The sequence below is a fragment of the Acipenser ruthenus genome, chromosome 3, assembly GCF_902713425.1.
Source record: "Acipenser ruthenus chromosome 3, fAciRut3.2 maternal haplotype, whole genome shotgun sequence".
NCBI lineage: Eukaryota > Metazoa > Chordata > Actinopteri > Acipenseriformes > Acipenseridae > Acipenser > Acipenser ruthenus.
In genome coordinates, this window is record NC_081191.1 from 95,462,736 (window position 1) to 96,039,451 (window position 576,716).

The following is a 576,716-nucleotide window of genomic DNA, read 5'->3' on the forward strand; positions in this document are numbered from 1 at the left end:
TTTGCTGATTTTTGGAAATGTACTGATTAGTCAAGCAAACCACTAAGACATGTGATCCTAATAGAGGGTGAGTGCATATACAATGCAGCTCAGCTCACAAAGGATGGAATACACCGCACTGTTTTAGGTCTTGTTTGCCAAGTCTCATTAGTGTGGGTTTGAAGTGACAGAAACCCCTTTCAAGGCTAAAAAATAACATGGGGGTTTAGTTTTTCCATAAAATGTACACTTAACTTAAAGAGTGTTATATACACAAGCAGAATTACATACATGCATAAACATGTGAAACATAGTCAAACATGTTTTGAGACTGTTCCTCCTGAAACAATGTAATGTGTGCAGTCTGGGACACAGAGACCCCTGTCAGGGCAGTTCTCTTGCCCACAGCAACAAAGAGCTATAACTTTATTATATTACAGACTACATCGCAGGGGGTTCATTTACATTACAACAGTCTCAAAACAGCATGCATACAGTACATATATATAAACATTCTAAAAACCGGGAATTAAAAAGGTTGAAGCAGAATTGAAACAACATTGAAACAACATTAGTTTAGAGATGTACAATGAAATCCAGCATTGTTGCCGAAATCTCTATATTAGCATTACACATTGTTAATGGTTAATTCATTGTGTCATGCTGTACTGTGTGTATCACATGCTTTATTTTTTATAAGTGCTGATAATATGATCTCTTCTGTCTATATCTACAATGACTCTATGTCTGTGCTGTTACGGTTTATAATGTCATCAAGACCCCTACATTGATTTGGATAGAGATGGCTGTACAGTACAGTATTCTTTGCATTATCCCTCACTTGATAGCTGTAGTGCTTGTGCTACAGAGGTTATATTAAAGCAAAGCAGTGGATCTGGCAGGGAATCAAATCACATAAACATCAAGCATATTTTAGGAGCTTCCAATACCACATCAAATTGTCAATCGAATAGCTAGTATCTTATTTGTCCATCGATAAACAACACATCCAATGATCGACAAGGAAAGGATATACATCTTACCTCAATTCATTACATACCTGCTATGCGCCAGAGCTCACCTCCTCCTCTCCAGCCTCCACCTGCTTTTTGGCTTCGTCTAACGGGGAGGGCAGCTATCCTGCCCCCCTGCCCATGGCGTCCCTACTCTCTCTCCACTTACCTGCGAGCTTATTTATGGGCAGGGGTACCTCGAAAAGCGAGGCCAAAGGCCAAAGAATGTAGTGTGAAAGCATGCACAATGCAGTCGTGTTGTCTAGTCTAAGCTTTACTAAATAATCTATCGCATGAGTTTCCTGACTGAAATGAAGTTCTTCTCACCCCTTAATAAATGCTGTTCCAGGGGCTACAGTGCCTCAGCACTGGCCCATGTTCTCGTCCAAGCTGCTTCGTTGCATTTTCCTCCTTCCATGGATCACCCTTCTTACCTTCTGTTTTGTGTCATTTTACAGCCCAAAATAAAGACATTCTTTATGAATGTAATTGTTCACAGGTTTGTGCATGACCCATTTCAGTATCCACTAAGTAACACCTGGACTAATAACACTCTGCCCTGTCATAATTAGCACTACTGTACATTGTGCTACACCAAGTTTGTGAAGTCAGATACGACAAGGACAATATAGAACAGTATACAGACAGCTCATACGTCATGTATTGTACTTGACAAGTCCTGTGTGTCAGATTTTTAATAGAGGTTAGCCGCTGTGTACAAGTATTTCACATGTCCTGCTGTCAGTGATTCCAAAGCTTCTCAATGTAGACTTGACTGATTGAAAAAAAAAGTTCAGTAGCACTTTACATGGTGTCTCTAATTACAGTGTATTAGTAGTTACTTAGCAAATACATGTGTGCTTACAAATCATTGCAATGTTATTATGCATAGTTACAATGTACTTAAGGTGTAAATCGTTTTGTACGCTATATGTAAGTACACAATTGTATCAGAATCGGGTTAGGTTTAGGGTTAGGGTAAGGATTAGGGATAGGGGTAGGGTTATATTGTGCTAAATAGATTACACATTAAGTACATTGTAACTATGCATAATAACATTGTCATTATGTGTAAGTACACATGTACTGGAACTACTATGTCAATACACAGTAATTACTGGACTGTGTTGTTTTCACCTGTGTTCATCACACACCTGTTTCTACTGCCTTCGATTAAGGATTGCTATGGATTCATCTTCCCTGCCGGTGTGAGCGGCAGTATGTGCAGCAATCGTGTAAGAACAACTAGAAAGGACACTGGCTGTTCTGGGGTGTGTCTGTGTTGTTATGTGTTGTGTTATTTTATCAGTTAGTTAGTTGTGTATTTTAAATATTTATAAATCTTCATTTGCTTTTATATGTCTGCTGTGTCTTTTCATCTGCCATTTCTCTCGCTCCGGATCCTTATTTCTATTTTATTTTTCCTTCTTATACAATTATCTGATGCTCGATCATATTCCCTTTTGCATATGTTACTTTATTTGTATTATTTTCTCTTTGTGTGTTTGTCCAGGGACTGCCAATGAAAATTAGCTCATAGCTAAATTTGGGTGCAATGCATCTTATGCCTGGTGTGAACCTAGTTAAGAGTAATGTGTGGTGTGTCACGGGGACTGTTCCTTTGATTAAAGAGTAAACAGATTGGAGTTACATTGTCTTGTTTTTCTGTTCACTTATTTTTATAATGTTGGGGACGACAATACAGTGACATTTGAAACTACTGACTCTTTTGTTTCATTAACGAATTTGCACATTTCAGCTCCCAAATAATTCCATTTCAATTTCATTTTTCAATTTATTTGATTTATATAGCGCCTTTCATACCACAGTATCTCAAAGCGCTTTACATGTCAGTTAAAAGAGAAAGAAGTATAATAATAATAATAATAATAATAGTAATAATAATAATAATAATAATAATAATAAACAATTGAAGAAAACAGGAAATAAATAAGAATGATAAAATACAAAAATAAACAAATAAAATAGATAAAAACAATGATGTTTCTAAGTCAGGTTAAAAAGGCTAAACAATAAAAGTAAGTCTTTAATCTTGACTTTAAAAAAGATTTCTGAACACTTATTTGTAAAGTTTTGTAAAGTAGAATACATTAAATATGAAGACAAGAAACAGTAACCCGGCTCCAGTGCAGTTTTCTCCACAGACTCAAGAGGGTTTAAATTGCACTCAGAAGGACTGTATGGGAGGGTTGTCAGACACTTCAGGAAACATTACTTTCCTTTCTTCTTGCTTCTGCATATTTATTAATATTTGCATGCTTAACAGATGCATTGTTCTTGAGACAGCGCGTTAGAATTGCACAGCTTGGAACAAAATGAGAACTTGCAGTGTTGAACATGTGCCTCTGATCGTTGTTTAACTTGATAAACAAGCTGATTGTATTTTTGTTAGAGTGAAATGTCTTTCTTAATGCTTATATCAGAGAGGCACGAATACTGTCATGCTGTTTTTTTCTAAATAAAGCTGTGATTAAAAGCCCCTTGAGTGTCATTAATTGGGATCCATTTGGGCTGTCCTGAGTTCAATTTCAAACTCTCACAAACCAGCTCAGCAATGGCTTTAATTGCATTATCCACAAGGACATTTTTCTAAAATACTTTTTGCAGTGTTTCAGTGTAATCTCTGTCCAGCGCTTATTGCACAGCCCTGTGACCAGCTTATTAAGTTGAGAAATTTCCACCAGTTCTGCTAAAAGTTACACTGTGAAAACATACAGTACTATTATACAAATATGTACTGTTGAAGCTAGCATTAGCTCATATCGTAAATGCTACATGCAGGACAGAGAGTAGTCTGTCTTGTTTTGAATGTTAACCTTTAGGTGTAATTCGGTGGACGCTGTAGAGGGTCGCTCCCTCGCTGAGCTTCCAATTTGTATGTTGTGGCAGCTCTCAATGGGGTCAGGAATTAGCCATGCAAATTACTTCCGGGTGGGGGGAGTTCAGTTTCAATCAAGTTCCAGTCTCTCTGCCAATAGCTTGCGCTGCTCTGTTTGGTCAGGTAAAAAGGGCGTGTCCAGAGCGATATGGGCAATCCCGTTAGGTAGCTTGCATGTCAATCTCTCCTTTCCTATTTATACACCCAGCACTGCTTCCGCCCTTCGTCTGTGTTTGTTTTTGTCCTCCTCCTCCACTTCCTCTTATTTCTAATACAGCTCTGTCCACACAGGGATCTCTCTGGGGTGGAAGTGATTTTCACTCCCGACCGACCGGCGCTTCCTCGCCGACTAGAGGGGACCCCCGGCCACAACTATCCTGTTGCAGCTCATGCGCTAGCCTCACCAAGGCCACAACCATGCTATCCCATCTTACGATTGTAAGTCGCCCTGGATAAGGGCGTCTGCTAAGAAATAAATAATAATAATAATAGTTTCTTTTCAGGTCCGAGCACCTGTCTGCCCCTTCTGGCTGGCCGAGTCCCCACCTGCCGAGCCGGGCCCCGCCACGGAGGGGGGGGGGGGGGGGGGGGGTTGTCTATTTTCATCTCTCCAACATGGACCCGAGACTCTTTATCCTAACTCTCCATGCCACGCTGCCTGGGGATGCTGAACTGAGTAGTGACGGATCTATCCCTTTGTCTTTTATGTCTCTCATTGAGAGTGTCTAATGTTTGTCTTCTCATTCTCCTTGTTCGTCCAGCAGCTAGGAGACGCTGCCTGGTTCCGACCTGGACTGAGAGCTTTGTCCTTATTTGTTCTGTCTCTCATTCTCAATAGCCGGCCAGCAGCCAGAGGATGCTGCCTGACCTGGTGAGACGTGAGAGTTCAGAGTGTTATATGTTGTTGTCTTGTCCAGCTCTTCTCACCTCAAGCTATCCAGCTTTATGTCTCTAATTCTGTGTTACACAAGCACCCCCGTTCCTCAAAATAAATCCCCCTTATTCTGCACTAATCAAGCCCTTGTAAGCGACCAGTGAAATTAGAGTTGAAAAGTGAAATGAAACTGGGTGATGCATGCTATACAGAACATAAACACAATGTTAATATTTTGTTTTTTAAAAGCTTGAATTTTGTCCATATTCATATAACTGGCATAGCAACTAACACATTGCTACTTAAATATATAGGAGTAATAGTAAGGTGTTAAAATCAACTTGAGTGTTCACTTTTTAATTTTAAAAAAATCATTGTTGATTGTCCTTTAACTGCATCATTCACCCATCCAGCATTTCTTTCAGTATCAAAACCACTGTTCAACATTTGCTCCCAAGTGCCTCCTCCGACCATTTTTCAGTGCTTTGAAATGGATGGCCCCTAGCTAAATTCAACAGCACATCTTTACTTACAAGTCAGATTGTGTTTTTAAATCTTGCTGCTGGTAGTTTTCCTTGGAACAATAAAACTCTATAATGAAATACAGTTCTTGAAACCTGGTTCCAGGAGACTGAAGACCTAGTTTGAGGCAACTCTGCTGTATCTTAAGGAGCTTCCTGTCACTTGCTCCTCACCTAACATAATAGTATTTCCTGGTAGATTTAGTAGACACACATTATTAACACTATAACTTAACATGCACTATAAAAGTAACCTGGTGTTGACAGGAAATCACAATTACTGGCTTTGTTGTATAGTTTTTATTACCATAAACTGTGATGTGTTCTACCATAGAGCCACCAGATGGCAATGTAGTCTGTAAAAGAGAAACAGCACTTTCTAGACTTTTTAATTCGAATACACTGGATACACACAAGATGTGTGTTGTCTTTCTTCAATAAGTAACAGTATGGGAGAGTCAGTCTCTGCCTGTGATAGACCCAGGAGATGGAATGGCAGGGTGTGTTGAGAGCAGGACTGACGTTCACTCACACAGCTGTCAGTCTCTGCCTGTGATAGACCCAGGAGATTGAATGGCAGGGTGTGTTGAGAGCAGGACTGACGTTCACTCACACAGCTGTCAGTCTCTGCCTGTGATAGACCCAGGAGATGGAATGGCAGGGTGTGTTGAGAGCAGGACTGACGTTCACTCACACAGCTGTCAGTCTCTGCCTGTGATAGACCCAGAAGACGGAATGGCAGGGTGTGTTGAGAGCAGGACTGACGTTCACTCACACAGCTGTCAGTCTCTGCCTGTGATAGACCCAGGAGATGGAATGGCAGGGTGTGTTGAGAGCAGGACTGACATTCACTCACACAGCTGTCAGTCTCTGCCTGTGATAGACCCAGGAGATGAAATGGCAGGGTGTGTTGAGAGCAGGACTGACGTTCACTCACACAGCTGTCAGTCTCTGCCTGTGATAGACCCAGAAGACGGAATGGCAGGGTGTGTTGAGAGCAGGACTGACGTTCACTCACACAGCTGTCAGTCTCTGCCTGTGATAGACCCAGAAGATGGAATGGCAGGGTGTGTTGAGAGCAGGACTGACGTTCACTCACACAGCTGTCAGTCTCTGCCTGTGATAGACCTAGGAGATGGAATGGTAGGGTGTGTTGAGAGCATGACTGACGTTCACTCACACAGCTGTCAGTCTCTGCCTGTGATAGACCCAGGATATGGAATGGCAGGGTGTGTTGAGAGCAGGACTGACGTTCACTCACACAGCTGTCAGTCTCTGCCTGTGATAGACCCAGAAGACGGAATGGCAGGGTGTGTTGAGAGCAGGACTGACGTTCACTCACACAGCTGTCAGTCTCTGCCTGTGATAGACCCAGGAGATGGAATGGCAGGGTGTGTTGAGAGCAGGACTGACGTTCACTCACACAGCTGTCAGTCTCTGCCTGTGATAGACCCAGGAGATGGAATGGCAGGGTGTGTTGAGAGCAGGACTGACGTTCACTCACACAGCTGTCAGTCTCTGCCTGTGATAGACCCAGAAGACGGAATGGCAGGGTGTGTTGAGAGCAGGACTGACGTTCACTCACACAGCTGTCAGTCTCTGCCTGTGATAGACCTAGGAGATGGAATGGTAGGGTGTGTTGAGAGCATGACTGACGTTCACTCACACAGCTGTCAGTCTCTGCCTGTGATAGACCCAGGAGATGGAATGGCAGGGTGTGTTGAGAGCAGGACTGACGTTCACTCACACAGCTGTCAGTCTCTGCCTGTGATAGACCCAGGAGATGGAATGGTAGGATGTGTTGAGAGCAGGACTGACGTTCACTCACACAGCTGTCAGTCTCTGCCTGTGATAGACCCAGGAGATGAAATGGCAGGGTGTGTTGAGAGCAGGACTGACGTTCATTCACACAGCTGTCAGTCTCTGCCTGTGATAGACCCAGGAGATGGAATGGCAGGGTGTGTTGAGAGCAGGACTGACGTTCACTCGCACAGCTGTCAGTCCTACTGTTCCATTTAGACAGCAGAGTTGGAGGTTAGTGGACTGAGAAGATTGACAATTTAAAATGAAATGGGGCAAAAGCTTTTTCCATTGAATATCTTAGTTGCTCAATTGCAGAACTGGACAAGGAGTTGTTTTATTCACTGGAGGCATGAATATGAATCAGGCTTAGTGGTCTTGACTTACAACATAGGCACACTCAGAAAGACAGGGACGAGCTAGCATGGAGACCGGCCTGCTTACAACAGGCAGGTAGTCTTCCTGGGGTGTGAAATAGAAAGGACTTCAGCTGCCAATGATGTCATACCAGCATATTTTATGAAACACACACACACAAAAATAACTAAACAAATGTATTGGAATAGCACATTTTTTCTCAATATTTGAATGCAAGACCATGAAGCTTGCCATGTTCCTGGCAATTAGGTTATTCCTTTAGAAATGCTGCAGTATTACTAGTAAATGCACTTTTTTTCTTCTTTTAATAAATGAATTTCCCAAACAAGGATATTGCTGTGTTTGTTTCACTCAGTTTACTGTTCAGTATCCTTATCAAGCTGACATTAAGATATTTATGTTTGAGATTTGTATTGGATTTGATGATTGATGTATGTTGCTAAGCTAAACGCCCTCTGAGGGGCTCTCCACAGGAAACACCCAGCACTTCATTATTGCAGAGCTCTGATTGGATGACAGCTCGATGAGGAAAGGGACTGCATGTGGAGACAGCCCCAGCCAGTGAAGGAGATTTACGGCTGTGTTTTCAGACTGTAAGCAGACCACAGATCAATCCTGAATCCACAAGGTACACTATCCGGGCAGCCTTCAAGCATTCACAATGAGTCTGAAAGCTCTAATACATTTATATAGGGACATGTCACATTGCACCAGTATGTTTAGTTCAGTAATGTATTTTATAAAGCTTTAGCAATCATCTTTATAACTAATATGGTTATGCTATTGCAGTAAGAACTTTTATAGTCAAATACTCCTCAGCAATTGAATGGTCATATCTTAATGGCATGCAAATTTCTGTGCCACAAATCCTGACCTGATACCCTTTGGAGGGTAATGTATGCTGTACATGCAGTGACTACAATGTAAGTTAATGGACTTATTACATTTGGAAATGTTTATTGGGTCCTCTATAGAATTAGCTTGGTCTTGGAGCGCTCCTGATGTGATGAATAAAGGAATACATTTCAGTTATTCATTGAATGTACACACTAGATAATACCCTGTCTTTATTACACCTCTGCACCTCACTGCACCAGCTGGGACGGTGTGCTCTATGGAGTTTTACATCAGATGAAAAATACAGACAGGAAACACATTCATATTTCTCAGCCCTGGGTTTTAAAAGCAGGCTGTGGACATTACAATGCAGTGATGGCCAGCAGTGGCAGAACCCTACAATCAGCCCACAATCCTTCAATTTTATTCAGACCTGACTGTCTTGATTGTCTTAGGGGTCATTGTCTTGACTAATTGGGGGCTATTCCAGGGAATCCTATACCTAATACCTAAGAAAAACAGCATTTTTAGAAATTACTTTCATTACTCGAATTTATTAACCTGTTGTTGTTAGCAATTATATTATATGATACAAATTGATTAAAATTACTATAATTGCTTTAATTTACAATGAACTTGTCCACTCTTCAAGTACAACAAAAAGAGCTTTCATTAAAGAAAATAATTGGTGAAAGAAAAAACAACTGTTACATCTTAGAAAGATAGTCAAGTTAGGTACAGTATAGGCTTTAAATGAACGACCTGGTTGGCGTGTTTGTAGGTTGAAGTTTTATTTTCCTTCCATAGCAATTACATACAGTGCCTTGCGAAAGTATTCGGCCCCCTTGAACTTTGCGACCTTTTGCCACATTTCAGGCTTCAAACATAAAGATATGAAACTGTAATTTTTTGTGAAGAATCAACAACAAGTGGGACACAATCATGAAGTGGAATGAAATTTATTGGATATTTCAAACTTTTTTAACAAATAAAAAACTGAAAAATTGGGCGTGCAAAATTATTCAGCCCCCTTAAGTTAATACTTTGTAGCACCACCTTTTGCTGCGATTACAGCTGTAAGTCACTTGGGGTATGTCTCTATCAGTTTTGCACATCGAGAGACTGAAATTTTTGCCCATTCCTCCTTGCAAAACAGCTCGAGCTCAGTGAGGTTGGATGGAGAGCATTTGTGAACAGCAGTTTTCAGTTCTTTCCACAGATTCTCGATTGGATTCAGGTCTGGACTTTGACTTGGCCATTCTAACACCTGGATATGTTTATTTGTGAACCATTCCATTGTAGATTTTGCTTTATGTTTTGGATCATTGTCTTGTTGGAAGACAAATCTCCGTCCCAGTCTCAGGTCTTTTGCAGACTCCATCAGGTTTTCTTCCAGAATGGTCCTGTATTTGGCTCCATCCATCTTCCCATCAATTTTAACCATCTTCCCTGTCCCTGCTGAAGAAAAGCAGGCCCAAACCATGATGCTGCCACCACCATGTTTGACAGTGGGGATGGTGTGTTCAGGGTGATGAGCTGTGTTGCTTTTACGCCAAATATAACGTTTTGCATTGTTGCCAAAAAGTTCGATTTTGGTTTCATCTGACCAGAGCACCTTCTTCCACATGTTTGGTGTGTCTCCCAGGTGGCTTGTGGCAAACTGTAAACGACACTTTTTATGGATATCTTTAAGAAATGGCTTTCTTCTTGCCACTCTTCCATAAAGGCCAGATTTGTGCAGTATACGACTGATTGTTGTCCTATGGACAGAATCTCCCACCTCAGCTGTAGATCTCTGCAGTTCATCCAGAGTGATCATGGGCCTCTTGGCTGCATCTCTGATCAGTCTTATCCTTGTATGAGCTGAAAGTTTAGAGGGACGGCCAGGTCTTGGTAGATTTGCAGTGGTCTGATACTCCTTCCATTTCAATATTATCACTTGCACAGTGCTCCTTGGGATGTTTAAAGCTTGGGAAATCTTTTTGTATCCAAATCCGGCTTTAAACTTCTCCACAACAGTATCTCGGACCTGCCTGGTGTGTTCCTTGTTCTTCATGATGCTCTCTGCGCTTTAAACGGACCTCTGAGACTATCACAGTGCAGGTGCATTTATACGGAGACTTGATTACACACAGGTGGATTCTATTTATCATCATTAGTCATTTAGGTCAACATTGGATCATTCAGAGATCCTCACTGAACTTCTGGAGAGAGTTTGCTGCACTGAAAGTAAAGGGGCTGAATAATTTTGCACGCCCAATTTTTCAGTTTTTTATTTGTTAAAAAAGTTTGAAATATCCAATAAATTTCGTTCCACTTCATGATTGTGTCCCACTTGTTGTTGATTCTTCACAAAAAATTACAGTTTCATATCTTTATGTTTGAAGCCTGAAATGTGGCAAAAGGTCGCAAAGTTCAAGGGGGCCGAATACTTTCGCAAGGCACTGTAATTTCCATCATATGTGGTAATTCATAAGCTAAAGGGATGCAATTGCTGTATGTGTGTACAGTATTTTGTCTAATTTTGCATTTCCATGTTGCTTTCTGAATTACCTCTAGCAATTTGTAAAAAGGACTTGTAACAATGTAAATAACTGTTGGCGTTATGTAATAGATCATTCACTAGTTAATACAACATGGTTCAGTGATTATTACAATATGTGATATAGGGTTATAGGACATCTGACATTAGGGTCTGAGTTTAATCAGCCAAGAAATAATCTGTAACAGACACAAAGATACAATGTCGTCAACATATGGAGGCCAGTGCTGCTTGCTTCTGGGTTTTTTCCTACTTGGTGAATGAGCAAAGCAGTGTTTGAGTATATATTACCAAGACCATTTTAAAAATGGATGGACTGATCAATGGCGTTGTTCCAGGCACCAAAGGCACAATCAATGCAATTTTACATTTCCACATATATTCTGTGTGCATGCAATACTCAATGTGGTCTTGCAATTCCTTGGCACTTCCCCACAAGAGTGAAATTGTACCAGTCATTTAAATGTCTTATTTCCTGTCACTAAACAACTAGCTGCTTCCCTAAATGACTTACAAGCCTTACAGTCAGTGACATGCTTCCACCCCAAATGCACTGCTGAAACAACCTGGGAAATGCAGGAGTAACACACCACTTGAATGCATGCAGCTTGAAATGCAGGAGTAACACACCACCTGAATGCATGCAGCTTGAAATGCAGGAGTAACACACCACCTGAATGCATGCAGCTTGAAATGCAGGAGTAACACACCACCTGAATGCATGCAGCTTGAAATGCAGGAGTAACACACCACCTGAATGCATGCAGCTTGAAATGCAGGAGTAACACACCACCTGAATGCATGCAGCTTGAAATGCAGGAGTAACACACCACCTGAATGCATGCAGCTTGAAATGCAGGAGTAACACACCACTTGAATGCATGCAGCTTGAAATGCAGGAGTAACACACCACCTGAATGCATGCAGCTTGAAATGCAGGAGTAACACACCACCTGAATGCATGCAGCTTGAAATGCAGGAGTAACACACCACCTGAATGCATGCAGCTTGAAATGCAGGAGTAACACACCACTTGAATGCATGCAGCTTGAAATGCAGGAGTAACACACCACCTGAATGCATGCAGCTTGAAATGCAGGAGTAACACACCACCTGAATGCATGCAGCTTGAAATGCAGGAGTAACACACCACCTGAATGCATGCAGCTTGAGAGCGCTCCTGAACCTACAGCACTAGGTTCATGTTTGTGACTGTATAAGACGTGCTTCTTTCAAAATTGCATTACATATATTCTACACTACAGTTTGGATTTTGGCCTCACCTTTCAAGGTACCTCTGCCCATTAATGAGCTCACAGATAAGTGAGAGGCTGACCGTAGGGAAGCCATGGGCAAGGGGGTAGGATAGCTGCCCTCCCCTGTTAGACGATGTCAAAAAGCAGGTGGAGGCTGGGGAGGAGGAGGCGAACTCTGGCACACAGCAGGGACCTAATGGATTGAGGTAAGATATAAATCCTTTCCTTGACGATCACTGGACGTATTGTTTATCGAAGGACAAATTAGATACTAGGTATTCGACTGACGATTTGTTCTAGTAGTGGAACGGCTAAATATGCTTGTTGTTTATGTGATTTGATCTAAGGTTAAAGTGAGTTCCCTGTCTGAACCTCCGCTTTGCTTAATGAATGGTTACCTATAGCGGTGTCCACCAAAAAGTGTAGATATGATACCAGTTTCTATCACTTTAAGTTTATTAGTAAAACTAACATATTTACACACCAGGGTTAAGCTTATTTCAGGGCATCATAATTCATATATTCTGTTTTGGTTAATTTATGTGTTCAAAAGCCTTTGGTGTGCATGTTGTGAACCCCTGCATACTGTAAAAAAAAACCTGTAAATCAAAACACAAACATATAATAAAACTAGAAAAAAACAATTCTATAAAATAATCTGCCTCCGCAAGATAATAGCCACACGATCCAATCCTGCTGCAGCCTCATATGGCAGAGATGATTCATTGTGCTTGTTTATTTAAATACAGCCGGAATGATTCATTTGTCTCTTATTTAAAAATCCATTCAAAGATCACATGGACAGCCCTCTTGTGTTTCAGCCTGAATCAAATTACCCAGGTGCCACCGGGGCACATGGCAGAGGAGGCAGCACAGTGATAATAGTGTTGCTGCCCACTCACAAGCTCACTGAGATACTGCATTTACATCATATGCACCATGAATCATAACAGGTTTTCATGCAACACTTGAGACTCCAATGCTTAGGTTTCTTAAGCAGTAAATTAAGCAAAGCGGTGGTTCTGGCAGGGAAGTCACTTTTAAACAGACAGAGCAATAAAAAAAAAACCAGAAACTTTACATGTATGTTATAACACATATGGCTACTTTCACTTTTAACCTTAGATCAAATCAAACATCAAGCACATTTTAGGTGTTTCCAAAACTCAGAACAAATCGTGCAGTCGAATAGCTAGTATCTTATCCATCATTCAGTAAATGACATGTCCCATGATTGGAAAGGAAGGGATTTGACCTCTGTCCATTACATCCTGTGCGCCAGAGTTCACCTCCACCTCTCCAGCTGCTATCCTGCTCCCCTGCCCATGGCTTCCTTACAGTCAGCCTCTCCACTTATCTGCTAGCTAATTTATGGGCAGAGGTACCTTGGAAGGAGAGGCCAAAGGCCAAAGAATGTATAATGTAGTTGTGTTGTCTAGTCTAAGCTTTAATAAATAATCTTTCACAGGAGTTTCCTGACTGAACCAAGGTAATGAACTGGGTAATGAATCTGTTCTCCATCTCACACTTCTATTTTACTTTGCACTCTGAGTGCAGCTTGTCAGTAGAGGGAACACATTCGTAATGTAAAATGTGTTTTCATATGGCTGGACTGAGAAGACTGCAATCAGCCCATCTGAATTGCTGATGATGACCAGCTAGCAGGCGTACCTACCAGCCCATAACAACGGCATACCAATCCTTCATAACCTTCCACTGTAATGGGCTGATGTGGTCTTTTTAAGAATTGCCAAATGCTAACTTTTCAGATGTGGATTCCGAAGGAGCCCGTAAATGTTTTTTAAAGATAAAGAAAGGGGTAAAACTTTACATTAAGTGTCTCTGATTACTGTGTTATTACATAGTAGTTAATTAGTAAATACATGTGTACTTACTTACAATGCTATTATGCATAGTTACAATGTACTTAATGTGTAAATCTTTATAACCCTAACCCCTTTGTAATACAACTGTGTACATATATCGTGCAAAAATATTTACACATTAAGTACATTGTAACTATGCATAATTACATTGTAATTATGTTTAAGTACACATGCTAAGTAACTACCATGTAAATACACAGTCATTAGAGACGCTTCATGTAAAGTGTTACCAAGAAAGGAAACACACAAAGGTTAGTTGTTTTCATTTCCTAAACAGGTTTATCTTTGTGTAAAGCTTTAACACTTTTCATTTGTACATTCGTATTATCTTATTTATTGTCCAACTGTCTCTTAGCAGAACTCATATTTTACATCCTGATTATTATTTTATGTTTTTTTTTGTTTTTGTTTTGTTTTTTTATAAATTTAGTCGTTGACAATTATTTCTTTATTATTTTCTCCCAATTTGGAATGGCCAATTATTTTATTAAGCTCAGCTCACCGCTACCACCCCTGCGCTGACTTGGGAGGGCAAAGACCAACACACACTGTCCTCCGAAGCGTGTGCCGTCAGCCGACCGCTTTTTTTCACACTGCGGACTCACCATGCAGCCACCCAAGAGCTACAGCATCGGAGGACAACGCAGCTCTCGGGCAGCTTACAGGCAAGCCCGCAGGCGCCCAGCCAGACTACAGGGGTCGCTGGTGCGCGGTGAGCCGAGGACACCCTGGCCGACCTAACCCTCCCTCCCCCCGGGCTGCGCTCAGCCAATTGAGCGCCGCCCCCTGGGAGTTCCCGTCCTCGGTCGGCAAAGGAATAGCCTGGACTCGAACTCGCGACGTCCAGACTATAGGACACATCCTGCACTCTACGCAAGTGCTTTTACTGGATGCGCCACTTGGGAGCCCCATTTTATGTTTTTAACAATTATAATATCCAATCTGAAGTTATATCAAATGAAACACAGTGATATTATTCTATGTTAATTAAAAATACAAATAACCCCCTTAGTAACCCTAAATGTATTGATATCATATTGATACATCTATTTATCCGTTAGGTGTGGCGTTCGTAATAATGAGAAGCCACTTCATTGCTCTGTCTGTTCGCTTCTGTGACCCAGGAATCTGTAACAACAATTTATTACAATGTTGGACAAAAAAGAAAAATAAATCTCAAACTTGTGGTGAGGAAAACAAATATATGATCTCTGCACAACCCAGGGGTGACATAGCAACTGCTGTATGCTTGTATCTCTACCTACTTGTATAGAACTATACAGCCACCTATTAGCCGTTTCTCTTTTCCCCTCTTGTTTGCTTGTAAACCCCTGTCCTCTATTGCACCCGGAGCCCCATTCCCAGTCCTATTACACAGTGCTTCTTGACTGCTCTGCTTTCTATCATCATGCTGGTGTGCAGATGCTTTACCTTCTGCTGCTCTTTCCACAATGAAACCACATAATCATCACAGTATAGCTGGAGATGTCTGGGTGCTGTAGTGCGGCTGGCTAGTGCAGCACAGTGTTGTCATACAAGCACGTCCTTGAGAGCAACACTCCAAGGCATCAAACAAACAAACAGTTTAATTTAGTTCTGTACAGCATACACCAGGCAAAAGCAAACACTGCGTTACCAGGACTACAGCACACATCTTATTGAGAAGAATGACATAGTGTCAATACAAAGGTATGTAACACTTATGATAACACTGTAAATTACTTTATAATGCATCTTTTCAGTCTTATGTAGGATGAACAATAAAACAATCCAACAGAAACTTTAAATGTATCTTATAACACATACGGCTAGCACAATTATACTGACAGGGAAAAATAATGGCAATTACAATTCTAAAACAAATTAATAAAAAAAACAACCTGATGCTGTTTTCTGAAAAACAGACAAGCTAAGGGTGATTTCTAGTAAAGAGCTTTAAGAATGTAGCCCATAGCTCTCTCAGCATCAGCATCAGCATCAGCATTGCTAACTTCTTCGATAAGCAAATACAGCTCATTATCAACACACAAATCTAGTCTTGTGTATTTACATGCTTGATACAGATCTTGTTTCTAAGCCAGGGTCATAATGCACTGGCTGAAGTCTTAAGAGATGGAATTTCTTTCAAATCTACATTATTGCAGCTTCCTCAGTGATGAGTTTGGAAACAGATTAGCACACACCAAAGCACAAGTCTGTCTAGTCAGTGATGAGGATAGCAACGTTTCATTTCTTAGCTCGAGCTTCCCACTTGGCTAAATGAGATCAGAGAGCCCAGCCCCTGATTCTGGGGGATGGGAGGAGGGCGGTTGATGCTGTTGCTAGGATTCTGTTGCTAGGGTTACTGCTTTCTTCCCGCTCCGCGGCAGGAAACATGTCATGAATTATGGATGGTTAATTTTCTCAGAGCAGGCTGATCTGTAATGCAGATGAGCTCAATGTCACCCGCTTCTTCTGGGTTCATTAAAAAATCCACAGTTTGAAATCAGAAGCTGGCATTTGTGCAGTCCTAGTAGCCATGCCGGTGACTCCTGAATACTGATGTCAATTCTTATGCAAAGAGAGGGCCAGGGGTCACTGTCTGTTATTTGTTCGGGAAAAGCTTGCCGGATTTGCGTTGAACTCCCTGACCCTTTGGGGGTATTTTTTAGATGCGGAACACAGCAGGAGAAACATTTATTTTAGAAATATTAGCGACACAACATTTTAGATGAGTTTGGAAGAAGTCGCCCACAGGCATGCTTGTCAGAATTAAGCCTGCGGACCCTTACACCTGAATGGGTCAGACTTAGGACTTTTGTAGCCTGACATTGTCTGGGGCTGCAAAGTGCTGTTTGGAAACAAATGATCAGCCTCAAATGAATTACTGAGGAAAGTGTTCACAAAAGGGTTAACAAATCCTGTTTCCACTTGTGAGGACTGTGAGGCCCCACACCTAATATAGCTGATTCTGGCCCGACGGATCGAGGTGTAGTTGGGGTTCACAATGCTGCCAGATGGATATAGAAATGTAAGTGAATGTAAGTCCAGCAATATATTGATAAAAGTAAACGAAAAAACGTTTCAGTTGTAAGGATGCTGTGACTTAGCTATATTTTATGTAATCTTGTGTTTAAAATGCAAATCCCATGAGCATTCATAACACTACCTTTACAATAAAAAAAAAAAACCTAACTAAATAACAATCTAATTTAGCCACTTTCCAGTCTCTGCATCTTAAAAAATACTTTATTTTCTGTCACGATTGCTTTCTAAATAGCTACACAATTGCAGTTGTTAAAAGAAATTGCCAGTCCAGAGAACATTACCTGGCAGGGTTTTATTATTATTAACAGTTTCGTTTTTATACCGGTACAGCAATTTTAGAGAAATGATTTGGGCGCCATTGTAATAATATCACCCATACATATTACATGCTAAACAAAGCAGCAAGCTCCACACAGCACTGCTCAGGCAAGAGCAATCCTTGCGTCACTGATTTTCCTGAAGGTAACAGTTACAACAGTATTCAAGTCATTGATGCTGTAACAAAAAAGACTGAACACTTTCTGGTGCTAGAAAATACAGCCTTGTGTTGCTGAGCCTCCTATTGTCGTTTTGAATGAAAGAATAGAATCTAGCTGTATATCATTATACTCAGTGCAATCTGAGATGGGCAGCAGGTTGTGTCAATGTATGCAATATAATAAAAAGAAGGGGTGAGGACAGGGAAATGATATTTCACAGACCCATGCTGATATACTGTACCACAAATACCACGTTTGCTCTAAGAGTAATACCACATAGTGCAAACGTGGTCATTATTACATCCACTAGGGGCAGAAGGTTACAAGGGGCAGGTTTATGAGGTTACCTGATGAGTTTAGACATGATTCCAAGAGCTCTATTGAGACCATAGAGCTGCTTTAAACTAAGAGCTCTATTGAGACCATAGAGCTGCTTTAAACTAAGAGCTCTATTGAGACCATAGAGCTGCTTTAAACTAAGAGCTCTATTGAGACCATAGAGCTGCTTTAAACCAAGAGATCTATTGAGACCATAGAGCTGCTTTAAAATGTCCAAAGGATGACTGAAACAGCAAACGAATCTAAAGAAGGAGAAGGATTCTCCAGTTAGATAATTAGATAAATCTGATATTTCACAAGGGAGGCACGGTGGTGTGGTGGTTAGCGCTGCTGCCTCACAGCTCCAGGGTCCTGGGTTCAATTCCGGCCACAAGGGTCTGTCAGTGTGGAGTTTGCATGTTCTCCCCGTGTTCACGTGGGTTTCCTCCCACAGTCCAAAGACATGCTGGCTAGGTGGATTGGCCTCTCTTAGTTGCCCTGCGATGGACTGGTGTCCCATCCATGGTGTAGTCCCGCCTTGTGCCCTTGAGTCTGTTGGATTAGGCTCCGGCCCACCGTGACCCTCTATAGGATTAAGCGGTTTCAGATAATGGATGATATTTCACATCAGAGAAAATGTTTCAACAATATGTTTTTGAATAAGGAAGTTTTGTTTGCCTTCCCCTAGTACTAAGGTATATACAGCAAGAAGGCTATGGATTGGAGCACAGATTTCTCCCCTGTGATGTCTGTATGATACCGGTAGTTAAACCTTGTTCATTAAATGGTAAGAATATATGCTTAAAGGAAAACAATCTTTCAAGCTAAATTGTAGTAAATGAGCTAAGAAAGCTGTGATTGACCCTTTCTAGGTAAGTTGGCTGTATTTTCTATTTATGTGAACTCTAAAGGTAGTGTGAATGAGGATTTGCACAAGCTATATCTGAGTTCAAATTTCTACTCACATTTGAATTGAATTAGTTCACCCAATAAAGCAATTCGTCCAAGTCTCCAAACCACTAAGACCTGAATTAGATACATACTGTGTGCCCTGACAGACATGTCATGTGATTAAAAAAATTATTTTATTTTTAAAAGACAACCCAGAAAATGTAATCTAAGGTCATTGTTGAGTTACTTCCATTTCCCTTGGTGTACAGTACTGTGCAAATGTATGACAACGCCTCTAGATTTATCATTTCTATCCCTGCTTACATGAAAACCTCAGGGTGTGATATAGAACAACCGGCACTCATGGGTGAAAATGTTAGACACTGTGTGCTTTAATTAAGCTTCATTAACAGCTTCTAAAAAGTCGCCTGCATTGTATCATGTGTGGCCTTGTGTTCCTCCTCTCTTTCTATTTGAAATTAGTTGCATGTGTGGCCTGTTAAAGTCGTTACTCACTAATTTTTCTATTTTGACAATCTTCCAAAATTTTAAGTTCCAGGGCTTTGGCTTCATACCAAAACAGCAGAAGCAATGGGGTGTTCCAATAACTTTGCACACTGCTGTGTGTATGCTTGTTGTGTTGAACTTTTCCCTGCAGTTACAACACTACAGAGCAGCAGTCCTTAGTGCTTCTCTGTGCTCGTCGGGTGCTGTCCTCATACTGTCAGTGCAAACCCACATGAAGGCTACTCTAGTGATTGTTTACAGAATGTTTCCAGCACAGACAACGGATTAGAAATGTATTGCTGAAATAAACAACTAAATAAAATGCCCTCAAATCCAATCAATGGTTTATTTATGCTGGTGTTCAAGGGCATTTTAGGCTGCAAAAAATGTTCAGGCTGCAAAGATTGCCCAAGGCAATCACCATACATTATATATATATATATATATATATATATATATATATATATATATATATATATATATAATCAACTGAAACCTCCATAAGAGAGATTCGACAGCACATTGTAATGTACAATCATTGGATGTATATTTACAAGATTACAAATATGGCAAAAGATACAAAATAATATCTAAAGGAAATACCAATAATATCTTTACACATGACATGTATAAAAACTGTGGTAGAAAAAATACAATCACAAAAATGTTGAGTCATTTTTTGTGTTTTTCTTTTTTTTTAAATTTTCAGTATAGTGGAGTTAAATAAAATAATACTGAATTTGCCAGATTTATTGAAAATCTTTTTTTTTTTTTAGCTAGGAAAACCCAATCCAATATTCACGTTCCTCAGAAATGATAAAATATAGCATATTTAATTTCCTTTGAAGAAACATATACACTATATAAATATATTTTATTGACTGAAAAAAATACCTTAGTTATTAAATAATAGTAAATGGAAAGACAGATAAATATGCTAAGTTAAATAACAAAATATTAACATGTTGTTCTAAATAAACATATTAAAGTAAATTATCTTGTAATTTTTTATTAGAGAAAATATATTTTAAGACACAAATGCAATTCCAGTTAATTTTAAAGCCACAGCTGTATTTCACTCCACATAAAATGTACCTGGTGTATTAACACCAGAAATATGCTGCTGTCGCCAAGAAGAGACCGGGGTTTTATTGAGTAATGAGTCTAAAATAGCAAACCAATAAAACTATCCGGATATCTCATGAGAATCAAGCAACTGGAAAACCTCACAACACAAATGTAAGCTTTACATGCACAATACAATAAACTAATTAAAGTTAATATGCAGAGCGTAATATATTTGAGTTCCTTAATTATATTGTATTATTAAAATGGAATACAATTAGAATTCCACTCAGTTGTTTTATTTTTTACTCTTCGTTTTTAGGCTGATTTGAAACCTGACACTTCCTTTGTCTTCCGACAGCTTTTATAAAACATCCATACTGCAGCCTCCTCCACAGCTGTCTGCTGCTGATTCATCAGCTGCTTATACTTCAAATATAATACAGCCCCCACACATTCATTCATGTGTATTTTTGGGGAGTCACTTGTTGAAACATGTGAAAAGCAAACAAATGTTTCACCCAAAAAAGGGGCCATATTTGTTAATGATTATTAAAGTGTCAGGTGTTCCTAGAGTAACGACAATATAGTATTTGATTACTTAGAAAATAATAATTTTAACTATGATTGTAACCATGGTTTTAAGATCCCCTTTCACATTTGGGTTATTACATTTATTTTATACTGCATGTATTTTTTAAATTCGAGCGACTGTTGTCAGCAGTGAGTTCTGTCAAGTGCTGCGTTTCTATTAGGTACACATTCGAGTCTCATCTGTATTTTCTTTCTCTTAAGGACTGCAGCCTGTCTCTGGAATAATGGTAAATATTGCCGCCTTCTACATGTTGTCAATAAAGTTTCTTAAACTTAAACTGTGTTGTATTTCAGCAAATACAACACAGTTGTAATATGAAACTTTCCATTCTATGAATGTGCAAGCTGTTCGTCATACACATGATTGTAGATTAAGAGTGCTGTTAAAACTGTCAGTATTTATTTGTAAATCTGTGTAAATGCACTAATGAATCAGTCCACTTGTTTGTGAATCAGGGGAAACTTAGCCTAAGAGCCACCTTACATCCTGTCAAAATGTGCCTTAATGTTGCAGGTGATGGACACAAAGGACATGAGGGATCCTCTCCTACCCAGAGGTTTAGGTTCTGTGGTGATGGGAGAACATCATATGTTGACCTGATGAGGAAACTGATCCTGCTCTGTTCCATTGACCATAGGTCTTGCCAGACAATCTTGCATTGTTCCACACTTTCCCATCTCATCCATTCTCCCTGCTTGGCCTGGGAAATGGCCTTTATGCACCTCATCCTCTCCTCCTGCTTTTGTACCTCGTTGACTACCAGCTTCCTCCGTTGAGCTGGGGCTGCCTTGTGCCATGTAGGAGGAGCTGAACTGAGACCAAGACCCCCTCTTCCATGCTGACCTTGCCCCATGATATCACCAATTCGAAGGGCAGCCTTTGCATCTTCCACAGCTTTCTTTGCCACGCACTTTCTTCCAGTTTTCCACACAGGTGCTGCCTCCCTTACGCATTTGTCATGTGACTCTACTAATGTCATTTCCAGTCTGACCTTGGCGCACTTAAACTCCTTGGTTAGAGCAGAGACTGGTAGCTGCAGTATTCCTTTACCATAAAGTCCCACTCTACTGAGGCAGCGTGGAACTCCCAACCATTTCCTGATGTATGAACTGATTAAAGCTTCCAGCTTCTCTACTGTTGTCAAAGAAACCTCGTACACAGTCAGTGGCCACAGCAGCCTCGGCAGTAGACCAAACTGAAAGCACCAAAGTTTTAGTTTGCCTGGTAAAGCGCTGCTGTCTATGCTCTTCAACCCTTCCACTGCTTGTTGTCTAACTTCTCCCACACAAACTGTGTCCTTTAGATCCCTGTTGTACCATCTCTCAAGACTTTTCACTGGCTTCTCAGACACTGTTGGTATTGCCTCATCGTTAATGTAGAACATTTTATCTACTACTTTACCTTTAATTATAGAGATGCTCCTTGATTTAGTGGGCTTGAATTGCATTTGTGCCCATTCAATGTTATTGGTTCATTTGCCCAATAACCGATTAGTGCAGGCTGCTGTTGTAGTCATGGTTGTCATGTCATCCATGTATGCTCGAATTGGTCGTAGTCGCATTCCAGAAGCCAAGTGCTCTCCTCCCACTACCCATTTTGATGCCCTAATGATTACTTCCATTGCCATGGTAAAAGCCAGTGGAGAAATGGTGCATCTCTAACTAAGTGTTCAATCTCCTGCTGCCATCTAGACTTTCCAGGAATAGTTTGTACTTTTTACTTCCTTTTTTCAACTCCAAACCTCTCACTTCCATCACAAGCTCTTGGCCATTTAACTCCAGGCTTGTGCCCGTTGAGGTTCTTTTCTCTCTTATGCTGGTTTGTCTGACCGGGTTCACAAGGATCATTAGGTTCATCACTAACTGTATCCATGCAAGTCCTCTTCATGTCTATGACAGGGGTGCTGATATCCTGCGAACTGTGGTTTACATCCTGTCGCTGGATTTCATTCAATTGACTTGACTGACTTCGTAAGAAGTACTGATCAATGCGAGGCCCTTGTCCCTTCTCCCTCAAGCATTTCATTCTCCCTTGATGAATTTTCAAACCCCTGACCGTTGACAATTTGCTCCAGCCGCAGACACAAACCTGGAGTTCCATGTCTTTGCTAACTGCAGATCTTGAACTAGTCTTTTGTGAAGTACTCTCCATACTCATATCCGTTTCCGTTCCTAAGTCATTAACAATGTTGTCCAACGTTGAGTCATCTTCCGCCCCCACTCTAACTTAGCCCCGATTGATCACCGGAGAAAGAGTTGGATGAACATTTGAAGTCGACATAAATATATTCAATTTATTGAGCTAGCAGTGCCGGAGTTTGCAGTGGAATATCCCAGACATAACCGGATGAAGAGTGCACATATTGGTGGAGGAACTGATGTTTCAGTGGAATACCTAAATAGTTAATGACTCTAGTTCTTTACAAAGACATTTCCTTCGTACCCTGAAGTGGAGAAGAAACAAAAAATTAATGTTTTGTTTTAAGTGGAATTAATTCATGCTTTGAGTTAATGAACACCATAGTAATTGTTTGTATGTGATTTATACAAATTGATGTGGGTTTTACAAGGCAATTGTCATTCTGCGTTAGAAGCTAGAATCCAAATTTAGCTGTCTTTTTAATGGATCATTCTCGATAGGTTGTCTGGATGCAAAGAGCATCTTTATCTCGCAAGAGTGAGAATTGCCTTCTGAACCAAAATTATACCTATGAGACTAATTTAACAATGCTTTGATTATCAAATATTAACGAAAGTAAATATTTGTGTTACTAACGATACCCCTGTTAAGACTAACCTTCATCTTAAATAGCTGTCAGGAATGCAGTTGTAACCTTAATGGAATCTCCCATAGATTGCGTTGGATCGCTGATCAACCAGCGAGAGTGGGGTGTCGTTGTTTAAACTTTCTTTTCTGTACTGTTTAGTTTAGTTAATTCATCCTTTCTGTATTATTTTAGTTTAGTTGTTACACCTTTCATTTTTCCTTTATTTAGTTTTATTTCTAATAAAACTGTTCCTTTGTATTCACTAGATATGATGTCTAGTCTGATTATTTTGATAAGGTTGGGTTCCACATGACTTGAATTCAAAACAAGGTATCTTATTATTACAATTTAAACTAGTCCAAATACAAATACACCTTGCACACTACAATATGAAACATGAGCTCAAATGGCAGTCTATTGATAGATGCACACACGCATGGCATATCTATGGACTGTTTATTAACATGTACAACTAAACTTCAGCAAATGGTTCATTGCATATTAATTAAATAATTATTTATGACACTCTAAGTTACCGAACATACACATGTGTTACAGAAGGTGTATGCTGCATGTGCATGATGTAACATTTAATATGATATTCATATCTGTATTAAAGACATTCCAGCCCATGTGATAAGGTATGTTCTTTGCCAGTTAAATAAGTCCTCTAGAAGTACATGGTAAGTTACTGCACAGTTACTGCTTCTGGCCATTGACTAAAAGAATTAGGCAGTCTATCTATCTGGATTTATTACATGTAGCTTATCATTAACATGCCATATTGAATCAGATCCTATTGATCTTTGTAGTTAAATATTCTAACTACCATAATAATGATTGAGATTAAACTTGACATCATACTTAATCTTTGTTCTAAGGCAGTTTCTTCTGCAGATCCAAGTGTGTAATTAGAAAGCAGCATGAAAAATTATAAATTACTTCATTACTGAGTCTTTGAAGATGCATTGCAAGACAACCATGTTCAATGTGACACTAGCATGATATAATCCCTTGGTATCGGTTCACTACAAGTCCTTATATAATTTAGCTTTACTTTTACAGTGCAGTTAGCTTACCTCTTACATGCCCCAAAAGTAGATTTGTGAAACCTGCATGTCTCTACGGTATGTGTGACATAATACAGGTCTGTAACTCAGGGGCCAAAACAGAAATGTATTGCTGGCTGAGTATTTCCATAAATATTGTGTTAGTTATACTAATAACTTTCTGAAATACTTATGGCGGGTCGTGGTGGTGGTGGGCTGCCGGTTGTGTATTCGCTTGATTTTAATCTAAGACCTCCATTTGTCCCAGTCTGAATGTGTTGTGTATTCGCTTGATTTTTAATCCAAGACCTCTATCTGTCCCAGTTTGAATGTGTTATGTATTCACTTGATTTTAAACCAAGACCTCTATCTGTCCCAGTTTGAATGTGTTGTGTATTCACTTGATTTTAATCCAAGACCTCTATCTGTCCCAGTTTGAATGTGTTGTGTATTCACTTGATTTTAAACCAAGACCTCTATCTGTCCCAGTATAATCGGATTCAGCTCAGAGGTGTTTAAATCGACTCTGAGAATGGCCCATTGTCAATTGAAATCCTGGCTCTCTTGGATTGCTTTGGGTTTACACAGCATGTAAATGTTCTAACTCAATCAGGGTCACATTTTAGAGCTAGTTATTACTACTGGTCAACCGGCTTTCAATCTGCAAGTCCTTGATTTGGCTGTCGGACCATACAGTTAAACTGCATTTAATGAGGCTATTTTATCCACACATCTTTTTGATGATCACCCTTTTACATTGGAGGATATGGTCAAGTCTTACAATACAAGTCTGCTAAATATCCTTGATTGTTTAGCCCCAGAGAAGACATGCCTAGTTTCATACTCTCGTTGTTCACCTTGGTATAATGATCAGCTACGCTCTATGAAAGCATAAGTTTGAACGCAGGTGGAGGGACACTGGCCTAAATGTTCATTTTCAGGCTTGGAGGCAACATCAGTTCTCCTGTAGGGATGAGATTAACAGCCTGTTATTAAGATGTGGTAATCCTAGGCATCTTTTTCTGGTTCTATAGAATTAGTGTAATAAATTCTTAGAATTTTAGACATCAACTTTTATCTCTCACTATAAGTATTGTTTTTATCAACTGTTATATCTGAGTTTACAGGGACCCCTTTGACTGGCGCTTTATCTGCTTTGATACTCTTGGATCTTAGTGCTGCATTTGATACTATGATCATGCCATTCGTCTTAGTGCTGCATTTGATACTATGATCATGCCATTCGTCTTAGTGCTGCATTTGATACTATGATCATGCCATTCTTCTTAGTCGTTTGGAGACCTGTGTGGGGATTACAGGCACTGCTCTTTCCTGGTTCAGATCTTACCTGTCTGACAGCAAGCAATCTGTTTCAGTGGGTGGTTATTCTATATGCTGCCACTCGGCCAGGTAATCCGTCGTCACGGTGTGAGTTTCCACTCATATGCGGACGATACTCAATACTTTATTTACAGACTAAACCTGACACGAAAGTGGTTGTTTCTGTACTTTCACACTGCTTGGCTGAAATTAAATTATGGATACAACAGAACTTTTTGCAGTTTAATTGTGAAAAGACAGAAGTAATACTGCTTGGCGCTCCACATCAATTGCACAAACTCGATAGCTTTAACATGGTTATTGATGGGATTGAAATCAGGTCTAGCTCTGAAATTAGGAATCATATTGTCATTTTTGACCCGAGTTTAACCTTTGAGCCTCACATGCAGAATGTCACCAACGTCTCATTTGTTCGTCTCCATGACATTGCTTGACTATGACCTATTCTCTCTCTACCTGATGTGGAGAAGCTAGTACATGCCTTTGTCTCTTCTTGATTACTGCAATGCCTTGCTTGCGGGTGCATCACAAAATGCTCTCAGTAGGCTACAGTATGTACAAAATTCTGCAGCTAGAGTTTTAACAAGAACTAAAACCTGTGAACATATAACACCTGTTCTGGCATTATTATTATTGCACTGGCATGTTAGGAGGAGGGTTGATTTTAAAATCTTGTTGTTGACCCATAAAGCCTTGAATGGTCTAGCTCCAAGTTACATTTCCGATCTTGTAATGAGCTATATTCTGTGTGTAACCTGCGCTCTGAAGCCTCTGGACTGTTAAGTCCCTATAACCAGGCTCCGCTCTGTGGGTGAGCAGGCATTTTGCAGTTACGCACCTAGGCTCTGGAATGCTCTTCCCCTAGAAATTAAGGACTCAGGAAGTGTTGCTATTTTTAAACCAAGACTGAAAACATACTTTTTTAAACTGGAATTTGTGTCTACTTAAATTGTAACTTTATTTAAGTTGTTACTTTTGATACTGAGATGTAAGGATTTTGCCTTGGACTTGGGCAATTGCTAACCCTCCAAAAACTTTGCACTTCCTTTACAAGGTGCAAACCATTGTAGAAGTGAGTAATTAAGAGCTGTATAAAACCTCACACCTTCAGAGACCTGTCACTGGCCTCAGAATGGCTGCTGTGGTCCACTTCCTGATGCAGCGACGCTTGGCTTTTGGTGAGGACAGGCAGGAAAACCTTCAGAGGAGAAGGGCAAGACGGAGAAGACCCTGCATATTCAAACCTAGGGTCACTTTGTTTGGGATGCCGGAGGATGCAGTGGTAAGGCGTTATCATCTCACTCTGCAGGTCATCCTAGACCTAATAGCTGAATTTCACCTTTTCATCACCTGGTTGACTGTCCTCCTGGTAACACCGACAGCATTGACTTTCTCCACTATAGGTAGCATAATTGATGTTGGCTGAGGCTTTTCAAATGAACTCAATTTCATTCTGAGTGACCTCAGCCGTAAGGACTCTCAGCTCCTCCTAAAAAAACTTTCCTTTTCTTTTCTGTGCACCAAGAGGACTTTGCTACCCTGCCTCTGACATATTTTTTTGTTTGGTTTGATTTTCATGCTTCACAAATCTTATACAGCGGCTACTGCTCTCTGTACTCTTATCTCATCTCTGGGCTGTAAGTGCGGCCACTAAATACCCCGATGCACAGGCGGCACTCATTGTGACCATCATTATCATGATTGCAGCTCATTATTTGTGCATGTTGAGTAATTTGCATTGCTCTTAAGCTTACATCGGCCACTAGGCAATTTGGATTTTGCAGCTGCAATTGTTTACACTACACCTATCCTTACATCAGCTCCTATGTGTACAGTGAAATACAAGATAAGATCATTCAAGGTTTGTTAGTAGTTACAGTTTCCTTATAAAATTAGACTAACATTCAAATAAGAGTTGTCATTTGTTTAATGATATTTTAGTTCAACACAAAAGACATTGATAAAGACTTTTTTAAAGCAACTTTTCTTGAGTGTTGTCACAAAGACGGCCGGAGTGGGTGGCGTCAGACCAGATGCAGGAAATAAACAGACAGAGAAGTGTGGTTTGGTGAAGCTGAGCGAATGCTTTCGCTCAGCATTTAATAAACAGCACAGAAAATAAAAGGTTTGAAACAACAAAACACAGGACACGGCGCTTGAGGCCAAAATAAACAGACAAACAAAACAGACTACACAGACAAACAAACACGGTGAGCAGATTTCACTACTATTCACTTTTACGATACACAATTACCTCCGTCTTCAATCCTGTTCTCCACTCACCGAACACCCAACCCCGAGTGAAGGAAATGTGCGTCTATATATACTATTGTGCTGGGATTCAATTACTAATTAATTATTCACTTGAATCCCAGCACGTGAATTAATTCTGTGCAGCCCCGTGCTCACATATTACATTTAACCAGCACGTGAAGTGATTTGTGCCCTCCTCGTGCCTAAATATAAATCTACATTTTTAAATCACACGTGAAACACAGACCCGTTTATATCCCGTGTACCAATGACTATACACCAACATTAACACACGCACCATACAACACATAACACACAAATGCACACAGGAGCGGGGCGCATTGCCACAAGTGTTTATAAAGTACATTTTGATGTGAGCTGGTGATATTTATTTGCTGTTATATACAATTAAAATATCCTGGTAGAACTAAATATTATATTGAAACAAGTATTTAAAATGTAAAGTACACAGGCAATAACATAATAAATATCATGTTTGTGTAATTATTAAGATCATTATTCTAAATGCTCAATGCTTATACTAAATGCCAGTATTTTATAATCAGCATTGTGAGTGAGGTATCACAAATAAAAATTACTATTATAAATCTTATACTCACAGACATTGTTAAACACCCATGGTCAGTATTTTTAAGATGGTCTGTCCTCCAATTTGACCTTTACATTTTAAAATTTTCAAAATATGAAAATATATTTGTATTATTATTATTTCATCCCATTTTCGATGACATAATTGTCCGCAAGCCCATTATCATTAGTAATTATTCAAAGCAGGACTCTTTTTTTTCACGGTGAAGAAAGCAATTTTAGTATGTAAATGGTTAAAATCCTCTGGTGGATTGCGATTAGATACGTGTTGATAAACTCACTCATGATGAGTGACAGTGCGCAATATTGGGGTCATGCCGGTCACTCAGCGGATGACACTGATGAAAATTATCAGCTAAATGCCAGAAGTGTCCCAGATGCATGCTGGGATGAAACAGTGTAAAATGTCAGTGTCTCGCCGCTTCCTATTAATACCTCAATAGGACTGTGTATAATGAGCAGAGATTTTCATAGTGATTGAAGTGCTGGCTTGTTTTTATCTTCCAGATGTTTGCTGCTCAGAAATTCATCTCTCTCTTTTACTGCTAAATGCAAGCTGATCTTTTTTATAAACTTTTAACTACTACTTACAGCTGTATACCAGCCTCTGTCACCTTAACAAAAGGCCCATTATTGACATATACAGAATTAGCGATGGGTAAGCAGTAACGCATGGAGCTATGGCCTATTCATTTGCGCTGATCTACGGTTGCAACATGCTTGCTTTCGCTTTTTCTCACTGCTGTGCTGCAAGTAGCTGGCATGTCGAGCCACTGATCTGTCATATTCCAGGCACAATGACATGGCAGTGTGGAAACTGAAAAGCCAGCAGCAAGATGCTGTTATTCCTAAGACCTGTGTAGACCCTTTAACTGTGACCACCATATTCCATTTTGTTTCTAATTGACTATGTGGGGATCAAGTGCTTTTCATTCTGCCATTATACCCCATGGGGTGATATGTTATTTTCTCTTCTTTAACATCCTCTCGAATTCAGATGGTGGTCGGTCACCAATTTGGGGTACAGTATTGTGCACATTTTTAGGTGAACTCTCAACCGCATTCCAGTGTCATTTTCATGGAGGATTCAGTTATAGAGAAACAAGCTGCTCTTAGTTATAGTAACATGCACCAAGATTAAAAATAAGTGCATAGTTAACTATGGGAACAGCATGCAGATATGATAATTACAGTCTACATGAGAATGAGAGTTAGCCTCACTTATATTTGGTATATATTCCTGTAGGTAATTTCAGGTTTTTCTTTGCTCATGCCCTGGTGCAGTGCATAGCAAATGCAGAAAGAACATATCAAGAAACCTCTCTTTAAACACAGATAAGACTTATTTTGATGACATACAGTATTTAGGAAATACCACTGAGATTCTAAAATACTGTACCAGTAAAATACCAGTGTGTTACCCTAAAAAAACATTTTATGTTGCTTTTTTATTTCAGTACAGATGAAACAATTTCAATTGTCCAATACAGTAAGTAGTGTAATGGTACCATATATAAATCTTGCTACCTATATGTTTTTTTTTTAAATGCTGGTGTGTTACGATCACAAGATAAATGCCGGTGTCTCAGGAGCTCTACTTAACGCATTCTTTATTTTCTTTGTTTTCCATAGCCTTGCTGAACAAAGGGAACCCAAGGGATCTTTTAGGGTTCAAATACAGGCATTCAACCCAGTCTTAGCAATATCAAATATTCAAATCTAAGTCTCCTAACTGTATTTTTATCTAAAATTGAAGGCTAAAGTTTAATGATTTAAACAGAGGCAGTGTAATACAGTATTTTCGATTTGACACAGTTCAGGTCTTTCAAAACAGGGCCTATTAATCCACCAGCCCTGTCTCTCTTTATATGCAATGCACAGAGATAGGTGGTACAGCAGAATCACATTCCTACTACAGGGTAACCTAGCTTCTCCATGGTCTTTGCAGGAGCAAAGCAGCATCGAATAAACCAGCGTGTTACTCCTAAATGTACCTGACATATCTAATAGCAAACTGGTGGGCAGGATTCAGTCTGGCATGACAGACCCTGTTAATATTTGGAACATGTCCAACTCCCAACCAACAGGACTCCACAATCATGCCCAGATGGGCCACCACTTTGAAAGCGAGTCCTTTCATAGAGTGGGTGCCAAACATCTGGTCAATGCGAACCAGCACAGGATTCTTTTAGACTCCATCCATAATGAGTAGTAATACAAAAAGTAGTAATGCTAAAAGAAGAAACCAAATAGTTAAACAAACAAACCAAAATGAATCGGCACCCAAGCAAAGGCTTTCTCGGTGCAGCGCCAGGGAGCACAACCTGCTGCTCCCAGTCCTTTCCTCTCCTGAAGCTGTCACTCAGCTCCTCTTTTATATTATTATTATTTATTTCTTAGCAGACGCCCTTATCCAGGGCGACTTACAATTGTTACAAGATATCACATGATTTCTACATACAGTTATACAGTTGGGTTTTTACTGGAGCAATCTAGGTAAAGCAGCAGTGTCCCCCCACCTGGCATTGAACCCACGACCCTCTGGTCAAGAGTCCAGAGCCCTAACCACTACTCCACACTGCTGAGCATCTGGTCAGGTGTAATTTATCTCCAAGGAGTCAATTAGCACCTGGCCATATTCCACACGTTTCCCCAACCCTGTCACATTAAAGAAAATAAAAATATTTCTAATTCTTATATTAGTTTAAAGAAACGCAATTAAACTCCATGATTATATAACTTCTCAAAGGTAAAATGATACGGTAAATATTGTAAGTGTCCATTATACTACTTACAATTTCATCGTACATTTGTAAGGGTAAAGGGTTTATATGGGCAACAAAACAAAAAAAAAAACCCTAATGCAATGAAACGATGAAAGGGTTAATGCTGTGAGAAGTTTGAGCCGCTCTTCTAAACAGTTCTGCTTACAGGTGATCTATCCTGGGATCATCATAATGCGCACTGTCATCCTTCAGCTGATTATCCTTCACACCCACACCCACAAAAAAGAAAAGTGGCCCCAATCAGCAATCAAGAGTGTCCTTTATATAGAAACGTTTGGCTTTGGTGGACCATGAAAGCGTAATAACATCTCAGCAAAGTGTAATCATGAGAGTTCAGTACAATCACTCACTGAGATTCTAGCCCTCACAGTCTAATGGCAATCTCAAGTGTGTTCCAAGCAAATCCTGTGCAAATCATTTAACACAAAAAGTGATCGCATCAAAACTGGATAAGATGGAAGACAACCACAAACCTCTTTCATTTTTTTCATAATTAAACAAAGACTCCAAAGCATAGATCTTTTTTTCCCCCTTTATCTGGCGTTTACTGTAGATAAATTATCTGAGATACTCTGAGTGTACTATAGAAAGCATTCATTTCAACCCTTTGGGCATGTCCTGACTAGTATAGAAAATACGTATCTTACTTAAAGCAGCTTTAAAACACTGAATTAGTAATGAAAGTCACTATCGCCACAACCAGTCTTGACAGACACCTTTGCAAAATAGTGGGTAGCATTCCACTTGGAATGAATCACCTAAATATAGATCAATTCTTGCAGTCATACTTAATATTATATTTATTTAATTGTATGCAGCTGCAGAGAGAATTAATTAAAAAACAAATCCTTGAGGTGTGAATAAAATAGTGCATCCTGTATTTCAGGATTATTGCTGCTTGTCCAGTGGTTAAGATCTGGTAAGGTACACATTTGTTTCCTTTTCCCACCTGTGTAGTGTTTACAGTGGTTATCTCGCCCTGTCGATCCCCACGTCTGTGTTGGGAACACTGGTCCATGCTAAAATACTTCAATATTCAGTAGAAAAAGGGGTTTGATTGAGTAAAAAAAAAGGTATAAAATATCCCAGTTCAAGTCATTATGCTTTTATTAATCCATCCTAATTGGTGTTTGAGGGCAATGTATAGTGTTCTCATATGAGGTAGAACTAAATACATCCCCTTCAGTCACTGCATGTATAATTGTACATATTAATGCATATATGTTTTTTCAGGGCAACTCCTCGAACTCCATAGAGTTCACACAAACTGTTTTAAATATCTAAAAATTAAAATAAAAAAGGATTACAATAAAAAAAAAGGTGACTGAAGGGTATATATAAAAACAAACAAATATAAATGATGAGGTTGGCACAGGTACCCAAAAACCCGGGTTTTAAATTACCTGATGCTACTTTTTATTATCTGGGTTTTGATTTATTAATTTGAGAATTTAAAGATGATGTAGAAAATATGATAATATATTTGTAAGCGTGGGTCTGGCCAGTGTAATAAAGACAACGTTAAAACAAACTTTTGCATTAAGCCTTTTCTTAACTGAGAGGATATCAATGTTTTACAGAAATCAATAACACAGAGAGCGGCAAGTACACCTTAATAATAATAACTGCGGCGACTATTCTCAGGAACTAAACAAAACAACATAACAGATCTAAACTCTGAAATCAGATCTAAAATAACAAATTATTTTCATGCGATTGGAGAAGTTTCAAAAGAAAACCGTGATGAACAAAATTCAGAAATGTCGACGTCTTTACAAGAAATGAGCAATGAAGGTATTATTATTATTATTATTATTATTATTATTATTATTATTATTATTATTAATAATGAGTTTCAGGAGGGCGCTGGTGAGCTGCGTCTATCCTTCCCCAATATCTAATCTCCCTGTCAATCACTCCCCCTCTTCTATATAAGTCTCCCATTTCGGCTTACGCCCTCTCTAGCGAATGTTTGTTTTCATACAAGTCGGTAGGCTACCAGTCTATTCTTAGCCTGTGCATCTACTTTAAAAAAAAAAAAAAAAAAATTCCTCAACCCAGCTACGGTAAGAGATCTGCTCTATCTAATCCATCGCCAAGCTGCCGCTTCTTCAAAGACTGGTCAACCATTAAGTTACTTAAATCATTGTTCAATCTCGGAATATCCATACCAGCACGATCCGACAGGAAATCAATCTTTCTCCTCCTGTGCAAGTTCCAGTCAGCTAAACTGGTCTTTCCTACCCTGGCAGCGTCAAGAGCCCGCCCCAGCTCTTCCAAGGCACAGCCCCGCTCAGCTGCGCAGTCCATGGCATCCGCAGCCACTCTAGCCACCACAGCTGCGCCAGCTCTCCAGCTCCCTGCCCAGTGCTTTCAATCTCAGTGCCAGGCTCCAGTTACTTTCTCTGTTCAGTCCAGCCCCACTCTCTCTCTCTCTCTCCTAACCTTTTCATGGATCAGCCTGCAGTCAAGCCTGCAGCAGCAGATGGACACCAGCCTGCAGCAGCAGATAAATATGCAGCCAGCCTATCCATGCTCCACAGAGATATTTTCTCAGACATCAAAGGCCTTCTGCAGCCTCTCACAGAGTCCGTTTCATCTCTCTCCTCCCGTCTTCAATCCATCGAGGCACAGCTCGGACATGGACCCACGCCAACCCCTCCTGCCTCCGCCTCCGCCTCCACCTCAGCCTCAGCCCCCACCTCAGGACCGGTTCTCCCAGCTACCGATTCTGAGGCCCCACGGTACAATTTGGCCACAGCTGCCTCTGCTTCCTCATCTTTCCAGCCCTCTTCTTCCTTCAGACGCCACTCCATCTCCTCTTATCTCCGCCGCCTAATTATCCAGGGTAAGGACATCAACCTTGTGTCCATCCTCATTGCAGCCTCCGAGTACCTCGACTATCGGGTAGTGGATTGTGGCGACCTCTCCGTCACCCTTAAGTCCTGCGATCCACAGCTTCTGAAAAGTCTCACCCTTAGAGAGTTTGTCATCACCTTCTCAGCATACTGGGACGTCCTCTGCACAGCCTACCCTCACAGGCGCCAGGAGCAGGATCAGGTGCCAAGAGCTGTCAGTCAGGTACAGGGGTACCATATTCTACGATTACCATAAAGCTTTCTCTGCCAAAGCAACCACAATCCTGGAAGCCGACAACGTCATCATCAACTGGGCCACTCTGGATATGGATTTATTCAATCGGATTTTCAGCGGGCTGCGAGTCCACGCCTGCGGGATCTGTGCTTCGACAGCACACTCTTCATCTCTGTGCCCCAGAGCAGCTTCCTACAGCTCTCACACTCCGCTGCTTCCTTCTTCTCCACCCTCCAACCGTCGTGTCTCTTTCATCAGTCCTATCCATGGCTCAGCACCCCCATCTGCATCTCACTCCCAGGATAAATACGGCCGCTCTATTAAATTCTCAGGTGCCAGGCATATCTGCAATAATTTCAATACTGCTACCTGCCTGTTCAAAGGCTCCCGCTATCTCCACATATGCAGCTTTTGCGCCGACACCCACTCCCAGTCCATCTGTCCCGTGTCCCGCAAATGACTAGCCGCCCTCCTTTTAGTTTCCACACCCATAAACATCATCGTCTTAGCCGAAGCTCTCAAACCCCACCAAGACCAACAGTTCATCAAATACCTAACTGATGGGCTCAAATACGGATTCTCGACCAGGGTTTCTTGGTGGGGCCATTTCCAGCCCCTCCCTTTCCTCAATATCTAATTACCCCAATAGGAGTCACTACCCGCACCATCTCCGGGAAAAAAACAGCTAATTATAGATCTGTCCGTCCCGAGAGGCTGTTCAATCAGCATCATTAATGCACTAATCCCGTATGACAAGTTCTCACTTCATTATATCACTCTTTCAGATGCCATTAAATCCAGCAAGCAGGCAGGTCAAGAAGCGTGGCTAGCTAAAGTGGATATTTCAGACGTGTTCAAGGTGATGCCCATCCACCCCTCTTTCCATCACTTATTTGGTGTCTACTGGAACGGAGGATTCTATTTCGTCACCCAGCTCACCTTCGGTTGCCGCAGCAGTCCGAAGATCTTCAATACCCTATCTGAAGCACTATGTTGGATTCTGCTAAACTCCTATCACGTTCCTTTTCTCCCTCACCTTCTCGATGACTTCCTTTTCATCAGCCCTCCTTCGCATCCCCCCGCCCAAGCCATAAACACACTCTGCTCACTCTTCTCTTTGGTCGGCATCCCACACTCTGCTGAAAAAACCATCAGCCCTGCTACGTCTCTAGAGTTTCTGGGAATCACGCTAGACACCATCAAGTTTGAAGCATGCCTCCTACCTTCAAAACTGGATTGCATCCGCACCCTTATCAACGCTTTCAGTCGCCATGGTCCATCTCAAAGCAGAACCTGCTTTCTCTGCTAGGCCACTTCAATTATGCCCTCCGCATTATCCCTCAAGGCAGAACCTTCATAACTCGGCTCCTCAGGCTATCCACTTCTGTAAAAAACGTCAACTCTCATATCTTCATTCCTTCAGACGCCAGAAAGGATATAAAAATGTGGTCCACTTTGCTCCAAAATATTGGAACGGCCTCTCTTTATTCTACCAGGATTTCATCGCAGCCCCAGACCTCTCACTCTTTACAGACACCTGCTACCTCAGATTCTGGGGCATCGTTGAAAAGCAATGGTTCAACAGTGAATAGCCCCCGCAAATCCAGAACCTGCCCCCCCAATGGAAGTCCAGAGCTCTACCCAATCGTCGCAGCCTCTCACCTCTGGGGCAAAATCTCCTGTATTCAACACTTCTACCAGATCATGTCTATTCCAGCTCCTACCCTCCTCTCAATCCCAGCCATCCAATCTACTCTGCGTGGGATCAAGAGAAGTCTCCCTCCTTCCTTCCCAACCAGACTGCCCATCACCTCGGCTAATCTCATTAAACTAATCTCCATCCTCTGCCACAGCTGTTTCAATCCTGTCGATGATCTTGTTTTGGTGTCTATGTGTCTGACCGCCTTCTTCGGCTTCCTGAGATGTAATCGTGCCATCCCTTCCCAGCTTCCCAGCCTCTGGCATCCGATCCAGTGACCTCTTCATCATTAAGTACCAACATTTCCTCCTTCTTCTCTGATCCTCAAAAACCAACCAGCTTTCATCCGGACACTGTATCCAGCTCTCAAAGATCAACTCCCTTCTCTGCCCTTATTCATCTCTGCAGAAGCTCCTATCAACCAGGAAACCTTCACCCTTTGAACCCCTCTTCTCCGATCTATCCAGAAACATTATCACTAGGCATTGGTTCGCCTCACACCTCTCCTCCCTCACCACCAAGGCAGGTCTGCCCTCCCAGTTCTACACACCCCATTCCCTTAGAATCGGAGCAGCGACGTCCGCAGCAAGAGCTGGACTCAGCCAACACGCCATCAAAGTCCTCGGTTGCTGGGCATCATCAGCAGTTGACCTCTACATCAGAAACTCCCCAGCAGACATTGTAACTACCCACCAGTCCCTAGCTAGCTTGCCCCAGAGTGGGGGTGCCATCTCTGCCCAGTCCACCAGAGATTTCCTCCTAAAAGGGTTTTTTTTTCCTCTCCACAGTGCAGACGGCTTTCCTTTAGGTCGTCAATACTAACCTCTCTCTTTGTCCTGTTTGTTTTTCCCCACTTACGTCTATGTTGTGCAGTGGCTGCAGTCTTTTCTATTCTATCTTCACAGGTGTGGTTCTGCGGGGAGCCGGGGGTCCATCCTTTGGGGGGTTAGTGAGGCTCACTTTCCCCGGCCTCCCTGGGCTACGCCCTTCAAGCTGGAGGTTCTGCGCCGGGTCAGATGGGACCCCCAGCCACACTCTATCCTGTCACAGCTTGTGTGCTCATTCCCTATTCTAATTTCTAGAGACTAACTCTCCTTCTCAGCTGTTGACACAAAGTCTGTCTCGCAGTCCTTCGATCTCTTTCTAATCTCTCTACTTCTTCTAGCTCCAGGACTCCTGTAAGCTCCGTTCCACGATCCAGAGTCCCTCTAACTCCGTTCCCGAGCCACTAAGTAAGTGTCTCTCCACAGAGTGGGGGATTCTATCTATGTGTTTTCAGGTCTTGGGTCGCCGGACCAGCATTCAGCAATAAGGTTCTCCATCACCGAGAGCAAGACTCCTGTTTTATCCCTTTAACTCCCTTCAAGACCTCTAATAAATAATTGCATTTGATTGTTACATCAGATGCAAACATTCATGTTATGGATTTTTGTTTGTCTTTTTTTATTTTATTTTACAATCACAGTACTGGATTGACAGAAGTTACACTTGAATCTGTATTGTTAATGAGTTAACTCCCTACCTTTAAAGTGTCCAGTACCCAGACCTGTCAACTCTCCCGTATTCACTGGGAGTCTCCCGTATTTTAGACTCTTCTCCTGGGACAGATTTTCTCCTGTATTTTGCTCAAAACTGTACTGTTAAACCCCCTTATGTCAGCAAACCTTTAATGTCTGTAAAGTCATGGCCGGTGTGTGGTTACTGCAAGAACCGCTAGAAAGGAGTTGTCCGGCACAGGAGGGTTGTTATACTCAGTGCTGTAGTCCTGAGTCTGAAGATACCGGAATGCCACTGAAATACTGCTTTTCTCCAGTAACACATATAATAGGTAATGTAATATAATAGAAGTGTCTTTCTCATCCATCTTTTCAGAATGCTTTACTGTGCGTGTCGGTCTGTGCATCAGTGGCAGAATGATGATGTCTGAGCTGCCTATCGCCTCCCCTATATAGTGTTCTGGCTCAACTACACCTCTGGTTATACTGGAAGCCCTTTACCTTCACTTTAGAGATCTTTTGTGTATGGTTGGGTCAACTAAGTGAACTAAGGCACAGAGAAAGTATCTTTAGATATGTTTAACCAATTAATTTAAGACCTCCTCCGAGTGGGATACTCACCCTCCTGAGTGGCACATTAACAGAACACTCTGCTAAAATCTGCAATATGAAACCTGTCACTCAAAACTGCCATTTTTAAATTCGGATTTGTAAAGCGACAAAGATGCTGGCAGTATTTATAAGGAAAGAGAAAATAAAATGCAGGTCCCATCCAAGCAAATTCTGCTTTTTTTTGTTCCCTATTTAAAAAAAAAAAAAAAGCATCCTTATGTAGAGTAGAAATGCCATATGAAAGAAAAAGTATTGGTAATGTTTTTAAACCAGTTTGCTCCAGATGACTTTGGCATAAGTAGAGTTGCTAAGATAGCGTGGGTTTAAAATGATGGGCGAGATAAAGCATGTGCAGAAATGTATGGGGAAGGAAATGTGGTAAACAATTAAACACAGTAACCTTCTAAAATTAGTTAGTGGATCGTTGCACTTGAATGGAGTAAAAGCTGAAAAATGAATTTCTATTATAATTAGCAAGACAACAAAAACAAACTGTAGTCATGTATGTGCTGAGCCTACACAGACAGAGAAGCTTTTAATACCTCCAGGATCATCGTGGCCCATCGATGAATCAGTCTGAAGCTGTCTCTCCAGGGGCTCAGGTAATATGGTCAACTGCTGTCTTTGTTAATACTAGTGGCAGATATTGTATCTAAACAATAACCTTCAATGTGGAATGTAATGTGGGCATTTGGAACTAATAAATGGTAAGCATTGTTAAATTTGTAACATGACCTGGTCTGATCCTTATAGCGTAACAAAGCAGTTAAGTCCATGTTTACCTTCATTCATAAACCTTACACTTAAGCAAGAGATTAAATAACTGGTGTACACTGACATGTACTGGTAATCTCTCATGTGTGTATATATATATATATATATATATATATATATATATATTGGACATGCTGGTCAGAATTATTATTGCTTTAATTGTTTTTTCAAGGAACATATCCGTTAAAGTAGAACAGTACAAGGGGTATTCTGAACAATCGGTGTGGTCAGAGCTCAATATTTGAAATACATAATACTTTTCATCTGATGATAAACAGGAAATCAGCACTTTGTGATAAAAAAAAAAAACTTTATAAAAGATATAAGACTAAAAGTAGTGGTATTGTTTCAATAAATCAATGAGGCAGAGTACATTACCAGCATGAAAAAGGGAGATGAAATAAACACTTTTGAAAGAATAAATCTGAGTTATAATTGTAACTGAATATGTTAATGCTTGAAGCACACACCCAATGGAAGCTTGTAAAGGATATGGCAGGGGTGTCAATGCTGTCTTATGCAATGTTCCGCTTTCAGGATTAGCAGTACTCTCAAACCTGTGTGTGACATCACCACTTTCTCTCACGATTGATCCATTTTTGCTCCTGTAGTTTGTCTTACACTATGGTTTAATTTGTCCCTTTCTGCACTTTTAATTGATTTTTCTCCCTGTGAATGCAATGATTTTTTACAATTGAATTTTAGGGGTCATTTATGAAATTGTTTAGCTATGAAGTCTTACCATCCTGAATCTGCAAATAATATTATTTTTATCCATTTTATCCAGTCAATGAATGTGATAGGGATAGAGGCTGGCTCATACACTGTACATACATCACTACTTCTTCAAGGTTAAATGAATACTGTAGTTTACTTACGTACTGTTGCAGATCAAGTCCATCCAACAATGCTGTACTTGAATCCAATATGTGTGGTCCAGTGGTTAAAGAAAAGGGCTTGTAACCAGAAGGTTCCAGGTTCAAATCCCAGCTCACTCTCTGTGTGACCCTGAGCCAACCATCTCCTTATGCTCCATCTTTTGGGTGAGATGTTGTTGTAAGTGACGCTGATGCATAGTTCACACACCCTAGTCTCAGTAAGTCACCTTGGACAAAGGCATTTGCTAAATAAACAAATAATAATACTGCTGTTTTTCTGAGGTGGTAGGAGATGTTAGTGGCACATGCTTGTGCTTTTTTTAATTCATCAAGTGGGTTTAACTGCATTTCCGTGACGGTGGCAGTACCATGCTGACAAACCCTTTTCATTTGCATACAATTTAACAATATGATTCCCAAAACAATATGACACTAGTAAATGATTTGAAAACATGCTCTGAGCTGCCAGTGAGCTGACACAGATGATGGTACACAGGTGTTTTTTTGGGGTTTTTTTTGCTTTATTTCAACACTGATAGGTAGCTTTTTTAAAATCTATATTTTACCTATATAGCTGTATGTCTTCTCAGGCAGACAACCAATCAGCCAATATGTGTTATGCACAGAAACAATAGTTGTAGTTATTATTTTATATATATATATATATATATATATATATATATATATATATATATATATATATATATATATATATATATATATGGTTAAACATGATATACATACGTACTGATGCTTTATGGTGCTTTAGTAAAATCCTTGCAAGCACATTTGGCAACATAAAACATTATAATAAATAATATAATGCATGTAACCCCAAGTTAGGGTAGCTGCTCTGGTGATATTTCACAGTCCCAAATTCACTGCATCTTGGAAGGATTCGAAAACAATTGCCACCCTTTCATATTTATTCTTCTCAGCTCTGTTGCTGTTTTACTGTATGTATTTGTAACATACATTTGTCTAGTTTTAACAGTGACTTATGTTTTCAATAATGGAACACTCCTCGATTCAGATAGCAATATAGCACCAGCACCATATTTATCCTGATGTTGGCTTTATGAATCAGCCAACACAACTGTCACTGTACATGACCAGGATGATCTGGAAACACTGCCTGTTTTTTTTATGCAGAACCACACAATATTGATTACGGCTTACTACTATACATTCATATTACAGTATGCATAACTCATTGGTCAGGGAAACCTGAAGAGGGGCCTGGAACTGGGTCTCCTATGCCCACTCCTTTGAGCAGTGTATTCATTCAGCCTCTGCTGATAATACATAACCAGTGGGAGGGTCAGACACTAATGCAAAATGATAATGTCATTGCTGTAGACATGCAGACATTATTCACTATTCTCAATGCAGAAAAAAGCCCACTGCAGACTTTAAAAAGACTGCTGTTAGTACAGCAAGTACATAAAAAACATTGTAAGGGACCTTCACGCTGCACCATCCGAGCAAGATGTACTGCGCCTGTATGTGGTAATGGACCTTCAGTTACACAGTTGACAAGGCAATGGCACTTTACTACATCATTTCAGTTCATTATCACCAGTAATGGAGTCCGAAAGGTTCAGGTAATGTTGAGCAATGACGTCCTGGCAGCGGACTAAAGAATGAACGCACCAAAGAGAAAGCAACACATAGAAGAGTCCACTTCTTTGCATTATTCACAGCACAAACCAGGACACTTTATTCACAAGGGATTCTTTTTTTTTTTTTTTACATAGGTAGAACAAAATACTTTGTATAATTTGAATCGATATGTACAGATACATAAGCTGACATTAAACATAATAATAATTTAAAAAAATAGCACAAGGGCAGCAGGCCAGTATAATGGTTTGAAAGGGAAATAAAACAAGCACGTGAAAATATCTCAGTCATCTTTCTTCTCGGCAAGAGAAGATCATGCTGGTTTAACAGTAAGCTTTATCAGACAATGTCTTTTTTTATACTCATTTTTAATTCAAGAGGCAGCACAATGGCAAAGGATGTGCTTAGTGATCCAATTCTATAAGGAAGCCACCCTGTAGAGGCAATGCTCAAGCAACGGCTGGACCTCCAAGGTCTTCACTGAAACTCAGGGGGAAAAATAATGCAAAGAATGTTCAGCATATAGAACTCAGGAAAAAAAGAATACAAAGAATCTTCTGCATATAGAACTCAGGGAAAAAGAATACAAATCATTTTCTGATTTTCTGTATATAGAACTCAGGGGAAAAAGAATACAAAGAATCTTCTGCATATAAAACTCAGGGGAAAAATAATACAAAGAATCTTCTGCATATAGAATTCGGGGGGGGGGGGGATGCAAAGACTCTTCTGCATATAGAGGATGATTGTTTAAAAGATTATTTTAAGATTGACTGAGGGCATTGTTTTAGCTTTAGAATTGTATAAAATGACAAACAATTACCTAAACTCAATTTGTGTGTGTGTGTGTGTGTTTTATTTTGTTTTTAATTTGCCCATCCTGTACGTTAGTTATTATATATGATGGTTAACCAAGCAATATGAAATTCTAAATAGATTTTGACACTATCGTATGCTTTGATATCTATTGTGTTGAAAAAGATCAAACCATTCTTAGTATGGTATTAAATTTTTTTTTTTTTTTTTTTAAAAACACTTTTATTTTTTAGGGCGAAACCTAACCTCAACAAGTAGTTGCCAGCTGGAATAAAATGTTTTGGTAACAGTCAGACACCGGTTTAAATGTCAAATCATAAAATGTACATTTAAACAAAGAAAAGCCTCAAATCATGATTTGTCTGCACTGAAATGATCCTATCCCCTTTCTGGACACACTCAGGGATGGGTTTCTGTAAATGTTAGGTGAATGCCTCACTACCGTGGGTGGAGGACTAGTCTACAGTTCTTTTAGATAAAAGATTTTTACTCAGTCTATGATCTCAGCAGAAATGAGTCTGGTCATCGTAGTTCATTCCCTGACAGACTGTAGCCTGCATCAAAAACCCAAACTGGAGTCAAAGCAAGTGACACAGGCAGCCAATACTACAGAGGCCTGTGATCTACAGTACAGTGGCCCTGTGCAACAACAGAGAAAGAGCCTCAGTATTCACTGTGATAGCTCTTTCACTTAATTCAATGCACACTGCGCCTTTTTTGTGATTCAATAAAACAATGATCTTTTATTAGTGTGTTCACATAGAGGTTAGGCTTGTTTTAACAACCTAATCACTGGCCTTGCTAAAACTACAGTGACAAAGAAAAGTTACCCGGATCATAACGAATCGCCAACTGGTTACTGTGACAATGGGTTACTTTTACAGTGACCCCAAAAGGCTTTGTCAACGACATAAAAGAATGACAGCACACATACATAACGATGCAGGAGACTGCAGCTTCAATAGCCTTATTAAAATAGAGAGTTACATAATGGAACCAAATTATAATACTTAAAGAACATTTCACAAATTAAAACACAACACCCAGCCAGCTTATAAATCAAAAGCAGGGCACCATGAGCAGTCTTGTGCAGCTCTGAGAACCAAACCGTGACATGGTGAAGCTACATGATCAGTTTTACATTACTAGACTATATACAGACAAAGACTATTCTTTAATTGCTATTAACACCACTTTCTTCAACTGTAGTTAATAATAAATGTATTAAAACCAAACACCTTGGATTTCTACCAATATTTTTTCTGATATCGATTATAATTTAAATAGGTCAGAATAATGAAGCTTTCAAATGTGGATCAGATCAAGCTTTCATGATGAATTTATTATTATTATTATTATTATTATTATTATTATTATTATTATTATTATTATTATTATTGGGTTTTTAATCACTGCAATGGCAGAATGTTTACGTATGTTATATTAAAAGGCATTAAAAGATGCCTATGTGTTTTACATCCTCACCATATTGAAATGCCCTGGCCAGAATATAATGGAATTCAATGGGGCCAAGCTCTTGGAAATATAACTAAAATGCCCTATTCATTTATTGAACTGATCCACAGCAGGCAGACGTATCTAAACCAATTTTAGATCGGTCAATATATTATTAAAAAAACAAAACAACCATCTGTTGAACCTTTTTTTTTTTAACAGATTACAATAAAAAGATACACAGTTAAGAGATCAGGTCCCGGTTTTTCGTACAACATTGACTGACAGGATACAGAACCTAAAGAAAAATCCTCTGGGAGCCTAAGTGGCTCTGAACTGTCACTGTGGAAGAGCTTTGAGTATCGCGTTCACCTCCTCCGCAACGGCTGTCAATGCAAACTCAAACTGCTCCTGTGGAGGGAGAGAGAGGGCGACATTTCAGCACTGAATCATCTTGTTAGGATGAGCTTTTTAAATTATTATTATTATTATTATTATTATTAATAATTATATAACAAACAAAAGTGGTGAAGTGGGGTCAGATTGATCTTGTGCAAGAAAGGATGGATGTTCTGTGTCTGAAAGCATACTGCTGACACAAAGAGAAACTAAGCTAGCAAAAACATGGGTTAGCTTCACACACACACACACCATTAGGCAAGATATAGAAGACAGGCATTTGACAATGATCTTTCCACGACTAGCTAGACAGTTAGGTGTTGAGGTTAGATGTTTGGCAGCTATCTGCCTCTATGCCATACAATATCACAACATAAAAATACTGTTAGAACACATTCAGACTCTGGGCTCTAAGCCAGCTTGCTGAGCCTAATCACCTAGAATTGTCCTATAAAATAACACTTGTTATATTCTAGTAATGGTTCAGGCTGTACAACAGGTCCTGTGTACCTGTAACATCAACCTACATGCTGACAAGTCAAAAGCTGCTTCGTGTTTTATCAGTGCAGTAGTTGGAGATGAAGAAGGTACCAGGGCTCTGTTTTTAGTTTTTCCTCAAATGTATTATGGATTTATGGCGCCTAACTTCAAAGCAGGTGTTTACTATAACAAAACGTATTGGCCAGCTGTGAGTTTGAGGACTTTAGTTTAGTGCAGTTCAGTGTACACAGTAAAAAGAATGACTTACTGTTCCATAGTGAGGAGACGGCAGAAGTTTAAATAACAGTGGATAATAGTTTTATTAAATAGTGCCAGTAGGTGGTGCCAAAACACACAGGCAAGGGAGAAAAGAGGCAACTTCAGTATGTGACTGATTCAGGGTATAAACCTTCTGGAATTAAATTAAGCATTGCTCTACAATTGTAATCTTGCAAACAAAGGACGATATTACCACAAAGGTACCATCAAATTACCACTTTTTTATACCGTGGCATTATGTTGATGCGTTTTTAGTAGAATTACTTTTTAAATGAATAATCAGTTTGTTAACCTCTGTCGATATTTTATTTTTAAAGTATTACAAATTCCAATTCACACAGAAGCTAAACAATACTGTATTCCCTCACACACTGTTAGCTAATCATGGAATCTACATGTTAGAGGTCTCTATTCATGTAAAATAGTCAGGCTCGGCAATGCATTCAAAGCAACAAGCAAACAACAAAGGAGACATCTAAATGTCTTTAACTTCTTTAACTGCCTTGTTATACTGCCTGGCTTGTAAAATAAAAAAAGGTTAATGCCCCTCCCCAAGGAAACTGGGTCAGACAAAGAACATTTAATTAAAGGAGGACTTTATAAAACCTGTATGTAAATTCTGGAACACTGGCACACTTTACTCCAGAAACGGAATGGCATTTACAGAGTAACAGTGTCTAATTTTGCCAGAAGACTTGCTGTAATTGACATTTCCAACCTGACTTTTAATCTGCAGTCTTAAATGACTCTGAAAGCCTGTTATTCCTCATTTGTATTCAGCAGTGAGAGCGCATGGTTTGTTTAAACCCATCAAAACTAATTCTCTGGAGAGAGAGTGAGAGAGCGTCCTGCTGGCATGTAATCAGATATTTTAAATTTGCCACGTGTCTGGATGAATGAATTAGGTACTTACCATTTTTATTTTGTTTTTTAAATGGCCAGGAATTCAAGATGAGTCCAGAATTTGGTGAACGGTTTCACAGACCAAAGGAATAAGCACTGTTCTACCTGTGTGCTCCCACCCCCCTCCCCCCAAACCTACATTATTCAAACACACATTAATACATTCACACGTCAGGGAATAAAACAAGTTCTGTGTGCAAGCAACACCAAACCTACTGACGCTACAGGAGACCATTCTGCGTGTTCTTGGCTCTAAATGCACGACCTTGCAAGTGAGCAGCAGTCCTTCTGATTACTGTTTCCATGGCTGTATTGACTCCTGATTTGAGATTAAACATGGAATCTTATTCTATTTCATTATGCTGTACTGGAGTGTGTTATTGCAGAGCCAGGTATTAAAACATGTAAAAGGATTGCTTTAAAAATCCTTCTCCATTCTCAGTGCCTCTCAAACTGTGCCTTGCAGGGCATACATGCGATTCTGCAGGGCTCTTGAGGTAAACAGGAATGGCAATCCATTAACATATTCCTTCAGGCACATTCATGTGCCAGAGACACTATGTTATTATTATTATTTATTTCTTAGCAGACGTTGTTAGGAAAACTTACAACATGTGACGGGAAAACTGTTGTTATTTAGATAGTAAAGTTTTTGTTGTTTGGCTTTTATTTGAATTTTATGAAACAATGCATATAGGCGTTTATTACCAGCTATGATTTTAATAGTTTACAGCATAATTGTTGATTAAAAAAAAGTATCATTAAAACTCATTAATTTATGGCATATGTGTTAAGGAGATTAGGAGGGGATGTTTTATATTTAAGGCAGGTGCTTTAAACAGACTTTTCTTGGTCAGTCATGCACAGAAATGGAAACCCTCAATGACCTCCCCCCTCCACACCCCCGTCTCACACAACAATGCATTCGAATCCCGGCAGGTTTAATGACACTACCTTTGTTTGGACCATGCCTGGTCTTTGGTCCCTCAAGTGCTCCAGTGTAGCAGCAATATCAATCTCTTTAGCACCTGCAACAAAACCACAAATTAGACTGAGTGTAAAGCACCAGATAATCCTGCCTGCACCTGTCAATCTCCTGCTCTCGAGCTCCCCTTGGGCCAGCGCTGCGACTGGACATGAATACATTCAGACTGACCATTGGAAATTAATACATTCAGACTGACCATTGGAAATGAATACATTCTGACTTCAGACTGGCCATTGGAAATGAATACATTCAGACTGGGCATTGGAAATGAATACATTCAGACTGACCATTGGAAATGATTACATGCATCCCTCCACAGACTGGGCACTCAGCTACAAATAGCATTGGTAAAAAAAAAAATATATATATATATATATATATATATATATATATATATATATAACGAACCACCTTTTCTAACAATCCAAGCACAAGAACATTTTATTTCAATGGAAATTAGCCCTATTAGAACGATCACTTTTACAAAATCTACCCGGATAAAACAATCTCAGCAATGAATGACACTGAACGTTCCCCAGTGTGAATGTGTTATTCTCTCAGTGAAAACAAAGACCTTGGTAGGCTAATTCGAAGATAAGGTTGATTCATAGATAACCTATTGAATCTTGTGTGACGTATGCAACCATTGCCATCTTCACACAAACTGCAACCATGGCAACAGGAGTGAGGAGGTAAAAAGATTGAAATAGCGGGCATTGAGAAAAGCACAAAAAATATGAAGAAATCTACGCTGGATATGTTTTTCAAGAGAAAGGGCACGTAATTACTGTATTCAGCATGTGAGTGTACTTTTTTCATTTCTTTACTGTTTTCTTTTAAATATACAGTTTAAATGTGGATCAATGTGAAGTTGTCTTGAAAGAACTGCTGTATACTTTGTAAAGATGTTCAATTAAATTTTTGTGTTTCTTCATTAGTCTGATACAGCAAATTGCCAAACCCTATTATAGTGAACAACCTGATATAATAAACATTTCTCCAGGTCCTGGCAGGGGGGGGGGGGTCGTTATAATGAAGTTAGACTCTGTGTGTGTATACAGGTAGTGGACAAAAAAATGGAAACACCTGGGTAAATGAGGGACACCAAGTAAATTGAAAGCAAGGGCTTCCACACAGGTGTGGCTCATGCGTTAATTAAGCAAATAACATCCCAGCATGCTTAGGGTCATGTATAAAAATGCAGGCCTGATTGCCTATAATTATGGCTAGCATGGCTGCAAGAGGAGACCTCAGTGACTTTGAAAGAGGAGTGATTGTTGGGGCGCGTTTGGCAGGAGCTTATATATATATATATTATATATGAATCTGAAGCTGGCACTCCAGCTCACACACCTCACATGTGTTTAGATGGCACGGTTCCCAGCCACGAAGGCAGCATGCTTAGCACCATGGAGTGAAAAGCTGGCACAAGCCCACGCTCTCTACTTAATGAATACTGGTATACCCGTGAAGAAGCCATGCTATCCAGGTCTTGCGCAAATGAGGACTCGACTACATAATCTTCCTGCTACGGATGCTGGGCTATGGGCCAAGTGCATTATGGGGCGCATGCTTTTTTTTCTTCTTTTTTTCTGTCTGTGTGTGTTTTTAAAAAGAGTAAGCTTTACAGGAAATAAAAAAACAACAAAACAAAAAAACACTCCGAACATTTTAAACATATAGTGAATTATTATAGACTTTTGTTTTATAAAGAGATAGTTTAGTTATAAAATTATGAAAACATTCATAGTCAGGCATGTTTTAAATTTTTTAAAACATCTCTTTTTCTATTTTTTCTTTTAACACGCAATCGTTTGAGCCTTAAATTTACATACATTATTTTGCTGTTCTTGAGGCATTTCTATTCAGTTTCACGCGCTTTAATTCTAGTTTGTATAACATTAACAACCATGCTTTTGTCGACGTTTTAATAAACTAGACATTGGAGGACAGAATAATGACTAATTTATTTGAGATTCGTTAAAAGAAAAATCTCTTTTCTTCAAGCAAGTACAAGGGAAAGCTCAAGTCCTTAAAGGCCTATTGAAAAAAAAAAAAACAAGCAGAAGGCTGGTAATGCAGCTGGGCCCGGTCTCAAAGTGCACTTACACTTTCATGTTAAGAAGTGTTGGACTCTAAAGTTAGGAGGAACACTCTACAAAAAGCCTTTGGGAAAGAAAAATGGCATTCTTGAGTAATGTACAATTCATTCTTCAAGAAAAGGAAAAAAGGGAGAAAGATTGTGTGTCCAGGCTGCAGGCCTTTGATCATGTTGATGAGCGCTGCGGCTTCAACCTGGGCCTCAAGCTTCTCAGGCCAGACAAAGAGGGGCTAGGCCTAACAGGCTAGGCCGAAATTCCTGTCAGAACAAAACCTTTGGCTGCCTCACAGTTTGACAGCCTGGGAAAAGCCCCTCACAGCAGGGTTAAGATGCCCGCTTTGCCCTTTGATCTTTCATGAAGGCGAGAGCCAAATCGCCGGTCAGGAGATTTTAAATTGTGCACACTATAGGCTGAAGAGGACCAGGTCACGAACAAACAAACGGGTGACCTATCAAAAGGGGGGGGGGGCTCTCATTGTTTCTTGGGCTAGTTTCACATGACTTGTTCTGTATTATGCAACACTAAGCCCATAGCTGGAATTGAATTTGACATCGCATCATACAATAGAGTCAATAAATTACATTCTATGTGTCTTTATGTGATGAAGTCAAACCTTGCTGGTAAACTTTTCCTTATTTATTTGTTCTGCTTAGAGATACATGTTTTGTACTTAAAACACTGTATTTAAAATAGTTTTCAATTATTTGTATATTTTAATAAAGGGATAAAAATGGTCTACTCTTCTGAATTGCATGGCTCATTCTTGAGAAATGGGTTCTGATAATGGAGATATGTCTCTGTACTGCATCTATCTGAACAGCAAATATTACAGCTGCTGAAAATGCTGATGTGCTCACTCCACAAAGCACTGGTTCTTATACAAGCTAAAATACACAACATGTGGACAATTTTATTTTGCAATTGTATTGTTGACATGGGTGGACATTTTTATAGGTTAAATTAGGCAGCTCTTGAAACTTTAGTTTTAAATTAAAACTAAACTTACATACATTAAAAACAGTAATACTATTGGAATTAAAGTCATCCTTACAAATCTGCCATTTCAGTTCAGTGTGTAGGAGTTGTTTAACTAACAATTCTTTCATTCTATGAGTTCTGAACAGTCCATTTGTTAAAGAACTAATTAGCTCTACATTTTTTTTAATGGCATACACATCATTTGAACAATCAACTAAAGGCTACATCACTCCCTAATTTATTGCAAGGCCGTCTAGTGAATGTCGAGGCTTCTGTGTTTCCTTAGCAACAGCACCACACAAGCATTAAGAGAAAGAAAAGCCTGTCGCCTCCCACCTTTAGCCATCTTATTGAGAACCATGTCAATCAGAATGTATGTCCCACTTCTTCCTGCGCCATCACTGCAAATAATGACAAGAAAGCACCATTAGCACTGCCAAAAAAGACACAAGCCTTTATTTTGAACAGTTTTGTTTAGCAACTAGTGTGTGTGTGTTTCTTCTTTAATCACAACAGACTGCTCGTTTTGAATTTAAATATTTGTGATTGTTGTCATGCGGTTTCTTGAGCATATACAATAGGCTTATTTGCTTCGGGTTCACTGGTGGAAGGTGTTGAGATGCGATCAGAACATGTGTTCTGTTTCAATGGCTTCAGAAGCTCCAGAATCAGACACAGTCAAGGATCTCATTTACACTGAATCCCATGTGGTAAATACCATGAACATCCATAATAATAAGTGAACAACATCTCAATTAATAAGATTTTAGTTATTAACTGCAATTTAAACATTTCTTTCCAATGGCATTTATAATTCAACTAAAGTATGCATTCCAAAAAGGCTATATATATATTATATATATATGTGAACTTGATGAAGACACGGTAGTGTCAAAATAAACAGCAGGAGTTAAATAATTAATCCTTTTGAAACAAGATGACAAGAGTGCGACCATGAATGTCTCTACGAAACTCTTCAGGTAAGCCATTTATACTGAAAGTTTGGCTGAAAGAATTTTGAACTTTTGCATTGCCGTAGAGACTCTACTTTCATTACATGTAATTACCTTATACCGGTCAGCACCATGTCAATATCAAGCATTGTAGTGCACAAATGACCTGTCTTGTTATATATATATATATATATATATATATATATATATATATTTTTTTTTTATATATATATTTTTCCTTTTTCTTTTTCCTTTCTTTTTTACCACAATACACTAGTATCCTTTAAAAATAAAACAGAATGCTTCAATAAAAAGAAATAAAATGATGTAAAATAAACTAGATTTATTTCCAGTTTTGCCAATTCATTGTTGTCATGATGTGTTAAATGCAAGTTAAGTGTATGTTTGTATTTAAATGCTGCAGAAAAAGAATGGAATCCACATCATATTTTAATAATAATATAAGTGTGTTGGTATTGGAGCAGAAAAATACAGCATTATGCAAACTGCCCAGGACATGTTGAGATTGCAGTTGTATGCATAGCAAAGGGCAGCTTGGATAATCTATTAACACAATTACCCCTCCACTCTCCATCTTTACTAGTTCAAAGATTCTGTTTTAACAACTGAAAGGCTTTTAAAGGTAGGAATTATAAATGCTGTGCACTTGAGAATACATTTTGAATGTCGCTGTGCCTAAAGGAATCAGTTCATTCGCAAAGTGAAGACATCTATGAAGTTGACAGCTGCTGCAGTTAAAACAGCAAGTCACTGTCTTTATTTCCCAGACAGATGCCTCAGTGCATTTCCCAATTTTCTCTGAGCCCTCAGTTCTAACTATTTGCCAATCACAGCCAGTCAACAGGAAATAGTTTGCTTTCAAAAATACCGAACAGATTATCATTCATTAGCAGCAAAAGCAGTTCCTGCAAAGCCTCACAATCTGCTTTATCGTGTTTGAACAGCTACCAGGAGACAGAGGTGATGCTGTTGTGTGTCAGAGTACGGACAGGGGAGGATAATTGCAGCTATACGGAATTCTCTGCTAATTTATCTTTTACACATATTTCTGTGTACTACAAAGTCGTGGTGCTATCTTTCAAACCCCATTCTGGACAATTCTCATTAAAAGGCTGATCAATGATAAAGGGATGGACATCAAATCACTTGGGTCAATATCGAGGGAACATCTGACATCCTATTAAGATGTATGTCTTGGAGTGCTTACAATACAACCTTCAAATTCTATAGCTTTGCTTTGTTGAAAGCCATCTGTTGTAGAGCATTACAATTTCAACTGGTCTCTCTCTCTCTCTCTCTCTCTCTCTCTCTCTCTCTCTCTCTCTCTCTCTCTCTCTCTCTCTCTCTCTCTCTCTCTCTCTCTCTCTCTCTCTCTCTCTCTCTCTCTCTCTCTCTCTCTCTCTCTCTCTCTCTCTCTCTCTCTCTCTCTCTCTCTCTCTCTCTCTCTCTCTCTTAGCCTCTACACTCCAACAAGTACTAGAACATCCAAAGTCCCACTACTGGCCTCTGCAAAAATGCAACCCACATTTGAATCCAGTATAGTAACAAAATGTGGTTGCTTCATTCTAGCATGGCCACCCTAAAATGAAATGGCAACTTATAAAGCCATGTTGGGCCTATAAACACCAGTATAATCACTGACTTGAAATAGCATGCTTATAATAGTTTGTGGAGTGAACCACTTGTACTGCAATAAGAATACAAAAAAAAAGCAAATATCAATTGGCTGTACGTGAAGGTAACAAAGAAAACTAAAATATTGTTTATGTGTTCTATGAATGACCAATCCATTCAATTGAAATCTACTTGCTACGAGTACAATTCGTCCTCAGTGTAGTTTAACACAGGGTTACTTGCCTGCAGTGGACAATTATTGGACAGGAGCGTCCCCGGTAGCACTTGTTTACTTTCCTGCAACAAAACAAAAGAAACATCATAAACATTAAAATGTGCCTGAGGAAATGTTCTAAGAATTGAAAAAGCACTGGTCTCGTTTAGCAGTCAACAGCTGTTTTATACACAATGCTAGCCCACAGTCAGACAAGCAAGACAGTCAGTTATATATACTTCTCAAAAAAGGATATCACAGCTCTTTACACACTTTAAATTATATTTCAGAAATATTACAATGCTGGTACTAGGCAGGCAGCTTATATACAAACATGAATTCTTTTGTTTGCTAGCATGCTGCAGCAGTGCACTGTGATCTCCTGTGTGTCCTCTGCATGGCTGTACACACTGCAGTTTTCATCATTAACACTTCTCATAATGTGATATACTTTGTTAAGGTCTATGGGATTGAAATGTGTGGTTAACTGGATGTTAAGAGACTGCTTGTGAAATAATAATAATACAAAATAAAACATAAATGAAGAACATTTGTTCTTTTACCAAGGAAAAGTTAGAAGCAATTTTGTTTTTTTGTTTTTTTTCAAATTATTTTTTTTTTTTTTACTGGTAACCTACTGTATATTTGTCAGTCTACAGCATTTCCTAAAACAATATTTTTCTGTAGTTAATTTTACAGACTTTCTTAACTGTATATATATATATATATATATATATATATATATATATATATATATATATATATATATATATATATATATATGAATAAAATTGTAAAATTGTACAAATGATATATCCTATAATCCTACAGACATAGGCACTAACCCGGACACTTACTAATAAAGTAATCAATTAACAATGTTTCCAGAAAGCATATGAGAAGCATTAATTAAGAAGGGGAGCAATTAGTAATACAAACCAGCCCTTTAATTAATTGTAAACAAAAAAAGGGAACCTGTCATGCAAACCATTAGCAAGCAAAGGTCAAAGTTCATTAGAGGCTGTGAAATGGGGGCTTCCCACATTGTCCCTGCTGCAGATTCACAGTTTCCAATGATCACTTTTGTGACTATGCAACTGGGCTCATATTACTAGCTGCAACATCACAAAAATGACACTGGCAACCGCTAATTAGCTGGCAAAAAAAATAAAAAGGTGTGTTCATTGGAATGTGAGTAGTAGGGTTAGTAAATACTGCGGCACACAGCAAGAAAAGGAAAGTGTGGGTTATATTATAAAAAACCCTGACATATAGTGCTATTTATCTTTATCGAGGAAGTAGTGGCATTCAAGCATTACAAGTCCACACATGTTGCTACAACTGTTTAAATAACGTACCTGTCATTTTTCTTTTCATTGTTAACACCCTGACAACTTTTTACACTAAAAATAAAAAGCTCTTTTCAAAAAGCACTAATAGTGTTAGAATTATTGCCCGGAACTGAAAAGTCACAGCACTTGTTCTATTTATCTATCTATCTATCTATCTATCTATCTATCTATCTATCTCTCTCTCTCTCTCTCTCTCTCTCTCTCTCTCTCTCTCTCTCTCTCTCTCTCTCTATATATATATATATATATATGTATTTTTTTTTAAATTGCTCTTTCTGCTGTGATTTTAGAGGACAGACCCCAAACCCTAGTGCACTAGAGCGGCCATTTTGGAAAAAGAGCTTTGAAACAGACTTTACAGTTCTAAGTGTAAAAAAGTTGTCAGGATGTTAACAATTACAATGAAAAATTTCAGGTATATTATTTAAACAGTTGTAGCAACACATGGGGACGCATTAATGCTATATTTTTCTGAACCCCACTACTTACTCTTTAAGCTTTGTGATCTTTCTTAAAAGTGTACAGTTTGCTCCCTATAGGCTTAAGAAAATGTTTAATTAGACTGACAAGCTAGTCCAAAGCCAAAATATTGAACCGTCTCTCTTCTCTAGCTGGGCATTATACACAATTATATTCCCTTTATACACAATTATATTCCCTTTATACACAATTATATTCCCATTCCATAACATTTATTTTGCTATGTTGCTGCACACGTTTCTGACACAGAATGTAAGAGTCATCGATGTCAGCTTATAACATGACGTAGCAACAGGACATGTACTGTCCAAAAAATATATACTGGACAATATCTATAGATTTCACGACGAATGATCAACAGTCATATTTATATATTGCATTTGCCACACTTCTTAAGACTGAAGCAGAAGTGACTGAAAATAAGAGGCTTAGCAGCGTGCAAAGTCCTTCCCCATGTAACCCTCTGCCATTACGTTAATTATAATGACAGTGGTCTTTTAGCACTAGAGGGGTTAACCTGCCGAAGCCACACTGATCTACCCAATGCAAGGGCCTGATATGTACAATGTACTGCTGTACACCTACAGGAGGTTGTGTTATTTTAATACAACTGGAGCTCACATACTTTTTTGCTTTCCGAATTGTTGCACACTAAGAAAGAGCAGATGCTAAGTTGCTGTATTTTCCATGACAGAGGATTTAGATAGGGATTGATTATTTTGAATTGGAAAGAATCAACATTGACATTAAAAACCCAGACACAGTAAACCAGAGACAGCAGGTTTGCTTATTTAAAACAGTTTTGTTGTAAACCCCAATTGTTCACCATGTACTATAATTTCAATTTGTTTAAAAAAAGAAACTAAAACAAAAGAAAAGAAGAACCGTATCAAAGCATGCACAGAAATGGAATTAGACAGTTATTTCAAGCCAGGTTTTGACAGGCCCATGCCAGACGCAGTGCTGTTTTGACAGGCCTGTGCCAGGCATGGTGCTGGTTTTGACAGGCCCGTGCCAGGCATGGTGCTGGTTTTCACAGGCCCGTGCCAGGCGCAGTGCTGGTTTTGACAGGCCCGTGCCAGGCATGGTGCTGGTTTTGACAGGCCCATGCCAGACGCAGTGCTGGTTTTGACAGGCCCGTGCCAGGCATGGTCAGGTTTTGACAGGCCCGTGCCAGGCATGGTGCTGGTTTTGACAGGCCCGTGCCAGACACGGTGCTGGTTTTGACAGGCCCGTGCCAGGCACAGTGCTAGTTTTGACAGGCCCGTGCCAGACGCAGTGCTGGTTTTGACAGGCCCATGCCAGACGCAGTGCTGGTTTTGACAGGCCCGTGCCAGGCGCAGTGCTGGTTTTGACAGGCCCGTGCCAGGCGCAGTGCTGGTTTTGACAGGCCCATGCCAGATGCAGTGCTGGTTTTCACAGGCCCGTGCCAGGCATGGTGCTGGTTTTGACAGGGCCGTGCCAGACGCAGTGCTGGTTTTGACAGGCCCGTGCCAGGCGCAGTGCTGGTTTGACAGGCCCGTGCCAGGCATGGTGCTGGTTTTGACAGGCCTGTGCCAGGTGCAGTGCTGGTTTTGACAGGCCTATGCCAGGCGCAGTGCTGGTTTGACAGGCCCGTGCCAGGCATGGTGCTGGTTTTGACAGGCCCATACCAGGCGCATGCTGGTTTTGACAGACCCGTGCCAGGCACGGTGCTGGTTTTGACAGACCCGTGCCAGGCAGGCCAGGGTGTGTACCTGCGGAAGTCCAGGAGGGACCTGGTGGACTCGGGGACGCTCTGGTTCATCCAGCTGAGGAAGTGGAACTGCGTCACCGTGCGCGTCTCGTTCGTTTGCAGGTTCTTCAGATAGAAGCTTCGCACCAGGAAATCCTCACACCAGATGTGCTCAGATACAAGATTTACCTTCACGGAAGAAGAACGGGCATAAAAAACAAAAAGCTGAATTAGTTTATTTCATTCAAATAAATAATTTAAATGAACTCATGTGAGCTTTTATTTAAAGGCCCAGTTCAGTTAACATTTTTGTACTTGCAATATAAACTTCTTTAGCTGGGAAAAAAAAGACAGCAGGTCTAGTACCCTATAAAGCATGAGCAAGGGACACAAGAGAAGGACATAAAATAAACATTATAACTCTTCACTGCTCTTGCCACCATCTACAGATATGGCCACAGGTTTTGCATCACCTAAAAATTTAGGATTGAAAAAAATACATATATATATATATATATATATATATATATATATATATATGTATGTGAACATAATTCTGATATTTTATTTAACATCATGTAATGAACGGAACTACGAAATTATATCTGAAAAGTCTACCGGAAGCCACAATAGTAGTACAGGATTTCATGTTAGACTTTGTAATGTCACATTTTTAAATTTTTGTCAGTTTTTCATTAAGTATATGGAAAACTACAAAGCGGTATGTAATTCAATATGTTAATGTAACATTATTCAGCAGGTTTCATTTGACTTTATGAAGCACAATGAGTTCATTATATAGGGCGATGCAAAACTTTTGGCCACAGCTGTGCATTTCACAATGATTTTGTCCAAATTGAATCTTGTGCAGCTGCGGACTCATCTCCATGCAGGAATTCTTAAGTATTCTCGTTAGTCTTGTTTTCCCTAAATGAGTAATTCACATTAACCAGCTTGTTTACTTACATTTAAAATTAAATTAAAATGACAAATAAGGCCCATTCTTCCAACACAACGTGAAAGCTTATTAAGTACCTCGTAAATATTGTAGAGGTTTGAACCCTCATCTGGCCAGTAGTGGTAGCACTGTTTGACTCCGTTTTCAGTCAGCGGTGTCAGCATGACAATAACGACACAGCCGTTCTCCCAGACCATCTGCAGACAAAGAGAGAGGCCACGGTCACACTGTGACTGCCTAATTAATGTGTGACAGGTATAAATACTGCACTCAGACACACAATTCAAATCCAGTCCAGTCGTAGGAAATTGAGTCACTCCCATTATATGGGTTTTATTATGCAGCTGTGTAAAAATCTTGACAGAAACAAGACAGGAAATGTGATTTGTAAGAAATATTGTCTAAGGAACGCACACATTAAATTATCAACATTATCCTGTCCCCTGAGCAAAAGCCATGTCATCTTTTTTTTTTTTTTTTTGGCTTTGTGAATTGCAAATCCATGTTCTAGAATAAAATGAATGCCATTGAAAACCAAGGATTTACAATTAGACAGCAAAGACAAAGGGATTTGGAGAACTTAAATGCATTTTCATTCTGTATCCTTTAATGACTATTTGAAATGGCAGGCCTACAGTTTGTGTGCGTGGCAATGTTCCAGGCCTGGCAAACCCTTATTAAATGCAGTCTTTTATACAGTGTGCTCTTCCGGTCATCCCTCCCGAGATGTACACAAGTGAGCTTTCAGGGTTTCACAGGGTGTCTTTCCACTCATAGTAACTGATACACTCGCCTGGGTACCAGCTTCACTTCCACACAGCACCGCATGTTTTATTTCTCTTTCTTTTGGTATTTTTAGTTCAGGGTTTCCCGGCTGTCATCATTTTTTATCCACCCCCGCCCCCCCCCCCCCCCCAATGCATTTAAACCAGCTTCCCTAAATTGGTTCTTTTCATCATATTGCAATTTAATGTGCCTTTGGAAGGTATAGAAGCCCACTGAAGCCATTATGAAAATGAGGAAAAACGCCGATTTTATGAGAGCAATAAAATACAATGATCTTGACTATAAACTAATCATCTAGCTCTCTGTTGCGACCCAAGGGTAACATTACACAGCCCACTCATTTAGGGGGATCTTGTCCCCAGTAAGCACAATGAAAGCAGTGCATTAGACTGTGGTGTAGCCTAGGAGAAATGCAAAAGAATATAACAATGTTTTTAAACGTTACGTTATGTATTTAACATCTCCAATCAGGAACGCAATTAACAAACAAAAGGAAACAAAATAAAGGATTTAGTTTAATGCATTAGACTTTCGTATAACCCTAATGTTGTGATGTTAATATGCACCAAACATCTGGTATAGTATTCGTAACATACCACATCACTCTCCCACATGGTATCAATTCAAATTAACACAATGAGAGCAATACAGTTTATTGTGTTATGTTGTTGTGCTTATGAGTACTAGAGTTCTAGACCAGGCTTTCTATACCAGCCTAATAAAACCCCATGTGGATTGTAGGCAGTAAGACAACTATTCTTTATCTGAATGTTGAATGTTGCTGTTCTGATGACCCTGAAGCATCTGTGTTATATGATCATTAGCAATGTACTGTATATGTATTTGCTAATAAATGCAATTTAAAACCATGTCATCATTTGACTGTATGGTAAAAATGCAGAAAGAAGCACAGCTCCTACATATAAACTTCCTTATGATTCTATTCACTTTATACGTAGCCTTCAAATGCCTTGCATGTATTGTTATCATACTTTATTTTCCAATACAATTATCCTAATTGTTGTGGCATACTTAACAGATCCTATGGATTAAATCCAAGTGATCAATCTACAATATCCATTTAAGGTTAAAGCTTTTGCAAATAGCCCTTAACCAAACAAGGAAATGTCAAGTACACTCTATATACCAAAATTGAACAGCAGTATGCAAACCAGAAAACAAAACGACAGCGGCCACATCATGCAACAAAATAATTAAAAATTCTTATTTTAATGAAAATTATTTTAAATATTGGATTAGAAGGTTTTACAGATCATCTTATGTTATTATGTCTTTGTATCTTCTGTCTGGCAACAGATTGATGGCATCTGACAGGAATGTATATTTTCTCTTGTGAACAAAGCCATCACAAATGATGTGCTTTCTTCTTCTTTATACAAGCGTCAAGCAGAAAGTGCTAAAAGGCATAAATGTTTCAGCTCCAATCCTCAAAATAATCTGACAATGTTGCAATTCAGCATGGCACACCCTTTTTCCTAGCTATAGTTATTATGTAAAGATAAAGATACAAATGTATTTAGTATATTTCTTGCTATTTCTTGCAGTGTGGAGTAGTGGTTAGGGCTCTGGACTCTTGACCGGAGGGTCGTGGGTTCAATCCCGGGTGGGGGACACTGCTGCTGTACCCTTGAGCAAGGTACTTTACTTAGATTGCTCCAGTAAAAACCCAACTGTATAAATGGGTAATTGTATGTAAAAATAATGTGATATATTGTAACAATTGTAAGTCGCCCTGGATAAGGGCGTCTTCTAAGAAATAAATAATGAGAGAGAGAGAGAGAGAGAGAGAGAGAGATCGAGATCTTAAGGCTGTCAGCGATCACTTTTCTAGAGCAATTGACTATGTGTTGGGTTCTACAGAAACAGAAATGCCTTTGCTACTGAGGTACCCAAATCAGAGGCAGAGAATGGTGTTTGATCAGATAGGTTTTCTATCAGCAATGGTGGCGTCTACCCTCTAGTGTCCTGCAAGGCTAGATTGCTGGAGGAGGACTTGAAAGTACGGTCACACTTGGGGGGGAGCACCAACAAAACTGAAAATTAAATAAAATCACTAGCATGCTTTTTAATTTGTTCTCAGTTTGACATCAATAAATATAAATCCTAAACACGATTTACATACAGTAGTGTGCAAATCTATTAGAATGAAAAGTGTCATTCATATCCTTTATATACATACTTGCATGAAAACTGAGATTTTAAATTTTCGGGGAGTAATCATTGATATAGAAACAATAGGCACTCGTGTAAAAATGTTAGAGCACTTTGTGCTTTCATTACACCTTGTAAACAACTTCTAAAAACGTGTCCCCTCTTACTATTTTAAATTAATTAAAGTCATCAATTAAATCAGACAATCTCTAATTGCCTATTTTCCAGGATTTTCAGTTCTAGTGGTCTGATTTCATATGCACAGCAAACCAAAACAACAGAACCAATGAGGTGTTCTAATACATTTGCACACTACTGTAATAATAATAATAATAATAATAATAATAATAATAATAATAATAATATTAATAATATAAAGCTGTACTGTATTTTCCTTACCTGCCAGAAATCTGCAACAGTAGAAGGCAGTGGGCCTTGAGTAGCAATGTATGCAGGGCTTTTGGGATCATGGTCCATCTGGACAGAGAAACATGAAGAAAGATGTGTAAGCAGATCTCTATCACTATGATTGATTATCCAAGGCCTAAATGTACAGCTGGGAAAGTAGTTTACAGCACTTTAAGGCATTTCAAATTTCTGATAAACAAGACCTTTTCACAGATGCAGTCATAATGGGTCTTAGCCTTCAAGCGGGGCTGCATGGTTAACAGTTGTACCAGCATTTCTGAATGTCTAAATGTCTGAACTTTCAGATCAGTGCAGGGATGGGTTAGCATGTAAACTGCATGGCTACATGTGGAATCTGGAGCAAAAACATTTTGAGGACCATACATGTGCACAACAAGCATTCTGAAGTACCGGCATTGCTTGTATTTTCAAACATTACACAAAATATATTTTCCGCACAGTGGTCCAATAGCAACATCCATCTCTCTTAGAACTCAGCAAGGAAAAATTCATAATTTGTATTTTTGTATTAATATTTGTTTCTTACTTGGTCATTTTGTACTGTATAGAGAACCCCTGAAATGCAATTAACTTTCCATCAAAACAGCATCAGCTGTTAAGAAACCTAGTTTAACCTTCTCTCTTAAACTAAACGAATCCTGTAAAATATATTCAGTTTCACTTCTGAATGCCCTTTACCACAGATGTATTCAAATATCCTGCATATTTATAATCAAGCCAATTATTTTATTTTTTGAAGCTTAATGTCATTAAGAGTACTTTGCCACTAGAAAAATATGAATTCACCCCCCAGCTCCTTTCATATCCTCACTAAAATGATTTGATAAATGGAATAAAGTAACTCTGCAATAATCAGATCATGTCTTTGTGTCCCCCCAGATATAATGAGCAGCATCATTAAATCAGTTATTTAGCATTGCTTTTGAACCGTTATTTATCAGTGACTGAATGGAATGTACTTAATCAGCCAATGATCAATCTTACATTTCTGAGCAACCATGGTTGTCAAGTGAACAGAATGTACTGAGCAATTTGCTTAAAAAAAAAAAAAAAAGTGAGCCATCAATCAATTACATGAATGCTAATTATATATATATATATATATATATATATATATATATATATATATATATATCAATAATAATAAGTATGGAATGGGAGAATAGGAAGCTTATATACATCATTGGTAGAATGTTATTATTGTAACATGTTCCAGTGCTACGGCCATGCTATTATTCTGTAAGGAATACTGGGACTCATATGTTGGTTCATTCTTGATCGAGGCAAGCCATGCTTTTAGTGCTTATTATCATAGATTTGTTATATCGGTGGCATGTTACATTTGATCAAATGCAAGCACGCTGCGTGCGGTTGGTTGAGAGAAGTCTGAAATGTAGTTAACAAGTTGTCTGATTACCAAATGACTTGCTATTTAAAAACCGAAATGTATAGGCGATAGTTCCCCTGTACCATGGAGGGCCGGCTTTAGCCAGTAAGTAAGCCATTGCCTGCTGTCAGTTATAATGTGCCACTGTGGAAAACAAGAAAGAGTGCCATGAACGTGTCATGATTATATAAAAACCGAACGGCATCCATCCATAACGCTGCATTCTAAACGTACACTATTGCATGTTAAACATCATTAAACACTGGCTAGACCAACTGAGCTCTGAGCAATTAGAGGAAAGATGAGGTAAATCCAAATCTCACACACATGAAATTGTCTTCAATACTTTTTCCTTTTACAATACAGCTTGAAGTAATAATAATAATAATAATAATAATAATAATAATAATAATAATAATAATAATAATAATAATAATGTTTAAATTAGCTTACATACTGTAGAAGATTAGTCTTTGAATTACAATTGAATTACTTAAAGCAAAAATGTGGAGCAACAAGTGGTCACAATTTCAATTAAATGATATGCTGGTATCTGCAGGTAAAAAGTGAGACATTATCGAATGAGTTGTACTTTAAATCGCTCCCTTATGTAACAAATCTTGATACAGGGAGCTAGGTTTCCTCTTGTGCCCTTGATTAGGTCTAAATTATACAGAGGTACATGGAGCGGTCTGCCTACTCAATACGTTACTTGCAATATAAAACAACAAGAAAACTTTTCCATCAAAGATAATTTAATGCGTATGAGATTTGGATTTATCTGGTCTTTCCTATAATTGCGCAGAGCTACATTGCTCTAGCCAATAATCATGTGCAATAGCATCCATTTAGAATGCAGCAGTTTGGCCATCGTACAGTTTCAATGCAATCCGTGACACGTTTGTGCCCTCAGTACTGATTATTATGTTTACCACATTCGCAAGAAGCAGCTTTGCTGAAAACGTGCAATGGCTTACTTATTGGCTGAAGCCTGTTGTCCACAATATATGTGAACTACTCCCTATACATTTTACAAAATAAAAAGCCATTTTCAAACCAAGCAAGTTGTTATCCCAGTGCTGCATGTCAGACATTCACGTGCTGCATTACTTTATTTTCTGATAGCGCACTGCAGTTTGAAATGCAACAGTCCTTCTTTGCAGATGTGTTGCTCGTCATACAGCATTTCACGAGTCCTCATTCTGTACAGACTATTATGTTTTTGACTGAAGATTTTTTTTGGAATACAGTTTGAACATATAATAGATATTGTAGTTAATAATATCTGAAAGAGGCTTTCAACACATGAGGTCGACCAATGCAGATTTACGTAGTGTATATTTCAGTAGACATTAGTTATACATACATTGATGTCCTTAAATACCTTCCTCTAGACAGTGATCAGCAGGTAGCCCATTGCACCTTCCTCTTTCTGTACTGAGGTTTGGATGGACCGTACTGCATGGATAAGGGGTGGCCCATTCATCAGCCCTGCTCTGCCCTTCCCTGCTATTCCACTCGTTGAATTCTCAGCTTCTAACTTTGGACCATGACTAAATCCTTTTTGACACATCTGCGTCCAATGTCTTTAAGCGAACGGTTATGTTAATGGAATTCCTCAATCTGTACATTCAATAATCAGCAAGCTGAGATATTAATGCAGTTGATGGGTTTTTCTGTCCGCCTCCCTGCAAGGGGGGAAAACAGAATCCCCATTTACTACCAGGACCCCTAATTCCACAGAAAAGATGACATTATTTACTTGTGGATGATTTCCCTGGAATTTAATGAGGAGTAAGTACAAACGTGACAGATGTAATTATCCCAATTCTGTTCCGCACAGCCAGGGTCTCCTTGTGCTGTAATTACCAGCCTTTCATCCAGCTGCTGCTAGCAGAGTTATTATCGCATTGTTTCCTTGTGCTTTTACTTTGGAAAGAAGACGTTGACTTTACCATTCCTTCTGTTGGTTACAATTATAACCTTCTTTTTATCTAACATTCTAATTGTAGTTTAGGGGGTTTTTGGAACTCTCAAAACCCAAATCCCTGTGTTAGATGTTGAGAATTGTGCTTTGGAGGTAACTGAAATGCTTTTACGTACCTTACAATGTGCATTTCTGGTTAATTACTGGAACCAAAAAACAATATTGAATGGTAAGAAAATACCAGAAAGCCCTTGCTAAAACATGTGTATACCATTTAAATCAATTACATGCTAGTTGCCATGTATTTAATTTGATTTTAAATTGGAGTATTGCATTTTATATAAATCTACAATGTAACACTATAGGGGAATGAACTATACAGAACCTTTCCTTTTTGTTTCGTTACAGGTCTACAGTAGACAGGCATGGCGGACAGAAACACATCATTAAGGTTACTAGACATCTCAGGAAAACTTGGATTGTCCCAGTTTGCAGCCTTAATTTCTTGTTCCGATCAGAAACAGTGAAATTGTTAAATCGTGCCGGTTTTGCACATTTTTTTTTTTTTTTTTTTAGATGCACACACAGTTAAGAACAATATGCCATGACTATTACATTCCTTAGGGGAGAGAATATTTCCATACCCATGCAAGATTTCATTATTGGTTGGCTGTGATACATAAGATATGTTGTATATTTCTATAAAAAAAAACACCAGGCTTGAAATATCACTGCAATAAAAGAAAAAGAAAACTGACAAATACCAAGGTATACTCAAGATCAGCCGTAATTATATTCTTAACAATTGTCTGCCTTCATGATATTTCAAAATACTGTAGGTACTACAATAGACACAATGGACGGAAACTAAATATAATACAATAACCATAGCATGGAGGACAACATGTTTTAATACAGTCTTACCTTGGTAGAGGCAAACAGACATTTAAAAAGATTACAAACACACACTTTACTGTGCCTGTCCTATTGCTAGCGTATAATTTTGTTGACTCAATCTCCTTTGAAGACAATGTAATGTTAGAAATACAAACCAAGGCAATTCAGTACGCAGACAGACAGATACTCACAATTGGACTTGCATTGATGTAATCTGAATTGCCACGGTTATTTTCAACCTTCAAGGTTATTCTAGAGTGATCATCTGTAAGATAAATGCATAATTTACCACCTCATCTTTCTTAATAAAAAATAAGAGAAAAGAAATACATTCTGAACTTTTCTCCCATTTCTGTCTTTCTCCCCATCTCAAATCAGGCTGTAAGATGATATATATATATAGAACACATTTACTAACCCTTCCACTAAACTGCATTTACACCTTATTGATTGTAAAAGCCTGGCTTTCTGTCATAAATAATAATGGCAATCTGAGTGTTCAAATTCAGATTTGCCTCTACACTTATAATAGCTGGTAACAGCTAACCCTAACACTGCAATAGTTAATTATGCAAAGTCATGCACTGCAACATGAATTGATGTTCATCATTTTTTTTTTGTAATTGAAAAACAACGGTTTGTACTTAATTACATTCACTGCACTGGCATTGGTGGTAAAGTGTAGCCATAGAAGGCATGAGAGGCTTCAGCCGGCTCTGCATTATGAGCTGTTTGAAGTAGTGAACTGCCGTGCACTTACAGACAGGCACTTTGTCAGTGCGGTTCTTCTTAGCATTCTCGGCCCTTTGTGCGACTGTGGCGGCGTTCGGCTCTGCTTGATAAGCACACAGCGCCTCCCACTCCTTCTCCAGGCGATTCTTGTTCTTCAAGTGGTCCTCCATGTAAGACTAAGAAAAAGTAGAAATTCAGATGTAAATTCCATTCAAGTAACTAGAGATGTTTATAATTACAAAAAAAACCCAAAAAACATCAATGGAACAAACTCAGAAAATGGAACCATGAGCAACCATTGAGCATCCCATTTATACAACCAATATAATTCACTGAAAAGAAAGTACACCAGACAAACCGAGCAAGATTATTCCATTAAGGACGTGGACATTGAGGTTAGCTGACCAGTCCCCGTTTGTTTCTTTTCAGTGGATGAAAGGCATTTATGGAATCGGACTGTGACCTTAAGAACCCGATTATTCAAGCAAACCTCACCAGAAATACCAAAGAATACCAGAAAGTACTTAAAAGGAACAGGAATAGGGATTCTACAGGCACAGCTAATTCCGGGGGGATTCTGATACGGAACTATTAAAATGTTATACTGGAGCAACTCAAAACCACTAGGAATGATTCTGAACATTGTATTAAAGGTCATAGAAAGGTTACAAGAAGACATTTAACAGATGTTTCCAGCTGCCCAGCTTTTCCCTCTAGTATTTTATTTTTAAATATTTTGTTTAGAAAATCTTAGAAAAACATTATTATTATTTATTTCTTAGCAGACACCCTTATCCAGGGCAACTTACAATTGTTACAAGATATTACATTATTTTATTTTTACATACAATTACCCATTTATACAGTTGGATTTTTACTGGAGCAATCTAGGTAAAGTACCTTGCTCAAGGGTACAGCAGCAGTGTCCCCAACCGGGGATTGAACCCACAACCCTCCAGTCAAGAGTCCAGAGCCCTAACCACTACTCCACACTGCTGCCCTAAACATTATGGTATGTATGCGCGATTGAGTACTCAGACCATAGCAACTCCCTTTTAACACCAAGGCTCAATAAACTATTTCACCGAGATTAGGTCCCTTGAATCGAGATTACAATGTCACTATTCTATTTTTTTTGAGAATTGGCTGGATTTGGCTGGTGTAATAATTATGCTCACATCTCCAAAGATTAGTTCAGCTCCTTGAAAGGCAGGGCCTGCTGCTACATGCTTTTCTTTAAGCCCCACTTTGATTGGACCAGATAAGCAGCACTTCATAATCACACTGTAATACCACAACAACATGGATTCAGTGTGACAACCTTTAATCCTTAAGGGTGCATGGTCTACATTGGCATTTATTAAATTATGAACTAGCTATGAATGACTATGAAATTAGCATGGCGTTTTGGAAGTTGCTATCTGTGAACCATCATGCAATGTAACATCTATCTAATGCTGGCTTTGTATTGGCCTGCCACTGTTCCCTTCTTTGTTAATACAGCAGTAATGGAGATTTGCAGTGTGTAAAAGGATTATTTCAATCCAATCAAGAGGTGCTGCGATCAGTGAGTGTCAGGCTAACACTCACTAATCCCCTTTCGAACAGTTTACAGCTGCCAAAGGTGCTCATAAAATCAAAATGGAATACAGCACTACAAGATGAAATGAAGTCACCGGCTGAGGTAATGTTTGAAAATAACCGGCTGCCGTAATATTGTATTGCGGTGGAGGAAAGGAGACCAGTGTGTGCTTTTTTTTATTGCTGTTTCAAATCTATTTAAAATACTACTGGCTGTACAAAGTGGGAGAAAGAAGCACAAAAGAGGCAATGAGAGATCAACTAAAAAAAGGGAGAAGTTTTTCTGCAACGTTAAGTGGAATAAAGCAATTAAATAAAATTGCACATGAAAAAACACTATATATATATATATATATATATATATATATATATATATATATATATATATATATATATATATATATATATATATTCGTCCCCATCGTCGCTATTGAGCATGTACGTACTGCAGCAAATGCAGTACTTACATTTAACTATATTTGGAGTTGCACAAAGCATGCATATTTGTTCTATCAACACTTACTTGGTGTTGAGAAGCTTTTGCTTTTGCTCAGTGCTATTAATTCAGTTTCAGTGTATTTGTATGTGATAGCAGCATATGTTTTTGTAACAGTCACAATTGCCACAGGCAGTACTATACATGCCAGCACATACTCTTGCTCTTTACCTCTTTATGTGAGCTTCACAGTAGCTTTCCTGGTCTCAGATTGTTTTAATAGACATCATTTTCCTTTTTTATTTTACATAAAACAGCAATTTTAGGGCAGCAGTGTGGAGTAGTGGTTAGGGCTCTGGACTCTTGACCGGAGGGTCGTGGGTTCAATCCCCGGTGGAGGACACTGCTGCTGTACCCTTGAGCAAGGTACTTTACCTAGATTGTTCCAGTAAAAACCCAACTGTATAAATGGGTAATTGTATGTAAAAATAATGTGATATCTTGTAACAATTGTAAGTCGCCCTGGATAAGGGCGTCTGCTAAGAAATAAATAATAATAATAATAATAATAATAATAATAATAATAATAATAATAATTTTAGGAATTATCTTTGTCAAATTGCCTAATTAACAAAAGACAAAATAATATAGCTAACACAATTTCTATAACTAGTGTTCGGGTTAAGTTGAATTTGCCCAGTACATTATGGATATAACTATGGATGAACAGAGATTAGTTCTGATAAACAAATAAATAATAGGATGCGTGCAGCTGTTAGGGTGGCATCTGTTTAAATGAACAGCTCTGAGTTTTACCCCAGCCAGATAACTAGATATACTCGGCTTACTTGAGGGAATAATGGCATGCTGCCTTGATCTTTGGGTGAAATCCACCCATTCTATTCACATAGCAACACAGAGATCAATGCAATCAAGCTGAAATAAAAGTGGGCTTACTTCAAAACAGAGGATGATGCTCTGCTGTGGAGCAGGTTTACAACTTCAGTTTCATTCAATCAAACTCTAAAGGTCACGCAGGTTTATAACTTCAGCTGCATTGAGCAGAACTCTAAAGGTCACTGCTGTCTTAGCTGTCCATAAGCACTTCTGAAGCATTGCATCTACCTGAAATATGCATTAGTATTTAACACACATATTACATTCAGCACTCCCTCCCACAGTGCAAGGACATAGATCCGGTCTCATTGCTGTGACTACTGGGATATGAGCATCAGAGAGAGAACAGGACCGTTTCAGTTTTGATGTTTTTAGTTGTTAAAAAAACCCTGCTAGTTTCACAGACTAAAAATAGGTATTTCAAGATATTTCACAATTAAACGTTTATTAAAGCAGAAAAAAAAATAGTCACATTCAAATCTGATTATTTTCTCTTTCATAAATATTCAAGTGCTTAGCTGAAAAACAGTAAATGCTAAATTGTAGAATATTTAATTTTTTATGTCCACCTTTTAAAGACATTGTATTTTTATAGGTGTAAACCTGTTTACACCTGTTTACACACTAGTTTCTTTCGAAATGTTTATTTTATTATAGTTTTTCATTTTTTGAAGTAGTTCTTTATATGTGGTAAGTTAGAAAATAAACCCTTTTATGTTTAAGTGTTCGTTTAAATACGGCGTTTCAGCTGCGCAGATGTTTGATATGATGTGTTTGAATAAAACTTTTGAGCTGTATCAGATAGTTTGTCTTTCATTTTAATATTGATGCTGTTTAAAATGTACCATGATAATGACTGCTGTCTGCGGTTGTAGGTATGAGTATAACCGCAGCGGTTCTAGTGTTAAAGTAGTCCATAAATGTACATTTTGTGTGTGTGTGTGTGTGTGTGTGTGTTGGGGTGTGTGTGTATGTTTTTATACAGCCTTTCTGATGGAGATTACATGAGTAAGTCAGAAGAATGGAATCTTGACTGCTGAAATCTTGCGAGCCACAAGCATGATTCCTGCTCTGGTTTACATGGGTTTTTACAGCTATTTTTATTGCGTCCACATAGTTTTAACCAGCATTTTTTTTTTTCAATATAATAAAATAAACTATTCTTAAATATTTATTTAAGATTGTATTAGTAATATTTACCATTACCCTCATCAGTTTTGTCCTGAAGTTGTTATTTTTGTTCTGAATTTCTGGCTTGAATGTTTTTCTGTTTTATTTGTGTAAATAAACATGTAAGTAAAACTAAATGTAAATAGAGAGAAGTTGAAATGTGATTATTGTTATTTTTTTATTATATTATTCTGAACAGAAATATAAATTATGCCAGGTTAGGATTTTTTTCTGCAAATCAGATATTGGTAACTGTGTAACAATATTTTCAAGTTGCATCTGCTGAACTGCAATGTTCAAACAGCCTTAAACAAAAAGAAGCTCAAGCTGAAAACACAGCTTGGAAACTTAAACGTAACATACTGTTAACACACCGTTAACATACCGTTAACATACCGTTAACACACCGTTAACACACTGTTAAAACATCATTAACATACCGTTAATACACCATTAACATACCATTAACACACCGTTAGCATAACGTTAACACACCATTAACATACTGTTAACACACCGTTAACACACAGTTAACATACAGTTACGACACCATTAACGCACCTTTAACATACCCTTAACACACCGTTAACATACCCTTAACACACCATTAACACACTAATATCAGACTATAATGTCAACACAACATTATGTTTAAAACGGTTCATAATATTAAATTGTCTTTTTCAAGGAATACAGTATTAATAACGTTGTCGACTTTATGCTGCTCCGCTACATCGCGTGGCATTACTGACAAATTGGTCATTAATTACCAAGAATGGACCGATTAACACTTATTTACTTGCCTATACCGCCTATAAAAAAATAAAAATCACCCTGAAAAAAAAAAACAATAAGGAGAATCTCCCTCACAATATCCCACAGCGGCTCCACATTCATTCTCTCCGACATTTTTCTAAGTTTTTTTTCAGTCCTTTGGTACAGTTGCTTGCAACAAAGTTGCCTGAAACTTGTAGGTTGAACGTCTCTTTCTACAAAAAAGTATCCCTTTCTAAATATTCTTCAGCAGAAATCTTTGATGCCGAAATTTAATGCCGCTGGTTTTTCGTGTTCAATCATTTACTGGAAGCAAACTAAACCGGCTGCCAGGTTCCTTAATAAAATGCAGTGCAACAGCTAAGTGTGCCCATAAGGCAAATGTTTGATGAATTTATTTTTAAGTCATAAAAAATGTATATTTGCACTATTCTTTTAGAAATGGGAATTATTGTGAGGAACTACATATTTCATGGCAATGGATATATTTCAAGGAAATCGTGAAATCAGTGATAGCCGTGAAAAAATACAGCCTTATTTATGAGTAGTTTGGTTCAATAATGAAGTCTCTAAATTCTTCCTATCAACCTAATGTTTAAACGTAAAGCAGTATATTGTAGGCAAAGATGAGATACAATAGATAAGGAACACTGCTGCCAGGTTTCCAATAGGCATGCATTCGTTCTACAGTTTATTTATTTATTGCTGGAAGAAACAATTGAAGCCAACAGTGCAAATACTTGGCAGGTCCCTCTTTTATAAAACTGATGTTTTGTGACTGTTTGATTGTAATAGGAGCTACTAAGCCCTTTCTTGGACAAGGTAATGTAGACACTGCTTGGAGGGGGTGATACATTTGTCACATAAAACTTCATTTGGATGCCTGCCACTTACATAGATATACTGGCACATGTACTTCCACTGATGGCTTTGATTAAGATCTAACAAGCGCACGATCTGCACACACCTGGCTTCAGTATCACCTGGAGAAGGGACCCAGAAGTCTAGTCTGTGTTTCTGGAAATTGCTGTGAGCTTTCTCTGTCAACTCATACCAACTGCTCATATACACATCACACAATTACAGTGTGTGACAAACTCCCATTCAAACACAGAAATATCAAGACTGTACTTCTCCTGTGAGAAGATTGCAACAATCAATAGCAGCAAACCTCCAGGACTGTTGGAATAGCTGAACAAGCTCTGCTCTATAAGAACTTTCTATTACAACGGACAACACAACAAAACAATGGCCATGCATCATGATGAGTTCCATGCTATTGGGTGTCCCTTCACTGGAATTCATAAGGCTTTGCAGTCACATGGGAGAGAGAAGGGGTGTTTACCAGAACCATGTGCCCGGTAGAGATGTTCATGTTGGACTGCACCGGCTCCTCAGACCAGGAGGAGGTGCTGCTGCGTGCCGTGGGGCTCGGTATCGGCCCATCACTGAACTGGGACGAGGCGCTGTTGATGCGGGAGGTGTGGTGGGGCTCCGGGCGCTCTGCCGTCTTCACTGCCATACGCTGCCGGCACAGCTCCTGAAACAAGATAGTAAGGGAGTGGCAATGGGTAAGAGGAGCTTTGAATTCATTACACTTCACAGGGAATAACGCCTGGCCGTTATTTAGTGGGGCAGAGATGCTTTGCATAGACAAGCACCGCACACTATATACTGATCTTGCACATGAAAAGCATTTATTGTACTTAATGATTTGTCAGCAGGTAATTGTTTCCTAGAGCATTCTATATATTTACAGGTGACCTATATATTGATAAACAGCTTGCTATTTTTAGAATTGGCAACAATGTTTCACATTTTTTAAGATAGTTGCATAACAAATCTCTTTGCAACTGCTTGCCTTGCTGACATCAAGTGTTGGGTGTCACAGAGCTTCTTCAGAGTTATGCTTTACAAAACCTATTAATGGCCTTCAGCAGACTGTCCAATGAACCTGCATGTCCTGTAGTAGAACTGTACTAACAGTCACTAAGCAGCCAGCTGTTTTTCCATTGAAAACACCTGTCATCAGTCTTCAATAGCCACAAATGTTTACATCATTTAGTGGCTGTGTATTTTATTCATTCGTTTGTGATTTGTTTGATTTGTGTTGTCTACCATACTAACACAGAACAAAATTAACCTAGAACAGAAAGCTTCTTGCTCCACTTGAATAAGTTTACCATACACCTCAGCTCTTGTGTGTGTGTGTGATTAGGGATTCCCCTTCAGTAACTCTACTGAACACATGGGGAGGAGGGAAGACTGAACCAACTGAAGCTGAGACGGTATCAATCGGCTTACTAGTTTTGATATATATAGTTTCATACTGTACAGAGTCTCCCGTAAGTCAGACCCCAGGCATAACTTGATATTGGTTGTCTAGCTACTTCTTTGCGGTGTGAAATGTCTTTAAGCAAAGAGGAACTAATTCAGATCATTTTGATGTGTGGCGCAAATAGTCAACCGGATTTAACAAAGAACATCCAAATCGGCATTATATATGATATTGGCTATGATGCCTAACTTATGGGACACCTTGTAGATTGTGGATAGCATAATATAAACTAATATAAACATCCAGAAACATACAGCATACACAGTGTGGAGAAAACAACCCTAGCCTGCAAACTTAACGTATATACATAGAGAGAGAGAGAGAGAGAGAGAGAGAGCACAGTCTGCCCATCGAGAAGGGCCGACACAGGCAGACATGGCTGCCCAAAGAGGACAGGCTGTGTGATCACTGTCAGCTCAATCAGGTCGAGACAGAGATACACTTTTTACTGCAGTGCACAAAATATAAGAATATAAGGGAAGCATTCTTCCCAAAAAAACAAAATCTCTGCATAGACTTCTCAGACTTGCCAGACCCAGAAAAACTCCCCATCCTCCTCGGTGAGCACACAAGCTGTATAGAAGTGGCAGCCCAGTACACAAGCGCCTGCCACAGCCTGAGGGACAGGGAGTGACACTGAGGCTCCTCACACAGGGAGGAAAAGAAAAATAAATAAATAAATAAATGTTATAGAATACATATATAAATGTATATCATTATTCTCATTATTATTGTTGTTGTGATGTGTTTGAAGTACTGTGTTGTTTTTGTTTTATTTAGATATGTTTTAAATGTTCATTGTAAAGATGGAATTTACCCATCATTGCTTTGGCAATACTTGTAAAAAATCAGTCATGCCAATAAAGCAATTGAAATTGAAAATTGAAATTGGAGAGAGAGAGAGAGAGAGAGAGAGAGAGAGAGAGAGAGAGACTAAGTAATAAACTCATTGTAATATTCATTTCATACTATACAGTCTATAGACCAGTGATGTCCTAACACACCATCACAGCCCCATTACAACAGCGGTGTGGTTCACACACGGGGCTGGGACACAGGGCCACTGTCACAAAACCTAAAGGACTGTTTAATGGGCTACACATAAACCATTAATCTGGCTTCATCTGTGGAGTATGTTTAGATCTGTAACTTCAAAGTGTGCAAGTCCTGTCATTTTATCCAAGGACCAGTTTCACATTATTTAATACATATATTCATGGCTATTTTGAAACATAAAAACAAGGGGAACATTGAAAACCTAACTTAGTGCAAGATTTATCTTTATTTTTGGCTGTATTGATCTCCCCCACACACAATACACATTTAATCAGTCATTTGGAGGCCTGTCATAATATGCTTGGTTTATTGATCAACCTTTTTAACTTTTTAGGTAGCATTGTAGGCCATATGAGTTTCAATGCATTTCTATATTAATGGCAACGGTAATACAGCCTTGGTTCATTTACTACAGTACATCAGAAACACAGTTACTGTATGGCTTGACCATATGCAATATGCATTGTTAAGACTGTTCCTATATGTATGTATAATGTGTAATTAAGATCATCAATAGATTTGCTTCACATGGCATGAAAGGTGATGCTTTGAGACCTGAAGAAGTTACAACATACAATATATTACTACCACACATGCTGGATTCCGTTTCTCAGTGAAAAAAAGGCTAGGACAGTATTCTGAATCCAGGCTGATTGGCTTCAGGTTCAGAAGAAGAAAAGGCTTTACAGGGAATCAGTGTCCTGGCTGCCTTAACTAAGTGATGATAACCAAGGCTTTCTGAACTGTCCTTGGCATTAAAAGCTCCCTGGTACCTCATCACTTCCTGTGCTATTGGTCACATGGCAGCTGTAGCTAGCTCATTGGAGGACAGCACTGCAAGCACCAGTTTTAACTCACTTAGGTTAATGTATTTATAAAATCTGCTATGAAGCTATGAATGAAAGACCTTTAGCACAATGAGAGGACTGGTGACAATGGACTTTAAATTCCAAAATAGGTTTCCAGGCAAAATATTTGAACCTTTTTAGTGCCTTTACCTGTCTCTCCTGCGGTAATGTGTTAGTGACATGTCATTCACTGTTTGAAAATAGCGATCTTATCCAGTCTGTTCATAGTCAGATCAAGGCTTTGCGTTGCACCTCAATTTTCAATAAAAATGCCAAGACATAAAAAAAAATCCTTCTAAATACTAATTGGAATTGCATGCACGTACCCACTTTTATCTCACACACAGCGATACAAATTTGACTAGCCAATGATTTCACAAACAAAGACACTTCATAACAGAAGTGTGGGGCTGCCGTTTGGAGCTCTGGGTGCAATAATCCTTTACTTTAAAAAAAAAATGCTCATTGTCTTACAGATATGACAAGCCCCCATAGTACATGTTTGTATATACTGTATGCATGATTCGATCAGGTATGACAAGCCCCATTGTACGTGTTTATATATACTGTATGCATGATTCGATCAACCTCTATTCCAACAGGAAGACATTTCATTTTACAGTACCAGGCAATGGATTGCATCCCCTAGTTATTTTTAAGGGTAAGACAAGGATAGGTGGTTGATGCAATCCTGAGTGATTCCACAGTGTGATAAAATATTCTATAAAATTTAACTGGCTTATCCCAGCAGGGTACAGGCTGATCAAATCAAGCCAAAGCCTTCAAGATCAACCATGAAGTAAAAGAACGTGGCACTGCTATTCTGAGATTGGTACTTTAAACGCAGCAGCAAAACCGATAAAGGTTTCTCTCAAATAAACTAATAATAATAATGCACAAACATTTTTTAAATGAGAAAAGCTACTTTATTTATGAAACTGATTCCGTTTCTTGTACAATGCACTGTGTTCCCCCTGTCTGGCAACACATAATGTACTGCATATGAAAAATTCTGGCTTGGGAGGCTACATTAAAAACTGATAATATAGAGGGTTGGCTAAGCGTTGCAGTTAATTTTTAGCAAACTTAACAGAAGCAACGACACCTTAAATCAAATAAATACATCCTAGGCTGTTCAAATAGGAAAAAATACATAAACACCATAACACAGAGAAAACAAAAAAAAAGGTAAATGTACAGTATACTGTATGTTTACGCTTATATCATACATTCAGTAAGAAAATGTATACTGTACAAACATCCATATAACCATGCCAACATATGTGGATGTGATAAAAGCTTAAAACTGTATAGGCTGTTTTTCTTTCACATTTGTACCAAAAGTAAATTAAGTAAATGTGACCTGACCAAAAAAAAAAAAAAAACAGCATGGCACCAATATGCACAGTGAAGTTGAGTGAAGTTCACGCAGGTTATAATAAGTTACAGCGTGCTATGACTCATAAACACATCACCCTAAACTAGTGAAGCATCTCTAAATAGCAGCGAGCGCGGGCACACACTCCACCATTCCATTAATAATGGCTTGCTAATGGGGATGATGACAGGGAGGATGTGGTCGGGGCGGCTCTGTTTACCAAGTGTCTTAGAGGCCTTTCTCTGAGGAATATGGCACAGAGACAACATGCTCAGTCTGGTGAAATAAATAAACCCACAATTAGCTGCAGTTCTGTAAAGAGGGTACATACTAGGCTCGCTCGAGAGTGTTTCAGGGATTAGTCTCAGGCACGTGCAAGTTCATTGTTTTTAAATTAGCCTGTTCCAAAATGTTTCTCACGCCACATTACTGATTATTATACAATGGCAAGAAAAAATCCTGAGCTCTGATTGGTCAGCCTTGCACTAGACCCGCGATGTTATCTGAGCAAAACATCACAGATCTAGTAACGGCAACCTCCTCACTGAAAACCTTGACAGACATATCAATCCGCCACAACTGTCAATCACACAGAATAAATTACACAATTCCTGAAGACAACTGTGGAAACCTCGTTTGGCAAAGAGCCTTCAAACACAGAGCAGCCAGGAGACCAGACAGCACCCTCAACCTCTCAACATACAAAAAAAAGACACCTGGAGATCGACTCTAAGGGACTAGACAAGATTTAGACTCTGACAGAAATTAAGCATCCACGAAATGACAAACCAACTGAGCAGTCAAAGTTTTTTTATGACTGGGTGAATGAGAGTAACACAAATATATACTTGAAAACTGTCACGATAGAACACCTTACAGTTTTAAAACAACTGTAAGCCTGCTAGAAATAGCTCCGGAGAGCCGCATGGCACAAGCAGTTACGTGGGGCTCAGAGCGGGCTTAAACAGACACTTAAATGAACCGCCCCTGAGCCGTAACATTAATAAATGGTCAAATGCAGAGTTCAACTCTACCAACAATGTGTTCACGGCATACATAAAAAAAACAAAAAAACTTGAGAACTCGTATTGTTATTAACTCACTTTAAACAGAAATAACACTTTAGTATATCTATTAGAACGTCATAGTTAATACTTTACTACAGTTGTAAATGGAAAACAGGCATTATTTTATGAGGTCGGAATGTTATTTCCACATTTGTCTAATTAAAATCACTTTTAAACATGAAATGAGTCTTATTTGCTATTTTTTACAGTGTGAGCCATTGTATAATAGGAATAATACACTGCAGGTTGTGGGTTGTGCTGGGATGACATCACTTCTAGGGTGCTGGACGCAACCACCCGAGGCTTGATGTCATCCCAGCACAATACACAACACATGCTCTGTCGTGCTTTATTCCAATATCAAATAGATAGCTGGGTTAAAATTGAATTAATACAGACTACAGTAGATAATTACTGTGATGTGAAATTTTTTATATATTTTTTTCTGGTGTGACAGATGCAAACTGGTAAGGAAAACATTACTGTAATAATTTGTAAACTTATGTTTTTGGTTTTTTTTTACATAATTAACATTGTGGTAAATACAAGCCGATCAATTTTCAAAAGTAACTACATATCTGGTCATGTCTTTATCTTTTTCACAAAAATAACAAGACATCCCCGACCCTGCAGGTTTTTAATGTCCTGTAGTCATAATAGTAAATTCAAGTCACTGTACTATATCTATTTACAACTTAGGCCATAATTAAATAAGAATATTTTAACTAAGATAATAAATACAACTTCTAATGCATTTAATAATAATAATAATAATAATAATAATAATAATAATAATAATAATAATAATAATAATCATGAAGTGGCATTCTATTATAAGTTCTAAGAGTACAGTTAACATTTACTTGTTTGTTTACACTTTTCCTTATGAATGCCTTATATGAATGAGAACCGTGGGTATCAGCAGTGAATAAAACATGTGTCTATCCTGGTTAAGACTAACATATATAGATTTAATGTAAGATCTTCAGAAGCGTGCAACATACCCTTTACTGAGTGTACAGTAAGGGCTGCTTCCTTATTAAACACATCGGAGCTCATTATAAAATCAATATCCACTTATCCATGGTTCCCCCAGGAGTAATGGCAGAAAGGTCAGTCAGTGAAACTTAAACAAAGTCACAGTTTTAATTATGGATTCTATTAATAAGAATTGTCACCAGTCCTGTTAATTATCATAGCGAGCAACTGAATTTTAAATGGATGTAGTTTATACCTTTTACAAAAACTGTTAAATATACTTTATTAATTTACTCTTTAATTCATAACGCTTTCATAGAAAGATAACTGTTAACAAAATGAACCACGCATAATACATTACACGAATGAGAACTGGCTAAAATGGAATATATTTAAATACATATTTAAGTAATGTATATTTGTATTATTGCTATTGTTGCATATAGCTGATCTTTATGTATTTTAAAATGCATGTGTATTTAGGTTCGACTAATGTTTACACAGGCCTAAGTTATACCAGCCAAGAGGGGTCATTTTATTGGGATGGTTTTGTGTTTTAATTGCAATAAAAAGAAAGAGAAATGGCAAAAAGAGTCTATTTTAGTATGCCTTTCATAAAATACTCCAGGTAGCAATCTACAGTAAATATTCCAGTTTACTCTAAATACATGTATAATCAAAGTGAAGATGATTCTAAAACTGTTTTAAAAAAAACAGAAAACTAGAAAACTCCCTTGTTCATACATCTGCCACTCTTATAGGATTTGTTTCTAGAAAGGTAATTAGGAAATGAATACCTGAACATCGATTCTATCAGGCATGAGGTACAGTGTGTTTAATACCAAATAGATTAGAAAGTGCTATGTCATCTAATTAGTGTGTGATCAATAAAGCAATAAAGTCCTTTCACTGTTTATCACTTGCAAGGAGTTATCAAAGGAATGGAGATCCTTTCGTCGCACATTCTTTAAGGCACAGAATTGGCTTGCGTACATAGAGTCAACTCACCTGATAGGCGGCAGTGGCATCTGAGCCAGCATCGCTCCCCAGCCCGGTGAGCTTTTCCTTTAGCTTGTGGTGAGAGCGATGGCGCAGACAATACACAACTCCAGAACCCGCAAGGATTCCAATGATGCAAACAATTGTGATAACTGTAAGAACAAAGAACTTTGTAGAATCCTCCTTCTCCGATCTGAGGGGCAGCAACTTCAATGTGCTCTTCTAAAGGAAAAAAGAAAAAAAGACAAATATGGTGTTAATTGACCATTCATCTTAGCAGATTACGATAACCTACTGTACAGTTTAATCAAAATCCCAACACGATTTTCAGTCATCTTAATTAACCTGTACTCTGTAGAAACTATATACTGGTACTGCCTAATGAATCATTGAACAATATATTTGTTTGTTTGTTGTCTCATTCTTTCTTTGCAGATTTAAAAGATGACAGTCATTCCTTGAAGACATACGATAATTTAGATGTTCACTAATCTCATTAGTTTAATTGTAAAGGCATTTTAGCAACAAAAAACAACGGTCAGAAAATCTGCCATTCTATTTTCACTTGGTTACAAAAACAAAAAAGGACTCCCCCTTTTTGAATGCCTGCATAGGCTATTCATTACTCCCCTGTTCCAAAGGTAATTGTATGCTTTGCATTTAGTTAGCCAACTCCTATTTTCTCCTCTGTCTTACACAAAGTATACAGTGGCTCATCATGGAAAGTATGGGAAAGTATCTTGACATCATAAAGGCCCCCAAGCAATTACCTAACTGTAAATGCTTGTCATTAATGAGCCTTGGTGCCTCTTGATTGGCGATTGCCCAAGTTAATGGAAACATGGCTTGATTGAGGCTCCAGGATGGTCCTGCTTGGTTATGTTAGGCTTGTAAGCCCCAGGAGGTGGATTGGCAGAGAGGACTAAGCTGCACACAATTGTTTTGAAATGCATGTGTGGCTGAATATCCTGTTAGAATGTAGATCAGCCACAGATTTCATTCTTAACTGCGGTATTCACCCAGATAGAATACCCCTTGAAAGGCAAACCTGTGTTCACAGCAGCAGGATGCTCCATGTATCCCCGTATCTCTCTCTCTCTCTCTCTCTCTCTCTCTCTCTCTCTCTCTCTCTCTCTCTCTCTCTCTCTCTCTCTCTCCAAGCAGAATTGCATACTCAGGAAATATAATTGCACTTTATTTAGTCTCAAACCAACTTTCACCCGATGAAGAATTCGTTTTTGAAAAGGATCAAAATATGTTTTCTTTTAATTAAGTCCATTATATATGTTTTATTATATATATATATATATATATATATATATATATATATATATATATATATATATAGGTGCCATTAAAAGAAAAGGCATGTTACTTTAATCCACGTTACCTAATTCTTTGCTTACTGTGATATAATGGGATAGTATGTCTTTATTGTTTGGGTAATGCACTGCATAGTATGAAAAGGGTCTTAAAATCTTGGTATTTATAGGATACCCCTATGAGGACCATTATATGTTTTACTGTAATGTATTTATGTCAATGCACTGATGCTTACTCCACCCTTCTTTAAAAGCCATGCGTAATGCTAATCTTAAAGACCAGCAGCACACAACAGTGTTCACTTATCCAGAGCTTGTCTTTCATACTTCTCTACTGTGTATACTGTATAGCTTATGCTAGCTGATTCAACCTGCTTGGCAGCAGCAAACAGGACCCATTAACCAAGTCTGCTTTACTTCATTCACATTTTTAATTACAGAAGCTGGCTTTGACTGTGTTACACAAATTGTTTGACTGAAACACTAGAGTGAGGGGATATGACCACCAATTCTTTTTTTTTTGTGAAACAGCCTTTAGGATTTTCAGCTTTTTTCTTTTGTAATGTCTTGTAGTGGAATTGTTAAAGCGAATCATTTTAATAAAAGCTTTTTTAATACACTGCGAGGCCTCTGTATATTCTAGCTACCGGCCTGAAATAACTGAATGCAGCCTGCTGTCAGTCTAACACACAGTCGAAATGCACCAAGCACGGTTACCTTTATGTTTCAACACCGTCTATATATGTGTGTTTTGTAATCTCAACCTTACAGTAGGTGAATATACAGGTTATGCAGTGATTATTCAGAATACATACATGTCTTCTAGATTTAACAGTAAAGTCTACATCGTCTATAAAGCCTTTACACTTAAACAGTGTTCTTTTAATTGAATGGACAGAAAGGACAGAACTGTGTGCTATGATAGTGCAGTATGCCTTTAACAGGCTTTAATCACTTTACTGAACAAAAAAAAAAAAAATGCTCAGGCCATATTTGTCCGACTCATGTTTCCACAATGAATTATTTCCATTTAAATAGATTTGGTTATCCTAATAGTATTTGTTGAAACAATACACAACAACTATACTAGTATTAGTACACGAATATATAAACTATATATAATTGCAGCAAAATGGGCTGTCCAGCAAATCCTGATTATATTTTAAATTAAATAACTAAAGGGATGTCAATTATTAAAAATAAATAAATACATACATAAATTGTCTCATTGCACTTATCCTGTTAGATAAAATACAGCTAATAGATGCCTTTCGGCACCACAGCAACACATACAATATTAGTACAAATATTCTGACCTGATCTTATTCTTATATTTAATCCAGCACTACATTACAATATTGTTTTCTTAAAGCAAATGAGTTCTAATATATAGAGGAAAAAACACGCCCTGTATGCCGTATAAACGTGTTTATTAAACGCTTAACTGTTTTTGCTTTTTGAAAAAGGAGCTTCAAATTGTAATTTTATAGGGACAGCAGCAATTTCAAATGGATTTTATTTTTGGTGAACGTGGCGATTCAAGCAGAGATAATCATGTATGAACCCTCCACATCACTGAGTCCTTTTCAAAAGCTAACCAAAATAGGAGGTATTGTCATTTGGAACAAGGAGAGAAAACTCCCTTTATGCGAAAGAAACCTATTGTTCATCTGTTCAGATGAAATTGTACTTGCAAATTTCCAAATTCATGACGGCAAACTGAAGCTGAAACGCTGCTTCTCTCCCACTATTACTTTAAAAAGCATACATGCACCCTTTACTGTTTCGATAATCTCTTTTTACAAATATACTGTTTCAACTTAAATCTAAATCGTGTTCGCTTGAAAGCAGTTTACTAACAAAAAAAACCTCTCACATACAATTCACTTAGATTACCATTGGCCATTCCCCCCCGCCAGCTGCCCAATGCAGCTTTTTTTTGTATGCTCCCCAATTAAGTTTTATTCGGCTGAGTTCAAGAACAGAAAATTACAATTTTGTCACAAAGCTCAAAGCTCCAAACATCAAAAGCATGCAACGAGTGAATTTGCATTTCTCTTATTCTGTTTTCTTAAGGAGTGCAACCTAGAAATGGGGGCCACATTTCAACTTAATTTCAATATGGACCATCATTTCTTTCCTAATGAAGAAAGATTAACGAACTTGGAATGGCAGGAACATATGGCCACCGATTTTATAAACTTTAAGTGCAAGTGCGGAACATCATCATTATTAATATTATTTTTTCTTGTCACCTATCACAAAATAGTGCTTATGGCTCTGTGGAGCAGCAAGCAGTTTCTTTAGCATTACTCTAAAGGCCCTTACTTTGTGCTGATCCCCCCCCCCCCCCTCCAAACCATGTCAATTTATCACCTGAAGTCAGGTCAGACTTAATGGTTTCACTTTTTAAAATTGAAATCTGCCGAGACAGTGGTATTGAAAGGCATGCGTTCACTTGGCGTGGGGGTATGAAGGATTAGTGAAATTCACAAAAGACAAAGGGCAGATGGATTTGTGGAGCTCTGGCTTATTCAAATCATTGAGAAAGGTCACAGCAAGAGGCACCGGCCTATTCATTTGTGAAGAAGCAATGATCTTTCAGCAACCTCGGGAACCACAAAGCTTTGGAAAAGTTGCAGTATCCCTTTCTAACAGGATTACAAATCTGGAGTCCACACATACACACACACCACCTTTCATTGTTAAAGGGCAGAATATTCCTTTTTTAATATGGGGGCTGTTCTGTTTTTAGACACTACAGTAATGGGAGTAGATTTAGTATCATGTTGCCTGCCTTGAATTGTTTTTACTCACTCCAATGCACAATTTAATACAATGAAGATGTCTATTTTAACTTTTAAACTCTGTTTCTATCCTTTGTTCTTGTATTTGTATTCAGGCAAGTCGTTCTATTTTTTTCTAAAGTTAATCATTTTTAATATTTCTAATGCTTTACAGTCAGGAGGGAATAATTTCATCCTTAAAATAAGTTATAAAACATATTTCAATTTCATAAAAACTAAAGAGGTCTAAAACAGCCCTCAATTTCTATTTAATTTATAGTCTAGCTTTCCTATATATATATATATATATATATATATATATATATATATATATATATATATATATATATATATATTAGGATCACATGTTATTCTCCCACCGAAATATATTATTAAATGTACATAATATGTTTAATCTCAGGAAATTATCTTTCTTTTTTATTAATTGTTGTAGTAAGACTATAATTATCCTGCTACAGCAAAACCATGACTGCACATGTTAGTGCTTTTGCATCACAACTATGCAAAGCAAAAAGAAGAAAAAAAAGGAAGGATACTTAGGAAATACAATCTTTACTGCACTATGTACTCCAATTTCACACGATCCAGTTTATAATCAAACCAACCGTATTTGTCTCTCAAGCAGCCAGGTGACAGGTTTGTTTATCTAATGGAAACAATGCCCAATGCAGAGTTTACTGTTGTATTTAAAGAAGCTTTACAATACAGTGTAGTGAGAGTCTTGCTTGATGCGCTGTAGCAAACATTTCTTAAGAAGCACACTAAGCTGATTCCACTGTGCTAACTACATAGCTGTTTCTTTAAATATTTTACTTTTCATATACAGAATGATGTATTTTATTTTCCATTGCATTTAAAATAAACTCACATATCAACATACCTTAAGAGAAGCTGGTTCTTTAGTTAAGGCATGGGTGAAATACAGAACGGGTTTCTAATATTTCATTTAGGAATTGCTTATTTAATAATAAAAAAAAAAAAAACGTGTCTGGCCCTCTGGCTGATGCAGAAACCATGATTCACTTTCCGAATGATTAACCTATCGATCAGTAAGTTAACCAGTAAGAACCAGCATTCATAGTATTTGTATACATGCTGAAAGGCTAACCGCAGGACAATACATCACACTGATCTCTGGTACCCTGCATGTGTATCGAAGCTGTTACAGCACCTCTGCAGCGCAAGGCCCCAGCTATGTTTTATTACTCAGGTGTGCTAGGAGAGCACTCGCGTTTTAGGTGATTCAAATGCACAGTCATGAAATACATTTCTTCAAACGGACCCTAAAAGACCCCCCAACCCAAAAAGCAAGAAAAGATTAACCACATAAAAAATATGGATATTATAGTAACAGTGTTTTATTATTGTGCATATTTGTACATAACTATAAATATATATATATGTTTTTGTCTTCATGCACAGATATATTTCCATGCAGGATAGTAATAATGCTAGTAATAATAATACTATTACTAATACTACTATGACTAATAATAATAATAATAATAATAACAATAATAAAACCTTTATACTTACTGTGGGGTATGTGTTATCCTCAAATTCAGTACACACCATTAAATCAATATCAAACTTAAAATACACATCCCCTTACAAAGTAAAAAAAAATACATTTCTCATATAAATTCCTTCTAAAGCCTCATGGATGCACAGACGATGAGTAACTAGAAGTTCAAATGTACCTTCTCACAGCTGTTAGGTGTCCCCACTATATGCACAATAAAAAAGACAAGAAAACACTGTAGTAAATATGACTGCATATATTTACCTAAATCCATTATGCAATGTCTGATTTTGTTCCTTTTTAGGAATACAGTCTCCTTTTCCCAGACATAAGTTCTGTTATAAGCCGTTCTGCTCCGCAATGCCGTGTGGCAGCTCTAGCAGGACGTGTAACCTGTTCTGAATCCTTTTCCTGAACCTAAAAGTTAACAGCCTCCCATCCACTTCAGCAGAAACAAAGGCAGTAGTTGCTTGCCGTGACCTGACCAAAAAAATATAAAATAGAAAAAATGCCCGCCAGGTTTTAACCTCTCTTAAAATTCTGCTGAAGGCTGCTGCCTAGTCCCTCGAGCGATCATGTGAAAGTGAAAAGGAGGGTAGATGTTTTTTGTGATCACAAAGTGTAGGTCTGAGCCCCTCCTTATATCCACCAGCTCCAGAGTCTCTGTCTGTACCACATGTCACATCCACTGGTTGCTATAGCGATGCCTCCACATGTTGCTGACAGCAATTGGATAAGGAGGCCTGGCTGTTAATAAAGCCTTGGTGAAGTGGGAATATGGATGGACTTTGGTTTTGTCACTCATTTGTAAAGCTGCTTGGGGTTTCTTTTTCTCTCTTTTTTTAGTGAATTGCTATTTTTCTTCTTGTGCAGAGCAGGAGCTCGCTTATAAAAGAATAAGGCCTGCGTCGAGAGAATCTGAAAGCTAGGGAAATAAAAAAGAACCAACTGATGAAATGAAGCCAGATAAACGATTTGAAATCCTTTTTTCCCTCACAATTCCCTGCTTTTCGGTTGGAACTGTTTAGGTCTTTGAGCATTGTATTCTGCTGCTTTCATCTGTGAATACATGCAGTCTTTCACTAACAATATATTTCATTTTCCAAAATTAAATATACTGTATACATTTATTTTGTTTTCACTGAGATCTCCAAAGTATTTACAATATCTTTTTTTGTTTTATGCATCTTTTTAATAAAAAACAATTGCAAATATAAAAATTGTTCTTCAAATAAATATTATTCTGTACACTAGATTTTTGTTTAAGTATCTAATGGTGGAATAACAAATATAATAGGCGCAACATTTACTTTCGCCAAGGAACATTAGCCATTATGTCTTGAAGGTAAACACGAAAGCAATTAAAAAAAAATCCTAAATAACGGCAGCAAGCGTAGAAAACAGTAAACACTTGTAATTAGTTATTGGTGAGATATAATGATCTCGTGGAAGGTAACAGCTGCAAGAAACAGGACAGGGAGGATTAACGAAAGCAGGAATAGAAAAAGCGGAGAAAAGAAGGAGATCCTGTCAAATGCAGATGACAAATCTTGGGAGGGCTCTTCAGTTTATCTTTCTATTCAGTCCCCCTCCTCCCGCGTTCCTCTATTGTTTCTCTATGTGACAGCTGGAGATGGCAGGCCTGACCAGGGACAAAACATGTCCTTTCACACAGCACCGGGCTGCACATTGACAAACAGAATAGGCGCCACAGCAAGGTACAGCTTAGAGCTGCAATATCCCATTTCCCCAAAGACTACCCAGCCACTTCTTTTAAGCTACTAACATATGTGTGCTGTTCCCAGAAAACAACATAAATAGCCGTCCAAAAAAAATAATAATAATGTTTTGATAAGGATTTTTTTCCTTTCAATTTTCCATAGGAGTTTTTATTACATTTTTATTTTTTAAGAATGTGCAGGGATAAGAAAAAATAATACTAATATTGTTTTGAATTATTATGGGCCCAATGTTCAAACTCTTGCACTGTTTTAAAGAGTAAGTAGCAGGGTTCTGAAAAACACAAAGTTACACGTTCTCCCGCGCTGCTAGAACTGTTTAAGCACAGCATTACACGTTCCCCCGCTCTACTAGAACTGAACTGTTTAAACACAGCGTTACACGTTCCCTGCGCTGCTAGAACTGTTTAAGCACAGCGTTACACGTTCCCCCGCGTTGCTAGAACTGTTTGACACAGCGTTACATGTTCTCCGGCGCTGCTAGAACTGTTTAAACAAAGTGTTACACGTTCCCCCGCGCTGCTAGAACTGAACTGTTTAAACACAGCGTTACACATTCCCCCGCGCTGCTAGAACTGAACTGTTTAAACACAGCGTTACACATTCCCCCGCGCTGCTAGAACTGAACTGTTTAAACAGAGCGTTACACGTTCCCCCCCCCCCGCTGCTAGAACTGTTTAAACACAGCTAGAACTGAACTGTTGAAACACAGCGTTACACATTCCCCCGCGCTGCTAGAACTGAACTGTTTAAACACAGCGTTACACGTTCCCCCACGCTGCTAGAACTGTTTAACACAGCGTTACATGTTCCCCGGCGCTGCTAGAACTGAACTGTTTAAACACAGCGTTACACGTTCCCCCCCCTCCCCCCCCCGCTGCTAGAACTGTTTAAACACAGCTAGAACTGAACTGTTGAAACACAGCGTTACACGTTCCCCCGCGCTGCTAGAACTGAGCTGTTTAAACACAGCGTTACACGTTCCCCCGCGCTGCTAGAACTGAACTGTTTAAACACAGCGTTACACGTTCCCCCACGCTGCTAGAACTGTTTAACACAGTGTTACATGTTCCCCGGCGCTGCTAGAACTGAACTGTTTAAACACAGCGTTACACGTTCCCCCGCGCTGCTAGAAATGTTTAAACACAGCGTTACACGTTCCCCCGCACTGCTAGAACTGAACTGTTTAAACACAGCGTTACACGTTCCCCCGCGCTGCTAGAACTGAACTGTTTAAACACAGCGTTACACGTTCCCCCACGCTGCTAGAACTGTTTAACACAGCGTTACATGTTCCCCGGCGCTGCTAGAACTGAACTGTTTAAACACAGCGTTACACGTTCCCCCCCCCTCCCCCCCCCGCTGCTAGAACTGTTTAAACACAGCTAGAACTGAACTGTTGAAACACAGCGTTACACGTTCCCCCGCGCTGCTAGAACTGAGCTGTTTAAACACAGCGTTACACGTTCCCCCGCGCTGCTAGAACTGAACTGTTTAAACACAGCGTTACACGTTCCCCCACGCTGCTAGAACTGTTTAACACAGTGTTACATGTTCCCCGGCGCTGCTAGAACTGAACTGTTTAAACACAGCGTTACACGTTCCCCCGCGCTGCTAGAAATGTTTAAACACAGCGTTACACGTTCCCCCGCACTGCTAGAACTGAACTGTTTAAACACAGCGTTACACGTTCCCCCGCGCTGCTAGAACTGAGCTGTTTAAACACAGCGTTACACGTTCCCCCGCGCTGCTAGAACTGAACTGTTTAAACACAGCGTTACATGTTCCCCCGCGCTGCTAGAACTGAACTGTTTAAACACAGCGTTACACGTTCCCCCGCGCTGCTAGAACTGAACTGTTTAAACACAGCGTTACACGTTCCCCCGCGCTGCTAGAACTGAGCTGTTTAAACACAGCGTTACACGTTCCCCAGCGCTGCTAGAACTGAACTGTTTAAACACAGCGTTACATGTTCCCCCGCGCTGCTAGAACTGAACTGTTTAAACACAGCGTTACATGTTCCCCCGCGCTGCTAGAACTGAACTGTTTAAACACAGCGTTACACGTTCCCCCGCGCTGCTAGAACTGAACTGTTTAAAAACAGCGTTACACGTTCCCCCGCGTTGCTAGAACTGTTTAAGCACAGCATTACACGTTCACCCGCGCTGCTAGAACTGTTTAAACACAGCGTTACATGTTCCCCAGCATTGCTAGAACTGGACTGCACATCAAATACAACAGACTGCGCATCAAATACACTGATGTTAAAATAAATAAAGTTCCAGTAATGTAAGGTCGCTTTTTACAAAGCAGAATCATAAACAAATATTTTTCTCAATCAGATAGTTCTTTATGTATTGATAGAATCTTAATGGATACCTGCCATGTGGAAGACAATGCAATTAAATGTCTAGGGAGGGGTTAAATCCTTCAAGAAATTCCCCAATGCCCCACATACTTACCACAGAGTGCTTTACACAGCAGCTCAGTACAGCGCTGGCTCTGGACAATTCGAGGAGAACACATGCTTTTTTGTCTTTCATCTGAATCAAACAGTAGGAAAAAACAACACCCAGGAGGTATTTTATATTTTTCTTCCTGGAGATGCCTGATAAACTACAGTACCGCTCATTCCTTTCATCAATCAGAGATGGATATTTTTAATTGGGTCAGATGTCAGAGAGGACGTACTGAAAGCCATACCTTGGTATGATTTGCTTTTCTTCAAGTAGACAGATAATGGGCCCATCATTTAATAGTTTTCATGATTACGTTCGTTTGCTAAAGATGAGGTTCATTTTCGCAGCCTGTATCCCTCAATCCGCACAAAGGCGCGATTGATTTTAACCCAGTGTGCCATTATTCCAGCCTAAGAGATACTTGATAAAGGTGATTAGCTAGCACAGACATGACGGATTGATTGGCTTTGAAAGATTTTTTGTGTCAGCTGCTAATCTGTGTGATGGCTCTTCAGAAACAGGCTTGTGCACGACAAGCTAAACACAGCTTGTGTATATCTGCAGACAAGAAAAGCTTCTTAAAACACTGTCTCTTTTATTGACAAGGGGCACATGAAGGATTCCTAAAAAAAGAGACTGTATCAAACGTGTGGAGAAGAGATTAACAGCAGAATCTGTACTAGTCCTGAGAGGAGAACCCCTTTCCCAAACTTTGTTAAAAGTGATAATAAGAGCAGAATCTGTACTAGTCCTGAGAGGAGAACCCCTTTCCCAGCCTTTGTTAAAAGTGATAATGCTCACTGAATACGTTCAAAGTGTGTTGATTAAAACATATACACAATATATTTTATTTTGGTAAGACATTTTCTTGACAATCAAATCAGGGCTTTATGTCTGGGTGATCTACATGTCAAGACGCTGGCTGATTCCTGATCGTAAGTGTGAAAGAAAACAACAACTAACAACACCATAGTGCTACAGGTAGTAAACAAAAAAATGGAAACACCAATGTAAAGTCACTTAATAGGGCGTTGGGCCACTATGGTATCCCGCTCTGTGGAGATCTCGGCGGACCGTTTTTGATGAAACTGGCTGCTCGCGCCCCAGGTTGAAATTTGCAGTCAATTGATCTGCAGTTGCTCGCCTGTTTTGCCTTGCACTTCGAATTAATGCACGGATATCACGATCCTGGAGTATGCGCTTCCGCCCACTGTTGCCCTTTGCCGATGATGTCTTTCCCTCAGAGTTTCATGCTGACATCACCTTAGACACCGTTGCTTGTGAAACATCAGCAAGTTGAGCTGTCTTGGTCACTGAAGCTCCTGCCAAACGTGCCCCAACAATCACCCTTCTTTCAAAGTCACTGAGGTCTCCTCTTGCAGTCATGCTAAATACAACATAACAAAAAAGAGCAGCACTTTGGATAGAAGAAATTGCATTTTGAAACAAGGATAGTGCTTTTATTGTTGTAATTCAAGCAATACATTTAATTTATGAAGTTTAAGATTAGCCGGATTAAGTATTTATATACCTTTAGAATATGATTTCTTTCTGGGTATTCTGCAGATTCATACTGTAACCTGTAGCTATTTTAAATGCCCACAGGGAGAAAGCCATGGTAATTGCTAACCACTGGGATGACTTAAGCTATGAGTCATGGTTTAAAAACCACTTTATTTTTAAATCTCAAGATAAGATTTCTTTCATTTAAAAATAACGTTTGCAAAGTTTAAAAATAATATTAGATCAACATTCGATGATCAGTTCAATTTTAAATGTAATTAGATTTAAATTTGTAAATTGTAAAAATTGATTTTTGAAAGTCAATTGAAGGTGTTGTTTTAATTTATAACAAATTCAATCACAGTCTCTTTCATCTCTTAATCATAAAAGTCACAACTATTAACAGGCAGCAAGCCTGCATCAACCAGAATTTTTTCAGGGCACTCCTACGATGCAATCCATGCTCTAATAATGCTGTAAGATACTCTAATAAAATACAACTGTGGTGGGTTATGTTGATCGTATCAATCTCTAAGACTCATACAGTATCATAGCCCAGCATACTTTAAAAGAAGATGCATTGGACCTACAACAGGTATTTAGAAATGCTTTGTTTGCTGGCCTTCCCGAATCGAAAATACTTCGGCTACAACTGGTTGAAAATGCTGTGCTGACTCGCACACGTCGTTCACAACATATTTCTCCTGTTCTTAAATCGCTGCGCTGGCTTCCTGTTAAATTCAGGATTGGTTTTACAATGCTATTTACTACCTATAAGGCCCTTCATAGTTTTGAGCCTTTATATTTACAGGAAATGTTGACACCTCATGCTCCTGGTCGCACCTTGATACCAGCGGATGCCAAATTTTTTTTAACTGGATTGATTAGCCGATGGCTTTTTTGAGTTTTAAAATGTTTTTATGTGATTGTAAAGCTCCTGGGATGCTTCGCATGAAGAGCGTTTAATAAAAGCAAACTGTATTGTATTGTGCTATATAAATGAATGCAGAACAACTGGTTAGCTGGACCACTTGCTGACTAAATATCTTGGTGCCCGTCTTCAAATACATACAACAGATTTTACTGTGCAATCCTTACTACATTTGCAGCAGTATCCAAAATATTATTAATTAATTTACTGGCTATTCAGACTGCTGAAACTAACATTGGGCAATGTAAACAAAAGGGACTCTCAACAACAAAATGGTCAGCACAGTTTCACGTGATTGTGGGACTCTGCAGCTTTAAGTGGACAGTTTCATTGTTTAATGTTCAGTGTACTAGAGTGGAGGACCCACATGTGAGCTGATAAAAGAGATTCCATTTTAGAATATAAATATTGCAGTACTATGTGCACAGGTCTCCTCTGAAATATTGCAACACAAGCTGTAAAATGCCATGCTAAGACTATAATTCTAACATTTACGCTATTGTCAACAGGAAACTCTGTAGGGTCCATAGGCCAAAAATAAACATGAGGATTAAAAGGCAAACATTACAAAGTACTTTCTATGATTTTTTAAAAAAAATGATGCACACTGGTATGTGATTTATTTTTCCCTTTCCATATTTTTTCAAACTCCTCAGTATATGGGTGCTACAGTATAGATTCAGTGTAATTATTTTTACTGCTGCTGGATATATATATATACAGACGTGCTCAAATTTGTTGGTACCCCTCCACAAAAAACGCACAAGAATGCACAATTTTCTCTGAAATAACTTGAAACTGACAAAAGTAATTGGCATCCACCATTGTTTATTCCATATTTAATAGAAATCAGACTTTGCTTTTGATTTTTTATTCAACATAATTTCGTAAATAATAAAACAAATGAAAATGGCATGGACAAAAATGATGGGACCGCTAACCTAATATTTTGTTGCACAACCTTTAGAGGCAATCACTGCAATCAAACATTTTCTGTAGCTCTCAATGAGACTTCTGCACCTGTTAACAGGTAGTTTGGCCCACTCTTCCTGAGCAAACTGCTCCAGCTGTCTCAGGTTTGATGGGTGCCTTCTCCAGACTGCAAGTTTCAGCTCTTTCCATAGATGTTCGATAGGATTCAGATCAGGACTCATAGAAGGCCACTTCAGAATAGTCCAATGTTTTGTTCTTATCCATTCTTGGGTGCTTTTAGCTGTGTGTTTTGGGTCATTATCCTGTTGGAGGACCCATGACCTGTGACTGAGACAGAGCTTTCTGACACTGGGCAGTACGTTTCGCTCCAGAATGCCTTGATAGTCTTGAGATTTCATTGTGCCCTGCACAGATTCAAGGCACCCTGTGCCAGGCGCAGCAAAGCAGCCCCAAAACATAACCGAGCCTCCTCCATGTTTCACTGTAGGTATGGTGTTCTTTTCTTTGAAAGCTTCATTTTTTCGTCTGTGAACATAAAGCTGATGTGACTTGCCAAAAAGCTCCAGTTTTGACTCATCTGTCCAAAGGACATTCTCCCAGAAGGATTGTGGCTTGTCAATATGCATTTTAGCAAATTCCAGTCTGGCTTTTTTATGTTTCTCTGTCAAAAGTGGAGTCCTCCTGGGTCTTCTTCCATGGAGCCCACTTTCGCTCAAAATGTGACGGATGGTGCGATCAGAAACTGACGTACCTTCACCTTGGAGTTCAGCTTGTATCTCTTTGGCAGTTATCCTTGGTTCTTTTTCTACCATTCGCACTATCCTTCTGTTCAATCTGGGGTCAATTTTCCTCTTGCGGCTGCGCCCAGGGAGGTTGGCTACAGTTCCATGGACCTTAAACTTCTTAATAATATTTGCAACTGTTGTCACAGGAACATCAAGCGTCTTGGAGATGGTCTTGTAGCCTTTACCTTTACCATGCTTGTCTATTATTTTCTTTCTGATCTCCTCAGACAACTCTCTCCTTTGCTTTCTCTGGTCCATGTTCAGTGTGGTGCACACAATGATACCAAACAGCACAGTGACTACTTTTCTCCATTTAAATAGGCTGAATGACTGATTACAAGATTGGAGACATGTGTGATACTAATTAAAGAAACTAATTAGTTTGAAATATCACTAAAATCCAATTATTTATTATCTTTTCTAAGGGGTACCAACAAATGTGTCCAGACCATTTTAGAATATCTTTGTAGAATAAGCAATAATTCATCTCTTTTCACAGCTTCTTTGCTTTATTCTATGACATACCAAAGGCATGCAAGTATACATGATAAAATAGCCTTTAATTTCATCACTTTTCAGGAGGAATGAAGCATTATTTCAATGAGCTGTAAGGGTACCAACAAATTTGAGCACGTCTGTATATATATATATATATATATATATATATATATATATATATATATATATATATATATATAATTAATTATTTCTTAGCAGATGCCCTTATTCCAGGGCGAAGTTGGGTTTTTACTGGAGCAATCTAGGTAAAGTACCTTTCGTGGTTTTTAGCACTTTTAACAAATGTCTCTGTAAAGATTTACAATCATCCTCCACCAATGGGAGCACCAAACAAGCGAGTGAGACAAATAATCTTCGACTCTGACAGCGACTAAGAGAAAATATAAAATACACACCCCATTGAAACACCTTTTCCTTAAAAATAGCATAGTCAGTTAAAACTATTTTTGCAGTTCATCATCTACCCAGTTTAATTCACCGTTCCTGAATTATCAAAAATAATTATATTTACGATTCTTTAATATTAACTTAATTTACGTTATTATTATTCATTAAATTCACTTGCAATTTAAACCTTTAACACCCGTTTATTGTCTTCTTTTTTTTTTTTTACAGATACTAATATCCATGTATTAAAAATAATAGATGTGTTTCAGTGAGTTAAAGGAATTAAAGGAAAATAATTCAATTTTGGGTTTCTGTGACAGTTTATAAACTACTCGACCTAATGGTCTCGTAGTTTATGATGTCACGTTCTTGAGCTTTGAATCAAAATAACATCTCAGATGGGAATCACATTGCATACTATGCAGTATGGTCGCTGTGCGTTGCCCACAATATGCAATAGTCTCATTGTGTTGGTTATTTAAAATCTGAAATGAGAAACCATAGAAAATGCTGTCATTAATGCCGTATTACTAAACCTGTTTCAGTATTTACTATCTAATTTGTAGCTGTATTTTACTGCAACTCGTGTGTGTGGCATTGATTTTCCTCCACATGAATAATGGTGACAAATACAATTTTGCTATTGATTGCAGAAGAAAACAAACAAATAAGGCAAAAAACGAAAAAAAAGACTTGTTATCCCCATTTCTCCTCAGCTAACGCATATGATTAGAAGCCTTTCTTTTGATTGGCAAGGTACAGCAACCTCAGGTGCAGTAGAATGACACACAAGTAATACTGTACACTGCTAAACACACACGTGTCAATCTATCAATTTAATACAGATTGTTTAGGTAAATAATGTGTTGTGCAAAGTTGTGTTGTTTTTACACGTTGACAGGAACATTTTAACTGCCTGCAGAATGAAAGCACCTATCAGCTTGGATTATATTCAGTGATATTGAAGTATGCTTTCATAGCAGTCTTATATAAAAGGAGATTCAGTCACAGGGTTCATTTTGAGAACTGGAGCTCATCAATACAGCACAGATATTTTTATTTTTTGGACAGGTATCTCTATATTATGGGCAGCAGTGTGGAGTAGTGGTTAGTACTCTGGACTCTTGACCGGAGGGTTGTGGGTTCAATCCCAGGTCAGGACACTGCTGCTGTACCCTTGAGCAAGATACTTTACCTAGATTGCTCCAGTAAAAACCCAACTGTATAAATGGGTAATTGTATGTAAAAATAATGTGATATCTTGTAACAATTGCAAGTCGCCCTGGATAAGGGGTCTGCTAAGAAATAAATAAATAAATTTAAAAAAATAATAATGTGCCAGGTACTTACTGTACTGTACAGTAGAAAGAATGGGTACCATTTTAATACAAACACGTATACAGCTATAGCCAAAACCTTAGCATCACCTAGAATTTTAGGATTGAGACATAATTAAAAAAAAAAAAAAAAAAAACTATATGAACATAATTTAGATATTTTATTTAACATCATGTAATCAAAGAAACTACAAAATGATATTGCAAAAGTCTACCGGAAGCCATTATAGTATAACAGTATTTCATGTTCGATTTATTGGTTATGTTAGTTTAAAAATGGTGCCGGTTGCTGTAACTTCAGAACGGAACAAATAAAATATATTACCAAAACAGAATTAAACAACTGAGATATTTCAAGTAGGGGCTTGTAATTATTCTGGTGTGGTTTCTAGCTTGCTTTAGAATTGTATTTACTTCTTCAGTAAATACTGCAGCTCTGAACTCATTGAAGGGACCCTGAAAGAGCATATAGATGAAGTCCGCAATGCAAGCAGTTTCTCTGGCTTGGAACCAAACTGTTATGTATGCCTAACAATAATTACTTTGCAACTTGAGGTTGAGGAAATTGCCTTCGGAAAGGATAGAAAGAATCTAATATAGAGTATGAATATTTTTTTTATTGCGTTTCAATTATTTAAAGAGACAGGTATCAAGTACACAGTAAAGCCTACCTAATCCTGCCCCTCTACTCTGTATCGGCATGATATTGGGGTCCTGACCAAATCCCTATTGTAAATGAATGGTGGTATACCCGCTACAATCCAGAACCTATCTAGAATGGAATCTGGCAGGATTTGTCTTGTCTATCTATAACCAATGGAAATCTGACTGTACAGTCTGGCATCATGTGGTGTTTGCAAACATATATATTTCTTTACAAACATATCTTTATTAAACTCACTGTCACATTTTCAGCCCCTTCTTTTATTTAAAAAATATATATCTCCTCCCATTTTACGGCTCCTTCAATTTCTGCCTCAGCTTTAATCTACCCCCCCCCCCCCCCGCTTTCCAATTAACTGGTGACAAGCACACACCAGTTGGAAGTCTTCAAGTGTAATTTCATTAAGGGTTGAGACAAGAAGTGCAAAGTTCTTTTAAAACTGACAGCAATGATTGTTAAATGTCCTGCTGACAAGTAACCATGTCCGAAGAATTCACAGCTGACAAACTGCTCGCAAGCATACTTATCCTTGGAGTTCTCTTTTCTTTCCTTTGGCTCTTACAAGGCATGGCATGTTTCCATGGAAACACTATTAAAGTAACAAGGAAGCAAAGTCATGCACATTTTATAGAAACTTACAGGGACCTTAACTTTAGATGCGGCTAAGCGTTACAAGCGTGTAGTTGGTGGGGATGGGGTTAAAACCCCTTCCCTAGAACTCTCGTGGGAATGTGGCTGGGGTCTTAATAAGGTAATTTATTAATAGGTAATTAAGGCTCCAGCCACGAATATAAAAGGACCCACTCTCGGCTCAGAAGACGGAGAGTGTCAGAGGTGAGACAAGAAAGAGAGACGTGAGTCTGAAGTGAGAGAAAACAATTGCTATATACCGATATACTTGTCTGTGTTATTGTTGATTTGTTTGGCCAACATGCCCTTTTGTTTTGTAGAAGTGTTTTTGTTTGTTTAAACTGTTTATTTATGATTTTAATAAAACACCGAGCCAGCCATAGCACTTCAGTTTCATACTTTGTTTTTGACTGCTGCTTCCTGAACCTGACGTCACCACCCACACGCCACACAAAGTCATCTGTGACACCAACTTAAACATTATTTTAGCTAAGCATGTCTAAATGCGAGATGGGCACCGTTTAGCTATGTTCATGCAGATACAAGTAGGCAATGCTTGCAGTCAAGTGCAATCGATTGTAAATGCACACTGGTGGACTAGCCAATGGTGAAAAGGGTAACACCGCATTTATTCATTTCTGCTTTTATTAATTCATTCATTACAAAAATTGGGCACATCCACAATATGTTTGACATCTGTATCCATTAACAGATGGTTTGCAACTAAGCATGGGCAGGTGGAATGGGGTGTAAATGTAGTTAAAAAACGAAACCACTGTGCTGAACACACATTTTACTTTTACAATATATATTGTTTGTAGTGCTGTCAATGGGTTATTATCCAGTTGATGTCCTATAAGTAAAGTATCCGTGGCTTTATTGTTAATATTGGTAGCCCCTCTCTCTCTCTTTTAGGTGGGAAATGTCTTTAAGCAAAGGAACACATTTAGATTGTTTTGATGTGTGGTGCTGATAGTCAATGAGATGTGGCCGCCCAGTTTAACAGAGAACATCCTAATAGAGATAATACCTACAGTTACCAGGCACCCTGGGAGAATGGGGATTGTCCCCGTTTCCAGCCTTCATTTTTTATTCCAGTCAGAAACAGTAAAATTGTTAAATTGTCCCGGAGTTGCTTCTGTATTTAAAAAAAAAAAGCAAGTTAACATAATCAGTAATTTATTAGGCTGTGTTAGCACCATTCAAAAATAAAATAAACAGTCTTCTGGGTTATTTGTTTAATAATTCCAATTATGTGTATATCATATGTTTAAACAGTCTTCTGGGTTATTTGTTTAATAATTCCAATTATGTGTATATCATATGTTTAAACAGTCTTCTGGGTTATTTGTTTAATAATTCCAATTATGTGTATATCATATGTTTAAACAGTCTTCTGGGTTATTTGTTTAATAATTCTGATTATGTGTATATCACATGTTTAAATGGTAATAGCTGATCTATTTTTCCTAATCTGGGTTTTTGTACATTTTAACATGTTTTGATTAGATGACAATAGAAAGGAAACAATGAGTTGTTATGATCTGCAATAAATGCACCCGATGTTTACATTTTAATTATCATTGTGTTTTTATATAGTGTTATTTTAACGGCTTCAGAGTTGCTACGGTGCCAGTGAAATCTGGTAACCCCAATAATACCAGAAATGTTTTAAGATCTCCACAAATACCAAACGTTAAAAAAAGGACGTTTGGAAAAATCACCTTTTTTTTACAGAGAAATAAAAAAACATTTCAAGTACCCTGAGAGAGTATGCCTCAATAGGTATTATTATAAACAAAGGCTGTGCAATCATGTGCAAATGCCATTTACTTGTTAGATTACTGGACATGCTATATTAGATTACTGTACATAGTTATGCTGTTAAAGTTATGGTGTGTCAGGTCATATACAATAACATCACGAGTTTTCTTTAATGGCAAAAAATAATGTCTGATGTTTTAACAAGACGTATTTAAAATGGTGTGAATCAGGCCCCTCTTGGTAGATAACTTGTATATCTCAAAGGGTTTATCCTGGTGAATGCTTTACAATGAACTCAATTAAAGTTGTTCTGGACCTCTGCTTTTTTTGTTGAGTTATGACTCAAGACCCTTTAAAAAGCATTTAAAACATGTTGCGGTATATCATTTATGTATTAATGTATTTATTATTATATGTGAATGTGCTTATACTGGACAAGATTGATGATAAGTGAAATATTATTGAACAGAAATATGAAACCGCTTTAAATATAGAAATGGAAAAATTGCACACATTATTTTGCTTTACCAAAGTGTGCTTGGATATTGGCACTTCTAAAGGGTACCTGAAGTGTTTTTTTCCTGTTAAAGGACATTGCCATTGAAATGAGCTGGGAAGGAATCCATTCTGTTTCTCAGGCAAAGCTCCTGAATGTTTTAAATGCATACTCTCTGAGGCATCTGAGCCATACTCAATATATCCATGTGACATGCACTTTGAGATGTGTTATTTACTTCATTGCACACCTCTGCATCTTAGTGCGGGCCAAGTTCCTTCGGTAAAGGGATGTTTTGGAGGTTATTTGATCTATAATTCACTGCGATCATTTCTTGTGTCACTTCCACAAAATAGCTCCAAACTGTTTATGACAAATACTGTATGACGTCACGCACACACAAGGTAAAAACCAATCGCTTTCACAAATCTCTGAATGCAAGCTACAGAGGCTTCTCAAATCAGATGTTATTGATTTCATTACTGGGTGGTGGAGTGGCAATGGTCTTGCCCAGGACTCTGCTCTTCACCTCTTTACCTGGTTTGAATCATGCCCCATTTCCATCCACCACAGGGAGTTGAAAACCATTTAAAATCATCGGCAGGCCTAGATCAAGATGTGTGAATTGAGTCTCTCAGCCTCAATTAAGACTTACTGTCAGAAATGGGACCAACTCCCTCTGATGGAGGAAGTTGCCCTAATGAGCATGCCAGGTAAAGGATGCAAGATGTTAGACCTTGGACTATGAAAAAAAAGAAACAGTTTGCAGAATAGAGGGTTGTCAGTTATACTCTCAGGGAAATGTTTATTGTAGTCCTGTTACATACTTGTATCGCTTATAGTACAACATCAAATTACACTTTTATATTCAGAATACAGTGTAGTAGCTCAGCAGCAGCAGCAGCAAAAGCAGCCTTCAATCACCTTGACATGGACAGTTTTAGTCACATGATAAACACATGAATTATGATTGGTTTGCATTACTCTGTTGCCAGCATGGTGCCAACCTGTCGACAGCTGTCTTTTCTCTTGTGTGACCACCATATTTACAAGGCAAACTGTGGGAAACAAATGTTTCTGTGCTGTAGCCATCAACAGAACTGGCTTGTGTGACCAAAGCTTGGGGACTCGCCAATCCACAAACAAAATCTATTCTTGATTTGAAAAGTACTCAGTTGAGGAAACCTCATCAAGCCTAATTCTTGAATCCAGTATCTTGCTGCCCCTTTAATAAGTACAGGCTGTGTGTTGTTTACTATGCATAAATGGAACCCTACAGGTTAACATTTTGGCAGTAGTGTGCACTTTGAAGATGCTTTCACAGATGGTTACAATAAATTATGCATCTGCAGAGTTCAAAGACAGGAATTGTGAGTTGAAAAAAGTAACACATTTGTTATTTGTCCTCCCAGATGTGCCCAAACTCGCCACAGGCGCCGCACATAGGAGCCCCTTCCATCCTGCACTGCTCCTGCTCGGCAGCCCAGTCCAAGGGTCCAAACGGAGTTGGAGCCTGGGACCACCACCTCTTAGGCTGCTGCTGCCGCCGCTTTTGTGGCTTCTTGCAGCTCTTCCTCCCCATCCTCTTCAACAATAATTCAGAAAACAAAACACAAAAAAATAAGGCACCTGCAGTACCTATTCTGGCCTGAGTCCAGGAGGCGCTGGTGATCCCACGTTAAACACCACATGTGACAGGGTTGGCAGAGTGGTGACATCAGGCCAAAAGCAGGAATTCAGAGACACTGCAGGTATGGTGCAATGGCGCTTGCGCCATTTTATTTTCAAATAACAATAATGTTCTTCAACAGTTTCAGCAAGTTGCAGCAAAGAAAACACCAGACAGAGAAACAACGAGACTTTTCAAAATGAAGAAAACGTATTAGAAAGGAAAAATATAATTGCACATTGATAAGGGAGGCAGTGGGAATTAGACTGGAGCTAATTAAGGGTTGGCTAATGGATTTCAATGTCTACACTTAGTTCCCCAAACCTTTAAGGTGAATATTAAGTCTACACTGTCTAACGAGGCTAGCCTGAAAACCAAACATCCGTTTTCAAATTGACTCAAGGACAATGCTGTCATTAACCTGGCTCATGCATCTAGTATTGGGATAGTTTTTAAAGCCTTTTTTACCACATTCATCAAAGCATAATTACTGTCACTTTTGTGTTTTGTCATTAGGCATGAGGTTACAAGTGCCATTGCGGGAAAGAAATTGCAGTAATGCCAGCATGATTTTTCATTATCATCTTCATTAACCACAACCAGTGGGAGCAGAGGCTTATTCTTGCTCCTGTCATCGTCATGACAACAATTCCAAAGCCTGTCTGCCGAGTGTCCACAGGACAGGGAAAAAACTGGACGCTCTTATTATTCCCTCTCTCCGGTGGCAAGGGTGAGCGGCGATGTGCCAGGTCCCCTGATCTATCCCTTGTGATTCCTCTTGACAGCCTGATGTGGTGTCTCGACTTAAAGGCAATCACCCCGATTTCACAGTTTAATTACTGCTAATCTGAGGAAACGCGGGCAATGCTAATGAGCCGACACCAATCAGCTGGAAAACGTGAGGACAAGGCGGTGGGACTGGGCTGCCTGTGTTCAATGCAATTTTAAAAGTGTTTCCCTTAAGCAAGCTAGTCCAGTGCTGTGAATTTATAATGACAAGAATGCCAGACAATTCCACATTTTGTTTTTTTTCTGAAGGAGCGTCTTTGAAGTCAGAGTGTACAAGTTGAAGCAGTCTAGTAAAGCATTCACCCCATTATTCCAAATGCGTAATGCATCTGGTTAAATGAATATTAATAACTTGTTTGCTTACACGCATGAACACAGCTGACAAAGCTTCTCAAGCAGTCTACCCTTTTAAATTAATACTTTTCGACAGTTTTAAATGTTGAAGTCCTCTTGTACAATATGCAGTCTTTGGCAGCAGCAAATCCTCTTGCTGGCTGCTACAACTTTTGTTATAATTTCAGTATTAAATTAAATTAAACATAACAAAAGTCAGACAATTTTTCAATAAAGCGTACTGTAGCTGCCCTTCCAGTTCAAATAAGGGTAAATATATACAGTCTCTCTCTCTCTCTCTCTCTCTCTCTCTCTCTCTCTCTCTCTCTCTCTCTCTCTCTATATATATATATATATATATATATATATATATATATATACAGTCACACATATACTGTATATACTGTATAGTATTTCATCTATATTGGATAAACACAAAAGTGCAATGAACAAGATCTGCTAATCATGCTCTGAGTTAATTGAATGTGTACAACTCCAGTACTTTTTTTATGCCAGTGACGTATCCACTCTAGAACAATGTATTAGGACCTTGTCTGTCCCAGATTTGGTGCTCTGGTGATAGTCGAATAGTGAAGCTGAAAGTTTAGCAGGTAAGAACCGCACTGCATGTAGTTCACATTGTAGTTACATTATATCTTTAAATCTTCTAATCTCAAAGGAGTGTTTTTTTTAATTTATCGTCAGCACAAAATCAAGGTAGCTCACCTATTAATCACTAGTTCGGAGGAGACAATCGAATTGGGCATTTCAAATATTGTGCAGAAAAAGGGTCAAAACTACACTTAATCACAGGTGCACATGAGCCATGGCATTAACATGCACATAAGTAACAGAACTCACACGTTTACAGTATTACAGTATTTACATGTTTATTTTTTAGTTAAATGTCCTTATGAAAACAGTTGAAAGAACTGCAGTGAATGAATCACTTACAGTATACAGTACTGTACAAACCAAAGAGCATTCTACAGAAGTTAGAGATAAAGTAATACAAATGCATAGATTAGGGAAAGGGTACAAAATAATATCCAAGTGTTTGGATATCCCAGTGAGCACAGTTGGATCAATAATCAGGAAGTGGAAGCTGCATCACACCACCCAGGCACTGCCAAGAAAAGGCTGTCCCTCAAAACTCAGCACTCAAACAAGAAGGAGACTTGTGAGAGAAGCCACAGAGAGGCCAACAATCACTTTGAAGGAGATACAGAGTTCAGTGGCTGGGAGTGGAGTAATGGTGCACCAGTCAACCATATCAAGAGCTCTGCATAACACTGGCCTGTATGGGAGGGTGGCAAGAAAGAAGCCGTCTGGAGTGCCAGAAAGCATGAGAGTGACCCTGCGATGTGGGAAATGGTTTTGTGGTCAGATGAGACCAAGATAGAGCTTTTTGGCCAAAACTCAAAGCGCTATGTGTGGCGCAAACCTAACACTGCCCATGCCTCAAGACACACCATCCCGACAGTGAAGAATGGTGGTGGCAGCATCATGCTGTGGGGATGCTTCTCATCAGCAGGGACTGGGCATCTTGTTAAAATTGAAGGAAGAATGGATGGAGCAAAATACAGGGAAATACTGCAAGAGAACCTGCTTCAGTCCGCTAAAAAACTGAAGCTTCGGAGGAAATTCACCTTTCAGCAGGACAATGATCCCAAGCACAAGGCCAAAGCAACATTGGAGTGGCTCAGGAACAAAAAGGTGAATGTCCTACAGTGGCCCAGTCAAAATCCTGATCTCAATCCCATTGAGAATCTGTGGCACTATTTGAAAATTGCGGTCCACAAGCGTCGTCCAACCAACCTGAACAACCTGGAGCAAATCTGCCAAGAAGAATGGGCCAAAATCACTCAGACACTGTGTGCAAAGCTGGTACATACTTACCCCAAAAGACTTAAAGCTGTTATTGCAGCGAAAGGTGGCTCTACCAAATATTAATGTGTGGGGGTTGAATACTTATGCAAGCAAGATATTTCAGTTTTTTATTTTTCTTAAAAATATTTCCCAACATAAAACCAATGTCACCTTACAATAATTGATTTTGAGTTTCAGTGTTTTAAAATAAAATATCAAACAGAACGAAATTTCAATGTACCATTTGTAATTCAGTAATATGGGAGAATTGGTCAGGGGTCTGAATACTTTTGCAAGGCACTTGTGTATATATATTGTAAGGCAGCAGGTTGAGTGAGACAGCAGGGAGGGGGTTAAAACCTCCCTGAAGAGTAAAATGGAAAAAAATGCACCTTTTTGGTAATTGTTTTATTGTTTAATTATCCCCTGCACCTGGGTAGTAATTGTAAATTAGGACCAGGTGCAGGGTATAAAGGTAAAGCAGTTAGTTTGCTCAGGGCTGCTGAGGAGAAGGACATGGAAAGGAGTACTCTGTGTCCTAGCAGTCCCAATGTAAGTACTGTGCTGTGCTTAGCTTTGTAAAGCGAGTGTTTTGGTTGCTACGGGTAAACGGGGTATCCGTCCCGTGTTAGGAAGGGTGTTCCTGTATGTTTAGTTAGTGCTCGTATAAGAGCTAGGTGTTTGTTTTGTGTTTTTGTTTGTTTTATTAAAAGTGCGCGTAAGCGCTGAACCACCTATTTCTGTGTCTGGGTCAATTCTTAAAGGGGCAACGAACCCGAGAAGGTGAAGTTCGTTCACATATGGTACCAGAAGTGTGTGGGCGCCCCTAGAGACCCAGAAATGGATAATGATTTAAAGGCATTGATCGAACAGATCAATAGGAATACTGCTGCTATGCAAGAGAGCAACAGGAAGTGGAGAGCAGAGAGGGGGCTCCCGGATCCAGAGCCTACAGAGATAGAGCTCATGTTCCAGAGATGGGTGGAAAGTGCATGGGAACCTGGAGTGCCGGAAGCACCACTGTCTCCTGAGCAGGACAAGGAGGAACTGTTGCTGTCTCCTGAGCCAGAGAAGGTGGAGCCGCCGCTTCCAGAGCCCAGAGGGGAGGAGCCGCCGCTTCCAGAGCCCAGAGGGGAGGAGCCACCGCTTCCGGAGCCCAGAGGGGAGGAGCCGCCGCTTCCAGAGCCCAGAGGGGAGGAGCCGCCGCTTCCGGAACCCAGAGGGGAGGCGAAGAGCATACCTCCGCCACAGCCCCGACCACCACCCCTACAGTCCAGTTCGGCGCCGCTGCGTCCAGTCCCTCACCCCGTGCTCCGGGACACCCTGCCGGTCTTCCTGGACCTCCCTGTGCTGGACCTGGAGCCCAGGGGTCTGCAGCACTGGCCACAGCTCTGCCCCTGGTTACCTGCTCCGCTCTCCCCGAGCACCCAGACGTCGCTGGGCTGCTGCCAGACGTCGCTGTCGCTCCCCCTGTTAGCTGCTTCGCTCCCCCTGGGTGGTCGGACATCACTGCGCCAGTCCCCAGGGGAAGACCTGTGTCCACTGCGGCATCCTCCAGTGCCCTGGCCTACGCTTCGGTCGGCCCTGTTAGCCCGGTGGGGTCCCGTGTCGCCGGTTTGCGGTCCCTTCCTGGCAGCGCCGAAAGGACCGACCCATCCTCAAGCCCGCCCGTGGAAGAGGACGGCAATGGACATTGCTGGACTTGAGGCTGGGTGGTTGTGTTTTAGGGGAGGAGGTGGCCGTCTCGTGGCCTGTGTCTTGTAAAGACAAGGGGGGGGATGTGTAAGGCAGCAGGTTGAGTGAGACAGCAGGGAGGGGGTTAAAACCTCCCTGAAGAGTAAAATGGAAAAAAATGCACCTTTTTGGTAATTGTTTTATTGTTTAATTATCCCCTGCACCTGGGTAGTAATTGTAAATTAGGACCAGGTGCAGGGTATAAAGGTAAAGCAGTTAGTTTGCTCAGGGCTGCTGAGGAGAAGGACATGGAAAGGAGTACTCTGTGTCCTAGCAGTCCCAATGTAAGTACTGTGCTGTGCTTAGCTTTGTAAAGCGAGTGTTTTGGTTGCTACGGGTAAACGGGGTATCCGTCCCGTGTTAGGAAGGGTGTTCCTGTATGTTTAGTTAGTGCTCGTATAAGAGCTAGGTGTTTGTTTTGTGTTTTTGTTTGTTTTATTAAAAGTGCCCGTAAGCGCTGAGCCACCTATTTCTGTGTCTGGGTCAATTCTTAAAGGGGCAACGAACCCGAGAAGGTGAAGTTCGTTCACAATATATATATATATATATATATATATATATATATATATATATATATATATATATATATATATATATATATATATATATATATAATATATCATTCATTAAGAATGTGGTGCCAAACTTGGTACAAGGATACAACCTGAAAGATAAAACCCTTGCAATAAACCTAATCTGAGATCTGTACAAAACCAATTCATGTCCCATTTGTCTTGCAGATCATTAATAATGGTTCTGTATTTATTAGACCGGTGTACCTACACCTCCCCATCACTCATGCACACACAACAGGCAGATGTGTCTAAAGTGATGGACTTGGGCATATGAAAGCATCTGAGAAATGGCAGGATTAGTTTTCCCTTTGGCTACTGAAGACTTTTTAAGATCTATAGTTTAAAATCAGCAAAAAAGTCCTATATCTTTGAGGCACACTGTTGCTGAGCCAATGTACTGATTAGATCAGCCATATTAAGTTATATACCTGTACTGGAAGTCTAATTGATCAAGCTGGTCCTTTATTGTAGCTAAAGCAAGCAGAAAATGTGATCAAGGAACTACAGCACTTCCAGTACTGACAGTCCTCAATATGGTTTACACTGAGAGGAAGCAAATTAAGAGGCTCCAAGTATAGAGCTAGCTAGCATGCCCTCTGATGTGAATCACTGCACGAATGTCTGTGCTGTGAGCTGCAATCCACCATCATTTCTTAAAAGTAAGCCGTACTGCAAATCCAGATTGTTTTCTTGAAATCGCTGAATCTGGAGGTAGTGATCTTTCCTCTCATTGCAGGGAATAATGGAACAGTCATATTCAGCTGGCCCCAAGGATGCTTTTTGTTAGCACAGCCTACCCCACTTAAGTGTTTATTCTTTAAAGTGTATATCTTGCCTAAGTGTGTTAAAATCCCAAATCCCAAACCATTCCCAATGCTGCATCAGTAGATTGACCGTGTTTAATTGTAATGTTGCAAGTGTGTGTTCCTGTTTTACTGTATAGCAGTGATGCTTTTTATACAATAACTGAGCGTGTGCATTGTGAACAGGGCAAGGGCATGGTGTCAGGGACGTGGTCAATTGTTTGCGATGTACATACAGCATTTATCTAACTATTTCCATTTCATTCTTGAAAGTTAAAAGGGGTATTTTGTGAACGTGCATCACTGCATTGTTTACCACTTACTGTGCATTTAAATAAAGTATGTTATAAACTGATGGTTCGGTGCTTTCTTATTCAAGTAAAATATTTAATTGTTGGCCTGCATTAAGTGAAGCCTCAAAGAAACGGTTCATACTTAGGACTGTAGTGTAATTATTATTATTATTATTTATTTCTTAGCAGACGCCCTTATCCAGGGTGACTTACAATTGTTACAACATATCACATTATACATTATTTCACATTATACAGATATCACATTATTTTTACATACAATTACCCATTTATACAGTTGGGTTTTTACTGGAGCAATCTAGGTAAAGTACCTTGCTCAAGGGTACAACAGCAGTGTCCCCCACTGGGGATAGAACCCACAACCCTCCGGTCAAGAGTCCAGAGCCCTAACCACTACTCCACACTGCTGCCCTAATATTACTGTACCGGTAATGCATTGTGTTACCGGTACAGTAATATTTTATAAGAAGAATTGAGATCTTAGATCACCAACCCGCTTAAGTGTATACTCCACTTAAGTGTATAAATATTCAAGAAAAATAGGCTATACACTTAAGCGGGTTAGACTGTATTATTACAATTAGAGATACCTAACTGACACATACTGTAATCCAGGGGTCTATTCAACTAATCTTCATGTTGGCAGATCTAAATATCAGCATCCTTTAAATCACTAAACAGGATTCTCTCCGGCATTTTACATATTGTTAAAACAGCAATGCATTGAAGAGACTCACATGCAAATGCAGATGATAAAATTATTTTCATAGCCTTGTTTGGAGTTCTGTTTCTGTACGTCAGTAGACAGCATTTTAAATGCACATATGTTTTTCTCAAAGGGGCTTTATAAATGCTTTTCTGAATAGACTGATTTTATGAGGACACAGAACATGTTTGCAAATATATTTAGCAACCATGGTAACACCTGTACAACTGAATGTGTTGTTTTCTCTGTGTTTTTACACTAAAATAAGGGCATGTTTAGTAAACAGCTCTGTCAAGGAGTGACCCTAAAACCCGTCTTCCCTTGTACAAGGTGCGAGCAGCTATTTTGAGTGAAAGGTGTATGCGGCAGAGATGTCTGGCTCTTTGATAGAAACAGCTTCATTTATTTGAGGTTTGCCAACTGACAATGGGAATGAGAATGTAGAGATGGGAGCCCAGCGAACAAGATTTCAGTTTTTGCAGGTATCAAGTAAAAGTGATAAGTCCAGTATAACAGTAAAAAATAAGTATTACAGAGTCTGTGTAATTCTGTGTAAAGAGAGTGCACTGGCTTGAGGTCACGCTGACCAAAAAACACTGCGAAATGAGCTGAACTTTCCCTTATTTAACAGCTGCTGGTGCAGAAGCCTGTAGCCATGGCAGAAGCAGGCATCTCATTTAATCATTTTTAAAGAACTAAACACAGAGGCTAGGTATTGCAAATTAGCAAAAACAAAAAAGTAACCCTTTTTAGACAGAACGATATTTGAAACTAAAAATACCTATTTGATTTTATTTGCTTGTGTTGTTACTAAGCATAGAGGTTTTAAATGAAACAGAATATTTAAACTAACAAGTGTTTTTGCTTGTATAAGGCTCTGCTGTAATACAAATAGACAGTAAAAGCAGAAGCGAGCTTTTAATTTAATCAATTTAAGAATTAGTTCAGTTTCTGTTTCCAACTAAACAAAAAGTCTTTGACATTACAATATCAATTAAACTAAAGAATATTATTATTATTATTATTATTATTATTATTATTATTATTATTATTATTATTATCATTATTATTATTATTTATTTCTAAGCAGACACCCTTATCCAGGGCGACTTACAGTTGTAAACAAAAATACATTTCAATATAAATGTTTAGTTTATATAAAGGTTTTACTGCAATAAAAAACAGAGGAACTGTTAACTGTAGACTGTATTTAATAACTTTAGTATACAGTAATCTTGCTTAAGCAAAACTACTAATTTTGTGATCTGGTTCTTCCCTGCTTGTAGCAGAGTGGTGCTGGGCATGACTTGTTCTTTTTGGCAGTCAAAGTGGGACTTGCTGATCATCAGCAGTTGTGAATCCAAGGCCTTTCTATAATAAGTAAAATTAAATACCGAAATACCTTTTGGTACCAGAACAAGGGAATATATGGGGTAATGTCTGTTCTCTTCATTATATTATAGAAATTAATGAAAACTTGGAAGCCGAAGTGCACATTTCATTTAAATTAGAAAAGTCTACAGTATCAGTTCTTATCGGAAAGGTAGCGACTTTAATTGGGATGATGTTTATGAGCCAAAAATGACTTCATGCTGTGAATTTGGAAAAGTGCTTACAGTAGAGTTTCATATTAATTAAAACACTATTTAGAAACAGAGAAAAAGGTCAGACTTAGTTCAGTCACTATAAAACTATTGCATTCTAATGTAGGGACCATAGTAATGCACAAACAAGACAAAATAGTATGTCATAAAATGACGTATATTAAAAGGAAACAAAGTATTACAAGATGTTCTCGGTACACACAAGATGTTCTCGGCACACAGCCAAAGTGTGATGTCCTTGTAAAGCTTTGACTCACTTATCCATATTTCAACACAGCCTACACAGACATACTCAGCATTTTCATACTACTTTTTAAACTAATATTTATTTCACCCCTTCACCAATATGTTAACAGTGGCCTGAATTTAAATGAAAATAACTGGACATTCCACTGAAAGCTTAAATGACTTCATAACATAGGCCTATGGCAAACAAAAAGTTGATGTTATATATATATATAAACAGCATCTTTTTGATACACTTATAAACTTGTATTGTATTGTATTGTATTATAGCAGGGATCCTGTGAACTTTGGTTCACCTATTTTTTTTAGAGAAAAGAGGGGTTGAAAATGAGAACTATGAGATCCTGTTCCAATATTTTGGAAAATAATTATATCCAATTAATTTTGAATGTTTTTTATAACTCCAATTAGTTTTAAAAAGAACTGACCGGATCCTTCTAGGATATATAATTACCTCAAAGATAAGAATTGTCAAGGCAGATTGATGATCAGATATAATTGGCACACCTGATGTATTCAATGGAGGGAAAATCCTATATAAGCCCAGAGCAAGACCCCATTCACCACCACTGATCTTGATCTTGCAAGCTGACATGGTCCATGCTCTGAGGGTCTGAAAAACTGATTGCTGTTTGGTTGAAGTTGAAAGTCTCTGCCTTTTGAAGACAGTTTTTATTTTTCATATATCCTACACTACACTTCCATATACTGGAAGGTAAGCATATATTTGAATTTATATCTATTTTATATTGGATGCATTGCTATAAGGTATAGAAATGATGTAGGGTCCGACATCGGACCGGAAAGGGAAAATTGTAATGTCGGACCTGGTCCAACATAGGACCACAAAGGGTTAAGAGAGTGACATATTGAATGTTATAGGACGTAGCTATGGGTGCTTTAGCTTTTTGCATGACTAGCCTGAAGGCTAAACATACAATAACCATATTCGTATTACTATATTGAAGTACTAATGCTGTTAAACCTGTAAAAGCACTGGATCACCCAGATTGCTTATTACTTGGGATTTACAGTGGTCTGTGCAACCAACCAATCCAATTTTTAAAGCATTTAATAAACCAAAAGAGCACTACTACTGCTCTGATTCGTTAAAACTTCAAATTAAATGAGTCTGTGTGATTTTCTTGATTATTAAAAAGTTGTCTGGACATATAGCATGCCCAGTGCATGAACAAAACCACTTAAAGGAGTTTAAAACATCTCTGTCTTCCTTAAACATTTCCCCTGAGTTTAAGAGTGTGCTCAGATCATATATATATAAATAAAAAGAGTACATGCAATTCTGACAGCTCTGTATTTATAAGCCAACATGATCTCTTCGTTAAAGAAGAGGCAGGGTAGAGGATTATCATATGAAGAAATATCACACATAATTGAGTCATTATACACGGGGTGCTAGTGACACATACTGAAACACATTGTGCTTGTGCATCGATGGAGACAAACCATACATTTAAATGAAGTGCCATATTTCTCCCATTGTCGTTTCGTTTGATTGTGTACAATAAATTGTGTTGATGCACGCATTTATAAAATGGAGCCGAGCTCCATTTCCAGCTGATCGTGCTCATCCCTTTATTATCTCATGTGAGATCTCCACTCCGTCTTCCCACTGAACTGTCACTTCAAGCTCTGCAACCTATTAACTCACCACACACACACTCTCATTGCAAAAGGTGTGCTGAACAAATCTTCCAGAAAACCTTTTTTAAGGGCTCAATCCATGGAAGTTAGCAAGCTTGGTACCTTCTACGGTACCGTACAAAGGGTCGTAACCTCTTTTAGCTAAAGAGAAATCCAATGTCATGTCCTTTTTGGTAATTGCCTTGCTCCATATCTTAACCTTTTCATTCCAGCTGCCTGCTAGCAGTTCTCATACATAATCATGTTGCTTTTCGATAGCATCCACAATGACACTGTACAGTTGTAGTGAAAAAATTAAGCTGACAAATGGTTTTTGATACAAGAGCATGAGTTTCAAACTGACTTCGGACAAGGCCTCAGTACAGCTCAGTGCAGGATATGTTTGTATCAGAAAGCACGGATATCCATGGAGTCAATTCGAAAGAGATGAAAAGACTAACAAACTTTTACAAGATTTGATATTTCTACTTGGTAAACAATTGTTGACTCCCCTTCAACCCAACTGGTTTCTGTCCAATAATCGAGGTAGTTGTTATCTCGTCACACACAGCAAGCCTACCACATACTTCCTCTGTGGGAAAGGGGGCGGTGCTCTCTGACCTTATGGTCCGCCACGTGCTACATGCAGCAGGGCGCATCCATTTTTTCCTTTAATGCACCCCCCCCTCTATCAGGGTCAGCCATGTGTAATTTGACATGGAGTGTCCATTTTGTCTTTTAATGAAGCTTCCCCCTGTCTCAGCGTCAGCCACAGTAATGTGAGAATTCTAAGCTTGGACAATACGGCATTAAAAATTAATATAAAAGCATATTAAAGAGTAAGCACATTAAAACAACTATAAACAACACATTCACACACAATTTAAACATAATGATTAAAAACAACTTAACTATAAAAGACACACACATACACATAATGCAAAACTTATAATTAATAACATAATTAATACCTCATGCAGAAAGCCTTTACTACACAGTGGTAACATATACAATGCAGTTGCTCTTTGTCTTTCTCATACATGTCAAGTGTCCAGTATCTAACTAGACAGTCCAGTAGTTTAAGTCTGTGTTTTATGTTATTATTATTTGTTTATTTAGCAGACGCCTTAGGGTGTGTGAACTATGCATCAGCTGCAGAGTCACTTACAACTACGTCTCACCCGAAAGACGGAGCGCAAGGAGGTTAAGTGACTTGCTCAGGGTCACACAATGAGTCAGTGGCTGAGGTGGGATTTGAACCGGGGACCTCCTGGTTACAAGCCCCTTTCTTTAACCACTGGACCACACAGCCTCCTTATGTCCCATATGTATTTGACAAAGCCTTAAGCCTTAAGCTTTTTCATGAAAAGTGGCTTGAAACCTGGTTCCGGGAGGCCTAGTTTGAGGCAACTTTGCTGTATCAAATCCCAAGTCTCCCCCTGTTGTGCCATACAGTGGGCTGAAACCTAGTCTCCTGAAACCAAGTTCCGAGCCACGAAGTGGCTTCATGATCCCTCAGCTTTACTCCAAAATCCTAAATGGCGTAGTTTTTATTAAACGTTTACTGTAATCCTAAATGGCATAGTTTTTATTAAATGTTTACTGTAATCCTAAATGGCATAGTTTTTATTAAATGTTTACTGTAATCCTAAATGGCGTAGTTTTTATTAAACGTTTACTGTAATCCTAAATGGCATAGTTTTTATTAAACGTTTACTGTAACTGAAACAGTCCTGTGTTATGAGGTTCTTGCATTTTGCACTTTCAATCATTTTTTTTGTTGCTCCCTTTCAGCCAAGTTTTCCAAAAAAAGCAACCTAACTCATGCGCGAAACCGCCCACATAATCCACTTACATCCCTACAAAACTGCATCTTCCACTGCCCAGCTTCCTGCCTGTTTTAGAACAGAACTTGGCTTGCTTGGCTCATTCGCTCCTCTGCTGATCTTCTTCAGATTGGTCAAGTCTATTTAAATACCCATCTTGTGACTGATAACACTGGAAGATTACATTTTCATCACATGCTATACAGTATGAGGCCAGTCTACTGAAATTATGCAGCATCTCCTGTAGATAATACCAACTGAAATGCTATTACATGCCCTTCAACAGTGACATTTAAACCTTACCAACGTACACCAGCTGTGGCCCCTGCAGGTTATGAGCTACTCAAACCAGCAGCAACAAACACTTTCATTATTAAGACACATCAGGCACTTTGGCAGCTTCATCAATTCTTCATGCAAACCTAAAAAAGGACTGATGCTATTCTTGCTATTCAAGCTATTCTGCCTTTATCATGAATATTGATATGAATGAATAATGTAATAACAGTTAGATAATTTTTCATTTTAAATTTTTTTTTTAAAAAATAGATATTTTTTAAAAATGATGTTATATAAAATATTGTAATTAGTATGCTTGATATCAAACTGTGTTTCATAATGCTACCTTTATTTATTTATTATTCTGAAATACAACCACACATTAATCTTAATTAAACTGATTAATTTTATCAACAACTGAGTTTCAAAAACCCATAATGGGATATTAAAACAGGTACGAAATGAAATACCAAGAAAATGTAGATGGTAAAAGTATCCTTTTTACAATGCATTGTGGAGGGTTAGGAATAACTCGCTTGCTATATCAGTTTTGAGTTAAACTGACAATATCATTCCTGGACTTCAGTTCTGCACTATATCTGTCCTAACCAGGGAGAAACAGCATGACGAAGAAAATAAAACCACATGAAACATTACCAAAGCCATTTTTAAAGTCCAAAGGTCAATGGATGGTAAAGGCTTCTGAATTAAAGATCTATTCATCCTATTGCTTTCATCAGTCTGAAACAGCGAGGCAGTAAAGCTAAACGGATGCTCTTAGCACAGCTGGGCAGCTACAATAATATGACATTTCACAAAGAAATTCAGAGCACTCTTGGCATTTAAGAGACTTTTTAAGCAGTTCAAGCAGCCTTCTCTGCACTGTCGAAATGTTTTATCTGAGACAGCTTTACATTTGATTCCACGTCTTACGCTTATAAAAATTTCAACAACAATGAAAGTTTGTTTGGGAGAGAAAGCTGATCCCGTTAGTGATCTTGTTCTGCAGCACAAACCGAATGCTGCAAAGGGAATTCAACTGGTCCTTTGCTAAATGTTAGCAGGAGTATAGTTTAGTTTTGTGTTTCCCATTGGATGCATATCATCTCCAACAATTTAAAGTCACTCTCACACACAAAAAAAGAATGGCATTCATTTTGTTTTGGACATAACTATAATAAAAAGTAAAATAAAAGGGAGATGAACCTCACTGTCAATCTATTGAATGCAAATGCAATGTTACGTCTCCAGGGGCCGGTTTTTCAAATCTAAATAATAAGTAATAAAAGTGATCCGGATTTTGTAATCCTATATTTTGTGATCGAGATTACTTTTATCTGGCTCGTTTTGATTCGGTTTTTCACAAAATGTCACTGCTGGTTTATATTTATCCAGATTACAAATAATTACGATTCCAAAATCTGTTTTGAAAAACCGGCCCCAGGTGCCATTTTAGGATGGTAATGACACAACAGAGTGAATTGAGAATCCAGGAGATTCCATACAGGAGACTGACTGTCTGTTTAGGGGGAAATCTGTTTAGGCCATGAAAAGCACTCACCATGCCTTCCTTCTTTTCACTGGTATGTACCTCTGCGGTAATATGTAAACATGAAAAAGCATATCTGCTGTCGTGTGCAGCTTTACAGTCTGAGACATTTAATCACAGTACAGTTTATATCTATATGTGTTTAATAGGATTCTGGGGCTAGTTTCACAAACCAGCGCTCTCTGGTTATTTTATGATTCTCTGGTTATTTCATGATTTACCATTCGGCCACATTGACAGACATTTTCCATGCACTGTTCTATACTTTACTTGTACCCTTCACAATACTTTTGTGAACATGCATGCAATACAAAAGAACATACATCCTAAACTGCCTGCCTTTCAGAGAGGCAGAGGCCACTGCTTCAGTACGATTACACCAATAGCTGCCTCTTCCTAATCTGAATTAGATCAGATGTGCTGTTAAAGCTCATCTCTTTAATCGAACCCTGGCAAGGTATAGCCTGCTTACTTAAGGAGATGCCAAAGGAGGCTAATCTGCTCTGTTCATCATTGGTTCCCAATACGTCAGCTCAACAGCAAAGTTGTTTCTTCACAATTTTACTGTACAACAGTTGCAGGTAGATTTCAGATTAGTTGCAGAACACCCTTGTGCTACCTCTCTTGCTTATATTACATATGGCTAATAAACATACTGTTTTTTATTTTATTTAGAAGTCGAAACAGCAGTCTTAGATGCTGTATGTTTGCTTACCAAATGGTCTTCAAGGGCAATGCAATGGTTCTATACTACAGGGCGAATGTAGCACAGGGGCAGTTACAATAATATGAGTTATTGCTACTGTTCAGCAGAATGGTAACACAGTGGTAATCTGTTCATGTTATGGCCTTTAAAGTATTATATGACAAGTGAAATATCTCTTCGTTTTCTTTGGGATTTCAAACCCGGTGACCGTGCGATACAATGACAGGTTGGATAAACACATGTGATAAAAGGTCCATGAATGACTGATTCTGTTAAAGCCAGACACAGCATGGACGAGGCACATAGTGAAAATGCATGGCTATAATAAAAGGAAAGGCATGGAAACATTGTCTCTTTCGCACACAAAGCACAGGCTAAGCCCATTGAATGACATCACAGAAGTTAAAAGGTTCAATACAAATTGTCTGGAGACATTTAAAAATTGTGATAAAAGACTGCTGCCTTGGATCACCAAAAATAACGACAAAGAGGAAAAGGTAAGATATAGCTTTAATACTATTTCTAGACACAATGACCGCAGTAGCTTTGTCCAACTGAATGTCCAACTGCTACATTAACGAAATCGATTCAATAACAATGTTGTTCATAATGTCTCATAAGTGCACAGTGAGGACTGAGTGTTAACTGAAGATCTGGCAGCTGCTGTTATTTCATAGCCGATTTGAAACCATTCATATAGATCTGAAAATCCCTAACAACTGAGATGCTATTTACAGGTTATTCATGTGACAGACAGACATTGTACTCTCCTTTCTGTATAGCTGACAGCACACAGAGATGTGCAATGATGTACAAGCGACCCGGATAGCCAGAGCCTCCATTGTTCTTAAGCTGGTATTGCAGGTCCACAGAACGTAACCTGAATGGCCATAGGACCTAACACTTGAGTCATGAGTCATGTCAGCCATGAAAAAAGCTACATATTTTAGTCCCATTACAAATGAGTACTGCTATGGAAATCATGGTGTTTTGGTTTGGTGATAAGATAATAACTGGTAGAAAAGACATTGCTGAGGTGGTGGAGGTGAGACTGCTGCATCACCGTGTTGGACACACTATGCATCTGTGTCTCCTGGGAAGGAGAAATGTCAATGCTCTGGACACCAGTGTGATAGAGCCGCACACCCAGTAAGTGCCACTTAGCAAATCGCTGTTAAATACATTTCCAGCTGTTTTCTGTTCTAGAAGGTGATAGCACGAGAATAAACTGATGTGCTTCAGGGAATGGAGAGCACTTAATTGCTTGATAAACAGCATGGGTGAGATTTTCAAAGGTGTTTATTCAAAATCGTCATCAGCATTTTTTTTGTCTGAAAAGAAAAAAAAACACCATCTATATGGTAATTCTAGATTGAAAAACATCAGAAGATTAGCCACAACCCATTAATTAAATGTCTGTTTATTTCTAAACAAGTAACATCATTGGGTGCATTTTTACTATATGGAAAAAATCTTACAAAGATTGTATATGTTTTTTGTGAATTATTTAGGTTATTCAAAGTTTTACATTCATAAAACCTACCTACACTGTTGATAATTAAGTCAATATTTAACTTTATTTAATTCCTAAAAAAAATCTAATTATGATGCCTGTTGTTTATCTATATTCTTTAAAATAATCTATTATATTTTAACATAGATTTAAGGGTGTAAGTGTTTATATCCGTGTGCTGTGAAAATAATTATTGTAATACAGCCAACCTCCCCCCTCAAAAAAAAAACAATACACCCTTCTCATATTGAGTCTAACACATTTCCTACAGTGTATAGCTTATATGCCATATATATAAGCCTGTATGATCTTTCTACAATCAAAGCAGTAAAAAAAACAAAAAACATAGTATAACAATTATATAAAAAAGGTTTTATATTTTTTCATTTTGATTGTCTTAATTGGAAAAACAATTTTTTGTTTGTTTTATCAAAGACCATAAAGTCAAACTCCTACTGTGAGTTGATTAACTTTTAGGCTGAAAGAACTCCACTCATAAAGGCAACTGAGAGCAAAGCTAGCTCCAATATTTCTTTCTAGGAATGGCAATTAATTTGCGGAAATTTTTCATTCATGTATAATTAATGGAGTGTAGCTCTAAACATTATCTGGTTACCAAAAACACAGCAACTCAAGGCAGCCCAACCCCTTACCTCAGTTGTTTCCAAACACAAGATGAAAAAAAATGACAGTGAAGAAAATGCCCATAAATATCCAGCAGGGAAGGGATATCTATCTATCCATGTAAATGAATCTTCTACGTCCATCAAGTCCAGACAGAGCTATCCATACTGGGTGTTGTATTAAAAATATATATAGGTATGCCAATAAATAAAACAAAATGTAACCTAAAATACGGTTTTGCTTACAAAAACTACAAAGACGACTGAATGGTCGAAAATAAATTGGAATATAAAACAGAATGGTTTAGGGATGCAGAAAAAATATGTAGGCCAAACATAGGGTTGTGGAGGATGGTGAATTCATTCATAAAAATCAGTTAAACCAAAAAGTGACGCATGCAGTACATATCTTTGATTTCTGTGTCATGTCCAGTTGCAGATTGGATTGTAAACTGCCAATAGAACAAGGGGCAGCCCCAGTTTGATATTGGAATGAGATGAGATTGAGTTTTACAGGCTGGTTTCATGGTGCAGATGGAAATATGGCAGAAGACACTGTATTTCTGTACTCTTTAAACACGGTGCATGATTTAACTGTTTTGTTTCATACTGACTGGACCTACATCTACCAGACACCATCCATTGCCTTTGCAGTTCTTTTAAACCCATAAACATCATTAAACAGGTTACTTCACAGCCATATGGAGCTCAAAGGGCCATGCATGCACCCCGAGTCATTCACTGGACAGCCCTGATCTAGTTCATATCTGGGTACTAGACCTCATTTTGCAAGACATTTCCATGCTTGAGGTGCAACAGGCACTTTTCACAAAGCTTCAACTCACGCACTATTTACAGAAAGTATTTCTCTGTTTTTCTGAGAACAAAAGTTTTGTAAGCATACTATTTTGTTCTAGGCTGTAAAAAACATAACCAACAACACACTTTAAATAATATATAGGTTAAAGCTTTGTGAATAAGTACATAAATCATCCAACAGAATGTAGGTGTTACATGAGACAGTCCTGCACCCTACTCACTAATTATCTCTTGTGCATATGAGGAATACAGTTATACAGAATAGTCTATTGTCCTGTTTGGGAGCTATTATCTGAACAGCTTTGGGAGATTTCTTTCCACATGAAATGTGGAAAGAAATTGGCATATGATGGGATTATATGCTAATGTGGATTCTGCTTGCATCAAATTCTATTATGTGGCTTTCAAATTAAATGGAGAATATTAAAGGCTCCAGTGAGGTAGTGTGCTTAAACTGTGAAGGCCATGGCAAACACACACACACACGCACACACACACACAAACACACACACACACACACACACACAGACACACACTGTCCTGTCTGTCACCCATTTATAATTTACTTGCAATTTCTGACATCTCTGCTGAGGTGACGCCTGGGAATTCACTAGTTAATGAATGCCTCTTTATATTATCAGTGAGCAGCAGCCAAATTAAACATGTGGTCCCTGTCAAGGTATCAATGCATCTTTATTTGGAGTCACCTAATCAAAGTAGGACAATTCACAGTTTTCTCGCCTTTGAACAACCTCAACAACCCCCCCCCCCCCCCCACCCCCACAGTGGTAGAGTGTAAATCCCCCTCTCTTCAAATCTAAACCAGTAATTCAAACAGGAAATGAAACCGGCTCTGTTTACACACTGGATAACACAGCGTATAACTAGGAGTACCCCCTGTTAGATAAAAAAAAAAAAAATGTACAAATGGGATTGGTATTAAAAACACTCAAGCAGCCATTTGTAACATACCTTAAAAAGATGTAAGCAATCCACGTCTGAAAGACACACGTCAGGCTTGGAAACGAGGGAACGAACCCCACTGTCAGTTTGCAATGCGTACTTCAAACATCTACTAAGAGCATAGGAAAGGTGACAACAAGAGGAGGCCATTTGGCCCATCTTGCTTATTTGGTTGTTAGTAGCTTATTGATCCCAGAATCTCATCAAGCAGCTTCTTGAAGGATCCCAGGGTGTCAGCTTCAACAACATTACTGGGGAGTTGGTTCCAGACTCCCGCAATTCTCTGTGTAAAATGATAGCAAAACAGCATTCGACTGCAGACAAGGATTCTGAATTATCTTCATAGCAATAATGTTGGTGTTTTTTTTATTTTATTTACTAATATAAGTTAATGTGTGTAGAGTGTCGTCTATTGCTGTTCAAGTGAGAGGACGAAGCTGAGTGAAACGATGTCTCATATAATAAGAGACATACATATGACATGTTAACTTAATATAAATCACAAAAAGATTGAACTATGAGACTACTATAACAACATGTATTATTTTTATACATATATATATATTTACTTTAGAATTGTATGTTGCATGTCCGGGGCCTCATCTGTACACACAAGAATACATTTTAAAACATAATTAACAGGGATTTATAATAATAGAATAACAATTTGCCACATGCTGTACATCTTACCAGTCTGCAGTGAGTAATTTACAGTATCTGCATTGTAAAGCAATCAGTGAATTAGACAAAAGCGATTTAGTGATGCAAATAACCGTATTAGCCAGTGGCTAAGCCAGCCCTCACACCCAGTCTTCTAGTCCTTAGTCCTTAGTCCTTAGTCCTCGTATTTGAAACATCTCCAGGCTACCAGTGCTCATTGTATACCCACACTTAAACACTCCTATCCACTAAATAATGTACACGTTGAATGCATGTTTTTAAAAGGGGAAGGTTTGTGTGTAGTTGTGTGAGTAGGGTAAAAGAGTAAGTATGGAACAACTCCTTGAGATACACTTTATGAATACAAACAAGCTGCTCAATTGATACCTAACCGTGCACACAAATCATTTTGTGGAATATACACACCTGATATGCAATAAAAGGATAATAATAGGATAAACAAGTTTTCTGTACTTTAATTTTTTTTTAGAAGGTGTTAATTATTCCCAATATAATTCTTGCTTTGAGGACGAAACCGCAGGATACCTCATGTCTGTCAAGGTCTGCCAGTGTGATACATCTCTATGCTGCCCCAGTGGCATCATCAAGACCAGCAGCTTCAGGCTGCTACTGAGATCAGGTGCTGTGTGCATACTTAGTGTTCTGCATTTCCGGTTTATTCCAAATTTTACTGAAAAATTACAGGATTTGTTTTTACTGGACGTCGGTTTTTACTGATTTATAACTGATTTTTGACTATTATTCAATATTTTGCTGGTACTATTTTCTAGGAAGTACACAATATTTGGATTAAAATGCTGTTTTACTTTAACGTCGACATTGTAATAAACATCCCTACACTGTATCCTAGGTGGATACAGCAGACGATTTTGATAAACCATTTCATAAGCGGCGTGCTGGTCCTGGAGACGACAAAACAACTGTACCAACAAATGTAACCAGAGATGTGAGCCAGATTTCAAAGAAAGTACAGAAGATTTCCAAAATTTCTATTGAAGACTCTGCTAGCGAGATTTAAAACGAGATTACACTTAGGAATGGAGTCTTGTTCATGGGATTTAAAGCTGTTTTACAGTTAAGATACAGAGGATTTAAAACAGAATTGCAAATTGTGGCGAAATGTAAAAAAATGCCTAAACACAAAAACCCCCAGAAGAATGTCCCTGTGACCATAATGATTTTGTTGTGGAAGACAGCAAAGAAAAGAATGTACAATTGATGTGTGCAAGTACTGTCGGGTTAATATACATATTTTGACAGAAAAAAAAACACTCAAGCATTTTGGAAAGTAACCGAAAACAATAATTTCATACAGTATATAAAAAGCAAAAGCCCCGAAAAAAAATACAATTTAATAAAACTCGAAAATAGCTAAAAATAGCACTAAAAATGAATTCATAAAAACAGAAGCCCTAGATATATTCAACTATGATTAATTCATGTCATTGCTTTTTTTTCCTTTTTTCTTTTTTATCTAATAAAAATGAAACCTACATTGTACACTGCACATCAAATAAGGGGAAAGATTAAATTATAGATGACTGCCTAATGCTTTGAATTTCAACAAAAGAAAACAAGCTGTAAATAGTACTTGGATAAAAAGGGGTCTTTGAGTCTAACCTAGGTCAACTAAACCACGAGCAAAGAGCAGAGAAATCGAATCCTTTCAATACACCTCTTTTTCAATAATTAATAGCAAAGACTGTTTGTGAACCCTGACAACTGAGACACATACAAATACATAAAACAGGTATCTGAAACTATGAAGTTTAAATATTAGCTACATTCAGATATGTAGGAATGATTACAGAGCTGCTTAGTGTATGTGTGTAATTTTACTGTGATGTCTTCTTGATGCTTCAGGGTTTGATACAGTATTTTGTGAAGGCACAGTAAACAGTCCCTCATTATAGCAATGTCTGCTGTGGGTGTGTCCTTATGAACATATACAGGTGCATCTTAATTACCTTTTTGTTTGTGTTTAACATACAGTAAGAAGGGCTATTTTCTAAACTGGATTTTAAAAATAACAAGAAATACGATTTGTAATTAACAATTTGTATCTAACAAACACAGCAAATATTTAAAAGAAGAAGCGAACATAAAGGTTTTAACCATTAAGCAGCTTCGTCCTTTCTGCTTATTTGCAACTCTTGACCTGGGATACTTTGCCTGGGGATGGGAACCTGCATTTAAACTACAACATCAATGGCAAAAATGAACAAGGGAGGCCAAAGGTCATCATTTAATCAAATGACTTTCTGACTACAGATTCCTGACTCTCCCTGGCTACGCAAGAACAATGTGATATTACTAATTTCCAAAATTAAAATGTCCCCACATCCTGCTCCAGACCCTTAAGGAATACAGATGGTATTTAGAATCCTTCGAGATGAAGGAGAGAGGGCAATTAACACTGCCTCGGAATGAAGAATTTGGTTTTACAATGATCTATATTCCAGTTTACAGCAGTCGTGAGCTGACACACAGTGTGAATGGAGCCTTATTTTACTCAGTGCTGCTACTGCATTACATTTACCAGCTTTTGAGAGGGTATATGTAATGCCAGGCATGGAAATACAATATGGAAAAATATGAGGAAGGCAGACAACCAAACCCTTGTAAAAGAAATGAACGGAGAAATGCTTGGGGATATTCATATATTTCACAGATTAAACGTTTAGACCGTTTGTGTAAATGGTTGTTTATGCTTTAAACTGCGATACACATTTTCAGTAAAAAATAGACTTCTTGTAGTATTTACAGTCATAGTTTACATTTTGTAAGTAGCCCTGTGTTTTGTCTGCACCTCTCTTAAAACTTACCACCAAGGTTTGAGAAGTTTTGGGAGATTTCAAAATAGCTATGTATTTACAAATAACACCAGGCTCAATTCCATAAGCCGACTTAATTTTCTTCAGTATTGAAAACAGAGAGAGAGAATCAGATGTGAGGTTCTGGTATCAAAAGATTTTCCCCTGATCTTGTCAAGCCCAGCCTACCTGAAGCAAACCTATCAGTTCAGCAGCACATGTTCCTCGAGGAGATCTGTAAGCCTCAATCAGTACTAAATTGTTAATGTTGCATTGCTGTCTTGGCAACTTCAAAATAAAAAAGACAAGTGGAATTGCAGTGGAAAATCACTTAGTTCTGTCCGTTGCCCTCAGCTAAGCTTTATTCCAAATCTGAGGAGAGCAACCCCCCCCCCTTTACAATCCCCCAGCTTCACTCTGAGATGCTGTGATTGTGGAGAATTATTATAAAGCATTTACATGAAGAGTTACAACCCTGTGTAGCTGTTTGGTTAACTCACACAAAATAAAACCGTATACAAGAAAAAGGGAAAGGATAGTTACTGGTAGGCTGACCCCAAAGAAAGACCCCAGCATTGTGTTTGTGGTTATCTATAGCAGCAGCGCCAGGCACCAGCAACAACAACGGATGCGCTGAACACCCCCAGTGCCTTCCCAGTATGCCTCTGGCCTGCACGACTCGGAGTGAGACTAATTTCCATATCAAACCCAATTTGGATGAAATGACTTTGGTTTAAAAAGAAGCCAGTGCATCAATAGCACTTGATTAGATTTTCATCTCCAACCAGACAAATATGAATATTTATTACCATGAATGCAGATTTTCCTTTTTTTTCATCGCTCCAATCTTGAATATTATCCTGCGCTAATTTTTTTAATGAAAATGTTGGCAACATAGTGTTTGTCCATAGACTGACAGTGCTTCAGATAATCCTGTTATTGTTCTATTCAAATGACAGCTTCCGTTCATTCATGTGTTAACGAGGGTTTAAATACCGTTTTCCATCGTTAGAATCTAACATGGACTAGAAATTAAAACTGAAGACTATATTTTTGCACACCATTGTACAATGGAATATGTTTTGCATTTATTTTACCCAGGGTTTATAGGTGCTTTAAACAATCAATACTCACATAACATAATGCAAACATCAAAGACTGCCTCATTACACAGGAGTGGGCTTGTATTCTTTAAGGAAGACACAACAGATTAAATAGAAACCTTTAAACCAATCTATCTTCTACAGTCTTGTGTTGGTGTGTTTTTAAAATAAACAGTATCACAATGTGAATAGATATATCTAGTCCAGTAATGAATTTGATATTGGTGTGTCTTCATACTGACACACAATGGTTAAGGAGGAATATGTAGAAAAAAACATTAAAAGGTGCCATAACCAAGGCTTTAAAATCATTAGCACTACAGCCTGGACTTCCATTTCCCCTTCATTTGAGGTAAATAGCCTGGTTTAAGGGACTCACAGTATGACATTAAATACTGTGTGATTGAATACTATTCCAGTGTGGGTCGTGGGTTCAATCCCTGGTAGGGGACACTGCTGCTGTACACTTGAGCAAGGTACTTTACCTAGATTGCTCCAGTAAAAACCCAACTGTATAAATGGGTAATTGTATGTAAAAAATAATGTAATATCTTGTAACAATTGTAAGTTGCCCTGGATAAGGGTGTCAAAAAAAGAAATATAAAATGGGTGTAATGAAAGAAAGCTTGATATTTATGTTGCTAAGTTACTAATGCCTGATTGCCTGATCCTTACAGCAAAGTGGAAAGTAGGGCCCATTACCCCTGGTCAGTTTTCTCATTATGCTGCAGATCTTTTCATTCTTTCCTTTGTTTTCAATATTAAACTATAGGATATATATATATATATATATATATATATATATATATACAGGAGTTCAGCTGATGCTTTGACATACTGTACATTGGGTTTGTATTGCCCCTTAAACGTGTGTTCTGTGGCAGTAACAGCTATACATACAATATACAATCTGCCATCAGATTACTAGCTCAACATATTCTTCAGATCCTGCAGCTTGTTATTAACTAAGCACTGCCTTAGCCGATCACCCCACCCCTGTGTGTATTTGGTTTATTTGTACAGTGTGGGTTATGTAGCATGGGTGATTTAAAATGTATGATTGGTATGTGAGCATGGTAAAGTCACAATTACTTCACGTGCAGACTGTGCCGGTGCCAGATTGAATAGATAGGAGGCTGTGTGGTCCAGTGGTTAAAGAAACAGGCTTGTAACCAGGAGTTCCCCGGTTCAAATCCCACCTCAGCCACTGACTCATTTTGTGACCCCGAGCAAGTCACTTAACCGCCTTGTGCTCTGTCTTTTGGGTGAGACGTAGTTGTAAGTGACTCTGCAGCTGATGCATAGTTCACACACCCTAGTCTCTGTAAGTCGCCTTGGATAAACTAATAATAGTAATAATTAGCAATTGAGTCCTGGCACAGCTGCTTAAAAGGAGCACATATTTCTCACTCGGGTTGGTTGTTCAGAGGCGGAACGTGAGTAAAGAGAACTGAAATAGAGAAATAACAATTGCTACGCATGCTGGTTATACACCAGCGCAATGTTTTGTTCCGTGTCTGTTTTGTCTGTCTGTTTTGGCCACCTGACTTGGTATGCCAACAGCTAGAATACTTGTAAGAGGAAAGAAAAAACACTGTTATAGTGTTGTGTGTCAGATATCATGTGTTGTGTTGTCTGTCCTCTCCAAAATGTAGCTCTTAAATAAGGTTGAAAGGGTGTTTTTCTTTTCTTACGCATCACTTGCTGATTCTTCATTATATCACACAAGACATACCTGCTGGTTTCAGTATCCCTGGAATGTCTGTTTTGATCGACAGCCTGTACTTGGCATGCAGTCACTGATCAATAACAGAGAGCTGCTTAAAAAAACTGGCATCGAAACCCAACTTTCTCTACCAACAGGAACAAGCGTTGCCAAGAAACAGTTAGAGCCGATATCAAACCAAGTACGAGATTGAATAAACCATTTCTACACACCTACCTACCTAGCTTTAATTATTTAAAAATGACAGCTTAATGGATTTCTGTTTACAGCGATTTTGAATAGATGTCTTTAAAGACTAACACATACTGCGGTGGATCTCACATGTTTACTGTTTAATAGATCACTTGTATAAAAACAACTAACTAGAAGGCCATGGTCTGAGCTAACAAGGAAACTCTGTTAAAAAGTGCTACCAATCATTGAGTAATAGTGAGGAAATAAACTAGAAATGTGTGATTCTGAGAACCAAAACAAAGCATGCATGTCACAACAAAGTCGATTTGCTCAGTGTGCTCCTGCTCCTATTGACTATCGACACTAGATCATGGTTGTTTTGACATAATCGTCTAATGTAGTCAACCAGCAATCTAGCACACATGGTTACATATAAAAAATGCTAAAAAAAACTGAAGTTTAAATCGTGCAACAACAAAATATCCTATAAAACTCATAGAAAACATATTCTTTGTGGAGGAAACTTTTCAGCCAACACCTGCAAAAAAGGCTAGAGCGACCAATGCACACAAGAGCATTTTCTCTTCATTATAAGCTGCAAATACAGTACATATGTTTCATACACTGTAAAGCGTGCTGTGTATCTCTAATACTTACTACTACAACTTCCTGCTACACCTAGAAGTCCCCTCACAAACCACATCCATATTAGGACTGTGTTGTCTCTAAATTTCACAGCACTTCCAATGTCCATGCAAGTAAAAACATACATCGGCATATGTCCTAGATCCTAATACAAAGAAGTTTGATCGTGTGGAATTGCCAGCAGACTGATATCATGGAACTGCCTGACAGCTTTAAGAGAAGGCCTCAAACGTACGTGATTAACTGCACGAAAACTGCATGGAATAAACCTAACCTTGTTCGTTCTGCAGCTTGCACAATGACTCATCGCCCTGCCTTGCCAATAGAACATGGTTCTGAACCACAGTACAGTTTCACAAGAAGATTCAGTAGTAATGTGAGAGCCTCTGCTACCTCATCTATGGCAACCCTTGAAGTATAATTATCACATAACATTCGACTATACAGCATTACTTTAAAATTGGGAGGTATGTTTTAAACCGTCTTAAAGATGCAGTAGCAACAGGTGTATTGAAATTATTATTATTATTATTATTATTATTATTATTATTATTATTATTATTATTATTATTATTATTATTATTGCTATTAATAATAGTAGTAGTACCATACAGAAGCATTTTGAAGCAGCAAGTAGAAAACGTATCAACTCACATCTCCCATTCCAGCTTGCAGAATTTTCACTCCGGTCTCCTTTTCAAGCTTCTCCTTCTGTGCCACTGCAATACAAGAGAAAACAATCAGTTACCCAAACCTGGACAGTTTGGCATTCCAGGAAGGAAAGCGGTTCTGGTACAGCAGCACTTCTGACACGCAGAGGACGTGACTGAGCATCAGACCACAGTCTCCAGGTATTAAAGTGGCTCAGCTGTTGGAGCTCACTGCAAGCACAGTGGATCATTTTTCATGTATTATGCCCCAGATATAGTTGGTTTATACATTTACATGTATTATACTACTTATTTTGGAAGATAATCTAAGAAATTGCCAGTCAAGCAGTACTACATATTCAATGGCAGCATCAAGTTCGTGTTCTGAAATACAATGCACTGGCCTTCAGCATTAACCCCTATGAAGATTTTGCACCAGTATTTTTTGTATATCTTGGTTGTGTGTTATAGTTATTAAATTACAGTAATGTAGTCTGAACATGTGTGCCGCTGGCAGACTTCCTCAATGCGTCATCAATGTCAATGGGTATGAGGTACAGGAGGGTTCAATGAAATGAAGTGAAAATCTAAACAAGCTGCTAGGCTTAGTTTCACAGTGAAATGCATTTTCTCCATCTCCAAAACAAGTATTATAAGATGCACCAGAACAAGGTGTGTATAGTGTGCTATATTGCACTGCACAGATGTTTGAAAAGTCACTGGAGTTTATAACATACCTAGACACCTGCAGACCATTCAAGTAGTATATGCCTTATAATCCAATCACTGTTTATTTAATCTACATTTGTGGTATTAGTAGGAGGACCCTCTGAATGGGTGCGCCCTTGTTTAAATTCCATCCAGTCACTTCTCAAAACTGAAACCCTATTTTACCTTCCATAGTTTTCCCTGTTCTGCTAATCAGTAAGCTGCATGGGATTTTATTACTCAAGCTGACCAATATTTTAGAATTCTTATTGCATTGTCTTTCATAGTAGTAAGAACATATATTACTGCTTTAAATATCCAAAACATTGAAAAATGTTTCACAAATATGTGGAGTGCATCCTTTTCATATTACCATCTCTATTGTACTACAGTTGTATAAGAAACAATGCCGTAAACTTAGAAATACACAAGTCCAAATGGAATGTGTCTGTAAGGATCAGAATTGTGGGTGCTGCTGTGTTTCATCATGGGAAATCCTAACACATACTACACTACAAAATGGTTCAATTACAAATCAATGCAAACAGCACAAATAGCACCTGACATTTCTGAAGAAACATTTTAAAATGAAATCATGGAAAGATTGTGTGTGTGTGTGCGTGTGTGTGTGTGTGTGTGTGTGTAGTTGGTGCATAATACACAATGGAAAATTATAAAAAGAGCATGCATAGAAGCCTTTTTTCCATGTGAATGCATCAAAGTGGAAAAAAATAAGTACTTTAAAATCAAATTCCCCAGATGAAGGATATGCAAATTACCTGGAAGAGCTGAACCCTATAATGTTCTCACAATTCTGCAATTGCCTATTTAATTAGTATTTTAATTTATCAGAATAATTCTTTGCACTTGCCAATTTATGCAGTATTCCATATAATTAAGCACGCAGCTTCAGAGGAATAATTTGGTTGGAGCTTTTCATAGTGGTTATTCTAACCTGAATGGATCCATGCTGTCTATTCTGTGATCAAAATAACAATAGAGATAACTCAATGGCTTTATCAGGAAGCATCTCGGGAGCTCTACAGAGACGACTATGCGGCTCAGAGAGAATTATATATCCAGACTGACCACGGCTAAAAGCCACCGTAGTGCAAACCAAAAGGTGCAACAAATACAATCAGCTTTTCACACAAATTCATTCCCCACTTTAGCATATCAAAATTATTATAATTTTCTTTTTTTAATATCCAGCAGGAATGAACTGTGAACACCGTTTGGAGATCTGGAGAACTTTAATACATTCTAATGTGTTCCTCCTTGCGCATTGGACTGCTAATACCCACACTGTTTAAACAATGCTTGATCAACACACAGCACAACCCACACGGCTGCCATTAACGTGATGATCGCACATTATATGGGATGTGTGAATAAGATATAATTGACTTGTTCACACCTGCATAGATTAATGTTTGCTCATTTTCACATTAAGAGATGTTTATCACCTTACCACCAAGGGGTTGGAGACCCCGTGGTATAAGAATGTTACCCAAAAAGTCATTTCACCATTGTAGGCTATTTCCAAGTTTATCTTGTAATATACAGTCGAGTACACGTTTATTAGAACACCCCATTGCATCTGTTGTTTTGATTTGTTGTGCATATGAAATCAAACCACTTCAACTGAAAATCTTATAAAATTGTCAAAATAGGCAAATTAGTGGTTGTCTAATTTAATTGATGACTTTAATAGGCCACACATGCAATTCATTTAAAATGGTAAAAGAAAAGGAACACATAGCCACCAATGGTAAAATGCATGAGACTTAACAAGTTGTTTAAGATGCCTAATTAAAGCACAAAGTGGTCTAACATTTTCACACACAAATGCCTATTGTTTCTATATCACCGATTACTGACTGAAAATTGAAATTTTCACACCCTGAGGTTTTCATGAAGGTAGGTAAATAAAGGATATACATGACACATCTTGAGGTGCTCTAATAAATGGGCTCACTACTGTAACCACATACTTGATTAAAGTCTCTGCAGGGTTAAGAAGAAGAAGAAGAAGAAGAAGAAGAAGAAGAAGAAGAACTTGAACTTTAGAAAGACATTTTGGGAACCCCAATCCCAGATGAGGAAGGCTCTACTGTGGCACTGCTGTTGTCACCCGAGGCCTGGATTCAATAAGCTAGTATCAATCAATCAATCAATCAATCAATCTTTATTTTATATAGCGCCTTTCATAGTGGACCACCATCAGAAAGCGCTTTACAAGATGCAGTAACAAAAAAATCCATAATACTTTAAATACAGACAAATACATAACACATGATATACAGTAAAAAAAAGCATAATACTTTAAATACAGTGGAAAGTGCATAATACATGATAGTAGCATAATACATGAAATAACAGCAGCTAATAGCAGATATCAGGCTTAAAGAGCATGGAAAGCAAGAGAGAAAAGGTGGGTCTTGAGACTTGATTTAAAACGAGTGACGGTGGGAGAGAGTTCCATACTGTATGTCAGTCTTGTCTCCATAGACCTTCTAGTAGAGCAGTGGGAAGGAGGAGTCAGGGTTCATTAACACACAGGATATTAAGCATGAGGAATTTCAGGTGAAACAAACCAGGAACACATGAATCAAGGAAATCCTAAAATACTGTACATGAAAGTCATCAAATCCAGCTTTAAGGGGAATGCAAGGCCTGTCGTGAAAAACATTAAAAATAATCAATAATCATCAGGAGGAAGCATGCTATTAGCTGACCATTAATAAGCAGATATAATGGGTTACTATTGATTTAATCAGAGCTTCATTACATTCAAAAGGCAATTGATAATCAGCAAGAGAAACACAAGCTTCCCTCAATGCTTGATTTCATTCGTGTTCGCATTGGAACTTTCTTTCATTTTGCATCTAAAGCTGGAATCTGACAGGGGCTGTTTATAAGGAAATGATAGGGACTTTAATTGGAGCCTGCTAGATGAAAATGAGTCAAATAAAAAAGGTCAGAAATAATGTTTTTCCTTTGAGAAAGCACCAGAAAGAAAGGCCACTGTTTCTGCCACTCTGTTTTAAAAATGATGAAACACTTGGCAATAAAGCTCTCTTAAAACACCATATCCCCATCCACCCCGTCCAAATCAATCAGCTTTGTCAATATAATCCAGGTATGAATCACAGTGAAGCCGGAATGGGTATTAGGTACAGGGTCCTCTCACCACGCTGTGTTCTCTAGCTGGAATGGGTATTAGGTACAGGGTCCTCTCACCACGCTGTGTTCTCTAGCTGGAATGGGTATTAGGCACAGGGTCCTCTCACCACGCTGTGTTCTCTAGCCGGAATGGGTATTAGGTACAGGGTCCTCTCACCACGCTGTGTTCTCTAGCTGGAATGGGTATTAGGTACAGGGTCCTCTCACCACACTGTGTTCTCTAGCTGGAATGGGTATTAGGTACAGGGTCCTCTCACCACGCTGTGTTCTCTAGCTGGAATGGGTATTAGGTACAGGGTCCTCTCACCACGCTGTGTTCTCTAGCTGGAATGGGTATTAGGTACAGGGTCCTCTCACCACGCTGTGTTCTCTAGCTGGAATGGGTATTAGGTACAGGGTCCTCTCACCACGCTGTGTTCTCTAGCTGGAATGGGTATTAGGTACAGGGTCCTCTCACCACGCTGTGTTCTCTAGCTGGAATGGGTATTAGGTACAGGGTCCTCTCACCACGCTGTGTTCTCTAGCTGGAATGGGTATTAGATACAGGGTCCTCTCACCACGCTGTGTTCTCTAGCTGGAATGGGTATTAGGTACAGGGTCCTCTCACCACGCTGTGTTCTCTAGCTGGAATGGGTATTAGGTACAGGGTCCTCTCACCACGCTGTGTTCTCTAGCTGGAATGGGTATTAGGCACAGGGTCCTCTCACCACGCTGTGTTCTCTAGCTGGAATGGGTATTAGGTACAGGGTCCTCTCACCACGCTGTGTTCTCTAGCTGGAATGGTTATTAGGTACAGGGTCCTCTCACCACGCTGTGTTCTCTAGCTGGAATGGGTATTAGGTACAGGGTCCTCTCACCACGCTGTGTTCTCTAGCTGGAATGGGTATTAGGTACAGGGTCCTCTCACCACGCTGTGTTCTCTAGCTGGAATGGGTATTAGGTACAGGGTCCTCTCACCACGCTGTGTTCTCTAGCTGGAATGGATATTAGGTACAGGGTCCTCTCACCACACTGTGTTCTCTAGCTGGAATGGGTATTAGGTACAGGGTCCTCTCACCACACTGTGTTCTCTAGCTGGAATGGGTATTAGGTACAGGGTCCTCTCACCACACTGTGTACTCTAGCTGGAATGGGTATTAGGTACACGGTCCTCTCACCACGCTGTGTTCTCTAGCTGGAATGGGTATTAGGTACAGGGTCCTCTCGCCACGCTGTGTTCTCTAGCTGGAATGGGTATTAGGTACAGGGTCCTCTCACCACGCTGTGTTCTCTAGCTGGAATGGGTATTAGGTACACGGTCCTCTCACCACGCTGTGTTCTCTAGCTGGAATGGGTATTAGGTACAGGGTCCTCTCACCACGCTGTGTTCTCTAGCTGGAATGGGTATTAGGCACAGGGTCCTCTCACCACACTGTGTTCTCTAGCTGGAATGGGTATTAGGTACAGGGTCCTCTCACCACGCCGTGTTCTCTAGCTGGAATGGGTATTAGGTACAGGGTCCTCTCACCACGCTGTGTTCTCTAGCTGGAATGGGTATTAGGTACAGGGTCCTCTCACCACACTGTGTTCTCTAGCTGGAATGGGTATTAGGTACAGGGTCCTCTCGCCACGCTGTGTTCTCTAGCTGGAATGGGTATTAGGTACAGGGTCCTCTCACCACGCTGTGTTCTCTAGCTGGAATGGGTATTAGGTACACGGTCCTCTCACCACGCTGTGTTCTCTAGCTGGAATGGGTATTAGGTACAGGGTCCTCTCACCACACTGTGTTCTCTAGCTGGAATGGGTATTAGGTACAGGGTCCTCTCACCACGCTGTGTTCTCTAGCTGGAATGGGTATTAGGTACAGGGTCCCCTCACCACGCTGTGTTCTCTAGCTGGAATGGGTATTAGGTACAGGGTCCTCTCACCACGCTGTGTTCTCTAGCTGGAATGGGTATTAGGTACAGGGTCCTCTCACCATGCTGTGGGCTTTCCTATTTGTCTGATTTTCTCTTTCTTTTTTAATGTATTTAAAATTTTAGGGGGTCTATTCAACCAATCTTAACATATCAATACCACAGCCTTTCAAATCAATACAAAAAAACATTTTACATTTTGGTACTGAAAGAAACTGACTTAAACCTAATTGCAGTGGTGCTGGTAAGAAGACCCAAAACTAATTAGATTAACTGAATACGCCCCAACTAGTCTTTAAATAAATAAAAAGTTTCACCAAATACACAATAATTTGCACATCATGTTACAATATTTTTTTGTTTTAATAAAAAAAAAGTAAAATACATATTAGATGTAATGTGAATGGTCACTCTGTCTATGTCCACATCAAACACAGAAATCAATAATCAGGCAGAATGTTCTCCATATTTCTCCATAACTCCTTAGAAATATAATTGTTTTTATCTATTCTATTAGCTTATTTTTGTAATTTTGTGTTTTATCCTTCTTATTAATTTCCTGTTTCCTTCAATTTTTTTTTTTTATTGTTTTTATTATTATTATTATTATTATTATTATTATTATTATTATTATTATTATTATTATTATTATTATTTATTCATTGTTACTTTGTAATTTTTACTACTTCTTGATATTGCATGCTGAGATACTGTGGTATGAAAGGCACTATATAAATAAAATACATTGAATATTGAATTAAATTATTTATTCAAGAATCCAAGGTCGTAAGACAACCTCCAAACAAAACTCTAAAAATAAATACATGCAAGGTTTTAAGGCAGCATGACTGAATGAGCACATATAATCACATTCCTGAACCATAATATTCATTATTCTGGTACAACTGAAAATATACCATCTTGAAAAATGTTTTGTTTTCCTAGAATGTGATTCAGATTAGTGTAACCACATGACTTTGAAATAATCTAAATGAACTGCATTTTAGATAGCAAAGACATAAACCAGCACAAGCAGACCAAGTGAATGTGTTGTAAACTGTAACACCAGACCTGTGGTAGTCTTATGGAACCAGAAGCACCTTCCTTGTCTGTGGAAAGAACAATAAAAAATGTTGGACGTGCGGTAATATTTATGACAGGCTGTGTAAATGTTGATGTCAAAACCAATTTTCAAGTCATTTTTCAAATGATTTTAATTAGATATTGTTTTCGGTCTCACTTGCATTAATTTAATTTCTGATATCAACATTTCAGCATTCAATCTGTTCAAATGATTTTTTCATGCTGCCCTTATTGCCTCGAGAAATTTAAAGTGCAAGATGAAGCACAAGCAAAACGAGACTCGCAGCTTCACAAAGACAATATGCAATATCCAATACAATTAAAAGCAGGGACACCTGGGGCATGGACCCATTACCTCTCTGCAGAAACTGAAGAGACACACATTGTCATATTGTGTCTAACTAACGATACCAGAGAGGAAATCACATGAAAATCTCTTTACACTTTCGGTTTAAGGCCTTAGAAAACCTACGCAGGTCTAATGAAAGTTCATTAAGCCCAAGAAGAAAAAAAACCCCTCCAAGCAGACAGGGCAGCTGTGCTTGTTCTGAGGTTTGTACAGTACATGAAGCGTATTACATTTGTGTTTTCTGGGGTCTCTTCAACCTTAGGAGGAACTGAGCTCAAAATACATTTACTGATTATGAATGTAATCAAGAGTGAAATCAAACACTCAATTTCTTAGGGACTTGCTGAGCTGGAAATGATGCTTTCAGTCTCAAGCACTCTTTAGAAGTGCCCTGAATCTTTAGCTGAACAGAGGTGTAGTGAAACAACACAACAATAAGAACAATGGCATGTGGATATAAAAATTAAATTAAGATTTAATTGGTATCATTTTCTTGGAAAAGAAAAATCCGCCACTAATCAACACGTCATATCCAAGCGCCATAAAATCTCTGTGTGGCTTTCATTCATGTCACTTCTTTCTGTTTGGCCTCTCAGTCACGCGCGGCGACGCCAAACAGGGAGACGGCCATCTTTAGAGCCTGGAGGAATGGCTACCCTCAGCCATGGATTCCCTAAGGTTTCCTCCTACCAGCTAGTAGGGGATTTTTCCTTTTCATGCTCCAGGGGGCGGGCCTGTGTTTCAGCTGCTTACTTTTCATTCATGCTTTTCCTATTTTGGGGGGTAGGTGGCATTGCGCCACCGCAGTTGTTGCATTAACCATTCATCATTTTCTTTTTTCAAGTCATGGTTTGGCGGCCTTGTCTTTTGGGGGGAGGTGGCCCTACAAGCCACTTCCTATCCACGGCACTAGACTACATGATGTCATTGTGTTTCGCTAGCCTGCCAACATTGCAGTTAGCTGTCAGCACCCATGAACAAGGTCTCCGGCCAAATTCACAAAAAATACAGATTTTTACAAAGAAATCTATGACTTTACATTCAGTACATTTGAAGTAAATAATGAATTTGTTTTAGTGCAATACGAGGCTGTATATTTCCTGCACTGTACACTGATACAGGTTAACCTCACCAGCTTTACACTTGAATTGAACAGTTCAATCGGTTACTGAGGAGCCCAATGGCTTCTCAGAGGGGTTTTTTTTCTATTTTTTTATTGTGACACATAATACACTCATAATACAGTTTGTTTGTTTGTGTTAAGGGATTAAAGTCTTGCTCTTTCTTTCTCCTAACCCACATTCACATTGCATCTGGAGACTGATGACAAATCCCAAGCTGATTGACAAAGCCTGGATTTAAACTCACAGCCTTCTAATACAAAGGGCTTTAACACTGAATTGCTTGACACATGTACTATATAGGTCACGCAGCTGTATTATTTATATGTGTAACCTTGACACCTACCATGTGTCATGGATAGACTAAAAAAAGTTTCAGAATGGATGCTTCTGACTTTCACACTTTTTTGACTCTGTAAACTGGGGCTCAATGTTCGTTTAATTTATTTATTACTTATCTAACTCAATTAATTGACCTGATGTTAAAGATTTTCATAAGATAATTCTGCATGCAAAACTAAAACTGCAAACAACAACATACAGTGAATGAATGACAAATGTATTATATTTAGGGCTTCTGATTTTCGTTTTTAACCGATAAAACCTGATAAAACACCCCCGATACAAAAAAAATGAATTCGGTGGATAGCCAATAAACACCAGAAAACACCTGAAAAACTGTGGAAATGGTTAATCAATTCAAGTTGACTTTACCATTTTCCCATTAAAAAATAAAACCTGCTACAAAAATAATAATAAATACATTTCCCAGTGCTGCTAGGCAATGTCCCGCCTTACTGACTTGCATCTATCATTGATTTAATCTGAATACTTTAAACCCGCCCCAACTACTGAGTGACAGCACATTCCTATATTTCTATTGGAGACTCCGCTTGCGAGATTTAAAACGAGATTACAATCAGGATGGAGTCTTGTTAGCGGGATTTAAAGCTGTATTACAGTTAAGATACAGAGGATTTAAAACAGAATAGTGGCGAAATGTACAAAAATGCCTACACACAAGAACCCCAGAAGAATGTGCCAGTGATCATAGGGATTTCATTGTGGAAGACAGCAGGAAAAAAGGTACAACTTAAGTGTGCAAGTACTGTCGAGTTACTACTATACATATTTTAACAGAAAAAAAAAACGCTCAAGCAATTTGAAAAGTAACCAGAAACACTAATTTCATACAGTATATCAAAAACGAAAGCCCTGAAAAAAAAACGTTTTACATAAAACTTGAAAATAGCTAAAAATAAGCACCAAAAATACAATTAATAAAACCCGAAAAACAGAAGCCCTAATTATATTATAGACAGTGGTGTGGTTCTAAATCTGAAGATACCGGAACGCCACAAAAATATTAAAAAACAAGAATTATTATACAAATTCACATTTTATGTCTATTAACACATATACTAGGTAATGCATTTATCTCATTTCCACAATGTGTCTTTCACCAGCTTCGTTTGTTCAATCGGTGCACTGTTGCTGTCGGTTTCGTCAGCATGTTTAGCCTTCTAAAAGAAGTAGTTTGTAATAGAAGTAGTTCCTAGTGCTCTTTTCATTGCATCAACAGGACTACTGACTGAATTAGAGAGTTGAGCAGATGTGAGTCATGTGACTTAGCATGCCTATTATACAAGTTCCTGCTCAACTACAATATACCACTGATTATAGAAGAAATGCAGCCCAGCGTGGAGAAGAGAAGTCTAATTGCCAAGTCATAGATCAACACCATGAGTGCTGTGTGGTGGAAAAGGTCAGAGCCTGGGCTCAAATCCAGCTTGGTGGTATCAACCTTATCTTCGGGGGGCACTCAGTGATCATCCACAACCATTTGGCACAACAGGGAATCTGCTTGGGAGTGGTACTGAATCACTAGGTCAGAATTGAGGTGCATCTGAGAAGCTTCTTGTGCATCTTACTTGACTGCATCAAACAAGTCTCTCATCAAACTCCAATTAAAAACCGCACTTGCCATAGCTGGAATTGGTCTTTGCAATCCAGGTAGATTCCCTGTGCTGTAAAATGCTCTAAACAAATCTAACTGTGGCTTATCTAGATGGGGTATAGGTTGATCAACCCCTTTGTCTAATATCTGCAAGGCCAATAGAAACTCAGTGTTCCAAAATGAAAGGATCACAATGCGAGGGTGTTTTATAGATACAATACACTTCAATCATAAATCTTTTAAAAAATGTATATGTTGAAAGCTAGAGATGAGTGCTACCTACTGGGTCCCAAACATGGCTATAATGTCATCCATTTGTTCATGAAGCACTGATGGGTGACTATAAACTTGCACACACTGATTTCAACTGTTTATCTAAAAGGTAGAGAGTTCCATGAAATTATACCCTTTCAGTAATGTTGAGTAATTCGCTCAGGCTCAAAATGTGCCATGCACTTAGAATTTGAATTCAAGTATAGATTTCGATTTTCCTATTAAGATTACTAAAAGAGAAATCCTTTTGGCAGAGTGCTTCGATGCCGTTTTTAAGAATGTTAATTTAGAAGTGGATTTTTAGCTTGCACTCCAGACTTCTAAAGAGCTGGAAGAATGAAGTAACTCTGTTATATCACTATACTAGCAAGGCCCCCATGCACACAATGTTACTTAGAAAATCAATTCCTGGTTTCCTCAAACAAAATGAAAATATTTATTTAAAAAAAAAACTGATACTTGTCGTTGTCACAGGTAATCTGAAATGTATTAGAGCTTTGAATCATGAACACTTTGCTAGCCTTCCTGTCATTTTCCAATATATAGAAGAACATCTATTTGTATTATTTTACTCCAGTATGGTCTTTAGAAACTGGTAAAAACAATTTAGGAATTAAATAGTGCTAATACTTTTACATTTAAACTAATTTGTAATTTCAATTTATAATCAATATTGTTCTATTGTAACATAAGTGCTGTCACAGTAAGTTGCCACTGACAGGTAATGGCATATTTAATTAACTAGTAGCAGTATATTCAGACACCTAAATGATTGACTGAGTATCCAAAACCACAGGGTGTCAGATACTATGATATTTACTACCATGCAGTGGTGCTCCCCTGTTCAATATTATTCCCCTACCATTCTGATCACCCTTTTTAACAGCGGTAGAAACATAAAGGCTTCTGATCTATATCCCAGAACATCTCTAGTTCTGAATCCCATCACTCACTGCTGAATCGAGCTCAGATCAGTGAAGAGAATCGTCAAGTACGGTTTCCAAGTACTTAGCCGTTTAAATGAATCCGTTGAGAGGCCAAAGAACTAAGCCCTGAGAGTTGCACTTGCCATCACATCTAGAAGCTTTGATAAATCTAATTCACCAGCAGTTTATATAAATATGAACATATTAAAAATACAAAGTACAATCATAAATATATAGAAACAAAATTGCTATCAAAAGGTGTCCATCAAGAACCCTTAAGAGGTATATACAAGCGAGGTAAAGCAAAAGAACATGGGGGTCTTGCAATGGCAAACACAAACAACCCCCAGTTTTATAACATTACCACTTGTATAGTATTTGCCTCGGTTGATCTAGCTCCATGTGTATTTCTTTCCTGTACCATTAAACTCTCTGCACTTCAGTACATTTTACTGCAAATGGCCCTTTGCACATTACATGTGTTACAGCAACATTAAAGACTCTAGAAACCACTCCTGATGAGTTTTTAAAATTTGAATCAAATTTACAAAACAACGATGGAGAACAGCTTTTACTAAAGGATAAAGCAATATGTTGGTAAATTCATGCTCACAAAAAACGAGACTACTAGTAAAAGTATTAACTAAAGGCAAGTGTGTGTAATAAGCTTGTTAAGGGCTTTGAGGGGATATGGGACATAGGCCAGGAGACCGTAGTTCAAGTCCCTAACCCAGAACCCCGAGAAGCTCCTAACAGGCTTGATTACACACACTTACCTATACTTCATTCTTTATTATATATGGAGAGTTGAAATTGGCCAAACACACAAACACAAATATTTGAAAGCTGAAGCTATAACATTTTTTTAACAAACATTAATTGTAAAGCTGGACATTTAATTTTACTGAGGATTGTGATAAATATTAATGTTAATTGATGAATTTGTTTGCCTTTGTTTTCTTGTTCCTGAATAAAACTATCCACCTCAGCCTCACTGACAGCTACAAATCTGGAGTCTGCCATTTTTTCTCAGTTTGTTTAGAATTTTGACAGGGTGATGACGTCACTGCCGTGGCCTGTAATCCACACACTTACATGGCAGAAATAAAACTGTAAGCTTCACCAAGCTCTGTGGGAGATTACAACTCTCCATATATAATATAAATATTAACATGCATTTACGGTACGTGGTTGTGAGGATTAACAATTTACTGAAGTCCAGTACATATCTAACAAAATATATTTAGAGTAAGTAGCTTCTTGTTTTATTATTACTGTTCCTAAACTCTTTTTAATCCTTGATAAAGGCTCAGATTATATCAAAAGCAGAATTCTCAGTTGCAGTGCTCTGAACTTCTCCAACTGAACAGAATTCTCAGTTGCAGTGCACTGAACTCATACAACTGAACACACAATATACAGAGTTATTTATAATTCAGTCTGCAACAAATCCAAACCACCTGCGAACTCGAAGCATTGATCAAGAATGACAGTTTCAGAGAGACATCTCTTCCAGCTTGGAGATATATGTATATAAAATATCTTCAAGACACTGTCTATCAATATTGCATTGCAAATCAGCAGTACCCTCTTTCCCATCTTACTTTTACTCCAGCAAAGTGCTAAACCTGCCAATCAAATGGAAAGGTACATTTTGTTTCAGGCGATATAATGGTGCAATATAACATGCTGTAAATATAACTTAAACTGCTGCAAATGTTTGCAGTGCATTTAAATTTAATTGCATTGCAGTCTTTGTCTTTTAAATTCAGGTAGGCTTAAATGTTCTTACTTACAGAAACATTCACATTATCATGCCACAAAGGTCCAGATCAGGTTGGGAAATTAAAGTCGCACCACATATTCCCTATGGACTGGGGGTTAGGCAAGTTTACATGTTTAGACCAGGGAGTCCCACAAAACCTTTGGCCATAGCTGTGAAGTACCATGATCCAACAGTTCTTTCAAACCTAATCCTGCGGTTGCTACTTGTGTAGTCCCTGTATGTTTCTCAACAGCAAGATAATATACAGATAGTGGACAAAAAATGGAAACACCAATGTAAAGTCACTTAACCCTTTGCGGTCCATTTATTAAATGTGCGTCAGGCACGCCAGGTCTAATTTATTTTCACACGCGCAGTTAATTTTAGACGTGCTGTTTAAAAGTATTTTTTTCACAGTCAAACTGGTTTAAATGGCTCTGCATATCAACAAAGCACTTACTAGGCATCTCCAGCCCCGCCCCACCCTTTCGTTCACTATAGCTTTCACCTATGTAAGAAATAAATACTACTAATAATAATGATAGTCATACACCGATCAATTATCTCCTGATCACTTGTTTTATCACCAAATTCCTCAATAATGAGACCCAAGTCATTATTTTATTACTATAACATCTCAAAAAAGCTCTGCAAATGTCCGTGTTCTCCGTGCGCTGACTTACTATCAGCCAGCTTGTTTACTTACGACCGCCCCGTTATCTGACACCAGGGCCATGTATGACTATTCATGAGATACACCCTTTTTTTTTCGACTTGTCTCGGCGCCTGTCGTTCCCACTCGGCCATTGAATGGTTTTCTCGACTTTTTCCGGAGAAAAAACGACTAAAACCCGTTTTTTGCATTTCTAAAATTATGTCGGACAGGGTCCGACAATGGACCTGATAGGAATAATTGCAATGTCGGACCAGGTCCGACAATGGACCGCAAAGGGTTAATAGGGTGTTGGGCCACTATGGTATCCTGCTCTGTGGAGTTCTCGGCGGGCCGTTTTTGATGAAACTGGCTGCTCACGCCCCTGGTTGAAATTTGCAGTCAATTGATCTGCAGTAGCTCGCCTGTTTTGCCTTGCACTTTGAATTAATGCACAGATATCACAGATATAAACATAATTATAGGCAACCAGGCCTGTCCAGCATTTTTATACATGACCCTAAGCATGCTGGGATGTTATTTTCTTAATTAACGCATGAGCCACACCTGTGTGGAAGCCCTTGCTTTCAATGTACTTGGTGTCCCTCATTTACCCAGGCGTTTCCATTTTTTTGTCCACTACCTGTAGATCTCAACGCAACATCCTTGAGATCAAAAGCAGTTTTGTTTAGCTGTTTTTATGCTAACCTCTCATCTACACATACATCAACAAGCAGACTCATGTGGTGAGGCTGACAGGACTCTTCTGCTTGTTTACGTGCCTCCTTGTTCTGCCTACCATTCTCTTTCAACATGTTAGCAGTAATGAACTATTACTGTAGCCTAAAGTTAGCACGGAGGAGGACAGAAGCCTTGTGAATATACTACTTGGTAAATGTGCAGTTGATATACTTATCATTGCAAGCTGGCTCTGGCGGTTCATTGGTAAACAGCCCCTGACATGTAAACTGCAAATCAAAATAATAAATGGAGGGTTTCTTGCAAGGTTATTTCTTTTTCCATGATTACTATTGCTTAGGTATACAGCGAAAAAGAAACACACTAACAGGCCTGCCAGACTGGGATTTTTTATTAGAGCTGTTGTCAGTCCACTCCCGAGGATTTGTTTTTAAATACCAGTTTCACCAGCAAGCCGGAAACAAAAACAGAAGCTATAGAGTTTCAATTTGTCAATGTATTTTATTTATATACCACAGTATCTCAAAGCACTTTGCATGTCGGTTAAAACAGATAGAAGTATGCTGTATCAGGAAGTCGTAAAAAAATCTAAAAAATAATAAATAATTCTAATAATAATAATATAATATCAACAATAATACAAACAAATCTAAATAAAACTATTTAAGAAAATAGGAGATTAATAAGAATGATATATAAAACACTAAACTACAAAAATAACCAAATAAAATAGATAAAATCAATAACATTTGTAAGTCTGGTTAAAAAGGCTTGACTTGAAACTACTGATATCACCTGATATCAGCCCTCTATCACAGTCTGTCATATCGACTGTCTTGCCCATTGTGACTGGAACTGATGCAGCTTAAATGCATGTGTATTACAGGATGCATGCCAGGAATGCTGTTTGCATAGTAAAATTAATCAGCTGCTTGAGGGACCAGCCAAATTCACACAGACCTGTCTGCTGCACATATAGTAATGACTTCCAAAGGTCAATACAGTCTAAGAAATGGAAAGGACTGCCAAGATAAAAGTCATGTATAAACAATCTGGAAGCCCACTTTAACTGACGTTTATGTACTAACCCTCCCTGAGTACCTCAACCCTGACACTTAATTAATGAGGAACTGAAATAAGTATGAATCCCATTACGGACACAGAGCTTTACTTATAACACCGTGTAACAAATTCTTTTTGTTGTTGTTGTTGTTGGGTAGTAAGTGTTATTTCCTAATTGCTTATGCCTCAAAAGTATAGAAAATGGCTATTATTCCCCACAAACTTTGCTTTTGTGACCAGGACAGTGATATTTTGAAATTTACCTATTTTCCAGAACATTCCAGATAGATTCAGTGCTGAGTAAACTTGGAGTAACTTCTAGAACTTTCTAGAACTTTCTAGAACTTTCCAGTAATATAAATAGTAGTATAAATACAGGGGCCTTAAGCCCACCAGTTCAGTTTAGTTCCAGCTGCCTAAGTGGATACATATCTGCATTTTTCTGAGATGGCATCAAGAGGCTGCAAGCATCCGGCAGACGCATTTTGCTATGTCTGCGGCCAATTTATCAAGACAAGAACGAAAAAGTACTCCGTGGAAGCATCTGCTAAGATGTGTGAGGCCTACAAGGCATATTTCGGCATGCCTGTCGGGGATCAAGACAAACCCTGGGCACCTCATTTCACCTGCAAGCACTGCAAAAAAACTCTGGAAGGTAAGATGGACAATTGTTGCTCAGAATTTTATGTTATAAAATTTGTTAAAATTTTTAAAATTGTAAAAGTTTTTAATTTTAAAATGTTTTACAATGTTCAATGTTATTGAAAAAATATATCATATATGAAAAATGTTGCGAGAATCTCTTACACATTAGTCATGGGTGAAATAAATGTATTTTTGTAGGATGGTACAGAGGGGAAAAGAGAGCCATGAAGTTCGCTATCCCAAGAATTTGGCGGGAACCCACTGACCACTCAAGCAACTGCTACTTCTGCATGGTGGACTCTTCCAAACGTCGGACTGGCAAGAATGCACCTGCTATCACGTATCCAGACCTTCCTTCATCCATCGCCCCGGTGCCACACTGCCACGAGCTCCCCGTACCCACTCCTCCGGAGAGACAGCAGCCGTCTTTAGAAGAGAGCAGCAAGTCAGAGAGCGAGGAAGACGTTGTAGATCCAGATGACAATTTCAGAGGTGGAGCTGAGGAGAGAAACCCATACTACCCCAACCAAAAAGACCTCAACGACTTGATTAGAGATCTTGGTCTCACCAAGTCCAATGCCGAGCTTTTGACGTCTAGGCTCAAGCAGTGGAACATGTTCGATGAAAGTGTGCAAGTCGCAGATCAGAGGAAGCGTCACCAACCTTTTTCCAGCTTCTTCACCCGTCAAGATGGGCTCTGCTTCTGCCACAATGCGACCAGTCTGTTCGAGGCAATCGGAATCGCCTGTAACCAGAATGAGTGGCGCCTCTTCATTGACAGCTCATCCAGGAGCCTCAAAGCCGTGCTGCTCCATAATGGTAACAAGTACCTTCTTCCCCTGGCTCACTCGGTGCACCTCAAAGAGGATTACAACAGCATCAAGACCTTGCTGGACGCCTTGAAGTATGATGAGTACGGCTGGGAGGTCATAGGAGACTTCAAAATGGTGGCATTCCTGATGGGTCTCCAAGGCGGTTTTACCAAGTTTCCCTGCTATCTTTGCCTTTGGGACAGCAGGGACACCAAGGCGCACTACCACAGGCGGGACTGGCCACAGTGGACCGAGCTCTCTGTGGGGAGGAACAACGTCATGTGGGAGCCACTGGTGGACCCCCGGAAGGTGCTGATGCCACCACTGCACATCAAATTGGGCCTTATGAAACAATTTGTCAGAGCTCTAGATAAGGAGTCGGCAGCCTTCGAGTACCTTCAAGACTTCTTCCATAAGCGGTCTGAGGCAAAGGTCAAAGCCGGTGTCTTCGTCGGACCACAGATAAAGAAGATCCTGGAGTGCAATGAATTCCCCAAGAAGCTCACTAGTAAGGAGAAAGCGGCTTGGAACAGCTTTGTCGCAGTGGTTCGGGGCTTCCTGGGCAATCACAAGGCCGAAAACTATGTGGAGCTGGTTGAGACTCTGGTGAAGAACTACGGCACAATGGGCTGTAGGATGTCCCTCAAAGTCCATATCCTTGATGCTCATCTTGATAAATTCAAGGAGAACATGGGAGCGTACTCGGAGGAGCAAGGCGAGCGCTTTCACCAGGATATACTGGACTTTGAACGCCGCTACCAAGGACAGTATAACGAGAACATGATGGGAGACTACATTTGGGGGCTGATTCGTGAAAGTAATTTACAGTATAATCGTAAATCTCGAAAAACTACTCACTTCTAAATCTTTTGTAGTCATTGTTGTATTACTTTAGTATAAATACATGTTAATTTGGATTCATATGTTGTTTTTTTCTGACTTTATGTGAACGAAAAGACACAAATTCACCCGTTTTCTCATTGGAAATAGGTAAATTTCAAAATATCACTGTCCTGGTCACAAAAGCAAAGTTTGTGGGGAATAATAGCCATTTTCTATACTTTTGAGGCATAAGCAATTAGGAAATAACACTTACTACCCAGGAACGAAAATTGTGTTACATAGTGAATCAACTGAGGGGCAATTGAATTAAAAATAAAGAAATACATACATGCATTTCTTTAAATCCCTGTTCTATGGTGACTTTCAATTAAAATGTCCATAGGAACGGTAGTGACAGTCATAATCAATGCCTTTATGTTCTGATTCTACCATTTGATTTCCTGTGTAAGAATATATTGATGAATTTCGGATGCTGTGTACCAATGCAATGCGCCTTTGTGCTGTCCTGTGTATATTACATGTTAAATGAGCATATTAAACCACGTGCAGTGACACAAGGCTGTGCTGCAGGTACTTTGTACCATTACGTCTTGTCTTTAATTCCAGTAATCTGGGGCTCCAATCAAGCATCTTTCTCACTTGTCATGTACATTAGGGGCTCTTTGGTGTGATCGTCCCCTTCAAATAAACGCTGAACGACATGTTTCTAGTGAGATCTCCAAACATGGGCTATGAAGAATATGAAATGTGGGCATGCCTGGAAACCTTGAGCAGGCTGCTAGGCAGCTTTGGCTTCTCCCGTTGATTAAGATTGTGGCTCTTGTGACACCGTGTGCACAATAGGCATTTTCATTTGAGAGATGGTAATGCCAATTATTCGTGAGCTGCACAAGCTGACTTGGGATACGTGAAGATAGCAGCGCTCCCAAAGTGATTTGAATTGCAAACACTGCCTAAAATGTAAAATGAACTGGAGGATGTCACTGTTTCTAAAATAACTGTAATTTATAAGTTGATTTGTCATTACCAAACATCAGGGGAAAAAAAGTAATATGGTTTTAAAGACACCGAGGGCAAGATTCTTAGAAAACCAAGTTATTTCTTCAAATTGGATTTTTATAGAGCTTGTGCCACAGATGGCTTGAGTGGTGTGTGTGGGTGGTGACGTCAGGTTCAGGAAGCAACACACAGGCAGGCAGTACTGGGGTTGAAACTGAGACGCAATGGCTGCACTCAGTGTTTTATTGCATGAATTGCCTTGACTTAGTCTTTTCAAATAACGAAGACAGAATAACTAAAACAGAGGTCAGAGAACCACTGGCAAACTCAGACCACAACATGGTCTCATTTGAAATGATTTTTAAAACCCAAAGAGTAATGACTAAAGCTAAGGTTTACAATTTTAGAAAAGCAAACTATGAAGGTATGAAAAAGAGACTAACATAAGTAGATTGGGGTAAAATAGAGAAAACATCCACAGAAAAAGGATGGCTGTTTTTTAAAAAATGTAGTACTAGAGGCGCAAAACAATTACATAATAAAAGTAGACAAATCTAAATCTGAAACAAAATGGCCAAAATGGTTTAATACAGGGGTTCTCAAACTTTCTCAGCTCAAGGCCCCCCAAAACATTCCGAATCCTGGCTGAGGCCCCCCACCCAATGAATCTGTAAGTAAATAATACTACTTAAAGTACTCTGGGTTCTGCATGCCTAATGGGATGGGTGCGCTTGGTAATTCCTCCACAGGTCATTAAATCGCGGTTTCATTCCAGTCAATGATATTCGCATGTCACTCTCCACATGCAGACATGCTCTGTGCTTTGTCTTCAGTGCTGTCAGTGTGGAAAACTCTCACACATATATGTTGTAGCAAAGGGTAAAATAGTTCTTAGAGCTTTTTCGCTAACAACAGGGTACTCATCCATAATGTGGTAACGGAACAGCAGAGAATTTAATCTTTAAAGTCCCATCATTCGACAGTTCAATCAACTCCTCTTGGGATTTCAGGTCCAGGTTTGTATCGATTTCAGAATCAAAGGGATTTCGGATCCAATTCAAATGTTTGTTTTCGAGCTCTGGAAAGTATTCACTAAAGTACTGTTGCAGATGAATCAAATGAGACATGATGAGTGGCAGGATGCTGCTAGTACTCATGCTGGAAGATTTAAGTTCTTTATGTAAAAGTGGAAACATTTCTGTCACTCCTTCATTAAGTTTATTTTCCCAGAGGGCAATTTTTTTAGTGACTGTTCTAACTTTGTCTTGCATATTTAATACGGTTACGTCACTGGCCTTGGATGCTTTGATTCAGAGCATTTAACTGTCCAAATATATCCGACAAGTACGCTAGTTTCAGAATCCATGTAGGATTTTCAAAACAACTTGCGAGTTGGCTATTCTCTGTTGATAAGAACTGTTTCAGCTCATGTCAAAGTTCAAACACTCGTTGCAGCGAGCATTCTTCAGAGTGGAGCAGTAAGTGCTCGTGGCTTACATCCATTTCTCTACAAAGCGCAGCAAACATTCTGTGTTTCAGGGGCCTAGCTTTTATCATATTCACAATTGTTATCACTTCTTGCAGCAGCTGGTTAAACTCATCATCCATATGTTTGGCAACAAGTGCTTGCAATGACTTGCAACGGCATTTGGAGATTTTGTCTTTATAAAAGCTACAACACCATTACGTTTTCCGGTCATAGCAGCTGCACCGTCAGTGCACACTCGAGACATCGAGACCAGTCTATTGAATTTTCTTGAATATATCCATCTAGCACTCTGAATATTTCCTCACCAGTTGTTCTCCCTGGTAATTCTTTACAGAAGAGGAATTCTTTGAAAATCCCTCCCCCCACCATCTTCTGCCATGTCACATATCTTTCGGCACAAGGTGTTGTTTGACAATGGCACCACTATTTCACGAACAATATCTGCATTCGCTGGCAAAATTAACTCTTCCCCAATTGTATGCAGGTTTTTTGTGCGAGCAATGTGGTATGAGGCTAGAAAAGGACACCTTTAAGGCCCTCTCTGGAACAGTAACGTGCTGCTTAAAAGTACTCACTTTTGCCATTTCAACTTTGATGGCTTGAGGCATTCATTAGATAGGATGTCAAAGCACATCACACATTTCTTCGTAATGCAAGACAACCCGAACTGAAGGTACTCAGCATCATATTTTCGAGATTTAGATTTTGATGCCTTCACTGAGGATGGCTGCTCGTTTGTACAGGTTGTACTTGTGGCACTGGTACTCATGGAAGCATCACTGCATTCGTTTTCTTCCTCAGGCTCCTTTCGTTGGCGTTTCAGAAACCGCTCCATTTTGACTGTTATACTCTGTTGAGTTCTCACTGTACATGTGCAGAAGTAGAATGTTTTATTTTATCAACAGCGGGGGGAGAAAATATATCTAGAAGCTGAACGAAAGAAATACACATTGCGAGAAATTCTGCTTTATATTTAATTGTAGTCTCATGCTGTAAATTGCATTAATATAGCTGTTTATCGATCCATTACCGATCCACTTCTCCTGGTGAGGGTTGTGAATGGGTTGTTTATTTAAATTGTAATTGCAATTCACCCTGCTTTTGTGATAATTGTACATACTCTAAGCACGAAACAAGCAACCAGGGACATTGAAAGTGCATATGCAGGGCAGGGGGCGTGAGGGCATGAGTTTTAAGATTTGTTTATTTAACTTTTAAGATTTGCTTTTAAATATTTCACACATAATTTTCTTTTGTTAAATAATTTTACATATTTGCTGCGGATCCCCTGAAGCGTCCGCAGACCCCAGTTTGGGAACCCCTGGTTTAATAGATCAATTTAAAAAAATATTCAGCGAAAAAAGGCACTTTGCAGAGCGTTTAAAAGGGACCAAAAACAAAGTACACAGAAAGAGAACTTAGAACTGCAAACACAAGTCAAAAAGGAAGTTAGAAAGGCCAAGAGAGAGATAGAAATGAACATTGCTAAGGGGGCTAAAACCAATTCCAAAATGTTTTTCCAATATTGTAACAGCAAGAGAACATTCAAAGAGGAGGTTAAATGTCTAAGAGATACAAATGGCAAAATCATAGATGAAGAAAAAAATAGCAAATATATTAAATGATTACTTTTCACAAGTTTTTACAAAGGAGGATATGGACAACATGCCCCACATATCGACCTGTTCCTATCCAGTTTTAAATAACTTTAGCATAACAGATGCAGAAGTGTTAAAGGGACTAGGAGATCTTAAAATAAACAAATCCCCTGGGCAGAATGAGATCCTCCCAATAGTACTCAAAGAAATGAAAGAAGTTATTTACAAACCACTAACCAAGATCATGCAACAGTCTCTTGACACAGGGGTTGTACCGATAGACTGGAGAATTGCAAACGTAATACCGATCCACAAAAAGGGAGACAAAACCGAACCAGGTGACTACAGACCAATAAGCCTGACTTCTATTATATGTAAACTTATGGAAACTATAATAAGATCCAAAATGGAAAATTACCTATATGGTAACAGTATCTTGGGAGACAGTCAGCATGGTTTTAGGAAAGGGAGATCGTGTCTAACTAACCTGCTTGGTTTTTTTGAGGATGCAACATCGACAATGGATAATTGCAAAGCATATGACATGGTTTATTTAGATTTCCAGAAAGCTTTTGACAAAGTCCTGCATAAAAGATTAATCCTCAAACTGAACGCAGTAGGGATTCAAGGAAATGCATGCACATGGATTAGGGAGTGGTTAACATGTAGAAAACAGAAAGTACTGATTAGAGGAGAAACCTCAAAATGGAGTGAGGTAACCAGTGGTGTATCACAGGGATCAGTATTAGGTCCTCTGCTATTTCTAATCTACATTAATGATTTAGATTCTGGTATAGTAAGCAAACTTGTTAAATTTGCAGATGACACAAAAATAGGAGGAGTGGCAAACACTGTTGCAAAGATCATTCAAAATGATCTAGACAGCATTCAGAACTGGGCGGACACATGGCAAATGACATTTAATAGAGAAAAGTGTACGGTAATGCACACAGGCAATAAAAATGTGCATTATAAATATCATATGGGAGATACTGAAATTGAAGAAGGAATCTATGAAAAAGACCTAGGAGTTTATGTTGACTCAGAAATGTCTTAATCTAGACAATGTGGGGAAGCTATAAAAAAGGCCAACAAGATGCTCGGATATATTGTGAAAAGTGTTGAATTTAAATCAAGGGAAGTAATGTTAAAACTTTACAATGCATAAGTAAGGCCTCATCTAGAATATTGTGTTCAGTTCTGGTCACCTCATTACAAAAAGGATATTGCTGCTCTAGAAAGAGTGCAGAGAAGAGAGACCAGAATTATCCCGGGTTTAAAAGGCATGTCGTACGCAGACAGGCTAAAATAATTGAATTTATTCAGTCTTGAACAAAGAATACTAAGCGGTGATCTGATTCAAGCATTCAAAATTCTAAAGATATTGACAATGTCGACCCAGGGGACTTTTTCGACCTGAAAAAAGAAACAAGGACCAGGGGTCACAAATGGAGATTAGATAAAGGGGCATTCAGAACAGAAAATAGGAGGCACATTTTTACACAGAGAATTGTGGGGGTATGGAACCAACTCCCCAGTAATGTTGTTGAAGCTGACACCCTGGGATCCTTCAAGAAACTGCTTGATGAGATTCTGGGATCAATAAGCTACTAACAACCAAACAAGCAAGATGGGCTGAATGACCTCCTCTCGTTTGTATACTTTCTTATGTTCTTCTTATATTCTTATGTTCTTCTTAATGCACATGTTCTATCATAAAAAAGAGGAACAATCCTCACTTAAACCCAAGTGAAGGTGAAACAAAGTTATTACTATCACAGACAAATACAATTGTTGGGTTTTAAATAAGATATATAAAGTAGTGTGCAAATTTATTAGAACACCTCAAGATTTGTCATTTATATCCTTTATATACAGGTAGTGGACAAAAAAAGGAAACACCAATGTAAAGTCACTTCATCGGGCGTTGAGCCACTATGTTGAGTTGAATGTTGGGTTCTCGGCAGACCGTTTTTGATGAAACTGGCTGCTCGCGCCCCAGGTTGAAATTTGCAGTCAATTGATCTGCAGTTCTTCACCTGTTTTGCCTTGCACTTTGAATTAATGCATGGATATCATGATCCTGGAGTATACACTTCCGCCCACTGTTGCCCTTTGCTGGTGATGTCTTTCCTCGGAGTTCCATGCCGACATCACCTTAGACACCGTTGCTCGTGAAACATCAGCAAGTTGAGCTGTCTTGGTCACTGAAGCTCCTGCCAAACGCGCCCCAACAATCACCCCTCTTTCAAAGTCACTGAGGTCTCCTCTTGCAGCCATGCTAGCCATAATTATAGGCAACCAGGCCTGTCCAGCATTTTTATACATGACCCTAAGCATGCTGGGATGTTATTTGCTTAATTAACTCATGAGCCACACCTGTGTGGAAGCCCTTGCTTTCAATATACTTGGTGTCCCTCATTTACCCAGGTGTTTCCATTTTTTTGTCCACTACCTGTACTATATTAGGGTGTGAGAAGTTCAATTTTCAGTCAGTAATCAGTGATATAGAAACAGTAGGTGCTCATGTGTGAAAATGTAAGACCACTTCGTGCTTTAATTGGGTATCGTAAACAGCTTCTAAAAAGTCTCATGCCTTTTACCATGTGTGGCCCTGTGTTCCTTTTCTTTTACTATTTTAAATGAAATACACGTGGCCTATTAAAGTCATCAATTAAATTAAACAATCACTAATTCGTCAGTTTTGACAATTTTGCAAGATTTGCTGTTACAGTGGTTTGATTTTATATGCTCAACAAATCAAAACAACAGAAGCAATAGGGTGTTGTAATAAATGTGCACACTGCGGTATACTGTAAGCATTATCTTACCTAACCCAAGATAGAGATCTCCCACTCATCTGTACACTGTGTATTGGGTTGACTGGCCCTGTCAATCCCCATATCAGTCTTAAGTACAGTAGCACCCATCGGAATGGTACACAAAAAGTGATTTTCATATTGCCTTTCTAATTTAGCGCTTCTAACAGAGCTTGAAAACAATAGGGCATCTGCTTCTCTTGGCCTCTTTGTATTTTGCCTGGTCTATTTTTCAACTGTGAAGGGATGAACCTGGATGGTAACTTAATACATTCCTCACGAGTCACACCGATGATTTAGCTTTGCACCAAGCTGCCCCGATCACCATATATCAGAAGAAGCAGCAGCAAACCACAATGGTTTTATTATAAATGTACTCTATTTCTCTATCAATCTGCGTCTTGATGCCTTGAGTTATTTTTTCAGCTGTCTGCACATTCAAGTGATTTGAAAATCTGTGCATGTAATGTAAATCGTGTAATATAACTATACATACCATTCTAAAATAACTGGTTAATTAAGCAATAAACTAATTCTATAGACACTGAATGTAAAATGAATACACTTTGCCATGCATGAGGAGATACCAACACGTTACATGAAGTGTTGCTAACTACTGTGTTATTACACAGTAGTTACACAGTAAATACATGTGTACTTATACATAAGGCCCTGTGAAAATCGCAGAAATGTTCTTTTAAATTCATGGCAGTGTCACAGGTGAAGTATCGTATTTTGTGGAATGTGCACGGAAATATGTTATAAATTACGTGTACAGATTATTATAATTTTTTTAAACAGCAAATATACATATAAATACACTGACATCAAAGTTATTCAAGCACTTTACAATAGCTTGTGAAACGGTGTTGTAATTAACAGCCTGCAGGTAAAGGGTATCTACAGGACAGCTTTCAGTTCTAGTACGTCAGGTGCATGGTCACCATTTAGGTCTTGCAAAACAAATAAAATGTGTAACTCATCTTGTGCATCAGCCGACTCGTCAGTGTGACCACTGACAAGCAACCAGACTGTTTTACCAATTCCATAATCTCCTGCTTGTGATACTCAGCAACTTTAGGTAAGTATTCACATCTCAGCTGGGCTGATGAAGGAATCGCTCCACCATTTGCTACACTCTGTGAAGAATTTCCGTAACTTTTGGTTGTCCAAATTTTCAAAAGGGATATTTGCGCAATCAAACGCCTCTGTCAAGTCAAAATTTAATAAGTGGACTTTTGCAATATGGAAGTCACCATTTTTTGTTTCTTTGCAAATAAAGCAGTGCAAAAAACGTTACACATTAAGTACACTGTAACTATGCATAATAACATTGTAATGTTGTGTAAGTGCACATGTATTTACTAAGTAACTACTATGTAAATACACAGTAATGAGACACTTAATGTAAAGTGTTAATTTTCAATGTTCTTTTTTAACTGTTCTTTCCCTTCAATAAAGTTAATATTACCTCTTCTCAAAAAGTAAAATGTGAAAACACGTGAACATTTCTCACCTGTCTACAGAAATCACTTTCCTGATACAGGTAAGAAAGTCTTGTTCTAATCGTGTTTTTCTATCCTAGTTTGATCTCTTTTTTTAAAGTTAAATACAGAACATCTCACCCTTTCCTAGACTCGATTGCTTGCGATCTGCAAAGCACTGAGTTAAGATTAAGGACGTGCTTCATTACATACTGTTCATTATTTTTACCCTCCCCTGCACACTCGGTGCCCCCATTTGCAGCACCTGTTAAGACCAAACAAAACAGCTGTGTCCCTAATACCTTTTTCTCACCTTTGGGCCACTGACAAGGCACTCATTATTACACAAGTCAACTAATGTGCATGTCACCCACAATGACCTGCAGATTCTGTGACTTTTTCACCCGTTTTGATGAAAAAAACAAGCTGTGGCTGCCTCAGAAGCATAACTAAAAGGGCTGTGCTGTTAAAAGGGTCAGGATGCCTGTTTCCAAGGTTACAAAGGATGCCCGCCTCATCCCCCAAAACAAAAACACAATTCAGTTCCATGGTGTTTCTTCTGCTGTATGGTTAACTACAGCAATACAGGACACTGTCCAACCAATACAATCACCATATATATATATATATATATATATATATATATATATATATATATATATATATATATATATATATATATAATTGTAGCAGATCTCTTTAAAATGTAAAAAAAAATGAAATAAACATGTTCTACAGACTGACAGATGGATACTGTAGATAGATACTGTGGCTAACAGCTAAATCGCATATTAACACTTCACCCGATGTTTTCAGACATTATTTTTTGACTAGGACCTTGCAGTATGGATCCCAGTAAAAATGATTTCTCTGGGTAACAGAAGTCAGGCAGCAAAGCAGGCTCAAGGTGACCTCATTACTGACATTTGTTCCAGTTGTCATTAGAAATCACAAATCGTGTCACTCAAAACAGGAAGGGAATAAGAGGCACTGACACCCAGCCCCAGTGAGCAGACACACAGAATTGTCATGATCCAGAACCTTCCAGCCACAAAATCCAAGTAATATTATATCATATGCAATCCAACAGCATCTATCCTAGCATTATGGGTATCGAAGAGTTCAGTGGTTAAAGCAGGCTGCACAGTGTGAGGTAAAAGCTGTACTTTTGCAGATGTTTATTTTAATTTTACTGGCCTTGTTTTAATGTACTTTGCAAAGTACATGCTAAGATTTGCAGAACATTCTGACCAGGGGTGTCCAATCACGGTGCTGGAAGGCCATTCCACTGCAGGTTTAACAGGTAAAATGATATAACTGACGACTTCAGGGTCTGGATGGAGGTTTAATTAGTTCAATTAAACAATTTAAAACAGGGTTGAAACAACTTTGGCCATCCCTGATCTAAACAGTGGTGCATCTAGCCTGTGAGACCCATTTCATTCTGGGTTTTTTAATTCACCCTTAGCAGGTTCTATTAACTAATCATGAGGGCCAGAATTGTGCACCGCTGATCGAACCGTTCCTGTGAGTCACTGCCAAACATTCATCCTATTTAGACATTTAAATGAAGGTGCTATTTAGACATTTAAATTAAGGTGCTATTTACACATTAAAATGAAGGTGGTATTTAACAGCCAGTGATGTGCAACGTTTAAAAAGAGAGTTTGAATGGACTAGCCCAAAGTTCTGTGCTTATATGTTTAACAAGCTATAATGTGGCTTCCCTAACAAAAAAGGCTCAATGGTAACCCAATGCCCTTGTAACACTTGTAACAGAACAAGTATCAGCATATAACATTACCAGCCATGGTTTTGGAAAGCATATTTCCCAATGGTGTTTCGGCAAACTGATTCGGCACACTGGTAATGACATTGCTACATGGCACTGCAATGCACTGTCACGGCACACAATTTACAGAGACAACAATATGTCAAAATTGATTTGAAAACTTCGAAAAAAATGGAATATGTTCCACTTCCACCTTCCACTGGCGTATTTCTTATTATGTCTGCAATAGATAGAAGCACACAGATTTAAATGTGTCCCTCCTCTCAATACCACCCACTACCTTTTTATGCAGAAAAAACGGAGGATTCAACTAAGAAAAGTCCATAGAAAAATGCTCAGTGTAATATGCTGCTGTAGTTTATCACATCCCAACCTGTGTGCAGCAACATTCATGTTGTTTTTCTTTGTTTTTTTAGACTCTTACAACTGAATTCATAACACATTGGAAACCCCCTGCAGTGGTTATCCTTGGAGAAGGACATTTTAATTAAACCGGTAAAATACGCACACTGTTCTATGTATAACTGTGACAAGCAGGCTGTAGTGGTGACATCAGACCTGGAAGAAACACACAGTACTGCGAAGTGAAATGTGAATTGCGCTGATGTGCAGTTTAATAAATGAACCAAATAAAAGGTTTTAAACAAAAACCGCACACAGCACTTGCAGCCAAAATAAATAGACAAACAAAACAGACTAACATTTAAACGAACAGTAGACTAACAGACAAACAAACACGGTGAGTCAAAACGAGTAACAATTCTTCTTTTAGTTTCTTTTAGTTTCCTTTACTCTCCTTCTCTCTCCCGTTCTCTACTCACCGAACACCCAACCCCGAATGAGTGCTTTGTGCACCTATATATACTGTTGTGCCGGGATTCAACTAATTAATTACTAATTAATTATTCACTTGAATCCCAGCACGTGAACTAATTATGTGCAACCTCGTGCTCACATATTAAATACTTTTAATGCACGTGAAGTGAAGTGCAATCCCCATACCTAAATACAATTATACATTTTAAACACTTGTGCTCATTACCCACATTATATCTTGTGTACCAACTACAATACACCAACATTTACACACTACATGCAACATATAACACACAAATGCACACAGGGGCGGGGCACATTGCTACAATAACACATAGTTCAGTGCCAGGTACTAAAGTCATAAAGTGTAAGACTCTCATTAAAAATAACAAACTGATAACATACAGGGACCCATATGAAAACATAAGTCTGTAAAACAAGTAGCTCCTATACACTACATGCAATAACTCGATTTATACAAGTGTGGGTATATCTAAGTGAAATAACATGCTTTCTGGGACTAGTTTTGAATGTGTCTTTGCTTCCATTCCAATCCAGAGGTGCGCTGCTGAAATTCAGCACGGAGCTGCGCTTCAGCACTTCAAACAACCCTGCCACCAATACGAGTTTCATAACAACTTTAACATGTCTGAAATAAATGCAGATCTTTATCGTTAGCTGGTATTGATAGCTTGTATTGTAGCTTATATTATATTACTCAAGTACTTTTTTTTTTTTTTATAATCATAATGACCTGTAATAGTAACTGTCTTTACCTCAGTCCAAATAAAGTGACAAGGCACTGTATGGAGTGTTCAATATAAACTGACTTGCGTAAAGGCATGCATTCTCCTACTGCAGGCATTCAATAAATGCATCCACTACATTAGCAAAGTGCTCCCCAGTGCTTTCTTCCATAGCAATATGTAAGAATCTAAAACATGCTATATTAAAAACCGGAGCAATACATCAATAGCTGCCATCTTTCAATATGCCTTGCAGGATATTGTAAACATCCGGTTCACAATGGGTTTAAAAATGGGTTTGTAAATTCTTTTTTTTTCAGATTTTTGGCATACTGACCCATTTTCCTGCATTCATGAAACGGAAGCCATGTGCACTATACAATATACTGTAGCGATCTTGGTTAACGCAGGCAGGCGCATCGCACACAGACGGAGGGCGGGCGCGAACCCAGGACCTCTCGCACTAAAGCATATACTGCTGTACAAAAGAGACGACTCTTAAGTAAGGAGCGTATATCGAGCTTATGTCTTCGTGTGTGATTATGTCACCTACCAGCCCTGCTGCTGCCTTCCCCCGTGCATGCTACAATACATTATACAGTTAAAAAATGTTACCGTCCCAGTTGGGCCAGTGGTGCTTCAAAACTACTGGCCAAACTGTGATCTTTACTGGCCCTTGGCCGCCGGGCCATGGTTAATCTCTAACCCTTTTAATAACAAGGCTTCTCTAACATATATTACGACAGTACTGGGACACAAGGAGGCTGGTGTAATTCCTTATTTAGCAGCCTTATCATCTAAATCACATGCATTATATACAGTACATCATACTAATATACACTGAATATAGTTCTGCAAGTGGCTGCTGCTGCTGCTGCTCCACACTTTCCTGAAGGCACGAGTGAGAGGGACATCTGTTGTAAGCGGAGACACACGAGGGTAAAGAGATTCAGCACACGTCAAGATGTCCTGGGGAAGAGCTGTCTCACTTGTTTGCTTTTGTCTCTGCTTGGTATTCAAAAGAGTGCCCCGCCACGCTGTGCCTGAGGCAGCAGCTCCCCCATCACCCTCCTCCTATCAACGAGGCCTGGCTGTGTGACAGGAAGTCGCTGGGAAGATGCCACATCCTAATTTACTGGAGGTTCTCAGTTGCTGTGTTGAGGATGGGCTGCTCAGCTTTCAAGCTTGTCTCCCCCGCTGGGAAGCCAGGAGAACTCGATTTGCTTATGTCAAGGAAAAGGGTGCCACGCGGAGAGACGTGCTTCTGCCAAGCCCCTGGTCTTGAAATCAAGCCAGTGGTTCTGTCAGTCCCTTTAAATGCATGAATTCACAGGGGGACTGTTTCCTACTGGCTGAGGACTAAACTGTCCTGCCATATGAGGTGTGAACTGAGGATTGCACAAGTAATCATGCTGGCCCCCAGATCATACTGCCTGGTTCTAAAAGCAATGATTCTTTCATTAGAACTATCTATACACATCTGTGTTTCTATTAAGAAACAAAGCCACTGTAAAGGGTTTAATACATGGATATACTGTATTTCTACAAAAAAAATCTTCTTGGTGAAACACTCTACCACCCTCACAAACCTACTGGGACAGTATTGGTACACAGTGTATAGTATACATTATAAGGCCTTACCCTGATATTTGTTTGCCTTCATTAAATGAACCATCCACTAACCCCTTCCCTTTCTGACACACAACAATTAAAAATAAGTAGTTTGATGCTATCAGACCTGCTGTATAAACCTACTCAAATTTGAACTATGATTCAGCATCTCACCTGGAGTGTACATGCACTGTGTATACTTCAAAAATGGTGTGGGGGATTACACCCTCTTAAAACTAAAATATCCATAATCCATAATATATATATTAGAGCTGCTCTGATTAACAGATTCATCGGACTGATTAATCAACAAAAGAGTTTTTTTTTACAATTTCATTGGGCAGATATGTATATATATATATATATATATATATATATATATATATATATATATATATATATACAGACGTGCTCAAATTTGTTGGTACCCTTACAGCTCATTGAAATAATGCTTCATTCCTCCTGAAAAGTGATTAAATTAAAAGCTATTTTATCATGTATACTTGCATGCCTTTGGTATGTCACAGAATAAAGCAAAGAAGCTGTGAAAAGAGATGAATTATTGCTTATTCTACAAAGATATTCTAAAATGGCCTGGACACATTTGTTGGTACCCCTTAGAAAAGATAATAAAGAATTGGATTATAGTGATATTTCAAACTAATTAGTTTCTTTAATTAGTATCACACATGTCTCCAATCTTGTAATCAGTCATTCAGCCTATTTAAATGGAGAAAAGTAGTCACTGTGCTGTTTGGTAACATTGTGTGCACCACACTGAACATGGACCAGAGAAAGCAAAGGAGAGAGTTGTCTGAGGAGATCAGAAAGAAAATAATAGACGAGCATGGTAAAGGTAAAGGCTACAAGACCATCTCCAAGCAGCTTGATGTTCCTGTGACAACAGTTGCAAATATTATTAAGAAGTTTAAGGTCCATGGAACTGTAGCCAACCTCCCTGGGCACGGCCGCAAGAGGAAAATCGACCCCAGAGTGAACAGAAGGATAGTGCAAATGGTAGAAAAAGAACCAAGGATAACTGCCAAAGAGATACAAGCTGAACTCCAAGGTGAAGGTACGTCAGTTTCTGATCGCACCATCCGTCGCTTTTTGAGCGAAAGTGGGCTCCATGGAAGAAGACCCAGGAGGACTCCACTTTTGAAAGAAAAACATAAAAAAGCCAGACTGGAATTTGCTAAAATGCATACTGACAAGCCACAATCCTTCTGGGAGAATGTCCTTTGGACAGATGAGTCAAAACTGGAGATTTTTGGCAAGTCACATCAGCTCTATGTTCACAGATGAAAAAATGAAGCTTTCAAAGAAAAGAACACCATACCTACAGTGAAACATGGAGGAGGCTCGGTTATGTTTTGGGGCTGCTTTGCTGCGCCTGGCACAGGGTGCCTTGAATCTGTGCAGGGCACAATGAAATCTCAAGACTCTCAAGGCATTCTGGAGCGAAACGTACTGCCCAGTGTCAGAAAGCTCTGTCTCAGTCGCAGGTCATGGGTCCTCCAACAGGATAATGACCCAAAACACACAGCTAAAAGCACCCAAGAATGGATAAGAACAAAACATTGGACTATTCTGAAGTGGCCTTCTATGAGTCCTGATCTGAATCCTATCGAACATCTATGGAAAGAGCTGAAACTTGCAGTCTGGAGAAGGCACCCATCAAACCTGAGACAGCTGGAGCAGTTTGCTCAGGAAGAGTGGGCCAAACTACCTGTTAACAGGTGCAGAAGTCTCATTGAGAGCTACAGAAAATGTTTGATTGCAGTGATTGCCTCTAAAGGTTGTGCAACAAAATATTAGGTTAGCGGTCCCATCATTTTTGTCCATGCCATTTTCATTTGTTTTCTTATTTACAATATTATGTTGAATAAAAAATCAAAAGCAAAGTCTGATTTCTATTAAATATGGAATAAACAATAGTGGATGCCAATTACTTTTGTCTGTTTCAAGTTATTTCAGAGAAAATTGTGCATTCTTCGTTTTTTGTGGAGGGGTACCAACAAATTTGAGCACGTCTGTATATATATATATATATATATATATATATATATATATATATATATATATATATATATATATTTGGGCTGGGCATTTTCAACTCTATTTCCCAACATACCCTGCTGAGAAAGATGCACGCAAGAAGGCTTCCCGCGTCAGCTTGTATCTGGTTGTTGCTACACACACACACACACACACACTTACATTTTCTGCAACATCCAGAACTACCTGTTAACAGGTGCAGAGGTCTCATTGAGAGCTACAGAAAATGTTTGATTGCAGTGATTGCCTCTAAAGGTTGTGCAACAAAATATTAGGTTAGCGGTCCCATCATTTTTGTCCATGCCATTTTCATTTGTTTTCTTATTTACAATATTATGTTGAATAAAAAATCAAAAGCAAAGTCTGATTTCTATTAAATATGGAATAAACAATAGTGGATGCCAATTACTTTTGTCTGTTTCAAGTTATTTCAGAGAAAATTGTGCATTCTTCGTTTTTTGTGGAGGGGTACCAACAAATTTGAGCACGTCTGTATATATATATATATATATATATATATATATATATATATATATATATATATATATTTGGGCTGGGCATTTTCAACTCTATTTCCCAACATACCCTGCTGAGAAAGATGCACGCAAGAAGGCTTCCCGCGTCAGCTTGTATCTGGTTGTTGCTACACACACACACACACACACACTTACATTTTCTGCAACATCCAGAACGATCCTCAATGTCTGCTGCCAGCTTGGAAAAATACGTCTGCATTTCAAATCAAAAGTAATCAAAGCAGACTTTATTCATTTTAAAACTGTATTGGTGAAAAGGGAGCTTTTATGTTTAAGTTGGATGTACAAAGTTCATTTCAACGGAGTTGACTGTGCAGAGCAGAATTTATTTCACGATTCCTTCATTTGGTTTCAGGCGAGTAAATGCCTTTTACTAGTGTCATAAGTTGCGACTATAACGTTTTATTAATGTTAGTACTGTAATATTACATTACTGTTCAAGATGTTTATGTATACCGATTTTTACTAGGCTATATTGTGCAACATGGGTAGGAGAGTTGTTTTAACCAATGTTGACCTGTTTCATGGTCCTGAAAAAGTTTTTTTTTTTAATGCTGAAAACCCAGAAGCCCTAAATATAATGTAAAAAAATAAATAAATAAAGGTCGTTCATAAGGAGCCATAAGTGTTATATACGGTATGTGTGCATTATATTTTGCTATTAAACTCTTTCAAGGATTGACGTTGTTCTGTGAAAATGTGTTACATTTACTGAAATAAAAACGCTTTTAAAACGACCAAATTCCCATTGGGCTTATGTTATTTTACATTCTACTGATTTTTTTATGTATTAATATGCAGGACAGCCACTATAAGATCGTTACCTTTATTAAAAATGTGCATGGATGAATCTACCGATTAATCAACTAATGCCCATAAATTAATCAAAAATTGTAATCGAGTGACAACCCTAAATCAAGCCTATACATACGTTTAAAGTCCCCCTGATCCTATTCATTTTGTGGGTATTCCCTGGAAAAAGGTTCCATCCGACTCCTTCATATTTGACAGTATGGTTGCTAAATTGACTGACAGCCATTAGATGGTAATAATAGGTATCAAATACAAATTATAGTATACATATACTTGAGAGCAGTCCATTAATGATTACATTAGTAGGGTATTGAAACCCATTAGTCTGACTTCAGTGAAGATGATCAAAAGCAACAGCCTTAACAAAAAAAAATGGTTAAAAGAAAAATGGTACCTACTTAAAGGTTAAGACAGAGGAATCTCTTTTGCATGGCTTGGTTGACTGCCAAGAGGATTGACAGGATTGGGCAGAGAAAACACAAAAAGGACAGTTGAAGGCCATCAATCTGCTGCCTAAAGTGCCGACGGCAAGCACAGATCTAGCGATCTGTGGAGGAGTCAGCAGTGTCTGTTTCATAGGTCCAGAAAGAGGCATCAGACAGGAGCAGTATAACGTGTAACACATAAAAGGGTACCACTCTTACAAAGTGCATCATAATTGAAAAAAGAAAGACAAAAACATTCTGTTTTAAGAGACAACTGTATTGCATATCCACCTCTCGATAGTATGTATTTCTGTGCTGTTGTTTGTAACCGGCTCATTCCTCAGTGCAATGCCTGCACTGGCAAAGTGTCTCCAAGCTGTACCTGGAATGGCGATGCTTGCTGAACAGCAGCACCATGAAGCACAACTCTGGTCGGACAAATCCGGAACAAGCTCATTCAGTATATGGGTGCAGTTTGGATAATGTTGGGAAACCAGACCAGCCAAAAAATCTAAATATTACAGTTTAAGATTCTTTCTTTTCCTCTAAAATTAGCAGTACTGACACACTTTCTTTATTTTACACTTCAGGTGGTTATCTTAGCAGACTGTTTCTTAATGTAAAAATGAGCACTGCGGTAAATTCAAGAAATAATAAGTGTACAAACATGCACTGTACAGTATTCACTTGACATTTGCATACCAGCAAATCAGAGATGCCTTTGAAAAATGTAAAGATGACCTGTGTCCAGCAGACCTTGTGGAACCTTTTTGCTTATTGGTGCATAATTGAATACAAGGTTCACTGAAGGCTTATACCACAAAGATTTGGGTGTAATCACTTAGCCTGCTGTAGAAGAGCAGCATCCAGCTGAGCTGAGTCTCTGAAGGTCATTAGAGATGTGTACCAATAAGCACACATACAGAAATCACTTTAGCAGACAAGTGGTTTCCTAGACAACCACTGGACAAGTGAGCTAGCTTGCCTACAGCTGTGGCCAAAAGTTTAGCATCACCTAGAATTTTAGGATAGAGACATAACATCATGTAGTTCTATAATTTAACATCATGTAATCAAAGTAACTACACAATTATATCACAAAAGTCTACCAGAAGCAATAATAGTATGCAGTATTCATGTTAGATTTCAAAATGTCACATATTTAAATGTTTGTCAGGTTTACGTTAAATATATGGAGAAATACAAACCGGTATGGAATTCAATATGTTAACGAAACATTATTCAGAAGGTTTCATTCAACTATGAAGCAAAATTAGTTCATGCTACCTGAATAGGGTGATGCAAAACATTTGGCCATAGCTGTACATTCAGCATTAATTACACTATATATGTGGGGACCAGAGTAAGGGCGGATATGTAAAATGTCAGATGAATTAATCCTGTTTTAAATACCATTATACACAGCTGTAACAATTACTATATTCACACAATTATTGTTTTGAGATTCAGCTTTTATTAGGGAGCTCACCTAAGTCCCTTGTTTAGAAAGATACAGGGTATTAATGCTTATGACAGAGTAGCTGTCTGCCATGTGGGTGCGTGCATTCGCTGCTGAGTGACAGGCAGGAGATTGAGACGGTTGAAGCTGATACACCCCGCAGGCGAACATGATTTATTTACATGTCAACACACTGAACAGCTCACGTGACACTACCAGCAATGGCAGTGCATGGAGCACATACAACACTGTGTACAAAAACTTTGGTAGGATCTACAATCTCTGAACTAATCTTCTCTGTTAAATAATAAACTAACGTTGCTGAAGAGGTCGATCAAGGCGGATAAACGGTTAGGGCAGATATGTGAAGGGCGGGATATGCGACTGTATATATATATATATTTTTTTTCTACCCTGAATCTCCTTGTAGCCAGACAGTACTAGAGACCACTAGTGCTTGCAAACTCCCTAATCTGTGTTTTGTTTTGTTTTTTGAAGCCGAGTCAATTAACATTAGGAGAATCAGGAGAGTTATGAAAAAAACCAAAAGAATAAAAATGCTAATGCCTGTGTTTACAAATTAACATAAAGCCTATTGTATCTATCTATCTATCTATCTATCTATCTATCTATCTATCTATCTATCTATCGATATGTCTATCTATCTATCTATATATATACACAGACACACACACACACACAAAGTCGCAGACAAAAGTATTTGGGCAGCTAAAAAAAATGAGAAAAAACAAAAAGAAAGTGATTTAATTAATTTCTAATTGTTCTATTGAAAGATATAAATTAAAGTAGATATTCAGCTTTATAATAACACAAGAAAATATTACATCACATGCATAAAATGAAAAATAACATTAAAAAACTACTGCAACTAGCTCCAGGTGTGGAAGACCAAAAAAGTTTTCTGCAAAATATGGAAGAAGAATCATTCGAGCAGCCTGGCAAAATCCTCGGATAACTGCAAAAGATTTGAGAGAAGATTGTCAAGAAATTCATGAGCGAACAATTCAACAATCGCAGGTTAAAATCCAGGCTATGTCATTTGCAAACCATAACCAGGTGTTCCCAGGGGGGAGCTCACAATTGGCTGAGCACCGCCCAGGTAGGGAGGGCTTAGGTTGGCAGGGCAATCCACGGTTCACCGCGCACCAGCAACCCCTGTGGCTGATATGGCACCTGCGGGTCTGCAGTGGAGCCATTCAGATCTGTGTTGTCCTCCGGCACTATAGGTCTGATGGCTTTGCTGTGGATCCGCAGTGCCAAAAATGGCGGATTGGCAGGAACACATTTCAGAGGACGTGTTTCAGCCTCCGTTTCCCGAGTCGCCGGGGGGTTGCAGCAATGAACCGGGATCAATAATAACACAATTGGCGATTCCAAATTGGGGAGAAAACTGGGGTAAAAATCACTGGAAACGACTAAATTAAAAAAAAAAATACACAAAAAAGTGATTGTGATTGTCCACTGAATACTTGAAGAAGCCTGATGATTTCTTCAACCAAATTTTATGGTCAGACGAATCCAAAATATAACATTTTTCACCAAGAAAGCAACAATGTGTTTGGAGGAAGAGAGGAGAAGAATTTAAATAAAAGTTCATCATGCCCAGTGTTAAACATGGTGGAGGTTGTGTGATGGTATGGGCTTGTTTTTCGACCTCAGGCAGTGGCGACCTTTGTATTGTTGAAGGATCAATGAATGCTGCAAAATATCAAACATTTCTTACCCAGTGGTAGAAGGCTTATTGGACAGAAGTTTGCATTCCAGCAGGATAATGACCCTAAGCATTCTGCGAAGCTTACAAAGGAATTACAGTTATGGATTGGCCATCTCAGTCCCCACACTTGAATCCCATCGAGATGTTGTGGATTGACTTGGAGGCTGCTGTTGCAAAATGGAAACCAAAGTCGACTGCAGAACTCTGTATGTGTTAAAGAATGGGCAAAAATATCTCCGGAAAGATGCCAGGAACTGGTTTCAAAATACAAAAAAAGACTGCAAGCTATAAAGGAAGCAAAGAGTGGGCACACAAAATACGAATGTAAGGGTGCCCAAATACTTTTGTCAAAGTATAAAATTCATTTTTGCATGTTATTTTTCATTGTATGCATGTTATGTAATCATTTGTTATTTTACTATAAAGCTGCATATCTACTTCAATTTATATCTTTCAATAGAACAATTGGAAGTTATATCACTTTCTTTGTGGTTTTTCTCATTTTTTTAAATTGCCCAAATACTTCTGTCTGCGACTCTGTATATATAATGCAAATGCCGCACCAAGTGCAGAGAAGCAAAAAGGATCAAGCAAGCCACACTGAATATGAAACTGTTAATTCTAGTTCAGTGTGGAAGCCAGGAGGTAAAAGCAATCATACAAATGATAACTGCATTGTGTACCAACCAACTGTGCAGTGGTTTGGATGCTTTGATCATCAATAACAACACAAAAAATCCTGCATTCAAATTGAAGTTCACAGAATTGAAATAATGCACCAGCATCATGAGTTCAAAACATCATTGTGAATGAAGTGGATGGCAATCACATGGCATCAAAGGATAAAACTGGCATCAGTTCACTGTAATGTTACTGCGAATTGCTAATCTTGCTAATTAGATCCCCAAACTGATATCTGTAAGGCTGCCATGCAATCTTGAACTACTGATGTAAATGGAGATGTGGGCCAGGCTCTCCAATACAACACAATACAACTCACATGTCTATTATAGTGCTTTTCATCACAAGGATCCCAAAGCACTTCACACACACACACACATAAACAATTAAACCATTAAGTAAAAACAGTCTAATGCATAATTTAATAAAATTGAACTTTTAAGAGACAAAAACATGTGGTTTTAATTGTAAAATTTAAAAAGTAACAAAATAATCTAGTTTGTCAAAGTAGAACAATTAAAAGAGTCTAAAACAAAAATGTAATACAATTGTTAAGACGTTGGTCAATGAAGTCACTGTTTTGAGGGACAACACGATTTGCTGCTGTCCTTGATTTGCTTATCTCCCTGGTTTGCTGCTCTACCTGATATGCTGGTCTACCTGATTTGCTTCTCTCTCTGATTTGCTGCTGTCCTTGATTTGCTTCTCTCCCTGGTTTGCTGGTCTCCCTGATTTGTTTCTCTCTCTTTGATTTGCTTCTCTCTCTGATTTGCTTCTCTCCCTGATTTGCTTCTCTCTCTGATTTGCTTCTCTCCCTGATTTGCTTCTCTCTCTGATTTGCTTCTCTCCCTGATTTGCTGGTCTCCTTGACACCTCATGAATTGGTTGCAGGTGATACAAGAACACTTACACACGCTAAGTCTATTTGCCATATTTCCCTAGTTTGAAGGTCACTACATTGGCTTCCCATGAAGCAGCACAATGAAAACGCTGCTCCTCACTTACAAGGCATTCATGGTTCTGGCCCTCTATTTGCATGTTACTCGCACTTTGAGACCGACAAATGATGACCTCTTGGTTATTCCAAGAACTCGATTAAAAACCTGTGGTTCAAGGGCTTTTAGTTTTCAAGCTCCTTCACATTGGAACTAATTTCCAAACTGTATTCGGAATTCTGAGTCTGTGAGTATTGTTAAATCTCAACTCAAAACAGATCTCTTTGATTTGGCCTTTCACTAGCGAGCAGTTTGGAGCTCGTTTGGCTTGCTGTTTATTTTATTTTTTTGTAAAGCGTCCTGGGATGCTTGTACATGATAGACGCTACATAAATGAAACTGGTACGGTAGGGTATGAATGCTCAGGCATCCAGTATCATGCCCCTTGAGAAGTTACACAGATCCCTCTACTTTCCCATGATTTCTTCTGAATAGCAGCATGCAACTCCCACTGTTTTATCGCTCTTTTGACCACATTTGCACACATACAGAATGTTCAAGCCACAGAATTATACCACGGGTTGTTTTTTTTTCATGACAATTGAAAAACAAAATGCATAAGAGAATTAATTTTAAGTCTAGCTAGTTTTAATATATAAAATGCATTCCTGGTAACAACATGCATACACATGGAATGGGAAATCCAATGTATATGATGCAGCTTTTCTAATTATCAGCAGAGTTAAAGGATGATATGTTACTGCTATTTACACTTTTAGGTGTTAATGCAACACTTCGTAAAGCATATTACCAAAGCAGGGATTGTCAAATGTGCTGACAGCAATTCTGTAATACAATAACAAGAAGGCTATTAACCACATATTCCACTTACTCTTCTGGTAATTGCGACTTCTTTTTAAAACCCTTATTTTAAAAAGTTCCAATTATGCTTTTCAAGTGCAGTTCCAAGAGACAGACAGGAAAGAGTTATCAGCATATGTGCTGCTGGAGCGAACTAGAAGCTGTTGCAATATACCAGACATACAGTGTGCAGTGACCCATGGCAGCACACGCAGATCCATTTAAGCAAGGAACCAGAGGGCAGAAAGAGGAATGAAATATTCTTCTTATAGCCTATAAATAATTCACCTTTTACTCAACATGGACAAGCACCCTATCATTCTTGCACAGATTAGTAATGTCCTATTTTTAATGTACCTCGGTGAATCATCAGGCATAGCTTCGGAAAACAAAGTTTTGAATAAAGTTTAATGTTCAGTTTAATAAAAAAAAACATGTACTGCTAGCATTTAAGAAGGCTCTGATAAGGTAATCACAGTTATATAGGATATCGTTTTCACAAATATTACTATTCCAAAACAGCAACAAAAAAATCTAGTTTGTAAAAATAGAAAAATTAAAAGAGTCTAAAACAAAAATGTAATACAATTGTTAACAACCAAACGAGCAAGATGGGCCGAACGGCCTCCTCTCGTTTGTAAACTTTCTTATGTTCTTATGTTCTTAATACATTATATTATATTTTTGTTTTTGGTCCTGCTATACTGGCATATTACATATAAATTACATTATATTATGCAATATCATCTTTACACATATCTCTGCTATACAGTATTTTTTATTTTTTTATTTGGGTGAATTTAACTCGTGTTAATTAGGCTGTCACTCTTATGTCATGCTCCACACATAGATACATACAGATCAATGTAATTGGTATGGGAAGACTGTACATTGAAATGAAGTCATAGTTACCTATTCAAGAAGGGATTAAAACATATCATGCCATAAAAGACATTTTTTGAGAGATCAAAAATAAAATAACACTTACATCTGAAGTCTTTTTGTTTTTCAGAATTTGCACAAAATAAATGCATGCATTTTTATTTAAATGATGTTCTTAAAATAATTAAGAGTGCACTAACAAACACATAAAAAAGCTATCAGCTACATCAGAAAATATATTAATTATACCCAAAGTACAACTACAAAAGCAAATGGAGCTTTGAAGATAGAAAGCCCTGACTGTCATCTGCCTGCTTTGAAGTGTGCTGGCTTCCCTTTGTTTCTCAGTTATAATACATGAAACGCCACAGAGCAGACAGGGCCAACTTCCAAGGGGCATTTTATGTTGGCTTTGCCATTAATAGAAAACAAAACCTTATACCTTTGCTTGACATAAACATGAAATATGTATGGCCATATTTCAGCTGCAAAACACAACAATAAACAAAGGCTGGCCAGAACTAAGCACTACAAATGTACATCAGTATGGGCGAGATTACATTGGAATAATGTACGGCTGACTTTTTAAATGGCTACAGTGTGTGCCTGCCAGTGCAAATATTACTATTAATACATTAAGCCTGCTCTGTTGCAAAATGCCCAGTGGTTCTGGACTATGATATTCAGTTCAGAAAGGAGACACGGCAATGGAATGAATGAATGAAGAGTTTACTAATTTGACAGATAAACATGCCTATGAATGATTACATTGATATTCGCGTTTGGCCCATGGCCTTGCCCACTGGAGCTCGTTAGCCACCCTTATGCTGGCAAAACTATGCTGAATGAAGTATATGAATTAGATGAATGTCTAATGCCAGTGGGCAGGACAAGTGGCACTTGGAGCAACCCCCTCCCAGACAAGGCATGCTGCAAGATGGATGAGGGGAACTAAATGAACGAAGAACAAAGGCCTGTGGCAATGTGCCCCGCCCCTGTGTGTATTTTTATGTTTTATGTTGTATGTAGTGTGTAAATGTTGGTGTTTATGTATAAAGTGCATGGATTCTAATGTGGGTTATGAGCACAGGTGATATAAAGTGTAATTTGTAGTTAGACACGAGGATGGCACAAATCACTTCACGTGCAAATTAAAAGGGTATTTGTATGGAAGCACGGGAAGGGCACAAATTAGTTCACGTGCAGATGAACCAAGATTCCCATTGAATGATTGATTAGCAATCGAGTCTCGGTACAGCTGCATAAAAGGGGCACGTTTTCACTCATTCGTGGTTGTGTGTTCGTGAGTGGAGAACGGGTGGAGTTAGGAGAGTTTAAGATTTATAAAATAACAATTGCTATTTCGTGCTGGAAGCTCCAGCACGGTACTTGTTTTTCTGTTTGTCCACTTTGTTTGTCTGTCTATTTACTTTGGCCAACGCGCCATTTTGTTTGTTCAGTCAGTGTTTTCTGTTTTGTTCAACTTTGATATTTGTCTAAAAAACTCCCTAACCTTATGTAACGGGCAGCGTTGTGTGATACACTGCCATTACGAATTCTGTCCCCTGTCAGTGAGATTAGATGAAGTTGCTTTTTTGCATTGTGGTATAGACGCTCGCATGCGGTGCGCAGGTCATGGGGTTGCCAGTTCGCGCCCAGCCTCAGCCCTGTTACTGTACGTTGGTACCATGACCCGGATCTCATAGATTCACTGCTGCCGATCGCTGAGGTTAAAGTGGGGAAGCATGTAACGAGCAATGTTGTGTGATACGCTGCGGTTACAGACTCTGTCCTGTCCCCTGTAGGTGAGATGAAATGAAGTTAAAAGCTCTAAAACCACACAGCCTAGCTCTTTCACATTGTGGTTAGGACACTCACTTCTGCCCTGTTACACTAAGAGGTTGCTTACAGTTTACAACCTCTTCTAATTGCAAAAACACCTTTTAAGATTAATTGACTTTACTCATGTCTAGGTTTGTGCAGTATTTTGGTTCCTATACTATTGGTAAGACTTTTTCAAATGAACAGCACATCATCTTGATATCAAAATATCCAGCTCAAAACATACCAGTAAAGCACCATTAAGGAAAAGAGATTTGAACAAGAATGTAATGTTTTTTTTTTGTTTTTTTTTCTGTGAAGACCATACAGTCAGCTGTCAACAGACATAATCCATTTGCCAATCTTAAGAGTTTTTTTTTTCTTAATGCATTTTTTTTTTCAAAAAGACAAAAGATTGAACTTAATATAAAAAATGCAAGTTCTGTTTCATAGACGCCTATACCAGGAAAATGAAAGCACATGAAATTAATTTTCAGAACCATAAGCTGCATTCAATCACCGATCAGGTGGGCAGATGGCCTGGGGTGGTTTGGCGGACCTGTGCTTGGTGGAGCACTTAGCCCTACCATTAATATCAGTCTTGTATTTAGTTAGAAGGTCTTCCTCGCACTCTCTTTTTCTTCTCTTTTCTTTTGTCTGTTGACGTAACACTACTGTCAACCACAACAGAGGGGGTTCTGGAAGGAAGTTTACGATAAATAATAAGACTTAACAAATGATTGATAATATCATGATAATTGATTACTGTTTTAACCTAGGGCATCCAGATTGTAGAACATTCAGAAGCATAGAATGAATCTGCAGGTGGTCTGGAAACCCCATCGAGTCAAGCTCATTGCCCCAGTGCATCTGCAAAGTTCAGCATGCTGAAGAGGTCCATGCTTCATTTTCATCAAGGCTGATTTACCATCAGAGAACAGAGCTATCTATTGATCTGTTTTCCTCTCAAAACTGCAAGCCTGTGATAGTGCTGGCTGGACAAGCTGGACTGACTAATGTCCATCCAAATTGCTATTGAAGTTTAACTGTTTTAGTGATGCGATTCGCATTGTTTATTGCTTGCACTTTATTAGAGCTGCATGTTATCTTTCTTGTCTGTAGAGTATATCAAATGTAATCTTATTACACCAGGGGCTGGTTTTTCAAAACGTAATCTGTATAACAGTGAGCCGGATTATGTAATCCTATATTTTGTGATGGAGATTCCTTTAAAAAAAAAAAAAAAAATTTTGGAATCGTAATTATTTGTAATCTGGATAAAGGTAATCAAGCAGAGACATTTTCTGAAAAAAAAAACTGATCAAAACGATCCAGATAAAAGTAATCTCGATAACAAAATGTAAGATTACACAATCCGGATCACTTTGATCCAGATTACAAATTTTGAAAAACCGACCCCTGAAGACAAAAGTGTATTGCTTAAAATGTATATTATTTTACAATGAATCTCCAACTTTAGGTGTGTTACCAGAATGCCTGAACAAGTCAATTCCAGTGTATTTATAACACTGGTAATAATACTAAGGCTATTCATCACTGACAAGAATCATCTTGTATTGTGAGAATAATCTGCAAGGAAGTACAGGAAACTGCATCTCAGCACTGGTAATATAAAACCAGAGGCTATTACAGAATGATATTCATAAGCATAAGAGTATATATAACTGTACAGAAACACTACACTAAGATAACTTATTAAAAAGGGTAACATGTTACATTAAGTGTGTCTTATTAATGTGTACATATGTACATAGTAGGAACATAGTAAACACACATGTACTTACACATACTTACAATGTTATATTCATAGTTACAATGTACTTAATTAATGTGTAACCCTTATCTAACCCTAACCCTAATCTTTTTCTGCTGCAATGGTGTACTTACATATATTGTGCACAAATATTTACACATTAAGTGCATTGTAACTGCATAGTAACATTGTAATTATGTGTAAGTACACATGGATTTACTACATAACTACTATGTAAATGCACAGTAATTAGAGACACAATGTAAAGTGTTACCTTAAATAGCTTCAGTGTTGTATACTTAAAAATAAATCCAAATGGACAGAACTACATGTTAGGGTTAGATATGTTTACAGGGCTGTCTTTTTTACTGTTATAGGTGTGACAGGTCTGCAGTGTTGAAAGAGTTCATCACTTTTCTGAGTCACTTTCTGAGAGCCATGCTTTCAAAATGTGTCAGCCATTTCAAGTTTCAATGTGCATTGTGCTTGTTTTGCTTAGAAGCAGATAGAACAAGATTAAAAATGGGCAGCAGTGTGGAGTAGTGGTTAGGGCTCTGGACTCTGGACCGGAGGGTTGTGGGTTCAATCCCCAGTGGGGGACACTGCTGTTGTACCCTTGAGCAAGGTACTTTACCTAGATTGCTCCAGTAAAAACCCAACTGTATATATGGGTAATTATATGTAAAAATAATGTGATATCTGTATAATGTATAATGTGATATCTTGTAACAATTGTAAGTCGCCCTGGATAAGGGCGTCTGCTAAGAAATAAATAATAATAATAATAAAAAAATAAATAAATAATAGCTCATGTCAACTATCTTTCAAACAACCATGGACACAATTTTACTCATGACAAGTTATACATTGTGATAAGTGGCTATAATCCATGCAAAAGAACATGGCCATGCCCATTCATAGCTTCCAACACACCATCACATATTCAGTATAACAGAAAACAAACGTTTAGACTACAAGCATGCTCTTGGATTGGTACTGTATTAGCACTTGTTTTATTAGCAACTAACAGAAAATAAATGACCCTGCATTCAGGAACAATGAATAAGTGCTCTTAACATGAACTGAGACACAACACAATTTCAGTCACGACCTGCATGTTCTGTGAAGCTTTGCTTGTGTGTGCCCTCCACCCAGCATCCTTTGTTTCACCCATGGCAACCAGCTTCTGTTTTTATTTATTTATTTATTTATTGGCCTATACCGTATAAAAGTTTGTGACTGCATTTTTGTGCGGTATATTTGCAGTTTTCCCATGGTTATGCTATGCATTTACTACAGTTTACCATGGTTTGCCATGTTCAGTATGCTTTACCATACCTCCATTAATTTGCAATGCTCGTCAATGCTTTACCAAGCTTTCACTATGCTTTGTTACACTTTGCTGTGCTTTCACTATGCTTTGTTACACTTTGCTGTGCTTTCACTATGCTTTGTTACACTTTGCTATGCTTTCACTATGCTTTGTTACACTTTGCTGTGCTTTCACTATGCTTTGTTACACTTTGCTGTGCTTTCACTATGCTTTGTTACACTTTGCTGTGCTTTCACTATGCTTTGTTACACTTTGCTATGCTTTCGCTATGGTAAAGCTGTTACCGTGGGGTTCTTTTGCTTCAACGCTGTAGTGTCCCACAATCATTTTAAATTTTACTGTAAAATATGATTCCTGGTTGACTGTTACTTTCTTCCACTACAGTGTCTCATAAGAGCCCAACTTGCTGGCTCGCCAGTTTGTTTCTACACTGCCTGAATGTCGTTTCAGCTGCTTCCTCACTCCTTGAAGCCTTCTTGCTGTTCTTTCACTCAGTGAGTTAATCAGGCATGAATGTCCCTGCAACTGTCTGTAGCAACAGGAGGTTAAGAAACAGAGCCTGAAAATCTTTAATTTAATATTGATTTAATATCGTTCATGCTGATATGATTGCCATTGTGCAGTAATAAAAGTATTTTTGTAATTGTATTTTATCTCATTGTATTTTTACAGGGGGCATGGGCAGTATTTACTGTAAATAGGAAGTTCATTAAAAATATTGGGGGACTTCACATACATTACCGTTACTGTATCTAATGAGAAATTATGGTAACTAAATTATTGTTCTGCTCTAGGTCTGTTTATGTCAAAATAATAATAAAAAAGGATAATGTTTAATAGAAAAATATGTATATAGTTAAAACATTATGTATACTTCGTTTTTGTTTATATACATCTATTTGAGTTATAAAACACATTTTTTTAGTGGCTAAAATGAAATAAAACGACATTTGTGAAAAACAAAACGAAAAATAATGAAAACAAATAAAAAGGGGCTTTAATTTTAAGTTATATGGGGAGTTTGGGTATTTTTATTGTGATGCTGCTTGTGTACAAGAAACAGGTTATTTTTCAGTTTTAGGCTAATTAGGATGCTTACTGCATCTTCAACATCAATAATGCAGAAACACACACACTTTCCAAAATCTTTGGGCAGCGATCCTCCACGGATCTCTGATGAAAAAAGCACAACCCGCTGCTCTTTAAGCAGTGTATACAACTCAAGGTAAAAAAAACACAGGAAATACTGTGTACTGTGTTTGTTTGTTTTCATGTCTGCAGGAGTTGGCAAGGCTTACCTTTGAACAGCTTATTGCATCTCCTGGGAATCTCTTAAAAATAAAAAAATAAATCCTTGAACAGATAAAAAAGTAAACAAATAATACATGGATAACAGTCATAAGAATAAGGTCTACAGTGATTTTATCATCTGCACACTTCAAACAACCCCTTGCTTGGTTTCTTTTTTTTCTTAAGTCTAATATTTGCATTACTTTATAGAATTTACGACACATATTCCCAATAAAGGTTCAAAAGTTCTTCAGAATAGCAATGATAAACCAAGCAGCTGTACTGTGTTTACTGCTTAGTCACCACTGGCAAATGCACAAACTTAAACATCTAAATGTGAAAAATGGAAATAGGTTTTTGCGATACCAGTGTTACCTAGGCAACCTGAATTTACATTTCAGCAAGGCACCTGGATTGGAAAAGGGGAAAGTAGTGTTACTTGTGCATGAAGTGTACAATACAGACATTTCTCTTTCTTTGTCTTCCTAGGAAAGCTATTGACAAGTGATACCCATCTGCACACCAGGCTGTCATGTCAGATTAGCTCATCAGGTAAAGGAAATTCAGCTCCTGAGGCACTAGAGTCCCTCTGTGCTGAGAATGGAGACACTGCTTCAAAGAGACTGTATTATCTTAGGCAGCCGGGGTACATTCATCTGGGAGGTACTTCTGCAAAGGGGATTCTTTGTGAAACATGTACAGTTATTCAAAAACCCTACCTTTTACTAATTATCCAACAACTAAGACTCCACCTTATAAACAGAGATACCTACTGGGGCAAAAGCAGAGTCAGTATATGGAAAGAAAACAAGAGGGTTGAGCAAAAGGACAGAACAACCCTGATGGAAGAAATCATAACTACTTGCCAAAGAAATGATGATGTAAAGACATGTAATCTTCTTGTTGTCTGTCAGTTTGTAATGTATATCTATAGTGGTCACAGTTTACATGTTCCCTGTGACTGCGTCAAAATGCGCAGTAACGCAAATCATAGTGGTACTGCGGCATGTGGCTTGGTGTGTGTTTGAAGCAAATGTTGAAAACAGTGTTACCATAATTTTGAATTTCTTTTTTTTTTTACAGCCATTTTTGTTGCACCAATAAATTTGGCAATAGGTTAGATATTTCTTTCTAGGTATCACTCGTTATTTTGAAAAGCTAAGAGCAGGCCAACTTGTTTTGCAAATGTTCTTTAGTACCATAAACTTCTATAAGGGTAAAATAAAAGTTAAACATGAATAAAAACTTTGATCAAAATGTTTACGTTTAGAATTGTAATTGTTTGTATTAGGGGTTGTAATGTGGGTGTTAATCGATTAAAAAATAATTGATCAATTAATCTAATCTACCCACGTGCTGTAGCAAAAAGCAGTGCGTGAGAAAGAAATCTAGACAGATGGCAGAGAGTACTTCAAGAGACGGTGGCAAACGGGTTAAAGGGAAATATACCCAACAAAAATATACCCAGGTTATTAGGGGGACGCCAAGACCTGACGGTAAAATCAATTTTTCTGACTTCCTGGTGACTGTAAAAGCTCCATGGTAAATGGCAGACTCAGTGTGTCTCCAGGATGATTGACTCAATTATTCAAGCAGGGATCACATTTAAACTGACCAACCCCCATCCACAGAGCTTGTGTCATTTCAGACCTATTGTAGCTCAGCGCCTTTGTCACCCAGCCCTCCTTCATTTGAAAGTATAGCAGTTGTAGGTTTTAATATCAAATAAATTTTGTTCAAAATACAAATCTAGATTTAGATACAGCTTCAGTTTATAAATATGGTGGGGGGGGGGGGGGGGGGGGGGGGGCCGGGGGGCGGGTGGGGGGGGCTTAGCTTTTATTTTAATTTATGTGATTTAATCTTTCTCATTTCAAAGTCGAATGAAGAACAAGAAAACGAGAGCGCAACATTTAAGTGACTAGTTTTGTATATTGCTGTTAATACAATTATGAATAGTATCCATCTTAAATATATATTTAGGGCTTCTGATTTTCGGTTTTAACCGATAAAACCCGATAAAACACCCCTGATACAAAAAAAATGAGATCGGTGGATAGCCAATAAACACTGGAAAAACTGTGGAAATGGTTGATCAATTCACGTTGACTTTACCCTATTCCCATTAAAAAATAAAACCTACTACAAAAATAATAATAAATACATTTCCCAGTGCTGCTGATCAATGTCCCGCCTTCCTGACTTGTACGACTTGTCGACACACATAAACTGCACGACTTGCTTTTTTTCTACTGGGAGTTGCTGCAGACCTGGGATTATACTGCACACACTCTGTATGTGCCTAATCACGCGAGATGTGATCAAATTCAAATTCAAAAACAGCTTTATTGGTTGTACACGTCATTGCACTTGATACAGCATCGTATTACATACAGTCAGTTTGCCTCGAAATGATTCTTATAAACGGATTATTTTACATTGGTTAGTATAGAAATTATTTGGATCCAGTGGTTTTGATCACTATATGCGGTTGATTCTTATATCAGTAATTCTTATAAACGGAGTGCACTGTATTATATTAAAAGACTTGCTTTGGCTAACATCAGATTACATGCAAGTTAACATTTTTATTTATTGTTAAATTAAAGTTGCCTGTAAAACGTTAGGCGTCATTAAATAAATGCTTGCAAAAAATAGCATTAATACCAAGTGTTACTTTTACATTTATCTTTCACTACAATTGCATAGCGCAAACGGGTGCGATTAATTAATCATCCAGATGGGGTGATTAATCGATTAAAAGAAAATGCCAAGATTAAAACCCAGTTATGCCTGCTTAATATCACTCTGCATATTATCACCACGTTGACATGTCCTGGCCATAATATATTGGGAGTCAATGGAAACAAGCTATTGATAATATCACTTTCAGTTATTATCACACTCCACTTAGTACCAATCAAATGCAACTGATTTCCACCAAACCCAATATCCTTTCAAACCATGTGCATGATCACATTTCTTATCAAGCTGCATCAGCTGGCTGTGCAGTGTCTGTTCTCATACCTGAAACAATAGCTCTCACAGACAAAGGAGATTAAAATGCAAAACGCTTGCTGACTTGAAGAGTGGGAAGTTTACATTTCAGTAGTTGTTTCTTTTTTTTGGGGGGGGGGGGAGTTAGTGGAAAAATCACTTTGGGAAATAAAGCAGTGAGAGAGATAGGGCAGTTAATATGCAAGTACTTAAAGCTGGTGCTTACATTTTTTTACAAGCATTTTGATGTTTCTGTAACACCACTGAATATGTAGTAGAGGGTACTAATGTAACATGATATTATTGCATAGTTGGTTGAGCTTAACCAGAAACCCTTTTGTTTGCCAGGTTATTAGTGAATCCATGATATTGTCAACTCCGCTTACTGTCACCATTTCTGCCCCATCCCATTGAAGTGATATTAAGCACGTTTGACTGTAAATGAAAAAGACATTCAAAATGTCAGAGCAGTTTGAAACCTGCACCCACACATCTGCGTCAGACAGATAGCTGGAAAGAGGTTTTAAGTGACATGTCACTCTTCAAGCACACATTTGTCCATGGTATTCGAAGCAGATACAGGCTGGGCTGCTGACAATGACATTAGCAGTCTTTTGTCACATGAACAGATGTGTAAGCCTGAATGAGACTAGTTCTAAATAGACCTGTAGCACCACATCCATTGCTCTAAGCTTTGCTCAGCAACTTGAGATGACAGTTGGGAGAAACACGGAAGAAAACTGAACTTCTAACGGAGTTAAGAAAGCTCAATTATCTGTATGTACTGCAAGGTGAGTTGCTTCATTCATCTGACAGCAAATCTCACAGACCAAATTGAAGATAAATACAGGTTTTTTGGTGGTCATTTTGGTTACTCTCCATTGTGTACGTAGCTAGTCTACCAACTATACCTTTATCAACATTAAAGGAATACTTTTTACCATCAACATTCCCGGAATATGTAATTCTCTATCATGCAGAAATCTAAAAGGTCATGTGTGCCCCCCCCCCCCCCCCCCCAAAAAAAAAAAAAAAAAAAAAAAAAATAGGTACAGGTTAATGTCAAGGTCACAGACACGTTTAGCATGTAGTGTTTCAATAATCCTGCAAATAAGAAGTCAGTCCAAGTTAACATTTCTTGCACCCAAACTTCACCTAAAAGAATACATGTGTGTATTAGAAAATATATATGAAGCCATGATCTCAAATGTATAATTCTTTATCATCCAGAAACCCAAAAGTCGCATGACCCTGTAACAGTACGGCAGGCAGTGGTTATTGCAGGGTAAACAAAGACAAAGCCTGTATGCAGTTAAGAACCTGAGAAAGTACTGCAGGGAGATGATACAAGCTGGCAACTAACAGGTTAAAAAGAAATGTGTTCAGGTTAATTGGCAGTTGGTTAAGTGGGTAACTGGGTAATTGTAAATTCCGGATATTACATGCTTCAGTAGGAAAGGTGGGGAATTCAATCAGTGATCAGGTGGGAGGATAGAAAGTCTGCTCAGACAGATTTGGGAGCCATTTTGTTGAAAGGAGTGGGTGAGTGAGCATGGTGAGAAAATTAAAAATGAACATATTGTTAAGGTTGCCAGCCTGTCCATCACCCAGTGGAGCTGGAACACTTCTAATAGTGTCCAGTCTGCATTCAATAACATTGTGCCCAATTGGCATTTCAGCCCCAAACCCCTGGTCTTCTGTGTCTTCATGCTCTTCAGCCCCTCTGCTCCGTTCACAGACCCCAATACAGCAGCTACACTAGACCCCAGGTTAAGTGAATAGTACTGCTGAAGAAGCTACCTTCATGTACATGCACAATTACCTACACAATAACGGCAGTCGAACTTTATCACCACTGCAGACAAATACAATACATTTTCCTCCTTATTATATTAGCCACTTCGGTCAAAGTACTGGTTTTTGCCCCTCAAGCAGGAGGGGAGGGTGTGTCTCATGGTTTCTGAGATACTTCTTAAGCGACTGTATATAGAATGCCCACTGTTGCAGGTTTCCATAGGTCTGTGATCAGTGACAGTGAAAGGGTAGGTAGATAAACCCCATTACTTCTTACTAAAGAGCCAGGTAATTCCATGTGGCATTTTGACAAGTGTTTGCTGGAGTGAAGGTCAAAGCTGTCAGCGAATGAATCTATGCTGATCTGCTCAGCTGGAAATGACTCTTGCAGCCAATGTTTTTGTAATTAGGAGTCATAGGAGCCAGTTTTGCACGCTGCTTAAATAAGCCAATAATATGAAGTCATTTCATTGGTCATAGTTTATGGTGCTGTCTGTGCAGAGGGTGCACTGTCGATACAAGGGGAAGATTACTGAATTACAGGGAAGGGATATTTTGGTTCAGCATCAAATCTGATGCATTTCTCTCCTTGTGTATTCTTCTTTATACAAGGACACACAGTCAAGTAACCAGGTCAACCAAGCTTATTGCATCAATCTCCAGCAAGCCAGTTAGCTGCTTTGCTGTGCTTCTGTGGAAAAATCACTCAAAACAAGTACCATATGAAAGACTATTCTAGAACTACCACAAAACGGCCACAAATATACTACTGTACCACTACCATCACAGGTTACATATTTTAGCCTGATCACACCCCTTACTGTCTAAAGAACTTGGTATCCCTGAATTGGTCATCATGCCGTGATACTCCATTTGTGATAAATGCAGAACGACTGGGCTCTTCATTTTAGCCCAAGTGCACTCCATGTGGCCCCTAGGTATAGCTATTTAGTGACCAGTGCATTTCTAACTTCCTGGATTTTATTAAACAAAAAGATAGTTACTGTATGTGCTACTTCCTCTTTGAGTCTGACTGCAATGGAAAAGAAACATTTGCGGCGTATGTCTCCCCAAACTGTACCGTGTACTCTAATTGCATAAAAACAGGATTTGTAAACCCAATGAAACTGAACGACAGACATACAGTATATTTTCTGCATTTTAGGAAGTTATCTGATTACATTAAAAGAAAACAAAAACTATGTGCTTTTTTTATGTTTTGAGGGAAAAGAAAGCAAACATGTCTTCCAAGCAAAACGTTTGCAAACACTGTTCTGACGTCCTTGCTAATTGCATTCCCCTGCTTTGCTGCCATCTCATTTTCCACTGAGCAAGCTTCGTTCTCACGACCAAGGAGGTCTATTGGAAATGGTCTTTAGGGTCTTTTTCTCTTGAGCATGAAGAGGGGGGACTACAATGAGGGCTCTCACCTCACCGCCCACAGTCCTCAAATCCTGACAGGTGCTCTCAGTGCCCCTCACAGCTCATCAATAAACAAGAGTTCAGGGCCAGGGAGCACTGTCCAGTGGGACAATGGGATAACCTAATAAAATAAGAGCACCAAGGGCACACAGATGCACTATGGGAATCATCCCTTCCTTCCTCTTCAGTAATGGTTTAATTGCCTTAAACATATTTCTGCCATTTCACCCTAATATATCTTTTTTTAAAAAAAAAAATACTGTGTTTAAAACAATATTAAACAACAAACACAAAAAAAAATGTTACATGGTGTTACTATAGAATAGCCTAATGGCCTATTCCATTTAAATGGATTTATCATTTTAAAACAAACATCATAATGTACTGAAAGAGTACCTGCTGGACCAAATATAAAAAAAAATATTGAATAACATGACTAAAAATAACATACTGCATGAGTCTGTGCATGCTGTCATGTGCAAATCCAGACAAGTTCATAGCGGTTCGTAGAGAACTAGTCAGAAAATCCAGCTGCGTACATTACAAATGCCATCATGGAAATGTCCATTGGGGCTTTCCTGTTGGTGGGGTTAGTTAACAGTGATGCTTAAAATACAGCAAGCCAACATCACCTTTATAACAGCACACACAGTACCATCCTTCTCTCTTCTGGGAGTCTGGGGCAGCATGGTACCAGCCTGTGCTTGCATGTTATGGGGTATGGAAGATCCACTTTGACCTGAGCCATTTATTCAGCGCATTTTCAATCTAAACATAGCCAACAAAAAAGTGACAACATACTGCCAGCCACAGCGATATTGATAGCTAATCAAGGTCTGTGCAGATAAAGTGTGACGGATGGCTGTCATCTGCTATTATGCCCTACTGCTGATGAAGATTAGAAGGCAATGCCACTATGAGGAGTAATGTCCTCACAGCCAAAGAGAAGTGTGCACGGTGACTTCAACCACCACTGTAGCTTTTATTAATATTGTTTGTGTTTTTTTATGTTATCTACTGTTAATGTGTAATGGGTAGATAATTACAGTATGAACCTACAGTACTGTAACTTGAGGTATTGACCATTGTAAGTGTATTATTTGTATATACTGATGTGTTAATGACTCATGAACATGGACCTAGGTGTTGAAGTACAGATAAGAGTGGCTCCTAAAGTAAATATAGGGTGTTTGCTCAACACGACAAATCACGCCAATGTGAGCTCGTAAGCAACGATGCTCACAATCTAGTCAGACCTACTCTGCCAACCCTTATTTCCTGAGGGGGGAGTATCCAAGCTTTTATTTTTAAAGTAACTGTCATTACACCCCACCATATTCAAAGGGTCAGGTTTGGGGTGTTTTGGGAGAACAGGTTCTTATAAAAATCTGTAACCAAGCCTCGTTCACTTCCCCACCATTACGAGTGAACATACACATTTTCAAATGAATCTAACAAGGCATTCCCAAGTTATAAACCTCACAAGCTTTCAGAAACACACATCCAAACAAGAAAGCATATACCACAGTATATATTTATATATATATTATCAACACTGGTCATTTATTACAATGTGCAACACTGCGGCACAACAAAGGACCTCCTCAGAAACGTGCCTGAGCCCCCTGAGTTTGCCCTATATAAACAATGCCTTTGAATTAAACAGGCCTTCAGTTCTAACAGAACCCATGTCAAATCTAACCTGACTTTGTACAGAGTCTTAATACGTTTCAACACTCAGCAATGAAGGACTGTGTGATTATATTTGTTACCATTCAATTTACACATTTCATCAACGCCTGTGCTCATTATATTTTCAATGAATGCCAATTAGGTACAACAAACATTGTGATATTTTCATACAAAGCTACTCATCTTTTCTTTCTCCCTAGTAAAGGATTTCTGTCAGAATGTGCCATTTCGAACAAGTCTTCCAGCTGAACAGATAGCAAGTGTTACAGCTATCAAACATCCACATTAAGATGTGTCTGGACCGCTCTTGTTCCCCAAGATTAGCACTGCCATCGTTTTTCAAATGAGGATTAACAGACATCAACTGAATGAATTTGAACAGAGTTTATATGCCTTTGTGTATTTTACCATTGAACTGAATACACCAAATTATTATCTCTGAAGCTGACAAGCGGTCTTACTGAATTTGATAAAGTATAATCACATAAACACTTTCATAAAGTACTTCATTTAAAACAAAGCCAAATACTCATTGAAAGTTCCAGAGATTTAGTTGATATATATATATATATATATATATATATATATATATATATATATATATATATATATCCAAGCTGTACTGTACTTTCTCATCCATAACTTCATAATGCTTAATCAACTAAAACTATAAGAAACAATGTTGTCCACTTGACTTCAATTTCTTCCTTGAGTTTCCTATTTTATGCTATTTCTTTTTTAGAAATGACGTGCATTTTGTCACTGCTTTTTAAAGTAAGATTAAAACCCCATTTGTATTATTTTAATGTATGTAATTTAAAGGGGTATTTTATCATGTTATCTTTTACTATTTCTCAGATCTATTTTGTATACTATTCATTTTATTTTGATCTGTAAAGCGCTTTAAGACGATTATCGTGATAGATTATTATGCTATATAAGAAATAAAGATTGATTGATTGTTTCTTATAATATCTATACTTTGAAAGCAGTTGAAAAAAATGCTTATTTGAGGCAGAAACAAGTGTCTAAGCCAGTAGGAAAGTCTGACTGAGCTGCAGCTGAAAAGATCATGCTGAAACAAGCAGAGTGCCTGAGCTAATCACAAATACAAACTGTCACAGTAAGATCTGGGTATTTGACAGAGGGGGTAAATATGTTATGTAAAGAAGTCTTCCACAGCGCAGGCCACCATACTGATTATACTTTTTTTTCTTGGTAATGTTAGAAAATAAAAGACCAAAGTGCATTTTTTAAAGAACTGACTTCTGAATTTGGAAGCAGCATTCAACACAATATTATGGGCAGAATTCGAAATATGATAACAATATATATATATATATATATATATATATATATATATATATATATATATATATATATATATATATATATATATATTGTTCATTAGGGCATTTGTTTTTATATTTAAAAAAATTTACTCACTCTAATGTTCCCCTCAAAAGAATGGCTGAGACTTTCCAGCCCTTGCTTTGTCTCATTACCCCCAAAAATACAAACATATTCCCTTTAGGTGTCCCTTGATCTCTTTCAGTTGCAATAACACAGAGCTACAGTATAGTAAATATAACTTGGCAAACAACTGAAAAACACCTAGGAAGACCTTTCCAATTACATTTGTAAACATAGGGCAGCAGTGTGGAGTAGTGGTTAGGGCTCGGGACTCTTGACCAGAGGGTCGTGGGTTCAATCCCTGGTAGGGGACACTGCTGCTGTACCCTTGAGCAAGGTACTTTACCTAGATTGCTCCAGTAAAAACCCAACTGTATAAATGGGTAATTGTATTTAAAAAATAAATTGTAAGTCGCCCTGGATAAGGGTGTCTGCTAAGAAATAAATAATAATAATAATAATAATAATAATAATAATAATAATAATAATAAACAAGCCATAAAGTAAATAGCTCTTAATTGTATTCATGTACATCCCCATTGGAATGGCTGTTTAAAAAAGGCACCGTGCTAACTGAAGCAATTTTCAAAGAGCAGCCCCCTTTGTAGTTCTCTATCTGAAGCTGCCCCACTTTATCTTCATTGCTGAAGCTACTGTATTCATTGTACAGCTGTGAAAATTACTTTCATTTAGCGTTGATTGTATCTCTACTGTGCATGCAACCGATATTGCGCTCTCTACTAAGAAACAAAGGGTTAGATTTATCAATCATTATTCAAAATCATTATTAGTGCAACTTTTTCAAAAAGGAAAAAAAAAACAACTCATTAACAAAACATTTCATTCTGGAGCTTGCAAGCAGTCATAGGGTTTTTTTTTTTTTTCTTTCAGAAAAGAAACAAAAAGGATTGGAGTAAATAGCTTTGAGAATCTAGCCCTAAGTGTTGTTTGAAATGCATATAATCAGTAAAGTTTAAAAGCATTAAACATTATTTCATATTTTTGTAAGCTATTTATCACTTTTTATTGAGCTTTTTCAGTCTTTATAGAAAAAAAAACTCCAGCACACTTTGCTGCTAAACATGTTTCATTGATGTTTACCCACAGTTAACTGGGTTATTCAAATAGACACTATGCAGCTAACTAAACAACAGTGCAATACTCCTAGAACAATCATTTCTGTCTCACAGTTGCCTGTGCAATTGAATGCTTGCTTATATAAATGTCAGGATAGGGTTGCGGCAGGACTGGGGGCAGCAGCCAGCTGTCTGTCGATCCAGGGAGCAGACACTGGGGACAGCAGCCAGCTGTCTGTCGATCCAGGGAGCAGACACTGGGGCCAGCAGCCGGCTGTCTGTCGATCCAGGGAGCACACTCTGGGGGCAGCAGCCAGCTGTCTGTCGATCCAGGGAGCACACTCTGGGGGCAGCAGCCAGCTGTCTGTCGATCCAGGGAGCAGACACTGGGGACAGCAGCCGGCTGTCTGTCGATCCAGGGAGCACACTCTGGGGGCAGCAGCCAGCTGTCTGTCGATCCAGGGAGCAGACACTGGGGACAGCAGCCGGCTGTCTGTCGATCCAGGGAGCAGACACTGGGGACAGCAGCCGGCTGTCTGTCGATCCAGGGAGCAGACACTGGGGGCAGCAGCCAGCTGTCTGTCGATCCAGGGAGCACACTCTGGGGGCAGCAGCCAGCTGTCTGTCGACCCAGGGAGCAGACACTGGGGACAGCAGCCGGCTGTCTGTCGATCCAGGGAGCACACTCTGGGGGCAGCAGCCAGCTGTCTGTCGATCCAGGGAGCAGACACTGCCTGGGGTTGGGATGCAGTTCTTTGCTCAGATTCCTCTTTGCCAGTGTCCTGACTTTTAAACATGAACCAGCTTGAGACAGGAGCAAAGGTAAGTAAGTGGGTTTGGTGTAAACTCACCAAATGAATGGGTTGAAAAGTCAGTACTGTTGAGTGGTGTGTTTGTTCGTGAGGAACACACGGGACAGCAATGGCGCTCGTTAACACTATGCACTGCCGCTAGATATAGAATCGCTTTTAGATACAATAGGTTACATTTCTAACCCACATGCACCCCTTTTCCACTGGCATATCCGAGCCTCCACTGGTTCTCACATGCCCCCAGAAGCACAGTAGGCCTTACGACTGTCTCTATTATTCTTACTCAATCAACATTTATTGTCCTGTAAAGTTCCAAAAGACATCCAAGTTTCTTTGTTTCTTTTTAAATCCACTCCATTACAAACAATGAGGTCGCCCCCACTTTTAATGGACTTTCTGGTGTTCCAAATTCAATATCCAACATGCCCCAACTGCCCCCTCCCCACTGACTCCTCCGTTAAATATGCATTTTACTGAGCGCTTCGTGTGCATCTTGGAACACGTTTAAATGAAAACAGGTCAAAGGTGAAAGCAGTCCTACCTGCTGCATTGGCCACATCTGCGGTCGTCAGGTTCTGTGGGTTTGAACGCACTATGAAGGTCACAGCTGGGCCCAGCACCCTGGAAAACCATTTAAAAAAATAAAGTGAGTGCTCTGAACATACAAAATAATAAAACAGAACAGTGCTTGTGTACGTTCTGCCTCCAACCCTGCTTGCTTTTACCCATCTGCAGACTGTTCTGTTGGTTGTTAAAATATGAAAAGGTATAAGGAACTCTTGCCAAATACCTGATTCTTGCAACGTTTAAACAAAATGTATATTTGTACATACACTGTAGCAGGCATACAGTAGGGACCCGTTTAACTGATTTAAACCTTGATGGTTCTAAATACAGATGTCATCTTCTAGATCATTACATTTATGTAGATTGATTTTGTGCACATAATGTACCAAGGTTGTAAAAATTGAATTTCTAACAGTGCATGCTGATCTCCTTAGTTTATTTCTGTCAGTAAAATGGGGGTCTTCTATTTTAATGATTTAATGGATGGCTGTGTTTGGATCTGCTAGCATTCAGATCGAGTGAATGAGGTTGCAAATGCAAATGAATATAATACAGCACTGGTGTCCAATCACAGTCCTGGAGGGCCATTCCACTCCAGGTTTAACAGGTAAAGTAAAATGAAATAATTAAGAACTTCCGGGTCTGGATGGAGGTTTAATTGGTTCAATTTAACAATTTAGAACAGGGTTGGGACAAAGACCAGGAGTGGAAGAGGTGGACACCTGCAATACCACAACAACAATACTACTACTACTACTACTACTACTTTTTAATCTTCTCAGGAGGTGGCAATTTTATGATTGAACATAACATAGTAGAACATAATTTTATGATTCTACATAAGCTTAATTAGAGAACCATTTGTTGACATAATATGGTTGTCAGAAGTGAGTGATTGTCCCTTTATCATTTATTTTTAATGAAGCACCTTTATATAATGCTTGATTTAATAAAGTACATAGGTGGTCAATCAATTCTTAAGTCATTCAACCAAAAATGTTGACTCAGTTGCTTTGCCAATCCCTCCATTACTGTTCTAAACCTTATCTGTGGTTTATATTCCAAGCATCTGCCCAACAGCTTTACAGCAATTTGGAAGGACTGACATCATCTCTGAGGATCTCTCTCCCTCTGTATGTGCTCTGCAGTATGACAGCACATTTAACAAGACAACAGTGAATTATATTTACAGTGTAGTCATACCCTAGTGCATCACAAACCAGACAATGATGCTCATGCATCACATTCAATTTAATATTTAAAACATGCATGTATGTAATGTAAAAACAAAGTATCTATCTATCTATCTATCTATCTATCTATCTATCTATCTATCTATCTATAAGAACATAAGAAAGTTTACAAACGAGAGGAGGCCATTCAGCCCATCATTCTTGTTTGGTTGTTAGTAGCTTATTGATCCCAGAATCTCATCAAGCAGCTTCTTGAAGGATCCCAGGGTGTCAGCTTCAACAACATTACTGGGGAGTTGGTTCCAGACCCTCACAATTCTCTGTGTAAAAAAGTGCCTCCTATTTTCTGTTCTGAATGCCCCTTTATCTAATCTCCATTTGTGACTCCTGGTCCGTGTTTCTTTTTTCAGGTCAGAAAAGTCCCCTGGGTCGACATTGTCTGTACCTTTTAGGATTTTGAATGTTTCAATCAGATCACTGCGTTGTCTTCTTTGTTCAAGACTGAGTAGATTAAATTATTTTAGCCTGTCTGCATACAACATGCCTTTTAAACCCGGGATGATTCTGGTTGCTCTTCTTTGCACTCTTTCTAGAGCAGCAATATCCTTTTTGCAACGAGGTGACCAGAACTGAACACAATATTCTAGGTGAGGTCTTACTAATGCATTGTAAAAATCTATCTATCTATCTATCTATCTCTCTATCTATCTCTCTATATTTATTGAATAAATTTCTATTTGACTTTCTATTTGTACAGCTAAAATATGCATGTTTAAGTAAATGACATATATAACTATCTATCTATCTATCTATCTATCTATCTATCTATCTATATATATATATATATATATATATATATATATATATATATATACAGACGTGCTCAAATTTGTTGGTACCCCTCCACAAAAAACGAAGAATGCACAATTTTCTCTGAAATAACTTGAAACTGACAAAAGTATTTGGCATCCACCATTGTTTATTCCATATTTAATAGAAATCAGACTTTGCTTTTGATTTTTTATTCAACATAATATTGTAAATAATAAAACAAATGAAAATGGCATGGACAAAAATAATGGGACCGCTAACCTAATATTTTGTTGCACAACCTTTAGAGGCAATCACTGCAATCAAACGTTTTCTGTAGCTCTCAATGAGAATTCTGCACCTGTTAACAGGTAGTTTGGCCCACTCTTCCTGAGCAAACTGCTCCAGCTGTCTCAGGTTTGATGGGTGCCTTCTCCAGACTGCAAGTTTCAGCTCTTTCCATAGATGTTTGATAGGATTCAGATCAGGACCCATAGAAGGCCACTTCAGAATAGTCCAATGTTTTGTTCTTATCCATTCTTGGGTGCTTTTAGCTGTGTGTTTTGGGTCATTATCCTGTTGGAGGACCCATGACCTGTGACTGAGACAGAGCTTTCTGACACTGGGCAGTATGTTTCACTCCAGAATGCCTTGATAGTCTTGAGATTTCATTGTGCCCTGCACAGATTCAAGGCACCCTGTGCCAGGCGCAGCAAAGCAGCCCCAAAACATAACCGAGCCTCCTCCATGTTTCACTGTAGGTATGGTGTTCTTTTCTTTGAAAGCTTCATTTTTTCGTCTGTGAACATAGAGCTGATGTGACTTGCCAAAAAACTCCAGTTTTGACTCATCTGTCCAAAGGACATTCTCCCAGAAGGATTGTGGCTTGTCAATATGCATTTTAGCAAATTCCAGTCTGGCTTTTTTTATGTTTTTCTGTCAAAAGTGGAGTCCTCCTGGGTCTTCTTCCATGGAGCCCACTTTCGCTCAAAAAGCGACGGATGGTGTGATCAGAAACTGACGTACCTTCACCTTGGAGTTCAGCTTGTATCTCTTTGGCAGTTATCCTTGGTTCTTTTTCTACCATTCGCACTATCCTTCTGTTCAATCTGGGGTCGATTTTCCTCTTTCGGCCGCACCCAGGGAGGTTGGCTACAGTTCCATGGACCTTAAACTTCTTAATCATATTTGCAACTGTTGTCACAGGAACATCAAGCTGCTTGGAGATGGTCTTGTAGCCTTTACCTTTGCCATGCTTGTCTATTATTTTCTTTCTGATCTCCTCAGACAACTCTGTCCTTTCTCTTTTCACAGCTTCTTTGCTTTATTGTATGACATACCAAAGACATGCAAGTATACATGATAAAATAGCTTTTAATTTCATCACTTTTCAGGAGGAATGAAGCATTATTTCAATGAGCTGTAAGGGTACCAACAAATTTGAGCACATCTGTATATATATATACAGGTAGTGGACTATGGTATCCCGCTCTGTGGAGTTCTCATCGGACCGTTTTTGATGAAACTGGCTGCTTTTTTTGCAGTTAATTGATCTGCAGTTGCTCGTCTGTTTTGCCTTGCACTTCGAATGAATGCATGAATATCATGATCCTGGAGCATGTGCTTCCACCCACTGTTGGCCTTTGCTGATGATGTCTTTCCCTCAGAGTTCCATGCCGACATCACCTTAGACACCGTTGCTCATGAAACATCAGCAAGTTGGGCTGTCTTGGTCACTGAAACTCCTGCCAAACACGCCCCAACAATCACCCCTCTTTCAAAGTCACTGAGGTCTCCACTTGCAGCCATGCTAGCCATAATTATAGGCAACCAGGCCTGTCCAGCATTTTTATACATGACCCTAAGCATGCTGAAAAGCACGAAAGCACGAAAAGTTACATTTTTGCTTCACTATATGTGCATTATAGAGAGGGAGTTATTTTATTTTGTATTTTAGTCAGATGTGTGCTGTTACACTAGTGATTGATGAGTATCTTGATTCTCAATGGGTATAGAGCTATTTGCTATTTTTGAATTCTCTCGCTCGCTCTCTGTCTCTCTCAATTCAATTCAATTCAATTCAATTCAATTCAATTCAATTCAAATATGTTTTACTGGCATGACTATATTACAAGTATTGGCAATAATAATACAACAATTAACTGGCATATATATGAACTAAACATTACTAAACATTAAACATTACTAAAACATGTCTTGTTCTCCTTATCCTTATCCTTCACCTTCTCTCTCTAACCTTTCACCCTCTCTTTTGCCCTCTCTTCTTCCTTCCTTCTCCCTCCCTCACCCTCTTCCTCCTCTCTCTCTATCTATCTATCTATCTATCTATCTATCTATCTATCTATCTATATATATATATATATATATACACACATAATTTCTAGGCCATGGTTGTAGGTCTTTTACAGTGAGTGTGCATAAACCACCATCTAGTGGGATAGTGTCACAAAGAGGTGTTTAATCATCACAAAGGTGTGAAAGGATCAAATGCCCTTTACTTGCTATTCTCAGAAATGTGAAGGAACAGCCAGAAGCCAAATGCAGCTCTTTCAAAAATATTTGGTTTTCTTAAATATTATTTCAATAGCCGGTGTCTAAGAAAAAGTAGAATATATATATATATTCTAGAATATATATATATATTCTTCTACTTTCATAAATAGGAAGGCATGCGCACAAGAAAACCAGCCATCAGGTAAATGTGACACCAAAAAAAGTCTCATGAACAGAAACTCTAAACAAAACACATTTAACAAAACAAAAGGCACAAGGGCCAAAACAAAAGGTTATTCAAAAGGTCACTCACAAACATAAACAAACACCGACGTAAATACAGTACAGTACAGAACACAAAACACATACCTTTACCAACATTCATTCTCACCATCACTAACCATTTCACCACCCGTGATTATTATTATTATTATTATTATTATTATTATTATTATTATTATTATTATTATTATTATTATTATTACACTATGTAACACAATTTTTGTTCCTGGGTAGTAAGTGTTATTTCCTAATTGCTTATGCCTCAAAAGTATAGAAAATGGCTATTATCCCCCACAAACTTTGCTTTTGTGACCAGGACAGTGATATTTTGAAATTTACCTATTTCCAATGAGAAAACGGGCGAATTTGTGTCTTTTCGTTCACATAAAGTCAGAAAAAACAACATATGAATTAACATGTATTTATACTAAAGTAATACAAAAATGACTACAAAAGATTTAGAAGCGAGTAGTTTTTCGAGATTTACGATTATACTGTAAATCACTTTCACGAATCAGCCCCCAAATGTAGTCTCCCATCATGTTCTCGTTATACGTTCAAAGTCCAGTATATCCTGGTGGAAGCGCTCGCCTTGCTCCTCCGACTACGCTCCCATGTTCTCCTTGAATTTATCAAGATGAGCATCAAGGATATGGACTTTGAGGGACATCCTACAGCCCATTGTGCCGTAGTTCTTCACCAGAGTCTCAACCAGCTCCACATAGTTTTCGGCCTTGTGATTGCCCAGGAAGCCCCGAACCACTGCGACAAAGCTGTTCCAAGCCGCTTTCTCCTTACTAGTGAGCTTCTTGGGGAATTCATTGCACTCCAGGATCTTCTTTATCTGTGGTCCGACAAAGACACCGGCTTTGACCTTTGCCTCAGACAGCTTAAGGAAGAAGTCTTGAAGGTACTTGAAGGCTGCCGACTCCTTATCTAGAGCTCTGACAAATTGTTTCATAAGGCCCAATTTGATGTGCAGTGGTGTCATCAGCACCTTCTGGGGGTCCACCAGTGGCTCCCACTTGACATTGTTCCTCCCCACAGAGAGCTCGGTCCACTGTGGCCAGTCCCGCCTGTGGTAGTGCGCCTTGGTGTCCCTGCTGTCCCAAAGGCAAAGATAGCAGGGAAACTTGGTAAAACCGCCTTGGAGACCCATCAGGAATGCCACCATTTTGAAGTCTCCTATGACCTTGATGCCATCTCAGAAAAATGCAGATATGTATCCACTTAGGCAGCTGGAACTAAACTGAACTGGTGGGCTTAAGGCCCCTGTATTTATACTACTATTTATATTACTTGAAAGTTCTAGAAAGTTCTAGAAGTTACTCCAAGTTTACTCAGCACTGAATCTATCTGGAATGTTCTGGAAAATAGGTCAATTTCAAAATATCACTGTCCTGGTCACAAAAGCAAAGTTTGTGGGGAATAATAACCATTTTCTATACTTTTGAGGCATAAGCAATTAGGAAATAACACTTACTACCCAGGAACCAAAAAAAAAAAAAAATGTGTTACACGGTGTTATTATTATTATTTATTTCTTAGCAGACGCCCTTGTCCAGGGCAACTTACAGTCGTAAACAAAAATACCACACAACTGTGACTGGAGCTTTAATTAATCATTGAAACATTTATTCAATTGACAGCTCCAGCCACATTCCCTTGTGTGTTTGCAGGGAAGATTTTAACTCCATCCCTGCCACCCAATACTCCCCATAAACAACCCTGTCCCTCGCCAGGCCTCTTGCCTGGCCACACTGCCACATCCTCTTTTAAAACATGGTGCAGCTTCTATATTATAAAAAAAGGCATTTTATTATTTTTTATGGATCTTGCTTGCTTGTGTTCATGCCAGCTGGATGTCAGAAAATAATTACCTTTCTTTCTACTGAGAATGCACTGAAAACTCAATATCCTTATAAGCTAATGCTTTCAACATCTTCCCTCCCTCCTACACAGTCTGAATTCTCCCCAGAATCCTACAGGGTAATTACAAAGTCTTAAGGAAGCGGGTTCAAGGAAAGTTCAGTGTCATGAGTGAAGGATTCTAGCTATCATCACGTGGGGACACAGTTTGTCAATAGTATATCAGCTACTGCATGTCACTAGCAGACTGGAACTGCAGATATGATATCTTATTCATGTGGGTTCTCTCAATACACATCTTGAGCCACAATCATAATGAATGTGAGGCTTGGGGGTCCAGTGGTTAAAGAAAGGGGCTTGATACAAGGAGGTTTCAATGGTACAATCCCAGCTCAGCCACTGACTCACTGTTTGTGATCCTGAACAAGTCACTTAACTTCCTTGTGCTCTGTCCTTCGGATGAGACGTAAAACCAAGGTTCTGTTGTTCACCCCTTAGTCTCTAAATAATTTTGGATAAAAGTGTCTGCTAAATAATGATAATAATAATAATAATAATAATAATAATAATAATAATAATAATAATAATAATAATAATAATAATAATGTGCAAAAGAGTGTGTTCAAGTTGGTCAAACTCCACTCTAATGAGGTTATTTATACTTAGTGCTTGGAGCCCCCTGGTGGCCACAACTGTACTGTTTCTAGAATGATTTCTTAGTCTTTACAGCCGTCCCCCCCTAAATCTGACATTTATAGTGCTCATATTATTTTAAATGAATAAATTACTGTGCTGAAATAACATTAATGTTTTCTCTGTACACATTACATTAAGTACAAATATACATGTGGCAGAGTGAGAGCTCTGCCTGTAAATAGTGTGGGTGTTTGTGTGTGTTGTGGTGGTAGTTGGCAGGGATGGGGTTAATTCCTGTCCCTGCCAAAGACATGTGAGAGTGTGGGTGCTCCTTATATCCTATAAAAGGACAGCTCAGGGCTCCATTAGGTAAGACTACCAGGGAGCTGGAACCAGAAAGGTACAGTGTCTGTGATCCACTTGTGAAAATAAATGTTGGGGTTTTTTGGACTGCGAAACCGCTTAGACCTGCAACAGTTCAGATAGCACTCCTGGAAGGAGTTAGGTTTTTGGTTTTGTTTTGGAGTTTAAAATAAACATACAGGCCTGCCCTGTTTAAAAAACCTTCCTGTGCTTGTGGAGTGCTGTTCCTTTTACACAAAAAGACAAGTGAAGACGGTCCTGCATGTGGCAAGCTCACCCCGGGTTTGTCACAATAAATCTGTACAGTAGGCCTATACAGTATACATAGTGTTCCTCGTTTTCAGTTTTTATCTTTAAAAAAATTCCAGGTATTTTTAGGAGTTTATTTTACATATATTAAAATAGGGATCAAATCGGTAAAAAATTGTTTGGTGGGGGAACCTCAGTATACACACTTTACATGTGGAATATGATGCATAGCAGTTCTGGTTTCTGATTAAGATTCATGTCCCTGGCATGTATGATAAAGCAGAATCTGTGCAAGTCGAAGCCACATTTTCCCAAGTTAGCTGGTACTTTGCGAACGTTTGGGCAATCGCTGTGCTGTCGGAAATAGTATCTACAGATGGTTTGAACATGACATTTCCATCAATGCATATAAGTTTACCAACTAAAGTATCACCATTTTCTGTCAAATATTTACGATATTTATGATTAAGATTGTCGGCTTAGGCAGTGTTTAACTGTCACACGAAGTCACCAATACATACCTCTCTGCAATAAACAGTGGCTGTCCAGCAAAGCACAGAGCTCTGACAAACTCATTAACACAGTCATTCTGCGCTCTCTTTTTATTAAAGCATGTGTCAAAGCAGGATACATGGATTGCTTGTCTCTCAGTTCACTTTCTTGTTTTAGTTTAATGTGTTGCTTATTTTTCAGTATGTTCTTTTATTGTCAGAATGAACATGTACCTCAGTACAGCAGTATTTGCAGCACTGTGCATCCTCTGCCTCATCTGACCCACTTCTGCTATTTTTGATTTTTGTATGCTTCAAAGTATTCGTTTTCTTTTGAATAGTCATAAACTGATTTACGTTTTCTCCCCATTCCTCATTGTGTATTTCCTAGAAAACAGTACTGGGAAAATATTGAAGAGTAGACAGAAGTCGGGTATAAATCAGTAAAAACCGACATCCAGTTTTAAAAAAATCTTTTAATTTTTTATGTAAAATTAGTAGTAAACCAGAAACACGGAACACTAAGTATACATTACAGCAGTAAAATCAAATGAATACCTAGCACACTTTCTTTTTACTTTAGCCTATAGGCTACCGGTAACCCAAAGTAAATCATGCTGCTGCACTGTACACATTACTGTACAATGTGGAAATAATAAAATATTATTTTAAATTGAAACTAAATTGAACACATTTTTTTTTTTTACCATAGCCTACTGAGTACACATTTAACATAAAATAGATAATGGTGCTGCATTGACACATTATGATACTATACAGTGCCTTATATATACTGCACACACTTTACAAAAATAAATCCTTTTTAAATCTACATAGAAAATGTTACAGTGCTCGTGTGGATGCAAGGCCTGCAGCCTGCCTGCTACTTTTGTTCTACCAGTTATCTGAGTCGAAAGTGTGCCTGTATTAACGAGGGACTACTGTACCTATGGTGTGAATTCCTCATTGTGAAATGAGCTTCCTCTGACTGATATATTATCAGTTTTATTAATATATAATAGTTAAAATAAGTGGAACTGGAAATGAATGATCATTGGCATGTTTAAAGCTTCATTTAACTGTGTTTTCTGTAACCACTTCCCCCAGGACCTCACATTTTTACTGTCTTGGGAAGCATTGGAGGCCTCAGCTGTATGCACGTTACACACCTTGCGTACCATTGGTTTGCAACATTGTGGCTTTATAAGTGTGGACTTGCATATAATCTTGTGCGATCGGTTGAAGCAAAACTGACATTTTAAACTTATAGGATTGTACTGTTTATTTAGTGGTAGTAATGACCAAACGGAAGCAGAAGTTTGGTTGAAGCATTGGCACTAAAGGTGGTGAGCCAGAAAATTTGTTGGCAGCACTGAATGCTAGTCCTGCATTATCTGAATTCTGCTGCTCTTCCAGGATTGAGCACAGTAAGTGCACATTTATATAAGTTTCATTTGTGTTTTAATTTGATCAGTGTCTTATATTAAAAGTTGTTATTATTACTATTCATCGTTTTTTTTAAACTGTCTGTTTTGTCACAACGTGTAAGATAAAGTTTGTTCATACATCATGTTTAGGCAGTGAGTAACAATTGCATTAGTTGTAGTGTTTGTGAGAGTAAATGACTAGAAATGGAACCAGCATAACAGATTTGTGAGCTAGTTTTACCCCTAGTTTAAGTCTATATTTCAAATAGGTTTATTTGTACCTTTTATTGTTGTTGTGGACTATTTGGCTGTCACTGTAGTTGCTGTTCTGTCTCGATGGCAGTGCGCTGTGTTTATTCATTTTTCGAAAGGGAAACGGTGAAGCAATTTGATTGCAGGTTTCTAATGTAAGGTGCTGTGAAACTCAGGAAAGAACACAAGCGCAGAACTCTGAAACACTACAGCGTTACCAGCATAAGATGGGATGTCAGTGTGGTTCAGTTGTGTGTACCATGTGAAAGACCTCTGGGGGCGCTCTTGTTTATCCTGTAATATCCCAGCGTATGAATTTATGAAATGAAGAAATTGTGATTCAGTTTGATCGTTCTCTGACATCATATTTGAGGTCATGTATTTATCATTTGCAGAACCTTTCCCTTCTATGATATTTGCAAACGTTCTGAATAGTTTTGAGCATCACGCTGAAAGGTTGCTGTTTAATTAGTGTCATCATAACATTGTATTTATGCAGTCGAATTTACAGTCCAGTCCATGGTGTGCTTGTTAGATCCGTTACAGGCATAACAGATTTTCTGATTGTCATCACTGAGCAGTCAAGGAGAGCCACTGGTAGCCATGGTGATAACGTTTGCATCACTTATCAGATTGAGGAAGTGCACAAGAAACTAGAAGTTCTTGTAGCCTCGGTAAGGCTTAACATAACATAACAGTTCAAAGCACTTTCCATGGGCAAAGGACAAAAACTAATAAAACTAGCAGCGGCATGATGCAAACATCAAGGTACAGTATGGGGGAAATGACTTCAAGTTGTATTAAAATACATATTGTTTTGCATATTGCAAAGAAGACCACATTGCTGAACACCTCAATAAGATACAAGGCAAAATGCAAAAGGGGTTACATACTCAACATCGACAAAATCCTTCATCTGCAGCTTCAGGTGATGCGCCAAAACCTCCATTAGGTGCAGGCCCGTGTCTGTGTCAAGAGTACTGTCAGGAGGAAGAGAAAGAATGAAGCGTTAAATGAAACCCAGCCAGACTTGCCGGGCTAGTTGTCACCTTGGCTTCTGTAGCCTGTAAGCAACGACACATTATATTCCTGTCACATACTGAGCTGTGGATCGAGGGAATTGGGATCAGGTGCTTCTTCAGGCATGATGAATCACCTGCATTTTACAGCAATAAGACAAACAATAAGGTGCAAATGGAATTGTTATGAAGTGTAATGGTTCAGTGATGCAGCCATGGTTCACCTCAGCCCACTCTCCAAGTAAAAATGCACAGGGAATCTACCTCGCTAAAGTGCAGCAGCCTGTATAAATAGCACACAGGCATTCTCCAAAAAAGACCTTTTTTTTTTTTTTTAAATGAGATCCCGGCAACAGCCTTTTCCACTTTAAAATGCAGTTGAGCTCTGCTGTAAACTGACATGTTTAAAATTCATTAAAAAAATAATACCACTGGTGGAAAGGCAAGCTATGTTTAGTAAATATGGCAATATGTTGTCAGTAAGCTTTTGTTGTATCAAGTCTTAAAAAACAGCTATCTAGCATGATCCAGGCATTTTTGTCCTTTATTGCATATAAAAAAAAATTCAATGTCTCTGCATCTGACACTTGGGGAATCTGAAACCATTTGAGTAATCTTGGGGAATCTGAAACCAGTGAATAATTATTCACTTGTAGTGTTACTGTTTTTCATTTCTATAAAATTATCTGTGAGTGTTCACTGTGGCTAACAGGAAAGATATAATGTCTAATTCCACGAGAAAATAATAAAACACATGAATATTATTATAATATTATAATATTATATTATCCTAATATAAAGCTTGCGGTTTGTTTGACAGCTTGCACACACATTGCTTCTACAGTAACACATGTATAATAACATATTTATTATTGACAGTTTGGGAAAACAGCTAATTGTTCTCAAACATGCGTTAATGAACATTCCAGGGTTCATTAACGGGGTTTGGGGGCATGAATACATTAACCCATTAAGTGCCATTGTCCTCATTTGAGGACAGGCTACTATGCCATTTTTTGAAGCATTTTTAACTGATTTGAATTTTCATTTAACTATATTATTATGATACTGTAACTTACTCTAATTTTGTTAACCGAAAAAGTGAAGTCATAATGTAATACATCAAATTACATAAATAAAGCTTGTGTTCTGATTTTTTCAAAAATTCATTTGGTACTTAATGGGTTAATGCCAAGTAAATTATGGTTGGGTCGCCTATACCTGAACAAACAAACGGACATTTCTCTGATCACTGCACTCTCAATTCTGCACAGTTTGTATTGCGTTTGACATGCTTTAGCATTACATTGTATTTGTTTGTGTTGTAAACTATCCAATGAAAATATTTCCTTGAACATTACATAGTGCTACTGTATCTAAAATCAAACATTTTAAGATACGCTAAACTGCTTTATTAGCTGAGGCCACAAGAGGGAGCCGGTACCTCGCTAAATGAAACCACAGGCGACTGTACCAACACCAACACTAATGTATTACGATAGAAATGCCATTTTAGGTACCGATTCAAATACCTGGTTAACAGTTGGATGAATAAAGTTTAAACTAAAGAAGCCTTTACCAGTAACTTTCAACACGATCGATGACACCGGTACTGCAGTGTGGTACTGCAAGGTAAGAAACACATTTTTTAAAATAAATAATAAACCCAGTGTTTACAGAAGGGTTGTCTTGTTGCTTGTTGTTGTGTAAATTACTACTTGGTCTGAATGTGTGTTCACTGGGATTGTGTCCTTGTGCAAGAACCCCTTTTGAAATCTAACAAAGATGTACCCATTTTAAAATTACAGTTGAATTAAAAAAAAAAATAACATTAATAATAACAATATCACTGTTTTGGGGCCTTGTGGTATTTTACGTCCATGAATGACAACTCAGTCATGAGAAGCACAACAAATGCCCTCAAAGTGACTATTGATATTTCACATTCATGGGATTATTTTAATTTTATATTTTGAAAATTAGAGCCAAACTCTTTCCACCCATCTCTCTTGCCTTGTTTTTCAGGAGGCGTGAAATCTAAACCTGGTAATTCACTGTAGACACCCCTACAAAACCAGCTTCTTATTCCAGACTATGAAGACCACTGGAAATGACTGGATCACACCAAGCTGCCAATAACACAACTGCACTATCAATTGAAAACATTGTGGGGAGGCCCTGTGCTTTCACTCTAAATACACAAACCAGCAAAATAAAACACTTAACCAAAAGTGTTTCACTTGTGCTGAAAGTAACAAGCTACTGTACAGGGATCGCCATTCATATGAAGATCCGACCAGTAAACACTCGTAAATATTAGTAAAAGGTTAACTGGATTATGCTGGTCTTCAGTTTTATTTATAGACAGGTTAGCTCGTGGCTTTGGAAGTATTTTTTCTTTCTTTACATTTAGCTGATTGGCTTTGGAGGAGAATAACAGTGCTTGAACTTGTTCATATTCTGGGGTTCCCTTACAGAACATATAATATGAGAAAAAGAGAATATTTACAGCATGAGATCTCTTAAGGTGTAATGGGACTCATAGGATCACCGCCACGACACTCTGCTACCAGATACATGTGTGCAACATAGCCCATTGAATATCACGTTATTGTGTGTTACACTGATCACTCACAGTTGTAATAATAATAATAATAATAATAATAGTAATAATAATAATAATAATAATAATAATAATAATAATAATAATAATAATTCAGTTATGTTATGAAAGTCCCATGTATTTACTTTCAAAGAACACAGCATAGTCATCTCTGCTACTGATTTCAAGATGATTTTCAGACAACATTGATGAATAACTGAAATTAAACTCTATAGAAACTGTTGAAATGACTATCACTTTACATATTTCTAATGGGTTTTTACTTTGCAACCTTGTTACATAAAATGTGCATTTATAATAGTTGTGAATTTTCTTAATTCGTGCCTCGAGATGTTTTGGAGCATTTAATTATATAAAAGAGTATTGCAGCTTGACAGCTTTATTGTTCAACATAATGTGTTTAACAGTTAAGAAGGTTAAAACCCTTTTTAAAGCCTCTGATGACAAAATTACAAAACAACACTTTTAAACGTCTAACAGAGTTGGTAAAATTGACAATATCTGTTAAACAAATGGGTTGCTACAGAAACGTATCACAAACCTTTGCAGAAAAAAAGTTTACATTAAAATCTTATTGAAAAGAGGTTTGATTTAATATGAAAAGCTTTAAAAAGAAAAAAAAGAAAAAAGTATAAGATACAGCACACCTATACATTCTAAAATGTGCTCCTAAACACCTAGGATGTTTGCATGTTAATCATGAATCCAACTACCAACCGCTTCGCTGCTCTGAAATTGTTTACAATGTATCATGCAGGAGAAGCTGATGTTAACTAAAATCCTTTGGTTAGCTTAGTGTATGTGTGTTTTTTTTCATTCAAACAAATGCAGTTCTACTTGTAGTTTGGTAAATTCTACCAAGAAACAAGAAAATAATAACTTTTATCTGTCATTTTTATTTAGCAGGGAGGGATTTTTTTTGCTGAAGTGTCTTATAGTAAACAGTGGAAGTAAGCCATGAGAGACTTGCCACGTAAATTGCCTTTTCTGAACCTGTCATTTTTTTCTGCCGCTCAGAACCGATGTAAGTCCTAAGGATTGCTTCATTATCAACTCCCAAAGGTCAAGAAGAGCACAGGAAAGGTGACCTCTCGTTCTTTCTGGTGACAGCCGGCCTGCCATTTTGTCTGAGCTCTTCACTAGCATTAAGTCATTCTCCTAGTGTGGCATTATCTTTCTGTCTCCAGACTTTCAATTACAACTTTCTGTAGTGATAGTAGACTTCATTCTCTGCTGATGCTTCAACAAAAGAACAGCATAATTAATTATGCAATAATAAATAAATAAATAAAATACCATTTCCACTTTAGAAAAGAATAATAATAATAATTGTAAAATGACTGAGGGTTGTCTAGGTTATTTATAAATAATGGTTATTTCCCAGAACCCAACCTAGCGCTGACAGCGTCTCTCAGGTCATTCAGTCAAGTACTTCCATTCGTTATATTGTTTCAAACTAGTTAAACTTGTACATTCTCAGGCAACCAAACCGATATCTTGTTTCAGGTCTGCCAATAGTAGTGACTTATTTCAATCATGGAAACAAAGCAAATACATTGTTTGTGTTAAGTTTACACAGCAGTTAATTCATTTGCAGTTGCACGTGATACACGCAGACACACCCACACACAGCACTAGCAACACAACTAGGGAAAGGAAATACACACATGCACACACACATACAGATACAGAAGTGGCACTCCTGTTGTTATGCTGCTCTCCATATACTGTACGTAAATATTTTTACTTGAAATAATTCCTGTGAAAATAAATTGCTACAGTTCTCGTGAAAATAAATGTTCCTAATTATTTATAGTAAAGTTGTATTTTGTATTGTTTTCACTACAGAACAGCCTCAGGCTGAAGTCAAGCAGCATAAATATTTACCAGAGCTCAGCTCTATCTAGAATATTGCGGCTCACAAGAATAGAAAAAAACTGCCTAGAAGTAGATGCTCTGTGCATTGAATGTTAAGGGTTAGGGTTCGGGTTATCTTCGGTTCAGAGAATGAAGGCGTGCAGTTCGGCGGTTTCAGATCACATGATGCAGACTGATTGGTTATGCTGTCCTGTTGTTGCACTGCAATCCATATTTATTTATTTTTAGAAGCTGCAAGAGCTTGTAACTCTGGCACAATTTTTTTGTATTGAACATTTTAATGCTATAGTGCTGCTTTGGATGTTAATTTAATATTTCCTGTTGTGTTTTCACACAATTTCTTACTTGCAGAGATTATGTAAAGCCCTTTATTTTACTGTTGATTTCACACATTTATATATTTTCTAAATGCAGCGACTTTTGTTTTAGCATTTTTCACCTACAAATTTTGTACTGCACACTGCAGCACTGGACACATGTAATGTTTGTTATGTGAAAAGATTTGAAATGACAAAACAGTGCACATACTGCAGCAGCTTTGAATTGCATTTCACCAGTCAGTAAATATGTTAACTGCACTTCTTGATTCTTTAGCGTGACTGTGTGCTGTGCTCTACCTTTGAATGTTAAGCATGCTTAATTGTAAATGTAATCTATTTACCTAAATTACAGGAATAATGCCAGTAAGTTCGCCGTCCGTGACATACATCCCCCACCACAGTTGCAAATACAGAATTAGAGTGACTGTATCATTATAATGACAAAGTAGATTGGGTGTAAGAAGTGTCACATAACAACATAAAAAAAGCTACAAACCTGAGGAGGCCATTCATCCCACTGATGCTCATCCTAGTTCATAACCACTACTGCAATTATTCCCATAACATTCATTCCCAGAATGTCCTTGACAACGTTAATTTCAACCGGATAAACACCTTGCTTGGTTTACATAACTTTACATAAGTGTAACATATGAAGGGACTGAGAGGCCACTCCATAGACTATGTTACTCCCAGTAACGTGTGCTTAACATACAGACAGACAGGCAGGCAAGCAGACAGTGTGCTTCCATGCACCCCCAGCTATTCTTAATAATTTGTGCTAAAGAATGCCTGTTTTGAGATGAGAGGGTTAGTCAAGCAGTATGAGTGTGATACAAAGCAATCCTGCACATGTCTGTTCAATGGCTGTGCCAGCCGTTCTCATTGAGACGCTCAGAGTCCTAATACAATACCTATGAGAAGGTGACCTGCTCTTCCCTGGGAACTCGTCTGGCATCTATAAACACCAGTTTCTTCAGCACAGCAGCAAAGTGACGTCCGATCCTGTTAGACAGCTGAAGGGCAAACTTGCTGACAGGTCCCCAGATAAGGTTACAAAGGGATCTGTTAGGGCACTAAATGAAGCCTGCTATAGTAGATATTGAGTTGATGAGTCGATACAGTGGATATTAACCGAAAACTAAGGGCACAGTAGAAAGCCTACAGTCTCTGGGAGCATGTTGCTGTGTATGACGTCCTCCAATATTTATTCATTTTATTAATCTTCATTTTGGACTACTCTCTGCTGTGTGTTACGATGTGACTTGTACATTTTAATCTTTATACATTTAAACTTTTGTTTCCCTTTTTGGATTGTTTTACAGTTAAAGGTGAAGAAGAACTAATCATGAATATATATATATATATATATATATAAGAAATAAAAGACTTGCATAAAATGTAACAATTCATAGTCAATTATTATTTCCTTTTTTTGTATGTAATGCACTGATGGTATTGCACAAAACATCAATATTGAGCTCTTCTAAGCTACCAGCCGATTTAATGTTCATTTCATAATTTAGTAATCCCCACATCTAATGGATTTCTTTTTCCTTTCTAGCAGGTATTTCTTGGAAATCTGGTAGAAATTGGGATAACAATTTGCCTGCTGATCACCATTGACCATTGAAAATAATTCTGAAGCAACCACTAAAACAGATGAACTGTGAAGTGACGAGTGAAATGAAGAGCTTGAATAACAGCTTCCACAAAAGAAAGCAGCAGTCAAAGGAATCCTGCAATATTTCTATGGGTGCAGTGTGACAGACATTGCATTGTTACTGGGAGCATCACAGTCTAACCCCTCTTGCAAGACCAGGGCACCCAAGCAAGACTTCTGGAAAGCAGGATCCTGTTATTAAGGGAATATCAATCTCTGATTGTTTCAGAACGCCTGGATATCTGAATGTGCAAGCCAATGGATATCAAAGAATATCACAATGATTGGTAATTAGTTATGCCCCCCTTATGCTGTGTGTAAGAGGCTCAGTATTTGATATGTATAATGTATGGTAATACAGTAGTAACTATGCTATACTTTTACTTTGGCCCCCATGCCATTTGTTTTCTGAGTGTTTTGTTTTGTTTAAACTGTTTGTTTTGTTTAATAAAAGCTGAGCATCGTAGCGTTTCAGTTTGCCCCGCCATTACTTGTTTTGAGTCTGTGTTTCTGGTCTGATGTCACCCTCTCCAAAGCCACCTGTTCACACATCCATTTGGAGTTTTGACGTGAGGTCTCAGGTACATTTTTCAGTTTACATTGCATATGCAATACGACCTCAAAACTCTTTATTAATCCTCTTTCATTTAAAGATGTAACAACCAGGATTTTGAAAAAAAAAATTCTCACATTTTTAATTTGTATGACACTGTTCTCACAAGTCCAGTTGATATTTTTAATTTGTATGACACCGTTCTCACAAGCCCAGTTTTGTTTTGCGGATGATCTCTTTCCTGTGTCACAGATAATAGGTCCCCCCCGATCTGAGGCTTACACGTGCATTCCTGCTGCGTATACAGGAGGAAACTACAATATACGTAGTCAGGTGTAACACAGGAAGTAAATGGGGAGAGCGCTTTACAAGTAAAATGTGCAAAAGCTCAACAGCAAGAATGTAAGATTGGTGTTCTGTTACTGACAGGAATGTAAGATTGGTGTTATGTTACTGAGAACACCAGTCGGCACTCGGCCAATTGTGCGCCACCCCCTGGGAACCCCCGGTCACGGTCGGCAATGACATAGCCTGGATTTGAACCTGTGATCTTCAGGCTAGAAGGAGAATCCTGCACTCCACGCGGAGTGCCTTTACTAGATGCAACACTCGGGAGCCCCTCAATTTTGTATCAGAATGCTGATGTTGTATTGAAGACCACATGTGATACTGATCTACCATAGCTGCTGCTCCACAGATAGATCAATCACCCTCAGGATTGAAAATCAGAGGATTGCACCCAGCTTGTATAGCAATGCCCGTTAGTGCAGCATCTGCAAACGCTATGCTGTTAGAGAAATATGTTCTAAACAAGCAGACAAAAATATCTGCTGTGTGGATTTCAGCAATCCTAATACCATGGGTAGAGTCCAACCCTTTCTTACAAATAAACACCAAAAAAACATCCCTTCCCCAGTGTGACAGGATTGAAAGGAGTCCCTGTTGTAATTCGCCCTCCCGACCACCGGCAGCGCTGTGTAGGGTTGACCGTGATTGGGTCAGGAGGCTGAACTCTGACCATACAGGAAGTTCCGGGTTGGGCGGCCATCTTGGCCCAAGGTGGAACCATGCGGCCGTCAGGTCCCATCATTGCAATCAGCTGTGCTGTTCTCGTCGATTGGCTGACGTGAGGCAGCGTGCTGATTGCAGGGGTGGGACTTGGCAGTATTTAAGCAGTATGGTTTTGCCATTCGGGTCCCCTGTCCTGAACTGAAAACATGTGCTGTGCTTTGTTGTTGTTTTGTTTTTATCAAACTGCTGTAATTCGCAGAAGCTTGAAACTTTAAGAAACTTTGGTGGATTGCCGCAGTGGAGGAAACCCAGGACAAGCCAGTAATCCGTGGAAGGGGGCCAAGAGGCGGTGAGAGGAAACCCACTGCAGTAGCACGGAGAAACCCAGTGCTTCCTTTATTGTTTTGTAACGAGACGTTTTTGTTTATTCTTTTTATTTGAAACCTGAGTTTACCATCGCTGGTATTCCAGGTGGTTTTCTTGTTTATTTTCTGCAATGCTGGACTGTTCTATTTTTGTTTGTTAAAATAAAATCCTGCCTGTTACCATTGATGGTACAGGGCTCCAAGGACTAAACGACACTTCCGGCTCCTGTGTGCTGTCATTTCTGGTCCTTCCCTAAAGCTCCAACCAATACCCTCCCACACCCAGCCATCTGTGAACAGGCAAAACAAACTGTCACTCTGCCTATTGAAAAAAGTTTCAACTGAATGTTGTTTTGAAATACTGATTATGGTTCACCCACCTCCAACATTTAATTCTATCCTTAAAGAAAAAATCAATCACCCTTTGCTGGAATAATTCAAAATTGAACAGTGGAATATAACTGAACTGTGGTCATCAGCTTTGTAGCTCAACATGTTTCTTAAAAATGAAATGATTTGAACCTAGAACGGAATTGAGCACCACTGCTTAAGACAATGCCAGCAGTATAGAATTTAGAAACACTAAAAATAAATACTTTCATGATGTGTGCATTTCTTTCGAAAGCATATTTAGTTTACATGCCCTACAGTACATGTGGTTTGCAAGAATCATTTGTAGTGGTTTTCATGCAGGTATTCTTTTCTAAATGGATAAACAACATAATGAAGACAATCCCTTACTCTTTGTCTGTCACGATGTATCCATACTGTTTCTTGCCCACAGATTCCACATCGAGTCGCAGCTCCTCCTCAAACTTCATGTCTTTCTTGTGGGGCTTGGCATAGATGGAATTGGCTGGCTCCACAGCCTCTTGAATCCAGCGCTGCAGTTCAGCCACCTCCTTGGAGTCCTCCTCTCCCTCTTCTTTCTTCTCCACAGACAGATACTTCAAGGTGGTTTTGCTCCTCACGTTTTCCACCCCGATTTCTTTCTTCTCGATGTCGGGCTCATCCGAAGCTTCCAATCTCTCTGTCTCCTTGCCGTGGCTTTCCGCCAACACGGAATCCAGTTCTGGGGCTTCAGTGCTGGCGGTCTTGTCCAGATACTCAATCAGTTTTGCAACTAAGCTCTTGTCCTGCAATCAGATGGTCTGATTTAAGTAATGACTCAGTTACCAAGCACAGAAATGTTCCAATTACTTCCAAAACTCATGCAATAGATTATTTATGAAAACATAGACTAGACAACACCACTACATTATACATATTTTACACTACATTGTTTGGCCTTTGCTCTCGCCTTCCACGGTACGCCTGCCCATAAATTAGCTTGCAGATAAGTGGAGGCTGACTGTAGGGAAGCCAAGGGCATGGGGACAGAATAGCTACCCTCCCTGTTAGACAAAGCCAAAAAGCAGGTGCAGGCTGGGCAGGAGGCGAACTCTGGTACATAGGGGGCGCAAAAAGTCTGCTAACCAAGAAAACAAAAATAAACGCACAATCGGTTTACAGAATCCGTTTTTTTTACTTTTTAATTTATAAATATTTTCTTCATTGTTTTTTGTTGACTTTCTTTTGACTACATTTATTTTTTATTTAATTAAATATTTCCAGGGGGCATACTCAATGAAAAAAAAGGCTGCTTCTATTCCTTGGCTCCCCCCTCCACCCTGAAAGAAGCAGGTTACCGTGGCAGCAAGTTTAAAGGCATCTCAGACTTCCTAGATGCAGTAATTAGCAGTTGAGCTGTACAGTTTATAGATGTTCAGCTTTTAATTTGAGACGCAAGCTCCATACAAGCCTTTTGTTATGAACAGTGACACAAGCTTGAAAACTCTAAGCTCCAAAGGGCTTGTCTGAGGCTGTTTTGAATTCCAGATGTGTGTTTACTGCAGCTATAGTAAGCACTCCATCTTGGTACGGTTATACAATATCCCATTCCTCTTCATGTTATTTCTCATGATTATATTCACTCTGTAATGACTGAAACACAAAATGACACACACAGTGTATCTGAACAGGAACAACACTGCAGTACTTCAGACCCGTGCTCCGCTGTTCTGCACTGTTTGCTTTGTTTGTAAGTCCTTTTTGTATTTTGTCTCTTGAGTTTAGTATTTCAGCCACTACTTTAAAATGCTTTACCTTTTCAGCTGGAACTTGGTTATTTTCTTCTAATTGCCTCTCTGTCAACAAAAAAAAAGGTGTTAGCAACTTAGAATTGGGCAGCAGGAAACGAGGACTGGCATTAAAAGCTATGGTCCTGGAAGGAATCGCTATGATTCGAATTGATGCCAGTTTGTCTATCTGCATTAGAAGGGGGATTCTAGGTATTACATTATGTTTGTCCTAAAGTCCTGATAGTTCAATTTAAATCTTTTTTGTTTTGTTTTGTTATTAAAATGCCCCAATGGAAGAGCTGTTGAAGTCCACATGTGCACTATAAATTGAGGCCTCAGTTAACTCAGTGCTGTTAACACTCATGGTTAATTAACAAGGCAAAATGGGCTTCAACAGTGGCCCCTAAGGGGCGGTATTGTGTTCCCTATTATGTCTTGCTATGTGTCAGTATGAAGTCTTCAGCACTCTACATCAGCTTGATAGGCCATGGCATGTGTGAATAAACTCCTAGTGACTTTAATTCCAGCCCTGTAGATCAACATGGATTGCAGTATAACCACAGTGTGCACATGTGAACATGTCAGTGTGAAATGAAACTCCAGAATCTGATACTCTCAACATGGTGTTACTGCATGTTATCCCAAGAGCACAATTCTCTAGAACCTGTGTGAGATAGCACATTGATTTGCACCTTGCATCATGTCGTCTTCCCCGATCATGTCATTCTCATACTCCTCCATGCTGGTAGCAGACACTCTCTTCATCTCCTGGGGGTTTGTGTCGCCTTGGTCCACGACTTGCAGGGCGTCAGCAATCACGCCCGCCAGCTGGTCCAGCTCCTTAGGGCTCAGCCCATCCATGTTGACACTGTGCTTCCCCAGCTGCTTCACCACATTCTCAATGAAGCTTTCTGAGGATGCAGTTTAATAATAATACAATCACACTGCTGTGAGCTACAGCTCAGGAGGTTCCCTAGCAAAGATGGACTTAGCAGTTAAAAAAAAGAATATATTGGGAAGAGTGTACCAAGGATACAGATTCTGCACTGCTATATTCAGAGGAACAACTTACAGTACATGACAAAACTGCAGCAGAAAAACAACAATAAAGAAGTACCCTGAGGACATATTAAACATCTGAGTGACACTGAGAGTCACTTTACTGACAGATGATTTTACCAGCCAACGCATAAACAATGAGAGATGCACAGCCAAAATTGGAATAATCAGGAAGGTAGTTACACTCTCACAAAGTAAAAAAAAAAGATATATAAAAATACTTATTTTTATTAAACAGTTTGTTTTATTTAACATGCTTGGTGGTGGCATTATGAAATGACTATACCAGTCACTTCCGCTGAACGGACACACTTTGTTTATTCTGAAGCGAGTGGCTTGAACTGACTGATTAACTTCATCAAGCAGTCGGTACACAGGTGGTAAATCACGATGCTAATCAAAATAAAAAGTCGGAGTACAATAAATAAATTACTTTTTTGACCTTAAAGGAAAAAATAATATAGGGTCAGTCAAGGGGTTAAGGGCAATAGACAGTATATGTGCTACAAAGTATATGTTTATTCCCCATTAGGAAACCCAATGCACGCACATGCATACAGCTTATCAGACTACATACGTCTGAGGGCAGGAGCAGGATAGGATTCTATGACAAAAGTTATCGATAGACAGACTTTTTAAGGAGGGCCCCAGAAACCTACCATCCATGAAGCTGAGGGGATCCTTAGCAGCTTCTTGTTTCAAGTCGATCTTGTAGGTCAGCCTATCAGATTGGGGTCTCTGAGGCCAGCTGTCAGGTTTCGGTTGAAGTGGTTTCTTGCCCTTGTAGCTGTCCACATCTTCACTTGGGCTCAGGCTTTCTACTTGGCTGGTCGTAGGCTGACGCAGCCGGCTATTGTAAACAAGTGGGCCCTTGGGCTGGACATCAGGGGTCTGTTGAGCTGCTATCTTCTTTGCCAGGTACCCCTCTAAGGTGGAGAGGAGAGCCTTGCTGGCCATTGACTGCTTGCTGGGGAAGTCCACTGCTCCTAGCTGGGCCGGGGCTCTTTCAAGCTGGAAGGGAACAAAGGGCCTTGGTGGGGTGGTGTTGTCAGGATACTGTGTCTGAAGAGACGGTGCAAGAGAGAAGATGGATGGAGGAGCCTTTCCTCTTGTCTTGGACTTCTGACGGATGTAATCAATGAAACGGTCGGCCTGGATTGCATCACTCTGCAATTTTTAAAACATAATATTTTAATTATTATCCATAAACTCTTCTTCCAGTCAACTAAGAAACCGATGCTCCCCCACAGTTATAAAAGCTTTTTTATTAGAGCGTTTGGCAACTAGCTATCTTTGTACACTGATTTGCAGAATATTTAGAAAGTGTAGGGCAGGTTGACTGTTACAATCTGTTTTCACTTTGCAATGTGTCCATGCTCAGAAAATGACCAGTATGCTGTATGTTGTTAAATCCACAATTGAATGTGATGGTTTTTATATCCAATATAGTCCAGCACCTGATTTAAGGTACACATGCACTCAGGAGGCACATGTTTTCAAGATGGCACAGACCCAGTGTTTGCCCCGTGTGCTCATTCAAAGAACAACAAGAGGCTACCATTAACCATTATGAAGTCCCCTGAACATTAAAATGATACCTTTCTGAAAGTCAGTTTCATTAAAACTGTTGTTGGTTTTGACAATAAAGCCTGACGCATCGCTGTAAGTAAAGGCTATATCAATGTTCTGTATTAAATCTGTTAAATTGTTCTTAATCTTTGTGAAGATGGATTTGAATTATGGGGACAGGAATAGTGTAAGTAACAGTTGCCTTCCAGTGGCCACTTCTTGTATTTTTTCAAGCAGTTTCTACAGAAGTGAACAGTGGCGGTGTTGTCAGGATACTGTGTCTGAAGAGACGGTGCAAGAGAGAAGACGGATGGAGGAGCCTTTCCTCTTGTCTCTGCTGCTGGAGTGTGCTACCCTGCTGTCAGCCTTTCCACTGTCAGCAGGGCCACGGGAGGAAGGAGCTTTTCCACTGTGTCTAATCCTAACCATATCCCTACCCCTAACCCTAAAAATAAACCTAACTCTAACCATAACACTTTTCTGATACAATTGTGTGCTTACATATAGTGTGCAAAAAGATTAAATACATTGTAACTATGCGTAACAACATTGTAATAATATGTAAATATTTACCTAAAATGCATACTGGGCTAGTGGAGAAGAGGTAAAGATGGAAACTAATCAGTAGTGGCAAGCCTTGCAAAAACAACTAACTTGCGCCGTTATCTAAATCCATTACAGATTCCCTATAAAAAAAAATCTTTTGAGAGTTATACTGAGAAGCTGCAGTATATGCAAGAACTCTACAATGATAGCTAAACATCTAGTAAGACAGACATCGCAGGGGAATGTGCTTATAACATAGGATTTCAAAAGCATTCGGATTCAAACACCAATTAATCCAACAATAACTTTTTTTTGAGGTTTAGGATCTTCTTTCCTAAAACAATAAAGCAGTTCCCACCTTGACGGGAGGTTTCTCATTTTTAGCCTTCTGATTGGTCTGTGCTGTTGACTGGGGTATAAACCCCAGATACTGAAGATACTGCTGCAAAGACTTCCCCAGGTTAGCTTCTCCATTCTTTCCATCATTTCTTTCACTGTCAACACCAGCCCTGTAAATATGAGCAAAAACAGACATTTTAAAGAGACAGCCTAATAAAATGAGTAAGAAATACAACACAAGGTCGTGCAGACTGGGACCCAAAGCATATTTGCCATAAGAATTCATTTCACAATCAAATGCACTTTGCTTCAAAGTGAATCTAAATGTGCACGCGCTTTGTTCATTTGAAACGGCATGGTTTCAGTGGGGATGCACTGCAGGGTTTACCTGGGCTGGCTGTTGGTGTCTGTGTAGCTGGAATCTGGACGCCTGTAGTAGATCTTTTGGAGTTTGGATAGTTCTTTAGAAATCACCTGCTGGGTTGTGTCATCTTGCCAAGTCAGACCTGTTCAAGAAAATTACAAGATTTGTTCATGCATACAAATGCATCATAAATCACAGAACATATGATTGTCCTGTTTACAGCAAATATTGATCTTCATAAATCTTTACTTTCAGAGAAAGCGTCCATGGGTGTGCTGAATTCAAGATTGGGGGAATGGTTGGGACAAAACCAGGACTGGGTGGGGCCAGCTTGAAGGCGCTGTATTTATTGAATTAATTTACTGGCATTAATGTGAATAGCCCAAGCCTCCTCAGTGTTGCACAAGCTCACTAGATCAGGGATTCACTGCTCATCTGAGAGCGATTGCCCCATCCTTTGCGTCTGTCCTCTATTCTTCACAGCTGGCTTCACAAGGCCATTTCATACCACTGCTTCATAGGAAAATCTCCCACAGAAATAATATCAAATCAAAAATAAAATAAAAGGCAGGCTACAAAACACCAGGAAGAGCCATAAACCAATATTAGTCACAACAGCATACTGCAACCTCATCATCATTATATTAGAACTCATTGGAGTCACACTGGGTTTACAGTTATATAAGAAAGGACATTATTATCCTTTACCTTTCCGTGCTCTGCTGGCACATCTCACATTGACACTTCAGGATGAAATGAGATTTCAGGAATAGCGCTCCAGAGATTGTCAACACTACTCCATTTACTGTAATGATTCCGATATGGCTACTGAGCAATTACTGCCCTCAGTTTCACTGAGCAGAATCACACAACTATACATACAGACACTGCTTACATCTCAGAAAGTAATGTATAAGTGTGGGTCTGATGCAAGGCTTACATACTGTAAATACATGCAGCACAAGTACAGTATACACCTTATGCAATGGTAAAAGCCATCTACTGTACAGTATGGACCCCAAGCCATTCAAGTCAGTTCATATGAATCCAAACACAAGTCTTTCACAACATTGTTGGTGCAAGGTCCACACAGCTCTCTCATAGCTATAACGTTGTGACACGACCAGATGGAGAAGCATTTACTGCAGACTAGTTGATTTTCTAATGCTACTTCCATTGTGTTTTTTGGGGGATTTTGTTATTGGCCAGTGACTGTAGTACATTGACCTGATGTACCATAATTGTCAAGTCTTTGCTGGTACATGTGAGCTTCAGGTTTTCTAGCCGCTCAAAGCTGATTACCATCGTGGGGCAGCAGCTGGTTTAATTAGATTCTGTGAATGCAAACTGTAATGCACAAGTGCTCAATAAAACTGTGTATTATTCTACAATCTATCAAACATAATTTTGTGATTTTATTTAGATATTTGATTTGATTTATCCGATGGAAAATATCATTACAACATCTTTCTTCTTGTTGTCAAGATTCCCCATAATCACTTTCTTTACTAGTAGGTACTATACTAAAGCAGACAATATTTCCTAGGAATTTGGATGACTAGTAAATCATAAGCTCCTCCAGGTTTGCTACTTGAATAGGATCGGAGTGTGAGGCTGCCAAACTCAAATGCTTTCAATATTCTGTTTGCTCCAAAATACTCAAATACTATTCACCAAGGGCTTTGGTCAAAAAGCAGTTAGGAGTTTAAGATCTCAATGCACAAGAAATACACAGCGTCGCCACCCATGCTCAAGAAGTCTTCCTTTCTTTCTGCTAACAACATGCTTTTTATTATGAAACAATGGGCACATTTAAAGTACCACTTATGTGAGTCACTACATTGCAACTCTTTGAATGGCACTCAGTTCTGAAAAGCAGTCCTTAATGCTGTCTTGTGGAAAACCTGAGGATTGTGTCGCCTGTGTTATGAATGTACCCATCATCACCAAAACCTGACCAACAGTAAGAACGTGTTTTTTCTAGTGTTGGATTATCACGAGTGAAATGCTCTATTCGTTATCCACTGCGGGGGGTGCCCTGTCTGTTTGTCCATTTTTTCAAATGCCCAAATTTAGAAAAAATGAGTTCCACTGCTTTTTGTTTTGCATGCACACAACACCTAACCTAGAACCTTATACTCCACACACATGGGCTATGTATCATCAACCAGTACAAGGAGGAAACACCTTCTGGTCCACTTGGGCTGGAAAGACCCACTTCAGTCCAGCTATGATAAAACCTGGCTTTAGTATCAAAATCTGGTTTAAAGAGCCAGGACAGCAAAGTTACTGTAGCTTCAATATTAGCTTCCAAAATGTTCCTCAACCCGAGCCTGGAGCTGGAACCACACTGAAAGATTTGTACTTTGGATCTTTCTTGCCAAATTCTACAAATATCACTTTTCAATCCATGGTAGCTTTATCACCAAAGTACAACTTTTAATAAAGTGGCAGATGGTGCTAAACATCTTGGTAGCACAGGTTTAGGCAGCATGTCTGCAGCCCCCTCACCACCTCCTCTGTTCAGCTCAAACACAGACAGGATTACTGAACTGGCTGCATCATTGTCTACTGTGTCCTATGCTTCTGCTATGATTACACTACACACTTACCATGGTGAACTACCATGTGATCACAGCACAGCTCGATCTCTGGTTTGAACCTACAGGTAGTGGACAAAAAATGTAAAGTCACTTAATAGGGCGTTGGGCCACTATGGTATCCCGCTCTGTGGAGTTCTCGGCAGACCATTTTTGATGAAACTGGCTGCTCGCACCCCTGGTTGAAATTTGCAGTCAATTGATCTGCAATTGCTCGCCTGTTTTGCCTTGCACTTTGAATTAATACACGAATATCACGATCCTGGAGTATGTGCTTCCACCCACTGTTGCCCTTTGCTGATGATGTCTTTCCCTCGGAGTTCCATGCCGACATCACCTTAGACACCGTTGCTTGTGAAACATCAGCAAGTTGAGCTGTCTTGGTCACTGAAGCTCCTGCCAAACGCGCCCCAACAATCACCGTTCTTTCAAAGTCACTGAGGTCACCTCTTGCAGCCATGCTAGCCATAACTATAGGCAAACAGGCCTGTCCAGCATTTTTATACATAACCCTAAGCATGCTGGGGTGTTATTTGTTTAATTAACGCATGAGCCACACCTGTGTGGAAGCCCTTGCTTTCAATATACTTGGAGTCCTTCAGTTACCCAGGTGTTTCCATTCTTTTGTCCACTGCCTGTATTTACAGTACACATTTACTGGATACATGTTTGCAGTAGACTTCACTAGAAACACTACAGCAGTCTGCGGTTTTTCCCCTCATTAGCCAACTCTTGAACCAGCATCCTGCACCATTAACCAGAAGTGGCACACTGCTTTCTGTTACTACTGACTGGGTTATATGAGTCACAGACAATAAGTTCAGACACAAGTCTCTCAATCAGAGTTCAATGTTTCTTGATTCGGTAATTTAAAATGTTAGTAAGATCTGTTATGGTTTCTACGAGGAGCAGTCAGTGGTTACACTGACATCGTAGCCCTTCGTTTTATGCAAATCCGCTTATAAATTCTCTGCAGAGGGCAGCACTGAATGTGCAGGTCCTGCTTGTTAAAAAAAGCAGTGCAACGGCTCCAGTAAAATGTCTCTGTTAATTAGCGGCTTGCCATTAATGCTGTCGCTTTGAAAAGGGAATGACATTTTCATCTGCCTGATGTTTTTTGTAGCGGCAAGGCCTTCTAAATATTCAAAGCCCATTAAATATTGTCTCGCTTCATGTCGTTTCATCCTGGTTTGGAAATGCAGATGCACTTCTTCTAGGTTTTGTTTTCCAGTCGCTGTTAAGGAGACTGGGGTAAAGAAAATGAATAATGCAGCAGCAACTATGTTCAACCTAATTAATAGAGCTGTTAGAATTCCTGCTCGACACTTTAATGTATTTCAAATTAAGAATTCTTTAAAAGGACGGTTCTGCATTAACAGCACATTTGACTCTTTTGCAGAGGAGAATACTACAAAATCACCTACATAAATGTGCCTTAAAATATCTCATAACCATTTGAAATCCTGGGGACCACCCTCTGTGTGATTTAACAGTAATCATTTGCCTTTTAGTAAAAAACACTTTCCTGTTCCATGAATTAAATGACAAAATTGTACCGTATGGATATATTTTAGATGCAACATTACTGGTATTTCTACAACCCAAACGGTGAAACAGCAGTGTCTTCGCTCCTGCTCATCAGATTAGTCTCTGCGCCGCTGGTATTGTTCAAACCTGAGGATGATGTTAAAACACGGCTAGGGAAAGGTGCGCCTGCAGCATCTGACACCAAAAATAAGACACGGAACCTCCATCCTCATGTGAGTGAGGTTGCAGTTGAATATCAAAGTCAGTACATTAGGTATAGAAATAAAAAATACCATCCCTGCCTTAATTATAACACTGTGCCTTTTTCCTTTACAAATGAACCCATGTATATATAAACTGTCACTCAATTAAAAATTGTGATTAGTTAATTTATGGGCATTAGTTGATTAATCGGTAGATTCATCCGTGCACATTTTTTATAAAGGTAACGATCTTATAGAGGCTGTCTTGCATAGTAATACTTAAAAAAATCAATAATCTAAAAAAAAAAAAAAAAAAAAAAGCCCAATGGGAATTTGGTCTTTTTAAAACTATTTTTATTTATGTTTTTATTTTAGTAAATGTAACAAATGTTATCTTTTTGTCCTATTACCCTAATAAAACCCTGATATTAACTCAGTCACACAAGCCACAACATAGATTAACATTCCTGTTCCCACACAGCACAACCACACTATCAGCAACCCTTGTACAAAACAACACTAACTATGTCTTTTACACAACTTTAACCCCTTTTTATACAAGCTTAAAACCACAGTGTCCTACTACTTCCGGGGAGAGAGAGAGCGCTTCAAATCAGCACTTCCCTAAATAGCAGCACGCATTTCTCTCTCTATCCAGAATGTACTTATAATGCATGATTAAATTGCTAAAAAAAATGTAATCTGCGATCAACTCTTTAGTTGATTAATCTGTTAATTGGAACAGCCCTAATATATAATATATATATATATATATATATATATATATATATATATATATATATATATATATATATATATATATATATATTGTAACACAGCAGGGAGGGGGTTAAAATACTCCCTGCAGGAAAAATGTGCAAATGCACATTTTGGTTAATTTGCTCATTGTTTAATTGTTATTCTGTTAATTGTTTTATTGTTAATTATCACCTGCACCTGGCTTTGATTGTAAATTAGAGCCAGGTGCAGGGTTTATAGGGAGAGCAGTCAGTCTGCTCTAGGCTGCTGAGTAGAAGGAGGCAGGAAGAGGTACTCTGCTTCCCAGCAGTCGTAAGGTAAAAAGTAAGTGCGGTGTTAAACCTGTGTTTTGTGTAAGTACGGGGAAACAGCTTAGCTGTCCCGTGGTAGTCAGGGTGTACCTGTGTGTTAGTTAGTGCTCGTAAAAGAGCTAAGTGTTTGTTTTGTTTATTTTGTTTTTGTGTGACTATTAAAAAAATAGCGCAACTGCGCTTTTAAAAATCAAGTTTCGTGTGTGGCTGGGTCATTTAAAGTGCTGGGAAAGAACCCGAAGGACTAAAACCCTTCACAATATATATATCTATCTATCTATCTATCTATCTATCTATCTATATATATAAATTTAGTTTCAATTTAAAATAATATTTTATTTGCATTGTACACCAATGTGTACAACGCAGCAGCATTATTTATTTTGTGTTACCAGTAGCCTACAGGCGAAAGTAAAAATAAAGTGTGCTAGGTATTCATTTGATTTTACTACTGTACTGTATACTGTATAGGCCTACTGTACGGATTTATATTTTTACATAATGTATTGTGTAGCCTACCCAAAACACATTAGTGTTATTTCAGCGCAATGATTTACATTTAAAATGCATTGAGCACTATAAATGTATGTGTGTGCAATTTTATTGTATCGTTTTTAAACCCGACACCTCCTTATGTCAGACAAACATGTCCGGTTTAGCGAGGGGCTACTATATGGTTATGAAAAACTGGAAAGAAGGGAGACAATTTTGAGAAGAGCTTCACATTAGCTGATGTTCCGAAACATATGCAGCACAAACATGATTTAAAGAAAAGCCTGGCGAATGCATTGTTCAAGCAGATGTATGACTATTAAACACTGCTACTCTTCAGACAATAATTTTAAATTAGAGCACTTCTGATGTGACCTTGATGGCCTGAAGTCAGTTTTGTGTTCTCTTTGTGTTTGATAAGCTTCAGCATTGTGTTAAGAGGGACAGCAGCTACAGCAGTCCCTGCATGTACATAAACAAATGCTGAAATTCAGCAGAAATAATAACTGGAACAAAGTCCAAGGCTGTCCATTAAATACAATGCTTTTGCCATTTCTGTAGTATCTTATTTAATCATACCTTGTTGCAAACAACACAAAGCAGCCTCAATGGGTGAAAGAAAATGATGTTCTGTATAATGAGAAGTGGTTTCTGAAGAATTATACTCCGCCAAACTAATACTTAAAAAAACCCAGACTGAAAGTAAATTTATAATGTTCCCTCTGCATGTGTTTGTTTGAAAGTATCCCTGCTAAGAAGAAAACATGGCTATTTACTTTTACCTTGACCTAAATAGCTTGTCTGCTTTAAAAGCTACTCGCTGAGTATACTTCACACAATAAAGCCTTTTTAATCTAAAAGGGCAGTAGAAAGGTTGTTTTTAAGCCTTTGCCACAAATAAGGGCTGCAGCATGCTCCATCTTGTCAACCTTTTAGCATCACATGATCCCATTTTGGAAAAGGTAGAACAGTTTAAAAGAAAGGAGGAGTTCAATTATTGTTCACAGCAGGTTCTTGTTAGTTCTATACTATTACAGAGGTTTGTATCCTCTCTGCAAATTCTATAGGCCTTGCTTCAAAATACTCCCCATAGTGAGTGTATCACTGTCTTAATTTTACAATAAGAATGCCCCCACCCAGTTTCCCTCCTGCCACCACTCCAGTGTAGGGAGTGCACCTTTCACAGACCAGTCAAAACCCTTGTTGTTATTCCATTTCAGATTCTCTCTCAGATGCCCTCCTCCAAAATCAATTGCTGTGAAAGCCGAAGCTGGAGATTCTGCTGCCTGTGTTCCTGCACTACTCCGAGTTAATCTACTCGTCATTAGCTTCCCATTTCTCAGAGAATCAAATTCGGAATCATGACGCTAATGTTGCTTCTGGCTGTGAGCCCTGTTCAGTATGTGTGTGTCTGGGTGTAAATGAGTCATCTCATAATGTTAATGCACTACGCCGCAGGAACACTTTCAACAAGGCAAGCCAACAGTGTCTGTGAAAAAAAACACAAACCATATAACCCAATAAGCTGAACTTGGACAGAAATACTGAAAAAATAACTCAGTATTAGCCGTTGTTGCTAAGTCAGCAATATTCCTGTTCCTGCGCTTTTTAATGAAATGTACATTATGTTGGGTAACTTAAATTCATGAATCAAAACATAAGGAGGCAGTGTGGTCCAGTGGTTAAAGTCCAGGGCTTGTAACTAGGTCATCAGTTCAAATCCCACCTCTGCCATTGACTGACTCACTGTGTGATGCTAAGCAAGTCACTTAACCTCCTTGTGCTCCAGAACTGGTTAGTAATCTTCTGCACAGTTACTGTAGTTCTTCTGTAGCAAACAATGCTTATACGCTCCCATTTTCTGAACCTAATCTCGTTCTGTTCATTAGCATGTCACAGACTGATAGTCAGTGCTACTTAACTACAATATCTCCAAAAGAGCTTTTATTACGCCTGCGCTGGCTTCTCTGGGCATTAATAACAGTCCTAGTCCCACAGCTATTTTAATGTATCCTAAAACAATAGTTATTTAAAATGCCTAAAGGGGTAGTATTTTTATTTGAAATCGCTACTATAAAGGTTGAGCCCAATCTGATTGCAAATAATAAATAACATAGACATCCTATTTTAGGAATGCATTTAAGCTGTTTAGTAATTGCCACAGTACTGACAGCCCCTTTAGGCTAATATCATCAAGCAGCTAATGCAATAACAGACAATAAAACCTCAATTTAAGGTGGCAGTGGTGTGAAGAAGAATGTTGTCAATATAGAAATACATTTATAGAAGGTTAAGTCTATTGAATGAGCTGAATTCAAAGGTCACTTCAATGAAAACACATCAATATGTATTACTTTGTGTTGCAAACACTGATAATGATGACGTAGAGTAAGGCTGACTACCTGTAAATCGTTGGTCATGTTACTAATTAAAGCATACCATACAGCTATGTTTTCTCTTGCAGATCCTGGTAATGACTACAGTACTTCAAAGCTTGTAAAAATTGTTGAGATGTTTGCCTCCTATTGCCGGTCACTATACATGGGAACAGAAAAGGCATTTCCCTTGTGTCTAATTGGGTCTGAGGTCTAGCTTGAGAACCTCATTAAAATCTCTGCTGGTCATATTTCTCTTTCCAATTGGGATGTGGTTACAACACTGTTTCTGATTTGTCAAAACCAACTTCTCATTTATTCTCACTGAACAGCCAGTATGTTTTGGAGAACGTTCTACATGACAACCTAATGTAGTGACTGCCCTCTGGTGGGATATTGAGATACTGCAGTAGATATAACAGCTGATCTTTTGTACAGTAAGGATCAGACTTATCAAGTATACCGACATGGAAACTATTAACATTACAACACAAGTAATAAACAGCTTAGGCACATGTTTGAATCCTTAAATTAACCTTTCAAGCTGTTTGCTTTTGTGATAACATCAACATCAACTAGATTGGTCCAGTACAACAATATGGTAACGAGATAGGATTAAGTTTTACTGGAGCTGGAGGGAAAAAAACACACACACATGATCTGACCCAGAAAAAAAAAAAAAAACATCACCAGGTTCCTATCAAAATACAAAAGAAGCATACAGAAGTCTCTTTTTGTGTTGTTTTGTGTTAAACTTCAAGCAATATGAATGGGATATGCAACAGGACAACTTGAACAGGATTATGTGGAGTAGACTTTAATGATCTCAATACAGACACCCTAATAACTCTCCCTTATAATTGTGTTTAAGGGCAGTATTCCAACCCAGTTTACAGAACATCATTAGGGACTGCTCAAATATAAGAAACAGGAACAAAAAAAAATTGCCATCTGGAACAATTGGCACAGGAGCAGAACAGGCATACAGACAAGTCTCACAGTGGTCTTGCAGTGTGGTCTGACCTGCCTATAGTGTCACTGGTGCTGAGAGTCACCATTGTAGGTACAGCTAATTCATTCATGCTGATCTGAAGAATATCCCAGAGCTGACAATCACCAGCTATGACAAGCTCAAAGCTCTTTCTTCACAGAGCTACTTAATCACAACCTACAGTACCATATTCACTTTTAAATGATGCCCACCATTCATACTGGTTGATAATTAATAGTAAAAATAGCTTCTAGGGGCGTCCCTGAGGCACAACAGTGTGATGTGTAGGGTGAGTCATACAGTGATGTACCAAATACCAACTTAAACCAATAAAATCAGACCATACACAGTAATGAAGAAAAATAACCCGGAAGAGTGTAACAATATCGGCATTCGCAGATTTGAAACTCCAGCTAACCAAAGAGGCTCTGCAATGTATCCCATTACAAACGTTGTTATCCTATTTAAACACGCTAATTAGGTGACATGCACTTATTTACTATGCAGAATATTCATCCTAATGTGATTATGTACACTACAGTGACTTATTTTAAAAATCAGTGCTAATGTCCTGTAAATGTATGATGATTATTCTTCTGGCTTATCACATTTTTTTTTCAGCTCAGCAGCTGCTAGAGAGCTCAGTACTTTCCATTGCGGCAGAAACGGGTCCAAAGCCAGCTTGTCTCTGAGTCAAAAAAACACATGTTGACTGGACTCCAAAAACAGGGTTTCTAAAATAAAAATAGCTGGCTTTAACCGTCCGGGGAGTGTGGATATTAGAGTATATCACACACTCTGAAGTGCCTTATTGCACTTATACAACGGGGTAACTAACAAAATTGAAAAAAATAAGTTACAACGTTTTTTATAACAGAAAAGTCAATTTTTTTATTAAATATCCTTCCGGATAAAATAGTTCCATATAACTTAAAAAAAAAAAAAAAAAAAAAAAAATCATTATCTAAAAAGAAAAAAGCTATTTGTAGATGTTGAATTGAATATTGCCATTGAAAGTGCAGTTTTTCTGAATTTGATTTGTTATATTTTTTGTAATTCTTGGTTTGTTCATTACAATTTTAAGTAAATTGCCCATTTTCATCATGGCACAGCACAAATGAGTCTGCCTTTAAATCACGCAGACCCTTCCTCAGAAGACCTGCGACTGTATCAGGTAACAGTGCTGTGTGTGTTTTTAAATCGTTCTTTGTTATCCGGGGCTGTAACAGGAGGTATCCATAACAGATTTGTGTATCACTTCACAGTGGCGAGAGAGACATTATTTGCATGGAATACTTATCAAACTGACTTTGTAGTTTACAGCTGGCCAGCGTTAAGAAACAATTTAAAACAATGATGGGCACAGCAGAAGAGATGATATACCATCGTACCTGGACACATTTAAAAAGTACGGCAGGAATTGTTGAGATGCATTTATAAATGATCTGCATCAGACCACACAGCTGCGCAGGGGGTGGGACCACTGACAGCAGGCAGACCGACCAGAGGAGAAGAACGGACAGACCAGGAGCAACGGCAACAAAACATCCATTAAAACCACCAAGGCCTCTTTTAAGAGTGACCCAAATCTTTTGTAAAAAGCTGAAATTTGAAGATATTTTTTTAAACTATATATTTTCAGAATGGGATATGGAAACGCTGTATTTCAGGGAGAAGGAGCTGAGAGATCAGAATGGCGAGTTTTGAATTGACTTGAATACTTTTGCTTTTTTCACTACTTCAACACTGGTGTCTGATTCAGACTCATTCAATATCTCATGTACACTTTGGTTTCCCAAAAGGTCAACATTTACCGGTGCATAAATCTCATGTGTCATGTTTATTGTGATAAATTTCAATATGTCTGCCGTTTTCTTTTCAAAATTCTAGTGGTGTATGGATATCTACCAGTGATTTCCCCCTTTTTGAAAACATGACACATGATGATATGCTGTAATATCAACACCCCCATGTGACCTGTTTTGACCAATCAGGATAGAGTATTTAAAATACCCATTTTATAAACTGTAATAATCTAAGCAAGCTCCCGCCCAATATACATATGAGAACATTTTGCATTTAGGGATTTAGGGCAATTAATACAACAATTATCAATGCTAATAGGGTACAAATCAGCTGTCTATGTATGCCTCCTGCTCCATTGACAGTGTCACCGAAGCCCTACCATCCTCGCTGTTTATTCTCTGCAAGGTTATTTGCAAACATAAAAGCTTGATTTTGAAGCCCAGTTGTAATGCAGAGGGTCACAGCTGACTTGCAGTAGGGTGGGCTTGACAGCTCCTTGTACAGGCTGCATGTCATCTACCAAAATGAAAATCTGTATGCCATTTCGATGTGCCAATACTTAAGCTTATCAGGCCACAATCAAAACCGTCCCTGTCAAACCCACTGACACTGGTGATTATTCAGTTCAGTTCTAGTGTCACTGTTGACAACAATAGCATTTACTCAGGAAACTCATGAGATAGATTCTTTACTAAATCATAGACTAGACAACACGACTACATTACACATATTTTACACTACATTCTTTGGCCTATGGCTTCGCCTTTCGAAGTACTGTCCATAAATTATTGCAGATAAGTGAAAGGCTGACCGTAGGGAAGTCATGGGCAGGGGGGCAGGATAGCTGCCCTCCCTGTTAGGCAAAGCCAAAAAGCAGGTGGAGGCTGGAGAGGAGGTGGCGAACTCTGGTGCACAACAGGGACATAATGGATTGAAGCAAGATATAAATCCTTTCCTTGCCAAATAAGATACTAGCAATTCCATTGACTATTTAATCAGATATTGGAAGAACCTAAAATATGCTTGATGTTTATGTGATTTGATCTAAGGTAAAAGTGTTCCCTGCCAGAACCATCACTTTGCTTAATTAACTCCATCGCTGATTACTAAGTATAGCCTTCTCATGAATCACCGGCTCGATGTAAAGATACAACCCTGTGATTAATTTTAAGGCGTGACACTTGACTTCGCTGGCTACAGTGCTACGCGTGCCGTGTTTGAGCTTCACCAAAGGATTTTACTTGACCTTTTACCTGTGCTAGTTAACACTTGACCTATTTGTAAGTTGTATCAGTGTAGACTATGGTTTATAGGCTGTGACCGTCAAGCTCATTCTATTTCTGTCCTGCTGTGGCAGAGTCAAAGATACACCTAAAGATGAAAGGCAAATTCTTCCAATAGGACTGGCATTGGTAATTGTATGAACCAGCATATAAAAGCCTACTGCTTTATTATTGGGCTTGTATGAAGTACAGTAAGCATATAAAGTATGCATGACCAATTCTATATTTACTGGCTCTTATATTTTACAACACTAATCTAAGAAGAAGACAGCTTCTTTTAAGTATTACACATTTTTAATAGTTATGAATGTACTGATATACTTTATAGGAGTGTCTACTCATTAATCTAAACAGTGGTAAATCTAGACTCTGTTTTAAATGTTAAGAACAGGTCTACATTTTGGCATTTTACTTACTTTTAAAGACAAAATTACAAAGTGTTTTTTGTTTTTTTAAAAGTCTCCTTTCCTTTAATGATTTACAGTGCTGGTTTTGAGATCTGCCAATGTTTAGATCATTTGAACATGGTAATGTTTTGGCCTATTCAAAATAAAGTGGGTCCAATATACTAAACCAACAACTTCAAGAAGTTAAACAGCTGGTAACAGAGACCCAGGTCAGCACTAATTTTGGACCACTTTACCTAAATTAACATTAGGATGTCCCAGATTCGTGCTACAAACTGCAATCAGGGCCTGTGAAAGCAGCATAAAGAGTGCCCCAATGTCCCAGCCCAAGCTGAGCAGGTCATTCTGACAGGACAAGCTTCTGTAAATGGCAGTTTGCACTGTACCTCTGTGAGATAGCTTGTGCAGGAGGCTCCTGAGGCTCTGCAGAACAGGAGGTGAAACTTCGTATCTGTATACGTCTATCACCGGAACCCGCTGGCACCTGCCAAACAACCGGTCTGCAAGGAGAAACAAAGACAACAGAGTCAACAAAAGTGAAGAACGGCAAGCTCTTATCTAACAATGTCTTCAAGCTCTGATACTGCCCCATACAATATCTAACAATGTCTTCAAGCTCTTATACTGCCTCATACAATATCTAACAATGTCTTCAAGCTCTTATACTGTATACTGCCTCATACAATATCTAACAATGTCTTCAAGGTCTTATACTGTATACTGCCCCATACAATATCTAACAATGTCTTATGTAAGGGTTAAATGATGTTAACATTACATTCACCAGTGTTAAAAAGATTAAAAACAGTTAACCAATGCATCAAGGGTATTAAACATAAACCAAAACATACTTTATTTTTATTACGACAATCTTGATGCCACATCCATTTCTTGAAAACCCTGAATGGTTTAGAAACTAGCAGCTGCTGTTTTCTTGACAGTATAATATTGGTATTAAGATAAGCATTAGACCATCAATGGAGGGACTTTATCTGAGGCTGCTAATCTCCTCTATCAGCAGGCCCAAGCTCCACTCAATATGTGTTGCCTAGCAACACCGACAGCTCTCGTTATCAGCTTCATTATATTTCAGTGGGAGTTTAGACAAGAAAGGAAAGCTGGCACATTCAGGGTCACAGTACGTAGAGGGGGAATGGCACAAAAGGACATCTTTCAGCACTCATTTCATTTATCTATGCAGCATTCTGAGAGCCGAACATACATCGCATGTTCTTTGACTTTAAACAATTTCCTTTCTACAATGATTAAATATATTTCTACAAATAAAGGAAACTATTTTTGATTATATTGTACTGTTTTATTTTGGGCACTCTGTCACGATGAGTTGAATTAAGTAGGATTGAGCAAAATGGGTCCATCTTTCCCCTTTTATTTCTTGAAATTCCCATTAGTCCACCCCTCTTAACCATTCTGAGAAAGGCTGCAATTGGCAGCTTCTGGATCACAGTCGGACGCAGGTGCTTAGATTTCATTCTCAGCCAAATTAACAGATTTAAACTACATTAAATGAAAAAAGCTGCTTTTAACCCTTTCAGTCCTGGCGGGACTTCACGACCCTGCCTTATCTGAAGTATGCTGCTCTTAAAGCACTGACGGGACTTTAACGTTGCATTTACCAAAATATATGTAAAAAAAAGGGTTTGTCCTGTTCTCATGTATACTCAATAAAGGAGTTCCTTTTTTAATTATATAGCTTCATTTTCCATTCTTCAGCTCGACAAAAAAAATTCAATCAATCAATCAATCAATCAATCTTTATTTTATATTATTATGCATAATACATGATAGTAGCATAATACATGAAATAGTAGCAGCAACACAGCAGCTAAAAGCAGATATCAGGCTTAAAGAGCATGGAAAGCAAGAGACAACAAGTAGGTCTTGAGAGTTAATTTAAAGTGAGCGACGGTGGGAGCATGACGCACCAAAGCTGGGAGAGAGTTCCAAAGAGTCGGAGAAAAAATGTGCCATCATCACACTCTAAGAACACACTATAAGTGGCAGCAGTGTGGAGTAGTGGTTAGGGCTCTGGACTCTTGACCGGAGGGTTGTGGGTTCAATCCCCAGTGGGGGACACTGCTGTTGTACCCTTGAGCAAGGTACTTTACCTAGATTGCTCCAGTAAAAACCCAACTGTATAAATGGGTAATTGTATGTAAAAATAATGTGATATCTGTATAATGTGAAATAATGTAAAATGTGATATCTTGTAACAATTGTAAGTCACCCTGGGTGTCTGCTAAGAAATAAATAATAATAAATACACACTCACAGAGCTTTTTTTTAAAAAGCTGCGCAATACCACAATAATAGATTAACCTTATCTAAACCATTTTATTCTTATTGACCACCAAATAAAAGAATCCCATGAGAAATGCCTGTTATCTCTGTTTGCGCTACAGTTCAGCGCTCTGTTGTTTGTCCTAATTGCAGATGGCGTCATCACTTGTAAAAGGCTCTATGACAGATGGTGGCATGAAAAAGCATACAGAAAGGAGTACAACGTTTATGCAGTCATATTTTGCAGTAAATTTGATACGGACTACATTCTTGTGTGTTAGTATTCATTTCACTGCACATTTTAATGATTTTATTTTTCTCCTCGGAACCTGTCAACAGGTGAAATTCATCATATGAAAGTACATGCTGCCAAATAGAATACCTATGGTGTGCTCATTATTTTACTGTGTCTCAGAAAACAAGATATTTTCCTTTGATTCGTTCCATTTGCTGACAGGCGCTTCTCATGCAGTTGCTGTCTACAGTACTTCCACACTTCATAGAGCCACACCAATAGGACTGTTTACACTTGACCCATATGAAGAGGAAAAAAATGATTTCAAAACTACACTATAGCCCTGAAATCATTTACTTGTGCTTCATTTTGAATGCATGTTTAATGAAACGCCATGTGCTGAATTCCTAAAACACCACTGTATTCAGAAACATACCAGCACTCTAGTCCCAATGTGAAAAAGGCCCCATGCACAGCACTGTAAAGATCTCTTATGACCACCATAAAACAATCCAGTAGCCAGTTTCCTACATGAAGACTTGTGAGTTGTGTACAGTCAATACAGCATTTAGCTCTTTGAGAGACACACTAACCCTCAATGGCATGCATCATTAATGCAAAAGGTTGTGTTAAACTAGATCTTCTTTCAAAACGCCTATTGGACACAGAGCTTTATTGACTATCGTACAGAAATGTATTGGTATCATTACAGAAAGTGGGATTATAGCTTTTTTTTTTTTTTTACCTTACTACCGGTAAATTAAATAAGGCATACCTTATCATTTCAATATATATGGAAATAGAGCCCAATATTTCTGGTGCTAATAAAAGGCAAAGGACTTGATGTATAGCCTTGGTTAGTATTCCTAGCATTTGTATGGTATATGTTTCACATCCAGCAAACGTTAGCAGCTCAGCTGATTGTGATTGTGGCGTTCCTGGTTTATATATCACTCAGTCTACACAGCGCATGTAAAGTGCACAGCATAGGAATACAGCTAGCGATGTGTTTGACAGCATCTGATTTCAGAGATTAGACACATGCTTCATTCTCGGAATGCTGTCTTCAAGGGAATGGTACAGGCATCATGCTGTGCTTTTCTGGAAGGATGGCGCACAGATCCTAACCTATCCTAGCGACTCAGGATTTTTATAGTTTCACTTCTGTGATAAAGTTTGCACCCCAAATGAAACGGAATACTGCACTGTCCTGCCCAGCTGTGGAAAGCTGCTTTGCATGCACAGCAAACGGTGGATATGTCAAGATTCGGCAAATCATTTACACAGAACTGGTAAACAGAAGAAACGCTCCGTGAGAAGCAATCCATCATGATGCTGATTGTTAACAAATGCATTGCGCTCTACAGAGATAGGACTACAATTGATACGACCATCTGCGATAAATCTTAGGTCTCCATCTCATTAAAGGTTGCAACAAAAGGGGGCAGCAGTGTGGAGTAGTGGTTAGGGCTCTGGACTCTTGACCGGAGGGTCGTGGGTTCAATCCCCGGTGGGGACACTGCTGCTGTACCCTTGGGCAAGGTACTTTACCTAGATTGCTCCAGTAAAAACCCAACTGTATAAATGGGTAATTGTATGTAAAGAATAATGTGATATCTTGTAACAATTGTAAGTCGCCCTGGATAAGGGCGTATGCTAAAAAATAAATAATAATAATAATAATAATAACATGTGACAGATTGTATTCCAGTGAATGTGAGTGCTCCAAATCCATTACCTGAATAATCCGTTGACATGCAAGTGGAGTCAAACCATTAATCTGTGTTCATGTAGACCTAAATATTAAATCCATTTGCTTATTGTCTCTATTTAAGTACTTCAGATTGAAAATGAGAAGGAAACTTGATTATCATCCATTCCTTCAAAAAAAAGTGAAATAGAGGTGAGTGGTACCTTTATTAATATGTAAACCATTTTACTTTTGCGCTCAAATGAATTCATACTGCGTTTACATGTTTTAAATGTGAACTCATTCATAAAGTGTTAATAATGTAGAGATTGCAGAGTGCAATCTCCTCTGAACTTCTGGGTGGGGCAGGAGTGCCACAGGAGATGCTCAAGGTATTGTGCTGTCTTGACGTCACCCGAAGTGTGTGGGGGGGAGGGGGGTTGTGCTGTCTTGACGTCACCCAAAGCGTGTGTGTGTGAGGGGGGTTGTGTTTTCTTGACGTCACCCAAAGTGTGTGTGTGTGAGGGGGGTTGTGCTGTCTTGACGTCACCCAAAGTGTGTGTGTGTGAGGGGGGTTGTGCTGTCTTGACGTCACCCGAAGTGTGTGTGTGTGAGGGGGGTTGTGCTGTCTTGACGTCACCCAAAGTGTGTGTGTGTGAGGGGGGTTGTGCTGTCTTGACGTCACCCGAAGTGTGTGTGTGTGAGGGGGGTTGTGCTGTCTTGACGTCACCCAAAGTGTGTGTGTGTGAGGGGGGTTGTGTTTTCTTGACGTCACCCGAAGTGTGTGGGGGGAGGGGGGTTTGACTGCTGCACATTAATAAAGAGTACTCCATTTACATGGCATAGAGTTAAGTGCTTTCTATCTCAGAAATGTCATTCCTTTTGCATATTTGTGCGCTTTATAGATAGCACTCCAATGCAATGCCAGGTCTTGTGGGTAAATAACTTATCTTTTGTTTTATTTTTTTACACTTCAGGTTGCGTTATGCTGAATTGGAGTTGAGCAGAATAAAGTATTTCCCTTCTCAAGCACAACCAAAACAGAATGAAGACAAGGTATATTCCTGTGAAGTTATCTCTTGTGTACTCCCTTTAGTTTTTCCCTGATTTATTGTACTTAAGCTTTCAGCCTTCAGAACATTCGCTAATGAGGAATATATGTGCTTTCTGCAATAAGATTCTCATCAGTACTGTAGCTGGTATTATTTACAGTACTGCTGGACACACTTTGGCTCCATTGTTTCTGTGGAACATGTAGCTCATTATTGCTAAAACCAACACAAAAAACATGGCTGGGCATTATAAGTTAAAGCCTCAGCCAGCACACCTGTTGTTTTATAACATTCGCAATACTAACAGTTGCAGCCTCCAACGCATTGTATTTTACCCTATTATTCAAAAGCAATAAGCACCGAAATGATAGACTTCAAGAAAGCCTTCATGCACAAGTGAAAACATGCCTTTGCTTGTAATATAATATATACGTGAGGCTCCAGATTGGGCACCAGGGCTAACAATCAGTCAATACACCTCTAACAGCTCGCAAAGTAAAAACCATACCGGTCAATACTCAATTCATTTGCAAATTTACATAGAACATGGGAGACAGCAGGCAGTGAGAATGTTATAAAAGTAAAAAGCATTCTGACATTCAAAGTATTGGGAATTCTGACAATTCTGACACAATAACTTACCAAATTGAAATGCACTGCAAGAACAACAGCCTACAGCAGTACGTCCTGTAGGATATGAAGCTGAACTAAATCAAATTGAACATCCACAGACCAAGCAACAGATACACACATCCACTTAGTGCAGTGGATAATTCAATGCAATTCGAGTCGGAATCTGCTGATGTATGGCTACTTCCTTACTAAACAATACACCAGGATTTGAAGAGTATGCAGAGTTACGGGAAGCTACTCAAGCGATACATGTTCTTTGTTTTGTGAATACTTTTATTGTAAGATATTCTCTTAGGCTGGTTGAAAGCATTACTTAAGAGCAATGGTTTGTTGTATTAAGGCCATCTCAGCGAACACCTAATAACAACTGATACCCATTGCAACGGTTTTGAAATGTGGTGTGTTGTTTAATTACTCTTCCAGAGATAGCAACTGACAGTCAAAAAGGTTATTAGCGCTTTCAATATTACTAAGACAAAGACAAACATCACCAGCAGGTTCAATCAGCTACTCTTGAAGTCTTAACTGGGGTTCAAACCAATATGGCAGAATCTGCCATGCTGGTAACCGGGGTATTAAACGTATAAGCAAAGGCATCAGTGCCTCTATACATTATATAAGTGATGTGTTTGTGAAACCTTCAGATTACAAAATGACTATTCTATTCTATTCTATTCCATTCCATTCCATTCCATTCTAGCCCATTCTATTCTATTCCATTCCATTCCATTCCATTCTAGTCCATTCTATTCTATTCTAGTCCATTCCATTCCATTCCATTCCATTCTATTCTATTCATATAATGGATAAATATATGATAATGATGATTTGCTCTAGACACAAACGCTACACTAACACGTTTAATAAGATCAGTAAACATCAGATATCTCCTGCAAGTCTGAACAGAACAGTCTGATATCACTGTCCTGTCACTTCCCACGGTGCACTTCTCTCATGCATTACCTTGAGTCCTGTGCTCTTTCAATGACACTATAAGCACAGACAAGAGGCTAAAATATGAAAGATGAACGGCACTCATATTTATTGCAACCTAACGCTGTGGATTAGGAACAGTCTACAACATTTTAAAGGAGACCGACAATAAAAATCAGAAAACAAAAAGAAAAAAGAAAAAGATACTTTGCTTGTGATTCACACCACAAATGCTGCAGTAAACAGCCTCTGTTGTCACTTTTGTTTTATTATAACATTAAACATTCTTAAATGCCCAATGTAGCTTAGATTGTATTAGCAGACATGCAAGATGCTGTATCCCATTCAATTCTAATTCAGTTCGAACAGTGGCATGGAACATTAACCTTTACAAACATCCAGCTTTCTTACAATTAGTTGTTTAAATGCATTACTTCTTTCTTATCACCATTTGCCTCAGCTATTTTGTTTTTAAATAATGCACACTATTTAACTTAATGAGCTAAAAATGCTGTGTAAATATGTTATTACCCTTCTGGATTTCAGCCAGAATGTAAGAGCCGGATTAACTAATCTCAATGGCATCTTTATGCCACGTGACTAAACCTTTTAATTCGATTCTGTAAAAAGATTTCACTGGAAAACAGGTGACCTTTTTAGGGAAAAGGTCAAGTTGAAAACAAAAGAAAACCATAATGCTCCAGTGTATTTAGACAAAAAAATTCTCAGGGGTGAAATTGAAGATAATACAGGCTCTATTGGCAGGATATGGATGTAAATATTACTGAAACAGTCCATGCTGAGTATAATAAAATACTGCAAGTCTCTGTGTGTTACAGTGCAGTAGAAGGTCACCAGTCAGTGGCTATCTTATTATTATTATTATTTATTTCTTAGCAGACACCCTTATCCAGGGCGACTTACAATTGTTACAAGATATCACATTATACATTATTTCACATTATACAGATATCACATTATTTTACATACAATTACCCATTTATACAGTTGGGTTTTTACTGGAGCAATCTAGGTAAAGTGCCTTGCTCAAGGGTACAACAGCAGTATCCCCCACTGGGGATTGAACCCACAACCCTCCGCTCAAGATTCCAGAGCCCTAACCACTACTCCACACTGCTGCCCTTATCTGTAAGACTGAGACACGTACTCAATCTCAGGCTCTTCAATGACAGAGAGAGGCCGATCAGCCGGCAGCACTGGGGTCTTATACAGTGCAGTACACAGCATCTGCCACATGGGGGCAAAGTAAGGTGGCTGTTTTTAATTCTACTTGTTCTGTTTGTCTCAGGCCTATGGGTATTGCTATTCTGAGTATTTTATAACTGAAGGCAAATTGCAAATTAAGTAAATTGCTGTAAAAAAAATACGTACCATTCAATTCAAAGTAATCTGTTACATCAGGCAAAAAGCCAACAGCAAAAATTAAATTAAATTAAGTAAACACTTCAAAATAAGATTTAAACTCCAAGTCAATCATTATTATCTGTGAAAAGGGGCTACCTTGTCATAAGTGATGTGGAATAACCAAGGTGTTTACTGAGGTGCTGGGAATGAAATCGGGTTTGAATCGTGCCTGTTGAGGACAATATCCATGCACTTGCTCTCTCTGTGTTCTTCTGTCTGTGGAATCCTGAGCATTGACCTACATCCACAACACACAGAGGAGCATCTCATAAGAAATGCACTTGCATAGTACTCACAAAGAGTAACCTTGCTTACATATGTCAGAACCTTGAAAAGTAGGACAACATAACCTACATTTACAGTATATTGAATCTACTGCAGTACCACACTGTATCATTAGTATTGAAAATGACTGTGTTGCTTCTTCTGGTAATGTTGTGATCTGCTAGTGCAATAGTTCTGCTGATGTTTACTCAGAGAAATGCTATGCTATGATCATGGTATCTAATGGTATCCCTCTTTGAAAGGGATACAGTTGCTGATGGGTGCAGTCTCATAAATGATAAAACCCCAAACCTGGTAAAATAACTTCTGCTATCCATCTACATGGACTCACTTCTGCACATATTGTGTGTAGACTTTTAAAAGCCACAACCACTTTAGTGTGAATTTACAAGAGTCCCAGATAAACTGTTAGAGGTACAGTAGCCGTCCCCTAACACTGTACCCTGTGTGTTATGAGATACACTATACTGTAAATACTACTGCTAAGATATTTTACAAAGTCAAGTTATACTATAGGATTATCAGCTTGAGTAAGACACTCAAGGTATGTTTATTAAGAACATAAGAAAGTTTACAAACGAGAGTAGGCCATTCGGCCCATCTCGCTTGTTTGGTTGTTATTAGCTTATTGATCCCAGAATCTCATCAAGCAGCTTCTTGAAGGATCCCAGGGTGTCAGCTTCAACAACATTACAGGGGAGTTGGTTCCAGACCCTCACAATTCTCTGTGTAAAAATGTGCCTCCTATTTTCTGTTCTGAATGCCCCTTTATCTAATCTCCATTTGTGACCCCTGGTCCTTGTTTCTTTTTTCAGGTCGAAAAAGATATATACATTGTGCATTAAGTTTGGCAGGGGAGAAATGGATAAAGTACTGTAGCATTGTTAGTTGTTTTTGCTAACAGGTTTTGAGTAATGTATTGAAATGCATTGCTTTGGGTATCATTTAAAATAGGGAATTCCATTTTAATTTTAATTTAATTTTTGCAGCTGGTTAATAATTAAAATAAATTGTAGCTTGAGATACAAAAAAAAATGCTAGAGCTCTCAACACTTTTTGTATGCATATTCTACATACATACATACATACATACATACATACATACATATAGCTTTTCTATACATTAACATTAAAAAGAGTCTTACAGTTTAATGTTGGGGGACAGAAAAACAGGGAGGTCAAGCGACTTGATGCCAGCATCTCTTGGCTCTAAGTCCTTTGCTGTAACTGTTGGACCTTGGCGGGTCAATCGTTGACACAGCAATGCTTATGAAGAGTGTCACTCACTGAGTTAAAGCCTGGAAATATTTGGCCTGCCAATTATAATTTCGCAATGTAAATTCACCTGGAGAGAAATTGGAAGTGTCAAGTTATTGGCATTATGAAGCCCTATCAGCAGTAGTGGCCTTTTGCTTATAGGTTGGCTTGAGGAACTGAATACCCTTTACAATACCGGACCAAATAAAGAACAAACCATTCTTGTGGCATTCCCTGAAAGCAAATCTACAAATACACATTCAGCTGTGACTTTTGAAAGATGTCAATAACATTTATATTTTATTTTATAACAAAATGTAACTTATCATGTTGGACTGAATAAAGAGTCTGAAACACAACTGCCATTAAGTGATACTTAATTATCAGTTGTGTTTCAAGGTTGAAATCTGAATTGAAACAGAAATACACCAGTAAAAATGGAAGCACGCTGACACATTATTAAATTGTCAAGGGTTTCTATGCTAAATTAGTCCCTGTCGCATGTTTTGTTATTGGAGTGTTTTGCTTAGATTAAGCATTGAACATAAGAACATAAGAAAGTTTACAAACGAGAGGAGGCCATTCGGCCCATCTTGCTCGTTTGGTTGTTAGTAGCTTATTGATCCCAGAATCTCATCAAGCAGCTTCTTGAAGGATCCCAGGGTGTCAGCTTCAACAACATTAATGGGGATTAACTCGTTTGTGCCTCAATAAAGTCTAAAAAGGTCTGGCTCCGTAGACAGCAATCATTTCCTATTTTTACAAACGGACGCACTGTATTTCCATTTCTTTCTAAACTCAGTTTTTCTCAGATACAGATTGACCTGCTGCGGGCACTGAAGGAAATGAAAGCATCAATCTTTCTCATTATGTTACCTGCTGAAGTACTAGCTACAGTATTGATAAGCGCATCAGCAGTGTGATAAAACTCATTTAGAACCGTGGCTCAGCTGTGCCCCCGTGGGCTCCCTGGCGGTCTCTATTGGGAATCTCATTATTAATTAAGGGTAAGTTATTGAGGGTAAACAGTGTCCGGAAATAAACATGTTCAGAAGCCATGAGATCACAAATTATTAAGCATGTCAGGGAATATGAAGCTGATCTCGTTTCTCTTAATATCAAGTGATAATTTCACTTCTTATTACATTTCCCAGTTTGTTTCCCGCTTGCCTAATGATTTAGAATTCTCTTGTAATATACTGTAGCTGTATAACAAAAGAGAATAACAATAGTATCATAGTGTGCTTTTTATTTGAGAATAACCAAAAGCTGAAAAAAACTGTGAAAAACGTAGTAAATATGGAACTGTGCACATTTATATTTGTAGTTTGAATAACTAATGGAAATGTGTTCATCTGCTGATTTTTGGAATGTACTTATATATTGGTTTTCAATGGGCCTGTCTGCAATTACACTTCATGTATTGTTTTTAAATAGCACAACAGATGAGCCAAATGTATGTATTTCCTTCCTTCAGTCTGTCTTCTGGAGTAAAAAAAAACATCACCCTTTTTGCCCTCTTGAGTTGGCTTCCCTTCAATGGTACTCAATGATTTGGTTGCAATACAGTGTTCCCATATAAACAGACCCTACAGCACTGTTCCAAAGCACAGTGGTTTTCCATCGCATACTGCATGAAACACCACAGTATGCAGTAGGAAACCGACCTGTTGTTTAGGACGGTGCTATAGTTTTTGTAAAGCTCTTTGAGGTTCTAGGTATGAAAGATGCCAGTGGAGGCCTGATTGTAGTCACTGAAATGCTTTTTATGAGAAACATGACTTGTCAAACACAGATCCTATTGAATACAGTAATAAAGTAAACCAAAAGAAGAATTCTTACAGATGACACAGGTGTAGTTTTAAAGAGAGTGAGTTATATTAGCAGCAAGTGGTTATACTCACAGGATTTCATTTTGTCACAGCAGATGGAGCAAAAGGTTTTTGAGCAGATTAAAAATGGACAGGGAGGTTGTTTCTAACGTTGCTGGCTTCATCTGTCAACCCCAGACCAGCATGGGGACCTGAAGCCAAGGGATCCGTGATGCTGTGCACACAACACATAATGAGAGTACGAAGCAGAACGCAAATAGGAAGCTTTCAAAATACAATATCGCTTAATGAAGCCTTAACCAGTCTGGAGGAAAATACATGTACAGCACAACTGAGGAAAAGATAAGACCTGCTAATAATACACGTGTCGTGTTTGAAAATGTGTGTAAAGACTTTGAAAAAAAAAAAAGACTCACAAAAGAGCTCACTGCACCAAGCTGTGTGGGGAAAGTGCCTAATAGAAAAGAGTACTGGAATACAAAAAAAACACTTGGAAGAGAAAGTTTAAATGTGATTCAGCCTCATAAACAAGTGCCTACTATACAGACATACTGCCTCGATGTTGTGATACAAATATTGTATGTCCACCATTTTACATTGACCAGGGAAACAGGTCTCATCAGTGTGTTAGAAGGACCTGATATTACTGATTTCGAGATGTATACAATTTAGCAGGGACTTGTTCATAGACATTAACAGCAAAATACACCCATTTAAAAGTGGGCCAGGCAAAGTCACGCTGAATCAACACTTTGAACATCCAAAAATATCACATCACAAAGTCTTACAGTAGTGCAGGTATGTTAGATAATACCACTGGGGTATGATCATGAAACCAGTGTATAACCCTGAAGAAATCCTACAAGAACCATTTAAAAACACAGCATGACCAGCAATGGCAAAATAGTTACCAGTTATTAACAACAACTGGACTACTGCCTACAGACATATACATTTGCAGTTGTGAATTAGATTGTCAAAACCATTAACATCATACGGAAAGCTGCTCCATGGTGACATTACAAATCCATGAATACATAGCTGTTGGCGTAAACTGAAGCTGTGAGGTATAGATTGACAGTCTTATTATTCCACAGAGAGTGGGATATTGTAAAAAAAAAAAATGCTTTGGGTCTGCCCATAGGAACGGACTGAAATAACTAAGCCAGTCATTTTAATTATGCCCAGACTGCTGGATGCTTTCAAAGAGCACACTGTACTGTACTGTGATTGTCCCTCTTTTTAGAAGAAGTCACAATGGCTAAAGATGTCAAACAGGCTGATGTAATGTGTCTGCAACATGACGGGTGTTTTCTGGAAAGCACATACAGTACATGTACAATGTGATTACTGTATTTCCAATTTAGTGGCATCACAGATCTAATTTACAGTATATGAAACTCAATTATGCACAAGAAACAAACAAGCCGTGGATGAGACTGCAAGGTTAATAAGAGCAGAGGCAAGCTGAATTGTGTCTCTCAGCACGTCAGAGCCTGTGTGATGCAGGGAGAGAAAGCCTGGCAATGACAGCCTGTAGAGACAGCTCTGGGAGGTAAAAATGGATGCATTTGATGTGCCTGCAATCTGGGCTCCACATTGCTCAGCTGACACTTGGTAGCCTACAGCTACGGCTAAAAGTTTGAAATCACCTACAATTGTAGGATTGAGACATAATCAATATATATATATATATATATATATATATATATATATATATATATATATATATATATATATATATATATATGAAAATACACTACAAGATTTCCATTACACGAGAGTAGATGTTAAGACTTCATGCTGATTTGAACTCGGCTCTCGCCAAGATAAGCACCAACTAAGACGTAGCTTTACAGTAAACTAATGTGATCCATATGTGTCTCCATCCATTTACGTTTCCTTCCATATGATGATGTAGATATCCTTCTGTCTGGTGTTAATGGCTGAAGTGTAATGCTGGCTCCAGGGATCAGCTTATTTTGCCTCCCTGGCGCATCAGCACACACAACGGCTGCGATGCTGGCTCCGGGGATCAACCACAGTGCGGCCTCCCCAGCGCATCAGCATAACAACCGTCCGGATTGAGCTAAGTAGGGTACATCTCTGGGGTTTTCAAGTGGGCACCTTCCATCCTCAGTGTTTCGTCGACTAGCCCACGACACCTCAAGAGGGCTCGACGGTGATTCTGGCGTCCCAGCATCACCCCCCTCCGTCCCCCACTCAACTCAGCCCAGCTTACTTACCTGTACATCAGCGTTTCTTTCTTTCTATTGTGCTTGAGATCCCCAGCCAGAATCTTTCCGTCTCAACCACAGCCAGTTGCTGCTCCTCTCTGCTGCTTCAGATAAGTTCTTCACTGTGCGACGCAACTCTTGGCCACTGAATCCGACGTCTCTGAGAAACCGGGTTGTAGAGTGTGCCACAAATCCTCGACAACCCACTTCCACTGGGTAAACCCGAACTCTCCATCCTCGCTGTTCCGCTTCAGTGGCTAGTTGAGCATACCGCAGTTTCTTCCTCTCATACGCCTCATCTACAGCATCCTCCCATGGCACTGTTAACTCTACCAGGTGAACAAGGCGTGCTGATCCAGACCACAAGACAATATCTGGTCGAAGGTTAGTGGTGGCAATCTCAGGTGGAAAAATAAGCCGTTGACCAACATCTGCCAGCATTTTCCAGTCTCTAGCAGCTTCCAGTTGTCCTGGGCAAGGCTTGGTTTTAACACCTTTTCTTGGTGGTTGCGCTCCTGGGCGGAGGAATGTTGTCTTTTGTGTGTAATGTTTTGATGGAACAGGTGACAACTTATTGGTCATGTTACGCTTGTCTTCCAATGCTAAGGCCAAACATCGCAGCACCTGGTCATGGCGCCAAGTAAACCGTCCTTGGCTAAGAGCCACCTTACATCCTGTCAAAATGTGCCTTAATGTTGCAGGTGATAAATGATGAATGACAAAATGATAATAGTAATAGTAGTACACAATTTTACATTTTTTCATTAAGTATACTCGCCTATCGCCGTCTCGACCTTTCTGCCCTACCTCCAGACTATTATTTCTTCCTACAGCCCTCTCGGCCGCTCCGCTCCTCTGCCACCAGCAGATTAGCTGTACCCCACCCCCACTCCCCCGCTTCCAGAGCCCGCTCCTTCTCCACCCTTGCCCCTCAGTGGTGGAACGACTAGGAGAGATTTGGCTTCTGTAGCAAAGACTTCATAAAATAAATGGACCATTTCCCATTGCAGTCTGCGAGACCAACAGAGCACGATTTGCTTGAGCAAACAGACTCAGGTGAGCAGCATGCTTATGAACTTACAAATACCCTCAGCAACCAGGGGAGACTGTTAGTGGCACTGGCTGAAAACAAAGCAGTGAGTGAAGCAGACTAAACAGTACAGTGAACTACAGTGTGTTGACAACAAATTATAGTTTACGCATACAGCAGCAGAAAGTTACTCAACTGTAAGGCAGTGCATGTTACGCAATATTCCCCACCCTTGAAAAAAGCATCACTGAAAATGGAAGGTAAAGTATGCTTTGTAATTCATTTAAGGATGAAGTTTGTGGAATGGGGAAGAATACTATTTCTAGGTATTAAGTATTTCTTAATGACAAATACTAAATATGAGTGTAACAAATCATTGCGTACCGATGAATCGAGATACTTTCTTTACATGATATATTGTATCGTAATTGAAGAATGTTCTGTTTGTATCTGTTTGCTGTAGCTCGTTGTTGTTCTCCAGGTGGTTCTTGAATGAAGAATGTGTTCTTTAGTTGTTATGGATACAGGCTCTCCCTGTTTCGTTTCATTCTTGTCTTCTAACAAAATGGTCCATTCATAATTGACCATTTGATCTTGTGATGCAAGTATGCAATGAGGCTCATCACATGTATCGAGATACATATCGTACCGCAACCTGCATATCGGGATACGAACAGTACCATGACGTGAGGGTACTGTTACACCCCTAGTAAGAAAAGCAACCAGGAGAAGTGTCAATTGAAATGGTCCCAGTGGTTGGTTGTCTCGCAATTGCAAACTGCATATTTGCAATCTCCTGTATCCAGGTCACATCCAAACTAACGCAGTTATTAATTTATAGAGTTCAGTCAAACTACTGTAGGTTATAATTATATTTATTGGCTTTTGCTTAAACCTTATAATGGCATTTACTTAAACAGTTATGTGACCACCTGTTACTTTTCAATTATCTTCTGCTATATAGCAATTATATATAATCAGCAGTAAGTACAGGGAAATGTTATTGTGTTTAATGTAACCTGTTCATTTAACCTCTGTGCAGTTACGGTTACAGCAATACAAACACATTAGTAAAGTATCTTTTTCTATCTTCTGTATGACTGTATTTGTTTTACCCTGAGTGAAGCAAATCCAAAGCTGCTGTTTATTAGATTTCACATTCCAATCAATCCATTCCTGTGGAAATGAAACTCCTTCTCAACCATGTTGCTGCTTATAGTAACTCAGTGATATCATTAGACCATTCATGTGGTGGCCAGTGTGAGTTTTTAAATCAAAACAATCCCCAGGCTCCCCAGTGGCGCATCCAGTAAAGGCACTCCGCCCTATAGCCTGGAGATCGCAGGTTCGAATCCAGGCTATGTCACTGCCGACCGTGACCAGGGGTTCCTAGGAGGTAGCGCATAATTGGCCGAACACCGCCCGGGTAGGGAGGGCTTAGGTCAGCAGGGGAATCCACGGCTCACCACGCATCAGCGACCCCTGTGGCCGATAGGGCGCCTGTGGTTCTGCAGTGGAGCCATCAGATCTGTGTTGTCCTCCGGCACTATTGGTCAGTTGGCCTCACTGTGGATTAATAGTGCGAGAAATGACGGATTGGCAGGTACACATTTCGGAGGACGCGTGTTCCAGCCTCCGTTTCCCGAGTCGCCGGGGGGTTACAGCGGTGAACCGGGATACAAATAATAATTGGGCATTCCAAATTGGGGAGAAAACCGGGGTAAAAAAAACATTGGCGACAACTAAATTAAAAAATAAAAAAAAATCATGCAATTTGCAACAGTATGAGTGTGAATGTTTTATAAGGGGTGTCATGCTTGAAGGCTTTACCACAGACAGCAGCTGGGCTGAAGATCATGAAAACAGAGTGCAGACAAGTGGAATAAATGCATGTGCAAGCATCTATAACATTGCAGAAACAGCACTGTGTGAGTGTGGATACGTAAGGTAACAGATAGCACGTTTTAAAACAAAAAGCACATATTTACAAGAACCTGTGGTTCTTTCAAAACTGGACATTGAAGAAGTGCACAACAGGTAAGGCGTATGGAACTCATGTGATAGATTCTTTATTTAGACTTGACAACATGACTACATTACACATATTTTCACACTACATTCTTTGGCCTCTGGCCTCGCTTTTCAAGGTACTGCCCATCAATGAGTTTGCAGGATAGCTGCCTTCCTCCTTAAATTCCTGTAGTGATGCCAGTATAAAAAGAATATCACTTGGGTGTGTATTTTCCCCCCTGAAACAGGGAGCTTGTTCGATGCTGTCCATGGAAAATCTTTAAGAAACATACTGTTTCAGTTGGGGAAGAAATGACCATTGCACACCCCAGAGCTCCCCGTAGTGGTCATTTGAAGGTAAAACACGCTGGCAACTTCAAACATTCGATAATATCAGTGCGTGCGCAGACAGTAATAAATGAGGATTAAGAACACATACCGTATCATGGGATAATAAAGAGATACACAATACAAGAATGCAGCTTTAGAAGGTATGAAGCATTCCAACAAATAAAGGGAGACACGTTAACGCATAAATGAACAGCACTTACTTGAAGAACTTTTTTTTCTTCTTTGGCCCATTAGGCAGAGCATCACTAACACGAATGAAGGTCAGACCGCTACATTTGCTGACATAACAGAGCTCAAGCCCAGCGTTCTGGGCAACCTCCAGTCAATAAAGCTGCTTCTGATCCTTCCACTGTCTTAAACTCATTACTGCACTACATGCACAACTGAACACACTTACACGCAATGCTTATACTTCACAGCTGTCTGAAAACCCCAGCAAAGGGCAGCAAGGCCAAGACCTGTACTGTTTATTCCTGTACATTTTAATCTGCTCTGCTAATGGGAAACATCAAATGAATTACTTACTGTATGAAATATTATTGCACTCCTCTTTAAGTGGTTGTGTCAAACCTTCCCTGTGTTTCTCTCATCTACGACAAGGTACTGCAGGTAAAGCTTTTTCTTCTGTCTCAACTTGTATAATAAACGCTGGTTATTTATTTTTGAGGAGTGTAACGGTCAGTGTTGCAGATTTTGTCCTGCGTTTGTTTTGAGCTGACATGGGTTTCTAATTATGAGACTTGTTATTTGTCAAGTTTCGCCACTTAATGCGATTAAGGGAAGTGTGATGGGGTGCCAGCTCGCTCCAATAATTTGTGTTTTGTTATTGTTGTTGTTTTTACTGTTTTCATTATGTTTTTGTGATTCTTGTTTTGTTTTGGATTGGCAGGGAGGGGGTTAAATTCCTCCCTGTAAAATACATGTGAGAATGTGGCTGGAGCCTTAAGTGTTTAATTGTTAATTATTAGTTAATTGGGCTCCAGCCACAGACTATAAAAGGGCAGGTGAAACCCTTTGTGGGAGAGGAGTTTTTGGGTGAGGTTGTTTGTTGCTGTGCTGTGCTGTGCTGTGCTGTGCTGTGCTGTGCTGTGCTGTTTAGTTTTGGAGAAAGAAACTGTAGTGAAGGCTAATGCCCAGCCTACATTTCTGTATTTTGTTTGAACCTTTTTGTTGGCCCTTGTGCCTGTTTATTTGATTATTTTTTGTTGAATAAAGATCATTATTTTGCCCCTTCCACTGTCTCTGAGCCTCAAACCTCTGTCATCCTGCCACACGTGGTGTCAGAAGTGGGATAGCGCCACCTTGAGGCTCAGAGACAGTGGAAGGGGCAAAATAATGATCTTTATTCAACAAAAAATAATCAAATAAACAGGCACAAGGGCCAACAAAAAGGTTCAAACAAAATACAGAAATGTAGGCTGGGCATTAGCCTTCACTATAGTTTCTTTCTCCAAAACTAAACAGCACACCATCAAACAACCTCACCCAAAAACACATCTCCCACAAAGGGTTTCACCTGCCCTTTTATAGTCTGTGGCTGGAGCCCAATTAACTAATAATTAACAATTAAACACTTAAGGCTCCAGCCACATTATCACATGTATTTTACAGGGAGGAATTTAACCCCCTCCCTGCCAATCCAAAACAAAACAAGAATCACAAAAACATAATGAAAACAGTAAAAACAACAACAATAACAAAACACAAATTATTGGAGCGAGCTGGCACCCCATCACAGGAAGGTATATCTAGGCAAACAACAGGAAAGCGAGAGTTAAATGTAAAGCATATCTGTCGACTTTCAGATTGAACCTTTGCATACTCTTTTAATCTAAAACAAGTTCATAACTTCAGTACTGTTTTTCTTCCACCTCCCTCCTAACTGGCACAAGGTGTTAGTATTGATAGGTGAATTGCTGTTGCCAAATGTGCCACATACACACTGGAACACTGACCATTATTTTAAGCAATTTTAAGGCACCTGTTTGCAGTAAATGTGTTTCAGCAGTTGCTATAGTAATTGGAATTATTTTGAAAAAAAGTCGGCATAGAAAAACTTGAGTGTGGAGCAGCAGAGGTAGAAGACAAACCGAAGAACCTCCGAACTCAGCATTTTGACGAGAGAAGAAAACTATCTGAAAATAAACAGTCGCAAGTAGGCTGCTTGCCAGCTGGTCAGAAACAACAAATACATTGAACCTATCGCATGAAGCAGCAAAGTCTCCACCTGTACTGCCAACCTGTCGCACAATTAACACAACATTTATGACAGCTCAAAATGAATGAGTTGCTCTAAAAGGTGCTGTGTTACAGTATTTTGCTTTCCTCAAAAATAAACACCAAAATGAAGAACTTTAAGAATAAGCTACAGAGGAAAGTACAATCAGACATTAGCAGCGTGTGCACTAGAAACTAATGAACTTGCATGCTTTCATTAAACCAGACAATTGATTCAATCCTTATGAAAAGGCACAGTGTGTAAACAACTTTTTGTAAACAATGTGAATGCAGTTTCATCAAATGTGGGAGAACGGTTCTCCAAATACTGCTGACAGCTACATTCGTGCCTGTCCCTGGTTGTAAATAAAGTTTAATGGTTGAAACTGAAACCGGAGCTGACTGACAGCTGAGTGCTTCTGGTCGGATAAAACTACAGTATGTGACAATGTACTTGATTCTCAAATTGTCACATGATTTCTTACCACGGCTGACAGAGCGTTTTGATTAAAAGTTGAATACATCATCGAATATGTGTTTCCTGTGTTTAGAAAAGAACCTGTGACCAAGGGAACTGGGTCACCTCCAGGGTTAGTAGGTTATGTTGTAGCTGAGTGGAGGAACACATTCCTGTGCCCTAGCTTAAAAAAACAAAGAGTTCAATTGGGAGAATCTGGGCAGCATTTTGAATCTTTAGACCTGTACAGCAGAATGTGTTGAGATTCAGCGGCCTGTATGAGTAAGTTCAACTGAGGAAGCTGGATCTCTGCATTACTTCCACACAGCAAAGAGTCAGCTAGAGTGCATCGGCTTGCCAAGACAAAACAAACAGGGCCTCCACACTGGGGGATAGCCCAGATACAGCCTGTTATAGCACCTGAAACCCTTGTACAGTGACATGCATAGGGACATACTGTATGTATGCACTGATATACCCTGGAGCCGGATTAACTTTACATACTGAGAGCTGCAGTGCTCCAGCGTTTCACAAACCCCCTTGTGTCTTCATTTACAAGCAGTGGTGCAGTCGAGTGTATACGCAGCTAAACAGCGTTAACTCACTTATAATTTGGGCAATATAGTGTTTACCCACTTCTCATATAAGGGATACAGAGTTTACTCACTTCTACTTTCCTGTGATATGCAGATCCTGGGGTAAAGACAAGATATTTTAACAGTGAGCGTCTGTGTTGTGTTGCTGCGCACGAGACTGACAGCTGAGAGCTCTCATTTAGAACTGCGGTGCGAGCAGGGGGGCATGGCCACTGGACTGCGTGTTCTCTGTGTGTGTGTGAGTGCTCTGTGATTGATTGTTATGTTCTGTTAATATCTGTTGTTAGGCACACTGGACCTGCAGGGCGGTGTTAGTAGCCTTCATCCTAGCCCACGAAAGGTCGCTCACAGAACTGATCACGTGAAGCGCACTGTCGCATTGTGCAGTTTATACATAGATTTGATGGATTAGTCTGAAAAAGACTATATACTTCAGTGTTTATTTTTTCACAGGACAAAAGACTTGAGTTAGGTGATACTTGTGTCGCTGCTAGTTTAGTGTGTGTTGTGAACCATGCCAGCTCTATCATAAATTCTCCAGAACGATCCAGGATAACAGGGACTGCTGGCACCCTTATTTACAGATTGAATGAAATTTGAAACCTGTGTGGGAAAATCTCTGAAGAAGGTTATTTCGAGATCAGAAGTGTTTGCACCTCACACAGATAAATCACTCTTGAAGGCAAAAGGTACTTCTTTTATCAAGAACCTGCCCCACACAGGACTGGACGTGCACCAACCACTAGCTACCAGCAGATGGAGCCGTGAAGCTGTGGAGGATGACTATAAATAAGCAAGTCTCCAATCCCCTTCAACAAAGGATCTGTTCAGAGGAGAGGGTTCTTTTTTGATTGGTTGGACTGGTCTCCAGTGCTATGAGACATTGACAGCATGTACAGTTAAAACAAATGAGCATGCATGCGTTCATTAAAATCAGAAAGTGTTTCTCAAGATATAGCCTTCAGTGGCTCGGTTAGTCAGGTGCTAGTGCTGTGAATACATTAGGAAATGTATGCACAACGCTTTAACTCATGACTTAAGGCAAAACCGAGCTGAGCTAAGCCAATGTATACCTTGCGCAGTATTCACACTGCCGATATAATGCGAGATTATCACCCTTTGAAAACATGACATTTTTCTGAAGTGAATTTTAAATAATTAATAAATAAATAAAAATGATGACACTGAAAAATTCATGATATCCAAGGTCAGTGGGCACTCTTCAATCCCACAACTAAGCAAATACATTCTGTGTCAGTTATTTACATAAATTATTTTAGAAAATTATACCTGTAAATAACCAATAAAATGATTGCTTAAAATATTTAAGAAAATTAAGGAAATCTTATCTTTTTTTTTAATATACATTATTAAAGGGGTTGTAGATCACGAAACAGTGTAATTATGCACCTCCATTCAGAATGGGGTAATTCCACACTAAATGGACCAATGGCCCCACCTCACCGCCTCACATTCTTTTGATGTCAAGTGAATGTACCGTGGAGTGTTTTAGGAAGAATCCCAACGTATTAGCTCTCCGCTCTCAGGATTTTTTAAGTTATGGGCCTATAATGGGGTGGTGCCCATGGCAGGTGAAAACAAGCCCTAAAAAGTGATAAAATGAAAACAAAAATGAAAACGATTTCCAGCAAAGTTACAAAATTTTCTTGAACATCCCCCGAAATGATGGGTTCAGTACCAAAAAATAAACATAACAACTTTGAGGAAACCCAGAAGTCTTTATAACCCTGTTTCCAGCAATCAGACTCTATATTGATGGGTTAACAGCAAGAAAACATTCAAAGAGGAGGTACAATGTCTAGAGATACAAATGGCAAAATCATAGACAAAGAGAAAAAATAACAAATATATTAAATGATTACTTTTCACAAGTTTTTACAAAGGAGGATACGGGCAACATGCCCCACATGTCGACCTGTTCCTATCCAGTTTTAAATAACTTTAGCATAACAGAGGCAGAAGTGTTAAAGGGACTAGGAGATCTTAAAATAAACAAATCCCCTGGGCCGGATGAGATCCTCCCAATAGTACTCAAAGAAATGAAAGAAGTTATTTACAAACCTTTGACCAAGATCATGCAACAGTCTCTTGACACAGGGGTTGTACCGACAGACTGGAGAATTGCAAACGTAATACCGATCCACAAAAAGGGAGATAAAACCGAGGTAACTACAGACCAGTAAGCCTGACTTCTATTATATGGAAACTTATGGAAACTATAATACGATCCAAAATGGAAAATTACCTATATGGTAACAGTATCCTGGGAGACAGTCAGCATGGTTTTAGGAAAGGGAGATCATGTCTAACTAACCTGCTTGATTTTTTTTGAGGATGCAACATCGACAATGGATAACTGCAAAGCATATGACATGGTTTATTTAGATTTCCAGAAAGCTTTTGAAAAGGTCCCGCATAAAATATTAATTCTCAAACTGAACGCAGTAGGGATTCAAGAAAATGCATGCACATGGATTAGGGAGTGGTTAACATGTAGAAAACATAAAGTACTGATTAGAGGAGAAACCTCAAAATGAAGCAAGGTAACCAATAGAGTACCACAGGGGTCAGTATTAGGTCCTCTGCTATTCCTAATCTACATTAATGACTTAGATTCTGATATAGTGAGCAAACAACACAAAAATAGGAGGAGTGGCAAACACCGTTGCAGCAGCAAAGGTCATTCAAAGTGACAGCATTCAGAACTGGGCAGACACATGCCAAATGACATTTAATAGAGAAAAGTGTAAGGTACTGCACGTAGGCAATAAAAATGTGCATTATAAATATCATATGGGAGATACTGAAATTGAAGAAGGAATCTATGAAAAAGACCTAGGAGTTTATGTTGACTCAGAAATGTCTTCATTTAGACAATGTGGGGAAGCTATAAAAATGGCCAACAAGATGCCTGGATATACAGTGAAAAGTGTTGAATTTAAATCAACACTTAAAACTTTACAATCCATTAGTTAGACCTAATTTAGAATATTGTGGTCAGTTCTTGTCACCTCGCTACAAAAAGGATACTGCTGCTCTAGAAAGAGTGCAAAGAAGAGCGACCTGAATCATTCCTGGTTTAAAAGGCATGTTGTATGCAGACAGGCTAAAACTATTGAATCTATTCAGTCTTGAACAAAGAAGACTATGCGGTGATCTGATTCAAGCATTCAAAATCCTAAAAGGTATTTGCCGAATGGCCTCCTCTCGTTTGTAAACGTTCTTATGTTCTTATGTTCTTATGTTCTAATGTTCTTATGTTCTTATGTTATGTTGACAAGGTCTTATCAGTTGTTAGTGCCATATTACATTTTCATTAGTTCACCAAAACTTGAGTTGGTTTAATCTCATTATGTCTCTGTGCACCTGCTCCTAAACGTGCTAAATGGGAAAAGAAGCACAATCATTTTTGGGGAGGCTATTTGTTCTGAAATGTCAATGCATTTTCTAAGCCCTCAATTCCAGTGGAAATAACAGAAAACATGTTCTGCCAATACAGCTGGGTAATACTGATAATATTAAAACATCTGGAGCCAAACCCACACATACAGTATCATTGAGTTATTGCTTTTCCATCTTCAGACGAAAGAAAACAAAGAATGCACCTCTATTAAGATGAACCATCATTCTCTAGACAAATGCTTCTGCACAAGATCGCCAAAGTTCAGTCAAGGTAATTGAAGATTAATACAAAAAGGCATGTACTACAACCACTGATTGGTTGCATTTTTGTTATGTGAATTAAGGCATAAAGCACTTTATTAAGCCATACAGAGGTGGATTAAAAGACTACAGAACCTACAATCACGTGGCAGTAAATAATCTGTTTGAATGTGGTTTTATTACAGCCTGTCCTACTAAACACAATTCAGATATTACTTTATTTGATATTACAATTATTTGTATTCATTTTTCCCGATTTTCACCCAATTTTTTGGACTGTCCAATTATTATTCAACCTGGCTCACCGCTGAAACCCCTGAACTTACTCGGGAGAGACAAGGATGAGCACCCGTGTCCTCTGAAATGACTGCCATCAGCCATCCGCTTTTTTTTTTTATTCTGCAAGCCCGCCATACAGCCATCTCAGAACTTACAGCATCGGAGGACCACGCAGTTCTAAATTGTGTACAGGCTGGCCTGCAGGTGCCTGGCCAGCCAGAGGGGTTGCTGGTGTGAGGTGAGTCAAGGACTCCCCAGCCAACCTAACCCCTACCCTGCCCAGGCAGCGTTTGGCCAAATGTGCGCCGCCCCCTGGGAACTCCCGTCCACAGTCGACAGTGGCATAGCTTGGATTTGAACCGACAATCTCCAAACTATAGGGCGCATTCTGCACTCCGGGGAGGAGTGCCACTCGGGAGCCCCCGATAATATTAATTCTTCAATGTGTTGTCATTTTTCTGTGGTTTAGGTAAAACTGTAAGTGTACCGGGCAGTGTTGTGTGATGCACTGCCATTACGGATTCTGTCCCCAGTCAGTAAAATGAGATGGTTAAAAGCTCTAAAACTGGCTCTTTTGTATAGTGGTTAAAACGCTCGCTTGCGGTGTGTGGGGCCCCCGGTTTGCGCCTAGCTTCCATCCTGTCACATAAACATTAACAAAACGTTAATTTCTGATATATTAAAAGGCTTTTTGGGTGAAAAATAAAGTCCAATTTTCATTAACCCTTTGGCCATTTATTCAGCGCCTGTCAGGCACTGAATTATTTATTTATTTATTTTCACACAAGCTGTTTATTTTACACACGCTGTTTAAAAGTAATTTTATTGACAGTAAAACAAATTTAAAAGGCAATGCATATCAACATGACACTCAATACTGCATCTCCAGCCCTGCCCCACCCCTTGTTCGCTGTATTTACCACATATCTCTTCATTCACGCATACTGACTCACCAAACTCCTCAATAATGCTATCCAAGTCATTATTTTTATTACTATAACATCTCAAAAAGCTTGGCAAATGTCCACGATTTTCATTGAGCGCTGGATGCGGAAGCAGCTATCTTGTTTGTTTATGTCACTGTTATGTCTGTGGTGAAGGGACTATGCGTATTGCTCGGTCTCTCTCAGCCATTGAAAGCTTTTCTCTGCTTTTTCCGGAGAAAACCCGACTAGGGACTTGTGATTGATGTCTTTTTGACGGAAAGGAAAAATTTTAATGTCGGACCTGGTCCAATATAGGACCGCAAAGGGTTAAACCTTTCAAAGCCATTTTAGTGACGTCAACAACAATCTACTCAAGAGGTTAATTACACAAGACTTGCAGGTACACTGAACCTAGCCTTAATTGTGCTAAGACTGAAATTCACCTCCATTTGTCCTTCAACCCTGTTGAAATAAAAAAATTAAAAAGTGAAACTGCATTGAAAGTAAACCAGTTCCCAGGCCTTGCTCAGCACAGTTTGAAATAACAATAAAAAAAGAGCTCATCATTGAAACAGTAGTGTACTTCACCTTTCAATAGCAGCAGGCACAATGTGAGTCATTCTGATATATGCAGATTCAAGCAGGTTTTTGCAATTTTAAAAAATGAATACGTCTCAATAAATAAAGAATAATGCACCTTTGCTCACCACCATAAGAATCACTGGGGATCCATAGCAGATCATTATTGTAAAACATATAATAATCTATAACAATACTAACAACAGGGCTGTTACTGTACATGCGGAAGCAATTACGACTCACAGAACATGATGATTCAATAAACCGGGTTGACTTGACGTGGAGGTTCAAGTTATGCCCAGAGATTATATGTGCCATATGTTGTACATCATTTGAAAGATTGCTCTCTTGCAATACATATTGCTTTAAAATAAGTAATCACAAATGTAGCAGCAGGGTTTCATGCCTATAGGACAAATCCAAACATCATGTCAGTGTAGTGTTACAACTGTAAATAGCACCATGAACCAGGTATTTATGTAAGTTAAAAACTAGATATTTCAACCTTTCTGGTGATTAATGGCATTAGCTAGTAACTTAATTTTTCATGCAGTGTATAAAGATCTTAGGCTGCGTGAAGGGGGCACTAAGAGGCAGGCATTGCCTGGAAACTTCATGGACAGAAGAAGCAGGGATATCACCCAGACAGGCACATAATGCTTTACCTTTACTAATACTCAAGGTTGTATTTTCTTCAGTAAGTCCCATTTTTCATGTTTCAACTCGTCAGATTAGTCAATGACTTTTTTTAGTGGTACTGTATTTCATTGCAAAGCAAACTTCCAACTTACTCAAGCCTCTATAGCTGGGAGCCATAGGAATGTTCTCAAGGGCGAAAGTGTAACGTCAGCCAGTCATCTTATCAAGCTGGCATTGTTAGTATCTCTCTCTCTTATTCTGGAAAAATCTCGAGTTAGAACAAACAAAGGAGGAGCTCTACAGGTCAAACAGCTGCCAATGATTTGCCTGTACAAATACAAAGGATGTCTGGCTCATTATATTCTCTTTAACAGTTTATAATTCCCTACTGACTGACAGAGCTTACCAGACCCACCGTACCATTTCTGTTTTTCAATTCATTTATCGCTTTGGTTCGAAATGTATTTGGTTTTGGCTGCTCAGAGCCCCATGCATATTTTAGTACAGGCACATTCGTATCCTTATTCACATGGTATTGTTTTCTTTGCTACATTCTTTAAGTCAATTACAGTATCTGAACATCTCCCTGTAGATACCAGTGTTATCTGTTGGACCAAGAGGCACTGAATATTCAAGTTGTCAATGTGTTTTGACACACCTCCCACCATCTTTGATAACAGAGACCAATGACTTGTTTTCCATGAAATTTCAGCACACTGGTTGGATGTAATAAAATAAACAACAAGAACATCCAAGCCAATATTTTGAAAAGTAAAGACTTAAAAAATACCAGAAAAAGAGACAAACTGATTTAGATTGGTACAGATAGTCCAACAATTAGAAACGCCTAATGGATCACTGATGTTGACCAGCCTGCAGAAGTAAAAGCACTTCCAAGTCGACAATATATATAATGGGTGTAGATTTCCCACAGGAACTGACACCATGCTTAAATTAAAACACTGGATCTATAAAAGGTCCTTCATGATGAGAAGAATAACATGTTTTGTATCATGTCATGCGAGTTTGAAAAGCACAGTCTTGCTTATTGATCCACTGACACAATACTTCACTGTGTTAATAAAGGTAAGAAGGAAACTAAAAACCACCCACATTACTGTATGGTCATTCTAACAATATTTTCAAACTAAATATAGCCTAAAAGAAAAACCCCAAAGAACCCAAAAGAATATGGACCACATATTTAAGACACTCTGCAAAATTGCCCACAACTGACATGTTTAACACCTATTGTTTAATAAATAGCATGTCTTTGTTTAGGCAGACCACTGACTGGTTGATCAGTGTCAAGTCTTACTGAATAACAGCTTTATTCACAGCTGCAATGCACTGATACTACTGGAGGAACTGTGTGAGTCCGAGTTACAGAAGTAACATGACAAGCCTCATTACCTAAACACTCTGTGTGCTGGTTATTGATGGATAAAATCTGACTTTAGAACCTTTCATAGTACTGAAACTGCGCTGGTTAGGGTTGTCAATGAGCTTCTTCTCAATGCTGATGATGGTGCTCTATCAGTTCTAGTTCTTCTAGACATTACGGCTACGTTTGACACTATTGACCATCAGATTCTACTGGAACGCCTTGACTATCTGGTGAGTGTGAGGAGAGCTGCTCTTGAGTGGATCCGCTCATACTTGTCAGATCCACATCAGTACATGTCCTATGCTGGCTCTAATTCTTCTACCACTCAAGTAGTTCATGGAGTCGCGCAGGGTTCTGTTCTTGGCCCTCTCCTTTTTAATATGTATATGCTGCCATTGGGAGATGTTATACAGCAGCATCGGGTCAATTTTCACTCCTACGATTTTGAAATACACCCAAATGTATTTTAAAATTAATTCTAGCACTGGAGTTGTTCTATCTGCATGTCTGGCTGATGTAGAAGCATTGATGTCAAGTAATTTCTTGAAATTAAATGTTAACAAAACTGAGTTGCTGGAGTTGAAGTTTAGGTGTTCCGTTAGACTCTAGGTTAATGTCTGACACACACACATCTCTATAGTGATGCAGGCAGGGTTCTTCCACCTAAAGAAAATCTATAGAATGTGTCCTTTCCTGTCTCCCAGGGATGCCGAGATCCTTGTTCATGCCGTTGTCACATCTCGCTTAGAGTATTGCAATACCTTTTTGCTGGTCTACCCACTCGCTCTATCAGTCGTTTACAGTTGGTACAAAATGCAGCAGCTAGAATCTTGACTGGCACTAGACGGGCTGAACACATGACTCCTCTTCTTGCGCATGTGCATTGGCTACCTGTCTGTTCCTGTGTCACTTTCAAGATTCAGCTGCTTACATATAAGGCACTATATGGTCAGGGTCCTTCTTACATCATGAACCTTCTTAGCCCATACATCCATGGAAGACAGCTTAGGTCTTCCAATTCTGGTCTTCTTAACTGCATTTCACCAAAACGTATTACTCTTTCTGGTCGCAGTTTTAGTTGCATTGCCCCTTCCTTATGGAACTCTCTGCCTTAAAATTCTACTTCAGTTTCTCAGTTTCTCTCAAAACGCACCTCTTTTCGGCTGTCTTCTCTTCTTAGGCTTCCTAGGTTTTGAAATATGAACTGAGATTTTTTATCTTGTTTTTATTCTTTTACACTGTATTCCAATATATTTGGGAAATTCTGCTTTTATCTTGTTCATTTTTAAATTTAAAATGTTTATAAATTGGTGGAGATTTTATTGTGCAGCGTCTTGGGACACTGGTGTAAAAGGTGCTACATTCACATTAAAAATATATATGTAAATGAAGAAAAGTAATTGATTGAGGGAGAATGGCATATCTGAACAAAGGAGAGGAGGAGGAGTCAATCCGTAACAGACTACCCCGATTTACCGCAAACGCTGCACTCAGGGTTGTTCCATCAACCTACAGCAGGCCCTGCTAGGGTAAGCCACAGCTGGATTGTATTTTTAGCATGTACAGTTCCACGGATCCCAACTTGATTGCATCATACACTTAAGTTTATTCCAGGGTAACCAAGGACAGCTGGTAAATTTAATCTAGGGTAATTCGTCAGAGCTGTAAAAATCCAGCTGTGATTTATCCTACTGGGGAATAGAGTGATCAAACCATCCCCTATGTGAACAGAATGCAAAGCAGCAGCACTTGAAAATTGTTAAGATGTTTGTAAACTAGTTAATTTCAGTTACTAGAATTCCCAAAGTTACTTAGTGCTGAAACAGTTAAATAATGTTGATAGCTCTAAATAAAACATTGATGATAAATAAATGCGCAAACAATCCCTGAAATCGGACGGCTGCTTTCCATTTTTAGTACAGCATTATTCATAACATATCACTAAACACCCTGGACAGGAAAGATAAATAGGCTACTTCCTCTGGGACACAGCTGAGAATAAGTGCACTTATCGTAGCTGATAACTGTGCACTATTTTTAAAGGTGTGGCAACTCACTTACAGCGTCGCTGTCTGTTAAAATGCAGAACTATCGAGAACGAAATATATAATCCCAGTACTCAAAGCATTCCCTGGGTAAAATCAATTATGTGCGCGGTAAGCTTTGTCCCATATAATAAAAGTTATAATATTTACTAATGATAATTAAACAAAAGCCACATAATGATTTTTCAAAGACTGTTTTTCACGAATAAAATAAAGTTTGGTAGTCATGAGTGTCAGCAGCAGTCTCAGAGCAGTCTCATGAACAGTAGAACAGCTACCATTATGTGAGCCATTACATGCAGCTGCATCAGGAACACTGTAGAATTTCTACCCTATACTCTGTGTGGTAACTCAGGTAATGCTGTGGTCTGCTACTGGTTCTGCACAGGTTTCTGATCCATCTTTCGTGTAAGTGTTGGTAATTACTGTGGCTTCTTGTTTGGTAGTTACCAATCCAACATTTACTTTGAATTTTTGCATTAGCAGAACCAGATATAATCAGATCTTAATACCAGGAATACATCACGAAAGCTTTGACCAGCCTATTAACATTATGGGGGTTATTTTCAAAGGAGAGCCGCTAGAGGATCACATCATTTCGACCGTTTTTTTTCTGCACCCGTTTCTCCCACCGATTCAGTATTTTCTAAAGCAGGGCTCTATCTGCCAGTTTGGTTCATTAGTTATTCTGATGGTTTCTTTTAGTGGAATACGTGATGATCTAAGAATCTGTGTCTATTTTCTGAAGACGAAAGTGGTGGATAAGCTTTCTGCCTGCTTCAGCACAGTCAATACAACAATAAAACAAAGAGCGATCCTATGTTAGAAGCATCTGTGTGTGTCTGTGTGTGTGTGTGTGTGTGTGTGTGTGTGTGTGTGTGTGTGTGTGTATTATGATTCCAAGCTGAAATACAATCCCATTGCAATGCACACAATTCACTTTACCTGAAGCTGCTGAAGAAGATCCGACCATCCCTTCATGCCAAAGTGAGACTAATTTGAATTATTCTCCAGGGTAGCCCCAAATGTGTCAAACTATAAAGTACTTGGGGGGCTCCCGAGTGGCGCATCTGGTAAAGGCACTCGGTCCAGAGTGCAGGATGCGCCCTATAGCCTGGAGATCGCCGGTTCGAATCCAAGCTATGCCACTGCTGACCGTGGACAGGAGTTCCCGGGGGGGGGCGCACAATTGGCCAAGCATTGCCCGGATGGGGAGGGGTTAGGTCAGCTGGGGAGTCGTTGGCTCACCACACACCAGCGACCCCTATGGCTGGCTAGGCACCTGCAGGTCGGCCTGTATGCAATTCAGAACTGCATGGTTCTCTGACGCTGTAAGTTCTGAGATGGCTGTACGGCGGGCTTGCAGAGCGAAAAAAGCGGATGGCTGACGGCACTCGTTTCGGGGGACTCGGGTGCTCATCCTTGTCTCTCCCGAGTTAGTTCAGGGGTTGCAGGTTGAATAATAATTGGACATTCCAATATTGGGAATTAATGAAAAATAACTGTTAAAAAAAAAGAAAAAAAAAGTATATATATATATATATATATATATATATATATATATATATATATATATATATATATATATATATATATATCTATATATATATATATATATATATATATATATATATATATATAGGCTACTTTGAAAAATTGTTGAGTTTCCAGTCCATTGTTATCCAAGCTCAGCCTGTTGTGATATTTAAACAGTGGCAAGGTGGAACAATGGACACAGACTAACCTGAACAAAATATGTAAAAAACACATCCACTTTCCAGCAGCGCCAAACCACTAGCAAACAATATTTTCTTTTAGGTTAAACAGTGCTTTGAAAAATAAGAATAAATTAATAGACCCTCTCTGAAACTACAGAACAGGGTTTCACGAACGCAACCTTAACAAAACGCTAGACAAAGCACTCAGTCCTAAGAAAAATACAGCACTAAAAGGAAATTTACTAAACAAAAAGGAACAATAAAAGGTGAAAGTAGTGTAATAATTAAAAGCTGTCATTATGGCAGCTACTCGTTTCTGAGGTCATTGATAAGGGCAAGAGTAAATATTGGAACAGGCCTAGAACTTCACTGCTGAATAACAGTTTACTCGTCCTACAAACCAACTTGAAAACTGGCAGGCCTTCTCCTCTGTGACAGAATCATCAAGCACCATACATTGAAAAACACCACAGAAATACAAAAACACAAACGGATTGTCCCTCTCTCATGCAACTGCTGTCCTGGTGACCTTTAAGAATAATGCATTGCCCATCCCAGTTCTGCTGTATTCACCTCAAAGCCAGAAACATTTTTAAGCAGACAGGTCAACACAAAACAGATCACTAGTGTACAGTAAACTATTAAACATGTAGCTTTGCATGGGCTTGTAGAAATTACAATACAATACAATTCACATTGCTATAGCGTCCTTCGTCACATGGATTCCAAAGCGCTTTAGGCCAGTTTCAGACGGATGCTCCAGAGGCGTGCTGAACTCAATTGAAATTAAGTACGCGTTAGAGCCGCACTTCATTAAACTCTATGAACCAGTTGGTTTCATACTGGCGAAAACCGAAAGCATATCACACTTATTCCAAAGGTGTCTTAAATAAAGACAAATGACATATGGTTATTACAAAGAAAAGTTCGCTCATGTCAAACAAATACAAACAAATACAATACAAATACACAGCTAAAAGTTGTAATGACATTTAACCATAATTTATTTCTCCATTATTGTAAAGAAAATAATTACAATAATAATAATAATAATAATAATAATAATAATAATAATAATAATATATCTGAATATAAACGTTTTTCAGTTTTTAGGGACTGTTTTTACCCCTCTACCCAGAGATCAAGACCATGATCTATCCACCGCACTACAATCTAGTCACCGGGGCTATCTCTGTTTTCAGAAGCCGTAGTGCTAAGAACAGATTAGCGAGCAGATTCCCCAGGTAGAAGCACGATTTTCGGTCAGTTAAAAAACAGAGCTCCGTGCTGCTGCTGGGAGTTGGGCTACGATACATTTTTTTGCAGCTGCATTTTTTTTTTAAATTTAGTAGTCGCCAATGGTTTTTTACCCCAGTTTTTTCCCCAATTTGGAATGGCCAATTATTATTTGTATCCCGGTTCACCTCTGCAACCCCCCAGCGACTCGGGAAACGGAGGCTGGAACACACGTTCTCCGAAACAAATTTCTGCCAATCCGTCATTTTTCGCACTGCGGATCCACAGCGAGGCCACCAGATCTATAGTGCCAGAGGACAACACAGATCTGATGGCTCCACTGCAGAACCGGTGCGCGGTGAACTGTGGATTCCCCTGCCGACCTAAGCCCTCCCCACCTGGGTGGCACTCAGCCAATTGTGCGCCACCCCCTAGGAACCCCCGGTCACGGTCGGCAGTGACATAGCCTGGATTCAAACCTGCGATCCCCAGGCTATATGGCGCATCCTGTACTCCACGAAGAGCGCCTTTACTGGATGCGCCACTCTGGAGCCCCTTACAGCTGCATTTCTATTAAGACGAGTTACAAGAACACAAATCAAGCATCTCCAGTTAAAAAGCCTCTCACTGACAATTATTGAAATAGTCATTATATTGTTGTTTTATTTCTGTTTAGATTTGCCCAAATGTATAAGAGGATCAAAATAAATTGCTCAGATGAAACTAACAGAAGTCTGCGTTCACGTTAATATGTATGCAAACGAGGACTGATTTCCATGGTTTATTATTTATTTATTTTAGTAATACGCTGTAATACGTATACAGATATAAATAAATAAATAAATAAATACATACATCAATTAAAATGTAACGCGTGTTTAGCTAAATCACAATACATGTATTTTAAATTCCATTTGCCTTAGGCCTATATTACTTAGGATTTTTTTTTTTTTAAGACAATATTTAAGAAGTTCTTAAGAAGAAATTTAGGAGAAATTGAAGAATTGAACTTAAGAACAATCTAGATTTTAACTATTTTCTTACGAACTTTCTTAAGTTTTGTCTTAAGAAGTCTTTCAAGAATATGGCCCCTGGCTCGCTGCTCCTCTGTGGGCTCTTCAATGATTGATTAGCATTGTGGGATACATGTGGGATACTCTTTAGCATATCATTTGTGTACATTAGCATTAAGTGCAGCTTAGTTCAGTTCGCCGCTGGAGCTCTGTCACACGGCTGGCTGAGTGGTGACGTCAGATCCAGGAAATGAATACACACAGGACAGATGAGGTGAAATGATTGTTGCGCGGTTTATTATAAATAAAAGGTTTAAACAAACAGAAGGCAGGACACAGCACTTGCGCCAAAATAAATAGACAAACAAAACGGATTAACACTTAAACAAACGGTGGACGGACAGACACACAAACACGGTGAGTAAATAAACAAACATTTACTTTTTCCTTAGTTTTACTTTCTCCTTCTCCACACCCGTTCTCCACTTACCGAACACACAACCCCGAGTGATTGAAACGTTCACCTATATATACTGTTGTGCTGGGATTCAATTACTAATTAATTATTCACTTGAATCCCAGCACGTGAATTAATTATGTGCAACCTCATGCTCACATATTATATACTTTAAATGCACGTGAAGTGATGTGCCATCCTCGTGCCTAAATACAATTCTACATTTTAAATCACACGTGAAACACAGACCCGTTTATATCCCGTGTACCAATGCCTATACACCAACATTAACACAGCACACGCAACATACAACACAGAAACGCACACAGGGGCGGAGCACATTGCCACAAGCTCCTTATGAAACCAAGGTGCACCAGAGCCGCTCGGAGCGGCAGAGGAAGGCATGCTAGCGTCAAAAGAGGTGAACTTAATTGTTTCAGGCAGTGCTCTACTCATGTACTTAATTGGGACTTAGTCAAGAATTTGTGCTTGAATTGAGTTTGGCACGCCTCTAGAGCATCCGTCTAAAACTGGACTTACATACAAAAATTACAATTAAACCATTAAATTAAAAACAGTCAATTACAAAATGTAATAAAACAGAAATTAAAAAAGCGATACAAAATGTGGTTTCATTTGTAAAATTAGACAAACTAAGATTAAAAAGCCAGTTTGTAAAAATAGAACAATTAAAAAGGAATTATAAAAGCATTCATTACATTGGAATAAAAAAGACAAAACAATAAAATACAGTTTTAAATTCTAAAATAGGAAAACTAAGATTAAAAAAAAGCTTTTTTGTAAAAATAGGTTTTCAATCTGGATTTAAAAACAGTAAGTCCCAGCTTCCCTGACAGAAGGCAGAGCATTCTACAGTGTAGGAGCTTTACAAGAAAAGGCTGTTTCTCTCACATTATTGTGAAGTAAACTCACATCCTGAATAGGCCTGTTTATTAGGACTGTCCACAGCTGAACATGTATGGAACATTTTCCAAGGTGCAGTGCAGCTACAGAGCCTACAGCACAGGAGCTTGCCTGCCCTGTGTAGGATTAGCAGCGACCGCCTCTAGGCAGAGTTCAGCTTCTCATCAGGAGCCTGAGGAGAGGGCAGGATGTGTGGGCAGACACACTGGGAGTGATATTGACTCACTGTGCGAGGATTGTTGGACGTAATATAAAAAAAACATTTCAAATGACATGAAATATTACATTTGGAAAGTGTCCAGATCCACGGCGTTATGTTATTCTGATATACTGCATAAAAAAAAAATTGAAAAAGAAGTTGATTTATTTTTTTGCTTTTTTTAAAGCCTTTACACAAAAACAATTTTCCATTTCCTAAAACCAATAACCATTGGCTATTAAAAATACTATTTCTAGAGTGCTGTACTTTCAAAACAGCTTCTCAGGAAGGCATCAACATCTATTATAATGCCAAGAAAATTGGGCTTTTAAGACATTTTCTATGAACAAGAAAACAAAAGGAACAATTCTGCACATGTGTTCTAATTATAAGAACAGCAGCAAATTGCTCAAGGACGAAATGAACTTCATCCGATTTTCAAACCGAGCTTCACAAGAGATGCGGGAAGGGCAGAAAGAAAAGCAATTCATAGAGAGGAAATGAGTAACCAGATGAATTAGTCAGGGGAGACCAGCAAATAACTATGCAGGAAGGGAAGTGGAGACCAGCAAATAACCATGCAGGAAGGGAAGGTTTTATTAAGTACAGTGCAGGACTTCAGTCACATTGTCTAATTTGACAGGTTAACCTCTTGAGTAGCTCACTGCTCATTCTGCCATGACTAACCCTCCTCTACTTTATTACAGTTCATGCAAGGCTATGCCGATCTACTCTGATTATTCTAACTTGAAGAGTCTGTTGAAATGAATAGAGAGCAATTGATCCTTTTGGTCACGTTTTTTTAAATTACATTTTTTGAATTCTAAAGCAGTTTGAGTGACTCTATTGACTTCAAGAAGTCGCCCTGAAAAGAAAACTGTATGCATTATAAAATAGATACATAGATAGGAAACTTTAATGTGGTACAATTATGCACGCAGTGACTGAAGGGGATTGTGGCAGCCCTGCCATTGTAAATAGTGTTATTTGTGAATGTAAGTTTGGCAGGAATGGGGTTAAACCCATCCCTGCCAACAATCATGGGTGGGATGTGTCCCTGTGTTTGGTGGAAAGCACGTGGAAACCTTTAGTAAAAAAAAAGGCCAGTGCCCAGTCTAAAGGTGCCTATTATTTTGTGTAAGTCTTGTGTTTTGTTGGAACCTTTTATTGTGGCCCTTGTGCCTTTGTTTCTTTGTTTTGCTTTATTGTTTGCTTGTAAATAAACATGCACCAGAGCACTTTCACTGCAGTTCACTGTCTCTGAGTCTCCCTTCCTGACGGTAACATCTTGAGCCACAGCACTTTCACTGCAGTTCACTGTCTCTGAGTCTCCCTTCCTGATGGTAACATCTTGGGCCACAGCACTTTCACTGCAGTTCACTGTCTCTGAGTCTCCCTTCCTGATGGTAACATCTTGGGCCACAGCACTTTCACTGCAGTTCACTGTCTCTGAGTCTCCCTTCCTGATGGTAACATCTTGAGCCACAGCACTTTCACTGCAGTTCACTGTCTCTGAGTCTCCCTTCCTGATGGTAACATCTTGAGCCACAGCACTTTCACTGCAGTTCACTGTCTCTGAGTCTCCCTTCCTGATGGTAACATCTTGAGCCACAGCACTTTCACTGCAGTTCACTGTCTCTGAGTCTCCCTTCCTGATGGTAACATCTTGAGCCACAGCACTTTCACTGCAGTTCACTGTCTCTGAGTCTCCCTTCCTGATGGTAACATCTTGAGCCACAGCACTTTCACTGCAGTTCACTGTCTCTGAGTCTCCCTTCCTGACAGTAACATCTTTGGCCACAGTGCTATCCTGCTACAGGGATATATTACTAGTACAAATAAGAATCAGTATTTCTGTTTCTTTCAGCCAAGGGGTTAAGTACGCATGATCCTCTAACTTCCATGAGCAATTTAACCGAGAAACGCTGATCTCTGGTGCAAGGCCAGGTAGACAGAGAGAAAGTCTGCATCATTATGCTAATACATTGCTAACATTACAAGAAGATAATTAAAATAATGCCTTTTTAATTACTACAAAAAGTGATGTTCCAACGGTATAATAATACCAAATTCACAAAATGTGACCTTACTTACCATTTACACAGATCTCATAGGGTGTGCACAGCTCATCCTCAAACAAGCAACCTGCAAACAAAGGAAATGAGATCTATGGTCAGAAAAGGTGGACACAGCAAGACCCATACTCAGCCTATGTGGATAGAGAACACAGGGTGATGGTTTATTGTTTAATCACTGTGACAGATGAACTGATATAGTAGGAAATATTCCTATATTTCAATAGCCGTGGAGTGGATTTGTTTGGACAGGCAGCGTTCTAGGGAAGGTCCTGTCAATGCTTTTCTTGCGCAGGTTTTAGATACCCCTCGTTTTCATATGAGGCTGGGACATTGTTCATCATCTTTTCATAGCAATGACTGCTGATGAGATGGAGCATAAAGGTATGTTTATGGCAAACTCAATTTCCTTGTTATCCTTAAGTTATTTTTTTCCATTATATTTCGCTGTCCCTATGCTGACTATACAGAATCGCTCCACCAGGCAAACAGTCTTCACATGCATTCTCTCAGTACTGTACATCACATGCATTCTCTCAATACTGTACATCACATGCATTCTCTCAGTACTGTACTTCACAGTATGTGCCCTGCCTTTCGCTCTTTCAGTGTCTTAATTTCACTTTGATATTTGTCATCATGGCCCGGTAGGTGAATAATCTTTATTTTTAAGCCCATACAAAGGATGTGCCTAAGTGGTACAGTGGAGTATTTGTGTACATAGCACTGGACCTCCTTTAGGAGCATTCTGAAAATCACACAGGGCAGCAGTGTGGAGTAGTGGTTAGGGCTCCGGACTCTTGACCGGAGGGTTGTGGGTTCAATCCCCAGTGGGGGACACTGCTGTTGTACCCTTGAGCAAGGTACTTTATCTAGATTGCTCCAGTAATAACCCAACTGTATAAATGGGGAATTGTATGTAAAAATAATGTGATATCTGTAAAAAAAAAAAAAAAAAAAAAAGTGAAATATTGTATAATGTGATATGTTGTAACAATTGTAAGTCGCCCTGGATAAGGGCGTCTGCTAAGAAATAAATAATAATAATTACGAGCCACTCTTTTAAGCAGCATGCATAAGATGATGTGTTAATTTAATCAAATAAATATAGACTCACTTCTTGTGCCATTGCTTGCATGAACTCACAGAATTACTCTAATGCTAAAAGGATCATTGAGCATATCCAATAACAACTTTTTTGCACCTTCCTGCATTCCCCCCCCCCCCCCCCCCCCCCCCCCCCCCCCCCCCCCCAGCTTGAAAATCTCAGCTGTAGACAGAATGCCAGTGCTGTAATTTGCACTACTGGGCAGAGTACACACTGAATAGAAATATATTTAACATCCATTGTTTATAACAGCTTGTTACTGTGTGTTACTGTGTGATTTCACTTACCACTAAGAATAAATATAACTATTCAGCATGGATAAATAAGCACAAGTTATAAAAACAGCTAAGACAAGCAGTAAAAATTAATTAAGGATTTCAAAACCATGTTAAAGGGCTGTAAAAGTCCACATTTCTGCTAGGATGTGGACAGACTGGCTGTTTTACAGTAACAGCTGTAGATAAACCTGCTCAAGGACGTGACTTTAAACTAGTTCACCTCGTCACACTTTTAAGCTCGAGAAACCTGCTGATTCTGTGGCTAATGTGTCATAGCTTTATTATTCAAGATGTCATGTACAGGTAGTGCACAAAAAAATGGAAACACCAATGTAAAGTCACTTAATAGGGCGTTGGGCCACTATGGTATCCTGCTCTGTGGAGTTCTCGGCAGACCGTTTTTGATGAAACTGGCTGCTCGCGTCCCAGGTTGAAATTTGCAGTCAATTGATCTGTAGTTCCTCGCCTGTTTTGCCTTGCACTTCTAATTAATGCACGGATATCACAATCCTGGAGTATGCGCTTCCGCCCACTGTTGCCCTTTGCCGATGATGTTTTTCCCTCAGAGTTCCATGCCGACATCACCTTAGGCACCGTTGCTCGTGAAACATCAGCAAGTTGAGCTGTCTTGGTCACTGAAGCTCCTGTCAAATGCGCCCCAACAATCACCCCTCTTTCAAAGTCACTGAGGTCTCCTCTTGCAGCCATGCTAGCCATAATTATAGGCAACCAGGCCTGTCCAGCATTTTTATACATGACCCTAAGCATGCTGGGATGTTATTTGCTTAATTAACGCATGAGCCACATCTGTGTGGAAGCCCTTGCTTTCAATATACTTGGTGTCCCCCATTTACCCAGGTGTTTACATTTTTTGTCCACTACCTGTATCTATCTATTTATGTTTGAGGCAGGATATACAGTAATGCAACCTACAAGTATGGATAGAGCCAAGATCAGGGGTGTCCATTCTACCACAGGTTGAACTGATAAAATGATATACAGTAAGCAACTACTTCAGGGTCTGGATGGGGGTTTAATTGGTTCAACTAAACAATTTAAAACAGGGATGAACAGGGCTGCGCCCTTCTCTCTGCTGATCAACTTGTTCTGTACATTTGGGAGCCACGCATGTGTGAAATCATGCTGAGTGCCATTACTGAGTCTCTTTTACCTGCTTTAACAGCAACATGTCTTAGTAAAAGGAAATCAAAGATAATCTGTTATTTCAAAAATAGGGATTTGTTAAAACCCAAAGGCTTTATGATGATACCAGTCCCATTCAGTCGCTACCTCCTTCCTGGTACTGTCGGATGTGTGTAGTGATGACATCACTGGCATATATGTGTAGTGATGACATCACTGGCATATATGTGTAGTGATGACATCACTGGCATATATGTGTAGTGATGACATCACTGGCATATATGTTAGGATGTCAAGCAGTGCAATATAAACCACGCGCTTACTGTGCTTTATGGCCAAATTCAATTTAAATCTTTGCAATAGGTCTCTCTAGTGTTTCTCCTGTCATTTTAATGCACTCTTTTTTTTTTTTTTTTTTAGCATCGTCTGTGCTCTTGTAATAATACCAGGCATTCTCAAGAAGCTGATGAGCTGTTTTGGAATCCTCCAGGGATACAATGAAAATATACAAAGGTGTGCCTTCATCTTGCAAGCAACCTGTAATTCAGGACGCAAATCAAACAGCCAGCCAACCATTAAATGAACATTTTAGTTACACAACTGCTTATTTCTAGCCCTGCAATAATATAACATTGCCTCTGGTTTAATGGAACCCTTCCAGACCCTTATCAGATTAGTCTGTTCCTAATATACAGCAGGCTATATGAAATGATTTCATCAATATACAGGAGGCTATGTGAAATGATTTCAGCACTATACAGGAGGCTATGTGAAATGATTTTGTGTATAAATGGGCAGTCTCTGACATTTGCTAGTCAACTGAAATTCCTCACTTGGATGTAAACCCGAATTCCCCACGCTACCTAAGTGGATGGTGCAGGTACCAGTGCCTGGGACAACGAGTTTAAGCTTTCAGATAAGTTATTGATATATTTAAGACATTGTTCTTTACTGCTGTTAGCTTCTTTTAAGCTGTATTGGTCAGCTCATATCTGAGACACCCGGCTAGTTTCTTAAAGCAAATACTGTAGCTTTGAGAATGTGACCCATACAGTCCGTTTGACAAAATAACAGTTCCTGTTTCTGAAAGACTCGGCGCTTCAAGTTTCACTTCATGACCTTTTTCTAGGATCAAAAGGGTTTTTATTTTCTTGCCTTTTTAAAACAGACGGTGGATTTCAGCTCAGGAGATTAGTAATGCTAAATGACAGATACAAAGGCCTCCTTGTACCTCTGCATTCTGAGATAAAGGGTCTCTGATGCATCACAGTTACTGTATACAAGCTCTGTCTGTGGAATCACAGCAAGCAGGGTGCACGCACAAGAGCCCTCTCTTGAAACTAACTGGCCAGGGGGAAATTCTGCAAAGTGGTGGTTCAGGCAGAGAAGTAACTTTTAAGATAGCTTAAAATCATAAACATTAGGCATATTTTGCACCCTCATTACCAGAACATTCATCGGTCAAATGGCTAGAATCTCATTCATCATTTGATAAACAACTTGTCCAATGATCAGCTAGAAGGGGCTTCATATCTTACCTCAATCCATTTGTATCGTTGTGTGTCAGAGTTCGCCTCCTCCTCCACAGCCTCCACCTGTTTTCCCGCTTTGTCTAACAGAGGACGGCAGCTATCCTGCCCCTCTGCTCATGGCCCTAAAGTTAGCCTCTCCACTATCAGCAAAATAAATTATGGGTAGGGGTACCTCGAAGGGCAAGGCCAAAGGCCAAGGATGTAATGAAAATATGTATAATGTAGTATTTGTTGTGTAAGCCTTAATAAATATTGTTCTGAATCGCATGAGTTTTCCTGGACCGTCTATTGTGAAGAACAGTGGAAGCAACGAGATTCACTCGAGCCAGGTTTAAATGTTCCCTGGCAATCTGCTTTTTTAATTGTAACTGAAAGTTGAGTCAGCTCTTTCCATGAGAGTCACCACCTAGGCTGTATGTCAGCTTGCCAACTTGCCCGCACTCGTATTTGTTATATTTATTTTTTTCATCCTGCACTCAAGTAATGAATCTTTGGATTATGCACCTTCAAGCTACAAAACAAATTCTAATTAACATCTTACAGTAAAGATAAAGCAATGAGTACCGCTGACGTCAATTGCTAAATATTTAAACAGCTCACTTTTATAATATTTGTCAGAGCTAAGTTGTTAAAATTACAGATATGCAAATCCATTTCACCCACAAGGCAGACCTGATGGTATCAATGTATCAGTCTGTTTTTTTTTATCAAAGCGTTTTGATCTCTGGTGGTGCACAAAGGACAGGCTAAAAGGAAGCTTTTGTTTCTGGCTTCACAAAAAGATAAATGGATAGATTTACTAAATGTTGACTCCAGTTGGGATTGTCCCACTTTTCAGCCCAATTTTGTTAAATCGTCCTGGTTTTGCTATTGTATTCACATTTACTTTTAAAGTACAAAACTGTATCAGTGTCCTCAGCAAGTTAACAGCAGGGTAATGTATTAGGTTGTGTTAGTGCCATTCAAAAATAAAATAAACCATATGGATTATTTGTTTAATAACTCTGATTATGTGAATATCACATGTAATGGTAATAGCCGATCTTGTTTTTCTTGTACATTCTTGTCTTTATTTGTACATAACATGTATAATGAGAACATTTCAAACTATATAAGAGGCATCTGATTTACTACAAATTACATTAAATAAAATAACTGAAATATTAAAATACTTACATTGAAGGTACATTTACATTGAAGGTACAGCTATTTTCTTCAGTAGATGTAATACTAAGTGCTAATATGAGACACCATGTGGTGCCCCTGAGGTACAGTAGCGCCGCACCCCGGTCTTTCTTGTTCATTTTACATCATGGGAATATTAAGCTTTCTATGCCAGTCATCGAAATACAACTCATCAGATACATAAGGAAAAAAATTAAAAAACACTGCAAACAGAGGAAGAAACGTTAACTGCTATTCTTAGAGAAAGGCAGCTTTGGTTTCCACTCTAAAGAGAACATTAAGAGGCGTATGTATCTCAAAGTTCAATCCCACAGAAACGGCAATACAACTTTACACAATTAGGTATGATTCATGGGCTCACTGACTGCTGATGAAGCTGCATTAGTGGCAAATATAATAGCACACATTAAGACAGAATGCCTTTTGATTTGACATGAAACATATAAACACAGAACTTTATAAAATAGAAACTCATTTTTTAGGGCAACATAAAGTAAATTTCAAGCAGCCTAAGTGATCCAGTCCAGAATACAACAAAAGCTTCTTTATTTTTTTCAAAATGTCTTCATACTAAAAGAAACCATGTATTTGGCTGTGTCAGACATTATTGCTTAAACAGAGCAATTTCCCCAGTCACTCTGTTATTGGATTTGAATGAATGCTCCTGTACAGTAAATAGATTCCAAAATGAGAAATAGGTATTCACTGGCTGTATAAATATATAGATATGATTACACTGGGATAATAAAGAATATTGACCCTGTTTGAAATGAAGGGACAGATAATCACGATAAACAAAACCATGAATCACTGTCATCTGTAGATGTGATGTGTCGAATTTTAATCCTCAAGTCAATAACAGGAGGTTAGATATTCTCTATTGCTTCAGATGATTTACTGAGTCATTCTTGGGTCAGGGCCACCAAAGGACATCGAACTATATTAGTTCATGAATTATTCTTGACTTAATCTCATCCACAGTGTGGGCCCTTATCAGCCACTCTGCAATGGATGTGAAGTGAATGCAATCATTGTTGTGAGGCCGCACTTGTTAGTTCTTGAAAAGCTTTCGCTTCCCCCTCTCAAACCCTGATGTGATTCTGAAGTGAAGGACACCAGAGATACAGCTTTGCATTACTTAGTCATCAGGAACTATCGCTATCTTTAGACTGTCTAAATGAGGCTGCGTTTCGTAGAGAGAGATGTGCTGTTTGTGCCACTATTCCTACTCACCCATCATGACCTTTTCGCAATAGATTATTTTGTCAGGTGAAACCCAACTAATGAACCATCCCCTAATCCACCATAATTAAGGCTCTATTTTTCTCAGTTATCACAGATTTCACATCTTCTGTGAAATGTATCCATTGCCGTGTAATATGTAGTTCCTTGTAAAAATTCCTGTTTCTGAAAGAATAGTGTAAATATACACATTTTATATCACTTAAAAATAAATACCGCAAACATTTGCCTTATTGATGCACCACCTGTTAAACTGCATTCATGAACCTGGCAGCCAGTATTATTGGTTTCTGGTAAATAATTAAACACACTGCATACAGCAGCACGATTTCTTTAAAATGTCTTCAACCAAAAAGACACCAGCTGCATCAAAGATCTGAAATGTTTCTGCTAAAGGTCGCTCTGTCCAGCAGTACAACAGGACACGTGTCTGGCCTTATTTTTACATGTATTTATGTTTTTATTTTGTTTGATAATTCACTGATGGTGGACATAAAAAATAAAACATTCTACAATTTAGCATTTACTGTTTTTCAGGTAAGCATTAAAATATTTAGGAACATATGTTATATAACAGCTCTAGAGAAAATGATCAATTTTGAATGTGACAACGCAATTTTTTCCTGCTTATATAAATATTATGTTTAATCATGAAATATTTTGAAATATCTATCCGCAAAATTAAGTTGCCGCAGATATTTCCTGTTTTACAGTATTCTAATTGTGAGAATTTGCAAACTTCAACACAAACTGAGCTGCCCTTGCACAGCCCTTTCGCCCCTGCAAGGCCATCGTGGCTTCCTGCCAGTAAAGAAAGAACCCTCCCCAGGTCACCATGTGCCTTCTGTGTGTCAGCAGCACCTGCTGTTTCAGGGACAGACTCTGTAGGAAAGTACACACTAACCTCAGGGCCGGGCTTACCGACTGTACATCAGTAGAACAAATACAAGCACCTGCACTGGACAGCAGGGGGAAAAATGAAAAGATGACAGCAAACAGAATCCACTGATGGCATCTCGCCAAAGATACAGTAGCAGACAGTCCACACCCTCAGTTAATAATGTCAGCTTTAACTCAACAAGAACGTACTGTAATTCAATTTCAATTGTTTTTATTGTGACTAATCTAAACAATTTTGTGTAATGTTGCATTTTCTACAGCATGTAAACGTGTGTGTTTTTTTTCCTCATCCTTTTTCTAAGGGGTAACTGCTGCTTGGCCACCAATCACACGTCAGTAAAGCAATAAACAGACAAGCCTGTTTGTTCAGGACTATTTACTTCAATGTATTGTTTGGCATGATGTGGTTTAAAAGGTAACTTGGCACCACCATTATGTGTTTACAAGCTATGAAATATAAGGTACTGTAGTATGATGTTGTTTTCACAGAAAATAATAAGCAATGTATTTGCCGTGGCATCACTAGGATGTGCTCTGCTATAACAGCAGGGTTATGAAATGTACTGTATTGCCAATTACTCCAGTAAGCCTGTGGTATTTTATTTCAGTAAGGGTGCATGGAGAATGCTGCGGGAGTATAAAATGACTTTCATTTAAACACATAACTGGTCCAGTGGATCCCAGCCATTCCTTTCACCTCTGGGACCTTTTGTTCTCATTCTGCGGTGAGGGGAGGAAAAAAAATGACTAACAGCTCAATGTGAAATGTGTCCCGGCTGTCAATAATTAGGGTTTTTTTCCCACAGTCTTTAAAAAGCCCTGCAAGCCTACAAGATTAAGGGTCTGATTCACCAATGTCAGCTCTCTGTCGTTTCTTCACGTTCCTCTGAATTCACACAGAACGTTCAGTCTTACACGCTGTGCAAAATCACTATGACCATACAAGGTTAGGTCAGGTGCTTGTGGCTCACAAGATACCTCTTTTCAACTGTACAACCGAGCCGTGCCGGGGCTTAGGAGGAGCCTGCTTGTGTTTCCACTGCTGAGCCCGAGCCATGCAGCTGACGTCACACGCAATGAACGTGTCGAGTCGCATGTACATGATGAGGTATGAAGAGTTGAGAATGGCGGATCCAGAAGTTATGTTTTTCCTTGTTTTCGTTCTTCATATATCACTGAATATTACTACGATGCAACGATGGCTGATTACGCAAAGAGAATGCTTCTCGCTGCACGCCATGTTGTTCACCTTCCTCGAGTGTAGTGACTGACGCAACGTAATGATGAAAATCATTAACCCTGTCCCTGACCCAGCTTGGCTCCGAGCCACATTCAGATGTGTTGTGAGGCCAGAGCTTCACGGCTTGGGTGTGGCAGTGGAAAAGGGGTAGTAGTTACCCATCCACAGAACAACACTGCAGAGCCTTGTCTGCACTGTTAGAGGTTTGCTTTTCCTTGATACACAAATGGTCCTATTTCATTCATCCAAACAGTGTCTATATTTCAATCCAACACTCTCAAGCTCAATCAGCCTGGTAATTATTATTTACGTTGGGAAGAAAGATATTGTTTCCAAGAATAACTAAATATACTGTGCATTCATTCACATACAGCATCCACATTACCGTAAACCATCTCCAACTGGTCTCATTCATTCAGCAACAAATATGTTTGTTAAAACGCAGCTTTCATATATACTACAGTATTACACCTTGTAATGTTTATATAGAAATGCAGGTGAAGTACAGAAGGAACAAAAGTCTATAACATTCATTAAGCATCCTTGTAGGTGAAAGTGATGCTAATCCCAGCATCTTCTCATTCTCAAGCAGATCCACTGAACTGTCAACATATGAATTAAAGATGACCGTCTCTATGGCAACAGGGATGGCTGGTAAGCAGCATGGCCCTTTCCTGGCTTGACTAATGTTTGTTTTCTCTCAGCACATTTGCATAATTAAGACTTTGTCACAGCGAAATGAAGCAAAAAGGTACACAGCTTCCTGTGAGAATGTCTTTATTTAGAATGATGAACAATGAAAAGAATCTGACAAGGGTACACTGAAATGTATTTGTTGCCAAAAATTTAAAGTTGAATTCTTTTTGTTGCTGTTTCTTCTGTATAAAAAATGCTTTTGATTGTTCAACTTTTTCACAATGTCTTATTAGTTGTAATATTCATGGTTAGGCCATGTCAACAATACATTGTACAGTAGATACTGTACACCACCACACTGTAAAACTGGCTCCACTAATTCATTGTTTTCAATATTTCACAATTATTTGATGTATAAATATAGAGCATAACACTGAGGGAGCATTTTACAAAATGAAAACTGTATAAGAAAAAAAACATATTTTTGTGTAACAGAATTACTAGCAGGCTGATAATTTCTAACTCCCTCGCAGGATCCCTGTTGGTCATTACCCATCTACTACTGTGCCATTCAAATATAAACTGGTACAGCAGGACGTGATTACGGACAAGAAAACACATGTACTGTAATGCGGAATGATCCTCAAGTCATTTCCCTGAGCGGTTTTTCTTTCCTGAATTTCACATTAGACAAAGAAGCTAAGCATATTTTATTCAGCTGACACAGACAGCAGCATTCTGGATTGTTCAGGCTCTAAACCCCCTTTGATCTGCTGCAGCTGCCTCTGGAGACTGGGCATACTGTAGAGCAGGGGTTCACAAACTTGCTTGAACATTCTGGATTGTTCAGGCCCTAAACCCGCTTTGATCTGCTGAAGCTACCTCTGGAGACTGGGCATACTGTAGAGCAGGGGTTCACAAACTTGCTAGAACATTCTGGATTGTTCAGGCCCTGAACCCCCTTTGATCTGCTGAAGCTACCTCTGGAGACTGGGCATACTGTAGAGCAGGGGTTCACAAACTTGCTTGAACATTCTGGATTGTTCAGGATCTAAACCCCCTTTGATCTGCTGCAGCTGCCTCTGGAGACTGGGCATACTGTAGAGCAGGGATTGATTGTATTGCTTGGCTCAAGGCCTCCCATGACATTAGGAATCCTGACTGAGGACCATAGAAATGGAGTCCCTTACTTTCACTGCAAACAACATTGTGCCTTTCACTTTAAAAAAAATCTATAGAATTCTCTTCTTTTGGGTGTTAGTGCTATAAATAGTATTTCAGCTTTGAAAGTCTGTGGAACTCATTAGACAGCAATTCCAAGCAAATCACACACTTTGGGTAATCAAGATAACCTCACTGTCATATTTTCAACATCTTGATTTGGATACCTTTAGTGAGAGAGGTTGTTTGTTTGTGCCAATAGAAGTCCTGTACTGCTTTCATTATGCTCAGTGCCATGTCTCTGACATTTGAGAAACCACTCCATAATTATCGTGCTCAATTGTACTCTGTCTGACTGCAAAAACCTGCCTATACAGCTAAGCGGGAGTGGTATGGTTGATTTTATTTATGTAGGGGAAGAATATACATCAAGAACGTCTAACGAAAAAACATACATTGGCAGAAATCCTTGAAATTATGAATTCATGTTCAAGTGCATCACTATTGTTGCCTGTTTTGTGCTCCTTACAATCACCCCATTTTGTTGTGCAATGGTACATACTGTAGCACAGGCCCAAGCTGAGCAGGAGATAGCTGTGCTTGACATTGACAGGGCAAGAGTAAAAAAAATGTTTTAGACAACCATCTTCCCTGTAGGGTGCAAAGGGGGAAACACACTTAGAATACATTACCAAACAGAAGAGCAACAAGGTTATCTGCTCAGATCTGTTAAAAACCTGACAGGAATCGTCACAGCAGTTTTAGGGGTAGATGTACTAAGATTGACCAGTCGCAGCGCAAACATACCGCAATTTGCATTTTCGTTGCGACAATTCGGAAAGTATACATTTCGTCGTATGTAGTAAGAGATAATATGTTAATGAAAAGAGCCGCAGTATACTAATTGAAATATTTGTTGCGTCTTCTTAGCGAGTTCTCTAGCATACAATGCGAGAGTCGTCCGACATTGTTCAAATAAATAGCGGGAGTTGAGTTGTGGTTTGCTGCAGCAGAGGGTGCCTGAAGGATACATGCAAGGGTGCAAAAATCAAAATAACATAGTTTTTGTTAAATATAAATGTCATCTGTACAATGCATTCTGTTCTGACTTCATTTTACCTATTTTAATACTGTTATACATATAAAAAATGAAAGGCAGTTTAATCCCATCAGATTCTATAGTGGGGCCCCAACCTTCACCCCCAAAAAGCTGTTCATAATCATACAGTAAACCCTCGCTAAATCGGACATGTTTGTCCGACATAAGGAGCTGTCAGGTTTAAAAACAATACAATAAAATCGCACTCACATACATTTACAGTTCTCGATGTATTTTAAATATAAATCATTGCGCTGAATTAACACTAATGTGTTTTGGGTACGCTACACATTACATTATGTAAAAATATAAATCTGTACAGTAGGCCTATACAGTATACAGTACGATAGTAAAATCAAATGAATACCTAGCGCACTTTCTTTTTACTTAAAGCTGCATCCACACTGGACGCGAGGTGCAGCAGTATCCATTATTATATGATTGCAAATTGAACTACAAGAAAGACATTCAGAAGAAAGACAATGCCTGGGTGGCTTGCAGGTGGTACATTTAGCAGCTACGAGACATTTTCTTTCCGATTATGCAAGTTGTAGGTTTATTAATAAGCAAAAATAAACCGGAGCATACATGCAGTCTACATATCTAGCATTTAAATGAAAAGTTTGCACTTTTGCTGGCTTTTAAAAATAAATCATGCTGCTGCATTGTAGACATTGGTGTGCAATGCGAATAAAAGATTATTTTAAATTTAAACTAAATGATTTTAGGGTTTTTTATTTTATTTTTATTATTATTATTTTTAACTTGGCCTACTTAGTAGCCTAGACCATGGTTAGTAGTAGATCACGGTCCTATACAGATGTTCAGAATGAGCTGGAGAGGTTAGTGGCATGTGTGTGCAGTCTATCGCTCCCAACAAGGGAAAACCAGAAATGTCATATACATTTGTTTTCAAGGCTTGTAAGTACACCCTGACTTTAGTGAAAATTAGGTACTTGGGTGTTCGCCTCAAAAATACATTGAGCACAACTGGCAACGCATGAGAAAAAGCAGACATGCCAGGAAATGCCAGGAGCAATTGTGAGTGTTTAAAACATGCTTTCAAAAGTTCTTAACAAATTGATGCAATTGTAAGTGTCGCAATTGTTGGCAGCTTTCGTACATCTCATTATAATATTTGTGAACCCTCATTTGCACTATCTCCGCCCCTTTTTGCGAATTTATGCAGCAACACCCATAATTATATATTCCTCTAAGGTTGAACTGAACATCTCTCTGCCTCCACCCTCCCTGTTAAGCCTCTGTCCTCACTATGCATTGAAATGATATGGTATGTTGGCAGGGTCTGTCATATTAAAATGAGCTGTCCTGTTTATTTAACTGTATATTAAGATACATAATTTCATAACAACAGCAGCAGTAATAACAATATGAAGAAGTAAGAATAACATGCTGAGACTGCCTGCCGTTTTCCAGATACAGGGTGAGGCGACACAATGTACGAGCGATGACTGATGAGCAAACTCAAGTGCCTAGTGCTGATACGGCCAGATTTCAACCACAGGAAAAGAGCAAGGCCAATTCAGACGAGCAGTAACAGACCCATTTGGGTCTATCTTTTGCCTCCCCCACCACCACATTCTCACAGACGCATCACCGAATAAGAGATGGATTTTTACTGCGTTATAATCTGAAAAACTGCTGTAGCATCCGGTTTATCCTGTGCTAAAGTATTAAACACGAATGATACATCTCATTTCCTGAAGCCCTCCCCCGAAGGATACTGCTCACGCTGTGTTATCTCTTTCAGCTAAATGGGCTTAAGCATCGCCTGCATTCTGGAGGTATTGAATGCCATCCGATTAAACAGCTACCATTTTTAAAACAATGAGCGCAGCTTTAATCAAAGCAATCAGCTACTTAGTCATTCACTGCTATTAGAAAATGAAACCATTTCCATTATGCCTAGTTACTCTTAAAGTGGTTTTAGCGAACACAGTAATAACCCTTAGATGTTGTGCACGTCCATTCACTATGTAACGTGCGGTTTTGAAAGAAACACATGTCCTAGTCACTTTAATGACACCATTAGAGACTGGGAATCACATTCACAACAATTAATCAATGCACCAACCTTGTACTTTGGATTTAGATTTTAGGTCTGGTTGATTCAAATACATTTGTGTTTAAATTAACAGCCTCTTGACATCTCTGAGGCTGCATGACCGGTTGTCTCACTATGCAACCAGGGAGACAGACATTGAATAAAAAAGACATTGAATATAAAAGAGGGGGGGGCTTGTAATACAAAGAAAAACAAAACAATCATACTGACTACAGTATGAGTAACAGCATGAGGTAAAACCAGGACAGGAGTTCCACATGACAGATGTGAGAAAATCAATCATACTGACTACAGTATATGTAGGGCTCGATTTTTTCGGGTTTTATTAACTGTTTAGTTTGGGGGTGTTTTTTCTGTTTTTTTCATTTATTAAAAATAAACACCACTTAAACACATCAACTTTCGGTTTCTATAGTAATTTAAATTACAATAACATTTTCCTTAATTGTAGTACTTTGTAACTGTAAGTCGGCCGCTAAATAATAATAATAATAATAATAATAATAATAATAATAATAATAATAATAATAATAATAATAATAAAATGATTTACTTTGAGTTGAAATGTCAAGGTCCACATTTAGGATTCAGGCAATTGTGAGAAGTAAAAGGTACCAGGTATAAAAAACTATGCACACACAGGTTAAAAGTCTTTTTGAATACGGAAGAAAAACTATGAGTTCCAACAGTCCACGTTAGTAGCAAAAAACAAACTTGAAGTAAAAGCATCCATCCCAGATATACAAACTAGGCTACATAAACTCTGATATTAAAGTCTTTCTGAATAAGAAAAAAAAAACTGTGTGGAAATGTTTTTCAATCAATCACAAGAGTTGGAACATTAGCAGCAAAACAAAACAAACAAAAAAAAATGGATTGCTGAGTCACTCAGAAAACCTGCTGTAGTAAATCAACGCATACATTTTGAAACTGTCTGCAGACACTGATGCTCTTTCTTTTCAGTTGTCGACACGAACTTGCTAGAAAGAACGTTCTACATTGGCACTGGATACAGGCACTGCCAACAACATCAAAAAAATGTTGACTAATTGTGGCCTTCCTTTAATGATTTCTTCCACAAAATCCTCATTTTCCTTGACATAATCGCTAACACTTTTCGTTTTACGCACCATTACTGCCCCCGTGTCTTTCACACTACAGTTTATTTTTTCAACCAACCCCACTCACGTTATAGTAACCAGAGAATTCTATTACGCAGTCCACAATAAAATATGATTGGCCAGTAGAAATATCTTCCTTTTTTAAAGCTGCATGGCATTATACTGCAAATATAGTAGTTGACAGGGTCGTCTGTTTCTCAGTCCGTTATACTCAAATGAAAAGACTTAATGGTAATAATTTCAGGGGTATGACATGTGGGTAATGCAGCCTGCTGCTATCTGTCTGTATGAAGAACTATTCATGGCATCAATAAATCAAATAAAGCACTGGGTTCAATTCCACAGAATATTACAGATCTTCTACCAGAAAGACTCGCCTGCATCTTAGAGAGCCTTCCATTCCTCTACAGTAGTTTGAAATGATCTTTCCTCATTATAGTCAACCATGCGATTTAGAGCTTCAATGGAATCTACATAACAGGGCTAACATGATGTTCAAATGTATTATTATTATTATTATTATTTATTTCTTAGCAGACGCCCTTATCCAGGGCGACTTACAATTGTTACAAGATATCACATTATACATTATTTCACATTATACAGATATCACATTATTTTACATACAATTACCCATATATACAGTTGGGTTTTTACTGGAGCAATCTAGGTAAAGTACCTTGCTCAAGGGTACAACAGCAGTGTCCCCCACTGGGGATTGAACCCACAACCCTCCGGTCCAGAGTCCAGAGCCCTAACCACTACTGCACACTGCTGCCCCTCAACATAAGACATGACTCTCAGAATGGACAGGATGGTATTGCTGTACATGTGATTGATAGGATTACCCTCCTAGATACAGGATGGTATTGCTGTACATGTTAACATGAAGGTCTTTGTAAATTGGTATTGCCATATTTTGGATAAAGGTGCAATTTAATCAATAGCTGGAGGGTTGAATGGATTGGACGCATGACAGCATTAATAACACTATGAACTTCGATCCATACCTTAAATCACTTTCCAGTTAATTGAAACAATTCAATAACTGCCAGGGGCTCCTCACATTTACTCATTTACGTGGAGAATTTAAACAGCACCCAGTATTGTTTATGCAATGAATATAATTGTTTTCAACATTTAATAAGCTGCAAATGGAATGCACTCAGCTCTCCTTGTGCTGTAAAGTTCTCTGTATCAAGCATAGGTTCCGATGAACATTACATCTTATAAATTGCTTTCATTTCAGTGCTCACCGCACTAACCCACACAATAATTGTGAGAAGTTGGCTAGATGTATTGCCGATCTCTGGGGCTCCAATTTATTTCTGATTTTCTTTTTTTACAGCAAGAACAGTAAACATCTCATTCCAAAATAAAATTAAGAAAGCAACAAGATCCATTGAAATTGCATGTTTTTGTAAACTAGTCTGTTGATATATAATGTGACATTAACGCATCATATGAATGATGCGTTCTTAGCATTCCATCCCATGAGGGAGGGGCTAATCAAGAACGCAAGCAACGTTCCATAAGACTTCCAAACAATTCCAATATCACTGGAAATGTGAATGGAACCTTGTGTGATTTCTAGACCTACAATATGTAACCCCACTCTAACTGTTGCTTACTAAATTAAAATCTTGGTATCGCTGAATAAATAAATCATTTAATGTCATACCAGTCTTGGCAGTCACATTGATAAAATCTCGTTTTTGGGTTAAAATGACCAGTTGGTCGGTATTGGTAGTAAATGGATAACTGCACTTTAATGCCTTGCTTTATTCAAATCTTTTGCCTATTTGTGAGGAATTTTACTATCACTGTAACACATGTACTAGCACTAGACAGGAAACCTTGTTTTAAACTCACCGCAATGGCTGTTTTCTGCTCACACGATGTACATAAAATATACATAAGCTATAAGCTAATCAGTCAGTAAGGAAACGAAATGCCTGTATCCATCCCTCAAACACAGTGACTGATGTGCAGAGATGCACAATGTCCCTCAGAAAACTGTTTCCATAGATACCAATTCAACTTCCCTTCTACGGATGCATGCCAGATCTTCCAAGTACCAATTACTGATGACATGTTCCCAATTGTTTCGTCGTGACCCTCCATCTATTTATGTTTACGGAGAAATTCTGGTGGCTAAACATCAAGCAAGACTTTTTAAACTTCATGCTTCCTGTTTGGTTTTCTGACCCAAACCTGGCACGCAGCTTCATTTGTATTTCTTGTTTTTGTTTCGCTAGGCAGCAGAGGACTCCAGTTCAACAGAATCAATGCTAATTTGCTTTACCAGGCGAGGGCTTTTAAACAGCTGAAATGCTATGATGATTTCAATTGAGAACAGCATGATTGTTAGTTACACACTGCTGAATGTATCAAATACAAACCTGGCAACCCTTACAGTAAAAACAGAAGCTTAATTGCCCTCAACATTTCCAATCTACTAGGATCCACTTAAAAGCTCTCTATCGAATACAATGTTTGTTTTGTTCAGTGGTTTTCAACCCTGGTCTCCAACAGTCCAGTTTTAACCAGGGGCTGAATATTTGTTTGAAACAGTATTCCAGTGAACTCAAGACAACACTTACAGACATGCACTGAAACATAAAACTGTGGGTAACTGCAATAATTGAACCAGAGTCTACAGTATGCCCATCACAAGACTGCAATACAAATACAAATAATAATAGGACTGGTAGAAACAAACAATGACCACTCTCTCCATATTAAATCATAGCTGGTTTTCTTGTTACACCAGGGAGATAGTGTCCTGCTGTTACTGATCAGAGTGTAAAATGATTTTGTTCAGTACTAGGATGTGTTTTGCCTTGACTAGCCTGTTGAGAATCGAATGGGTTTCATAAAATGGTCACACTGTTTTTATGACAGTATTTTATATAAACATTGGTATTTTGAATAGGCCTGCACGTCATCTATTCTTGTACCACAGACAAGATGAAGAGGGGCGGGCCGTTTGAGAACCGCTGCTCTAATGTACTGTTTGGAAAAATTACGTTGTAAGTTGTATTCACTGAAGATAATGCAATTCTAAGTGGCTATGCAAACTAAAGTCATGTAAAGTTTTGATTAAATATGACAGCAAAAAGTGAAATGCATCTCTGCAGCCGTGGCATACTGGCCAAGGACTGATGCATTCACCAGAAGCTGGGCTACGTAATTCATAAATTGTAACCTCAACAGCAAATTAAAAAAAAAATAAGAGAGAGAATTATTTCCAAGTGAATAACTCATGGTGTTAATGTAGTTTTTTTTTGTTTTCTCCTTTGGACAGTAGGGTTGTTTTTTTTTTCTTAATTTACCGTTATGTTTACACTGGAAATTCATGAGATTTTACACAAAGCAAGGCGGGGGCATAGTGACGGCAGGAATATGAAATGTATTTATCAAACGTGTCTTGAGACATTGGGATTTGTTTGAATGAGTTTTTTATACCATGCTCTGTAAAAAGAGGACTTATTGTCCCTTTAAACTGTTACTGTGAAGGAATCATTTTTTAACTCGATAATGATCGATAATCGTTGTTAGAAGTTGCACGATAATCAATGTGAAAGGTTTTGATTTACAACACATATCTTGATTTACATATATCTTCATATATATATGAAGATATATGTAAATATATCTTATATATGAAGATATATATGAAGATATATGTAAATATATCTTCGCCTCCTCTTTCATCCAGGGGAAGGTGGAGAGCTATGTTTGGATCCTAAATTTTGACCCCCGGGGTAGTTTATTTAGTAATCCCATTGCTGAATCACTACAGTAGCCATGTATGTCAAATTAAAGAAACCAAAAATTTAAAAATGGCAAAGACCAAAAAAAAAAAAAAAGTTAAAAAAGGGAATGGGGTCCAAGCGCATCGAAACCCAAGATCGGTAACTTATGGGAAACCATAAGGCTACCGTTCCCCAATTTATCATGCATGAAATATTGAAATATTGAATTTGAAGAAGGTTCTTTCACCAAGAACAAGTAGAAGAATTATGATGAAGGTTAATAGCAATCTGAGATTGACTGCAAAAGATATTCAAAGTGAATTGGCTGTAAGTGGGACTGGGGTTTCCATTTCAACCATAGGTCGAATATTGCATGATGAAGGTCTCAATGGTCGCAGGCCAAGGAAAAGGCCACTCTTAAGAAAAAAATCACAAGGACAATCGCTTAAAGTTTGCAAAACGCCATTTGAATGATGGATATGAGTTCTGGTCAAAGGTTTTGTGGAGTGATGAAACAAAAATTGAGCTATTTGGTCATGCTGATAGTCGTTCCGTTTGGAGAAAGTCTGGTGAGGCGTACAAAGAAAACAACACACCATACCTACTGTCAAGCATGGAGGTGGTAATATCATTCTATGGGTCTGTTTTTCCTCTAATGGCACAGGACATTTAGTTCCAATACATAGTAAAATGGATTTCATAGCATACCAAAAGATATTGGCTAATCATCTGAACCCCTCTGCTACAAACTTGGTTTAAAGTGCAACTGGACTTTCCAACATGACAATGATCCAAAGCACACATCAAAATCTACTTCAGAATGGTTAAAGAAGAACAAAATCAAAGTTCTGGAATGGCCTAGTCAAAGTCCCGATCTAAATCCGATTGAGAATCGTTGGTATGAGATGAAGAAGGCTGTGCACAAGAGAAGTCCACGGAATTTGAATGAACTGGAACAATTTTGCGTTGAAGAATGGTCAAAAATCACTAAAGAATCATGCCAAAAGTTCATTGACAAATACCCTAATCGTTTAAAAGAGGTGATTATTGCTAAAGGTGCCTCAACTAGCTAGTAATTTCATTTTCCTTATCCGGGTAAGAATACTTCTGAATTAGCATTTTTGGAGTTTTGCAAAAAAATTGCTGAAATAAATAATTGTAGACATCTAGGCCTATTTCTTGTAACTGTTTCCTCATCCACAAAAACAAAACTTTTGCTACAAAAGATTTTTCCTAATTATTTGTTTTCGAGAAATTTCTAGAAATTACATATTTCCATTGGGGGTGTAAACTTTTGACTACAACTGTATATAAATATTTATACATTCTTTAGGAGCATCGCCTTGGTCTCGTACAGCATAAGGTAGCCAGCCAGTGACAACTGCAATGATGGCTTTAGTTCAATAGTATTAGGAACTGAACCGAGGACTGAGGAACACAATTAACTCAGGTTTACCCACAATCCCACTTATGTTGGAATGGAGAAAAGAACCCTTATGGTTCCATTAGCATCTAAGAGTTCTATAAAAGTGCAGTTTAAATAACAAAAATGGGTAGGGTACAAAGGCACCCACAGGCTTTCCACTACTCACAGTAAAACCAGGGTGCCATTTAATGATCTTACCTCTGGTGAATCTAAATAGATTTTTAAACATATGATTTAATAACTCTTGTCATGGGACAGATGACAAGCAGGTAATCACACCCACAACAGATTTCTGAAGTATGATTTAATAACCCCTAGAAGAAACCACACCCCTCTTATAAGATCAATAAAATACAGAAATACAACGCCTTAGATCAGGGTTAAGCGTTTTAGAGCATAGGTGTTAAGATCAGAAGCTGTTCAGTTAATTAACAAAGGGATCACTGTGTGTCATTAAAGAGGGGAGGTCCAGTCACAGAGAGATCACTGTGTGTCATTAAAGAGGGGAGGTCCAGTCACAGAGAGATCACTGCGTGTCATTGAAGAGGGGAGGTCCAGTCACAAAGAGATGACTGTGTGTCATTAAAGAAGGGAGGTCCTGCCACAAAGAGATCACTGTATGTCATTAAAGAGGGGAGGTCCTGCCACAATGAGATCACTGCGTGTCATTAAAGAGGGGAGGTCCAGTCACAAGGACAGTCAGTAAGTTGTGTTAGTGGCATGCATACCCCGTAAAGAGATATCCTGGGGCTAGTACCATTTAAACGTCAGGAAAGCAGGACAGGTTTCCCTAAGGGAGAATTTCTGGATCATTATGAAATATTACAGGTGGAAAGCTGTAACCCACTGCCTGTCTTAATAAAAGGGAGAACCTGCTCGTAATACATCTCTGTCTAACCAAATACCAACATAACCCAAGGCAGTGAAGAAGCCATACTGCACACATGAGATGGTCCTTCTGGTTTGGATCGAAACATGCTTTATAATGATAGCAATGCTGTCTTGGTCATCCTCCACTGGGAGAAAAATTAGGTCAAAGGTGATCCTAGTGTGAATTGTTACACAATGCTTTCTCACCATGTGGGCCCCATGAGTTACACAGTCCATTGTTTCGCATGCACACACACATCTGCCCTGACATCATTTACTCAGTTACGTGCTTTATGAATTATCCACCTCAACTGAAGGGAGCCAGCATGTGATCCAGTTCAGCTGGAATGGACAAAGGACAGAGTCACTGGGCATCAAAATCTCGCTTTCCTGTAGCACTCCACTTCTGATATTATAATATATATATATATATATATATATATATATATATATATATATATATATATATATATCAGAAGAAGATATATATATATATATATATATATATATATATATATATATATATATATATATATATATATATATATATATATATATATATATTAAGCATCAAACTGTTACTGTCTCTGAACAACTTCCAGGACAACCTGAAATAACTCACACATGAGCAGCAGCTGGGCACTAAAACCAGCCATGTGAGCGTTGTATATAGGGCATGAGAGGACCCTATTGCTAGCTTTGCAGATCATTACTCACCCAATTAAAATGGAAAGGCCCAGACAGAATACATTTGCATTCAATTAATTTGCAACTTGCAATGGGTATCCTATATCCATATTATCTAGCACATCAAAAGACAAATATTACATTAAAAAAAAAAAAAAACTGTAGTTGCTTTCAGTACAGATTGAGTCATATAGCCTACACTACTACAGTATGTGATCTTCTACCATAACATGACAGAAGAAAATCAGTCATTATAGTGTTCACACTTCAGTGCCTTAACTTTATCATAGAAGCCCATTTTATCTACAGTATTATCTGAAGCATCCCTTTTACAGTAACGCATTGCACAGATTGCTGGCTGTAGAGACCAATAATCCACCTCATTAAAAATCTACCACCACAGGTACTACAGCATTGTATCGTGAATTTTAATAATATCCAGCATCGGGACTGTTATCCATTTTCTCTTTGTATTTATTTATACACTTGTCCCACCATAAACTGACACGATGAAGTGTAAGCTATTATAATGTATGTCACACAGTACAGTGTTTGTTTTCCATGGCTCGTTTGTTTAGTATTTAATGTTTTGCACAATGTATGCGCTGCAAACCGGACGAAATGAATCACTATTCAGATTTAGTAAGTCTAAAAGATGCGCACATGCAGAATGTATTCTGCGTTTTTAATGTAAAAAATGGCATATGCTTAATGACGCTGCATATTGTCACATTACAATTCACTATGTTTTACTGTTGTAGTATTTTTTTATGAGCAACGTTAAGCTGCAAAGCATCTCGTTTTTTTTCGTTTTTTTTTATATCGGATAAAACCAAGACGTACCAAATATACAGTGATTATAACTGAGTTTAAAAGACATTCAGATGTGTACGATTTGGTGGTAGGACGTATTATATATTTCATATTTACAACATCTCAAATGTGTTGTCCTGATAACATGTGCTGTATGGAAGGTACAACAATAACGCCCACAGCATCTGATGCAATATTGACACTGTTTCAAAATTAAACACGTATTCCAATATGCACCTGTATCGTTAGACATTTTATATAATACAGTGCCTATGTAACCATTAAGACTACTTGAGTAAATACATTAATCAACTTACCGAATTTTCTGTCGGCAGTGGCGGAAGAATGGGTATGAAAAGCCAAAAGGAACAGGATAATGCAGGCAAGCGAATCCATTATTCTTGATGATCCATTGCACACTTTCGCTAACAATCCATTGTGTTGTTTTTATTTTATTTTTTTTAGCAGGGCACGAATAAGGTGAAGGTGATTGAACGTGTTCTCTGGTCAACCCCTGTCTCAACTCCCGCAGTCAACCTAACAGAGCAGCAACTGAAATCAGCACTGAACAGCAACCACGGTCAGACCCCGCCCCGGTGCCGTGACGTCAAACTAAAATACACGCCATGAAAGGCGCTTCATATACTGTACACACAAAACCACGGATTTCAAGCAGCGCTAACGCTGTAAACTCGCAAAACGGTAACTGAAACCCACCAACAATAGTACCAGTTTGTGAACATTAAAATGTGCCTGAATCAAGTTATTATTTGCCAGGGTTTATATAGAGATTCAAAATCGCACATGGCAAGCTTTACAATAATCTTACAACGTCTGTTCCCTTGTAATATGTATCGAATTAGACGATACGGCCAGGCCCCTGAAGCTTCCAGAATTAAAATGGGATACTACGCAATAGCCATCGCATTTAATGGACACGTGTTAACATTGTGGTTGTGTTGCGGTGTTCCATTTTTAAAAGCACAATAATTGCAAAACAGTACGTTTACATTTTAGGCAACCTTATTTTGGTCAATCTTAAAAGGATGACTGGAATGACTGGAGGATCGGGATTAAGTTTTGATGATCCCTACAAAAAAGACGTATTTCTGTATAAAATATAAAAACTATATAAAACAATTTTTAAAATAACTTTTAATGGGAAAGTGGCTTTTAAGGGAGTCCACAGGTGGTAAAACTTACATTTATAATGCATTCTGGTTGTTTATCAGTGTTTTCTGGCACATTATTTTATAAAATCTTTTTTTTTTTTTATAGTGCCATCTAGTGTGTGGTATATTTATTGCAGGCAACCACCCGATCAGTGGTACTCAACTCTGGCCCTCGAGACCTATTCCAGTCCTGGTCTTTATTTTGGTCTTAAATTAGTTAATTGCCTCTTAACAGCTTCAGTTAACTATATTAGAACCTGCTTGGAGCAAAAATCTGGAGTGAACTGACTCTCAAGGGCCAGAGTTGAGTAGCACTGGTCTATATTGTAAGTAAACACTTGTCATTTAAAGGGTATACAAGATAACACAAGATGTATTCAAGGTGGGTTTAAGTTCCAGTGAAAAATTGTTTGATATACCCCCATAAAAAGCACATGTCATTTGCTGTTTACTGCACATATAACACTATAACAGTTACATTTCATAGCGTCACAAAAGTCTGAGTGGAGATGATTGTGTACATTTTAAGATGGCTGTTTTTCCAGCGTAATAAAGAGCCCTTGTTGCCTAAAATGCAATGTCTGGGTTCTTGTGTGTTCATTCTACAAACAGGCAACATTGGTGTCAGGGTAGTGAGATTTGTCACATCACCATGACAACCCCAAAGAAGATTGCTGCTGCATGGAGCCTTGCTGGGATACCAGACGATGCCTTGCAAAAGATGGTGGAGGAAGATGCTGGGAAGATGTGGAAGACGGCAGTGGAGGATCCTGCAAAAGAGCAGGGCAGCGCTGTGGGAAGACTGCCGCGCGGGAAGACACTTCAGTTGACAGGGGACCATTCGGTGAAGCTGCACGAAGCCATGGTCCCCTGCAGCAGCCCGGAGGCAGATCGGTAGGCGCTTCAGCTGTACCTCAGGATGGGTTCTGAGATCCTGGCCAGTCTGGGGACCCGGAAAGAGGAACCGAAGGGGGTAGCTGCTCACAAGCTCTCAAAGTACAATGGAAAAGACGATTGGGATGCTTTCCAAGCAGCGTTTGAGCTCATCACACAGCTCGGAGGGTGGACTGAGCATGATAAATCACAGATGACACACTTCCCTGCCCTCTGACACTCGATCCCAAGCAGAGATTGAACTACACCACTCTCACCCAAGCACTACAGAGACGTTTTGGTAGCAGCCAACAGCCCAGGCTGGTGCGAAACGAACTCCGTACCAGGATGCGGAAGCCTGGCGAGACTTTAAGGGAGCTAGCGGCTGCAATAGACAGACTGGCAAGGAAGGCTTACTCCCACATGCCACTGGAAGTTCATGAAATGCTGGCCTGGGACCAGTTCATCGAGGCCCTGGGATCTGGGGAGCTGCATACTCAGGTCCGCCTGGACCACCCTGAGACACTGCCAGAGGCTTTGGAGCTGGCGATGGAGCGAGAAGGTGTTTGGGCGTTGGAGCAACCCACCAGGTTTGTTCATGCAGCCATGGGGGAGGAAGAGTGCCAGCCACAGGAGCACCCAACCCCCACACATCGCAGCCCCCAGCGACCGGATTCAGTAGTGGGTCGTACTACCCCCAGGGGCTGCTGGCTGTGCCTACAGGTAGGGCACCACTTTTCAAACTGCCCCCAGCTTGCCGCCTTCCGAGCCTGGTCTTCACGGGAGTCAGAAAACTAGAGGACAGTCGTGCAAGGCAGTGACCGGTTGCCCCATTTACTTCTGCCCCACTGAATGGAACCACCACGGGGAAGCCTACAACCACAAAGGCCCCCGTGGGTGATGTGAACGGGACACTACAGCTGTTTGCCCAGTGCTGCATTGAGGGGGTGGTGTTCAGCGGGCTCGTGTACACCGGTTCTGCCATCACACTAATATCCCCCAGCCTAAAGAACTGCCTGGGACCCGGGGCGTTGCTGCAGTTCCACCGCACCATGGACCGGATCTGCACCATCACGGGAGAGCCCAGGAGAAAGGAAACCTACAGCTGCGACTGGGTGTTTGCACCGCCTGCCATGAAGTATGGGTGGCAGGGATCAATGTGGACTGTATTTTCTGAGCTGACATCCTATCTCACCTGAGGGGGAAGTTGGACCTGGGCAGGGGCACTCTCCATGTGGCTGGAGGGGGGAGGCTACAGTTGGAGGGTTGCTCTGGCCTCTCCACAGTGTTTAGGTGGCTGCTGACGCTGTCCCCACAATGCTGCGACCCAGCCTACATAGCCTGTGCCACCGCAGCTGTGTTGGACTTGATGGGCCCCAGCAACAACAGCTGCATGCGAACATAGCCGAGTTAGAGGATGTCTTCGCCGGGGAGGAGGGGCAGGTAGGACGTACCACCGCAGTCCGACACCATATTGACACCAGTACAGCAGCGACTAAACGCCAGCGACCCCGCCTCATTCCCTGGGTTCGGATGGAAGAAGCAGAGTGACTCCTGAAGATGTGGGAGGCCGGGGTCATTGAGCCCTCCGCAGCGCCCTGGGCCGCCCCGGTGGTCCTTGTCCCTAAGAAGGATAAGAACATAAGAACATAAGAACATAAGAACCTACAGCTGCGACTGGGTGGTTGCACCACCTGCCATGAAGTATGGGTGGCAGGGATCAATGTGGACTGTATTTTGTGAGCTGACATCCTATCTCACCTGAGGGGGAAGTTGGACCTGGGCAGGGGCACTCTCTATGTGGCTGGAGGGGGGAGGCTACAGTTGGAGGATAAGAACATAAGAACATAAGAACACAAGAAAGTTTACAAACAAGAGGAGGCCATTCGGCCCATCTTGCTCGTTTGCTTGTTAGTAGCTTATTGATCCCAGAATCTCATCAAGCAGCTTCTTGAAGGATCCCAGGGTGTCAGCTTCAACAACATTACTGGGGAGTTGGTTTCAGACCTTCACAATTCTCTGTGTAAAAAAGTGCCTCCTATTTTCTGTTCTGAATGCCCCTTTATCTAATCTCCATTTGCGACCCCTGGTCCTTGTTTCTTTTTTCAGGTCAAAGAAGTCCCCTGGGTCGACATTGTCTATACCTTTTAGGATTTTGAATGTTTGAATCAGATCGCCGCGTAGTCTTCTTTGTTCAAGACTGAATAGATTCAATTCTTTTAGCCTGTCTGCTACGACATGCCTTTTAAGCCTGGGATAATTCTGGTTGCTCTTCTTTGCACTCTTTCTGGAGCAGCAATATCCTTTTTGTAACGAGGTGACCAGAACTGAACACAATATTCTAAGTGAGGTCTTACTAATGCATTGTAAAGTTTTAACATTACTTCCCTTGATTTAAATTCAACACTTCTCACAATATATCCGAGCATCTTGTTGGCCTTTTTTTAAAGCTTCCCCACATTGTCTAGATGAAGACATTTCTGAGTCAACATAAACTCCTAGGTCTTTTTCATAGTTCCCTTCTTCAATTTCACTATCTCCCATATGATATTTATAATGCACATTTTTATTGCCTGCATGCAATACTTTACATTGTTCTCTATTAAATGTCATTTGCCATGTGTCTGCCCAGTTCTGAATGCTGTCTAGATCATTTTGAATGACCTTTGCTGCTGCAACAGTGTTTGCCACTCCTCCCATGTTTGTGTGGTCTGCAAATTTAACAAGTTTGCTTACTATACCAGAATCTAAGTCATTAATGTAGATTAGGAATAGCAGAGGACTTAATACTGATCCCTGTGGTACTCCACTGGTTACCTAGCTCCATTTTGAGGTTTCTCCTCTAATCAGTACTTTCTGTTTTCTACATGTTAACCACTCCCTGATTCATGTGCATGCATTTCCTTGACTCCCTACTGCGTTCAGTTTGAGAATTAATCTTTTATGCGGGACCTTTTCAAAAGCTTTCTGGAAATCTAAATAAACCATGTCATATGCTTTGCAGTTATCCATTGTCGATGTTGCATCCTCAAAAAAAATCAAGCAGGTTAGTTAGACATGATCTCCCTTTCCTAAAACTGACTGTCTCCCAGGATACTATTACCATATATGTAATTTTCTATTTTGGATCGTATTATAGTTTCCATAAGTTTCCATATAATAGAAGTCAGGCTTATTGGTCTGTAGTTACCTGGTTCGGTTTTGTCTCCCTTTTTGTGGATCGATATTATGTTTGCAATTGTCCAGTCTGTTGGTACAACCCGTGTCAAGAGACTTGTGCATGATCTTTGTTAGCGGTTTGTAAATAACTTCTTTCATTTCTTTGAGTACTATTGGGAGGATCTCTTCCGGCCCAGGGGATTTGTTTATTTTAAGAGCTCCTAGTCCCTTTAACACTTCTGCCTCTGTTATGCTAAAGTTATTTAAAATTGGATAGGAACAGGTCGACATGTGGGGCATGTTGTCCGTGTCCTCCTTTGTAAAAACCTGTGAAAAGTAATCATTTAATATATTTGCTATTTTTTTTCTTCATCTATGATTTTGCCATTTGTGTCTCTTAGACATTTAACCTCCTCTTTGAATGTTCTCTTGCTGTTATAATATTGGAAAAACGTTTTGGAATTGGTTTTAGCCCCCTTAGCAATATTGATTTCTATCTCTCTCTTGGCCTTTCTAACTTCCTTTTTGAGCACTTCTAAGTACTCTTTCTGTGTACTTTGTTTTTGGTCTCTTTTAAACGCTCTGTAAAGTGCCTTTTTTCGCGGAATATTTTTTTAATTGATCTATTAAACCATTTTGGCCATTTTGGTTTAGATTTAGATTTGTCTACTTTTGGGATGTCATTGTTTTGCGCCTCTAGTACTACATTTTTAAAAAACAGCCATCCTTTTTCTGTGGATGTTTTCTCTATTTTACTCCAATCTACTTCCGTTAGTCTCTGTTTCATACCTTCATAGTTTGCTTTTCTAAAATTGTAAACCTTAGCTTTAGTCATTACTTTTGGGGTTTTAAAAAATACTTCAAATGAGACCATGTTGTGGTCTGAGTTTGCCAATGGCTCTCTGACCTCTGTTTTAGTTATTCTGTCTTCATTATTTGAAAAGACTAAATCAAGGCATGCCTCCCCTCTAGTCGGTGCCTTGAAAATTGCGTTAGGAAGCAGTCATTTGTCATTTCCACCATTTCAATTTCGTCCGTCGTGCTCCCACCGGGTTCTCCCATTTTATACAGGGGAAGTTGAAATCCCCCATTAGTATGGCTTCTCCTTTTCTACACGCATTACGAATGTCATTGTATAACAGATTATTTTGCTCAGTGTCTGAATTTGGCGGTCTATAGTATGCTCCTATTATTATGCCCTTTGAATTTTTGTCCATTATTCTGAACCATACTGATTCTGCATTGTTTTTGTCCTGATTTAACACCTGGGCTTCAAGACTATTTCTTATGTATAGCGCTACCCCTCCGCCTCTTCTGTCCTGCCTGTCTTTCCTATACATTGTGTACCCACTAATATTATATTCGTCTCCATCACTCTCAGACAACCAAGTTTCTGTAACACCTATCACATTGTAGTTACTTGTTAGTGCAGTAGCTTCAAGTTCTAACATTTTGTTTCTGAGACTTCTAGCATTAAGATAAATACATTTAATAGTTGTCTTACCTGAGTTGTTGCCCTTGTTTTGATGTGGTCTCCCTTCTGTTTTTTTGTTTTCTCCCCCCTTCCTTTCTAGTTTAAATGCATCTGGACCTCCTCAAGGATCCTTTCTCCGAGTAGAATTACCACTGAATTAAAGAGATTTCTAAGGCTCTGAACTTGCCGGTTGATACTCGTCTCGCAGGATCTGGGTCTATCCATCTTTCATTAGACTTTACCCACGAACTGGGCGGGAATGACAGATGTAAAGCGACTTTTAATTGGATAATTCATTACACATACTATTTTCTTTAAATTCATTGGTTCACATTTCATTTTCAGTGATCTGATTGGCCAAATTAGTATGCATAATAATTAGAATTACAACACGTACTAAAGTCAAATTAGATCATGTACGAAATATCTGAAACACGTTTTTTGACCCGGATGGCCTTCCATAGATACCCAACTCCTGCACACGTTAAATGGCAAGCCCAATCACAATACTGGAGAATATTTAGTGCTCTGGAATATAGAGCTGTGGCAAAAACAGCACATTTTATATTAAGGAACAGCTCATACACGGATGTGGTGGTTTATTATTTACTGTCCACCCTTTTACTGACCTGCTGTGCATATTAGGATGATAATGATTCATACATGGCCGTTGACAAACACCTGGATGCTAAAATAGCAAACCATGTGTACAATGACAAATACATCATTCATGTGTCTAATCTGTTGTTATTCATATGCACAGCTTAGCTGAACCAGCTGAATTATTCAGTTATCCAAAAACTGTAGCTGTAAAATAATGATGCAATTATAAAATCCAAGCAAAGAATGGGTGTCAATAAGGCTTAGATTTTGTCCCCAAAATATATGAAAAACAAAGTTTGAATATTCTTATGACATGAATTAATGTAACTCTGCCATAGACAAACTTTGCTTGAGGCAAACAATGAGACCGAGTGTCCACAAGGGTGTGTCTAGCTGTTGTGTCACGTATGGCTTGGTCAAACTAATTTTTATGCTGATGACAGCTTTTGCCAATGCTTTTTGTGGTACACTAACATTTATTTTAATATACTGTATTGCAAGAAATATGCCAATTGCTTCAATGAATTTTACAGTAGTTCTGCGCATCATCCATTTTCTTTTTTCATAGCATCATTGAACCTGTGATCTTGGCTGTCAGAAACTCTAGACACCGCTTGCTTTGAGTGTGCCAACCCTATTATCTATAAAAATGGTTTGTTCGCGGTGCTGTCCGCAAATGTTTCAGGGCTCAATTGCGTTTTAATCCTACAATCATAAAAATCCCAAAATAGCACTGGAGGATTTAATGTTGACAAGTCTAGTGTAAAATAAAAAGATGAATAAAACATACAGCGCTGTTACAACAAATACAAAAGCACAGCATATTTGCTTTAAAGTGGAAACTCTGATTACTGTATTGAATTTTAGATAATCAAGAGAGCAATTAATTAGCTTTTACTGACAAGGCATTTCTTCAGATAACCCAACTCTATTTTATCTTTTGTTTGTAATCTGCAGTCACCACCCCATAGACTAACAACTGAACAGTGTTGCAGGTTACCACCTTTGCTTTTGCTTGTTTGCAAAAAACATCCGCCTCCATGTTTGTTAATTCCCATACCAAACTGAAGGGCTTACCCGCAATTTGTATGCAAAGCCAGAATCAATTCATTTGAGTTGTGTACGTGTTTAATATATTCGTATTGCAGCTGAGTGGAAACATAAAGCCCTTGTAGATTCAAATTACATTTCAATTGCTTTTTTAAAAAATATTGCTATTACAGTTGTATGGTATCTGCAAACACTGGGTGCTTCAAGGTTCTGTTGCTCCAATATGATTATCATTTTTTTGTCTTTATCTGTTTTTGAGCTTGTCTGTAGAATCCTTAGTGAGAGGACTGAACAGCCTTTCTCATTCCATTTAAGTCAGGCGGCAATTTGAACAGAGTAGGCCGATAAAGTTGACAAGCTCCAAGCAAGTAAGTCGGTAACATACATCACCCGCTACGGCTGTAAATTCAAAATCCAAGCCATGAGTATTGGAAAAAAGTGAATGTCCATGACGTATGTTAACAGTATGTACAGAACAGTATAGAATAAGAAATGGCAATGAGCTACCGTCCTGTCTCCCTCCTACCCTTCCTCTCCAAAACCCTCGAGCGGACTGTACACCGCCAGCTCTCTGCTTTCCTGTCCAACCACTCTCTGCTTGACCCTCTCCAATCTGGCTTCCGCTCTGCTCACTCCACTGAAACCGCCCTTCTGTCTGTCACCAACTCACTTAAGTGTGCCCGAGCTGCCTCTCTCTCCTCTGTCCTAATTCTCCTCGACCTCTCTGCTGCCTTTGACACTGTTGATCACTCTATTCTACTATCATCTCTTGCTGACCTGGGGATCTCTGGCACTGCTCTGGCCTGGTTCTCCTCCTACCTCTCCAACCGCACTTACCAGGTAACCTGGCGTGGAGCAACCTCCACACCTCACCCTCTCTTAACTGGAGTCCCCCAAGGGTCAGTCTTGGGTCCTCTCCTGTTCTCTCTCTACACCCGCTCCCTGGGCCCCCTCATCGCATCCTATGGTTTCTCATACCATTTCTATGCTGATGATGCTCAGATTTTCCTCTCCTTCCCCACCTCTGACTCCACCATCTCCTCCCGTATCTCTACCTGTCTGTCTGCTATTTCCTCCTGGATGCACTCGCATCACCTCAAACTCAACCTCTCTAAATCTGACCTCCTTTTCTTTCCCTCCTCCTCCCCCTCCTCTGATCTCTCTATCTCTGTTCCTCTGGAATCTACCACACTCTCTCCCTCTTCCTCAGCTAAGAACCTTGGAGTCACCCTGGACCCCTGCCTCTCTTATTCCCAGCACATCTCCACACTGGCACGCACTTGCAGATTCTTCCTGAGCAACATCCGAAGAATCCGACCCTTCCTCACCAACTATGCTACCCAGCTCCTGGTCCAGGCCCTGGTACTCTCCCGCCTAGACTACTGCAACTCCCTCCTGGCTGGCCTCCCTGCGTCCACCACCCGTCCGCTCCAGCTCATCCAGAACTCTGCTGCTCGCCTGGTGTTCTCTCTACCTCGCTTCGCCCACGCTACTCCACTACTCCGCTCGCTCCACTGGCTCCCGATCACCGCTCGCATCCAGTTCAAGACTCTTGTACTAGCCTACAGATGCCTTGATCAGACTGCACCCAGCTACCTCCAGACCCTCATCTCTCCCTACACCCCCACTCGACCTCTCCGCTCCGCCTGCACTAGAAGACTGGCTCTACCTCCGCTACGCTCCCCTGCCTCCCGAGCCCGCTCCTTCTCCACCCTTGCTCCGCAGTGGTGGAACGACCTTCCTACAGATGTCAGGACTGCCCAGTCCCTGACCACATTCCGGCGCCTCCTTAAGACTCACCTCTTCAAAGAGCACCTGTAGAACTCCTCTGTTGTATCCTGGGACACTATCACCCTTCATTTAAATATGCTTTATTTTGCTCTTATCTGCCCCCTATTTTACTGCATTTAATCCTGTACCTCAGAATATTGTAATCTGCCAAGTGTTTAATCTGTAGTATTTTGTACTTAATCATATCCTGATGTAACTATCACTATTTAATCATATCCTGATGTAACTTTCACTATTATCTGCTGTATTATTGAATTGTGGTTTGTCACACTTGAGAATTATTGTATTTCTTGTTCTTATTGTATGACTTATATTGTAACACTTGAATGTATTTGTATTTGCTTGCGATTGTAAGTCGCCCTGGATAAGGGTGTCTGCTAAGAAATAAATAATAATAATAATAATAATGAACTAGATGTAATTTGGCAAGCAAATCAGGTATTAGCATCACAAAATGACTAACTTACATTAGCAAAATACATGTAAAAATGTGTGGCATACAGGTCAGACAGACATGCCCGTACATCCCCAGAATCAAACACTCTCAATAACGTTAATTACAAGTTTCTTCACCACTGGATAAGCGGTTTTCCAGACATACTGTACAGAAGAATATAAAGTGTGAAATACCGCCACCATTACGAATATATTCCTGCTGCTGTGTGAAGACAGATTTAGAGAACCATGCTCCCACTCAGAATGATTGCAAACACCATTAAACAATAAGGGGGTGCAAGAATGCAATTACACATCAAATCTGAGGATACAGGTCAGTTTAATTTTTTATTAAACATTTTTTTTAAAATAGCATAATGCTATTTCTAAGAGCAAATTCTATGCATCCCCATAAATGTGTCGTGCAACACGCTGCCACCGACGTTTCATTTAGACCAAAAAAATTTAGCAAAAATATCATAATTCCCAATTCCCTGACACCATCATTTTCATGTCCAGAAATTCAATGGCCTTGCATGAATTGTCACAATGCAATGCGTATCATCTTCATAAAATACAGAAATTATTCAAAATAACACAAAAAAGCAATGGATATGTTTTTGCAATATATTTACTGTATGTGAAAGGGATTTTAGGTCAAAGATTTATCAACACATTAATAAATGTAAGTACAAAATAATACTGGCCATCAAGGAAATACCCTTCACTGCAACAGACTTCTTTGAAACTGTAAATTCAGATCAACTTCAAAACAGCTTGATTGGTTTTTGTTGCTACAAATAGTGGCGTTGAAGCAGAACTAGCTTTGATTAACGGGCCGGAAGCTGACTCCACACTGGATACAGGAACGAAGCCTGAAACGTGCCAGTAAATCAAAGCAACAATACTGATGCTCTCGGTAGCAAATAATCCCCATTCAAACTAAAGTTGTGTTTGGTGTTCCAATGAGCCCAAGTTTCCACGTGCTGTTTTATGTTTTTGTTTGTTTTCATTTCTTTGCATGATTTATAAAAGGATGTACAGTATCAACTTGAACACACTGTAAAAAATCCAGGCAGTTCAATGTTGATTTTTTTTTCTATGTGATGAAGCTATACTGGAAGGAATTAACAATCACATGTTTTGTTGTACTGCACAATGAACTCTGCATCTCAAAGGGGACGAGCCCCTGAAACAATAAACAGCACACAGGAGCAGCAGCAGCAGCAGCAGCAGCAAGCAGGGTGCTCTCCAAGCTTTACTGTGCACAGTGAATCCTGTCCATAGAAAAAACAACTTCTAGAGATCATGAAAAAAGAAATAAAAACAAAACAAACTGAACACGCCCACACTTACCATTCATAGATATTCTCGTTGTAGTTTAACCTACACTTTTGTCTTAACTGTGTCTGTTTTAAACTCCAATATAATGAAAACAGTGAAAAATTCATGGCAACATTTATAAAAATAGGGGCTGTCTTACTTAAAAATGAATCTACAGATTGTGATGTGCTTCAGCATTCATGGCTATTTACAAAAGCAGCAACAATAAAAATGTTTAATATGCTTAACATGGCATGTGGTTATGGTACGTCAATATCACTTTTTCTTCTAATAATATATATATTTGTTGGTTGCATAAGTATTCACACCCCCCTCCCAAGTTAATACTTGTTGTTTATTGTTTATTTATTTAGCAGACGCCTTTACCCAAGGCGACTTACAGAGACTAGGGTGTGTGAACTATGCATCAGCTGGAGAGTCACTTACAACTACATCTCACCCGAAAGACGGAGCACAAGGAGGTTAAGTGACTTGCTCAGGGTCACACAATGAGTCAGTTGCCAAGATGGGAGCTGAACCGGGGATTTCGTGGTTACAAACCCGTTTCTTTAACCACTGGACCACACAGCCTCCTACTTGGTAGAAGCACCTTTGGCAGCAATTACAGCTGTGAGTCTTTTTGGGTAAGTCTCTACCAGCTTTGCACATCTGGATCCTGCAATTTTTGCCCATTCTTCTTGGCAAAATTGTTCAAGCTCTGTCAAGTTGGATGGGGGCCGTTGGTGAACAGCAATTTTCAAGCCTTGCCACAGATTCTCAATCGGATTGCGGTCTGGGCTTTGACTGGGCCATTCTAAGAAATTCAGGTTCTTGTTTTTAAACCACTACAGTGTAGCTTTGGCTGTGTGTTTAGGGTCATTGTCCTGCTGGAAGGTGAACCTCCGCCCCAGTCCCAGGTCTCTTGCAGACTGAAACAGGTTTTCCTCTAGAATTTCCCTGTATTTGGCTCAATCCATCTTGCCCTCAATCCTGACCAGTTTCCCAGTCCCTGCTGATGAAAAGCATCCCCATAACATGATGCTGCCACCACCATGCTTCACCGTGGGGATGGTGTTCTCAGGGTGATGAGCAGTGTTGGCTTTGCGCCACACATAGCATTTTGCACTAAGGCCAAAAAGTTCAATTTTGGTCTCATCAGACCAGAGAACCTTTTTTCCACTGTGTCTCCCACATGCCTTTTGGCAAAATCCAAACGGGCTTTGATATGGGTTTTTTCAGCAATGGCTTTCTTCTTGCCACTCTTCCATAAAGCCCAGCTTAGTGGAGCGTCCGGGTTATAGTTGTCCCATGGCCGGTTTCTCCCATCTCAGCTGTGGATCTCTCCAGCTCCTTCAGAGTTACCATTGACCTCTTGGTTGCTTCTCTGACTAATGCCCTCCTTACCTGGTCACTGAGTTTTGGTGGACGGCCTTCTCTAGGCAGAGTCGCGGTTGTGCCATATTCTTTCCATTTTTTAATAATGGATTTAACGGTGCTCCGGGGGATGTTCAAAGGTTGGGATATTTTTTTATAACCTAACCCTGATTGGTGCTTCTCCAGAACTTTATCCCGGACTTGTTTTGATAGCTCCTTGGTCTTCATGATGCTGTTTGTTTAGATATGCACTCTAACAAACTCTGGGGCCTTCCAGAAACAGATGTATTTAATCTGAGATCATGTGACACTTTAATTGCACACAGGTGGACTCCATTCAACTAAATATGTGACTTCTGAAGGCAATTGGTTGCACCAGAGCTTATTTAGGGGTGTCACAGCAAAGGGGGTGAATACTTATGCAATCAAGACTTTTCAGTTTTTTATTTGTAAATAATTTTGAAAAATATGTAGATTTTTTTCCCCACTTCAACATTATGGACTATTTTGTGTAGATCAGTGACAAAAAATCCTAATTAAATCCATTTTAATTCCAGGTTGTAACACTACAAAATGTGGAAAAGTCCAAGGGGAGTGAATACTTATGCAAGGCACTGTGTGTGTGTGTGTGTGTGTGTGTATATGTATATATATATATATATATATATATATATATATATATATATATATATATATATATATATATATATATATATATATATATATATATATATATATATATATATACACACACACATATACATATACACACACATATACATATACACACACAGACAGCTCTGGGAAAAATTAAGAGACCACTGCAAAATTATCAGTTTCTCTGGTTTTACTATTTATAGGTATGTGTTTGGGGAAAATGAACATTTTTGTTTTATTCTATAAACTACTGACAACATTTCTCCCAAATTCCAAATAAAAAATATTGTCATTTAGAGCATTTATTTGCAGAAAATGACAACTGGTCAAAATAACAAAAAAGATGCAGTGTTGTCAGACCTCGAATAATGCAAAGAAAATAAGTTCATATTCATTTTTAAACAACACAATAGTAATGTTTTAACTTAGGAAGAGTTCAGAAATCAATATTTGGTGGAATAACCCTGATTTCACTATGTAACACAATTTTTGTTCCTGGGTAGTAAGTGTTATTTCTTAATTGCTTATGCCTCAAAAGTATAGAAAATGGCTATTATTCTCCACAAACTTTGCTTTTGTGACCAGGACAGTGATATTTTGAAATTTACCTATTTCCAAAGAGAAAACGGGCAAATTTGTGTCTTTTCGTTCACATAAAGTCAGAAAAAAACAACATATGAATCAAAATTAACATGTATTTATACTAAAGTAATACAAAAATGACTACAAAAGATTTAGAAGTGAGTAGTTTTTCAAGATTTACGATTATACTGTAAATCACTTTCACGAATCAGCCCCCAAATGTAGTCTCCCATCATGTTCTCATTATACTGTCCTTGGTAGCGGCGTTCAAAGTCCAGTATATCCTGGTGGAAGCGCTCGTCTTGCTCCTCCGAGTACGCTCCCATGTTCTCCTTGAATTTATCAAGATGAGCATCAAGGATATGGACTTTGAGGGACATCCTACAGCCCATTGTGCCATAGTTCTTCACCAGAGTCTCAACCAGCTCCACATAGTTTTCGGCCTTGTGATTGCCCAGGAAGCCCTGAACCACTGCGACAAAGCTGTTCCAAGCCGCTTTCTCCTTACTAGTGAGCTTCTTGGGGAATTCATTGCACTCCAGGATCTTCTTTATCTGTGGTCCGACGAAGACACCGGCTTTGACCTTTGCCTCAGACAGCTTAGGGAAGAAGTCTTGAAGGTACTTGAAGGCTGCCGACTCCTTATCTAGAGCTCTGACAAATTGTTTCATAAGGCCCAATTTGATGTGCAGTGGTGGCATCAGCACCTTCTGGGGGTCCACCAGTGGCTCCCACTTGACGTTGTTCCTCCCCACATAGAACTCGGTCCGCTGTGGCCAGTCTCGCCTGTGGTAGTGCGCCTTGGTGTCCCTGCTGAAGGCCAAAGGCAAAGATAGCAGGGAAACTTGGTAAAACCGCCTTGGAGACCCATCAGGAATGCCACCATTTTTAAGTCTCCTATGACCTTGATGCCATCTCAGAAAAATGCAGATATGTATCCACTTAGGCAGCTGGAACTAAACTGAACTGGTGGGCTTAAGGCCCCTGTATTTATACTACTATTTATATTACTGGAAAGTTCTAGAAAGTTCTAGAAGTTACTCCAAGTTTACTCAGCACTGCATCTATCTGGAATGTTCTGGAAAATAGGTAAATTTCAAGATATCACTGTCCTGGTCACAAAAGCAAAGTTTGTGGGGAGTAATAGCCATTTTGTATACTTTTGAGGCATAAGCAATTAGGAAATAACACTTACTACCCAGGAACCAAAAAAAAAAAAAAATTGTTACACGGTGTTTTCAAGCACAGCTTTCATGCGTCTTGGCATGCTCTCCACCAGTCTTTCACATTGATGTTGGATGACTTTTTGCCACTCCTGGCGCAAAAATTCAAGTAGCTCGGCTTTGTTTGATGGTTTGTGACCATCCATCTTCCTCTTGATCACATTCCAGAGGTTTTCAATGGGGTTCAGGTCTGGAGATTGGGCTGGCCATGACAGGGTCTTGATCTGGTGGTCCTCCATCCACACCTTGATTGACCTGGCTGTGTGGCATGGAGCATTGTCCTGCTGGAAAAACCAGTCCTCAGAGTTGGGGAACATTGTCAGAGCAGAAGGAAGCAAGTTTTCTTCCAGGACAACCTTGTACTTGGCTTGATTCATGCGTCCTTCACAAAGACAAATCTGCCCGATTCCAGCCTTGCTGAAGCACCCCCAGGTGAGTCCAATTTTCAGCTTTGCCCAACACCTGGTCGTCTAATGGTTAGACGGAGACCTGGAGAGGCCTACAAGCCACAGTGTCTCGCACCCACTGTGAAATGTGGTGGAGGATCGGTGATGATCTGGGGGTGCTTCAGCAAGGCTGGAATCGGGCAGCTTTGGCATGAATCAAGCCGAGTACAAGGTTGTCCTGGAAGAAAACTTGCTTCATTCTGCTCTGACAATGTCGCCCAACTCTGAGGATTGGTTTTTCCAGCAGGACAATGCTCCATGCCACACAGCCAGGTCAATCAATGTGTGGATGGAGGACCACCAGATCAAGACCCTGTCATAGCCAGCTCAATCTCCAGACCTGAACCCCATTGAAAACCTCTGGAATGTGATCAAGAGGAAGATGGATGGTCACAAGCCATTAAACAAAGCCGAGCTGCTTGAATTTTTGCGCCAGGAGTGGCATAAAGTCACCCAACATCAATGTGAAAGACTGGTGGAGAGCATGCCAAGACGCATGAAAGCTGTGCTTGAAAATCAGGGTTATTCCACCAAATATTGATTTCTGAACTCTTCCCAAGTTAAAACATTAGTATTGTGTTGTTTAAAAATGAATATGAACTTATTTTCTTTGCATTATTCGAGGTCTGACAACACTGCATCTTTTTTGTTATTTTGACCAGTTGTCATTTTCTGCAAATAAATGCTCTAAATGACAATATTTTTATTTGGAATTTGGAAGAAATGTTGTCAGTAGTTTATAGAATAAGACAGTGGTCTTATTTTGCAGTGGTCTCTTAATTTTTTCCAGAGCTGTCTGTGTATATATATGTATATTATATATATATATATATATATATATATATATATATATATATATATATATATATATATATATATATATATATATATATATATATATATACACACACACACACACACACACACGTATTTTTATATATATAAATTAGCATTATTCCTTTAATCATTACATATCAACCATGCAGAACAATGCTTATTTCATAGTAAAATCTATTTTGTTGTTTTCGGATTACATACATGAAACATTTTCTTAAACATAAATCCAAAACGCATTGTACACAAATCACATCACGGCTGCAAGATGTCATTTCCAATCTTAAGAGCCGATTCATATATTGCTCTGTAAAGAAAAGAAAAAAGCTTCAATTAAAAACAGGAAAACAAAAAGATTGTGTGTATGGCTACCACTGTAACCTGAAGTATCCAAACTTTACCTTAAATAGATTTTTAAAGGAGGCAATTATTTCCTTTAGCAGCAAAAATTAATATATTCACACCTGAAACTATTCCAAGGTTATTGGAAGTATTTTTTAACCTTGATACAGTGTCTGGAGGGCTTAGGAAGTCTGAGACCTAATCTTGATGCAACACTTGTGTCTAAGAATATAGATTTAAAAGAAGATTCACAAAACACAACCTGAATAGGATAGAGACATCTCTGCTAGTGTTTACTGAGTTTCAGAATGTGTAAAAGGCCAACCCCTCTTTTATAGAACACAAAACCAGTAGATTGTACTACCTGTTTGAACTATTTTACACAGGGCTCCGACAAAATAAAACACTTGTCCTAGCACTGCCAAATTGAGTTTCTTGCAACAATTGGGCAGGAATTTAAATGACTCATTTTACATTTTTTATTAATCAAGCACTGTTTCTTCCCCTGTAGTTGACACTTTACCTCTCAATGCTATCACTTGCTTCAGCCACAACTTCATAATACTTTTGCAGTTTGATATGAACGGAGGCTGCAGAACTCTTAATATCAGATCCTTTACATTTACCTAAAGAAAAGAAAAAAACAACAAAGTGCATTAAACGGTTTAAAATTGTGCAAACAAACATGTAATAACATTAATGTATTAGGTTATGCTATTATGTTCTAAGGTTTTCATAAATGTTATGACCAGTCCTTTTCAGAAAACCGTTTTAATTATTATTTATTTCTTAGCAGAGGTCCTTATCCAGGGCGACTTACAACTGTTACAAAATATCACATTACACATAAAGTATTGCATTATAAAAAGTATCACATAAAGTATTACATTATAAAATATCACATTACAAGTTATCATATTATAAAATATCACATTACAGAATATCATAATACAGATAAGCAGTTACGAAAGTACAATAAGATCAAATTCAAGCAAGAGCAAAATAAAGGATACAGTAAATTATAAGTAAGAGTGAGTTTGACTAAGAGCTATTAAAACTTATAGTAAATATTTGCTTATATGGGTAAAGTCCAGTAAGAACACGTAGCAAGTATCATAAATGGATGAGAATGATTTTAAAAAAGAACAAATTACAAAAAACCTGAGTATGGTTACCTAGAAGAGTAAAATCAAATACAATATACAGTAAGTAGTTAGGAGCAGTAGTTGATTGAGGCAAGGTATGGAGCAGTTCAGTGCAATTACAAGCTAATGCAAGCACTGGTACAATTGGGTGCCATATAGTCCAGTATGGGAGTTAATGCTGCCAAAACATTGGTGTGGGTAAAGGCAAAGGCAATTAACACTTATTTTAAAATCAACAGTTAATATAATTATTTAATGCTCATTAAGTTACTTGGGAACATTCTCAAAAGAATGGGGTGCACAAATAATGGGTTCAAATCCCAGCCATAAAGAGATTTCATTCTCCATTGCCCTTCAATACAAAGAGAGATTAGATTGCTTAATTGGGAGCAAGGTAAAGGATTAATTTTAATCTGTGGAATATTTCTCAAATGGCCAATCTATTATTTTTACACAAATCCAGACAAATGAATAGAATGCGGGATGCAAGGCATAAACTCACCCTGTCTGACCACTGTTAAGATGCATAGGACTGCAGTCAATCCAACGACGCCTTCCACTGCTTCAGAATCAACAGACTCATTTAACTCGCCAAGAAATGACCTAAAAAAAAAGAAATGGGAGTTGTTTTTTTTTATACAAACAAAAACAATGCATGTACACCACTATAAAGACCCTATACCAACGCATGTGGTCTGCATCACTGATATGGACAGAGGTTAAAGCAATGGTTCATTTTTACTAGACAACTGGTAATAAACTGAAGTAAAACAAATCTAAGAATAGAACTGTGTACAAAACATAAAGTTAATAACTCAAAGTGTACTGTCAATATGGAAGCCATAGGTCAATACCCTGGTCAGCAACACATTTAGAATGCAATGTTCACATAACCCTGTAAATGAGAAGTGACTACACCATATGGTTTCTGAAATACAGTAAGCCTTTGACAAAAAGGCTGTCAGGAAACGGTGAATGTTGCTTGTATGACACCCATGGTGAAGCACAACCTAGGGAATCACAGAATACATGTGTATATCAAAAAAGTCACACGACCGCAATCTGGCAACCAACACATGGCAGGTCACAGGTCAACATGAAGGATGCCGTTAGCTTTAGCCCGAGCAGTGTCAACTATACTGAAAATTAAGTTGTCAGCTTAAAACTCATACAAGCTTCCCTTACTGAGATGCTTAACAAGCACAGCAGCACAACAGCACAACATTGTACCATTTTCTGTAATATGATTTATTGAGGATTTATCATGAGGATGATGATGAGGATATTCTGCTAGAAATGTAAAAATCCTCTTCCTTTACCTGCTCAGACTTGGAGATTTCATAATAATTGCAAGTAATGTGCTTGAAAGTGGAGGCAGGTCTTGAACTGTCTCAGGGGGGGTTAGCTCCTCCGCATGCGAAACCTGAAACCAAATCAAAATCGTTGGAACAATGTTAATTCTACAGGCAAGACTAAAACAAGGCATTTTGTCAGCAACATACATACAGCATTCCAGTAAATCAGAATACATACGTAAGGACCACGAGAAAGCAGGTCACCATTTATTCAGAACAGCATCTCCATACCCATGCATTTCTATTAAAATCTACTTTAAATACCAAGTGAAAAAGGGTGTGGGAATACGCTGAGAGAGTGAGGAAGAAAGCCAGAGGGGTTGCATTTTATTGTTTCATAGCACACACGGAAAACAGTGCAGGTGCAATACCAGGCACCACCACCGAGCTCACAACAATGGTATCACCCGGGGGATTCTGCTGCTTCAGCGGGGCCATGGTTTACAAAATATAAAACAAAAAATGCAAAACAAACAATATTGTTAAAAAAAAAGATAATAAAATAAAAGGTGGCCTAGTTTGGCTGTGCTCTGCTTCCTCTAAAAAGGAAGGTCCCGTCCTGAAACGCTGCTCTAACTTACTTTTCAAACTAAACTAATACTTCTTTTATTTTAAGTTTTTTCTCCTTTTGGTAAAGGGCTCTGCAGCCTCTCGGTTTAACAAAACGTAGTTGTCCTTGCAGCAGAACAAAAACTAACTAAATATCTTGGCCAATCTTGGTGTCACTAACACAAGTATGTCATCATGGCCTGTATTTAACCCTTTGCGGTCCATTGTCGGACTGGGTCCGACGTTGCAATTATTCCTCACAGGTCCTTTGTCGGACTGGGTCCGACATCATTATAGCAACGCAATAAACGGATGTCTAGTGGTTTTTTCTCCGGAAAAAGCAGAGAAAACCATTCAATTGCCGAGTGGGAGCGACAGGAGCCAAGACAAGTCGAAAAAAAAAAAAAAAAAGCGTACCTCATGAATAGTCATACATGGTATCAGGTATCAGATAACGGGGACAGTCTGAAGTAAACAAGTTGGCTGACTGAATCAGCGCACAGAAAACACAGACATTTGCAGAGCTTTTTTGAGATGTTATAGTAATAAAATAATGACTTGGATCGCATTATTGAGGGGTTTGGTGATAAAACGAGTGATCCGGAGATGATCGATCGGTATGTACGACTATTACACCGTGTAACATTTTTTTTTTGGTTTGGTTCCTGGGTAGTAAGTGTTATTTCCTAATTGCTTATGCCTCAAAAGTATAGAAAATGGCTATTATTCCCCACAAACTTTGCTTTTGTGACCAGGACAGTGATATTTTGAAATTTACCTATTTTCCAGAACATTCCAGATAGATTCAGTGCTGAGTAAACTTGGAGTAACTTCTAGAACTTTCTAGAACTTTCCAGTAATATAAATACAGGGGCCTTAAGCCCACCAGTTCCGTTTAGTTCCAGCTGCCTAAGTGGATACATATCTGCATTTTTCTGAGATGGCATCAAGGTCATAGGAGACTTCAAAATGGTGGCATTCCTGATGGGTCTCCAAGGCGGTTTTACCAAGTTTCCCTGCTATCTTTGCCTTTGGGACAGCAGGGACACCAAGGCGCACTACCACAGGCGAGACTGGCCACAGCGGACCGAGTTCTCTGTGGGGAGGAACAACGTCAAGTGGGAGCCACTGGTGGACCCCCGGAAGGTGCTGATGCCACCACTGCACATCAAATTGGGCCTTATGAAACAATTTGTCAGAGCTCTAGATAAGGAGTCGGCAGCCTTCAAGTCCCTTCAAGACTTCTTCCCTAAGCTGTCTGAGGCAAAGGTCAAAGCCGATGTCTTCGTCGGACCACAGATAAAGAAGATCCTGGAGTGCAATGAATTCCCCAAGAAGCTCACTAGTAAGGAAAAAGCGGCTTGGAACAGCTTTGTCGCAGTGGTTCGGGGCTTCCTGGGCAATCACAAGGCCGAAAACTATGTGGAGCTGGTTGAGACTCTGGTGAAGAACTATGGCACAATGGGCTGTAGGATGTCCCTCAAAGTCCATATCCTTGATGCTCATCTTGATAAATTCAAGGAGAACATGGGAGCGTACTCGGAGGAGCAAGGCAAGCGCTTCCACCAGGATATACTGGACTTTGAACGCCGCTACCAAGGACAGTATAACGTGAACATGATGGGAGACTACATTTGGGGGCTGATTCGTGAAAGTGATTTACAGTATAATCGTAAATCTCAATAAACTACTCACTTCTAAATCTTTTGTAGTCATTTTTGTATTACTTTAGTATAAATACATGTTAATTTGGATTCATATGTTGTTTTTTTCTGACTTTATGTGAACGAAAAGACACAAATTCGCCCGTTTTCTCATTGGAAATAGGTAAATTTCAAAATATCACTGTCCTGGTCACAAAAGCAAAGTTTGTGGGGAATAAGAGTAATTTTCTATACTTTTGAGGCATAAGCAATTAGGAAATAACACTTACTACCCAGGAACAAAAATTGTGTTACACAGTGTTATTATTATTATTATTATTATTTATTTCTTACATAGGTGAACACTATAGCAAATGAAAGGGTGGGGCGGGGCTGGAGATGCCTAGTGAGTGCTTTGTTGATATGCAGGGCCATTTAAACCCGTTTGACTGTGAAAAAAAATACTTTTAAACAGCGCGTCTAAAATTAACTGCGCGTGTGAAAATTAATTAGACCTGGCGTGCCTGACGCAAAATTAATAAATGGACCGCAAAGGGTTAAAGTATGTAAAATTACTTGTCTATGAAAAGTTTCCTAGTTAGGGTGACCTTTGGCTGAGCAATGGCTCAGGCTAAGTTTAATTTCAAATGCACACAAGAAAGCACCACACTGAAAAAAAAACAACAAATATATATTTTTAAAAGCTTACCTTCTGCAAGTAATGGCTTAATTCCACAAGTACTGCAGCAAGAATGGTTGAGAACACACCATGAAGTACCAAGACATTAGCAGCATGCCAGTCCTGAACGACATTAATGAAATCTGCAAGCATCACGTGAGCAGAATGAAGCAACTAGAAAACAAAACAAGAGTAGTATCTTAAACATGTAGTAATATGTAATTTCTTGCAAGGGCAGGCAGAACTGTAGGAGCTCAAACCCCACCTGTCAATGTCTAATCCTGACCAGATAAACAGATGACTGCATCATCATCACCAAGGGAAGGGGATGCACATAATACACATTTTAGGGGCTCTGGAGTGGGGAATCCACCCGAGTGCAGGATGCGCCCTTTAGCCTGTAGATCGCTGGTTCGTATCCAGGCTGTCATTTGCCGACCATGACCGGGAGTTCCCAGGGGGCGACGCAAAATTGGCCGAGCGCTGCCCAGGTAGGGAGGGCTCAGGTCGGCAGGGTAATCCTCGGTTCACTGCGCAGCAGCTTCTTCTGTGGCCAGCAGGACATCTGTGTGTCTGCTGTGGAACCATTTGGATCTGTGTTCCTCCGACACTATAGGTCTGATGGCTTCGCTGTGGACCTGCAGTTTCGGAGGACGCGCGTGTCTGCCGCCGTTTCGCGAAGTCAGCGCGGGGGTTACAGCGGTGGACCGAGATCAATACATACAATTGCTGATTCCAAATTGGGAAAAAAATTGGGTAAAAAAATAAAATAATACATTGGAGAGGACTAAATTAAAAAAAACAAAAAAAAACACACATCACACATTTTAATTATAATGTCTCCTATACTTTAGATTTTAATAGTCTCCTTCTTAAAGGGCCTACCTGCAAGGCCTCTTCACGCTGCTTCCTCAGTCTGCGCGCAGCTGTTTCAAGGATTTTTTGGAAGACATTCTGGGCGATGTTAAGGAGAACCAGCAGGTCCTCGTTTTGGTTTTGAACAGTCAGGGCCAGGCAGTTCTCAGTAATCTCCTTGAGGACAGAGAGAAGCAACGGCAGACACATGTATCCCCTCTCTGTGAATGGGAGAACACACGCATGATAAACCATTGGACTGATGACAAAGACAGTGTGTGTGTGTGTGTGTGTGTGTGTGTACAGAGCTTGAATAATTACCTTCAAACAAATTCTTCCTTACCAGCTGGACATTTATAAAAGAAATGTACTAATATTTACAATAGTCATATGTTGTATTACTAAATCAATTACAATAATAATATCTTCATTTTTATATAGCCCCTTTCATAGTGGACCACCATCATAAAGCGCTTTACAGAGGTAGGCTGTGAACTGTGCATTATATGCAGAGTCACTTACAACAGGACATTGATTTAACATCTCATCCACAGGATGGAGCACAAGGAGGTTACATGACTTGCGCAGGGTTACACAGTCAGTCAGTCAATCAGTGGCAGGGGTGGGATTTGAACAGATAACCTTCTGGTTACAAGCCCCGGACTTTAACCACTAGACCACACTGCCTCCTATAACACAATATTCCTTCCTAAAATGCATTTTTATATACATATTTTAGCAAAAGTTATGTTTTATATATTACAGTATGTTAACATTTAAAAATTGCAACTATTATAAACAAATGTAAATGCAAATAAACTAAGATTACTGTTTAACCATTTTAGAGCAAATCCCAGACATTCATTAAAAGCAAGTTTGGAGTCCTTTCAAGTGCTGCATGGAAAATAAAACATATTTTCAAGCCTGCCATTAAACAAACACATACCCGCTTGCAGCACAGACAGGGAAAACTGTAGAATCTGTCCTTGAAACTCTGGGTCAGCAAGGCCAACCATAATCACATCTTTGCAAACGGTCAGACATGCCTGTGTAATAGAAAATTAAAATACTCCAATTAATTTTTCATAATTAATGTATTATGTGTGAATCAGTAAAGTAAAGCTCTTATAAATGGGCTATAATCTCAAGTCTGACACCCATGATTGTACTATAGAACAGGGGTAGGCAACCCTGGTCCAGGAGTGCAGTTTCATTGCAGTTTCAGTACATTAAAAGTGCTTTAGGAAATGTCTTGACATGACCAGGGGGCCTTCCCTTTCTGAAGGCCAGCAGAAACCTTTTATTTTTATTTTTATTGAGCACCACGGAGCGCGTTACTGTTCGGGTGACTTTAACCAGCATAGTATTACAGATTTATTTATTTAATTTTTTTGTTCTTGGTGGTTTAAAATAGATAAAGTATGCATTTTCTGTTAAACCATTTCCATTATCCCCTTGTATTGACAAGTGCATCCAAAGCCAACCTCTTTATAAAAAAGGAACTTGTTCAAGGAAATAAAATCTCTCTAGTGGCAACTGTGTACCGTTATCCTGTAAATCAAGACCTAAACATCTACTGTGCACCGTTATCCTGTAAATCAAGACCTAAACATCCACTGTGCACCGTTATCCTGTAAATCAAGACCTAAACATCCACTGTGCACCGTTATCCTGTAAATCAAGACCTAAACATCCACTGTGTACCCTTATCCTGTAAATCAAGACCTAAACATCCACTGTGCACCGTTATCCTGTAAATCAAGACCTAAACATCCACTGTGCACCGTTATCCTGTGAATCAAGACCTAAACATCCACTGTGCACCGTTATCCTGTAAATCAAGACCTAAACATCCACTGTGCACCGTTATCCTGTAAATCAAGACCTAAACATCCACTGTGTACCCTTATCCTGTAAATCAAGACCTAAACATCCACTGTGCACCGTTATCCTGTAAATCAAGACCTAAACATCCACTGTGTACCGTTATCCTGTAAATCATGACCTAAACATCCACTGTGCACCGTTATCCTGTGAATCAAGACCTAAACATCCACTGTGCACCGTTATCCTGTAAATCAAGACCTAAACATCCACTGTGTACCGTTATCCTGTAAATCATGACCTAAACATCCACTGTGCACCGTTATCCTGTGAATCAAGACCTAAACATCCACTGTGCACCGTTATCCTGTAAATCAAGACCTAAACATCCACTGTGTACCGTTATCCTGTAAATCAAGACCTAAACATCCACTGTGCACCGTTATCCTGTAAATCAAGACCTAAACATCCACTGTGTACCGTTATCCTGTAAATCATGACCTAAACATCCACTGTGCACCGTTATCCTGTAAATCAAGACCTAAACATCCACTGTGCACCCTTATCCTGTAAATCACGACCTAAACATCCACTGTGCACCGTTATCCTATAAATCAAGACCTAAACATCCACTGTGCACCGTTATCCTGTAAATCAAGACCTAAACATCCACTGTGCACCGTTATCCTGTAAATCAAGACCTAAACATTCAGAAGTAGAGGAAAAATTGTAACTGACAAAATAATGCTGATTATTGTTTAATGTTCATTAAATGGAGTTGCAATTCTAATGTATTTTGTGACAACCTAGTACATAATTCTCTGAATTAATAAACTCTCCAGTTTGTCTTTGTGGTAAATGTTTATTAAAGAAAGTACACCGTAAGTCATGTAACACCACTTCTTATTCCGTACAACTAACTTACATTCTTAACAGTTCAAAAGGCAGAATTAAGTTTGATACCTACTGAAGCAGTTTTTCTTGTAATTCAGCACATTCAGATAATCATTTTTTTTATAAAGAAGCAACTGATTTCAGAAGCCCTGTGTGAGCAAGTATCAGTGGAAAGAACAAAGTGACTGTGTTCATGGAAATATATATTTTGAGAGACTTTATACATTACTGTATATGGGTATTATACATTATAATACAGCTATGAATTACACACAAAGGAAGGGAGAAGATGAACATACTTCAACAGCCTGTTTTGCAACCAGAGTCTTCTGTTCTGACGCTTCATCTTCACATATTGGATTTATTAAGAATGGCAGCACCTTCTCAATTGTCCACGCAGCAGTGTTTTCCAGAAGTAAGAGGTAAGTCCTTTCATCTGTGTTATACTGAAACAAGTGTTTAATTCATGAATGCCGACTCTGTCGCAGAGCATTATTTTCTGCAACACATTATGTGTGCAGTTGGTATTGAAACATTTGACCGTTTACACCAAAGCAACGTTAAATCAGAAAAAAATATATAAACCCTTGGTCCCACCTTCAACCAGAAACTTAACAACATTCTAGTTCGCAACCTAGTAGGAGTACAAAGAAGCGATTCACAACATTCACATAATGGAGGAAGAACTGTTCTGTGGTTGGGACTGCAGCTTGTTAGGGCCCGATATTTTAATTATGACAGAAAAAAAAAAGATTTTGGCAAAGCAAAGATAATATTATGAGTTGCCTAAAATGTAAAATCTGTAATCAAACTTAAAACTAGGTATACCGATGTATATTTATTGTTTTAAAGGAAAACCACTTACTTTATGCTGAAGATGGATGCTCAGTCGACCATAAAGCAAAAAGGCCCTCAGAGCAGTTTCTTTGTCTATTTTGCAGGAGCCTGTCTCAGGTGAACTTATAAACGAGTAGAATACCTCCTACAAAGGAATGTTATATTTCTATATTATTAGGTATTTTAAAACAAACAAATTGTCCAGTTATATCATCCATTTTCATTGTGGATTGAGGTTTATATACGTCTTGGCGCAACGTGGCATAGACCCTACAATGTGTGTAAAGGGAAAACTGAACTGCATTAGTACAGCCAAGAGAACAGACTATTCCAACTGAGGGTTGTCAGAATCACAGGCAAGTCTTGTCATAAATTTTGATTTATGTTACCGTATTAAAACTATTAAGGGATGTTAATATGAACCGTCTGCATACAGCAAAGAGTACGATGACCGCCAGCTTAGTGCAGAAACTGCCAATGCTTTTTCACTGTACAATAACTAATTTTATGCAAACACTGGTTCCGGTTTGTCAAAATTGATAACTGTTGCATCCCTACTATTCCCTACTAGTCATTAAATTTCCACGCAAGTGCTGCAGAAAGGTACACAGAGGATTGTGATGAGAAATGCTTTTTAAAAGTTCATCTCAAACATACTGAATTATATTGAGATGCCAGATCCTTACAGGCGCATCCATATATCTTATATATTTACGGATATTATAAAAAGAACATCTGTACTAAGTTACATCAGAACTGGATGAGCAGGATGACATATGCAAGTACTATAGCTCAGTCACTGGGGATATGTATTCCACTAGGAATAATAATAATAACAACAACAACAACAATAATAATAATAAAAATAATAATAAAATATACATATATATATTTCACCTTTAATGCCCCAAGGGCTTTCAGAAGATGGTTTAATTTCTTCTGTGGTACAGCAAGCAGGCAGTCCCGATTCATTGTGTGGGTGATAATGTATTCAGCATAATCAAGGGCCAAGTCTGGTTTGGCTTCCACCACCTCCTGAATGCGCACTCTTCGCTCAGAGTCCCTTTTGCTCTGAAATATAGAAACACAGAAAGAAACACTTCAGCAGTGTGGAGTAGTGGTTAGGGCTCTGGACTCTTGACCAGAGGGTTGTGGCTTCAATCCCAGGTGGGGGACACTGCTGCTGTACCCTTGGGCAAGATTGCTCCAGTAAAAACCCAATTGTATTAATGGGTAATTGTATGTAAAAATAATATGTAAAAATAATGTAATTGTATGTAAAAATAATGTGATATCTTGTAACAATTGTAAGTCGCCCTGGATAAAGGCATCTGCTAAGAAATATATATATATATTATATATATATATATATATATATATATATATATTAATTCATCTCAATCAAGAACCTCTTGATTGCCTTGACCTAAAAAGTTCTATAGTGATCCAGTTTTTTTTTTTTTAAAACAAACCTGTTTAAGTGGCATAGCCTCAGTTAGCCAGTCTGTAATGACCTCCAGAACATGTCCAACTTGACCCCACTGGCAAAGGCAGTCTATGAGTGAAGAGTACTGGTTTTCAGTGGCTCCTTTTTCCAAGCTTCTCAGCTTTGAGACAACCCCGCAGCTGCAGAAAACACAGTCACCCTTACATAGATGCAAAAAGCAATGAAACTTAAATCACCTTACAAAAAGGGAACTTCAAATGCTTAGGAATTTAAATATCAGACCTGAAAGTAGGGACAGCTGCAGCAGGCATAAAGGAAGCTAGTAGAATTAATGGTACCATGCAACGATCCTCCTGTGGAGTGAAAACAACATTCACCCTTACTCTTGATCTTAAACGCAATGCACAATTCTAAATACTTTTGTTTTATTGCTATTGAAGAAAGAAATAAAAACTACTTGGACATTAAAATTTACCTTAAACACACGGAAATACCCCGGCAGCACAGATGCAAACTTGCTTGTTGTGTAGGCAAGGGCCTCTTTATTCATTTCTAGTGATTTGCGGATACTTCTCCAAAGAATGACCGTGATTTCCAGCAAGCTGGCCATGGAGGCTGTGTCATTAATGGACAGAACATGTTCCAGGACCTGCAACAAATTAGAAGTATGAAAGCTTTTCCACATTTTCAATCATTTCAGGTTTTGCTAACTGTGTATTGCCAGCAATACAAAACCAAATGAATAACTGCTAGATCACCTGGATCTTACTACTACTACTACTACTACAGCAGAAAGACTCTTTGGCTGATCTAGCCTTGGTTACATACAATGCATGCCTGGATGATTTATCATCCGTCACAGTTTTTCTAGCTTTGCCAAGACAAAAAAACTCATGGATCCCTGGAGTGTTGTTAGATAATGCAATGTTTTGGATTGCAGGCATGACTGAAGACAAAATATATTAAGTGACATCCTTTCAACAGTATGGAAAATCCAATAAAACCATTTTACTATTTTAATACAATGTAATCCAACTTAGATCCACACAAACACATACACCACAATTGTTGATTGCTTAACTTTCAAGTAGAGCCAATGGTTTTCCAGTAACAACAAAATAGTAATGTTCATTTCTTGTCTACTCTTTAACAGACAAATGTCAAAATATTCCTGAAACTTTTAGGGTTAAAGCTTTTCAATGTACTTACACTTGTATTCTCCTTGTTACTGTTTTCAACATCATCTTGGTCTTCTCTGGCTGTTCTCTGAATACAAGCATTTAAGCATCGGCGAATTGTGAGCATCAGCTTTGCTGCAATAAATATGGATTACTACATTTAGGTGGATTTTAATAAATAGAAGGAAAAAAACTGGTCTCATTGTGTGGCAGATCTATCTTATTATTCATGTGGTCAGACCATATTTGTGAGACTATACCAATTCTCAGGAAACATCTGCTCTACAAGATCAAATAGTTGGAACCAAAAGAGATTTGTTTTTCCTGCTTTGTACTATATACAGACTCTTTTCTGTGCAAGGGTCATGACATTTGACTGTGATGGTGTGAATACATGGAGTCATAGTGCTGTTACTGCACGTCCGCGCTCAGCTGAATGTACGCAAGGATTTTCTGCCCTCACCTATATTAGTAGGAGCAGTATGTTCGTGGGCATACTGGTAGAACTTTCTTGCTGCCATGGGATTCATCTGTATGAGAGTGACACAACGTTCACACCAAACTTCTTCTGATTGGTTAACAGGAAGAAAAGAGTTGAAAAGAAGGTTCACAATCCGCCTGCCGACTGGCCGGGAATCAGTCTCAAGCCGGGCCAGAAGATGTTCCATCGGGCACACTTTCCAAAACTGTAAAGAAAGAAAAAAAATCCATCAATCTATAGTCTAATCAACTAATCTTAGACCGCAAACAATTTCTAGCAAAACCAACCACACCTCCTATAGCCCATTCGTGTCCGGCGGGATGGATACATTTTTTAACATTTGCTTACAGGATTCTTAAATGTCCATGCCTCCCATGCTGCATCAAGCAGCGATTATCAGGCAGACAAACATGCAGTGTAAAAATAACAAACAGAGCAACAGCTCATAACACTGACAATCATATTCAGAATCTGATACAAATGGCAATTTACAATACAGGACAAAACCGACCTAACCAACCCTGGAAACCCTACAGAGATTCTTCATTGAAACTCGAAGGGCTAAAACCATAAAAATCAAACTAAAAGGGATAAAATCATCTGCTGAGGATACCAGGTGCTGTCGTTTAAGAAGTCCTTATTTCCTTATCATCTTACATGTCAGCTAGTTGTTATTTGTGACAAATGTTAGTCAGCTAGTTTTTATTTGTGACAAATGAGATCCAGATCCTATTCATCTTACCTTGGCCGCTCTAACAGCTTTAATTTTCTGTAGGAGATCCACAAAGGCCACGCGCACCTTCTCTGAATTGTCATGAAGGCTGTTTTTCAGAGCTGGCAAGAGCTGCTCAAGCAATGGGTGGCTTAGCTTGTTTTCCGTGACCATTGCCATGCACTACAAAAATTATTCAAAGGAAAAAAAGACCTGGTAACAAAATACATTGAATTAATCTACATCAGGGGTGTCAAACTCAGTTCCTGGAGGGCCGCAGTGTCTTTCTGGCTTTCATTCCACCTGAGCTCTCAGTTACTCAATTGGTCTAATTGTTTTATTAATTGGACACATTTAATCAATCAATATTTTATATAGCACCTTACTGCCTTTCATAGTGGAACACCAAAGTGCTTTACAAGATACAGTAAAAAAAAACAACAATGCATAACACTTCTCTCCAAGCCTCAAAATGTTTTATAGGTAGTGTACCTTGAATCAAGTGCATTTTTAATCAACAGCTTTAAAAGACCTTGAAAAAATATTAAAGCATGTCCAACTGAACAGATAAATCAATTAAGTTAACGGAGAGCTCAAGTTGGAATGAAAGCCAGAAGGCCCTGCAGCCCTCGAGGACTGGAGTTTAACACCCCTGCTCGACATTAAGTTAATGCAAAAGGACCAAAAAAAGTAAAGGTTTTGTATTTAAAAAAATAAGTCCATGTTTCAAATGGACAAGGCTCCAAAAATTGATTTACACCGGGAAGGCAACATGCTTACAGCAAGTACAGTTTAAACCACCAGAGCATACACGTTTTACATTTTAACAACGTGGGACTTATTATAAATGCTTTCAGTACTCTAAAGCAGTGGTTCTCAACCCTGGTCCTGGTGACCCACCTGGTTTTTGTTCCAACCGAGCTCTCAATTACTTAATTGAAACCTTATTTGAATTAATAATTTGCTTAATTTGACTTTAATTAATTAGCTTACACAATGTTGGAGAATTCAAGTTCCTTATATAATTTTATATTTAACTTGAAATCTCCAACTCTTTAAAATAAGTAAAAAGCTCTGATTAGTTATATTAAGGGTTCAATTAAGTAACTGAGAGATCGGTTGGAACAAAAACCATCAGGACAGTGGGTCCCCAGGACCAGGGTTGAGAACCACTGCTCTAAAGATATCTGAAGTGTTTGATCTTCCTCGGTTCAGTCGGGTTCAACATTTAAAATGGGCAGGAAAGGCAGTTAAAAGCTTTATTTAGCAATAGGAGTAGGCCATTATGAGCCAAGAATTTATACGCCATATGAGTCACATAGGCCATACCTGAAGACATCAGAATGCTTGAGAAAACAAGGGGAAATGCAAGCGGGACATCCATGGAAACAAATGGTTGGACATATGCAGCCTCTTCAAATATAGATATTCACTTTATTGTGGCAATCTTTGTTTTAAAAGCTATACATTTTTTTATTTGTATTATTATTATTTTATTTTTTACCCCTTGAGTGATTCAAACAACTCTGTTCAAGTGCAGGGATGGAAATAAGACTGATTGCATAGCACTTTCTCCCATTCCAGGTTTTAATACAAGCTTGATTAGCCACAGTGCATAGGTAACAAGCTCAGGTGTGTCTTACTAAACTCATAGTAAAACCATCAAACTGCTCTGCAATGGGAGTCTTATTTCCATCATTGAAGTGGCCTGTGATTGTAGCTGCTGAATTATAGTCTATTCCAATTCTTGCTAAAACAAATGACCCACTCAGACCTGGACCATGCCTCACAAAAAAAGAACACACACACACCAATCAGATCGGGCAACTGAATGAGAGAAAAATCCACTAAAATATTGCTGTGGGGGGTTAAAAAAATTTAAAAAATAAAAGTCCATCCAGACTAATACTAATAATATAATTATTGTCACACTAATAATAAAGATATACAAGAAAGCTCCAATATACCTTAAAGACAGAACAGCGGACATCAGCAGAGCTTACGTCAGAAGCCAGGTCAATCAGCTTTTTAAGGAAGTCTGTAAGGATGGTGGGGGGGATCATGTCCCAGTACTTGGTAGCTATTCTGCATACACCAAGTACCCCTGTCGAACGAACTAGAGGCTGAGGGTCTTCAAGAAGACTCTGAAACAAGGAGGTAATTGTATGTTTCCCGTGCATTACCTGCCAACTTGGAAAATACATTAATGCCTATATGCTTTTGCTCACAGGAGTCAATTTCATGACATTTAAAACAACATATTATAAGGCTCCTGTTTTTCCTTCCAAAACGCAATTTCATTAGCACCAAAATTGTCATCATACAGTAAAGCAGAAACAAACGAAGACAGTTTTATTTCCTATGACTACAGCGTAGGGGGATCTTTACAGTATGTTTCCTATTCTCACACTTCCTATGGTTTAATTTTGAATACTAATAAGCTGCTGCCTGACAAAAACCAAATGACTTACAAAAAGCACTTCGAACTGTCTCTGGATTTCACTGTCCATGACCTCATTATCGAAGCTCGGATCTCGAACAGGGAATGCTTCAGTGAACAACAAAGCAGCATTTGCACGGACTTCAGAATTCCTGGCCTGTGTGTTGCATCGGAATGAAATACAAATGGTAAAACAAGTGAATTTAAAATAAATGAAATAATAAACAAAATGCCTACAGCTGACACAGACAGTATTGTTCTGACAGAGAACTACATTTGCTAAAACCAACATACGTGACACACACACTTATTATATACCAATACAAACATGGGTATTGATTGGGTTTCCTGGGCTTCATTGAAAGCTAAACAAGCCATGTTTAATTGAAAAAAAAACTTCCTTCCACCTTTCTAGTATTTCTGAAACACTGGATTAGTCAACTATTAAATACTGTATAGCTTCATTATTTATTTTATTTTTTTAAAGCTAGTAATGCAACCCACTTCAGTCAAAAAGATGGAAGGGCAAACACGGCCCCATGGCTTGAATAGGATTCTGTCTAATGGCTTTATTTAAAATAAAAATCAAACTGTTTTCATGATTGTACTGTCACCCTTCATAAAAAATATCATCCAAAGTCAGGGGTATTCAAAACTGTTAAATATTTACAGTATTGTGCCATGTGGTATTCCATGATTTTATTTATTTTTTGTCAGACTGCACCACAGGACAGTTCAAATGTTTGAGGTATTTTGTCTTCATCTTGAAGTATTGTGATTTGTGTTTTACAAAAACATGCCTCTGAAACTTCAAAATTCTATTACCATCAGAATTTTGTGTGTAATAAAAGCAAAATATATGGTGGCACTAGACACTCTGCTGCCTCACATTTTTGACATTGTTTTTCTCATTGGAAAAAGTAGGGCATCTTCTGTGTACTTAATTTTCAGTGTACTTCGGATTTGTTATGTATAAAAATCAGTCTATCTTTTACCTTCAGCCCCCGCCATAGAATAGGCTGGTATAATCTGTATAGCATTTCTTCTACTCCTTGGCGATGCTTCTGTTTGTGGAAGTAACTCAGAATCTGCAAAGGCATTAATGGCATTACTGTCTGTCTCCCAAAATGTCCGGTTTAGCGAGGGACTACTGCATGTAATATACATGAATTTCAGTACAGGCTCAAAATGTTCTTTAACAGGAATAAAGGGAATGATACTACCTGTCTCACTTTGGAATGAACAGGGGAATTCCTATGCAGATGAACTCCATGGTGCATTAAATCTTGGATGCAGCCATTTTCAATTTCCTGAAAATACAACTTTTATATATTAGAACCAAGGTAATAGGTTGGTGATGTTAAATGTCATTCAAAACCAAAGAAAATTCCACTGTCTTGTCTAGATAATGTCCAAAAACAAAACTAGTATTTTAGTTTTAAGCACTGTTGTTCGTTCTTGTCTAAAGCCGAGGGGACACAAGTCTACATGTTGCTAGAAAAATGTAGGAAGGGATACTTTCTTTGTAAAAAGAGATGTACAAGTGATGTAAAAAGTCATGTGACTAGCTTCTTTGCTGGCGAAAAAACAAAGAAAAATGGCAGAGAAAATGATTGCGAAGCCAGTGTGGGATATTCTGAGAGACTCACCTATCGGTTTCTTTGAGGGTGATTTTTTTTCAATTTTTTTCATTACATAATAATAATAATAATAATAATAATAATAATAATAATAATATATTTATTTTTTTATATAGCGCCTTTCATAGTGGACCACCATCACAAAGCACTTTACAGAGGTAGGCTGTGAACTGTGCATAATATGCAGAGTCACTTACAATAGGACATTGGTAGTATAGACAAGTAAGTAAGTGTTCATTGGTCCATTCCTGGTAGTTAAAGACCAATTTGTCAGTAATGCCACGAGATGTAGTGGAGCGGCATTAACGTCGACGAAATTATTAATATTATATTCCTTGAAAAAAACAATTTACTATTATGAACCACTTTAAACATAATGTTCTCAGTGGTCATTATGTCTCAAATAAAGGCTTTCATTTGATACAACTTAACAGTAATGGATAAAGTGAGTCCTACTTAAAGCCATTTGAACATTGCAGTTCAGCAGATGCAGCTTGCAAACATTGTTAAACAGTTAGCTATATCTGATTTGCAGAAAAAAAATCCTCACCTGGCATAAATGGGAATTATGTTCAAAATAATATAACACAAAAAACTATAACCACATTTCAACTTCACCCTATTTACAATTAGTTTTATTTACCTTCAAGCCAAAAATAACAAATTCAGCACAAAACTGATGAGGGTAATGGTAAATATTACTAGTACAATCCTACATATACACATAACAATAGTTTATTTTATTATATTGAAAAAAAACACTAAATAACACTAAAACTGATGTACTAATGTTACAACGAGGACTAGGCAGTATTTTGTATGTGGATGGTCACGAACACAGCTTTGAACCTTAACAAAAATGTTATCAGAAAACGCTGTCATCTTGAAATGATCATAAAAATCACATCACAGCTAGAACAATTGCCAGCAATATTGCTAACGAGCCATCTTGCTCTGTGCCTAACATGTGACAATAAAGTGACAATTGTTATACTGGCAATTATCCTGAAATGAAACTGGAAGCGGCAACATGTCACAAAACAGTTCTTACAGTATGAAGGAAAGTAGGTCTGTTTCTGAAATGCAACAATGAACAAACAGAGAGAACAGAGCCTCAGTATTAAAACAGATAGGTTTGTCTAGTTTAGTTCTTCTGAAATTTAGAGCATTACTGAAATTGCACCATATTGTCCATGGAAATTCTAAAGTTACAGCGCTTGCACGACGATGATCTGACATGCAATTTAAATTGTGTAGCACTAGATACGGGATGACAGTACAGATATAAGCTCATACCTGTAAAAAGACTCCAGATGCTTTTGTCCATGCTCTGAAGTAAAGTTCTGCAACATGGACTGTAATGGATCTAAACGTATGGAAATAGAAATAAAAACAGGACCTTTGATAAATGTAAAATTGACACATTATGATACAAATATTAAAGGCAGATTTACAAACTTACATCTTATACACATCATAAGAATCAGCATCTTGGAGTGTTTCGCTTTTTCAATGACATGTAATTCTTACCCTACAGCTTTTATAAATGTTATAAAAAGAACAGAAATAAGAGAAAAACTGTTACATTACTGGTTACTGTAGCCCAAACCCCTTTATCACACCTACTTTGGAAAAAACTGAAGTTGGTTTCTAAGAGTTCCATGAATCATCTTTATAAAGCTCACATTCCAGGTGAAGAGGAAACTCAGAAACCTTCTTCCCTAAAAATAGAAACATACTGATGATGAGGATGAGCATTGATGTGCCTGAAATAAAGAATGGTGTATCTGGGTGAACACTTGCCTCTTCCCTTTTGATATGGTTCACACTCAGAAAGCATTGAAGCAGCATGTCCTTTACTTCACTGCTGTCTTCAGAGTCATAGTCAAAGCTGAGCAATGCCTGGTGGAGGTTCCACAGTCGCTGTATGTCTGCAGCCTTAAAACACAAAGTACAAGGATAAAAATAAGACTCCCATTGCATAGCAGAGTGATCCGCTCCTGGTTTCACTAGGAGTTTAAGACACACCTGAGCTTGTGACCTATACACCGTGGCTAATCAATGGCTGAAACTGCTATGCAATGAGTCTTATTTCCATCCCTGAAGTAAAATCACATGGATTATGCATTGTTTTCATGAAAGAAAAAAAAAAGAAAAATAGTTAAATTAAAATGTTGCTCAAATATTCATCAAGCAGAAGTTATTGAAATTGTAATTCTTCTGCAAAACTGTATTATTTTGACATCCATGTTTCAAATAGATGTTTTACACCATTGTTAAGAAGAACGTTCATATATATATAGCATGTTCATACAAACAGTTCCTAAGGGGTAATATCAATAGCAATTACAGCATCTTGCATTGAAAAGAGAGGAGGGTGTGCAGGCCTATATTTTTTGGTTTGTCAATTTGTACTGTTAATTTAAAAGATTTTCAGATTATCTATTCAGAAGAACAGACAGAACATCATAGAATCATACTCTCCTAATATGGAACCAACCTGGCTGCTTTAATGTTGAAATTGAATAGACCATTAGAAAAAAAGTATAAAGGTTTTAGGGTAAGTTGCTGTCATTTTTTTTACTTTAATTATTTCTCAGTCTGATTTAAAATATTGAATTCATGACTTGTCCTTGCAACGCTGTACACCTTTATGTTACGAAATACTATTTTGGGACATGCTGTTGTATTTCAAATAACTAATGTGAATATACATAGTACAGACTGTCACTTGCATGAATATTTTTATTAGAATGATCTTGGCTATTAAGACAAACCGAGTTACACAAAAGCATGAGCACCACCCAGTGGTGTTTACTGGGCAGTACAAGAACACACAATTGCCAAATGTTGCTTTCAGGCAATATTTAATGTTGTTGTTTATTTATTGATTTATTTATTTTACTTTATATTACTGTACCATGCCCTGTTTGTCCTGTTATGAAAACTTAATAGGAGTTCAGCTCCTTTTTTAATTATGTAACTGAATTTCAACAAAATTCAGGAATGATATGTACATCACACAAAAATATGACAATGTAATATGTGTCTTTGACTTCTTTGTGCTATAAAATACCATAACAACTGGGATTGATAAAACTAGACTGATAAAGGAACCCTGTGATAAAATCATTAAATCAAGATTGTACTGTACCGAATTCTTAAGTAAAAGACTTTTTTCCAAAAGCATAAGAAATGCAGTTTTTCCAAGTTCTTCTTTTCCTTCCAGTCCCTTTTCCCACCAAGACTCACACAGTCGCTGGATTGAAATTTGCAAAAACAACTGAGATTTAGGCAAAGCATCTAAAATACCTGAAAAGAAAAAGCAAGTACTGGTAAGGAATTCAGGACTATTGTACAAAAGCTAACATAACGATGCGGTCAATTTTCCAAAGAAGTTTTAAAAGCTCAAATAAAAACAAACAGTCATAAAATTATAATATAACAGTGGTGTGTGAATATCGGTATGTACGTATGTACTATATTTCTGCTTATGTATGTAAAATGAATGTCTAATAGAGAGAGACTAATGCATGAGGTAGTGTGTGATATGAGAATTTAATGCCCACTACCCCATGCAGTATTTTTTATACTCTCTCTGGTGAACATTTTTTTCTGTGTTGCTTGCTGTGGAATTCCTTTCAGTTTGACAGCTAGCTCTGGGGTAGCGCTCTGTTGCTGGTGTTAATAAGCGAGCTGGGTTTCAAAAATTGCTCACCAGTTATAATAGACTATCTCACCAAACTACGAACATTCTGAATTCATGTATAACTAATTACATCTGTACTTCATAATAATAATCTGTTACTCTACATGTGTGTATTAACTGATGATGTTAGTGAAACATTTGAATAGAAAGAATTAGAAAATCATATGCTTTTTGTTTGAAGGCTGCGAGTGCATTAACTGAAGCTATTAAGGTATCACAAATGTATAGCATGCCATAACTATTAGGGAGCTTGGTCAGCATTACTGGAAATCACCTGACAACAGAAGACCACAGCCAATGTGTCTTGGCTTTGTTTTGTAAAGGAAAAAAAAAAAGAAAAGATTTTGCTGTGCAACTTTGAAATGATAAACTGTCACCAAAAATCCATATGGATTAGTATTGTAAATAAATAAATAAATATAATATACTCACCATTTAATATAATGGCACATTCTAGCAGGGCCCCATAGGTCACATCCTCATCAATTACACGAATAGAAGCACAAGCTACCATAATCACACCTTCAATCACTGACATAGTTTGTTTCTAGAGGGGGGAATACATCAATATATTAAACAGGAAAACACATGGATGTTAATACTAAAAAAAGGCTATGTACAATTAAATATGAATTCAGTAAGCACAAAACTTTACCAAGTCGGCTGAGCCCTCCACTTCCATTTCATCAGCACTGTCTTCATCAATCTCACAGTTCCACTTCTCCATGGGAAACTCCAGTAAAACATCTGTCAAGAGCTTCCCCAGATTCTCCCATAATTCCTCTTTCTGCTTTTTGGGAAACTCTTGAAGCAGCTCATCCAAATCAAATGGGTCTGAACGGTCCTTCTATAATCCGAAGAAATGAGGTATCTAAACTAAAGCACTGTGGTCATGTCTCATCTGGATACATGTGTATAAATCCCAGTGGTGTTTATTTTAATTTGTACTATACATTATACTGTATAAATAATTGTTTTTTTAAAAAAAAAAAGAAATAAGAAAATGTATATCTGTCTTAAAACATTTCTCATGTACAAAAACAGTTAGACTAAAGGGTCCAGCCACTAAAGATGAGATAGCTACAAAAGGGGATAAGTTATATAAAGGTTCAGCCCTCATGTTGCTACCAGTTCCTAAATCAATAAACAAACCAATTGTGTCTTGTTTGCCTTAGACACTTTTACATTATAACATTGTATATATAACTTCACCTCTTTTGTAGATATCACATCTTTATAGGACTGGACCCTAATGATAACTTAGCTCTTGAACAAGTGAAATATTTCTGAACAGATTGTATGCTGGACTGGACTGACTGACTGACATCTGTCAATGATATATAAAATTGCTTTAATAAATAGACTATAACATGAGTGGAATCTTACAGTATTTTATTGTTTAAACTGGACTTTTCTTAGTGAAAGGTGTATGTACATTTTCAATGTGTGTTATATATAAAACGTTACTAAAACAAGAAATCAGACAAACAGTTAATCAAGCACACTGTCTTAAAAATCAATACAAGCACTTACACTGAGCTTTACAAAGTTCAAAAACTCCTCCACATATTCTTTGCTGACAGCTTGTAAAAAGGCCTCCCGTTTTGTCATTTTTAACACCCAGTGCTCCTACAGATATACAGAAAAACAGGCAGCATGTGGTTCAAAACTCACAAAGGGTAACAAAACACAGTATTGTACAGTTATGAAGTGTACTACCGCTATAATTATAACCAAGAATAGGGGTGACTCTCGGATTTATACCGGATCTGTAAAAACCTAAAACTTTCCAAGTACTAACGATTCAAATTAAAATCGTGTTTGTTTAGCATCACATACAGTACAATTACTCTCCATTGAGCTGTGGTTTTAATAAGACAATTATAAAAGACAGAACTGACTTTTGTGGATAAATCACTACAGTAGATGCATGCGCTAGAGTGACTCCATGTCAAATAACACAAACATGACGGATGTTTGACAGCTGATCTAATTTAACAATAGTAAAATGCACAATATTTTAACATTGCCATACTGGCAAACATTAAACTAGCACCACCTTAAAACACGTTTAGATCGCCTACTCGCAAGAGCCACAGTTAACCCACTTTAATTAAAAGACTGTTTTGCTAAAAAGTGGTAGTATGAGTAATTTTATTCAAAATTTCACTAAGCGCGAAAACAGTACGTTCACTTTACTTTTTTCCTTTTTCTGTTAAATTTTCGAAAGTTTTACGTTAAAAACCATAAGGATCGCAATTATCGTTACTTACCTGGGATATGTGCTTTCTGCCAAAGCTTTGTTTTTTTATTTACTTATCCGGACTATCTTATTTCTCGGTTGTTTCCTGAACTACGGTTTGCAATGCGCGCGCAAAATTAAACTTTGCGTAAGTGCACCCAGCCCAGAGGCGTCTCTGTGGGGGGCCTTGCGCGCGCAGCTTTAAAATACGTCATCACTGTAGCCGTGATGTAGGCATGACTTTGCTTGATCAGGAGTGCAAGTCTCTTATTATTCCCATTCATAAATACCTGAACAGGAATCACTTTTGAGTAAATCCAGTACAACGTGCACATAAACATAACCCTTGAATCCTAACTTCTGAACACTGTAACTAAAACGTCTAGCAGTTACCTCTCACGCTGAACTGTATGCACACACACAAACTAATGTGCACAATACAGAAGGAAACGAGAGCCTTGCAGAAGTTCGGAACAGTTGCGCCACTGAAAATGCATCCATCTGCAGCGAAATTTGAATGTCAAAAAACGTTGTTTTTTTTAAATTATTATTTTCCAACAAAACATACTTTAGCTTTATTTTCAGACGACTGTGAACGAGCCAATAATTAGTAAAACAGCAGTATATCCAAACATTTTAATAAATCAATTACCGGTATGTAACAAGATGTATGAGTTTGATTAATAACTTGATTTAGTTAATATTGAAACATACATCAAAGTACTCAATATTTTAAATGTTAATAGCTAATAGTCACAAAATCCTATTCATCATAGGCGTCAATTGAATTTTTAAATGAATGTTATCAAGTACATAAGATAGTATGAAAACTTTTCTACAAAAGAAAAAAAAAAACATTCCAGCACCTCAAAACTGAGCCCTGGTACAAATGCGTTCAAACTCCTGTAGCTGCCTTTTTGGTTCTTTATACTTTGCAAAATGTATTCTTTTATTATTATTGTTATTTGTTTATTTAACAGGCGCCTTTATCCAAGGCGATTTACAGAGACTAGGGTGTGTGAAGTATGCATCAGCTGCAGAGTCACTTACAACTACGTCTCACCCGAAAGACGGAGCACAAGGAGGTTAAGTGACTTACTCAGGGTCACACAATGAGTCAGTGGCTGAGGTGGGATGTCAACCCGGGACCTCCTAATTCTTTGATAGCGGATTCGACATTTCTGCTTTGATTGACAGTCCTCCAATACTGCCTGCTACACTTTCTTTTTCTACAGTTTCAGCTGCGCCTGCTTTTCAGTTTTAATAGAAAAAAATATATGCAGACTGTCATAGCTCCCGCGGCCCACCTTTGGGAACCCCTGTTCTAACTGATAACACCATGTAACAATTTTATTTTTATTTTTTTTTGTTCCTGGGTAGTAAGTGTTATTTCCTAATTGCTTATGCCTCAAAAGTATAGAAAATGGCTATTATTCCCCACAAACTTTGCTTTTGTGACCAGGACAGTGATATTTTGAAATTTACCTATTTTCCAGAACATTCCAGATAGATTCAGTGCTGAGTAAACTTTGAGTAACTTCTAGAACTTTCTAGAACTTTCCAGTAATATAAATAGTAGTATAAATACAGGGGCCTTAAGCCCACCAGTTCAGTTTAGTTCCAGCTGCCTAACATATCTGCATTTTTCTGAGATGGCATCAAGAGGCTGCAAGCATCCGGCAGACGCATTTTGCTATGTCTGCGGCCAATTTATCAAGACAAGAGCGAAAAAGTACTCCGTGGAAGCATCTGCTAAGATGTGTGAGGCCTACAAGGCATATTTCGGCATGCCTGTCGGGGATCAAGACAAACCCTGGGCACCTCATTTCACCTGCGAGCACTGCAAAAAAACTCTGGAAGGTAAGATGGACAATTGTTGCTCGGAATTTTATGTTATAAAATTTGTTAACATTTTTTAAATTGTAAAAGTTTTTAATTTTAAAATTTTACAATTTTCAATGTTATTGAAAAAATATATCATATATGAAAAATGTTGCGAGAATCTCTTACACATTAGTCATGGGTGAAATAAATGTATTTTTGTAGGATGGTACAGAGGGGAAAAGAGAGCCATGAAGTTCGCTATCCCAAGAATTTGGCGGGAACCCACTGACCACTCAAGCAACTGCTACTTCTGCATGGTGGACCCTTCCAAACGTCGGACTGGCAAGAATGCACCTGCTATCACATATCCGGACCTTCCTTCATCCATCACCCCGGTGCCACACTGCCATGAGCTCCCCGTACCCACTCCTCCGGAGAGAGAGCAGCCGTCTTTAGAAGAGAGCAGCAAGTCAGAGAGCGAGGAAGACGTTGTAGATCCAGATGACAATTTCAGAGGTGGAGCTGAGGAGAGAAACCCATACTACCCCAACCAAAAAGACCTCAACGACTTGATTAGAGATCTTGGTCTCACGAAGTCCAATGCCGAGCTTTTGATGTCTAGGCTCAAGCAGTGGAACTTGCTGGATGAAAGTGTGCAAGTCGCAGATCAGAGGAAGCGTCACCAACCTTTTTCCAGCTTCTTCACCCGTCAAGATGGGCTCTGCTTCTGCCACAATGTGACCAGTCTGTTCGAGGCAATCGGAATCGCCTGTAACCAGAATGAGTGGCGCCTCTTCATTGACAGCTCATCCAGGAGCCTCAAAGCCGTGCTGCTCCATAATGGTAACAAGTACCCGTTTCTTCCCCTGGCTCACTCGGTGCACCTCAAAGAGGATTACAACAGCATCAAGACCTTGCTGGACGCCTTGAAGTATGATGAGTACGGCTGGGAGGTCATAGGAGACTTCAAAATGGTGGCATTCCTGATGGGTCTCCAAGGCGGTTTTACCAAGTTTCCCTGCTATCTTTGCCTTTGGGACAGCAGGGACACCAAGGCGCACTACCACAGGCGGGACTGGCCACAGCGGACCGAGTTCTGTGTGGGGAGGAACAACGTCAAGTGGAAGCCACTGGTGGACCCCCGGAAGGTGCTGATGCCACCACTGCACATCAAATTGGGCCTTATGAAACAATTTGTCAGAGCTCTAGATAAGGAGTCGGCAGCCTTCAAGTACCTTCAAGACTTCTTCCCTAAGCTGTCTGAGGCAAAGGTCAAAGCCGGTGTCTTCGTCGGACCACAGATAAAGAAGATCCTGGAGTGCAATGAATTCCCCAAGAAGCTCACTAGTAAGGAGAAAGCGGCTTGGAACAGCTTTGTCGCAGTGGTTCGGGGCTTCCTGGGCAATCACAAGGCCGAAAACTATGTTATTATTATTTGTTTATTTATTATTTGTTTATTTAGCAGACGCCTTTATCCAAGGCGACTTACAGAGACTAGGGTGTGTGAATTATGCATCAGCTGCAGAGTCACTTACAATTACGTCTCACCCGAAAGACGGAGCACAAGGAGGTTAAGTGACGTGCTCAGGGTCACACAATGAGTCAGTGGCTGAGGTGGGATTTGAACCGGGGACCTTCTGGTTACAAGCCCTTTCCTTTAACCACTGGACCACACAGCCTCCACACAGCCTCCTCCTATGGAGCTGGTTGAGACTCTGGTGAAGAACTACGGCACAATGGGCTGTAGGATGTCACTCAAAGTCCATATCCTTGATGCTCATCTTGATAAATTCAAGGAGAACATGGGAGCGTACTTGGAGGAGCAAGGCGAGCGCTTCCACCAGGACATACTGGACTTTGAATGCCGCTACCAAGGACAGTATAACGAGAACATGATGGGAGACTACATTTGGGGGCTGATTCGTGAAAGTGATTTACTGTATAATCGTAAATCTCGAAAAACTACTCACTTCTAAATCTTTTGTAGTCATTTATGTATTACTTTAGTATAAATACATGTTAATTTGGATTCATATGTTGTTTTTTTCTGACTTTATGTGAACGAAAAGACACAAATTCGCCCGTTTTCTCATTGGAAATAGGTAAATTTCAAAATATCACTGTCCTGGTCACAAAAGCAAAGTTTGTGGGGAATAATAGCCATTTTCTATACTTTTGAGGCATAAACAATTAGGAAATAACACTTACTACCTAGGAACAAAAATTGTGTTACATAGTGTAATGTAAATTATTTAGTCACTCAATGTATCTTTTGTGAGGTATCCACAACAGCAATATCACAAACAGCAGTCACATAAAACCAAAAGAGATTTATTAGAGTTTTATTAGTGCCTGTGTGCACTAGGTATTTCATAGGACTGAAAAGTAAACGTAATTTTTACCCATTATTAAAGATAAACAAACTGACAATTAATAAGATGGCCGCAGATACTGTCTTAATAAATTATTTGAATTACTGCAGGGTGCAAGTCTTCCCAGTTACTTTATAAACTTTCATATATTAAAATAATACATTACTTTTATTAAGTTTGCGAACTGAAGGAGAACTTTAACTGTGAATGTATATGTGTTATTGATTGTAATGATTGTTGGGATGGATACGTATGTTTTAATTAGGCTTCTAGTTTTCGGGTTTTATTTTTGATCACGTGATGTCCCTTTAAACATATTTTGAGCCGATTTGCTTTCTTAATCAAACACTAATTACCAAATTAAGTTGTTTCTTTTTACCGTCATATCTTGATTGAGTTAACAGCGTGCATTGGTCTCACCTGATTCTATTTGAACCTGCATTTCGTTGTGGCGCTAATCGCCGAATTCAGCTTGTCCACTGCGTTAATTTATAGTAGTGTGTCGCTAATTTAAACAATCTGGTATTCAGTTAAGGCTTAACAACTATCAATTAAGGTTTAAAGTAGGGTGACCAGAGGGCAAATGCAAAATCGGGACACTTTCAGTTGGTGAGATGGAGGAAAGAGAAACCTCATGAACTACTCCACAACTCAAGCGACGCATCTTTCTTCTGTAGATAGGCTTTTTTTATTCCTTCGCCTTCCTGTATGCATTGCACTTAGGCAAAAACAAAAACGTAGAGAAATATATTTTTTTTTTTAAATGCTCCAAAGCGGTTAACTTTTTTGTTTACTGTTCAGATGACAGCGGTGTTTTAATCAGCCTATCAGTGCGTCTATACTGTCTTTTCTGTGACCTGCTGTGCTGTATGTATTAGGTGGGACAAAATCAGTGCTCCATTGTTTTGATTTAGGTTGCTAAAATCTATTTTTCAGCATTGGACATAAAAAAAATTACCTGTTTACACAGCTGCATGGTTTCAGTGTATATTAGTGTATGTAGTGGCAAGGGAATGGAAATGGAGAGGAGAGAGTGCGTTTAGTTATCAAGCCCCCAGACTGTGGAACTCATTGCCCTTTTCTATTAGAGATGTTGCTTCAGTCAATATTTTAAAGTCAAGATTAAACACATATTTTTACTGTTTAGCCTTTTTAACCTGACTTACAAATATAATTGCTTTTATCTATAATGTTTACTAATTTCCTGTTTTCTTAAATTGTCTTGAATTTTGCATTTATATGATGTATTATGGATAGTATTATCAGAATTATGTGTTATCTTATCATTTTTACTACTTCTTGATATTGCATACTTCTTTCTGTTTTAACCAACATGCAAAGCACTTTGAGATACTGTGGTATGAAAGGTGCTATATAAATACATTAAAATTGAATAAGCGGCTCTCCAGATGTATGCAAAACTGTAAGCATGACATACAGACAGACACATGTAAGGACAGACAGAGACCCCGTGTGTACACCCCCTCCACTACATCCCCAAGGACAGACACTCCCTGTGTGTACACCCCCTCCACTACATCCCCAAGGACAGACACCCCCTCTAAGAAATCCAAGGACAGACAGACACCCCCTCCACTACATCCCCAAGAACAGACGGACACCCCCTCCACTACATCCCCAAGAACAGACAGACACCCCCTGTGTTTACACCCCCTCCACTACATCCCCAAGGACAGACACTCCCTGTGCGTACACCCCCTCAACTACATCCAAGGACAGACAGACACCCCCTCCACTACATCCCCAAGGACAGACAGACACGACCTCCACTACATCCCCAAGGACAGACAGACATGCCCTCCACTACATCCCCAAGGACAGACAGACACCCCCTATGTGTACACCCCCTCCACTACATCCCCAAGGGCAGACAGACACGCCCTCCACTACATCCCCAAGGACAGACAGACACCTGTGTGTACATCCCCTCCAATACATCCAAGGACAGACACGACCTCCACTACATCCCCCATCCCCTCCACTACATCCAAGGACAGACACGACCTCCACTACATCCCCAAGGACAGACAGACACCCCCTATGTGTACACCCCCTCCACTACATCCCCAAGGACAGACACTCCCTGTGTGTACACCCCCTCCACTACATCCCCAAGGGCAGACAGACACCCCCTATGTGTACACCCCCTCCACTACTTCTCTAGCTACATGCAAAAATCTAAGTGTGACATACGTAAGCATGACGGTCTCCACTATATCCACAACCCTTAAATGCTTATAAACCTTTTGATCCTTGGTCCACAAAACCAAGGGGATACTATGTTTTATGTTGTGGAATAGCGAACTATGCAAGCATAGCATTGCAGGTAATCATGTGCTTGTATAAAAGGGAAAGCATTCTTATCACACCTTGCTCCTCCATGATCTCTTATCAACGGGACAGGACAGAATCCGTAACGGCCATGTATCACACAACACTGCCCATTACACAAGCTTTCAAAACACTTTTTTGGCCCACCAAAGATATTTAAAAGGAATGAATTATCAAATTTGCTTAATCCTTTAACATACCCAGCATGGCTAAACCCACTGAATATTACTAAACAAGCAGAACTAATTGTTTCAATTGCATACAGTTTATTTTTCATGTTAATAACATTTCGGTTTTGAACGGTACAAACCGACAGTGTCGTTTGAACCACAGCACTGGTGTAATAATGTTAGAAAGAAATGTGGAAACTTGCAAACGTGAAAAGCTTCTTTATGCCAACAGGTATAATACTTTTACTCTTACATCTCCGCACATTGTGTTTTTAAGGCACAAGATAAAGTAAGTACATGGAGAAGGCATTTAGCTTCCATTGGAAATCTCTGCAGTATTCCTTCAGAGACATTATTAATTTCATGGCCCACATAGGTACTGTTGCGTCTGTTGAATTTGCATGATGCTATAAAAATGTGAAATTGTTAGCAAAACAGGAAAAGAAAGCTCTGAAGGAGTTGCTGTAATCACTTTTACATTTAGAACCACTCCAATCAATAATCTTCATTATTTCCCTTCATTTAGTGTAAAACACCGTTTAAAAAAAAAAAATTAAATTACAATTGTGCCTTTTAAGCTGTAAATGTAAATATAAAGTAAATACTTTGTATACATTCATAAATATGTACCTGGCTGTGACATGCAATACAATCTCTGAGCTTCATCCAATTGTTCCCAATATAACGTCCCTTCTAAAAAATAAAAAGATGGCTGTAGATCTGCACAACCAGGCAGATTTTTTCGGAGTGAAAGCTGCAATGTATTAGGTATAAAAGCATGCCGGTCTATATAGTATGTGGTACATTATCACTTGTCACTACAACATTTTTTTATTGTAATGTTGAGGCGTTAATAAAGTATAGTACAATAAAATAGCAAGAGAAATACTGCATGTGCAATTTTTTGTATACATTTTTTGGCTTTAAAACCCAAGTGGACCAACAATGAAATAATTGTCTCTTTGGCAGATTTTTTTTACATACGAAACAAACAAAAAAAAATAATTAAAAAAACAGCGATAGAACCCGACAATACATGAGTTTACCTGCAAAGCACGTGTAAAAGTGGATAAACCTTCCTTTTAAATGACTAAGAAAAAACAAATAATCCTCCCTCTGCATCCCCAGCCTTCTCCAAATCATGGTGCATATTAACATGTTCACATCACCGACATACAAAACAAAGCAGGAAGTCAACCGGAACAGATTCAGCCAAACATTCTGTTATCACAGTATTTTCTGTTGACACTTCTTTTTTTTAACACACCACATGCTTCCTTTATGTTGTATTGCACAAAATAATTAATAAAAAAGGGAAAATTAGCATTAAATTGGGTAATAAACAATTGAAAAAGTGACAAAAGCAATTTACAATAATAAAAAACAAAAATGATGTTCCCATTTGGCTAAAATAGAAAGCTGTTAAAAAAAATAATGCTGGTACATTTTGTGATGATAATATAGCTGATGATGAAAGCTTGGTATAAGTGCGCTGCGGTACTGTCCTGGCATTTAGTCTAGGCTTGCACTGATTGCTGGGTACCATCTTCTGTTAGGTCATACCTGTAAGATAAAGAAAACAATATATCTTTATATAATAATATATGGGCTGCAGTACATTACGAGGGGTTATGTACATCATAAACCACAAGACCAAAGCCATACAATACGACTTCTTGACATCACAAAAGTGCAAAATGACTTTATTTTACCATGGGACATTGTCACTATAGCTACTATCCATGTAATATATACACACATCAATACAAAATAAAATGAATGTTTAATCCATTATTCTTTGGGAACTAGTTTAAACAAGCATGATACTTGTTTGTTCCATATTCTGTTTGTTTGTTTGGTTCTCATGCCTTTGGTTTTGTAACAGTGTCTGATTTTTAAAATATTTTATTTTGAATAAACGCGCAAGAAGTGCAGTTGTACCCTAGTCTGCTACTGTGCTGTGGATTCATTTCCGGGTCTGAAATCACCCCTACAGCCATCCGTGTCACACCATCTCATACATTTTTGGACTAACTGAAATGGTACTGGACACTTGTCCACTTGTTAATTCAAAGTCTGGATCATGGCTTCTTTGGGGTATTTGTGATGTTAGAGCTTATAGATTTGGCTGTTGGTCCCGCATCTCAAGGGCAGAAGGAAGCCACCACCCTCTGGAAGAGGAACTGGTCAGCAAGGTGGACCGTGACAAAGCAATGCACCCCGTCCCCCAGCCCCAAATATATTCAATCGTCACTCACCACTGAGTCCAGCCTTTGTTTATATCTTCAGATGTCAAATCTATGAGCGCCTGCAATTGCAGAAATGAGATTAGAATAGAATCATAAAAGATTATATACAGCAGATACTCCTTATTCTGAAAACAGTCATTAAAAGAGCTCTGAAATATGAAATTGTATTACCTAAAAGGGTATGTTGTGGCTTTGTCATCCAATATAGAGAAAAAACTCAGACCTGTGGACCAAATTAGGCTCACGGCAAAACCTGGAATGGCTCAAACTACTGCTGAATGTTCCAGAGGCCACTTTCACAAAGCACACGTTTTTAACTACTGTAGCAAGCAATCTGCTCAGCTAGTCTGACTGATGAAAAGGTAAACATCCTAAACACATCAAGAACAGCACCTGGGTGCCCTGTGCCCTAGTAACCAACCTTTCCCAGAAGGCCCTTGTCTTTTGACAGGAAGCCCCCACTGTTCTTCACAGCTACATCCAGGGTTCTTCTGGGCACTTCTATCAGTGAAACACTGAAGTCGAAACTAAAAACACAAAGAACACGTCAGTGCTACAGGTAACCCAGATGGTCTGGCCTTGTCTGACATCTAAAGAAATAGCTACCATTTCAGCTGCCAACTTTTTAGGCTTGAGTTTTTCCTACATATCTCCTAGCTAGTGCCAAAATATTTCTCTGCAACACAGTTTTATTATTATTGTATATTACTTGTTTTCAAATCAAATTGTGTTTTTCTTTTCATATCTTGACTCTAGAATACAAATAAGATATCTTCTCTTAATTCAGCTGGTCTGCCTGAATTTAAAGAGGAGTTATCAGGTAAGATTTCTGTGATATTTCATACCTCTTCAAGTTGGACTGTAAAGGTTTTTAACAATTTCAAACCAATTTAAATTGCAGTTATTGCAGTTACTGCTGGATTGCTGTTAATGTTCATTTCAAAACTGCAGCTGGTGCTGGTCACTTACGTCTCATCATACACTGGGTTTAGTGTCTTCTTCACCACTGCCGTTTTCCTCCTTCCTGACCTCCGCTTATCAGGCAGCAGGTACATTCGGATGTAGGGGTCTGAGCCGGCTTCACTGAAGGCTATGAGGTTACTGCAAATGAAATGCAAACTACAGTGAGCCTCCTGGGTTCAAATAAAGCTGGAACTCAAATCAGATCTACAGCTCAAAAGATTTGCATCACCCTATAGAAGTAACTAATTTTGCTTCACAAAGTCGAAATAAACCTGCTGGATAATGTTAATTTAACATATTGAATTACATACCGCTTTGTAGTTCCATATAAACTGACAAAACTTGAAAAATGTGTTATTTCGAAATCTGATATGAAATACTATACTGCTATTATGGCTTCTGGTAGACTTTATAGTTTCTTTGTTTACATGATGTTAAATAAAAGATCTAAAATAATGTTCATATAGTTTTTTTTTTTTTTTTTAAACTATGTCTCAATACTACCATTCTAGGTGATGCTAAACTGTTGGCCAGAGCTGTATAACCACATAAAACATCAGTTTAGCACAGCTTGAGTTCTAACTGTTTTGGGTTGTTCTGGTCGTTTAAAAAAATAAAGCATCCCTTCAGAATTTCAAAATGAAGGCATTAGCTGATCCGAGTCTCTGCTTGACTTCGTTTCTTGTAAGTTACCCTTATGTAGCACAAACACGCCGCTGCTCAAACCAGCACCCAGAATCAGTACTACATTCAACTCACCGACAAGCATGTACAACCACAATCAGTCTATTCCTCTGGGAACTGTGTCTGACTGTCAGCTGGACTTGGCCCAAAGGCATGTGAGGAGGCGCTGTTCCGCTGTAAACAAACACACACACACTATCATTTAACATTCCTTATTAGTGCTTGTGCAACTTCAAATTGAAAAATAAAACACATCTTTGTGACTAAAGAACCATAACCCTTATCAACATTTACCGAATTTTCCAGACCATTGGACTTTATCGGCCACATTTAAAGAAAAGCAATAACTGGAAATGAAGACATTCTCTATCTCAAATTGATCTGAAAGAAATGAATTAACAAAGGCACAATAGCATGCTCTGCTGCATGACTGCCTAAACAGTATTACCTACAGCTACACTCGCCAGCTCTTTTTTATTTATTGCCATCTTGTTTAATGATCTTTCACTCTGCCCTATTTAGGAAATAAATAAAGTATATCTAGCTACCTTCATTCCTGAAATATGCATGCAAAACATAAAAGACAAATTAAAATAAACTTTATGTTCCTATTTTTGCCACTCACTACAAGTTTTGTAGCTATTAAAGGTAAACAGTTTGCTGCTTGTATGTAGTGTAACATTAACAGATGTATTTTATTTTCACACAAAAAATTCTGCATTTGGTACTGTATTAAGACCTTGATATGTCTGACCTTATACATTTAAATGTGACTTCCTGCTGTAGGTCAGCCGCACTGTCTATCTAGCAACTAGATAATGTGACCTGAAACACAAGAAGTGGTGAGGTGCTAAGAAGCAGCTGATTAATCTCTTAAATAGTGAAATCTGCATACTCTGAATTGGGGATAATGCTGCCAATACCGTTTACAGCTAAGAAAATGAACTTAAAGCTCAGTGCATTACTTATTGTATCTAGGAACTACCAGTAACCTGAATCCTCTGAAAACGCTGGTTAGAAAACACCACAGGGTGGTCTTTATAGGGGGTCACATCTGAAAAAAAAAACATCTTTTTAGAGCCTACGAGGCCCAGAAACATTTAAGCCAGGTATATAAATAAGTCAAGATTGAAGACTTATTTATATGCACAGGCCTTTTTTATCATAGTCTTTTTATTATTACTGTTTTTTTGTTTGTTTGTTTTAAATATACATGAGTGGAAATGTATTCACTTTTATTTAAAATAGTCTTTTTATTATAATCTTTTTTATGCTTTTTTAATGTTTTATTATGCTGTGTGTATTATGTTTTCTGTAAAGCATCTTGGGGTCTATGACGTAAGGTCCTATATAAATTAAATTAAATTAAATAAATAAATAAATAAATAAATAAATAAATAAAAAATGAAAACAGTCTATTTCTTAACAACATCATCATCTAGAGATTGTAGTGCTTCAGTAAAATATGTACTGAATACCTAGTGTACAAGACAGTGTAAGAGAAGTGCTATGGTAGAATATGTTTGAAACATACAAAATATACTCCAACACTAATAATTTTAATTTAAAAAACCGAGCACCGTCCGCCCCTCCCCCTCCAACTTGTGTTCCAGAGGCAAACCTTTAATTTATTAATTCGCCATCATAACAGCAAAGAGTTTTATAGCGTAAGCTATATTAAAAGAAATGTCTCGAAACCCCTCTGCTGTTTGGGACCAAAACAAAAAAAAAGTTGCAAACTGTGCAAGCGACTCGTATCATGGAGTTATTGCCAATTTCTGGAGTCACTTGACAAGCGTAAGTTCATATTACTATTAGTATTATTAATATTTTTAGTAGTAGTAAAATGTGACTGATAACCTCCTTGGAATGGTGACTGCTAAATAAAACTTTGCTTTGCCTAAGTCCGCTGCAGTTGGTTCTGCTGCAATGCAAGCTTACTGTACAGATCGCAAGCAGCCTCAATTACATGTAAATAAACAACGTGTATTTTTATTTCAATTACAAAAACATGATTACTGTTTTATATAATATTTTTAAAATACATGTGAATGTTTTATTCAATTTTTATGGATTACCTGTAAAATAATAGGATTTTCAATAAAATATAAACAAGTAGCTATGGTGACGTCACCAGTAAATTATGCAAATGAGTACCATTGAAGTTTCGAACCTTCCTTCGCTAACGTGTTCCAAATCTTCAAAGATCAAAATGTACCCTTCGTTGCAGCCCTAGAAAACACTAATACAATACTGTGGTATGATGTTTTATTTATTTCTCTCTCTGCTCATGGAAGCCGTTCTTTTTTTAAATGGGCGAGCTGCGTTTGGCGTGCTTACTTCTGCAGGTGACGCAGTCTCTGCCGCAGCTCCTGGGTGGCGTATGGGTGGGAGATGTCTGAGGCGATGCTGGGAGTCGCCTCCTTTGCCGAAAGGTGGGTGGGAGAGCCAGGGTAACTTGCGATGTTCAGATTGGAGCTGCTTTTGTTGAGATCCACCACCCGCTGGGGAGAAGATGAAGAAGCCCCTGGGTTCTCATAGGATTCTGGCTTTCTATTGATATCCATGCTGGAGGTGGACGCCGTGGCCGGTAGGTTGGAGTCCGTCTTCCCAGACACAGTGGGCTGAACCTTCTTGCCATCCTTGGTGAAATTGGGAGACTTCTTTACCTGGACCAAAGATGGCTGGCCTGACTTCTGTTGACTCTCAAGGGAAAGTATCTGCAAAGAGAAAGCACAGTCAAGACTTACTATCTGCAGCAATAACCACAAACATATTCCGTCATAAGGAATGTAATGCTAGTTACGGTGGTTAAAGGAGCAGCCGATTCAGAATAGAGAAAGAAACAAGTGAGCTGTAAGAAATAGACAATTCCAGGGTAAGGGATTTTAGAAATGTAACATGGAACAGGGTCAAAACGTACTGAGGGACTTGCATATCATCCTCTGTGAAGTTTTACAGTGATGCACTGGTCGAAAGAGGATCAGATCTACTTGTACCTATCCAGAGTAACCCAAAGCTGGATTTATTTTAGAGCATTTCACCGCACTGGGGAACCTATCCATCGTTATCCAGAGATTATAGAAACCAGGACCGGTGGACACAGTTGGAAAATTGAATGGAGACAGACTAACAGTAGGACAGAGGGTAGAAGGTTTTCTTTTTTTTTTTATAAAAAGAGTGGTGAGTATGGAATGGCTTACACACTGCCAATACTGAGTCATTGGGATCAATCAAAAAGAGCCTCTTCTCATTTGTAACATTTCTTATGTTCTTATCCCATACAGGGATAAAAAGAATGTCTTGTTTTACCTATGACCTTTAATGTAGTTACTGTATTTACTCTAGTAAATCAAATAGGGAAGAAAATGTCATTTTTTGGTTATCGGGAACAAAACTGATAAAACAATGAGGCAGGTTTAAAACAATGGTTACATTGCTCAACATCTGACAAGTGTGCAGGCACTGTGTGATCTGGCTCTGCCAACCATTCCAAACAGTCATGAAGTAACAACAGTGTAACACAATCAAAGTGAATACTCATACAGCACACCTGTAGGCCACCGACACAATTAGAATGTGTAGATTGTGAAGATAAATAAAGATTTGATCTATCTGCTGATAATATATACGCACAAGTACAATTCATTAGAAGATAAGGCAAATACAGAGATCTTAATGGCTTTACACACACAACAAAGCAGCAACAGAATGGTTCAATCCCACCTAGACTGTGCAACACCTACTCTGAGTGCAAGCTTCAGCTTTATGGTGCTGTTCGGCCCAGAGCTCTTGATGGGGAAGCGCTGGGTCAGGGTCATTTCTTCAGCTTCCATCAGATTAATAAGAGGCAGGTTTACAGTCCCCAAAGAGCAGTCGTGTTTCTCATCTTTGATCTAAAGAAAACCACAACAACTGCTAATCATTTCTTCAAAAACTCATGCCTTTTTTTAAGCTTAAGCTAATGCAAGAATTCAAAATGTTACTCCTTTTACAGAATACAAGCTAAAACTATTGTTTTTTTTGTTTGTTTGCTTTCTGATTTATTTTAACGGTATATTTATTTTTCCCATCTAAAAAAAAATAAACAAATAAAATATAAAAAAAATGTAGAGCACCTCAATATCAAGTTCCTGTCTCTTTGGGTTGTGAATAAGGAATGTGAATGCTTCCTCCCACACAGGCTCATTGGTCTTGTACCGAACCTGAACACACAACAGAAAACCACATTTAAATAAAGATATTAAAAAAGCTTTTTTCTTTTGCATCTCTATGAACACGCAAATATATTGCATTGATATTATAGGAGGACTAGCATGTCTGTTATTAATAAACTAATGTTGAGACAATATGTCAATGTTTTTACATGTGTAAAACGTATGTTAGCACATCTTTACAAACACATTGGCTTGAAAGGAAATGTTTCCTACATCTTAAAAGAAACACTGAACAATACTTCAGTTCTCCACAAGAGGGAGTCCCTTATGCAAAACAAAAGCACACTGTTTTTGCAGCGTGAAAGAGATAATGACTCACCTTGCTTTCATATGTAGTATGGCCAACAGACAGCTGAACAAATGGATTAGGGTCGCTGCTTACCTTCTTCCCTGACTATGGATACAAAAAGAAAAACGTTAGCAGATATTCTCCTAGCCTTGTTTATATAGAATAGAAAAAAGGCCCATCTTCAAAAGATATTATTGAGAAGGTACAAGTATGCTTGACAAAATATGTGCAAATAGGCTATCCCTCAAATTACTTTATTAATTTGTTATGTAATTGGAATTGTACACATGTACTGCATTCTAAAATATGTCATATATCCCTCTTGAACAACTGAAAGTCTTGCAGATTCAGTGCAAAAGAAGCAGCTTAAAATACTATACCCTTCAAAGTGAAAATAGGTTTTAAATCAGAGCTTTAAAAAGCACAAGGTGATTTGCTGTAAAGTTCATAGTACATAATTAAGGCTGTAATTTTTTCATGTTTTTCACGTTTTCAGTAAAATGTACCCTTTGCTATGTAATATGTACTTATCCATGAAAATTCCTATTTCTGAAAGAATAGTGTAAATATACATATTTTCATCACTTAAAAACTTATTAACGCACTACCTGTTACACTGCATTTAGGAACCTGGCAGCCTCTTTAGTTTGCTTCCGATAAATGATTGAACACTCTGCATAGAGCTGCGCAAATTCTTTAAAATGTCTTCAATGAAAAAGACACCAGCTGCATCAAAGAAAGATCGCTCTGTCCAGTACAAGAAGGGGACATTTCACGTGTCTTGTAATTTTTATATTTATTTATGTTTTAATTTGTTTGATAATTCACTGGTGATGAAAATAGAATGTCTTTAAAAGATGGACATAAAAAAACTAAATATTATACAATTTAGCATTTACTGTTTTTCAGGCAAGCATTTAAATATTTAGGAACATTTGTTGTATAAATTACTCTAGAGAATTTTTTTTTTGGATGTGACAATGCTATTTTTTTCTGGTTTAATACATATTATTTTTAAATCATGAAATATCTTGAAATATCTATTTTTAGACTGAAATGGTGTGAAATAAGCCATTTTCTACCATGAAAATAATACATCCTTATATATAGTACTGTTTTGATCTGTTCACTGAAATCCAGACTTTGGGTAACAGTGCTGCTTAACAGGGTTCTTGTGATTTTCTTGTCAGGGGTGTCTGGGTGACGGACATGTATGCACTGGAAACATTGGACACTGGACACTGGGTTAAATCCTACCTTACACTGTATATTATAAATGTTTTCTTATGATGGCAATTACCATAGCCCCACACCAATCAACCGCCACCACAACAAGACAATAACAAGTTACTGCTATTAAAGGTTACAGTTAACTACTAGACTCCTACCAAACTAAACATCTGTATCGTGTAGGTATTAAAGGGCTCCAAGTTAGATAGAAAAGCAATGCATGTCTTTATTTTTTTAATCATGTTTTCTGAATCTGAATTGATACATTTCTTTAGACATAAAATAATGACGCACCATACTGTATAAAGGCGCACTAAACCTGGGTAACAGCACACACACACAACAAAAGGAGTTACTCCAGGTTACTATCATCCTGATCATACAAAAAGTATTCCACTATATCACACTGATCCCTGCTCTTGGATCTACAGCTGTGGCCAAACGTTTTGCATCACCCTATAGAATTAACTCATTTTGCTTCATAAAGTCGAATGAAACCTGCAGAATAATGTTATGTTAATATATTGAATTACATGATGTTAAATAAAAGATCTAAATTAATGTTCACATATATATATATATATATATATATATATATATATATATATATATATATACACATATATATATATATATATATATATATATATATATATATATATATATATATATATATATATATATATATATATATATATACACATATACATATACACATATACATATACATATACATACACACACACACACACATATATATATATATATATATTAAATGATGTCTCAATCCTAAAATTCTAGGTGATGCATCACTTTTGGTCATAACTGTACAGCAATGTATTTCAGCCCTAAAATACCAGTACATTACACTAGTTCCACTGCGTTCATAGATTGTTATCAGCAACCACAAAACCCTTGAAATGGGAAGAAATTGTAAAAATATGGCAACAAATAAAAGAAAAATGAGAAGGAAATGCAGGCGGATTTTGTTGCTGTATTTCCATGCATGGTCACATTACCTTCAGCTTTTGCACACGTTTCTTCATTTCTGATGGATCTCTCTTTTTGAGGCAGGAGAGAATGAACACACAATGGGTTATTAACTCATGCAACAGCGAGCTTGGTTAATTCATGGTAAGTAGCAAGGTGACAAAAAACAAAAGGGGGACAATGACAAAGTTAGCACAAGTTTTAAAAGAGTCCCTTTTCCCCAGGACAGCACAATTCAAATGAATGCAGAGGAATACAATGTGCAAAAAGTTATTAAGTGTTAAGCTATCTCTCCAGTCACTGCGTTTTTTTTATTAAGAACTCATTCGATGTAATCATCTCTTGCCTCACGGAAATGGAAAAAAGTTTAGGTTTGTACTTTTGGATATTTGATGTTCTCATCTGTGTTTTCCTTCTTTTTGATTATTATTATTATTATTCTTTGTAGAAAATTACATTTTTAAGCACCAGAAATTATTTGAGCTTTATTGCAGGAGGTCTTTACACTCTGCCGCACACTGTGCACTCATTAGGTCCCACTGTATAGCACATGTATCCGTTTCCTGTTCATCAGGTATGTAAATATGTTAAAGATACTCTACAGTAAGAACTCTACCTACTTAACTCATCTCTTTTGTGGTCAAGGACGATGTTAAGTTTCTGGAGAGATATGCCACTCCCCATGTGAAATGGTAACAGACACAGCGCCCATGGGTATACAGTACCATTGTGAATCAGTTAGGGCAGCAGGAATGAATCAGGCAGCGCTGAATAACATGATGCCAATGGGACAGCAAGGCAGGTACCAGAAGGGAGACCTGGCGAGGGCACACCCCTTTGGATTGGCTTGGTCCCTGGACGAGTATCATGTCATGGAGGGCAAGGTTTTGGTACAGTGAGCATGTCACTTTACCACCTTCACCCCAATTGGTACTCATAGAGTGTATTACTGTACATACCCATGTCCTGGGTCCATCACTGTTTCATGTGAGGAGGGGCAAATCTCAATGGAAACCTATCATTGACCTTAAAAAAACAAAACTTTGCTTTGCAAATATTTTATTCTTAATGTGCAAATTAAACAACATGCCATGCTTGGAAAAACCTCCGGGAGACAGGGCAATGCTTTCTAAAAGAGTCACTTTGTGAGCAAGGACAATGATTAATTGTTAGTGATGATGAAAATAGTGGGCAGCTTTAGAACGACAAACAGAGACTGTGTTGCAAGTAACGCTGGTAGAGTAATAGGAGCAGGCTGTTGACCGCAAAGTCAGGCTCGGCCACGACAAGCTTAACAATTTGTTTCCCGTTGTATTAAAAATGATCAGTGTAAGATCTGCATTAGCCACTGTTCTCTGTCTGTCTTTACCAAACAAAAAAATAAAATAACCTCATTTTTAAAGCTACAATTGGATGCATTTCTATCTGTAGCTTAAAACTGGGAAACACTTTTAAATCCTACACAAACCGAGGGTTAAAAATAAAACGTAACAAAAACAGCCTCAATATGTTAAACTATCCTACCATGCGGTAACAAAATAAATCAACAATCAACATGCTTTCTTGCACACAAGGTGGTGTTTTTTGGTTGCTGCGGCAACACCAGATCACACTGTGGCAGAACTCGGATGCAAAACACTACAGGACTCACAAATAATGCTCTATGGAGCGAAGCAGTATTTTCACAAAAGACTAGGCCAGAAGCTCTCCTCTCTGATAAGTATCCGCACCCAAAGTTCCCTTCAAAGACACTCTTAAGAAGAGGGAAATGGAGAAGAGAAAGCAAAGAATGATGGGAGTAAAAATGAGTCGCTTTCTGTATGGTATTCCCTTACCTACCCATGCAATACACAAGTGCTAAGCACTTTGACTCAGCAAAGTATCTTTACACTAGAACAAAATGAAAACGCAGCAGTCAAACCAAAAATGAGTGAGGGCCATTCACTGCACAGTGCAGTATGTGTGAAAACCAGGACAACCTCCTCTTAGGTAGAAGACAGTAGTGTGTGTTATGGGAAACAGTGGAAGATCATTACAAAGGAAAGCAAATATACAGGAAGATGACCACTTACAATAGACTCTGTACTTAACAAACACAGCCTAAAGTTAAAGGAAATGAATGCTCGAAAGTGGGGGGTAGTTAAAGATGTCCTGAAAATCCAAGTTAATCTCCCAGGTTTCTACTCCATGATATACTGACCCCTTCATTACATCACAAACAGGCTCCGTCAGGTCTTCTTTTACAAATCTATTCAAATATATAGCTATGGACAACAGTTTTGCATCACCTAGAATTTTAGGATTGAGATATAATAAAAAAATAAAAAACTACATGAACATAATTTAGATTTTTTAAGTAACATCATGTAATCAAAAAAACAAGAAAATGATATTGCAAAAGTCTACCGGAAGCCATAATAGTCATATAAGATTTCGAAATGGTCCCATTTTAAAATTTCGTCAGTTTTTCGTTATGTATATGGAAAACTACAAAGTGGTATGTAATTCATATGTTAAAGTAACATTATTCAGCTGGGTTAATTCGACTTTATGAAGCAAGATTAGTTAATTCTATAGAGTGAAAACTTTTGGCCATAGCTGTATGCTTCTTGACCAACTGAAGTTTTTTTCTTCATGACTGTGAATATCTCACTGAACACTTAAATATGTGTATTATGTACTCTTCCCTTTAAAGGGGAAGCTTCATGAAACAACTGAGGCTATATTTATGTCCTCCCATACATGGCTCTGTATCGTGTATTTTTCTGTGTCTGTGCAGCACGCACATCAACATTCTAAGCATTGAGTCTCTACAGATGAAATATGTTTCCAATATTCTACGCTCAGAAATGCAAAAACAGGATTGTTTTTGACCATCTACTGAGAAGCCCAAGTTGCCTTGAAATCAATAGTGAATACAGAATTTCAAAGCTTCCCCTGTACCCTAAACTTGAGCATCTACTCCCGGCTGTGTATAATAAGGGGTAACAGTCAAATACCAAACAGCAGTGGAGAGGAGTGTACATGCGTCAGAAAAACACACATGCCTCCCCCTAAATTAGAATTGAGAGTAATGAAACGAATATAAATGAAAATGTCATGTTTAAAAACCAAACAAAACCAGGATGCTTACAAACATTATGTATATCACTGTATATGATGTGTCCTGTAAGAAATATGCAGAAGTAACACCAGGTGAACAGGTGATGAGGGGGATACTTACTGGTAGATTTCTGGCAGAATCGAGATAAATGATGAGCAGTGAAGATGAAAGCCCATCATTGGCTTGACCTTTATCAGCTTTAATACTTGCAAGGACCTTCAAAGTAAATATATATATTTCATTACAGCCAAGCAACAACATGTTAACCCTTTGAACTCCTTTCAATTTCCCAAACACTGAGGACTACAGTAACAGTAAAAGCACCTGTTTGTAAATGCGAGATACAGTTTCTCTGTAGTAACTCAATGTGCAACTTGATGTGCAGTACGTGCTTGTATAACATAGCAGATGCAGGTGTAGCCCTTCAGGATCTTTCCAAGGGACATACACAACACATTATATTCATTGTTCAAAATTGTGTACAGAAAGAGCTACTACTGCCAGTATATTCCATGCAACGAATATAAGGTCTAGACAAAAACTGTATGCTGACCCACGCTTGGGTAATACTTCTGGCACGCTCTCCTTTTCTCTAAAGTTTAACCCGTTCAGTCCTGGCAGGACTGCAAGGTCCCACCTTATCTTAGCGCTGTATACTAACACATGCAGTAGGAAATCACTTTGGAATCTCACAGGGCTCATAGGTCTAGGTATAACTATATGTAAAAAAAAAATAAAAAAATGTTTTGTCCTGTTCTCATGTGTACTCGTCAGCTCAAAAAATATAATTCAGGACTGAAAGGGTTAAGGTTCACAAATATCTATCACTTGCACAAAATGAGGATTCTACAGGGACAACTGTGTGTATTAGTATTACAAATGGACATGCACGAAATCTATTTTGTGGCATTTATCAATTTATTTAGATTTTGACCTTGAGTACTGTAGTGGCAAGTTGGGAGAATCACATTTTAAATACTAGAGAACAGACATACAGTATCTTTCAGTTAGTGAAGTGATAAAGGAAAAGAGCAGTACAGTTCCTCTACCTGATCTAGTTTCTCAGGAGTCGGCAGCAACGTCAGCCATTCCAGCTTCAAGTGTAACTTTCCAGTCGCCACTTCGTCCAAAACAAACCACTAAAATAAGAGCAATTCAAAATGATACAGCAATCAAAATGAAGAACGGGATGACCCCTTTGATTTGAAAAGTTGATACTGTTTAATAGAATAACTGTAATAAACAAACACTAGCTTTCAAGACATCAAAAGAGTATTATTCAGAGATATCAGAAGTGAGATTTTTGGAACAATACAATTATAATAGTACAGAAAACCACAGTGAATAGGACAGTTAACAGGGACATAATTGCAGAAACAGTGACAGAAATGAACTGGTGTAGCAATATAAGGTGCAATACACTGGAAGGAGGAACATTTGGCCAGTTCACATAGAAATATAGAAAGTCCTTGTATCCATTCAGTCAATGATTAGTGGAATCAAATGGGTTCAATGGTTTAGGTTTTTAGTCCTTGAAAGATTTGAAATTCCTTTTCAAGGCTGTAACGTAAGGTCCCGGATTTAAAAACAGACGAAACAGACGGAGATAGCAAGCTCAAAAAGACCCGGCTTATAGTAAAGAAAAAACTGAACTTATAAAACAGGAATACAAATGTTAATGGTGACATCAAGCTGTTGACACAGTGGGGAGCCTTACAAACCTGCTGTTCACCTGCACTGGTTATTGTCAGTTCTACAATAGCAGTTAATACAACACAAAATGGGTGACGAATTAAGTGGATTTACCTCGTCAACACTCTGCTCCTTCTGAACTTCAGCTAGGTCAATCATCAGACTGTAATAAAATGGGATAGAGACTTAAAAGTGATGGTAACAGAAATGGGCATTGAATTATCAGCTATGTGAACTGTAATTAGCAGCAAAAGAATATTCAAGGAATATAATGTTTTTGCAGGCAATGACCATCTGGTATCTGGTAATGACCAAAGAATATTAAACATATGCAAGCTTTGCTGGAAGCACAGCTTAACTTGTCTTTAAAATGTATTTTTATCCCACAGCTTTGCAGTGACTTCCAGTAATTCAATTTTCCCCAATACAGGTTGCAAGTGCCTGTTGTACATCAACAGTGAATAAATTCAGTATTTTAATGACGTATTCTGGCTAATTTACAATACATAGCTAATAAAAACACCAACTGCAAAAGGAAGGTTCTTGGGATCAGTTAGACTTGGCAGTGAGAATTCTGGTTCTATAATTCCATGCATGTCTAACTCCGCTCGTCTTCTATTGTGTTAACTTTCTATCTACTTGCATTGTTTTATTGTTTTTTTTCTTGCATTTCCCACATCCTGTCATCTGGCTCCTCTAATGGGAGGCTACTGGGGAAAGACATAGCTAAGCTGACAATAGAATAAATGGACAAGCAAGAACCACATTACACTTCGGCAAACTGGCAATGGAGGAAACTATGCCTCATCTCAAATCTTAAAGCTACTGTTTTTTCAAAACCTCATTATAAGTTGGGCTCAATGCCAGTGAATGTGGTGGCTGCTGCACAGCAGGTACTACTGTATTACTGTAATATTACAACAGGGGCTGTGGTCTACTGGTTACTGAGGGCCGCACAAAATCACGCTGCTAATTTGAGACAGAGTCCTGTGCGGGTCCGACCCGGACCCGCTAATACAGGACCTGACCCGAACCCGCAACCCGCTGCAGCACTGTCTTCTTACCAGCAACCCGACCTGCTTTAATAAGACCTGTAACCTGACCCGAACCCGCAAGTGTTTGTCCTTTACCTATTGCCTGCGTTGACTGACTCTCGCACGCTCTCACATTCACACAGAGATATCTACCATTCTCCACAGATTGAGTTTATACAATATATTTACTGTCTCTACTTACTTTACTATAAAATACCTGTCCATTTCTTTCTTGCTACCAGTTTTGTGGCTGTCGTATACAAAAACATGATGACAAGCAACAAACCCAGTCATTGTTCATTATTTTCATTCGCTATGATTCCAAAAGAATTCCACACTTCTGATTTACCTCTCAAACTATTATCCACTATATGATATAAACCATGCGCTATCTTTTGTTTTACCTTGTTCACAAACATTTTTAATATCACCAAGCAGACGTGATAAAAGGATCTTTCGACATATCAAACAAGTATCAATCGCCTCCTGCTTTGGTGCAGGAAATATTTTTACCTTCTAATACGTTACTTGGGAAAGGGTTACAGACGAGTACACTGAAAAGGACAGAAAACGTTTTAGGCGATTCAAATTCAGACCCGAGCCTGACACGAACATTTATTTGACCCGCACCCAAACCGCGAAAAAGTTCACATTCCAACCCGAACCTGACCGGCTTTTGCGGGTCACCCGTGGGTACCCGACCCGATGCAGGACTCTAATTTGAGAAACAGTGCTCTGTGCTGCTGTTGCACCAAAATATACAGGAGCCCTGATTTGTTATACTATGGAAACTGGGTTTGAAATGTGGTCTCCATGTTCTCAGCAATGAAATGGACACTTCAGGCCTCTGTAGCTGCTAAATTGTTTACTGGCAGTTACCTTCCCAGGAAATCATCTTTGTCAGTATCTTCGTCAAACAGTTCAATCTCGAGTTGTTGCCCTGGGTTCTCGTAGACCAATGCCTGAAAATACACAAGAGATTCAACGTGGTTCTAAATCAGAGCTAAAGGGGTGTTCACAGACATGCAGCATGTGTCCCTGCACCTCACAGATGAAGTGTCTGGGTTAATATCTGATTTACATTAACATACATGTGTGTTGTGGTGTGCGTACTGTGTCAGAGTCTTTGTGAACATATGTAACTTGTTATAATCTGAGACCTTTAATAGTAGAGAATATGATTTTTGTATAGAACTGTATTTATTTCCCTGTAACACATTATACAGAATATATGAAGTGAATAGGAAGTTCATTTCCATGTAAAGTATCTGCATCAACAGTAGAAATCCCAGTACTGCAAGTTTACCTCGAAGATTTCCTTCCACTTGGGGTTAAGGTTTTCTTTAATGGTCTTGGTCTGGAAGAGGTGGCGGCCGACCTGTATCACACCATATGGATCCGACTTTCCTTTGATCATCCCCTTCAAAAAAGTATCCTTCCCGACCAGGTCTTGTGCTTCGAGGAAATGTATTCGTAGGACCCCCTGAGCAGGACAGAGGGTGGCAAGATTCCTTTAAATCCCATGTACACTCAGAATACAGTATTACCAGAGCCTCATGAGCATCTATGTGGTGTAGAATGAGCCAGAATGGCCCAAGCTACAGTATCTCAGACCAGACACTTACTCAAATATGTGACATTTACCATAGTCTTGCTAGTTTCTAAGAAATAGAACTACTGTAAAAGCAGTATTACAAATAAATATGTAAGTACAGCATTTTATCTAAATTAATGTTCAGAATTTAAAATAGTTTTACAATATGGATAGTGTTATTGGTCATGGAAACGTTCTCGTTCAATAGTAATACAAATAAAATGCATATGCTTCTTCTTGGGTGTGTATCAGCCAAACGTTCTTTTAAAAGGACCTGAAGCTAAAATGGATGAAAACATGTTCAATATCTTGAATACATACTTTAGGCATGGGGAAGCGCAGTTGTGCAAGTTGAACATCGCCCACCAGAGGAACTGTAATCCGGTTAGGAAGGACCAGATAGTTACAGATGATATCTGAAATGACTGTGTCAGACAGGCCACTGTGGGAGGAAGAAAATTCAGTTGTATTTAAATCCAGGTGCCCTGGGTAACTCACAATAACGGTCAGGTCAATACAACTCTGGTCTCCCTCAGTACCCCCTATCCTTGACTAATTTCAAGAGCAGAAGATTCAATTTCCTTTTTTTCTAAACGAGAGTTCATTCTCCAAACAGCTGTGATTAATGGGCACTAGGGACATTACTGGTGAAACAGCGAGAGATAACATCCGTGTTCAGCTTCAGGTATCAAAATTATAGTACCTCTTTCATAGAGTAAGATCATTCTGAAAAGATCATTACTTTTCTTTAAAATAAGCAAAGGATTTCATTCACGCCCTGTGCAGCTCAATGACACGCTGCACAGTGCGGGCACCGCAACAATGCAAACTGAACTCAGTCCTTGCAGATCACCTTGTCAGCAGAAGCTGTGGGGCTTCACAGAATCTTGGTCTGACTAATACTGTACATGGCCTTCCTTTTGTGTCCATTAACAACCACATATTTCAACCTTGCTTTTAGTTTAGCCCAGGTAAGACAACGACTGTATGCAAATTATGTGGGTACACGCCGTAATTATCTGGGTTTTGTAGTAATAGCAGTCGTAAAAAGCAAGGTATACTGTACATGTAGAGAAGTATTAAATGCTAGTTAACGATTGAGTTCTAGTCGAATGTGGAAGCCACATACACATTGCATATGTAAAAAGCCCTTGCTGTCTCATTCTAATGTTGGGAAGTAGTGGGTGAAAGGAATTGACAGGGGTGTGGCTAGGCGTGACTGCATAACAGTGAATAAAGCATCTGTTTGGCGAGGAAGGACACACAGAGCCAAGGGAAACATGTACTTCAAGTTCAGAAATACTGGCTCAACAAGTGTGTGTTGAGGAGCAACAAGAAGAAGGAAAGAAAAAAAACAAAACAGCTGTCTGTTTGTTTCAGAGAATGTAAATAATACAGTAGGTTGTTTTGGGTTGTGTTTTGTCAATGGCCAGTAGAGGGCAGAACAGGTGCTTATAAAAGAAGAGACAAGCCACTGAACGTCAAACAAGCACCACTCTGGTTAAAATCTATACTATACTGAAGAAACAAAAGTGTTGTTTTTAACAACAAAACACTGAGACAGCCCCCCCCCCCAACGACGTGTTCTTGACAGATTGACAGTACAGTTTTGCTCTTCTATAAAAGGCCAGTGAACACCTGTTCTTCATTAATATTTTATTAATAAGCTATAACAGAATGGTATTAAAATTAGAATTAATTTTCTCAACCACCAAATGCAGCCAAATTGAATTCCTTGCAATACTGTATTGAATCAATATAAATCATAATGGAGAAAATAACAAACATTACCCAACTACTGGGAGAAAAATAAATGAAGTTGAATCTCTTCCATGTCCTACTGCAATTATCTTTTTCTCCCCCACTCGGACCCATACCTTATTTTCAGTTTTGGTCTTTCATTTCTAAAGCCTTCCCTGAAATTCAGGTATTGTAATCTTTTTTTCTGGGTTAAAGTCAATTGCAGCACCATCTTGCAGCCTCTTAACCAATAGAGCCCCACATGGGGACACATTTAGAATTTCTTTTAAAAATAGGACTTGCAGCACATGCCTCATTTTAAACATATGAGAGTGACACAGAGGGTGTGAAAGTGGCTGAATTCCAAAGGAAACACGTGTCAGGGACTGTTTAACCTTGCATTAGTCCCAGGGCCTGTCAGGGCGGAGTAGATGCAGCTTTATATGTTTAACCACAGAGTCTGTTTTTTCAGCACAGACTCGGATAACCAGGGTGACGACATTTCTACAGATGGGTGTGCCCATTATCTACTCAAGAGAGGCACCTCGAGGAAGAAAACAGAGCACACATAAAAACAGTACTAATAAACTATAATCAATAAGTAAACAAACACAACTAGTGTACCAACCCATATGATTTTGAAATACATGTACAGGGTTATAGTACAAGACCATGGAGAGGACAGCTCTGCTGGTATGTGTTCTCTGTGAAATGTTACAAGTATACGAAAACACAACACCCTTTTAAATCTGCTTCCTGAGCTGTAACCAGGGAGGCTTGTATCCCTACAAACTCCTGCTGAGGAATGAAAAAAAATAAATAAATGTAAACTAGGTGCTCAACAAATCACTTTGAGTGAAGAGCTTGAAGGTTAATTTAACCCATTAAGTACTAAATGCATTTTACTTTGAAAAAAATATATAAACAAAAGCTGTATTTCTGTAATTTGATACATTCTAAGAATCAATATTTCTTCACAGAAATAAAACATGTAAATCCTTCATTTGTCTACAAACCGCTGCGTCATATTTTGAGGACAGTCAAGTTAGACATGCCTGTAAGCAGAGCAGTGGAATTTCATACTGGATATGAAGCTCAACACATAGAAAATTGAGCTTTATCACCAATACACTTATAATTTTTAGGCTTCAGTTTCTTATTTTATTTTCAGGTGTCATAAAAGCATCTGACGGGCTATATTTTCAGAATTAACAGTTACATTTAGATTTCACTTTTGCGGTTAACAAAGTAAGTTATCATGAAAATATAGTTGTGTTCGGGTGACATTGTTTCTCTGTGGGCAGGTCTGGCCACATCGGGTACAATACAGACAACAGGCCAGAGATAGCACCCGTGACTGGCCAGGGTTGATGTGGCCAGCAGTGGAAACACACCTTTTTGTGTAAACGGAGATAAGATGCTACCTATTAGTTTAACTGGGCTCCTGACTGGGATGCAGTCAATGTTTTAGCTGTAATCCACTGTGCAGTATAAAAAAAAAAACAGCCTTAAAAAAATGACAAAAAACATGAATATCTTTTAACATTAGCTTCATCACAAAAAGAATTCTTAACTATACAGAAAAAAACAGTTCTCCTGGATGGATTAGCACATGAGCCTCTATTGATAATGACAGTATAATGACAGTATGATATGTTATGCAATACTAAACACTCAGGTGACAGACTGCTTACCCTAATAATACTGTTTCCCTTATTACCTAGATCCTACAAGGCACATTTCTGATTATGAAAAGCAACACATTAATGAGCCAAACTTAATTTGGAAAGAAAAAAACTGCCAGCTTCCCAGTAATCAGGAACAAATCACAGAAACAAATCCCATTGTGGATTTGGTATGAACAGCAAAAGTCCCGGCATAACATCTGAATGTATGAGCTAATTATCCTGATAACCTTTACTGGTCTTTCTAGAATCTAAAATGTAATTGTAAAGTCATCACTGAGAGTCGTGATTTGCAGAGTGCACTAGGGTGTAATCCACCTTCAATGATATTCACGTCTGTAGCCTCTGAAACCAATTTTGAAAACAGGGTAATAATCTGAAGCACAGACCTTTAAAAGCTACATCTTTATCACAGCTTGCAGTGGGGGTCCTGTACACTGACTGGGGTGGCTCCTGTGACCTGAATATTGCATGTGTTTTTATTTGAATTCCTCAAGGATAACGTCATTTAGGAGCAGGGTTCATCATATAGTACCATTTACTAAAGAGGAAGTGTCTCTTTTTGTTATTATAGTAATCAATACTATTCGTTATTTTTCTATTCTGATGCATTATGAGCATCAACAATTTACTCAAAGCCTCCACTAGTGTTTTCTACTATTATAACAACCTTGACTTGCATAAAGAAGGAAAAACATTGAGTGAAATAGCTCACATCACTTGATTTTCAAGGTGTGGTATCCGAAGCATAATCAACAAGTACAGAGAAACATCATCTGTAATTGACAAACCCAGGACTGGAAGACCTAAAAAGCTGTCTAACAGGGATGAGCAATACTTGAAGATAATATCCTTAAAGAATAGAAAGAAGACAAGCGTTGAACTGACAAAAGAACTGGCAGAAGGCACAGGTGTCGTTGTCCATCAAATCAACAGTATGATGGTCACTCTTGAAATCAGGACTTAAAGGATGTGTTGCAGTAAGAATACCTCTGTTAAAAAACGGGGAACAAGACTAAAAGGCTAAAATATGCACAAGAACACAGAAATTGGACTATGGAACAATGGTCAAAGGTGCTTTGGACTGTTAGAACAGCTTAGAACTTCTGTGTATCACCCCCAAACCGATGGACTCATAGAGCGTTTCAATCGGACTTTGAAATCCATGTTGCGGAAAGTGATTGATAAAAGACGGGAAGAATTGGGTTCACATGTTGCCATACTTAATGTTTGCCATTAGGGAAGTCCCACAGGAATCAATGGGTTTTTCCCCCTTCGAACTGGTTTATGGCATGCACCCTAGGGGAATCCTAGACATTGCATGGGAAACTTGGGAGCAGGAGAACACTCCCTACAAAACGGTGATTGAGCACATAAATAACATGCAGGAGAGAATAGCCACAGTAATTCCGATAGTGAGAGAACACCTAAGACAAGCACAAGAGCGAGATTTACTTATAATCAGGGGGCTGCAGTGAGGGTTTTTGTACCAGGAGATAAGGTGGTGGTTTTAGTTCCCACAGTGGAGTGTAAGGTCTTGGCTAAGTGGAGGGGACCTTATGAGGTAGTAGAGAAAATAGGGGAGGTGAATTACAGGGTGAGACAGCCGGGCCGACGCCCGGAAATACAAATTTACCACATGAATTTACTTAAACACTGGAAGGAGAGGGAGGTGTTCACAGCTACAATACCACGAGTTTCGCCAATTACTCCGGAAGTAAGGGTAGCACAGACACTTTCCCCAGCTCAAAAACATGAGGTCAATACTTTTGTGCACAAGAACAGAGAGGTGTTTTCAGAGGTCCCCGGGAAAACTCACTTGGTTAGTCATAAAATCATTTCGCAACCTGGTGTAAAAGTTTGTATGCGACCATATCGGGTACCTGAGGCACGCCGCAGCGCCATAAGAGAAGAAGTGAAGGAAATGTTAGAGGCAGGAGTGATAGAGGAATCAACAAGTGAATGGTCAAGCCCTATAGTTATGGTGCCCAAACCAGATGGCAAATGGCGGTTTTGTAATGACTTCCGCAAAGTTAATGACGTTTCATAGTTTGATGCCTATCCCATGCCCTGAATAGACGAATTACTGGAAAGTATAGGGAAAGCCCGATACATTTCCACTTTAGACTTGGCCAAGGGATACTGGCAAATCCCTTTATCCCCTGGATCATAAGAGAAAACGGCTTTTTCTACCCCAGACGGGTTGTATCAGTATACTGTCATGCCATTTGGGCTACATGGAGCATCGGCCACGTTCCAAAGGTTAATGGATAAGATTTTAAGGCCACATAGAGAATACGTGGCGGCATATTTGGATGACGTCGTCATACAAAGTGAAGACTAGGAAAGTCATTTGCCCCGTGTACAGGCAGTTTTAAATTCGATTCACAAAGCTGGCCTGACCGCAAATCCTGAAAAGTGTACTCTGGGCATGGAGGAAGCAAAACATCTGGGGTACGTTGTGGGAAGGGGTATGATTAGGCCACAGGAAAGCAAAGTTGGGGCCATTAAAAATTGGCCACGTCCGATAAACAAAAAACAGGTCCGGGCGTTTTTAGGTATAGCGGGATATTACCGCCGGTTTGTTCCAGATTTTGCCACCATTGCCGTTCCCCTCACTGAATTAACCCGAAATAGATGCCCCCTCATGGTGAAATTGAGCCCCGAAGCTGAAAAAGCGTTCACCACACTAAAAGAAGCTCTTTGTAGCAGCCCGGTATTGGTGGTACCAGACTTTTCTAAAGAATTCCTGGTCCAGAAGCTTCCGAAGTAGGGCTAGGAGCTGTACTGTCACAGGAGGTCAATGGGGTAGAACACCCCATTATGTTTCTCAGCTGAAAATTGGAAGACAGAGAACACAATTATGTGGTGATCGAGAAGGAACGCCTGGCAATAAAATGGGCTATAGAAAGCCTGAGGTATTATCTGCTGGGACGACAGTTCACCTTAATTACTGACCACGCTCCCCTAACGTGGATGAACCAAGCAAAAGAGAAAAATGCTAGGGTAATGCGTTGGTTCCTGTCATTCCAACAGTATAAATACAGCAGGGGAAACTAATGGGGAATGCTGATGGACTTTCTAGAATTCATTCCTTCTTTTCTGCAGTAGCTCGACCCCAGAAGCTCGAGCTAGGGGGGGGAAGATATGTGATAGAACGAGGGGATTGGTGCGAAATGGGAGATACATTAGGGCAGTCTTGATGGCAAATTCTTGCTTCAGTCATACCGGAAGCAAGATGGCCACCAAACCGGAAGTGGCCGGTTTTAATGCCACATCATCAAAAGGGCGTTCCCAGGGGGATAAAAAGGGAGGTCCAGGCAAGTACCAGTGGTAAGAGTGGGGAAAGTGGTATGCTACAGGAAGTGAGTACTGGGATTGTTGGATTACTTGTTATTGACCTTGGATTGTTTGACTGCCTTCTTTGTGCTAGATACCTGGACTGTTTTGAAAACCCTGGATTGTTATGAACCTTTGCCTGTTTCACCGACTATTCTATGCTGGATGGACATGTAAATAAAGCACTAACAGGTACCGCCCTGTTTGCAATTAACTTCACAGTATTTCGTCTCTGTTTAAATACTGTCCCGCTACAAAGTACTGTATGCATATTCTACACAGCCTATGAAGTTGCTACTATATATATATATATATATATATATATATATATATATATATATAGAGAGAGAGAGAGAGAGAGAGAGAGAGAGAGAGAGAGAGAGAGAGAGAGAGAGAGAGAGAGAGAGAGAGAGAGAGAGAGAGAGAGAGAGAGAGAGAGAGAGAGAGAGAGAGAGAGAGAGAGAGAGAGAGATTAGATAGATCTCATGGGGTGAAAGTATCAGTTCAGTTTTCAAGACTGCATTGGTCTTCATTAGGTGAAACAAAACCCTACTGGAGATGAAGGCGGAACACATAAATAAGCTATTGTAATATCGAATTCATTGTGGTCTGAAGTCAAGGCAGAATGTTGTGTCTTAAATGGATTTGGGATCTTTTGCTGTTAATCATCCTAATGGTTACTGCAAAAACCAAGGCCCACCTTTACATCTAGATCTGGAACACAAACGCATTTCCAATTCCCTTCCAGGAAATCTGTACTTTAATTACTCAAATGCGGTTTAATTTACAACTTTGGATTTGTTTACGCATGAGAAACCCATATATATATATATATATATATATATATATATATATATATATATATATATATATATATATATATATATATATATATATATATATATTTGCATTTCCAGAAGTACACAGGCACGTGACTGGCTTGTTCTTTCATATGAAATTCATGGATTTGAAAAGCTACTGGCTGGGAGCTGATGAATTATGGCATTTATAAGGCTGTGTCTTCGAGGGTTTTTTTATAGCAATATCCTGCAATATTGCTTCATTTTTACAAGTGAAAGCTTAGACAACTGTAGCTTTTGTTTTTAATGTGGCAATGAGAGTTACTAAACAGGAATGTTGCACAAGAACACAGCCACATGTTCGCAGCTACACAGATTCACTGGTGGGCGAGCTTTTGAAATGTAATATAGACCCACTTGTAATCTTGGGATACAAACACATGACATGACTGAAATGAGACGCAGGATTGTTTATTAGAGTATTATCCACGTATCACCATGGATATATGGGTACAAGTATAGATTGTTTTAATGTCACAGCATAGTTGCTGATCTCATGACTGAAAACTTACTTTAAGCCTGGGATGTCCAGTATATTTGTAATGCCAGTCCAGTTGATGTCCAGCAGCTTAAGAAAAACATAAATGGATGTTATTTTACAAGAGACAACAATCTTCATTCACATCAACAAATACATCCATATGACACATATTCCATTTCTTACACCTTGCAACACCACATGTTATTAAACCTCAGCATACCAATTGAAACAACTACATCCATCAGACCTGGAAAGCAAAGCTACAAGTGTTAGGTAATCGACTCCTGTACTTGACCACATCCTTCCTGAAATGATTCACTTGGCAGTCCTAATTCTAAAGGTACCAGAACACCACTAAAATATAGATTTTCTTAAACAAGAACTATTATACAAATTTACATTTTATTTGTATACTGAACTTCCAGTAACACATATAATAGATGGTCAGTTCTAGTTAAACATGTAGGTTCAGGTCATAACAATCTGTATATTTTGTTCATATTGTGTTTTGCTCCTTGAACAAGTGCATGACAGCCAGGTATTTGAAGTTTATGAGCTGCAAGGTGGCAATGAAAAATCTCACACCATACACTTCCCAAAAGCATAATTTTGGACTTCTTCCAAGTTTATGCAATATTTAAAAGGAAGAAAGATATTCCAAACCAAAAGCTTTTATTATGAATGTTATTATCACATGTATTACACTAATCCATTTTGTTGAGACAAAATGTACCCAGCCATCACGTAAAGGTCAATGGAAAAGAACCAGCCGTTTCATGTTTTTATGTTTTACTGTTAGGTACTGACTAAAAACCCTTGCTTACACAACTAAGGATGACTTCACTGCAAAGCCTTTGTTGTCTGACACACCATTTAATTTTCCCTTTCATAGCTTAAATAACCTTCTGCAAGCAACTGACTGTTTAATTATTGATACCTTTAACAAAAGTACTGTAAACCTATATACATCCAAACCATGAGTAATGTTCATATGATCATAATAACAATAACTAGCAGGACAAGTAGTTGCCCAGAGGAATGGAACATTAAGTCCTGGGTTGCCATGCCATCGGGTTCATAGCAGGGCTGAAAATAACATGCTTTGAAGCTAAACTGCAACAGATGAAAGCATGCTTTCTGTTCAGAAATAAATGGCATGTAAATTTCAGTTTGTATAACAATGGTTATTTACACTCAATATCACGGTATGTAAATGTACACACACATAAACACTAAGGCACTGTAGTATTAGCAATGCAGTGCATACTATTGTGTTGCTATTAACTTACAGATAAGCTTTAATCTTTTAAGCTCCGGGAGACACAGTTACTGTACTTTAAAATATTTTAAAATGTCCCTGCTCCCTAGATTTGGTGTTGACCCCAATTTGTAGCAGGGGGACTGTGATCCAGAATTCAGATACGATACATCAATCTTCAGAACATGTGGCTTTGTACTGTGTGTCATCAGTAGCAGCAACTGTGGTGGTTGACATTTTGAGGGCAGCATTATAAACCTAACAATAGCAGTTTGAAGTATTGGAAACTACCAAACTGAAATGATAGGTCACTAAATTGGTATGTCAGGAGCACCACAAAATTAAAAAAGACAAAATAATGCATTATCCTTTGACTTGCTGCTTAATGACTTTCTATGAGGAATCTCCTACAGTATGATTTCGTTTCATGAAACATCAATATATTTGGCTGATAAATGGGAGTTAGAGATGCAATAACATCTTTTTGATATAAAAGAAAACACAAAACAAAAAAGCTTCTAGATCGCTAAGGCAGTATATTAAATTATTTTCCTGGTTTAAAACTGTCATCTGCTCCAACTGCACTGCCAAAGACTGCAAGACATCAAGCAAGCTAACATAGTAAAAAATAAAGGTAGCACTCAAAGACAGAGTGACTCATCCAAAAACAGCAGCCAAAACTCTCATTCAGTGTAACGGTATACTGTACAGAAAACAGATTAGCACTTTCAAGGCCAACAATTTATCTTGTATTTATCTTGCTCTTAATTGTATTATTACTTGTACTGTGATTCTTGAAATGTATTTTTGATTACGACTAAGTCGCCCTGGAGAAGGCCATCTGCTACGAAATAAATAATAATAATAATAATAATAATGTAATAATATAGCCTACAAAAACGATGAACCTGTTACTTGCTATGGAACTATGGAATAAATGGTTAATTACTCATGTGATTCTTACTGGAAAACACATTCTGAAGGCTTTTCCATGACTTAATGTTCCCTTTCTAACTGAATTCACATCCCTTTTGTATAAATCATTTCATCTCTATTAAATTACCAGGACCAACAAACTCAACGGAACAAACAGGCTTTCCCAACACAGCCCACTGTAGCTGGCTCTGAAGCTTTATGAAACATTCACAATGCTTGACTGAAAAACAAACAAACAAACAAACAACAAAAAATCCTGCATTGCTGCATCAGTGATCACAAGTATCATGTTGGGCCTATTGCTACTTATTACATGCTGTCATTTCTGTAATCTCCAGGAACTTGCATTTTTATTTTTTACCTGATCTGCCCAAAAGGCAATGGACACAGTAAAAGTGTCCCGGCTAAAGCCAGAATATAAAAAAATAAAAATAAATAAATACGATTGAACTACTGTATTTACATAGAACACAAGTTCTGACGAATGTGCACTACTGTGTGTCTGTATATATATATATATATATATATATATATATATATATATATATATATATATATACACACACACAGTGCCTATAGAAAGCCTACACCCCCATTCAAATTTTTCACCTTTTGTTGCCTTATAGCCTGGAATTAAAATGCATTAAAATAGTTTTTTTTCATTTATCTACACATCCTACCCCACAACTTCCAAGTGAAAAAAAATATTCTCGAAATTTGTAGAAAATTAATTAAAAATAACAACAGAAAAATAGCTTGGTTGGATAAGTGTCCACCCCCCTTGTAATAGCAATCCTAAATTAGTCCAGGTGTAACCAATCGCCTTCAAAATCACACACCAAGTTAAGTGGCCTCCACCTGTGTTAAATTGTAGTGATTCACATGATTTCAGGATAAAGTCAGCAGTTCCTGTAGGTTCCCTCTGCTGGATAGTGGATTTCAAAGCAAAGACTCAACCATGAGCACCAAGGCACTTTCAAAAGAACTCTGGGACAAAGTTGTTGAAAGGCACAGATCAGGGGATGGGTATAAAAAAAATATCAAAGGCCTTGAATATCCCTTGGAGCACGGTCAAGACGATTATTAAGAAAGGGAAGGTGCATAGCACCACCAAGACCCTTCCTAGATCAAGCCATCCCTCCAAACTGGATGACCGAGCAAGAAGGAGACTGATCAGAGAGGCTACCAAGAGGCCAATGGCAACTTTGCAAGAGCTACAGGCTTTTATGGCCAAGGCTGGTCAAAGTGTGCATGTGACAACAATATCCCAAGCACTCCACAAATCTGGCCTGTATGGTAGGGTGGCAAGAAGGAAGCCATTACTCAAGAAAGCCCACCTTGAATCTCGTTTGAAATATGCAAAAAAACACTCAGGAGATTCTGTAGCCATGTGGCAAAAAGTTTTGTGGTCTGATGAAACTAAAATGGAACTTTTTGGCCTAAATGCAAAGTGTTATGTTTGGCGCAAACCCAACACAGCGCATCACCCAAAGAACACCATCCCTACTGTGAAGCATGGTGGTGGCAGCATCATGTTATGGGGATGTTTCTCAATCGGCAGGGACAGTCACGATAGAAGGGAAAATGAATGGAGCAAAGTACAGAGAAGTCCTTGAGGAAAACCTGCTGCCCGCTGCAAGAAAGCTGAAACTGGGACGGAAGTTCACCTTTCAGCATGACAACGACCCAAAGCACACAGCAAAAGCTACACTGGAGTGGCTAAGAAACAAAAAGGTAAATGTCCTTGAGTGGCCCAGTCAGAGCCCTGACCTAAATCCAATTGAAAATTTGTGGCATGACTTGAAGATTGCTGTCCATCAAAGCTCCCCAAGGAACTTGACAGAGCTTGAACAGTTTTGTAAAAAAGAATGGTCAAATATTGCCAAATCTAGGTGTGCAAAGTTGGTAGAGACCTATCCCAACAGACTCACAGCTGTAATTGCTGCCAAAGGTGCTTCCAACAATTATTAACTCAGTCTTTCAGTTTTGTATTTTTAATATATAATTTTTTTCTCAATAAAAAACTTTTTTCCCCCTTAACAGTGTGGAGTATGGTGTGTGTATATACACACACACAGTATGACTTCGATTTTCCACACCCTGATTACATAGCAAGATGTGTGCCACTGCCATGTTAAGACTATATAAACTGTTGTGCTTTTGGTTATCGTTGGTCTTCAGTGCATTCTTAAGTTAAAAGTTATCAGCAGGAGCTGAATCAGTTGGTCAACAAGTACTAAACAATGCTGTCACACAGAAAGGGATGCTGTGGATTTGTCCTAGCGATATGATTATGCATGTAAACTATATGGCTTCATTTCATTCATCTTTACTTCCATCAATAACTTTAAAACACCCAATCAAAAAATATGAATACAAAAAATGAAAGGAATTTCTAAAGTAAAGTAAAGTCAATTAAGAAATAACCCTCATTTACATTCAGAATGTGCTTCCGTTGTAAAGGCAATGACCGTTAAGAACAATAGCATGTGATGAAAATAATGACAGCTCACAAAGTCACATTACAATACAGATTTTTACTTGCAGCTCAGACTATTGTTTCTAAAACTGATACTGTTAAAATACATTCATGTATTTATTTACAGTTACAAATGCTAGAACACGGTTCATTCTTTTTTCTACACTTGCAACAGAAAACGGGTCATTTCATGTACAGTACAGATTGGGAACAGTAAAGCAATACAAGGTTCCCACTGCCCATGCCCAAAAAAGGAAATGTAAGGTTTAACATTGGTTACCCAGCAAATACATGGAAAATACAGCAGACACACAAGACTCCGACAAAGGAATCAGCAAAAACCTATTTAATGATGTCAAAGGGTCAAGATTTTCAGATTAGTCACAGTTGCTTTGATGTTACTGTATATCCTGGTCCACTACAGTGTGTGTATCAAGATTATACAGCTAGCTGAGAATCTGCATAGTTCTATAGGAAGCTAGTTCTTTATTTCCAGTATTGATGAAGTATGTTGTAAGTTGTAAGCTAACTTTCGACTTACAAAGAGGTTGTAACTGGATCAAAGCTTTGATGTAGATTAAATATCTGCTCTTCATAATTCAAATATAAGCTCTGGCTATTTCCTGAATGCTGGCAATTTTACAGGTTTGAATGGAGAACATGCTGATGAACTCATACTGTTGCCATTTTAGTCTTTTTCCTCATTGAAAGGATTGCCCCTCAACTTTTTCTACAATTGTACAAATGAATCCTAGTCAACAATCTCCCTCCCGAGCTTTGAGGGCGCTGCATAACAGGAACAGCGTGCCCTGTACTGGATGGTTTGGCAGTTGCCAGCCATCCAGGAAGGGGGCGGAGTCACAATGCCAGAAGTCATCACCCTAATGCGGTACGCTATGTGTCAGTCATGGATTGGAGGATATGTGATTGAACTAGCTATCGCAGGGGGCGTGTCTAAGGGTATTTCAGGGGATGTGACGATGCAATCTGTTCTTTGGTTATGGTTACTGAAAGGACCCGTAAGAAAACAGAAGTAAAAACGGATTGTGAGTGTTTAGTGTTTTGTTTGTTTGTCTGTCTAACTTACTGTTTGTTCTTGTTAGACGGCTAATACGTACTGGGAGCTGTCGCTACAGGCCAGCATAAGCCTGGACTACACTGCACTGCTGCATCACTATTGTTGTCTTTCACCACACCTGCACAAGAGCACACACTGTCAGGAGACGTGGCTGTGTTGGCTGGCGATACACATTGCTAAAGGCAGTATTATTATTTAACAGTGCCAAACCGTGATAAGGAAAATTAAAGTTTGGACCGTGAACTTTGTTGTCTGTCATTGTTTGGAGCGCTGCATCACCTACACACTACTACCAACATTGCCACACCAATACATAACTAGATATGTAAGATAAAGAGCTTCGTGTGCATACCAAATGTGACTAGATTATTGACAAAGAAAAAAAGATGCAAAAATAGAAATGATTGCAACAGAAGTAGGCTCCTCTTCTATTCTTTAGATGCCCTGATATACAACTGTAACAATCAACCTCTAAATACTGACTCCTCACAGGAAAGGCATGTGCCAGAGATTACAGACTTCAACACATCTAAACATTTTCACGCTTAGCTTTGCTCTCTTCTTCTGCAGTAGTCTCCATTCATTTAGGTAAGGTAGTCCAAGATTAGTGCCAATCTGGGTCTCTGAAACCAGCCGATGGAATTGTTGTAGAATTTTCATGTCCATTATATTAGCTTTTGGTATTCTTATTTTTTATTAAATGACTTGCAATACGCTTAAAAGGTGTTTGCTGTTTCTAATAAAGTCTCTTGAACTTTATATGTCAGACTGACACAAAAAGAGCAAGAATCCAAGATAAATCATATCCCCATTGAAACCTATTAGCAGTAACTACACTTATAATGTCGCCGACAGTCTAGATCTCGCACTCACAATGTCAATGACAAAGAATAAGGAAGAATTCTAAAATGTTTAAACCACAACAGGTTCTATACAAAAAAAGTGTGTTAATATCAGCTTCTGATCTGTTTTAGATTCAATCACATAATGTGTTTATAAGTGTTAAAGTTGAGAGTGTACTTCCTCTTACACTCTTTGTATGACTTTGTATGCTTGACAAAGCAAAGCATGTGTGAGAAATACACTCTCAGCTTGGATAGAGGTAGCCACCGAACACTTAAACATACATTAGAGGTAGCCACCTACGGTATTTTAAAGATTGCACACATGGAGCATTACAGCTACAGCTAGCTGTATGCACATTGCAGGCTCTTGTTTGTGGCATTCTTAGAATTCTGGCAATTTGACAGTTTTGGTTCTGATAAAGAGCTCTAGTGTTTAAGATTAAAAATGTGACTCTAGAGACAGTAGCACTATTCTCCATTGGGTAGAGGTTCGCTGAATAACATGAAGCCTTTGTGCCATAAAAATCCTGCTATGCTGGGATGCCTTGTTTACATTTGGCTATGTCATAAGCATAACTAATAGGGAGGGAGAGACCAAGAAAGGCTTCACTGAGTTTCAACAACAATGATTGGACAGTTAAAGTAACTTTTCTAAAGGGTTTACTTATTTGAAAAATCTGTAATCAATTTATATTAGAGTCGGGTTAGCATAAAAATATAACAATACATAAAAGAATAGAAAAAAAGCAAACTCAAAACACTGACTTTTTCTTGGAGCCTTACCAAGGAATGTAATGGTCAGCTACTACTTATAGTAGTGTACCACAGTACAGTGGACTACAGCCCATTTACATGCAGTGGCCAACTGACAGACAGCAAAAGAGTACTCCTTAGTTATTCTAATACATTTAAAGGAATGTATCCTCTACTATATAACCCATACACACAATACGCAGAACTCTGTGCCAATAAATGAGCACTTGCATGAAAACAGAGCCCTTGGATCAACCTGTCTGTCGTGAATCTATACTGAAAGGGGTGTCTAACATTGCATACACTCATTTCACTTAGCTCTTTCATATCCCACTGTGACCAGGATGGCTTGGTGATGAAGTCAGACCAGGAAGAGACAGACTCAGTACAGCGAGTGAAGCGCTGATGTGCTGATTTAATAATAAATAAACAGTTTGTACAAAACAAAGCGACCCAAAACAAAAGACAGACAAAACACTTCCAACAAACAAAGAACAAACAAATACTGTGCTGATCCTTCTAGCACGAGTAGCAATTGTTTTCTTTAATCTGTGAATTTCTTTCTCCCGTCTTCCTCTCATGTTCTCTCTGAACACCCAACCACAAGTGTGAGATTTCTACCTCTTATGAAGCTGTGCCTGGGCTTGATTGCTTGTTAATCATTCAAAATCGGGCCCAGTCACAAGAACTGCTTTGGCAGGGAAGTCAATTAACCCTTCCCTGCAGACCTTAAACACCCATGCACAAATACATACATTTTAAATCATAAAACAACAATAGACAATATAAAACACACACAAGGGCGGGGTGTACCTCATCACACCCACCCATGCCAGTCTAATTCCTACAGTACAAGAACAAAACATAGGTTCAGAACATACATCCCTTGCCATGCTGTAAATACAAAATTAAGAGTAATCATTATTACGAAAAGATAGATCACCATTAGAGCTGCACAGAGCGATTCTGATTACGCTCTCCATAGGTGTTTGTGTGGTCTAAGAAAAGCAGCAATCACCACAAATACAAGCAGCTGTTGCTTCACTTGGTTTCATTTGAAATGATAAAATTAGCCCAATCACTACCAATGACCCTGACCTGATTGTCAGCCCCTGATTTCTGTGAAGCTCAATCTGAATAAATCGGTGCAACACTAGTCGCCATGATTTACTGTATACACAAAATGTAAGTGTAACAAAGTGCTCCCCCTTTATAAAGCTGCACAGTAGCTAGGCGCCAAGTGCACAGTCACACAGCCTGATAACCTGTTTCATAGTACACAGGGACACCTTAAAACAGAGGTAGAATGTACCTAAGGACAGACAGGTACATAGGCACTGAACATTTCTGATACTTCAAATAGAGTTACCATATGACTCCATGTACACTAGGACACGTTGGGACAGTTCAGGCTTTTCAACTCACAACGCAATGCATTTGAGTACATTTGACCTGCCTCAGGTACCTTCCACAGCAGGACTACACTTACCAGAATGCATTGCAAAGTGTATTGAACTGTCCTAGTGTACACCCAAACTCTGAATACCTTGCATGTTTTATTTTGGTGAATTGTATTGCCGATTTTCTCATTCATGTAAACGACACTGTGCAAACTTGAGAGGAAAACAAGAGCTTTGTGAACTGCAGCAGTGTTAGGAGAGAGTGGTTTGAGCTCTGCTGTTCCCAAAGTGCAAAAGGACAGCTCCCCACCGCATAGCAGGCGGGCAAAGTAGTGCCCCCCCTCCACTCTAAATACCCAATGGGATTTAAACAAAAAAGCGTAACCAAAGCAAACTGCCCTTACTTAATTTCCTTGTCATTTCCATACAAGATCCTTGCCTCATATGGTCACGAAACAGTGTTATTTAAGGTTGCACAGAGTTCATTGGCTTGTTACCTTTGGCATTACACATTACAAAAACTGCATAATTAGAGACAAAAGCAGTTACGAACAGAGATTACTTGGGGGCTAGCATGGGAATTACTCAAGTGATACAGTTTGATTCCAGCACTGCAGGGCTTCCTGGAGTTCAGATACATGTTTAAAAGAGCAGCCAGACAGCTTTTTATTTCTCTGTTCCTTTTAAATGAACAGTTCACTGCTTCAGACCTGAAGAGCAAACCGTTTCCAATGACATTTTATAACCCTCCTTATCTTTTTATTATATGTTGGCAGTCATAGCTCTTTAGTTCTAGTTACCTGCCATAGACATCTGCAATGTAGGCAAGATCATGTGTCTTTACATTAGTAAGCATCAGCGCAATCCAGTGCACAGCAGTGTATTGCAAGCAAAGCAAAGGGATACCTGATCCAAGTGTTACATATACTGTACCTATGGCTGGCAACTGAAAGTGAAGAGCAGCTCTTGAGCTCAAGCGAAAGCACCACATAGACGTGTTGTTAATATGGCTTTAGTAAGCACAACAAATTAAAATGTTTCTGATTATGAAATGACAAGGAGAAATGTAATTTGCCTGTTCGCTTCTATCAAGAGGGTTGGCTTCCGTTCAATTTCCTTAAATTTAAACTTTGTATTAAACACGTTTGAACTAACATATTGGGAATGTAAACAAAAAGGTACTGGCTCTTACCATTAAGGAAGAGGGATAGCATTTTTGTTTCTAGACCAAATGAACTGATATGATTTACAGTAGCGTCCATATATGGTATGCTTCAGGCTCTCATCTGCTTGTGAGTTCCCTGCCTTACTGTTGGTGTCGGACGCTGCGTGCCCACCTTTGCCTTGCCCTGTTTTAACATAATCTTCAGGTTTGAATAATTCATTAAATGGTGTCCTGGAAGTTCAGATTTAACTTATTTTGCTTTTTATCACCATTGTAAAATGGTATTTGGTTATAAGCAAAGAGAGATTATCTGAAGAACATGAAAATCAGGTTTTCCAGGACACCCGTCCATTCATTCATTCATTCAAATGTCTGACCTAGTCCTTTTGCATTGGAAGTAAAAGGATAATGTTTTGCAGTACCACTGTACTTGTGGGACAGACCTCTTCATGAAATCATGTGTACTGTATATATGAAGCGGAGACTCAGTTATACCAAATATATAGGGCAAATGCATGTTGGAAAATAGTTAAATACATTGACGCATTTAAACTAATATTGTTTAAAATCATCTTTTCACTGTAAAAAATCATTTCTGGGTTTTTTTCTTACCAATTTCTTGCTGAGAAAAAAACATTTTGTTTAATGTTAACAAACTTTTTTTTTTTTTTTTTTTTTTTTTTTAAACACAAGAACATGAAATACTTAAATGATCCAACTAATTGTAAACATCCCATTGAAGAGAGCAGCTTCCTTGTGAACTGCGTATGCAATGGCTGTGCTTCACAAGCTAAATCGGGGAAACACTCTGGAAGGAGATTGCAAGGAAACTGAAGGAAGTTCTAGACTCTAATTAGTGATGCATGTGCACTGACATTCTGGAAAACTGTTCCACTGCATTCATTTTGGATTCCATTAAAAGATTAGCATGAATTCTATTGACACATTTTTTTTTACCCTGGGAAAATAACAGTGTTTTCAGATGTGAGCAAGACACAGCCTTCTATTACCCTAACAGTCAGAGAACTGATGCAAAACTTGTTCACCTTGACTTAGATTAACCATAGGAATGTACAGCAAAAATTATCCAAGAATTGCAAACAGAAAAAAAATATTTTGGGTGATTTAAATGATTTTTTTTTTAATAATATGGTAACTTCAAACACTTACATGAACAGAGCCGAGGTGAAATGTATACTCACAGGTTTCCTAAGAAAGAAAAGGGAAACAGCTCCAATAATCGGCATGTCTCCTATCAGGGGTTCCAAGATGACTCGCATTGTGCCACTCAGCTGGAAAAACAAAGACAACAAAAAAGTCTATTAACTACAAGCATTAGATCTCCCAATGTCCCCTCAAATGTGTTGTTCATGAGTCATTGACTTGTTGTTAATTGTTGGCTAATTTAATTGATACATTCTAGATGATCTGAGTCACTCTTATAAAACTTCCCCACAGTATAAGCAAATTAAAATAAAGCATAGTGAAAGCATAGATAAGCACTGTATATCGCAGAGTGGTATGGTAAAGCTTATAAAACAAAACACAGCAAAACACTATTGTAAATGCATAGTACAGTACCATATGGCATTGGAAGACCATGCTTCTGGACCTCCTCAAAGATCCCAAATGACATTTAATAGAGAAAAGTGTAAAGTATTGCATGCAGGCAATAAAAATGTGCATTATAAATATCATATGGGAGATACTGAAATTGAAGAAGGGAACTATGAAAAAGACCTAGGAGTTTATGTTGACTCAGAAATGTCTTCATCTAGACAATGTGGGGAAGCTATAAAAAAGGCCAACAAGGCCATGCTTGGATATAGTTATTTGTTTATTTAGCAGACACCTTTATCCAAGGCGACTTACAGAGACTAGGGTGTGTGAACTATGCATCAAGGGAAGTAATGTTAAAACTTTACAATGCATTAGTAAGACCTCACCTAGAATATTGTGTTCAGTTCTGGTCACCTTGTTACAAAAAGGATATTGCTGCTCTAAAAGAGTGCAAAGAAGAGCAACCAGAATTATCCGGGTTTAAAAGGCATGTCATATGCAGACAGGCTAAAATAACTGAATCTATTCAGTCTTGAACAAAGAAGACTATGCGGCGATCTGATTCAAACATTCAAAATCCTAAAAGGTATAGACAATGTCGACCCAGGGGACTTTTTTGACCTAAAAAAAGAAACAAGGACCAGGGGTCACAAATGGCGATTAGATAAAGGGGCATTCAGAACAGAAAATAGGAGGCACTTTTTTACACAGAGAACTGTGAGGGTCTGGAACCAACTCCCCAATAATGTTGTTGAAGCTGACACCCTGGGATCCTTCAGGAAGCTGCTTGATGAGATTCTGGGATCAATAAGCTACTAACAACCAAACGAGCAAGATGGGCTGAATGGCCTCCTCTCGTTTGTAAACTTTCTTATATTCTTCTTATGCAAATTTGCCATGGTAAACTTTAATAAGGACACGAGGAAGGCTTAGGGTTAGAGCCTAATGGTCTCCTTGGCAAAAAAATGTATACATTCAAACACTAATAGAGTTTATTTTTTAACATGTGAGATGCATACATATTCTACATTTTATTCGTTGTCTTAAGTACTGTAGTTTTACTAACATTTTGAATCATTTCATTTCACTTGACGGGCGCTGAGTGAGTGTGTGTTTACATCCAGGAGGGAAGCGTCCGCTCTGCGGGAACTTCTACTACGGAGCCCTTTAACTGCAAGACGGGGCCTGTGAAGGCGACTGCCCAGCCAGGACCGTCAGAATGGCCCGGAGTCGCTGGGAGGCCAGGACTTTAGAAATAACACAACAGAAGTAGGACAGCTTAGGGGAGGTGGATCCCAAAACAGTATAAACAGGGTTACCGTAGAGTAGTAGGTTCCTGGAGCGGGACGTTCTTTTTAGTGGGACTAGCGCTCGTCATTTTGTGTGGCAAACTTTTATTTTTAGCTTTTGTTTCTTTGTTTTTATTGCTTTGTTAAATGTGACACTAGGTCTACCATCGCTGGTACCCTAGTGTCAGTTTGGTGCTAAAATTAAATCTGCACGCCTGAGCGGCGCATCAACACCAATGCTCTGTGTCTGTCAGTATTTTCCAGTGACTACCCACACATGTAACACTTCACCCTATTACAGAGATATATTAACAGTAGTAGGTGCGGCAGCAGCAGATGGGCAAACCCTTATCATTTAGCATTTCTCATTTAGCTCCTCTCATTTAGCATTTTACATTGTAAAATGTAATGAACAAATGTAATTAGAAATTGTTCCATTGCATTAGGAAAGAGTGATTATTTATTTATTTTTTTATATATAAAATTAAGATCTGGCCAAAGGATATTAAACTGAAATCTATGCGTATAGTTGAGGGGAATTACCCGTCTGCTGTTTTAATTATCAGCACACAGAAATATTAAAGTATTCAGATCAATAGGAACAGAGCATAAATTATAACCAGGTCTGAAGGGTCTGCTGACTGCACACAACACTAAAGCAGGTCAGTCTATATCATTATTCAGGCTCTGACCATGCAGACAGCAGTTCATATGTACTGTGGGTTTTTAAATGGGAAAGGTATTCTGGGGATTCCTTAGAATGAACATTGGTGATCTTGTTTAGCGAGTAATTAGGGCTGTGTGTGTGTGTGTGTGTGTGTGTGTGTTTGGGACAATCCCTCTCCTCTGGCCTAATGCAAAGGTGTTTTTTGGATTTCCATTGACACATTATACAGAACAAAATCACATTCTGTTGAAGTTAAAGTTTTCTTGTAGTAAAAATACTATTAAATAATTTATATATCAGACCTCCACTTTTTTTTTTTTAATGGACTAATTAAAGTTCTGAGTTTATCTTTTTCTTAATATTATGATCAAATTCCTTACCTCTACCTGTCTTGAGAACCAAATTATATGAATTAAATATAACCCTGATGGTCTACTCTGGGGAAATGGCCTAGAGGGGTCACTAGTTTTATGGGGTGTTCCCTCAAAACATCACAAACATTTTTACTGTTGTACAGAGGCTGTAAACTGACAATAAAAACATGTTGCAAAACTTTGGGCCTTTTCTAGTCCTGTTTAGAGTTACCGCTATGGAAGCTGAGAAATATATTTCTTCATCGAGTTAAATCATAATTTAAACGGTGTAGAGTAATTAACATGTTTTATTCCATGTTTTATTTATTTCATTAATACCCAACAACTTCTTAAAGATAAAGGGGTATTCAGAACAGAAAATAGGAGGCACTTTTTTACACAGAGAATTGTGAGGGTCTGGAACCAACTCCCCAGTAATGTTGTTGCTGACACCCTGAGATCCTTCAAGAAGCTGCTTGATGAGATTCTGGGATCAATAAGCTACTAACAACCAAACGAGCAAGATGGGCCGAATGGCCTCCTCTTGTTTGTAAACTTTCTTATGTCTTATGTTCTTAAAGGGAATTACTCAGAAACACAAGTATTGCCACACCCATGTTCTATAGTGTATTAATTTGTTGTAGTAGCAAGTAGTTTTTGTGCTGTTTTGCTGTTTTTCAGCTTTGAAATAAAAAAACACCTTTTTATTACCTGTATGCTCTTCACTCCTGCTCTGCAAAAGTATTTTTTGATCTCAACATCTATTTCAGTGTTCCCAACAAAGCTAAAAATAAATAAATAAAAAAAACACAAATAAATATAAATAATTTCAGCACATTAAAATAGTTAAACAAACACAATAAAGAATACTGTGCTTGCATAGTAATCTTGTGAAGACTAGCGTAAACAGGTATGAGAGGCTAGTGACTGACAGTAAGCTTTTATTTTTTTATGTTTTACTGTATTTTTTTTTAAATAAAAACCTATTCCTTGGGGGGGAAATAAATGGACCGCAAGATTATTACATTTAAATGTGTGACAGGAAGCCATTTTCAATAAAGACATGCAAACGGCATAGCTGTTACTTACCTTATCTGCATGTCCAGGATAATCTGTCTTGTGTCCACATTCTCAGTGTACACTTTCACTCCATTTATTCTCAGGGGCTACAAACAGAAGGATTACAGAAATACTTTAAAACATCCTGGGCAGTGTTGTAGCTATACATATTGGACTGTTACATGTTTTAAACAGCATTTTAAATAGCATTATGTGTAATTATATAGCCGCAATAAACGACTGAACATAAACTAAACTTGAGAAATGTAGCTGTAAACCTAATGTGAACACACTTTCTCAAAGCATTTTAACAAGTGGTTTTTATCACTGATTTGACCAGCGGTTAAAACAAATATGAAAACAAACAAACTCTCAAAAAGGGGGCTGTCTTCATCCAGCAGAAACCTAAACACACAGGACTTCAGTATGGAAATCAGGGGCCCATGTCAAAGGATTCAGCATCAAGGGTTTACACTGTAGAACCATTACACAAATATCTGTCAGTACCACATGCTGTTTGAGAGAGCAGCCTTGACAGTGAGGCTGTGGTAGCTTTGGAAATTACTGTCAGAAAAGGCATTCATCTTTCTTGTATGATACCTACAATCTAACATTACCTAGAGAATCACAGAATACAGCTGTGTTCCGAATATGAAGTATGAGATACGAATAGAGGCATATTTACACAAATGTCTAAGATTACCTCACAAGGATGCTTAACTGTCAGAGTTTTAACTGATTGTTTAACACAACAGTGTGTCATTAAACTTGTGTCAGGAAGTTATTAAAATGAAAAGTCCCTCTTCGTAATCATACAGTTGGACTGTGTTAAGATGTAAAAGTGTCACTGGAAATGGACTCACCTTGTCACCCATATCGATCTTTGTGAAGCTGAAGGTACTGAGATGACTGTGTGCGCCTTTGACGGCTGGTTCGATCGTCTCATGGAACAGCTTGTCGATAAACTGACATATATACGGCCACATGTGCTTCACGGTCTAAAATAACAAAACAATTCAATGCAAACTGTGAACATGCAAATCATCTAGCCCAGTGGTTCCCAGGCTTTTTCAATGTGGAGACTATCTACCACAGACCACTTGCCACACATTATTTTACATCAGCATTACCTAACTTCATGAGATTCCTGGGCTTGAATCTTTGCTACCAGGTAAGCAAGGAATGCTGTCATTTTGCACATTGAAAGTTGCTGATGGCAAAGTCCCTGTTTCTTGCGTTTACATTTTGTTTTTCACATTCTGAATGGTTTTCAGGCTTAACAGTTTTGTTTGACAAAACCTCCTGACAAATAATGCACTGGGGCTTGGGTCGTCCTCGGATCCAGCAAATGTGAATGCCAGTGCTGGTCCCCGCAACCGTTACCTCATGAAGCAAATGAATAAGTCCATTTCTAATGCAACGTATAGTCTTGTGAGATATTAAACCTGGCTGAATAAACCCATATAATAACATGGAGCTGAAATCGATCATTCACACTACAGTACAGTTCAAGCTAAAAATATAACCTCTTTTTGTTTCAAATTTACTTGTACTATATGCAGCTAACCTAGCCAAAAACATATTGAAAATAATAGGCATATTTCTATATCCCTGGCAACACTGTAGCACATATTTCATATTGTTGAAAATGAAAAGTACTAAAACTGCAGTTTTAATATCTTTTTTTTTTTCATTCCAACCGAGTTAGGAATATTCGATGCAGTGCGCTACTTTTATGTGGAGTGAAAATGCTGGGAAGCAATAGAATGAGTACAGACTAGAAAGATGTGAATTTACATGAATGCTAGGTGTAATTATATATATATATATATATATATATATATATATATATATATATATATATATATATATATATATATATATATTGATTGAGACACAAAAAGGACTCTGTATGTAAATAAAGTCTGGGTGTTGTGTGTTTTGGTGGTGGTTGGCAGGGACGGGGTTAATTCCTCTCCCTGCCAAAAACATGTGCGAATGTGGCTGTTCCCAAACAAGGTAATTGGTGTTGATTGGGAACAGCCACAGACTATAAAAGAGAGCTTCCAGCTCCATTAGGGAGAGAGAGATCACCAGGGAGCTGGTTTAAGAGGAGTGTGGCTGTTTAAAAGTTAAGGTAAACTGTTTTGTTAAAGTGTGTGTTGACAGGAAAACGGCTTAGCCGTCCTGTATGTTAGTCAGGGACCTGTTAAAGTGAAGGTAGGCTCTACGTTTGAGCTAGGTTTTTGTTTTGTTTGTTCATTTTGTTTTGTAATAAAAGTGCTTCATTGTACAATTCTGTGTCTGGGTCTGTGTTTTAAAGGGCAAACAAGCCGAAGACAGAGAGACTATGTTACAATATATATATATATATATATATATATATATATATATATATATATATATATATATATATATGCAAGTTATTTTGTTGGTATTTGTTTCACGTTAGAAGCTGTTTCAGTTAATGGCGGCTTTGAAGGCGATGCTTGGTATTACATGAAAGGGAGCTGTAATATATAAGAATTTATTAACACACCCGTAATAAAAGAAAGCTGATAAATGGGAAGAATGCAGACTACATGCATATCTTATAATTATCTATCACGTGTTTAAAGTGGTTTGCTGAGGCTAAAAACAATGTGTTTTATTTCAGTAATGACCAAGTAGATCAGTGCTCAAAGATGACTTGCCAGCAACAGTAGATGATGCTTTATCTATGTAGTGGGCAGGTACACATATAGTTGCTGTGTGTACCCAGTGCAATTCGAAATCTGTCTCAACCCAACTGTGCCCAGTTTTACTGGAATGAAAAGGTCTATCATATTTTACAGTTTACTGTCAAGGGACTCTTCCAAGCCAACAGGAAACCTGACTCTTATGAGCAAGGGATATGGATCAAAACTTCAGTTTCCATGCTTTGAAATACTATATTAAACAGTGACTCAGAATGAGTTATGAAAACCCTACTGTAACAGACAAAACAACTCTTAAATATTGAATTAAAACCTGTCAATCCATTTAATAATAATAATAATAATAATAATAATAATAATAATAATAATAATAAACTAAAATACTTACCTTGTTTAGCCATTCCACTCGTTCCACATCAGGAAAGTGCACCTGAAATGACAATAAAATATGTATAAGTACAATCACTGTCTGGTGGATTTTGGTTCCAGTGTAATACTGTTTTTATTAGAACTCTTCCAGTATAACACTCTGTATAAAAAACTAAAAGCAGAGGAACATATTTGTGACAAACTTCAAGATCACGAGGAACGCAGTTCAGTTACAGTGCTACTATCCTTCTTGCAGCTTTTTAAAAAGTACAAACAAACTATGAAGACTGGGTGCAATTATTTAACACCTGCATACACTGCCTATTCACACAGGTGTTCTTCATTTAGTCTTTTGTATTCACTGCCTATTCACACAGGTGTTCTTCGTTTAGTCTGTTGGTACTAAGGTATAAAAAAATACTTAGCCTACACTATCAAAACTGGAAGGCAAGTCTATTACTGTATGCCCTTTTACAGTACCTGGCTAGAGGCTTTTTGTATTTGCTATTCTAATTTCTATTGTGTGACTGACAGCTGTGGAACTGTTTACAGTATGTTATTAAGGGGATGACAGCTTTCACAACACTGATTCACTGAACATCAGACAAAAAACAGCATTAACATATAAGAGGAGGACACAAGTGATTGTAAACAAATTCAAATAAACAATCAAGGCAAGGGAATGTCGGTAATACACTTATTAAAAACAATACGAACATCTTAACACTGAAGGGTTTTCTGTGGTTTATTTTATAACAGATTGTCTATGGCCATGTTCTCATTATTGCAGAGGTATACCAGAGTCAGAACTACCCCCTAGAGCAGGGCTGTCTGTATACATGGGTCACTGAGCTCCACAATGGGGCTCTTTTGAAGTATCCCATTCAAGGTTTTTAAAGGGGTTGACAGCTATGACAATCTGGTCTTAGATAGAAGCAACTACAGTCAAATTCAGCATATGTGGTTGCTTTCAGTGATCACAGCAATGGACATACTGTAAGACAAGATGTTTACAGAGCAGGAAACTACTGGAGCTTATTTAGTCAGCTGTTTAGTAAAATAAACTTATTTCTATTACTGAGGATTTGTTGTAGGACTATATAAGAAATTCCTTGTAAATCAGTATGGCTCTTTAAACCAAAAAAGGTTGGACATCTTTGTCACTGAGTGATGATTACACCTCCAACCTAATTTTGGGGGTATTTTATTGTTATTTATTATTATTATTATTATTATTATTATTATACAAAAAATCCTGCTACCCTGATTGTCAATTCCAGAAGCATCAATAAATAAAATACACAAGGTATCCACTAGTATAGCTATCCAGGCTGTCAAATGCTTCTCAACCTCTAGAATACTGAACGGTGTGGAAATAGGTTGCAGCAGACCAGAAGATGACATGAGATATTATTGGAATATAGGCCTAGCTATTTTCTATCTAGCTATCGCAGATCTCCCAAAGCTCTTTTACGCCCCATGGTACTAAAACGAGTGTTGTCATTCTTTGGTGCTATTCTTAGTTTGTAGGACACTTCATCTCCTCACTGCAGTATCACGTTTCCGAACAGCTACAGTTTCTATTGAAATGCAGCTCATTGTTTCGAATTGTGATCGCTTCATTTGTATATCTAAATAATGTATCAACACTCAGGTAACTACATCTGTAATGATTAATAACTGATGCTCAACTTGTATCTGTTAAAGGTCTGTTGGCTTTTATTCTTCAACTTGGGAATATCAGAACACAAGTAAGTTTACGAACGAGAGGAGGCCATTCGGTCCATCTGAGGTATTCCAGTTCCCAGGAGCTGATTGATCTCAGCACTTTGTCAAGTTGGATCTTAAAGGATCCAAGTGATTCTGCCTCAAAAACATTACTAGGGAGCCCAATCCATCCCCTCAACACTCTCTGTGTGAACAAGTGTCTCCTTCACTCTGTCCTAAATCTATCTCCACTTAATTACCAACAGTGTTCCTTGGTCCTGGTTTATGTACTGCACTTAAAGTAATGGTTTGGGTTAACTATGTCATCTCCTGTTAAAAACTTCAATCATGTCCCTGATTCTTCTCTGTTCCAGGCTAAATAGATCCAGTTCTTTCATCCTTTCTTCATAGCTTAGTCCTTTAAATCCTGGGATTAGTGTGGTTGCTCTTCGTTGGACTCTCCCCAGGACCACAATGTCCCTTTGGTGCTGTGGTGAGCAGAACGGGACACAGTACTCTTCAGTGCAGTCTCACCAGTGCATTGTTGGATTTCTGCTCTACATTTCTGGTTATATACCCAAGCATTCCGTTTATCTTTTAGCTTGCTTCCCAGCACTGTGTGGTTGCTTTCAGTGATAAATATGCAGCTATTTCAAAGAGAAAACTATAGATTAGAAATGAAAATGGCTTCTTGGTACCAGATCACTTCAGGTGTTGCAGTTCAGAATCACTCAGTTATATTTAGACCATGTGACTTACAGTACCAGGATGTAGTACAACAATGGGAGACCACATCTTTTTAAATGGATTTTAAAGCATTGATTTAACAAGCAAACTTCAAGCAAAGCGTCTTTTCCCACATCTTTAGTCTATCTTAACTGTTCCTTCAGTAATAATATGGTACTAGGAGGCAGTGTGGTCCAGTGGTTAAAGTCCAGGGCTTGTAACCTCCTTGTGCTCCATCCTGTGGATGAGATGTTAAATCAATGTCCTATTGTATGTGACTCTGCATATAATGCACAGTTCACAGCCTACCTCTGTAAAGTGCTTTGTGACCGTGGTCCACTATGAAAGGCGCTATATAAAAAATAGATATAATTAATTAATTAATTAATTAATTAATTAATTATTTATTATTATTATTATTATTATTATTATTATTATTATTATTATTATTATTATTATTATTATTATTATTATAACTTAAGATCTTTAGATTGATTGTTTAAATGTATGTACTTTTTATGTATATAGTGTAAGAAATGTGTCTACAAGCACAGTAGGCCAGTTGTCGACATTGAACTGTTCAACAAATAATGGTTGCAACAGCAACATGTTTAGAAAAAGGTAAAATCAGAAACATGCATATCTGAGTTAGTCCTTTTACCTTTCCAATAGTTGGTGGTGAACAGCTATAATAATATCACATGCTCCTCCTGCCTCACGAGTGTGGCATGCATGTCTAATTTTATAACTGTAGGCTTGTGAAGATGTTATTCTGCACTGCTTGTCTGATATGTATGTAAGTCCAGAGCTTCTGCTACAATTTCAAAAGTTAAAGGAAGAATCAACGTGAGAAACACAAAAGACAGGTCATTCATTAAGATTCACAGTCTACTGTCAGAGTCTCCTGGAGAAAACACACACTGTTGTAAGAAAGCCCTCATCTCATCTTTCAGTTTTCTGGTTTACACGGGAAGTCGGCCAGGCTGTGACTCACATTCCAGCTATTTCCGATCCGCCTTCAGAGGATTTTCCAACAAGATGGCAGGTACTGTACTGGACAAACCGCCCCTTGGATTAAAAAAGGAAGTTCCGGCTTTCCTTTTTCTGAGATTCGGTTATTTTCCTTAGTAAACAGGAGGCTGCTTTATTTTGTACCGGGGATAATTAAATTAATTGAATTCAACAAAATCAACAGCATTTCATTGAAATGAAAGGAAACAGTTCAATTAGTAATATAGATAGTATATAAAGCCTTTCGTCACTATAGAACTCTGGAGCACAGATTTGATTTCACGAATTTAGGTCTGACTGCTGTTAGCGGCCAACTTGAAAATGCCCTTGTTCCTGTTGGAGCAAATACAGTGTCAGGCAGCACAGAAGGCAAAGGTTTAAAAACTATCTGACAGATGAACTATGAACTGGCAGCTGTGGCCTTGAGCTTCATGGTGTAACTCGCACTGTCCAAACATTACCAGATTAACTGCTAGCTAGTAAATATTTCCTTTTTATCATGAACTTAAAGAACACCTACTGTACAGTAGAGTAAACTACTTTGTTTTAGGCCTATATTATTATTTGTATTTAAGGATGATTGTTACACTGATGTTTAGACAAATGTTCTAGGGTTTAAAAAATGCACAGTACTGTACGTAAATGGATTGCATTTAGTTTGAACCACAATTTGTATTATACCCATGTAATACAATAATTATTACCAGTTGTGTATGTCTTGATACACAACTGTAAGAGTTGTAAGAGTTGATAAAAACCCAAGGGGTAAACAAAACCGATGCTCGTATTTAAGTCAGTAACTAGGCAATGGCTTTGTGCAGCGCGTAAATGCATGATCCTGGCTGCTGTGCCACGAGCACCTGGGATGACACTTTCAGCCCTGGAGAAACTTTAGCCACCTTCAAAGAAACCCATTTAAACACTTCCGGTGGCTGAGGATTGCTGAATGCTGTTTAGTTTTGACATTATTTAAGCAACAGAGCCCTGATTAGGACATTACCACCTGTGACTGGATCGCATCGGGAAACAATCCAGTACAGACCAAGATAATGCCCGATAATTGGGTTTATTGCAATTAAAAAACTGGTCAAGTAAACATAGGCTTCATTGTTACTTTAATATTTTTAATCTCCAGGTTTACAGGTTTCACTTTTCTTGTTACTGTTTTACTAAAGCTAGATGTTTGATTGGAAAGTCCTGTGGTCAACTACTGGGTGGCAGTGCTCTGCAATGCAGCTTCCTGACAGGCGGATGAAAGTTAAAGATGAATGTTTAGTGCATGCTGCTTTATCGGGGATTTGTTTCTTTGAAAGCTATCTGAAATCAGAAAGAAATGGGTCTTTAATTTGAGCATCACACGTGACATCAAGAACAAAATACACTGTCTGCCTTACTGATATTTAATACTGTAATATGGTTTAAATTCAAATAGTGTAACATTTTGCAGTTCATCATACAGTAAAATGTAAAAAGGAGGTATCCTATGGAGCAGTTTATATATATATATATTAGGGCTGCAACGAGGGGTACATTTTGACCTTCGAAGGTTCGGAACACATAACCGAAGGAAGGTTCGAACCTTCGATGGTACTCATTTGCATAATTTACTGGTGACGTCACCATAGTTACTTGTTTATATTTGATTGCAAATCCTATTATTTTACAGGTAATCCATGTAAATGGAATAAAACATTCACATGTAGTTTAAAAATACGTTATATAGAACAGTAATCATGTTTTTCTAATTTAAACAAAAATACTAATAATAATATGAACGTACGCTTGTCGAGTGACTCCAGAGATTGGTTATACCTCCATGATACGAGTCGCTTGCACAGAACGGTTTTGAGACATTTCTTTCAATACAGCTTACGCTATGCAATGCTTTGCTGTTGAGATGGCGAATGCAGAAATTAAAGGTTTGCTTCTGGAACACGAGTTGGAGGGGGAGGGGCGGACGGTGCTCAGTTTTCGAAATTAAAATAGTGTTAGCGTATATTTTGTATATTTCAAACATATTCTACCATAGCACTTCTCTTACACTGTCTTGTACACTAGGCATTCAGTACATATTTTTCTGAAGCAATGCAGCCACTGCTTTGGATATTATGCCCTGCTCCATACACGGCAGCAGCACCATGTAGTTGCTATACGTATAAAGATTTGGTAGCGGATTTTAATGACAACTTTTGTTTACGTAATTTGCATTATACAAATCAAAGGATCGAATTTTGCATGCGAGTGACATTTAATTTTTGTTTTTTCCAAACTGGAGGCAATCTGGATGTCTTTCTCCTCTCCTAAACACTAGTCCTACTGTACCAGATTTAAAGCTTTTATTGTACTTTACATTTTTAAAAAGTCACAGTAGAAATTGATGCTGACAGACATCATGGAATGACCCATTAAGGAATGTCACTTTGGCCATTCAAGGTAAAATGTGAGTGAAATGCATTGAATTATGAGACTGATGAAGACAGCCCTGCAACAAGGGAGCACTGTTTCATGGCAGAATGAAAAAAATGGAAAGAAATAGAAGTGTGAAATGGAAACAGTCTGCCTGAGATAATACTGGCCATCCCCCATGCCCTAGCATACTGTCCTTAGGCTTCCATGCAATGACAAAAAGCACAGCACCACCCGGCTCAGTTCGTGTCCTTGTCTCACGTTAAAGGGATCCTCTCAATGTGGATGGGGCCTGTGCAGTAAAGATCTTTTCACAGCACGCATAGCTGCAGCAACATTACAGCGACTGAAAACGATATACTTCCAGTCAGTCGATTGCAAAACTCCAAAGCAAGCACTCCTGTCATCCCTCCTGACAAATTGCTCAGAGGGAAATGAGTTTTCACTTTAGCAGCCACTGGGATATCCCATAGAAGCACTAAAGCCTGATTTGAAAGAACAAATAACCAGGTCAATCGGTTCAGAGAGAGGTGCATTTAATCGCAGTCAGTTGAAGGCCACTTTATTAATTTTACATTGTACAGCACAGCGAGAATGCTTTTACAGTATTTGCAGCTGGTACACAGATCACGTTTTACTGTTTAATCATTTACAAAAGACTGAATCATCTCCACTGTCTCACTTGTACAGTTTTAAAGTTACAGTATGGACAAATGAAAATGAATTTCCACAGAGTTGCAGAGATTTGAAAGCGAGATATGCTATTTTTTGCGGGTCAGAGACACTTTCAACACAATTGCATCAGTTTCTGATGGTCTTTGCTTTGTAAAGAAAATGTAGGTTAAGTTTTGTTCAGAAATGTCTCCCTTTGTTTTTAAACAAGAAAACCATGACTGTATACGAGATGTGTTTTATTCATTATACTCCTTTTAGACAGGTTTCTTTAACAACACAGTCTATATTTCAATTTACTTCAGTTTCAATGTACAGTAATCTGTCGCGGTGGGACCAGAGTAAGGGCGGATAGGTAAAAAGGCGGATACATGAATCTGGTTTTAAATACCATTATACACAGCTGTAACAATTACTACATTCACACAATTATTATTTTGAGATTCAGCTTTTATTAGGGATAATAATAAGTGACCTTTTATTTAGAAGACACCTTTATCCAAGGCAACTTACAGAGTCTAGGGTGTGTGAACTATGCATCAGCTGCAGAGTCACTTACAATTACGTCTCACCCGAAAGACAGAGCACAAGGAGGTTAAGTGACTTGCTCAAGGACACACAATGAGTCAGTGGCTGAGGCGGGATATGAAATGGGGACCTCCTGGTTACAAGCCCTTTTCTTTAACCACTGGACCACACAGCTCCCCTAAGTCCCTTGTTTAGAAAGATACAGGGTATTAATGCTTGTGTCAGAGTAGCCGTCTGACTTTGGTAGGATCTACAATCTCTGAACTAATCTTCTCTGTTCAATAATAAAAGTTGCGATTAGTTGCGGTTAGGACGGATACGCGATGGATTACTGTATTTTATTTATATAGCACCTTTCATACCACAGTACCTCAAAGCGCTTTGCATGTGGGTTAAAACAGAAAGAAGTATGCAGTATTAAGCTGTAGTAAAAATGATAAGATAAATAACAATTACAAAAAACTATTTAAGAAAACAGGAAATGGGCTCCCGAGTGGCGCATCCAGTAATATCTGCTTGGCCATACATAGTACAGTACATACTGTAGTCAAAATAGCATTCATTTAAATGCAAATGATAGAAAAGAATTTCCTTTGCAGCGAGTTGTCCCACTTGGCCGGCCTTTTGACAAACCAGAAGCCTCCTGCTTTCCCATACAGGTTCTTGTACAAAGGGAGTTCCTGTTGACATTTCAGTTGCTCAAACCACTTTAGCCTCATATTTACCTGGTGAAGGTGAAAAGACTAGCATAAACCAGCTAAAAACACAGGTCAAACTGAACTTACCAAGGCAGGAACTACAGTACAACAAACTGAAGTTCTAATTAAAACAGCAGCAACTCCCTGGCTTTCTTAATCTGCAATGTGTACACTCTCTGGAAGAGAGGACAGTCTGACTCAACCAAAATGCAGGTTTGCTGGCAGCCGTGTGCTGTTATTAATCATTAGAAGAGCATTTCCACTTTTCTATTTTATTGAATCTCCCTGCTTGTTCAATCATTGACTGTTGCGTTTAACCCTAAAAATGTCACCTACAGTACAAAGCATTATTAATCAGATTAAACATTACAGATGAGAAGTGACCTCCTTCTTTACTCAAATAGCATTTTCACACCCTGTAGTGTTCAGAGGATGGTCAACAGAGCACCTGCACAGCATGGGAAACAAACTAATTTCTTGTATCACATCTCAGGTTGTGCATATTGTTATATGAGGTTACTGTAATAGGATAAGCACATTGCTGTTAAAGTACTGGTAAGTGCAAATCTATCCTGCAGTGTGAATCAAAGCTCAAGGCAATTCTGATGTAATAATGCAAAGCGAGCTCAGCAAAGAGTTTCTAAACCCCACCAGCATTCGGAATGGGGCCGTTTAATGCCAAGTGATGTGGTCCATTTTCACCAAACAAGGCTATAACTCCATACTGTTGAATTGCTACATGTAGCTGTATCCCTTTCAAGGTCCAGGTTTTGAAAACAAAGGGCCGAATATAGCAAGTGAAAGTGCAAGAGCAAGGACAACATTTCAAAAACAAATAACACAGTTTAACAGTATAAAACCACAAAGAATTGCTCAGAACAATAGACTTATGAACTGTGTTAAAACGGTTTTAATATGTTGTTGCCGAATAGGTAGCCGGATTTTGTTCTTCAATGTTTTTAGCTCTAAATGGTCAACTTGCTGAAATAAAAAATGTTTGTGACGGCACAAAACACAGTACTTATGTTACCAAGTTAGTGACGATGCCAAAGTGTTGGGTGTGCTGCCTTCCGAGTAAGAGTGGTGTTGAGACCAAGCAAAAGCGTATATAATGAACTAAACCGCAATGCGCTGCTGTTGTTAATCTTTCTAAATCCAAACCATGCTGTCATAATGAAATACACAACATGCCTTGTGCAGCCTTTCCACACAGGTGGACATAAAACATTCTACAATTTAGCATGTCATGTTTTTCAAGGAAGCATTTCAATATTGAGGAACATTTGCTGTATAATACAGTAACTCAAGAGAAAATAAATTTTGAATGTGGCAATGCTCTTTTTTTTAGCTTTAAGAAATATTATGTTTGATTTCGTGAAATATCTTGAAATGTCTATATTTAGACAGTGAAATGCCGTGAAATACGTTTTACTGTGTGCCTTGCAATTACTTGGAAACAGGGCGATACAGCTTTTAAATATTTTTATTTCAGGCACGCCATTTGCCATAAAAGTGTGAGCAACATATCCATGTTTCCATGAATCTGTCCAAGCCTGTCTCTGCTGTAAAGGGAAGCTTGGAATTTAATTGCTTGAATTAACAAGTTACTTGAATACACACTATCTGGACCATTATACTGTCAGCTAAAACAACTGTGGAATCTGTAGGGAGTGAGTTACAGGAATGACTCATTAGAAAAACAAAAGCATTGTCTTTATCTCAAACTACAGCCAAATCACTCCATTAGAAAATGGTAAGTATACTTCCAAGTCTTTCAAAACCATTTCTCTCTGCAGTAAATAGAAATAATGTACTATAGTACAAGGGTGGAAATAAGACTCCTACTGCATAGCAGTTCCACTCATTCCAGGTTTTACTATGAGCTTCATTAGCCACAGTGTATAGGTAACAAGCTCTTGTGTCTTAGTAAACTCATAGGAAAACCAGGAATGGGTCAAACTGCAATGCAGCAGGAGTCTTATTTCCATCCATGTAGTTCTTTGAATCTATGATAGAGTAAAAAGATAAAAAGTATGCTTTGGATCTTAGCACACAGGTTCACAGCCTGGGATTCGTTTTGGATCCAGAGCTTACTTTAACCATGATGTTAACAGTATTATTAGAATGTCATTCCTTCACATTGGAAATACAGCTGAACTCCGATCAGGCTTGACCACGGCTGAGGTGGAGAGGCTGGTTCAGGCCTTTGTTATGACCTGGATGGATTAGCGCAACGCTGCCTTCACTGGCTGTCTAATGGGGTTATGGGTAGGTTGCAGCTTGTTCAGAACACCACAGCTCAGATTTGAACTGAAACCAGGTCTGGACAGCCTACAATTCTGTTTTGAAATGTCATCATTGTCATTCAGTGAACAGTTTAATGAATAACCTACAAGGCCTTATATTTAAGATTGCATTAGTCACGACCTTTATGCTGGATGTGCATAACAAAATAGCTATGTTGAGCAAACATTTCCAAAAGGAGCCTGTGGCGGAGTGTCCCGCCCTTTTATTTATTATTGTTTTAAATACGTCGGGAGGATGTGTGACTGTCAGCTACTGATTGTTTAACTAGCTGACACGCAGACTTGGTATACCCGTGCAGAATGTGACCGAGGGATAATATAATAATTGATAGTTAGTTAGTCCCTCGGTCACAAATTATAAAAGATATGCCGTTTGGCGGCACTCGGTGGAGAACGAGAGTAGAGACAGGAGGTAAAGAGAATATAACAATTGCTAAGCGTGCTGGTTTTTTAAAATCTTTTGTTTGTTTTATTATTTAAGAAACACGCTGAGTGCCGTTGCGCTTCAGTTTTGCCCCGCCATTCCTTGTGTTGAATCTGTGTTTCTGGTCTGACGTCACCCCTGCAAAGCCATCCTGTTCAGAGAGCCCTTGGGCTTTGGTGAGATTATGCCAGTGGTGGAGGCATGTGTGTCAGAGCTAGATGCCTTAAAGGAAGTAGATGGCCATTACATGTCAGAATTTAGAAATGGAGTGTCTATAAGTGAAACTCATGACAAGGTGGCCAAATTTAAAAATTCTCAAAATTGAGCTACTGAACTACAGTGACAAAGCAGAGAGAGAATTTCAGTCTCTGAAAGTGCAGTACATTGATTCTCTGAAAGAATGCATCCTTCAGCAAGTAAGCTGACCCTTCTGTAGTAACTGCTTAAGAATTTGGCACTCTGCTTGGACAGATTTGGAGTGCAAAGGGACACATATACAGAACAGTGTGATCCTCTTCTAAATGGTAAAACCCTGAAGGTACAGTGGGCAATGGTAAATGGTATGTTGAGTGGAAGCTACAAGAACATGACAAGTCTCAATTTTTGTAAAAGAATAATAAGCTTGCACTCAAACATTGTTCCAAATTTTTCACTCCTCTGTGAAATTGCTCTGTGTATGTGTCTCACAAGTGTGGAGTTTGAAAGAGGGTTTAGTACCCAGAATCAAATCTCTGTCAGATTGTATTTTCAAACTTCATTGTTGTAAATAAAACAAAGGCTGGTGGCAGTCTAAACATTTAGTTCGAGACTAACATAACTTGGTTTTATTATTTTTTGTTAATTCGTTATTTGACCAAACTGAGTGTTTATTATATTTACTCTCAGTAGTCCTTAACTTCTGATTTTCTAAGAATACAAGTTTGGGTTATTTAGACTGTAAAAGAAAAAGCATGCACCTTTATACTAATAGGCCAATAAATAGTTAAAAAAATATTTTTTTGTTTGTTTATTATGACTACATCTGGCAACTGGCTTGGTCTACTGTCATGACTTATTTAAGGTGGTACGGCTGGATTAAAATTTTAGAGTTTTGGTTTATCTTTAAATTAACAATTCCTGCTTTGAAACTTCATGTTGTGTTGATTTATGATGAATTTATTACATTTGTATTCAAACATAAACTAAACATAAACCAAAACTATAAAAATTGTAATCCAGCCGTACCACTTTAAATAAGTCATGACAGTAGACCAATAAGTCACAATATTTTCATCAGCATCATACTTACGAACTATAACTGCAAAATGTTTCCTGAGAAGAAAGTGAGGTGGGGAAGCATGCTAACACTGCCCATCGCACTTTCACATATTAGCCTAGAAGAGTCCCTTCAGAAGCAATTTGCTGGAATAGTTAGTACTGGCAAGTCTGGTGAATAATAACCTAAGTAGGAACACATGAAACTGTTAGAGAACATACCTATTGCAGCAGGATTTTAAACAGCTAAATGTAAATGGATTAAAAGTATCCTTTTAATTCAAGTTACTTTAGAAGAGCAATGTTTTGAACTACCTACAGTACACTAGTATAAATAACCTCTGCAACTGCCAGCAGGACAGCAAGAAATGCTTCTTTAAACAAGAGCTTCAGGCCGGTTACATGCCTGGCTTTGAGAAGAATGTGTCACACTCCAAACGGACACAGCACTGCCACTGGAGTTCAGATCTGTGTCACAGAACAGCAGGGCCACTATGGAAAACTACATATCGAATTTCAAAGATTAAAAAGTGTATCTGTCTCTTTATAAATCAGAGCGAATATGACTGACTCATTGAGCAAATTACATTTCTGTGGAAAATCAGATTTAAAAAAACTAAAATCATTTTTAAACAGACTTGGCTATTATAAAGAAATATCAGCAGCTCAGTATTCGTTTTCGTAATCTTATTTTCCACCCTGTTCCCAGAACACACTACACCTGGAAGCACAGATCAAAATAACATATTCTCTGGCTCCACAATGACAGTCAGTGGGCTCTTAAAGAGCCATTAAATCATAAACACAAATAGAACAAAATACAAACTGGCTGTAAGCTTAAATCAGTTGAGTTTACTGAAACTAAAATTCTAACAAAGTGGAAGTCAAGAAAAAAAAGAATGCTTTATGTTCTGTTGCATTTTGACTTTGCCTTCGAAGACATTTGTCCTTGTCTTCTTTTCAAGCCCACAGAGACACCAGTACTCATTGATACTCACTGGGGGCTATTTCTGGACAGCACAGTCTGAGCTCTAGATAGGCCCGAGAATTACAATAGCCCCATTGGAGAGAACCAGCCAATAGTATAACCAAGTCTAGTCTTTTTTTGCATTTTAATCAAATTAAAAACATGTGGTTGAGTATACTGGCAGGGAAGCTGAAACCACAGAATGCTATAGTGCGTGCAAGTTTTTAGTCTGTAGTACCAACTGCTAGGGGCCACTAGCCTTTTTATGGAGAGTGGAAATCAAAAAGGCCAGTTCTTTAATGTTTCATTTGCACCAGGAGCTGGGCCAGAGCAGGCGGAACCCAAAAGCCCTCCATCTCTATCAATCCTGTTAACATCACCAGTCACTGTAATTTAAGGAGAAAAAACTCCTAGAAGGAGCATGACTAGAAATAATGGTGACCATCCCATACAAAAAGCTTGAGTCCTAAAGACTTGTAATTCCTTACCAACTGGCCATTAAACCTTTGAAACAAATCTAAAGAAAGGCTCTTATTTTACAAGCTTTTATTAAAAAAGCAGTTAGCATTTGGATGGTCAGTTTCCGAAGGTACAAAGCCCTCCTCTGCCATACCTCAAAAACCAACAAATAATTAGCTTAATTAACAAACAGTAAACAGACTTCTTACCTTTCTTTAACTCTAGAGATTATAACAAAACTGACCAACCTTTTTGAGTTCCCAGCATCAAATTACAAAGGCTGGTCTGCCAAGGCAAGAGTAAAGTCAGGTAAATCAACCACTTCCTGTGTTGTTAAGATTTCAGAGAAAATTAAGTTTCTTTGCTGTAGTTCGCAACAGGTTTAATATAAGTCTACCAAAAAAAAACAACAACAATATTCAACTTCATAAAGATTTCTTATCTGAAATGTTACAGTAGCACTTTGAATGTACCTAGTTGGAGTAAGTACTTTTGAAAAACAAGCACAAAACCTCTTGAAATAGATCTCCTCCAAGTGGCTGATGAGGCTATACTATACTGACATCAGCTCTATAGCTGAATGGTAACAGTCTCCATTCAACTCAAAGGGCGGAGATGCCTTGCTATAATTTCACGATTGCTTTGCATTATAGCTACAGCATGTAATGCTGGCTTGCGAGACACGTCATTATCTCCAACGTCTCTCTGGATCCTGACGGACGGGGAGTGGTCGCAGTGATTAGCCCCACATTGAAACTCCCTGAGCCCAGGTCAGTGGATGCACACTTGTGTTGAGCTTGAGGACAAGCCTTGACTAAGTCGGGGAGAATGTAATGAATCCTCTCCTAGCGGCTGATGAGTTAATAATATACCAACATCAGCAAAAGATAAGTATTTGCCTCTCAACTAGAGAGAAAGCTTGCTCTTTAGTTGAATGGTAAATCTTGGTAAATCTTCATCTGTTCAATTTTCAATGCACCGAGATGCCAAACCATTAGCTTGTGTGTGTTCTTCAAAATCAGTGCAAACAGGAACAATTATGTCTGCTCTGACATTGGAGGTCTGTTCTGCATTCAAATTCTGGCCCCTATTTTGCCATTTTGATGCATAGCATATTGGATATTTTATTATAGCTCCAGGTAATAGAATCTGTACCACTCATACTGTACAAGGCTATTATTTAGCTACATGAAATGCTTAGTGCCTGCTGTATATTGTTAGTTATCGATCTGAGGAGAAGTGTGCACATGTTCATTCCGAACTAAACCCTCCAGCGGGAAGTTTATTTATAATTAAAAGGAAGGCTGGTGGGTTATTTTATACAAAGTAGTTGATCATCATAGCCAAATATACACTAATAGAAATGGAGTGAAGCCCTCATAATATTTCTGCTATGCAATACTGTGGCTGGGAAATGATGTCTAAAGTAGCAGTCTCTCCACAATTATTATACACTAATAGAAATGGAGTAAAGCCATCATAATGAGAGGCATATTTCTGCTATGCAATACTGTCTAAAGTAGCAGCCCCCACCCCCACAATTATGTTCAGCTTACACTATATTGCCTTGGTGTCTGAATACTAGAATTGTGTTTCAATAGCAGACTCTGTATCACAATTATCTACTATCTCCTCTCCATTCTTGGCCCCTTACTATTCTCCTTACTCCTTATACATGCTATCATTGGGCATGATTATCCATAAACACCATGTACATTTTCACTGTTATGCTGATGACACACAACTTTACATCTCTGTAAAACCTGGCTGTCTCCACCCTAATTGCATGTCTGTCAGGAGTGGAAAGCTGGATGCCCTAAATTTTTTTGCTTTTTGCAGTTTAATTCTGAAGTCTTGCTGTTAGGTTCTCAGCAGAAATTGGAGTTGGTAAATTCTATAAATTTTTTTTTAGGTAAACAAGGTTACAATTTACCTGAATATCCGTCACAGCCCGTGTTTATAAAAATTTTAAAAAAAATCTCTAATGCCAAATCAGTCTGCCTTATATTGTGCAGTTACACAGCGTTTCCTCCAGTTTCACCTGATGAAAATGCAGCCAAAACAAAGTGAACGAGACAAGCTGCTAAGAAACAAGCTATGGTAATGTAACAGTTAATCATTAAACAGTTTTAGATACTTTGATCTATTTTTTTTTTTGTTGTTGCTTTTGTGCATTTTCATCTGCAAGTGAACGGTGACGTTAGGGCCTTATCGAGCACTATATTCTGCAATTTTGAATACTGACTTTGGATACCGTTTTAAATTCTGGAAACTGTTTTTTTTTTGTTTTTTTTTTTGCTTTTGCTAAATTGCATTGCCTTTTACGTTTTACGCAGTTCTGTGCATGGGTAACATTTAGATTTCATTTTGCTGTTAGATCGTTAATGGGATATTTTACATACCACTACAATACATATCGGATTTAAAAGTATGTACTGTATTACAGTTAACGTGTCGTCTCTTTAGTTTTGGCAAGTGATATTTTCAGAATCATATCGTTCCAAATTAAAATACTACTTCTGTTAAATATAGTACAGTACCAACAAAACCAATACAGTACATCTAATGGAAGCCTACTTATTTTAAAACACAGTCCTTTCAGGTATGTATTTTTGATATTGTCCGTTTTTCAGGGAATATAAAAAAGATACAAGGGTTGGAACGAGCCAAAATGAAATAATCAGATATGCATCACACACGGTTAACCATCACTGAAGTCAAAATTGTATAGGGTCTGATGTGAGTGCTGACTGTATATATATATAGGCTTCCTACAGTGACTTTGAAGAAAGCAAGATACTTCTGTTATCATACTATTCCTATTATGCAATAAACATCCCTGAATGTAAGGGTGTGGGGTGTCGGGTGTGGTTACATGAATGAATGTTAAAGTTAGATATTTGAGAATATATTGGCATTATAAGATCGCATGGATGTTATTAAAATAATTAATAAAAAAGAAAAAAATGCAGTAATAACATTGGTTCAAACCTCTTTATAAAAATTAAAAAGTGATATAGGTTTGGGTTTTTAGTCAAAGATAAACGCTCTGCTTCTTTGGTGTCTCTGAAATGAATTCTATTGAGAAGGTCACCTGGCTATTTTTGGATCCACACAAAACAACAAATTGAGTTATTTACAGCTTTGAAGAAAGAAGCACGCCTATAAACTTCTTAAAGACACTTTATACTGGAAGAACCTACGCATATCAATATAAAGCCAGGGCACTGGTCACATGATTACTACTGCTATATTTAGTCTAAACTACAGTCGCATCATGTTTCTCAATGACAACTTTTATGGTCAGTGAATGGAGGTCACAACAGTCCTTGGAGCCCTCTGCCCTACTCTGAAACCCTAAACTGCTGAAGCACACACCCTCTCGGCGTTAGTTTAATATGCTAAATACCCAACCTCTGCCCAACTTCTGAAACCATAAACTGCAGTTTGTTTAATATGCTAAATACCCAGAACACCACAAGAAACATGCTAACCCCTTCTAGATAGGAAATCAAACCAAACAGTGAAAATAAAAAGTGTCCACATGGAATTCTGTTTTAAGAGTTTCCACTCATTTAAAACTACATCTCATCAACTGGCAGGGTTCATCTCAATTCCTGTTCTTATTATTCCAATTACATATTAAAATGCATTCCAATTCCAATTCCCTTTTAATCAATTACAACCCGTCCAGTGATCAAAATGGCAATTAGCAGTATTCTGTTAAAATTATCTTCTCACAGTGGCAACAAATGATTTAAACTGAAGTCCCTGTTTGTCAATTCAATTTGGCTTTAGGTGAAATCAGTTGCACAATCAGAACCATTATTAATGTCTCTAAAATATCAAGTCCAATTCCTTCAATTGGCATTAGAAATTGGAATTGATTTTAAAAACAGGAATTGACCCCAGCTACAGCACTCTGGAGTATTTTAACAAGTTGGGCATGTGTTTGGGCATGAGGATTGGATTGGGGAATATATCCCAAGTCTGATACATATTTGATATATTTGGAACTTTACCCTAGTCTCCAGCAAGCATCTTCCATTCACAGTACAGTAAGACTACAGCCAAAAACACACAACAATGAAAAACACACCAAAAGAAAACAGCACAAGTTGGTATGGGAATAAAATATCAGTTATATTGATGAAGATGTGGGTGTGTCATATTCAGTTTCAGTTATATCGTTTTTAAAACTCTGACATGTAAAGCACCACTGTGGCCTCAAAACAGCTGTCAACCCTGTCTCCTCTAAGCTCAGCTGCTACCCCAGAGGTCAACAGCAAGCAACATTGGAAGGGAATAAAACAGTTACTTCAACAAATGTATTTGGTCAAAGATCCATTCAAATATTACCAATTTACAAAATGAAGAAAAACCATGCAGCTCTCCCCTGAATGTGTTTATTTTATTATTTTAATTGTTCTATTTTACTACAAAATTCTTTGAGAATGGAGGGATGGAAATAAGACTAATTGCATAGCAGTAGTGTTACCTATAAACACTGTGGCCAATCAGACTTGTAGTAAAACCTGGAATGGATGAAACTGCTATGCAATAGGAGTCATATTTCCATTCCTGGAATGAAAGTGAAGCTGCGAACACTGGTGACGGCTTAAAATACAATGTGGGGCTTATTGCCAAAGAATGCACACTAGCAGATACAGTTAGACATCAGAAATGGGAAGCCTCCTTAGGATCAGCATCCAAAATAAACATTTGCTTAAAGGGGACACAGGGCGAGGCACATGTGCAAACATTTCATCAGAAGTAACACACAAAACCTCTTAAAGTCTTAAAGCTGCAGAGCAGTGGTCCATACTCCCCTTCTCCCGTAGTTCATTATTAAAGCGGCTTCAGCTTTTGAAACATCTAACAACTAACTTGAACAGCGTTTTCATAAAAAGGGAAAGGAAGCATGCCTCATACATTCTTGAAACACATACTGTATCAATCTGTATTCCAAATAGTTTTCAATGTGCCCGATTTGTGTATAAGAATGGTTTATTACTGGAAAGGAGAGAGATCACAGAATGGAAACATCTAACACTAGATGTATTACAGCTGGAGAGGCTCTACCAGAGACAAAGGAACATTAAATTACCTTCTTACAATGTGGGGCGCATTTATAAAGAAACTACAAACAGAGACACGCCCTGCTTGCTAAAGTGTCTAATCGCATCCTCACTAAAATTCAATTTGTCCAAAACTCTGCAGCCAGAATTTTGTCTCGGTCCCGCTCAAGAGATCACATTACTCCTGTCTTGGAGGCCTTGCACTGGCTGCCTATCAGATTCAGAATTGATTTTAAAATTTTAATGCTGACATATAAGGCTCTTCATGGGCTAGCTCTGACTTATCTGTCAGATCTTTGATCTTTTTACACTCCTACTCGCAACCTCCGCTCTGCTGATCTCAGACTGCTGTGTGCCCAGTCTGTTTATGATTGTTTTATTTCCTTGTGTTTTTTTTATGTATAATCTTGTTATTTTTGGCTGTACTATTAATTGAGAAGCGCTCTGAAATTATTGCTTTTAAGGGCGCTATACAAAATAAAGTTTATTATTATTATTATTATTATTATGGAGTAAGTCGCTTACTACCGTGACTAAAAGAAAATGCGGTAACGTTTGTTACCATACTAGTCCTATAATGATGTCCTAATTATTGCTCAAAGTACAGGTATGGGGTGTGGATTTAGATGTATACATGCATGATGTTAGACTTATATTTGAGAATAGGTTTGTATTATAAGATTGCGTGTATATTTTGTACGTAAAGCTACTTTGTTGTATTATGCAGGAGTTTTTAAAATGTAGCGTTGGAACGGGGCTCATTCCATTCATGTGTAGTGTTTGTACTGACATTTCAAAGAACTTGGGAGCAATGGGGGTCAGGACTCTAGAGGGTAGTATGTGGCAGCTGCATTGCATAGCGGGTTCCTTAAAAAACAATCTAAATTCATATTGCTTGATCCATTATTGATCAGGTAGTAAACAATTAAGTAAATCAATAACCCAAAGTACTGCTGACCACCAGCCAAACAACAACTCCTCCAGTTGTTCCAGTTCAGCATAATATCACACAGCTATTGCATACAGTTTCACCCATCCCAGGTTTTAATACCAGCCTGCTTAGTCACAGTGTATAAGTAATAAGCTTGGGTGTGTCTTATTTCCATCCTTGTAATTACATGTGCGTAACAGTGAATACTGTCAAATACAGGTTACTATTTTCCAGGTTTCTTATGACGTAGTACTTCAGTAAACTGATAGTTTGAGTGAGAAGCTGCTTCTCCATGTTGTCTCTGTGGCATCGCTAATTTATTATAACATGCAGCCCACAGTCAAATATATTTCACAAGATAAAGCAAACCCGTGTTTTGCAAGCTACAATGCCTGTGAAGTTAGTCAGAGACCCAAAGCCCTTTAACTTACCCACGGCGGTAGATCCGTAGAGTGGATACTCTGACGAACGCTGTTTTCTTCATGATCCAAGAATGCCAACGCTCTGTACAGACGGGAGTTTTTATTTCCACGATTTCTCCTCCACCAGAAAAATACCACCAGCCCGATCAAAACCCAGCTGAAGCTCAAACCAAAATACCCCAAGACGTAGACCGGGAAAATGATCACAAAAAATTTGACAAATTGAAGCAACACCCCGGTGATATCAAGGCCCCCCGACTTTGGCTCCTCTTCTAGCAGGTCCTTAACATCGGCTGTTGAGTTCTTCTTAGAGCTACTGCCAGCAGGTCTGTTTGTCGTGCTGTTCTCATTGTTCCCTGACAGCGACGACTCTCTTCTGTACGATTCCGTTCCTGTACTTGTTGCTTGTGAACTCATCTCCTAAAAAGTTTAAAACCAGATGTTACCGAGGAGTAAATAAGCGACTTACTATCCTTAGTTTGTGTTCTCCGCCATCCCCATATTTTGGGTTGTTTTAAAAAAAATAAAAACAAACCAGCTAGAACGTTTCCATAATTGCCAGTCTGGTACTAGCCTTTCTAGCTGAGGTTGCAACGGCGTTTCAGATCCAATGACACTTTGTGTACACCGCTTGCGTTTTTCCTTGTCTCCTGCAAATGGGAGTTCACTGCTGCACGTTGCTTTGATTTTCTTGTCTATTTATTTCTTCAGCGTCAACAGCATTTTGTTACGTTTGCTGATTGTCTTGTGTGACATCAATGATCCACTAGGTCTTAGTTGTTGCAGCGTCTTTAATACTACATGGCAACAAAAAAAGTGTCAAGCTGCCACTGCACTCACTGAATACAGACCTCCCCCATCACACCCTGATTGAACATCCTTTACCCCCCACCCCCTCTGCCACACAGGAAACTGTCACTGACGAACTGGGTCAATATGAGACCAATCATGATAAAGGCGCCATCTGGTGGTTTACTGTATCTTTTTTTTTTTTTTTTTTTTTTAATTTTCTTTACATTTTATATTAAAGGATTCGATACAGTACGGTATAGTGCAATATACAATGTAAAAACACCATATTGCAATTACATTATGTTTACATTATATATATATATATATATATATATATATATATATATATATATATATATATATATATAGTACTGTGCAAAACTTTTAGGCAGGTGTGAAAAAATGCTGTAAAGTAAGAATGCTTTCAAAAATAGACATGTTAATAGTTTATATTTATCAATTAACAAAATGCAAAGTGAGTGAACAGAAGAAAAATCTACATCAAATCAATATTTGGTGTGACCACCCTTTGCCTTCAAAACAGCATCAATTCTTCTAGGTACACTTGCACACAGTTTTTGAAGGAACTCGGCAGGTAGGTTGGCCCAGACATCTTGGAGAACTAACCACAGTTCTTCTGTGGATTTAGGCAGCCTCAGTTGCTTCTCTCTCTTCATGTAATCCCAGACAGACTCGATGATGTTGAGATCAGGGATCTGTGGGGGCCATACCATCACTTCCAGGACTCCTTGTTCTTCTTTACGCTGAAGATAGTTCTTAATGACTTTCGCTGTATGTTTGGGGGTTGTTGTCATGCTGCAGAATAAATTTGGGGCCAATCAGATGCCTCCCTGATGGTATTGCATGATGGATAAGTATCTGCCTGTACTTCTCAGCATTGAAGAGACCATTAATTCTGACCAAGTCCCCAACTCCATTTGCAGAAATGCAGCCCCAAACTTGCAAGGAACCTCCACCATGCTTCACTGTTGCCTGTAGACACTCATTTGTGTACCGCTCTCCAGCCCTTCGGCGAACAAACTGCCTTCTGCTACAGCCAAATATTTCAAATTTTGACTCATCAGTCCAGAGCACCTGCTGCCATTTTTCTGCACCCCAGTTCCTGTGTTTTCATGCATAGTTGAGTCACTTGGCCTTGTTTCCACGTCGGAGGTATAGCTTTTTGGCCGCAAGTCTTCCGTGAAGGCAACTTCTGACCAGACTTCTCCGGACAGTAGATGGGTGTACCAGGGTCCCACTGTTTTCTGCCAATTCTGAGCTGATGGCACAGCTGGACATCTTCCGATTGCGAAGGGAACTAAGCATGATGTGTCTTTCATCTGCTGCAGTAAGTTTCCTTGGCCGACCACTGCATCTACGGTCCTCAACGTTGCCCGTTTCTTTGTGCTTCTTCAAAAGAGCTTGGACAACACATCTGGAAACCCCTGTCTGCCTTGGAATTTCTGCCTGGGAGAGACCTTGCTGATGCAGTATAACTACCTTGTGTCTTGTTGCTGTGCTCAGTCTTGCCATGGTGTATGACTTTTGACAGTAAACTGTCTTCAGCAACCTCACCTTGTTAGCTGAGTTTGGCTGTTCCTCACCCAGTTTTATTCCTCCTACACAGCTGTTTCTGTTTCAGTTAATGATTGTGTTTCAACCTACATATTGAATTGATGATCATTAGCACTTGTTTGGTATAATTGTTTAATCATACACCTGACTATATGCCTACAAAATCCCTGACTTTGTGCAAGTGTACCTAGAAGAATTGATGCTGTTTTGAAGGCAAAGGGTGGTCACACCAAATATGGATTTGATTTAGATTTTTCTTCTCTTAATATATATATATATATATATATATATATATATATATATATATATATATATATATATATATATATATATATATATATATATATAGGTGCGACCCCACCTCCCTCCAGAGCTACCGTCCTGTCTCCCTCCTACCCTTCCTCTCCAAAAGCCTCGAGCGGGCTGTACACCGCCCGCTCTCTGCTTTCCTGTCCAACCACTCTCTGCTGGACCCTCTCCAATCTGGCTCCCGCTCTGCTCACTCCACTGAAAACTCTGCCCGAGCTGCATCTCTCTCCTCTGTCCTAATTCTCCTCGACCTCTCTGCTGCCTTTGACACTGTCAATCACTCTATTCTACTATCCTCTCTCGCTGACCTGGGAATCTCTGGCACTGCTCTGGCCTGGTTCTCCTCCTACCTCTCCAACTGCCCTTACCAGGTAACCTGGCGTGGAGCAATCTCCACACCTCGCCCTCTCTCAACAGGAGTCTCCCAAGGGTCAGTCTTGGGTCCTCTCCTGTTGTCTCTCTACACCCGCTCCCTGGGCCCCCTCATCGCATCCTATGGTTTCTCATACTACTTATATGCTGATGATGCTCAGATTTTCCTCTCCTTCCCCACCTCTGACTCCACCATCCCCTCCCGTATCTCTATCTGTCTGTCTGCTATCTCCTCCTGGATGCACTCGTATCACCTCAAACTCAACCTCTCTAAATCTGACCTCCTTTTCCGCTCCTCCTACACTAGAAGACTGGCTCTACCTCCTTTACACTCCCCTGCCTCTAGAGCCCGCTCCTTCTCCACCCTCGCCCCGCAGTGGTGGAATGACCTTCCTATAGATGTCAGGACTGCCCAGTCCCTGACCACCTTCCGTCGCCTCCTCAAGACTCACCTCTTCAGACAGCACCTATAGAACTCCTCTGTTTTTCCCCCTGGACACTTATCACTCTTCCTTAAATGCACTTTACTTGCTCTTATCTGCCCCCTATTTTACTGCATTTAATCCTGTGTTATTTAATCTGTAGTATTTTGTATTTAATTATATCCTGATGCAACTATCACTGACACTGTTATCTGCTCCATTATTGAATCGTATTTTGTCATACTTGTCCTTGCTAGAACAAAAGTCATTGTATTTATCTTGCTTTTAATTGTATTATTATTTGTACTGTGATTCTTGAAATGTATTTGTTTACGACTGTAAGTCGCCCTGGATAAGGGCGTCTGCTAAGAAATAAATAATAAATAAAATAATATATATACTGTATATATATATATATATATATATATATATATATATATATATATACTACCGGTCAAAAGTTTTAGAACACCCCCATTTTTCCAGTTTTTATTGAAATTTAAGCAGTTCAAGTCCAGTGAATAACCTGAAATGGTACAAAGGTAAGCGGTAAACTGCCAGAGGTTAAAAAAAAAAAGTTTAGGTTAGCAAAAACTGAAAAATAATGTACATTTCAGTTATACAAAAAGGCCTTTTTCAGGGAACAAGTAATGGGTTAACAACTTACAGCTGTTCTGCAGCAATGGAAGTAAATTAAGCCTTGAAAGTTGATGCTAACAATTCCTACAGGTGTCCCAACTTCTGTTGATTACTTACAAACCCTCTGTCTGTATAAAAGCAGTGTTGGAACAGACTGTGTTACTACACCCTCTTAAGCATTATTTGGACAGTATTGTACTGCAGGAAGTAGTATATTGCTCTCATAATGGCGAGAAAAAGGCAATTAACAAAGGAAGACAGACAGACCATTATAACCCTTAAAAGTGTAGGGCTTTCCTTTAGAGAAATTGCAAAGAAAGCCAAGGTGTCAGTGAGTACAGTTTCCTACACCATCAAAAGGCACTTGGAAACTGGAGGAAACTCAGACAGGAAGAGGTCTGGCAGACCCAAAGCCACAACAGAATCAGAAGACAAGTTTCTGAGAGTCAACAGCTTGCGTGATAGGCGGCTCACAGGACAACAGCTTCAAGCACAGCTTAACACTGGTCGAAGTAAGCAAGTCTCAGTTTCAACTGTGAAGAGAAGACTTCGAGCTGCAGGTTTGACAGGTCGAGTGGCAGTAAGAAAGCCATTGCTAAGATGGCAAAATAAGAAAAAGAGGCCTGCCTGGGCCATGAAGCACCGCCAGTGGACTACTGAAGACTGGAAGAAGGTCTTATGGACCGATGAATCAAAATTTGAAATCTTCGGTTCATCACGCAGGGTTTTTGTACGCCATTGAGTAGGCGAAAGGATGGTTCCTCGGTGTGTGACACCAACTGTCAAACATGGAGGAGGAAGCGTGATGGATCCAGAGTCGGCGACTTGCACAGAGTGAGTGGCACCCTGAACCAAAACTGCTACCATAGCATTTTGCAGCGCCATGCAATACCCTCTGGTATACGCCGAGTTGGTCAGGGGTTCATCCTACAGCAAGATAATGACCCAAAACATACCTCCAGGCTATGTCAGAACTACCTTAGAAGAAAAGAACAAGACGGTAGGCTTCAAATCATGGAATGGCCAGCACAGTCTCCAGACTTAAACCCCATCGAGCTGGTTTGGGATCAACTGGACAGAAGGTTGAAAGCAAAGCAACCTACAAGTGCAACACATTTGTGGGAACTTCTGCAACAGTGTTGGGAAGAACTTTCCGAACAATATTTGATTTCCATTGTAGAAAGAATGCCACGAGTGTGTTCGGCTGTTATATCTGCAAAAGGTGGCTACTTTGATGAGTCAAAAATTTAGATTAAATTTTGTTAAACAAAACGATTCCATAATTTCTTTTTTATCTCCAATTGTTTATTTGTTCTATGCTTTAATTTCAGAGTACATTGAGACATTAAACTGCGTAAATTTCAATAAAAACTGGAAAAATTGAGGTGTTCTAAAACTTTTGACCGGTAGTGTATGGACAGCTGGCTCTTTGAGCTAATATATATATATATATATATATATATATATATATATATATATATATATATATATATATATATATATATATTAATTAGCTCAAAGAGCCAGCTGCCCAACGTTTCGATAAGTTGTACATATCTTTCTCAAGGGAGCCTGTGTTTGAATCAAAACATTGGAGGTATTTATAGGTTTTTGACGGCATGACAACTACTTGTTATTGTTTACATTCAAATCCATGATTTATTCTTACATGATCTAATGGTGTTCTACATATTGTGACATCATTTTTACTTCTATCTTTGAATCTGTATTAATTATTTTTATTATATCATGCAATGCTGGCTCTGAGGATCAGTCTTGATTTGGCCTCCCCAGCGCATCAGCATGCACAACTTTTGAATGATATATATATATATATATATATATATATATATATATATATATATATATATATATATATATATATAATTTAGCTAATATTATTAAATCAGTACCCCCCCCCCCCCTTTTTTTTTTTAGTTTACAAGTGACACTTTTTTTCCCCAACCCTTCGCCATGTAGTCTTTTGTCCGTCAAACTCGGTTATAATGTACGATTATCATTTGGCCCAGTGAAAGCAAATGTCTTTAAAATAACAGGTTATACTACCCAAAAGTTTTAATAAAAGCAAGAGATTTAAACCCCGCTAAATATGTCTATGCTGCTGCTACTTCAACTTACTGTAAAAACTTCAACTTACTGTAACTCAAACAAGCTACTGACTGTACGTCAATTTCATATACCACGAAGAAGCTTATCGTTTTAATTTATTGTTGCAACTGTCATTTGTGACTCGGTAGATTCCAAGTCTGGATTATGTGGTTACATTTGGACCTGACACATTTGTCAGAAACGGCTTCATTGAATTTAATCGTGTTTCAAATGATTTCGATAACTGAAATTGATATGTTTAGTCTGTGGCCATAGTGATATCTGAATCTGTTCCTCTGTGGTCAACCACTCAGCCTGTTGCTAAGATAACATGAACGCAGTTGCCTTGGTTTCCCAGCATTACGCATGTGCAAAGGACAGCATTCTGGTGTCATGGCGTCTACATAAACAGAAGTTAATACCCAGTCCTGCGAACTGCGGAATCAGTGCATCTGAAAGAGAAAAGAACACAACAAATTATGCAGTCAGAAAAGGTATTTATTTTAGACGTGTACTGTGGGAAGAAGTTGCTGTTTAGATTTCCAAATTGTAATTTTTAAATAAATCGAAGTAAGGATAGTGTGTCATATAGTTGCAAAAAGAAAGAAAACAAACGCCGTTTCTGTGATATTATTGTACATTGCTTTTTAAAGTGTCTTAGATATCTCATTATTAGATGCGATTTATTTAATATGTAAGTTCCTTATTTGAATAAGTACATTCTAATTGTGCTAAAGTTTGCTGCACTTTTCACTGACTACCACTGCCATATACAATGCATTTTAATACTTCCTGTGCAACAGCTATTAGGACCCCACCTGGGGCCCACACTCCCTTTCATACACGTAGGATTCTGGTTGGTGGTCCAGATAACTGCTGCACTTCATGTGAATTTATGGTGCTTTAACACTGAGTTCACCTGAGTGAGAAACCTTTGCTGTGATGAAATGAAAGAAGAGATACTGTAATATATTTGTAGAAATGAGTGTATTACCACAACATCACAATCAACTTAGAAAGCTTTGTAAGTTTCTTGAGGACATGTCGGCCAAAGATGAGCTTATGCATTGTGTAGAGGATGCTGCAGTAAACACCCTTTATTTTAGCAATCAAAAGGACGCTACCACATACTAGATTGTTGCAGTTGTTTAATTGAAATAACCATGGCTCCTGTATAGCCGGTCACTGAGAAAGCCTCATGCCTCACATCTTAGTATATGTTTTTTGCATGTAAATGTTTCGCTGTTGATTTTGTGTGTGTGTTTTAGCGGTCCAAAGAAGATACTTGGAAACCAGACGACTTAAAGAAACATATTCATGTAAATATTCATTTTTATAATAATGTTGATTTTGTTTTTTAAATGGGTTACATTTTATTGCTTGTTTTGAATCTTGATGCTGTTAGTGTCACCCAGATTATAAATGTATGATTTAGCTTGAAAGATATTATTCTGTTATAGATAACTGTACCTGTACTTACAAAATACTGAGAAGTTTGTTTTAATTGTACTCCAATTTTATTAACATACATTACGTACAATTTAATTGCTAACTGAAGTTTGTTTCCATTTTATTTGGCACTTAGTTTGCATACTGGGTACAGACATCTAAAAATCTGTTACAAGGCTATGTGATGTTCTATAGTTTAGTCTTAATATTTTAAAGAATTTGAGCTATGATTCTCTTTTTGTACCTTGTTTCAGGCAGTGAAGAGTGACAGTGATACAAAGAAAAGAGATCGACCACGAGCAGCTGATGAGAAAGGCGAGAACGGCAGTGCAGACTCTAGAGAGCGTAGACACAGGGAGCGAGAAAAAGAAGTGGACAGAGAAAAGGAGAGACACAGGGAAAAAGACAGAGACAAGACTAAAGATCGAGAAAGAGAGAGGGAGAAAGAGCCAGACAGAGACCAGGGAAAAGAGAAGGACAGAAACAGAGATAGAGACAAGGATCGAAGAAAAAATGATGAAAGAGACAGGGGAAAGGAGAGAGAGAGGGACAGAAGAAAAGAGGAGCAAAGGGGCAAAGACAGAGACCGTGACAGAGGGAAAGAGAGGGATAGAGAAAGAGACCGTGATCTGGAGAGGGAGAGGGAGAGGGGAAAAGACCGTCTTAAAGAGAAAGATAGGGAACAGGGTCACAAGAAAGAACAAGCCAAGGAGACGGGAAGCAATCCTGACAAGCAGCGAGAGAGGCACCGGGACCGACAGAGAGATGATGAAAGGAGAGAACGACATAGAGAACGAGAACACGCGAGACGGAAGGAAGAGAAAGGTACTGCTCCCAACCATAACCATTTTAGCGCTACACTTTTGCCAAAGTGGGAGCTATGCAAAAGCCCCATTGGAGGTTAATGAAAAACAATGTTAAAGAAAAAATTGTTAACTTGCACCACACTCGGAGAGCACTCTTTTAGCTTCATGGCCTATCTTGTAAAGCGCTTTGTGGTGGTGGTCCATTATGAAAGGCGCTATATAAAATAAATATTGATTGATTGTATAGATCGATTGTTTAGACTGATTTGTAAGGTTATACGTATTGAACCATTTTTCTATTAATGTTTTTAATTAAATACTATAGTGAAATTAAGTTTGTCACATTTGTATCAAATCTATGAGCATGAAAAGGTATGCTGACTCATTTTCTGCTTCTCCTTTTGTTTTTTAGAAAATGGAGGGGTAACTAAAGGAGAAAATGAAGAACGAGAAAGGAGGCACAGAGAAAGAAGGAAAAAAGGAGAGATGAGTTCAGAGGTAGTGCACCATACATTGTACCAATCCCATAATAAATATTGTACCAGAAGGCCCTATTTACAAACTAATCCTACATTTACAACTACGACTTGGACACATTGAATTTGGACTCAGACAACCCCAGTTAGGATTGCAGGCGTATGTGTAAGAAGTTAGTTAATAAAAGCAGAGCTGTCATTTTAACTAAGAGAAATGTTGGAGGCAGGTGAATACTTTTCTTAAATTGTCATTATCCAAAAATGCTAAATATGTGATTTCATGGTGAAAAATGAATGCGACTTCAAGTTGTTATTCTTTATTTTATTTGTGGCTCTCAGGATTATGGGGAGAATCGCAGACAAAATGCAGAATCCAAAGATGAGGAGCGTGACCGCAGGCGCCGGGAGCGCAGAGAATCTGATGGTCCTAAGGAGGACAGGGAGAGGCGGAGGAGGGACGGGAAAGAACGCGAACACAAAGCGAGAGACAAAGACAGGGAGAGGAAACCAAGAGAGAAAAGATATACTAGAGAAGAAATGCCAACAGATGCTGAAGAACTGAGTCGGAAGACAAGACAGCTCAACCCAAGGCACAGAGAGAAACAAGACTTGGGTGAAGCAGACAATGAGAGACCAAACAGAGAGAGGAAAGAGGTAAAGGATAATGAGGTGAGTGGTTATTCAAACCGGACATCAATGGGCCACTATCACACAAGACACCTTCAGCATCTTGTGGAGCCAGTGCCACTCCAACTCCAGGCCGTGTTGCAGGAGGGAGCCCCCAATTAATTAGTGAGTTTATAAAAATGCTAAAGTCTTTCTTTTGCTTTCCTTTCTTCTTTTTCAATGGGATTCATTATTTAATTCCTGATGATAACCCTTTTTGTACACATATCTCACACCTAATTTATGTATTTCTTTCTTTTATTTGCATTATTTGAGGGTGTCTAGGTCATGGAGACCTACATTTCTAGCTATTGTGTATGGTTGGTCGGGATATGGTAACCTGAATGCATCCTTCTTAAAATATGTTCATTATTCCAAAGTAAATTTTTGCCTCTTCAATACCCAGATGAAAGCTTTCTTTCGTTCGTTTCTTTTTGTATTTCTACTTTGATGTTTAACCATAGAAGGACTGGGTTCCTAGAACGCCGGTCTTTTCTGCTCTTCATAGCTAAATCAATCTCTCACTTTTTTCTTCTTTTTTCTCTGCTGCACAGCAAAGCACAAAAAGGCCTCAGTCAGAATGGGGAGCTAGTCAGAGAGGATTAAGTGATACAGAGGAGCCAGTAAGATATATTTCTATGGGATTATACATCCTGCTGTTTCTTAAGGACAGCCTGTGTACTGAAATGTCATGATAAATATTTCTAACCCTCAATTTAAAGTGAATATTATTCAGAAACCTCCACACACATGATAAACAGCTTGCATTGTCGAATATGCTGCATTGAGTGTATTTTCCATTAATTTGTGGTTAAGGGTTTGTGCTGGAAACCCTTATCCAGAATATTTCATGCAGTCTTCATTGAGATTCAGGTCTGGTTAACGATTTGGCCAATCCCCTAATCCATTCAGCAGTAATTTCACGTCCTCACGTTCTCCAGAGAGCTGCTCTGTTGCAAAACCACTGTGAATCTTTAAGGGAATAAACTTTCTTTCAACGTTCTATTCAGAACGTACTTCTACTGCAACTACAATATTTTTATTAAGAATTCAATGTCCCCTTTTTATATATACTTGTATTACTCAATATCTTTTCACAGAGCACAGTTTACACTTTGAGGCAAATTGGTTTTATTACTTGAAGTGAACCCGTCTGGCTACCAGGTGTCACTGTTGCGCTATTAAGAAAAAACATGATATTATCTTTAAAATAATGTTTCCCAAAGGGTACATGAAATAAGTATGCATTCATATACTTAATAATTTACATAACTTCACCATCTTGTTTACTTTTAAATTCATTTATCATTTTCTTCAGGATGATGAAACAAAAGAGGCAGCTGTTGAGAAGCCAGTTATAGATGAGGTGCATTCTGAAGAACCAGAAGATAACTACGATGAGGACTTTGAAGTAAGTAATGAATACCTGTTATTTGTTTTAAGAGTAGTTTTACAAATGTGTTAAATTTATAGCAGCTGTCAAAGCACTGTTAAAAATAAAACACGTGTTTGTTGATTAATTTCACTTGCAGCATAAAGTGAAAACATTGCTAGTTAATACTCCCAGTATTTAGTTTTAAATAAAGCTTTTGTGTATTTCATTTTGAATAGCAGCTGGCTAATGCATTTCCCTTTCACCTGTTTTCTTGTCTGCTTACTTGCTTACTTTTCCTTTGCATGTCTTTAAAAACTTTTCATGCTTTGAATGGATCGCTAATTAAGAAACAGGTAACTGTTAACACAAGCAGTTTTTGAATTTAGAAATTAATATTATGAAGATAGATAAACAGTTTTTTTTTCTTCTAATAAATGCATATAAATGTTAATGACTAGTATAAATATGTGTTTAAAAAAAGCATCAACGCTAAGCACTAAGTTTACTGCATTTGTTTTGTAAAAGGGAAAGCAAGCTGTTAAGAGTAGCAGCATAACTTGCAGGAAACCTCTAAAGTGCAATGTGGGAATGGTGTAATAACAGTGCCAGGTGCAAAGTCTTAGTTCATTTATTTAGTTTGTTTATTTTAATAAGGCATGATTATTACATCCAAAATAGTGTAATACAGTAAATGTGTAAGTTAATAGTTTTATACAGCAAATCTATTAATAATGTAGACAAGACAGACATCTTTTACAATGATGAATTATTTAAATATGGTCTTCCAGCTCAAATGTGTTTTTCTTTCTTTCTTTTTTCCATTTTTTTAAATTTTATTAAAACTAAAATCATGTTTGAAGGCTTTTATAGCATTTGGGTGTGTTGTACGACTATGTTCTAACCTTGTGGTTAACAAATACAAGTTATTAATATTGAATGCTGCCTTAAGCTCTTCTAGGCACAGAAAAAAACTGTATGCAATAAAATAGGTAGACCATGCAGATCCAAGACAACAACATACAGTGAGAAGATGTTGGACGTTAATAGCTGTATATACACAGCTGTAGTCAAAAATCTATGATTAAAAAAAAAAAACACTGCCACCTGATACTGCTGCAGGTCATGTGAGAGGTTTGGTTTGATGTGCAACTAAATATGGCCAGACGTGGCAAAGAAGGTCTGCGTGATTTTCCTGGTGCATTTCTCAGACAAGGACAAGGAATCAAACACCATGTTGCTCAAAATCGCTTGCTGCAGCTCCACCTACTGTTCCGAATGAACATCTAAAAAAAGTGCCTGTAAATCTTCAAAGCTGCAATTTCAATGCACTATTTATAGATGTTACTTCTTGTTTTTAATCAGTTCAATGTTTATTAAAAATAATAATAATTTTTTTAATTAATGCATTTTTGGTTTTATTTTTTTAAGTTTTAAGGACTATTGTTTAGGTCAGAGACGGAAGGATATTTAATAAAAATTACTTTGTTAAAACACGTTTTTTTAATTTTTTAATTTTAATTTTAGTTAGTTGACCCATTTTATAAGCGCAATAAGGCACTTCAGGGTGTGGGGATATTAGAGTATATCCCACACCCTATCGTCTCTTATTGCTTACAGATATCTGGTTTATTTATCTCACACACCCACACACCCACACTCTCTTACATTTTCTGCAACGTCCACAACGATCTGCAGTGTCTGCTGCCAGCTTGGAAAAATACGTCTGCATTTCCTACAATCAAAGCAGACTTTATTAATTTTAAAACTGTGTTGGTGAAAAGGGAGTTTTTATGTTTAAGTTGGATGTACAAAGTTCATTTCATCGGAGATGACTGTGCAGTGCAGCATTTATTTTCCACGATTCCTTCATTTGGCCTGGCAATCAGGCGAGTAAATGTCTTTTACTAGTGTCACAAGCTGCGACCAATAGCGTTTTGTTTTATTGATGTTAGTACTGTTAATATTACATTACTGTTCAAGTTGTTTATGTATACCGATTTTTACTAGTTTATAGTATCCTCCATCCCCCATCCCTAATATAATTTATTTGTAATGTTTTTAAAGGACTATGATGATGATTTTGAGGATGATGATGATGCTGGTGACGGTGATGAAAATGGAGACAGAGAGGACAAAGAAGACATCTCTCCATACGAAAGGGCTGAGATTGAAGCAATACAAAGAGCGATGGTTGCAGAGAATGAACAGATGGGTGTTGTGCAACCAAGGAACAAAAGCGAAGAACTTGATAAACCAAAAAGAGGTGAGGGGCTGAAAACAAACATGACTCGCTGTCTAAATGTACTGGGTAATGGGAATGTGATCGCATCTGGTTCTCATTTACAATAGCTTGGGTGTTGTCTCATTCTCTTGGGAAGAAAGACTGTAGCTTAATATATCCCATCCCTGTCTGCTTGTTCACACTACTGTTTTAGAAGTGTGTTGCAGTAACCAGACGCATGTTGTAGCCAAGCAATCAACAAAATAGTACATACAGCAGAGAAAAAGTTTGTGAACCCAAATGGTAAATATGGAAATTCCATAGTTTTACCATGATAGCCTTTTTGAATCAAATATCCAGTAGGGTTTATATTAACCAATTCCATGTCTTTTGAAACAAAATGATGTATGAAATAGACAAACAATGAGTAATTAAGATTCAGGGTATGTGAAAAAGTAAGTGAACCCCTGGTTTTATAAGCTCAATTAAGGGGATAATTAAAATCAGGTGTTTAAACAATTAGGTAGATCTTCAGGGGTGAGTTTGGGAGGCCCCACTCTACTAAAGATCAGAAACTTTGTGAGTTTGGTCTTCACCATACAGGTGTGTGGAAACACGTCATGCCACGATCAAAAGAAATCTCTGAGGACCTCAGAAAAACAGTTATTGATGCTCATCAATCTAGCAAGGGTTACGAAACCGATTTGGGGCTCCACCAATCCACTGTCAGACAGATAGTCTACAAATGGAGAAAGTTCAAGACCACAGTCACAATACCCAGGAGCGGTCGTCCTACCAAAATCTCTCCAAGAACAAACTGGAAAATCATCAAGGAAGTCACAAAGAACCGCAGAGTAACATCCAAGGATCTGCAGGCCACTCTCGCCTTGGCTAATGTGAGTGTTCATGACTCAACTATCAGAAAAAGATGGTGTTCATGGAAGGATAGCCAGGAGGAAACCATTGCTCTCTAAAAAGAACATTGCTGCCCATCTGAAGTTTGCCAAAGAGCACATAGATGATCCACAAGACTTCTGTAACAATGTTCTCTGGACAGACAAGTCAAAGGTAGAACTTTTTGGCCTCAATGAGAAACGTTATGTTTGGCGAAAACCAAACACTGCGTTCGAACAACCGTCAAGCATGGTGGTGGGAGTGTGATGGTTTGGGGCTGCTTTGCTGCCTCAGGACCTGGACGGCTTGCCATCATTGACACAACCATGAATTCTGCATTGTATCAGAAGATTCTAGAGGAGAATGTCAGGCCATCCGTCCGTGAGCTGGAGCTGAAGCTGAACCGAAAGTGGGTCATGCAGCAAAACAATGATCCTAAACATACAAGCAGATCTACAAAAGAATGGCTGCAGAAGAAGAAATTTTGCGTTTTAGAATGGCCTAGTCAAAGTCCGGGCCTAAACCCCATCGAAATGTTGTGGCAGGACCTGAAGCGAGCTGTCCATGCAAGGAAGCCCTCAAATGTCACCGAGTTGAAGCAGTTCTGTAAGGAGGAATGGGCCAAAATTCCTCAAAACGGATGTGAGAGACTGACCAACAGTTACAGGAAACGCTTAGTTGAAGTCAATGCTGCTCAAGGGGGTGCCACCAGTTACTGAAGGTTCACATACTTTTTCACACATGGATATTGAATGTTGAATCATTTGTGGATAAATAAATGTTGAAAAAGTATCATTTTTTGTGTCTTTTTTAATCTTTATCTATTATTAGGACTTGGGTTAAGATCTAATAACATTTTAGGTTTGAAATATGTGAAAATCCTAAGGGGTTCACAAACTTTTTTTCGGCACTGTAGGTGCTCCTACCTCACTTTGAGTAGGGTGATGAGATTTACAACACAGTCTCCAAAACTATCTTGAAAAGTGGGTCTGTATGTAACTCCTCATCATTGTACACTGTATATGAGTTTATACTAGATCTCAAACGAGAACATTAATGGCACCACACATCTTCAACTGAGATCTTCCAAACAGTATTAAGGAAATTGGAAGGAAGCATTTCACATGTCTTCAGTAGCTTCTTGAGTTATTGAACCACAAACGCCATGCAGCGTTCTATGTGCTGATTCTCTAAAGCGTATTGTATTTTCTATATTGTTTGTAGTGTATGACTGAGTCACTGTAGCATGTCTTGAAACCCCTGGCTTTTCATGGAAATATGTTTATTTCATTGGATCCACCCTGTGGGTAAACCTTTAGCAACACAGCCTCACAGATGATATACCAGGCAGTGCAATTTTGAGGATTTATATAATGTGGAGGCGTATTCTGTACATTTAAGAATATATTAACTTGTCATGTTTAATTAAATAAATGACTGAGTGATTTAAAAAAAAAAGGTGCATACATTACTGTTCACTTTTTTGATATATTGAAGATTCGACTGACAGCTACAACAAGGGAGCGCAACGTGGCAAGTTTATTGACTTTGTGGCAGCAAAGCATCGAGAAGTGAGCCAAAACGTAGCCTGTAAGCAGAAGTAAGTTTAAAAAAGTTACACCAAAAATATTTAATATCAAATGATATACCTGCCTTGAAACCAAGGCTCGATCACAACAAAACAAACAAAAACTGTGATAAAATAATTGCTACTAATATTTACATGAATCGTTCTAATATTATTATAACCACATGTACGTTGTAGAAACTGCATTAATACATTGAAATGCAGCTAGGGAGAAATAGTATTCAGTACATAAGAACATGACAGTGTGTGTGTGTGAAAGGCTTTAAGACCTAAGCTGTTCTCTTTGTGTTTCAGAAAGCGCAGCACAGCTTTGCTTCGGCTGATTGAGCTTGACTTCTCTGTCAGTTTTTCCCTGCTGGATTTGCCACCGTTAAATGAATATGACATGTACATAAAAAACTTCGGTACAACAAACACAAAACAGGTGCGTATCCCACTCAAATCATGAATGTTTTTTCTTCTACTTTTGTCGCAAGAAGAAGTACGTTCATGTTTCTGATTCGCAGCAACCACAGTGGATGGTAATTTTAAATGAGTACATCAATTATAAAAGAAAAATACTCTGACCTTTTTTTAATATGCTTCATATTGTTGGACAACAAAACTCAAGTTGAGGGAATAATCAAAGTTGCTTAAAGTCCAAAGCACACATTAAGTGCAGATAAAGTACTTTTTTATTATTAATTTGAATTGTAGCTTTCACCCTGGCCTGCAATTATTATCCCCTGTGTGTGTCACACTTTTGTGCTTTACATGTATCTGTAGATGATCCAATTGTGTTGAAATAAAGTTAAGACATTCTATAGCACAAGTTCTTGAGAATATCTCAATCTACGTTCATAGTGTACATTTGGCACACTTGCATCTTTACTGAGGATATAGGTCATGGTAACTTGCTTTTGTAATGATACTGATGACACAGTGTTTATTTGTTACTATGTCTGGGGATGTGTGTAACATAATTACAGTATTATGAAACCATAATATGTTTTGTGATATTGAGGATGGAAGCTTATACACTGCCATGTAATTGCATTGTCCAGAAGCAGAACAATGCCACTTTCTTTTGTTTATATATCTGTAGTTTTTAGTTTGAGAAATGTACTTCTAATATAAAAATGAATAGAAGTCAGTAAAGTTACATTCAAACGTTTGGCATTGTCAGCAGAAGTGGGGCGTCTATTTTGAGCGTGTTATTTTTTTTCAAGAAACTGTCATTTCGATTTGGATTGTTGTGTTACATTTTCTTCTATAAATACAACTCAATACAACTGTTCTCTCCCAGGCATATATACAGTGTAATGAAGACAACACTGATCGAGATATTCAAACAGAGGAAATAGAAAGGGTTGAAAAATGGACGCAACATCCTGGAGAAAGCAGTGTTGTGTGTGCAGGTGAGGACAAATACAAAAAGCCTGGGTCTTATTCATAAAGCGTGAAAAGCAACTGTTGATCTGTATTGCGCACACAGCTGTATTGTTATGCAACTTTAATTCAAAGCATTGACCTTTTTCTTGTATTTCAAAACAGGTCCCAGTAGCAGTAATGAATCTTCACCAGAGTCCATGACTAAACTGAGTATTGATTCTCAAAGGCTGTCAACATTTTTGCGGTCAGCTTCTCAGGTAGATTATCACAGTATTACTGATAATTTGTAACAATTACCTTCATCCATTTATACAATTGATTGGAAATGTCTACCAAATGATCAGACACTTGAATTGCTTTTGTTTAGCTGGCTTTATCAGATATCACTGGCTGTAATGATACAATTACTTGCCGATAAAAAGTTGTTTAAAACTATTGTAAGACATTGATGTTGGTATTTGTAATTACATTTTTTGCTGTAATTTATTAATTAACATTCATGTGACATTCTGTGACCAAAAAACATAACTTATCATAATATCAATTTTAATCAGTGTTTGGAATTTTATTTATAAACCATTCAGTTTTTTTTTTTTTTTTTTTTAAGTTTCAGGACCTAAAATGCCTAATGCCTACTTTTAAAAATGAGAACATAAATTTAAATGGTTAGAGGGACTGAGAATGATAATTGGTGAGCATAGTAGGAATTTGGTGCTCCCTCTGTTTAAATATAAATAATGAATATTTCACACATTACAGCGATCCAATGCAGAAAAACATGCATTGAGAATAATCAGCTGTTTGTATTCCTGCGAATTACATGAACATTTTACTGAAAAAGCAGTATCCTACATACAATATTTATTTTCCCTTTTTTAATTAAATAATCCAGTATAAATAATGAATAATGCATTCTGTGACTGGTATAAACAAAAGATTTTGGCCTCTATGAACAGAAATTGAAGGCAGTGGTCAAGGACATTAGTCCGTGGGATATCTGCATTTTCTACACTCTGAAATACAAAATGTAAGTATAATAAGTGGTAAACGTTCTGCTCTTTTTAAGGTTATTGCTGTTTTACTAGAAGAAGACCGCTCAGAAAAACAGTCTGGTCAGAGTCTCAGATCTCAGGCAGCCAGTTTATCAGTCAGTGATGGAAGCTTGCTGCTCAACACCAATCTACCATTCCTGCTCGGTAATAATTTACTTTTATGGTGTTACAGTTTCTCTTCGTAGAAGTTCATTTGATTTAGAATTCCGAATATTTGTTCCTTTTTATCAGGTCGGGAAGTATGTGGACTACACTTCTCCAATGTACAAAGGCAAACAATGCTTTCCGTGCACAGTCCATCAAGAAAGCCCAGTGCTGTTCGGCTTGACAGTAAGAGCATCGTGTGTGTGTGGAACATCTGGGAGCCATCAAATCCACACAAAGTGCTCATCTGTGAATCAGTGGTAAAATTTTGCTTGCAATTAAAATTATTCTCTTATCGGTCATGATTAAGACTACGATTTTGTCACGGAGGTCACGAAAATCGAAAAATTGAAAAAAAGTCAATGAAATCTTGGAAATGGATGTGAAAACACTTTTGATTAGGCGCTTCCTTTATTTCCTTTAAAACATGCAGCATAATGCACTGAAAAGTATATATTTTTTGTGTAGCAGTTACGTGTACCTCTATAGGTCAGTGAATGAGGTAGCTGAGCGAGTAAGCATGTAAATCGATGACAGCTAAAATGCAAAAAAAATTGAGATGTTTTCTGTAAAGACAGAAGAACAAATGCATCGTAGAACAGATGTTTACCAACTTACAGAGGCTTTCTTTACAACATGCTGTTTGTTTCAGAATTGTAGAAAACTCTATTAAAGCCTGGTTCATACAGCACTTCTGTTGCAGATGAATGCGATAAGTCAGGTGCAGACAGCTAAGCTGTGCAGCTAAACTATTTGCTGTACAGGAGGCATTGTGTCACAGCCCTTTTGACTGCGTTAAGTGGTCGCAGCGGTTGTTCATATAAACACAATACTTTAAATACAAACTGCATTTGTGCAATTAGATACATTTACATTTAAGTAGATGTGCTAAGTTTGTACCTCTACAAGAGGAGTAAAAAAAATCCAAAGCAACCTCATTGCTCCGTCCTCTCAACCAACAGTATTTAGCAATGCGGGTATGTGGCAGTGAGCGTATTTTAGGTATTTAGGTAAGTTTTGTACTATTTAAAAGCTCTTGTGTATGTTGATGTCGCTAAAACTACATTATTTGGTGAACTTTCCGTGAATTCTTGATTTTTTGCCACACCTCGACCGTGAAATGTACTAAAAATTACTGTGCCAAAATCGTAGCCTTAGCCATAATCGCTTGCTTTGACTAGGTAAGGTTATAGATATGAAAAATGGTAAACATTTGTTTCTCTTTCCCCAAAATCAGTGCATTAGAAAAATGTGATTTTTAAATCAATTAATTTTTTTTTTATTTATTTTTTTTTAAACGGTTACCTTTTTACAACAGTTTATGCTTTGAGTCGTTACAGAAAAAGTTTGAGGGGAAAAATAAATGAATAAATAAAATCCAAAATATTTCTCTGCAGTGCACGGGTAACGTTCCATTACTGTACCCGTCACTGCATTGCACATGTTCCATTACTGTACCCGTCATTCTATTGCGCATGTTCCATTACTGTGCCTGTCACTGCATTTCACATGTCCCATTACTGTACCCGTCACTCTGTTGCACATGTTCCATGCGTTACTTTGTTCTTACAGATTCAGTGCTGTTGCTTCAGTCCCGGTAAAGCCACTCTGGTGTTTGCTGGAACTGTTGATGGTTCAGTGGTGGTCTGGGATCTCCGTGAGCACTCCACTTTACATTATACAATGAGGATTGGGAATCTGGACTGGACTCTCAGATATCCTACATTTTCTACTGGTTGGTATACAAAGTAGCTGTACTGTGTCCATGGTTTATAGATTAGAAGTGATTAGAATACTGTATTTTAATAACTGGTTTAATTATCTGTCACTACAGATGCCATCCTAGCGACTTCAAGCCACTTATGTCCTGTAAGGACTGTAGAACCGGTGTCAGCTAACGTAGCTGAAGGTCAGAGTCAAGGATTTTCTCTGCTGTCATCTCAGGAAGGTATGTTTATACATAAGGAAATGTACACTGACTGAACAAAAACATTGAGAATGTAAGCAAAATTAGCCTGCAATGTTTGCAAATGTTGGTCACATTATGTGTCAAATGAGTCACTAGACCTTTGTAATCTGTGTAAGAGTTAGGTGCAAGTGTTTAGAAGCAATCATGGGAAAACTATCGAACTGCTTAGCCAATTGTATTGAAACGTAGTAAGGAGATTCCTTAATAAGAGTTTATGATTATCAAACTGTGCAGGTATCTCCTGTCATACTGTCATTTTTATGTTGTGAGTAGCTTATCCAGATATGAATTAACTCGGTTACTACAACGTAAATGATCAGAAATCAGGATATACATGGGTGAGTCTGGATTCACGCATGTCACTCTTGCATTTTGCATGTACATACTGTGGATGTAGTTCATGGTGATCTACCTTCTAATATAAATGTATTTTTTTTACAATTCAGAAACTTTAGGATTGTCTTTCCAGTTAGCATCTCTTGATGAAAGTGGACTGCTTAATCTGTGGGTGAGTTTGATTTAGTTTTACATTATATCATAATAGGTATAATTTCCTGGTTTTACTGACCTGTATTTTACTTTTCGAAAGGGATTGGTATTGTAATCCAGATTGACTACAGGACATATTAAATGAGACGTGAAAATGGTTGGATTTTGTGACCATCTAAGATGTGCAATTTGTAAATGAAGTAGGATTTTATAAAATAGATGGATTTTTTGGTTTTAAATATATTAGGTTTTATTTTACTTGGTGTTGAGGGAAATGTTTTGTTTAAAAGAAGAAAATAAAACTGGTTTAACTTTTATTTTTTTAAGGTTGTTGTGGAATTGCCAAAAGCTAATCTTGCAGGTTCACAAAATGATTTAGGTGAGTAATTGTATTGGCAGTGATCAATGAGTTTATTAAAGTTACAGTAATACTGACAAAGCCAAGTGCCTTTTACACACCCATAGAAGGTGAACATTAAGACGACTGCACACCCTTGAGTGTTGTTGCACCTATACATTTATATATACAGTTTTTATTTATTTATTTATTTATTTATTTATTTATGTATTTATTTATTACATTTCAGTGATTATTTCTTACATTTTTTTATCTTTTCAGATTTGTCAAAATCTAGTTTTATTGGTTACATTTCAAAACCACCAACATTTTTCATGTAAATTTTCTTCTTCTCCGTTAGGATAAAGAAATAATAAATACAACTTTCAGTACCTACAGCAGAAACAGAAAACAACAATTAGTCTGTAGTAATTGTACTCGTTAGTGTCTGAAAAAGAAACGGTACTTTCACTGCCAGACTTTTCCCAAACAGATAGGGAGTTGATTCTACTTGAAGCTACAGTAGCAGACTAGCTTTCTAACATTCATTGTATAAGTAAAACAGAGTGTTCTATTCGGTTTGTTTTTTATGGATATTAACTTTAGCTTAATTTTCCAAATGACACCTGGCAAAGCATGGGGTTTCATTACCTACATGACCACCGCTTTCATTTTAATTAATTCACTGGGATTCCATTTCTCACACCCAGCACGCTGCTTTTGTTGCTGTCAAATTGTCTAGCCAACTTTAGTTCCTGGAGCATCATTGCAGTAGAGTAACAGTTTAACCAAAGCAGTTAGAGAAGCTTTTCTGTAAGACCGTATGAGCAGATAACCCAGAACAATCACTGCTGTTTTCATTCACTGTTTTAAATACTGAATTACTAGTTTGATTGGTTTATGAAATGGTTTACTTCATTGTTTCTTTTAGGTCTCAAACCAGGCGGGAAAGTAAAACTGCTACATAGCTCTTCAATCAATACCAACAGCAGGTCAGACTTTCTTAAGGTTCATTCATAAAATGTGTGTCTTTCAAAGTCAGGAATATAAAGGTTGTTGTCAGTTGATGTATGTTGCACATTCCAGCATTGTCAACAGTGATATTACATCACCAACCTGTCAAATTAATACACTAACTACTGAACCAACACTGATGAAGTAACCATTTGAATCTCTACTGCCTTGAGCTGATGAGAAAAAAAAAAACTGCGGGGAAGAGCATGGACACCAGCAGTCACCACACACACACAAAAAAAACAAATGCAGCATTTCAGTTATTCATTTAAGCAACATATCTCCACAGAGGCTTAACAGCTATTCACAGACATATCTTTACTACTGTGGCAGTATCAACCTGTTGATCATATGTTTCTTCTTCTGTAACTTTACCAGCTCTCTTCCAAGAGACACTTTTCAGGCGGGGCCTTCCCAGGCACTGATGGTCAAATTCTTCCCTTCTGATTCCAATCATTTCTTTATTGGCACGGACATGGTAAGTGGAAATGGAAGCCTTGTACTGTACAGCAGGTAGCAGAAACAGTTCGGTCTTTCACTGAAGTGGGTTTGTTGATTTTTTTTTTTACATGGGTTACAACAACTTGGATCAACCAACTTTGCTCAAACCTGCACCTACAAGCATTTAAAGAAGTGTTGATTTTAGGACCACATTTGCTCTCTTTATTGTGTGTATTTTATATTTTCCCAAGACGCTTTATTCAAGGTAAAAGTTACTTAATTTGGCCCTTCGTCTTAAAGAACTGGCTACAAAGAACTCGTTGTAATGCTTTTTAAACCAGGACAAACCTTGTCAAACTGATATATGTGACACACAACGTTTTACGTGTGTGAGAATAGTATTCCAGGGGTTAATCTTGGCTGGGGGTTGACGGTGAGAACTGCATTGACCTTGGCAGCCCTGTGGTTTGCAGAAGGAAATCGCTTGGGTTTGTTCACGTTATCCCACTTCAGCAACCCCTACCGGTCAGGCGTCCCAGGTTGGATAATCATATTCATTTGGTATAACCTACTACCTTGTTTCCTTTACCTGTATGTACATTTTCAATATCCGTTGCAGGGTTTAGTGAGCCATGGTACCAGACATGGTTTACGAGTGCCACCAAAGTCCTACAACTCACAGATGACTGGGATCAAACCAGTTCATGTCACTTCTATTGACTTCTCTGCTTTTGGAGATCCAGTATTTTTGGTAAGATCATGATTTCTTAGCTTAGTATATAGTTTAGCTGAATATATTTTACATAGACTCTACAGGTATTTTTTTTTTTTTTTTTTTTAGGTATCTGTTCCATTAATTACTTGCTATCCTAGATGCATGTAAACCTACAAAATGCTTTTAGTGAGCGTTTAAAAAGTGAGCCATTCTTTAAGTAGAAGGATACATTCTCATTCTCACTGGCAATGCATATAAAGTCTTTGTTAGATCAGGAGTTTATTGCCTTTAACATTTGCCTTCATCGTATTAACATCTGTGGTCATGAAAAAATAAAAGAGCAGTTCTGTGTGTGCTGCGCTATCTTGAATACTTTGAAAGACCTGACCTCTGAAACATGGCCCCTTTGCAGTGCTCTTTTCATCCATCATGGGCACCCCCCCATTATAGGCCCATAACTTAAAAAATAACCAGTGTTGAGAGTCAACTTCTAGTTTCTGTATATCAAAAAATATAATAGTTTATTAATATAATTATATATAATAATAATATCTTTATTTTTATATAGCGCATTTCATAGTAGACCACCATCACAAAGCGCTTTACAGAGGTGGGCTGTGAACTGTGCATTATATGCAGAGTCACTTACAATAGGACATTGATTTAACATCTCATCCGCAGGATGGAGCACAAGGAGGTTAAGTGACTTGTTCAGGGTCACACAGTGAGTCAGTCAGAGGCAGAGGTGGGATTTGAACTGGGGACCTTCTAGTTACAAGCCCTGGACTTTAAACACTGGACCACACTGCCTGCTAATATATATTATTAATGCAACCAAAAAGCTAAATGATATGCAGTTGTTTGGTGTACTGTACTGTAACTTTACTTACAGTTTTGGTATTTCTTTTGAAGGTTGGCTGTGCAGATGGGAGTATAAGATTGCATTCAACAACGACTGAATACCCCATCATGGAGTGGAATGGTAGCACCAACGGAGAGCCTATAATCTCTGTGCAGTGGGCTCTGACAAGACCAGCAGTGTTTTTTGTATTAGATGCAGCATCCTGTCTTTATATATGGGATTTATTGGCAAACGATTTCCAGCCTGTAATAAAAGAAAAAAATCAGTTGGATGAGTAAGTGATAATGCAGCTTATTTTAACATTTCTTTTTTTTGCCTGATTAACAGATGAGCAGTCAATCATTTAGGAGATTGTCCTTTATAAGATTATTGAAGGTCTTGTATTTTCTAATGTACTGTGTTCTCAACTAACAAAGAATTACATCCTTTCAAATGTATGGTCTGATTGCCTAATCTGATTGCTCTCTCTATAAGTGTTCTTCATATTCCAAAAGAAAATCCATTGGTAGTTGCAATTCATTCAAGCTTTGTTTGTGTACATGATCTGTTATTACTATGTTGACATTTATATTTACACAGGGATATGATTATGATATCCTGGGAAAGCCCATAACATTCTAAACCTTTTATTATCTCGAAGCGCATATTCAGCTGTCCTGAAACTTGGTGTTATCATTATTTTAGTTTATCAAGAATAGCAGATTCTAGAGGTATATGGGGAGGAATTGTCTGTCCGCACATCTGTCCATTGGTTGCATATAGCCGACATATTTCTTTATAAAGGATATATTTGATTTAGTTCTACTATACCATGCTCAGTTGTATCCAGTTCTAATACAACAGTGTGGATTACTGCTGGTTGAATCATTGGCTCTGCATTAGTCTGAGTCCCATTTTTAATCATATTGTGTTCACTGTTGCCATTATATTAGTTGCATTAAAACTGCATGAAAGTAAGGTAAAGTTAACATTAGTTTTGTTTTTGCAAACGCACAAGATTTATTTTATTTTAAAATCTTAAATGTATTTTATGTATATATATATATATATATATATATATATATATATATATATATATATAATATATATATAATATATATAATATTTAATAGTGTAACAGCCATTCTAATCTGAATCAAGAGTGTCTGCATGTCATTTACCTAGACTTTTGTATATTTCTTTTTTTACAGAATTACAACCATGTCCGTCTTTGGTGATCCCGGGAAGCAAAATTCATTTGCAGGGATATCGCTTGCAAAGCAGTCTGGGAAAATAGAGATTCACTACTTAAACAAGCAATGGTCAGTGCCAAACACAGAAGAGATAGAAAAGCTGCATGATATTTTGAACCAGTCAATTATATAATTTCATTAAGCTTTTTCAATTTGCCTTATTTACAATTGAGAACATGCATGACATGCTCTGAGAGTAGTCTGTAGTTAAACTAGCTCTCTTACCAGCTTATCTCTGACAATCCTCATGTCTTTGTTAGCAAAACTGCACATTTCTCAAGGGATCTACTGTATAAACAAAATTGCTTCGAACCCTGTAACTTTGTATTATGTACAAATCTAAATATTTATAAAATGCAGTACCCTGTAAAGTAACCGATTTGATTCCATTCTTAATTAAAGATGTATTTTGGTTTAGTCTTGCAAATCTTATTGGATAGTTTTTCAAACTGAGCTACAGTCATTAGCCCAAATATATAATTTAAAAACTGTTCGATTTAAATTGACTTCATACAGTAATGGGAGCAGAAAAAAGGTGGAATATAATTTTAAATGTGGAAAATAAAATAAGCCAACTGAGCATCTAATTTAATAACAGTAATTTACAGTTCATTTCTTTTTGTCTTTCTATGTGTATATAGTTTTTTTTTTTGTTGTAAATTTGCAATAAGCATATTTTTATTTGTATGGTGTTTGCATACAGTGCTTCTGTAAATACACTAAATAAATGATAATCAGTGTTTACATATTCTTGCTTCCCGTTGTGGATTTATAAAGTATACAGTAGTTTGCTGTTATTCCCCCTGCAGGATATAGTGAAGACGGATTTACATGTCTGTACACACTGTTGATATTTGTCATAGCCATAAACCTTTAGCTCTAATATTGAATTTACAGCCTTGGTGAGGAAGGGATGTTACTGACATACCTGTTGCTATATTTTCAAATATCATCAATAAACTAGTAAACACTCAATAGTGCTGAATTTAGAAATTGTAAAAGAAACTAAATGAACTGGTCTTCAATATGTACTGTAGTCGAAAACGACACGCTTCAAACATACATGTCTCTTCTTGTTTTATACATCACAGGATACATTTTTCTGCATCTTTCCAAAATCTCCTTAGGAAAGTGATCGCTCATGGCAAAACGATTGCCTTTGAGTTCTAGCCTGATGTTTTTATCATGATCGATTGATAGACCGCTTCAGCTTTTTTTAACATAAAATCCTTAAGTACTGTTTCAGTTCACTATCTTCACAGTCCCCCATCAGATTATCCTGAGTACGGCGACATTGCAGATCAAGTAAAGTACTTTTCAACTTTGTATTCTCCTTGGTATTAAGCTCTACTTTATTTTATAAAAATGTTAAAGAACTTGAGGACTTTAAAAAATCAATTCATAATAAAGTGCTTGAGAAATTGTGCCATTGTACTGTGGAAGGGTGGTGGGTAATTCACTGACACACAGGACACAGAGAAGTAATCTTAGGAACACCGCACAGGTGCCCAGTTTTATTATAGGTGCGTAATTTCTTTTCAGCCCGCAGAGGGCGCTGTTGTCTGTGGTCTGCCGTACCAACTATGGTAGCGACAGAGCCACAACTATACCGGGGGCGGTACAGGAAACAGAGGTTCAAACAAAACAATAATCAAAAGGCGAAAGGAACAGGGAAAATAAAACACAGTAAACAAAACTACAAATAAAAGGTGCTGCGCTCGGCAGCTTCACCCCAACCGTCGCTACCCGCACGGCCCGGGTCTCCCTCTCCCTGCAGCACTATGAAAACATCAGAAGAGTCAGCACAGTTCTCCCCCTGTTACAAGTACATATAAACATTACAGAAATTTTAGCAATTGTATTTTCTAATTCATGTGTTGTATCTCAGAAAAGTGGGTTGGTCTGGTTTCAAATTTCATTTTGGCTGCACAATGTAATTAAAAATCTGGTTGAAGCTCAAGACAATTGAGAAAAGGCACAGACCGCTCTGCAATATTGGTTGCGCACATTTCACCTATTTTGAAGATAACTTAGCAGCAAGGGACATTTCTGCTCTCTTTGATGTAGCAAATCCATTTTAACGCTTATTGTTTTGTGTGAATATATCCAGATCAGGCTCTGGGGTTGACAGTTTCAGCCAGGCTTTGATTTATTTTTTCTACACGCCTTTATGTATGAATCCAGTGCATCCCTTCATGAAGATGGGAGATGAGAAGGAGAGGTCTCTGTAAAGCATGTCAGAGGGTCCTGCAGGGTTCCCATGCCCGTCTGGACCTGGGTCCGATACTCGGATCCCCAGACCGTTGGATTATATATAATCTGTTGGGATTGCACTCTAGAGAGGCAATGTTGGTGACCCTGGTATCCATGCTTGACAAGCCTCTGTACGTTAAGAGACCCATGAACACCTTCATGCTGTGGGATCAGGCTGCCAGGAGACAGCGAGCAGACCAGTACCAACATGTTCACAATTCAGAAATCAGCATACTTCTTGGTAAAAGTTAGAGGTATGTTTTTGCTTTGCACTAAATATTTTTGATGCAATACTACTGTAAATATAGGTCATGCTTAGAGGAGTTTGTTTTTGAGATTGTAAATAAAGTGGTAAAATTTAATTTTTTATATAAATTTGGCAGGGATAGGGTTAAAACCTTCATCCCTGAAAAAAGACGTGCAGAATGTGGTCAGACTCAAATTGGATTTATTTATTTATTTTTTTTAATTTAGTAGTCGCCAATTAGTTTTTTTTTTTAGCTCAGCTCACCGCTACCACCCCTGCGCTGACTCGGGAGGGCGAAGATGAACACACGCTGTCCTCCGAAGCATGTGCCGTTAGCCGCCCGCTTTTTTACACACTGCAGACTCACCATGCAGCCACCCAGAGCTACAGCGTCAGAGGACAACGTAGCCCTGGGCAGCTTACAGGCAAGCCTGCAGGCGCCCAGACAGACCACAGGGGTCGCTGGTGCGCAGTGAGCCGAGGACACCCTGGCCAACCTAACCCTCCCTCCCCCCGGGCGATGCTCGGCCAATTGTGCGTCGCCCCCCTAGGAGCTCCCATCCTCGATCGGCAAAGGAATAGCCTGGACTCGAACAAATTGGATAATTGATTTGATTCTGACCAGCGTTCATTAAAATTAATGCAACCTCTGTGATTTAGGTAATAGCTAAATGACATAGTACACGAAGAAATTACACACAAATAAGCATTAGACAGTCCCCCCTTGAAATACAATGTAAAAGGTTGTTATTATTATCAGTTATCAGTATTATCATATCCTCCTAATGTTGGGAAAGGCACTGGTGTAGGTGCTAATGTCATCTCCGTTTTATTCCACTTAAGGTTGCAATCTCATCCTTATACAGTGGATGGAAAGACAATTCTTTTTTTAAAAAAAAAATTAATATAAATTTGTAATGTCCAATTATTTTCTCCCTGATTGTCTCATCAATTTAGAATATCCAATTATGTTTCCTCACCGCAGCAATTCCACACACAGCTCAGGAGAACTCAAGGTACAGTGGGCGTCCTCTGATCCTACGACTGAGCCAGCTTCCTCTTACGCCCAGGAACTCAAGAGCAGATGTTAGCGAGCTACCGGCCTCTGAAGAATAAAGGCCAGCCCTGCAGGTATGCTTGAGTTCACCAGATGTCTGGCCAGCAGGGTCCACTGCAGCGCGATGAGGAGAAACAGTCCCCGCTGGTCTCCCTAACCCGCAGAAGTGCCAGAGCCAATGCGACGCACACCACGTGACCGTGTTTTTACCAGGTGAACCACTCAGGGACCACCTGGAAAGAGAATCTTAAAACAATTGAATGCGGATACGTTGTGGTAAAAGTTGGGCAATGCAAGTCTGCACTTGAAATAAAAGCAAATTGTGGTGGTACTGGGTAAATGTTCTGGCAGGGATTGAAAACCCCTATTTTAATGAGAGCACTTCCAATCTCTATTGCATATTTGTGTCATTAACAAGTGTTATAGAAGTACAAAATAAATACCAGAAATACAAACTCAACAAACGTGCTAATGTTTCAAGAGCACCTAAACCTGCCTGTGATTGATTTTTAGCAAGCATCTGAAAGAACAACTTAGCACGGGTCTGAGATATCACAGTTCTCTTAACTAATGTATGTTTCAGCACAGAGAATCCGCTATGAATGAATGACAATGAATGAATAAATGATGATTGCAATTGCAGATGATTTATGAACTTTGAAGGGCTCTCAGGACTCGATGACTGTGGTGGCCACTCAGGGCCCGAGTGAAAGATAAATTTGACTGGAGGCCTCGTCCGTGGGTGCCCGACAGCTACCTGTGCGAGGCCGGCTGGAAATACATGAACAGTTACATGCATCCCAGTGCTGCAGATAGAAAGTGGCTGTGACCACCTCCTCCTGAAAAAGACGAGGCCTCCAAACCATGAATGAATAATAATAAATAATTAACACGCTCCATAGTGGCGCCCTGCCACCTAACCCCCAAATATTGAAATGAATGAAAATCAGCAGCTGAGACATGGCTTGTCCCTCAGAGCATGACTGCGCTGGGGGAGAGAGCCCAGCCTGTCCAACCCGACCACTCACTCCGCAGAACTAAATACGAACCGCTCAGCACTCACGTAAGGAAAAACCCCCTACTCACATATTTTTTAATTTTTTAGGGGGAGACCTCAGGGAATCCCGTTTTGGCATCCCAGCGCTTGACTGAGCAGCCGAAACAAAAAGAAGCGACATGAAAGAATAACACACAGAGCTTTTATGCACTTGCTGATGATTGGTTAGGGGCAGATACTCCTTTGCAGAAAAGCAATCAAGTCTACAATTCTTGTTGTTTAATTTCACGTTGTGTATCATTTTCTGGTTCAGTCGTCACATCCTGGTGGATTTTTTAAAATTCAACAGTGGCCTCACCGGAGTTGTGAAACATGCTATGGGTTACAGGACTCCTGCAAGTGCTCTTATAGATGCCAGGAGTTAATTTGTGCTGGATCGCACTGGATCCCAGATCCGGTTTCTTTAAGTCTGACAGGCAAGCATTATACACAGCTGTCAGTGAACCGTATGAGCAAAATAACTCAATATACGTAACATGTGCAATAAAAGAAATGCTTTCCTGGTCCATGAATTGAATGACAAAAGTGTACTGTAAAGATATTTTTTAGGATGAATGTTTATGAGGAAGAAAATTACTAGTTTCTTACACTCCAAATGCCGAAAAACTAGCGCGCCTGTTCCTTAGATTAGTTGGCCTGACACTGGTATTATTCAAACAAGGTGGCACAAAACTCCAATCTCCAAGCAGATGAGGACGTGAAGTATATACGAGAGCTACTATGAAAAAAGGTCAGTACATTAGGTCTAGAAACAAAAATGCTATCCCTCTTCCATAATTCTAAGAAATGGTACCTTTTTGTTTACAAATTAACACCTGTATACAGTGCCTTGCGAAAGTATTCGGCCCCCTTGAACTTTGCGACCTTTTGCCACATTTCAGGCTTCAAACATAAAGATATGAAACTGTAATTCTTTGTGAAGAATCAACAACAAGTGGGACACAATCATGAAGTGGAACGAAATTTATTGGATATTTCAAACTTTTTTAACAAATAAAAAACTGAAAAATTGGGCGTGCAAAATTATTCAGCCCCTTTACTTTCAGTGCAGCAAACTCTCTCCAGAAGTTCAGTGAGGATCTCTGAATGATCCAATGTTGACCTAAATGACTAATGATGATAAATAGAATCCACCTGTGTGTAATCAAGTCTCCGTATAAATGCACCTGCACTGTGATAGTCTCAGAGGTCCGTTTAAAGCGCAGAGAGCATCATGAAGAACAAGGAACACACCAGGCAGGTCCGAGATACTGTTGTGGAGAAGTTTAAAGCCGGATTTGGATACAAAAAGATTTCCCAAGCTTTAAACATCCCAAGGAGCACTGTGCAAGCGATAATATTGAAATGGAAGGAGTATCAGACCACTGCAAATCTACCAAGACCTGGCCGTCCCTCTAAACTTTCAGCTCATACAAGGAGAAGACTGATCAGAGATGCAGCCAAGAGGCCCATGATCACTCTGGATGAACTGCAGAGATCTACAGCTGAGGTGGGAGACTCTGTCCATAGGACAACAATCAGTCGTATACTGCACAAATCTGGCCTTTATGGAAGAGTGGCAAGAAGAAAGCCATTTCTTAAAGATATCCATAAAAAGTGTCATTTACAGTTTGCCACAAGCCACCTGGGAGACACACCAAACATGTGGAAGAAGGTGCTCTGGTCAGATGAAACCAAAATCGAACTTTTTGGCAACAATGCAAAATGTTATGTTTGGCGTAAAAGCAACACAGCTCATCACCCTGAACACACCATCCCCACTGTCAAACATGGTGGTGGCAGCATCATGGTTTGGGCCTGCTTTTCTTCAGCAGGGACAGGGAAGATGGTTAAAATTGATGGGAAGATGGATGGAGCCAAATACAGGACCATTCTGGAAGAAAACCTGATGGAGTCTGCAAAAGACCTGAGACTGGGACGGAGATTTGTCTTCCAACAAGACAATGATCCAAAACATAAAGCAAAATCTACAATGGAATGGTTCACAAATAAACATATCCAGGTGTTAGAATGGCCAAGTCAAAGTCCAGACCTGAATCCAATCGAGAATCTGTGGAAAGAACTGAAAACTGCTGTTCACAAATGCTCTCCATCCAACCTCACTGAGCTTGAGCTGTTTTGCAAGGAGGAATGGGCAAAAATTTCAGTCTCTCGATGTGCAAAACTGATAGAGACATACCCCAAGCGACTTACAGCTGTAATCGCAGCAAAAGGTGGCGCTACAAAGTATTAACTTAAGGGGGCTGAATAATTTTGCACGCCCAATTTTTCAGTTTTTTATTTGTTAAAAAAGTTTGAAATATCCAATAAATTTCGTTCCACTTCATGATTGTGTCCCACTTGTTGTTGATTCTTCACAAAAAATTACAGTTTCATATCTTTATGTTTGAAGCCTGAAATGTGGCAAAAGGTCGCAAAGTTCAAGGGGGCCGAATACTTTCGCAAGGCACTGTATGTATTCTCTCAAAGTACAACTTGTGCACCAATCTGTAATAATTAACCTGCCCGTGTCCCACGCAGCTCCCAGGAAAGATAGCAAATAAGAGCATAAAATAAATATAATGTTTCTCATAGGGGACAAATTGTTGGGGGACAGGTAATTGCTACACCAACTATACTAAAACAGAAAGTGTGCTTGAGAACTCTACAGCAAAAGGACGCCTTCAATGTCCTGTAACGCCCTTCATCAGAGTGCAAGTAGAGTGCAAATTTGACTATACCCACTGCTTAAAAACAAACAGTGCCTATGCAGTGTATTATATATTTTTTAATTATTGTATGTGGCTATAACATGCAATATGGAAATTGATCTGTATTACTTATCATTGCATCACCAGATTTAAACAAGGGTGTAAGGGTGTTTCTCTTCTTGTCTCTTGCACTTTTCCAATTAGTGCATGTATAAACATGAAAAGCACATTTAATTGGTGTAGTTACCAACAATACCTTGTCCCCAATCAGTTTGGACAATTGATTATTTTTCCCAGCTTGAGCCAATATTGGTACACCGTTCGGGGAGGGGGTCCAGATAATTGCTCCTTGTAGCTGCTTTAAATTAGAAAAGGAACTCATTAAAAACTTTAGCAGTTCACAGCGGAATTGGCAGCATTAATCCTACCTCGGCACTGGTTTTAACCCCTTTAAAGCTGCAGAATCGTTATCAAACATCCAGTTTCATGGAAGAAACAGCAAGCCAAGCTCGACAAATAGGAACCACAGTGTAACTTCCAGGTAATGTTCTCTGCAAGGTCCCCTGATGATCGAATCCCTTCCTTGCAGAGATTCTAGCAATAGGTTTCCTTTTGAATAGCATTCAAAGCACAGACTCTGAGAGGGAGATGATGGAAGAGGTAGAAGACTAATCTTGCTCTATTAAAAATGAGGCCGGCCAGCTGGTTTAGAATCATGTTTTAAGCACGGAAATACACTTTCATCTTACTGTCAAGAGAGATGTTGTTACTATTGTATCACCGCATAGAGAGTCAATATATAGCACATTTAGAAGAATTGCACTTGTAGTTTAGTTTTCAAAGATTGCTTTTTTGCTTTAGAATTCTAAAGATTGCTTTAGAATTGTTCAACTCTATAACAATACAAAGTCCCCCAGAAGCATAGTAAACTTTTATGAAATAAAACTACTAACCCAACCAAAATGGTTATTATTCAGTACATCCCAGCTAATCTTGCTTTCTTCACTGATATGGACTTGGAGTGAACAAGCCCCTAGTAGGGGCTGGGCGGGAGTATTTATATACTGTATGTGGCCAAGTGTTATTGAAGAATATATACTGTATGTGTTATCTTACTAATTATCAATAGAAATTACCCATTCAGCTGTTACTCCATTCAAGTGCAAACAACCACTAACCAGACTCTTTTACAAGGTTATATTTTCCTTTCATATTTACATATTTCTTTCCCCATACATTTCTGCACATGCTTTATCTCGCCCATCATTTTAAACCCATGCTACCTTAGCAACTCTACTTATGCCAAAGGCATCTGGAGCAAACTGGTTTAACATTACCAATACATTGCACTTGTACGTGATTCTCAATACATTGCACTCGTATGTGATTCTCAATACATTGCACTTGTATGTGATTCTCAATATATTGCACTTGTATGTGATTCTCAATACATTGCACTCATATGTGATTCTCAATACATTTTTGCTCTGCAGACCTGCCCTTATCAAATTCTATTGCATTTTTGTTGCAGTATACAGTAGTGCATGTTTTCTGGGGGGGGGGGGGGGGGGGGGGGGAAGGAGGAGGACAGCACATTTAGGTACTGTTTTTAAATATTGACAATTGAAAGATATGCTGTTTGCAGGGACCTAACCCAAGACAAGGACTCTTGTTTTAGGTAAACCCCAAAGCTTTGCTGATACTCCCATTGCCAGATGTAGTCTTGAATGTGATATAATGTAAAAGGAGTTTGATCTGATTGACATCTGGTGGAGCTTTATTTCTGCTCCACACTCCTCTTGCTCAATTATATATTATTCTCTGTTCTCTGAGGGAATAATATGTACGTTGGCCAGGTCTGACAGGCTGTACCCCGAGAGAAGACAAAAAACAATTCATGCTTTTGGGGATTTGTAGAATGGGAAACAACAGAAAAACGCCTGGCTCCATAAACCAAGCTTGCACCATGTTCATTCTGGTGTTAAGTCACATGACTTGTTTTAAAGTATTTATTTTCCAGTTTAACACCAGATGGCAAAATGACCTTACATTGTGTTTACAAATGATCTCACCCAGCATATACAAAGAAAATAATATGGGACCAGCTTCATTTTCCAGACTGCTGTTTTTGTTTTTGTTTTTTTTGTTTTTTTTTGCCAAGTCACAAATGAACACTGAAAAAGTCAGCAAAATTATATTATTATTGAAATTATATTATCAAAACACCCTTGGTAGTAGGTCAAGGTATCTGGTTAATTTTCCATTTTCACTGAAGCTCTTCATCTTGAGAGTGAACATTCATAAACTAGACTGCAAGCTTTCAAATAATGTGTAACACGTCAGTAAAATCCAGATGTTTAGTTTTGACTGCAGGACAACTTTTCATAGTTTTACCCTTTTCAAATTTACAGTAAAATATATGACAGCTGCAAATTAAAAATAAAATAATAATAAAATGTAGAATAAGTTTCCAAATCAGCACACTAAATAATCACCACAGACATAAAACCATGGAGAGTATTTCCGAGTCGAGCCTGTCTTCCATCAATCTCTGGCATGTGTTTACAGGGTTTGGATTTTAAAATAACAGCTGGCCGTTCATTTTATTATATGTTAATTTAGAAAAAAAATACACTTTAGTTTAGTTTAGGAATAAGTCCCAGACATCTCCTGAGAGAAATACAGTATGTGCATTTGTTAAACAATTCCCTAAAGTACTGCACAGTGTTCACTGAACCATGCTGGTGAAGGCACTCAGACTGCAAATGCCTTCAGCACATTGTCTTGGCTCATTCCCAATGACATTAAGAACCCTAGTATTACCAGTTTATTTGTTCAAGCTGCGCATTGCACTCAAAGTGACCTTGTTACATTAGACCTCTTTATAGGTTTTGAAAACATTGCAACAATGTCCTGAGAAGCAATATAACCTGGTATACTCATTTATGTTTAAAATAGTAACAAACACCTTACCTATCACATTAATGTTCACGGGATGTCTGTGCCAAATTTGTATCTACAATTATCTAAGGTGGAATGAGAATACGGCACTGTGGCAGGGCTGAGGCCTGAACCTGTAAATTAAGAACATAAGAAAGTTTACAAACGAGAGGAGGCCATTTAGCCCATCTTGCTCGTTTGGTTGTTAGTAGCTTATTGATCCCAGAATCTCATCAAGCAGCTTCTTGAAGGATCCCAGGGTGTCAGCTTCAACAACATTACTGGGGAGTTGGTTCCAGACCCTCACAGTTCTCTGTGTAAAAAAGTGCCTCCTATTTTCTGTTCTGAATGCCCCTTTATCTAATCTCTATTTATGACCCCTGGTCCTTGTTTCTTTTTTTCAAGTCAAAGAAGTCCCCTGGGTTGACATTGTCTATACCTTTTAGGATTTTGAATGTTTGAATCAGTTCTCCGCGTAGTCTTCTTTGTTCAAGACTGAATAGATTCAATTATTTTAGCCTGTCTGCATACGACATGCCTTTTAAACCCGGGATAATTCTGGTTGCTCTTCTTTGCACTCTTTCTAGAGCAGCAATATCCTTTTTGTAACGAGGTGACCAGAACTAAACACAATATTCTAGGTGAGGTCTTACTAATGCATTGTAGAGTTTTAACATTACTTCCCTTGATTTGAATTCAACACTTCTCACAATATACCCGAGCATCTTGTTGGCCTTTTTTATAGCTTCCCCACATTGTCTAGATAAAGACATTTCTGAGTCAACATAAACTCCTAGGTCTTTTTCATAGTTTCCTTCTTCAATTTCACTATCTCCCATATGATATTTATAATGCACATTTTTATTGCCCGCATGCAATACTTTACACTTTTCTCTATTAAATTTCATTTGCCATGTGTCTGCCCAATTCTGAATGCTGTCTAGATCATTTTGAATGACCTTTGCTGCTTCAACAGTGTTTGCCACTCCTCCTATTTTTGTGTCATCTGCAAATTTAACGAGTTTGCTTACTATAACAGAATCTAAATCATTAATGTAGATTAGGAATAGCAGAGGACCTAATACTGATCCTTGTGGTACACCACTGGTTACCTCACTCCATTTTGAGGTTTCTCCTCTAATCAGTACTTTCTGTTTTCTACCTGTTAACCACTCCCTAATCCATGTGCATGCATTTCCTTGAATCCCTACTGCGTTCAGTTCGAGAATTAATCTTTTATGCGGGACTTTGTCAAAAGCTTTCTGGAAATCTAAATAGACCATGTCGTATGCTTTGCAATTATCCATTGTCGATGTTGCATCCTCAAAAAAATCAAGCAGGTTAGTTAGACACGATCTCCCTTTCCTAAATCCATGCTGGCTGTCTCCCAGGATATTGTTACCATACAGGTAATTTTCCATTTTGGATCTTATTATAGTTTCCATAAGTTTACATATAATAGAAGTCAGGCTTATTGGTCTGTTGTTACCTGGTTCGGTTTTGTCTCCCTTTTTGTGGATCGGTATTACGTTTGCTATTTTCCAGTCTGTCGGTACAACCCCTGTGTCAAGAGACTGTTGCATGATCTTGGTTAGCGGTTTGTAAATAACTTCTTTCATTTCTTTGAGTACTATTGGGAGGATCTCATCTGGCCCAGGGGATTTGTTTATTTTAAGAGCTCCTAGTCCCTTTAACACTTCTGCCTCTGTTATGCTAAAGTTATTTAAAATTGGATAGGAACAGGTCGACATGTGGGGCATGTTGTCCGTGTCCTCCTTTGTAAAAACCTGTGAAAAGTAATCATTTAATATATTTGCTATTTTTTTTTTCTTCATCTATGATTTTGCCATTTGTGTCTCTTAGACATTTAACCTTCTCTTTGAATGTTCTCTTGCTGTTATAATATTGGAAAAATATTTTGGAATTGGTTTTAGCCCCCTTAGCAATATTGATTTCTATCTCTCTCTTGGCCTTTCTAACTTCCTTTTTGACTTGTGCTTGCAGTTCCAAGTACTCTTTCTGTGTGCTTTGTTTTTGGTCCCTTTTAAACGCTCTTTTTTTGCTGAATATTTCTTTTTAATGGATCTATTAAACCATTTTGGCCATTTTGTTTTAGATTTAGATTTGTCTACTTTTGGGATGTCATTGTTTTGTGCCTCTAGTCTTTATACAGGGGAAGTTGAAATCCCCCATTAGTATGGCTTCTCCTTTTCTACACGCATTTCGAATGTCATTGTACAACAGATTATTTTGCTCAGCGTCTGAATTTGGCGGTCTATAGTATGCTCCTATTATTATGCCCTTTGAATTTTTGTCCATTATTCTGACCCATATTGATTCGGCATTGTTTTCTTTGTCCTGATTTAACACCTGGGCTTCAAGACTATTTCTTATGTATAGCGCTACCCCTCCGCCTCTTCTGTCCTGCCTGTCTTTCCTATATAGTGCGTACACACTAATATTATATTCGTCTCCATCACTCTCAGACAACCAAGTTTCTGTAACACCTATCACATCGTAGTTACTTGTTAGTGCAGTAGCTTCAAGTTCTAACATTTTGTTTCTGAGACTTCTAGCATTAAGATAAATACATTTAATAGTGGTCTTACCTGAGTTGTTGCCCTTGTTTTGAAATTCATGTTGATGTGGTGGTGGTTTATATATATATATATATATATATATATATATATATATATATATATATATATATATATATATATATATAAATAGAGTTTTTATGGTTTAAAAATAAAAATAAATAATTTTGTAGTTACAAAGTGTATGCTGAATATGGCAGGGCTGGGAGGTTAGGCTTTCCTCCCTGCCCAATTAACCCTGGTAACCTGCCTTTAAAGGGTCTGGAAAGCCAGGCTTTTGTTCTGTGCTATTCCATGCTTTGTTTACAAACCAAAAGACTGTGTGTACATCCAGTGCGGGTGAACCAACACCGTAGGAACATGTTTAAGTACATTTTTAAGTGGGGATTCATTTAGGAGATTTTAATCCATACTCAGTTTATTTAGTTTATGCAGGTAGAAGGTTCCTGAAGCTGCACCTCCCTTTTAGTGGGAGCAGGACTCGGCCCGAGCTTGGCCACCTTTTCTGTTTTGTTATCTGTTTTCTCACTGCGTTTTGTTTTTGCCTTTTTGTATTTTGCTATTATGTATACGCTTGTATATGTTCTTCCGCACTAGGGCTACCATTGTTGGTACCCTAGTGGAGGCCACATACTCCTGCACCTGACTGCCTATGATACTCAATAAAACCTGGGCGCCTGAGCGGCGTTTCAATCACAAAACCTCTGTGTCTCTCGTTCTCTCATTGAAAACCCACACTGTAACAGAACACCCTTATTACCGGTACACACTGGTGTTTTTTAGTCAGTGTTTATTTTTGTGCTGAATATAGTACTGACTAAAAACAGGAACTAAAAATATTTCCTTGGTTCGATTCGAAATGTGAAAATTAACAGCATCTCTCTGATTATGTGTAAAGTAGAGCTAGGGTTACGCAGAGCTGCCATATAACGCAGTTAGAGATTAAAAGAGCATGATAATGGCATGGAACACTCTATCCCTTCTCCTGGGACTGTGTCCGAGTCAGATAAAAACACATCTCCAGCTGTGGTTGCAAGAAAGTACACACTAGAGGCCTGAATTCCAACTGCACCAGCACAGCGAATGTAAGGTGTTTCACTCAACTCCACAATTGCATTGTAATGGCTTTCTATCCAATGTTATGAATGACTCAAGCCTTTGGGCATGTTACTCAAATTAGCATTAACAAACATTAAGCATTAATTCATTCTTTTGAGGGTGTTTTCATTCTCTTATTAGATTTTTTTTAACTTCACTCATAATTTTAGAACCATATCTTCTTACATGCCATATCTGTAGTGACATTCTGAACCCCCTGTGGCGAGGTACACCCCACCCCTGAGTGTATTTTGTTTATTTCATGTTTGTGTTGTTATTATTTAAAATGAATGTTTGGTGTGCCTGGGTGTTTAAGGTCGGCAGGGAAGGGTTAATTGTCTGCCCTGCCAAATCAGTTCAGGTGCAGAATGCGCCTGAGCTCGATTGAATTATTGACAAGTAATCAAGCTCAGGCACAGCTGTGTAAAAGACAGGATCAGCCTCTCATCAGGGTTGGGTGTTCAGAGGTGGAACAAGAGAATGAGACAGTAAGATCTGTAAAAATATAAACAATTGCTACCCGTGCTGGTTTTACACCGGCTCGATACTTGTTTGTTTTGTGTTCCATGTTTTGTGTAACTGTTTATTTTGTCCACCATGTCTTTTGTTTTGTTCCAGTGTTTTTGTTTGTTATTTCATTTATTAAATACGCGCACCAGCGCTTCACTTGCTGTACTGTGTCTGTCTGTTTCCTGGTCTGACATCACCACCAAGCCTACCTGTGACACCGCCAAGCAAGAACTTTCTATGAAGGAGAGTATACAGAACATAATATCATTCTGTTCAGGTTAAATTACAAAATGTAATTTAATTTCAACAGACAAGTAGAGAACCCACTGGCTAATTGGGCACAATACTTTGCTGGGAATTCCTCTTTTTTTTTTATAAACTCTTTCCATGAAACCTTCCCTGGAGCTAAGCACATTGTTTGGACAGCTGGAGACATATGCCAGGCACATGGGTGAAGGTTGCCCACTGTTTAGCAATTACAGAAGCAAAACAAAAAGATGTGTCAGGCGGGGCATTACCACTCAATAGCTGTGCAAACCTCCTGTCATCTGAGGTTCTGATGTGCTTCAAGTTGGGTTACCTGCTGGGAATGACAGGAAAACACACCACTGTTGTATCAAGCAGCCTTCAGCCAGCTGATAAATAGAGAGTCAAGTTTGGAGTTAAGGAGATACTGTACAGTAATAATAACATAATACTGTTACTATATTTATTGCTGCAACACAATTTCCTGCTGCAATAAGAAAAACATTGTAAATCAATTCTTCATTTTTATGTAGTCATTCAAATGCGTGTCTTTCTCATAAACACCCTACTGTTTAAAAAGCAAGTTAATATCTTCACTTTAAGTGTCTCTAATTACTGTGTATTTACACAGGAGTTACTTAGTAAATCCATGTGTACTTACACATAATTACAATGTTATTATGCATCGTTACAATGTAATTAACGTGTAAATCCTTTGCATGATATAACCCTAACTCTCTACTGATACAATTGTGTACTTACATATATCGTGCAAAAAGATTTATACGTTAAGCACACTGTAGCTAAGCATAAAAACATTGTAATTATGTGTGTATTTACTATGCATCCATAATGTAAATCCACAGTAATTAGAGACACAATGTAGCTTTTATTAAGTAGCTTTTTAAACAGCAGGGTGCACCGCACCTTAACAGGGGTTGCAATATCCAATGTAACAGAAAAATCAACACTGTATATGCAGCTGTCTCTTATTGTAAAATCATATTTTGATCAGCCAGGAGATGACAATAAGAGACCCTAAGCACAACATATTTAATTGTTTTAGTTCTCAAAGCAGTCAAGGCTAAGAAAGAATATCTCTTAGTGATATAATTGTCACGAAAACAACATTTATTTTCTAGTTAAATAGTCCGATAGTTAAGATATTCATGCCTGCTAGGCTCAAACCCTATCTGACACAAGCTGCTAGGTAACAAGGCTGTTCTCTGTTCCTGATTAAAGTTTGCATGTTTAGCAAGGATGAAGATGAAATGCACTGAGGATAACAGCCATTTAAATTGGTTAGGTTTCAAAGACATTCCTTGTTTAAACATTGTTATTTTTTCCCCATTAAAGTCTGTCATTAATCATAATATAATTTACCAAAATCAATTGATTTAACTGAAGAAATGATGTAGCGCATTACCTAAAATGAGTCATTGCTGGCCAATAAGACAATTGGAGGTAACCTACAAAAGCTTCCCATTGAAGAAAAACAATTTCCATATTATTATCTTGTCTATGTGTCTTTCCTATACCTATTGTGCCATGAAGAAAAATAAACAGGTCATGTTTTTACGAGTTTCAGTTTAAAATATTTGGTATGTATATAGATATGCTGTCTAAAGAAAATAATCATGAATGAGCTTACAGTAATGCACAATTGAGCAATTTAAACTAGTACTGAACAATATAGTGATCCACTTATGTAGAACAACCAACATTCTGGTAAATTTGCATATAAAACAATTCACAATGGTTGAAGGATATTGTACTCCAAATATGTAGCAGTTTGATGAAAAATAACATTCTGTTTTAAATGCAAATTAAATCATTTAGGATCTTTTTCTTTCAACAGAAAATCACACTTTGGTTATGACACAAAACACCTCAAATACAGGCAGTAAATAGTTATATTATTATTATTTGTTAATTTAGCAGGATGTGTGAACTATGCATCAGCTGCAGAGTCACAACAACATCTCACCCGAAAGATGGAGCACAAGGAGGTTAAGTGACTTGCTCAGGGTCACACAATGAGTCACTGAATGAGCTGGGATTTGAACCAGGGACCCCCTGGTTACATGCCCTTTTCTTTAACCACACAGACTCCTTACTTATGGTATAGCATGGTAGACTCTTGTGGCACTTGGAGTTACACAGGACTCCTGAAGTCTTAACATGCAACAACTTCCAAAGTAAATGCAAAAATACACTGTGGTATTTCCATTACACGTGAAACACCTTCCATAGTAAATACACTGTAGCATTTCCATTACACGTGAAACACCTTCCATAGTAAATACACTGTGGCATTTCCATTACACGCGAAACACCTTCCATAGTAAATACACTGTGGCATTTCCATTACACGTGAAACACCTTCCATAGTAAATACACTGTGGCATTTCCATTACACGTGAAACACCTTCCATAGTAAATACACTGTGGCATTTCCATTACACGTGAAACACCTTCCATAGTAAACACACTGTGGCATTTCCATTACACGCGAAACACCTTCCATAGTAAACACACTGTGGCATTTCCATTACACGCGAAACACCTTCCATAGTAAATACACTGTGGCATTTCCATTACACATGAAACACCTTCCATAGTAAATACACTGTGGCATTTCCATTACACGTGAAACACCTTCCATAGTAAACACACTGTGGCATTTCCATTACACGTGAAACACCTTCCATAGTAAATACACTGTGGCATTTCCATTACACGTGAAACACCTTCCATAGTAAACACACTGTGGCATTTCCATTACACGCGAAACACCTTCCATAGTAAATACACTGTGGCATTTCCATTACACGTGAAACAACTTCCATAGTAAATACACTGTGTCATTTCCATTACACGTGAAACACCTTCCATAGTAAATACACTGTGGCATTTCCATTACACGTGAAACACCTTCCATAGTAAACACACTGTGGCATTTCCATTACACGTGAAACACCTTCCATAGTAAATACACTGTGGCATTTCTATTACACGCGAAACACCTTCCATAGTAAACACACTGTGGCATTTCCATTACACGTGAAACACCTTCCATAGTAAATACACTGTGGCATTTCCATTACACGTGAAACACCTTCCATAGTAAACACACTGTGGCATTTCCATTACACGCGAAACACCTTCCATAGTAAACACACTGTGGCATTTCCATTACACGCGAAACACCTTCCATAGTAAATACACTGTGGCATTTCCATTACACGTGAAACACCTTCCATAGTAAATACACTGTGTCATTTCCATTACACGTGAAACACCTTCCATAGTAAATACACTGTGGCATTTCCATTACACGTGAAACACCTTCCATAGTAAACACACTGTGGCATTTCCATTACACGTGAAACACCTTCCATAGTAAATACACTGTGGCATTTCCATTACACGTGAAACACCTTCCATAGTAAATACACTGTAGCATTTCCATTACACGTGAAACACCTTCCATAGTAAACACACTGTGGCATTTCCATTACACGTGAAACACCTTCCATAGTAAATACACTGTGGCATTTCCATTACACGTGAAACACCGTCCATAGTAAATACACTGTGGCATTTCCATTACACATGAAACACCTTCCATAGTAAATACACTGTGGCATTTCCATTACACGTGAAACATCTTCCATAGTAAACACACTGTGGCATTTCCATTACACGTGAAACACCTTCCATAGTAAATACACTGTGGCATTTCCATTACACGTGAAACACCTTCCATAGTAAATACACTGTGGCATTTCCATTACACGTGAAACACCTTCCATAGTAAACACACTGTGGCATTTCCATTACACGTGAAACACCTTCCATAGTAAATACACTGTGGCATTTCCATTACACGTGAAACACCGTCCATAGTAAATACACTGTGGCATTTCCATTACACATGAAACACCTTCCATAGTAAATACACTGTGGCATTTCCATTACACGTGAAACATCTTCCATAGTAAATGGTCATAAACCCCCATCTTACAGACCCTTTTCTTTTGTAAAAGGTTGCAAGTTATAGTCTGAAGATGATGGTAAATGACATTAGACCTAGGAAACATGATAATAGTTTTTTGGGCAAGAAAAGAAATATAGTGAAGGACACAAAATGTAGTTTTTTTTCTATTTCAATAAAACAGACATGTGAAATAACCCAAACCTACATCCCACAATTATATAATATACTATATAACCCATTACACGTCTATTTATCTTTTAAAGAATAGAAGTGTCTGGAATTCAATTTGTGTCACTGACAGACAATGCAAAGCCTATAACTAAGGCCTTATCAGCATCTGAAAAGAGGTCCCTATTCATTTCAGATTTAAACCCATTATTAAACTGCAGTCGAGTTTTGGACTGAATGGTTAAAATTGCTGTAAACTGAGCAGCTGCCCATGTTCACTCTATCCTATTACAGTCTTTTTATTTTTGAAACATTACCCGAACAAAGGGTTTGTATACCTGCTGCATTTTCTGTAAATAGTTTTACAACAGTTTCTCAAACCCACTGTAGAATGTCACAAGGGACTGTATACCAGTGTATTACCAATTATAATAAAACAAACCCACATTTTTTGTAACATTTACATTCTTTTTTTTTTAGTTTGCCAGGCTTCCAAAGATTTGTACAATATTTTAATGGTGCACATAATATTGTATTAATCTTTTCATTGGTTAACAGATTAATTGATTACTAATCAGTTACTTACATACCTTATATACCCAATATGATATGGAATTGTAGAATTAGTAAACCTCCAAAACATTTACTAAATTAAAAACATTGACATTACAATTAAGGAATTAAGCAAATAAAACCTCTATTGTATATATGGTAACACTTGACATATAAGTATCCTAATGCATAATAACCATGTAATAATATGTCAGTACACATGTATTTACTAAGTAACTACTATCTAAATACACAGTAATTAGAGACACATAATATAGTTACCCATGATACATGTGGATTTTATTACACACATTCTCTTGTGACATGTTAATGACAGCTAATAAGTTAAAAGCAGCTGTAGACGATTTTATCAGCATTTTACAGCTCTGACAGTGAGATGTTTGAGTAACAAAGTATAACCCTTTTAAGAGGATTTATCCAGTACTTCTCATGCATAACAAAGATTATATCAACAAGTGAACGCTATGTGCCTGTACATTTTAACAATAAGTTCAATAAAATATTTTACCATTTTTACTGTGGCACAGCACATGGCATTTATTTAATTTAATTTAGAAAGTGAACTGGGAGTATTTACTCACTGAGACAGGGGTCTCATTCCCAGGAATTATTATTATTTAAGTACCTGTATGATAGATTCTGTGACCTGCATATTCAGTTTGGTAGTGTGTAGGTTATATGCAAATGTACATTTCCTGTCATACTGTTGGTAAATATGAAGATGCTCTAATAAATACAGTCACTCACATTGTAGGTTTGTTGCCAGGTTACTTCGGCTTGATGTTACAGGTAAATATACCTAAGCACAGTTTACAATCTAGTCTTGCACATAATTATCAAGTGCCTTGGAGAAGATCAGCATTTACCTACAGCACCCCTATGGCATGGAATAGTCTGACCAGAGAATCCAGGATATGATAGTGTATCAGATAAATAACACAAATGTATCAGTTATAGGTAGAACAATGCTTGTTTGATCTCAATGGCTCTGTGTGGGGCTGGTTCTGAATCCTGTGGGTTGGATGACTGGCCAGTCAGTATCCGATCTTTCTGCTGTGGAGAGGATGAGACATAGGGGGCAAGTCAATCAAAAACATCCCTGCAGGGAAGTACGTGTTTAGGGCGAAGTTTGCAAAGTCGATCCACTCAACTTCTCACAACTTCCCAGTATTTACAGAGAAGGCGCGTGTCGTATTTCAGTTAGAAATAGTGCCTGCTCCCCGGTAAGTCTATAGTCTAAGAAGAAATCTGCATGTACTGCAGAAATAAATGGTACTAACAACATTTACAAATGCTTTATAAATATTAAGAAATTATATCATAATGAATGGATGTCAGTCTTTTAGAAATCAAATTTTAATGTCATTTCATTTAAATGTGAAGGTTTTACTACTTTTTAGAAGTGTATGTGACAATGTATGCTAGACAAAAGTTAATAGAAATGTCATATACGAGCAGATGATTGGATTATAATGCAATGCTGTTGATTCAAGTCCTGGAGTTTGTGCAAATGTCCTTTAAATAAAATGCCTACCCATATGAGCACATATTTAAAAATGGTAAAACAGCTGTCTCTTTTCCCAAGGCACTGCCAGTCAGCTTCAGGTTAGTATTAGAGATGTTAGATTGCAGACGGTCTTGCTTCTAAAACACAGCTGTCTGCTTTATTGATCAAACAGTTTTTAGAAACATGCAGTCAGGTTACTCCATTAAAACCTTGACTTTGGTTCAGCAGGATTTCAAGCACTGCTGTACCAGATACAAAATATTCTACTCGCAATTATAGATTCCAGGTAATCACGACACCTCAGTGGTGGGCTACTGGTTGTCTACAGAGGTGTTAAATGAAAGTTTGCAAAAGCATTACAATGAGATACAAGCCACAGAGCTGCTCCTAAGAACAGGCCATACTACCCATAAAGTACGCTCACTCAGCCTTATCCTTACACAGTCTAGATTGAAACATTGACAATAAAACTTAAATAGTCCAGTAAATAGTGGTGGATACTTTCCAGCATCAATACTGTAAATAATAATCGGTGGCAAGAGGTCTTGATTTGAACTAAAAACACTGTTGTATGCACTACAGTATTATTTATGCATATACTGATAGACAACGATTTTTCACTATATATGACTACAGAAAAGGGCATCTGGTTTCCTTGAGCATTTTTTAATCCCTAAATATGTGCTTAAGATAAAGATAAAGATAAAGCTTAAGATAAAGAGGCCAATGCACATTTCATCTGATAAACAGAAATCCCAAGAATCTTTGCTGGTATTTAAAAAAGACTCATTCCTGGAATTAGGCTGCTTTGTGAGAACGCATCTCAGACTCTTCCCAGCATACCCTATTCTGCCAGTTTCTCCTTCTCGTATCACACAGGATTTAGGGATAGGTGAAACCTTTTCCATGACATTTAGCACACACATATGAAGTTACATAAGATTAGAATAAGTTTTATTGACATGATGTTTAAAACAGATTGAGGTGGAGATGAAGATTATCCTTTGCGAATGGTATGTAAATATTAACACAAAACCTGTCCAGTTACATTACATTTAGTTATAGATATTGAATTACAGGCTACACCTCAACAGTAAAACACAACCAACAAAACAAAAGCTGGCCAGAACAATGGCTGAGTGCCGACTCCACTAAAAGGAGGGTCCCGCTCCAGGAACCTACTGCTTTTCTAACTCAAATAAACTTTGAATAGGATTAGAATCCCTTAAACTAATCTGTGTTTTACAATTGTGGTTATCCCAGTGTACACACGGTGAGACAAGCTTGCTCCCCCTGGTACACACATTCCGCACGTAGATTTGGTAGGGATGAGATTTTTACCCCATCCCTACCAAACTTAAATTCAAAATATCTAAACTTTATTTACAAAACCAACACCATTTACACATGCAGGGCTTCTGCCATGTAACATATGCATAATTCATATTTTTTCAATGCCTAAAAGACCCAGCACGCAGCTTCTCTCTCTCTCTCTCTCTCTCTCTCTCTCTCTCTCTCTCTCTCTCTCTCTCTCTCTATATATATATATATTTAAAATGATGTAATTTTAAACTTGAATTAAGAACCCATCAATGATAATGACAAACTTCAGTTTTTTACATCACCCAAACAGTTTAATCCACTTTCTACAGTCTTAATTGTATGAAAAAGAGAGCAACACAGAACATAAAAGTGACATTGAAGTCATGTGATAACATTGTTAACATGCGCTCAACTCTACAAACAAGACTGTCTTGTTGTAAATCAAACCTTACCTGTACCTTTTATTTTGCGGGTTGTACAATGACTGTCACAGGTCTGCAGGTTTTAATGTCAATTTGCAAGCCTGCACTGATGCTAAACTGTTGTTTTAACCCAGGCATCAATGCAGGTGCTTCAGTTTTATTGAATCAATGAATATAACACACCCAGTACTGCCCTGCAAACCCCTGCTTTGATTTTCTGTCTCTTTGATGTTATGATCTGCCTGTCTATGTGTAAGGACATGCAGTTGATGTGTTTTTCTTGGTAGGACTATGGTCAAATTATAACATGTAGTTTGGCGTATTATTCTTTAATAAATATGTTATTATTATTATTCCAAAATAATGTATACTGTTTACAGCAGCTTCAATATTTGTATTCAACAACTTCAACAAAGATATCTACCTGATATGTAGGAGAGTCGCTATGGGTGATGTCAAACCAAAAAAAAAACAGGAAAAATGGACTTTCATTTTATATTTACCATACTTATCTTTCGACTGCCTTCCCCAGTTTTCCCACTGTGCAATATTCATTTCCCTCATGAGGTATGAAATAGGGAATATATTTGCTTTATTTTTCCTTGGCTTCTCAGTGCATTCTCTCATAACAGCAAAGAAGGTTTCACAAAACCTTTTCTTTCCAAAAGCAGCCCAGGACAAGACGAGACATTCCGGGCTTTCCTCTCTGATTTCAGGACTATCTCATCACCATTGCCCAGAGAAATTCATCAGGGATTTCCAGAAGAACAGTTCACCTGTAATTTAGTCCAACAACCACAACGTGTCAGTTTTGTAATTAGCAATCATTAAACAATCAACCCATATTATTAGCAAACATCGAATTGATTCACACACAGACATCCGCGTAGAAATGGTATAGATTACATTTATGAAGGTTTTAAAAATATATTATTATTAATATTATTATTATTTATTTCTTAGCAGACACCCTTATCCAGGGCGACTTACAATTGTTACAAGATATCACATTATACATTATTTCACATACAATTACCCATTTATACAGCTGGGTTTTTAATGGAGCAATCTAGGTAAAGTACCTTGCTCAAGGGTACAACAGCAGTATCCCCCACTGGGGATTGAACCCACAACCCTCCAGAAGAGTCCAGAGCCCTAACCACTACTCCACACTGCTGCCCAATATATTTTTAGAGAACCCAAAAAATTTAACAAGTGCCTGAAAAATGAAATACAATTTGCCAAAAGACAGCAATAACAAGAAACCTTTTTTTTAGTTTTTCTGAGCATTTAAGCATTGTTTGTTGGCTAATATGGTCTTTAGTTGTTGCATTCCTCAAAAATGGTATTTGGTATTTCAGTGTTTTTTCCATGGTATATGAGACTGAATGCAGTACCCTGGAATACTGTGTAATAATTTATTGAATTATTAATTTGAGGCACGGGGCCCAAAAACATATGGCAAAAACATAAAAAACTACGGTAAATGCATAGTAAAACAATGGGAAATCCATGGTAAAACTGCAGAAATATTGTGAAAAAATAATGTGGAAAACCTTTGGCGACATCAATATGTAAAGTGTGAAAGTGAAATAACTGCACAGCAGATGTTTCAAATTATTATAAAGCAGATACTGCATAATAGGGCAGCAGTGTGGAGTAGTGGTTAGGGCTCTGGACTCTTGACCGGAGGGTTGTGGGTTCAATCCCCAGTGGGGGACACTGCTGTTGTACCCTTGAGCAAGGTACTTTACCTAGATTGCTCCAGTAAAAACCCAACTGTATAAATCGGTAATTGCATGTAAAAATAATGTGATATCTGTATAATGTGAAATAATGTATAATGTGAAATAATGTATAATGTGATATCTGTATAATGTGAAATAATGTATAATGTGATATCTTGTAACAATTGTAAGTCGCCCTGGATAAGGGCGTCTGCTAAGAAATAAATAAATAAATAATAAAAATAATAATAATGATAATCTACTCAATGTCAGATATGATGCTCACAACAAGACAGAAATTCATCTCAGCATGTGGCCTGTTAAGCAGATTGAGCAGATTTGACCTCTCTGATCACCTCTGGGGTATCAAAGATCCAGACTGCCTATTTTCTATTGTTTTCTAATTTGTGAGTCGCCTTCACAGTGTAACGTCTTCACTCTGGCGCTGGATTCTGGCGCTGACTGTTTATAAGTGAAACAGACCATCACAAAATCACACACTAAACAATGATTAGCAGTAATCATGTCTACAGGAAAGTTGCCACTTTGATGTGTTCCTTAGTAAATGAAAACAAGGAAATACATATCTGGAAAGAATCAGAAACTGTGGTAGCCAATTTAACTATTATCACTAATTTATGTGTGGAATAAAAATGACCCTTAGTTAAATGTGGAAAAAATTATAATGTGACCAAAAGTGATAAACACACACACACACGCACCCACACACACACGCACGCACGCACATACATATATATGTCTTGTCATATTGCAACAAAATACACCATATGTAAAAGAAACATTTAAAAAGTTTTTTTTACATGTATTCGAAGGCCAAAAAAAAATGTACGTGTCCATCAGAAATTATTTGATCTGTGTGAGATTTTATATGTATTGTCACGGAGTCCGGCGGTGGAATTTACGCTGTTGGGGCCGCTGCTCGCTTTCCCTTGCTTGTCACCTGCTTGCCATTTTCACTGCTGCTGCTGTGAGTCATGGGCGTGTCCTGCCGGCGCCCCATTGGCAGGCACGGAGCAGTGGGGGGTGTTCTCCTGATGCGCTCTGACTTTCAGCTAAGATAAACCTCATGTGCTGGTAAGTGCTGCTGTTTGCTATTTGCTAAATAAAATAACTATCTATTTTGGAAGATAAAAGTTGTACGCATGGATTCTTTCCACCGCTACAACTGGAACCAACTCCCCAGTAATGTTGTTGTGTCTGACACCCTGGGATCCTTCAAGAAGCTGCTTGATGAGATTCTGGGATCAATAAGCTACTAACAACCAAATGAGCTTTCTTGCCATGGTTTGCTTCATAATGTCTTTTAATGTTGTATTATTTTGAAACAGACACATGTTGCTTACAAATGAAGCACACTGGCTTTCCATTCATGTCCACAAATAAATATGAAATTCCCCATTTCTCTTCAAACACACAGCTCTCTTGTTCCACCTTTCTCTTCACGGATAAAGACATGATGACACCTGTCACTACAGAACTTACAAATCAGAACTGAAACCCTTTTTCTGGTATCACTGGTGTCGTAACTCGAACCAGCTGACACACTGCCATCTCACCCACGTGGTGGTCGATTTACAGCAATCACAGCAACATGACAATTTGTGTTGCTAATGCGAAGGAACTCGCGGGAGGCACGTTTGCACACGAGTTCTAAGAGGTGACAATAAGTAAAATAATCAATATTTGTTAAATACAACAACTTTGAGGTTTTGAGTTCGTCTTTGTATTTTTATAACTGTCACTCGGCCCGCACCAAGCGCCAGGGTATCGGATCAGGCCCGTCAAACGAAACGAGCTTGTCACCCGTTATAAAATGATACGTGTTTTGATTATCTGAGATCTTTGTGCTGCCTCCAGGTCTGTGGCACATGCCTATGCCCACATCCTGCCCTGTTTTGTAAAAGGTAAAAAGCTGAAGGTATTTGCTAGGGCTGAGAGCTTGGCTAGGCTGTTCAGAGCAAGCAAAAGGCAGCAATTACAGCCATGGGTCTATCTGGATAAGTCTCTACCAGCTTTGCACATCTGGACACTGCAATTTTTGCCCATTCTTCTTTGCAAAATTGCTCAAGCTCCGTCAAGATGGATGGGGACCTTTGGTGAACAGCAATTTTCAACTCTTTCCACATATTCTCAATTGGATTGAGGTCCGGGCTTTGACTGGGCCACTCCAGGACATTGACCTTTTTGTTTTTAAGCCACTCCAGTTTGGCTTTGGCTGTATGTTTGGGGTCATTGTCCTGCTGGAAGATGAATCTTCTCCCAAGTCCCAGGTCTCTTGCAGATTTCAGCAGGTTTTCCTCCAGGATTTCTCTGTACTTTGCTGCATCCATTTTGCCCTCTATCTTCACAAGCTTTCTAGGCCCTGACGCAGAGAAGCATCCCCATAGCATGATGCTGCCACCACCATGCTTCATGGTAGGGAGGTAGGGATGGTGTTCTCAGAATGATGTGCGGTGTTAGACTTGCGCCAAACATAGCGCTTAGCGTTTAGGCCAAAAAGCTCTATTTTGGTCTCATCAGACCATAGAATCTTCTCCACTTGTTCTCAGAGTCTCCCACATGCCTTCTGGCAAACTCTAGCCGAGATTTGATGTGAGTTTATTTCAACAAAGGCTTTCTTTTTGCCAATCTCACATAAAGGCCAGTTTTTGTGAAGCACCCAGGCTATTGTTGCCGTTTGCACAGTGTCTCCCAGCTCAGCCGTGGAAGACTGTAACTCCTTTAGCGTTGCCATAGGCCTCTTGGTGGCCTCCCTGACTAATGCCCTTCTCGACCGGATACTCAGTTTTTGAGGACGGCCTGTTCTAGACAGATTCTCTCCATTTCTTAATAATGGACTTTACTGTGCTCCGGGGGATATTCAATGCCTTGGAAATGTTCTAATATCCTACCCCTGATTGGTGCTTTTGAAGAACCTTATTCCAGATTTGCTTTGAATGTTCCTTCGTTTTCATGATGTAGTTTTTGTTACGGAGTGTACTAAACAACTGTGGGACCTCCCAGAGACAGGTGTATTTAACCTGAAATCATGTGAAACACCTTAATTGCACACAGGTGGACTCCATTCAACTAATTATGTGACTTCTAAAGGCAATTGGTTGCACCAGAGCCTATTTAGGTGTGTCATAGCAAAGGGGGTGAATACTTATGCAATCAATTATTTTCTGTTTTATATTTGTAATTAATTTGTAGATTTTATTTTTCACTTTGACATTATGGACTTTTTTGTGTTGATCAGTGGCAAAAACTCCTAATTACTCCTAATCCTATAGGAGGCTGTGTGGTCCGGTGGTTAAAGATAAGGGCTTGTAACCAGGAGGTCCCGGGTTCAAATCCCATCTCAGCCACTGACTCATTGCGTGACCCTGAGCAAGTCACTTTACCTCCTTGTGCTCCGTCTTTCAGGTGAGACGTAGTTGTAAGTGACTCTGCAGCTGATGCATAGTTCACACACTGTAGTCTCTGTAAGTCTCCTTGGATAAAGGCGTCTGCTAAATAAATAAATAATAATAATTAAATCCATGTTGTAACACAATAAAATGTGGAAAAGTCCAAGAGGGGGTGAATACTTTTGAGAGCCACTGTAATGGCAGGATGTATTTCCATCTAGTTCTGGTCTATTTAGTTTGTTTACAAATTCCCCAGTCAATTTTATATTCAAGATGAGCTTGTCTACCCCCTCCTGCGTACTTGCTGTGAGCCCCCGTGAACACGTTCTAAATGTTGGCAAGTTTGCACAAAATAAGTGTGTTTCAGGTGCCTGCACGCTGTGTCATTGCATAACATGCCTACTAAGTGCCAGTGAGTTCAGATATTCAATGGTTACAAACACAAAACACATTCTTTAGAGAAAAAAGAATGCATGTTTTCTATGGATAGTTTAAGTAGCAGATGTTCAATTAAGATGCTTCTGTTGTTAATTTCAGAATGTTCTAAACTTTTAAATCAGCAGTACACCACTTTAATCATTCCTGTTGCTGGAATGATTAATGTGCACTCTACCTTAAAGAAGCGTAAACTCTATAACCTCATCTAAACAGACATTGTGCTCCCCTCAGTGTTTTGACAAGAACCAGTTAAGAGTGACCTCACAAGATGAAGGGTGCATGCATGCAGACCTCACTGGCACTCGGCATACAATTAGTACTGAGGCCTTAAGCAATTCCAGTTGTATGTATTCAGGGAGGTAGACACTACTGTATTACTGTATGGGAGCAAGGCCTCAGACTGAACCAGAAACCATGACATAAGAACATGAGAACATAAGAAAGTTTACAAACGAGAGGAGTCCGTTCGTTCCATCTTGCTTGTTTGGTTGTTAGTAGCTTATTGATCCTAGAATCTCATCAAGCACCTTCTTGAAGGATCCCAGGGTGTCAGCTTCAACAACATTACTGGGGAGTTGGTTCCAGATTCCCACGATTCTCTGTGTAAAAAAGTGCCTCCTATTTTCTGTTCTGAATGCCCCTTTATCTAATCTCCACTTGTGACCCCTGGTTCTTGTTTCTTTTTTCAGGTCGAAAAAGTCCCTTGGGTCGACATTGACAATACCTTTTAGAATTTTAAATGCTTGAATCAGATCGCCGCGTAGTCTTCTTTGTTCAAGACTGAATAGATTCAATTCTTTAAGCCTGTCTGCATATGACATGCCTTTTAAACCTGGAATAATTCTGGTCTCTCTTCTTTGCACTCTTTTTAGAGCAGCAATATCCTTTTTGTAGCGAGGTGACTAGAGCTGAACACAGTATTCTAGATGAGGTCTTACTAATGCATTGTAAAGTTTTAACATTGCCTTGATTTAAATTCAACACTTTTCTCTATATATCCGAGCATCTTGTTGGCCTTTTTGTATAGCTTCCCCACATTGTCTAGAATAAGACATTTCTGAGTCCACATAAACTCCTAGGTCTTTTCATAGATTCCTTCTTCAACTTCAGTATCTCCCATATGATATTTATTATGCACATTTTTATTGCCTGCGTGCAGTACCCTACACTTTTCTCTATTAAATGTCGTTTGCCATGTGTCTGCCCAGTTCTGAATGCTGTCTAGATCATTTTGGATGACCTTTGCTGCTGCATCAGTGTTTGCCACTCCTCCTATTTTTGTGTCATCTGCAAATTTAACAAGTTTGCTTACTATACCAGAATCTAAATCATTAATGTAGATTAGGAATAGCAGAGGACCTAATACTGAACAGACATACACCTTACATATCATATTACATTCAAAAAGAAAACAAAAACAAGTCCAATGCAATGCAAACTCGTGTAAACTTTGTTCCTTTTGTTTTATATAGCGCTAGCATAACTCGTTGGGGCCCTGTCACAAAGACGGCCGGAGTGGGTGGTGTCAGACCAGAGCCAGGAAATAAATAAACAGAGAGAGATGTGGTTTGGTGAAGCTGAGCGAATGGTTTCGCTCAGCATTTAATAAAACAGCACAGAAAATAAAAGGTTTGAACAGAACACAAAACAGGACACGGCACTTCACGCCAAAAATAAAGAGACAAACAAAATGGACTATACAGTAAACAGACAGTGCACGGACAGACACACAAACAAACACGGTGAGTTTTAAATAAACAAGTATCAGCAATAGCAATTGATATTTAAACGTATTTCTCCTTCTCTCTCACCCGTTCTCCACTCTCGAACACCCAACCCCGACTGAATGAAAATGTGCATCTATATATACTGTTGTGCTGGGATTCAATTACTAATTAATTATTCACTTGAATCCCAGCACGTGAATTAATTCTGTGCAACCCCGTGCTCACATATTACATTTAACCAGCACGTGAAGTGATTTGTGCCCTCCTCGTGCCTAAATACAAATCTACACTTTTTAAATACACGTGAAACACAGACCCGTTTATATCCCGTGTACCAATGACTATACACCAACATTTACACACGCACGCAACACACAACACATAATATGCACACAGGGGCGGGGCACATTGCCACATATACCCCCCCCCCCTGTGCAAAGCACACATGGCCTCAACGGCCACCTCCCCCCTTAAAAATCCAGCAGTCCAGGACAAAGTCTCGGGCTGGGAAGGGAGCCAGTAGTGGCACGGCTGACAGCCTGCTGGTCCACGCCTGCAGCGAAATTGCTGCGGGGGATGCTGGTCTCCTGACCTCTCCCCCGATCTCTGGCAGCGAAACTGCTGCAGTGGGAGCAGGTCTCCTGACCTCCCCCACGATCTCCGGCAGCGAAACTGCTGCAGTGGGAGCAGGTCTCCAGACCTCCTCCCCTTTCTTCGTGGCCGACAGCTCCCCTTTCTGGGGCTCCGGCCACCGTACTCCCTGTGGTGGAAGTACGGGAAGCAGAGACAGCTCCTGCTGTTCTGCTTCTGGCAGTGGCGGAGGCAGAGGCAGCTCCTGCTCCTCTGCTCCTGGTGGTGGTGGAGGCAGAAGCAGCTCCTGCTCCTCTGCTCCTGGAAGTGGCAGAGGCAGCTCCTGCTCCTCTGCTCCTGGCGGTGGTGGTGGCGGAGGCAGAGGCAGCTCCTGCTGCTCTGCTCCTGCCGGTGAAGATGGTGGAGGCAGAGGCAGCTCCTGCTGCTCTGCTCCTGGAGGTGGTGGAGGCAGAGGCAGCTCCTGCTCCTCTGCTCCTAGTGGAGGAAGCGGTGGAGGTGGCGGAGGCAGAGGCAGCTCCTGCTGCTCTGCTCCTTGCGGTGGAGGCAGAGGCCATGGGGCTGATGCTGGCCACTCAGAGGGAGGCTGTGGCGGTGCTGGCTCCCTCTGCTGTGGCGGCTGGGCTGGCGTGCGCTGTGCTCCCTTCAGCAGCATAACTAGAGGCTGCTGGGGGACACCAGCATCCTGCCCTTCTCCCCCCCAGAAAATTTCAGGGGGTTGAGCCTGCAATTCCTCCCCTTCTGGCTCTTGGGACGGCAGCAGCAGGTGAACCAACAGGTATTCTCCCTCTGCTGGCAGCTTGGATCCTAGGGCTGTGGAAGCCCCGACTTCCCTCTCTTCGGGCTGTGGACGCACCGACTCCTCCCTTTTGGGCTGTGGACGCATCGACTCCTCCCTTTTGGGCTGTGGACACACCGACTCCTCCCTTTTGGGCTGTGGACGCACCGACTCCCCCCTCTTGGGCTGTGGACGTTCGGGCTCCCCCCACTCAGGCGTAGGACGTTCGGGCTCCTCCCACTCAGGCGTAGGACGTTCGGGCTCCTCCCGCTTGGGCTGTGGACGCTCGGGCTCCTCCCGCTTGGGCTGTGGACGCTCAGGCTCCTCCCGCTCGGGCTGTGGACGCTCAGGCTCCTCCCGCTCGGGCTGTGGACGCTCTGGCTCCTCCCGCTTGGGCTGTGGAGGCAAAACCAGCAGGCATTCTTCCTCTGCTGGTGGAGACGGGGACAGCAGGCATTCTTCCTCTGCTGGTGGACCTGCTACCTGGGCTGTTGTAGTTATAACTCCCTCCAGGTAGCTGAGGACCAACCCCACACCTTCCTCCCAGGTGCTTAGGGTCTGTTCCCTCGCATATGCCTCCCATCGCTCCCTATCCATAAACTGCAGAAACCGGACGTCTACTGGTATAGACTGGGCCTCCAGCCCAGCATTTTCCAGCATCCAGTCCCGCACTTTGATGGCGTCTTCTGACATTTTTTTTTTTCAATCCAAAAATGCTGTTCCTGCTCTGGCCTGAGTCCTGGAGGCGCTGTAGATCCCACGCAGGACACCACGTGTCACAAAGACGGCCGGAGTGGGTGGTGTCAGACCAGAGCCAGGAAATAAATAAACAGAGAGAGATGTGGTTTGGTGAAGGTGAGCGAATGGTTTCGCTCAGCATTTAATAAAACAGCACAGAAAATAAAAGGTTTGAACAGAACACAAAACAGGACACGGCACTTCACGCCAAAATAAAGAGACAAACAAAATGGACTATACAGTAAACAGACAGTGCACGGACAGACACACAAACAAACACGGTGAGTTTTAAATAAACAAGTATCAGCAATAGCAATTGATATTTAAACGTATTTCTCCTTCTCTCTCACCCGTTCTCCACTCTCGAACACCCAACCCCGACTGAATGAAAATGTGCATCTATATATACTGTTGTGCTGGGATTCAATTACTAATTAATTATTCACTTGAATCCCAGCACGTGAATTAATTCTGTGCAACCCCATGCTCACATATTACATTTAACCAGCACGTGAAGTGATTTGTGCCCTCCTCGTGCCTAAATACAAATCTACACTTTTTAAATACACGTGAAACACAGACCCGTTTATATCCCGTGTACCAATGACTATACACCAACATTTACACACGCACGCAACACACAACACATAATATGCACACAGGGGCGGGGCACATTGCCACAGGCTCATACTGTCCTTTTATTATTTATTTTCCGTTGGTGCACATAAACAATTAAACAATTGCTTTCACCCACCTCGTGGTTTTTTTCCTCAGTCCTGAGGGGGACTTTTTAATCTTTTAATTGACATATCAATACACGGCAAACTCTTGCTCTTTCCTTTTTTATGTTTGCTACTCACGAATTTCCTTGGTAGATGCTGCGGATAGGAGCAGACAAATGGCACGGCGTTCCGGAAAAATTGCACAGGCAGGTTGCAGGAAAACTTTAGTCCGATGCGTTGCAGCACACACACGGCTCTTTGGAGTATGCGCCAACAAACTGGAATTACCCTAGTCAGGCCGTCAAGCAAGCTCAGACTTGACTTGCTTCAGTCCCAGCTGGTAATTTATTCCATTAAACCAACACGGTGTTAGTCGTAATATAATTAACCGGTGTTTGCAGTTCTAACTCATACTGTTGAAGCTATACTATGTTGAAACGCTAACGTCTTTTTTTAATTGTTTTTATTTTCCTTAACGCACTGTGTCGTCTTCATAAAACAGGGACCATCTGCGTAGTGAAAAAAAGCACAGTTTTGGGCGGAGCTTATCCTTATAAGGCCGTCTGTCAAAGGCGGGACGTACAGGCGATTCTCCTTCCTGATTGGTGCTCTGCATTGATTGACACGCTGCAGTGTAAAGTTCAATCCCTTTGGGCGCGAAATTGCATTATGGGGCGTGTAGTTTGTCTAATGCAGTTAATAATAACAGTAGCCACAATCGCAGATTTTTAAAGGGGCCTACACACATCTAAGTCCTCTCTCCGCTCCTCCATTTTCTAATCCCGCCTGGCTCTTACACTAAATTCACTGGCCCAGAAACCTACATCATTCACTTCAGCAGGTACTGGATTTAGCACGGGCCCATCCATCATTTTTAGTCCAAAGAGCATCCCAAACTGAGCACAGATGCCACCGCAAATGGCCAGGAACTAGTGCCCAAACTACAAGGATCAGTGTTGCCTTTACCCCGAGAATGAGCCCTGTTATTATACGGGCTAACTCCCGAGGACTGCTATATTTACCTAACCTAATGTAACGACATTTAAAGTGAGCACATTTTAGCCTTTTATAATCAGATATTCCAGTGCTCTGGAGAGAATGTGAGGACTCATGTAAGAAGAGTTTATAGGTAACCCATGGGCACTTAAAGTGATGTTTTCCAGATGACTCAGTGAGCCTTGAATGTGTTTTTTTTAATAAAGATATTTAATGCATTAGTTTTTTTTTCATTTCTGGATTGGAAGGTCACCATTTTATAATAATGGAACATTTCTGAAGCAATTCAAATTCCTCCCTGTCAACCTTGATATCAGGAAAGATTTTTGTAGAACAAGAATACTTTAAAAGATGCTTTTATCATTCATTCATACAATTTTCTAAGAGCTGATATTTCATTTCAAGCACTATGGAAAAACACTTGTTTGTCTTTACATCCTGAACATCCTGGTAATAACTATTCACTTTTAAGCATTTTCCTAAGTTAAACAATTAGAAACCAAAAAATACAATTAATACATTCATTGTGAATAAATTTTTGAACAGAATGATAAAGGTACAAACATGACTGCCGTTGTTTTGTTCTACTTATGGCAGATTAGGGGGAGGAACAATAGGAAAATGTAGTCCTGGGGTTAAAAGGGGTAACAGGACTACATTGTTCCCCCTACTCTGTCACACACTCCACATGAACTGCAGGTTTGAGCAATGCAGACATCAGCATGTCAGAAGAACAGAATGCATCTGTCCAAAAACATTTCACGTGTACTGAAACAGCCAAATTAGAATAAAGGGACCAGATAAAGATGTGATATTTACAAAAGGGGTCAGTTGGGGCATATTTAGTCCCCAATTTTTTATTCCAGTAGTTTTCCTCCATCCTTTTTTCTACCATAATTTATTATAACTGAAGGAACTATCATGACTCCCAATTACATTACCTGTGATCATCTGTCTTCCACTGTAGCAAAAACCAAATGGGTAAAACTTTTGCTGCCAATTACCGTGTGTGTATTATTTTCTTCAAATGACAAGGTTTCACAAAGTGCTGTTGTAATGAAAAGATCCTGCACTCAAGTAATTTTCCAAAAACGACATCCGCAGCAGAGGGAGAAACCATCATGCCTGTTTCTTTCCAAACTGCATTCAAATCACATCCATATTCCGGCGTCACAACTGCATTTGGGTGTTGGTTTAACTGATCATTGCATGTTGAGTGCACTTATCTGATTGGAAGCTTCAGAAAGGACAGTATTACTGAAATACAAGGTGGCTCAAGTTGTCACTAGGTCAACATATTGTCAAAGTCAATCCTGCCTCTTGTATTGAATCCCTTAAATCCTGGCCACACAAACCATTCTAGGTGGAGATTTATAATATGTAATCTGCACATTGCCTTGTGTGGCTGTCCTGGTCAACATGCTGTCAGATGCAAGCTGGTGACAATGCCTTGTTTAGGATACTGTTCTACTTTGTTGGCAATACTGTAAGAAAGTAGCAAACTCAATACAAACTGCATTATTATTAGATAGTTAGGGGCCATACATAGTCCTTTTAGCTACCAAAAAGCCAACATACACACCTTGTAAAAAAATTAATAACAGCCTTCAACCCAGCTGGCTTTAGCCCAATACAATTCTACAATGGTCTACTATGCTAGACTCCATTCAATATGGTGTTCATTAAAATGTGTAAATTAGGCATTATGAAAATGCAGTTCGGAAAATTATTGACAACAACCCTGTAAATGTATATTGATAAATATCGTAACTTCTACAAGCTTGTTACGGGTCTTCTTACATTCTGGGTTACATTGAAACTGTCTTAAGAAGCTCATTCTTAAAGAGTCAGGGCCATGTTTATCACATGATTGCAGACGCAAGCGTAAGTGCTCTGGTGTTGGCTACATCATCATATTATTCTAATTTAATTGAAACAAATAAAATAATCCTAGATTTCATTTTGCTACCCTATAAGTCCTGTTCTCCTGCGGGGGGCGTATCAACTTCAACCTCCATCTCGCTCTCCTGCCTATCACTCAGCAGCGAATACACGCACACACACTGCAGACGGCTACTCTGTCACAAGCATTAATACCCTGCATCTTTCTAAACAAGGGATTTAGGGGAGTTCCCTTAAAAAAGCTGAATCCCAAAACAATAATTGTGTAAATATAATGTACCGCCGTCCCTTTTCTTTGCAGGGCCAGCAATAAAGTCGCTGACAAGGTGAGTGTCTTTTATTTATTAACCACAAACAACTGTAGCTGGCGTCCAGTCTCACACTGTAGGCAGGTACTGTTTCTCACTCAAAAAACTGTCACACACTGTCACGGCTCCTCCTCCACCATTCACACATGGAGCCGCGCAATCTAACTAACCCCATTCACTCCCGGCTGCGCACACACACTCGCATGCATACCAGTTTAACAATACACACAACGCGTACAACACATAACAACTACACAGCGGGTCTTCTGAGCCTCCACTTGTCCGGGTCGCTACAATAATAATTGTTACAGCTGTGTATAATGGTATTTAAAACAGGATTCATTTATCCGCCCTTACTCTGGTCCCACGGCAGGCGGATATGCGACGGATTACTGTACTTTCCTCCCGAATAGTTCCCTCAGCACTTAAGGTAGCTGTGGTAAAGCCTATGCTTAAGAAGCACAATTTGGACCCTAAAGTCCTCAATAACTATAAGTCAATATCCAACGTTTGTTAAATAAGGTTCTAAAGAGAGTATTGCAATTCAATTACAAGAATTTCTAACTCTTAACGGTATATTCCAGACATTTCAGTCTGGTTTTTGTGCTGCACATAGCACCTAGATGGCCCTTTTCAGAGTTGTGAATGATCTGCTGATAAACTCTTGACCAGGCTTTCCATCAGTTTTAATTCTTCTAGATCTAAGCGTTGCCTTTCATACAGTAGACCATTCCATCCTACTGAATCATCTGGAAAGCACAGTGGGGCTGTCTGGCATTGTCCTATCCTGGTTCAAATCTTATCTTTCTGATAGGTTTCAGTTCGTCTCTATTGGGGAGGTAAAATCTGCATTATCGGAATTTGTCTGTGGTGTTCCACAGGACTCCATTCTAGGTCAATTGTTCTTTTCATTAAATATGCTTCTGTTGGGTGACATTATCCGCAGACACGGAGTGAACTTCCATTGCTACCCTGATGATACCCAGCTATATTTGTCCCTAAAGCCAGGAATTTCTTCTGCCTGGGTGTTATTAGCTACTTGCCTTACAGACATCAAGCATTGGATGTCACAGAATTTTCTAATGTTGAATTCAGATAAAACCAAGGTTATGCTAGTTGGTTCACAACATGAGCTCGACCCCTGTAGTCTCTCATCAAAACTTAAACTAGAAATTAAGAGTTTGGAGTCATCTTTGATCACGATTTATCATTTGAGACTCATATTAGGGAAGTTACTAAAGTATCTTTTTACCATTTAAGAAATATAGCCAAAATTAGACCAATTATTTCCGTATCTGATGCGGAGAGTCTACTGCTTGCCTTTGTTTCATCTAGAATTGATTATTGTAATGCACTTTTTTCTGGTGTCCCAAAAAATGTGGTTTCCCGCTTGCAGCTTTTTCAGAATATCACCGCTAGAATTCTGACTAAAACCAGGAAAAGTAAAAATGTTATCACTGTTCTGGCCTCTACACTGGCTTCCTGTGCAGTATAGAATTGATTTTAAGATTTTGATGTTAACTTACAAGGCCCTGAATGGATTAGCACCTAGTTATTTGCAGTTACTGACCCCGTATCTTCCAAACCACACTCTGAGATCACAAGATGAGAGGCTGCTGGTTATTCCTAGGGTCAACAAGAGCAATATGGGGGGTAGGGCTTTTTCTTGTAGAGTTCCTATATGATGGAATTCTCTGCCTTCGTTTATCAAGAAAGCAGGGACCGTTAATGTTTTCAAGTCAAGACTAAAAATGTACTTTTATAAAATGGCTTTCTTTTACCAGTTATTCAAGTTGCTTTTAAAATAAACGTTGAAACACATCAAGAAAAGTACAAGTATAATGGGCAATTTAATCAACTTGAATTTGGTTTGGTTTATTCTTTAGAATCTGCATGCATTGTCAATATAATTGTACCCCCAGAGAACCCTTTTAGTGTGCTAACTGACATATGTAATTAAATTGGGACAGAATGTCCTAAACATCATAGGGGGTTAATAAGCTGGAGAATCGGGTTATGTCTGCATGTATGGAATAGTGGTTAAGGCAGCAGTGTGGAGTAGTGGTTAGGGCTCTGGACTCTTGACCGGAGGGTCGTGGATTCAATCCCAGGTGGGGACATTGCTGCTGTACCCTTGATCAAGGTACTTTACTTAGATTGCTCCAGTAAAAACCCAACTGTATAAATGGGTAATTGTATGTAAAAATAATGTGAAAAAAATAATGTCATTGTATGTAAAAATAATGTGATATCTTGTAACAATTGTAAGTTGCTAAGAAATAAAATATAAATAAATAATAATAATGCATGGCTTGAGCAAATCTGGAAGTCTGCCAGCAGTGTAACACAATTTCTATGCCTTTCACTTTGGTATGCAAAGTGAATGAAAAGAAAACAAAGACAATGAAGGTAGAAATACATTGCATTTTATTAACTATACAGAAACATTTATAATAAACAATGTTTTTACTGTTCAATGTAGAATAAAAGCCAAGAAACGTCAAGCATTTTACTTTTTTTTCAATAAAATGCAATCATATTCAAAACACTGTACTGGATCAGCATTTATGAAAAAACAACATGTATGAAATAAAGTAAATAAAAATAAAGTAAAATAAAGTATCAAGCAGAGAAAACGGTACATTGAAACTCCTCTTAAATCTCAGTCAAACAACACACATTAACTGCTTATATTTAACTGATTATGGAATTGATGAAGTGTTGCTGATAAAATTAATTTCACTCTTTAATTTCTTTAAGCAGCAAAACCCTTGTTCTACTAATTTGCAAATGTAACAGGCAGGGGCTGGGCACAAACTGGCAACCACATACACAATACAAAAGAGCCGGGCTCGTCTGCATTCATGGTGTTAGAGCTTTTTACCTCATCTCATCTCACTGACAGGACAGAATCTGTAACGGCAGCATATCACTGCCCGTTACACAAAGATACAATACCTATAGGAGGCTGTGTGGGCCAGTGGTTAAAGAAAAGGGCTTGTAACCAGGAGGTCCCCGGTTCAAATCCCACCTCAGCCACTGACTCATTGTGTGACCCTGAGCAAGTCACTTAACCTCCTTGTGCTCTGTCTTTCGGGTGAGACGTAATTGTAAGTGACTCTACAGCTGATGCATAGCTCACACACCCTAGTCTCTGTAAGTCGCCTTGGATAAAGGCATCTGCTAAATAAACAAATAAACAAATAATAATATTTACACACACTGGTTCATAGTGCCAGTAGTCAGATATTTTCTATTTTATTTCAGTAGGCTTTCTGTTTTCATGAAGTGCAAAAGGATTGTATTCAAGATGCTCCATGGTAGTCACCAGTTTGTCATGAACATTCATTTCCCCTCTCATCATCACATTTCTGAATTCTTAGCAGACTTGTTTCCTATTTAAAATGACATGTTGTGTCTGCTGAGACTGTGCAATGTTTATTTCTGTGTCATTGTTTTATTTGCAGTGTCATGTACTGTATGCTGTCCTGTAAGTTGCTATTTATTTTTTCAGGCTTCTTTCACAGGTGGGAGAAAGGCTCTTAAATAGGGTATATAGAGTCACAGACATTTATGTTAGCTGCTTAGAGAACCTGTACAGGAATCTCCAGAATCATTTCTGTATCATAAAGTGTTGAAAACTTATTACATTCACATGCTGTAATACTTATTTACAATTATTTAAATCATTTTTGTACACTGCAGTTATACCTTCTTTCAAACATATATATATGTATATATATACATATATATATATTTGCTCAAAGAGCCTGCTGCACAACATTTCGATATATTGTACATATCTTTCTCAAGACTGGAGAGGAGGCGTATAGTGGGAAACTATGCCCCACTGGGGGAAGAACTATAGTTACCAACAGGGGACTATAATGCCCAAAGCCAGTAACTATAGTTCTTTCTGAAGGGCCTTTAGTTTCCCACTATGAGCCGAGATCTGCAGTCCATATTTATTATATGAATCAGCCAAGAAATAATTAGTTTTGAAGTTCATAGCGCATAGTCATTAAAGTTTTTTTGGCATAGAACTGGCCGTCTGACTTTCTCACTGCGCCATAGAATACTCTGAGGAGTTTGTGAACGTCACATTTATTTACATCGTTGAGTTGGATTTGTTTGAATTTTAGGAAGTCAGAAAACACAGAAAGCGAAGTTTCTATGATGATTTTAGTGTTTGCAGCATCTTTGTTTTGTAGTATATTTTGTAATTCATTTTCTGTTGTCCGCCATTTTGGTTTCTTGTGTGAAGAGAGGAAGGATGTTCAGCGTGATGACGTAATTTGGGGGAGTTTGTAAATAAACTATTAACAGTAAGGGGCATCACGGGGGCTATAGTTGGATCTATTATTGGTCATGTGATGAAGTTTTAACCCATGCCAGTATTTCTAAGGACTGATTCATATATATATATATATATATATATATATATATATATATATATATATATATATTTATATTTATGAATCAGTCTACTGCTTCAAGGTGTGGTATCCGAAGTACAGAGAAACATCATCTGTAATTGACAAATCCAGGACCGGAAGACCCAAAAAGCTGTCTAACAAGGATGAGCAATACTTGAAGATAATATTCTTAAGTAATAGAAAGAAGACAAGTGTTGAAGTGACAATAGAACTGGCAGAAGGCACAGGTGTCATTGTCCATCCATCAACAGTCCAAAGTACCTTTGACCATTGTTCCATAGTCCAATTTCTGTGTTCTTGTGCATATTTTAGCCTTTTAGTCTTGTTCCTCTTTCTTAACAGAGGAATTCTTACTGCAACACATCCTTTAAGTCCTGATTTCAAAAGTGACCTTCGTACTGTTGATTTGATGGACAACGACACCTGTGCCTTCTGCCAGTTCTGTTGTCAAATCAAATCAGATGTAAGTGCATGCAAAGCTTCCCAGACCACAAGCAGCAGGTATGCTTGAAATTCCTTGCTTCAGAGCTTCACTGGTATGTGCTATCAAAACCATTTATGTCTAGAGATCCATGAATGGAAGGCCAGTGTTTATATTAACAGAATGCATTACTCATACTGAATAAACGGCAGGAACATAAGTGGCAGAGACACCAGAATAAATGCCCTAGAGATTGCCAGAAAACCATGTACTGTATCTGCAGCTTGAAATCCTAAAAGTATTAAAATGCAACAGCAGTGTTATTATTATTCAGCTATATATACTGTATATACACACACACACATTCATACAAAAGTTGATTACCAACCACATACATACATGAAGTAAAGTCTAATGTACTGAAACTAATACTGGATATTTTATGACATTAGCTCAATTAAATACATTTACACATGACTTAATGTTCAGGCAGACTTTGCGTTTTTAAGGTCAAAACAAAGGTCCTCCTCTTACTATATTAAATCAATAGAATAAAAACAACAGCATGAACAATTACCAGGTTAGATACAAGTTAAGTGCAATTAGCCTGTCAAATGTACGACACAAGCAGCCCAGATTAAGTACATTTTAATCAAAAGCCATTCAAAAGGGCAAGTAGTGCCACTATTAGGGTAAAAGGAGCTTTGCTCAGGGCATATTCAAACTCCTTTCAATTTGTAAAGTAGCTTTTCATGTCAGATCTCTTTGGCAAAATTCAGATAAATGAATTCAATGTGAGTACGACATTACCATTTATTTAACTTCATATGCATTTCCTGATCCCTTTCAAAGCTGCAGTGGGCTGCATTACTTTAAGAAGATAAAACAAATACAATAATGGATGAACATAATATATTATGTATGTTTAACATTTTTACATAAACATCATGATCCAAATAATGAATGTAGATTTAAATATTCTATATACTATCATTGGATGTGGGAAGCATTGGCCTCGTGCTTCAAAGATTACAATTAATCAAAGCATCCCTTTCAAATTCAAGAATTACATCACTGTTTTGTAAACTGGAACAATTATTACATTTTGTAAATGAAAAAATACTATACCAGAATAAAGTGGTGATGTTATCATCGACTAGATTCTCAAAGCTATTTATATATATAGATTCTCAAAGCTATTTATTCCAAATCATCCTTTGATTTTCAATCCCTCCCCCCCAAAAAAACAAAAAAAAAACCCAAAAACAATTAAATAAGAAACTATTTCGGACTATTCACATAAAATCCGCTGAATGTCTGAGTTATTCATTTCTGATTTGGTCATTTAGTTGGGTATGTTTAAAAAACTAATCGTGCTAATGGCATTCAGGAGTAAAGACATTGAGGGGTAGATGTACTTAAGGTGTTGCAGCTGTTGCAATAGTCTCAAACTAGTTGGAAGTCGAAATGTTAGACTTTTCCCCACCGTGTTATTATTATTTGTTTATTTAGCAGACGCCTTTATCCAAGGCAACTTACAGAGACTAGGGTGTGTGAACTATGCATCAGCTGCAGAGTCACTTACAATTACGTCTCACCCGAAAGACAGAGCACAAGGAGGTTAAGTGACTTGCTCAGGGTCACACAGTGAGTCAGTGGCTGAGGTGGGATTTGAACCGGAGACCTCCTGGTTACAAGCCCTTTTCTTTAACCACTGGACCACACAGCCTCCTGTTGGGAGCAATAGACTGCACACATATGGCGCTAACCCCTCCAGCTCATTCTGAGCATCTGTATAAGAATGGGAAACACACCTATTCTATTAATGTGCAGGTGGTTTGTAATTGTGCACAATTTAGCACTGCACCACTGTGATGGGGTGCTAGCTCGCCCCTATAATTTGTGTTTGTTATTGTTATTTTTACTGTTTTCATTATGATTATTCTTGTTTTGGTTTGGATCAGCAGGGAGGGGGTTAAATTCCTCCCTGTGAAAATACATGTGAGAATGTGGCTGGAGCCTCAAGTGCTTAATTGGTAATTATTAGTTAATTGGGCTCCAGCCACAGAGTATAAAAGGCAGGTGAAACCCTTTGTGGAGGAGGGTGGTTTGGAGTGTTTTGTTTTGAAGAGAGCGAGAGCGAGAGCGAGAGCGAGAGTGAGAGTGTAAGTGTAAGTGTAAGTGTAAGTGTAAGTGTAAGTGTAAGTGTAAGTGTTGTCTGTAGAATGATTTATTTTGTTCCAGTGTTTTGTTGGAAACCTTTTGTTTAGTGTGTATACCTTTTGTTTGGCCCTTGTGCCTTTTTATTTTGTCTATTAAAATATTTTGGTTTCACTGCATTTTCTGTCCCTGAGTCTTCCCTCTGCTGCTATCCTGCCACAACCACTGACTAACTTAAATAAAAACTGACGGTATACATTTGGTTTATAGGCTACTCATGATAATACGAACTCGTGGTATAATGCTGTCAGAATTCTCGCACGTGCTCTTTTTATTGATTTTATATATATATATATATATATATATATATATATATATATATAATCATATATCTGTATGTATGCTCTGAGCACACTCTTAAACCCAGGGGAGACGTTTAAGGAGGACAGAGATGTTCAAAACTCCTGTAAGTGGTTTTGTTTGTGCACTGGGCGTGCTATATGTCTAGACAACCTTTCATTATTCAAGAAAATCACACAGATTAATTTAATTTGAAGTTTTAACAAATCAGGGTAGTAGTAATGCTCTTTTCGGTTTATTAAATGCTTATGTTAAAAATTTGATTGGTTGATTGCGCAGACCATCGTAAATCCCAAGTAATAAGCAGTCCAGGTGATCTGGTGCCTTTACAGGTTTAACAGCATTAATACTTCAATACAGCAATACAAATATGGTTAATTATGTGCTTAGCCCTTAGGCTAAGCATGCATAAAGCTAAAAACGCCCACTGCTAAATTCTAGAACATTAAATATATCACTCTCTACAGCTAAAATATAAATCTTATATCTTATAGCAATGCATTCAATACAAAAGAGATATGAAATTCAAATATATGCTTACCTTCCAGTATATGGAAAAGTAGTGTAGGATATATGGAAAATAGGAACTGTCTTCAAAAGGCAGAGACTTTTGAATACGACCAAACAGCAATCCGTTTTTCAGAGATCCTCAGAGCATGTACCACACAACTTGTAGTTAGCAAGTCGCATGATACTTGACTGGGGGTTTACCTTGGTTTTTATAGGATTTTCCCTCCATTGAATACATCAGGAGTCCCAATTAAATCTGCTCATCAATCTGCCTTGACATTTCTTAACTTTAAGTTAATTATACATTCTAAAAGGATCTGGTCAACTCCTTTTTCAAAACTGATTGGATATAACTTCTTGCCAAAAAATATTGGAACATGATTTCATCGCTCTCTTTTTCCAACTCCTCCTTTTTCTAAAAAATCAGGTGAACCAAAGTTCACAGAATACTTGCTATAATGTAATACAAGTATAAGTGTATATGTGAGAGATGTTTTTAATATGTAACACCAGCTCTATTTGATTATATTAAGGTGGGTCAAAATATATATCCTTCCTAGCCACATATTATGTTACCTTTTCAGTGTGTTGTCAGTGGGTCAGTTTAACTTCATATACAAAAGTGTGTTAACAAAGTATTTGACAAAGACTGCCTTTAAGCATACAGTGGTCAGTTCAATTAGTTTCATTTAAATTTAAGCTGTAATAAACATGTTAAGTATAATAGCCTTATATTAACTTGTACTAATGTCCTTCCAGAATTATACTGTGTGTCTGAGACAAACATCTAAATATTTCACTTTACAGTTTCCCTGTTATTTACATACAAATACCTTTGTTTCTTACTGCAGTAAAACCTTTATATAAACTAAACATTTATATTTCTTTAGTTTAATTGATATAGTAATGTCTAAATAATTTTTGTTTAGTTGGAGAAACTGAACTAATTCTTAAATCAATTAAATTAAATGAACATTAACGTAAATGTGTCAACAATATGGTTGCAATATTGTCAACGCCATGCTTCTGTTATAATAAACTTTTACTGTGTTCTTTCAACAGTTTATCTTTAAATGGCATTATAAGATGTATTTCTAATTAAGTTACTTCAGTATAACAGTTGCTCCTAGAAATTGTAATATTATTTTACTCCATTGATAAATCTTTCAAGATTTTAATGGAAGGTCCACTTATTTATATCTAAGTACAGGCTAGCATTAATATACCAGAATGTCATAGTGCTACAGTGACTGAACTAAGTCTGACCTTCTTCGCTGTTCATACAAAATCCAGTCAAAGCAGGTTTTAAGACAACCTTTGCTTTTAGCCAATTTTAGGGTTGATTAATATGAAACACTATCGTAAGCATTTTTCAATACTCCCATTATTTCAAACCAATATCTAACTTAACATATTAACACGTCCTACGCTTTCCATTGCCATCTCTTCTTGCCAGGTTCTAATTAATTTCTGTTATAGATAAATGATTATTGTAAGAAACTCCTATCTTCTGTTATCCTGTTTTTCTGGTATTTTCATTCGTTAATATTAACAAGATCGCTCATTAGAGATGATCTTGGCTTTTAAATCTCTGACCATCAAAAATCCCCACTTCATCGGCCAAAACCAATGAGTCATCTTCAACACTGCTTTTACTACAAGCAGATGAGAACGAGGTTACAACATTAGTTGTATTCCTTCAGCAAGTTTACTGTTAGAGTTATAGTTCATACTTTAAATGATTTTATAACACGTAGTTCTAATTCAGATATGTCAATATAGCAATTTCTTAAAAACTGCAATTCTATTTTACTTCATTGATATACACAGAAGGCAAGAGGTTAATTTTTAATTAGCAGCAAATGCAACCTTGAACATTAAAACATAGGACTGCTCATACATTTACTTAATGCTATTATATTAGGTTTCTTATTTATTTAAATAATTTTGTTTTTTCTTGCTATAATCAAACCTAGTTCGATTGCTTCTAGCATATTAACTGTGCTCCATAGATTCTGCCATTCTGCTCTCGCTGGATCAGAATGTTTTGAGACTAAGTCTAATTAAAAAAGATGCTTTTGCCTGATAAGAGAGGTTTGGAATTTTCAGCAGGTCAGTCAGACCTTCATTGCAATGAACTCCTTCACACAGGCCTTACACAGATCTGCTAATAATATTTTCTACTGGTTTTATATTCTTTAAAACACATTATAGTCATTACAATATTTGTTGCAGTTTCACAAATGTTCCATTTGTATCCCAAAGATCAGCCTGCTTACAGTAGCTGTGACAGTCTTGGGTCAGTTTCTGCTCTCAGTGAGTCATTTTCTGCTCACAGGTGTAAAAGCCTGATACCTGCAAAAACTTAAATCTTGTTAGCTGGGCTCCCATCTCTGCATTCTCATTCCCATCATCAGTGGGCAAACATATTTTAACTGAATCTGGGTCCATCAAAGAACCGCACACTCTTGCAACCAAGGCCTTCCATGCAAAAGGATCTAATGACTTATAGCACAAAAGGGACGTGCCAGAACCGTCTGTAACAATGCAAAATTTGTTGCCAGTCCCATGAAGTTCGTATTAACGAGAATTGACTGTCCTCCTGGAAGTACCATAACTTGTCAATGCGGCACTGTGATCTATTTTGTGTTAATTGTCTAGGCTAGTAAGTAGGCCAAGTTAAAAATAATAATAATAATAAAAAAAAATGTTGAAATAATTTTGTCTCAAATTTTAAATAATCTTTTATTCGCATTGTACACCAATGTGTGGTTTATTTTGTGTTACTGGTAGCCTACATGCAAAAGTAAAAAGCAAGTGTTCTAGGTATTCATTGATTTTACTACTGTACTGTATACTGTATAGGCCAGGGGTGGGCAAACTACGGCCCGCGGGCCAAATCCGGCCCGCGAGAGCTTTTCATCCGGCCCGCGAGCTTCCTTGTGTTTTAACAATAAAAGTACTAGATTACTATAAATAGTACAAATATAAAAATCCATTAAATTGATCCATGTTATTGATTGATTTGGATTAGAAATAACTAATTTACTAATTTACTAGGCTAATTCACGACCGACACAGACAGAGATTGCATTGCCAAAACAAAGCGCTTTGAAACGTCTCACGTGGGGCGCAGTATCAGTATGACGTTTATTCATCTTTGCTAGAGTGCATGCAAGCTTGCGAAACAACCGTTTGAATTGCAGCAGCTAGGTTTTTGTTTTTATGCTTTATGAAGAAAAATGAGCACTTCAAAGAGAAGAAAAGTGGACAGTGAGTGTCGAGTTTTCAAAAAAGAGTGGATTGAGAAATATTTTTTCACAAACGTCGACTCGAAGGCTGTATGCCTGATTTGTCAAGAGAGCATCGCTGTGTTCAAGGAGTACAATTTGAATCGCCATTTTACAACTAAACATCCTAATTATGGCAGCAACTTAACAACAGAAGAAAAGTCAAGAAAAGCTCAGAAACTCGCTTCTAATTTAAAATCTCAGCAAAACATTTTTGTGCGACAAGCTGCAGTTCAGGAAGCCACTACGAAGGCAAGTTATGTTTTGGCATTCAAGATAGCGAAACAAAATAAGCCGTTTGCTGAAGGGGAGTTTTTGAAACAATGCATGGTCGATGTTGCTGGCATGCTGTGTCCTGAATACAAAAATACGTTTGAGAACATTAGATGACACTGTGATGACACTGATCTGAAGGGAGCAAAACCGCTAATCTCTTCCCGCCACCGTCCCATTTTTCACATTAAAACAGTCTAAATCTCACAAAATTTACTTTGAACCACTTAGTTTGCTGTGAACATGTCTTCTAAAGAAATGTGTCAGTCTGGGGCCGAAGTTGCATCAAAATCTACCAGAAAAGAAAGTCGAAGGAAAACTCAGGTTCCGGGCCCAGACGCTGAGAACAGTAATGAGATGTTGAAGGATGATACTGCGCAGATAGTAAGCGAAATCACAAAAAACATCACCGAAGTGATGGAGAACAAATTTTCCAAGTTCTCCAGTACACTAGATTTATATCTACTAAAATTCAGGACAATTCAAAGTGCTTGGGTGAAGCTGAATCCCGCATTTTGAATACGGAGGATACAGTGTCAGCTATGGAAATGAAATTAGCCGAGGCTGAAAAAAACATCTTCCGAGATGGCAGCGAAGCTTGATGATCTGGAGAACCGGGGGAGATGGGAGAACATTCATCTAATTGGTTTACCGGAGGGCACAGAAGGTCGACAACCTACAGAGTTTTTCGAATCCTGGCTACCTAAACTACTTGGCTTGGAGACAAAACGGGGTTATGTAAAAATCGATCAGGCCCACAGATCTCTGGCTCCTCCACCCAGAAATAATGAGCGACCACGACCACTGATCATTAAACTGCATTAAACAGCGAATACTGACAGCGTCCAGAGCTAAGGGGCAGCTGTTGCACGACGGGCATAAACTTTTCATTTTTCAGGATTTCTCTGTAGCTGTGCAGCAGAAGAGAAGGAGCTTCAGTGACATTTGTGGGCAACTTAAATATATGAACATTTGTTTCAGGATGCTATTCCCAGCAACTCTGAATGTGTTTTGTCATGACAACACCAAATCTTTCAGCTCTCCCAAGGATGCACAGGCGTTCATGAATATTCTACAACACAACTCGAGAGATAAGTGATGTAATATTACTGTACAGCTTTGCTCGTGCTTTATTTGCAGCCGTACTAAATATGGTTTGCAGCTATTTCTTTGATGTGGTTTAGAATTAATGAAGGTAGCGATGCCGTTTGGGCACCGACTAAACTTAAACTTGACTGTCCCCCCCCCCCCCCCGTTTTGTTGCTTCTTTCCGTTTATTTTTATTTTTTTTGACGTATTTGAGGAATAAGAAACACTGATGAACAATCTACACGTTTGTACTTCAGTACTATTAAAATATAGCAGGCCTACTATATATTGTCATACCCCATAAATTAACATTATCTGATTTAATTTGAATAACGGGGTTCCTCTCATTAAATATCTTACTTTTGTAGATATTGAACTAACTATAGGTTACATCTGCAGCTCTTTTTTTAAATTAAAATGTACTAATCTATCTTATATCGTGATAACACATTTTTATTTAATTTTATTATTATTTATTCTGAATAACGATGTTACCATATTAGATGGTCATATTAGAAGCCTGATCTGGCTTTCTTTAACGCTGCGATGTTTTCTGTTTTGTCCTTCCATCGTCCCACCCCCCCTTTTTTCCCTCTTTTTGCTCCTCTTTTCCTTTTTTGGCTTTGAGGGAGGGGGGCTGGAGAATGTTTGTTTAAATAACTCAATTGGGACGGTGGGGCTGAGAAAATGGAGTGTTTGATTCACTATGCATACCTTGTTGGTGTTTCTATATTTTTTTCCACGCGGACAGCTTGCTTTCAGTATTACGTGCTCCGTTTCATGTGTACAGCTAAAATCTATGTTCATTGTTTTTCTTTTATTGAATTCGTGTATTTGGGTTTTGGGGTTTTCAGGGTTTGATTTTTTATACTGTGCCTCCCCATCGTTTGGAGATGGGTTCTGTTTACTAAGCAGTGCTTTTATGGAAAACGCATATAATATATCGAGGGCTACTATGCAGAGTCTTTTTCTGTTTAAAGACAAAGAAATAGGGTATGTGCATATTGTTACTTTTTCTGTCTTCATCTCAGTTGTTTGCGTATTTCTGCCTCAGCTATTATAGGCAACTGCGTCATCCTCTGAGGGGTGTGTGTAAGAGTCTCCCTTGCTCTTCAATCAATATTTGTACCGGTTAATAAATATGAGCGTGACAAAAATATATTCGTGGAATGTTAAAGGAATAAACCATCCAATCAAACGGAAAAAGATTATCTCCTTGCTTAAAAAAGAAAATGTCCAGGTCGCCCTTTTGCAAGAAACCCATCTAACTGACGTTGAACATGAAAAATTAAAAAGGGGCTGGGTAGGGCAAGTTTTTTTTACTCTTCTTTCAACTTGCATAGTAGGGGGGTAGCTATCCTGATTCACAGACGTTGCCTTTTACTTTAGATGCTATTCTAAAAGACTAAGAGGGTCGTTATGTTTTAATTACAGGCTTCTTATATGGAGAACATGTTTTGATTGGTTCTGTATATGCCCCCAATTCATTTGAGGTCACCTTCTATTCAGGGCTGTTAAGAGTCATATCCTCAGTATCCTTGCCTTACTCTGTTATAGGTGGGGATTATAATTGCGTACTGAACCCTGAAATTGACCAAAAACCGGTGATCTCTAAATTTCCATCAAGAAAATCTAAAGTTATAAAGGAGCTGTGTAGGGATTTAAATTTACTTGATGTTTGGAGGGAGTTGAATCCAGGAGAGAAGGATTATACATTTTTCTCTCCTCCACATCAATCTTTTTCTAGAATTGATTATTTTCTGACTTCCAGACTGATTTTAAATAGAGTTAAAAAATGTAGTATTGGTTCTCGTACTATATCGGATCATGCTCCAGTTAGCATTGATATTGCTCCCCCCTATTGGGACCCTGCCTCACGAATGTGGCGTTTAAATACATCCCTTCTAAACAGCCCGGCCTTTTGGAATACTTAACAGATCAATGGAATCTCTATATAGCTATCAATGATACTCCCGAAATTAGCGCTTCTACACTATGGGAGGCAGCGACGGCCTTTCTCAGAGGTGCTATAATCTCATATGCTACCGCAAAGAAAAAGAAGACACTAAAAGTACAGCTAGAGCTAGAACATAGGATACAGGATCTAGAGACAAGATTTAAAAGCACACTATCTAAAAAAGTTTTTAAAGAGTTACAGGCCACTCGCTCAGCTCTGGATCAGTTATTAACTCAAAAAGCTGAATCAGCGATTTTTTTTGCAAAACACAGACTTTATGAATCAGGTAACAAACCAGGCAGATTGCTGGCACGCCTGGTTAAGGGCAGAACTGTCTCTAACTTGATTTCCTCACTTAGAGATAGGGAGGGCAAAAGACACTTTGTATCGAAGGAAATAAATAGAATTATGAAAGACTATTATTCAATGTATATAGTTCAGATCTCACAAATTCCAGTGACAGAATTCAGAATTTCATGAATAAAATCTCCCTTCCATTACCTTCTGAAGAAAATAAAGCTAGATTATGTAGGGAAATATCAAAAGAAGAGATTTTAGAAGTTATTCATTCTCTAAAGAGTGGCAAAGCTCCAGGTCCGGATGGGTTTGGCCCAGAATTCTACAAAAAATGTAAGAACCTTGTGGCTGGCCCTCTGCTTCGTATGTATTCAGATTCCCACCAGAAAGGTTTTTTGCCTCCCACACTTAACCAGGCAAATATTTCTCTAATACTGAAAAAAAATAAACCGCCTGATGATTGCGCGTCATACAGACCTATTTCGCTGATCAATGTGGATAGTAAAATATTGTCTAAGATCCTCGCAAGGAGATTGGAAGAGTTTTTACCAAGTCTGATCAAGCCGGACCAAACTGGTTTTATACAGCAAAGATACTCTTTTTCAAATGTTAGACGTCTTCTCAGTGTAATTCAATATTCTAGTCACACTCAGCAGAGGGCTTTGCTTGTGTCCTTAGATACTGAGAAGGCTTTTGATCGCATTGAGTGGGGGGATTTATTAGAGGTTCTTCGTCAATTTGGGCTGGGCACTGAATTCATTAGATGGGTCCAGGTGATGTATCACTCCCCAATGGCCTCAGTATTGACATATGGCATACGTTCTCCGCCGTTTCCCCTGGGCAGAGGTACGAGACAGGGTTGTCCTTTATCCCCCCTTTTATTTGCAATAGCACTTGAGCCGCTCACGGAGGCCATTAGGTGTCATCCTGATATAAAGGGAATCCACATCAGGGACTCAATTCATAAGATAGCTCTGTATGCCGATGACATATTATTATTTATCTCAGAGCCTGAAACATCAGTCCCAGCTTTAACAGCGTTAATTAATATGTTTGGTTCTTTTTCAGGTTACAAAGTTAATTACAATAAATCAGAGGGTATGCCATTGGGTAATTTTGGCGATCTAGCTGCTTTAACTGACTTCCCCTTTAGATGGTCACATGGGTTCTCTTATCTGGGGGTCAGCGTCTCACCCAATTTGAAAGATCTATTTAAACTAAATTTCCTCCCAGTTGTTAGGGCAGTAAAGGGCGATCTGGACAGATGGTTAGATCTACCGATCTCTTGGATAGGGAGAATAAGTATTATCAAAATGAATGTCCTCCCAAGACTTCTATATCCCTTACAGATGCTTCCGCTATGCCTGACAAAAAAAGTTGTAGCAGACTTGGAGAGACACTTATCAAAATTTATCTGGCACAGAAAGAAACCCAGACTTAAAACCCAAAAGCTACAGCTACCAACTGAGAGAGGTGGCTTGGCTCTACCAAATCTAACTTTTTATAACTGGGCTTGCCATCCTCGCATTATTTCAGAGTGGATCCGTAACGACCCAGAGTCCCTAACAAACACTTTTTTGGTTTCCTACAGATAAGACATTTTATACAAAATAAAATTAGGATTACCGGTGTTAACTCCCACTGACACCTTCCTATTACAAACTAAGAGTTCAAAAAACTTTGTATCGGCTTTTTACTCATTAGTTTACTCAAACAGTTCATGCAACATTAATGCTGTGCTTACGTCTTGGGAAAAGGATTTAGGCGGCACCCATGATGAAGAATCCTGGGGGGAGGTTTTGCATGCTGTAGGGCGCACTCTCATTTTTAATAGAGCAAGGGAGACTCAATATAAGATTCTGCATTGCATTCATACAACACCCTATGTTCTTCATAAAATTAACCCTCATAACTCTCCTACCTGTTCCAAATGTAAAAAGGACTTTGGGACACTTGTTCTGGTCTTGCCCACTGATAGCCAACTTTTGGTGTAAAATAAAACAAGAATTAAATAGAATGCTAAACTGCAGATTAGAAAAAGACCCATGGCTCTTTCTCCTGGGATTGATGTCTGGCACGACAGGACTGACCTCAGCCCAGCTAAAACTGATGACAAAATTGTTATTTGTTGCCCGAAAATGTATACTGATCAACTGGATCAAAGATAACCCCCAAACCACCAGTCAGTGGTATAATGACATTTTTAAAATTCTCCCCTTAGAGAGACTTAGTGCAGTTGTGAAAGGTGATGAGGAGTCCTTCCTGTCCATCTGGCGTCCTTTCTTGGATCTCCTGATCTGGCTAATATAATAGAGAATGGGCAAGTGCTTTTGAGGTGGAGTAGGTTAAACGCACTGCTGGGGGGGGGGGGGGGGGGGGGGTTATTTTATTTTTTTTATCCTTATTCTTTTTCATTATTATTGTTAATTATTGTTTTAAAGAAAGAAAGGGAAAAACAATTGTAACTTTCTTTTTCATGTGTATGTATGTATATATGTATGTATGTATATGTGTATGTATATATATATATGTATATATATATGTATATATTTTTTTCTGTCAATTTTTTTGCGTTTTGTATTTCAATGTTGTTATAAGAGAAAAACCAATAAAGTTTTCATTTAAAAAAAAACAAACAAAAAAAAACTGCCTTTTATTATTTATTCGTAAAGATGTCACATAACTCACATGGCTAGAGATCTCACTAAGATGATGCAACACATATTTAAATGTGTATATTGAGGCTCTCTTTATTAACTTATTTTCTCTTAGTACATGCGACAAAATGTATACTTTGCGAATTGTCGCAATGAAAATTCAAATTGCTGTATTTTTGCATTGCGACTGGCCCATTTTAGTACATCTACCCCTCAGAGTCAAGCCTAACTTCAATGGAGCAAATATATACACTGAGTATATCACCTGGGTCTCAAAATCAAGTAGTTGACAAGGGTTTATAAAGGTATTGTTTAGGCTTAGTTCCTAAATGATGTATGTTTATTAAAGTTGTAAACACATGTAACAATTATATATATATATATATATATATATATATATATATATATATATATATATATATATATATATATATACACACCTTTTGGTATTACTTTTGCAATAAAACCTTCTAATCATTAAATCTGATGACATATACAGTTATGTTCACATTTATATTTCTGCAAATAATGGTCCTCAATGTAAAACAAAGTCTGACACAACAATGCATTCATACAAAATTACAAGGGCGGGACTTCAGGACACTTGCGTTATATAACTGAGGTTTCTGTCTGCTGGAAGGACTGAGTCCTGGAATTGCGGTGGAAATAAGACACATTGCCAGAGCCGTTTCTGGCAATGGATGAGTTGCGCAGCCTGTAATCTCGGCTCACATACCAGTGCAAACACAAGCGCCATTTCCTTTTCACCTCACTTTGTACCTGAAATTCAGTTTTGCAAGAAAGAAAAACAGGGAGATATGCAATGTTTGCCTCATTATAGCTGGTCAGGCTGATAAAGCATTTAAATACATACTACATACAGTGCCTTGAAAAAGTCTTCACACCCTTGAACAGTTTTCAGATTCTGCTGCCTAAAAAATACAATTCAAAATGCATTAAAGTAGGAGTTTGTTTCACTGATCTACACAACATCATCTACACTTTCAACGTGAAAGAACAATTACAGAAATATTAAAAGTACTTAAAAATAAAAAAACAAAAAAGTCTTGATTGCATAAGTCTTCACACCCCTTGAGTCAATACTTGGTGCAAGCCCCTTTTGCAGCAATAACAGCCATGAGTCGTTTTGGATAAGTGTTTACCAACTTAGCACAGCGGGATGGTGCAGTTTTTGCCCATTCTTCTTGGCAGAATAGCTCAAGCTCTTTCAAGTTGGCTGGGGATCGTTTGTGGACTGCAGTCTTCAAGTCTTGCCACAGATTTTCTATAGGATTCAGGTCTGGGCTTTGACTAGGCCACTCGAGGACATTCACTTTCTTCTTGCTGAGCCACTCCATTGTTGCTTTTGCTTTGTGCTTAGGATCATTGTCCTGCTGAAAGGTGAATCTTCTCCCCAGTCCCAGGTCTCTGGCAGACTGGAACAGGTTTTCCTCCAGGATCTGCCTGTACTTTGCACCATCCATCTTTCCCTCGATCTTCACAAGCCTCCCTGTCCCCGCTGCTGCAAAGCATCCCCAAAACATAATGCTGCCACCACCATGCTTTACTGTAGGGATGGTGTTAGCAGGGTGATGTCCTGTGTTTGGTTTACGTCACACATATCACTTAGCATTCAGACCAAAATGTCCCACTTTGGTCTCATCAGACCACAAAACCTTCTCCCACATGCGTGCAGTGTCCCCTAAGTGTTTCTGTGCAAAAGCTATGCGGCACATCATATGGCTTTTTTTTCAGCAGTGGCTTCCTTCTTACCATCCTCCCATACAGGCCATGTTTGTGGAGTCCTCTTGAAATTGTTGAACAGTCAACATTTTCCCCAATCTCAGCCAGAGACCTCTGTAGTTCTTTTAAAGTAATCTTAGGCCTCACAGTGACCTCCCTCAGCAGTTTCCTTAAGCCACGGCTACTGACTTTGGAGGGACGGCCTGATCGAGGTAGTGTCTTGGTGGTGCCAAACTGTTTCCACTTTACAATGATGGACCTGACAGTGCCCCAAGGGATATTCAAAGACATTGAAAGTTTCTTATAGCCGTCCCCAATCTGTACCTTTCAATAACTTTATCCCGGAGTTCTTTTGGCAGCTCCTTGTTCAGCATGTTTTGCCAGTTGTTTCAAATTCACTTCATACAACAGAAACAGCTCGATTCTTCATCCAGGAGTATTCAAATCAGTTGAACTACTGTGATTAGGTGGGCTCAATTTAACTTATTATGTGCCTTGTTAAGGCAATTTGTTGTACCTGAGCTAATTTGGGTTTGCTATGAGAAAGGGTGTGAAGACTTATGCAATCAAGACTTTTTGTTTTTTTATTTTTAATGGCTTTTTTGAATATTCCTATAATTGTTCTTTCACGTTGAAAGTGTAGATGATGTTGTGTAGATCAGTGAAACAAACTCCTACTTTAATGCATTTTGAATTGTATTTTTTAGGCAGCAGAATGTGAAAAATGTTCAAGGGTGTGAAGACTTTTTCAAGGCACTGTATACTATATGTTTTGTTTAATTTTAGTAGAAATGCATGCAACTCATTTTATTTTAAAAATCTACACGTAATTGTAACAATTTTCTCCACCATATACGTTATAGGTCACAAAAGTACAGTTTTGAAAGAAACATGTTTTAGCAATTTTTTTAAAATGTATTTTAAAATCTGATATTGCAAAGAAATCTCTGCTTGCCATACTTTTAGACTGTCTTGACCTTCCTGGGTCATTTCACAAGGTTGAAATTGCCCCCACTCATTCACTGGCATCTTTTCTCTCAATAACCAATCAGCTTCTTCCTTCCCTTATTGACTGACATGCTTTCAGCCAGTAACATGCTTTGAGCCAGAAGACACTGCTTGGGTGACCAAGGAAGTAAAGCAGTAAGACTTCCTGAAAGGCAAGTCAAGCAAACTGAGAACTTTCTTTAATTTAATGTTTGCTACAGCAAGTGCCTCTTTGAAAACTGACCATTTGAGACCTGTGTAACTAATGCAAGTGCAAAAGATATATGGGTAAGAAGAAGAAGAAGAAGAAGAAGAAGAAGAAGAAGAGGTTTAAGCAATACAGTGTTAGAAGAACATGTAAAAACATTAACAAACATTGTACAGGTAGTGGACCAAAAAATGGAAACACCTGGGTAAATGAGGGACACCAAGTATATTGAAAGCAAGGACTTCCACACAGGTGTGGCTCATGCGTTACTTAAGCAAGTAACATCCCAGCATGCTTAGGGTCATGTATAAAAATGCTGGACAGGCCTGGTTGCCTATAATTATGGCTAGCATGGCTGCAAGTGGAGACCTCAGTGACTTTGAAAGAGGGGTGATTGTTGGGGCATGTTTGGCAGGAGCTTCAGTGACCAAGACAGCTCAACTTGCTGATGTTTCACGAGCAACGGTGCCTAAGGTGATGTCGGCATGGAACTCTGAGGGAAAGACATCATCAGCAAAGGGCAACAGTGGGCGGAAGCGCATACTCCAGGATCGTGATATCCGTGCATTAATTCGACATGCAAGGCAAAACAGGCGAGCAACTGCACATCAACTGACTGCAAATTTCAACCTGGGGCACGAGCAGCCAGTTTCATCAGAAACGGTCTGCCGAGAACTCCACAGAGAGGGATACCATAGTGGCCCAATGCCCTATTAACTGACTTTACATTGGTGTTTACATTTTTTTGTCCACTACCTGTAATTATTCTATAACTTGACTTAACACTAGTAAATATACTAGTCGTTTGTGATTCACATGTTATTACAGTACACTGGCGAATGCATTTCTACAAGGTACTGTATGCGGATGTTTGTGGTAACGTGCTGCGAGAGCCCTACTTAAGGTGAAAGAGTGTTCAGCTATTCAGCCATTTAGCAACAATCATGGGAATCAAAGCACAACATTCTTTGTTTCTAAACAAGGTTTACTGTAGGGTCATATGACAAGGTTATGCAACACATAATGGAGTGATGTTACTGATGAAACCTGGCATTGTATTTGCTTGTAGTATATCAACCTTTGTGTACATGAAGTTGTCTTTTGGACTGGTGCAGTATATTCTTTTTAAGGACTGTAGTTATCAAGACTAATACATTAATGAAAATTACAAAAAGTTTACCTCACTGTTCAAAAAGCAGTAGAGAATAGCAACAACCAGCCCCTGTAATGAGTAATAGTTCATATTATTAATGCAACTTTTTAACTTAAAAAAAGCAATACTTCTGACACATTTAAGAAAAATAGTGTTTTACCTGGAAAGACCCAATGGCTAATTCAAAAACAATCTTATATTCGCTGGGAGCGCGCTCTGAAATAAACACAATGTAGTGAATTCCAAACAGTGGGATAAGCAGCAGTGTGGATTTCGCCAGTCTCCTGAAAGAGAAACCACAACACAAATAACAATTGCACCATCTTTTGGCAGTATTAGCATTTAGGCACATACTGTAATGCCAGTAATAGGAAGACCATTAAAAGAAGCTGCATTTACACTGTGGCACGATTTACAGCTTACATTTTCGATAAACAAAACGACCCCCAAGAATCCCTAGAATTCCTGGCAATTCCTAGGATTCTTGTTCCCTGGGAGGTTAAGTGATTTCGAGCAGCTCATGGAATGTTGTGAACATGAATGATTTGCAGTATTTGGTCATTTAAAATGATTGATATCGCTCTGGGAGGAGGGCTTACCTATTGCATGCAGAGACAGACTGCTTGGATTTTAAGGACCATCCTGAACCTTCCTGAAGCCACTCCTGACTGATTGTAATTTAGCCTTAAAAATTGTCCTCCCATAAAATGGACCAACATGTCATTCCATCTGTATTTTCTCAACTGGAAGCTGTATTTTTAAGAACTCTTGGGTTAATACAGCTACCTAACTTTTTATGCCACCACAAAGCAATGCAGGTGATAAACTAGTCTGTCCATCTCAGTCAATTCATTGCTGCATGGTCTGCAGTAATGCCAATAGAGGAAAACACCCAGTATTAAAAATATATATATATATATTATCAGGCTTGGAATACAGCATTACAGAAACCCATTTCTGTGGGACAAATGCAGAGCATGTGTCCAAAGTAGAGCAAATGGGAGGGGTTGCTCATTAACGGCACTTTTGGAACAAAAACAATTGATCTTAACCATATGCTTACTTATAGAGGACGTTCATGCAAGTGGCGTGGCGTGACTAGTTTTTAGCAAGGTATGCAACAATGTTTTAGATGACAGATGAGAAAAACATTTTACACATAACGATAAAATAACCAAATACATTGGTTCTGGCAAATACACCTAGTCAAATATAATGGAACACATATGACAAATAAACTGCTGTGGCCTGCCTGTGAATGCATCCCTATTCCTCTGCTTATGAGTTTGTTTCCTCGGTTCAACACCCATGAAATTCAGATGACTTCAAACAAGTGAAAATAAATCACGTGTGTTTATAGACAGTATGCTGATTAATTAGCTTACAACTTACTTGTATTGAGACTGATCATTGCCGCCAACATCTGGTGACCTTAACTTCTGAACCAGGATTCTGATTATACTAATAAATAGGATGCAATTTACCTGCAAAAAATAGGAGCCTGAGTTATTGTCCCATATACCTATTTATGACTATGTATCTACGTCATAGCACTAATTATTGAATTAAGGAGCAGCCACATTCACACATGTTTTTGGCAGGGACAGGAATTAACCCCATCCCTGTCAACCAAAACACACACAAACACCCACACAATTTACAGGCAGAGCGTGTATCTTTGTAAATGCATAATTATTTGGTGTTTTGTTTTTTTCCTCAAATTGAGGATGGGAAATTTGGGCTGTATCTTACATTCAAAGGCGTCTTAAATTCGAAGGAATACAGTATTTTATCTTGTTTTAACTCTGATTGTGAAATATATAAAACAATCAGTATAAAAAATGTAAATAACATTTTTACATTTCCCTTATTTATTTATTTATTTATTTATTTATTTATTTATTTATTTATTTATTTGTTTATTTATTTTAAATCATTGTAAATGGTTCTGGGTTATGCTGCTCCAATATTGAGTTCTCATCAATTGTCTTTAAATCTGCCTTTACGTGCTTTGGTCTTGTCTGGAGAATCCAAAGTGCCAGCACTGAACAGCCTTCCTCATTCCATTCAAACATGATGACAATGCAACCTTTAACTCTGCCCACTCCATCTACTCCACATTAATTAATACTGAGTGTTGTGTATAACAGCACACATATGTATATGGGCTTTTACTTCCATACACAGCTGATAAAATGCACTTAATCATTTGGATTCCTATGCATCTGTCACCGATTGATGCATAGCCTTATAGACTGAAGATAAGGTTGAAGTGTAAATGCAAGATGTGGGGGCAAAGATTATCACAAATCTGCACTACTATAAGTAAGTTGTGAGTGTAACATTGATAACAGGCTAGGCTTGTCTTATAGAAACCCCTGTCCGTTGGCTGCCCTCCGCAACCATCCTGCATTCAGGAATTTTTAGGGCTCAGAGATGCTGAAAGGCTGTATCATTTACCCAATATTAATTAAAGCAATGCTTTCTAATTTACGGCATGTTATTATCCTAAACAAGGCACAATTAGAACCCTCAATGTATACTCTCTGGAGAGCCTGCTGTGTAGTTTCTCTATGGAATGAAACTAATTCATTCTATACGCCATGAAGCTTGTTGGAAACTTACTACAATGGAAACTAGAATTGGTCCACTGATAACCCAATGCGGTAAGCTCTTCTCATTTGTATCCCAGCAACTGAAAATAAAACAAAATAATTCAAATAAAACAGCTGCTGTTGGTTTACACAAACTGCATGTGCTGTTGTCTACATCATCATTGGTCATAATTCCTCTATCTTTCAACATGTATCATAGGTTCTTGTCAGACAATCTTCAGGATTTAGGATATGCAGATTATTTAACATCCACTTTATTGATTTTAAAGTTGAACCCGTTGCTTCCTGCTTCACTTCCTGTCCTGCAGTACACCATCAAGCCTAGGTTCCAAGCCTCACTCTGGTTGTGTTCCTGTAGCCTAGTGTTTGTTACCAACCATGGAACAGAATTACTCTTACCCAGTATCCTCCAAGTATATCCTTGTCAAAGTCCATGCAACAACACACACTGTTGGGATTCCTAAATAAAACAAAAGAAACACAAAACAATTAATAACTGCAGGTAACAGAGATCAAATATAGCATACTGTTCATATCTGTCATACGGTTTGGGAATATTTCTAAAATATCAGGACCCTAATGTTGTGATTAAAAAAAAAATAAGTCAGTGCTTAGAAATTCTGGTCTGTGATTGGTTAAAACCTCATCATAGGAGGAAAAATAGATAAAACTATCGCCCTCACATCCTTACACCAGTGATTGGTTCACATCACTGTCAGTCCCGCCCCTTTTCAAAGGAACGCCCTCTACCTCCACTCCTAACAAGATAAGATGGCTGCATAAAAAAAAAACAAAAAAACTGCTGAACGGCAATTCTGTGACTTAACAGAAAATTAATTACAAAACATACTACAAGAAAGAAAAAAAATTGTGGTATGAATATTATATATATATATATATATATATATATATATATATATATATATATATATATATATATATATATATATATACACGATATGATATGATGTTAAATGACCACCCCAGGTACATTAACAAGACATTGTGAAATGCTTATTTAATTAAATTTTATATGTACTTATACAAGTTAATCAGCTCTATACAAATATTTGCAAAATGGTCACAATAGACACAAACCATCAGAGATAAGGAGCTTACATTGAGTACATACAGTACTGTACATAAGAGCAAAGTTTGAGTTTGAGTTTATGAGAAGAAGGAGGACATTAACCCAGCTGCCTCTTGTTTGACTTGGACTTCTTAAAAAACCACCTTTATAAGGATGGCATTTCTTTGTAACTTGCTCCTTTTCACATTATGAAAGCACTTTATGAAATGATGTGCTGTTATAAGTAATTAAACCCCACAATACAGTTGGGTGAATGCAATTTCTGCAATCTTCAAGATTCCTTATTATCCGAGCATTGTTGCTGGTTGTGCAGCAGTGAATGAGGGTTATTTTATTTAGCTACAAATAATGGCATTTAACTTACATTATGGGGTATTCTTAATATGACACATAATTCAATCAGGAAACTCCTGTGATAGATTATTTATTAAAACATTGACTAGACAACGCGACTACATTATACATATTTCACACTACACTCTTTGGCCTTTGCTTGCAGATAAGTGAGAGGCTGATCGTAGGGAAGCCATGCGCAGGGGGGTAGGATAGCAGCCCTCCCAGGTAGACAAAGCCAAAAAGCAGATGAAGGCTGGGGAGGAGGAGGAGAACTATGGTGCACAGCGGGGATTAAGGTAAGATATAAATCCTTTTCTTGCCTCTCATTGGACGTATTGTTTATCAAAGGACAAATAAGATACTAACTATTCGATTGACGATTGGATCTCGTATTGGAAAGTGCCTAAAATATGATTGATGTTTACATGATTTGGTCTTGGGTTAAAATGAGTTCCCTGCTAGAACCCCTTTTGCTCAATTACTTTCAAAGGGATGACACCATTTCAAAGTTTGTAAATCTGCAGACATAAATACATTGGATAGATTTTCAAAGCCATTTACCTGTACTCCAAAAAGTCATTAGCAATTTATTTTTCAGATAGTAAAAACACACCTAAAAAGTTAGCAAACCAGAAATATACAACTCAGACATTCACCTCAGGTGCTTGGGAGTAGTCTGACGTTGTTTCTTTATTGGTTTGGTATTTTTAACTTTCAGACAACAATAATGCTATTGACAATTTGGATTTTGAGAATCTAGTGCATCAACTGTAATGGTTAGGATGACACCCAAACAATCATTTAACAGCCATGGATTACATGTGGGGATATGTAATGTGTTTTCAACACAATGTCAAGGTTGGAATGCAAGAGTTTATCATGACATTTTAAATATTTAATATTTAACACATCTTACCCCACCCAATCAGGAGATACACTATAAAGTGCCTATTTTCAGAGAATATAACCACAAGGAGAGTGTGAAGGTACAGGCCTTCAACTAAGAGCCAGAAAAAGTTTGCCATAACGCAGTACTGGAAAATCACCAAGATTGTCTTACAGCCAATCTGAAATAACAGAAAGACAGAATTACAGTGGGCATTGTTAATACAAATAATAATAATAATAATAATAATCATCAAGTACACTGCTCGCCATTCAATGGTGTTTTTCTGAGAATATTTTGTTTATTTACATGGTCATTTCATTGTTACTTCACATTGTTACTTCACTTGTTTATTTCAACTGTAGCTCAGTTCACACGAAGTAACCATTTCCTAATATTAATTACATGGGTCACTTGGGTGGTGTAATTCTTATAGGTTTTAACATGTTTCAAAAATAGGGCCCATAATGTCCTGTTGTGCTTCAAAAGTAAAGGAGTCTGATTCGCTGCTGCTCTTTGCATGTGGAAGATACACAACCTCAATTTGCAGATGTGATATCTTCTGACATTTGCTTTAAAAAAAATAATTTAAAAATGTTTCTTTAAAACCAAAAAAAACCCCACAAAACAAACAAACAAACAAAGAAAATAAAAACCCCACAATGAAAATGTTGCGGTAGATCCCTGGGCATTCTTGCAGGGTGACCGAGGAGATTTGTGCTCTCAAGACCATCTCCTTCAGGTCACCGCTTCCTCATCAGTGAGACCATGCACATAAATTGATTTACTATAGAATGACTTGGCATCCACGTTAGTGGATTTAGCTGGAGGGACTTGCACTAAATGAAATTGTGCTCCCCCCACCCCCATAGCTGGAAAGTGAAACAGATCTATTGTAATTCAGCTTCAAATCAGATTTCGTTTGGAAAGAAACAGGACACCAATGTTGTTCTAAAGACCTGGGGTTCTTTTCAATAATCTACACAACATCAGGTCTTAATGCTGTAGTCAGCACTGGGGGAAAACCAAGAAGGATTCTTATAAAATTAAAAGGTGTCCGTATTGAGATCAGCCACTAATTAGATCATTAAAACAGACCCCATAATAAAACAGTCATATTACCGGACATGATTAAGAGTATATTCAACTAGCAGTGTTGCTGGTGAGGAAAGAACAAAGTTTACTAACCAGTGAAGGATCCTCCTCTGTACATGAACTGTTGCCAGAATAAAGTATTCTATCCTTTACTAAAACAGAGACTGCTTTCAAAATGAAAGAGAAGAACAGGTTCAGGTGGATGTAATTTCGTGTACAGTGAAGTTTTCTGTGTGCAGAAAAAAAAAAACATTTTCAATTATCCTGTTGTCTTTCATTGTGCCTTTATCTTTTTCCAAAGGCTAGCATTTACAGTACAGACCAACTTTGTAACAAAATGTCTGGAGGTACACTGTGCTTACACTAAATATTTACATATTTTATACCCAAAATATTGTGGAACTGTTACCCTAGTAAAAAATAATAATAATAAAATAATAATAATGTATTAGAACACCTCAAGAGTTGTCATTTATATCTTTTATATGCCCACCTGCATGAAAACCTCAGGGTGAGAGAATTTCAATTTTTGGTCAGCAATCAGTGATATGGAAACAATAGTTTCTGAAAATATTAGACGACTTTGTGCTTTAATTAGGCTTTTTCTAAAAAGTCTTATGCATTTTACCATCTGTGGCTATGTGTTCGCTTTCTCTTACTATTTTTAATTAATTGCATGTGTGGTCTATTAAAGTCATCAATTAAATTAGACAGTCACTAATTTATCTCTTAACAAGTTTCCAAGATTTGCAGTTACAGTGGTTTGATTTCATATGCACAACAAAGCAATGGGGTGTTGTAATAAATGTGCATGCTAGTGTATATACATTATATATATAGTCTATATATCAATTTAAAAAGGATTTGTTTTAACGGTTATGTATACGTTTTTGTTCAAGAGCCAACTTCACAACGTTTTGATATATTTAACATACCTTTGTCAAGGGAAACTGTATTTTTTTTTTTTTAAAGTGGAGGTACAGGCTCTTGATGCCATGGTAACTACACTCATTTATATTTAAATATGTTAAAGTGCATGTGATGTCATTTACTACATAGTTAATGATGTAATGATCTACTATTCCTTTCTATTTAAACCTTCAGGCATCATAGTTTTGAGTGTTTTATTTTCCTTTATCCATCTATATTGCACATGATCTGATTTTATTTCTTCTAAAACTACACATTGTAGGTCATTCATGATATGTTAATTTTTTGTAAAGTGGTTTGTATAACATAAAAAAGGTTAGACCATTTAATCCCTTGGGTGGGACTCTAATTGGAATGAAAAAAAAAACCTGGTTCAAGACCTTGTCATGCTTAATAGAAGAGATTAAATCTTCCCTAACGTTAGTATCACGTTTTTACTTTGCAAAGTGTTCACCATTTTATTCTCCTCTCCAGCCTTGCTCATATAGGCCCTTCAGTTTTACAGTGAGTGGGCAGATTTGCATTTCATGGAAAAGGCCAGAGGGCAATGTGAGCATGCTAAAAGCAGCACTAGGAATAAAACATGTCACTCAGGTCAGCGCTTTCTTGACTGGCCTATGAACAAGTTAATATCAGCACTGCTAATATACTGTCACGTGTGATTATTTCTGTACCTACCTTATTCAGACAAGTCACACATTTTACACATACAGTTAGCTGCATGTTATATAAAGTTACTTAAAAAATCAGTTTACATTTCTCAATGATAATACTGTAATCATTGCAATAGACCTGAAGTGAGGTTGACATTTAATAACTAGAACACATTACAGTATGTGGTAGTAACAGTAAAATAGCAATGCCTCATACTGTAAGCTCCCTACAAGTTACTGAGCCTGGCTTAGAGAAATGTTCAAAAACTGTATTTCTTTTGTTTGAGCTAAAGATTCATGAGCAGGGCCCATTGCAAGGACATTCCTCATCATATTAAGAAGCATGACTGGATGGTTATCTATTTATAGTAATTAATTTTAGAGTTATTAGGGCTGGGCTGAAAACATTAAGCTTCAATATACACCTTTGATTTGAATTAATCACATCATTTGTTTAATATTCAAATAATAAGCCTAGATCGTAAAAAGGACCACATTTTTGCTTTTGCTAACTTTCAAGATGCCCAGTTTGAGACGAGTTTCTGCTTTCTACAAACTGATGCAAGATATCTGTTTGTTTTTAATCCATAGCTGAATTATAATTCAGGGTAGGTGAATAAGAGACATTAATTACACGACAAGTGAGAATCTCTCCGCCATCCACTCTCATTGGAATTCCAAAATCCTGTTACGTCAAAAAGGTTCCCATTGATTCACAGCACAGCCTGCAGCTGTGTGACTGATTCTGTTCAAGTCTGACTTTTTTTTTAAATCCACTTGTCACATAATAGCTTTATAGAGCATCCATCAAGTCCAGTCCCCCTCGCTACTGTTATACCCTAAACTCCTATTCTATCCACACACACATGTAGATTTGCTCTAAACGCTAAACTGTGTTAGGAAATATATTTAATTCAGCTTGCTTAATACAAATAAAAAAATCCCAGCCAGATCAAAGATATCTTAAAAAATAAACTAGCCCAGCCCTAATAATTATGCTGTTTTTTTGTTGTTGTTGCTTTTCTTTACTAGGAAAGCCTCGGAACAATTACTGGACCAATTGTAAGGCCGGAGATACGCAAGCAATTTTTACTGTCAATTCTAGTTGACAACAAAAAAAATTGATAATTTCTGTTGCTAAAGTGCCACACACACACTAGAACATTGACAGTTATTTTAATCAGTTTTAAGATGGCACCTGTTTGCAGTAATCATGTTTCAGCAGCTGCTATAGTAATTGGAATAATTTTGAAAAGAAGATGACGTAGAAACATTTGAGTGTGGAGCAGCGGAGGTAAAAGACAAACTGAAGAACCTCTGAACTCAGTATTTTGACGGGAGAAGGAAAATATCTTCAGTTTGTCTTTTACCTCTGCTGGTGATTTCCTGAAAATATTTGCTAATTTCTTATATTAGTCTTCTTTTTTATTGCGGACATCAAACATCCCATAAAGATTTTCTATCATGAAAAAAATCAATCAATTGCAAAGCGTCCTCAGGCGTCCACTTGTCTGTAGCCATACTTCCTATTTAGCAAAATTGTGAGTGAAATCAGGTGATTAGAAAATGCAATATCATTGGCTGAACACACACAGCCCATAGAAAAATTGTCTGAACTTCTGAAATTAGAGCCAGTGGTCTATTCTAGAAACTCTACTGCCAATCGGAAATTTGTTTAACATGCTCAATTTATATTCTTAATTTGAGTTGCCAAGAAAAAAAATTCTTACAAAATTGCTTGTGCATCTCCAGCCTAAGGGTGCATTGAGTATCAACGATGGTATTGCAAACATGTACAACACTTACCTGAAAACACAAAGGACTGCACTCCCTGTGGTGAGGGCAATCAGAGATGCGCTATGTCCTAGCGTGTAAAGAGCCTTCACCACCAGATAAAATGTCAACTATGAGAACAAACAAGAGATGGAAATTTATTTTTGACGTTAAAAGAAGGACAAATACCCCAACTTGTTATTCTTCATTGGTAGTAAATGGATAACATTTGGTGAGTGATTCCCTTATACAAAATGTCTGCCTATTTTTGAAGAGAGGACCATCATCTATTCAGGGATACCAATACATTTAGAAAACAAGGGGTCTGAGTAGGGTTAATGCAACGGGCAGTACACTTTCCACCCAAATCATTCTGTGTTCCCAGAAAATGAATAACATGCTGTGGAGCAACCACACTTCATACAGCCTTCACATTAAAATGTGTTTGCTTATATTTAAAGAGGAGATGGTTATTTATTCACTGATACCAAGATATTTAGCAAGTAATGGATCTGAGTGGGGTGATACAAGCCCCATCCTCAGTCCTTCTGTTTCAAAGCTGGTGTCCAGGGCAATATATTGCACAGATACTGCAACAAGCTTTCTTCCGGTGAGTATGACAGGACCTATTACACAGCATGAGCTACAAACACAAGTTTGTATTTTTTTTTTTACAGAAACCCCAATTGAATTGGCCCGCGTCACGCTTGTCATTTCCATTTCTGAAAATATGCTTAGAAATTGAGATTGAAATTAGTTTCTGTTGGAAAATCAAGTCAGTGTTTCTAGATCCCATTTCTTCCAACTTGGGATGATGCAATAGGAACTGAGTTTAATGTGGTTCATGCTTGTCTACCTTTTTGAATATAGCAGTTGGGACACTACACTCTGGGAATGCCCATGACATTGCAAATTGTGAGCTTTGGTGCTTAGGAAATGAAGAAATGTTAAGTCCCGTTATGTGCGTAATTGAGCCTGGTTCAATATAGCAATGGGAAAACTGTGTGCCCTTCGATGAGGTGCTCATTAGGGCTAACAGATTTCCAGAGTGAAAAACTGGGAATTTTTCTTTTTTTTTTTTTTAAATCCACTGATGCCTGTGGCGGAGTGTCCCGCCCCTATGTATTTATTTATTATTATTTGTATTATTGTTTGCGGTGCGGATAAAAGCGCCGCGTCTTTTGTTATTTGTTATTTATAATTTAAAAACCTGTGAGGATGCATGGCTGATCAGCTACTGATTATTTAACTAGCTGACAGTAATGCATCCTTACCAAACGTGTGCAGACGTGTGCCGAGGGGTAATAAGATAATTAACAGCTAGTTAACCCCTCGGCCAGAGTATAAGAACCTGCAGCTGTCCGTGCTGTGGGGTGTTGAGTATAGAGAGGAGAGTACGGGAGAGTGGAGAGAGAGAGAGAGCGAGGAGAATATAATGAACAAGCTATATTTAACATATACTTGTTGCTGTTTATTTGTTTGGCCAACGCGCCTTTTTGTTTTGTGTTTTGTTGTTTTGTTTAAATCTTTTGTTTTGTTTATTTAGTTAATAAAAATCCAGCTGAACGCCCTTGCGTTCAGTTTCACCCGCCCATCCACTGTTTTGGTTTAGTTACTTCCTGGTCCGTGACGTCACCACACCTCACCACTTCAAGCCATCCTGCCACATATGGTGTCCTGCGTGGGACAAAACAACACCTCCAATAGTCGGACCAGGAAGGAAAAGGACGTTTTTTTTTTCAAAAAGTATTTTTGTGTGTGTTTTGGGGAAAAGAAAAAAAAATGCAACCGCAGCAACAGCAGGAGGATGGCTGGGAGGTGTACAGCGCATCCAGCGCCCAGAGGGGGGGAGCCCATGCATCCAGCGCCCAGAGGGGGGGAGCCATTTTGAAAAACAATCAGACCCAGTTTATCGTATGATGCATCTCAAGTGAACTGCCTGATCAAATTCCAATGTCCTTGTTTTACTGGGGGTTGAGGCAGTCAATAAACTGGAGGATTGGAACAATATCATAACTGAGTTTTCACACTTTTACTAGGGAATGTGTGTGTGTGATCAAACTCTTGACATAAGTAAAACTGGTTAGAGTGCCTTTGTAGATCAAATGCATATGCTAAGTTTAAATGAAATTGGAGATTATGCACAATTTTGATGGATAAAATACATATCTAAAGAGAATAAGATGTTTAGTTCCCCCCCTCACAGCCACCAACACAACAGCGAATCTAGTTATCTGGAACTAAAAACTCAGATGCATTACTTCAATACATACCCCATGAGCCACACCCCTGTACCAGTGCGGTACCCTTTGATAAGGCATGTTCTCTAGGCCCATGAAGCACAGCCTGATGCATGTTAAAAAGTTGTTAGGTTGTAAAAGATTTTAATTAAAAATGATAGAAACATAATTGGAACAACACATAGGTAGGTATAACTGTTGAAACCAACATGAAAACGAGCCCCCAAAAATGCTTTTAAAAGATAAAAAAAAAACTAACTTGAAAAAACACTGGCAATCATTAAAACTGCATTGTATTCGTAAGGTGAAGATCCTACAGTAAACACCCGTTAGTCATTATAATGATTAGAAAGTCTACCTAACAAGCAAAAACCATAAAATAAACATCCCAAGAAGAATAAAATCAACAAAAAAAAACTTCTTCTGAAAAGCAAATAAAGAGAAGTACAAAAGAGCAAGCTGATATTCATGTAAACTTTCCTCTCAGAACTTCACCGAAAAAACAAACGTTGAACATGAAAGGTTTTAACATGGAAAAAGACAGCAATATTTGTAGTTCTTTGTAGTGATTTGAGCTACTCTCCTTTATTTGAGAATAAGATGTAATAACCAAGTAATCCTTTTTGGATGCTCTTCATGTTCTTTCCTGGCAGACCTCCAGTGGACGTCCATGGAGAATGGAAAATGCTGCAGGTGCTGCTATGTGTTGTATCATCCTCTGGCAAAAAAGGGATCCCGACACATCCTCCGCTCCAGGAGTACCACACACATGTTTAACATCATTAATGGAGGCTCCCGAGTGGCGCATCCAGTAAAGGCGCTCTGCGCGGAGTGCAGGATGTGCCCTATAGCCTGGAGATTGCAGGTTCGAATCCAGGCTCTGTCACAGCCGACCGTGACCGGGAGTTCCTAGGGGGCGGCGCACAATTGGCTGAGCGCTGCCCGGGTAGGGAGAGCTTAGGTCGGCAGGGGAATCCACGGCTCACCGCGCATGAGCGACCCCTGTGGCCGATAGGGCGCCTGTGGCTCTGCAGCGCAGCCGCCAGGTCTGTGTTGTCCTCCGGCACTATAGGTCTGGGTGCATTGCTGTGGATCTGCAGTGCGAAAAATGACGGCTTGGCAGGAGCACGTTTCGGAGGACGCGTATTCCAGCCTCCGTTTCCCGAGTCGGCGGGGGGGTTGCGAGCGGTGAGCCGGGGATACAGATAATAATTGGGCATGCTAAATTGGAGTGAAAATCGGGGTAAAATAATTGGCGACGACTAAATTAAAAAAAGAAAAACAAAACAAAAAAAAAAAACACCATCTGTGACAGGGTAGGCTCCTCCCTATCTTTTGCTCTCCTATCATCAATCAAATCTACTTCCTATTTAAACCATTATTCACACGGTACACTTCCGTCTTGTGTTTTTCGTGTTGGTTGTGAACCTAAGCGGATTGCAAGACCTCCAGCAATTTCTTTCTATGTAAATAATTAAAAAAGATCAAATTGAGTAATGAATACTTACCGCACATCTCTTCCTCGGATTAGGAGGTCTCTGAAGATCACTTCTTGTCTGTATCAGAACATTCTCCGACAGCTTCAACCCAGGATCTGATCAGCCCACCATTCTTCTCTCTATCAGGCGTCTCAGTAACATCCAAACAGGTGCCCCCTGAGCAGGACAGTATACCACTACCCACAGTCCAAGAAGTCAGGATACACCTCCAGAGCAACTGTACTTTAAGGACTGGACTTTCAACAAGCTCATAAAGATCCTCCTCAAAAACGGCAGCGAAATCCCAGCAGGAAGCAATCGAGAATCCCTTTTCATTTTTTACTTTGAATCCATCTCAGCACAACCTATATTTCCACCCAAGAAAACTCCCCAGCCGCACTCAGCTGTTCAGCAGCCCAGATCAGTCAGCAGGCAGACTGTCTCAGAGCAAGCCACTGCAGCAGCCAGCACGTCAACAGGTCAGCAGGCAGCTGCTCCAGTCAGCAAAACTCAGCAGCAACATTCTCTTATTTTGAATGAAATAAAAACATTTATGTAACCATTTGCAGACACCTTATCCTCAGTCAGTAGCAAAATCAGCAGTTTGGAGAAATGGGTGTCCAATATTGAGCAAGAGAAGCAAGGTTCCCCAGTTACAGTGTTTTCCTCCATTCCAGGATTAAACTCAGCTGCCTCTATCGTAGCTACAGTCACTTCCGATTTGATACCAACCCCGGTCCCTATGGTCGAGCCTTCGATCTACAATCTTGGTTCCGCCTCCACAACCACTGCTCGTCGTCACTCAAAATCCCCACAGATTTGGCGAACCATAATTGAAGGTAAAGACGTTAATCCGGTTTCTCTATTGATGGCTACATCTGAATTTCTGGACCATAGAGTCGTGGATTGCGGACATTTATCAGTCACGCTGAAATCTAGAGACCCCAGATTACTGAAAAATCCAACTCTGGGGGAATTCGTCCTTGCTATGTCATCTGTAAGAGATGTGCTATGTTATTTGTTTATTTAGCAGACACCTTTATCCAAGACGACTTACAGAGGCTAGGGTGTGTGAACTATGCATCAGCTGTAGAGTCACTTACAACTACATCTCACCTGAAAGACGGAGCACAAGGAGGTTAAGTGACTTGCTCAGGGTCACACAATGAGTCAGTGGCTGTGTTGGGACTGGAACCGGGGACCTCCTGGTTACAAGCCCTTTTCTTTAAGCACTGGAACACACTGCCTCTTGTTCAGTATATTGTTCAGTATACCCAAACTGACAATAACTGGATTCTTACGAATTTTATATAGTGGAGTTATCTGTCAGATATGAAGGGACAATGTTTTTCGATTATCACAAATCATTTTTAGCAGAAGCAGCAGCTATTTTGGCAACAGATAACCATATCATCAACTGGGCACAACCTGATCTAGACCTGTTCAACAGGATTTTCAGCAGCCAACGCATGCAGGCTTTGCGGTTCTACTGGCCACTCAAACTCTCTCTGCCCGAAAGCTGCTATAGCATCAACTTCTTCCAGATCAGCAGTCTGCATCACTCCTCCCTGCTTTTCAAACAGAATCTCGATCCATAACTACATCCATTCTTCAACCCCACCTGAGCAATCCACAAGGGTAGATAAATTTGGGCGAAAAATTAGATATGCAGGAATAAGGCAAATCAGTAAAAATTTTAACACTGGTATATGCTCATTCAGGCAGTGCAAAAACATCCACATGCGCAAGTCCTGCGGGGATGCTCATTCCAAAGCCAACTGCCCAGTAGCTCCAAAGTGACTTTCTTCAACACTTAAAGTTTCCACTCCCATAAATATATCCAATTTAACACTATCAGCATCGCCACTCGGAAAATGTCAGGAAAAAAGCATCTCATCATAGACTTATCAGCACCACGGGGATCAAGCACCAGTAGCATCTCAGATGCAATTCATTCAATTAAATTAGCAGGTTGTGGTTCCTGGTTAGCAAAAGCAGATATATCAGACACATTTAAAGTAATGCCAATCCATCCTTCTCTTCGTCACCTGTTCGGGATATGCTGTGAAGAACATTTTTATTTTTCTACTCAGTTAACTTTTGGCTGCCGCAGCAGCCCAAAAATATTTGCTACTCTCTCAGAGGCTTTATGCTGGATACATCTCAATTCATATCATGTTCCATTTCTGCTCCACCTACTTGATAATTTTCTCTTCATATCTCCTCGCTCAGATCCACCAGCAGAAGCGATCACCAATCTTAAAAGTTTATTTTCAGAGGTTGGTGTCCCTCTTTCAGAAGAAAAAACAACCACCCCCCTTCATTCACTGGAATTTCTAGGAATCATACCAGACACAGAAAAGTTTGAAGCCAGCCTCCCCATATCTAAACTCGATAACATCCGTTCCCTTATCCAGAACTTTCAGATCAGAACAAACAATCAGGAAACAGCGCACCGCTGTCATTGCTGGGTTATTTTAATTTTGCAATTCGCATTATCCCCCAAGGTCAGACATTTATATCTCGATTACTTGCTCTTTCATCAACAACAAAAAACTTTCAGAAGCTAGAAAAGCTATTAAAATATGGTCAGCTCTCAAACAACACTGGAATGGTCTCTCTGTGTTCTATGAAGATTTCATTTCAGCACTGCACGATCTGGCTTTATTTACAGACGCTTCATTTAAGGGATTCAGAGGTTTTTCAAACAATCAATGGTTTTCTAGGGCATGGCCACTTTGGCCAAAGAAATAAATACTTCTCTTTTGAGATAACAAATCGACAGTTCATATTATCAATAAAGGCTGTTCCAGTTCCCCTCTTATTATGCAATTGCTGCGGCGGTTAATATGGATTGCAGTATCAAATAATTTTCTAATCCAAGCATGCCATATACCAGGCATTCATAATAATGCAGCTGATGCTCTTTCTCGTTTACAGATTTACAGATTTCACAGGTCCCTAAAGTGCTGACAACTCCAGCAGTGACACCCCAGTACAACCAATTGAACCCAATTATTAGGGGACTACTCAATACAGTGCAAGCATACATGGCTGCAGCACTGGCTCCTTCCACCAGATCTTATTTCACTGACTAGACCACCTATTTGACTTTCTGCTCTCAAAACAGGATTAATCTGACCCCATTCAACCAGGGCTGGTTTATGGCTTTACAGTACATGCAAAAGTACTGTACATCTTTCACCAGCTACAATCAAATCCTATCTGTCAGGAATTCAATACCAATTTTGCTTGATGTCCATTACCTCCCCGACTCTCCTATCAATACCAGCTGTCCGTCTCCTCCTGCGCAGAATCTCTAAGAGTTTTCCGACTGCTTCTCCTTCTCATCTTCCTATCTCTACAGATATTCTTGCCTATTTAATTTCAATCCTCCATCATTCTCTACATTTGATGACCTAACAATGGAAACTATATGTCTAACTGCATTTGTTGTTTTTTTAAGATGCTGAGAATATGCAGTTCCTTCTATTGTCAGCTTTCCCATGCTGGGTATTTGCTGCAGTGATCTCATGCTCATCTTAGATTCCCACTTTGTCCTCTTCCTGTGCATTTCCAAAACGGATCAGCTCCGGCAAGGCCAATTCATTCCGCTATCAAACATTGACTCTCCTCTATGTACATATGCTCACATGCAGAAATATATTGCAGAGTGCAAACCTATTTAAAATTCGGATCCCCTATTCATCGATTCAAACTGGACTGTTATATCCAGACACTGGTTCACATCTCATCTGTCCAGTTTTTTTTTTTTTTTTTTTTTTTAACGCACGTTAATCATGCGTTTGTCTTTATTATTTCTTGACGTTTACCTTGTTAGTATTAATACACTGTGCTCTTATCAGCATCTAGTTTGTTTGTATTCTGCGTCAATTGCTTGCTAATCCTGACTTTGCCTGTTAAGGAAGGGGAAGTGCGTGCACAAAACAAAGCAAAAGCAAATCCTGCTTTGTAATAAAGTGTCTCTTTCTGTCACAGCTGATGTGAGACAGTGATATGAGGTGTAACACAGGAATCATAACGGACGTTGGTGAAATTCGACTGCTATTGCAGGCACTTTTTTTGAAAAATACATGCGTATATATTTACATATCAGTGAATAAAAACGTTTTTGCCACATTAATGCTGACAGTCTATACATTACCAGGACATGAAAACGTATCAATTCATCTCAACCTGGCAAATACTGTGTCGCCAAAAGAAATAATATAGTCATGTATAATAATGTACACGTGTGTGTGTGTTCATATACAGTTTTTAACATGGTTTAATTTACATTAAAAGACTGAATGCTCATACCTACAGGCTGATTACAGATTGATATAAAACATTTATGGATTTGTCAAAGAAAGTGTTCTATAATATGCCAGCGAAGCCAGAACAACAAAATGAAAGAGAGCAATGCATACGATCTGTCTAATGACTATTATAATTATAAACAATGATATATATAATGAAACTGATAAGAAAATATACAGTATAATTTGAAATGCATTAAGGTGAGTAATAAACTGACTCCATTGTGATTTAGCAGTTGGTTCAAACAATTTAACAGCAAATACTGGAACGTTTCTGTATAATTCTGTGTAAATAAATCTAAAACTATAAAGAAGGGGCAACAATATGAATCCAGAAATAGGACAACATGTTTGTTATGCTGGGGTGTTTTTTGGATGATTATAATAATAATAATAATAATAATAATAATAATAATAATAATAATAATAATAATAATAATAATAATAATAGAACTTTCACTTATATAGCACTCTTCATGCAAGCATTTCAGGGTGCTTTACAAAATAAATTTAAAAAGCCTGTGTCTAATATATAATCCAGCTACAAATAAACAGACCCAAACAAATACGTTTTCAAACAGGATTTAAAAAATTAAATTGTAATAGCATTCCTGATATGAATCAGGAGCAAGTTCCAAAGATGAGGGGTATTATAACTACATGCCCCGGCTCTGACAGAGTTCAAATGAATTTTAGGGGCTGTCAGAAGATTACCATTTTCTGATCTCAGGGACATGTGGGGTCAGCAGAGCTTGAGGATAAGAAAGTCCAAGACCATGTAAGGCCTTACAGGTAATAAGAAGAACTTTAAAATAATAAAAATAATAATAATAGCATCAGTTATAAAATAGATGAATGAGATGCATGCAGTAATTGTATCCATGAAATATGCGATTAAAACCAAGAGTAACTAAGATTCATTTTTTTAATCGTTTGACAGCTGTAGTTTTTGCATTTATTATTTTCATATAGTGAATTTCTCAGCCTTGTGGCAGCAATGAACAGTAAAAAAAAATACCCCTACCAAACACACTTCACACTGCTACATTACACCCTAACCCTAACCATACCCCTACCAAACACACTTCACACTGCTACATTACACCCTAACCCTAACCATACCCCTACCAAACACACTTCACACTGCTACATTATACCCTAACCCTAACCAAACCCCTACCAAACACACTTCACACTGCTACATTATACCCTAACCCTAACCATACCTCTACCAAACACACTTCACACTGCTACATTACACCCTAACCCTAACCATACCCCTACCAAACACACTTCACACTGCTACATTACACCCTAACCCTAACCATACCCCTACCAAACACACTTCACACTGTTACATTATACCCTAACCCTAACCAAACCCCTACCAAACACACTTCACACTGCTACATTATACCCTAACCCTAACCATACCTCTACCAAACACACTTCACACTGCTACATTACACCCTAACCCTAACCATACCCCTACCAAACACACTTCACACTGCTACATTACACCCTAACCCTAACCATACCCCTACCAAACACACTTCACACTGCTACATTATACCCTAACCATACCCCTACCAAACACACTTCACACTGCTACATTATATTCTAACCCTAACCATACCCCTACCAAACACACTTCACACTGCTACATTACACCCTAACCCTAACCATACCCCTACCAAACACACTTCACACTGCTACATTATACCCTAACCCTAACCATACCCCTACCAAACACACTTCACACTGCTACATTATACCCTAACCCTAACCAAACCCCTACCAAACACACTTCACACTGCTACATTATACCCTAACCCTAACCATACCCCCCATCCAAACACACTTCACACTGCTACATTATACCCTAACCCTAACCATACCCCTACCAAACACACTTCACACTGCTACATTATACCCTAACCCTAACCATACCCCTACCAAACACACTTCACACTGCTACATTATACCCTAACACTAACCATACCCCCCATCCAAACACACTTCACACTGCTACATAATAATAATAATAATAATAATAATAATAATAATAATAATAATAATCCTTTATTTATATAGCGCAATTCATGTACAATACAATTCAAAGCGCTTTACATACAGAAGAAAAAAATACAAAAATACAATAATAAACAGTAAGAAAAGAGCACAGTTATTAGAAACAGAAGTAACAATAAAACTCAGAATAAAACATAAAAACATTTATGCATATTTTGCACTATCAAGAAAACAGGTGGTGCCGTGATGCGTTGTTTTGAGATCACTACGAGAAAGTACTACGAGCAAAAATAAATTACATTGCACGTTGTCTTCTTCAGTTACTATACTATACTGAAAATGTGTGTTTTAGATTTAAAACATAAAAACATAGAGGCAGCAGTGTGGAGTAGTGGTTAGGGCTCTGGACTCCTGACCGGAGGGTTGTGGGTTCAATCCCCAGTGGGGGACACTGCTGTTGTACCCTTGAGCAAGGTACTTTACCTAGATTGCTCCAGTAAAAACCCAACTGTATAAATGGGTAATTGTATGTAAAAATAATGTGATATCTGTATAAAGTGAAATAATGTATAATCTTGTAACAATTGTAAGTTGCCCTGGATAAGGGCGTCTGCTAAGAAATAAATAATAATAATGTTATGGAAAAGCTATATTAAAAAGGTATGTTTTTAATCAAGATTTGAAGATTGCAATTGAAGGTGAATCTCTGATAAAAGGGGATAAGGAGTTCCAGAGTGTGGGGGCATTAAAACAGAAAGCAGCCTCGCCCATCCTTTTACCATTCACCCTCGGAATACATAAAAGGCCAGCATTTGCAGATCTCAGAGTGCGTTCAGGCTGATAAGGAATTAGCATATCATTTAGATATTGTGGAGATAGTCCATTCAGTGCTTTAAAAACTAGTAATAGAATTGTAAAATCAATTCTGTAATGCACAGGAAGCATTTTGCACTAGCTGTAGACGTGATATAGCATGACTTGTAAGTCCAGAGAATAAAGTGTTACAGTAATCTAACCTAGAAAAAATAAAAGCATGGACTAATTTCTTTGCATCATCCAAGGACAAGAATGATCTAACTTTCGCAATGTTTCTTAAATGATAGGACACGCTAGTAATGTATTTTATATGTGGTTCAAAGGAAGGTGCAGAATCAAAAATAACCCCCAGGTTTTTCACTTCAGATTATACATTTGATTTTAGCATACCTAGATTAATATTTGTCGAGTCCATCTGTTGATTAGAGCCTAAAAGTAAGACTTCTGTCTTATCAGAATTTAACTGTAAGAAATTCTGAGACATCCAGCTTCTAATATCGGCTAGACATTTGAAAAGAACATTGATAGTTGTTGTGTCACCTGGTTTAACAGATATATAAATCTGTGTGTCATCTGCATAGCTGTGGAAATTCACCCCATGTTTACAAATAACCTCCCCGAGAGGCAGCATGTATAAAGAAAATAACATGGGACCAAGAATGGAGCCTGAAGAACACCACATGTAATATTAGCTAGTCCAGATGTAGATTCTCCTAAGGCAACAAAATACTGTCTATTCATTAAATAGGATATGAACCAGTTTAGGACACTACCAGAAAGGCCCACCCATTCTCTAAGACGATTAATTAAAATCTTGTGAGTCACAGTATCAAAAGCAGCACTCAGATCTTAAAGGATCAGTACAGATAAACACTTAGAATCTGTACTTATACATAGATAATTTACCACTTTGACAAGTGCAGTCTCAGTGCTATGGTTAGCGTGAAATCCTGATTGAAATTTCTCAAAGATGTTATTTCCAAGGAAACTATTAATTTGTTTAAAAACGACTTTTTCAAGTACCTTTGCTAAAAAAGGAAGGTTTGAAATAGGTCTAAAATTACTTAGAACTGAACTATCCAGATTAGATTTTTTAAGTAAAGGTTTCACTAAGGCTGTTTTTAAAGAAGAAGGAAACCTTCCTGACGACAAAGAGCTATTAACTATATCAAGGACATCATTTTCAGCTTACTAAACACCTCCTTCAAGAGACTGGTTGGTATAGGATCCAAAAGACACGCAGAAGATTTAATGTGCATAACTATTTTATTTAAGTCTTTTAAGTTATTCAGAGAAAAATAATGTAAATCTGTTTCGATTGTTTTTGGTGGCACACAGAGCTCAAAATCATTTTGTGGAATTTGATCCTTAATACTAAGTATTTTCCATCAAAATAATTACGGAATTCTTCACACTTGATAGGTGAGGCCACAATGCAATATTCAGGTGAAGGAGATGGGTTTACTAATCTATCAGTAGTTGAGAAAAGGACTCTAGCATTGTTCTTATTTTTTGCAATAAGACTGGAGAAGGAAGCACTTCTTGCTGACATTAACGCTGCATTATACTTTGATAGGCAGTGCTTTAAAATATCGTAATGTATTTGTAATTTTGTATCTCTCCATTTACGCTCTGCTTGAGATGGGTGGACACAGACTAACTACTTCAGAAAACTTTTGAACAACTGCAGGATTTATAATGCACCTTTTAACAGAATTTACTACAGTCTTTTTACATTGAGGCAATATAGCCTCAAATGAAATTAAGAAATGATCTGATAACGCAGGGTTGATAGTTGGGGACATGATCATTTCTAGTCCTCGAGATATAACTAAATCTAAAGTATGACCGTGGTTATGTGTAGGCCCTGTTACATGCTGAGTAAACTCAAAATAATCTAATAGACTTGAAAAGTCCATAGCTGTCGAATCAGATAGAATATCTGTAGAGTATAAGAATCCTATCATATTTAGTGGAAATTATAGACAGGAACACTGAAAATTCTGGTAAGAAAGATGGTCTTGGTTTAGGTGGGCGATAGATATTTACCATAAGTACAGGGAGTCGACTATCAAGTATGAAAGATAAAGATTCAAACGATAGAAATTCCCCAAAACTATTCTGTTTACAATTGTAGATATCAAGGAAAATGCTAGCTAGTCCACCTCCCCGCCCTCCAGCACGTGCTTGCTGGTGAGGCTGCAATTAAAGAAGTATTATCATCCACACTATGCCAGGTCTCAGTCAGAAATAAAAATCCAAGTTTATAGTGAGTGATGAGATCACTAATTAAAAGAGCTTTATTAGATAGGGACCGCACATTAAGTAGAGCTACGTATTTTATGCGCTGAGATAAAGGAGTTGCTGTATTTAAAGAAACTTTAATAAGATTATTGGAAATCAGCCCCTGAGTGCGGATAGATCTACCAGAACAGTCCCTACAACTTGCAATAAGGGTTTCAATTTTATTATTACCCTCATCAACAGCTACCTCACTATGATCAGGTTGCTGAAATGAAGGGTTTTGTGTAATACCCTTCAGTGTACTCCCTGCTTGTGTTTTAATATTAATTACATTTTCAGTACATGCACCCCGGGTAAAAGATAAAACATTTCTATGGCGGGGGGCGGTTTCTATTTTTACAGAATACACTGATTGTTTAATCTGCTTAGGTAACTGAGGCCCAAACAGTGGTCCACTAAGTCACAGATTGTTACAGTGATGTCCTATGTTTTCTGTTAATCTTAGTAGTCCTTTCCAATTTGGGTGGAGACTATCTTTTTTGAAGAACCCCGGCCTCTCCCAAAAACGATCCCAGTTATCGATAAAACTCAGTTTCTCAGATGAACACCATTTGGATAACCAACTATTTAGGGAAAATAATCGACTAAATGTTTCACATCCTCTGTTAATAACAGGTAAAGGTCCAGAGAAAATTACATTCTGACATAATGACTTAGCCTTTTGATACAATGAAATGTATTTTTTCTTTAGAATCTCGGATTTTCTGAATCTTATATAATTTGTTCCAACATGAATGATTAGTGTGGAAATCTGATTGTGATTTTCAGCTATCTTATTCAGGTTGGCCTCAATATCAGAGACCATTGCTCCTGGTAAGCAACATACTGCCACCTCCTGAGAATTTCTAAGGGTTAGGTTGACATTTTTAATAATAGAATCTCCCACTATGAGCATCTTGTTGTTAGGTGTGTCACAGTTCTCGTGTTGGCGAAGAGGTTGAAATCCTTTCCTAACTTCATCTGAAACATTGCCTAAGAGTGACTCATTTTTTCTGGTTGTAGTGGGTTCCTGGGTGACTAGGGGCCCATTTGCCCCTCCAAATTCCTCTGAACTGTCAGAGTCCAGATCAGTATCTAGTGAGGGCTGGTACCGGTTGGACACAGCAAATTCTGGAGAAGTCACCCCTGTGCGGCGTGCACGTCCTTTCTTTCTGTTTTGGCCAACTGTCACCCATCTATCTCTCTCTGTCTGGTCGGACTCTCTCCTCCCTACTAGTGGCGTGCACACAATCTTTCTGTAGGGCGTGTTTACTAAGTCCGCCAATTCTGCTAAATCTTTATTGCAGTACATGTCAGCCAAATGCTCCTCAAGGCCGCTTATCCAGGATTCCAGGTGTTCTATTATTTGACATCGTCTACAAACAAAATCCCCTTGGAAATCTTCCTCTAAAAAGCCAATCATTCTGCAAACAATACACTGCAATGACCACATTTTTTACAGTTTTGTTTTCCTTAGCCACTCAGTTGGAGTATTAACCTATTGTTATGTTAATATTAATATTAGAAACCCAGGAATATATATATATATATATATATATATATATATATATATATATATATATATATATATATATAATAACAATTAAAATGCACAACAAACAATAGCAGTGAAATAATAAAATTAAATTAAAAATAAAGTTCCAGCCTTACTTTTCAAGCGGTAAAAGTCACTGAATAGCTGTAGATGGTGGATTACAGGCCTCTGAGAGCCCAGAGCTTTCCTGCCAATTGAAGCCAAAGGATCCTGGAAATTGAGGGGTGGATTGCAGGGCTCTGCGAGCCCAGAGCTTTCCTGCCACCTGAAGCTGAAGGATCCTGGAAATTGAGGGGTGGATGGAGGTGGACTGCAGGCCTCTGCGAGTCCAGAGCTTTCCTGCCACCTGAAGCTGAAGGATCCTGGAAATTGAGGGGTGGAAGGAGGTGGACTGCAGGCCTCTGCGAGCCCAGAGCTTTCCTGCCACCTGAAGCTGAAGGATCCAGGAAATTTAGGGGTGGACTGCAGGCCCCTGCGAGCCCAGAGCTTTCCTGCCACCTGAAGCTGAAGGATCCTGGAAATTGAGGGGTGGACTGCAGGCCCCTGCGAGCCCAGAGCTTTCCTGCCACCTGAAGCTTTAAGGATCCTGGAAATTGAGGGGTGGACTGCAGGCCCCTGTGAGCCCAGAGCTTTCCTGCCACCTGAAGCTGAAGGATCCTGGAAATTGAGGGATGGATGGAGGTGGACTGCAGGCCTCTGCGTGCCCAGAGCTTTCCTGCCACCTGAAGCTGAAGGATCCTGGAAATTGAGGGGTGGACTGCAGGCCCCTGCGAGCCCAGAGCTTTCCTGCCACCTGAAGCTGAAGGATCCTGGAAATTGAGGGATGGATGGAGGTGGACTGCAGGCCCCTGCGAGCCCAGAGCTTTCCTGCCACCTGAAGCTTTAAGGATCCTGGAAATTGAGGGGTGGACTGCAGGCCCCTGCGAGCCCAGAGCTTTCCTGCCACCTGAAGCTTTAAGGATCCTGGAAGTTGAGGGGTGGACTGCAGGCCCCTGTGAGCCCAGAGCTTTCCTGCCACCTGAAGCTGTAGGATCCTGGAAATTGAGGGATGGATGGAGGTGGACTGCAGGCCTCTGCGTGCCCAGAGCTTTCCTGCCACCTGAAGCTGAAGGATCCTGGAAATTGAGGGATGGATGGAGGTGGACTGCAGGCCTCTGCGTGCCCAGAGCTTTCCTGCCACCTGAAGCTGAAGGATCCTGGAAATCAAGTGCATATACCCTAACCCTAACCATACCCCTACCAAACACACTTCACACTGCTACATTATACCCTAACCCTAACCATACCCCTTACCAAACACACTTCACACTGCTACATTATACCCTAACCCTAACCATACCCCTACCAAACACACTTCACACTGCTACATTATACCCTAACCCTAACCATACCCCCCATCCAAACACACTTCACACTGCTACATTATACCCTAACCCTAACCATACCCCTACCAAACACACTTCACTCTGCTACATTATACCCTAACCCTAACCATACCCCTTACCAAACACACTTCACACTGCTACATTATACCCTAACCCTAACCATACCCCTACCAAACACATTTCACACTGCTACATTATACCCTAACCCTAACCATACCCCCCATCCAAACACACTTCACACTGCTACATTATACCCTAACCCTAACCATACCCCTACCAAACACATTTCACACTGCTACATTATACCCTAACCCTAACCATACCCCCCATCCAAACACACTTCACACTGCTACATTATACCCTAACCCTAACCATACCCCTACCAAACACACTTCACACTGCTACATTATACAGATAGGTATAAACATATGGATTCCACCACAATTTTTCACAAGAAACATTTAAATAAAATCTTTAGAAATTAGAAGAAATCGCAAAAGTATAACTTTAAAAAAAATAGAATTAAAAAAGGTTTCCTCATAACCTTGTCCCTGTTACTTGCTCGGATGCGATTCCTTCAACTGACTGAATAGTTTACACACAGATCCACCTCTACTCTCAGATCCCTTCTTTGTTACCCACTATTCTCATTTCTTGTGCTCACTACTTTGCATCTCTGTTGATTCTCTACCAGTTAAGCCATCTCCATCTCAAGTGCATATTCTAGTACCTCAAGCTGTTTCATCCCACTCATACTTATCAATAAGTGCTACAAACAATGGGTCACAAGCCAAAGGATCTTGTGTCTGCAGTGGGGCCTCGGGGTAGTTCTAACTCCTCTTCAAGGTCAGCTAAAAACACTGAACAGCTGCCCTCTGGAGCTCAATCCATGTCAGACTAGCCTGCTGGGTCACCCTGGATAGTATAATGGTCAGTCACTTGAAGGACTCCCCTTTGGCCCATCAATTTCGATCTAGCTAAAGTGTAATAAGCCTCCAAGGGTTAATGACTCCCCTTATGTCTATTATATTCTCACCAGTTACCATTGCTCTCTCCTGTGGTCTGTATTTTTGCGATAAAAAAACAAAAAAAATCTTCCAATGTAAGTTCAGTGTCTACAACTCAGCCATCATATCTCTAAGTTTTGTGCTCCTTAACCACCCAACAGTTAAGAGTTATTTACAAAGAAGTTCCAATGTGAACCTAGTTCTTGGTATAACCAAGAGACCATCTTTTGCTGATCTGAAAGTACGAGCCAGTTTATAGCGAATAAGTGACAGGCAGGACCAGAACCATGAATGACTTGTAAGTGAGGAGCAGCGTTTTCAATGTGCTGCTTCATGGGAAGCCAATGTAGTGACCTTCAAACTGGGGAAATATGGCACACAGACTTAGTGTGTGTAAGCGTTCTTGCTGCGGTATGTTGTATCACCTGCAACCTATCCAATGAGGCATCAGGGAGAGAAGCAAACCAGGGAGAGAAGCAAATCAGAGAGAGAAGCAAATCAGAGAGAGAAGCAAATCAGAGAGAGAAGCAAATGAGGGAGAGAAGCAAATCAGGGAGAGAAGCAAATCAGAGAGAGAAGCAAATCAGAGAGAGAAGCAAACCAGGGAGAGAAGCAAATCAGAGAGAGAAGCAAATGAGGGAGAGAAGCAAATCAGAGAGAGAAGCAAATGAGGGAGAGAAGCAAATCAGAGAGAGAAGCAAATCAGAGAGAGAAGCAAACCAGGGAGAGAAGCAAACAAGCAAAGAAATGTACTGGCAATGAAAGCATCACCAAGTTACAACTTTGTGAAATACATTTCCGAGAGTTCTGGTTAGGCAAATAAATAATACTAATTTAAAGAAACACAATGAAAGACTGTGCCAGTTAGTTCATGCTTTGTCACCAGCAGGATAAGGGTATATTGAATCAGGAAATCCTGTTGAAATGGTTATCAATGTTATAAATGGTAACAACTGTCTGATTGCACAGTTAGTTTACTGATAAAGGCTATATAGTAGTAGCTGCTAAAAAAGTGGTTACAAGGGGAAATAACAGGGTGGCTATGTAAGGAAACTACATTATTTTATGTATGTATTTCTCTATGTGAAGGAGCACACACACAAAGATTTAAGCAGAATATAGCCAGTTTCTATTATTGTTTCCAACAATCAAAAGTTACACACATATTGTTAAAATATTATCATTTAGACGTAATGATGTAGCACCTAGTTATAAATAGAAATGAAGTAGCTGCATTTCAGTCATAGTATTGTATTTTTATTCTTTTCATGAACTCTTTAGTTTCAGCTACAAAGTCAGTATGCTACTTTATAATGCTATATTCATGAGAATTGGTGCCACATTTCAGGCAGCAAGATAATAGAACTTCCAACCTGAGTCAGAAATGGTGCTATAGGTGTAGGCCTATGCCTCTAAGGTATCTGCTGAATATGGAGACTTATGAACATTTTAAATGAAATACACACTGAATGATGCTGCCAGTCATTTTTTTTTTTATGCTGCCAGTCATTTGTAGTGTGCACAATTATTTTCCCCCCCAATTTGGAATGTCCAGTTATTTTCTTCCCTCACTGTAGCGATTCCCCACATGGCTCAGGAGAACTGAAGGTTCAGTGGGGATCCTCCGTCCCACAACCAAGCCAGCTTCCTCTTCTACACCCAGGAACTTGAGCTACTGGCCACTGTAGCGTGGCCGACTTTGCCTCCCTGACCCACAGGAGCACCAGAGCCAATGCAATGCTCCCTTTGGAATCCCCAGCGAAGACAACCGACTTCGCACAGCCAGGATGTGAACCTGCACACCCCTGACGGTATGACTCACGCTGTACACCACGCAGCTCTGCTTTTACCAAGTGAGCCACTCGAGGACCCAGAGTTGAAATCTTTCTGTTTAAAACCCAAGGGATTGAGCTCCAGTCTGGCTCTGTCTTTATGAGAAAGTGTTTGAAGATTCCACTCCAGATTTAAACAACAATATATCAGTCCCACTATGTGAAAGACTAAACGTTTCAGAAAATACCAGAAGGACATCTGTTATTACACACAGTACAATTCTGAAAAAAAACATTATTAAAACAGACTGTAGATCAAATACGACATGCTGTAACAAGATACAAAACAGGGAACTGATATTAAAACTACAAAAAATCAGGACCTTTTAAAAGCTGACAAATAAATCATCATTGTACTGTATGGTTTTAAAAGAATGCAAATCACGGTACAAATAATCATATATGTTGATAAATTAAAAAAAAAAAGTCTGCCAAAAGTAATGAATTACTTTGAGAACTATATCACTGGGTGTTGCACATAAACCCCAGTAATGGTTTGTTGTTAAACATCCAAAACATAACAAGCTTTTACAGTAATACAAAATTATCGGTCTTTGTCAGGCTGTTGCTGTTAAGCATCAACACATTCTGTGATGCTGCTAGTCAAAGATTTGTTATGACATGACTTGTGAATGGAGGCTCAGTATAAACTCTTACCATGGTAACAGAATCCTAAACATATACACAAAACATCACTGAACTCGGCAAATCATACCCTAAAAGACACATCCTGCGTATTTATAGAGTGTTTCTTAGCAACAGAGACGTACAGATGTTCAGCAACTGTTTATTTTTTAAATAAGAGTTTCTGCTTTAAATGCTGTTAAGTACAGCAGGTGTTGGGTATCACCTACCAACAATACACTTCATTCTCTTTAATGCATATCAAACATCATTGACACTTCAATGCAAAGCAGATTGTAATAAGTGCATTTGCTTTTTTTGTATAGAAGCTGAAAAAGAAATTACATGAACACAACCTTATAAACTACAATGGGCTCTATTCAAGTATAATTATACCAAATGGCACATTTCCCAGCCAATGGGCAGAGAAATATATATCAGGCTTTTAATAAAATAAAAGCTGCGGGTTACTGTGGCAATGTGGTTGATTGTTAACAGGTGCAGAGGTGATGCAGTGCAGGAATAACACAGACAGAGATTGTAATCCGGTATGGAAAAGGGGTATTTTATTTTTATACTCCAGGTCTGGTGACCAAAACAATGATTCCCGGCAATACACAGCAATGTGTAATGCACAGGGTTAAATAATAACGGGTTGCAGTCCCAAAAAATAAACACAGGTATCTCTCCCACAATATACATACACGGTCACCAGTCCTGGGTGTGTGCTGTAATGCTCGTGGTGGGTGAGACAGTTTAATGAGTGACAATAGTGCAGTGCTGTTCCGGGTTATGTTTCCGTAACAAAGGGATGGGGTAGATTGCGATTCTCCGTCCCGTTTTTATGCTATCACGCATGATCCTTTGGTAAACGAGTGCAGCTGTCTTTACTATCTGCTACGTCGTTTCCCTTCCGGGTCAATACGTTTCTGCAACGGAGTCTCACCTTCTTCCAGACTGACTGACTTCTGGGTCTGGGGAAAGAACCGGCAGGCCAGCCCGTCCAAAGAACTCTACTTTCGCTGCTTAGCGCCCTCACAGGTCGGGAGGGAGATTTACAATCAAAACTCATTGTATTTCTGTCACAGTTACCTAACAAACAGCTGTTCACTCTACCTGAAAAGAGCTTCACTAGTGATTGGTATAATATGAAAATGTGCTGTCCTATGAACATTTGCCACCGGGAGCACATTTTTATGTTTTCAGTATAGAAAAAAACACCTCATACAAATCTGTCTAATGGTGGTTTCTGAATGTCCCTTTTGTTTGGTTTTCTTCTAAATGATCACTAACACGTTATTTTATTAAATGATGTTATTAACATGTAATGTTATTAAAATACAGCTAATTGTAAAATTAATTGCACCCCTTGGTGAAAGCTCAGATATTCCTTTAATTTATTACCATATATAATCTAAACGCAGCTTTGGATGCATTCAGACTAATTTCATTGTTTGAGCTAACCATTTGAATATCTTGCCGCACATGTCTAATGGAAGTGATGTCATTGAGGGTAGTGTAAATGCTAATGGATGGATCTATTTGGAAGCTGTCCCATTCGGGGATTTACACACAGTAGATGAAGAAGCATTGTTTCCCCAGTGTGTAAATGCTAAGTTTAGTTTTCAGTGATCAAATTAGTTATGTTACAACCACAGTAATTCCATTTGAATATGTATTGATATTAGTACACTACTTCAAAAAAACAGAAGGAACAAAATTTCAAAGCTGAAATTTTTCCAAAACACAATTAACAAGAAGAATCCAATTTGAGTATTTCAAGGGAGGCACAATAAGATCTGCGTATCAAGCTGTAAGAAAGGAGTTTTGTGTAAGTGAGTCCCCTCACACCGAATTCACAATGTGTATCCCCACATTCCTGCATTGGAGCAGCTCTGGCAGGCTTGACTTCAGTCAAAAATCTTTTCTGACACCACCTGACATAATGGAAGCCATGATTCCCAAATTAACAACAAGCAGCTAGTGATCACTTCACTAATGATCAAATCTGAAGTCTAAATGGGAGTAACTGCTCTTAGGGACATGGAGGTGCAGCCAGGGCATCTCAACAGCTGTCACCATTTATTTAAGAACCTATACAAGGTCTACCTGGCAAACGCCTTAACAACATTTTGGACTGTACAGTACAGCAAAATCTGTCTAATCCAGGTATGATTTTTGGATCCCGACCAAATCCCTATTGAAATGAATGGTGTGATGCCCACTACAATGCAAAAAAAATGCCTAAAAAAAATGCCTTCTGCCTAAAATCAGTGTCAATCTGACTATGCAATCTACCATTGGGTCTTTACTAAAACAAAATGAAAAGTGTTTATCCCCATACAAGGGCATTCTGTGTGTGTTTACTGACATCTGACAAGAACCACAGCAATCAAAGTGAGAGGTAAACTTAAAAGTGCATTATCAAAACAGAATACGTAAAGCAGGGTACATTTCAGATTACAGTGATGCAAAGCTAACGTTTATGGCCTGCAGAGCTCAGGGTGCATAATGACCGTCTACAGCTGCTGGTTACTCTAAACAACAGACCGTTGTAACTGGAATAGCATAAGCAGAGAAAGGTTAATGGTCTTTTAAACTGGTATGCTTCATCATATTAAAAAGAATGACATCTTCAAAGACCCACTTTTTAATCTGGTTTTGTATAATTAGCCACATGGTGGGTCACCAACTGAGATAAAAGTCAGCTCTGTAAATATAAACTAGCCTAAACATAGCTTTTTTAGTAACTATACATACTGCTTTATACTATTAGGACAGTCATAGCTTATGTGAAAATGAAGAACAAATATCGCTCTCAGTTGCAATCGGTAGCAATTGAATATCATATTTGAAATACTGGTAGTAATTGTCTAGTCTAAATGTGTTACGCTGTACATATAACTGGGTACGACATTCACGATGAAGAGCATTTACATTTATCCTACAGACTACGTCAAAGATGAACTCAAAGCAAAGTGGATGAGCTTCTACTGCTTTTAGTTTGTTATTTGATTCTTCAGTGTAGCATATAGTGGATGTAACTTCAGAATATTTTTGTACTAATGGTCCTTGCTCAAACCAAAAGTTACTGTTCTCCTCAAGAAGATATGCCCTTGCATCTCAAATCTAGCTCTGTTTAGGACTCTTTCTTTTTTGAAGGCTGGCATTCATGCTGAAAAACATTCAATAGATCTGTACGTGCGAGGGATGTGTCTGTAATGTGTGGAAGTGCACCACTGTCCCTCCTGCTTTGATTGGCTTACTCAAAAAGCTAAGTTAGAAAATGATGTGCCACAGGAAATTAAAACAATAAAACCATCTGCTTTAAAGAAAGCAACGGAAGGTACAGTAGCTACCTAATCTGCCAACACACCTAGACATCGTTTGATGACAGTGTCATACAAAATAATTGTTCATCATTTTATTATTATTTTTCTACTGACTAAAACATTGGTCTAGCCAATGTAACTATGCCAGGTACACCTTGCAAACTTGGGAAAATATGTGTAGATCTGAACTTCATTGTCATGTGTATGGTTATACAGTTAAATAAGGTCACATAGTGTATAGAAAGTGTATTTATAATATATATATATATACACACACACATACACACACATACACACACACACACACACACACACACACATACACACACAGTATATATAATATTTGCTCAAGAGAGCCAACTTCTCAAAGTTTTGGTATGTTTAACATACCTTTGTCAAGGGAAAGTGTGTTTGAAAACTAACAGTGGAGGTACTTTTCATGCCATTTATTACTATTTAAATCTATTGATGTGCTTGTGATGTCATTCATTCATTTCCTTTATTCTTTTATTATACATTATCTAATTTTGTTTCTTCAAAAACTACACATTTTAGGTGATCCATGTTATGTTTATTTGTTGCAAAGTGTTGAACTATTGGTTTATTTACTTCTATAGCCATTAGGCAGCTCTTTATTATCCAGGGGATGAAACCCCCATTGATGGCATACACAGCAGTGCAGCAGCCGTACACCCTCATGCCTGTTTGTACAAATGTCACACTTTACATTGTTGCATATATCTGGAAAACCGCTTATCCATTTGGGTTGAAGCCTGGTATTAACATTATTTAACATGTCAGTGAGTGCGCATTACATTCAGGTGATACAGTATGTGGGGTGTCTGTCTGGTCCTATATTTAACATGTTAGTGAGTGCATTACATTCAGGTGATACAGTATGTGGAGTGTCTGTCTGGTCCTATATTTAACATGTTAGTGAGTGCATTACATCCAGGTGATACAGTATGTGGGGTGTCTGTCTGGTCCTATATTTAACATGTTAGTGAGTGCATTACATCCAGGTGATACAGTATGTGGGGTGTCTGTCTGGTCCTATATTTAACATGTTAGTGAGTGCATTACATCCAGGTGATACAGTATGTGGAGTGTCTGTCTGGTCCTATATTTATGCGTACCCAGAGATTTTAACTCCCAATTATCCAGTTTATTGTCCTTAAACTAATCCTTGCCTTTTCTTATTCTGCACTATTCTGTACATGTTGCTACTGCTGATAGATGTCACACTCGTCAGCATTTTCCTCACACTGACAGCACTCATTTTGAATTGATAGCCATAGCAGGTGAGGTATGTTACAGACATAAGGCTCTCCACTGGGTCACTGTTTTCAATATTTTACATTATTTGATGTGTACTTCTGATTGAGGAATGTATTTATTACCTACCTTTTCATCTTGCATCACATTATCATTAAATCCACAAGCACTGTATATATCTGGAAAAATCTCTGACCATCCATTTGCTGTGCAGTTTTTGCTGATATGTCCTGTTAGGAAAGAATATTTTTTTTAGAAATATTGAGCCCTGTTCACACACATTTCACTCCTCCATTATTTAAAGTCATTTTTCACTAGTCAGAGAGCCTACAATCATTTATACTTCAGTGAATTATGTTGGTTTAGTACCAATCTTCCCCATTTATATTGGGGTTACAGATTTGATCAATGTATTTACTTAATAAAAGCAATATTGGATTTTGAAGACAGCTGCACTTACTATTGCTTTTCTTACTCATTTCGATGTCCCATTCAGGTTTAACTCATTTCAGAATTCAGTACTATGCAAGTGCATTCTATCCACAACAGTAACGCATTTTATTCACTGATTTTTAAGTTTCATTTTGGTAGGCAGCTAGAAACTGTGCAGTGTGTGAGGGAGCAGTTCATTTTACAAGCCTTTGCTGTAGTTCTTGCCCTCTTGAAACTGCATGAAACGGTGCACAGTCTATTATAACTACTGTGTGTGGGGGTGAGGTTAAGTAAACTAGAGGTTATGTAAACTAGAGTCCTCTGAAGACTGAAACACGACTACGAAATCGACCATTCCCCCATGTGACCTAAACTCTATTTCAACCAAGGACTTCAGAGGTGAAAGATTTTTAACTACATTAACCAGATGATCCACTATATATTTTTAACCAATGATTTCTTATCTTTTAAAATAAACCAGGTGGTTAATGTAAAAATAAAGACCTCTTAAACTTATAGCAACCTATCTTGATGTTAATGTGGATTTATTTTAGTTTGGATTAAGAACAGCAATGGATTTGTCACAATCAATGATTCATAACAATAACCATAGATAATATCTCACAGACTGCACTGTACTCATTTGACAGTGCAATATCAATCATTAAAAAAGCTGGGTGAATAATCACAGAAGCAACAGTAGTAATATAACTAGTGCCGCACAGCTACAATTCAAGAGGTAGAAACTGTGTGAAAGAGTAAAAGTTATATTTGAAGCACACAATATTTACATTGTAATATAGTATGGTTACCAAATTCTACAAGCACAATTCTATACATAAAGAATAATGAATATACACAATATACATCTTTACCGTGTTATGACGTACAGGATTAACAATACTTGGCCAATAGAACATATTTAAATACCTGTTTTACTGAAAAAGTGACTGAACACTTTTGGACAAGAAAGAGTGACGGTGTCCCCAATCTCAGCTGGCTTCCAGCAGGTCAGGTTATCCCATGTTCCCCCACACCCTGCAGCAGGAAACAGAAATGAGCAGTATGTGAGATAACAGCTGTTTAGAATAGCCACCTGTATTCAGTGAACACTGATGAACTTGCACGGTACACATACAGTGGTGTGCAAATGTATTAGAACACCACATTGCTTCTGCTGTTTTGATTTGTTGTGCATATGAAATCAAACCACTGGAACTGAAAATCTTGGAAAATGGTCAAAATAGGTAAATTAGTGACTAATTTAATTCATGAATGTAATAGGCCACACATGCAATTCTTTTACAATAGTAAGAGAAAAGGAACACATTGCCACACATGGTAAAATGCATGAAACTTTTTTGAAGTTGTTTAAAAGCCTAATTAAAGCATTTTCACACGAGTGCCTATTGTTTCTGTATCACTGATTACTAACCGTTGGTAGGTATGTATATAAATATACACTGCTGTGCAAAAGCCTTAGACATGTTGTATTTTTCTGCTCTGGTGCATTATGAGCATCAACAATTTACTCAAAGCCTCTGTGACAGGAATGACGAGTGGTGACGTCAGGCCAGAGTGCAGGAACTAAAAACACACAGGTATTTGCAGTTCAAAACGCGCTTTCAGCGCCGTTTTTATTAAACAAAAATAAATAAAATATTTAAACAAAAAAAGACACTTTGCTCACAGAGCACAAAATAAAACAGATAAACAAAACAAAATCTCGAACACAAAAATAATACGATCTTTTAATTTCGTTTTGCTTTCGTTTCCTCTCGCCGCTCTCCCACTCCAGGTCTGGGTCTTCCTCCTTCCATATGGGGAAGGTGCCAGGGGACACGTGCCAGGGCTCCCCACAATTAAAGCACCATTCCTTCCCCCACAGGCAGGTGAGGCAGACTTGCTGCGGCCATTGCTGCTTCTCCTTCCCCTTCCCCTTCCCCTTTTTAATTTCGTTTTGCTTTCGTTTCCTCTCGCCGCTCTCACTCCTAAACACCCACCTCGAACTGAGAGTGCTGCAGGCTTTTTATATTCAGGTGACCATCTCCCGATTAGCAACAAAATGAATCACTTAACTAATTCGGGAGATGGCCACCTTCTGCACGAGTTTATCAATTACCAAACAAAACAAACAAATCGGCTACGCCGTCAAAATACAAAACAATAACAAAACATACGGTGCTCGTCGTCATATAAATAAACCATAACGATAATAATAAAATACAAAATAACACGGGGCCGGAGGGGGAAATCCCGTTCTAAAATAAAATAAACAAATCAACACTGTACAGGGCTCCTTGCCCTGTTACAGCCTCCATTAGTGTTTTCTACTGTTATAACAACCTTGACTTGCATAAAGGGAAAATATTGAGTGAAATAGCTTGCATCACTCGATTTTCAAGGTGTGGTATCCGAAGCATAATCAACAAGTACAGAGAAACATCATCTGTAATTGACGAACCCAGGATTGGAAGACCAAAAAAGCTGTCTAACAAAGATGAGCAATACTTGAAGATAATATCCTTAAGGAGTAGAAAGAAGACAAGCATTGAATTGACAACAGAACTGGCAGAAGGCACAGGTGTCATTGTCCATCCATCAACAGTCCAAAGCACCTTTGACCATTGTTCCATAGTCCAATGTCTGTGTTCTTGTGCATATTTTAGCCTTTTAATCTTGTTCCCCTTTCTTAACAGATGTATTCTTACTGCAAAACATCCAACACAAGTCCTGATTTCAAGAGAGACCTTCGTACTGTTGATTTGATGGACAAGTCCAGGCAGTGAATCTTCAGACTGGGCCTGTACCTTCAGGGTTCAGCAGCCTGGTAACATCTGTTTCTTAGGTGCTTAGGTTTGACAGGAGAAAAGACGCGATTGGCTTCTCAGCGGGAATAGACATGGACTGATACATTTCAGTCTTACTGATCTGGAAATTGGTTGCAACAGTGAGACAGTGTTTGAATTGGGCATTTCAAGTAAAAAAAAACATCAAAAACGTATCATAGTCTTTTAGAATGTATTTATATTGTTGTCAATTAATCACAGTTAACTTCTGCGATGAACACATACATTTTTTAGGCGATACATTTTTCTAACACACGTAAATCACATTCCTGTCTTGTCCCTTACCATACCGTTACCATACCATAATTAATTTCCTGCTGCACCATTCTAGTGCAGGATTGAATGAGTGTCATCATCGTTTGAATATAAAATTAGTCACAGAAACGCATTATGTAGCAAAGTGCTCAAAATGAAGGACTTGTGAATGGGAAGTTTATTTTTTAAAACTTTCTAATGGTTCATTGGATAGAAAGAGGGTTACTTGTATCTACTCTACTGTACTGCACTCCTGGGAAGATTCACTACTATCCCAAACGTTCTCCATTTGGACAATATGGCTCTGACTGTGGTTCGGTGGAGCCCCAGAGCCTTAGAAATGGCTTTGTAACCCTTTCCAAACTGATAGGCATCAACAACTTTTTTCCGGTGGTCTTCAGGAAAAAAACTGGGGGGGGGGGGGGGGGAATAACCTTTTCACACCTTTAGATTGTTTGATTACCTTGCACATCAAACAAATGAAAGAAACACCAAAGTTTGGTGTCATTTTTTCTCTCAGACTCCCTCTATATACTACTACAACCCACAAAAAAATCTGACCAAATACAAAGTGAAAAATGTGCAAAAATGCAGAAAATCAGACAGGGGGCAAATACTTTTTCACAGCACTGTAGATCTCTTATAAAGAGAGGAAGAGAGATCTGAACAAAGAGGGTCAGGAATACAAAAGAAAACAAATCCATATACAAGGCAAGACAAAGGAGCTTATTTTATCAAATCGGTATTGCCAGATTAGGGTCAAAGGTTGTGCTTTATGCTTCTTGCATATTGGAAACATTTATTTTATCTTACTCTTAAGACAATATTTATTTTAGTTGGCTTCCTGATTGAACTAATTTGAACAAAACCTCTTTCAAAACAATGTGAACACACCAGTGTGAAGCAATACTTTCTTTGTGGTTACGCAAGCCATCTGCACAGGAATAGGAAGATATGCACTAATTAGTAGGTTAGGCTCTCTGTGCTGGTCCTTTAGTGCCCAAAGACACCTGCACACAGTAATCTCTTCAGATTGCCAGGATAGGTACTTGAGATGACACCATTTATATCACTGGAAAGGTCCGCTGTTCATTTAGGGCATGCTTTTGTGAACCATCCATTTGTTATTTGGAGTAATGGATTAACCAAGCTTGTGGTTTGTCAAGGGTGAAAGTAAATGCATCATGATGCAACTCTATCCTGGAGACTTTCCTACTGTAACCAGAATGTGCTTGAATTTAGGTATAAATTTCTACAGCAGGCGAACAGTGCGACATGTCACTTTGCCAAAAGGGCATTTAATGGAAAGCACAGAACAGTCAGCATCACTGACCCAGGCCACCACAGAGTTTGGACATGAACTCCACTGTGCAGGATGGATCATCTTGACAGGCTACTCAGCTGCATGCCGAGACATGCTGCTTATGCAGAAACTGACTGTATAAAGGAAGCTGTGACCAGGCACTACGCTGCCAAATAAAAGGGCATTTGATGTAGCATTCTTATTTAAATTTATAAGGGCTAATCATTTCTGAAGCCAGCTGTTGGAAAAAAAAGAATACGTTTTTTGATCTGGCCATACTATTCTCAGTCTGACTTTCATTAAATAAAGTACAGTTTCTAGTACAACATTGGGAATATATGGGGATGGCGTTCCTGGAGCACTGTAGGTTTCCACGAATGAGGATGGACTGGTGACCATTAAGCCCTCAAGGATATAAATACAGCACTCAATGAACGTTTATGTTTATATAACAAGCACAATGTAAGGTAAGGAATGTTTGTTTCTAGATCAGGCTGTGCTTCGACACGGGTTCATTTCAAGCACTGTTTATGGCCTCTTCACAACCGTCCTTTTAGATAGAACCTTGTCTGTTTCAGCAAAGGCACATTTAAAACTAGTCCCGGTAAGCCTGCTGTCCCACTTAAGTGGAATAACAAATAACTATCCCACACTACATTTATACCCAAGCTTCTGGTATAAAATGTGATATTCTTCAAATTGGTCCATCAGATACTGTCGACTTTAGTCTTTCCCTGTGAACAGATAGTTGTCTGACCACCACCTTTGTGTTAGGAGACAATGGACAGTGTCTTCTTAAAGCCCTCTGTATGAAAGTCTAATGAATCCTTTTTATTCCTTTACAGTGGTAAAAACATCAGATGATGAGTGGCAGAAGCAGTAACACGGAGAGGTGTTCACTGTGCTTGAGGTTTCAATACTCTGAAGTGGAAGCTGAGGAGGCACATCATCTCACTTGTGCAGTGCCTGGGGGATAGGCAGTATATGGTACAACATACTGATTCTCTTTTCCCTTGAGCAGATTGGACAATAACAACCATAGAGACTGATATTTTCTTGTAATTGTTCTTTCTTATTGTCTGTCTCAGGGAAACATGTAGTTGTATGTACCTCATCTCGGCCAAACATCAATATGTGGTTACACAAGCAACCAGTTTCTTTAAAAAAAAAAATTAAAAGATTGCTGTAACTAACTTGAATATGGTTCAACTGCCATTATTCCCTTACTTTAATTTGCTTATATTTACCACAATGACACCCACTGGTAGGAAATACTTTTCTACATTGCATTATAGTGTTTGTTATCATTATGTTTCCATCTTATGGTAAAGATAAGTGTATGTTTTTTTCAGTTCATCCATAAATGCAACATTGTACATTTTTCTGAGATTAGCTTATATTAAACTGTGTAGAATATATGTTATTAATTGAACAGAATGGTCCCATGGCATTTTCTTGCACTTTTACTTTACAGTAAAATAGAGGAAGCACATTTACATTCCCCTTTTTTCCATTTTACCTTTATGTAACATTACTGGTTAAAACAAAACACTTTTTTTAATTACTCATTTTGTGCCCTCTACAAATGTATTGAACTGAAGGCCATTAATTGTCCATTTACAGCCCTGTAACACCAAGGCCGCTGCCATCTATGAGGCACTTCATCCCTCGTTGTGTGCGTATAGTGCTCAGAAATAAAACGTGAAAGCCAAAAATCCTAAATATCTGTTCTGGTGTATTTAGAAGTATTTGACTTTTGCATTTGAAGTAAGTGCGTACTGGTAGTTGAGTTGAGGGTTGTGTCGAGTTCATAGGGCTGAGGTTTGCAAGGAGCCTTGCAGCTGTCCAATCACATTAATAGAAGTCAAATGCATATTCATGAGTATGTCAGAACACAGCCAAACAGCCAATCAAATCGATTGGTCAGCCATAAAGCTCGATCTGCAACCCTCTGAACTACACACTGGTTATGACATGCTTACAACTCATGCAACTCTCCATCTTGTCAACCCGCTTAAGCTCATTTTATTTCTGAATGTGATTTTAAAATTAATATCACACAAAACGTTATGAATGCAAGCACTTGTCTTCTCTGTATTTAAAATTCAAGTTTGATAGATAAGGATTTAAAACTAAGTGTAGTTTCTACAATAAATATTCTGGCATTGCTACATTTCTTATTTTCTTTTAAATTGAATTTGAATGTTACAAAGAAAAAGTTTCTTACTTGCACTGTACAAAACCACACAGGTCCTGCAAATATAGAACCTCAGGTAATCAAAATTCAATAATAGTAACTTATTCAGAAAAAAAAAACACTAATTGTAAGTGTCTATGACTGCCTCTGGTTTTAGGTGCTAACATCCAAAAACATGGTATAACAATGTTTGGTATCCCCTTGAAAACATTTGAAGTTACAGTATTAAATTTTGTAGTTCATGGAATAGCTTTTGGCTTGTTTTAAATGTTTCAGTTATGCACCAAAGATCACAGTAAAATAATTGCGGTCATAATCCAGTTATGTTTAGACAAAAACCTTACAACCTTACAATGCAAGACTTTCACTCTCTTAATCACATATTTCTAAATAACCACCCCTGGGTTTGAAAGTGGTATAATAGTGTTAGCTTTCATTTACTTTTGATTTTCATTTACTAGATATGTACAAATGTTTTAATCCAATGAACAGTTCAGAGTGCCTTGATTCAGTCCAACATTCACTAGAAACCTCCAGCAGTGGTGCCAGAGACCCCTTGCCATGCAGAGGTTAAATCCATGAGAGCTGCTACAAAACCAAATGTCCAAATATGAGTTTTGTATTAAGAGCAGTAATTCAGTTTTTGGAGCCTGAAGCTTTGCTTGCCTTCTGCTTTGCATATTTGCCAAATAATATTCACAGATTGTTCTGTACTAAGAAAAGCTAGGGTGCATTTATCTAGGGTGAATTTAGCTTGGGTGAATTTATCTAAGATGAATTTAGCTCAGATGAATTTAGCTCAGATGAATTTAGCTTTGTCATCCCGTCACTGACTACTAGTTCACCAAGGGATCGATTTTAAGATCTGGCTCTTACTCTACAAAAATGCAAGAGGTTAAGCCCCTTGTATCCTTATGAGACACTATAATAATGTGTAAAAAAATAATGTAATTGTATGTAAAAATAATGTGATATCTTGTAACAATTGTAAGTCGCCCTGGATAAGGGCGTCTGCTAAGAAATAAATAATAATAAATAATAATATTTATTTTGGCAGATAAAGCACCGTACATCTTAGGATTGTTGAATTGGTACTTAATATATTCTCGATGTAGTTTAACCAAAGTGTCTTAAAACAAAGCCATTCTGATGATAGATTTTACTTTTTGGCCCATGCTGTTAAAGCAATATTACCCAAACTATTTTAACTGCTCTTTCCTCTTCTGAAACCCACTGGCCCTTGAAATTTACACAATCATTTTGCAGTTTTCCCATGCCATGTTTTTTTGTATTTTTTTTGCAATATGCTCTCTGGGCTTTACAATGCTTCTCTATGATTCACCACAGCTCTCTGGGCTTTACAATGCTTCCCTATAATTCACCATAGCTTTCTGGGCTTTACAATGCTTCCCTATGATTCACCACAGCTCTCTGGGCTTTACAATGCTTCCCTTTACTTTACCATGTTTTCAATTCCTTTTTACACTTTGCTCTGCTTTTCCTGTGGCCCTGCACACTACTACTACTACCTCCCCACTCCTGACACCTGCAACACGATGAACATAATTCCGGCTGTGAAGGGACTTAACAGGGTCCCATGCAATGGACAACTATGTCTTGACAGCCTCAAATCTTTGTGTCTGACAAATGTAAACATTTCCAGTGCAGAAAATCCACTGACCTTTCTCAAACCATCCAGCTGGATAACTCATTTATTCTTACTATAAGCACAGTTTTTCAGTGTAAGTCATATTATAATATGAATTGCAGTTCACTCAGGAAACTCATGCGATAGATTATTTATTAAAACACAGACTAGACAACACTACTCTATTATACATATTGCACACTGTATAATTGGGCACACAACAGCGATTCAGTTGAAGATGTAGTCTGGTATTGGAAGGGCATAAATATGCTTGATATTTACTTAATTTGATCTAAGGTTAAAGTGAGTTCCCTGCCAGAACTAGCACTTTGCTTAATTTCACGCCCTGGGCCCAGCGCCAATAAGGGGGGAGAAAAAATTAAGAGGCAACTGCACTAACAGATCAATTCATTACAGATTTCCCCTCGTTCATAATCTACAATGGCAATTTATCTTAATAGCGAGCGTCCAGTGAATTAGCGAAATCATATTTGTTCTTGGGCCAATTTTATTTTCATTATATATGCTGCCCTTGGGTGACATTGTCCGTGGGGTCAACTTTCACAGCTATGCTGATGATACCCAGCTATATGGTATGGATGTCTACTAATTTCCTTATGTTAAATTCAGATAAAACAGAGATAATGATTTTGGGATCAAAAGATAAAAAAAAAACAACAAAAAACATAGATCTGTCCGCCTTCACAGAGAATAGTTTCCCATACTCTCAGAAAACTGAAATGAGGAATCTGTGTGTAATTTTTGACCCTGACCTCTCCTTTGAGCCACATATCTTCTAGGATTGATCACTGCAATGCCCTGTTCTCTGGAATTCCAAACTGTGTTCTGTCACGATTGCAGCTTGTACAAAATGCTGCAGCCAGGGTGCTAACCAAAACAAAAAAAGTGAGCACATTACCCCAGTGTTAGCAGCCCTCCACTAGCTCCCGGTGCTGTCCAGGATTGACTTTAAGGTTCTTATCGCCTATAAAGCCCTAAACGGTTTGGCTCTGGCCTATTTGAAGGATCTTTTAGTCCCGTATGCCCCTGGCCGGCCACTCCAATCCCAAGATGCAGGGCTGCTACCTGTCCCAAAGATTTTAAAGCAAAGGACGGGTGGTAGAGCATTCAGTCACAGAGCACCTGAACTCTGGAATGCTCTACCATGCACAGTGAGAGACACACCTATATTGGAAATTTTTAAAAGGAAATTAAAAACATACTTTTATAATAGGGCTTTTATATCTTTATAATATTTATTTTTTATTTAGTTTTATTTCTATGTATTCGGTTTGAGTTCTTCACCTGTTGCTTTTATTTGCTTTAAATTTTAAAATGTTGTTTTCTTTTGCTATTTTTATTGTTTTTATTGTACTAAATATACTTCCAAATGTTCTTTTTCTTGTTAAAAGCGCCTTGGGGGCTCCCGAGTGACGCATCCGGTAAAGGCGCTCCACGTGGAGTGCAGAATGCGCTCTATAGCCTGGACGTCGCGAGTTCGAGTCCAGGCTATTCCACAGCCGACCGTGGACGGGAGCTCCAAGGGGGTGGCGCACAATTGGCCGAGCGTCGCCCGGGGGGAGGGAGGGTTAGGTCGGCCAGGGTGTCCTCGGCTCACCACGCACCAGCGACTCCTGTAGTCTGGCCGGGTGCCTGCGGGCTGCCCGAGAGCTGCGTTGTCCTCCGACGCTGTAACTCTTGGGTGGCTGCATGGTGAGTCCGCAGTGTGAAAAAAAGCAGGCGGCTGACGGCACATGCTTCGGAGGACAGCGTGTTTTTGGTTTTCACCCTCACGAGTCAGCGCAGGGGTGGTAGCGGTGAGCTGAGCCTAAAAAATGGCCATTCTAAATTGGGAGAAAATAAAAAAATGCCTTGGGATGGCTTGCCATGAAAGGCGTTTTATAAATACAATTTGATTTGATTTGATTTCATATTTAATCCATTAATATTGTATAAAACTAATGAAACTCTATACTGTGTTAGCATTTCTGTAATGAAATAATTTCCTAGCCAGCAATCATTTACATTATACATTAATAGTCTTAAACAAACAAACACCAAATGGGAAATACAGTGGGCCAGGGCTAATTACCAGTGATTTTACAACGAGAATGTACAGGAAATATTACAAATATCCCCTGCAACGAACATGAATCTATTGTAACTACCCTGGGTCTACTGTAACCAAGTTCTGGAAGGTTCCGTGACCCACAGTCAACAGTCCAGTTGCAGCTGGTGTTCAGGGACGTCAGAGACGGGAGAGTCACCACCAATCAGGGGCTCGGCTTGCCCAGTTGCAACACTGTTGGCACAAACAGGGACAAGATGTTGCAACCATCAGGGGATGGAGAGCGGGAAGCCGTGTCTGCATGGGACTGGTGGCTGGTGCATCGGAGCGTGGCCTGGACGCAGGGATAAGTAGCGGGTTGCTGAGACGAACAGGTTGCTGCTGGAGTAAGAAGAACAGAGAGACAGAGAAGAGCAGAAGAAACAGCCAAGGAGAGCCAAAGAGAAGCGGGACTAAAAAGGAACCAGAGACTGCACTTAGTTGGCTCAGTCTGAGTAGCACTACACTGCTCAGCTGTAAGTGAACCACTGGCTGTTAAAGCAGCACACTTGTACCTGCCCAGTGTAGAGTCCCGTCTTAATAAACCATGAATTCGAGAAGCTGCAAATCCTGAGTGAGCCTCCTTCATTTCCACGCAAAGCTACAATATCTTTATAAACATGACTGATCCTGAATGTTTTTTTTTATCCTGTTGTGATTTTTAGCCAGTATAACGGAATGTATAAATACAAATGTCCATGCAAACTTCTATCAAATTCATGAGAACACCAAATAAAAAAAGATGACATTTTTATAAATAGTTGCTGATGATACTACTGATAGAAATTCCCTAATGTTAGGCAGAGTTGCACTGGATATATACAGATGTGAGTTTAATTCAAATTATAATTGTTTTAATATCCTAATAATGCCTCGATATTAATGTCTTTGAAAAACACAATTAAACTTCAACTTCAAAGCCATCACCCACATAACTATTAAACACTCAATAGCATTGAATTTAGTATTCCTAAATGTAACTTCAAAGCCAGCAATTTTGCAAAATATAGCTGTGTCTATCAAGACATCAGAGGAGGTTGTAAAATTAGGGTGTTTTCACTGAGGTGAAGCCAGCTTTAATCTTCTTTTATAGGTTTCTGTATCGACTCACATCTGAATGGCATTTTTGTTTGCATCTCACTTGGTAGGACCTTTAAAGCCCACTTCTTTTTATAGCTAAAGGTGAAAACATTTGACCTGCTGTCCAATGCGATGTCAGATTGCATTTTCTAGACCTGGTCAGTAGAAGCGCATTCTGTGCAATCGTTTTTTTTTTTTTAAGTCCTCAAATCTATTTTTATCTCTAAGAACCTACATTAGCTACAGACACAGATTTATTTGTTACATAAATTTAAACAAAAAAAGACAACAAAAAAACACTGTCTCTGTGTTCTTACTACTACTACTACTAATAATAATAATTAACAATACAATAAAAATAGTAATACTTTTGCTCACCCTTTATAACGCTGTAGTGAGAAGTCATAGTTACAAGACCGTGCTATTTGTGTTCCGCCTTATAACGAGTATAAAAGGGCTACTGTAATGGCATCATGGAGCAAATGGGAGCCACGACCCTACCGTGTTATAACAGATTCCGCACTATAACGAGGCGTGTTATAACAGGTGAGCACTGTATCACTGTATATGGTCATGTGTTGTTTAGCCATTTTAGTGGTTGACAAACACAGTACAAATTGTAGTTGTTGGTATGTGCCCTAAAAAAAACATGAACCTGATTGAAGATGTATTTAATGAAATGCCACAGAGCCCTTGGTGTAGCATATGCTTAAATGATTTCTTGACATAATTTTCTGTCTAGGTCAGCTTTGATGAAGGCTTGAAGAGAGTCTCAATGCACCAGACAGTAAATAAAATGTTGCCAATGTGTTATTACCAGCTGTCTGTTTGCATCAGTGGGATTTCTACCATTGCAACAGAAACTAAAACAGAAGTAAGACTGAAGTAATGGATTTAAATGTCATACGCATCATACACATGATAGGGGTCATACGCAGAAAACACTCATTATTATATAACAGACGTACACCTCCCCCGCCCCCCCACAACTCAACACCACACCATCATGACAGTATTGGCATGTATAGGGTGGTGGTACAGGGACCGGGAAGCTATGACAAAGTATGCACCATGCTAAGCTTGATTGTTTTATTAATAAACCAAGAATGCATTTCTATTTAGTCTTTTTTTTTTTTGGTTAAACAAAAATAAAGCCCACCCCCCTCCCCAGAGGCCTAATTGAAGATGATGGAGCTTGTGATCTGTATCACTGACACGGCCAGAGAGGAACACAATGTGGCACTGAAACAAATTCAGAGTAACTAGCCTCAAATGAAGAAGAAATTACCTTTCTCAAATTGTCCCTATACATTGTTCTGATGATTGCAATGATTCTGAGGGTTTCTTTTTGTAATTGTTCATGTTGTTTGTTTGTTTTAAAGATATTTCTAATGTTAAGGGGGTTTGACCTTAAAGTGTAAGTAGCAGGGTTCCAAAATATATAGTGTTCCACGTCCCCACGTGTTGCTACAACTGTTTAAATAACATACCTGTCATTTTTCTTTTCATTGTTAACATCCTGACAACTTTTTACACTAAAACTTTAAAAGTCTGTTTCAAAGCTCTTTTCAAAATAACCGTTCTAATGCATTCGTGGAATGCTATATTTTTTGTAACTCCTTACTCTTTAATTCAGGAGTTGTTCTTCTGTTCTAGTTTCCTGCCATATGTAACACAGGCTAGATCATCCTCCTGTCTATACCCAAGAAATAGCCAGCACTATCACGTGCACAGCTCTGTACTGTAATAACGGGCAGTATTGTGTGATATAGTGCCCATTACAATACACAGTTATGTATATGTAATCCAGACTAGATCATCATCTGGTCTATACCGAAGTAAGAGCCAGCACATGTGCATAGCTGTGTATTGTAACAGGCAGTACTGTGTGATATACTGCCTGTATGGATTCTGTACTGCCACTGGCAGTGAGACGAGATGAGGTTAAAAGCTCTAAAACTATGCATGCACATGAGACTGGCTCTTTTGCATGGTGGTTAAAATGCTAGCTTGGGTTGGCAGGGTCGTTGGTTCGCACCCAGCCTCCGCCATGTTACACCAGCATGTAAACAAAATGTTTAACTTCAGTATTGTTTAATTAAAAAAAAAAAAAACTGTGAATGTGTTCGGACAAAACAGTTAATCAGTCTATTTTGAAGATAGAAAAGGTACCAGCAGTCAATAGAAAGTACAACAGAAAATATGTGCACAGATGTATAGCAATTAGATTAATTTAGGAGTGTAGAAAACCCCAGTGCAAGGTATACGTTATACATAAATCATGAAAGAAATTACTACACTCAGACGGTAACTCACCTAAAAAATGTCTACTTCATTTAAAAAAATTTTTACATAAAATAAAGACAACAGAACATAGTCACTAAGCACTTAGCTGTTACCTTTCACTGTTTTTTCTTTACCATTTTATATTTAACATTTATTAATATTTCATCACTTAGCATAATATACTATGCATTTCTAGAATGCGTACAGTGGACCGTGGGAACATTTCTTGTGGCATTTTATTTATACATTATGCTAACTGATGCAAAAAGAAAACACAACACCAGTCTGCTTTTACAAGTTATTACTTATTTAATATTCCGTACACAGCATTTTTTCTTACTATGAATCCAAAATAAAACTGAACAATTCATTACTTTCTAATGGAGACCAGCAGTACAGTATCTAGTACTGCTAAATATCTATGCTACAGTCTATGTGATATAAGCTGCAGGCAGTCAGGAGTTGTGGATGCAATTGCCAGTCAAAGCCCTACATTTTCTCATGCTTGTGTAGTTGTGTCTGTCGCACTGACCAAACAGATTTCTGTGCCCTGTCGCATGCATAACAAGGATTTTTGTGTTCTGCTTCAGCTGAGCCCAGAGTTTCCACATTATTGTAGGTGAGGGCAGGGCCAGTGTTTGATAGTTTGCAAAAGCACAGCCTTGGGATAGAACAGCTAGAGGTAGGAAAATCAGCAAAAAAACTGCTGAAATTTGAAGTAGATATCTACGGAGTGTTCTGCGGAGCATCTTATGCATTTAGTATTTGTATTAATAATGGCTTATAAAAATGGAAATCAAGTAAACATAATCATATCAAACAATTTATGGGTTAAGTGCTTCCACTTCCAATTTAACAGATCAATAATTTTTGGCAGTAAAAAGCTGTCAAAACACATCACCTGAGACTGCTTTTTGGGCCACATTTTCAAAGCCTTAACTCCAGTCTTTAATGAACTCCTACGTTTTGAAGGAGACAAAACATCTGTTAATATAACACAACTAGAACCGAACAGCTAAGGTATATATTTCAGGTCACTTTGACAGTCTGTTTATGATAATTATAACGATGATGTAGCTGCAGAATATGGTGCATCTGTGAAAGACTGCGAATTCTGCGGGAGCCTGCAAATTCCGCTGTTTCCAAGGAATTCCGTTATCCGCAGATTTGAACTGCCTCTAAGGATGACCACATGGCCAACTGACAGATCTGTACTTGAATATAATGCTCATTGGCTGCTGTAAGAGCCTCGGGCCGCTGGGAGTTCAAGGGATGAGGAAGACGGCTCAGGCTGTTTCTTACACCTACAGTCTGTGAGTCCTTTTTTTGCAATGTATTCTTTTTTTTTTTTTTTTTTTTTTTATAAATTTAGTCGTTGCCAATTATTTTGTTATTATTTTCTCCCAATTTAGAATGGCCAGTTATTTAGGCTCAGCTCACCGCTACCACCCCTGAGCTGACTCGGGAGGGCGAAGACAACACACACTGTCCTCTGAAGTGTGTGCCGTCAGCCGACCGCTTTTTTTCACACTGCGGACTCACCATGCAGCCACCCAAGAGCTACAGCGTCGGAGAACAACGCAGCTCTTGGGCAGCTTACAAGCAAGCCCGCAGGCGCCCGGCCAGACTACAGGGGTCGCTGGTGCACGGTGAGCTGAGGACACCCTGACCGACCTAACCCTCCCCCCCCCTGGACGACGCTCGGCCAATTGTGCGCCGCCTCCTGGGAACTCCCGTCCACGGTCGGCTGTGGAATAGCCTGGACTCGAACTCGCGACGTCCAGACTATAGAGCGCATCCTGCACTCCACGTGCAGCGCCTTTACTAGATGCGCCACTCGGGAGCTCCCCTTGCAATGCATTCTTAAAGGAATACGTTCTTCATATATAATACTTTCTCTAGTCCGTCCAGCTTGCTTACTGTCTGTATTTTCAGTGTCTGGGTTATTTACAGCGACCATTTATTTAAATAGAGCTAACCAAAGTTTAAAAACCCTTTTTATAATTTGTATTTTTTTGCTGCAGTCTGCTCTTGTGACCTACAGTATAGGTACCAGTGCGCAGCATAATGTTTAAATAAAGCTAAAAAGAAGTAAGGATTTGATAAGCACTCCTTTAAAGATGCTCATATGTCACAATCCTACACAGCCATTAGTGTTAGTGGAGCCAGTGTATCTGGGAACTATTAAAAGAAAGAACTTGTAGCTGGAATGGATGATGATGTATATCATCAGGATTCTATGTCCTTCTTCCTTTTGAAATCCTGCCCTAATGTTGTTTTAAGGGTAGGGACTGTGCTTTTGCTATCCACGTAAAGTCATTTTAAAGTTGACCAGAGTTGTATAAGTGTTCATACAGTATGCAATACACCACAACAGTAATGTGTTTTTAAAGTATTTTAACATGTGGGCCAAGGGGTGTTTCTTAAGAATTCAAGATCTGCTCGCTTGTCAGGAAAACTATTTTCTCCTGGAACATATTTTTCATCATTTTTTTTAATTAAAAAATGCATGCAGCTATGTCTCTTTTCTGTATTTTCTGGCAGAAAAAAAGCCACGTTTGTTTTTCCTGTTGACATGTTTGCACAGTTCCAAAGATCAGAAGTGTGTCCTGCTCTTCTGTGTGTTCTATTCTCGGAATCCTAGGACCCGAATTACAAACGTAGTTTTTTTAAGGACTGTTTTATAAACACTCTCTTTGGTAAAACAGTGAAAAAAAGACAATAAACTAACAAACCCTCTCTAAAAAAGATTGCATGAATTGCAAACTTGATTTAATGAATCAAATTGGTATTAAAAACAGTCCCTTACAAAACATTCCTTAAAAGAGCTATTTCTGGTTGTGTAAGTGTCAGCAATTAAAATGATCAACATGTTAACCCAACGGAAGGAATTTAGCACATTATGTTTCCAAAAACAGAAATGAACAACGTAAGATAGCTTTAAGAGCAGCTTGATATGGGTACCTTAACTAATCTATTATTTTTCTTGTTTAAATTTGCTTTACATTTCACCCTGATGCCTTTTTAAAACTCATTAAGTTTAAAGACATGTCTTCTCTCTAAGGGCAGCTGGTACACCAGAGTGTAACTGATGCCCTTTCCCCCTGCAACACTGCTAACCCTATATGTGTTCAATACGTTACATCTTACTGATGGATTTCGTACATCCACTCATTCTAATTATTTCAAAAAAAGAGATTCAAACATTTTGTTTCAGTTAAAAAAAATTGTAACAGTACATTAAGTGTATCTAATCACTGTGTATTTACATAGCAGTTACTTAGTAAATACATGTGCACTTACACATAATTACAATGTTATTATACATAGTTGCAATGTACTTAATGTGTACAATCTTACATCAGAAAATTATTAGGGTTAGGTTTAGAGCTAGGGTTAGGTATATAGTTTGGGTAATGTCAATTGTAACTATGCATAATAACATTAGAATTATGTGTAAATACACATGTACAGTTGTCCCGCGTTATACCGCCCCCCTTTATAACGCAACCCTTGCATACCGCCAGCTATTCTCTCTGAACAAATGTCACTGTGACGTTAGGCCACAAGCAGGAAGGAAAACAAAGGCAGGTACTGCAGGGCAAAAGACGTGCCATGCGCCATTTATTTAAGTAACAAAAACAAATAAAATATTTTAACAAAAACAAATAAAATATTTTAACAAAAACAGTGCTCACAGAGCAAAATAAATATTCAAACAAAAACAAATCACAAACACAAAACAATAGGTCAGGCTGGGCAGATCGCTTTCACTGATCCTATGTTGATTTCTTAAATTTTCTTTTCTCCTTTTTCTCCTCGCTCTCTCACGTTCTCTCCTCTGAACACCCACCCAGAGCAGGGAGAACTACCGTGGCCTGCAGGAGTTTATGAATTACGTGTGACTGCTGGCTAGTTTAACAATGCACTAGCCGACAGCCACACATTACCAGAAGGTTTTTAATGTGGATGGGGCTTCCCATCCACGCTACAAAACAATACAAAACACACAGCTTCACCGTCATATAAACAAATCATAACAATAATAATAATAACAATAACAATACAACAAAACAAATACAAAATAATAAATTGCACAGGGGCAGAGGGGTACCGCATTCGAAAATAAACAAATACAAAAAACGCTCCTTTTATGGCAGGGCTTTGCCCCGCCCCATTTCCATGTACAGGGCTTACAGTCACCAATATAAAAACAGTGCTATTTGTACCCGTTATATTGCCACACTGTTGTCCGCCACCCGCCAACTTCCCCAGCTAAGCAAACGTAAATATAAGCATTGTAGTTTCCTTCATTGTAGCGTCAGAGAAATAATCATGGTCAATTAAAACAACAAAGTTATGCAGTTAACCTTTGACTAGCTTTCCTAATTCGTTGTTAACTGAACGTTCATACCAATGTCATCGACACTCCCGCTCCCAAAGCAAAACAGAAAGTACAACATGGCGAGTCGACCCTACATTTAACACCAGAGCAAAAGAAAAAAATCTGCATGTATGCATCTGAAAATAAGAAAGTCAGAAAGACATTGCAAATGTTTTCTCACCAAAGTGAGGCATAAACTGTTAATCGAAGGACAACTGGAGACATTCTAATGTATAAAAACAAATGGCTTACCTTGATGGAACGGGTCGATTTGATTAACCTGAAAAAGGCTTGACGCACTCTGAAATAAGTGACTTTTAAACGGTATAAAGAGGGTTGACTGTATTTTCTATGTAACCACTATGTAAATACACATTAATTATAGACACTTGATGTAAAGTGGAAGTGTCACAAATGGCATAAATGTGGTACAAAATGGCATTTGTTGAGTTCACAAACATGAGTGGAAAGGACGGAACTCTGGGGAACCTCTTTGTATTCTGTGGGCGGAACTCTGGGGAACCTCTTTGTATTCCGTGGGCGGAACTCTGGGGAACCTCTTTGTATTCTGTGGGCGGAACTCTGGGGAACCTCTTTGTATTCCGTGGGCGGAACTCTGGGGAACCTCTTGTATTCTGTGGGCGGAACTCTGGGGAACCTCTTTGTATTACGTGGGTCCTCACCTTTAAAGTCTGGTGGCTCGAGCCTTTTGAGATTTTCAAGGCATTCAATCTTTTCTTGACGAATCTCCAAATGAAACCGACATTCTGGGTGGATGCCATTCACCTGTTAAAGATAACAGCAGACCTTTATTATTTTGACCACAGTTTAGTTTAAGGCAGGGCTGTCCAGAGGATGGATCCTGTGCCGTATATGACTCACTGAGCTCCACAACATGGCGCTTTTGAAGTACCCCAGGGTGTTTAATGCAAGGACAATCGGTACTGTAGTTCTAGGTAGAATGTTTTGTATGACACTGTGAAAACTCCCTGGTAATTGGTATGGCTCTTATACAAGAAGGTTGGTCATTTGTGGTGTGGGGGTTGAACCATTGAACAGTGTTTTTAATAGATTTTTCTATATTGACATATTATGATGTTACAGTAAGATTATCTTTACTAAAAATGTAAAACATATATAGTATAGGATGCTGTAACATACAGTCTGATTTGTTTTTTCAGAGTCCACCAAATTTCATTGGGCTTTCACAGATAAAATTAATGGTAAATCCCATTACTGGTTCAGGTATACGCTACATGTAGCTGTAGGCACTGCTGCCACTTGAGCAACTTACAGTGTCTATAGAAAGTCTACACCCCCTTTCAAACTTTCACCTTTGTTGCCTTATAGCCTGGAATTAAAATGCATTAAAATAGTTTTTTTTTCATTTATCAAAATATTCTAGAAATTTGTAGAAAATTAATTAAAAATAAAAACTGAAATAGCTTGGTTGGATAAGTGTCCACCCCCCTTGTAATAGCAATCAGCTGTGTTAAAATATAGTGATTCACATGATTTCAGGATAAATTCAGCAGTTCCTGTAGGTTCTCTGTGCTGGGTAGTGCATTTCAAAGCAAAGACTCAACCATGAGCACTAAGGCGCTTTCAAACGAACTCCGGGACAAAGTTGTTGAAAGGCACAGATCAGGGGATGGGTATAAAAAAAATATCAAAGGCCTTGAATATCCCTTGGGGCACGGTCAAGACGATTATTAAGAAGTGGAAGGTGTATGGCACCCCCAAGACCCTGCCTAGATCAGGCCGTCCCTCCAAACTGGATGACCGAGCAAGAAGGAGACTGATCAGAGAGGCTACAAAGGCTACTTTGCAAGAGCTACAGGCTTTTATGGCCAAGGCTGGTCAAAGTGTGCATGTGACAACTATATCCCAAGCACTCTACAAATCTGGCCTGTATGGTAGGGTGGCAAGAAGGAAGCCATTACTCAAGAAAGCCCACCTTGAATCCCGTTTGAAGTACGCAAAAAAACACTCAGGAGATTCTGTAGCCATGTGGCAAAAAGTTTTGTGGTCTGACAAAACTAAAATGGAACTTTCTGGCCTAAATGCAAAGCGTTATGTTTGGCGCAAACCCAACACAGCGCATCACCCAAAGAACACCATCCCTACTGTGAAGCATGCTGGTGGCAGCATCATGTTATGGGGATGTTTCTCATCGGCAGGGACTGGGGCACTTGTCAGGATAGAAGGGAAAATGAATGGAGCAAAGTAAAGAGAAGTCCTTGAGGAAAACCTGCTGCCCTCTGCAAGAAAGCTGAAACTGGGACGGAAGTTCACTTTTCAGCATGACAACGACCCAAAGCACACAGCTAAAGCTACACTGGAGTGGCTAAGGAACAAAAAGGTAAATGTCCTTGAGTGGCCCAGTCAGAGCCCTGACCTAAATCCAATCGAAAATTTGTGGCATGACTTGAAGATTGCTGTCCATCAACGCTCCCCAAGGAACTTCACAGAGCTTGAACAGTTTTGTAAAGAAGAATGGTCAAATATTGCCAAATCTAGGTGTGCAAAGTTGGTAGAGACCTATCCCAACAGACTCACAGCTGTAATTGCTGCCAAAGGTGCTTCCACCAAGTATTAACTCAGGGGGGTGGAGACTTAACCAATTATGATCTTTCAGTTTTATATTTTTAGTATATAATTTTTTTCTCAATAAAAAACTTTTTCCCCTTAACAGTGTGGAGTATGGTGTGTAGATAAGTGGAAAAACATCCTCATTTAAATGCATGAAACTCTGAGGCACTGACACAACAAAATGTGAAAAAAGTTCAAGGGGGTGTAGACTTTCTATAGGCATTGTATGTACTGTGAGACCATGCAAAAAGTTCTGCCCTCTCAGATAAGAGCATGTAGTGCTTGCTACTCTTAATTACATAGCATTTCTGTCCCTAGAATGAAGCATTAACACAGTGTTGGGTAACAGCATGGTGCTCACACATTTAGTGTAGGTTGTGAATATTCTATATTCATATTGTACATGCATCATTTAGTTTGGCTTGTTAGCTATTAAACGTGGTACAATTACAGTGCTTTAATAGATTCATAGATCTTGATTTGATATATATGGTCAGAGTCAGTGGTTGGAAATTCTGGCCTGTGATTGGTTAAAAACTCATCAAATGAGGAAAAAAAATTGAACTATTGCCCTAACATCCTTACAGCACCGAACAATAGTCTCTGTCTGTCATGTGATTGGTTCACATCACTGTTAGTCCCGCCCCTTTTCAAATGAACGCCCTCCACCTCCAAAAACAAGATAAAATGGCTGAATTAAAAAACTGCAGAACGGTGATTCTGTGACTTAACAGAAAACGAATTACAAAACATACTACAAAAGAAACTCGTGGTATGAACTTCAAAAACATTTTCTGTTACTTAGTTATTTACTTATGTGGTATCAGCTATATTTAAACAAAATACTGTAAAGCCATAAATATTTGTGACCAAAATATTTGGCTAATCACACTCATAAAACCTATTTTGCTCCAGAAATGTTGGTGACCTGTTGCCCTGGTAGTAGTATATTACTTTGTTATATGTACAGCACTAAGATATTAGTGCCAAAAATATCTTAGTGGTGTACATATGTTTCTTGAATATCAATTGATACATGATGCGTATGTTGTGACATCAATAGTCAAGGCTAGGACTGAAATCAAACCCGCCTGGAGAAAACCTTTCCATAGCAGCACATTTTCATCAAGAAAAGAACATAGCACAATAATCCCCCCACTATATCTGTCTGTGTATAGGCTATAGAAGACAAGATATTGAGTCAAGGTGTTCTGTGAGCTTGCTTTATGCTATCTGAACAAATCCTGAGGAGATTGCCACAGAACATATCGATATCCACCAAACAGCTTTGTTGCTTAAAATAAACTACGACGATAGAATAGGCCGCACAAGGCAGCAATGGTCTAAATACTGCTTTTCGTTAACTCTATATTAATCCCACTGGTGTTTTCCCCACAAGGAACCACCTTATATAACATCTTCCCAGTTAAATACAGTAAAACAGTGGTTAAAAGAGGTTGCAGATGAAGCAGGGTTACAAGTTTTAGGGTGGTGTTATTAAGATCTGCCACTCTTTAGATCAAGAGATTATTTTATTATGTTGTACTGTTTCTTTACCTGTGTTTACAATCATTCTAGAGTATGTGATTCTTATTGCAATTACTCAAATACTGTGCTGTTTTCTGTATGTCTCTATTAAGGGACGTTGACCTCAGGAGTTCCTTTTCAGTTTTGGTTTCCATAGACATACTGTTTAAAATATAAGTGTAACAGGCAGTGTTGTGTGATACGTGCAGTGCACAGGCTCGCCGGCTCACGCCAGCCTCCGCCCTGTTACATAGGCCAGCTCTAAAGTGTGTTTGTTTTAGTAGGTGCACAGCCAGAGCGAGGCTCTGTCAAGTTTTTCTGTTTCTAGCTGGTGAAATGACTGTAAGCACTGTAAACTACAATCAGCATGAAGTTTCTTATAAACCCTGTGGAAATCTGATAAATGTGCTCCGTTTCTGCTGCTTTCTCTGTAAAGCTGTTCCAGTAAAATGAGACTTGATATCTACAGTACTGTACATATCAACATTTAAAGCAAGGGCATGTCGTTAATTAAGAAAGAGGGAAAGCATTTTTGTTTCTAGACCTAATGTACTGACCTTGATTTACACTAGCTCCCATTCATATATGCTTCATGTTATTTTATTTTTTTATCAGTAAATAGTATTATTATTATTTTGTTTATTTAGCAGACGCCTTTATCCAAGGCGATTTACAGAGACTAGGGTGTGTGAACTATGCATCAGCTGCAGGGTCACTTACAACAACATCTCATCCGAAAGACGGAGCACAAGGAGGTTAAGTAACTTGCTCAGGCAGTGTTTGCTCCAGGACTTACAGACTGAGGGTCAATGTGGCCCCCTCTCAATTTTGGGGGACATTTTCTTCAGTGAGGGGGTCAATATGTTTGATTCAGAACCAACCACCATTTCTTATTTTTGTTTGTTTTAAATATGCTGTCACAAGGCTGGCTGGTAGTGACACGTCAGACCCGGAAGAAACACACAGACAGACGGTGGTGATGAGTGAAACTGAGTGCAATGGCTGCACTCAGCATTTAATAACAAATAAATAAAAAGGTTGAACAAACAGAAAACAGGATACGGCACTTTACACCAAAATAAAAAGACAAACAAAACGTACTAACACACAAAACATGTGGACGAACGTTAAACAAGTACCGTGCTGGCACTTCCAGCACGCTGTAGCAATTGTTATTTCACCTTAACTGTATTTCTCCTTTCTCTCTCTCCCGTTCTCCACTCTCGAACACCCAACCCCGAGTGAGTGCTACGTGTCTCTATATACAGTGCCTTGCGAAAGTATTCGGCCCCCTTGAACTTTGCGACCTTTTGCCACATTTCAGGTTTCAAACATAAATATATGAAACTGTAATTTTTTGTGAAGAATCAACAACAAGTGGGACACAATCATGAAGTGGAATGAAATTTATTGGATATTTCAAACTTTTTTAACAAATAAAAAACTGAAAAATTGGGCGTGCAAAATTATTCAGCCCCCTTAAGTTAATACTTTGTAGCGCCACCTTTTGCTGCGATTACAGCTGTAAGTCGCTTGGGGTATGTCTCTATCAGTTTTGCACATCGAGAGACTGAAATTTTTGCCCATTCCTCCTTGCAAAACAGCTCGAGCTCAGTGAGGTTGGATGGAGAGCATTTGTGAACAGCAGTTTTCAGTTCTTTCCACAGATTCTCGATTGGATTCAGGTCTGGACTTTGACTTGGCCATTCTAACACCTGGGTATGTTTATTTGTGAACCATTCCATTGTAGATTTTGCTTTATGTTTTGGATCATTGTCTTGTTGGAAGACAAATCTCCGTCCCAGTCTCAGGTCTTTTGCAGACTCCATCAGGTTTTCTTCCAGAATGGTCCTGTATTTGGCTCCATCCATCTTCCCATCAATTTTAACCATCTTCCCTGTCCCTGCTGAAGAAAAGCATGCCCAAACCATGATGCTGCCACCACCATGTTTGACAGTGGGGATGGTGTGTTCAGGGTGATGAGCTGTGTTGCTTTTATGCCAAACATAACGTTTTGCATTGTATGCCATTTTGGTTTCATCTGACCAGAGCACCTTCTTCCACATGTTTGGTGTGTCTCCCAGGTGGCTTGTGGCAAACTGTAAACGACACTTTTTATGGATATCTTTAAGAAATGGCTTTCTTCTTGCCACTCTTCCATAAAGGCCAGATTTGTGCAGTATACGACTGATTGTTGTCCTATGGACAGAGTCTCCCACCTCAGCTGTAGATCTCTGCAGTTCATCCAGAGTGATCATGGGCCTCTTGGCTGCATCTCTGATCAGTCTTCTCCTTGTATGAGCTGAAAGTTTAGAGGGACGGCCAGGTCTTGGTAGATTTGCAGTGGTCTGATACTCCTTCCATTTCAATATTATCGCTTGCACAGTGCTCCTTGGGATGTTTAAAGCTTGGGAAATCTTTTTGTATCCAAATCCGGCTTTAAACTTCTCCACAACAGTATCTCGGACCTGCCTGGTGTGTTCCTTGTTCTTCATGATGCTCTCTGCGCTTTAAACGGACCTCTGAGACTATCACAGTGCAGGTGCATTTATACGGAGACTTGATTACACACAGGTGGATTCTATTTATCATCATTAGTCATTTAGGTCAACATTGGATCATTCAGAGATCCTCACTGAACTTCTGGAGAGAGTTTGCTGCACTGAAAGTAAAGGGGCTGAATAATTTTGCACGCCCAATTTTTCAGTTTTTTATTTGTTAAAAAAGTTTGAAATATCCAATAAATTTCGTTCCACTTCATGATTGTGTCCCACTTGTTGTTGATTCTTCACAAAAAATTACAGTTTCATATCTTTATGTTTGAAGCCTGAAATGTGGCAAAAGGTTGCAAAGTTCAAGGGGGCCGAATACTTTCGCAAGGCACTGTATACTGTTGTGCTGGGATTCAATTACTAATTAATTATTCACTTGAATCCCAGCACGTGAATTAATTATGTGCAACCCTGTGCTCACATATTATTACATACTTTAAATGCACGTGAAGTGATGTGCAATCCCGTGCCTAAATATAATTATACAATTTAAATACCACGTGAAACACAGACCCGTTTATATCCCGTGTACCAATCTCTATACACCAACATTAACACACCACATGCAACATACAACATATAACACACAAATGCATACAGGGGCGGGGCACATTGCCACATATGCCAACAGAGTTTACTGACTTTTTGTTTCTGAAGAACAAAAAATAAAACTGTAAAGCTGTAGATACAACCAAGTTGTCTCTACAATACTCACTGTCACTTTTGTGGAAAATATTGGGAAATGTGTCACAGTGATGCTGGTGTATCACTGAGTAGAGGATATTTATTGTACCAGATCACATTAGAACAGGGTTTTTCAATCTTTTTAAGCTGCATACCCATTTCCAAATAATGTACTCCACCGTGTACCCGCATCGGAGATGGTCATAATAAAATGAAAACAGAAAAAAAGGTCTGTACAACAACACGCACAAGCCTTAGAGTGTGTGATGGATACAATTATAAAACTTACAGTATTATAATGGAAAATATATATATATATTATATTTACTTTTGTATAAAAATAGTCCCTCAAACAGGTTTCTAGTTGTTGGAAACATCAACATCATTTTATTGCAATTACTAATTAAAATCAACGAAGCCTCCGTGCTAACCTCAATCACTCAGAAATGACATACGACTATTCTGTGATAGCAAATGGCAATCATGTATTTTTATTGATAATACAATTACAGAAAAGAAGGCAAAGAAAAGTTCACTATCCACCCATCTCTACAGGTGACCTCATTACGAAAACATATTATTGGCATTTTTAAATTCTTGGTGACTAAAACGTACAGTACTGATGCTAATTAAAAAAAATAATAATAAAAAAAATGCTTACCTAGTATCAGTGTGATGGATGTCCCTGCTTGTTACCACACAAATCACTGATGATGACAGGGAAATTGGAGAGAGCTTCAGTCGCAAGACATTTTTGGCGTTTTTAATCTCTGACGCTATTTTGTCTTGATCGCCCTTTGCTAGTAATGTACTGGTATTGAGCCAACAATCCATATTTTTTTTTACTGGATTGAAAGCTAAAAACTCTTACTCTCACACCAGACTTAACGGCTTGTCAAATTAGACCGCATGGCAATACGCCTTATTCACGCAGCGGCCATGTCTGGTTGAAAACGAGGCTTGGTGTGCGAATAACTGTCATGGCCGCCGCAGCTACTCATAATATCACTATGTGGATGAAATCTTTAATATGTGTTCCTCAAATAAAAGTTGAAGAAATTGATAATTGGGCAGATAGTAATGCGAGGATTCCGAAAAACATACAGCAGAAAGGGTACAGCAATTGGATCGAGGGTTATATTCATGAAGTAGAAGGTAAATTAGCAAGCGCATTTGTGATCGGAAAGTGAATAAGCTACTAGCCTATACTAGATTCATAAAATATGTTTAGATCTCTCAGTTTTAGTTAGAGAACGTTTTCTTTAATTAATATTGATGTTGATATCAAGCATCTGTATTGTTTCACGTTTATTGGTTTGGTATAAGCATGTCTTGTTTTCTAAATACAGTTAAGAGGCAGGAGAATGGATGTAGCATTAGGGCTAAGGCGTTGCGGTTAATGAAAAAGAATGAGTCACCTTACAGGGTTCAGGTAACACCATATCCAAAACCTAGGCTTGGTTTGTTTCTCCAAGTTTAGCTCTGTTCAATTATTAATCCCATTATTAAGATTCTGTTCAGTTGTATACTAATCTGCTGTTCCATTAGCACATGCAATGTTTTGTGTGTAGAACAAGTGTAAGTATAATAATAAGGTAAGTAAAGACATTTTAAAAACAAGAATCAAACGTCCCTCTTTCTGTTATTCCTGTACAGTTTATTTGGAGTTAATGTAACGTTAAGGATCTCCTTTCTGACCAAGTACTGTGTAACTCAAGCACATTTTTTGTTAACTCACGTTACTAAATGTTTTTGTAATTTTGTTCAGTTGTGCTTAATAATGACTCTTTTAGTACACTCGATGTGTCATATATACATTTTTTTTTTTTAATACAAACTGGGCATTGCATCCCACAAGACACATTCCCTTTAGTATCCATGCATAATCTCAAGCTTCTGCATCTTACTTATTTATTGATTAGGACTGATTGGAAATGCTCATTTGGCTCCCGGACAGTATAACTGAAATGTAATCAAATTTGTGACTATAATGAAGAATATGTACCTTCACACAGAAATGAAAGTTGAGATTTCTCTTCAGAAAAAAAAAAAATATATAATTAAATAATAAATGTACAGAATTTGGAGTTTTAACATCTAAAAAGGGCAAATGTGCACTGGGTTACTTCTTAAATCAGAACCACAAAAAGGAACGCAACAGTGCAGCGCCATAACTTCTCTCCACTGCATTTGGAGATATCAGCGACCAGAAGCTAGCAACTGCACTCCAAGCCTCGTTTTGAGTCTGGCGTGAATAAGGTGTATACTTCGGTTTCTGGTTGGCCATACATTCTGTATTTTGAAATGAACCAATAGTACTTAAGTTACAATAAACTTTTAATCGGGTCATTAAAAAAAAAAAATATCAACTTGCTGGCATGAACGCACACAGGAAATATAATGAGTTAAGACTAAGCTTTTAGGTTTTTTTTTTTGTTTTTTTTTAATATGTATTTTTTTGTTTTTTTTTTATCCCAAAGACAGACTGCATTAACCGCCCAACTGTTTATATGACATTTAAACATCAGGGCTTAATTAAAACGTACATATTTGTAAATTAGTCATATGTGCACTGAACGCTCTGTCAAAGGACATCACTCTGGTGATAGCGATTAAACGTTGATTATGTAGCCAGGCAACCAGAGGGAAACATGCGTGTTGTAGTTCTGTCGAGCTAGTAAATAAAAAAAATTAAATTAAACTACAACCGGCAGAACTTCAAAAGCGCATCACGTTCTGGCTGTCCCTTTAGAACTGCAGTGCTCTCTGACATTCGCGTCAGACAGCGTAACGACATGAAGCTGACGGCACTGATGTACTAAGCCTCACGTGTACTTGTGTATTTATGTTTTTTGTCTTTTAAATATAACAGGTATGTGCCTCACTTTCCCTCATTAATTCCTCCCTAAGGTATTCTCCGTTGTGTTTTGTCTTTAATTTAGTTAAATTCATATTTATTTATTTTTTATTATACATATAGTTAAGGTAGGTGGCCATCAGGTTATTAGCTGCTGCTAGATGGGTGGGTTTATATTAATTTGTGTTGAAGTAATTAGTTAAATTGCCATTTTGTGTTTGTGTGATTGTTGTTTACACTGTATCATTATTATTTATTTTACATTCTCTCTGACATTCGCGTCAGACAGCGTAATGGCATGAAGCTGACAGCACTGATGTACTAAGCCTGCCGTGTACTTGTGTATTTATGTTTTTTGTCTTTTAAATATAACAGGTTGAACTAAATAAAATAGAGCTGGTTTATTGGACTTGAACAACCTGGACTGGGTTCATTAAGTGAAAAAAAAGCTACACTTACTGTAGTTTTGCAAATTAGTTGAAGTTTTCTGCACTGGGTTTTACATTTAACCTTGGCAGATGTTCTCAAAATGGGAGTCAACCCACTGAAAGTCTAAATCCCCTTTCGCGGAACCTACCTGGGTCAGGACCCAGTGTCATGCGAGTCGGCTACTTGAGTTCACACTGCTTTTGATAAAGCAGGTTGACTTGGGTGACAGACACAAGTACACAATGCGCGTATCAATGCCCTGGAAGCAGCTTGTTACGGACATTCCATCAAGCTTCTCTGGATTGAACCGTCAGCCCAAATGTTGATTAGAGCAAATGTGTCTTCATCCCTACTGCAGTCTGGCTCATGGTGTGTCTCAAGCAACAAACTTATGACTAAACAGAAGTGAAACCTTCACGCAGTCGTGGCTGTCATGAATGGCCATCATGCATTTTGTCTTGCTCATCCCGGGTCAAAGCGTGTCGACCCACATCCTGAGGTGGGTCGCTGGGACTCAGGTCAACCCAGGTATGACCCAGGTACATGGTTTCACACTACGCGGGATTGTGACCCAGGTAGCCAGAACCAGGCTCCGGAACCGGGCAGGAGTGCCTGTGTGAAAGGAGCTTTAGTGAAGTCACGCTATAATCACACCAACTCTGCTTACACAAACATATAAAAACAAACACAGCTGCACAATAAAAGTGAGCACTAAAATAATTTCTGCTCTGTCACCATGATGTAACAGCTGCAGTGCATTGATACAGGTCTATAGAAGACAGCAGACACGGTAGGCTTTAAAAATAAATAAATAAATAAATAAATAGAAAGTGTTCAATATTCAAAAGGTTTCAGTGGATTCCATATGGAATTGCCCAGCTCGATGGAGGCACTAGTCCAGACACTGTGACAGACCGATGCTTTTAAAAGGGAAAAAGTAATTGTTGCTGTAGTCCCAACGCTAGTAACAAACAAAAAGTCAAATATTATTTGAAAATATTTACATTCTTTGGCAGAAAACAAATACTATTTGAAAATATTTAAATATACGTAAGTTATTGGAATCTATCTATCTATCTATCTATCTATCTATCTATCTATCTATCTATCTATCTATATATATATATATATATATATATTCATCTATTCCCAAATAGTTACTGAATAATCAAAAAACTAAAACCTAATTATTACCCTAAATGTATAATTATATACCAAGTCTTGCAATTACCACATGGTGGTTGAGGAGGATTTCTAACAAGGAAAATGCTAAACATGTTCAATAACTTCAAAACAGGCCAGTAAACCAGTGGTTAAAGATATTTCATTGTTTTCAAATATTTACCCACTGAAATAAAATGTTCAAATATTTCAATTAATTGATCAAATTAAATCTAATTGCAAGAGAGCAGTTTCCAAAAGATAACTGAGTGGTTAACAAGGACAAGGCTTAACCTGCTTAGAATGCAGGATACTAATTAGGCTGCTGTATGTTACAGTCACATATTTATGAAGAGTTTAAAGTATTTCAATGCATTTCAACCACTTTAAATATTTTCAAATAATAGTTACTTTCTGCGATATGTATTTAATAATTTTCAAATAATAGTTACTTTTCACAAACCATATCTATAACAATATTTATCCCAGGTCTGCTGTATACACCATTTTATAAATATTCAAAATTACAAACAGGGATTAAATGTTTGTTTGTTTGTTGAAAATGAGTGCCAACTCTGCACTGAAGTATGACTACAGAAGTGTGCAGCCAGTTTTAATTTCCAGGTATGTCAGAAACAACCCAAGCATATATACATACATACATATATATATATATATATATATATATATATATATATATATATATATATATATATATATATATATATATATTAATCAGTTAGTCGTACAGCTAGACTTTATCGGAAAAAAAAAAAGAAAACACCTTGGCAATGGAAATAAATCCTAACATGCAATTATCTTTTAATTACATTTTATGACTGTCTGTGTGTACCAAAAAAAATATTGGAAAAGCTGCCTCACAAGCCTCATATGCAGTACAGTATGTGGCCGGACAGTAAAACACAAGTGTGCTTTTGTACAATAAAATAGCTTTTCTCATTTCAAAACCGGTTGGGAAATCAGGGTTAATTTGTGATCTTAATTTTAATTTCTGTTCTTCTCAGCTCTGCTCAAGCCATATTTATAATGAAAGTACTGTGGATATCAAATTATATTATGTCACCTCGCCCCACTCAATAAATAAATAAACAAACAAAAATCAACTAGTAATGTAACAGGAGTTTGGGCAAACACACACACGATTGTGTATTATTGTGTTGTAAGGCTACATGCTTCCTTTAAATTTTATTTTCTTATTTCCAATGGTAACATTTCTCTGAACCATGTTGATTACTAAGATTATGCCTGCCAACACTAAAGATACCAGTCCATAGTTTACTGAAAGACTCTGAAAAGGCACTTTGGATTGTAGGTGAATCTGTTTTCAGCACTGCAGTTTGCATTTGTGTGTTTCTTTTCTTGTTATAACGACAGCAATCTAAATGACTGCAGACACTACCATATATATATATATATATATATATATATATATATATATATATATATATATATATATATATACACACACACACACTGTATATATTGTAACATAGCTGTAGCAGGGCACAGAGAAACAGAGACTGGGTAGCAGCAGCAGCAAGACGGACTGTGGACTGTAGAGTTGTCATGGGTTGTATTGTGTGCCTGTGTATTGGTCTGTGTTATGCCTTCATTTGAAAAAAAATGTATTTGTTGTTAATTGTATATGCCTGCATGTCTCCAATCAGGTCTGCAAGGACTGGATTTAGATGCCGTCGCAGTGGCCTGGTTGTGTCAGTCTGTCGTCTGTTCCAGTCCTATGTGTTTCATTTAATAAAAAGACCTGCATGTGTTTCATTTAATAAAAAAAGACATTTGTTTCATTTAAATGCTGTTTCCGCTTATATATTACTACACATTTTACAGTTTAGTGTTTTTATAGTTATGGATGAAAGTTATACCAAAAAAACCCCCAAAAAAACAGCAAAGACAGAAATATCTTTCATGTTAACGGACATGAATTAAACACTGTCCCGCTGCTTCTTGTGCTTGTGTTTAAATTAACCCAACTAAAAAAATGTAAATAAAAAAAAGTGGGGGATACATCTGGCTTTAGAGCAGGCTAATCCCACACCTACATTTTGTTGGCTATGGTGTACACATTAAATCAATTCAATCTCTTTAGTACACAAAGTTTACAGGCGCAACGTTAGCACAGAGAACGGCCCCCGTGTAATGACCCGTGTAATGTTACAAAGTGGTACGCTGTCACATTGAAAGTGGTACGCTGTGAGATTTTGGTACAGGTGCAATCAATTGCGATGTGTTTTCCTATTGTCAAACAGAGGTACATTTACCATTAATTATACATTTTTGCAAACCATTAATTATACTTTTTTTTTGTAAACTTAAACTGGAAACGAAAATCAATTTCTCTATGAAAAGCAAAAAAAAATTCATGACGAACAAGACAAAATGAGCAGTCCACTGCAAAGTTGCAGAAGTAAAAAAAAATGTACAAGACCCAATGTAGTGCATCTGATAAATATCCGCACACTGTTTTCTTAATGGTGGGAAAATACGATAAATTAAATTTTAAAAAAAGATGAAAAAGACCGAAAACAGCATAGCATACCAGATTTGAATGGGCACTTCCCTGCTTTCTAAGCTGAAGTTGTTTAGAAGTTGTTTAGGCATGCATCAGCAAAAAGCAGTGGGCTGCGTACCACTTTTTACCCGCGTACCTGAAAATAACACTTCACCGGTAGCAAAATATGACATAAGTGTCAAATTTTGCTACCTTGCCAAAATCTGCTACCTGTACCAAAATTAAAACAATCCATCAATTCATCTTAGTAATTAGATAGAGAGTAGTTTGAAAAGATTTAAAAATATACATCAAGGCTGCAGTGTGGAGTAGTAGTTAGGGCTCTGGACTCTTGAGCAGTGGGTCGTGGGTTCAGTCCCAGGTGGGGTACACTGCTGCTGTACCCTTGAGCAATGTACTTTACCTAGATTGCTCCAATAAAAAAAATAAAAAAAACTGTATAAATGGGTAATTGTATGTAAAAATAATGTGTAAAAAATAATGTAATTGTATGTAAAAATAATGTGATATCTTGTAACAATTGTAAGTCGCCCTGGATAAGGGTGTCTGCTAAGAAATATATAATAATTATATATATATATATATATATATATATATATATATATATATATATATATATATATATATATATATATATATAATGTTTATTCCACATGTAATAATTCGTTTTATTTTAAATATAGACTGGTGTTAACGAACTTACAGTGTACTATAGAGCTAACTGTACGCTGACCACACATTCTTTACATTGAAGCGCAGCGTTTTCTTTACACTAGTATAAGAGATATTTCCTGCTATGTTGTCTGTTAATTATTACATTATTTTTCAGCGTACAGTTAGCTCTATAGTACACTGTAAGTTCGTTAACATCAGTCTGTATTTTAAATAAAACGAATTATTACATGTGGAGTAAACATTAACTTTACAAAACACGTACTTTCTCATCCAAAAAAATAGGTAACCGTTTCTGATACGCGATCTCGGTCTTAATGAAAAATGGTCTGGGCATGCGCAGTGCTTAAAGTAGGACCATTGCTAGGTAGCATAAATTGAAGAGACACGGGATTGCATTTGCTGGGTTGCACGAGTAACCAGCGGCTGGATACAGCAATTAACAGTACCGTGTAAACACAGTCAGGAGTTGCATGTGCACTGGTGTGGTCGGTTTTAACACATCATTGAAATGGTGTCAACAATAATATGTGACTTGTTCTGGACCAAACAGAATGAGTTTATTTTAATGAATCACTTTAATAGCAGGGCGTTGCATAAAGATAATGTAAATTGCAAATTATTACAAACGACTGATTTACTTGTTGTATTTATAACATTTACAAAATACAGTAGTCTACCTTAAAGCCATTGCCCACGCAAGATTAGCAACAACTGGGTACTTTATTCCAAAATTGCCGTGTAGAACCTAGACTGATAAGACTTTCTTTGTCAATGAAGGTTAAGAAAATGGGTTTAAACACCTGCCCATCTCTCCTACAGTGTAAAACGTTATAAAATAAATACATACAAATAATAATGTATACACTATACTTACAAAAGCCAGGCACCCGAATTTTAAGACAATGATAATCAGTATGTTCCTCATTCTGACATCAGGGTCAGCCCTCCAGAATGCGAGTACTCCGTTCAAAAACCATCCGCCTCAAATAATACAAAATTTAAAAAGAAGAAAAAAGAGGCGAGTTGCTTCACTTGCGCACGATTTAAAAATAATAATAATAATAATTATGTAAACTGCAAAGGATTTACACATAAGACAAAAAGAAAATGCGTAACAGCTCCAAATGCAATCAAACTACTGACGCCCGGTCAGAAGTTGTAAAGTGCTCAACTGCAAGGCAAACTATTTTGATCCTGTCACTTGTGCAGTCAGATGTCTCAGAGATTGTCAATCTGGACTAAGCAGTCAAATGTGTTCCATCAAACAGAACAGGCAAAACCACTGAGACGCGGCTTTTATAAGCAGCAAGCCCCAACTTCCAGTCTGACAGAACTCGTCCTCCAGCCCATCTCTTTAACCATCTATTGGCTGGTTAGAAATGAAAGAGCAATCGTGTTCCTGTACTAGGCTGTCTCCAAGCCAGGGGTCTGCATTTTAATATGAAACATGCCTATTGTATTGTATTTGCGTTTTATTATTAATTTGAATCCCTTATCTACAGCCAAATAGCAACACTACCGTGTGCTTATTGAGGAAATGTGCATAATTTAATCGTGTGTAAATAGTTACAAAATTGGTATAGAGCAGGTGTGTAAATATAAAGATCCTTTACTATTTACACCCTCGATGTTAATTATTTATTTGTACCCCAGCCCCAATTTGAGCCCAGGTTGATTTTTATTGGTGTAATAAGAGGAGGGGCATGACATGCAATAGCTTTTTGACACTGACCAGTCAAAACCAACTACTGTACTGGCACACCGAATGGGTACAAAAATAGCTGTAGCTTTGAAAACATTAAACGGGTGTTGTTGGCTAAAAGAAAAGCGCGCTGTGTTTCGAAATGTCAGTAGTTCTCATTTAGGCTACACGTTGTTAATCAATAGGCATCTGATTGAGTTCATGCTGGCTATTTAAATGCTGAAGGTCACTAGAATACGATGTGAAAACTCACTCGGCGATGCGGTGCAATCAGCGTGAAAAACAAAAGCGAAACTGTACACAGTTTTTAATTAAGATTGCTTCCAATGTATCCATTATTTATGTTGGTCAAACAGAGCATGTATGTACTGTACATACACCTACGACAAAACATAGACCATTATGATATCTAATTTTTAGACAAATACTTTTAGTAAGACGATACAAAACTATCCAATTTCGTAGAGGAATATCCCTCATTAGAATGAATATGGAGAGAATAGAAAATTAGTTATTCTCTCTTTCCAGATGCATGCTCCTGCTACAGCTTGCAGTAGAAGATGAAGAGACTGGGGGAAATACGTTTTTTTTTTTTTGTCATATTAATATAATTTTACAGGACACAGATAGAGTTTTTTTTTTTTTAATATCCCCTTTGGTCACGATTTTTTAATGATATATTTTTAGAAATGTTCAAACAGTTTGTGTGATTTGTATGTTCAAGAAGTTGCCTTGCCCAGACCCCCCCCCCAAAAAAAGATATATGCATGATAAAATAGATATAAGATAGGGATATGTGAAGGAAAAGAAACGGGTACTATGCCTACAACTTTAATGTTAAAGAAGTTTTAAAAGTCAAAGGCGTAATTTTGAATCTGTTATTTCAATTTAATTTGAATACACAATATGCACTCTACTTGTAAAATGTAAAAATAAATATCATGTTTATATCCAGATGAGGTAATACCGGCACATTTCATTTTGAATTCTACCAACGGATATCCCTAACAATGTCATAATAATATATTATTGTGTTCCCTGTTTGTATTACTGAGCGTGACTGTGGACTGGGAGTGTCTGGCATGCCTTTATCCTCTGCCTGTGTAATTCCACCCAGTAATGGCAGCTGAGAGTCACTCACAGGTTGTACAGGGGACTCCCAATGCACTGGGAAGCTTCCAGCTCTGCTCCCTTACCTGGTGTGCAGAATAAACCCTGACTCGATCATACTGTGCTGGCCTGGTATTTTCACTCTTAAAAACGTTGTTTTTTTTATTCCACGCATCAGTGTGCTATGTTTCATTAAGAACCCCATTGGACCATTACAGGACATCGTGGATCAGCAATCTGTAAATGAAAGGATGCTTTAAAGTGGTTACAATGACAACAAAGACCCTGTTGACCAGTTTTGAATGGCAATAAAACCCTCATCTGGCATTACCTTGGTAGTTGATCTTGTCTGATACAGTACTACGAGACATCAATGCCCACAACAGGGTTCAGTGGCATAAATAACGTTAGGTTACTTACTGTAACCCTTGTTCCCTGAAAGAGAAGACGACCACCAAACATTATGTATGGGATATTCCTGCCCATTGGGTAGGTATCGCTGAGCTCTTTATATCAGAGCTGCCAATAGACCCCTTCCTTGGATGATGCACTTGGTCCTGCCCACCGAGGGTATAAAACTACTATCCAATGGAAGCTATTTCTCTTTTTCCGTCGAACCTGTGAGGGTGACTGAAGTCTTCTCTTTCAGGGAACCAGGGCAGCGGTGGGAACTTACACCCTCAAGGACCCTTGTGCCTACAGAAGGCAAGGCAGGGTCTACCACATTAAGACAATAGAACCTGGAGAAGGTATGCGGTGTAGCCCAGCTAGCCGCAGTACAAATATCAGACAGTGAGGCACCTCTGAAGAGGGCCCAAGATGTAGCCAACCCTCTAGTGGAGTGTGCAGCTACCCTACCAGGTGGGGGCAAGCCAGCACTATTATATGCAGTCGAGACTGTATCCATAATCCATTGTGACAGACACTGCTTAGAGAGGGGCTGTCCTAGGGTCCGTGTCCCGTGACAGATGAAGAGCTGGTCAGATTGACGCAGAGCTCTTGTCCTATGCACGTAGCATCTCAATGCCCTCACTGGGCAGAGGAAATTTAATCTCTCATCCTCCATTGAAACATTGAGGTGGATGGAAAGACTCCAGTTCCGCAGACTGATTGACATGGAAGGCTGTGATCACCTTGGGGAGGAAAGCAGGGTTGGTGCGCAGAGACACCCTGCTGCCATATCTTCCCAAATACGCATGCAGGAGCTGTGCACAGACAGCGTCTGCAGCTCACTGACCCGCTTAGCGGAGGTGATCGCCAAGAGGAAGGCTGTCTTCATAGACAGGTACTTCAACTCTATGGAGTGTATGGGCTCAAATGGGGCCTTCGTGTGAGCCTCCATTACAATATTAAGGCTTCATTTGGGGGAGAACAGTCCTAGGAGGGCGTAATCACCAAGCGCCTTTAAGAAATCGGGTAGCCAAAAAATGCGCGCCTGGAGACATTGAATCTATGGGGGCATGGCAAGCAGATATAGCCGCTAAATACACCTTCAAGGTGGAAGGTGACCTACCAGCATCAGGCAGTTCTTGCAGAAACTGTAAGATGACTGGCATATGGCAAGATATGGGGTCATGGCTTCTAGCCAGACACCAAGTTTGGAAATACCTCCACTTATAGGTATAGAAAGACCTAGTGGAGTCTGCCCTTGCGCTCTGCAATGTACCCACAACCGCATCCGATAGCCCAAGGGCTAACCAGCTGTCCCTTTCAGGGGCCAGACCCAGAGCTGGAACCTGTGCATGGTTCCACAAGCAAGCATCGCCATGTGCGCTGAGTTTTGTGCCGCACCGAGAGCTGTAGCGCTACATCTAGTCAGTGGCAACCCTGTACCATGCAGCCCTATGCATGCCCGCACTAAGCACCCGTGCACCGAGATACCTGAGTATCAAGGGCGATGCGTGCGCCACGGTCCCACAGCACTGGAGAGGCCGCTACGCAGAGTGCCTACCCGAACCGCGTGGTCAACACACCTGGTCAGCACGTAGCGTGTACCAGGGGGACACAAGGCCGAAGCCGCGGTAGGTGAGTTAAGCAGACAGCAATGCATGGAAAGATAGTAAAGGGGAGAGCACACTTTTTTTTTGGGGGGCCCAAACCCACCGCAGTGGGCGGGCCTACACAGCCAAGAGGGTCTACTCGACAGCAGGGAGACAGCCTAGCCCCGTGGAGGAGACGCAACTGGAATAGTCACTCAACAGCAGGGATACAGAAGGCAGTTGCTCGCACATGACAGACAGATACAAAAGGCGGTCTACCACGCAAGCGAGGAGGCTGTTGAAAGACAGAAAGACAAAAGACTCGGTCTTATCAAAGTCGTTGATTCCGGGAAAGCGGCAAGCCTGCTTTCAGCACGAATGCAAGGGAAATATAATCAACTTGACTCGACTCAACTCGAGAAGCTCTTTTCTTATCAATACGCTCAGCTAAACACAGAGGTCTTACCGTATCGTTTTGAGAAGGAAAAAGAAAAATGGCTTCCGTTGGATAGTAGTTTTATACCCTTGGTGGGCGGGACCGAGTGCCTCATCCAAGGAAAGGGCCTATTGGCAGCTCTGATATAAAGAGCTCAGCGATACCTACAGAACTCCCTCAGTGTTTTGTGAATGGAGCTCATTGTAAAATCTGCTATGCTCTGAATTCCTGGGCTTTCCAAACCAGAGCTTCTCCACTATACTGACATCTTCTCTGGTTGTCTTGCACAGTGACAGTAAAACTAAATATATTGGGCAAGATTTTCAAATTATAGAGTGACTATGCTAACTTTTTAGGTAAACAACACATCCCTTTTTGGCTCATTTGATTTATTGTGATGTGTCACTTTAATAATAATAATCTGTTATTATAATTAAATGGGGGGGGGGGGGGGGGTTAGTTGCCACCCTATTCATGTGAAATTACATACCAAAATGCAGGAACTGTAAGACGACAGTCTTATCTTCAACACAAAAGGATAAGGCTGTTTTCCGCCAATATTTTTTTTTTTTTTGTAAAAGCTGTACTTCTTCATTGAAGGTTTCCTATTTACAGCAGTTTTGAATTTGAATAGTTTCCTGTCCAGTGTTAATGCATCTCCTAGAGCAGATTTGAAAGACCTTTATTACTAATTTACTAATTGGTCTCAACGTAACAAAGGCTAAAGCAATCGCAGCAGTGATTGCTGGCCTATTTAGTCTTTTGCTTGCAGGTTCATTCCCTGAAAGTAGCTCAAATCCAGCTTCTTCACAAAGAATTGAACTAATCAGAGGCGGCCTCATTTCATTGTTATAATAATTAGCAAAAATGGTCTATCACCATGTGAACTTCAATTTAAATAAGTGTAATATCTATCTGTGAAATTCCAGAGAGAAATATGCCACACAGAACCCCTCCTATTGATATCCAAAGAAAATGACTCAGAATGTCAGGGACAAAGGTGTCATTTTAGATTTTGTCTTTTCTGACATGCCTGAGGCTTTTGTTCTTGTAAGTACATAGCAAGCAATAATAGACAGACAGATGTCCTCCTATAACGACAGAAACTGCTATTCTCATTAACTGATGCTAAGTAGTGTTAATTCCAGGTTTTAAAATCATTAGATAAGTGATTCTCCAGATACATGGATACATGTTTAAAGTGTGACACGTATGCGTGTGCATACATACTGTACAACCCCCATTACTATATTCCCTTATGGCAAAGTGGTTGCTGATTATGTACAGGTGCAGAGGTGATGCAGTGCAGGAATAAACAGACAGAGATTTGTAATCTGGTATGGAAAAATATATACGTTTTATTTTCGTTATAATCCTGGTGACCAAATAATAAACTCTGGTTATACACAGCGATGCGTAAAACACAGAACAGTAACAGGGATTGCAGCCCTAAACAATAAACACAGTATCTCTCCCACAATATACAACCACGGCCACCAGTCCTGGGTGCGTGCTGTAGTGCTCGTGGTGGGTGATACAGTTTAAAGAGTGACAAATAGTGCAGTGCTGTTCCGGGTTCAGTGCTGGCTCTTAACGACAGCTCCGGAACATGTTAGCCGTCTATAAACACACAAGTAACAATTATAGACAAGACAAACAAACAAACACTCACAATACTTTTAATACACAGTGCACGGGTCCTTCCGGGTCTATTTCGAAACCAAAAGCGAAGGAAAAGATTTTATGTGAATATGCATGACTCCTTGGTAAACGATTTCAGCTGACTCTATTGCCTGCAGCTGCTACCTTGTTTACCTTCCAGGTCAATACGTTCCCACACCGGAGTCTCGTCTTTTTCCAGGCTGACTGACTTCCCGACCCAGGGAATGAACTGTCAGGACAACCTGTCCAAAGCCTTTCCCTTTTGCTACTTAGTACCCTCACAGGTTGAGTGGGAGATTTACAACCAGAATTATATTTCCGTCACATCCCTACACAGAGATTTCATCCCCAGCGGGATAATCATAACCATCCATCCACAATGAAAAGCCAATAAGCCTAATCAATAAAAAGAACACATTGTAATTGAAGATGTGCGAAGAAGTGTCCCCTACCCCATGTCTGACTGTAAATCTATCTCCACTTCATTTCCAAATGTCTCCACACTGGTCCTGGTATTGGTTAAGGTTAACTTTGTCAACTCCTTTTTAAGATTTTAAAAACTTCAGTCAAGCCCCCCTTTTTGATCTAGACAAAATAAATTCAGCTTCTTCAACATATTTTCATAGCTCATTCCTTTAAGTCCTGGGATTAGTCTGTTTGGTCCTCGTTGGACTCTCTCCAAGCATTTGAAGTGCGATCTCACCAGTGCATTGTACAACCTCATCATAACCTCTCTTCATTTGTACAACCGTTTGACTACAGTACATAAGTAACCTTTTTGATTGCCTCCGTGCAGTGTCTGATTATTGATAGTGACGAGTCTATTACAACACCAAGGTATTCCTCTTGGGCTTGTTCTAGTTCTATACCGCCCGTTTGGTATTTGTATCCAACATTCCACTGAGTACATGGCCCCAACTAGGGGTTTCTCCTCTTACAAGTGCTCTCTGCATCCTGTGTTTTAACCAGTTATGTGTACACTTGCATATACTGTACTTCCATGTATTTCCACTGATTTCAACTTTTGTGCAGCACCTCATTTGCAGTAACTTCTTCAAAGATGTTTGTCAGACAGGATCGTCCTTTTCTGAATCCATGTTGTCTGTCTCCTATGATGCTGTTACTATATAAATGCCCCTCTAGTACCACATCCCCAGTCACCTGGGCCATCTCCTGCCCTGATTGATCTGACATTGGAGACGACCTCCCTTGTTTCTTTGAGCACTCTTGGATATATGTCATCTGGACCAGGGGGATTTGTTACCCCCAAGTCCTCTTAATACTTCTACTTTATAAGACCATTTGAGGATGTCAGGGGGCATGCTGTTCACGTCCTCACTGGTGAAAACTCAAAAGTAGTCGTTAAATACATTTGCTTTTGCTTCATCATCCTCGCCTACATTTCCCATGTTGTCCCTTAAGCTGAGGGAACACGAAGCCAATTTGTGGCTTGGAACTTGGTTTCAGGAGACTGCATGGCATACCAGGGTAGACTTTGGGTTTGATACAGCAAAGTTGTCTCAAACTAGGTCTCCCGGTCTCCTGGAACCCGGTTTCAAGCCACTGTTCCTGAAGAAGTGGCTTTGAGTTCCCTCAGCTTTAGGCTCATAACTTCTTCCTTTACTGTTCTTTGTCTGTTGTGTTATTGGAAGAACTGTTTGAGGTTGTTTGAGGCGGAATGTGAAATTCTGTATCTGTTTGTATGTCTAATATATATGTATATATATATATATATATATATATATATATATATATATATATATATATATATATATATATATATTTATATACATATATATTGTAACATGGCCACCACTCACGGTCGTTCGTTGACCCAGGACACAGAAACTGAGTTTTAAAGCGCTTAAAGTTTTAAAGTTTTTAACGAGCTATTTTTAATAAACAAAATAAACTAAAACAAAAACCTAACTCTGTTTTTGGAGCGCTGACTAAACACGTCAGGAACCTAAACTATCTTGCAGGATGGTTAAGCCGTTTACCTGACAAATAAACAATAGACACACAGATTTTAAACAAACACGAAACAAAAGGGTCACACAGTACCTTTTTCTCATATGCTTGAGCACACAATCAAGTGGGCTTCTTCACACAGCAGCCTTGAGCAGACTGGCTGCTTTCTTTAAATACCCTGCACCTGGCTCGAATTTACCTGTGCAGACATTTCCTTATACTCAATTTGTTTTGCTGTGGTGTTATCTTTTTTGTATATTTGATAAATCTCCCACTTTTTCCCCGATGCTTTGCTAAACTAATTTGGAATCACCAATTATTTTTATTGTTTTCTCCCCAATTTGAAATGTCTAATAATTTTTCTTTCAACCTGGCTCACCACTGCCACCCCCGCGCTGACTCGGGAGAGACGAAGACGGACATGATGAGGTGTCCCAGGGAGGGTGTTTAGCATGAGCCCAGCTGATCCCAATCACGATGAGGTATCCCAGGGAGGGTGTTTAGCATGAGCCCAGCTGATCTCAATCACAATGAGGTATCCCAGGGAGGGTGTTTAGCATGAGCCCTTCTGACCCCAATCACGATGAGGTATCCCACGGAGGGTGTTTAGCATGAGCCCAGCTGATCCCAATCACGATTTATTCTAAATATCTTAGACATACCCCATGGGCACCACAATACAATAGCTCATGCACTTCAAACTGCTGTGAATTCTGGCAGCTGAAATGGCCATCATTATGTTTCAATAAAAGGAATTGATTTGGCATCAGCTGTCTTTTGATTCTTTGAAGTATTTACGAGCTATCTTTCTGAAGTAACTCATTAGTTCCACAAAGTGATTTGTATACATGATGTTTCTCTCAAGGTCCTTATGCATTCCAAAACTATGATTTCAAGGATAGTGTGTCTTGTTCATTTTAACATTCTTGGAATTCTTTTCCTAATAAAGGAATAAAGCACTTAAAAGACCAATAAATGCCTTTTTAAATACTGGAAAGTTTTTAAACTCTAACTCTACATATTGTTGTATGACCATCGAGTTTGATTGTGTTGTTTTAGCTCTGCTGTTGCAGACAACTGGGGCTCATCTGTAAATACTCTTTTATTATGTGAATCTTTTTTTTTAATAAACAACAAATTGACCTTAGTTACGTAAGAAAACATAAGAAAATGTACGCACGAGAGGAGGTCATTGGGCTCACCTAAGCTTGTCCGTTTCCCAGTACCTGATTGATCTCAAAACTTTGCCATATTGGGTCTTGAAGGATCCAGGTGATTCTGCCTCAAGGACATGACTAGGTAACCCATTCCATACCCCAATTCTTCTTTGTTCTATACCAGATTCAGTTCTTTCACTCTGTCTTCACAGCTCATTCCTTTAAGCCCTGGGATTAGTCTGGTTGCTCTTCACTGGACTCTCCAGGGCCACAGTCCTTGTGGTGACCAAAACCGGACACAGTGTGCGGTCTCAGCAGTGCATGATACAACCTCATCATAACCTCCTTGGATTTATACTCTACACGTTTGGCTATACCCAAGCATTCGGTTGCCCTTTTTGCTTGCTTCACTGTCTGGTTGCTGACAGTGAGGAATCTATTACTGCATAGTATTGTTATATTCCCAATCCTGGGTGAGACCAGGTAGCAAATGTCTCCCTCTGGTGGCAAATTTATTTCAAAAGTAATCCTGAACAAGAACATACAGTATGAACAAGAAAAAAAAAAAACATTGTAAATGTCACAACAGGTTTAGAGTTTACCAGATATATCTGATTTATACCCGTCAATGTATTTATTAATTCATTATTTATTCAGGATTAGTCCACTGAAATGCAAGCACCTCCATCCTGACGGCAGCAGAGAAAACAGACAACAGGCAACAAGAAACAGTCAACATGAAGGCAATATTTTGTTTTTTATTTGAATTTATTTTTCCTTAGATATTTGCTTCATATTACCAACACCAAACAAATACAATGTTCTGAAAACGGTTTGTCTGCTTTTCCACCACATAGTTTGCAAAATTAGGAGATCCTAAATCTGTTTTCGTCTCTCCTAGATGGACCTGAAACACTTTTCCTAAGCTCTCCACACCGCCCAGCTGTGCCAGCTTAGCTGCCTGAGGATGCTGCACTGAGTTGCGAAGGATCTGTCCTTTTGTCCTGTCTCTTGCTCCACTAAACGCCCAGCAGCCAGAGGATGCTGCCTGACCCGTCGGAAAGTGTTTATATCTAATTCTTTGCTCCTCTCGTGTCTCCCTCTCTACGTCGCCCAGCAGCCAGAGGATGGTGCCTGACCCGACGAGAAGGGAAAACTCTTCGTCCACCCTATCTCGTCCTGCTATCAGTATCTAACCTCAGTGTTACTAAGCACCATTCCCAAACTCCATCCCTCAATCGCCATCCCTTTCAAACTTGTCTCACTCTTAAACTCTCAAATCTCGCCCCTTCTCAAGTCTTGTAAGCAATCAGAGAAATCCTCTCAACTTGTCTCACTCTCATTATCTCACTCCCAGTTTCGCCTCCTCTCAAGCCCTCGTAGGCAACCAGTGAATTAAATTATAAAACAATAAACAAAGCACAGGAACAAAACAAAAGGCACGGTGGCCAAAATAAACAGGTTTAACAAAAACTCACCAAACGTAAACAAACATGGACACAGACGTAAATACAGCACAACACAGAACACGGAACACAGAACACAGAACATGCACCTCCACCTCCACCTCCATCTCTAACACCAACATCAATTCTATCCTAACCAACTAACACCCGTGATCACCCTATTTATACACCTGTGGCTGATTAATCATTTAATCATTTAATCATGTATTCAATTCCTGGCTCCAGCCACATTCCCACGTGTTTTTGCAGGGGGGATTTTAACTACCTTCCTGCCACCCAATATATACCCATGCTTCAGCATAGCTTTCACCCTGCCACACTGCCACAAGCAAAAAATGTTTTAATAACTCAACACATTAAACCTGTTCATTTATATACTCAGAGAAGACAAATTGTAATTTAAATAAAGCAGACTGGGTTTAATTTAGAATAAACCTACTGTAGATTAATATAATCCAATGGAAAGAGAGGTTGAGCTCTGTTCAATTGTGCTGGCCTCACTGAAATGTGCATTCCATTAGAGACCTGGTGATTTTCCAAACCTCATATTTCTATCTGACAGGGGCTAGAGATGGGTCCTCTCATCTCAGATGAATTTGGTTGTTTCCAGTGGAAAGACTTTTTTTTGTTTGTTTGGTTTTCTATTAGCCTGGCTTCTGGAGTGAGCTTTAGAATGTCATTACTCTATGTGTTGTTCTTTCAGCAGGAGTCATTTTATCTTCAGCTCAACTTCCAGTGATGATTTATTTCACTGTCCTCAAGGAAGAGCCCTCGGGTGTTGAAGTAAATACAGAGAACATTAAAGAGATGGTGCTCAGTGAATATCAGATCAGAAACCTCACTACATGGATCAGAGCCCTGCTGTTCTCGTTGTCTATGACTTGGTGTACCACTACCCTAAAATACCCCTTTCACCACCATAGAGCCTCATACAGTAGAGCAATGAAGATGCCTTTTCTTTAATTCTATTATGCCGTTCTCAAAACATTTTTAAAAGACCTGAAGGGAAGAATGCCTAATCTCTGGTAATATGTGGATGCCCAGGGAGTATATCAGCCTTTGAGAAATGACTAGATGTTAGCTTGCTGTGTAGTTTTATTGACACTCATTGGCTGGGATTGCTTTTCCACCAGCACGACATCATGTCCAAAAGCCCATTCCCACAGTCTAACAAAGAGATATTATTCTGAGGCCTTATTTACATGTTCTTATAGTATTATGCCACATTGCTATTGCCTGTTACCTAACTAAGCATTAAGACACAACAATGAAATACAACTGTGACCAGAGAGATTTGTAAATCTAGCCTAATTAGCTGTAACCTGTACTGTTCTTTCTAGAACTAAATGCTAACTACCGTCCCACTGTAGCAGTTGTAGATTGATCGGTTTGTAGAACTGCATGCACTGCCAAACAATTCAGTCTGCTAGAATCGATCATGAGGGATTGATCTTTAAACAAAGTCCCATTCCCTTTCATATCTTGGGCTGCCGTACACAATAATTAATTGAGCTACAAGCCTAACTACTACAGCAACTGCATGGAATAAATGCCATTGCTAATGAACCAAGGACAACCGGTGGAGATTGACTAGTGATGTAGTTCAATACATATCTATATTTTTAAATGCTTACACAGGTTTATATTTGAAATGTCTTACACACACACACACCTTTTTATATATATATATATATATATATATATATATATATATATATATATATATATATATATATATATATATATATATATACTGTACATAGTGTATATTTTGAAATATTTGACACCTATGTTTTTGCTTTGTTAAGAGATTGTACATAAGTACATATCATTGTTTAATTAGCTTACAAGCTCCTATTTCTAGGGTAACGCAAATACAGACAAAGTAGTGTTATTAATAATAAGAAGAATGAAGTGCTGATACATTAAGTGATTTTGTGTATAAATACATTTGCTAAATCAGGCAGTGTTCTTCTTTACAAAATGCTTGCACCTTTGATGGCAACTGCATTGTATCATTCATATTTGCATATGTTGATATTCATAATGTGTTAAAAGATAAAGGCATCAATATAAATCTTGCAAAACACCTGTGGCATTGTAACTGTAATGTTACTTTGAACTACGGTACAAGAACGCTGTCTTACCGCATGCAGTATATTCACAATTGACCATTGACACACCGGGAACCAACGCAGTACATGAAGCTTGAGAACAGGCAAACTCAAGCTGTGCAGCAATATTGCTGTGCGTATTTGTTACGCATTCAATTTAAATATCATGCATAATTCAGATTCTTTCAATGCGTAAAACTGCACGTATTTATTCAGCACCAGGGTTACCCTGTGTGGAAACTGCAAAGGGACCAGTCCAGCTTTATTAGATGAATCCATCATCAAGATAATATTACAGCAGCATTTTATTCAATGACATGTATTATTGTATCACCTGGATGAGCCCCCATTGGGTTCTACCTCTCTTTCCAAGGTGGTCCTTGAAGACAGCAGCATCTAAAATAACACTAACAAAAGAACTTGCAATTGAGTTTAACAAGTCGTTAACTCATTGTTTAAAACTGGTCCACATAAGCATTTTCAATGTGATATTGTTTTAAGCTGTGACTGTATAAAAGGGCAATTTCCAGAGGAAGTGTGCAGTATTGGAAAGCAGAACACTTCTGTAGCTCATGAGTACAGATTACAAGTTGCCTTTGGGGTTAGTTCACTGTAACCCATTCCTAAGTAGTTAATTAATTAAATGAAGACGAGTGAATCACAGAAAATATCAAGAAAAGGACCAGTTCAGTTGTGAGTTTGAGCAGGACTGGTTTTGTGTGGCTTGTGAGAAGTATATATTACCCGGCACCCTGCTTTCGGTGCAACAAGAAATAAATGGCTTTTATGTTTGCCCAGGTTGTTATTGGATTTGAAAAAAACAAAACACTGCAACTCTATACACAGAAGTAGAAGCACAAAAATATTTGTTTTATTGATATGTGGCTGTTCAGAGAATTTGATAGTTATTAGAGTTAATTAAATACAGAAGGAAATGGCTTCAGTTTGATTAAATAAAACACTTAAAAGTCAGGTGTGAGAAATTTAATCCAACGTGGCTAGGTACGGACAGCAATTAAACACAGTGGTAAGGTACCGGTATTTTATTAAACACAGTGGTAAAGGGGGCTCCCAAGTGGCGCATCCAGTAAAAGCACTCGCTAGAGTGCAGGATGCGCTCTATAGCCTGGACGTCGCGAGTTCGAGTCCAGGCTATTCCACAGCCGACCGTGGACGGGAGCTTCCAGGGGGTGGCGCTCAATTGGCCGAGCGTCGCTGGGGGGAGGGAGGGCTAGGTCAGCCAGGGTGTCCTCGGCTCACCGCGCACCAGCGACCCCTGTAGTCTGGCCGGGCGCCTGCGGGCTTGCCTGTAAGCTGCCCAGAGCTGCGTTGTCCTCCGACACGGCTGCACGGTGAGTTCGCAGTGTGTAAAGAAGCGGGCGGCTGACGGCACACGCTTCGGAGGACAGCGTGTGTTCATCTTCGCCCCTCCCGATTCAGCGCAGGTGAGCTGAGCCTAAAAAAAATAATTGGGCATTTCAAATTGGGGAGAAAATAATAAAAAAACTAAATTGGCAACAACTAAATTTAAAAAAAAAACAAACAAAAAAAACACAGTGGTATTTTATTAAACACAATGGTAAGTTACCGGTATTTTATTAAACACAGTGGTAAATTACCGGTATTTTATTAAACACAGTGGTAAGGTACAGGTATTTTATTAAACTCAGTGGTAAGGTACCGGTATTTTATTAAACACAGTGGTAAGGTACCGGTATTTTATTAAACACAGTGGTAAGGTACCGGTATTTTATTAAACACAATGGTAAGGTACCTCCTACTACAGTACTGACCCACTGTAAGCAGTCTGCTGTAATATAAAACATAACATTAATTTCTTACCAAATAAAAACAAACGCAGCTGCACGGTAAGTGAAAGTAGAGGATGAAAATAATTTCTACACCCTTCACTGGTGTAAGCGACGTGTACAGTATTCATGCTAGGTTGCAAACCAAAGTTTTAGAGAGGCATGCTCACAAAGAAGGAGTAGTGAAGAGGTTCACTTCCAGCTGTGCCGCTCAGTGTTTACTGATGTCAGCTGAGATACTGAGAGTGAAACTGATGTAGAAATCTAAGGAATGCAATTCTTACAAACATTTATGATGTATGCTCTTGATTGTTCCATTTTTTTTTTAAATCAAACAACAATGCAAATTATTTAAAATGTTTATTTAAATTGTATCTAGCCAGGATAGAACCCTTGAGATATACATCTCATTTTCAAAGGGGTCCTGGCAAAAGAAGACAGCAAAATCAATGGCAAAAAAAGAGACTAATCATTCAAATAGGACAAAAACACTTAAAACAATCATAAAAACAGTAACACAAAATACAAGCATTAAAAAAATAAAACAATTCCATGATCCTGGTATTCGTCAGTATTTATAGGGTTTGCATTCCTGGTCTGATTCAAAATAAATATGTATGTATCTATTTAAAAAGGTATTGTGAAGAAGCCGTTTTTACGTTCAAAGTCAATGAGTTCCAAAAATGAGATGCTTGATACAGTATACGTACAAAGGCGCGTTGGCCCATATTAGGTCTCAATTTAGGGATCTTAGTGCATGGCTGCAGTAATGCTTTGCTTTCTGTCTTGGTAATGTGGTTTTAGAAAGCACCAACTGTGAATCCAAAGCACCAACTGTGAATCCAGTTTAAAATCAATCTTCGCTGGCCTTTTCTTTTTGACTTGCTGTATTTTTAAATGTAGTTCACATCTATTGGACAGAAAATACTAAACTAAGATCAGAAATTTTATAATCCACCAAAACCAGCCAATCAATACTTTGCATCAATGAAAGCAACCAATCCTGTACACTGCAACTGCCGAGAGCCAATCACAACTTGTCAGCTCGACTGGAGCACAGACACACCCAGCATCTTTCAAAAACAACAAGCGAGACAAGGACAGTTCAATAATATTGCTCCATTCATATATATATATATATATATATATATATATATATATATATATATATATATATATATATATATATATTCAGGAGAGAAGGGCTTTGGCCTGAGTTAGGAGGTATTTTAGAGTGGTATTTAATGAGAGATTGTATTGGTAGTTCATACTCCATCGTATACGGACTGTTCAGTAATTTCTCCGTTCATTTATCCGGCAATGTCCAGATTATAAACAGCTACATTAAGTTAATAAAAAACAAAAAACGGTTTACTAAATAAAAACTAATTGTTTTTCTCTTTATGTGTATGTCATCCTTGTTTTGTATTTAAAAAATGTTTGGGACTATTTTCTTAGAACGTCTTTACTCAGTGGAAAGGTACCCAACAAATCAATACAAGTTCAAGGTAAATCTAGGTTTTAAGGTGTTTTTTTTTTTAAAAAGAAAAACAATGATAAAATGTGTTTTCTAATAGCGATCGTGCCCTCTCGATGATGACTCTACCGTGTGATAGTTGACTTTAACTTTCGTTAGCACCCTCGCCTTCGCGGTCAACTATCAGACAGTAGAGCCATCATCGACGGGTACTATCGCTGAAATAGAGCCATCATCGACGGGCACTATCGCTGAAATAGAGCCATCATCGACGGGCACTATCGCTGAAATAGAGCCATCATCGACGGGCACTATCGCTTAAATAGAGCCATCATCGACGGGCACTATCGCTTAAATAGAGCCATCATCGACGGGCACTATCGCTTAAATAGAGCCATCATCGACGGGCACTATCGCTTAAATAGAGCCATCATCGACGGGCACTATCGCTTAAATAGAGCCATCATCGACGGGCACTATCGCTTAAATAGAGCCATCATCGACGGGCACTATCGCTTAAATAGAGCCATCATCGACGGGCACTATCGCTTATATAGAGCCATCATCGACGGGCACTATCGCTTAAATAGAGCCATCATCGACGGGCACTATCGCTTAAATAGAGCCATCATCGACAGGCACTATCGCTTAAATAGAGCCATCATCGACGGGCACTATCGCTTAAATAGAGCCATCATCGACGGGCACTATCGCTTAAATAGAGCCATCATCGACGGGCACTATCGCTGAAATAGAGCCATCATCGACGGGCACTATCGCTGAAATAGAGCCATCATCGACGGGCACTATCGCTTAAATAGAGCCATCATCGACGGGTACTATCGCTTAAATAGAGCCATCATCGACGGGCACTATCGCTTAAATAGAGCCATCATCGACGGGCACTATCGCTTAAATAGAGCCATCATCGACGGGCACTATCGCTTAAATAGAGCCATCATCGACGGGCACTATCGCTTAAATAGAGCCATCATCGACGGGCACTATCGCTGAAATAGAGCCATCATCGACGGGCACTATCGCTGAAATAGAGCCATCATCGACGGGCACTATCGCTTAAATAGAGCCATCATCGACGGGCACTATCGCTTAAATAGAGCCATCATCGACGGGCACTATCGCTTAAATAGAGCCATCATCGACGGGCACTATCGCTTAAATAGAGCCATCATCGACAGGCACTATCGCTGAAATAGAGCCATCATCGACGGGCACTATCGCTTAAATAGAGCCATCATCGACGGGCACTATCGCTTAAATAGAGCCATCATCGACAGGCACTATCGCTGAAATAGAGCCATCATCGACGGGCACTATCGCTTAAATAGAGCCATCATCGACGGGCACTATCGCTTAAATAGAGCCATCATCGACGGGCAGTATCGCTTAAATAGAGCCATCATCGACGGGCACTATCGCTTAAATAGAGCCATCATCGACGGGTACTATCGCTGAAATAGAGCCATCATCGACGGGCACTATCGCTTAAATAGAGCCATCATCGACGGGCACTATCGCTTAAATAGAGCCATCATCGACGGGCACTATCGCTTAAATAGAGCCATCATCGACGGGCACTATCGCTTAAATAGAGCCATCATCAACGGGCACTATCGCTTAAATAGAGCCATCATCGACGGGCACTATCGCTTAAATAGAGCCATCATCGACGGGCACTATCGCTTAAATAGAGCCATCATCGACGGGCACTATCGCTTAAATAGAGCCATCATCGACGGGCACTATCGCTTAAATAGAGCCATCATCGACGGGCACTATCGCTTAAATAGAGCCATCATCGGCGGGCACTATCGCTTAAATAGAGCCATCATCGACGGGTACTATCGCTTAAATAGAGCCATCATCGACGGGCACTATCGCTTAAATAGAGCCATCATCGACGGGTACTATCACTTAAATAGAGCCATCATCGATGGGCACTATCGCTTAAATAGAGCCATCATCGACGGGCACTATCGCTTAAATAGAGCCATCATCAACGGGCACTATCGCTTAAATAGAGCCATCATCAACGGGCACTATCGCTTAAATAGAGCCATCATCGACGGGCACTATCGCTTAAATAGAGCCATCATCGACGGGCACTATCGCTTAAATGGAGCCATCATTGACGGGCACTATCGCTTAAATAGAGCCATCATCGACGGGCACTATCGCTTAAATAGAGCCATCATCGACGGGCACTATCGCTTAAATAGAGCCATCATCGACGGGCACTATCGCTTAAATAGAGCCATCATCGACGGGCACTATCGCTTAAATAGAGCCATCATCGACGGGCACTATCGCTTAAATAGAGCCATCATCGACGGGCACTATCGCTTAAATAGAGCCATCATCGACGGGCACTATCGCTTAAATAGAGCCATCATCGACGGGCACTATCGCTTAAATAGAGCCATCATCGACGGGCACTATCGCTTAAATAGAGCCATCATCGACGGGCACTATCGCTTAAATAGAGCCATCATCGACGGGCACTATCGCTTAAATAGAGCCATCATCGACGGGCAGTATCGCTTAAATAGAGCCATCATCGACGGGCACTATCGCTGAAATAGAGCCATCATCGACGGGCACTATCGCTTAAATAGAGCCATCATCGACGGGCACTATCGCTTAAATAGAGCCATCATCGACGGGCACTATCGCTTAAATGTTGCAGTTTTGCAGCTCCAGGGGTTACATGCTGAGGCAATTTGGGCTATATTGTAGTTGATAAGGGAGAGGTAGGGTTGAATTAGTTCCCATTTAGAAGAACTTTCGCAAACTTATTCTGGTATGAAGATCGCAAAGTAAAACTTTGAGGTTCTCACACCCTTATTATTATAGGAATAAAAGAAGGAAAGATAGCTGAAAAACATATTAAAATTAATTGGTTTGCAAAAAAAACACACATTCCTGCATAAATTCAAACCATCTGGACAGGAATAAAGACAGAAAAACAAAAAAAGGAAAGATTATATGATGACAGGTTTATGACATGACAAATGATATGAAGAATGTTTTCTGAGCTTGAGTCATAAAGGTCCAGCATCTGGAATGATACGTAACATTAAATCTTTGGGCAATGTGTCAAATGTTCTTAAGAGACTAATGCAACTGTTTGTGATCAAAGCGTGCTACTACGAACCCTGCCACTTGAGTACTACCACTATGAATATATTACTTTTGAACTTTCTTCTCAGATATTTTAAATACAAACTTCTAAACCACATGGGGGGATGTAGACCAGGTTCATCATTTTGGTATCTAAGCTGAAAAAAATATATCTTATGGCACCAGGAGAAAGGTTCATCTTGAAAAGCAACATATTGTAGCGTTTCACAAGAGGCGGAAAACAGGAGAGACGCTTTTTTTCTTTTAAACGCTTTATTTAGACGCTCTCTCGGGACCCACCAGAGTCCACAGCTCTGTCAGCAACACAGGATCGAGGAACAGAGACACAGTGACACAAAATGCCTCTTTTTCTACAATTAGCTCCGCCCCAGTATGTAAATCAGGGTGCAGAGCTTACACACATCCCAAAGTAAGAGGGGGTCAAGGACCTCTTCGTTTTTCTGCAGATAAAAACTTAAAACAGGCAACTTTTAAAGCTAAGCAATCTGCACCTGTGGCGTGCAGACCCAGTAGCAAATAAAGCCTTATTTTAAGCTTATCTATAGGTTCAGAACACACAGGAGATAATATAGTAAGATATTACTGATCCCACAGCCTTGGTGCATCAATCTTGGAGTCTTAATACAGTTATACAGTTTGATACATTGTGCACTATTCTTAGTAGAGATAAATTATTTAGTTTTATATAATACAATCTACTTCCCCCAATGATCGTGTAAACTTCTTATCATGTCCCAGCATTTGTGTTCATCCATGGAAGCTCACCCCTCCCATTATGTAAGTAATGTAATTTTTTAAAAATATATTATTTTGTCATACTGTTGGCTGTAAAAATAAGCAATTACTGTATTAGTTTTGTTGATATTGCCTTGTAATGCATGTTTTACTTATCAATACTAACTATTCTGCAGTAACACAGGGCACTGGGGTCGCAAAGTCACTTTTTTTGGCAGAAGGGGGGGTCACAGTGCCACGAAGTTTGAGATCCGCTGCTATCGAGAGTTTGCTGCCTGGTTTAAAAAGTTATCCCACGACAGGACATGTTTTTTTCAGAGGATATTACAGTTTATATTAGATTTACAAATAATTCTCTCAAATGGAAGGAAATCATTTTTCTAAAACAAAATGAAAACAATTAAGGTTGCAAAAAAGTAGTCAGATTGTTTAATCAATCGATCAATCAATCAATCAATCTTTATTTTATATAGCGCCTTTCATAGTGGACCATCATCACAAAGCGCTATACAAGATACAGTAACAAAAAGAAAATCCATAATACTTTAAATACAGAGAAATGCATAATACATGATATACAGTAAAACCAAAAAAACAATGCATAAAACAATACAGTGAAACATGCATAATACATTAAACACAGTGGAAAGTGCATAATACATGATAGTAGCATAATACATTAAATAACAGCAGCTAATAGCAGATATCAGGCTTAAAGAGCATGGAAAGCGAGAGAGAACAGGTGAGTCTTTAAGACCTCTTTTTCTTTTTAGTTCTGTATTATTTATTTATTTCAAAAAACAAACAAAACATGGGGAAGCTTTACATTTCAGTTAATACTTAATGTATTGTCTACACGTGAGTTAACATACTGTGATGGGTTTTCTGAGCGTCACTGGCTTTTTAGTGTTTATGTGATCTCTTGTGCTTACCACAAACATCATTCTTGCGCCCATGTCCCACAGTTTAAAATCAGTCCTGCATATTTACAGAAATATGTTTTTTTTCCCGCTGCTTAGGATTGTGCGAGAATACGTTGTGGTCCAAGAAGCTTGAAATTTGCATCTATGGAGTGGAGGCTTTGAGTAAATTGTTGATGCTCATAACATCGATATATATTGTAACTCCTGAATGTGTCTAAGGCTTTTGCACAGCAGTGTATATATTTTTTACCGGACGAGGAGGGCTTAACCCACGCACAGCAATCTAGATGATCAACTATGTGAGCTTGCCTCACACACAAAATGCATGTCTGTCACAGGGCTCTCCTGGGTCCTAAACCCTGCTAGGTACAGACAGGGATTGCAGTAACCACAGACAGTACATGCCTTTTACAGAAATGAAATGTTTGCTGACAGAGGGGTTTAACAATAGGGTTTTGAGCAAAATACGTGAGAAAATCTGTTGTCTGGGAGAAGTGTTAAAAAAACGTGAGAGTCCTGGTTAAGGAGAGTTGAGAAGTCTGCATTAATGTGTATTGTTCCTAAAATTAACAAGTGCTATAAAACACCGCCCCCCGCCCCCCAAATATACATGGAATTTTTAATTGAGTAACTAAAACTGACCATGGCAGAAAGCAAGCAAATGCGAATAGAATTGCATGAATCAGTTTAAGTGTATGCACAATGCGAATAGAATTGCATGAATCAGTTTAAGTGTATGCACAATGCGAATAGAATTGCATGAATCAGTTTAAGTGTATGCACAATGCGAATAGAATTGCATGAATCAGTTTAAGTGTATGCACAATGCGAATAGAATTGCATGAATCAGTTTAAGTGTATGCACAATGCGTATAGAATTGCATGAATCAGTTTAAGTGTATGCACAATGCGAATAGAATTGCATGAATCAGTTTAAGTGTATGCACAATGCGTATAGAATTGCATGAATCAGTTTAAGTGTATGCACAATGCGTGTCAACGTTTTTCTAGTAGCAAAGTGCAATGGGTTTTACACATGTTAACATTTTATTTTCCATTAAACCTGAGTTAACCTTTTATGGCAACCTGCTCTTCCTGATCCTACCTATCCATATACGTCTACTCAGGGAACACATTTTATTTTTTAGCATTAAGCATATGTTAACACTGCTATTGTGAAGTACTGTAGCTATAGCAACTAATGCTTTCAGGATTCCTTTTGACAAAGCACAATTTTCCACAATTTGTCTCTTTCTCTTTTTGTACCCTTTGATAAAGATGTTAGATGAGCGAGCGGCAGTGAGTGAGAGTCTCTGTAGGGTATCTGTAGAGATAGAGAGAGAGAGAGAGAGAGAGAGAGAGAGAGAGAGAGAGAGAGAGAGACAGACTAATGGCTGCTTATTGAATCTGCACCCTCAAAAGTTCTCAACCTCACATTTTACATAAACTTTGGAAAGTGATATTCAATGAATCTCTGATTAAAAAATACAATTCATGCCCATTTAAAAAATGCACACAACTTGTTGGCAAAAAAACACATATCTTTGACATAAAAAATCTGTCTTCTTAAAAGCTAATACTTTAGACCAGTGGTTCTCAATGAACATATGTAGGAATTAGCTGACAGCAGCTCTTCTCCAAAACTTTATGAACATACACTGCCCTATTGGAGCAAGGAGCTGATTCAATACAATTTTGTATCTATTTTGTTTCTAAGAATAATGAGTAAAAGAAAATTACTCATATAATACTTGTACATGTCATACTCATTACGAATACTCATTTGTCCTTGTTGCTCGGTACGGCCCTAGTAGGCAAACCCCACACAAGAAAAAAATCACAGAATCAAATTTGCACGAGACTTCAAGCTGAGCGCACATAACAAGGGACATGAGTCCTAGAGGACTTGTCACATGCCTCTAGGATTCAGACAACAGGCCATTTAATACCTCAGCGATAAGGTCAGTGTTGATCCAGCTAAGATTTGGCCAAATCCTGGCCTTTCAAGAGGATAAAATAAATAAATAGGTTAAACCAACCAGGACGGAATGTATCAGACTTTTATCATTTTAGCCAATACCTTGCAGTCTACATTAAGCAGTGATATCGGGCTGTAGCTGCTACATTTTATAGAGTGGTAGGAAAAGGATGAGAGACTATCATCTAAAGACAATAGCATTAGTAACTTGGCGGGATGGGGGCATCAATTAGATCACCAAGTCCCCCACGCTCCTACCCCCTTCAAAAAACTTTTTTTAGGTTCTAAAGAGGGCAAACTCTGTTTTCTGATTAATTGAGTTCTTCTTCTCTGCTTTAACTTCCAGAAGCTCTTCCTTTACACTGAAATCCTTGGGGTCATGCAAGTGCAATTGCCCAACTCTTTAATTCAGTCTGTAAATCAGACCATGACTTGTGTAATGTGTCACATAACTAATCATTTCTCCCCTTATGGTGCATTTAAGCGCCTCCCAAAGTGTGCCAGCAGAATCAACAGCGTGCCCATTAACCTTCAAAAGGAACCAAATCTCTGATTTAATGTATTTCATAAAGTCCTCATCACAAAGAATGGAATTAGTATTACATCTCCATAGTGAGATCTGATAAAGCTAGGTGACGGCACAAACTGTAATATAAATCACTGCATGGTCAGAAAGGCTGTAATTACCAATACTGGCATCCAGTGTTGCCATTACTACCTCTAGTGGTGCTAAAAACAATTCAGTCCGCGAGTATGAATTGTGTACGAAGATTAAAATGTATACTCCCCATCTTATGCTGTGGAGTAACCTCAAAATCTCCATCAGACCGATATCCCTGCAAAAAGCCTCCATTCCTCCTGATTCTACATGGTCTGATTGTGATTCTGATCCTGGCTCAATAAAACAATGAAACAATGAAACAATTTCATTGTGTCTGTGCAAAGCAGCCACACAACACATTCCCCTAGTGTGCAGGGCCTCTGCCCTGTCACACTACCAATGATCTATCTACCAGGGACAGAGTTAGAGTCACCTTCTACAATTACTGGGCACTGGCAAACAGATAGATGTGCCGAAATGTGTGTAAAAAAAGAAGATGGATTAGTGTGAGGTGCATATGTTTCCAATAACAATGTACCACCCTGATTATTTTAAAGGGATCCCTCTTACCTATTAATATTGACACTCCTTTTCAAGTTATGTGAAGCAGAAAGGCACTGGCCTACCCACAAACATTTTACAGATGCAGTATTGGCAGGTGAGTTTCTTGGAGCAGAGCAATGTTGCTTTTCAGTTTATCTAGATATAACATACTAGGGACTACCAATGAAAATGAACTTTTAGCTAAAATTTGGGTACAATGCATCACATGCCATGTTCATTTACAAATTGTACAGTGTCCCTGTCAAATAAATATAATAAATACAAATACATAAAAATAAATAAAAATAAATAAAAATAAATCCAAGGGACCACATTTAGGCTTTCTCTATTATTACCATCGGACATAACAGTCAATAACAATGTACTCTAAAGGACACCTGCAGGTTATCCTGCCAAAGGCATAGTTTAAAAAAGGAAACAAACAAAAGGGTCTGCACATGTTCAAACAAGCACCATCTGCGTGAGAACCAGGCAGTTAAATTCTGAACAAATAAGAACACTTAAAAAAAAAAATAGTACAGTCAATTTTCTTATTCTCTGCAATAGACCCAAATGTGTGTGAATCACAACGGCCAATTTTGTTAATTATAAATCGATGCAAACATTTTGACAGAAATTCTTGCTTTATAAAGATCACGTGCTGGGCACTCCATATTACTGAAAAAAGGTGTTCTCTTTTTTATGCATGTGTACAAGCTAGCATCAGTAAAAAGCGCTTCTGTTTAAAGGTCAGCTGCTCTTGGCTTGTTATAGGAGTACTCCTCTGTGTCCTAGTTAAACTGTACAATTGATTTGTGTATACTAAAATCCTTTTCATAGCCTACCTACAGCAAGCTCCTCTGGGACCCCTGTGCTCCCCTGACTGTATGACTCAATCTGCACACCATGCGATCATGCGTTTACCAGATGAGCCCCTCGGGGACCCCTGTGCTCCCCTGACTGTATGACTCAATCTGCACACCATGCGATCATGCTTTTACCAGACGAGCCCCTTGGGGACCCCTGTGCTCCCCTGACTGTATGACTCACCCTGCACACCATGCGATCATGCTTTTACCAGACGAGCCCCTCGGGGACCCCTGTGCTCCCCTGACTGTATGACTCACCCTGCACACCATGCGATCATGCTTTTACCAGGCGAGCCCCTCGGGGATGCCTTGCTCCCCTGACTGTATGACTCACCCTGCACACCATGCGATCATGCTTTTACCAGACGAGCCCCTCGGGGACCCCTGTGCTCCCCTGACTGTATGACTCACCCTGCACACCATGCGATCATGCTTTTACCAGACGAGCCCCTCGGGGACCCCTGTGCTCCCCTGACTGTATGACTCACCCTGCACACCATGCAATCATGCTTTTACCAGACGAGCCCCTCGGGGGCCCCTGTGCTCCCGACTGTATGACTTTTACAGTGGCAGTCAGGATTACAGCATTATCTGGAATGTTCGGTGCATGCCAGTAATTGCGGTTAATATTAATGGGTAAATAACTTCAGATGCTGTTGTAATGTGTTTACTTTTCCATAATCATTGTATGATGTTTGCAACTATTCTAAGTGGTTTTGTGTCCTGTTGCTTCAGTAAGGCGCTGTATTAATTAGTCTAAGAAAAAAAGAACAAGAAGAAAACAGAAATGATTCATAGGTTTGAACTTGTCCTCAGAATCTATTGCTCTCTGCAGGGATGGGATTTCTCAATTTAATATGTCCAAGTGATAAACATAAATAGGCAACTCCTTACATGAGACATGAAAATATTTCAGAATAAAAAAGAAGCAAAATAAGAAGCTGAGCGGAAAGAGATTCAAAAGGGGTATTAAAATAGACAGGAAATACACTTATATTTAATACTTGGAGATCAGGCATTTTTCATGTTGGATTTTACAGATGGGCTGAATATGAACTGTATGTGTGCTCTTGGATGACCTTCCTGGCAGTTCATTAATGCAAGTTTAACAGGGAGGAGGCTGGGCACAAACTGACAACGCTGCACACCACAAGCGAGCATCTTACCCACAATGCAAAAGAGCCGGGCTCGTCTGAATCCGTGGTCTCATCTTACCTGCAGGGCACAGGACAGAATCCGCAGTGACAGTGTATCACAGAACACTACCCATTACACAAGTGAATGGCTTGGTTTACATGTGACAAAAGCTGTCCCATAATTTACCATTCTTTCTTATCAAATAAGAATAAGAATAAGAGCTAGCCTTGGCAAGCTGATTTGACAAAGGAACAAGTATACGAGGGGGGGGGGGGGGGGGGGGGGTTACAGACCGCTTTGATCAGTGGGTTTGATTTTTTATTGAAGTGATAGTATTTATTCAACCTTTTGAATTGTTGCCACTTGCAGATGACTCCTAAAATGAAGATGATTTTTCATTTCATTAAAAATAAACAACTGCAGCTACCATGCTAGAAAGGAAAATCTTGCAAAAATAAAAAAAATCCTATTGTGTTTTAATTTGTGCATTGCAGAATGCTATTCCTGTGACAGAGACAGAATGATTCCTGATGATAAATCTCTCTCCCGACCTGTGAGGGCACTGTGTAAAGGGAACAGAGTGCCCTGGACTGGATGGCCAGACAATTCACTCCCTTGATTAGAAGGAAGTCAGTCATCTAAATAAGGGGGTGAAGCTACGATACACTAAATCATTGACCCGGAAGGGAAATGACGTGGCAGCCACGGATTGGAGGAGCGGTTGCACTAGTTAACCAAGGGGTCATGATTGACGGTAAAAAAGGGGGCATAGCGAAGTGATCTGTTCCTTTGTATGGTTAAAGCTGAACCGGAAGGACAACGTGTATTGTAAATCGTTTGTTTTTGTCATGTCTAAAGTACCACTGTGCTTGTTGTTATTAGATGGCTGAACACAATCTGGAGCTGTCGCCACGGGACAGCACTTATCTGGACTACACTGCACTATTGTTCATGATAAACTGTATTTGCAACGCGAGCACTAAATCACTCACTGTGGACTTGTGTTTGTGTTTTGTGTTACGTGTGGGTATTTAAAAAACTGGACTATTATTATTTCGGGGGCCAACCCGTGGATTGCCTGTTATCATTGTTATTATTTACTGCAGTTTGTCATCAGACTTTTGGATTGTACAAATAAACCACCATTGCACCTGGATTATTGTTGTCTGTCTGTTTATTGATCACCACAACATTCATGCACACTGTTAACCACTTTGCCACAATTCCATATATTATACATGATCATATTTGACTTGGCTTTCGCTAATATAAAATGAGATAGCAGTGGTGGGGACAAGCTAAGATGTAGCTTTGCTGTAATATATGAGCCTTCAGTGCTTTTCCTCCAGGTAATGTGGATTTGCTATTGGCCCTGTGTTGATGGCTGAAATGTAATGCTGGCTCCAGGGTTCAGCCGATTTGTGGCCTCCCTGGTGCATCAGCACCCACAACAGCAGCGATGCTGGCTCCAGGGATCAACCAAAGTGCAGCCTCCTTAGTGCCTCCTGTATATATACTGACATTAGCTTTAACTATGGAGCTGCATTCCTGTGCATTCAAACCGCCACAATGCAGGCAGCAGATTTTTTTCTATAAAGATGTAAACTGCATGTATTTTAGGGTTATAGAATTCTATAAAGTCTGCAACCTTTAGGTAAACTAACTTCTGTATTGGAACAAAACAAAATACACCATCATAATATCGAAAAATTAAGTGGCATCAACAGAGCATAGGAAAATGATTCAAAAGAAACATTCTCATTCTAAGTTGTCAAGGAGAGACAAGTAGCATTACTTCGGTTTTATCGCTATTTAATTGTAGGAAGTTTTGCCGCATCCAAGTTTTAATCTCAGTCAGACAATTACCAAGAGCGGAAACGGCCACATTTGTATCAGGCAGTGGCGTGCTGTGACAAAATGGACTGGGTTAGCAGAGTCGTCGCAACCCCCCCTGCCGACCCCCTTCCTTTTTTTAAGTGGCAGCTACCTGTAAGCCACAGATACCTTTCATAATTTGAATTCTGAAAGTGCCGAGTATACCCTTTCCCTTCCCGTGTCAGCTCAGGGATCTGTGGTGTATATCTCCCTTTTTTAATAATCTCCAATTTTTCAGAGAAAGTTCTCCTTGAAAAAGGATTCGTAACCAAACCGACTATGATGTCTCTGTTTTCTCACATTTTTTTTTGATTTTAGTGTAAAATAAAAATCGAAATGATTAGATGTTGTAAAGGTATTTGTATTTATCAATTTATATTTATAAGCAATATCGTGCGAAATCCAGCTATCCTCCTAACTGCAGTGCTAACCAAGGAATATTCATGTTTTGGGGTTGCTCACTAATGATTGGTCAGCTATCAGAGCTTTGACTTTCCCATTGGTTGCTAAAGCAGGCCCTTCAAGTGAGGCAGAGAATACCCTGGGAGAGTTATGGCCCGCCTCTGCTCACTTCTGATTGGTCGCCTGTCAAAAGAAAATGACATTCTTTGTATCGCCTATTGGTTAAACTCACTCAAGCCCTTCAACTGAAACGGGAATACCTTCAACTATTTTTTTCTAGCGTCTGGTCGTTGTTTTAGACTTATGCGGGGGAAATGCAGATCTCTTATTGGCTGATCACATCCACTTCAGGAAACCCCTAGACTCTTAAAAAACCTCTAGTAAACCCTGTAAGTCATCTTGGATAAAGGCGTCAGACAAATGAACAAATAATACTTAGAGTTGTATGTTTCATAGTATAAGCAAGCACACTGTACGCAAGTGAGTGAGGCAACGTCATGTCATTTGACTGACGGTTTACTTGGCACTGTCTGGTCAGAAGAGAATACCTTGAAGGTCCTGACGTCACGCCACTGGTATCAGGTGTAGTCTTAAAATATAATTGTGCGTCATCTGCATATGAGTGAAAACTCACACCATGGCGACGTTTGATCTGTCCAAGTAGCAGCATATAGATATTAAAAAGTATATGCATATGAATGTAGGACAAAAAATATTCAAACTATGTACATTTTTAGCGCTTTACGTGAGGGT

General features: G+C 38.7%; 6 protein-coding genes across 14 annotated transcripts in view; 2 read left to right on the forward strand and 4 right to left on the reverse strand.

Moving 5' to 3' along the window:
- LOC117394384 (dnaJ homolog subfamily B member 6-like) overlaps positions 1-3,493 on the forward strand; it is a 55,986-nt gene extending 52,493 nt beyond the window's left edge. For all 4 annotated transcript variants that reach the window (XM_059019195.1, XM_059019187.1, XM_059019177.1 and 1 more), the window contains one exon: positions 1-3,493. This exon is cut by the window's left edge and continues 287 nt beyond it. The gene's annotated coding sequence lies outside the window, so the exon portion shown is untranslated.
- A 38,464-nt stretch (positions 3,494-41,957) lies between these two features.
- On the reverse strand, positions 41,958-286,086 carry LOC117394798 (receptor-type tyrosine-protein phosphatase N2). Its single transcript, XM_059019205.1, has 23 exons — positions 285,839-286,086; positions 263,256-263,306; positions 225,921-226,034; positions 212,805-212,922; positions 212,436-212,586; positions 210,622-211,129; positions 209,596-209,814; positions 208,929-208,969; positions 207,525-207,919; positions 198,245-198,331; positions 187,240-187,319; positions 127,564-127,628; positions 79,415-79,627; positions 72,087-72,281; positions 65,912-66,059; positions 65,343-65,416; positions 60,911-60,988; positions 57,631-57,750; positions 56,618-56,784; positions 53,079-53,132; positions 50,584-50,648; positions 47,134-47,207; positions 41,958-44,529 (listed from the first exon to the last, which is right to left on the reverse strand). The coding sequence occupies exons 1-23, from the start codon at positions 285,915-285,917 to the stop codon at positions 44,458-44,460; spliced, it is 3,168 nt and encodes a 1,055-aa protein (XP_058875188.1). The 5' UTR covers positions 285,918-286,086; the 3' UTR covers positions 41,958-44,457.
- Positions 286,087-302,590: 16,504 nt separating this feature from the next.
- LOC117394929 (condensin-2 complex subunit G2-like) lies at positions 302,591-326,726 on the reverse strand. The gene is made up of 28 exons (XM_033993690.3): positions 326,521-326,726; positions 325,781-325,876; positions 324,903-325,094; positions 324,680-324,794; positions 323,693-323,850; positions 322,342-322,476; positions 322,165-322,259; positions 321,835-321,904; positions 320,122-320,208; positions 319,894-319,986; positions 318,930-319,055; positions 318,426-318,602; positions 316,489-316,641; positions 315,729-315,951; positions 315,297-315,400; positions 314,563-314,736; positions 314,370-314,440; positions 314,113-314,266; positions 313,538-313,711; positions 312,669-312,785; positions 312,103-312,249; positions 310,032-310,131; positions 309,116-309,306; positions 308,261-308,404; positions 305,324-305,427; positions 304,507-304,607; positions 303,383-303,485; positions 302,591-302,824 (listed from the first exon to the last, which is right to left on the reverse strand). The coding sequence occupies exons 2-28, from the start codon at positions 325,856-325,858 to the stop codon at positions 302,773-302,775; spliced, it is 3,438 nt and encodes a 1,145-aa protein (XP_033849581.3). The 5' UTR covers positions 325,859-325,876; positions 326,521-326,726; the 3' UTR covers positions 302,591-302,772.
- Positions 326,727-333,411: 6,685 nt separating this feature from the next.
- LOC117394334 (extended synaptotagmin-2-like) lies at positions 333,412-397,712 on the reverse strand. Of its 4 annotated transcripts, XM_033992479.3 has the most exons (24): positions 396,863-397,712; positions 377,284-377,325; positions 375,063-375,197; positions 374,230-374,306; positions 373,852-373,924; positions 370,474-370,563; positions 359,389-359,444; positions 351,574-351,694; positions 350,965-351,141; positions 350,538-350,620; positions 348,739-348,787; positions 347,982-348,071; positions 347,053-347,148; positions 345,481-345,582; positions 343,859-343,900; positions 341,640-341,714; positions 341,222-341,308; positions 340,850-340,999; positions 339,444-339,823; positions 337,179-337,277; positions 336,426-336,557; positions 335,878-335,983; positions 335,466-335,515; positions 333,412-334,770 (listed from the first exon to the last, which is right to left on the reverse strand). In XM_033992479.3, exons 1-24 carry the CDS (start codon positions 397,268-397,270, stop codon positions 334,725-334,727), a joined length of 2,766 nt encoding a protein of 921 aa, XP_033848370.2. In that variant the 5' UTR covers positions 397,271-397,712; the 3' UTR covers positions 333,412-334,724. The 4 variants fall into 4 exon arrangements, with proteins under 4 accessions (XP_033848370.2, XP_033848373.2, XP_033848372.2 ...); XM_033992482.3 differs by lacking the exon at positions 345,481-345,582; XM_033992481.3 differs by lacking the exon at positions 343,859-343,900.
- Positions 397,713-403,440: 5,728 nt separating this feature from the next.
- On the forward strand, positions 403,441-422,920 carry LOC117435793 (cytoplasmic dynein 2 intermediate chain 1-like). 2 transcript variants are annotated; one of them, XM_034059222.3, is made up of 23 exons: positions 403,441-403,565; positions 404,340-404,390; positions 404,775-405,345; positions 405,739-405,824; positions 406,142-406,471; positions 407,023-407,091; positions 407,787-407,879; positions 409,908-410,106; positions 412,456-412,558; positions 412,841-412,970; positions 413,832-413,943; positions 414,080-414,174; positions 414,984-415,113; positions 415,201-415,373; positions 416,686-416,848; positions 416,948-417,061; positions 417,529-417,590; positions 417,899-417,950; positions 418,840-418,900; positions 419,301-419,400; positions 419,983-420,114; positions 420,991-421,214; positions 422,131-422,920. In XM_034059222.3, the coding sequence occupies exons 1-23, from the start codon at positions 403,551-403,553 to the stop codon at positions 422,303-422,305; spliced, it is 3,240 nt and encodes a 1,079-aa protein (XP_033915113.3). In that variant the 5' UTR covers positions 403,441-403,550; the 3' UTR covers positions 422,306-422,920. The 2 variants fall into 2 exon arrangements, with proteins under 2 accessions (XP_033915113.3, XP_033915114.3); XM_034059223.3 differs by lacking the exon at positions 407,023-407,091.
- Positions 422,921-476,085: 53,165 nt separating this feature from the next.
- On the reverse strand, positions 476,086-548,067 carry LOC117394926 (vasoactive intestinal polypeptide receptor 2-like). 2 transcript variants are annotated; one of them, XM_033993688.2, is made up of 13 exons: positions 547,731-548,067; positions 532,515-532,617; positions 514,653-514,760; positions 513,420-513,520; positions 489,147-489,244; positions 485,851-485,986; positions 484,693-484,843; positions 482,750-482,810; positions 482,361-482,430; positions 481,128-481,219; positions 479,896-480,019; positions 479,763-479,804; positions 476,086-476,424 (listed from the first exon to the last, which is right to left on the reverse strand). In XM_033993688.2, exons 1-13 carry the CDS (start codon positions 547,779-547,781, stop codon positions 476,254-476,256), a joined length of 1,308 nt encoding a protein of 435 aa, XP_033849579.1. In that variant the 5' UTR covers positions 547,782-548,067; the 3' UTR covers positions 476,086-476,253. The 2 variants fall into 2 exon arrangements, with proteins under 2 accessions (XP_033849579.1, XP_058875192.1); XM_059019209.1 differs by lacking the exons at positions 532,515-532,617; positions 547,731-548,067 and adding an exon at positions 515,158-515,596.
- Positions 548,068-576,716: the final 28,649 nt, after the last annotated feature.

Coding starts and splice junctions, on each gene's coding strand:
- LOC117394334 (XM_033992479.3), bottom strand. CDS start 397,270: ATGAGTTCACAAGCAACAAGTACAGGAACGGAATCGTACAGAAGAGAG. Junction 374,307..375,062: donor AGATCGATATGGGTGACAAG/GTGAGTCCATTT, acceptor TTCTGTTTGTAG/CCCCTGAGAATAAATGGAGT. Junction 351,142..351,573: donor TGCGCTTCCCCATGCCTAAA/GTATGTATTCAA, acceptor TGTCCTGCTCAG/GGGGTCCTACGAATACATTT.
- LOC117435793 (XM_034059222.3), top strand. Junction 406,472..407,022: donor AAGAGGTAAAGGATAATGAG/GTGAGTGGTTAT, acceptor TCTGCTGCACAG/CAAAGCACAAAAAGGCCTCA. Junction 415,114..415,200: donor CAATCTACCATTCCTGCTCG/GTAATAATTTAC, acceptor CCTTTTTATCAG/GTCGGGAAGTATGTGGACTA.
- LOC117394929 (XM_033993690.3), bottom strand. CDS start 325,858: ATGACAAAACGGGAGGCCTTTTTACAAGCTGTCAGCAAAGAATATGTG. Junction 319,056..319,893: donor TTCTATGGCGGGGGCTGAAG/GTAAAAGATAGA, acceptor TGCAACACACAG/GCCAGGAATTCTGAAGTCCG. Junction 312,786..313,537: donor AAGCCCTTGGGGCATTAAAG/GTGAAATATATA, acceptor ATTCCTTTGTAG/GAGGTATTCTACTCGTTTAT.
- LOC117394798 (XM_059019205.1), bottom strand. CDS start 285,917: ATGGATTCGCTTGCCTGCATTATCCTGTTCCTTTTGGCTTTTCATACC. Junction 211,130..212,435: donor ATGAGAAACCTCCCGTCAAG/GTGGGAACTGCT, acceptor TAAAAATTGCAG/AGTGATGCAATCCAGGCCGA. Junction 79,628..127,563: donor TGCAAGCTGGAATGGGAGAT/GTGAGTTGATAC, acceptor TTTTTCCTTTAG/AAGAGCACATTGAAGTTGCT.
- LOC117394926 (XM_033993688.2), bottom strand. CDS start 547,781: ATGAGGAACATACTGATTATCATTGTCTTAAAATTCGGGTGCCTGGCT. Junction 532,618..547,730: donor AATTCGGGTGCCTGGCTTTT/GTAAGTATAGTG, acceptor TATCTTTAACAG/GTGAATGGCATCCACCCAGA. Junction 480,020..481,127: donor AATGATCAGTCTCAATACAA/GTAAGTTGTAAG, acceptor TTTCTCTTTCAG/GAGACTGGCGAAATCCACAC.